Genomic DNA, 576,716 nt, shown 5'->3' on the forward strand with positions numbered 1-576,716 from the left:
CTAAAGGGAGGACAATTAAGCTAAAAATGGAGAATGATCGGCAAAAGGCATGCGAGTGGCCATGTTGTAAAAGAAAAAACCTTCTAATTGGCAGAAGTAACCAGGCGTCCGTGTAGACCAGTTGAGTGTTAAGTGTAGTGCATATTTAATACAACACCCCCCCCCCCCCTTGTGGGGTTTGGGCTAGAAAGCCTACCTCCGTTCAGGTAATTGATTTTTATTATCCTGACGGAAATTTCCCTGACTGAATTTAATAATTCTCAGGACTTCTTGTGCTTTTGTACATTTTGTACACCTCGTACTCGACATAAAACGGTCTTACACGGCTCGGCTCGGAAGTCAAGATGGCTTCCGAGCCTAATAGTAAATGATCCTCGATCGTCCGTCAGGGACGATTCCCTCAGGCCGGTGGCCTTAATTGCCAAGGAGGGTCCCGTCTCGGCTCGACCAAGGTGGCCATGCCACGGTCAGCCGATGCCGTCAACGACGGAAGACGCCTGCCAGCCAAACGAGCCAGCAACGCCTGCTGAGCCGTATGTGGCTGATGAACGCCACCAGATCCGCCATTCTCCCAAAGCGGCAACTACACTGTCTGCAGCCCGCGCCGCAAGTTTCCGGCCACACGGTAGTGCAGGAGCAGCCGTGTGGGCCAACGCCAGCGTCGCGACGCCGAAGAAGAATCTGCTGCAACAGTGAGTACCGTAACATTTTAAACCCTCGCATACACGCCACATATATGTGAAAACCCACACCCACACGCCACAGAAAAGGGCAAATAAATGTTTTAGAAAATGTGAATATTCCTGTGTTTCATACTTTGTCCGCGTAGCCCCTCCGAATACCCAGTAACATGCCGGCCCTGCGACACAGTTCAGGGGTCTCATGCTACTGAGCTAGTTACCCGGGAGTGTCTGGTCATGCCATAGTCACAAGGGAGTTTGGTTCAGTTTCTTTGAAGATTACAAGAATTTAGTGGCGCAACCAGAGAGTTAAGTAAGATTTAAAGCACTCTTCCCGAGTATATACATATTTACTAGGGTGGATCAAAACATCGATTTTGCTTCATCACGCTCAATCGATTTCAAAGCACAAATAAATGGAAGACATGCTTCTAATGAATAGGGAACTTCCTGGAAGAATATGTGTTGTAGGAAGCAATACTATCATGTCAAATACAGAAGGTATCGATAAAGTCTATTCCGAGGACTTTAAAACAATCTCAAGGAGCTTTCAAGGAAAATCAAGAGTATGTTTCAGGAAAACGAAATGAATTGCAAAACCAGGTCAGTCTGCCCCGCTTTTCAAAACCTATATCTGGACATGAAGTATACCATACGGCATGTCTGTACTTTACTTATTTGTATAACCAGTTGATATTTGGCGACAACTGCCCATTATGATTAAGAAATAGGAAGGGTGGGTGCGTTTTTACGGTGATAATAAATCTGGACGAGAAATGCATCATTATTGACTAAAATATGATTCAATTTAGGTCAATCACAATTTAATGATCGTTTATCTACTGCTTATTGTGGCTGAATAACATATTTATCCGTAAAAAACAGGATAGAAGTTAGATTGCTACACTGAGACAATAAACGTACTCCTCAAACTTTTGTGAGAAAAAAATAATATGGTGGCTTATTTTGATACAAAATTTCCTCCAGTGAGCTGCAGGATCATGGGTTAAATACATCCAAAACAATTGAAGACCGAAGAATTACTTGTAATGATTTTTGGTCGCTATTGAAAATTTAGTCGATAGCTGACATTACATCTATTTCCCCTATATATTAGATGTTTATAATTCTTGAGAAGTTTTGCGAATCAAATATGCATATGTTTCTCAATCTACAGGTTGACCAAACATTTTCATAATTATTATTTGTGTTGGTTATCATTTCAGCGTTGATGATAAAATTAAAAATCTAATTTGAAGTTTTGAAAAAAAATCTAGACCGTGTTTATGCCTTGAACCCATTACCAAATTTAAATCTTTAAAATATTTTAAACCTTAAGAAGGGGGAACTAACTATCACATTACATAACTATAACTTTAAAACTTGCAGCAATTAACGTAAACATTGACTGCATTCTAAAAAGGCGTTCAAATGTATTTTGTCAATGCCGAACATATGCATTTTACAATTAAAACTTGTGTAAACTGCTGCAACCGCTACCCATTTTTGAGAATTCTGGTCTTCAGAAATAATTCCACGACTTAAGATGTTGAGAATTGGATTAAAATTGATCATTTACTAACATTTTACAACAAAGATGAGGGATTGAATATCAATCATACAAAAACAACTATTGTACCTTTTACTAAAAGACGTAAAATCTCTATCAATGATCTTAAACTAGGAGACGTAAAGCTGTCACTATCTTCAGAAGTAAAGTTTTTAGGAGTAACTTTAGATAGTAAACTCTGTTGGAACAAACATATTGATCAACAAATAGGAAAAGCAACAAATGCTTTTTGGACCTGCAAAAGAACGTTTGGAAAAAAATTGGGTCTGAAGCCAAATATGATACACTGGATATACTCGGCTATAGTTAAACCCAGGATTACCTACGCCTCACTTATATGGTGGCCGAAAACTAAGCAACAAACGGCACAAGTCAAACTAAACAAGCTACAAAGGCTTGCTACTATTTCCATAACTGGAGCAATGCGTAGTACTCCCTCTACAGCCTTGGATGCTTTACTCAATATCCTTCCTCTTCATCAATTTATTCAACTGGATGCAGAGAAAAGTGCTCTAAGGCTCAAACGGTCCATGATTTTCTTCGATGGAGATCTTATTGGACATTTGAGCATTCTAAAAGAGTTTAAGATAAGTCCATTAATATTGATGAACGAAGATTGCATGCTGAAGCGACATTATTTCAATCATAATTTCCATGTTCCTGGTGTGACTCGCGTTGACTGGGATGCAGGAAGACTGAATATTAGTCCTGGATCATTAATCTTTTATACAGATGGCTCGAAACAAGATAATATGGTCGGGGCTGGTATTACCGGCCCTGAGGTTAACTTTTCGGTGTCCATGGGAAATTGGCCGACAGTATTTCAAGCTGAAATATATGCCATCTTAGAATGTGCAGCGATTTGCATAAAAAGAAACTATAAAAATGCGAATATATGCATTTGTTCAGATAGTCAAGCGGCGCTGAATGCTTTGAAATCAAAAACTTACACGTCAAAACTGGTGTGGGAATGTACTAAACTATTACAGCATCTGTCCTGTCGAAATACGGTTAACCTTTATTGGGTCCCTGGTCATTGTGGAATCGAAGGAAACGAAAAAGCTGATCAATTGGCAAAAATAGGGTCATCCACGAAATTCATCGGTCCTGAACCATTCTTTGGACTTTCTTTTTGTGCTTTAAAAATGGAGCTAAAAAACTGGGAAAAACAAAGGTACAGTACAACTGGACCAGTACCTTAAATTCTCGGCAATCTAAACGTTTTATAAAGCCGAACGCTTTTCATACACAAAAGTTACTTAATCTTTCAAAAAAAGATTTGAGTACATACACTGGTTTGATAACAGGACACTGTCCTTGTAAATATCACCTGAAAATCATTGGTAAACTGCATGAAGATAAATGTCGCTTTTGTAACTTAAAGAGTGAAAGCTCTGAACATTTGCTGTGTGACTGTGTTGCACTATTTCATAAACGATGCAGATATCTTGATAAGGGTCTGATGAGACCTTGGGAAATCTGGGCTGCTGCTCCCAATCAGGTAATAAATTTCATAAGGAATGTATTACCTGCTTGGGATGATTGCTTACAACAGTAGTGGTAGTTACTCAAACAATAGTGGTTTACAGCTACGTTATGGCATAAATAAAAAGAGGATACACCACAATAGATCAAAGTAATGGTCGCGGTGGTATTATGTCCCCAACATAGGAAAAAAAAAAACATTTTACAAATATGCTGATAGATTTACAGAATAGCCAATAGCAAGAATAGCCTTGTAAATGTCATTACATAAACACTTATGTGTTTTGGATTTTATATGAGGATCATTCATGCATAACTAACAAGTTAGAATATTACGACATACATGAGTAATAAACTGTTTACGTGAAAATAATGCTGATATTGCTCAATCTTTTGTTTTTTGAGCTGAGGTATTTTTTAAATGTTATGCGTGTACACCCTGCTCCAAGCACTTTCAGCTATTTTATTACTAAACATTCATCGAAAATACTTTTACCAACTTTACAATTAAATTACAACACAATTCCATTCTACTCCGACCTTCAGAAGTAAATTCAATAATTCTTTTTTGGTTTTTATTTTGAAAAATTACAATTTTCAATGTTTAACTTTATAGCAAAGTAAAAGTACGTGTTAAATATTTGGGCGATCCTGGAACGAACTGTCCATGAATCCATCAGCTGCTTGTCATCACCAATAGTTGAAAATCACCAATCCACTATCGATAGCATCGTGCACAAAGTTGTAACGAATGTCCACGTGTTTTGTCCTGGGATCGTAGCTTCCGTTTTTGGCTATGAAGATAGCAGATTGATTATCGCAAAGAATTTGGATAGTCATTTCTCCAAATATTTGCTTCAGTAGGTTCCTCCACCATAGTGCTTCCGAGGTCGTTCTTGATAACGCCATGTATTCTGCTTCACATGATGATAAGGCTACCGTTGGCTGTTTCTTAACATTCCATGATACAGCTCCACCCTGAAGCATGAAAACATAGCCTGTCGTTGATCGCCGCGTATCCACATCTCCTTCCCAATCTGCATCAGTATAGCCAATAATGTCTTCGTAACCATCTTTACTGTACTGTTGATCGTGCCCTTCAAATATCGAAAAATTCTCTTCAATGCTTTCCAATGCTTCCGGCCCAGGCTAAACTGACTGACGACGTTGACTACATAGTATATATCGGGACGCGTAGCTTGCACAATGCATTGTAGGCACCCGACAGATTCCTTGTAAGGCACATTCTTCATCAGTTCGATATCCTGCATAGGATGTGGGGACATTAATTTATCCAACTTTTCGCATGCCTCGAACGGTGTTGAAACGGAATGGCAGTTCGCCATATGAAGCTTGCCCAATACGTCCTCGATGTAATTCCCTTGGTCCAACGATAGTTCACCACGTTCTCGATCTCTGTTGATCCTGAGTCCTAGCCAGTTCTTCGCTTGACCCAGATCCTTCATTCGGACTCGTGTGCACAAGAACTTCTTTTTTCCCTTGATCTGTTTTCCGTTGATCTTGTTTTCCGTGCTGATCACCAATGCTACCGACGCCAGGGAGGCAGCTCTCGCACCTGGACCCTACATATCGACCCATCAACTCATGAACCGGGGACCAACGGTTTTAATTCCCTTCCGAAGTAAGGCGTGATCAAAGATGTTATGCCTCAGAACATTCCGGCGGCGCTGACTGGGATTGAACCCAGGTCTGCTCACGCTTACCCCTACACCACCGACGCAGCTCTTAAGAACTTCTTCGAACGTTTCTTCAATTTCGCATCGTTTGTTCAAATAAGAAAATCGTCCACACATATTGTGATGAACAACATTCTATATCCGTTGATCTTGAACTACAAACAGGGGTCCATCTTTGATTGCTCCAGTCCAAATTCGCGCAACGTATTATCAAACTGCTGGTTCCAGACTCTGCTGGACGGGTTCAAGTCGTAGAGTGTTCTTCGAAGCCTGCATACCTTTATGAAGCCGGATCCTTTATAAAGCCCTCTGCTTGCTGCATATGAATTACTTCGTCGTTGAGCTTGCCTTGAAGGAACCCCGAGTAGCACACTTTCATCACAATAAGTTACAGCAACTTGTTTATGACTGAAATAAGTCGTATATAAGTTTCTACAATTGATTTGTGACAAGCGTGCTACTAGAGACGCTGCCACCGCATCAATTTAGTCGAACTCTAGATAAAATGTTGGTGTTAATGCCATCAAATACCTAATGGTCGAATATCGAACAACAGGGGCATATGCTTCATCGTAGTCGATAACCGGTCGCTGTGAGCATTCTTTGACCATCAGGCGGGCTTTGTACCGCTCAATCTTGCCGTCAGGTCCCTGTTTGGTCTTGAAGATCCATTTGCTCTTGATGGCTTTGCCTCCGTTTGGTGGATCGTCTAGCATCCACGTTTCGTTATTCTCCAGTGCAGCAATCTCTTCACGCATTGCTGCCATCCAAAACTCTCGGTCAGGTCTATTCAGTGCCTCGTTGTAAGTGCCTGGATCACTAATCTGCTCGATATGGTCTAGCGTATTACCAAGCCGGAGGCGGCGGGTTCGATTTCTCGACTTCCCTGGGCATAGAGTATCATTGTGCTTGCCACACAATATACAAATTCATGCATTGGTATTGGCATCGAAAGCTCTCAATTAATAACTGTGGAAGTGCATTTAGATAGAACACTAAGTTGAGAGCACGCAATAAGCTAATATGCGCTAAGCAATAAGCTTGAAATGCGAATAAGAAGAAGAAGATGGTCTAGCGTACCTTGCTCAGTACCGCATGTAGTGTTCACATTTGACTGTGGGGTTTGGGAAACAAGTTTGCCAGTATACGTACTATAAGTTACATAATCAGACACCTGCCTGGACACCTGCGCTCCCTACCGCTACGCTTGAACTCATGCTCCATTAAAGTTGGTTTAACTAATTGCTGTAGCAGTGCGACTTCTGCATTGGCATCTTCAAGCTCGTTTTCGGAACTGCTGCTGTTGTCACTGGTTGCTTCTTCATTTTCCGTTTCTGTAGCCGAGACTACGATTGATTGTTCTGTTGTCGATGCGCTGGCACTGCTACTCACTTCTATAGCCGCTTCTGAAAACTCAATTTTCAGAAATTCAAAACATTCAGCTTCCCCGGATGATATTTCGTTGAACTGACCTTCGTTAATTATTTTCACATCACGACTGATCAAAATATCTCCGTTCGCCGGGTTGTACACTCTGTAACCTTTGGTATCCTCTGCATATCCCACAAATACATAGGGTAAATGTCGGCTTCGGCACCCATTGACTGTTTTCGGCAATCAAAATTTAAACGTTAATTTCACTATGTTTTACCATCAACACACTTCCCTGAATGTATTCAAATGATTCTTTAGTCTTTCAGCTTCAATCTGATTATATTTGTAGGACCGAGCAATCCTTTTATGCCAGATTTTTCTTCAAATGAAGCATACGTAATACAAAATGGGGCTGATTACGAGTTGCCGATAATAGAACAGCTGGTTAACACGCAGTTCTAATGGGAAGGTTGCCGAAGAAAAAGAGGCTGCCGACAATAGTCACACTCACCTGAGAAGTTTAGAGCGTTGTAAAAACGCTTTCAAACAGTTTTGAAGAATTCTGTCGATTGGAATGGATAGAGAAGCAAGCAGCAGATGAATTGAAACAAACAGACACGTCATATATGTGCGTGACGCTGTGAAAATGCTATTAGAAGTGCGGACGCTGCTTAGATTGACGAGAATACGTAAATTCCCCTAGTTGGTCGATTTTGGATCCAACTTCAATATCTTTTGCTTCGGTATATGGATCATGGCCACAGATCCGAAAATCTCCAAACGTAAGGCTTCGCTTTGAAATCTTAATACGCTTCCATTGCTTGATCTTTTGTTTCTAGAGTATAGACGAGTACCTTCCGTGTAGCATTGTCGATAAAAGTGATGAAGAATCAGCAACCTCCAAGCACAAATCCGTATGCACCATGTCCAGTCGCTATTCGGGAACGCTTCACGAGAATGCTTGCCCTGCACACATGCACTACAGTCCAGCGCTTCTGAATTCTTCTTTGAAATTCCGTTTGCCATCTGTTTCAACTGTTTCAAGCTCTGTTCCTGCCGGTTCAGCCGAACTTCTCCGTTTTCGGTGAAACCCTTGCTGAAAATCTTGCTGGCTGATAACAAACTGGCTGCCAAATCGGGAACCTGCAGTACATCCTGAATATCCACAGGACCTTAGACAAAATCCAAGTTGATAATACCTTCCGCCTTAGATGTCATGCTGCTCTTGTTCACAGTACCGACTTGATAGAAAACCTGCTGCTTTGCTTGTCGATTCCGTCCTGGCCGTGCCATGTGAGTAGAGGCACCAGAGTCAAAATACTATTCATCTTGGTTCACATTACCCACTGCTAGAACAACACACATCGCACGACCTCTACTGTTCTTTGATGTACCAGACTTCGCTGGACAATTCGCTGCATAATGTCCCATCTTTTGACAATTGTATGCGCCGATGGTGATGGGTATCAAACCCATCAAGGGCAGCAGACTGCTCTTATTGGAACCGTCGTGGTTGTTGCTGCTCACGCTCTACTCCACTCCTACGTCTTTGCTACTCCGTGGTCCATACTTTACCTTGACATCTTGCAGAATCTAATCTTTCACTGCATGTATGTGTGTGTGTACAATCTAACCCACACTGTCCGGCACTGTTATTATGGAAGAAAACTGCTTTTTATTACCCTTAAATTAAAGCAGGTTTAGTCCGGGAGTTAGAAGGTGTTAGCTCTATTGCAGCGCCAGTGACCCATTTCAGAATGCCTGGTAATTCACGACCACACCGAGGCCACTTTTACATACAATAAGCCCCGCATGTTCACTCTACCTTTATCAAATGGATAATGGTATCATAAACACACTTCCAGATTCAAAAAATATTATTTGCAATCTGAATTAAATCGATTTGAATGGACATTTCTTACCAATTTTGTTTCGAATACCTCTTGATTCATCTGCTGGCAGCCCTTACTGGCCCTTACCAATGACCAACACGTCTGCCCGCAAAAGTAACAACGCCCTAATCTCAAAGCTCTCCGGACGTTCCCTCGAAAATGCAATCGAGAAATGTATAAGAACAATCTTCAACGTACTCACTAAATCAATATATCCGGGAGCACATTCCCGATGCTTATTTTTCTCTCGCAAACCCATCGTCGTCGAACGGCAAAAAAGGGAACTCGGTGAGTAATTTTGTGATACGGAATTTTCACTGAAAATCAACCGCTAAATCACGAATTTCACCACACCCAACTGCGAAACACGTTCAGAAGCACGTTTGGTACACTTTCGATATCAATTTCGTTCTAAAACACTAAATTTTTTGCAAAATTTTTTTGCAAGCGAACCATTTATCAGCACCGATCGTGCCGAGCTCTTTCACGCACCTTGCTGAAATTAAAAATTATCACTCGCGATTCCACTAATTTCCAGTCCGGGAGAAAAAAAAATCAAACAACGCAGATTGCGACATCTCTTCTGATGCTTGCAAACATGATGATCACGTTTTCTTTCTCGATTCTAAAACTTCCCGGAAAGCGAGAAAACTACCAATTACACACGTATAACCGTCCGGGAGGCAGAGCGCCAGCGCTAATCTTGCAAATGTAGCCGAAATCTATGAAAACGAACGCACGCACAAAACAGAGAACAAACTTAAAACACAACCAAAGGGGTTCGAAACTCAATCTAAGCTTTCAATTTATAACTCGTCAAAACCAAAGCATCAACATAGGCCTCCGAGCTGTCCAAAATTCTCTAGGCGAATCGATGTCAGCTGCTGTAGATGCGCAAATAGATTCCATCGTCTTGAAAAGCGGTTTTCAACTTCTGCCAAGCTTCTTGCGCATCTTTCGCATCCATGACCAGGTAGACAAATACTCTCATCTTGATGTCTTCATCGACAACATGTCCTTCATTCGCAATACGGCGCTCCAGCATGTTTTCCGTATAAGGGTCTTCTTCATGGCGAACGCCCACGACACCTAATTCTCCCGCCCTTTCAGATTTTCAATCGATAGAGCTACGCTGCTCAACGGTGCCGGTGGTGTAGTGGTAAGCGTAATTACCTCTCACCCCAGCAGGCCAGGGTTCAATCCCAATCGGCGCCGCCGGGATGTTCTGAGGCATAACATCTCTGATCACGCCTTCCTTCGGAAGGGATCTAAAGCCGTTGGTCCCCGGTTCATGAGTTGATTGGTCAATAGGTAGGGTCCAGGTGTGGGAGCTGCCTCCCTGGCGTCGGTAGCAGTCGTGCTCAGCACGGAAAACTAGATCGACGGAAAACAAATCATGGAAAAAAAAAGCTACGCTTCTTCCGCCAGCTACATGAACCGTTCTTGAATCCAAAGCACCTCCTGTCCTTGATCCAGGCGAACCTACACCGCTTCCAGCGTAAAGTAAAAGTACGTGTTATAGGTTTGAATGATAGTAGTGTAATGAATAACAAGCTCTAATTGCTAAATATAATGATCATGGATTACTTGATCGCTGATAAACTTAATTTCTGTATTTAGCATCATCAAAACATAATTTAAACTAACGCATCAGGCAGCCGATTGTTTTTGACTATGCCATCAACGGTGTGGTTCTTCAAAGAACCGACCAGTTCAGCGATCTTGGTGTTCTACTGGACCATAAGTTGACGTTCAACCTCCACCGCTCTGCTCTGATCACAAAGGCGAATCGCCAGCTAGGTTTTGTGTCGAAAATATCGAAGGACTTCATTGACCCACACTGCCTGAAAGCTCTCTATTGCTCACTTGTGCGACCAATCCTGGAAAATGCCTCCTTGGTCTGGTTTCCTCATCAGTTGACTTGGAGCTTGAGGATCGAAAGTGTTCAGCGCAAGTTTATCAGGATAGCATTACGTAATCTACCATGGCGTGATCCGCAAAATCTCCCGCCGTATTCTGATCGCTGCAATCTGCTGAGCTTGGATACTCTGGAATGCCGACGGAAAAATCAGCAAGCAGTTTTTGTTGCCAAGCTATTGAATGGTGAGGTCGACTGCTCGAGGCTTCTCTCGCTGTTGGATATCCGAGTACCACCGAGAACATTACGAAGTGGTACCCTTCTCCAACCGCGGTACCATCGAACGGCGTTCGGTTACAACGAACCACTAACAACTATGATGCGTACGTTTACGGCTGTCGAAGAATTATTCGAATTTGGGGAATCTTCATCTCGCTTTTTGGCACGGATTAGAAACACTTGAATTGTTTTAGCGTTAAGGTTGTTTCATGTAGACAATAGTCCGATGAATAAAATTAAATAATAATAATAATAATAATAATAATAATAATAATTATGTCTAATTACATTGAATACACTAATTTTCACCATATCCAACAGCAATATTCTTAGCAGTGTTCACTCGGCTGTCGACAAAAGCAGGCCACTCTCGATGTGTGCCACGCGATCGTCTGTTTTCTCGGCAGCAACCATTGTGTGGTCCTCCTCATTGTTCTTCATCAGCAGTTCTTTCGGTCGATGCGTCGTCGACTTTGGAAAGCAACCGTTCCGTGATGAGTGTGTGAGTGTTGACCACGTTTTGCGTCCATTGCTGCAATGGAAGCGCTTTGCCCCACGATGGCGTAACTGCCATACAATGAAACCACTGTAAGCGGCTCCAGTTCTGATGGAGGAGGCTTTTTGGATAGCGGAGGAAAAAATGTGTTTATTGTGTTGTACCTTTTGACTATAGTTTTAAGATGTATTGTATAGTGACCAAGAATCCTCGGCTCTGTAAAGTTAATTCGGTTGAACCTTATCAAATAAATTAATGGACAAAAAAAAGCAATATTCTTAGGGTGCCAATTTTACCCCATTATCGGTGCCGGTGGTATAGCGGTAAGAGTGATTGCCTCTCACCCCAAAAGACCTGGGTTCAATACCAGTCGGCGCCGCCGGGATTATCTGAGGCATAAAATATCTGATCACGCCTTCCTTCGGAAGAGAAGTAAGCCGAAGGTACCCCGGTCCATGAGTTTATGGGTCGATAGGTAGAGTCCAGGTGTGGGAGCTGCTTTCCTGGCTTCGCTAGCATTGGTATGCAGTACGTAAAACAAGATCGACGGAAAACAAATCAAGGAAAAAAAGTGCCATCCGATTTGCAGAAAGCCGATCACCGTAGTATCGTCAATGTGCTATTTATCTAGTATAGATTGGAAGAGCATTCTCGATCCTGATAACGTTGAAACCACTGCTCAAACATTTTCCCATGTCTTGGCTTATGTAATTGACAGGCACGTTCCAAAAAGAGTTCACCGTAAAATTTCTCATCCTCCCTAGCAGACGAGTGAAGTGCGTATGTTGATCTCGACCAAGGGTGCCGCATTAAGAAAATTTGCGGAAAACAAATCAAGGGAAAAAAAAGCACTTAGGAGGAAGCCATTCAAACAAGCTCTATTACAGGCCTGACCATTTCATATTCACCCCAGTCAAGCAATTGGGATCACTTATTATACGTCATCATGGCTATTTGGATCAAAGAAATGGTACTGCATTTGGAAGATGCATTTTGATCCATCCATTGCAATCAAGGAACGTTTTCCATTTTGTAGGGATAATTTATTAGTTTCCATATGTAAAAGTATGTTTGCCACTACGGTATTATATGTTCATTATTGTGTTTTACATTTGAGAGAATGTATTAGAAGATCCAGGATTGTGCCGGTGCCGTTGGGGCAAATAGCAAAAACCTTATCAACCAGATCGTTTCACGTGGCATATCAGATTTCTAGATTTGACAGTCTTATTGCAAAACATCTACTCAGAACTTACGCAAATGAGGTCGTAATCGATTTTTCGATTTCACTTGTGTTAGTAATGTCATAAAATACAGTAGATGGAATAATTCGTGATTACTCTTAAGATTGGGGATGACAAAAAAATTGTTGTGTAAGTCAATCATTCTATAACTCTATAACCTTCAATATAGAGTTACAGAGAGTTGACTGTGATTTCGAAAAATATTTTTTTATGCAAAATGAGCATTTGCAACCTTTACTAGAGGTAAATGAATGGCGAATGAACAAATTGCTAGCAGCTATGAAAACGTCATTGGGATATTTGTAACGACGAGTACAATTGCGGAAACATCATAAAAATGAAAGAGAACTCTAAATGACAATCGTATGTCTTTACGTCAAACGGAAATTAACTTTTAATGGCAAAAAGTGCTCTCATCATAAAGCGAGACACCCAACTCTGAAATACTACACTAGACCACCTCGTTTTAACCTATCGAAGTGGTTTTGCTTCTACCAGATGGGTTTCACACAGAAGTACATAGAGCAATAGTAATAATTAGAACGTCGTCGTCGTCGCGTCACCCGTTCGCTTTCTCTGTTGTATTTAGGTACCTACACTTTTGAGTTCTCGGATTGCCATCAGGAAACATACACTCTCTGCCGGCTTTCTCGGTTTATCTAAACGCTGTAGCGCATTAGGGGTTTAATGTTTTCAGACAAGTTTAATTCTTATATTTAAGTTGCGCGCGATAAGAAATGTTTCCTCGGTTTCTCTGCTTTGATTTCCATGTCGGGCTATCACTCTTCCTTCTCTAATTTGGTTGATGCTGCAGCACAAGTGCACGCAGACAGGCAGGACCAGCAAGCGGGAAGAAGTTGCAAAGTGGCTCCAGACAAGAGATGTAACATAAAAATTCATGAGGAAGCTCCGAACAGTACAACAGAAAAACCCGCTCTCGTAATCAACCATTCTCATCATCATCGTCGTCGTCGTCATCACCACTGGTTTTCAACCAGTTATGCATCAGACCCATCAAACGTAATGTGTACTCTATATTAGAGGTCGCGTGTGCTTACAGGAAGCCAAAGTGCATCGCACACTTTACAGGGTGGCTGCTGAAGAAAGAGTACAATATCTGTCTCGCTGGATCCCTCCTTCATTGCCTTTAAAGTACAAAGCACCCTGTCTGTAAATTAAGAATTCTGTCCACGAAATCCGAATCCAAGCAGAGACGAACAGAGCCACGCTCAACGCGCCTTTTCCAAAGGTTGTTGGTTGTCGCGCTTCCAAAGCTCCCCGGTGCGTGTTTTGTAGCATTCCACCTTCACAGCTCAGCCAGCCAAAACATTCCCGACTTGCTTCTCGCAGCATCACCAAAACAGAACACGACAACTGGCGACGACGATGATGATGACGATGAGAAGAGATGAAAAATAATAATTACTTTTTTTAATTAACACGTTTCAAAGTTAATTGGTAGTGTGAGGTTTTTTTCTCTCTTCATGACACTAAATCAGGTTCTTTTTCGATGTTCTAAACACAGACTTCTTAACGGATGCTGCGTGCGCTGTACCTTTAATGGTCCACCGCAGCTGAGGTCCTCCTATTCTCGAAGTGGACTAGTTAACTGACAGGCGGATGCTTTCCAAAATACTACTCGCGGACGGCAAAGTATAACAAGTGCTGAGCTGGATAACCACCCGTTAGTGGGTTCCCTCGTCGGATGATAGAACAGTGCGTAAATTAGATCCAAAATGTTTGATGAATGATCTTTTGTTAACACAAACTTTTCAAGGCATCGTCAATCATTCTTCAAAGTTGATGTATATGGACATTGGCACTTGATGTGGTTTGGATGGCCATTTTAATGTTGGGAAAGAAAACATGTTTCTGCTGAATTATTTAGCAGCTACTCTAGTTTGCAAAGGGTGCACTTTTTGTTATGTTATTTTATATCACCAACTAATAAGGAATAAGTAGCTTCCTGGCCGATATTCTTTTGTCGAATCAGAAATAATTTGTTTAGTCAAAATTGCTGATTTTGTAAGTTTTGCTGAAACGGACATCACATTTCCGGAAACTTTTTCTAAGACGTCCATTCGCATATATTGAAATCGCGCAAAATCTGCTCCGCCGAGAACGCGAGAGAACTCCGTCGACATTCCGTAGAACCTCCGTTGGCAGCATCGAAAATCTCCACTGGAATCTTACGGAAGCTCCTCCACCGAAAAGATGAGAAAATACCGTGAAGATTTCCTGAAACTTCCATTGGCAGCACCGAAATCACCACAGTTCACGCGAGAAAACTCCGTCGAAACTGGAACCTCCGCTGGCAGAATCGGAGACCTCCATTAAAATCGTGCAGAACCTCCTCCGCTGAGAAATTGAGAAAACTTCGTCAAAATTCCCTGAAATCTGTACTGTCAGCTTCAGAAATCACCACCGAACCGTGTGGAACTTCGTCCCCCAAGAACGCAAGAAAACTCTATCGAGATTTCGCATTTTTTCATGAACTATACTTTATATAATTGTAATTTATTTATTTGTCAACATCAACAGACTCAATGTAGCCCAAAATTAATTTATATAGTCTAACCAAGTCAAACTTAATGCTGGTGGATGAACCCTTTATCAGGACAAACAACATCCAAGAACCTTTGTTCATGGCATCTCCGAAATCATGCAGAACCTCCTCCGCAGAAATGACATGAAAATCCTTTGAAATTTCCAGGAACAGCCGCTGGCAGCAACCAAAGTTTTCGGTGGAGGAGGTTCTGTCCAACAAACGAACGCCTATTGAAGAATCGACTTCTTGGCCGGGACCGGGAGACAGGATGGCATCATTGTTGCTGGTGGTGGTGATGGTTTCCTTTAGTGATGATTGTTTTCATTATTTCTGACGAAGTACGCACCACACAGAGATATTAGAAAAATTATTACATACATACAAACACATGTCGTCATTGAATGGGGATTCGAACCATATATTTTCCGATCACCAGCCGCTTGCCTTGTATTCTGAGCTACCCTAGAATACATCAAATGGGCAGATCAATAATCAATAAAAGCTTCCTTGAAACTGAACATCTATCCAGCATTCCCAATCGCAACTCTAGCTCCTTCCAGGTCCTGTGGGAACGATTATTTCATTCAACGTCCCATGTCACCTCTTCACCTTCCAAATTACAAGAAGTTTTTTTTTTTTAAACTACTTCGTTGTCGCGATCAATGATTACGATTTAAATTAATTTGACGTATAACACAAAATAAAAAAAAAAGAATTGAGCTTGGAATAGAACTCACAACCTTCTACTTGGAAAGCAAAAACGGTAACCTTTACTCTACTAATTTCGTTTTGTTGTTAGATTGAACCAGTGTTGTAGAATAATGAATACAATACGTCGTTTATAAAGCATTTAGAAAGTATTCGATTAAAATATGGACGCATAGTGGTGTAAGAGCTATTATGCTGGCTGTATTCACCTTTTTTACGCAACAATGTAAAGTAATAGGGTAGAGCGCTACTTCGTCGTAATCTTCCATTTCCGTTCGATCGAGCAGAAACCATCAGTATAATCAATGATTTTACCGTACACAAATCAGTAATACGTTTGTACAGATGCGTTAGTTCACAAACTACAACACAAAGCCTATTAGAGCGAATTGTGTGAATATTTACACTCATTGTTCTCAAAACAAAAGAAGCGCTCCTAGCAAACTCGCTTTTCTACCTTCATCCATAGGACGAAGAAAATCCAATGGCGTTTCAGTGCGTTTGGACGAAATTGAAACTCGTAGGACGAATTTGGAATCAAGAAGCAGTGTTATACCCCGTCCACATTACAACGTATATCACGTGATATACATTGTCTTGTAATTAGCACTCTTACATCTAGTTTTCACTGGAAATCCTATGTGCTCATTGCAAGACAGCCCATATTACGTGATATAGGTTGTAATGTGAACGGGGTATTAGATTTTTAACAATATCGCAAGAATGGCTCTATATCAAATTCAACGGTATTTATGGAAAGGGGAATAAATTTAGAAGTCATCTTTGATAGACACATTTAATTAATTGTTAAAATCCGTTTAAGAAAAAAAAAGGTTAAGCGTGGGTTGTGCTCAGTAGGACAGAAATTAGATCAAAAACCCTATAACGGAATCTAATAATGGAGCTAGGAATCATTTATTGGATAGACGTCTAGATAGCATGTCATTAAATAAATTGAAAACTGTCGAATTAACTCGTCAATGTATGGGAAAATTACGTTTATTCATTTTATCTTCCTTCTGGTGCTGAATCGGGAAGACAGTCTTACACATTGACTAGCTATTGATAGCTTTTAATAAGTAAATTTTTCAGATCACAGCAAACATCGGAATAATGGTGAATCTATCGATCTCAATGAGATGTTTTCAGCACATAATTCGACAACCCATTTTATTCAGCATTGTACACTGTAATGCAGCTTTTATACACGCAAACCAAAAATCTATTACAATGAATGTTAGTTCCATTTCCTATCATCCTCTGTTCATGAACATCGCAGCGAATGTTAGAAGTTGACCTTGCAGGCGATGTAATGGTTTTTGCCCTAAATGCCCCTAATTTGGGCCCATACATAAATTCAGCAATCGACTGAATTTTCAATAGCGACTAAAAATATCCATTAGTTACGTCCTAATGACGCGTTCATCTAGATAAAATTGATAAATAGTAGATTTTTAGCCATGGGCCCAATCTTAGATCCATAGGCCAACATTAGCGCCATATCCCCTACCAAACGAAAATTATTCAATTCCATTCAATAGCAGTGCACCAGATGTAATTGCTTGCTCGCAGGAATTTTCGCAGAATTGTCAAATCACCAACTAGTGCTCCCTACCACATCCTGAGTCATCATATGCGTGGTTACAGTTTGATTGAATTTCAGTACAAGTGTCCACCCAAAACTTCCACCAATCACCACTCTGCACCGGCCGTCCCGTCTCCATCATCGTTGGTCAGTCGACGCAAAAACAGCAGACAGCTCAGTGGCAACACAGCTCTACGGTGTGCGGATGTGCGATGCATGATGTAAACAAATATTGACTTTTAATTATAACCTAATCTGTGATGCATGAACAAAACGCGTCGCTCGTGCCATACCTACCTCCACGATCTGATTCGGTAGAAATTGGGGGAGGTTGGTATTTTTTCTCCCATCCTCAGCACGTCTATTCGCGTGGCAAACGACTGACAGACAGTTGGACGTACGGACAAATTCGTCACTACCTAGCCCTGCCACGATGCTCGCTCGTACCATGCACTAGTGTTGAACATTGCTGATGCTCTGGTAATGTCAACAGGATTGCAATCCGAAAAATGAAATGGGTAAAGCAACATGGTCAGCGACATTTTAAGGAGTTCTCTGAAAAAGATTAAATCCTATTACTAGTAAATACCTAACATCATTCTTGGGACGTAAAGCTTTATTCACACATATGCACAGATTGCAGAGAAATTAAATCTAGTTTTATTAGTAGAATGGCATTTTCGTTCGAAACTATTCATTGTAGCAATCGGCAAACGTAACTTTGTATACAACATTGATTGCTCTACAATTTATTATTTGTGAGAATTGCTCGATGTAACCTGTCCACTTTGCAGAAAAACTTCCGGTTGGCTGGGGCTGCTATTCATTAGGAAAGAACAAGACTGCCGGTGAAATGCAACATTGACTGCAACACCGCACTAAGCAGTTTTCCCTCCATACTTGTCTAAGCCTATCCTCTCATGCTCGACAAAACGGGGCTCCAAACCAGCATATGTTTGACGCGGTCCAGTGCCAGAAAGGAATGAGAGCAAATCAAATAAAAAGTCTATTACTGCCACACGGTTTTATGGCACTTCTCCGGTGCTGTGTCGGTGCGCCAAAACGAGTCGTGGTGTTTGTAGGTATGGAAAGAGACCCGCAAGTTATTCCATCTTGGACCAGCAGCAGAGTATAGCGTGCGCTCGCGATCACTCTCTGTCTCTGTCCTGCATTCACTCCTGATGGCCTGCCGCCGTTGCACATAGGGGCATTTGATCAATCTAGCTGGCCAACATTATTTTAGAGTTGGAGCAGCTAAAGAATTCGATTTTATTCTCCTATGAATGGTTTAAGTGTTCTATGGGGCATTTTCAGATTTGAAACCAATTACCAGTATTGTACGTCGGTGTCTCTTTGACCACGATAGGATAATCATACATATTTTTATTTTATTATTGTTTAAATCAATCATTGATTTTGGACTTAAGAACTGAGAATATATTTGAGAAAGTAGAGCAATACTCACACAGTAAGCACCATAAATCTCAAACAACGCTTCGAACACCCATACCCAAAAAAAAAATCTTTAACGTACAATAAGACAGGTAAGGACAGCTATTTATTGTAATAACGGTAGGCTGATGCATTAAACTTAGTGCTTCTTAGTAAGTAAAACGCAAACCGCTTGGTTTTATTCAGTTACTAAGTTCTCAATTTCGTCCTTGTGAACATTCAATTCAGGTTGTCGCTTTATACATATATCGTTAATCGACAAACACAAGTTTCACTCAAATGTGATCTTTGAACTGTTCCATCCAGCACACAGAAGTGAAAAGAAAAGAAAATCTAGTACAGTGTATTGTTTGCAAATTAATGACTAGTTCAGCTACTTTGTATTAAGTTTAACCTATTTTTCAAAATAAGTTTTGGCCAGCTAGATTAGCCAAAAACCCCTCCGTGCGTTGTCGTAAGACCTTTTCCATAATAACAACAGGCATTTTATATTCACCATTTGTCCGGTTATGGAACGTGGATTAAAGATCCGCTGCTGGCAGTAGCCGTGGCAAGGCAAGAGCGCGTGAATAAGGGAGAAAAAGAGAAAATTATAACCATAACCAAATTCGTCATCATCGGTAATGGGTAGCAAAAATGGCAGCCCTCTCGTCATTTACGGGCACAGAAGCACCGGTTTCAGTTGAGGAGGCAGAGAATGGGCTCGTAGCAAACCATCCAACCAATCCGAGCTGTTTGTAGGAAAGATGCTTAAAAAAATTCCACAATAGGCACAGCAACAGCAGAGCAGCCAACAAGGGTTTAGATACACTTTTAAGCTGGGTTTAGACAGGGCAAGTCAATTGATCAAGTCAGTTGAATTCAATTGACTTGAACACGAATTGAACGTGTAAACCATGCCATTCAACTGACTTGATCAACTCACTTGAATTGAAAAAAGTTGAACCAGGCTCAACTTTTCAAGTCAATTGAATTCAACTGAGTTGATCATTTGACTTGCCTAATCTAAACCCAGCTTTAAGCGACAAAAACTGTTCGACTGTTAGAGCAATGACGACGTCGAATGTAGGGCACATTTCCAGAAAGCTAGGAGCTGCGAAAGATATGTCTGAATATGAATCGATTTTAGATAAATAAGATCTACCCGAAAAAAACTCACTGCTCACTGTACACTGCAGTAACACAAATACTTTTAACACGTGTCCAAAAATATGTTCGTGCAGCAATTACAACAAACGCGATCGTGAAGTTAAGGATAAATCTTCATTGAGTCTTTTTTACGCTCAGACTTTCGTAATTCCATATTCTGTGCACGAGGGATTCCAGGTCAAATCTTCCCGAAAAAAGTCAAAATCTGGCACGAGCCTCTCTGATTTGGATGAAATTTTTCACATGTTTTCGGTATTGTATATAATGTGTTTTTCGCAGTTCAAGAGACCATTTCTACTAAAGACTAATCTTTCAAAAAAGCATATGTTTTTTTCCTAAGGGCTGTTCATAAACTACGTGGGTAGAGAGATTTTAAGGCACCTGTTTTCCCCTACGTAGACATACAATTTAAAACAAATCTGATTAATCGACCTACCGGTAACAAGTGCCTTTCTCGTGTTGTATTAAATAGCTATGCAACCCCGGTCATATCTCTGGAAAAAGCTGTTCGAACTGTTTGAAAGATAGATATACTATAAACAAAACTAAATCGGTTGCACTCAAATCGGTTCAGCCATCGCCGAGGTAAGTGGATGTTACTGTTTTTAGCCAAATTTAACTTTTTTTGGTCATATCTCAGGAACCAAATGTCCGATCGTAAATGTAATTTAGTTCTATGGAAGATAGATAAAAACAAAATGCAGCTTATTTCATTCAAATCGGTTCAGCAATTGTCGAGAATAGTGAATGCGTATGTCCGATTGGGATGAAGTTTAATAGGGTTCTATGGAAGATTGATATAAACCAAATAAAATATCACTTCTTTTGACATATCTTTGAAATCAAATGTCCTAGCTGAGAAAAATGAGTGTTTTCCCATTTTATGCAAAATTGTACTTTTAAGGAAATATCTCATTGTTCCACGGCCATCTTTAAGCAATGGTACACAGATAAAAATTCTGAATTTTAATTATGATGTAAACATTCATTCACGTAGACTTGTATTTCATTTCACGCAACCGAGCAACTTGCAAACAATATTGTTTACAAAGATTTGCTTTTGTATACAATATTTGCTACATTGCATGAAATGTGTCATAAATTTACATGATATATAATGTAAACGTATATGCTATGTGACGCTCCATTTATGTGCATCATATTGAACAGAAATTTACACTACTTTTTCGAACTATGTAGTGTTGCTGCCGAAACCAGAAAACCGCTTGAGGATCCAGTATTGTGTAAGCTTATGTGCCTGCTGGTTACACTTAGAAAAATCTTTTAGAGGATCATCCTAACGGAACGTGAGCACGGATTGTCCGAAAGGCAGTTCGGATTCCAGAAAGGGAGATCAACGGTGGATGCAATTCGGACAGAGGTCGAGAGACCCGAAAAGGCGTTCAAACAGAAGCGAAGAGGAGATCGATATTGCGCCATGATACCGATCATCATCACGAATGCTCAATGTTCAACCGCGCCAGCTGGGAGACCATTGCCGAAGCGCTACATAGAATGAGGGTTCCTGACCACAGGCGAAGACTACAAATCAAGGAGACTGGCAACTCTTCCAAAAATCAGGAGACAGTAACGGCAACGCCTCTTCTGAGCAAAAGTGGAACCTGTGTATGATGGTGTGTGCTAATTCACTAGTGCATTCACACACATAGGTAGAAATAAGTAGCTGTCAATTATTGGTTTTGTTATGATTGTCGTAAAAAGTGAAACGTTTCTTTCTTTGCTTTATGCTGACAACAAGTAAAATTCCAGCTAAAACTGAACAGATGCGTAAGTAAATTTGGTTTGAAAATTAAAACTATGGCAATGATGCCATTCACAATGATGGTGGGACCTTCCTCGATCATTCTAAGCCCTTTAGTTATGCATTTATGGGCATTCGTATGGTGCATTAGTACAATGCATGCCCGTTCCGCACGGCTTTGGCACCTGGCCACAGCGGGGGGAGTTAAGTTATGACGCTCGGTAACTTGGCACAGTACTCGCTCACTATTTGAATGTCACTGGCCAATCCGACACTGTTGTTATCATTCTCTGGAAGGAGTCGGTCGATTCCAAGAATTGTTAGGGCATACAGAGGATCACTATCCGGTGGTTTCATGTTCTGATAACATCTAAAATTGAAATATATTCTTCATCATTGTTTGGGATTGTAGTCCTTCAACCTTTCATTTTCATTTTCTCCAACATTAGATCCTGCTACACCTTCCGTTGGATCGTGAGGTAGGTAAACAAACTTATTTTTGAATCGTTGAATTTTCAGCAGCTTTCGAATAACGTTACTTCACTCAATGGTGGTGGAAGCTGCCAATTCCTTATAAATGATTGTTGTTGGAAGCCAAAAGGCAAAATAAACAATATTTCGGTTCCTCGTTCACAAGCAAAAGTTACTTTCACTAGGTATCGATCCTAGTTTCTATCCTCTACTTGATCCACGATGACAATTTTTTTCGGTTTGAAGTTGAAAAACAACCACCGCTTGCTGGGATTAGGATACAAAATGTCATGAAATTTTATAGAGCAAAACAAAAACAACACCGAGTACCGTGTTATGATTATTCGTTTCGGTGACTTTAGGTCACACACACAGTCACTGTTTATGAACAGTCTCACTAACACTTGTGCTTCAAAGTTCCACCTTTGATTGAAAGAGGCGCTGTTATCAGTGACATTTGACATTTGTATGGAAGAAGGGAAAAGTTGGCAGTCTTCTTGATTTGTAGTCTTCGCTACAGGGCTGAACACATATAGTATTAAAATAATGTTAGTGTAATTTAAATTCACAAACAAATACCTAACGGAAGAACGTCATTTTGGTGTTTAGTTTGAGTTACCTGAATTATCCGTGATCTACCAGAAGAATAAAAAAAAACTTGAAAGAATAGTATTTTCGATCATCTGGAGACCATTGACATTGAGGCATTGACTTTTTCATCAGCCCAAAATAATACTTGATCTACTTGAAGGCATCATATTTGAGAGTCGTCTCTTGCACTTTCAATCAGTTGGAGATCTTCGAAACTAGACAATCGTCATCGTCATACGGTTATTTGAATAATCTTTTATTCAGCTGCATAGTAAAGAACTATGAGCATGACCATGCTGTTATTACCAGATCAGCTGTAATTACACAGAGAACCAATAGACAATGCTTGGGATTAGAATTCATCCTCAATGTATAAAAATTGGTGATCCAAAACTAGACAAAATCAGCACCTGTCACGCTTGAACGCAGGTCAAGAAAGGAATGGGCAGGAATATGTTGACGTGGCACTCGCTTTGATGGAACCCGAGAACACCTCTGCACTTCCACGAGGAATCGCTGGGATATTGGATAAGAGGGTAGGGTTTGCAGCAGGTTTCGTTTTGGTAAATAATAAGCTAAATTGATGTCCTGACAATCATACAACGCGAAGGAGCTTGGAATTGAACCAACGGTCTTCTGCTCAGTAAGCAAAAACGTTTGCCATTAGGTAAACTAACTCCTTTTTAATAATCATCGAGCTTTTGTTTTCCATTGATGAATATTGAATGTAGATGGGCATGAGATAAGACACATGATGTTCTGCTCAGTAAACAAAAACGGTCACTCTAAGGCCATCAAGCCCCTCATACCACATTATACCGTTAATCGAGTTGTTGTAACCATTCAAACCCAGCACCGACGACGACGACAAGTTTCGCAAAATACACGATAAACAAGCGATTGGACCATACATCTTTTTATTATGAAAGGACCTGGGACTGCGTTTTCTGATTAGTAATTAAGTCACTGCAACCGACGATCTTTCAAATCCGAAAACTAAAAGCTAAGAAAAATCACATAGGCTTTCATTAAGTTCCACTTACACGCGACGTTCAATGTTTCGATTTGCTCTGTAGGTATTTTCCAGGCTATCATTAAGCTCTGGTTAAACAAGCAGTTCCAATAAAATTACGTTATCGAAAGCAGTCAAGAATGTATCCCAAACTGGATCAAACGTGCGCTGTATTGTTCTAAACATTCCGCAACGTTCCGCCCAAGATCTATCAGCTATGATTTTCGACAATAGAATAATCGTAAAGTGATTTCTCCTACAAGACTGAACTATATTCTTGCACTCGGTTGCACATCTTACCCACAGTATCGCTTTTCTCATGTTTTAACTAAAACCGCAAAATACATCACGCGTGATAGAGGTTATCCCACTAGGAAGCAAACGGATTGTTTTAAACTGGAACAAGCTCACCAAATACAATCACCATGACAGAACCAACACAACCTTAAACAAATTTTGGAAAATTTCGAAAAGAAAGAAAAAAAAAATATACAAAACCACATAAAAACACATAAGCAGGAAACATGACACTCTTCCTAATGCAAAACCTACGACCATCTACGATAAGCATAACTAAGATACGATTAGTCCATTTGTCTTGACGCATCCTGCCGCAGAGTTCTTTAAAAATATTAGCAATAACTACCTTGTAACTTGCACTAAAATAAATAAGCGCTGAACAGTTTACCCAGTGAAGCTTATCCAAAAGTTTCGCTTCTCTCAATAAATTTTCATTTAATTCACAATTCCCTCTAAAAATATCCAAGGGGCTTTGAAATTCTTCGATCGTCTCTAGATTTGCATTAACATAAAAAAAAATTCGGAACACTTTGAAGAAGTACCATAAACTGTGGAAAAATGTCGAGAGCTTCGAAGAAGAGTTATGAATATCAGGAAAACTTCGGGAGCTTAAGGAAAGTTCCGTAAATATTACGGAAGTTCAGAGAACTTTAATTTATTGATAAGTTCAAAGAACTTCTGGGGAGTAAAGACATCGTTTGGGAAGTCCCGACTAGGGTTGCTTCCACTCACTAGCTCTAAAAAATACTTTTTCGAAATTATGCAATCATTAGATGATATAATGATATGCTGAACTTGAAAGTTACAAGAAGTGGGTGTAAAGTATGTGTTTGTCTCATAAAACCTGTCGATTTGGCTTTCAGAGCGTCACAATCATCGATTTTATGATTCATGAGCGTTCACTCAGAGTGAGCGCTCACGAGTCGTAATCTCGCTGATTGTGACGCACTGAAAGCAATATTGACAGATTTAATCTATCAAACACATACTTCACGACCTCTTCTTGTTACTTACAAGTACTAATTATCATTATACCATCTCATGATTTCATAATTACGAAAAACATTTGTTTTTAGCAAATGATTGGAAGCAACCCTGGTCCCGACTATCGGGAAAGTTTAAAAATCATCAAGAGAATATTCAGACAACTTCGTACATTTCAGAAAATGTTGAAATTGTCATCAAAGATCAAGAATAGTTTTTCGGAGAACTTCAGAGTAGTTTTGACGAGACCTTACTTCTTAGGAGAACTTCAGAGTAGATCTGCGGAAAAATTCAGAATAATTCTGAGAAAAACTTCAGAGTAGTTCTGAGGAGAACTTCAAAGTAATTTTTAGGAGAACTTCAGAGTAGTTCTGAGGACAAGTTCAAAGTAGTTTTGAGGAGAACTTCAGAGTAGTTCTGTGGAGAACTTCAGAATAGCTCTGAGGAGAGTTTCAGAGTAGTTCTGAGGAGACCTTCAGAATAGTTCTTAGGATAATTTCCGAGAATTCCAGAGCAGTTCCATTGGCCTTAGGGAAATTTCGGGAAATTTAGGAAGCTCCCCAGGAGCACCCGGAACATGTCTGCCTAGCGTGGTTTTAAGTACTTCATATGGCCACCAATGTTCTTATTTTTGAATTTTCTTGTAGTTTGATTTGTCACATGAGGGTCAAGGTTCAAGTTTCACTTCTCGGGGGTATCCGGAACATCTTTGGGCTTCCATCTGTCACAACTTTTTCGAATCTTAATTAATCGTAACAAAACTTTTTCCACTGAAAGAGGAAAGCTTCTCAAACAATCTGCTACCAAAACATTCGAGACTGTAAAAAATAAGTCCACTGTAAAAAATAAGTCCAGATTTTAAGTGAATTGAGCTTTATTATATCGGAGCTGCAGCGTAAAGGAAGAGAAAGGCAGCAATCTATCAACGCCAGCTAGCGCTTAGAGTACGAGAAGTGCATGAGGACAGCCCCGTTCACCCATGAAAATTTCTACCGACATGACCCAAATATCCTTCTAGCTCCCACAAAAAATTTCTTCCGGATTTCTCCGGATATTTCCTCCAAACTTTTCCCAAAAGTTTATTCAAACTTCTCCAGAAAGATTAATCAATCTTTTGCAGAGAGTTTCTTTCAACTACCATCAACAGCTTCTCCTATCCCCAGGAGTTTCTTCCGGCTTCTACTGGAAATTTCGTCCAGTAAAGATCCCTCTGGTTTCCTTTATAATTGTTCTGGCTGTTGCATTTTTTGTTTTGCTAAACTGCTGCAATTTAATTTTTAATTCAATCAGTGTTATGTTCACAATTGGTAGCCCGTAGGCATAGTAATTCATTAGTTTAGATTAGTTTTAGCTAGTTACGTTAGGTTAAGAACAATTAGCTTTAATGTAGTATATAAATCTTACATTTTTAGTCCCTTTTATGTACTTGTCCTGTGTAACAATTATTTAATAAACTTGTGCCTAGTGTAATTATTTTCATGTGTGGTCTCGCAAGCGATCTGCATGTACTGAGTGCGCTACGGACTTGTGGATGATCGGCTGCTGATCGTGAGTCGATCGTTTTGACACTCCGGAGTTGGTAATATCTGCCCCGCTGTTAATTATTCGGCCGGTTGAGCACCGTCCTGAACAATATCCATAGAACTTTACTTATGTTGTCGTGTATATGGATATCTTTTGAATAAGGCGTGTACTCGAAAAAAATGCACCATTTTTATCCGTGTGTAACTTTTTTATCCGTGGGTAAAAATTGATGAAAATCTGGGTACAACTAGTTTAGAGTGAATTGTTTATATGTGCAAAATTTCATAACAATCGATTTAGTGGTTATTGAGATGTCATCGAAACAAGAAGAAAATCGCCGGAGAATTTTGCTCGTCGTCATGGAAAATCCGACTGCGACCATGAGATGGATCGGAAGACAACTGGGAATCACCCATACAACTGTGTCTCGGGTGGTAAAATCGTTTAAGGAGTCCCAGACGACCGACCGGTGGGCTGGAAGTGGAAGAAAATCGAAGACAGCTGACCATGTGAAGGCCCGGAAGGTGTTGGATTATTTCAAGCGTAATCCGAGCCTCTCGATTCGCGACGCGGCTCTGAAGGCAAAGTGTTCCGCCTGATTCGTTCAGCAACCCATGAAACGAGCTGGGCTTCGTGTATTCAAGGTCCGGAAGGCACCGAACCGGCGTAATCAACAAAACACGGCGGCCAAATCCCGCGCAAGGAAGTTGTATCGAGAGTGGTTAACGAAACCGATGTGTGTGATTATGGATGACGAAACCTACATCAAGGCATACGCAAAGCAGATACCGGGGCTGGAGTTCTACGTTACCAAATCACGGTTTGATGTTCCGGAAGACATAAGGAAGAAGTAAGAGGACAAATTCGCCAAAAAAAATACTTGCTTTGGCAGACCATATGCCAATGCGGTAAACTGAGTAAACCGTACATCACAATGGGTACCATCAACAGCAAAATTTACCGCACCGAGTGCCACCAGAAGCGTCTTTTGACCTTCCTGCGGTCCCACGAAGGCGAGACATTATTTTGGCCGGACCTGGCATCATGCCATTACGCGCGATCGACGTTGGATTGGTATAGAGACAATAACGTTGTTTTTGTACCAAAAACCGCTAACACCCCAAATTCACCAGAGATTCGTCCGGTGGAAAGATTTTGGGCCATAATGAAGGCCATAGTTCGAAAATCGTCCAAGGTGTTTAAGAAAGAGCTGGAGTTGAAGAAAGAATGGATGAAAGTGACCAAAAAGGTCGGCTCCACCATTGCACAAAGTGTAATGAGGGGTCTTAAAGGAAAGGTGCGGGCTTTCAGCGATGGAAAGGAAATTGAATAAAGTAATTATGCCGAAACATAATCCATATGTATTAGTTCATTCCCTGAAAGTTTCAAAAAAATCCGACTTAAAATAAATTTTTGGCGAACACTTTTGTGTGGTGCATTTTTTTCGAGTACAGGCCTTATTTCCTGCTATCAAGGAAGGATGTCTGGAAGAATATGCAACGTTTCCTGAACATCTACAAAACTCCTTTATGTTTAAAAAATTTTACTCCACATTTACGAAGATCCCTGAATTTATTTAAAATTCAATATTTTTACATCTTTCGCAAAATAATGTACCCTTAACTTCTACGAAGCTCCTCAAACTTAAATAAATTGTCCACTTCTACACGGTTTTCAGAACATTTCCAAATTCCTTGCTCCTCCGATTCTTCTGAATATCTACGAAGTTTCCAGAATTTCTACTAAGTATCCCCAATTTTTACGATGCTCCCTGAGCTTCTTAGATGTCATTAAAGTTTTACGAAGTTCCTAGAAGTTGAACGGCCAATTTGTAGAGCAAGAAGACGTTTTATTATGCCATCAAATAAATATCTGTCTAATAAAATTTCACATTTTTTTCCTTCTAGTTCAGAACTTGATAAGAGTAGTCAACTTATAGAATTAAAAAAAACAAAACAGTCAATCAACACTACTGTAATAAATCGAGTCTCTTTACAGAATTATTTATGAAACGCCTTTGGAGTGCGTTATATAATGTTCACTTGAATCTCGTTTTAATATTAATTAACAAGATGATAAAAAAAATCTGATAGAGGCTGTCCACAAACCACGTGGACGGGTTTTGAGATATTTTAGAACCCATGATCACTAGCCTAAACTCATCGCCCCTAAAAGAGGCACCTCATCATCTTACTCGGACTTGAAAAGTTTCTTGTTCGCACCTCTAAACCGGTATCCACGGGAGCCCCATTCGATCGCTATTAGGTACTTCTGGCGCTCCAGCCTAACTTACCAACATCACTAGGCTTTGAAACAGAATGCAAGCTGACTTCGTTACCGCCTCTATGTTTCGCTTTTTTTTCTCTCTCTCTCTCTATCTTTTCTCCACGAGTAGCGGTTGATGGAGCTGCTGGCAATCGATGGGAGAACTTCAAGGTATAAAAGTTTGCTCTGCTTGTTGCGCTGCTGGCTGAGTTTGCTCCTGCCTACTGTCCCCAGTCGTCCCCATCGAACGCGCGCGGTTGTAAATAATAATATGAAAAATGACAGCATTACTTACCTCTCGGTGCGCCCTGCAATGCGTTGTTGTGGTCAACTCAGAAGCCCCGAGAAGAAGCCAAAAGGGGGCAAAAATATAAATTGATGATAGCATAAAACAGGACGGAAGAAGTTGAACTTTTCTGAGCGCGAAGAGCGCACAAACGAGAGCGGTGCAAATGTTCAAGAATTGTGTTTTTATTTTAATTTTACATTTTTCTCTTTTTATATTTTAATTTTATTACATAAAGGTAATAATAGTAATAAAATTTAAACTAGTTTCTCTCCCTGGTTTGTTTCGTTGAGTTTGGGTCCCCCATCCTCGAGCAACACATGGTCGGTTGGAGTCACATTTGGGAGAAGTCGTACATATTTTTGTGCCGCCTGTCTGTGCTTTCTTCGTCAGCCCAGGCGAGCGGGTGGGTCTGAGTGTGAGTGGTGCCCATGAAAAAGTGGTTTTGTCGATGGTCAGAGATTGACTTGAGTGTGTCTCGATCACGCTCCCTTCTCTGGTAGGTACCTACTGGACCACATCATTACGGGTGGAGACAAACAAGCAGCAGTCAACATGTGCAATGTAAAAAGCAAAAATCACTCTCTTGGGGTGATAAGTGTACGTACAAACATTTGTGGATACGTATGTAAGTGTAAGAGAGTGTGGTTTGCGGTAAAAATGGAAAATATGACAACAGGAGCCTTGGCAGACTCAAGGTTGACACAATTTAATCAGTTACAGTGATTTCATATGGCTGTTTTATAAGACAAGCGTGGGGTAGTGGTACAGTAGTAGAAGAAACAGCATGACATTCCGATGGGGAGCCACACCTTCGAGCAGAAATGTTGCGCTGATTTGATCGGATTTCTTGAATCTGAGATACTATTTAGACATTGATTGGCCGAGATCGAATTGCTGTGGCTTGGGGATTGAACAGAATCCAATACGATGAAATTTGTCTTGCTTTGTGAAACACTTGCTTGAGTACGTGCTAAATAAATTATAGCTCAGCATGATTCGATTTGCGCGCCAAGCTTGAAAAAATGCGATAGAGTATTGTTTCGAATTTATCATGGTTAGATTATTATATAATGATCCTATTTTAACGTTCTAATATTAAATTATTCTCATTTATAATGGTAACCGTTATGCGCGTGAAGGGATACCCGATTATCCAGCTCTCTTATACCCCGTACTATAGTACTATATGACGTGTATCATGTAATATTGGCAATGAGCGCTCATACATTTAGTTTTCACTGGAAATCCTATGTATGAATGCTGATTGCAAGGTTCCCAATATTACATGATACGAGGCATAAGCTGATATTACACAGTTCTGCCAAATAATGCTATTTTATATATTTGTTTGCCTAAGCCTTGTCTGATATTTGGCAAATGTTTGACCAAACATTATTTTACCATATATTTCAAAATAGATATTTGACCAGTCAATATTATATATTTTTATTTAGTTAATTTGGTATTTAATTGCTGATTGTGCTCAATTTGTGTCAAGAAAGTGAATTTTGCAAATCTCAGGCCTTATTCCAGGTTGGAGATCATATGATCAATATCAGGTTAGAAGATCATGAGTTTTTTTTTCTGTTCGGGACATAAAACCACTGCGACCAGCAATTTGACCTATTGTATTATATCCCGTGTCCTTAGTTTAGTGCATGTAGTATTACTCCATCACTATTAAAAAAATGATGAAGTATTCGGTTTTGATACAGTTGTCATTCTTGCCTTCATCGCAAGGAATCGATTCCAATTTTGAAGGTCCCGCTATTTATACCTTTCGGAGTGTTGAAACACCTTCCAAAGGTACGCCCCTTTGTCAGTCAAAATTGGATTCCTTAACAAAAATAAAAGAAGCAATGACACTGATAATGACCATGCATCAGAACCCTAGTCTTGACCACTTCAAACTAGAGAACAGCGAATAAAAGATTAGGGATAACGTAGCTGAAAAATAACTACCTAACTCTTTTTTTCCTTGCTTCAAGATTATCCTCGGTGGACAAAGCTGAGTCTTATCATTATCAACAAGGCATAAAAAGTAAAAAGGACTAAGATGTGTTCCTTTGATTACTGAAAAATCCTGTTCCCCTAGTTTGAAGTAGTCAAGACTAGGAATCGGTGGTAGATCTTACATCCCATAACGTACCACGAAAAGGTGATCTAGCCACGTTGTGGGGTCCGATCATGAGTTCATTCCAGGTCCACCGGAATCGGTTTTAGAACTAATTTTCGGGATGAAATCATTTCTTTGAGAGTCATATGACCGTTTGCGGATCTTGGATCAGCTCCTTAAGAATCAGTTCTGAACCATATTTACAGAAATATTGGATTCATATGATGTGACGCATCAAACACATCAATTTATGACAAGAATCTGCTCACGAATCAGAAAAGCCCATACATTTAAGATTAAATTAGAACAGTGGGAATCTACTAAGTATAGGAACTGGCATTAAGAATGCATACACGAGCTTTATGAGATTTTAACTAATTGGGACCAAGCACTGATTTTGGATTAAAACCGCCGTGTCCTTGGGATTGAAAAGCTAGTTGCCCACCAACGAAATTTCTGTGATTTTGATTTAATGAATATGAAGTAGTGGTAGAGGGATACTCGTAACCATCCCTCTTCAACCGGGGAGTATTCTAAAGAGAGGTGATCAACCCAATTCGTAAATTCCTCAAAGTTGTCCTTGCTCGCTTTCTACACTTTATATACAATTTTCACACTGCCGTACTCTTCTAACGGAACTATCAACACTATACTTTCATCTCCTCATCTATCGTTTAAAAATGACCACTTTGGTCTGTATTCATGTATCCTTATTTCAGAGCGATAGACAACGCTCGAAATCTGAGTAATCTATTTGGACCTCACATGCATCTTCTTTCCAAATTAGCATCTTCAACTGTAAAATTCAAACTTCAATTTGTCGGAACTCTTAACTCGCCTTAACTCGGGCGAACTAAGAGTTTCGACAAATTGACGTTTGAATCATTGTTTGTAAAAAGCAGGTACGTTCTTTTGAAATTTCTTCATTGATATTTACCATTTACAAATATTATTCATGAAGAAAACAAAACTTAACATATTGACAAGGTTTTCCAATGTAATGAACCAACAATTTTGGCATAGAAGCGACAGTGAATGAAATTTATTTGAATTCTGAACAATAAATTTAAAAATAAATAAAAACCAAAAGATCCCATCTGCATATATCGATCAAATTAATCGCCCATCTCAGTATCGTGACATACATGGTGTTTTAATATAAATTAATAGAATTAAAATTGCAGCTGACGCATTTAATCATCTATCTAATGTATCGTTACGAGTAACCATTTAAATATACAAAATTGCATTTAAATCTACAAACTGCCCTAGAATCCGTTCGTTTAGCTAGTAAATCTTTATTAAAGAGGATTTCAACATTTGGCTTTTTCGCCTGTGGGCCTAGAATAACCTGAACGATATTTAAAGCACCAAAATGGACTAAAATCGCAAAATTTATCATCTAATCGCAAAAGCGATGAAACCTCACCGCGCAGTTCTTCTTCTGATCCTGCCTTTCGACAATGCAGCCCTCCCCCATTGTAACATATGGCAACAACTTTACAATTTTACCTTTTTGTTTTTTTTTTTACAAACAATGAACAATTAATTATTGGCTCCTTAAAGCCAACACGATTGATCCTTTCTAATAAACGAACTAGATGAAAAATCAAAGTTTTCTGAATATGCTTACATGGTATTTCAAAAAAAAAGAATAATGCTGAATTGGATTGAAAATCAAGAAAAAGGCTGAATTGCCCTTAAATCCTAGCCAGTAATGGCCAGTATTAGCAAGCCACATGCGGTGGGTTCGATTTCTGGTCCGGTCGAAGAAGATGGAAATTTTCTCGACTCCGCTGGACATAGGGTATCATTGTGCTTGCCACACAATATACAAAATCATGCATCTCAATTCAATCTCTGTGAATATGGACAAGGTTACCAGGACGCAGATCACATTATTTGGTCATGTGCTGAGCACTGTGGAGTCAGATCCGAGTTGTAAGATTCCCTTTGGGCTCGAGGTAAGCAACCTAATGCTCCAGTTCGGGATATTTTGGCTAGGCGCGATCTGGAGATTATGAAATTCATATATGTTTTCTCGAAGAATATTAACCTTAGATTGTAAGTTTTAATGATTTTGTGTTGAGTACGTATTTTGTATGTGTGTGGTTTTTTTTTGTTTTGTATATTTGTTTCTATAATAATTGTATAATTACAGAGCTGATATAACGTTGATAGGATTAAGTACATGTTTTAGAATTAGAAAAAAAATGTATCATAAATCATATTTTAAATCTCCTTCTCCCCCTCCCCATCCATAAAATTATCACACCACTAACCTCGACAAGACCGCGAGTACTCGGTTCAAATTCTTCAACTTTAGATTTTAGACATTAATAATGTAATACACAAATGATAACTTGGATCTGTAACGTTTATTGAGCCTGTTCAATTAAAGTGATTAACAAAAAAATAAATGCATCTCAATTAATAACTGTAGAAGTGCATCTACAACACTATGTTGAGAGCAGGCAAAACGTTTGCTACAAAACCGTAAACATCCTTCAAGATGAAGAAGAATAATAAGCTCTTCATATCGCCAGTATCGCCTTAAAATCGCAAAAAAAAGTTCTTCAAATAAGAAAAAATTGCAAAATTTCAAAATATGATACAAACGTCAGAAAGACCGCCTATGAACAAATTCACAATAATTGAAGTCTTTATTGGTCACCAAAATGGTACCTTAAATTGACATTAAAATCTACAGAACCATCAAAAGTAACGAATTCGTTAAAACGCCAAAAAAGTCTTAAGATCCAAGCATTACCGTATACACTAGAATGTAACGCTCGAGTTCCGCTATATTTATGATCGAGGTAAAACGTCATTATTATTATTATTAATAAAACATAATACCAATTTTAACCTAGGTTCAGTCACTGTTAATTAAAATTTCGACTTGTTTCATTTTTCTTTTTTTTTCGAAAATTTACACTGGATGCCGAACGTCAACGCAAACAAGATCGAAGCAGGCCGCACTGCGAAAATGACGTGTTTTTGTTTTGCTGCGTCGTTTTCGTTCTAGTGAAAATGTTATAATTTTACAATTTCATTTTTATAAAGTGTTAGTGTTAGTGTTTGAAAGTACAGAAGTGATATTGAAAATAACATTAAGTGAAAATTTTCAAATTCTTATCCGTTGCATGTGGTGCCGACTGTTTCAACCTACGCGTAGTTACGCTCAGCTAAGTTTATTTACCTTTTCGTTCCTCTGTCCTCGATAGGAAATATCCATCTAATTCAAGACGATCATTTCAAAACCTACTAAATACGCGTCAATCCAGTATTGCACTACTGCTTGGTTGAAAGTTTCAGTACATTATCAATGGTGTATATTTGCATTGATAATGCATTGGAGCGGGGCTTATCATATGTGTGAAAATAGCTTCGAAATGCTTGCGTTCTTGAAATGGGCTATTGTAGCTGCGGTAGAGTTGTCACCTTCTAACCAGGCTTCCAGTGCGCGCGCTACCGTATGCGAGACGCAATACGAATAGTCTCATAATCATAGCAGTCTCATGCGCAAGAGATTTGTAGCACTCTGTTTCTTCCTCTTCAGTTTTGTCGCATCTCACATTCTCATAATGTCTGTGTGTCGCACTGTTTTGTAAGCACAGCACATTTCCGGATGTATGCGTTTCATGAGAACGTTTCAATGCGACATCGAAATAACAAACTCAACTGGAAGACCAACTCGTGTTTTTGATGTGGGGAAAGTGTTGTTTTGTTTTGGAAACGATGGAAAGCGACCTAGCTACTACACTCTTATCGAACATGGAGAAGAGGTGTCGGATGGTTATGACCAACAAAGTTTTCCTAGCGGCAATTTTCGTTGATTAAAGGATTAACTTGAAAAATAGCCCATTCATAATGAACGAAGTAAGAGATGTTGCTTTGGTAAGCGAAATGTACAATCAAGTTGTGGTTAATTTGCTCGTTAATATGCTTTTTTTTAATTTCACCGAGGATCCACGGTACTAACACTAGGACTATTTAGAAATCTGTCGTCGTAAATTGATTGTTTCAATTCAGCATCATGGTGGCTGATATGAACTATCCTGTGAGCGCTAACACGTCTGAAGAATTCAGTTGCTGCCGTAGTAAGTTTTGTTGATTGACAGGTATTTAATACAATTCCTGAAGCAAGAAGCTTAGCAACAATCCATAATACAGATATGTGTTCTGTATTACAAAATATAGACAAATTGTTCCTAAATTTATTACTTTAACCTTAATCCAGCATTTCGTACCTACGTACACTGTGGTGCAAAGTTGATCGGACAAAGGTCGTTTTCATACAAACTAGCCAAGTTAAACATGTTATAAATGAGTTCTGTTATGATCAATTGGGCTGAAATTTTGACGCAAAACTACAAATATGTTGAATTTCACGTGTAAGAAATACCAAATTTTTTGAAGCACCTGCTGGAAGGTGACAATAAAAATAAAATTTGTGCATAGCTGATCGAACAAAGGTCAATGGAAAAGCAAGTTTTGTGTCAAAAATTTCAACTCAATTGATCTGACAGAACACATTTACAACATGTTAAACTTGGTTAATTTTTAAGTGCAGACTTGTGTGTATGCAATGAGAAGTCACCACCAACGTTTTTGCAGCAAAGTACACTTCTGCGTTGAAAATAATCCCTTAAAATAGTGTTCACTCAAGCCAGACAAATAAAAATATTAATCTTCAGAGTTCTATCATTACTAACGTGTTGATATGATCGGTCAAGTCAGACCGAAATGTGAATTTTTTATTTGATTTTGAGAAAAACGAATTTAAAGTTGGCTGTTCAATATTGTGTCTTATGTAATGGGAAAAATCATTTGACCGTTTTCTCGTGCTACTCTAATTTCTCAAATCTGGCTGAAAAATTGAAATGTAGCTGAGGGAATTCTTGATCTTATGATATCATTAACTCATTTTTTGTTTTGTCCCTTCTGACTTAAGGCCGACCATATGATCTTGTATAGTATAGTGCTGTTTTACATTCAAAATCGTCCATTTATATTTTTACTGGTCTGAGTAAAAGTATTCTGAGGGATTCTGAGTTTAATTTGGTGCAAATGCGCAATAACTTGTTTATTTTTCCACCAAATGGGCTGAAAGCTTCAGAGGCGTCCAAAAAATGTATTTTAGAAGATTTCCGCATAAGGACTTGTTGAAGGACACATAGTTCCACAGATATTCCGGTATTATTTGGGTGCTAACATGCTAACGGTATCCCAACTACCGTAAGGTTGCCATCCACTGCTCACGTAGCCTTCCTTTACCTTCCTTTAGCATCCTTTCGACAAGCAATTGCGTCTTCCTAGGATCATTAGTGGTGATCTTACGGTGATTCCAGTATATCTCTGGAACCATGAGTTGAGTCTGCTTGAATCTATACTAGAAGATATTTCTGGAACCATCTAAAAACTTTACCCCATTTCAAAATCCACATGTGCAAAGGGCCACAAGTCTTACTGTGAACAAACCCTTGCAGTCCCTTATCTCGACACCCGACAACATCACTTATGATGGGACCACGAGAGTCAAAGCATGCGAAATAGCGCACGGCGATGGCGCCCTGAGAGAGCGCATTGAGATGTTTCAATGAAACAGTCGCATGTGATTGAATACATGCGTCGCATTGAGAGAGCAATGCGATGAGACAAACAAAAATTGAAACGCTCGAATTTGTTGAGAGCGTGTAGCTTGTCGCGCGCATCGTCCTGGTCTCTCTTTTGTACAATAATGTAGCACACCATGCATTTGAGAGTCATGCGACGCTCCGTCTCACAGCTCGCTGTCGCATTTGTGTACGCGTGAGATTTCCGGAAGCCTGCTTCTAACTCCCGGGTTCAAGCTTCTTGCATTCATAAGAAATGATTGCAGGAAGATTTTATCCATAATGCCTGTTACGTTTGCAACCGCTCGACGAGCCCCTTGAAGAAATGTGTGATATTGTTATGTGTTTGTTTGTCGTTCTTCGAGGTTTTCTCGAACACGCCCGTGCTGTCAATAATCACAGTCACAATAGATCAGTGAAAGCTAGCGACTACACGGGCGCATTGGAAGAGCAAATCGCTCTTTTGGATATTCCAATGCGAGAAAACACGGAAGTTGTAAGTACTGTAATGTATTGTATTTTGATGTGTATTTTAATTATATATATGGGTCATTCCACGCCAAGTGTACACAGCACATGAAATTGACCTCTTCCGATTTGGACCAAATTTGTAGGGAATGTTCATTTAAGTTTAAATTTTCAAAATCCAAAGTTTTATGCTAATCGGAGCAGCCCTCGGTCAAGGGGCGCATTCTCCATTTTTCGTGATTCTTTGGAAAGCACTACTTTCTTTTGTTCATATCTCCGGAACAAATAAAGCTACAAATTGCATTAGGTATTGTTTTAATAAGGAAATTAGACAAGAAATCTAAATTTGTAACTTTTGTTTCTGTACAGTTTTGTCAAATATTTTTTTATTTTTGTTTGAAAACTTTAAATGCAGTTTTCTCATAATACATGTCGTTTAATTTTCATTTTAAGGACACCATCGTGTTCTTCATCCTTTTTTACATAAGAAACACTTAACGACAAAAAGTAATTTGCGTAGTTCCTGAGATATTGCATTTTGAATGAATGAAAGTCATAAATCATGAGGGTAAAACTTTTTTTTTAATTTTTTTTCCATTTCCTCTTCATAAGTGGATTCATTCTCATGACTTATTGTGTAAAATAATATTTAAAGAAAAAAAATCGATTACATTACCAAAAACAGTGTTGCCAAATTTAAATATTATTTAGCGACTAAAAACATTAAACGTGATTTTTTTAAGTTGATGCATCTAAATATTTGGTTTGATTGCACCATCGTGTCCCACAGCATTTTTGCATAAGATAGACTATCTAAAACAAAGTTCAATGCAATGTAACATTTTCAGAAAACAAATTAAAGAAAAGTGTTTTTTATTTTTCTGATGCATTTTCTAAAGCAATGGAATTAATATTCAAACCTATTATTTTAAAAGTTTTCAGAAGGTAAGTGCACAACGGACCTAAATCGTTATTTTTTGGTACAAGAACGCCAAAATAACTATTTATTAAGATAAGATATTTTTTATTTTTTTTTTATATATATTAGGCGCCTATGTTTTAAGCATCTCTGGCGCATCTGTCTAGTTTATTAGAAGTTTGCAGATACCGAGTGGAAAATGGTGTGTTCTATTCAGGGGGTAAGCCACTTTGCCACCTTGTGTGAAACACATCAAAAACACTCTTCAACACACTCAAACACATGAGAACCAATTTTTCAATCTTTTCTGGCAGCACTGCCATTCATTTGATGCCCTTTTTGTTTTTGTTGATTTTTTTTCTCTTTATCCAAGTATTTCTCTTAGGCTCCCACATTCCTCAGGATTTCACGAATAAATTTTTCTTTTTTTTTTTTTTTCCTTTGGTTTGTTTTTTCCGTCGACCTTGTTTTCCGTACTGAGCACCAATGCTACCAACATGTCAGGAAGGCAGCTCCCACACCTGGACCCTACCTATCGACCCATCAACTCATGAACCGGGGACCAACGGCTTTACTTCCCATCCGAAGGAAGGCGTGATCAGAGATGTTATGCCTCAGAACATCCCGGCGGCGCCGACTGGGATTGAACCCAGGCCTGCTGGGGTGAGAGGTAATCACAGAGCCAAATTATCATTTGTGTTATACATTATTAATATCTTAAATCTAAAGTTAAGGAATTGAACAGAGTACTCACGGTCGTCTCGAGGTTAGTGGAGATTTACATTTTCATGGATGGGGAGAGGGAGAGGTTTGAAATATGATTTACGATACAAATATTTCATTATTCCTAAAACATGAACTTATTCCTATTCAACGATATCAAGCAGTGTGATATTCATCAAGAAAACATATATGAGTTTCATAACCTCCAGATCGCGTCCAGCCAAAACATCTCGATTCATCAGGATTTAAAAAGCTATAAATTTTTAGTATGTGCATTTAAATTTCTGAAATGTCAAGAATCCCAAATTATCCCTTCTACTGTAATATCCGTTCTTATTTATCTATATAAATCCAAGAAATGGTTCAATAATCCATTGCCGGAAATTCTGAGTAGAAAGTTCAAAATATTAAACCATTATGAACAAAACTACGTTCCAAGGACTGTCATTTCTTGATATTTAATTTGCCGCATGAAAGGTTCTGGTTCATTATTAGTTTTGGCTATCCTCAATGTCGTCCAAAAAAAAATTGCCAAACATGAATGTTTAGGACGCGTGAAATTTCTTCTATTCCATAAAACAAATTAAAGGGTTGTGTCCTAGACACGACCGCAGTATGACCTAGAACCACGCAAAATTGATGTTTGGCATACATTTTTGACTATTAAACTTATTATTATGAATGGGGCGGGGCAAAAAGTTACTTTTGTGCAGAATATGTAAAAAAGGAAGGACTTTGGATGTTAATATAATTGCATATATAGAGGTACCAGATATGTTTTACAGTCAGTTGTTGGTAATCCATCGAGTGTATGTCTCCTGTTAAGCAATTGTTTTTTTGAAAATGTTGGCGCTCCATGTATAAAATTAATTGTTTATACATAATTGTAGTTTGCTTAAAATTTATTTCCCGGAAAAAAAATGATCGTCAAAGTCCATGTCTTTTTCTGGTTATTGGTAAGGGGGAGGGAGAGAGGTTTTTGTTAAGGGGGAGGGGGGTGTAACATGCATATTTTGTCATTCTCATTCCTGATTGTGGTGGACACGCCGTGATCCACCTTTAGCCGCTGACTTGGTCCTGCTTGCTGCAGGACCTAGTGCCACGCCGTCCGAAGCGGTAATGAGCAGAGGCAGGAGAGCAGCGCTGATTTATATCTTTTCAGGTTCAAGCAGAATGATGTGCAACCAAGTGGTATTCGTTTATGATGGCTGGGTTTGGGAAAAATGCTTATTTCATGAAAACAGTGATAAAATTATCATTTGGACATTTTCAAAAGTTTAATTGCAAAAAAATTGGAAGAATATTTATTTCAGAAGGTTCGTAATGTAATATCCTATCAATTGGCGTATTTGGATTTTAATTTCATCTATAAATGACAAAGTTACAAGCGTTCAAAACCTAACACTCCTTCACCACTCATATTTTTTGATTTGCACCCCAGTATAGTCGACAAAAACGTAGTTCTACGTCAAAATGCTGGATTTGAATACAGTTCAATACAATGACAAATTATTTCATATGAATGAGATTTGTTCTACCGCATAGTAGGTGTTGCTTCAAGGCTATTTTTGATCACTTCTCTGGCGCAATGTGGCACTAACGCACTGAGTCAGTAATGCCAAATTTGAAGACATGTCATCATTTTGAAGGCATTTGAAATTCCGTGTAGACTTTTATATTCCGTAGACATTTTGAAGACATTTTATGTGTTTTGAAGATTTTTGAAGACATATGAAGACACTTGTAAAATTAAGTAGATTTTCGCTTCATATTTTAAACAACTTCTAAAAATGGTTATTACGAGCAAGGATGTAACAAGATTTCAACATAGCGGAAACAAAATCCTGAATAAAGTGATCATTTTGTAAAGGAAGAGAAATCTGCTACGAAAAATAATTCCAAAGACTCAGCGCCTTCAATAAAAATTCTGCAAGTCTGAAATTTTAAACGAGTACAAATTTGGAATTATTAGAACTTGTTTTAAAACTCGGATCTCAAATATTCCCAGTGCCCTAAAGTTTGGAAAATGTTATTGAGTTCAATATCTTTAAAATTATCATAGCTTGAGAACCCTAGAATGCCAAGAAGCCTTTTGCATTTCATTTATTTTATATTAGCAAAATAAAATTCCATCAATTAAAATATGTCTATCATCTTCGGGATATTTATATAAGATCTTAGATCCCAGAATCTTTTTTTTTTTCGAAGTCAGCTTTATCTTGGACTCCTTCGTGATTTTCTATGAAATAATCCAAGAAATCCATCTTGGAACTCCAACTTTCTTTGGTAATATTCACAAAAAAAATTTCCTTAAAACACTATAGAAATTAAAATAAAAACTCTTGAAATTCACCTTGCGATTCACATCCAATTTCTAATAATTGAAGAATAATCACCTTAAAATCTTCCTCAATACTCTTCTGATTCTTGTGGGATTTCCCTCAATATTTTCTAAGTATTTATTCCTTCAAAGCTTGTATGGAGTTAATCCTTAAATTACTTTTGAAATCTCATTCTCATAATATGTTTCAGAACTCTAATGGAATTTCACTTTTATTTACCAAGAAATTCTCACAGCAATTGCATAGGAATACTTTATGAAATCCCTTTCAGGTTCTCTTAAGAATTCCTTTGGGAGTCTCCAGAGAATTCATTTGGAATACACCTTCAATTTAATCCGGATTTATTCTCCAAACTTCCATCGAATTCGCCTAATAATTCTCCTGAAATTTAAGTCACAACTCCTTTGGAAATCTTATCAAAATTCTTTTAAAATTCTCATTAAAATCCACTGGCAATTCTTCTCGTAATTCCTTGTCAATATTCCTTGGCATACATTTAGTTTTTATCTCTTCTCCCGTGAAATCAATCTTTGATCTCCCGTTGAATTCCTCCTCAGAATTCACTTGGAATACTTTTGTTATTCCTTTCTTTTGGCAATCTTCTGAGCATTTATCATGAATCAAAAGGTCCTCCGAATTACCATGGAAGCTTGAAGTTCCCCTAACACTAAAATGGAATTCCAGTCAGCATTCTCTAAGAATAGGATTCCCTTTAAAATGCAATGATATTCCTGAATCATGAATATTTTCTTCAATTGCATGGTTGTTTTCAAATCTGGGATCATGGAAAAAAATTCAAGATCTGACACCAGAATCTTCGTTCCAGAATCTTGAAAATTTCTTCAAGTTTGAATTATTCCTTTTTTAAGGTCCAAGAATTGCAAATTTTCTTCAGCCCAATACAATTTTCTTTTCTCAGAATCTTAGGAATCTAACTCATGATTTTGAAATTAGCATTACATCGCACAGTCACAGATTCTTCAATCAATGAATCAATCATCAATCAAGAAAATCATAAAAAATACCATTGTGAATATGTTTTCTATCTCACCATGAAATTAAAGATATAAAATATAACTGTGTGCCATGGTGTCACAGAAAACATGTTTTGACATGTATTTTTTGTTGGAAAAATAGATAAAAATTAATTTTCTTAGATTTTAGATAGCTTTTTCCATTTTTTTTAGACAAATCACGTCCCCTTAATTTAACCAGTTTTGTTTAATTATAGAGGCTTAAATTGATGTATCCGTCAGAAAGGATAAGTGCTTTCAAATTTGGACTTAGACGTACCAATTTAAAAGCACACAAAGAGTGAATGATGATTGTAATTGAAAAATTCTTAATTTTGATAAAAACTCATTGTCCTCATTTGATGATAAAACGTATGAACATTGTCGTCCATTTTCTCCTGAACTCAAATGAAAGTCCAACTCTTCAATTTGAGGAGGGCATCAATTGTCTACATAGTCCACAGACATCTCCATTCCCGCTTTTAAAAAACGCTGCATTGGAAATCCCCATTCCACGTTTCCACTATGCAAATTTAAATCGCATCCAATTCAAAAATTGTGTGCATCGTAACTTTTTAGAGTGAAAAGCGTATCAAACAGCCCTATTTGACGATGTTTCAATCAGATACGCTTACTACATTATTCGCATCCAAAAAAAAAACGGGTCACGTCAACTTGAAGAAAAAAAAAGCCATCACTTTTCGCTAACTTTACCGGTTCCAACCATAGGTATTCCATCTCCGTCGGACTTGGCAGATGATTACGAAATCAAACGATTATCGTTTGCTCTCATCTACAAACCTCCCGACCGCGATACCTACCTACATACCTACCTACCAACCTGTTCTGTTCGATTCCGCACAGACGCGCTGCTGCAGCGCCATTAATCCAATTTTGCATCTCATAAAACTGAAACACTGTGTAGGTTACTGCTGCCACCACCATTCACTTCCAGCGAGCGTCGGAAAAACAAAAGCATTAATTTCACTTCCATCCAAGCATACAACAGCACATAGCTACAACGACTGCGACTGGTTTGGTTTGGCCCCGGCCGGCTTCTGCCGATCCGATCGCACTGTAAACTTCCTTTCCGGGCTCTCAATCGAACCGAACTCATTATTTTCGATGTGTTACAGACCGAGAGCGACTGGGGAAGAGAGACAGAGATGACATCGGAGGAAAAATACAACCATCAAACCAAATGCAGAGACCGGGCGAAACGATCAAAGCGGAAATACCAACCGATGGACCAATCCGCCGAAAACAACAACAACGAACCAGCGGAACGGAAACCAACATGCCAAAACTCAAATGGAATTAAAATAAAGAATGAAAAGAACGTAGTTTTATATTGATTAATTAATTTTTTCGTTTTATTCATTTTTTTTGTTCGATTTTCTATATACGTTTTTGTGTAGCTCTTGCTTTTGACTCACAGAAAAGAAGCTTTAATTTCATGTGTTGTGTTCTTTGTTTTTTTTTGTCATTTATAATCTGATTTTCCCTTTCTATACACAGGTAAAGTGTAACATTTTAATTAGTCAGTCTGGTCACACGATTTGCTCTGTTTTTATTATTTTCTTACTAATAATCTGCTTCATTTGTTTTATGATAAGTTTTGTTTTAGCTTTTCCGTCTGCCGTCTTCACCTCCCTAGCTTCGCCTTAACGTTAATACTTTTTACATAGTTTTGTCTGCCATCGCTTGGATTTGTAGGCATTCAGTCCCCTAGGGGCATCAATATTTACAGAAAAGAAAAACCTCTTTGCTTCTCCTCTACTTTACATCGGCGTTTGTTTGCTCTTTCAATATTTAACATTAATATTCGCTCGTATCAGTCCCTTTCTTGTCTGCGGCACGCTTTCCCTCTTTGCGTATTAGCAAAAAGCTCTAAACACTAGAACCAACAGTTATGTTCCTTATTACACTTCATTTATTGTTCACAAAACGAAAAATGTGAGTCCGTCAATTAAATAGCAATAAATAATTTAAATAATCATTTAAAATGGAACGAAAACCATACGGACCAAACGACTACCACTCTATGCGTTTGAGACAAAAAACAGAAACTAAATAGGGTAAAGAAAATTGTTCGCAAAACTATTATTTTTGATTCAAATCTCTCTATTGTGATGTTTTTTTTTGTAATCTTTTTCCGTTTGCACTTTCTGAAACTGTAATAAAAAAAGGAATATGCTTTCGTTACCTTTCGTAGCAGTAAACACTATTATGGCTAGTATTATTTTTCTTTTGTATTGTTTGTTTGCGTTTGAATGTGTGAGTGTTTGTGGATGTGTTGCTGCGATAGTAGTTAGTAGTTGTAGTAGTATTTTTGTAGCATTTTCCGTACATAGTATTCAGCATATCTCTCCAACTATATGTATTTTGTTGTCATTTGTCTGCATTAGCTTTAAAACTTATAAAATACGATATCACAAATATTTCTCTTCTCGTCTTCACTTGTTTTGTTTCTCCTTCGGCTAACAACGCATTTTTTTTAATACTCCGAGTTTCAACTTTTTACATAATTTAGCACTTTGTTATTCTCTTGCTGACAGCTGCAGCGTTTAAATTCATTTCATCATAGCGCTCTAGTATAGTACAACTACGAATATATGTACACTCACACACTATTACATCACTTGACTATTTCTTTTTCGAGCTCTTGTCGTCATCTTATGAGACGATTTGAGCCGCCCCTAGACGAGATACGCCTGCACGTGATGCCCATGGGGGACGGTATTTTGCCCGGATATGACACCCATGCTATTTGCGCCTGCACCACCGGGTCGCCACGTCGCTGGCCGGTGCACTCCAGGAACCATGTTTTCGCACTCCAGCGTGCTGTAATCGGAATCGATGCTGGAGTAGATATGTTCACTTGGTGGCCGCTGTGGGAGCTCCACCATACCTCGGCGCGATGGCCGTGGACTAGGTGTTGCCGTTGTCGCCGACGAGTAGTTGGCTTCGTCGATTTCCGGACAGTAGGCTGGCGGTGCTTGCCGGAACATAACTCCAGCACTGGCAGTTTGCTTCACCCGCTCGTGATGATCGATGGTGTAATTGTTGCCCCGGTATGGCTCATCCACCGGAAGGGCATACCGAAGCTTTTCCCAAAAATGCCGATCACTTCGTTTTATTCTATTTACAGTGGTAGTTTTAAGGTAAGGAACTAGTTCGACGTCGTTTTCCGCTTCCAGAATCACGCCAACTTCTTCGAGCACCACAAGTTTGTGAGGTCTTCCTCTCAGTGCATCATGAACCGCCCGTCGCAACTCACACCGACTCCACTCGGTTTGCAGGAAATTACGAGACAGTAGCATTACTATCCTACGTGACGCACGCGACGCTTCCAAAAGTTGCAAGTGCGATGCGTCCTCCGATAGATCTCGATGCTGCAAGCATAGTCTTAACGGAGGTCGCCCATTTTCCAACTCAGCTGCAATGTTCCTAGCAACGTATTCGGCATCCTTGGCAGAATAGATAAATATGGCATCGTAAAGTTTCTCCGAATCTTCACATCGCGGACCAAACACTCGCACTCCATACCGTGAGAACAGCCAGAATCTTAACGGTTCGCGAAAAATAAACATTATCAACACAAACACCAACAAACAGGCAATGATTAGCGCCGCAGCCAGTAGGAAAATGTACGTCTCCGATAATCGATCCGGTAGGACCGAGCTTCCAGCATAGTAATCACTGCAAGTGGCCGTCACGTTAAAATCCAGATCACGATGGATTCCATCGTCCACGCAATAGATGTCCTGCATATCTTGGATAATTACGGCATTGTCGGCGACAAACGAGGTGAGTTCTTGCATGAACCGGCACCGGCAACTCCAGTAATTACGTCCGAGCGAGAGGGCCTGCAAACTTTGCAGCTGTGATGCCTGAAGCTGTGCCATCGGAATCGTGGTTAACCGGTTGCCATCGATACGCAGCACCTGCAGTGAGTACAACGGTGCGAATGAGTTGTTGGAGATCACTGAGATCATGTTATTCTGCAGATAGAGCTCCTTCAGTAGACCGAGATTTTCAAACTCATAACCGTGAATCTTTTGGATTGCGTTATCTTCCAGATGGAGCACCTGCAGCGCAGTGAGGCCAGCGAATGTACGATTTTGAATAGTGATAATCTTGCTCGCATTGGCAAACAGCACTTTCAGATTCTTGCGTCCGATAAAGGCATGGTTTTGCAGCTCCGGATAGTCGTTACCGTCCATATACACTTCGGTAGCGTCCATCGGAACCGGTTTGGAAAGTGTTGCTCGCTGGTTACCACAATCGACCACGTTCGTTCCCCAGGTTTGATCATGATAGCACGTACAATTGCTTGGACAGGTCATCTCACAGTCACACGCGTCGAAATCACAGCAATGGCACAGGGCGAAACAGTGGGTTTCGTATTTACACAGGAAGTCTTTCGGCTTAAGTGAAACGATCGGCCTAATCGGAGATCCGCGGGCATGGGGCATGATGCACTCCACATTCGGTAGGTCCATGATTTTTGGATGCTGACGAGCTGTCAAATTGTTTACCCGCTGCATCCACTCCATGGAGCAATCGCACTCGAATGGGTTTCCCCCGAGATAGAATTCCGGCAGTGGTTTATCGATCGGTTGCGGTGCGACGCGCAGCTGATGCAGCTGCAGCTTTTTCAGCGAATTAGCGTACAGATCAACGCGCGCCAAATTAATTTTATCGATGAAGGTGTTCGCGTGGATGGTGCTAATGTGGTTATCATTGACAAATAGCAGCTCGACGCTGTTGGGTACGTTCATCGGGCCAATATCGGTCAGTCGGTTGTGGCTTGCGTCCAGTGTTTTCACTTTGATTTCTTCCTGGAGCTTATAGTAATTACCCAGCGACTCGATATAATTACCATGGATGTCCAACCACTTGAGATTGCTCGGGATAAATGCATAATCAAACCACACCAGGTGATTTTCCGCCAGGTTTAACCACAGCAACGACGAAAGCGTAGCGAAAATGCCGTTTATATCGGTCAGGAAATTTCCATCCAACCGTATCGCTTCAATGTCCAGATTTTTATCGAACGAACCACGCTCAATGTTCTGTACACGGTTTTTCGCCAGATTCAGCACACTGAGCCGGGGCAAATCCGTGAACATGCCAATGGTAATATTTTCAATCTGATTATCGATCATGCGAAGTCCAGTTAGTTGGTTCAAGTTGGTGAATGTTCCATTTTCAATATAGTTAATTTGATTTTCGCCCAAATCCAGTGCACGCAGAACGGATAAATCGCGAATAGCGTGTGGCACTTCTGTAAGCTGGTTCGAGCTTAGATCCAACTCTTTTAGATCGGAGCAATTCTTAAATACATTACGCTCCACTATGCTGATGAGATTATTGTTCAGGGTTAACTTTGAAAGCACATATAGTCCATTAAAAAGCCGATCGTCGAGCGTGTGCAGCCGATTTTCGGCCAGATTGAGCGTGTGTAAATTGTACAATGGCAGGAAAGCATTGTCCTCGATATAGCCGATCGAGTTGTTGCGAAGATCCAAGATCTGCAGGAAATACAGCTCTTTAAACGTTTTGGAATCGATGCGAGTGAGTGCATTATGAGCAAGGTTCAGAACCACCAGGCGAATTAATCCGGAGAACGTACCATTATCGACATGGTGCGAGGAAAGTTGGTTCCGGGATAGGTCCAGAACCAACAACTGTTCCAAACGATGAAACAACCCCCGAGGAAGCTCGTAAAGTTGATTGCCTTGTAGGTGGATTTCTCGCAGTTCACGGGAACCTGCTAGCAGACCAGCTGGTAGGGTTTCCAAATGATTGTAACTTAAATTGAGCGTCCTCAAGGAGCTTAATCCCGCCAGTGCTTCGCCATGCAGTTCGGAAATGTTGTTGTACTCCAAGTTGAGGTGCTGCAACCGTCGTAATCGGGACACGCCCCAGTTTTCCGGGATCCGCATAATTTCATTGTAGCTCAGGTTCAGTGTTTGAATCTCCGATCCACCACCGCAGGTTTTTCCCGCCAGTCCTAGACTCTCGGTCGAACGAATTCGATTGTTCGTCAAATTAAGCACTTTCAAATTGGTAAGCGGGCACAAGAAACCGTCCGGTAGGGCACGGACATTGTTATCACTCAAGTCCAGAGTTTGTAGTTCTTTCAGTCCTTTCATCGAGGAGGCTTGAAGCTCCAACACTTTACCGGCACCCCACTCATAGTTTCTGGTATTGACACTTAGTTTCTTCAGAGCCAACAGCCCTTCGAAGGCGCCTTCCGGAAGCTGTAGCAACTTGCACGATTCAATTTTCAGTTCACCTAGGCTCGACAGCCGCAAAAATGCATTTTGCGATAATTGACTTTCGAACAGAATTAGCTCACTACACTGAATATCGAGCCGAGAGGTGCCTTCGGCTCCTTGCAGGTCCAGGCCAGTGCGCTCGAGTGTCCGGAGTCGGCATGTCACGCTGGACTTTTCATATTCCCAGTTGCACTGTGAGCCAAACGTTGCCGAGAACGCCAACAGCAGTGAGTACACCACTGCCAAAGTCCTGTGGCATTCCATTTTTCCACTTTCGAGGATTAACTACTGGAGACTCTTCCACTATTCTTCTAAGGGATCTTCTTACGCGTTATGCTCTCTAGAACTACGTTTCTTCAATATCATAAATTAAACATTTTGAACTTTGCTTCTCTTCCTCGTCACATTTACACGGGATCCGTTGATGCCACTGCTGCTGCCGTGCTCCAGTTGTTGTGTTATCGATTTTTTCTTCTCTTCCAAAATCAGCCTTCTGGAAGCAACAGAACACGGAAACGGAACCGAATGAACCAAAATGACGGAACACAAAAATCTTGGCCAATAAAATTGAGCACGATTTTCAAATATTTCACCGAACTATCGCTGCACTGTTATTTCATTTTTCTCCAATATTATTCACTGCTTTTTTTTTCTTCGGTTGCTCTTCATTCGAGACATTAATATTTTTCTGCTCTCTTCAGCCTTTATTATTCAGTTCATTTCACACGACTCCGTTGGAGCAAGAGGTTGTTATAATTTTCATGTTATTCTTCGCCTTCTACGCCACCACACACCATTCGTCGTTTCTTGGTATCTGCTGCTGCGCTTTTTCTCTTCGCATCAAAATGGTACTTTGCTCGTGCTGAGGCCCGTTTCTTCACTCTACTTTACACACATCTACCGCAATTAAAGAACTTGCTTCGCCGTTGTTGGGAGAGAACGCTTCTCGTTATTCTTAGGAAGTTCACACCCGTACGGAGACGATGTGCAATGTGCGTCTATTCTGCGCGACGATCCGACTCGAACTGAATTGGCACTGGTTGTATGGAACTGAAGTTGGAACAACTCCACAAGCCGTGTGCGAAAGAGCATATAATGAAAGAATTCGCTTCGGGTGCGGGCGATCGGGTTGCCTCGGGTCCGGTTTTGCGTTCGGAGAGTAGTTGGTTGAAGGGCCACCGGTTCGGTTGGAGGCAGCACCTGATGGCTCTTTCGTGTGGCAAACGAAACCACTTCTGCGAAGTATCGGAAGGCATTTGTCAACCGGGGAGCGCTAGGCTCTGTAAGCATTCGTGCACACGTTCAGCGAGTAGAGTAGGTAGGTTGAAGCAAGTAAATGATGGAAAACTATATCGCATGCAGTTTGGTCTCGGTCGTTCTTTTTCCCTTCTTGTTTGCCTTAATATGCTCTCGTTGCTGCGATGCCATGTGCTGCTCGCTGGTCCCATGAGAGTGCAGCACCGTATGGACCTCGGAGCTCGGTACGGCCAGTCTGTATGAACGCCATAAATATTATGTATTTATGCAAATCAGTTTTTGTTTGAGAATATGATATCGCTCGGTCTGGATCGAGAGTCCTGATGTTTGTCGCGGCCACGACAGAGTTCTAGTTTGCACAAACACACACGGTACCTACTCTCTAGGTTCACTCTGCTAAGGCCGACTAGGTCGGACGGTCGTTCCTCGCGTTCCGATGCGATGTATATGTTTCGATAATTTTAGAATCGTGATTTGGAATCATAATTACACATAAATGTCACGCTCTTGGTCGTATAATTTTCTGTTTGAGTTTGTTTCGCTGGAAATCATACCTTCCTCCTAACCACCCCGCAGGAGTCTTCGTTCCCTTGTTTACTCCAGCTCGAAAAATATGACGATAAAAATCAATTAATTCTCACGTCGACCCTGGCACCAGTGCCAGAAAACTTAAGTTTCCTCACCCACCTCCGCAAGTGTGATCGAGACCGGGATCGTGCGACTGCGAGGAAGAGACACTTTACCAAGCACGCGTCTCGTCTTGTCATGCACGCCCGAGGGAGTCGCGGATCGCAGCAAAGAGTTGTTGAACTTTAATACTTTTTTATTGATGAAAATCATCGTCTATTGAGCTGTCACTTTTATACTGCGTGTGATTGAAGTTTCGTAGGTTTTTTCCCTGCGTACCTCCCCCAGAGGAACCATTTAAACCGGTCACCACCGTGACGAGCACGTATTGGTCTTCGACGGTTTGACCCCTTTTTAATTGAGCCAATCAGAGGAACCTAACCGTCTGGTGAATTTTTTCCGACATGCAAGATCGATGGATTTAATATGTTTAAAAATGGTATGGGGAAACCCAGCGATAAACGCGAGTTCAAGGCGCTGAGCAAACAATTGGAATTAATTGGAATAACTTTATCCATTGTGAAAACCATATCTGTATGATTGATTACTGAAGCATGGTTCCCGAGATCATTAGTTTGCTCACGACTGATAACACCGCGGACAGTCTTCAATTCATCGACGACACCCTCCTGAGCTAATCGAACTAATGGTTCAAAAAATTAGTACCACACACCACATCAGACCAAACTGCGGAACTGTTTGCTGCATACCAACAACAATTAACGCATCATTACTAAACGGCAAACCGACCGACCGGGGGTCGGACCTTGTTCCGACTCATTGAAGCAGATAATGTTTGTTCTTGGTCTTGGGTCGGCAAAATGCAATTCACAAAAACAAAAAAAAAACTATAGGAGACACATGTTTTCCTATAAGGGAAAGGACAACGAATTTCATCTCCTCATTCCAACCCATGAGTATGTAGGTTATTTATGTTCCGAGTAGTTCGAAGTTTGGTACATGCCTGACTTAACGGGACGAACTATGCTGCCATATGTCATTCTCGTCGCAGCAGGAAGGAACGATCTATTAGTCTAATAGATTTTAGTGCAACGGGTGATAGGAAAAAGTATAAAAATTAAAACCAGATCAGGAAACACTGAACGCTCGAGCAAAGAGTAGAAATGCAAATAACATATTAGACACATATGTTAACCAATACATATTCATCGAATGCGAACGCAGTTATGCCAAAACCAAGCAAGAGAAATTGTATGAATGAATTATGTTAATTTCATAAGAAACATTCCTGAACCGTTGGAAACGCTTTAGTGCGAGGGAGACCACCAGCTATATCAGAGATGGAAAGCACAGAGCCGAACTCGGTCATTTCCCCTTAAAAATGTTCTCTCCGTGAGAGTTCTCTCTCGTTGACACTCTTTGTTTTGAGCCAATTCGTCGCCTCATCCCCCTCGCACTTGCACTAGACATACCTTTCCGAAACATAAACATAGAACCGAGAAAGCAAAACAAGATAGCCTCTCAGAGAAACATTCCACACTATTCTCCCGTTCGCTCTCTTTTTTCATCATTCGCATCTCCCGTGAATTTCGTACCAATTTACCAGCCTCTACTGTGAAAACATTGCTCCGTTTGGCGCACACTCGCCTTTCGACCCGAGAGGATGCACAAAAATCGAAACCATGCCTGGTCGCTTCCCATTACATCACCTCGTATCCCGTGTTGCCTCTGCCACTCCACCCACACTCCGGAATCTCACTTTCATTGGATTTTCACATCATACTTCTCGTTCCGGCATTTGCAACCACCTTGCTTACTACTGCTTCTTTTCCCTGCCCAAGCCTTAAGTCAGCATCCTCCCGTCCACCCGCCGCAATCATCCCATCTCTCATACCATCGGAAAATTGCCCCTTAAAGTGAATCCTCTCAACTGCTGCCACCAGGACTTTGGTCCACTTCAATAAATTGTACGATTTGTGCTTTTCCCTTCTTCGGTTGTCCACTGCCGAGCCCGCGTTCGTTGGCTTCCTACACTGCGAAACCAACCAAAACCATAAGGAATCCCTCTCGATTTCAATTTCCCATAAAACGGAATAGCAAATCAGTCCTTATGGGGATAAGAGCAAAGAGGATTTGGTGGAGTCTCGTGTTGGAAGTCGGAAGAAGCAGAAAACGCTGCTATGTAAGGGTTTAATTTTTGATGAAGATCGGTCATTTGCTGCTCGCCTGCCTGTCCGCTCCAGCAGAAGTGGGAAAACGTCTGATCTTTGGCGGCCAAGAGGGCGTAGACACGACGATAATAAAGAGCGAAGGTTTTAAGCCGGTCAAAACTGTTACGTAAACACCATAACCTGCAAGGCAGCCAGCAGCCGGTTAGAAACATGCAGGAGACATGCGATTTTTGCCATTGCGGCTGCTGCTGTTGGACGGAATTTGACGGAGGGGCGTGTTGCAGGCGAAGGTTAAATCGACAGCAATAAGAATTTTTCGAACAACATACGGCGGCTGGCTAGTACGGTTTTTGTTCCTGGTTGTGTTATTTCAACTTGTGGAGGAATTTTATGAACGGATTTCGGGAAGAAACGGCACGTGCTCTGATCATTTTATTAATTCATGTTTATCTTTCTGCTCCTGTTGGATGGTTTCTCCTTGACGATTAAGGTGAGCTTTACGACTAGGCTGGTATTATTATTTAATTAGTACCTCTGAATGGAGACGCACGTTGAAAGGTTTTCCTTCTTGGAACTTGATGCTAAGAAATTATCTATTTAACGAAGTTTTGGGGAAAATAATGAAATATGAGGTTATGTATTTTTTAAATGGCTGTGAGTAACTATCACGCCACAACATTATTCTATTAAACATAAATATGATTCAAAATATTTAACAATAAGACATTTCACCGCTGCTATTAAAAAACATTCATCATCATTTTGATAACCAAACTCTTTACCAAATAAATAATGTCAGAGTTTGCGAACTAGTAGTACACTAAGGGAATAAATTTAAAGGAATTCAAACCAATGTCGTATGGATTAAGCCACACTATATTCTTCCAATTTTCATACGATTCTCTTATGAACATTCGAAGAAAAAAGTTGAAACCGGGATTCGAACCAAAGACTTTGGGATCAGGAAGCGTGCACCTAACTCTAAAAATCAGTATAATGGTAAGAGATAAAAAATTGCTTCTCCAGCATTTTTTGACGTAGGACTACGTCTGTGATTTCTATATGGGGGTACACTTTGTGAAAACAGAAAATGGAACATGTTACAAAATTATGAAAGATTTTGAACATTAATAACTCAGCTGCCCCTGAACCAACTTCAATAATTGTATCACTTATCGATCAGAAATATGTCTACGTGTCAAAAGCAATGCAAGAAAACTTCAAAGAAGTTACATAGCCGGGAATCCATGTTCACTATAAGAAAAACATCGTAAAACTATAATCATAAGTGCCATACGATAAGCGGCGCCGGTGGTGTAGTGGTAAGTGTGATTACTTCTCACCCCAGTAGGCCTGGATTCAATCCCAGTCGGCGCTGCTGGGATGTTCTAAGGCATAACATCTCTGATCACGCCTTTCTTCGGATGAGAAGTAAAGCCGTTGGTCCCCGATTCATGATGGGTCGATAGGTAGGGAAACAAAAACGACGGAAAAACAAATCAGGAAAAAAAAAGCCATACGATTTCCAGAAAGCCCATCACCGTAGTATCGTCAATGTAAGGCTAAGGCCTTGTTGTCCTCTGCTGTCCGAAGAAGTCGTCTCCACTCTACTCGATCCATGGCCACAGTTCACCAGCCTCGTAGTCTGCGAAGGGTCCGCAGGTCACCTTCTACTTGGTCGATCCACCTTGCTCGCTGCGCGCCTCTTCTTCTTGTTCCTGTTGGGTCACTTTCTAGAACCATTTTCACTGGATCGTCGTGTGGCATTCTTGCGACGTGCTCAGCCCACCGTAGTCGCCCAATTTTTGCAATGTGAACGATGGATGGTTCTCCCAGCAGCTGGTGCAATTCGTGGTTCATTCGCCTCCTCCACATTCCATCATCCATCTGCACTCCACCGTAGATGGTACGCAACACCTTCCGTTCGAAAACACCAAGGGCGCGTTGGTCCTCCACGAGCATAGTTCAGGTCTCGTGGCCGTAGAGGACCACTGGTCTAATCAGCGTCTTGTAGACAGTCAACTTCGTGCGTCGGCGAATTTTATTCGACCGGAGCGTCCTCCAGAGTCCAAAGTAGGCAAGATTCCCTGTCATAATGCGTCTTTGAATTTCTCTGCTGGTGTCATTTTCGGCGGTTACCAGTGAGCCCAAATACACGAACTCATCGACCACCTAGATTTCATCACCGTCAATCTGAACTCGGAGTGGGAGGCTAACATTGTCTTCCCTAGAACCTCTTCTTTTCATGTATTTTGTCTTTGATACGTTGATGGCAAGTCCAATCCGTCTAGCTTCAGCCTTCAGTCTGATGTACGTTTCCGCCATCATCTCAAAGTTCCGTGCCATACTGTCAATGTCATCGGCGAAGCCGAGAAGCTGGATGGACTTCCTGAAGATCGTACCACTCGTATCTATCCCAGCTCTTCTGATCACACCTTCTAACGCGATGTTGAGCAGCAGACACGAAAGTCCATCACCTTGCCGTAACCCCCTTCGAGATTCAAAGAGACTCGAGAGTGTCCCCGAGACTCGAACAACGCACATCACTCGATCCGTCGTCACCTTGACCAATCGCGTCAGTTTGTCCGGAAATCCGTACTCGTGCATAATCTGCCATAGCTGATTTCGATCCATTGTGTCGTATGCGGATTTGAAATCGATGAACAAATGATGTGTAGGCACGTTGTATTCGCGGCATTTCTGCAGAACCTGCCGAATCGCGAAAATTTGGTCCGTGGTAGCGCGGGCACCCATGAATCCCGCCTGGTATTGCTAGCTGCTGCGCGTAGTCCTGGGCAACTCCTGCGTCCCGTAGTTGCTCAATGTTGGGTCGCGGCGTTCGACTTCGACGTGTGTTATGCACCGTTGAGAGTTTTGAGCGCATGCATACTGCAACTAGGTAGTGGTCCGAATCTATGTTCGCACTGCGGTACGTGCGGACATTGATAATGTCGGAGAAGAATTTCCCGTCGATTAGAACGTGATCGATTTGGTTTTCTGTGTGTTGGTCAGGTGATCTCCAGGTGGCTTTGTGGATATCTTTGCGGGGGAAAAAGGTACTTCGAACTACCATACCCCGAGAGGCTGCAAAGTTCACGCATCGTTGGCCGTTGTCGTTCGATACGGCATGCAGGCTATTTGGCCGGATTGCCGGTCTATACATTGCCTCCCGTCCTGCCTGAGCGTTCATGTCACCGATGACGATTTTGACGTCCCGTTGCTCCTGCTGCGCATAGAACGCTTCTTTCTCGTCGTCGGGTCTCCCTTCGTGTGAGCAGTGCACGTTGATGATGCTGTAGTTGAAGAAACGGCCCTTAATCCTCAACTTGCACATCCTCGCGTTGATCGGCTGCCAACCAATCACGCGTTGGCACATCTTACCCAGCACTACAAAGCCGGTTCCCAGCTCGTTGGTGGTGCCACAGCTCTGGTAGAAAGTAGCCGCTCGATGCCCGCTTTTCCGTACCTTTTGTCCCGTCCAGCAAAGTTCCTGCAGTGCTACGACTTCGAAGTTGCGTGGTTGAAGTTCGTCATAGATTAATCTATCGCAACCCGGGAAGCCGAGCGATTTGCAGTTCCATGTTCCGAGTTTCCAATCGTAGTCCTTATTTCGTCGCGTAGGTCTGTGCCGATTGTTCCGATCCGTATTTCTTTCTTCAGTATTTGCAACTTTGTTTTTTTTTTTCAGGGCGGCTTGTTGGGCCTGCCCCAACCCCCTGTCTCGCCAGGGGACCATCGTGCACAGCTCTGTTTAGAGTCCCACGTTGGCACTAGGACAGTGATCAATCGCTCCTAACATGGAGAACAGACGCCGTTATCGTCAATGTGCTATCTAGTATAGATTGGAAGAGCATCCTCGATCCTGATTACGTTGAAACCGCTGCGCAAACATTTTCACATGTCTTGGCTTATTTCATTTACAAACACGTTCTGAAAATAGTTCACCGTAAAACTTATCATCCTCCCTGGCAGACGAGTGAAGTGCGTAGGTTGATCTAGACCAAGAGAGACGCATTAAGGAAATTCACTAAGTATCGTACGCTTTAGCTGAAACGTAACTACGTTAGGCTCAATTATGAGTTCAAGCGAGTTAGCCGTCGATGCTTTTCAGAATATCAACGAGGGATTCAGAGGAAACTCAAGTCGGACACGAAGTCATTCTGGAATTACGTAAATGAGCAGCGCAGGGAATCCGGTCTTGAATGGAGCAGTTGCTTCCACTTCCCAGCAGATCTATCGCTTGTTTTCTGAGAAGTTTGCGAGTGTTTTCTCGAATGCGATATTAACAGTGTTGCCAAAAGCAAAATCTTGTTATGTATTTTCCTCGGATTTTCACTAACACACTGTCACATACAGCACCAATATCATCGACAAACCAACATGAATCATCATGCAAAGAAATTTCTGATCAAATCTTTCGGATAAATTATTTTTATCTAGATAAAACATTACTATGGTTTTGACAGATGGGATCGCTGCACATTTGAATGGGCCATTATGGATTATCGATCAAGAGTTAAGTTTAAGTTCCATGTCGGTTTGTCAGTGCCAATACAACCAGACATGGAAATATCAATAGTAGAGTTATTTTTAAATTTCTTATCTGTCAAATTTAAGTAAATATTTAAAAAGTGAAGTTCAGTCATTTTTCATGTCCTGTTTCTTACCCAATTTCAAGAAGGACGGGAAGGAGACCTTAATCTGCATATCGGTATATACAGATTATTGGTTTGAAAACTTCTAAAAAATCTGTATAAATACAGATTATTCTGTATTTTTGGCATCCCTAAGATTAACCGACGAACACGTTACCCTTGCAGCTAGTAATATTCCACTCTACGGTCAAACACTGAGTGCAATGGATGCCAACGCCGAAATGCTAGCCACATCACAAATCAAGTCGTGCTTCAATCCAGGACCCGATGGCGTTCCGTGCGGATTGCTGAAAAAGCATATCACAAGCTTGCTGATGCCCTTGCATCACCTATTCCGATTGTCGTGGAATTACATTGTTGAGTGCGGTTTCGAAGCTATTCGAGTTAGTCATCATGGAGCCTCTGCTCTCTCATTGTAAGCAGAGCATCTCAAAATTGATCGTACAGCTGTAGGGTTAACTACCCCATTTCCGGCCTATTAATCAAAACCTGCACTTAGTCTTTCTTAATCTAGCGCAGTTTAGCACCAAACGGAATGTTATTATCACTGATGGCTCCCAAATTTATTTACCTTTCCGTAAGTACCGTAAGATTGTTGCCAATCGTTGAGATATTGTCAAAAGTCTAACACTGCTTCTTGACGCCAAACTCGGCCTACGGATTCTAAACTCGGTCTAACGCATTGCAACGCCATTGAAACGCCAATGAATTCACTTCGGCCTATCGGATGAAGATGAAAATTGATTCGGTCGGAGAGCTTCTTTTGTTTTTGGGAATAATTGATGCAAACCTTCATATCACGCGTTCTCATTGAATTCGTTCGGTAGTTTATTAACTAAAGTATCGTACAAAACTCATAATTGACTTGTTAACTCTGAAATCAAAAAGTACAAACTAAAGATTGTACTCGAAAAAAATGCAACACTTTCTTTTGTGTATAACTTTTAATAGCAGGGGTAAGAAGTAATGAAATTTTGAGTAAAACTAATTTAGAGTGTAATGTTTACATGTGAAAAATCTCGTCACAATCTGTCAAGTGGTTATCGAGATGGCTTCCAGGCAAAAAGTGCTTTGACAAAAAAAATATTATGGGAGCGGTCGTGGAAAAACCTGGCCAGTCCCACAGGTGGATCGCGAAACAGTTTGGAATCTACAATTCGACCGTGTCCCATGTGGCAAAATCGTTCAAAGAAACCCAGATGACCCAACGGTGAGCTGGCAGCGGAAGAAAAGCGAAAACGACCGACCCATGAACGCAAGGAAGGTGGGGAATCCGAACCTTTTGATTCGGGACGTGGCCAAGAAGGTCAATTCTTCCGTCTGGTTCGTCCAGCAGACAATGAAGCGGGCCAGACTTCATGCCTTCAAGGTAAGGATGGCACCTAACCGAACCGATAAACATAATACGGTGGAAAAATCCCGCGGCAGGAAGCTGCACGGCGAGTGGTTTGTGCAGCCGGAATGCATCGTAATGGATGACGAGACGTACATTAAAGTGGACGCCAAGCAGATCCCCGGTATGGAGTTTTTCGTTGACAAGTCCCGCTTGGATGTTCTGGAGAAGTTCCGGAAGAAGAAGGCAGGCGATCTGTGAGTGCGGAAAATTCAGCAGGCCGTACATAACGACCTGCACCATCAACAGCCAAATATATAAAGAAGAATGTATCTAGAAGCGCCTGCTGCTTTTCCTCCGCTCCTACCTAGATGGCACTCTGTTTTGGCTGGATCTGGCATCGTGCCATTACGCAAAACAGGTGATGGAGGGGTACGAAACCAACGATGTTGTTTTTGTGCCGAAGGAGGCAAATCCGCCAAACTCGCCAGAAATTCGCCCAATTGAAAAATTCTGGGCGATTATGAAGGGAAAGCTCCGGAAAACAGAGGAAGGTCTTCAAAAACGATAAGGATTTGAAGAAAGAGTAGATGAAAGTGTGTAAGAAAGATGGCGCAAATGTTGCACAGGATTTGATGAGTAGCGTTAAGTCCAAGATGTGGTAATTTAGCCTAGAAGAGGTTGAATAAACCAACTTGGCAAAAACATAGCTAACATGTGTTTATTTATTCTCTGAGAGTTTCAAAAATATCCGATCTAAAATGAATTTTTGGGATCGCTTTTGTCTGTTCAATTTTTTTCGAGTACAGTCTTTAAGTGTTCATTATTCACTTTTACTCGGAAGAAAGAGCCAATCACATTTGACTACGAAAGATGTGGGTGTTATTCTGGATTATCTACTTACCTACAAGCAGCACATCTATTTATCTTCAGAATAGCAAAGAATTTCTCGGACATCTACTATCTGAAGTCACTATACTGTTCCTTGGTGCGATCCATTCAGGAATACTGTTCTGCGGTCTAGAGTCCAAACTACAACAATGGTGCTGAGAGAGTTCAGTCCGTTCAACGCCGTTTTCTTCAGTTCGCTCTGCGGAAGCTACCTTAGAGAGACCCATTTCATCTGCCCAGCTATGAAAGTTGTTGCCAGCTGATTGGACTGGAGCCTCTCCAAACTAAAAGAGATACCTTTAGGGCCCTGTTAATCGCGGACACTTTACAAGGCAGAATTAATTGCAGTGCAATCTTGGAGCAAGTCAACATTAACGTCCAACCCCGTGCTCTACGTAAGAAAGTTATGATAAGATTGCCACTTCAGCGCACAACCTATGGCAATCGGTGGGCTGCAAAGAGTGTTCAATCGAAACACGAATATCTTCGATTTCCATCTGCCTCAGCTGCTACGAAGATATTTCTCGTCGTTCTTTTCTGGCATCGTTATCCGTGAACGGTCGTGTGTTTATTTATCTATTTTGTTCTTAATTTTTATTCTTATACCTACCGATATAAGTTACTTAAATCATCGTTGGGGCTAAACTCAGCCTGTTAGTGAAGACAAATAAATAAGGTACAATACAATAAACACTTTATTTTCCGCTATCCAATAATCCTCTATCAGAACGGGACCCGATTCTAGTGGTTTCATTGTACGGGAGTATCGCCAACGGGGTAGAGCGCACCTCAACCATATTAATTAAACTTTACCAGCAACCAGGAACACGATTGGAATTTCGATCAGGATAAAAACGCATTAGAAGGACACCAGAAACTGAATTACGATATTAAAAAACGGATGTATTAACATGTTGAGGAACCTTGTCAGCAATTGTGACATATTTTGCGCTGCAATCCAAAACTCTGTGTACCATACTCTGTATTATGGGGAACCCCCCTGAAATACCCATCTCTACCACTCAGTTTTTTTTTCGGGAGATCCCTATCTGGAATCCCCACCCCAACTCTGTAATTTGGGGTCTCCCCTCCCCAAGGGAACCCCTTTTAAATTTAAATGAGATGAATTAGCCATAGGATGAAAGTCTCTACAATAAAGAAAAATAAAAAGCACTCAGTACAGCAACAACAGGAAGAGGAAAACAATTAATGAGGCGAAGAAGAAACCAGTGTCAGTAAGTGCTGAAAAAACAAATAGTGGAGATGGATATGACTTCCCCGGATGCCGACAAGAACAATGGAGAGGAAACAAGCGCTGCTGAGAAACAGGAGTCGCCTGTTTAAAAAACAACGGAACAACGCGTATTATTACTAAAAAATCGGGAACGCCAAGCGGCTAGCTTTTTTTTTTTTTAATTTTTATTTAAGAGATTTTTAGCCATGGGCTAGTTCATCCCTCAAAAGCGGCTAGTGCTGCTGAAGGAAAAACAATAGGAAGAAGCAAGGGAGTTGAGGGTATGGCATGGAAACTAAGCTCAAGTCGCCACTCAGGAAGAGTAAGAGGAACTCATAAACATTGCTTCTCATTAATATGCATAGTTATTAAAAAAAAAAGTATCTGGTTTTCGGATCCGTGGATTCCTTTGTAAATTTGAGCCTAACAACTAAACTAATTGGAATTTTTTTTAAAACAAAGTACAGAATTAAATAAATTAAATAAATTAATAATAATACATTTGAATTAAGCCTCAGTATTTGACATGCTATGTACCTCGGTTGTATTGTACCAGAAAAGCAGTTTAAAAATCATCTGTTCGTTTGTTTTAAATCTTAATTTGGCTCATTATGCTCAGAATTTGTATGCCTCAGGGTAGAAAATCGTTTTGATTTATAAATCCTACCAGTGAATTTCCACTGGCAGGATCGCATGTTCTTTGATAAAGCCTCCTACGGACATTTTTTTCAGATGGATCAAGAGTTGAAGATTGCTGTCTTTTGGTATTGAGACAGACTATTAGAAACAAAGTTATATTCCATAAATGTTCTCATAGAAAAACTTCATTTTTCCCTACATGTTAAAATGTCAAACACGCCATTTTGAAACAAAAAATGCAAGATTCTAAATGGCCGAATTTCAGCACAATTGTGAATGATTCATATAACATTCAATTATACGTAGTTTAATACCAATTGGAGAAGATCAAGTCTGATCGATTTGTCATTTGACGTGGAACTACTCCGGAAAGTTTAACATTTTTTGTTCGATCCCAAAAACGTTCCTCTAGACCAGTGGTTTTCAGCCGGGGAGGAATTCCAACCCAGGGGGAATTTGGTCATTCTAGGGGGGAATTGTGCGTGAAGGAATATCCCAAGTAACATTGCAAGTTTTATCACGGTTTTAAAGCATGCTGCAAGTCTAAATCAACGTCTGCAGAACCCTCATAAAACCCTAATTGCTACTTGGGATGTCATTATAATTGTTGGTCAAAACTTCAGTGCTTCATTATTCAGCACAAAAGTATCCTATGCAGCATATTGACAAGCAGTAGTTTTGCTTCATTGACATGCAAACGTCAGTTCAGAGCCTTTTCTTTATCTCGGTCTTTCTTGGCATTATCGGTCAGTTTCTTTATCAGCGTGCATCAACGTTTTTCATATTTGTTAACTATTCCAGAAAGAAGGTTGGTTCCAGTTGTCACACATTTAAGATAATCAAATCTTGAGCGTGATTATTGTGTTGTTATTTGCAGAACATTGCCATGGGAGATAAGAAGAGAAAATTCGATGGTTCATGTATCCAGTTTGGTTTCACATCAATAACAGTGAACAGCGAAGAGATACCTCGATGTCTGATTTGTATGAATATTCTGGCCAACGATTCCTTGCAACCCAGCAAGCTGAAACAACATCTGCAGAATTTGCATCCACATCATTCCGGTAAAGGCGTGGATTTCTTCGAACGCAGTGATAAATATCATAAAAAGATAAAGATGGATAAAACGCGATATTTTTTCGCTACGACTTCAAGAATTGTGGAACCATCATATGTCGTATCGCTAGAGATTGCCAAACAATAAAAAAAAAAAACTCATACAATTGGAGAAACTTTGGTTAAATCTTTTGCAATGATAATGGTGGAAATAGTACTCATTGCATTATTCACCGACAAGCACTTGCTTCTAAAACGCTGATAAAAAATTTAGGTGTCGTTTTGGATCAAATGGTTAAAATCATAAATTCAGTAAAATCAAGTACATTGAATTTGAGACTTTTCAAGCAACTTTGTGCCAACATGAATTCTAGGCCTCAAACGCTTCTGTATCATACCAACGTTCGTTGGTTATCGAAAGTAAATGTTAAATATAGATTTTTCGAAATAAAAGTGGAAATGAAATCTTTTCTTGAACTCCAAGGAAAAACTGAACTTTTGGATATAGTAAGTGACCCTCATTGGATGTTACAGTTAGCTAATTTGGCTGATATTTTTGGACAGTTAAACAACCCAAGTAACCAACTAGCCCGCTAATTCACCTTTTTTGCAATACAAGACAAATATACGGCTAATATAAAGCTTAGCATGCCCTATGTTAGCCGTGTATCAGCCTTATATTGCAAAAAGGCGAATTAGCGGGCTAGTTGATTAGTTGGAAAGCTTAACCTTAAACTATAAAGGAAACATACCACCATCACAAACCCGTGATCTCTGCTATATGCAGTCCGTTTATGTCTTTCTTCAAATGTCTAGTATAAGAATTTAATTCCTTTTGTCTTTTGTCTCTCTTTATTAGTTTTTGTTTGTCTTGTCCCCCCGTCTCGATGAGTCTCATCGTCGCCCACTGGTCACCCACCATAGCCGGTCGAACTCCGGACGAAGCTAGAACAGCACTACCGTTCATACTGGCGACAACGCTCTGATGAGACAACGAAACCCTACCCCAAGCTCCTCCCCTGATCCTATCCTTCGAAAATGTACCCTTCTAACCTCGAGTAAGCCGCGAGTAATCGGCCCAACTCCTACTAGACATAGAATTAAGTGAATTTTGTTACACACAGTGAACAATGAATTATCGGCTCCGTAAAGCAAACGCGATTGAGCCTTCCAAATAAACGAACTAGATAAAAAAAAATACCACCATCACACAATTTGTTGATTCGTGAAATGCGTTTCTAAGCATATTTACTACAGAATAGGATACGCAAGATCCAGTCGAATAATTTCGCAATGTTCGAAAGATTTTCATCGGTAATTGATGAAGAATCCAATGAAGGCATTAAATGTTAAATTTCACAGCAGTTGTCATCACTTTAAATCGAATTTGAGCGATATATCTCTGATATCAAAGAACAAGATTTTGACATGGTTCGAAACTCTTTCCGATTAGCAGTCGTGAAAGTGCCCGATCAATTCCAGGGTGCAGTTATTGAGCTCCAACATGATTCTACCGCGAAAGATTTAATTTTTGTCTTAAATCTAGATATAAAGGAACTGAACCGATTACTCGCGGTCATCTCGAGGTTAGTAGAGATTTACAGTTTTATGGATGGGGAGAGGGAGGAGGAGGTTTGAGTTATGATTTACGATACAAATATTTCATTATTCCTAAAACATGAACTTATTCCTATTCAATTTGGTATCCACAGTGTAATTATACAATTATTACAGAAGCAAACATTAAAAAAAAACCACACGAACAAAACAAAAACTAGGTTAGTCAAACTTACAATCTAAGGTTAATATTCTTAAAGAAAACATATATAAGTTTCATAAACTCCAGATCGCGTCTACCCAAAATATCTCGAACTGGAACATTAGGTGGTCTACCTCGAGCCCGAAGGGAATCGTACAGTTCAGATCTGACTCCGCGATGCTCAGCACAAGACCAAATAATGTGATCTGCGTCCTGGTAACCTTGTCCACATTCACAGAGATTGCTGTCCCCCAGCTCAACACGAAACAAGTGAGCGTTTAACGAATAGTGATTGGACATGAGGCGAGACATCATACGAATGAAGTCTCGACCCATATCCAACCCCTTGAACCAAGGACTCTTCGACACCTTAGGGATGATCGAATATAGCCATCGTCCCAAACTCCCTTCACTCCACTTATTCTGCCAGCTGACGAGTGACTGTTGACGATAAATGAAGAAAAATTCATCGAAGGCGATTTGTCGATCGTAAATATCGCCTTCCATAGCGCCCACCTTAGCAAGTGAGTCCGCCATCTCATTGCCCGGAATCGAGCAATGAGATGGGACCCATGCAAAGGTGATGACAAAAGATCTTAAAGATAAAGCACTTAAAAGCTCTCGTATTTCCATGAGAAAATACGAGGAGTGCTTTACCGGCCTCATGGAGCGAATAGCCTCGACAGAACTGAGACTATCCGTAAAAATAAAATAGTGATCTGGTGGAAGTGAGGCGATCGTTTCTAGCGTATAGTATATAGCCGCCAGCTCAGCAATATATACGGAACAGTACAAAACTAACTGAATTGCCGAAGTCGGAGAAGCATACACGATGAGGATTATGCTGTGAAGGGCTGACATCCTGTGTTATAGAGATTGCTAAAGTATGATTGTGTCAGTGATTTGTTTTCATCGGGAAAATTTTCTGCTATGAAGTTTTTTTTCCCGATGAAAACATTTTGCGTATACGTATACGTGACGTAGTGTGCGTACGATAAACGTCAGCAATGTCTATGTACACGTAGTACAATGACATAAAACGAGTTTGAGGGTTCAGCTCAAGAAGCTTTTCAAAATTTTCGATTACCAGTGGGTTCATAACTTCGCAACGGGTGAGGAGCCTGAGGGACAATTCCGAAAACCGATCCGATAGTGGCAACATGCCCGCCAACACTTCTAGACTCATCGTATGAGTCGAGTGCATGCATCCTAACGCGATACGAAGACAACGATACTGGATACGTTCCAGTTTGATGATGTGAGTTTTAGCCGCCGACTGGAAGCAAAAACTACCGTACTCCAAAACCGATAAAATCGTTGTCCGGTACAACGTTAGAAGATCTTGCGGATGAGCTCCCCACCACGTTCCGGTAATTGTTCGGAGAAAATTGATCCTTTGTTGGCATTTTCGTCTCAGATACTCAATGTGGGATCTCCAGGTGCATTTTGAATCGAACCAGACCCCAAGATATTTGAAGGACATAGTATGAGTGATTGGCTTACCCAAAAGTTGAAGCTTTGGTTGTGCTGGGCTATGCTTCCTAGAAAAAACGACCAACTCAGTTTTCTCCGTGGAGAATTCGATACCTAGCTGAATAGCCCAAGTAGTCTAAGGTATCCTGTAAGGGTCCTTGCAGGTCGACCCCTTTGGGCCCTGTCATAGAAACTACGCCGTCAGCTGCAAGTTGTCTCAACGTGCAGTTGTCACTTAGACAATTGTCAATTTCTCTGACGTAGAAATTATACAAAAGGGGGCTTAAACATGAGCCCTGGGGGAGACCCATGTAACTAAATCGAGAAGCTGTAGAGTTTCCATGAGAAAGCTCATATGTTTCTCTGACAGCAAATTGTACAAAAAGTTATTAATTAATGGAGAAAGGCCACAAGCGTGGAGTTTGTCTGAAAGGACTTCAACCGATACTGAATCAAAAGCCCCCTTGATATCCAAGAATACAGAAGCCATTTGCTCTTTTTTAGCAAAAGCCAACTGAATTTCTGTGGAAAGCAACGCGAGACAGTCGTTCGTTCCCTTGCCCCTACGGAATCCAAATTGAGTATCTGAGAGTAGGTGGTTCGTCTCAACCCATTTGTCCAAGCGAAAAAGGATCATTTTCTCCAACCATTTTCGAATGCACGATAACATCGCGATGGGACGATACGAGTTATGATCTGAAGCGGGTTTTCCAGGCTTTTTAATGGTTATAACTCTCACTTGCCTCCAATCATCCGGAACAATATTGAGCTCCAGGAACTGACGAAACAAGTTCAACATGCGCCTCTTAGCGACGTCTGGGAGGTTCTTCAACAAGTTGAACTTGATTCTATCAGCCCCCGGAGCCGAATTGAAAAAGGCTGGCTGATCTCGTCTACCGAATTCGTCGTTTCGCGAGGAATCATCTGTGCCGGCACGGAATCAGGACATACTTTTCGCGCGAACTTGAGAATCCAACGATCTGAGTACTCCTCGCTCTCGTTGTTCGAAGACCGATTACGCATCCTTCGTGCCGCGTTCCAAAGCGTATTCATCGACGTTTCGCGCGATAATCCGTCCACGAATTGCCGCCAGTATCCGCGTTTCTTGGCTTTGATGAGGCTCTTGAGTTCGCGTTCAAGAGAAGAGTACGCTTCGAAATACCCGGGTGTTCCACGTTTCCGGAAAAGCTTAAACGCGTCGGACTTTTTACGATAAACCTCAGTGCATTGGTGGTCCCACCAAGGGGAAGGAGGTTTCCTACGGAAAGACGTTCCAGGAACCGGCCGAGTTTGAGCTCGAAGCGCGCTGTCCAAGATCAGATTGGAGAGGAAGTTATATTCCTCCAACGGTGGAAGCTCTTCTACCGACGACACGGCTTCCTCTATCGCGGTCTTGAACGTTGTCCAATCGATATTACGGGTGAGGTCGTACGCGACGTTAACGGGTTCCGACGGATTGAACCCACTGGCAATCGAAATTTTGATCGGCAAGTGATCACTACCGTGGGTATCTTGGATCACATTCCACGTGCAATCCAACGATAATGAGTTAGAGCAAAGTCTGAGGTCTAATTTACTTCCATTTGAGGATGGACCAGCCAAACGTGTTACTTCTCCATTGTTAAGAATTGTCATATTGAAGTTGTCACAGAGGTCATATATCATAGTAGAACGGTTGTAATCATACAGTTCCCCCCAGCCTGTACCGTGGGAATTTAAATCTCCCATGATCAACCGTGGAGCAGGAAGTACCGAACATATATCTGAAAGTTGTTTTCGATTAACAACGGCTCTAGGAGGAATATAAACAGAAGCAATACAAAGGCTCTTACCTTTAATAATAGCCTAACATGCGACAACTTCAATACCTGTAAATTGTGGAAGATTCACTCTATAGATCCCCAAAAGTACCCTTCCTCCACGCGAATCCTCACGATCCAGTCGAATAATGTTAAAATCATAAAAAGGAAGATCTATATCTGAAGAGAGCCAAGTTTCACAAAGAGCAAATGCATCAGAATCATTATTATGAACTAAAAACTTAAAAGAGTCTAATTAAGGAATAAGACTTCGACAATTCCACTGTAGAATAGTGATCAAATCCCCGACCTCGTTTGGAAAATTATCCATCGAAGGAAATGATTGCTGCAATGAGGGGCCACTTCAATGTCAATTGCTTCAAGAGGGTCTTCACAGTAGGAAGCATTGCCAGAACAATGCTTTTGAGAGGATCAGAAATATTCAGGTACTTGAGAATATCGTCCACAATTTTATCAAATGAGAACAGCCCAGATGAAGAAGGGGCTTCTGTTCTTAAAAATGGGACATCAGGTGTTTTGGATGTCCCCGGGAGAGTGGAAAATCCTGGGTATAGTCAGTTCTGCGGAACCCAGGAGGAGTAGAAGTCTCTTTTTTCCACCACTCCTTGATTTGGGCAAGCTGATTTGGGGTTCTTGATCTGCAACTTTCCGCGAACGGATGCGTTTCCGTTTAGAAAAACGGAAAGAAGTTCCCTCCTCAGCCAAATCAGAGTCAGTCTCGTCATCTGACAAAAGAGAGAATGGATTTTTGTCGTTGGTCGATGGCGTGGCCGTCTTAAGCATTTCCGCAAAAGACTGCCGGAATCTGATAATCTGATACTACTACTACCGATCGTTTACACAGCAGCAGCGGAGCGACGCGCAGCGTGGATGATCTTCGATCAGCGTGTGCGGGCGGTCTTCGTGTGTGTGTGCTTATGTGAGGGTCAGCACTCAGTGTTCACGATTATAGATGAGCGGTGTAAATGCGGAGGCAGATGCTGACACTCGATGACGATGATCCGTGTGCAGGTATGCGTTACCACGCACCGATGGTGCGCAAAATGGTTGGCGAATTGGCAATCGCAAAAACAATTTTCCTTCCGATGATGCCGAAAACACACTTTCTTCTCAGAAAAAAAAACTCACTTTTAGTTAATTATTTAGCTGGGAACTCTAAGCGAGAAAAAATACCTTACTTGATTACACCTTTCAAATAAGTTTTCTCCCATTGTTACATGTTCTAGCATAATAATTTGCTTTCTTGTAAATTAAATGCAAATACATTTCATCACATTAAGGTTTAATAAACTTTTTTTGCACCAAGTGTAAAAGTTATCAATTATCAAGATCAGACGCTTCACGAATTTCCAGGAAAAGTTTCATGGCTTCTGCATAAATTGAGACATTCAGAATATTCAATATGTGCTCTACACCATTAACAAATAGAATAAACAGTAATGGTTCAAGATGGGATTTCCTTCAAATCTAACTCTTTGTGTCCTACTGGTCAAGTACGACTGAATCCACTTTAATAAATGTTGACTAAAACCTAACTTAGCTAATTTGAATAGCAATAGAGGGACATCAACTCTATCCAACGCTTTTCTGAAGTCAGTATATAGTGCCTCAACATAATGTCCCTTATCCATCGCGTTAATAGAAAATGGTACAAAATTCAACAGATATGTAGTCGTTGATTGTCCTTTAACAAAACCATTCTATTTGCCTGTAATTAAAAGCTTAATTTGTGCGATCCGCTTTATTAAAGCTTTCAAGAGTTTAGGAATGCAGGACAATATAGCAACTTCACGGCAATATAAAATTCACCCAACCTACCCATCCCGGAAATGTAAGATTTTATTACCAATTTGCATAAAAATTATACAGATTATGTTTTTTTTTTTTTGTTTATTAATTTATTTGATAAGGCTCAACCGAATTAACTTAACAGAGCCGAGGATTCTTGGTCACTATACAATACATCTTAAATATATAGTCAAAAGGTACAACACAATAAACACTTTATCTTCCGCTATCCAAAAAGCCTCCTTCATCAGAACTGGAGCCGCTTACAGTGGTTTCATTGTATGGCAGTTACGCCATCGTGGGGCAAAGCGCTTCCATTGCAGCAATGGACGCAAAACGTGGTCAACACTCACACACTCATCACGAAACGGTTGCTTTCCAAAGTCGACGACGCATCGACCGAAAGAACTGCTGATGAAGAACAATGAGGAGGACCACACAATGGTTGCTGCCGAGAAAACAGACGATCGCGTAGCACACATCGAGAGTGGTCTGCTTTTGTCGACAGCCGAGTGAACACTGATACAGATTATGTTAAACAGTTTGTTTCCCCAAATGGACTTATTTAATGAAGCATTTATACCAAAATATGAATTTTTGGAAAAAAAAAAAAAAAATCTGCATAAACGCTACAGTACATCGAATTTAAGGAATATACACTTATGTTTGAGTTTCAAAAAGCTGCAGAATTGTTAGGATTTTTTCTCCGGCCATAGATAAATTGTTGGTAAAACGGTTCTTTCCAATATTATGTTTGACCTTTTTTCAAAGGAGTAGGGCCATTTTATGAACTGCAACGTTTTGCGTTTTGAAAAAATCCATTCAGGGAGACTATTGCTGCATTTTTTTTCCGCTCTGCCATGGGATGAATATCTTACTAATTGCTGAATTTACAGAAAATAATTAAATTGTATCAAATATCATATTATTTTTATTTTTTTGTCGTAATTCGTACTCGAAATTATCCCTGATAGTGCGATTGCTTTTGCACAACCCCGTCGAAAACAATAAACAATCCGGATCCGTTTCCGCGCAAACAACGAAAAACTGAAACTGCAAATTGATTTATTGGTGGCAAGGATTAACTCCCTACCGTTTTCGTTGCCTACGACACACGATACGTGGCAACGGTCGTGATGATGGTGGTGTCGATTTGTTCCTGACTTCCGGCTGCGACAACCACACGGCGGCTCAAAGCCTCTGAGTCGCGGCCGGCGGCGATGTCGCAGCTGATAATTCATAAACGGCATGCTTCCGTAATATTTTAATCTCATAGCGACAGTTCCCGAGCCTCCATCAGCCAGCGATTCGACACCAACCGAAACCGAAGGGACGTGACTTTAAATGGTACACTGTGGCTTTTCCGAATGAATATACACCCGGAAGTCGTTGGGTGCTCGGAGTAGGTGGTCCTCGAAGCAGACATATCCTCGTACAATTAGAATGCGCCATTTAGAAGGGGAATTCAATTTTGTGTGAATTTCAATGGCTGTTGCGTTGGTTTGTGATGTTCGCGGATGAAATTGAAAATTATGCCCTATTACACTCTTGTTTTCCGCTTCGTATTAGAAGCTTTAGGAAGGTAGCAAGGCTTCGTTAAAGCAGCTGACGATGCCACACTGACAGCAGACACGTGTTGTGGATTATGCTCTTAACTAATAACAATATTTTCCAAATGAGGTTCCAAACGTTGCTCCTGGGAGGCGTGCTAATAAATGGGATGCAAACAAAACAACGCTCGAAGCGCTGCTGCTCTAGTGGGATTTCGGTAATTTGTTAAAGTGGGCTGGCAGTTTGATTTTGGGATTAGAAAATGACAAGATTGAATGGAAACGATGTGGTTCTCATTAGAGCGGTAGGAGAATGGTCCTTAAAAGGTGATGGCTGCGGGTTGTGTAATTGGATCAAATTAATAATGAATGATTCCGTTGATTCGTTTAAAGCACACAATGCAAAAACCTCCAACAAACATGTCTATCGTTTGCCTACAGATGAGATTTCCCTCGGGAAGACATTTTTCTGGATGCTGGATTCTAGCAAGAAAATCCTATCGATTAATCCATCATAATGCACAAATAATCCAAACAAGCGTTCAAACTAGCCCCCGGGAGTGAGTTTGCTCCTTGGAATCAATTTCAAAGGGATTTCTGCATTGTTTGAATTTCCTTTGAAAGCTGACCCTGTAGGACAAGATCGACACGAAATCGTTTTCCCATCATCATTCCCATCGTCATTGTCGCATACAGGCAAGGATGTATGGATCGGATAGGCTATACGGTAACAGATCCCCTCGGGGCTGTCCTTGTTGGGAAAAACGCAAACACGATCAAGATAACAGCATCAAGAGAGCCTCATGAAGCAGCAGCCGTTCCCCGTGTTCCAATCTCATCCAAATCCCTATGTTAATACAGGACACGATGGATATCAACACGGGCCGAAGATAGAAGAGAGTATGTGATTGGATGAGAAATGTAAATGGTACATAAAAGATGTCTTAACGGAAAGTTTCTTCCTTCCAGGATGAAAATCAAATCAATAGGCAATATTTGTTTGTTCTCCAGAACTCAAAGCAGTTTTTGCATCTATCCACGAAGCATTCATTTGATCAAAAGTGGCATGCTGCCTTCGGTCATGAGTTGACAAATTTTTACCTGAACCAAGCCCAAATGTGGAAAAAGAGCAGCCAAAACCCCTAGCAAAGAGAATAATAACATTTCTAATCCTCTGTTTGCGTCCTCTTCTTCAGCTTTTCTCCCATTCTTTCGGTTGACAATCCCTTGGTCCGGGCATGGATGGCACTTGGTACGTGGTTTGTCAAAAAATGGGTGATGAGATGAAAAAAGAAGCAGCATTTTGAATGGAAACCGCTTTTCTCATAAATCGCATAAATAAACGAAAACAAGGATCTGCTGCACGCTTGGATTGATGCGATTCTGCGGTGCGGAATTCGGTTCAGGAAGAGGCACAGGACAAGAACCATTGGAAAAGGACTCCGGGTGCACAATCGCGGTGAAGTGAATAATACCCACTTTTACACACACCGATGCGTTACGAGATGACATTTTTTGCTCTGCCATTGCTTTGTGAGCCCGGGAAGGATTCTTTTTTGTGTACCAATTGAGAGTTTTTAATTCCCTAAAAGGAGACAAATTTTGGGAATGTTATTTCAGGATGCAAAGAAATTAGTCGTAGCAGAAAAATTGGCCACAGCAAGATGGATGGATGGTTTTCAGGATTTGATTGTGCCTGAATTTGCGACGCAAGAGAATCAAAATAGCAGATTGCTGTAGGTTGGGTCATAGTCATCAGACTGATTCTTTGTGCCAGAAGAATGATAGGTACTTTCTTGTGCAGTGAATAAGGATAAGGAAGGCCAATTTCGGCGTTAGAAGAACGTCAAAACGAATGTGCTGGCAACTGGAAAGATCAGATTCATTAGATAGCTCATGTACAAGGAAGCACATTGTTCACATCGGTAATGATTGGCAGCAGTTTCGAAAATGCAAAACTTGTATCGCATCGGGATGTATCACTGTTGTATTCAATTTGCTTACAAACATGTTACCCTAGCACATGTGTGAAAATGGAGACTGCAGTAACTGATTGCTGAAAATTGATAAGATTGTATATCTTAGAAATGCGTATATCCGAACTGGTGAAGTTTAAAAAGACGATTATAAAAGAGAGACAATGCAGAGAAATTAAACAAACAAAAAGCCATCATAAAAAGTTTGCTTTAAATTGAACTTTTTAACTATACTCATAGTTAAATAAGATAGCTTAGTAAGTAAAGATACGGTATTTACAAGCTTGAGGCGGAGGGTTCTCCTGATCCTGGTCCAGGAAATCTTTCGGATTGGAAATTTTCTCGAATTCTCTAGGCATAGACTATCATTGTGTTTGCCACACATCATAAAAATTCTTGCATTGCTTGGCATAGAAAGCTCTAAATAAATAACTGAAGTATCTAGAACACTAAGTTGAGTGCCAGCAAAACGCTTGCTAAAGAAGATTAAAGATGAAGAATAGCTAGATTCATACAGCCAAGCGAGTGTTACGTCAACACATTCCTACCCATTCCTTTCTTGACCTGCGTTTGGGCGCGGCCACCGCTGGTATTGCCTAGTTTGAGATCACCAGTTTTTACACATTGAGGATGATTGCTAGTCCCAAGCATCGTCTATTGGTTCTCTGTGTAATTACAATTGATCTGGCATAAAAGAGTAGCAACCGTGGGCAGTCAATCATGCTGATGTTCATGCTTATGCTTAAACATCCAGCATGAAGGAGAATGAGTAAGATTTGGAATAAAAGCCTGATGCGCGGAGGGGCCAACAAAATCGGGTCATTATTTAACACATAAACGACATTAATTGTACATAGGGGAGATTCAAATATGACTCTTGACGTGTACTTAGAAAAGGAAAATGCGCGACACACTGGGAGAGGGTGGTAAAAAAATCTAAAAATGTTAGGATGTTATATTTGAATCGCCCCATAAACGTGCGTCTCAACCGATATTTCATTCTACTTTTAACACCAATCTCAACCTTTGTTTGCTTCATACTGTAAGTAAAATGATACAATCAAGAATGGGGTTCATTTGATCGCAAAGAAATAAAACCGAACTAGGTTGTGAACCTAAAAATCCAATAAATATTTCAACAAGTACGAATCATGTCCCTAAGATCTTGCTCCCATTTTCATGAACTTCCCTTTGGAATAGGCTTTTCTTACGGGAGGAAAACCTTCGATACATGTCAAAACAATTTTCTTTTTTCTTTTTTCTGCAAGATTCTGCCCAAGGACCAAAGGAAACAAAATCAAGGAACAGTCGAAATATGTCGCAATAAAAGCAAAAACTGGAATCAGACCGAAACCAGAACCCACGCGGAAGGAAACCCGGAGAGAAAAGGTAGGAAGTAAGCAATTTTGTGCATATTTCTCGCACATATGACACGATTACTGTCGGTGGAAAAGGTTTTTCCTCGAAAGCAGGGAAAATCGATTTCAACACCGGATGACAGACGTCTAGAGATGAAAAATGTCGGGTTTGGCAGCGGGGAAAATTCAAAGGTGCCGGTGTCGGGGACGGCGTTGCGTGATATATTTGAGTGACATTTTATTTGCTGTAACGGGGGACCAAAAGATTCAATCCGATAGGTTGGAAGAAATGTTTTATCAAAATACGGGGAACAGGTTGTGCTTTAAGGTTTGCCTAGGGAATTAAATCCCATGATGTGCGTCATACGAAATGGTTTTCCTATAAGAAAGGGAGACTTGTTTACATATCAGCAGTTGCATTTCTGTCCAGAAACAGTGCTTTGATATGAAATTTATTTAGAAAGCATCCATAAAGTATTTCGTTGAAATCGTTAGCGAAAGTGACATTAGTTGGGTGCCATCCAACTGGTAATGATATATACATATATATGGTTCCATGAATTCTCATGCCAAATCTATAAAATATGTCTAGCATTTCTCAAAAACACATTACCGAATGATTCGAAATAAAACAAATTATCATGAGACTTTGATGTTCCTTTTAGTATGATTAAATTTTGCTTTTCTTTCGCTTTCCTTCGATGGGCAGCGTCTACGCTCTGTTCGTTTCCTGAGAGTCGTGAGAAAGAAATCAAAGACACTGAGAACATAGCTCGCCAATGTGTGGTGTAGCTTTGGCTGATTTAGGATGTGGAGATCTCAAAGGAAAGCAGTTAAAGTGCGTGACCGTAATTCGTTTATGGTACATATTGTTTTCTCCAATACATGCCGTCAAGGTGGCGTCGGTGGTGTAGTGGTTAGCGTGATAACCTCTCACCCCAGCAGGCCTGGGCTCAATCTCAGTCGGCGCCGCCGCGATGTTCTGAGGCATAACATCTCTCCGTTGGTCTCCGGTTCATGAGTTGATGGGTCGATAAGTAGGGTCCACGTGTGGGAGCTGCCTCCCTCGCGTCGGTAGCATTGGTGCTCAGCACGGAAAACCAGATCGACGGAAAACAAATCAGGGAAAAAATACATACCGTCGGTATATATTTTTCCACACGCAAATAAATATGCCACGAATAGCAAACCTGCAGGCCTCAGATCCCTCCTGCCTTAGCTCAGTTGGTAAAGGCACAGCTACAAAGCAAGACACCATGCTGAATATGGCTGGGTTCGAAACCTGGTTGGGTCTAGGAATTTTTCGGGTTGGAAAGTTTCTTGACTTCCCTGGGAATATAGAGTATGATTATACTTGACAGACAAGGTATCATCGAAAGCTTATTTGAGAGCACACAATAAGCTCATATGCGTTAAGCAATAAGCTTGAAATGCGAAGAATAAGGGCCTCTGATAGCCTAGTTGGTAAAGGCACGGTATTACCAAGCCGGTGGTGGCGGATTCAATTCCCGGTCCGGTGGAGGAAATCTTTCATGTTTGAATTTTTTCGGCTTCCGTGGGCATACCATATCATTGCGTTACACAATATACAAGATCATAGATTGGCATAGAAAGCTCTCATTCAATAACTGTGGAAGTGTATCTAGAACACTAAGTTTAGAGCTGACAAAAAATCTCGCTAAAGAAGGAGTCGAGTTTTGAACGCCTTTGAATACGGTTGTCTCTAAATTTGCTCTCTGTTTTGTGCGTGCATTCTCTTTCATAGTTTTCGGCTGCATTTGGCGGATTAGCGCTGGCACTCTGCCTCCCGGATGGTTATACGTGTGTGAGTGGTGGTTTTCTCGCTTTCCGAGAAGTTTTAGAATCAAGAAAGAAAACATGATTCATCATGTTTGCAAAATTGCAAGCATCAGAAGATTTGGCGCTGCGTGGTTTGATTGTTTCTCCCGGACCAAAAATTTGTGGCATCGCGAGTGAAAATTTTAATTTCTGATTATTTACGCGGTGATGAGCACGGCGCTTATCTATTGTTAGGGTTTTGCGATGTGCATTGCTTTTGTGCACGGAGTGTCTTGAAAAAGAAAAGTGAAGAAAAGTGATATTTGGTTGTTGTGTGGTTGGAGTGGAGAGAAAAATATGCGTGGAAGCATCGGGAATGCGCTCCCGGGTAAAGTGATTTGATGAGTACGTTCCAGTTGAAGATTGTTGACAAGTGTATTTTTTTTTTTTTTTTTAATAATTACTTTATTTTTACAGGCTCAATCGAATAAACTTTACAGAGCCGAGTTATCATTTTTGTTATACATTATTGATTTCTTATATTTAAAGTTAAAGGAGCTGGACCGGATACTCGCGGTTGTCTCGAGGTTAGTGGGGATTTACAATTTTTTTGGATGGGAAAAGGGAGAGGGAGGTTTGAAATGTGGTTTACGATACAAATGTTTAATTAATCCTAAAACATGAACTAATTTCTATTCATCTTGAAAACAAACATAAAAAAAAAACCCACACGTACAAAATACAAACTAAACACAAGGTTAATAAAACTTACAATCTAATGTTAATATTCTTAAAGTAAACATATATGAGTTTCATAAACTCCAGATCGCGTCTAGCCAAAATATCCCGAACTGGAACATTAGGTTGTCTACCTCGAGCCCGAAGGGAATCGTACAGTTCAGTTCTGACTCCGCGATGCTCAGCACAAGACCAAATAATGTGATCTGCGTCCTGGTAACCTTGTCCACATTCACAGAGATTGCTGTCCTTCAGCCCAACACGGAACAAGTGAGCGTTTAACGAATAGTGATTGGACATGAGGCGAGACATCATACGAATGAAGTCTCGACCCACATCCAACCCCTTGAACCAAGAACTCTTCGACACCTTAGGGATGATCGAATATAGCCATCGTCCCAAACTCCCTTCACTCCACTTATTCTGCCAGCTGACGAGTGACTGTTGACGATAAATGAAGAAAAATTCATCGTAGGCGATTTGTCGATCGTAAATATCGCCTTCCATAGCGCCCACCTTAGCAAGTGAGTCAGCCATCTCATTGCCCGGAATCGAGCAATGAGATGGGACCCATGCAAAGGTGATGACAAAAGATCTTAAAGATAAAGCACTTAAAAGCTCTCGTATTTTCATGAGAAAATACGAGGAGTGCTTTACCGGCCTCATGGAGCGAATAGCCAAAAAATACCAAAACCAGCGGACGACTCTATTAGTGATCCATCTGTGAAGAACGATCTTGCGGAATCAACTTGGCCAAACTTTGCAGCGTAAATTGACGGAACAATCATTGAACGATGATGTTCTGGGATCCCACGAATCTCCCGCGTCATAGATAAATCAAAACTAACTGAATTGCCGAAGTCGGAGAAGCATACACGATGAGGATTATGCTGTGAAGGGCTGACATCCTGTGTTATGTACACGTAGTACAATGACATAAAACGAGTTTGAGGGTTCAGCTCAAGAAGCTTTTCAAAGTTTTCGATTACCAGTGGGTTCATAACTTCGCAACGGGTGAGGAGCCTGAGGGACAATTCCGAGAACCGATCCGATAGTGGCAACATGCCCGCCAACACTTCTAGACTCATCGTATGAGTCGAGTGCATGCATCCTAACGCGATACGAAGACAACGATACTGGATACGTTCCAGTTTGATGATGTGAGTTTTAGCCGCCGACTGGAAACAAAAACTACCGTATTCTAAAACCGATAAAATCGTTGTCCGGTACAACGTTAGAAGATCTTGCGGATGGGCTCCCCACCACGTTCCGGTAATTGTTCGGAGAAAATTGATCCTTTGTTGGCATTTTCGTCTCAGATACTCAATGTGGGATCTCCAGGTGCATTTTGAATCGAACCAGACCCCAAGATATTTGAAGGACATAGAATGAGTGATCGGTTTACCCAAAAGTTGAAGCTTCGGTTGTGCTGGGCTATGCTTCCTAGAAAAAACGACCAACTCAGTTTTCTCCGTGGAGAATTCGATACCTAGCTGAATAGCCCAAGTAGACAAATTGTCTAAGGTATCCTGTAAGGGTCCTTGCAGGTCGACCCCTTTGGGCCCTGTCATAGACACTACGCCGTCATCTGCAAGTTGTCTCAACGTGCAGTTGTCACTTAGACAATTATCAATTTCTCTGACGTAGAAATTATACAAAAGGGGGCTTAAACATGAGCCCTGGGGGAGACCCATGTAACTAAATCGAGAAGCTGTAGAGTTTCCATGAGAAAAGCTCATATGTTTCTCTGACAGCAAATTGTACAAAAAGTTATTTATTAATGGAGAAAGGCCACAAGCGTGGAGTTTGTCTGAAAGGACTTCAACGGATACTGAATCAAAAGCCCCCTTGATATCCAAGAATACAGAAGCCATTTGCTCTTTTTTAGCAAAAGCCAACTGAATTTCTGTGGAAAGCAACGCGAGACAGTCGTTCGTTCCCTTGCCCCTACGGAATCCAAATTGAGTATCTGAGAGTAGGTGGTTCGTCTCAACCCATTCGTCCAAGCGAAAAAGGATCATTTTCTCCAACAATTTTCGAATGCACGATAACATCGCGATGGGACGATACGAGTTATGATCTGAAGCGGGTTTTCCAGGCTTTTTAATGGCTATAACTCTCACTTGCCTCCAATCATCCGGAACAATATTGAGCTCCAGGAACTGACAAAACAAGTTCAACATGCGCCTCTTAGCGACGTCTGGGAGGTTCTTCAACAAGTTGAACTTGATTCTATCAGCCCCCGGAGCCGAATTGCCACACGAAAGGAGCGCGAGTGAGAGTTCCAGCATTGAAAAAGGCTGGCTGATCTCGTCTACAGAATTCGTCGTTTCGCGAGGAATCATCTGTGCCGGCACGGAATCAGGACATACTTTTCGCGCGAACTTGAGAATCCAACGATCTGAGTACTCCTCGCTCTCGTTGTTCGAAGACCGGTTACGCATCCTTCGCGCCGCGTTCCAAAGCGTATTCATAGACGTTTCGCGCGACAATCCGTCCACGAATTGCCGCCAGTATCCGCGTTTCTTGGCTTTGATGAGGCTCTTGAGTTCGCGTTCAAGAGCCGAGTACGCTTCGAAATACACGGGTGTTCCACGTTTCCGGAAAAGCTTAAACGCGTCGGACTTTTTACGATAAACCTCAGTGCATTGGTGGTCCCACCAAGGGGAAGGAGGTTTCATACGCAAAGACGTTCCAGGAACCGGCCGAGTTTGAGCTCGAAGCGCGCTGTCCAAGATCAGATTGGAGAGGAAGTTATATTCCTCCAACGGTGGAAGCCCTTCTACCGACGACACGGCTTCCTCTATCGCGGTCTTGAACGTTGTCCAATCGATATTACGGGTGAGGTCGTACGCGACGTTAACGGATTCCGACGGATTGAACCCACTGGCAATCGAAATTTTGATCGGCAAGTGATCACTACCGTGGGGATCCTGGATCACATTCCACGTGCAATCCAACGATAATGAGTTAGAGCAAAGTGTGAGGTCTAATTTACTTCCATTCGAAGATGGTCCAGCCAAACGTGTTACTTCTCCATTGTTAAGAATTGTCATATTGAAGTTATCACAGAGGTCATATATAAAAGTAGAACGGTTGTCATCATACAGTTCCCCCCAGCCTGTACCGTGGGAATTAAAATCTCCCATAATCAACCGTGGAGCAGGAAGTACTGAACATATATCTGAAAGTTGTTTTCGATTAACAACGGCTCTAGGAGGAATATAAACAGAAGCAATACAAAGGCTCTTACCTTTAATAATAGCCTGACATGCGACAACTTCAATACCTGTAAATTGTGGAAGATTCACTCTATAGAAAGAATGGCACTTTTTGATCCCCAAAAGTACCCCTCCTCCACGCGAATCCTCACGATCCAGTCGAATAATGTTAAAATCATAAAAAGGAAGATCTATATCTGAAGAGAGCCAAGTTTCACAAAGAGCAAATGCATCACAATCATTATTGTGAACTAAAAACTTAAAAGAGTCTAATTTAGGAATAAGACTTCGACAATTCCACTGTAGAATAGTGATCAAATCCCCGACCTCGTTTGGAAAATTATCCATCGAAGGAAATGATTGCTGCAATGAGGGGCCACTTCAATGTCAATTGCTTCAAGAGGGTCTTCACAGTAGGAAGCATTGCCAGAACAATGCTTTTGAGAGGATCAGAAATATTCAGGTACTTGAGAATATCGTCCACAATTTTATCAAATGAGAACAACCCAGATGAAGAAGGGGCTTCTGTTCTTAAAAATGGGACATCAGGGGTTTTGGATGTCCCCGGGAGAGGTGGAAAATCCTGGGTATAGTCAGTTCTTCTGAATCCAGGAGGAGTAGAAACTTCCTTTTTTCCACCACTCCTTGATTTGGGCAAGCTGATTTGGGGTTCTTCATTCTCAACTTTCCGCGAACGGATGCGTTTTCGTTTCCGTGCTGAAAGACAGAAAGAAGTTCCCTCCTCAGCCAAGTCAGAGTCAGTCTCGTCATCTGACAAAAGAGAAAAGGGATTTTTGTCGATGGTCGATGGCGTGGCCGTCTTAAGCATTTCTGCAAAAGACTGCCGGGAACGTTCCTTAAGTGAGCGTTGTAATTTCTCCCCGCGTTGTTTGTACACCGGGCATGACGAGATACCATGAGGAGTTCCCTTACAGTACACGCATTTTGGTGCGGTAGCTGCACAGGTGTCATCCCCATGCTTCTCTCCGCATTTGGAACAGCGTGCCTTGCTGCCACAGTGGGAGGCCGTATGTCCCAACTGCTTACAGTTTTGGCAGTTCATGACCCGGGGAACGAACAAACGCACAGGTAGTCGAAGTTTTCCCAGCTCGATGTAGTGAGGAAGGGCTGAACCAGAAAAGGTCACACGGAACGAATCTGTGGGGGTAAAACTCTTTTTACCCTCGCTGACAGATACTGAGCCCAGTTTTTGGACATCCAGTATCTTCACCGGGGGAAGCAAACGGTTCTTGAAACGGCCAACCGCCTGCTTCTCCAAGATCTCGGGGGTCAGACTCGCTTCGGTGACCACACCTTCGATCTCCACATCACGAGCTGGGATGTAAACTCTGTACTCGAGCGTGAAGAGCTGGGAGGCAGCAATCTCGTTAGCCTGCTTCAGGTTAGAGACGGAGACACGAAGTTTATTGTGCCTTACCTTCGTGATTTCAGTCACGGCCGAGTATCGCTTCGTCAGATCATTAGTAATTTGCATTACATTCAAAGGTTTGTTTCTGGGCTGAAAGTAGACAACCCATGGGCCAGTCGAGTCATCTGGATAGGCTCGCGATCGGGGGTTTATCTGAGCCTGTCCTTTGCCAGACTGAGACGATGAACCAGGGATGACATCATCTTTCTTCTGAGATGACGTACGTTTTCGACCCTTCTTGCCATCGCCTGGCAAAGTGGTGTCATCTTCCGACAAAACGTCCATTTCGTCTTGCGACAAAATGTCCATTTTGCCGTACTAGTGGGAGCGAAAAACGCTCTACCACTGAAACGATAATCACTCGGACACAATACACAAAAAAAAAACTACAAACACAGAACACAAACTTAAAATTTAACTGTGGGCGAAAGAGAGAAACAAGAACAAAAACTTATCTGATAATCCTATACTACTACCACCGAGCGTTTAAACGGCAGCAGCGGAGCGACGCGCAGCGTGGATGATCTTCGATCAGCGTGTGCGGGCGGTCTTCGTTGGTGTGTGCTTATGTGAGGGTCGGCACTCAGCTGAACACACGATGATAGATGAGCGGTGTAAATGCGGAGGCAGATGCTGACACTCGATGACGATGATCCGTGTGCAGGTATGCGTTACCACGCACCGATGGTGCGCAAAATGGTTGGCGAATTGGCAATCGTAAAAACAATTTTCCTTCCGATGATGCCGAAAACACACTTTCTTCTCAGAAAAAAAACTCACTTTTAGTTAATTATTTAGCTGGGAACTCTAAGCGAGAAAAAACTGACAATTTAAATCAAGCGAATAGTGAGAAAACTTCCAAAATAGCGGAGCGCGAACTAAGTCGACCGTACTTCTTGCTAGGACGCAGTGGAATGACAAGTGTATTTGTGGTGATGCAAATTATGGTTTAGATGACGCATGGCTTCAAACATTTTGTGTGTCCAAATAAAACATATTACATACTAAATACGCACAGGGCATCGTCTGCTGACCATTGCCGCGGGTATATCGTGGGAGTCCCAGGTACCCGGTTCAAGCTTTAGTTGGCGGCGGTGGCTCTTCTTGACCTTCTATCCCCTGAGTAGTTAGTGTGAATAAGGGCGTCTATGTGATGTTTTGCTGTACCTGTTGTGGACATCTACTGCATCCTGTTCCCTTAACTTGTTGAGGACACCCTGTCTTGCCTCAAAAGTTCCCCTTTTTGAAGTACTAGTTTTCACAACATAAAGGGCACCATTACGGAGCATGAGATTTGATCAAATTATTCGCAGTTCTACTTGTCCAACGCCCCCGGCTGGGTGAGGGATAGAGGATGACACACACACACACACACACACAAAATCTCGCTAAAGAAGTATATCAAACGACAGGTTAAATTTTCTATGTTTCTATCCTAAATGTTGATTAGCAAATTACCAAAGACTAATCATAATATGAGTTTAAACAGATAATACGATAGGTAGAAACTTTGGTTATTTGAATTCAATCCACTATCTTAAACACATTGATCGAACGAACGCATAATTTCATTAAAGGTGTAAATCAATAGCACACTTTCACATATTTCAAATTATTGTCTGCCCATGTTTGTTCGTTCACATCAGAATTCAGCAAACGGTAAAGCGAGATTTCATCGTAATCGTCCATTTCTGTTTCTATCGAGCCGAAAACATCAATAATATCAATGATTTCACCGTGCACAAATCAATAATACGTTTGTTCCGATGCTACAAAACAAAGTCTACCTGAGCGCATTGTACAAATATTTACACTCATTATTCTCAAAAAAAAAAAAGAAACAAAAGAAGCGCCTCTAGCGAATCATTTTTTTCTGCTTTCATCCGTAGGTCGAATAAAATCAAATGGAGTTTCGATACGTTAGGACGGAACTGAAACTCGTATGACGAATTTGGAATCAAGAAGCAGTGTTAGATTTTTTCCAATATCTCAACCATTTGTGACAACAGTGCCGGTGACGTAGTGGTAAGCGTTATTGCCTCTCACCCCAAAAGGCCTGGGTTCAATCCCAGTCAGTGCCGCCGGGATTTTCTGAGGCGTAACATCTCTGATCACGTCTTCCTTCGGAAAGGAAGTAAAGCCGTTGATCCCAGGTCCATGAGTTTGTGATGGGTCGATATGTAGGATTCAGGTTTGGGAACTGCCTCCCTGGCGTCGGTAGCATTGGAACTCAGTATGGAAAACAAGATCGACGGAAAACAAATCAAGGAAAACAAAAAAACATTTGTGACTCTTTATCAAATCCAACATACGTGTGAAAGGGTATATCGATGTGGATGTCATCTATAGTAGAATCGTTCCATTTTTGGTTCATATCCATTCGATTGCATCAACAACCCTATATGGCTTACGCATTTAAAATAATCATCCTACAAAAATGAATAAAAATAATAAATCATTAAAAAGGTCTAAATCAACGTCCAAAATTGATCAGGCAAAAGGTAGGGTCAACTACCCCATTTCCGGCCTATTAATCAAAACCTGCACTTAGTCTTAATTTAGCGCAGTTTAGCATCAAACGGAATGTTATTATCACTGATGACTTCCAAATGTATGTACCTTTCCGTAAGATTTGATAAAGAGAAACAAATTGTTGAGATATTTTTAAAAGTCTAACACTGCTTCTTGACGCCAAACTCGGCCTGCGGATTCTAAACAAGGCCTAACGCATTGAAACGCCAATGAATTCACTTCGGCCTACCGGATGAAGATAAAGATTGATTCGGTTGGAGCGCTTCATTTGTATTTGAGAATATTGGGTGCAAACCTTCATATCATGCGTTCTTATCAAGTCCCCGGCAAGGTGACAGAAAACCTTTGTTTCACGTACCAACTTGCAAATAGAAGATGTCGCCACTTAACGTTAACAAAGGGATTGTCTTTCGCCGCCACTATGGCATTTCTCTATGGGAATCCAACTTTTTGTTTCTCCATGTGTGGATGTCAAACAACAAGCAAGAATGCTATATGATAAGAGCGAATTTATTATTTTCGTGGTGAAATGAAACAAATTGAAACCGATTGATGTAGGTTCATTTTCGTATATAATCGAATGACAATAAAATACTTTGCTGCCTTCAATTTTTTTTGCTCATAGTGTTGCCGTATGAATAAACAAAAATTTACTTTCCTGTGTTTCTCTATTCTTGTGTTCTTATGCATTCTTCTGATATGCAAGACTGCTTAAACTAAACTGAAAATTCATTTAGTACAATTCTCATTTGTCCCAATTAATTCGATGGCAATCATATATTTTCGTTTTACAGATCATATGTTTAAGCAAATATATACGGTACACAAAGTAAAAAAAAAGTTTCATAAACTGATTATGTATAGTCCATACTATTGAGAATCAAAGCGAAATTTTTAGAAGGCATCACTGGAGTTTATGTGTAGCTAACGTCGTGTGTGTGGTTTGGTGAGCGCGCGACAATAAGATGAATTTTAAACTTCAATTTTGTTAACTGTGCATCATTTCCGCAATCGCCCTTTTCAGATATCACTTCAGAAATCTGTGAGTTTGACAGAACAACCAGCACCAAATTTTCGGGGTACACTGGAAATATACTGGAGCTGTCAAGTTGCCCCCGAGTTGATTCTTATTGACTTCGTTCGGTAGAATTTGAGCTAAAGTATTGTACCAAACGCATAATCTACTTTTTAACGCCGAAATCATGGATTTATTTGAAGTTTTCTGCCCGATAGGCCCAAAATGGGTTATTAGGCCGAAGTAGTTCTCTACCCTATAAACTCAATAGTAACAATCGAAAACTAAAAAAAAATCAACATTACAAGTAGTGATGAGGCTTGGTAGCTCAGTGGCTACCGCTTCTGCTTACTGAGCAGAAGTTTGGATTTTCAATTTCAGGCGCGTCCCTTTCCCCACATTTGTCATTATGCCTTATTCTATTCAGGTTTAGATGAAAATCAAAAAATTGCTGTACCCGATCGCATCAACTTACCACAGTGAATCCTTATTTCAAAATAATTCGTCTTGCTCACAGTGCACTGCAGTGTCTATGGTAGGCAGGGTTGCCAAATTAAAATCGTTGTTTTTGCTAAAAAAAATTTCTTCTTTTTGTTTTACAGAAAATTTGTAATTATATCTGAGATTAATAGTTTGTGAATTGAATGAAATAAATATTTTCTAAGAAAAGTAATTGGGAGATTTTTAATGTACTGTGCTTCTAATAGACATAAAACAGTCAAAAATATAAGAAATTAATATTGACAAAGCAAAGTAGAATGCGTTTTTGAAAGTTTCCATACTCTCTTTTCATGCCAAGGCAAATAAAATATGTAGATAAAAGTGAATGATAAAAAAATTGTACTGAAGGAAACATAAAAGTTGGGTAGTAAGGTATTCAAATTAAGCATCTTTGTTTTACGTTTAATCTAAATTAATAATTTATAAAAATATCTCAATAATCTGTATCGAACTAAGAAATCTGTGCATGCAGATTCTTGGTTAAAAAACTCGGAAAAATCTGTGGAAATACAGATTATCCTGTAGTTTTGGCAACCCTGCTGGTAGAATAACATTATTAAAAAAAAAAACAGTATCACTGAAACACCCACCAATTCTTAGGTGCTCTTTTTTCGTCTCAAATATTATAAATTAACAACATGGTACACTCTTCTATTATCCCAAGACACGATTTTTCCCGACGCTAGCGGGTGAGTCGATAATTACTGCGACTCTTTAGACTGATTGGTAAATTGGCTAGAGTTATTGAAATGTAACCAAATTGTTACTGTAGTTCAGTATATGTATTTATTACAGGTTACATACGTTGGATTTAATTTAAATGAGTTTGAGTAAAATGTTCGACATTTGCGATTGATGTTTCCCACTTCCTAATCATTTCCTTTTCGTCCTTCGCCTCTCCTTTGGTTTTCCGAAGTTCGCGTTTCGTCATGGCCCAATAGGTTTCGATCGGACGGAGTTCAGGACAGTTTGGTGGGTTCGTGTCTTTCGGCACAAAATCCACAAAGTGTAGTGGTAAGCGTGATTACCTCTCACTCCAGCAGGCCTGGGCTCAATTCCAGTCGGCGACGCCGGAATGTTCTGGGGCATAACATCTCTGATCACGCCTTAGGGAAGTAAAGCCGTTGGTCCCCGGTTCATGAGTTAATGAGTCGATAGTAGGGTCCAGGTGTGGGAGCTGCCTCCCTGGCGTCGGTAGCGTTGGTGCTCAGCACGAAAAACAATTCAAGTAAAAAAATGGTCGTTGTGCAACTCAGTAACAAAACCTCGCGAGCTATCCACGGAATATAAATTTGCCTGCTTAATCGCAAACTAAAGGGCGAACACGAAATTATTGCTAAATGTGTTAAATGTAAATGTGCTCTCAAGTTTAACGTATTTATCGGATAAAAATCAAATTTGTAGGGTGGTTCTATACATGTATTAAGCTCAGTATATTGGATCGATTTTTGGGGGTTGTTTGGTAATATGTCGGACACTTTTGCTTCACGCCATCCATAAGAACTACCGGTAATTTTTTTCATTTTTTATTCATTTCCCCATGTCATTTGCATCCTTTACTTTTTCCTTGACCTGTATGAGTTACCGCTTCATCAGGCCTCGATTGAGCGTAGTTCTGAACAGTTCGATGGATTCATGTGCTTGGAGACAAAACCCAAGTAACCAAAAGTTCCGCATTCAACGATTAAAATCACTACAAAGTTCCGTAAAGTTCAAATAAAGTTCAAACCGAACCTTCAACTTCCATAAAGTTCAAATAAAGTTCCGACAGAACTTTCAAGCCACATGAAGTAATTCGCAAGTCTTTATTTGTAACAAAATTTAATATACGTAAATATTAAATGATCAGTGGCCCGAATAAATCATAATTCTTATATATATGCAGTGCATCAACATTCTTTCCAATCATAAAAACAATTATTAAAAAGTAATTTCCTGGATTCGAACCCGTGTATTCGGCATGCGATCAAAAAACGCTAACCACTGCGCCACAAATGTGTTGGAATACCATGCGGGCAAACACCAATCTAAAATTCATCAAGGTGTTGTGTTTCGTATTCAAGTCAGTCAGCTGGCACTGAAAACTCAAACAGTAGGCGGGACAACAGCTCACTTTATTATATTTCAGATGACGCAGGGGTCCGCGCTGGGGCTCTCACGCAGAAGGACTACGTTTAATTCTTCAAACAGCTCCAATTCTACTACTAATGCTGATAAATCAATAAAACAATCAACACCTGCCTTTAGAAATAACTTTCATAAAAGTGCGAACTAAACATAGAAATTGGTGTTAGAGGACAAAAACCTTTTTTAATTTATTTTCTAAAAGTTCCGTTCAAGTTCCGCCAGAAGCTGCTTAGAATGCTCTTCAATTATGATACCGGAACTTTCAAGTTCTTATAACGACTTAAACATGAGGCTGCTTAGAATTCTATAGACCACCTGCTTAAGCCACAAATAGCCTTTTATCAGAACTTTTGGTTACTTGGGAATGCACCGAATTAACCTCATACCATTCCAGCACGCTTTTAGAATAGTGACATGACGCTAAGTCCGGCCAAAACAATGTTTTTTCACTGTGCTGCCTTCAAAATGGCAGCAGACGTTTTTGGAGGCATTCATTTTTGTAAATTTGACCATTGATGGTGCCCTTTGTGATAAATATGTAACTGCTTTTTCTACAGGTACAGAACCCGAGCAAAGTCGGTTAACAAAATGAAAGCAAATCGATATTAAAGTGTGCAGTTCCTATCATAATGAAAACTCGTTTTGATTTCAAATGTTGCGACATAAGTCTGATATCATATTGTGCTTTCATTATGCAGTCAAGACGTTTTAAATGAAAGCAACTTAACTTGAAGTTCTGCTGTTTACGTCTTGTTTAAAATTTAATTGAAATTCATCTGTCGTTGAACTAATGATTATCGTTTATCTGATTTGTTTAACACATTTTAGGTCATTCGTGACTTGCCCGCGGTGAGATTGGAGCCTAAGTCTTTCAGCTTGAGAAACATGAATGGTAACCATTTACTCTAGGCCCGTATTCAGTTAAACATTATGAATGCAAAATCAGTAATCAAATTGATTTCATTGAAAGCAGGATTAGTTTTCCGTTTGCTTCAACAGTGTAAAATTTTGCTCTCATTTTTGCTGTGTTAACCGTTAAGTCAACCAAAATGAGATCAACTGGAGTATTCAAAATAAGTTACATCATAACAGCAAATTTTGATTTCAATTTGATCTTCAGCTTTGCTCGGGAAGCCTGCTAAATAAGGTATTTCTATGCAAATTTCGACATTTTCTTTTTCTTGAAACGATCATCTACATGGAACTTATCTTTTCCGGTGTAAAACTCCTGTCCTGACATTTGTAGGAAGTCAGCATTGACGTATGTTTCATCATCCATCACACAGGAACTGTATCTGGTCAACATTTCTGTGTAGAGCTTCCTAGCGTGGGTTTTGGCAACAGTTTACTGGCGTCAATCGCGGTTTGGGAAGTTTTTTTTTTTTTTTTTTGGTTTTTATTATAGAGATTTTAGTCATATAGCTAGTCCATCTCTTAGGTTTGGGAAGTTTTGAACCTTGAAAGCATGTAATCCAACGCTTGCCTTGACCTTCTGCACGTAACTTTGCTTAAACAGCGACAGTGCGAAACCGAACTTTTTGTCAGTGCGAACCTCAACCTGAGGAAGGTTTAAAAACGATTAAACTGACGTGTGTCATAAACAAGCAGACCCAATATTGATACCCGATCCAGGTTGGAACTGAATAATAAACGAATTCACTATTAGCCGCATAAAAACAGACAATAACGCATTTTTTTTAATATACTTTCCACTAAACCCCACACCAAGGAGCACACAGGCCCAAAAAAAATTCCAAAAGGTTTGTGGTGGTTGAACATCCTTTAAAAAGCCGTGTTGTGTACTAGTTATTCTTTGTTTTATTTGGCCAAAAACGTTTTTATTTATAATTGATTCGAAGAGTTTTGGAATGCACGAAATGATAGCAATCCCACGATAATTTCGAATATCGGATTTTTTAACAGATTTATATATGGGTATTAAGTAGGATTTTTTTCCATTCCTTCGGGAATATACCGGATTCAAGTGACATATTAAACAGTCAGAATAAAGGTTAACAGCACACAGGAATTCGCAAGTCAGCTTCAGGCATCAAGATAGATTCGGGAAGATGAAGTCATGGTTTCATTTGATGTCACAGCATTTTTCCGAGTGTACCAGTAAAGGAAGCCATCAGCCTTTTAGAGGACTGGTCCAAGTAGCAATCTAAATGCTTGGAAGATTTATTCTTATTTTATCATTGTTTTGTCATAGCATCCCTTGCAGCCTGTGGTTGTATTACGGTTTTGTTTGCTTGTCATAAAATCAGGCAGTCAAGTCGTCTGTAAAACTGTTTTATGACTACTTAATTAACACTCAGACTTCATAGTTTTAACGGTAGCTGTAAGGTGGTTCTGTATCACTAAATGAAAACCCCTTCAGTGCTTTTGAACACGATGAAGATGAGACGATCGCCAATATGAAACTCCTGGAGGATCTACAGTTATGGGCTCCCTCATATAACATAAGGCACAGTGCGGTGAAGGACCTTTTAAAAATATTGAAAAAGTGGCTTTCCGATACACTTCCGAAAGATCCACGAACCCTTCTTAAAACAACGCAGACAGTTTCACTAAATCCGGTTGGCGATGGCCAGTACTGGCATCACGGCTTAAAACCTTGTTTTGAAAAAGCTTTTAGTGGATCCAATAAGCATTTCTTACATCTTGATTCCAAGAGAAAATAGGAAGATCACTTGGAATGTCGACTTTTTGACAGGTTGCCATGGTTTTTGTTTTGTTTTGATTCGCTGTACCGAATAAAATCAGCAAGCTAGTTATAGAGCTTGAATATAACTTAACGCTCTCAATTTGGACTACGAAATGCTAAGATATAACCATTAGGTTTATATTATGCTATAGAATTCCCCTCTAGGAGAATATGTTACATTGAGGTATTTTTAAGGAGTAGCAAGTTATAACGAAAAAAATGTCGTCGTATGAACAAATTTCACACAGTATTAATAATTACGCTTTAATTAATAGGCGATAAAACATTTTCATACATCTAGGTATATTTAAATAATATGTGACTGGTTATTGCACAACAGTAGTAACAGTTTTGTACTTAATAGATAATCTTTTAATGACTCTTTAATGCATGGTGCTAATGCAGACAAATTAAAAGTATCCCTATATTTTAGTATTCATATGGCGCACTAATGTTATGCTCCTATTTGATATAATATTCACCATAAATATTTCACGCATGCTCTGAAGTATATACAAATTGGTTTAAAATTGTAATAAAGTCGTCTTATTTTCAATATACACTAATATCAGCTATTATTACCAACTGACAAGGATCATGATTTCACATTAAACATCGAAAGCATAAAACCACAATAAAATATTTCTCAACAGTGTTGGGAAAATATCAAAAAATCAAATCTCACCAACGCCAACACCAACAAGCAAACAGCTGCGGTTGATTTTGCAAGCTGTGATATCGCAGCTTGGAATATCAAGCTAACAAAACTTACCAACTACAAATCTCACCAAACTGTGGTGAGATTGATTTTAATGATTTTTGCTTTACGTCTGCCATCGGTGAAGATTAAAAAGAGATAGCGAACTATGCTTTCTCTTTCTAAGAAAACGATGTGCAATCGAATCATTTTTGTGTCGAGTCAACTCTCAGCTTGATTTTTGCACGTTGTGAATAGTCTCGCAATATCAAAGGAGCTTGTTAAATCAATATCAAGCATGATATTTTGTTCCAATGTCACGCGTGATATTGAGGGCGCATGAGAGCGGAAAAATATCAATTGATTTCTGATTTTGCCAACACTGTTTCTCAATATCAACTATCATCCAAATACCCCAACTTAAAACCTTCAAGGTTGTCTAAATGTTATCCGTATCATGTTTTATCAACTTTTTCAGGAGTGATTTATGCAGTTTTAATCTAGTTTTATGGTAGTCATCAAAAGGATGTTAAAACTTTCTAACCTGGAGGAGGTTTTATGTCTTTATTTTTAACAACCACGAGTAGAGTGTGATAAAACTGACATAAAACCTATGCTCCTAAGGTAGTTCGCATATCAAGTTTTAATGATAGAATTAAAACTGGGCCAATTGGCCATGACATGGCTGTACAGTGGTTCTCAGAAGGTTAAAGCAATGTGGTCGTCAGCGAAGGTGTTATAATTTGGTTATATCAACTGCTATAAAACTTCAATGAAACAAAAATTGTTGCTTAGGTGGCTTCTGAAGCAACGTGAGGATTCTACTTGGAAAAGCAAAGTTCGGTCATATCTCAAGCTTACTCGTCTTTGTATGGAGGAAAATTATTTCATTTTCAGAGGAATTTTTTATAAACAAACTAAAGGCCCCCCTATGGACAATCCGCTTTCTCTATTTTTATGTGAATTGTTCATAGCTAACCTAGAAAATACTCTGGAGGATAGGAATTTGTTGCCCAAATGTTGGTATAGGTACGTGGATGACATCTTTAGCATTGTCAAAAGGGAAGATTTATCAAAAACTTTGGAGGCCATAAGCAACGTTCACAAGGACATCAAATTTGCTCACGAAGAAGAGAGAGACGGCAAACTCCCCTTCTTAGATCTTCTCATCATCAGGGAAACGTCTTCGTTCAATTTCGAAATCTATAGGAAACCAACAAACACAAAGAGAGTAATACCAAGCACCTCAAACCATTCCCATCAACACAAAATGGCCGCTTTTCACCACATGGTTCACAGGATGCAAACTCTTCCTCTTAACGATACAAGCAAATCAAAGGAAATAGCTCACATTTTTTAAATCGCTAGATACCCATTAAGTATCAAGAAAAAACAATTCAAGCAGTAATCGATAAAAGAACAAAGGATCATTTTAGGCGTATTTCGACAACTCTTACACCAGTAACTGAGGGTTTAATTTGTTGGTTATTTTATTTACATCAACAGGCTGGATGAAGCCCCAATGATTTAAACCTTATCCACTATGGTAAAAAAAAAATACATTCAAGCATGGTCATAACATAAAAAAACATTAAAAAACGTATATCTTATAGTTAATATCTTAACTCCTGCCGGCGAAAAACTGAAGAAAACTTTCGACGAAGCGCATCACGGGAGAGATGAAAGTCGAAAACAGATGCAACTCTGTTGAATGTTCTCTGCAGTCCGCAAATCGCACCGTACGCTCCATAATTTGTGCGACGTAGAGGCAGTCTTAGCTTAGTTTAAAACGGGTAGCGGTAAATTTCGTGTGTTGGCCTAGATTTAGTATTCAGCAGCAGGACAAATTAGCTGAAGTCACTGTTAGGATCAACAAAAGATTCAATAAATGTCTTAGGGAAAGCCGGAGTCTACAAAATCTCTTGTCCAGATTGCAATAAAATCTACATTGGTCAGGCGAAAAGGACTTTGGAAACAAGGTTTAAGGAACAAATCGCAGAGGTAAAAAAGGCTAACAAAGATATGGATAAAGGACTTCATTATGAATTTAAATCCAAGGTTGCAGAACATATCGTTACAAAGGGGCACAATTTGACTAAGGATAACATTAATATCCTGCGGACTGTATCTTCGCCTTGGAAACTAGACGTAGCTGAAAGTTTAGAAATATTTAAACATAATCCATCAACATTGCTTAATAGAGATCAAGGAAACGGATACTCAAGACTCTTTAGCATGCTACCTAAAACAACACATCGTAGCATGTATCTACCTGAGACTGAATTTAGGTACCTGTTTAGGTAAATTTTGACATGGCAGTGGATACCTGCTGATTCTTATTATCTATTGATAAGTATATAACTCGTAGATAAAAGATGGAAGTTTTTCATAAAGAAGATTTCATAAAGATTCAGTTGCTAAGTTTTTCATAAAGATTCATAAAGGTAGGATTCCATCTGGTTCTGAACATCCAATCTCGTAGCCCATTCCAAATATCATGAAACGAAATGTTATTAACTCCAACTCCAAAGTTGAAAAGTCAGGAAAATAAGAAAAATTTTCACGATCATTATCTGAAAATTTCGTGTATGTTTCATTAAAAAAAAAGTGACGAAAAGATTACATATATCATCAGAATTATTATCTTCCTTTTCATTCAATGTAATTTTTTATGGAAAACTACACGATTTCATTTTAGTGTTGACGTAATTGAAGAAGTCTCTTGGACATGATTTAATTTCATTCTCAGTTTTTATGTTACACACTTAGAAAAAAATCATGTTAATTTAGATGCTCTGGGAGTGAGATATACGAGCGTCAATTTTGACATAAAATTAAGTAATAACTGACGTGAAATTCAACTCAATCAAACGTACTATTCGTCGAGTAGCAAACTTTTCAGTCTCGGAACACTTAATTTTATATTGCATATTTGTTATGTCTGATCGTTCATGTCAAAGATGGAATCCGTCACGTGCAAAATTAGTTATTTCTAAGTGTGTATACTCATACAGTACTAAAGAAATCGCATTATTGAGTTGATCACAAATACTTAAATACTTTTCGAGATTATCACGATTTTTTATGATGTATATTATGATTGATCGAGATTATCACAATTTTTTATGATGTATATTATGTATATTTTGTGAGCTTTTTGTTTACGATTTTTCAAGTTAATGATATGATTATTGAACCAAACCGGATATTTGGAGGAATAATAACGTCGTCTCTTTTGTAATGGAATTTCCTCGTGAATTACGTCAAACAAAATTAAAAAAAAACGATTGACGAGATTTTCAGCCGGAACTTAGTTCACATTGAAATCATAGTGTGTTCATGTCAATGTCAAACAGTGTTGATATTTTCCAGATCATGCACAATTAGTTGCGATGATTTATTTTTTTTTATTTTTTGCAGCGAGGTAATATTTTGCCATTTTATAAATTCCACGTTCCACCTGAAGAAAATGAAAAGAAGCTGATGTTTACATTTTTAATCGCAGATGGTTCCAAGTTTTGTATTCAGAAAATGTGGGCCCTGTGCAGTAGAAGACGTATGCGGCTAGAAGTATGGATGAAAATAAAAACGCCTGCTAAGGATATCTCTTGTCGTCGTTGTCGTCATCGTCATAGCGGTCTTTTTTTTGCTTATCTCGGCTGGTTTTCCTATCCTTGCTATAGAAACCAAAAAATGATGGTTAGCCCGAAGGTTCGCCGATCGAAAGGACTGATGTAACTGCAACTGTTGAACGCTCTTGGTTTGTCGTTTCTTTCTTTCCTTTTTTAGCGGTTCCACCCTCAAGTGCCATCCTTTGTGATATTTTATGGGAATTTTATTTTAGATTTTCTGTTGACAACGACCAATGGCGATGACAACGAAACGGTAGAGTAGCATATGTCGTCGTTTTGATTGGAAGCTACGCACGTTGCCATTAAAGTAGAACTCGCGTGTGCCGCACGACGTCATGTGATTCTAATACCGAATAAGGTGGGATGGGCACCATGTTTAGCGTAGGTATGGTGGTCGATCTTATCAAGACAACAGGTAAGCTTTATTTATTGCGCAAGGTATTAGTCACGCGCTCGTAAACGCTATTAAAGGATGCGGGTAGTTCCATATTCGTGCTTAGTCCGTTGGGACCGTATGACGCTTATATGCACCAAAAATAATGCATTTTGTGGGGAATCAACACATTTGCAGACTTATAATATTACCGTAGGGTTATGTTTCGGCGTTATTTCAAAACAAATTCCAAGTGATGAATTTGAGACCGTCAGTAATCGCAGTTTGGCGGATCATTCATCCATTTTTGGGGAAATTAAGGTTTTCAGTTAGGTAATTAATTTAATAGATTGGATCCAGCTAAAATTAAATCGATGAAGATTTAGAAATTTAAAATCCTAAAGTTAAGTCTCGAGTTTTATTTTCACTGAGATGTAAGTGCAGTGCAACATTTACGATTCATTCGGAGAATTTTCGAATGTCATGCCGGGTGTCTCTGAATACTGCATCACGATTGGTAAAATGTTTATTACTAAGTGCCGACTTCAGTGATGAGAGGCATAAAAGAATCGATAGTCAACATTTAAGTTTAAGCACAAATAGCTGGAAAATATTGAAACGTTCCAACGCAAATAAACATGCCGAGTGGATGTTAGTCGTTCACGTAGACTCGATAAACAATGTCGAAACCAAACATTGTACTGAGCTTCCGACTTGGTTAAACGCATATCCAAACTCTTGGCCAGTGCTCATTGGGGTGAACTGACGATGTAAGTTCAGCTAAATGGGATAACATCATATTCAACGGCCTGAAAAAGAGTGGATGGGCCCTGGCGGGGTCTAAATCCGATTGTATATGAAAGATTACCGTATAAACTAGAACTCCTAAAAATGTCAGCGTTGGGTATCGACGGGTACCTAGTCACAAAAGACGTTTGATGGACTATATATAAGTTTGACTAATTCAAATCGAGATTTGATTAGGTGCCCCTTGATACCCAACGCTTAAATTTTCACAAATACTCGCTATAAGGCAATTTTCCAAATTTAATCGGTTTTAGACCACACCAGGGTCAGCCTACTTTTTTTTTCGAGTTGTTAAATATGACATCACAAAAATGCTTGATGGGCTGTATATCACATTGATGTCAATAAGAAGCATTGGTGTGCTCAGCAAAGTTGTGTATTTTAATTATGCCAACCATTTCTTAGAACATGATGCATTGATCAAATTTGAAAAAGCACTAATCAACTCGAAAATCCAATATTTATTTATTTTATTTATTTGCTCACCATCTTCGACTACGTCGTACAGACTGATTACTTAAAACCTTATTTAATCTAAACTCCTTATTCTAGCTCTAAACACATGTTTGGTCAAAATAAAATCAAACTCGCTACAAACATCATTAAAGGAATGCAAACAAGAATTACAACAACTATTGAATCCAAAATTCGTTCGGTGAAATGGAACTGCAAGCAATTACAGAATCGTCGAGGAGGAGTATACCGCGGAATCAATTCCAGGAGTTCGGGACAGTCCACGTTGCCTGTTATGAGGTTGAAGATAAACAGTCGTTGCACTTTAAGACGCCTGGCAGAAAGGGATTCCAAATCAATCAGCTTGCATCGGTCCGCAAACCGGGGAAGCATATTCTCAAATGCTGCAAACCAGCGGGCAGAATAGCGTCTTGAGACAATAAAAATCGGTGAACCCAGAAGCATGTTGACGAATAAAACCAAGCACAGTGTATATGCTTTAGCAGTTAAGATGTTTATGTGTTCGTTAAACCTTAGCTTCGAATTGATCGCAACACCTAGATCACAGATGGAATTTGCACGTTCTAGAGGATCCGAAGTATATCTTTTTGCACTGCGACACAGTCAGTGGAAAAAACAATCGCACGGAAGTTTTTTAGATCATCGGCAAAAAAAGCTTGTATGATGAGAGCATGTCACACAGGTCATAAACATAAATGATAAAAATAAGAGGACCGATAACACTGCCTTTTGGTACGCCAGATGGTGTGTTGAAAGTCCTGGAGCGCACGGAATTCATCATCATGAAAGCATTGCGATTAGACAGGTACAAATAGAGTCATTCAGTGATCCATGTGGGGTCGGGTTCATTTTGTCAGCGATTAGATTGTGCGGTACTGTATCAAAAGTTTTCGCAAATCAACATAAACCGAATCCACTTGTTGCTTCGATTCTAAGTTACGTGATATCGCTGATACATAACACATTAAGTTCGATGTTGTTGAACGATGCTTTATAAAGCCGTGCTGACTGTCGGAGATGATCGGTGCAGCAGCTCTGTACAAACCTGTGTGGATCAGTTTCTCAAATACCTTACTGAGACTACAAAGTATGGATACACCTCGATAATTGGTGACACACTTGTAGCTTCCAGATTTATGGATCAGTACTATGGACGCCATTTTCCATGCATTTGGGAACGTTCTGTCTTGGAGCAAACGGGTTAAACAGCGTAGTGGCACAGTTCTTCAAAAACACAGGAGGCAAGCTGTCTATTCCGGGTCCTTTCGTTGAATCAAGCTCATCGAGGGCTTTCTGAGAAAACTGTATGCATGGTAGATTAATGTTATGGGACGGTATCTGCTCAAAACAGTGTTGACGTTGTACAGGCAATGCTTTACTAAACACGCTCTCGAAGAAAGTTGCAAAGAGATTGGCTGCTTCTGAGCTTGAACGAGAATTTGTTCCATACAAGTTGACCGAGCCAGGGATTCCGTTTCCAGCTTTCCGTTTCTTGATGAAGTCCCAGAAGCGTAAAGGATTTTGCTTGACGGTTGACTGAATACTGAGTTAATAGTTTTCATGTGTTGCAGAAAGAATGACTTTGTACTCCAACTCAAGCTCACGGAGTCTAGCTTTGTCGGACCCAATTTTTGTAAGGAAATATCGGTTGCGCATCTTACGTACATTCAAGGGCGTAGCCAGGTTTCGAGCCAGAGAGGGGCGAAAAAAAAATTTACTATGGAAAATTTGGCCGAATGTCATTTCACCGAAATCCTTTGTGTTGCTGAGTCTAGGGAGGGGGGCAGTTGCCCTTCTCTCCCACACTCTGGCTACGCCTATGCGTATATTGTTACGAAGGTTACATAGCTCAGGAGTCCACCACGGTTGGTAGAAAACAGATATCGATTTTTGCCATTTTCGAGGTACATGACAGTTGATAACTTCCGAGAGAGATTGGTAAAAAGCTGATAGCATCTGATCTACCGTACCATTATTCCATAATCGTTCCCACTCAATATCCATAAAAATACAGTTCAACAAGTCAAAATCGCATGCCGAATAATAAAATTTGAAACATTGATCATGATCTTCAAATCGTATTGGTGCGTCACTCTCGTCAAGTAGTAAAATGACTGGTGTGTCATGGTTATCTGCTGGTAACAACGGTGCAATAAGGTCAAGATATTCCGGTTAATTGATAAATATAAGGTCCAGCAGTCTGCCATTTGTGTTGACGAAACTGTTAATCTGCCTCAAGCCGTTGGCAAACATTGCTTCTGTAAAGTTCATCTCAGTATCAGTAGAGACATTCGAAGGAAGATGCCATCGCAAATTAGGAAGATTGAAATCGCCTACCGACAAGATTAAAGGGTGATACGGTCAAAATTTGGTCAATATAAACTTGACGTATTTCTTTCAATTTTGCATTTAAAAAACCTGAACACCCCTAATTTTGAAGGTTTGTGTGTGTGTAGAATGTTGCTCCTATTTTGATTTTGGAATTCACTCTTCAGTTGTCAAAATGCCGTCCAAGCAAGAAGAGCAGCGTATCAAAATTTTGCTCGCGCATCGCGAAAATCCGAGCTACTCGCACGCAAAGTTGGCAAAATCGCTAAAAGTTGCCAAATCAACCGTTACAAATGTAATTAAAGTGTTTGGGGAACGTTTGTCGACAGCCAGGAAGTCTGGATCGGGGGGAAATCGAAAACCGGAAGCCGCTGAGACGACAAAGAGAGTTGCCGGTAGTTTCAAGCGAAACCCTAACCTCTCTCTCCGAGATGCCGCAAATAAGCTGGGTGTATCGTCTACAACCGTGCATCGAGCCAAAAAACGAGCCGGACTATCGACTTACAAGAAGGTAGTGACTCCAAATCGCGATGATAAACAAAATACGACGGCCAAAGCGCGATCCCGGAGGCTGTACACGACGATGCTGACGAAGTTTGACTGCGTGGTAATGGACGACGAAACCTACGTCAAAGCCGACTACAAGCAGCTTCCGGGACAGGAGTTTTATACGGCAAAAGGAAGGGGAAAGGTAGCAGATGTTTTCAAGCACATGAAACTGTCAAAGTTCGCAAAGAAATATCTGGTTTGGCAAGCCATCTGTACCTGTGGCTTGAAAAGCAGCATTTTCATAGCTTCCGGGACTGTCAACCAAGAAATTTACGTGAAAGAGTGTTTGAATAAACGTCTGCTGCCTTTCCTGAAGAAACACGGTTGTTCCGTACTGTTTTGGCCGGATTTGGCATCTTGCCATTACGGTAAAAAGGCCATGGAGTGGTACGCCGCCAACAACGTGCAGGTGGTTCCCAAGGACAAGAACCCTCCCAACACGCCAGAGCTCCGCCCAATTGAGAAATACTGGGCTATTGTCAAGCGGAACCTAAAGAAGACCAAAAAAACTGCTAAGGGCGAGCAGCAGTTCAAGGCAAACTGGCTTTCTGCGGCGAAGAAGGTGGACAAGGTGGCTGTACAAAATCTGATGGCAGGGGTCAAGCGTAAGGCCCGGCAATTCGGATTTGGAAAAGCGGAAGCCTAACTGAATATTTTTCCTGAATTTTATACTAATTGAACTTGAAAAAGAAATTTAATTTGATTTTTTAAATAAACGATTTCACCGATTTACACGCGTTTTCCCTTGACCAAATTTTGACCGTATCACCCTTTATACATTCAAATTCTAACTTTTTGTAGTTACGAGATAATGGCTCCATGTCTTCGATTAATTTTCAGAACAGTTTATTTTATGAACATTTGCTGATGACACCAGGCTTCAACATCTTATCTATAAAGACTGTTGCAGCACACCTTCGGCAGGCTCTACCACAATTTCAATGTGGAAAGCTACGTCAACAAATGCCCTCGCGCGGTGGTTGTTTAGTGTTTGTATATGTATATGTCATTGATTGCTATCGTTTACATTAGGTATAGTTTGTTTTATAATTTAAATTAATTGTACTGTGTTAGCTTTTAAGGAAGACATTAAGGCAGTCCAACGAGAACGAAAGGTGATCCGATAGGGATGCAGACGGTCCAACAAGAACACTGGTGATCTGACGAGGACGCAAAGCGATCCAGCAAGGATGCAGATGGTCCAACAGCAACACTGATGATCTGACGGGGGTCTTAGGCGATCCGGCAGGGATGCAGTTGATCCGATAAAATGACGCAGCGGTCCGATAAATAAAGCAAGTTATACAAAGCGGATGCGAGTGGTACAACAGGAACGTAAATGGTCCGACGGAGACGCTGGGGTTCAACAGACGACTCTAGACATCCGACACGGGCAATGGCAGCCCCGCAGCAACGCTGCGCTCCGAAATGGGGTGATTACACTTATGCTATTTCACTAACGCTAATGAGTCAGCTGCTAGCAGAAAAGCTCGCCAGCATAATGTAAACAGTGCATCATCGTCTACCAGCAAGTGAATTCAGGAGCAACTGAAATTCGTGCTAGTTGGCTAGGACACTAGCGCTAGAAAATCCGCACAGATCTAAACACCCCAAAAGGGACAGAATATTCAAACGGACATTCTATGCAATCCGACGGTAACAATAGTATTTTCCAATTAAATGCAAATGGCGTGCTCCTCTGGTAGGCAGCACACTGGACAAAGGAGCAATAACGAATCCTACAACGATGGCATCAACAAGCCGTTTCCAAGCACCATCATTTCCCTGCGTTGTGTATTTGAATGACTTGTGGAAGATCGGCAAACTCGAATATTCGTTTCGGAGCACGAATAAAAACACCTGTCTTCACATAACTTTTTACTATTTTTATTACCTCCGAGAAACACCCTGTCTCCTCGGAGTTAGTACGAACTGTTAACTCTATACATTAAATGTCTTCCTTAAAAGCTAACACAGTACAATTCATTTCAATTATAAAACAAGCTATACCTAATGTAAACGATAGCAATCAATTGCATATACATATACAAACACTAAACAACCACCGCGCGGGGGCATTTGTTGACGTAGCTTTCCACATTGAAATTGTGGTAGAGCCCGGTGCCGAAGGTGTGCTTCAACAGTCTTTATAGATAAGATGTTGAAGCCTGGTGTCATCAGCAAATGTTCATAAAATAAACTGTTCTGAAACTTAATCGAAGACATGGAGCCATTATCTCGTAACTACAAAAAGTTAGAATTTGAATGTACAATACTAGCTTAATGATTACTCAGGTGTGTATTTCAAAAGATGCCGGATATAATTTTGAGCAACTTCTCCGACCTAGTTTCTAAAACGTCAAAAAAGGGCAGGAAATGTTTTTGACCTACTTCATTTAGATTTGTGCCACTGTGTGTCGTAATGTTCTCTAAACGTCCTTGAATTTCTTTGAACTTTTTAAAAGTCCCATCAATTTTCCGAAAGTTAACTGAACTGCCTTACAGTTGTTTGATCTATCCTGAAGGTCCCGCAATTTTCCTGAAGTTTTCGGATCTTCCTTGAAGTTGATGTAATTTTCTTTATAATCTCTAGCTCCCTTGAAGTACTCTGGACACGTTTGAAGTTCTCGTTCCGTATTTACTGAACTATTTGGAACATTTGTGAAATTCAAGAAATTTTCCATAATTTCTCCGAGCTTCTTGAAATTTCCTAAAATTATATGATGAAAATTCTCTGAAATTCTTGGAACATGCTTGAAAATAATGAAATTGCCTTGAAATCTTCAAACTTCTTTGGACTACGATTTTTTCGCTAGTACAATTACACTCTATTCCCAGGGAAGTCGAAACATATCTTCTTTCTTCTTCTTTTTCGCATTTCAAGCTTATTGCAAACCACATATTAGCTTATTGCGTGATCTCAACTTAGTGTTCTAGATGCACTGCTACAGTTATTAATTGAGAGCTTTCGATGCCTGTACCATGAACCATTTCTGCATTAGTAGGGCCTCATTTCATGGACTAGTGATGACTGGAATAAGGTGATCTGGTCAGACGAGACGAAAGTAATGCTATTTGGGTCACCATTGATACCATCAGACCCAAATAGCATTAGTTTCGTCTCGTCATGGTCCATGAAATGTGGTCCTGGGCCCACTTCAATCTTTTTTTAAAAAATTTGCGGACAACCATGGCTTCTTAAGAGCTACGTTGCCCTTAAGACATTTCTTATGAAGACGATTTCGTACGGATTGTGATGTCAGTTGAATGGAAAACTCGCTTTCAATCTGTTTCGCAATTTTTGGAGCTGATAGTCCCCGGTCCAGCTCCGCCTTCTTCACGATAGCTCTGTCAATTCGGCCAGTTGTCTTTGAAGGATGCCCCGATCGCTTAGCTGGTGAGATAGAACCACGCTTTTTGAACATCTGCACAATTCTAGCGACCGTATCTTTGTGAAGCTGGACAATATCGGCAATATGACTGTTGCTTTTGCCAGTTTTGTGATGTTCAATAACCTTATTTCGGATTCTGATCGATATTTGATCTTTTTTGGGCATTTTGAAACAAATAACTTCCAATTTTGAACACAAAACTGAAATTTTGAGCACGAAAACTTCAAGAGCACTAAATGACAGATAGACACAATGTTTACATTCGATAAAATTGCAGAATACACACTAAAACTCTGTAAAACACACTTAAATCATAGTATCCGTTTGGGGGTGGATAAACTTTTTTTGCGCCTTTTTTTTCAATTTTTCATAATTTATCACATGAAATCGCAAGAAAAGATATAAACGCCGTATTTTCAATGGCAATGTGATAAATAAACATAAAATGATAAATCATGGAGGAACACTCATAAAATTAAGGGGGGAAGAACAATTAGATTTTTTTTTTCGAAAAAATTTTTTTTAGCTTAATTTTTTTTATATGTATCTGGGAATGAGCCTTTAAAAGCATAAAGCCGTCCGGAACTTATTTAAAAAGTTATACGCAATTCAGTGAGTGCTTGTCAAATGGCTGAAATGCGCGTGAGGCGCGCTTACCGTAATCGCCCTCGCACTGTATCTAGCGTAGGAATATACTACAAAGTTGAACTTTAAATGCTTCTACTGAAAAGTAGTGTTTTCAAAATCGCCGTGCAATGTACAGGTCAGAGTTTTCATTCAAATCGATTCCGGTTTTCTGTTTTATGTTCATAATTAAATTCTCCACAACATGAATAGAAAGATTTTTTAGATTTGTTTGTTATAACATGTTTTTGTTTAGTCGAAAAAAATAGGGTTTTTTAATTTTTTTTTTCAACTTCAAATTTTTTTGTGAAAAAAACATTATTTTTACATACGAATTAATTCATGTTGTGCGCTGTACCTTCAAATTTAATGTCCTGTTTTTTTTTTGTTTCAGACGTGATCATGGACGCAGGGACTGCACGGCGCGAAGTGCTGCTTTAAAAAATTGACTTCACATTATTTATAATAATTGGGCTAAATTGCAAAATTTTAAAAATATGTCACTGATAATTAATCTTCATTAAATCCTTAATAACATACATAAAGAATCGCTAACATTCATTTATTTCCCTACTCGCAATCTACTCTCAAAGATAGGCCTCATTTTAGGCCTTCTAATTGTACTTCCCCCCTTAAACTGATTTTCACCAGAAAAACAAAAAAAAAATTGTAAATTGGTAGGGGGGTGGATAATCTTTTTTTTTGCATACTGTAATTGTGTGTGGCAAGTACAATCATACTTTATATGCCCAGGGATGTCGAGAAATTTTACAACCCGAAAAATTCCTAGACCAGACCGGGAATCGAACCCAGTCGCCTCCAGCATGGTCTTGCTTTGTAGCTGCGCCTTTACCGACTGAGCTAAGGGAGGCCTCCTTTATAAAACGAAAACAGCTGAATGGCATCCACGATCATATTCACATTCCTGAAATGCAGCAGTAACCACACAAATAAGTAATGCTCCCACGAGAATCAAAAACCAATCCCGATTAAAAATCATACATCTTCCCACTTCACCAACAACACGAGCCATGTAGGCATAATTTTCTAAACCGAAAGAATAGAAGATGCATATTTATAGCACAACCGAAATGCCATTAAATTTTACTACTTACTGTGATGCAATCACCATATTTACTCAACCAGCAGCAGCCAGCGGAATTCCCTTACTTCCTTTTCTACCGCACTGCAATCTGGGGAACCAAGTGGGACGAAAACTAGAGCAACTAAATCATAATCGACATTTTACGAGCTTTCGGGCATGCACATGCCTGTGTTTGTGCGAAAATTAATCGCTAAGCGCAGACATGTCATTACGTCGTCATTTGGGTAGCTCCCAGGGGACTCACGCTCTCAAGAAGGCCCATTAGCATACCGATCCATATATACTTCACGCTCCGACTGGCTGCCGTGGCGTGTAGGTCGCAGGTACGCCAGGGACAATAAACAAATTTGTTGCCTCCGTGCCATTACTGGTTGGTGCCTATGAAGCCCATGTCAAGTAACAGCTGACTGAACCGTGGTGTAGTGCTTGATGGAAGGTCCCATTCGTGGACGGGACGGGATTAAATCAATTTACGAGCTCTGAGTGCACAACCAAAATAGTGACCTTTTTGGAAGCAATTATTGATTTCAACGAAACCATCAACTGATTATGACAGGTTAGAAGCATTTACAAGAAGTTTAACGGGTTTTGGTTGGGTTTCGAGGGAAGGTCACACGATGAAAGTGCGGGGACAGGGTAGAGTAGAAATGTGTAACATTCTATCAACGATATGGAAATTACTTGCAACATTGTTTCAGTAAGGGTGAAATGTAATTGTCCTATCCGGGTTAAGGGTCTAGATTGTTTGACTCATTTGAGCAAGCTAATAGAACTATTACGAACTAATTACAACATCAATACGTCATTGCTATTTGATGCTCTTTAATTTATTTTTGGTTTGGTTTGCACAATATTTTAATGTTTTAGTAAATATAAAGCTGAATCCAGTAATTGTATGCCAAATACAACCAAGGACACTTACTGTAACCGGGAAGCACCGCTCCTTAATTCGAGTGGAAGAGACAGGATAACCACAGGGTTCTGTCATTCAGGTCACTATTTTCCTGGTTGCTATGAACGGGATCTTTGAGGCTTCTTTTCCAAAGGAGATTAAATCTTCGTTAATGTAGACGACATACTTCTTTTGGAAACCGGCCGTACCCTCAATGTATTACATAGGAAACTTCAGGCAGCTGTGTCGGCTGCACCAAAATGGGCATCCCAGGTGGGATTAGTGCTCTCAGTTGACAAAAGCGTGGTCTCTTACATCTGCCGATCCTCACACTGTCCATTAAAATCAGCCAGAAAAGTGTGATGGTACCACAATACCTTTCCGGAAGACGGTCACTATGCTTGGGGTGCTCTTGGATCCTCATTTCAACACTGTACGGAATAGCAACCGCACAAGACTTATCTCGCTGCGGACACTTTCCAGTCCTCATCGTAGTAACAACAGGAACATTACAGCCATCGCCAACAGTAAAATCTTCTATGGAATTTTGATTTTCTTTACGGCTAACGATCTCTTCACTGCGCGGCTGTATCTCACTTAAAATCAAGCCATCCGTATTGCAGCTGGACTCCTACACACCAAAAAATTCTGAATTTTACTGGCGATGTAAACATCCATGCATGCAAACATTCATGCATGTAAACTTCCCTTTCACGTAAACTAGCAGCTTGCAAGAAATGTTGCAAACAAAAGTGGACAGTTGCATACAATATATGGAATATTGCATTACATGTCTCATAAATTTACACGATCTATAATCTAAATTTGTATGATATATGACGCTCCATTTATGTGCATCATAGTAACGGAAATTTACACCACTTTTTTTTAGCTGTGTAGCATCCACTCCAGCGTTCTTCTTCTTCTTGTTCGCATTTCAAGCTTATTGCTTAGCGCATATTAGCATATTGCGTGCTCTCAACTTAGTGTTCTAAATGCACTTCCACAGTTAATAATTGAGAGCTTTTGATGCCAATATCAATGCATGAATTCTAGCATGAATTTGTATATTGTGTGGCAAGCACAATCATACTCTATGCCCAGGGAAGTCGAGAAAATTTCCAACCCGAAAGATTCCCTCGACCGGACCGGGAATCGAACCCGCCGCCTCCGGCTTGGTGATACCGTGCCTTTACTGACCAGGCTATGAGGCCCCACTCTAGTGTTGCCAGCTTGTTTAAAGTTTATCGGTTTCAAAGGTTTTAAAAAATCGGTATGTATCGGTATTTAATACTTTAATTTATTTTATATTTTAGCTGTTTTGAAAGCGAACTTTTTAACTTTTGGGCTATGATCGGAAAATTCTGAAAGATAACTCCGGGGAATGTTTGAATTAGCTTCTGGAAAAACATCCAGAGAAAGACAACAGAAGCTCTTCTGTTTGAGGAAAGTTCTAAGAAAAGTCGGAGAAACATCCTGGAACTACCAAATCAAGAATTGAGAAACTTCTAGTGAATATTCAAAGAAACCATCGGAAAAATAAATCGGATGTCACATCCACAGGAAGCCAGAAAAGTTTCGGAAAATGGAAGTAAATTCCAGAATCCAGTTCTAGGGGAAGCCAGAAGACATTTAGAAAAACCTTCCAATAAAAGTCGAAAACCTATGGCTTATGGACATACTTCCAGAAGAAGACGAAAGAAACTTCCTGAAAACGCTGGCAGATACTTCCTAAGGTAGATTGCAAGAAGCTTCTGGAGAAATTTGGAAGCCAGAGCACCTACGGAACAGTCAACAGCACCTACGTTTTACATTTGTTGTCTTAAGAGCTATTTTTACAATTTTGTCTTTGTTTATATTTTTTATAATATGTCTTAGAACAAATTAAAACATTACTTCTAGCTGACGTTATGTGAGGAATTAAAATATTGCTTTAATTTGGTTTTTGTCATTGTAAAGTCAATGTTATCGTAGTGCTTATTATATGTGTATCCATCATTTGGTTCAAGGGTCCAATTTTGGCATAATTCATACGATGACGATTTGTAGCAAATATATTTCTATTTCGTAAATGCCTAAATGGTGTATATAAATTTAAGGATGACAATAGTTCTATAGAATCAATGCGATGTGATACGATATCGTTTACGAAAGAAATTATAGCAAATTCACTTGAAGTTAATGGGGCTGTTTTAGAGTTCTCTGATCGTCCTCTAAGTCGTCGGAACTTCCCTGATTATAATGAGGCTACCTGAATTTCTATGATCATCTTTAATCTGGACTTTCTTGAATTTCACAATTTTCTTGAATTTATTGTATCATCTCTGATCTTCCCAATTTTAAAAATTTCAATTCTTGGCACTGCCATTAGAAAGCACGCAATTTCTCATAAAATTTTCTCACAATGTTCTAATGTTCATGTAACTTCCCTTATGTTTCCTAAATTTGTGGAACAGTGCCTGAGTTTTTCCGAAATCCTTTAAAATATCAGCATTTCCTTGAAATTAACTGATCTGTCCTGATGTTTACGGAGATTCCCTAAAATTCTCTCAATTCCCTGAAACAAATGAAACTTTCCTCAAAACATTAAGTTTCCCTGAAGTTCTTTGAGCTTGTGAAGTTTCCAAAATATTTCTTATGTTTTTGTAATTTCGTTGGAGTTTGCTGGACTTTTCTGAAATTTTCGGGTTTTTGAATTTGAACAGAAGTTAATGAAACTATTTTTAATTTATCGGAACTTACTCAAAAGTCTAAAGCTAGTGTGAATCAGCAATAAACATCTGGAAACATCCCTGAAGTTCAGGGGATGTTGAAAAAACTGGTGGGAGAAGACACAAGAACCATTCGAGCGATGGCGGAAGAAGCTTCCAAGGGAAGTTGAAATAAGTTTTCGGGAGGAATCGAAAATTAAGTTATGGTATAAAGTGGAAGAAAATTCCAGGCGAAAGTTGGAAGAAAATTCAGGAAGTAAAAAATGAACAAAAACTTTAGGAAGTTAAATCATGTTTAAAAAGTATTTCGCGATTCTCTAAGAATAACCGGAAAGAGCCATCGGCAGTTTCTCGATTCATGGGTAGCCAAAAATGGTGAAGAAATGGAAATGGAGTATCAAGTATATGACATTTTCAAAGATGATTTTTTTTTTAAATTTTAAGGGTTCAAAAATTTGAGTTATTCAAAAAGATACAAGTCTCTCACAGTAATTTTCTCCAAAATTTGAGACCGGGTAGGCAATAATAAATTTGATCATTAAAAAAATCGGTATACAATTTCAAAAATCGGTATTCTGAGGAATCTTATCTGTATATCGGTATCTAGTTCGGAAATCGGTATAAATACCGATATATCGGTATATCTGGCAACGCTGGTCCGCTCCTACGGACTCCACCTGTGTTGAATTCGGTGTCCTGCCTTTCCGGTACTAATTAGCCAAGACCCTAGTAAGCAGAACAATAAGCTATCTGTAAAGACTGCTGGGAATGAAGAAGTCTGTCTGCTCAGAAAGGGGGCCAGAGCTCTAAGGAATCTGGCCCATCAGGAGCTCCGCCCAGTGTGGAGATTTCACTGGACCGGAACTAGGGGATGGACACAACCAAACTTTCGTGGTGACCTCTTGATTGCTTAACGATTCCAGGGTGGCAACAATTCACGGGAAATGCACGAATATGTGACAGAGCTCAGACAAATATTGAGAAATTATATTTATAGAGCTAATTTAATTTTGGAATCTATGCAAATGTAGACGCTAGGTTAATAACTTTGGAAGTACAACGAACACTATCTAGAGAGCAACAAGCTTTGTGTAAGAGCGTCAAAGCCTGTAAGAAGAAGAAAACTCAAACCACCCAAAGCATGCATAACATTATCCGTAAAGCACCCACATTCCTGGAAGAGAAGGCGCCTTAAAATTTAATTTATCAAAATCCTCTGCAGATATCTGGGAAAACATTTCACAACCGATAAGGATAAATCCAAAACACGCACACACACACACGTGCACTCGTTCGTTCATTCATCTCATTTCTGGTGGGATCAGATAGATCGTCAGCCTGACCGGTCCTGAAATTAATGAAACACAAACGCCCCACTACCTTTATTGGGTTCGGTGGCCGTTTGATTAGCTCACAGCTTTTGATGAAAATTTATAGCCAGGAGGACACAAATTAAAAGCAGAAATAACAAGGTAGAAATTCGACGACAAAAGCCGCCCAATAAAGTTACGGAAACTACCACCATCATTCGGAACGATGTTCGCCTCGGGGACGGGAAAGACCAAAAGGGATAAAAGACGTGTATCCGTTTTCCTAATCAAAAAGGAAGCCCTCATTTCCACCGAACTGCATGGGGAAAAAGCAGTAGTAGTAGTCTCTCAGAGATCGACGAAAGACACCGAGGGACGAATAAATAAAATATATTGATGCTATTCTGGTGACAATAAAAAAGGATAACAAGAAGATAAACTCCCGAACAATGTCCTTGGCCCTCGATTTGGTCGGCATGGTCGATGAGATTCCGTGTTTCTAGGTCGCAGCAAAAGGTGGCCTTTGACGCTGCGATTGATGGTCCAAGGGATAGCTTCCTATCAAAGAAAATTTAACGGTCAATTATTGGCCAGATCGAGCTATTTTACTTTTACAAAGTTGAAGAATAAAGCATTCCTTCCGATGAAAAGCTAGGCCTTTGAAGGTTTCTGCTTTTCCTTTTTCGTAATTATTTTCCTTGACGTAATTCCCTTGTTGTCGCGTCCTCTTTCGACGGCTATAGGACCTGGAATGAAGTCAGTAGGTAAAGAAAGGCGGTATTTTTCATCTATTATCTCGGCTACCGCTGTGCTCCTTTTTTTCGAGGCATGGTCGGCGGTTATTGTGCAGGTACCTACCTACATAAAAAATCCAAATTGGTCCTTTCCCAGTTATTGACTTTTATTCCCGTACGTTGGTTAACCATTCCGGTCTTGGCTCAAGCGGAGGAAGCAAATAGCGCTTATTTTAGTCAGTAAAGAAAAATGCATCAAGAGCGCTCCCACACTCGAAACGAGAGAGATGCCGAGATGACGGGTAGCTTGCACTTGTGTCGTCGTCGTCGTCGTTGTCGTCGGTGCGACATAAATTGAAAGATGCGGCAAATTATGAATACCTTCTAAGAAGACAATTAGTTCAAAGATCTGTCTTTATCGGCAACCGAACTGCGGTGCGTGGCTTTGAAAAGTTGAGCGGACCGACAGTGCACATTTGTTACTAAAATGGAATCATGCTTGCCGAAAACTGTACCAATTAGTTCCACTGATGTCAATATTTGCGATCATCCGCAGCAGAATTGTGACGTCCATTCAAGTGCACCTTCCGAAACAAATCAATGCGTTAGGAGGGGACGTGAGAATTTTTGGTTTTCACTAGAATAAGGAAGTAAAAGTAATTAAAAAGAGAATACCACATTGATAATCAAAGGATACAAAAACCGGTAGACATAGATTTTAGGGGCATATTCTGCTAGTTCTCAAATTCTAAAAAAAATGAGAACAGCAATGATCCATTGCCAAAGAAACTTCATTCAAATGGATGATTCCGAGCACTTCTAATCCAACTAGACTTCGATCAGACACAATCCATCTCTTACTCGAAATCGGGTTAACATTATTAATCGGGATTTTTTCCAGTTTTATTCCACTGTACCAACTGAAAGTGATTGTGACGCTTAGAAGTGGTGGAGTAGAAATAAATCGTTGAACGGATCGTTGATACTCAGAATAAGCGTGATTGCCGTACACATCAAATGAGAATCACAGCGGTGCAGTGGTAAGCATGATTACCTCTCACCCCAGTAGGCCTGGGTTCAATCCCAGTCGGCGGTTCTGAGGCATAACATCTCTAATCACGCTTTTCTACGGAAGGGAAGTAAAGCCGTTGGTCCCCGGTTCATGAGTTGATGGGTCGATAGGTAGGGTCCAGGTGTAGGAGCTGCCTTTCTGGGGCGTTGGTAGCATTAGTGAAAGATCGATGGAAAATAAACCAAAGGAAAAAAAAATGAGTGTCGCTTCACCGTGACGACAATTGACATGTTTTCACCGTGAAGTGACATCCGTAGTAAGCCCCTTATTGAATGAATCTGCTGGTTTGCATTGAATTAAATGATTTGAAATTAGCATCACTGTTCACATAAAAAATCCATAACAATCACCCCTGTTGCAACTTTTAGTACGACTCTGCAAAGTGTATATCCCAAGAAACACAGTTTGTCATAAACGGGTTTATATGACTTAGTTATGGCAATCTCAGCTGTAAAATTTTTCGGCTAGTCACTTATATAAAACTCATTAATTAAGAAAACAGCGCAAGATTTAAGATCTATATATAACATATGTCAAGTTATTTATGATTGACTTTCACAACTTATTTATGACTATAACGCAACCTACTTTTTTGAATATGTTGTTACCTCCCAACGAATGGACTTTGTTCATTTTTCGATCATCAATTTATAAAACTTATATATTTTAAAATCCAACATGGCTGCCAGGCATGGAAAATCATTTACATTCGTTTCATGCATTCATTTACATTCATTTGCCTCTAACTTTTTTCATCAACAGAATTCCGCAAAATGATTTATTGAACTTTTGTAGGTTTTGTTGTTAACTACAACTTTTGTCTGTAACTCAAATCTTTATCTCTTATGCATCACGAATTAGAGCGGGCAGAACTTGTTACTGTTTTTCGGTGAATGTAAAATACATTCACTGAAAAACAGTAGTGGATTCTGTTCGCTCTAATTCGGCATGCATAAGAGATACGGATTTGAGTTGTTTATAAAAGTTGTAGTTAATAATAAAACCTACAAAAGCTTCATATATCATTTTGCGGAATTCTGTTGATGAGAAAAGTTAAGGGCAAATGAATGTAAATGAATGCACGAAATGAATGTAATTGGGATGACGTCTAGGTGCCGGTTTAGGAAAAAAATATGTAGAAATTCTATCAATACATATTTTTTAGAATTGGGGTAACGTCTAGAAGCTGGAAATCAATATCCGATGCCATTTTGAAATCCAAGCTCGCAGCCTCCGATTTGAGTGTTAAATACCCTAAATTGTGGGTATTTTCAGAACGGGGATGACACGTAGATACCGTAAATCGATTTCGGACGACATCTTGAAATGCAAGATGTCGAATTCTGGTTTCATAAAAAGTGGAAAATACTGTCAAATACCCAACAATATGGGTATTTTAGAAATCCCAATAATGTCTAGAAGCCAAAACCCGATGTTTTACGTAATTTCAAAATTTAAGTGTAGAATCGCCTGATGCCTCTTGGTTCGTTCTGCTTCAACCAGCTACTCCCGTATACCTCCAGTGATATTCTTATCGAAACTCACTCGATACCGCTTGTGATCATCCTCTCATTCCTATTGTTTTCCAATACTACCAGACGTATACAGGGATGTATTCTAGTCCAACCATACAGAGCCCAAGTAACAATTTCGGTTTTATAAGGGTTCTGTAGACCATGATTTAGACTTGTAGCATGCTTTAAAACCTCCATAAGACTTGCAATGTTACTTGGGAGGCGTACCTCTGCATAACGTATGATATTACTGAGCATGGGGGCAAGACAGCTGTACTCGGAGTAAATATATTTGCAGTGAGTAAATTTGAGTTACTCATATTTACTCAAAAATGATCAAAGTAGTCTCGATTTTCTGATCAAAGAAAATATCGTCTGACAGCATATTTCGTTTGAAGCATCTGTTCGCCCATTTGAAAGATCTAATCGCTCGTTTAAGAAATCAAATTGTGGACAAACGAAATGCTCTTGTGGTGGTTTGACTGCACGACGGTTTTATGAGGCTTGTCGTTCGTGTGTGGCTTGGATGCCTTTCAAGCACCTTCCCTCGTTGGTGAGGATTGGCATGGCCTAGGACGATACAGGAGTGACGGGAGTGACCCGTTCCAAAAGGGGAATGCTCCTTTTCGGTTACCTGAGGCACAACCTGAGATTTAAACTTCCTTCGTGGTCAATAGAATTGGTCCTTGATTGCTGATTGTGGTATATTATGTAGCTGCCGATTCTAGGCCAGATTAGGTCAGCTCTGACCACCTTCGTGGAGTTTGTTAAGGTTCAACAATTAAATTTGTATTCTTGTAAACAAATTATTTACCCTTTGTGGAACCTTAACATTAATAATCATGACATGGTCAACAACCATAAACAGTGCCGTACCGTTTTTGGAAACACGGCCCCATATGTTTATTTGCTCAATTTTGTGCCCAGAGCACAACATTTCATGAAATATCAAGCGTCTAATCCCTAAAGAATGATCGAGTAATGTTATAAATCGAATGGAGCTTTCGTTGAATTTATAGACAGCATAACATGCAAAAATCATTTGTTACCAATAATGGGAAGGCACTGTATTCTTATCTTTTTGAAAATCGCGCAGCCTGTATGTACTCTATTATTTTTATATATTTGTGTAAATTACGTTATCATTGAGTTTCTGGAAGTTTAAAAAAAATATAAGATTTGAATTTATTGAATTAATTTAGCCTAATCCGAACCTATCGAACCGCCTCAAAAGTCCCTACACAGAAATTCCAAGAAAGCACGTCAACTTACTTTGCTTGACAGCATCGGTTTCAACATTATTTTCAATATAACAACCAGGTTGCTATGTGTATATAAGATATTGAGCAACGTGAGTAACTCAGAGTTACTCAAAATTAACTCAGGTTTTACTCATGATCGAAAGCTGTCTTGCCCCCAGTACTGAACTCTACACTAATGACTTGTACCTCTCAGAAATATTACAGGTAAATATTTGTTTCATATCGTTCTAATGGAAAATCATTGAAGCAAGCATAGAAAATCCCTGATGTGTACGGCTGCGTGATTTTTTAAATGCTTTTCAAAAAATTAAGCTGGTTTATTTACTGTGAGTAGTTTCAATCAACTATTACTGTATAAAAAGATGAAATAAATCCGTACGATTAGTCAAAAGGCAGCGGGTAAATTGCGTTAGGCCCGATGCACACGTGCGGCAAATCATTGCGTTTGAATACGAGTATTCCTAAACTGCAGCAAGACCGCTGCATGATTTACCGCACTTGTGCATCGGACCTTAGATGGACACTAGACTGATGCAAAATTTGACTTTTTCGCTCCACAGTGCTTAAATGGTTTCAAATCTGGTCGTGATTAGCCTCCAAAAGTTACAACTCATTTGGTTAGAAACAGACTTCGCACAAGCCATTTGAAGTTTACATGTAAATTACTATGGGAAATCTCAACTTTTTGTTCATTGCCTTCTAATCTTTTTCCATATTGAGGTGCAAAACAGCTCGATAGCTATTCTTATAGAAAATATTCTCAGCTACAACTTTGCTGCAGATCGTTTCTATGTAAAACGAGACAGGAAATAGTTATTAATTATTTAAGAGATTGGTAAACTTATGACATGATCAAGCAGCTGCTCTGTAGGCAACACTGTATTTTGCAGTGTGACATAGTAGCCATAATTTTTGTGTCCTATTAAACGCCCCAGAAACACCAATGTTGCCTGCTGAGCAGTTGATTGAGCATGATCATAAGACATCAGTGCATTGAACCATTAATAACTTTCGATCCTTGCATTTAATCAAAAAGTGGTCTTGAGCAAAGTTGTAGTTGGGAATATTTCCTACAAGTAAAGTTGAAAGCTTTTGAAGCAGACCGATATGGTGGATTATTAGATAGACATGAACAAAAATCTTGGTTTTACCATAGTAATTCCCATACAAACTTCAAATGGTTTGTGCCATCTCAGTTTCTCACCAAATGGGTTCAAATTTTGAGAGGTTAGTCAGGATCCGATTTGGAATCGTTTAAGTATTGTGGAGCGAAAATTTCAAATTTTGCATCACTCTAATGGACACCTTACTATTCGGAGGTTTTCTGCAATCTTGTCTTTTCCAAACATAATTCATCCGGTTTTTTTTAAAAGTAACACAAGCCTTCCCCCGTATTTCGAAGGATTTATCCTAGAATCAATAACATTTTCTTGTCAGATGGTAGTATCGTCGGAGTAAACTACACTGATGTTTCCGAATATTATGGTCTGCAAGCGGTGCGTAATTACACCCCAATGGGTATGGGTTCAATCCCAGCTGAGGCATAAAAATCTCTGGTCACGTCTTCCTTCGGAAGGGAAGTAAAGCCGTTGGTCCCGGCCCATGTGTGTTGAATGAGTGCGATATCCTACGCAGGTGTGGAAGCTGCCTTCCTGCACATTCGATTGCCGTCAATGGATGGCAATCAATGTCCGTCGGTGATTGGCACTAGATTGCGGAACAGAGACTGACGTTAAATCGCACCCATTCAACACACGTTAAATCGCACCCATTCAACACACATGGGCCGGGACCAACGGCTTTACTTCCCTTCCGAAGGAAGACGTGACCAGAGATTTTTATGCCTCAGAAAAATCCCACCGACCTCGGCTGGGATTGAACCCAGACCCATTGGGGTGTTAGAAAGTAGCCACGCTTACCACTACACCACCGACGCCGGCTTTTTTTTGATTTTCAATTCGATTAACATTCGATTACATTCACGAATGGTGAATAATGTAAACAATATTTGATTTTGACAGCTAGCGTTTGTGTGTATTGGTGAACCCAGGTTGGATCTCAAAAATCGACAGAGCAAACCTCTTCAAATTTGAGTCAGACCCAGGGCGGTTCTGGATCCAACCCACTCGAATAAAGAAACGTTTTGACAGCTGTTAGGGCGGATCTAGGGCGGAACTAGTTTCGCACTAGAAATAACCGAAAACGACATAAGATAGAGGCTTTGGTTCAGAAAAAGTGTGGAATACTGTCAAATACCGATCAATGTGGGTATTTTTGGAACCAGGATGTCATCTTGAGGCTGGAAATCGATGATCGACACCATCAAATGCCCTTCAAATGGCGTCGAACATCTATTTTCAGCATCTACGCGTCGTCCTCGTTCCAAAAATACCCATATTGTAGAGTAATCGTCATTTTTATGAAACCCGATGGCCACCATCTTGGTTTCCAAAGTGTCGTTCGATATCGATTTTCAGCATCCACGTGTCGTCCCGTTCCGAAAATACCCATATCTTAGGGTATTTGACACTTTTCTGAAACCCGATGGCCACCATCTTGGATTCCAAAATGGTGTCGATTCCAAACTAGCGTCGGATATAGATTTTTGGCATCTACGCGTCGTCTTTGTTCCGGAAATACCCATGTCTTATGGCATTTGACACTTTTTCTGAAATCTGAAGACCGCCATCTTGGATTCCAAAATGGTGTCGAATGATTTTCGGCATCTACGCGTTGTCCCCGTTCCAAAAATACTCATATATTTTGGTATTTGAAACGTTTTCTAAAAACCGATGGCCGCAGGCATTTACGCGTCGTCTCTGTTCCGAAAATATCCATATATTAGGGTATTCGACACTTTATCTAAGCACGATGGCCGCCATCTTGGTTAAAAAAATGGCGTAGGACATCGATCTTCGGTACTTTCACGGCGTCCCCGTTCTGAAAATACCCATATTGTAGAATATTTGAGACTTTTCCTGAGCCCGATGGCCACCATCTTGGGCTTAAGAATGACCTCGTTAATTTAATTTTCGTTTAATATAAAATAACAAATGGCTACGTATAATTCGGATGCCATCTCTATCGGGAACCATATTGTGCGGATACTATTCGGATAGAATATTTTCTGATGCCTGATGACACGACGCGTGACAAGTCGAATGAGCCCCGAATTGTGTATGTGTGTGTATTCCCTCTAACACCCACTGGCCGGCAGTGTTATTATGGAAGAACCACGGGACTGACATCAAATACTTCTACTATGGGATTTCACAAATTTGACAGTACCCTCTTAACTGGTCTAAAAATGTATGGCCCATAACAAACTTGAACAACACATTCAAACTTTGCGAATGTATTGCATATTTTACACCGCATGTGTTTGTTTTGCGTTACTTGTAAGTGTGTGGGTGAAAAATAGCAGAAAAATTCTGGTTTAGCAGCCCCTAGGGAAGAACTCTCTCTACAATGTTGTATCTATGGTCATTGTAGACAGCTTTAGTCCGGAAGTTAGGAGGTGATAGCTCTATTGCAGATTCAGCCACCCATTTCAGAATGTCTGGAGAGTCACGACCATTCCGAGGTTACTTTCACTTACAATAAGCCCCGCATGTATGTATTGTCTCTATCAATTTGATATTAATAATACACAAATACTTCCAGTTTCAAAATGTTGTTTTGAATCCTGGCACGTATTTGGTTTATCTTTTTTTAATTGTAAAAAGTTTTTGGACTGGTCGCACCATGTTAATTTGATCCTTCAATCCATGAGATCCGTAGTTTTGTTTTTCTCTACGCTTTGCATCTCATTTCGTGATTCACCGCTTCCTTCAGCGAACACAAATTTTATTGCATTACCATGGTCATCTGGGAGGAGGTTCGCTTCTAGTGCTTTCCCCACGAGGCGTCCGCGGCCACCAACTACCACCCGTGCAGTCTTGGGCGTATCTAGCGAGCCATCTTTCAGATTGCTCGCAATCTCCGAAACCGACGAGAGACCAGCAGTCGAGCACTTTTGCCAGCGGAAAACTTGCTGATTCACGGCAGCGTCGGGCACCAAATCACCATTAAAACTCGCAACGGACACAGTATCAGCACATTCACGGGTTAATTCTCCAACCGGACCGGGTTCAAACTCGTCCACGGTGACGAATCTCTCAATAGGACTACACGCCGAAAGTGTGGCATCCGAACTCGGAGAACCGGGAGGCAATGAAAACGGACATCGAACAATGGAACCGAAGATGCTTCGTAGATCTCGGACGTTACATTCAAAGTCAACCGAGTCACTCATGGCAAACACAGGCAAAACACGATATATCACTAAATGATAACTTTATGAACACTTGAAACTAAATTTCAGCACACAAATTAACTAATTTAAAGCACAAAACGTTCAATTCGCTGACGAAAAATACGCAGCCAAATAAAAATACGTCAGCTTTCAAGCGCGGCCTACTGCGATAAGTCAAGTCAAATGAGCCCCGAATTGAAGTGAAAATGCAAAAAAACGAAGTTTTCGAATAATTCATTGTGTAAATTGAATCTAGTCTTTGCTTCAAATGAAATGACCTGACCATCTTGACGAACGAAAAAAGCTGTAGCCAAGTCATGTTTGACAGGAGGAATGTTCATTGTGACTCGATAACAAGAAACAAAATCACTTACACGAAAATGATATTGTTCGAAAAGAAGCGAATCTGCAAAGAGTTCATTTTCTAGTCTTTGTTTAGAATATGCAGAAGCCTGGTTGCAACTCTTAATTACCTGTTTATATATTGAACATTTATAACTAATTGTATTTTATGAAAACTGGTTAGTCCTATATACAATATGTTTTCATAAGTCAGTTTTGGAGACATGAGTACAACTGAAATATAACTTTTTAATAACATTATATAAAAAAATCACAGTTGTTTGTTCATGTTTCAAAATCTGACATATGAGGCTTGCAAGTTTTCAACAAATACAATCAGTTATACATGTGTTATGAACAGGTAATTGAGTAATACAATACTGAATTATAACTTCAAGATAACAAGTGCCTGTCAGAAAGGTTGAATAGTTTACAAACAACTAGGGAAAATGTTGGCTTCGGCAATACCTTAACCTATTATCGTCAGGGGGGTAAACAAAGTCCTAAAGCACTCAAATTTGGCCAATAGTTGCTCTGAAACACAATGTATCTACATGCCAAAATTGAGCTCTCAAGAACGTTGTTTACCCCCCTGACGATAATAGGTTAAGGTATTGCCGAAGCCAACTTTTCCCCTATACAACGGGTTTAAAAGAAGATGTTTTCAAAGTAATTAATATACGACTTAATTACAACTGGGATTCCTTTTATTTTTATGAACGATGTTGCAAGTGTTACTTGGGTTACTTTTTCAAGAGGAATGCCACAAAGGCTCGCACAAATCGATCATATGAACGATCATGTACAATTTAGCTGAAATTTTGCACAGTTGTTCCTTTTTAGTAAAGATTCGATTTTATGTTTATCTTTTTTTTATTTAACGTCAGTCTCTGTTTCGTAATCTAGTGCCAATCACCGACGGACATCGATTGATATCCATTGACGGCACAGGAAGGCAGCTTCCACCACCTGCGTAGGATATCGCACCCATTCAACACATATGGGCCGGGACCAACGGCATTACTTCCCTCTTCCGAAGGAAGACGTGACACCAGAGATTTTTAGGCCTCTAAAAAATCCTACCGACCTCGGCTGCGATTGAACCCAGACCCATTGGTGCCGGTTATCGATATAATTTTATCAATTATTCATATTGAATCGGGACTACTTTTGAAACAGGTCCTGTGTAAAAACAATACTATTGAGTTAAAATTTAAATATTATCGAAATGGTTTGTTCGATTTATATAAAGTCTTGAGCAAAGTTGTACATATTGATTTGGAAATTTTGTAAAACAATATAGGGGAAATGGCTCTAATGTTGGCCTATGGATCCAAGATTGGGACCATCGCTTAAAATCTGCTATTTATCAATTTTATCTATATGAACGCGTTATTGGGACGGTACTAATTGATGTTTTTGGTCACTATTGAAAATTTAGCCGATTGCTGAATTTATGTATGGGCCCAAATTAGGGGCATTTTGGCCGACATTACATCCATTTCCCTTACATGTAAATTTAATTTCTTAAAAAGTCCAATTTGTTGCAGCAGTGAAGTTTATAATATTTGCTACAAACCGGCAATATGGTAATGGTTAAATCATAAACAAAAAAGTCATGATTTTTTGAAAATTTCGCGTTTATCAAATTTTTATTTAAGATACCTTTACTAATAAGGAACAACTGTGTCAGAATCGGAGCCGAGAAATAAAAATTAAATCGTCAATATAAAGATATCGATGGTTTGGAACGAATGACAAGGTCTCGATCTAGGTTGGAGATAAAATATTCTCCCATAATTAATTTCATGGAAATATTGAACCACAACTGCCGGTTGATGCTTAAAACAGCAACATTTTAGCCTTGGTTATGGACCAGCTGTCCCCTTGAATTGGAACTAACATCTTGCACAGCACTTGAAACTGGCGTCATTTTCCTTCAAAGCCCTTCATATGGTTTAATATCTTTGCATGTTGTCACATAGACAAACCCTTCATCTCATTCGAAACAGCCACTTATGGCTCGTGTAGGACCGTAAATATCCTTGTCATCGAAGCCAAAACGGATAGTCTGGCATCTAATAGGATGGCTTTCCTCGTCAGTGCCACGTCGGTGAACTTGAGCTCAAATTTACGATAGCCCATTAATCTCAGCGCACTAATACCCTCGTTCGTCCCGATTCCTGCCGGTCATCGAGGGCATCCACCGCAGCCCCATTTAGCGGCCAACAGCAAAAGGATACCTTCCGACAAGCTAAGAGCGAGCGCGCTGAAAAGGGGCAAAATCATTGTCTGCACCCTCGCACCCACCACCAACCGGCCTGCATGCTGGCTGACTGACTGACTTGGAATCACCTTGGAAGAGCTTCTGGTAGGATTTCCAGAAGGACTGGACAGGGGCGTTTTATAATGGCAATAAATAAGGATGTTTGTTTAAAATTACTGTTCTCGCAGTGTGTTTTGCTCCCGGCCAAATGGTTGCGGATACCGTTCCGTCTTCACTCTTCTTGAGCATGCATATTTTGTTCTATCACAAAATAAGGGACACTTAAACCAGACGGCCTCTAGGAAGCAATCCGTCAGCCTGCAATCGGCAGCATACTTTTTACGATATCTCAGGAAGGTCTTTGTCGTGCAAAGCTCAGACCTCTGCACTAAAGCTTCCTTCCGTTTTTATGACGATGGTGTGTTGTGTTCAAACGAAAATTTTCGGTTGCTACAGCGATATTTTTTACAACCAACGTAAGGCGGTTAAGTGCTTACCTAATTTTCGAAGAAGGAAGGTGTGCCGCACTAAGCCATACCGGTAGATTCGAGCATGCATACGTGAACAGAACAACCGTTTTGCAGCTACTGCCTGATATGATTGTTAAAAGTGTATGAAAATGCATAAAAAGGTTAGGATATACTGCAGCAATTTGCGGTAGGGCCATTCTCTGACGTATTTATTTTTGGCCCATGCTATGTTTGCTAGATTGTCGAATCACAGATGTGTGGGAGGTTGTTCGACCGGGTTGCAATATTTTTGAAACTAATGAAGAATTGAAAATTTATGTCCTATTTTTATGACATATATTGCAAGCTGCATAAGAAGAACACACATTTTTCTAATGGAAAAAACCAACAAATTTAAGGGGACAACATTTCCAAAAACAATTCCTTTTATATTATACACGATAACCAAGCGATTTGACTATAATTTTTTAACATGAAAGGACCTGGAACCTCGTTTTTCTGCTCAGTAAGCAAGCCACTGCAACCGACAATCTTTCAACTCTGAAAACTAAAAGCTACGAAAAAACAATTAGGCCTTCATTGAGTTCCACTTTCACGCGACGTTCAATGTTTCGATTTGTTCTTTACGCAGGCTATCGTGCCTCTTGCATCATAACAAGCTATGACCGACGTAACGATTGTTAAGGCCCTGATTGAGCAAGATATTAAATTGAAATTACTTTTTCGAGAGCAGTCAATAATGTATCCTAAACTGGATCACGCATGCATTTTATTTTTCTAAATATTCAGAAGCGTTCCGCCCAAGATCTAACAGGCACAATTTTCTACAATAGTGGCCTGGAATAAATCGTAATGTATTTTCCCCACAAAACTCAACTATGTTCTTGCACTCGGATGCATACTAGACTGATGCAAAATTTGAAATTTTCGCTCGACAGCAGAGATGTAAGATTTTCAGGTATGTCTGTGAATTTATAGACTTTAATTTTTTTACGGAAATTTTTTTCGTTACATACATTTACAGACTTTTTAGTTTTTTTTTTCATAGATATTTACAGACTTTTGTAATCAAAGGAAAATTTCAAAATTTATTTGGTTACACTGTTTTACATCTTTAATCAAATTACACGTGACGGTTTGTTTGGATAAGGCAACTCACGTTGACCGGTCTATAACTTGATTGTCTATAGTCACTGTCACCGAAAAAAGTGAATGAAACCGAGGGGGACGAAAGTTCCAGATTCAAATTTTGCCAAAAATTACTCTAACGTTTGATTTATTGATTTATAGTCGGTTCTATAGTCCATTTTCGTCCTTGCTTAAATCGCTAAAAATAAATATTATCGATTTTTATCGGTCACAACTCTCATATCGACAGGTATCATGACAGGTAACGATGACAGCCGTTTGTTTATAAGACAGGAACGTTGTGAAATCTCAACCAACAATTCAAAAAGAGGAATCAGCTTTTGTAATCAAATCTTGTAATGCACTTTTCTCACAAATCGAAGCTCGCTTTGCCAAATCAACAACACCGTCGGCTAGGGATAATTCTCTCCTATCCGATGGTGGAATTGGTGCTTCAGTTTGCATGATAAGGTTATTACAAGTTTACTGATTCACCCTTTAGTATTGTTGGTTGATAAATCTGTTCATAAATCGTTTATGGTGATTCCTTGAAGAGTCCACAAATTGCCTGATGATGGCTGAGATACCCCTATCACTTCAAGTGTTCTAGAGCACAAATTTAGGACACAGTTGCTGCATCAAATGTGAAGTTCCAGTTTCATTGTTGTATATTTTGTGGCAGCTGTGCTCTTGAAATTTTGAGGTGATAGTATAACGCATTACACACATTGTAGGAAGTGCGGAAACGCATATGTCACGACTGGGAATTCTCGGATATCTCCAAGGTCATTACTGATTTCCATCACTACCTCAACAGACTTCCCAATCTCAAGCATCTGGTGAACATCAGCATCGCTGGCACCTATCGTTAGGTCTTGGGTTTGGTCACGTTTGGTCATCAATTCTGTGCCAAATCTCCGAGCAAATATTGTTTCTTCCAGAGCTTGAACATGCAACAAACACAAAAACAGGTGCTCAAAAAAGTGACAGTTCACATCACAAAATACACTAAAAACAACATCAACATAATGCTAGATAATTCTACCACATGCACTTTTATCGAGGAATAGTGTATAAAATCGGATAATGACGGTAGGTGCTTGTTATTATTCATTACGACGAAATTTTGAAGCAAATTTTATAGAAATCCGTTATATGAAATTTAAACAGATTACTTTTGTCCCCCTTGAATGAAACGGGCAGTGCGTTTCTATCCTATTCCATCTTTTTATCCGAGAACACCCACTCCCGGATGCAGTCAACGAAGCAGCCATTTTCGCCGAGTCATAAAAATGTGGAAAAATTCGAGAAAAATCAAAGGGAACCCGAGAGCAAATCCCATAACGAACTTTTTCAAAGGATCAGGTAAGCTATAAGTTAAGGAAAATCAATATCAATACTTGACTAATCCTTATGTTGAGTTCCATGTGATTTGAGATATCGCACGGTGCATTTCGGCGCATGTCAGAATCTGTCTATTTTCCGGTGGTACCCGGTACATCTGAAACAGGCCATTGTGATCATTGGGTCTGAATCAGTGCTGAGATTTGTCATTGTCATTGACAGACTTTCGCGCGATATTGACAAAATAGTTCTTCACATAGTCACTGATAGACTTGATCCTCAAAAAAAATCTTTGTCAAAATCTCATTCATTTTTTCGTCACTGACATAGATTCACCTGGCAGCAAAAAAGTGTAATTTCGTTGCATTCTGAGCCACATTATTGTTATCCAAGCAGTTCAGTACTTAGAAGCTCCTTCACTTTAACGACTCCATGTAATTGTTTTGCTAAAGTCATTTATTTTCGTTTCAAATTGAGCTAATAACATAATCTGCACATGCTTGTCAGTGACAGCATTGTCACTGACAATTGACATGGTTTGCCTTGACGATGACTGTTAGCTGAAATGAGTGACCAAAGAAGAATTTTGAATATCGCCGTGTATTGTCGAGATTTTGCAGCACTGGTCTGAATATGTCCACCATTGATCTCAAAGTAAAATTCTAATGTGATTTGAGGTGTCGCATGATGAGTTTTTGATATATCAATCTTTTGCGAATGCCCCATTGGAATCTGGATTTCAAATTGCTCTTTTGATTGTAAATTTCTCTATATTTAGGTGGTGGAAAATTTAATCTCTCACTAAGATGTGCTCATTCTCCGCTGCTGGCGTCCAAAAGGACCAGTACTAAGTAACTAACGGATTTCCACATTACATGGCATAGAAGATCGACTCAAATTTAAGTTTAAATTACTCAAACTCTAGAAAACGTAGTTTACTTGTAGACTGAGTAAAATTTTACGAGCCTCATAAATCTTTTCGAACATGGCACAAATCGACGAAAAATTTACTCATTATACTGTGTTGCCTGACTTATAACGAATTCCTGTACCCTATTGGTTCACTTCGAGCGAGAAAAATCAGGAGATAGCGAGAGCGAGGAATAGGATATATCCGGAGTGATTTGAGATTTGGGCGTAACTGCTTTTGTAAACAAACACGTCAATCACCGATTTCTCGTCAATAAAAGCTCAACCTCGTAAATAAACTATACCAAATGATAGAGGAATCATTCCTCTACCTCATAGTGTTGTTAGTTTTCGAAATTGTGATTTTATTCGCGAGAAATCGACGATTGACGTGTTTGTTTACAAATGCAATTACGCCAAAATTTCAAATCACTCCGGATATGTGTATTCATTGTGAATTCAATCTGTATGTCAGTTTCTTGTATGCAATATTGTCTTGTTTTGAATGTAAGTAAATATGTACTCCCAAACCAACGGTCCAATTGAAAATTGTAACCCAGTCACACCAACAACACATAACACAGAACACATAACGGGAAGGAGTAAGGATGAAGGTGGGCGTTGGAAACAAGAGAAGGATATGGACAAGGGGTGGTGGAAAAGTGGGAGGGAGGTGGAAATGGGCTTAGGTCAAGGGGGAAGCTACTGGGTCAAACTGAAGAGAAGGTTCTCTTTCACTTTAGCCATTGCGCGAGATAGATCGATCTGCCAAGTTTTTTTTAAGTTTTGAAAAGAAGTGAAATATACAGAGTCGCCAACAAATACCGGCAAAAACTACCTAATATTGAGTCAGGTAGGACCCAATTAATAACCCGGTAGCGAAATTCCCAGCCCTAAGACCTCCTCTCATATTCCCCTCAGGACCCATTAATTACGGGCTACATCACGAGGGCGTCCGTTAACACGCCAACACCCGTGTAGCAAGCGACACCGACGACCACCAAGAGACCACCGTCGATCACCCGATCGAGCCCCAGTGCCACATCCGTCGTGCCACATGGTGAAAACCGTCGAGCACCGGCAGCCACTGTGAACATTCCGTTCATCCGCAGCCGAAAAACCCCACCCGCTGCAGAATCCCGTCATCGCTGGCCAGCACTACACACGCATACACACTGCAGACACCGAAATCGTAAGTAATAAGACCAGAGGTTAAGGGAATCCCTTTAAACTAGCCCATCTGGCTAGCCATTAACAGTTGTAAACAAGTACCCCGAATACAACATATGACCGCGAATACAACGTATAGCATTTGAAATGTAAAATAATTACGTTGTATTCGGGGTACTATTATACAACTTATATTCGTTATAAGTCAGGTAACACAGTAGAAGTATACACTCAAAGAATAAATCATTTTTAAAATGAATAGAAATAAGTTTATGTTTTAGTATTAATTAAATATTTATATCGTCAATCACATTTCAAACCTCCTTCTCCCTTTTACCATGCAAAATAATAAATCTCCACTAACCTCGAAGCAACCGCGAGTATTCGGTCCAGTTCCTTTAACTTTAAATATAAGATAGTAATAATGCATAATGAAAATGATAACTCGGCTCTATAAAGTTTATTCGATTGAGCCTGTACATATAAAGTAGTTATTTAATAAAAAATCACACATCCAAAAGAAAATATTCATAAGAATTTAACACAACTTTCATGTGATATCATAATAAGAAATTGCACCACAAAATCACATGAACCTTATGTGTCAAATGAAATTTAAGGGATTTATCATAAAGAACTCATGTGATCACAAGAATGTTATGCTAAATTCAGTTAGATATCATTGGTTTTGTTAATGGAAAAATATTTTGTGCATTTCCAATGGAAACTATATGCAAACTTTTTTCCGTGTACCAATTTCATATGTACATCGAAATGTTGCTCATATTAGAAAACAAATTCCTGTAAAAGCTCGGAAAGTTTTACTCAGTCTATGAGTTAACTAAGTTTTCAAGAATATGAGTGAACTAATCTCAACTTTGAGTTGACCTCATTTGTCGTGTAATCGTAATTTATCTTTTTATAAATTGTTTTTAACGTAGACGGCGTTAATTGATACATTCCCAACTCCAATTAGGTTCAATTAGCTAAAAGCAGGTTTTTTTTGCTCGAACATTTCCAATTTCGCATCTATTTCATGACCACCGTCCCCGTCCTCCACAAAACTTGTGCTAATTTTATGCAGCCAAATTACAGACATTTCTGAAATTCACAGACATTTTTTGCAGACTTCTGAAAAAAAATCTGGCATCTCTGCTCCACAGCCATGTAAAGACATTCCCAGGTATTTTCAGCACACAGACCTGTAAAAGAAGCTTTTATCTAGCATCTAATATGACAAACACAACATGAAACGGTTTTGTGCTCAAGTAATTAACGAAAGATAATGTCGACGAAAAGAATGAATCAATGTTACTTAGGACCTAATGCAATGTTCAGCTTGAATTGTCTTTATGATGTTCATAATCTACCCGGCGTTTCCTGGAAACCATCTCACAGCGGCTTTCTCTACCCAGACCCTGTACACTCTGTATTTCATACAGGATCAGTTAGCCTTCTCGACTGCTATAGTACAGCAACACTATCTAAAATAAACCACGTAGTCAACGAAAACAACCGTAGTCTGGACCTCTGCTTCGTTAGCGTTCAGGACACTGCTCCTTTCATCTCCACGGCACCTTCTCCACTAGTAAAGCAAGTACATCATCACCCTCCCTTGGTTGTCACTGTTGCAGACAGTCACGATCGGGTCTTTGACGACATTTCCACGACCGTGTCATACGATTTCCGGAAAGCCGATCACCGTAGTATCGTCAACGTGCTATCTAGTATAGATTGGGAGAGCATCCTTGATCCTGATAATGTTGAAACCGCTGCGCAAACATTTTCACATGTCTTGGCTTATGTCATTGACAGGCACGTTCCGAAAAGAGTTCACCGTAAAATTTCTCATCCTCCCTGGCAGACGAGTGAACTGCGTAAGTTGAAGTCGACCAAGAGAGCCGCATTAAGAAAATTCACTAAGTATCGTACGCTTTCGCTGAAACGTCACTACGTTAGGCTCAATTATGAGTTCAAGCGAGTAAGCCGTCGATGCTATTCGTGATATCAACGAGGGATTCAGAGGAAACTCAAGTCGCACCCGAAGTCATTCTGGAATTACGTAAATGAGCAGCGCAAGGAATCCGGCGTTCCATCCGTATTCCTGAAAAAGCATATCGCCAGCTTGCTGATGCCCATGCTTCACCTATTTCGATTGTCCATCTCGAGTGGTACATTTCCATCTTGTTGTAAATTCGCACATATGTTTCCTATCCACAAAAAGGGCAGCAAACGGGATGTGGACAATTATCGTGGAATTACGTCGTTGAGTGCAGTTTCGAAGTTATTCGAGTTAGTTATCATGGAGCCTCTACTCTCTCATTGTAAGCAGTATCTAAGTGGTGATCAACACGGCTTCACTTCCGGTCGTTCTACTTCCACAAATCTGCTGTTTTTGACATCGTATCTTACGGAAAGCATAGCAGAGAGGACTCAAACAGACGTCATATACACCGACTTGTCAGCTGCCTTGGATAAGCTAAACCATGCCATCGCGATTGCCAAGTTGCAGAGACTTGGGGTCAGCGGCAACCTCTTGCGATGGTTTCGTTCATATCTCACTGATCGGCAACTGATGGTTGCCATTGGTGACAACCGGTCCAATATCTATCTTGCTACGTTAGGAATACCTCAATGAAGTCACCTGGGACCTTTGATTTTCTTACTCTACTTCAATGACGTGAACTTGGTCATTGAAGGCCCACGACTATCGTATGCAGACGATCTTAAAATCTACCTACGAATCCGCTCGATTGATGACTGTCACTTCCTTCAACGTCAGTTCGAAGCCTTTGCCAGCTGGTGTAATTTGAACCGAATGGTGGTTAACCCCACTAAGTGTTCAATGATCACTTTTACTCGAAAGAAAGAACCAATCACATTTGAATACAAACTTATCGGCACTGTAATCGACCGTGTGAACCATGTGAAAGATCTGGGTGTTATTCTGGATTCTCAACTTACGTACAAGCAGCACATCTCGTACGTTGTCGACAAGGCGTCTAGGACACTGGTATTTATCTTCAGAATAGCAAAGAATTTCTCCGATATCTACTGTTTGAAGTCACTGTACTGTTCCTTGGTGCGATCCATTCTGAAATATTATTCTGTGGTCTGGAGTTCAAACTACAACAATGGTGCTGAGAGAGTTGAGTCCGTTCAACACCGTTTTCTTCGATTCGCTCTGCGGAAGCTGCCTTGAAGAGACCCATTTCATCTGCCCAGCTATGAAAGTCATTGCCAGCTGATTGATCTGGAGCCTCTCCGAACTAGAATAGACACCTCTAGGGCCCTGTTCATTGCGGACACTTTACAAGGTAGAATTGATTGCAGTGCAATCTTGGGGCAAGTCAACATTAACGTCCAACCCCGTGCGCTACGTAAGAAAGTTATGCTGAGATTGCCACTTCAGCGCACAAACTATGGCATGAACGGTGCAATAGGTGGGCTGCAACGAGTGTTCAATCGAGTCTCGGGCATCTTCGATTTCCATATGCCTTGACAGCTGCTACGAAGATACTTCTCATCGTTCTTTTCTGGCACCGTCAACCGTGAATGATTGTGTGTTTTATTTATGTATTTTATTCTTAGTTTTAATTTTTTGATTTACCTATATAAGTTAATTAAATCATCATTGGGGCTATACACAGCCTGTTGATGCAGACAAATAAATAAATAAAGAAAATAACAAGCTTGCTGATTGAGTCGTAAGAAAAAAAATGTAAATTTCAGTGATAAATGTGGATGCTCTCTTCAAAAAAATTTAAAATTTTGTTTTTAATTATATTTTTTAGATTGTTACAATATCAAAATATGAATTCAATTGAAATTACAAAATATTATATCAAAATATGCTAAAAATCTGATTTCAAAAACATAATTTGATATTATTTTGATATCCGACTTTGCTCGGACAGTGACTTGAATCATTAATAACTTTTGTTCCTTACATTTGATTGAAAAGTATGTAGTTATCAACAAAGTTGAAACAACAATTTTCTACAATCACTGCTATCATTTTTAAAAGCACAGTGATGTGGTGAACTGTTAGATAGATATGAACAAAAACATAAATTTTCCCATAGTAATTCCCATATAAACTTGAAATGGTTTGTGCCAAGTCAGTTTCTTACTAAAGTAGTTCAAATTTTGGAAGGCTAAGCAGGACCCAATTTGGAACCGTTTAAACACAGTGGAGCGAACATTTCAAATTTTGCATCAGTCTAATGCATACCTTACCGACAGTATCGCTTTTCTTATGTTCTATTTAAAACCACAAAATAGATCACGCGCGATCGAGGTCATCCCGTCAGGAAACAAACGGATTGGAACATGCCCACCAATTACAATCACGATATTATCTAACTGCAAATTGAATGTACAAATCGAAATAACTGATATATATCGATAGAACTGATTGAAATATGGGTTTGTTTATATTTTGAATAGATGAAAACTTATTGATAACTGGGCTACAAAATGGTGAGTTGACAACCTGGAAGGAGCGGAATACCTAGCTTTGGTCCTCACAAGTTCCTACCTCACGCCTCCCTGAGTCATATGATAACAAAAGACTACCAGCTGAAACATTTTTTTTCCTTGGATTTGTTTTCCGTCGATCTTGTTTTCCGTGCTAAGCACCAATGCTACCGACGCCAGGAAGGCAGCTCCCACACCTGGACCCTATCTATCGACCCATCAACTCATGAACCAGGGACCAACGGCTTTACTTGCCCTTCCTAAGGAAGGCGTGATCAGAGATGTTATGCCTCAGAACATCCCGGCGGCGAAGACTGGGATTGAACCCAGGCCTGCTGGGGTGAAAGGTAATCACGCTTACCACTACACCACCGGCGCCGCTAAGCAGCTGAAATATGGACACAGCTAGGTGGCATAGCCTGCACACTTAAAAATTATCACCGACTTCGGAAATTTTTACCGAAATCTGAACAGCTGAACTGTTTGGTAAATTTTATGCAATTCAATTTCTTTTCAGCTACTTTGAAACTAAATATCCACTAAATGACAAGATTTGATCATTTTAACAAGGTTGAACATGTTTTGAAATTATTTTCATATTCAATAGCCTTTAAAATGAAGATCAAAGTTTTACTAAACGTTCAGCTGTTCTGATTTCGGTAAAATTTACCGAACACGAAAACAAAATCTTAGTGTGTGGGCAATGTTGCCAGTCCGGCAATAGCAAAGTGAAGAGGTGCGACGCAAACACTGGCGTGGTAACCATAGTACGCCCCGTAACGTGGGTAGATCACCTTTTCGTGGTACGTTACGATTTCTAATCCTGACTACTTCAAACTAGGGGAACAGGATTTTTCAGTTTTACTTTAAGAATATTAACATTAGATTGTAAGTTTTATTAACCTTGTGTTTAGTTTGTATTTTGTACGTGTGGGTTTTTTTTTATGTTTGTTTTCAAGATGAATAGAAATTAGTTCATGATTTAGGATTAATTAAATATTTGTATCGTAAACCACATTTCAAACCTCTCTCTCCCTTTTACCATCCAAAAAAAAATTGTAAATCTCCACTAACCTCGAGACAACCGCGAGTATCCGGTCCAGCTCCTTCAACTTTAAATATAAGACATCAATAATGTATAACAAAAATGATAACTCGGCTCTGTAAAGTTTATTCGATTGAGCCTGTACAAATAAAGTAATTAATAAAAAAAACGATTTTTCAGTAATCCAAGGAACACATCTTAGTCCTTGTTACTTTTTATGCCTTGTTGATAGTGACAAGACTCAGCTTTGTCTACCGAGGATGATCTTGAAACAAGTAACAAATGAGTGTGTTAGTCTTCATGTATGTGATTCCTAATATTCTATTCGTTGTTCCCTAGTTTGAAGTGGTTAAGACTAGGGTTCTGATGGATGGTCATTATCGGTGTCATACCTTAATTTTGTTGCTAAGGAATCCAATTTTGACTGACAAAGGGGCGCGCCTTTGGAGGGTGTTTCAACACTCCGAAGGGTATAAATAGCGGGACCTTTCAATTAGAGTCGGATCCATGCGATAAATGCAAGAGTGGCAACTGTAAAAAAACGAATACTTCATCATTTCTCAATAGTGATGGACTAATACGACATGCACTAAACTATGGGCACTGGATTTACTACAATAGATCAATTTACTGGTCGCAGTAGTGTTAGGTCCCGAACAGAGGAAAAAAACCATAGTACGGTGATAGAGGAAATGCTTCACTAAACCCGAGCGTCTGTTCACCATGGAAGTGCGGCTCAAAACGGCGTCTGTTCTCCATGTAAGGAGCGACTAATCACCGTCTTAGTGCCAGCGTGGGACTTTAAACAGAGCTGTGCACGTTGGGGCAGGTTCAACAAGCAGCCCTGGAAAAAACATAAAGTTGCAAATACACCACATTCAAATTTTAGCCTTAAATCCAATTCGGCTCAACATTGTTCGATCTAGTAATAATTGGCTTAATGGCCCATCACCGCTCATAGTCTCTTTGATACAAATTTATAGACAATTATGTTATACAGGCAAATTAATATTTAACGAATGCCTTTTTAGTGGAAAAATATTTTAAGAACCGCATTCATATTTGTTCCTATACTTCCACATTCCAGTTAATTCCAAAACCTACAGTAGGAATGAATCAAAATAAATTAATTATTCAACAAAGTAATAACAACACGTGTACCAGAACACACCAAATTGAATATTTGATTTAATTAAAACTATTTCCGGACATGGATGAAATGTCTGCACAATTCCTTAAAAATCTAGATCAAACCCCAGAGAGTGCCGTATATTCCGCCCATTTCTCACTTTCATCCGCGGTTTCAACTGAACATTTCCACTAACATAGTAGCACAATCAAGCGCATGTTTCGAAAGGAATTAATTACTGTTTTCATTCTGCATCACATCGCATGCACTGTCATTGCTTCCCTCCAGACTAGACCCTCGATCCACAGAAAAAAGATAGAAAAAAAAAACTACAGATTGATGACCTCACTATCTGCGCTTGCATACACCACCGGTATGCAACAACCCTACCGTATTTCGGTCACCAACCACTCATATAGTCGTATCGTCCGTAGGTCAGTGCGAGGTTGAGGTGAGCCATTGGTCCCTGTCATATAAATGTCAGAATTCTTTAAATTATTAACCCACCGAAAAGCTGTGAAACGTGTCCGCCGGCTGCACTGTCTATCGCTTTCGCACATGTATTCCTCCGAAAGCAATGTTCACTACCCTACCCTCTCGGATATTGGTGCCAGTATTACCGACTGGTTGGAATGTATTAACTACCGCGAAACATCCTTCATTCGACTAGCAATTCGCTTTTCAACACACTCGTGCAATGGAAGCAAAGAAAAATTACCCAAATCAGATTAATGTGATCAAAATTGCTGCTGGCAACCCTGTTCTGATGCCAACAAATACTTTTTATTTCATTTTGCCTAGTGGGTTGTTCAGTTCTAAAATTTATGTTGTTTTAATATGCTTTATGTTGGAGAGCGCAATATTATTTCCCCTGTCTAACCGCAGTGTCTGACCACGGGAGAACGGAAGTGGAAATCAACCGAAGAGGAGGATCGGCTAGTGGGTCTCGTCGCACGCATTTTCCCGCTGTCGTTTAGGTACTTAAAAGTGGCATCAACAAGCGCACGGCGAGGTGGCATATTTTTTCGGCGAACATTTTCCTTTCAACTGCCATCGGCAAACGGATCCCAAGATGAGCCAGATGGACGTGCGAAAGATGATTCTTTTTTCAAACTCACTCATGTTTTGTTTTTATTTTTCGGGATGGAAAAAGGTAATTTGACCTCGCTTCGGTGCGTTTTATTGCGGAGTCATAAAGAGTCATAAAACGTTTTGCTACACGACGAAATTGCTACAGTAGAACAGGAAGAACGTGTAAAAAGACCACTTGGAAAAATATTTTCTCAAGAAGAGAGATGATTTAGGTTCTGTTTTGAGAGGACCCAGATTTGGACAGATGGAAGGTTTTGGATGTTTCCGTTCTCCTCAGTTTAGATTAAAATAAACATATATTTTTGTTAAATCTTGTAGCGTAAATTAGCAAAAATATTCCAAAAGGGCAAAATTGCTTAAGCAAACAATGACTTACATGAGAAATAAATTGTAATAATTTTTTGAAAGGCTTGTATGTTATAATTTGATTTCCTTGAGTAAGGGGGCCGTCCGTTTGATATTACCGGAGTATGTCTTGTTATATTTAGGGGTGGGTGTAAAATGAACAAGCGTTGGGGTAAAACGGACATTCAGTGGAAAGGCATTTTAGATGATTATTTCTTAGTGAAGTAGCTAAAAGTGATGCTTAAGGAGCTGGCATGTTCGAAATATGCGCACAACATTTAAGGCTCCAGCTATGAAAAAAAAACGGTTCAGTAATATTCAGTCTAAAATTCATGGATATTATTTAAGGCTTATAAATATCGTTAAATTTTTACTGGTTTGTTATGTAGTTATGTAGTTAGATTAAGAAAGTATATTTTCAAAATGTTCGCAATAAGACAATTTTGCTCCAATTCCCAACATCTTTCGTTACGAATTTCTTCAACAATAAACTCGAAACGGAATACGTTCAGAATTTGTTCAAAATTATCTTATTGCGAACATTTTATAAAATATAGTACTACTAACTAAACTTTCAAAAATGATTTGTTGCCAGCGCCGGTGTTGTAGGTGACTGCTTTATTACCTCAATGGGTCTGGGTTCAATCCCAGCCGAGGTCGGTGGGATTTTTCTGAGGTATAAAAATCTCTGGTCACGTCTTCCTTCGGAAAAGAAGTAAAGCCGTTGGTCCTGGCCCATGTATGTTAAATGGGTGCGATATCCTACGCAGGTTTGGAAGCTGCCTTCCTGCACATACGATTACAGTCAATGGATGGCAATCGATGTCCGTCGGTGATTGGCACTAGATTGCGGAACAGAGACTGACGTTAAATAAAGGGGGAAAAAAGATGATTTGTTGATTATAACGTTTCTTGCACTTTTTTGCTGTGTAGAAATAATTGAATTTACAATTACACATCAACCAGCATTTTTCACGTGAAAACACTTGTAATATGTTATTTATTTTTCTTCTGCATATTTATCTAAAAAAGGTAAAGCAACTGGGAAAGAGCGCAAAGGGGAAGTTTAACAGCCCGAAAATATAAAGATTTTTGTCAAAAATTACATGTAAAAATATTTTTTTCTATCTCAACATGACAAACATTTGGACTCTCAGCAAAACCGAAAAATCGATGTTTTGTGGTTTTTTGAGTCCAACTTTACGCCATAATGACTTATAAAAAATGTTTTTGCACGTGTATTTTCATTGAAAAATAAGAAAAAATGTGATTTTTTTAGATTTTTGATACCTTTTTTCGATATTTATAGAAAAATCATAACGTATATATTTTTTTTTTCGGAGCGGTGAACTTCCCCTTAAACAATTTGATAGAGGACGTGATAGTGTCGGTGAAAGGGATTGAAAGCCAAAATGAGACATCGTTAATATCGACGTTACTTTCGTTGAAAGGGGCGAGCAAAGCCTTTCTAGGCGTGATTCTTTTATATTTTCGTTTCGTGATGATAGACTGGCTAGTAGACTGATGCAAAATTTGAAATTTTCGCTCCACAGTGCTCAAACGGTTCCAAATTGGGCCCTGATTAGCCTCCCAAAATTTGATCTCATTTAGTGAGAAACTGACTTGGCACAAATCATTTGAAGTTTATATGGGAATTACTATGGAGAAATCATAATTTCCATTCATATCTATCACAAAATTCACCAGTTCGCTCTACTTTAGAGAAAGATAACTGAGCATGTTGAAAATTATCTCAGCTACAACTTTGTTCCATACCAGTTTTCGATCAAATGTAAGGAACAAAAGTTATTAATGATTCAAGTCACTGATGTCTTATGATTATGCTCAATCATCTGTTCAGCAGGCTACATTGATGTTTATGGCGCGTAGAATAGACGACAAAAATCATGGCTACTATGTAACACTGCAGAATACAGTGTTGCCCACAATACTGTTGCTTAATCTTGCCATAAGATTATCAATCTCTTTAACAATTAATAACTATTTAATGTGACGTTTGGCTGGAAAACGATTTTCTGCAAAGTTGTAGCTGATAAAAATTCCCATAAGAATAGCAATAGAAGTTGTTAACAGTACAACATGTCTAAAGGCTAGAAGATAATGAACAAAAAGTTTTGTTTTCCCATAGTAATTTCCATATAAACCAAGTCAATTTCTTATCAAATAAGTTTAAACTTTCGGAGGCTAATCAGGACCCGATTTGAAACCTTTTGAACATTGTGGAGCGAACATTTCAAATTTTGCATCAGTCTACTGGCTAGGCGTTATAGAAATGATGCGTTAAACACGTTGCATGAAAGACACAAAACTCGAATTCAAAAATGTAGAGCCCAGACTCCTTAGAGTCCCCTATTCTATGCTGCAGTTCCCGCCATTGTCCAGAAGTTTTCAAAACTTTCTTGAAGCTCATAATATTTCCCCGAATGTTAAGGTTAGGTTAGGCAACGCTACTTTATTACAGAGACTTTCAGCTATTGACTGGTTTGTCTCTGGGATCCCCAAGTTCCCTTAAAAGCAATAAAATTCCCTAAACTTATCTGGACTTGCCTAAAGTTCCCGTTCCTTCATATAGTTCATTAAATTTATGGTGTTCGTAACTTCTCTAACATTCCAACAATTTTCCTTATACTAGCGGAACTTCCCTGAAGGTACTGTTTTTTTTTCAATTTTTTTTTTGCAATATTCCTGATATTCTCGGAATATTTCATAATTCCTTGAAACTTCTTCAAAGTTCCTGCAATTAACTAATGGAACTGTTCTGAAGTTCTCTGATGAAACTGACTAAAAATCTCTGAATTTCTCCACAGTTCTCTGGACTTCCCGAAGGATCTAGGAACTGTGCTGAAGTTTTCAAAAATTCCATTAGTATTACGAAACTTTCCTTGCGAAAAGTTCCTGTAATTTCCTAGAAGTTAATTGAAATGACCTGATCTTCTTAAAGCTACTCAACATTTTCTTTAAGTTCATAGAGCTGTTATGAACTTATCGGAACTAACCTTTACAAATCTTTAAACTTCCCCGAAAATCTGAATATTTCATAAGATATTAGAACCACCCCTATGATCTCTGAGAGTCCCTGAAGATCTCTAGGCCTTGTTTCCCTGAGATTCTAGGATCTTCAATCAAATTTCCTCACGTTCTCTGAACTTAATGTAGAGTAACCATAAAGTTCTTCAGATAACCATGAACTTCTAAGAATATCTTAAAAGTTTTTACCGTTTCCCTGGAACTGACCACTGACCACCTCTACGAATTTTCAGAACTTATGTTCGAGATTTTTATCTAAATTTATCTAAACTCCCCTGACATTCTTTAGTCCACCAATTATTTTTAGAGCTTTATGAAGGTTGTCGCTATTTTTCTCAATTTAATGGAACTGCCCAAAAGTTTTCGAAATTTAAATTTTCGAAGTTCGAGTAACTTCCTCTAACATTTTAAAGTCATCCAATGTTTTGGTAACTTCAGCGAAATTAATTGAACTGCCGTGAAGACTTTGAAGTTGTTGAAATCGATCTAAACAGCTGTAAATGTCCCTAATGTTTTCTGAACTTCCCTGAATTTTATAAAGTTCCTTCAAATTTCTTCAATTTCTCAAATTTCTGTTAATACATATGTTTTTTTTTTCAAGGGCTTGTACTTATCATTAGTGGCAGAGCAATATTGCTTCACTTTGAGAGTGCTTAGTGCCAATTTACATTTTAAACAATCTTAATGCATTTGGAGATGTAGGTACCTGTCTTCATGTAAGGATTTATAAGGTGACCCAAATTAATTTTATATCTGATGAGTGTGGAACATTTTAAATAACGGGTGTTCAATAAAAAATGAAAATTTTGCAGTCATATAGCTAGTAAAAAAAATATTTTTTTCAACGAATTCAGTATTTTTTTTTTATTAAAAACATAATGTTTATTCTTCAAAAAAACGTCAATGAATATTGAAGAAGAGGCCCTGGTCAGCCGTAAGACGCAACTTAGTCGCGAGGAAATGATCCCTCTTGTTTGCTTTTAGCCTATCCACAACCTGAAGAATGGAGAGAGCAGTGGAGAAAGCACAGGTTTAATAATCGCAACGTTCTTGTGGTACGAGTCCCCCCCCCCCTAGCCAGTACTTTTTTTTCGACATGATTGATTTCACTCGCTAATACACTTTTCATATTTATTTCTCCATTTTCTTGCATTGGATTGCAGCTCGGTATATTGCATCCTCGGTTCATGCGGTCTCCACTAATATCCTCTGATGATGAATCCTACATAATCGTAACCAAATCTTACATCCCCCGGTTGGGTGTATATTGGGTTCCTGGCCACTGTGGAATTGAAGGGAATGAAAAAGCCCACACGTTAGCCAGGCTAGGATCATCTCAGCAATTCATAGGACCAGAACCATTCTGTGGAGTTTCTCAAAATGGAGATCAAGAAATTAAAAAAAAATAAAGTGGAGATCAACTGGAACAACACTTTAATTGCTAGGCAATCCAAACGGTTCATAATTCCGAACATTTCAATTACTAGCAAAATTTTTGAATTATCAAAGAAAAAACTCAGTGTCTAAACTGGTTTGATAACAGGATATTGTTCATGTAAATATCACTTGAAGTTAATAGGAAAACTTCAAGAGGATGTGTGTCGATTCTGTGGCATAGAAAAGGAAGACTCTGAACACCTGCAATGCTCTTGTGCAGTAATCTTCAATAAAAGGCGTATTTTTCTAGATAAGAGGCTGGCAGAGCCCTTTGATATTTGAAATGTAGGTCCTAGTCAAGTAGTACATATTGGCTGGGAAAATGCATTTGGTCAGTCTATGTCGGTCGCTTCACAAAATAGTGATATGACATACTGATAAAGCACACGGGAACAAATCAAAAATCTGAAATTAGAAAAATGACTCATGATTTCATGAACATATCGTATTTTCATGTCATGAGCTATGTTTATTTTTTTGACCTTTGATTTCTATATGGGGGTACACTTTGTGAAAACCAAAAATGGAACATGTAACAAATTAAGAAAGATTTTGAACGTTAATAACTCAGCTGCCCCTGGTCCAATTTCAATAATTTTATCACCAATCGATCAGAAATATGGCTACGCATCGATAACAATGCTTCCGAATGTTGATTTTCAACAAGAAACTATTAAAAAAACTGGTCAATGTTCATCATTGTCTAAAAGCGTCGAATTAACTAACAAATCTACCAATTACCTACATGCATATGCTGCTTCCCCAGCACAGCCGTCAGAGAGTAGTAAGTAGACGAAACAAGTCGAAGTGGCATTCGCCTCCGATCCTTGGGCGCGTGCGAATAGGGAGGATGGAATTGCGTAATATTTTGCACACTCATCGCCATATTCAGAACCACACGCTCCCAACGACCACACAAAATGCTCTCCAGAGTTCTTGTTTGGTTACAGGGGATACACTCAAAAAATATATCACATAGGGGATTAACATTTGAAGTTCCACCCATTTTGCATATTCTGCATAAAAAATACATAAAAATTCCCTCCCTTTTAACATATTATGCAAGAAAATACTATTTAACAAAAATTTCTAGGAAAAAACTGAAACGATAATTTTTTTTGACTTTTTTGACCATAATATGCATCCAAAGTGTACCACCACTTTTCAAATTTCTAACTTACTATCAAAGGCGCCATCAATAAGAAAAAGTTGGAAGAGTTGTATACTAAATACGACCGCAGGGTTGGCGTTGGATAACGTCTGTTATGTGTTGTACTTAATTGTGTATATTATATTTTAGAAATATTCCTTAATAACTCTTTTGCGAAAGTTTGGTGGCCCTGAAAAGGGCCGTTTTGTTGGGCTGATGTTGTTGACAATGATGGAACTGGTGACCTTGTTGGACGCTTATATAGTAGAACAGAAAATATCAGAGGTGTCAGATACTCGCATACGTCGTTAAACTCTTTCTTGATAATGTTGTGGCCCTGAAAAGGGCCATTTTTCCAACGCGCTCGGCGTAGTTGCCCTTGCGGAGCAGACGGTGAATACGATCGACTGAGAACTGCAGCAGCTGGGCATTTCATGACGGCGGCCCAGTATACCGGAGCACTGGCACCAACGCACTCGGCGTAGTTGCCCTTTCGCCCCCAGGCTCTGCTGCCGCTGCTCTGCTGCCGTTGCTCTGCTTCCGCTGCTCTGGTACTGCTGCTCTGCTGCTGGGTCGACAATCGGATAGACAATGATGGAACGGGCGACCTTGTTGAACGCTTATATAGTAGAACAGAAAATATCAGAGGTGTCAGATACTCGCATCTGATGTCTCGGTTGGAGAAAGTATAAGAATATAAAAAAAATCAATCGATTTTCACCATCTTTAGACAATGGTTTACTTTTAACAATTTTTCAATAGTTTACAGAATGAAATCAATAGTTTTGAAACATTTAGCAAATTGCTAGAAATATTTCCAATCGATTGATGTCATTATCTCGTAAATCTATCGAGAGACGGTTGAGTTATTATCGTTCAAAATCTTTTAATTTTTCGTAACGCATCCAAAATGACTGTTTTCAATTTTGTACCCCCGTATGTTGCCGAAAGACGTGATCCAACGTCAAAAATAGCCTTGACTTAATGGTGAAAACTATTTTTGTAATTCTTTAAAAATTCTACTCTTACTCTTTTCTTAAATGAACTTGGTGGCCCTGAAAAGGGCCGTTTTCTAAATCAGATCGGTCTTGAAGTCCTGGGCAATTTCACGGACCAGACGCTGGAAAGGCAACTTGTGGATCAGCAGTTCGGTCGATTTCTGATAACGACGGATCTCACGCAGGGCGACGGTGCCTGGCCGGTAGCGATGAGGCTTCTTTGCTCCTTCGAGCTTTTGCGAGCAGCCTTCGTTGCAAACTGCTTGCGACGAGCCTTTCCTCCAGTGGACTTGCGAGCGGTCTGCTTGGTGCGAGCCTTGGGTACGATGTGGAGTTGATGAAAGCAAACTTTTTACTTAAAATGGTCTATATTTCTTGAATTTGTGTGGTTTACATGTATAACTTATCAAGTGACACAGATGCGTCTTTTCAACTTTAGTTCCTGTGAAATTTCAATTATTATTAATTACAGTTCCTAGTCCTATCAGGCCTGTTTTAGAGAATGACCACCTTGGTGGGATTGGTTTGTTTGAAAATTTGAAAAAGGAGACTACTTATAACTACTATTTACAACTACTATGTACACCTAACCTACTATATACAAATTGCTTATCAAAGCATGTTCTGATAAATTACATTTTTGTGCAAATTTAGTCTTAATTTCGTTAATTTTGGAATCTATTTTGGCAATGCCTGCCTCTTCATGTAAATTTGTTATTCTAGTGTCGAAAGGACGATCAAGAACCATCCTCAGCACTCTATTCTGAGCGACCTGGATTTTGTTCCTGTGAGTCTGTGCACATGATTCCCACACCGGAGCTGCGTAGAGGATCGCAGGTGCTATGATTTGTTTGTAGACGGCCAGTTTGTTCACCCTTGAGAGGCGGGATCTGCGGCAAATCAGCGGAAACAGACACCTAACCAAGGTAGAACACTTGACTACAGTTTTCTCTACATGCGAACGGAAGAGAAGCTTTTCATCGAACAACATCCCAAGATAGGTAACTTCGGTAGACCACTCAACCCTTCTGCCATCCATGATTACAGTACAAGATGAAGCCGGTTTCAGTTTGGGCAATTGCCGATGGAGGAACATGATCGCTTGTGTTTTGGTGGCATTGATTTTGATTTTCCACGTGGTGGCATAATCAGCAAAGGCGTTAAGGCATCGTTGAAGTTTGTTCGTTATTTCGCGAGGCATCCTTCCTTTGACGGCTATTGCGGTATCATCTGCGAACAGGAAAAACACGCAACCGTCACCGAGGGGAGGAATGTCGTAAGTGTAAATGCTGTAAAACAAGGGGCCCAGCAGACTACCTTGCGGGACTCCTGCTGGGATCAAAAACGTGTCTGAGAGACAACCATTCAACGATACCTTAAACGACCTTTGCTGGAGGTAGTTACGGGTGATTTTAATAAGGTGTAAAGGAAAGTTGAAGTTACAAAGCTTGTACACAAGTCCATCATGCCAAACATTGTCAAACGCCTTTTCAACGTCTAACAAGGCCATGGCTGTGGACTTGGATACAGCTTTGTTACTTCGGATGTTATTCAACACCCGCACTAGCTGATGATTGGTGGAGTGCCCCTTTCTGAATCCAAACTGTTCCGGAAGGAGAATGTTGCTTTCCTCGACAAACTTGAGCAAACGATTGAGAATGAGTTTCTCGAACAATTTGCTCAGCGCTGAAAGGAGGCTGATTGGTCTGTAGCTTGAAGACAATGTTGGATCCTTACCGGGTTTGCGGATCGGTATGATTTTTGCTACTTTCCAGATGCTTGGAAAGTAGTGCAGTTCCAAACATCTGTTGAAGATAGCGGTTAGAAGAGACTGCACTTTCATGCTGAGTCTCTTCAAGATCAAGTTGAATATACCGTCAAACCCGGGGGCCTTCATGTTCTTGGTGCATTTCAGCGCTGAGCAAATTTGTTGTACTGTAATCATATCCGCCGGAGGCACGACACAAGGGGAGGTATCTAGGTTTTGAACGCATTGCGCAACCTGATCATCGAGCGGACTTTGGATAGTCGAGCCAAGCAAATGCGATGAAGCGACATGCTCGCCGATCGCATTTGCTTTCTCCTGTGGGGTAATTAAAAGCCGATCGTCATCATTTTCGACTTTGAGAGGTGGAACGGATTTGGGATGATTTTTCAGGACCTTGGCTACCTTCCAGAATGGTCTGGAGCGGTCATCCAGATTCTGGACAACACGCCCGAAACTTTCATTTCGGAGTGAGTCCATTCTGGAAGCAATCTGCCTATTCAGATCGGCCATTTCACGTTTTTTGCCCAGATCTCCAGTCCTCTGAAACTGGCGTCTACGAACATTTCTCAACCGAATCAGTAATTGGGTGTGGGAATCAATAGCAACAAAAATAACCCCTCACAGGAACTTGTCGAACGTATGCCTCGTCAGCCATGGATATGGCCTGTTGGAGCCCTTCCAACGTCCGGTCGATGTCATCTACGGTGTTGAGTAGTGGATTTTCATCGATGTTGCTGTCCACCATTCGTCCGTACTGCACCCAGTTGACATGGTGGTAGTCTTTACGCAGGCAGCTTCTAGCAGGAACCACATTGACACCGACTTCAGTCACCACCGGTTGGTGGTCGGAGCTGAGATCGTTGTGTGCCTCCGGCTTGGATAGTCCGATGTTTGACAGGAAAAAGTCCAGCGTGGAGGGATTTCCCGCCGGAGAGATGAAAGTTGGTTCGTCCGGAAATTGCACAGTGTACAGACCATGTTGTGCGTGGTCGAACAATAGACATCCGTTCCGGTTCCTCTGGTAGTTCCTCCAAGCTTCATGGCGGGCGTTCAGGTCGCCCCCAACGATGAATCGGGAGCTAGTACGGGTGATGGCGGTCAGGTCCTTCTTGAATTGGATTCCTAATCCGTTGCTTGCGGTACATTGGCGTGGGCAGTAAACAGCGATGAACCGGACGTTTCCAGTTGGTGATTCCACCTCCACACTAATGGCCTCGATGATTGAAGTGCGGATGTGGGGCAGAGTGCAAAACTTGATTCCCTTTCTGACGATGACCGCTACACCACTCCCCCTGGAGCTGGTGCGATCAAGCCGGATAATGTTGTGGTCAGGCAACCAGAAGCTGTCACCGGACTTTAGGTGGGTCTCGGTTAGAAGAACCACGTCGATGCTATGCTTGCGGAGGAAGTCGGCAAGCTCAATCTGTTTTGCTCTTACAGAGCAAGCGTTCCAAGTAGCGATGGTTAGCGGTTTAGACACCATACTGGATGATGAACTTACCGAGCACTTGGATCTGTTCGGGCTTATTGCGGCACTTACGTAGAGCACCGGTCATGTTGACGAAAATTTCCATCAGTTCATCCGCTGAAAACAGATCGGGGTTGTTGTTTTGCGCTGGTGGTTGTCTCCAGAATCCAGGGAGGGATGGAGAGCTTTGGCCAGCAGAATCACCAGAAGTTGCTTGAGCGGAATGCACCCGCGAATTCGCTTGCCTTTGCTGAGGAGCACGAAGAGGCGGGAAATCCTCCGTCCGAAATGCCGGGACTTTGTCCTTCTTGCGTCCTGGTTGGTTGTTAGCTGCCGCCTGTTTTCGGATGCGTTTGAAGTCCTCGCGTTTGGAGCACTGTCTGTCGGAACCTTGGTGAGCACCACCACAGTTGGTGCATTTTAACGCCACGGCTTCATCCGCAGGGCAGTCGGAAGTGGCGTGGTCTTGAGCGCAATTGCCGCAGCGTGGCTTAATGTTACAGTTGCGGGTGCCGTGTCCAAAGTTCAGACACCGTTGGCACTGAGTCACATCGCGATGGCCGCCACGGTATGGCTCCCAGCGGACGATGATGCAATTGATGAAGCGGATGGCTTTCAGCGCGTTGAGCGTCACCGTTCCCTTCTGGAAGTGTACCAGGAAAAGGCAATCCGGATACGCCTTCACATTCTCGTCTCTTCTTGTCATCCGATAGACGGCACTTGGGGCCAGCTTGTACCGGTCCCTGATTTCAGCTTCGATAAACTTCGGGTCGAAGTTTGGTAGGCCCCTGATGACGACCTTGAATGGTTTCTCACCGGGAATGTCGTGGGTGAAGAATTCCACCTTGGAAGTCCTCAGGTGGGCGACGACCAAGTCATACTCCGCTTTGGTACGGAGCACCACCTTGGTGCCGACTCTGCCCAACTTGTATTCGGCTTTAACGCCCAGCGTCGCTAGATCCGCGATGAGCTCATTAAGATGAGCATTTTTTACCACCAATGGAGGTAGCTTCACTTTTGCCGCACTCGGGCCGGCAGAATTTTCGTTGTCGATGGTGTCGCCGAAATCACCGATGTCGCTGGCGTTCGTTGCTGTGACTTCATCACGTCCACTCACACCATCGGACTGGCCTTGGTTTTTCTTCCTCTTCTTGGATCGCTTCACCGTGGCGGAGGTGGTATTTCCAACATCGGTGGGAAGAGTAGCGTACCTATTTGAAATAGGTACACTCGTGCTACACTCACCACTGTTCTTTTCCGCTTTCTCACGGAGCCTGCTCCGGGAGCGCTGTCTTCCCATCACACGATGCGACCGACACTACTGACGACGCGGATAAACGTTTGGAATAATTATCGAACAACTCGACAGAGCGAGCAAATACCGGACTGTACTGCTTGACGAACAAGCAGAGAATGTTGCTTGTGGAACGGCTGAAACGATACTAATGCTGAGTTGATGAAAGCAAACTGTGGAATAAACAATAAAAACGACTTCCACTCTCTCTTATAACATGTGTTTGCTGTGTTCAACCAATCAGAAACGATGAAAGAACAAGAACACAACTACTAACAAGAAGAATTTAACCCTCGAGTAGGTATTAAAAAGCCGAAATTTGGAATTTTCGTTCACTTTCGTTTCAACCTTCACCGAAGATAGATCTACCATTAATTAGCAATGACTGGACGCGGCAAGAGAGGAAAAGGACTCGGCGTCATCGAAAAGTGCTGCGTGATAACATTCAAGGCATAACTAAACCTCTGGCTCGTCGTGGTGGACTCAAGTGAATTTCCGGGCTTATTTACGAGGAAACCAGAGGCGTGTTGAAGGTGTTTTTGGAAAACGTTATTCGTGACGCCATTACTTACAGCGAACATGCCAAGAGGAAGACCATCACCGCAATGGATGTTATTTACGCTCTGAAGCGGCAGGGACGCACTCTGTACTATAGTCGCTATATTCATAGTCTGGCGGATAGAATTTCGATCTATCAAAAAGTGGAACCAATTCAATATATTTTCGACCAACAATTGAAAAGGTACTATCAACATTTGTTAACAAACGTAAATTATTCTTTCCACGCCAATCGAACGCAAACTACCGGCATCATCGGATAACCCAAAGATGGTATTAGTTTGCGTAGGCGAGCCTTGAGTCACGAGAAAATGGCTTCCGACGTCTTGTTCGCAAAAGCTGATGTGCTCTTTTCTGTTGATGTGATGTGATTTACTCGATTGGTTCCGCTATTTGACAGCTCAATTGGTTCCCGAGATTCTATCCGCCAGACTATAGCGACTATACTCTGTACGGATTCGGCCATTTTCAGGGCCACCAATTGAATTAAAAAGTTGTTTTTGATTACCTTTCTTGTCGGGATTTGAAAGGTGGTAGTGATGTGATCGAATGATGACTTTTTTCAATTTAAGGTTCTTAGATTTAACTGAAGTTGGTCGTTACTGGTATGAGATCTACCACTACTTATCCAGTACGGACAACCATTTGCATTCATTTGTTGTGTTGGAATAGTTCCAGGTAAGTAGTGCGTTTCCACCTGGGTTGTACGCGCCTTGGTTAATCTGAGAGTAATCATAATCATACTAAAGAAAATAAACAGAGAAAACCCCGCTAAAATTCCTATTCCTACACAAAACAAAAGCTCCTGCTGCAGTTAACAAAACTATTTATTGTATCATACCACGTAGTCCTACGTCATCATTGCGTACAACCCCATTGGGCTGTCCCTTGAAGTTTTTTATTCTTTATTTTAGAGATTTTTAGCCGAAGGCTAGTTCATCTCTCAGCTATGTTTGCGTAACGCACCCAAGATTTCCGAAATCATGAATCATCCGAGTTAAAAACATGAACTAAATTCATGGGTTTAGCTTTTAGTTTTTGAACCAACCTTACTATCATTAAACTCACACTTTGACCACTAGACTAGCAGTACTTGTATAAGATGGAAGTCAAAAGTCGTATAACAGATACCTATGTAGTTCGGTGAACACGGTTTTCCAGGTAACGCTTGAAGCGGTTATGATTTCCATAACGAATGAAATCATGAATTTCCATAACGAAATCATGAATCATTGTTATGATTTCATGAGATGGCAAGTTTTTTGATTTCATGATTTTTTATTCATGAAAATGGAATCGGATTTTTCCCGTCGCTATAGATCAAAGCTATGCTCACACTGATGAATATACCTATCGCGAAAAAAAAACTTTTACGCTGTGCTTTTTTTTAGTGAACAGCTTCTAAAAACATTACAGGCACAGTACAACACACAACCATCCAGTAAACTAGAAGAAAAACATAATTTTAAGAACGCTTGTGGCACATTTAATACGCCCAAATGACACACCAATCCGACTACCTCACACAATTGTTTCGGTTAGTCACAAAAATGGTTATGATTGATTTACATTGTAAGATTCATACCTAAATATAAACCAGTAACTTATTTTAGAACGCAAAGATTCTGAAAAGCCTTGTGAACGGTGTACATATGCATTATTCAAAGCCCCTTTTCTCGTAGTACAGTATCAATGAATGACCATACAAGAAATAGGAACGTATTCTTGGAAGTGTTTGTCTCACCTATTTTTAATTATCTCAAAATATACCTTCTTCACGAATAGCTTATTACCACCGGCAACTTTGGAATCCTATGTCAATACACTCACTCCGTTCGTCTTTAACTAAAATAGGACTGCTAATCCCGTTTTGTTGACTACCAAAAAAATATGCCCACATTGCCATAATCGTAAAAATAAATTAACTTGCTTATTCCTCGAACAAGGACCTATAAACAGCCTACTTTCGAATCCTTCCTAACTCGCAGAAGGAAAAAAAAAGGACACAGAGCTTACGTGGTAGTTTGGATAAAAAAGGGTAGAAAAGTTCTGAAAATCCTATGGAAAACGCTAGTGAAACGACTAATTAATAAGATATTTTTAATTAATATCCAGTTTATTAATATCTAGGAAACCGAACTGGTAGCGAATGGAAAAAGGGTTCCCAAAGTCAGCAACATAAAATATTTTACGACATTTCGGGTTTCAGGTTTATGAACCAACCCCTCGTTTGCTTCATACCTCAAAGACCGATGACGTTGGCTAATTGTGAACCAAAACCTCGATGTGGTCCCAACACACATAAATTAAGAGACGAAGGCTAAAGTCCATAAAAAATGTCTCAAATTAGGGGGAAATATTGTTTTGAGAGTGATAGTGATAACGAGGCTTTTAAGGCACACGATGAAGGTGGAATTAAAGCGTGCGGCATATGTTTGCGCGAACCCTAAATGGAACGATTTGTTTACAATTGGAGCCGAAAGTAATCAGCAGAAGGAGCCTGCTAATTAAAAATCATTAATTTTCGAGCTTAAAGTGACCCTAATGAAATGACGAGTAATCTGTAACAAACTGGACTTCTGTGGTGTTGTTTATTGCATTTAGCGTGATAGCGAACTGAAACATAAACCATTCCCCGCTGCGTTTTATGGCGAATTGTTCTGCTGCTATGGCGGATGTTCTTCTTGGGCTCCAAAATATGAGCGCGAATGCATTCTGCCGTGTCAGCGGGATGGTCAATATATCAAGAAGGAGCCGCTCTGTGTCGAAAGATGGTCAGTGGTTTTGCGATTTGTTTGAATTTACTGCTCTGGTTACGAAACCATCGAACGGTCGGAGATGTACCACTGCAAGGCTTATGACAGTTTCGTACTGTGCGATCAGGGCTGTAACTTCTTGATGAATGTTTTTCATTGTTATGGGCGATGAATAAAACTATCCATTATGCTCGATATCGAAAATAAGATGTAAACTTTTTTTTTTGTCAAAACACATTCAAAATAATTAAACTCTTCAAAATATTTCTTTTCTAGATCTGTTTATTTCTAGATCTGTTAAAGAAGGTTAAAATAAAAAATACACATTAATGCAAATATTTTACTGCACTTTTTGTATAACTTAAATTCAGGGCTGTGTAGTCGGAGTCAGTTTCATACACATTTGTTGGGCAACAGGAGTTGAAGTCGGGAAAAAATACCGAGTCCGACAATGATAAAAAAGGAAGTTGACTTAGTCCACGTGAAGTTTTTTAATTCATGCTCAAACTATTGTGACCATTACGCTACAATGGTAATGCAATGTCACTAATAAGGACTGTTCAGATTATAAAACAGACACACACACTATCAATCACAACTTTCTTTGGTATGTTTTGGGCTCTACTCATAAGCAACATGGGAAACATAATTTCCAATGTAATTTTTACATGTGCTCTAAAATTCAATTTTTATACTCAAGTCCATCAAAATGAATTTTGAAATTGTATCAAGCCAAATATTCGTTTATTTCAGCTCTTCTAAAAGATGGTACACACCAAATTAATAAATATGAATTTTGTAGAACAAAGTGTATGTACAATTTTGTTAGATTTTCAGTGTCATTTTCCGCTCAGAAAATTAACAATTACATCTCAAAAGTTCGAATTCTCCCTTATGCTTAGGTAAAGTTATTAAATTTTAATTGGATATAAACATTTTATTGCCAGATAATAGAAATTTTCAAATTATAGATATTTTTGATTAAAAGGAATGATTCCTTATTTTAAACATGAGCAGTTCTTTCGAATAGTACTGATTTCGAAATTTTCGAAATTTTATAAATAATCAGCATGTAGGGGAAATGTATCTAATGTTGGCCTATGTATCTTAGATTGGGCCCATCGCTATAACTAAGCTATTTTTTATCAATTTTATCAAAATGAACGCGTAATTGAGACGGTTTTGAAAATGTAGTCGATTGCTGAATTTTTGAATGGGCCCAAATTAGGGGCATTTAAGCCGACATTACGTTCATTTCCCCTATCTATTTTATAAATTCATCTGAAATTAATTTTGAATGCATAGTGATTCATGATTAAAATTCTTCTGTGAAACGTTCTTCACCGAAATATCCTATGGCGAAATGATACAGCCAAGAACTGATGAATAAGGACAATACAAGTATGAATGAAGAGATCATCCAAATGAATAGATGATAAGCAAAATTGAAATGTTTTGATTTAGAAACTAATGTGCTAAATTAACATTAAATATATTATTAAAGGTAAGTTAAGACCAGGGTTGCTTCCACTCACTTGCCATAAACAAATATTTTTCGGAATTATGCAATCATTAGATGTTATAATGATATGCTGTACTTGTAAGTAACAAGAAGAGGGTGTAAAGCATGTGTTTGTCTCATTAAACCTGTCAATTTCGCTTTCAGAGCGTCACAATCAACGATCTTATTATTCGTGAGCGTTTACTCAGAGTGAGCGCTCACGAGTCGCAAAGTCGCCGATGTGACGCACTGAAAGCAATACTGACAGATTTTATGGGTCAAACATATATTTCATGACCTCTTCTTGTAACTTACACGTACTAATAAGCATTATACTATTTCATGATTTCATAATTCCGAAAAACATTTTTTTATAGCAAGTGAGTGGAAGTAACCCTGATTGAGACTAATTAAATTCCGTTATTACGTACCTTAACTACAGCTAAAATTATAACAATTTAAGGCTATTAAAGTGTTCTTAAACTACTGGCAAATTGTCTGATTAGGTTAGAAGTTTAGTGGAACTTATTATTCGATTATGTATTCTTAGTGATTTCTTAGTTAGTGTTAAATTTGTGAAATTAAAAGTAATCCCCATTCAAGATCGGTAGGGTACCTATGAAGTTAAATCCCAAGTAACAATTTAACAGCCTTTTAGTTTTCACTCTGATTTTTTTGTGGTTTTATAACGGCAATAAGCAATCTTTTTTGTTTAAATACAGCATTTAACAGTGCAAAAAAAATCTTGATTAGTAGTTCAGCTTTATGCTATTTTGTAACCCTTAAAGTCTGACGAGAAAATCAAAAAGAGTCTGGTTTTAAAAATGAATTTCATGCAGCACGCTATCCCTTTATAAAACTGTTCAGAAAATCAATTGGTATTTGTTTTATTGATGTCACGACAAAATTCTCCATGAAGATATTTTATCATTATAAAAGCAATTATGAAAACGTTTGGATTCAAACGAAATCAAAATGTAATATTCCGGAGATGAACTAGCCATAGGCTAAAAATCTCCTTAATAAACTAAAAAAATAAAAAATAAAAAGGGATCCAAATGCATATATTGATGCGTTTTGGTGTCAATGAAGTGTATCACAAAACCTTCCACAGTTTAAAAATAAAACTAAAAAAATGGATCCGCCTAGCGACAGAGAAAAACAAAATTGAGTGGGATATTCAAACGCAGAGTCACAAGGAAATGCCAAAGGATAATTGAGTAATAATTCTAGCAATACTGTCGACGGAAGAGAAAAGGAATCCAATTCCAGCACTTTCTGGGAGAGCAGCTCCGACAAAATCGGTCAACAACAACAGAGCAGCCGACTGAGACGAGCGAAGTGAACGCGGTTTACGAAGCACTGGGAGCCGTCAAATTAGACGCTTAACATTGATGTAAATACACAGCCTATTGTCAATGGCAGCCTTTGCCAGTAATAACGTTGCGAAGATGATCCGAATAGCATCAGTGCCAAACTGGGACTGTGGAAAACTGCTGACAGGAAACTTATCCAGAAGAAGGAAAACTTTTCGGGAACGATTGAGCTTCTACCTGTTCCAAGTTACGTAAACTCACTTCCTGAGTAACTGCTTCCAATAGATGAATATCAAGGATGTCACGCAACTTGTTGATCCAACGAGGGAGTAGAACATCGTTGCAATAATCGCACAACAAAACTATCGAAAGATAAACAAATTTTGACGCTTAACTTTTTCCAGGAAACTTTGCCAGTTTGAAAATTACCTTTATAAATGCCGCATTAAAATTTTTTACATATAGCCCAAGGCTGAAAATCTCTCTAATAAAGCAAAAAAAAAAAAAAAAAAATTTACATTTGTTAGCGATTTCATGAAAGCAAAACAGCTTTTTCACAAATGGCTTATGGAAAATTAATATTTATGCTATCGCCATACTGTTATTATTCCATTTGCTTTTCTACTATTTATCTTCATTTTTCAAGATGTTTTTCCTTTAAAATAACTTTATTCTCATCAATTCATCAATGAGCTGTAATAGAAATTAAGAAAACCATAAAATTTTCTCGGCTATGAGCAATGATTAACATTACATCTAACTATATTTTGTTTCCTATGACTAGTTAGCGGACTTATTTTTTTTTTTCCATTTTCCGAAGCACATTTGACATTAGATTTAATCTGTCACCTAAAAATAGACCACAATATGAGTTTCGATAATTTAAGTAATACTTTAACTTTAATGATGAGTAAATTTATGAGCATTTTTGACAGATTCGTTTTTGAACAATGAATTTGGCAAGATCGGACGATATTTATGTACTCCTTTTCATCTTGATTTATGCTTTATTTTTAGTGCGCTTAGCAAGCGTCAAAGGCAAATGGCACAAGTATTGGTGCTAAATGGCTTTTATTGCACTTTTAATAAGGATTTGAAATGGTTCTCAATGCATTCGTCATATTACCTTTTTGCAGCAAGTCATTCTTGAAATGCCTCGATAATGCATTTTTAAGAACCTTCTTCAGGGTGAGCCAACTAGACAGATTCTAGTCTTAATGAGGTTTTGGTGGATGTAATAAAGGCAAAGCTATCTTGGCCAGGGTTTTATGAATGTTGTTTTATAGAAGACTTGTAGTACTTCATAAATCGTTAAATATTACTTGGGATGTGTGCTAAAGATATACTATATTGCTAAAATAATCCCACAAATGTGTTAACCGTAAAAACTGGATTGATCGTGAGACGAATTTGGAAAAGTAATGCACTATTATATGCAAGTAATCAATATCTGTTACTAGGCATCAATATTTTTGGTGCAACTGTTTTCAGCTGGAATCAATTAACAAACAAAGTAGTTGCTATCAGGAATAGTGCTTTGATCTTTGCAACAAAACTTGAAGATAATATCTACGATGGTCTCTGATAGATCTGATCAAGCCGATGCGTCCTCTGTGGACAATGAGACAACAGAAGTCTACGTTTGTGTTGCATGTGAGAAGTCGGATGGGCCCGATGACTTCATTGCCTACGACAAGTGTGACAAATGGTGGTATTTCCCGAGCGCAGGAGTCGATGCAACTGTAGCAAACAAAGGCTGGCTTTGCCCGCGATGTTTGCCATCACCTGTAACAGCTTTGATACGATCGACTACGTCGATTTGGCGGGTAGATTTGCAACGCAAATGCCTTGCTGAACAGCAGGAGCTGGAGTTGGAAAAGGAGCAGCTGGCGCTGCAAAAGGACCACTCACAGGAGAAATACGATCTGGAAGAGTCGCTTGCGGAAGAAGCTGACAACCGCAGTTTGAGCGAGATCGAAACTCGAGAACGTGAAAGCAAGTCTAAGATTGGGTTGACAAGCACACCTACGTGGAGCAGAAATCAGCCATCAAATCTTCCGATACCGCGAAGTTTCATCCAACTCTACCAAACGGCAGCGGTATTCAATTCAAAGCTGATGGAGCTGAAGATCAAGGTCTACTTGAAGAAGCTACTAACGCAGGAACGCTGCCAGAGGATAGGTCAATACAGCAGTTTCGTAAGAATCAGATACTGGTGCAAACAGAAACGACCAGTAACGGTTAAAGCGCTGCTCCTCATAGAAACTGAATTACGCAAATTTCGATTACAGATGCAGCAATCGATAACAAGTGGAAAAGATGATCATCCTGTCCCTGAAGATTCTTGTTCACGTCCTGATGGTTCCAAGGGAGCAATCCCTAAAACAGTTCCGACATAACTGGACAACAAAGCCAGTAACCATGATCAACCCTCCATCACAAAGAATCAGAACAAACATCCCGGAATTCATGTTCCGGATCCACCTCTTCGTAATCGGAAGGAAAGCCTCCAAAAGAACTGTGTACCTCAAGTGTGAATCCCAATCCTCCTACTCACAGTATGCCGCATCACCCATCTCCGCCTTCAATCCCAGCGAGTAGAATGATGGAATAATATCGGCCGCAAACTCCGCCCCACGCTTAAGCCAGCTAGTTCTCCGCTTGATCCACGATGAACAGCCGCGCTATCCACTCGCGCTCGAACAACGATGAAATTAGAGGCAACTCTTCTATGAATCAACACCCACTGATCAACCAAGGTATCCCGAGGAGCCTAATCAACAACGGCTAGGTTAGCAGTTGGCTGCTAGGCAAGTAATACCCTGGGGCTTACCGGACTTCCTAGATGATCCAGAGAAGTGGCCAATTTTCTACAGTAGCTTCTACCACTCTTCTGCGGCCAGTGGATTCAGCACCGTTTCAAACCTCGCACGTCTGCAACGTTGCTTGAAAAGCAATGCTCTCAAATCAGTGCGATACTATTTGCTCTCACCCGAACCAGTTCCGGATGTAATTGAGACGCTTTGCACCTTGTACGACCGCCCTGAGTTTATAATCAACAGGCTGATTAGAAACGTGCAGGAGACACCAGCACGCAAACCGGAGAAGCTGGAAACGATGATCGAATTTGGGATATCAGTCAGGAATTTTTGGCTGGCAAATGAGTGGGATAATGCGTTCCACCGGTACTTCGCGTACTTGAAGGTTATAAAATAGACCCGTCACGCAATTGAAAGTGGTTCTTAGCCTCTTTCCCAGTTACTTCCTATCCCTTCCTCCCCACGGCGCCGGCTGGGGCACGAGTAACCTTAGGGAAGATCGGGTAACCAACCCCGGTGGGAACTTTGGTCGTTTGCTGACAGGGAAGGGGGAGCTGCATCCTTTTCGGAGGATGTGGCTTGCAAAACCCGAGCGTCTGTTCTCCATGTTAGGGGCAGCTCAAACAGCGTCTGACTGGCATCCAGCGGCTGAACACGAAATACTTCTCCCCGAAAGCTATACCCAAGATGGCAGTCCCATCACTGCGGATAGAAGACCCTAGGCCAACCACCTACTGTCTCCGAAACCATCAAATTGTTACAGAAACCTATAGTGAAAGATTACGAACTGATTTTATGGCAACGACTTTTAGCGCTAAACAACGGACAAGAATTGGAACATGGAATATACTGACGCTAGTCCAACTGGGTAAACTGGCACAACTCGCTAGAAAGCTAGAAATCGCTGGCCGAACTTTGGAGAACACAAGCTGCCTTCGGCACAGGTACTTTTATATTCTGGTATGCGAGGTTAAAACGCTCCGTGACATCGTGGAGTTGGCTTTCTGCTTAACGCCCAAGCACAGGCTGCGCTCATCAAGTGGAAACCTATCAATGAGAGAATAATCGTTGCCAGATTCAGAACACGAGTCTGAAACCTTACCATACTCCAATGTTATGCGCCAACCGATGCTGCCGAATTGCAGGACAGAGAGAACTTTTACAGTCAACGGAATGCTGTCGTGGATAAGACCCCACGAACTCTAGGCGATTTCAATGCGAAGTGTGAGCGCATTATGGGACGTCATGGTCTTGGAAATATTAGCGAGAACGGCGAGCTGCTTGCAGAGTTTTGTGGCAACAACGATATGGTGATCGAGGGTTCGCTCTTCACCAATCGCTCAGTGCATAAAGTCACATGGGTCTCCCGTGATGGATATACAGAGAACCAAATCGACCACATATGCATCAGCCGAAAATGGAGACGGAGCCTTCTTGATGTTCGGAATAAACGCAGCGCTGACATCGCGTCTGAACATCATCTCCTGGTCGGTGAGACTCGGGTGGCGATTCAACACACGCCGACTGGAAGACCCAGCAGTGAAGAGATCGTTCGTCAAAGAACTCAAGGCTCGCGCAGCTAATATTCTGGAAGGTGGCAGCGTAGAAGAACAGTGGACGAACATCACGAATGCCTTTATTGAAACAAGTGAGAACAACCTTGGTGAGCTGCGCACTCAGAGGAAGGAGTGGATCACCGATGAAACCTTGAGGAAGATCGAGGAACGGAGAGAAGCAAAAGCCGCAATATAGCGGAGCCAAGAACGAGGCCCGTCAGCGGTATTCGGCTCTAGAGAGGGAAGCGTTCCTGTATACGAGACAAGCGAGTGTGGGTGAACTCCCTGGCTGATGAAGGGGAGAGGCATCATGTTACTGTGTATTGTTCTCAAAGTTCTGTATAAAATTATCCTCAATCGGATACAGGAGAAGATCGACGCGACTCTCCGACGACAGCAGACAGGATTCCGTGCTGAAAGATTCTGTATTGTCACGCTCCGCATCATCTTAGAGCAGGTCAATGAGTTCCAAGAGTTCCTGTACTTGGTATTCATTGACTACGAAAAAGCTTTCAACCGACTAAACCACGAAAACTTGTGGGGCGCTCTGAGACGCCAACCTCATCGAAGCGCAGTACGAGGCATTCGCATGCAGAGTGTTGCACAACGGAGCTTTGTCTGACCCGATTCGGGTAATCGCGGGTGTGAGGCAAGGATGTATATTATCACCGCTACTGTTCCTCATCGTAATCGACGAGATCATGGTTGGAGCCGTTGAACGTGTACCGAACCGTGGGTTGCTGTGGCAGCCTATTACCATGGAGCATCTCAACGACTTTGATTTGGCTGATGATGTTGCGTTATTATTACAACGGCGCTCTGATATGCAGAGTAAGCTCGACGACCTTGTGGAACGCTCCTCTGAAGCAGGTCTAACCATCAACGTCAACAAGACCAAATCGTTGGATGTCAACACGGAAAACCGTTCCAATTTCACGGTATCTGGACAGGCAGTGGAGAAAGTCGAAAGCTTCCAATATCTTGGCAGCCAGATAGCGTCGGACGGCGGCACCAAGAGCGACATAGGTGCACGGATTAAGAAGGCGAGGGCTGATTTTGCCAGTTTGCGAAATGTATGGAGAGCGAGTCAGATCAGTCGACGCACCAAAATCCGAATTTTTAACTCGAACGTGAAGTCTGTGCTGTGGAACATGATGTGTATCAGCGGAGAACACTCAGAAGCTGCAGGTGTTTATCAACCGATGCTTGTGGTACATAATTCGTGCCTGGTGGCGCCACAATTGGATCTCAAATTCCGAGCGTCATCGTTTGTGCCATCAGAAGCCGATAGAGACAGAAATTCGTGAACGGAAGTGAACGTTGACCGAAATTTGACCTGTGCCCAAGGCCAAAGCTAGTAATCGCCCCCCCCTGGAGGTGCGCAAGATCGTTAAGTAAGCAAGTAAGTCAGGAAATTAACACAGCAGCTCGTTGCAGCGGGTGATCAAGCTCACCTTCCGAACCCGGCACTTCTTCAAAAACTGGTTGAAAAGTTGCCGGCCAACATAAATCTTCCGTGGGCGCAACATCTAATATTCCAACCAGAAGCGTTTTTGAGAACTTTCAGCAACTTCATGGTAATGGTGGTCGAATCAGTAAACAAGGTGGTCGTCTATACGTGCGGTAAACACGCGAAGAACGTCAAATCTCGACGAAAGGACAAAGGGTTCATTCTGTCAAGCCGCTGTCGTGCCGATAAAAGAGAAGGATGAGAACGAAAAATTATGCTTGTTTTGTGGAAAAGACGGACATCACTTTAAATACTGCACGAAGTTCCGTCAGCTACCGGTGGACATTTGCAGAAGCTGTCTTAATCCACTTGACGTCGTACGTGCAGAATTTCGAACCGGTGCGGGTTCGATGGATGTCAATTTCGCCTCCACCAATTTCTGAATGGGAAACCTGAAGCAAAAGCGAAGAAGCCTGCGGTCGCATCAGCTGAGAATCATGTTCATCATCACGTGTTCGCATTCCTGGGTTCAAAAAAATGTAGTTAATTTCCTTGCGTTTGACGTTTACACACTACTGCCATCTGTTGAGCGTGCTACCCGTGGCAGTGTTCTCAACAGATGGCGGTAGTGTTTTAGTGACGATGGTTTACAGTGGAAACTATTCAATGTGTTATGTCGGTTTTTCTGTGATCGAACTATCGCCTCATTTTTTTCAACAATCAAATGAAGGGATTGAAGGCAAGATTAAATTAACTTTGGGCGCCACCGGCGGCTCAACTAACACATATTTAAATTGACCGTTAAATGCGTGTTCGATGTACAAGATGTGAGTGTTATGTCTGTTTGTCTGTGGTTCGACGAATATTTGCAGGTTTTCAGAATATATTGTTTTCGTTCTTAGTGACTTTCATGGCCTATAAAATGCTCAATTTATTTTTCAAAGTGCTAATTTTATACGTTTCTTGTTCAATTCTTATTTTTTGTTGAGCTTTTTGAAATTTTCCCTGGGACATTCATTGTGCTTTTTGTGTCTTTTTTACCTTTATATTGCTCAAACGGCATCTTTTAGTGTTCTTTTGTGGCGTATATATTGCTCAAACAGCTATTTTTAGTGCTCTTTTGATTTTGTTTAATGGTACCTTTTTCAATGAGACCCACATTTATCGACATCACCTTTCTTAGCCGAGACACAGCATCATTACTTATCGTTGTCTTGAAAATACCATATGGAAATTGACCTGGTTAATGGCTCATAAACTTTAATTTAAAAGAATATATCCTGAATATCATTGGATTTTTTTTTTTATATTGCGCAGTGTTTGTTTTTAATTGCTCATTTTTACTTTTCTGCATAAATTATTTTCTTTTCTTTAAGAACAATTCATATTTGACGGTGGCTCATCCTCATGTTCAAGCATACATTTATTTCCTGGTTTCTGGAACTTTTTTCAGTTTTCAAAAGATATTTTCATTTTCTTTTTGGGGAAATAATCACGATTTTACAGCATATTTGGATTTAAACAGTGGTAACTTTGCGCTTCGTGTGGGACATTTTAGATTTATTTATCGCGGTTATTCAATATGGCATTGCTCATTTTGCCACTTTTATGGGAAAATATGTTCAGCTACAGGTGACGTAGGTGAGCTATTTAGTGCTCAAATTTCCTAATTTAGTGGAGATCCATCCTTATTTAATTGAGCGTATTCTATTTACTATTGCCTTTTTTGCCATTTTCACGCTCACATGTAAATTATTAAAAGAAGCTTTTTATTTTTTTATTGCCTTTTTCCTCATTTCTATTGCAACTTTTTTTTTTGTTTATTGGTGCACCCCTGTAGTATTTAGTGGCCAATTTGAGATTAATTGCGCTGCCTTGCTGAAACCATTTAAAAATTAAGAAAAGTATTTGAACGATGCGTAAAAAAAAAGGGAAAATACACTGTGCAGAATTTTTAAAATAAAGTTAAACCTGTGAAACCTTATGTGAAAAAAAATCTCTCTTTTCCATTTATTTGAAAAGAAATCAGCGAGTTGAATTCTTCAAAAATATGCTTGAATAGATGATGATAGAAAAATTGGTTAATAATTTATTTTTGAAACGATCCTTACTTGTGAGGCATTGCTGCTGTAGCATTCACATGAATATGCATCACCTTTGCACCCTCTATGGAGTATACAGCCCTGGATGCAGTTTTGTCAAACTTTGAGCTCCCTCCGGAGGCGTTCTTGGCAAATTGTTGATTTATGGTGCACGCCAGTCGTTGGCAGATAACTATAAATGAGAATTATTTGTAATTAAGAGAAAATCCCAAACACGAAAAATACCATTCGGACAAACGAGCCAACACAAGGCAGGGAGCTAATGCATTTATTCGAAAGCCGTCAATGTCCGTTCCAGGATAACCCTTCTTCTATCTCGTATGAACAGCTTTTGCTTCCGTTTTGATTAATTATTCCTTTATCAATAAATGCCGATCTCCCAGTGACTGCACGCCCACCAGGAGTCCCGGACATCAACAGGCCTTTGCGGCGGCGGTTCTTTAATCCAATTATTCACTTTACAAGCAGACATCTGAAGTGAACCCTCGCCATCCATTTATTTTCCACTGAATGCGGACCGGAGACCGAGCGATGGGTTGGTTGGCGATGAGATGTTAATATGTGGAAATGTTTACCCTTTCAAATTTGCTGCCTCCGATAGGAATCTTTCCCTCCGGTTTGTCATCAATGTTATCATCATTGTCAGGGTCAGCCCGAGCAACACTGCAGGGGGGAAAACCTTGCCATCACCTGCCAATCATTGATCCACTGTATCAGATGTCCAGGGGTGGCCCAATGCTGCCTTATTATGATTTTAGTCTTACTTAAATTTTAATCATGTGAACATTTTTAAATAGATCGTCATAGGAATGTTCATAAAAGAATCAAGCTGATTTGAGGATATAATTATTCGCTATAATCGCAATCCCCAACCCCTTGACCCATAACCTCCTTAGATAGATCACGTAAGGGTTGTCCATATACCACGTTTCAGATTAAATAGGCAGCAGAAGAGGGTTGGCAAGCGACCACGGTTCATGTAATTTTGAAAAGGAGGACGGAAGTCTCTCAAAACCTGTTCACGTGATTTGAGAACAGCCCCTTAGCAGCACCAGCAGCTAAAGGCAAGACACATGCATCTGTTCACGCACTTCAAATCAACATACCAACCTACCTATTCAGAGCACAACATCTAGCAGAATCTATTTTATCCTTTCTCAGCAGTTTAATTCGATACAGGAGCGCATTCTCATCGGCACCAGCCAATCTGTTGCTCAACATTTCCAACCCAACTTCACATAGTCAACGGGGAACCGGGGATGTGCTGATGAGACCAAGAAAATTTAAATTAATCAATTTGTATCCTGCAGTTTTATGGTTGTTTTGAAAGAATTTCAAATTTAGATATTAAAAGCAAAGCAAAAGGGGTTCTGCTCTTTCTGGAGTTCCGTGCACAAGCATTCTGTGGCATTGTTGTGCCGGTTCTTTCCCACCGCGCCACTTCTGACTGTCCAGCCGGTTATGGTGCCGATTGTAGAATGCCTCCGATGATGATGCGGCGAGTGCCCGAGGTAGGCAGTCGATCCGGAGCTTAGGTTCTGCCGTACCGCGCTGTCATCGGTTGATTATTTATATAGAATAATCGCAGGGAAATCGCTTGCTGTGCACATCGGACGAAATATGTTAACGTTTGATTTATTCGGCAGCTCTCGCTCTCGTTTAGGTCGGAACTTCTTTGGGATGCTTAACGGGCGTTGTGCGTGCCCAGCGCTAGGGTTGAGGCTGTTCGAATTTTGGTCGGTACAATTTAAAAACTTTGTGATTCCAGGTTTATTTTTGCGGTTGCAGAGCTTCAGGAAAAGTAGACCAATTATGCGATCGAACCCTTCTTACAGTTACTAAATTCAGCTTCAAGCAGTGATTCTTGTTCCAACGAAATTTGTACGTTGCAAAATTTACTTTCCACCAAACAACCATCTTGCGATGATCTAATTAATTTAGTCAATCAACTAACAAAGCAAGCCATTCATGATTTTTGATAACTTTAATGCTATGGGGACCAAAAATGATCTCAAGCCGATAAAGAATCACACAGAGTTGATTTGATTGATAATTTTGAAAAAAATAGTGTAAATTTCTGTTACTATGATGCACACAAATGGAGCGTCATATATCTACATTAGAGATCATGTATATGTATGAGACATGTCATCAGGTACTCCATATACTGAATGCAAGCGTTCATCTTTCTAAGCAAATTAAGGATTACATGCATGTTACAGGCATGAATATATATTTATAGTAAGATACATGTATTAAATAATTATTATAAATTTGAATTGGTTTAGTAGAGTCAGTTTTTATGAACAAAGAAGAGATATTGTTCATAGGAATATGAATTTAAAAAAATTTAATTTTTTAAACTAGATTGGAAGTTTTAATACCTAACCAAAAAATGCATTTCAATGTTGTCAACAAGTTCGCCGTGCTGTGTCACAGCATCGATATGCAATTTTCAGACTTGGTATTATGACAGTTTAATGGGTACTGGTGTCAAATCAGCATTCTTGAGTGGATGATAAAATTAAGACACATGAAGGGAAGCATGATTTTCTTGAAATCAATTGAATGTCAAAAAGCTGCAAGGTTCAATGGAAATCAGAATTCTATGTAACAGTAAAGGTAGGGGAAAGTAGTCAACAGTGAGACAGTTTATGTTCTACAATTTTTTTTTTCATGAAAGTTACGAATACGCCCTTGACTCCATTCGGATGGTTCAGCTTTCTAGTTGATTTAAAAAAAAAAAGTTTCGCTCGGAATGGATGTAATCTAATTTAGTTCAAAGCAGAAATGTAAAGGAAAATGTGTGTCTCATTGTTCCCCACTACAGTGATACATAGATTCTTGAACATAGAGAAACATGTTTTAATTTGGTACAAATCTTAAAATTATTGTTTTACACACCTTAAATGATATTTAAGAGGTCGTGTGGTTTATCAAATGGGAACTATTATAAATTACGTCACGTTTTTTTGGAACCGCACCCCGGAGAAATGGAGCTCGAAAATAAGCCTTTTGCGTGACGTAATTAATTGACGTTCTCTAAATAAAAAATACTTTTCATCCATCTTACAAAAAAGGGATTCATTCCACTGGCATGTCTCGCTGTTCCCCACAGGTATGTTTTTTTTAATAATAAAATTGTGAAATTAAACAAACAATTTCATTTTCAGCACTCATGACCACATTACTATGCGATAGTAATAAGTAAAATTAAATTAGATTGAATTTGCGTTTTGTTTTTAAATTTGAACGCATCAAAATGTTGTCTGACCCCATCTATAACGATTTACTCAATTTCCTCAAACTACATCGTGTGAAAAACTTTACTGTCTAGGAAAAAATCATGAATTTTGAACACTTTAATGATCAAGATATTCCCGTTGACTCACTGTTATTGCTGTCTCAGTGTTGACTACTTTCCCCTAAACAATTACAATATCATTTTAAACAGGAGTCTGAAATTGAAAATAGTTTAAGAAAAACTTTAGTATGATGAATCAATGAACCCCTTGTTAACTAAGGGTTCAAAAGGACTAAGAGAAAGAATGTTTTCAACAAATTCTTGAATTATTAAAATAAATATTTATCTGAAAATTCATACGAAGATATGAACTGTTGGATAAGAAAACGTCACGGCTTTCATTTGGCATGTTCAGATCTTTAGAGCTGTGGCACCACCAACGAGGTGGGAACCGGCTTTGTAGTGCTGGGTAAGATGTACCATCGTGTGATTGGTTGGCAGCCGATCAACGCGAGAATGTGCAATGTGAACAGCATCATCAACGTACACTGTACACACGAAGGGAGACCCAACGACGAGAAAGAAGCGTTCTATGCGCAGCTGAAGCAGGTGTACGACGGCTGTTCGGAGAGGGACGTCAAAATCGTCATCAGCGACATGAACGCTCAGCTAGGAGGCAATGTATAGACCGGCAATCAGGCCAAACAGCCTGCATGCCGTATCAAACGACAACGGCCAACGATACGTGAACCTTGCAGCCTCTCGGGGTATGGTAGTCCGAAGCACCTTCTTCACCCGCAAGAATATCCACAAAGCCTCCTGGAGATCACCTGACCAACACACAGAAAACCAAATCGATCACGTTCTAATCGACGGGAGATTCTTCTCCGACATTATCAACGTCCGCACGTAATGGAATGCGAACATAGATTCGGACCACTACCTAGTTGCAGTATACATGCGCTCAAAACTCTCGGCCGTAATTTCTCAATGTATAACACCCGTTGAAGTCGAACGCCGCGACCCAACATTGAGAAATTACAGGACGCCGGAGTTGCCCAGGACCAGTCTTGTAAGTGGTCACCGTAGACGACATATTTTCTGTGATAATCGGCTGCCTTTGCTTCTGACACTTATCAAATATGCTATCAAATTACAGTACCAAACTAAAATGTCATATGACAAGCTCTGTCATACAACACTGTTGCCAAAGACCAGGCTTCCAAAAAGTACAGCCTCCTCGCGACAGTTGGTTTATACCTGAATTGACTGTTGCTTTGTGTGCTTTACTACCGCTTGCTACCGTACGTTCAGATCTGAATTCGAAGTGTATTGGTAACAGCGCACACACGAACGAATGAAAGCTGTATTAGAACAGTCGCATCTATACCCGCTTTGCTAAAATCATCGTGCTTGGAACGTAGTGAACCGAATGGGCTGTATTTATGCATTTCTTTATGACCAGGTTCTCAATGTTTCTGTCGTCATAACAGCCTTCACAAACCGACGACATCCCTCAGCTTACCCAAGTGGCTGTCACGAAAAGGCTGTCACGAAACATTATATACAATTGATATACGGCAGTGGAGTATGGAAGAAACCCAGAAGAATGATCCCGAACAGATATGTCGGCCCGATGTCGGATCAATGTAAGGTCAATTTATGGTCGACATCGGCCAAATGTCGGGTCGATGTCGGGTCAATTCTGTGTTTATGTCGGGTCAATGTCGGGCCAACATCGGGTTGGGGTTTGGTAGAAGTCAGGTTGGTGTCGGGTAGGCTTATATTTTTCGCCGGAGACCGTGCGTTTAAAAAAAAAATATCGGATGAAAATTTTGCAATGGGCAGCACGAACGTGATAGCAACCGAACGAGCTCCGGCGCCACACTGGTAGTGTAGTAGCAGTCTTACGACACACAAACAAAATTTCAAAGACAGCAGCAACGAATCGGCAGTTTGACGGACTGCTTGTTGTATGTACGAGGAAAGTTACGAATGACCATCCGAGGCTGTCATAGCCGAACGAACAAAATACATGACTAAGAACAAGCTGTCGTGAACAGCACAAGACAGAAATGTTGCATGTCGTATAACAGCCTCACTGTGGGCTGTCGCTTATAGCTCAATCTCAAGGCTGTCGTAGGGAAAAGAAAGCGACAGCCGTTGGAATACTGTCATGAGGCGGTACTTTTGGTATGCCTGCCAAAGACCGAAAAAAATGTATGTATTTTTGTTTTTCTCATAATAAGAGTTGCTGATGTTGTGCTTGTGTGAATTATGAAAATAGCAAGCAACGATGTGATAGTAATAACTTTTCTGTGTGTGTGTGTGTGTGTGTGTGTGTGTGTGTGTGTGTGTGTGTCTGTGTGTCTGTGTGTGTGTGTTGTGTGTTTGTGTGTGTATGTGTGTGTGTGTGTGTGTGTGTGTGTGTGTGTGTATGTGTGTGTGTGTGTGTGTGTGTGTGTGTGTGTGTGTGTGTGTGTGTGTGTGTGTGTGTGTGTGTGTGTGTGTGTGTGTGTGTGTGTGTGTGTGTGTGTGTTTTTTTTTTTTTGGCAAGGAGGAAACCTTCAAAAAGGCCATCGTGCCACCGCTTGACGACTGGGCGCACAGTCGCGGTGACACGGTGTGTGGGATTCTTACCGCACTAAAACCTCCTTAGACGCCTTGCCCTTTTCCCCCGGAACCACTTGTCGTATTACTTCGGAGGGGGCCGTGCATTACGCACCTCACTTTACCTCAGCTAATTGGTGCTTCCAGTTCGCTGATCGTCTCTCCAATTTGTGAGCCATTTATCTCCCAGCGTCACGTTCTACTCGGTTATCCCTGGTGGTGGCTACAGCCTACTCTGACGGAGAGTTCTCCCGGCTTCGGCTTTCAGTTCGCACTTGTGTGAGCACATTACTACTTTCTAGTTGGTCTTCCCGCCATTTTCGCTGCAGCGCTGACATGATCTGCGTTACTGCTCTGCTGACGGCGTTAAAGGTGCCCTCCTCTCGACACATTTCTTCGACGACATTCTCCGTGCTAAGGGCGAGCATATCCTCTCGCACATCATCAAATCTAGGACATTCGAAAACCACGTGCTCTGGTGATTCTTCCACATTCCCACACTCCGGACAGAAGGGTGACGTTGTGTGTCCGAACCGATGCAGGTACTTCCTGAAGCAGCCATGACCAGACAGGAACTGCGTCAAGTGGAAGTTGGCTTCTCCATGCTTCTTGTTCACCCAGGTCGAAAGAGTCGGTATTAGCTTGTGTGTCCATCTACCGTTCTCTGCTGCATCCCACTCCTGCTGCCACTTAGCCATCGACTCCGTTCTCACCATTTTTCGTACTCCTCTGGTTTCTCTCGTCATATAGCACTCGTAGTCCTCCGCCAAGGTGATGCCGATTGGGATCATACCGGCGATAACGCATACTGCCTCCATCGAAATGGTTCTGTACGCACTCACGACTCGCATGGCCATGAGCCGGAACGTACTGCTCAATTTCCTTTGGTTCTGCTTCGTTTTCAGCGCTTCAATCCAGGCTGGACCTCCGTACCTTAGTATTGATGAGGAAACACTAGCCAGAAGACGTCTCTTGCTGCTGCTTGGACCAGAATTGTTCGGCATGATTCTGGCTATTGCGTTGATGACCTTCGTCGCCTTCTCGCAAGCATATTCGATGTGGCTATTAAAGTTTAGCCGGTCGTCGATCATCACTCCCAGATACTTAAGCATGCGCTTCGAAGCAATGGTGTGCTCTCCAACGGTAATTTCTGCCCGCTGCACTGCTTTGCAGTTACTGACCAACATCACTTCTGTTTTGTGGTGGGCTATCTGCAGCTTCGCTCCTTGCATCCAGTTACCAATCGTATCTATCGCCTCAGCCGCCAACATTTCCACTTCTTCCAGCGTCTCACCGGTTACCGTCAAGACGACATCGTCCGCAAAGCCAACGATCTCAACTCCTATGGGCAGCTTGAGCGTCAGCACGCCATTGTACATTCCGTTCCACAGCGTGGGACCTAGAATGGAGCCTTGGGGAACCCCCGCCGTGATTCTAAGCGATTTCTGCCCCGTGTCTGTCACGTAGACAAGGACCCGGTTCTGGAAATAACTACTTAGAATCCTGCAGAGGTAGCCTGGAACCCTCATTCTATGGAGCGCCTTGGCGATGGCCTCCCAGCTGGCGCTATTGAATGCATTCTTGACATCGATCGTAATCACGGCGCAGTATCGATTTCCTCTCCGCTTCTGTTTGGAAGCTTTCTCGGCTCTGTCAATCACTGTCCGAATTGCATCCACCGTCGATCTCCCTTTCCGGAATCCAAACTGTCTCTCCGACAATCCGTGTTCACTCTCCGTGCATTTCGTCAGTCTGTTGAGGATGATCCTCTCTAAGAGCTTTCCTACAGTATCCAGCAAGCATATTGGCCTATACGATGCAGGATCCCCCGGCGGTTTTCCGGGCTTCGGCAACAGCACAAGCTTTTGTACCTTCCACCTATCAGGGAACTGACCATCGTCCAGACATTTCTGCAGCACCATCCTGAACATGTCCGGGAACGTCTGGATCGCCGCCTTCAACGCCACGTTGGGAATTCCATCCGGGCCGGGAGCTTTATTCGCTTTCAACCCTTTCGCTGCTGCTATGAGTTCCTCGTTGGAGACTTGTTCAACGTTGTCTTCATCTACCTCGCCATATGGTGTAGGTGGCCAGTTCGTTGGGTCATGCTGTGGGAAAAGTCCCTCCACGATGACTTTCAGCTTGTTGTGACACATTTCAACCGGCATCGTTGGGCCTCTGATCTTCGCCATCGCAACTCGGTATGCGTTGCCCCAGGGGTTGGCATCGGCATCGCGGCACAACTCCTTGAAACTATTTGACTTGCTCAGCTTTATCTTTCGTTTCAGTGCAGCCCTGGCCTCTCGGAACACCACCCTGCGCTCCTCTCTGTCTGCTTCTGTTCTTGCTCTCTGAGCACGCCTTCTGGCTAGAAGACAAGTAGCACGGAGGGTGCTAATTTCCTCGTTCCACCAGTAGGCTGGACGCCGCCTGTTCGTTGGCTCCAGTTTTCTCGGCATAGTTGTGTCACATGCCCTTGCTAATAATTCGGTCAACTCATTCGCGCTTAGGCCCGGGACGCTGTTGTCTACCCTTAGAGCTTCGATGAAGAGATCCTTATTGAATGCCTTCGTCTTCCACTTCCGCTCGCTTACTTTCGTCCTCCGCATTTCCACCGGTGTTCGTTCGCCGATACTGTACCGGATCGCCTGATGGTCACTATGGGTGTACTCCTCGCACACCGTCCAGTTCATATTTGCCATTAGCGACGTACTGCAGAAAGTAACGTCGATAATGGATTCCCTACCATCTTTGCGGAAGGTGCTGATGGTTCCTTCGTTGGCCAGACTGACGTTCAACTTTGCCAGAGCTTCCAGCAGGCTATACCCTCTTGCGTTGGTACATCTGCTCCCCCAATCCACTGCCCAAGCATTGAAGTCTCCTGCGATGACGACTGGTCTCCGTCCAATGAGCTCTTCGGTGAGCCCATCTAGCATCTGGTGGAACTGCTCAATTGTCCATCTCGGGGGTGCGTAGCAACTACAAACAAAGATTCCATTGATTTTGGCGATCACGAAACCTTCATATGAGCTTGCCACCACTTGTTGTATGGGATACCTGCCCATGACTTGTATGGCCGCCATTCCTGCTCTATCCGCCACCCAGTTACCATTATCGAGAGGGACTCGGTATGGCTCTGCAATGATTGCAACGTCGCACTTTGTTTCCGTTGTTGACTGCCACAACAGTTGCTGTGCTGTGTTACAATGATTGAGATTTATTTGGGTTACCTTCATTATTGCTGGCCCACCATCGCCTTCTTGAACTCAGGGCACCTGAAACTTCCCGTCACATGGCCATTTCCGTCCTCCTTTTTGCAGAGCATGCACCTCGGTTGCTTTGTATAGTCTTTTGCAACGTGCCCCTTCTCTCCGCATTTCCTGCACAGATCAGATCTGTCAGGGCCTTTGCAGTGTCTCGCCTGGTGACCGAAGCCCATGCATTTGTAGCATCTCTCCATTTTCTTAGATACCCGAGGAATAGCTTTCAACGGGCACACTGACCACCCAACCTTGATTCGGCCAGTCTTCAGCAGCTCGTTAGCTGCGTCCGAAGAAAGTCGTATCGACGCCGTCTGTGTGCCACCATACGCCTTTCTCAACCGAATTGCCATCGGTACGTCTCCCAGGTTGCATTGCACCTTTAGCGCACTTTTCAACTCGTCTTCTGTTGTGATCTCGTCCAGATCCCTGCACTCGACCACTGACTCCTGGGATAAGGCTCTTACGTTCGCCGTCTCGCCAAGAGATTTTTCGACGAGCTCCTTAAAAGCTGAGCTCTTAACCGTAGGGTCCCTTTTCAGCTCGAATAGCATCTCGCCTTTCTGGGTTCGCCTGGTTTTCACCACATTCTCGCCTAAGTGTTTCAACTCCGGATCATCTCTCACTTTCCGGAGGAGTGCTGCGTAGGACGTTTTGTCCTTCGCCTCAACAACCAGAGCGTCACCCTTGCTTCTCTCCCTACGAGGCCTAGGATTCTCCTTATTCTTCCTGTCTTCCTTCTTCTTCTCTTCCTTCTTCCTCGCTTCTTCTTCCTTCCTCCTCGCTTCCTCTTCCTTCTTCCTCACTTCATCTTCCTTCTGTTTTTTCTTCCTCTCCTTCTAGTTCTCGACTTTACGCCACGCACCATTTTCTCCCATCTCCTTGATGCCTTCCTCGTCGTCCCTGCGTTTTTTGGGCTCCTCCTCATCTCCTGGCGTGTCCCTATCTCTCTTTTCAGGACGTGGATTTGTGGGTCCCTTCGGAGTCTCATGTGCTTGAGCCAGTCTTATGCTCTCCTTGGCCTCCAGCAGAGCCTTTTCGGCATTTTCGGCCCTTTTTCTCCACTCTTGACATTCCCGATCTGCCACTGTTATGCCGGATTTGATACCGGTCATAAGTTGCTTGATCTCTTTGTGTACGTTGTTTTTATCCTTCACGAACACATAGAGATCATCGATCTTCCTCCTGACCTCCGTCATTTTGGTTCTCCCGAGCTGCAGTTCTTGGGATTTGCTACTACTGGATATTGGTGTGAATATCTGGCTTAGCCCAACGCCTGGCTGCTCTTCTTGAAACTTACTGCTGCTGCTGGAACTCGCAGTGACCCCCAGGTTCGACACTGGTGATCTCTGCAATATCCCACTCCTTGCGAACACGTTTGCTCCTCCGTTTTCACTGTCTGGCGTATTGCCGTCGTTCTTCATATTTTTTTTGGTTTTTTCTTTTTCTTCATTTTTATTTTTTTCTCCAATTTTATTCATTCTGATGGGTCCCCCCTTTGGGCCGCTATCTCCACTCGTTGTATGTAGTCTCCTATCGTGATCCCATGGTTATCTATGCAAGCAGGGAGGCCATGCTAGGGTTGACACGGTCCTTCATGGGGGCCGTGTTCAGAGCCAGATCGGCGTAAGTCAGGAATGTTACATCTGAGCCTACTACTCACCAATCACCAATTGGTGACGAGTTTTGAACGTATCCGGAGGCCTGCCAAGGTTTTACCGGGACGGGGGCAGCCGCACTATTAGCCCACTCGCCATTTCAAGAAGGTGTCACCCTTCTTTACTTAGGGAGCAGAATAGCACGACTGTCAGCCCTGTAGCGTGGTATCCAATCCATTGTGCCATGTCGTGTCCATAGTTCCATGCCGTATCCAGTATGCCGTAATAAGGATCTTACTGGCGTCGATCCTAATGTGCCGGTTGGCACTCCTGCGGGTTGACGAAGCATTTCCTCTATCGCCGTGTTATGGTTACCGCGCCAGTGTTCGCGTCGCACCCCCTCACTTTGCTATTGTCAGAAGGACAACATTGCCCAGGCTACACCACGGGGAGGCGTGAGGTAGGAACTTGTGAGAACCAGAGCTAGGTTGTCAACTCACCATTTGTAGCCCTGTGTGTGTGTGTGTGTGTGTTTGTGTGTGTGTGTGTGTGTGTGTGTGTGTGTGTGTGTGTGTGTGTGTGTGTGTGTGTGTGTGTGTGTGTGTGTGTGTGTGTGTGTGTGTGTGTGTGTGTGTGTGTGTGTGTGTGTGTGTGTGTGTGTGTGTGTGTGTGTGTGTGTGTGTGTGTGTGTGTGTGTGTGTGTGTGTGTGTGTGTGTGTGCGTGTGTGTGTGTGTGTGTGTGTGTGTGTGTGCGTGTGTGTGTGTGTGTGTGTGTGTGTTTGTGTGTGTCATCCTCTATCCCTTACCCAGCCGGGGGCGTTGGACAACTGGAACTGCGAATAATTTGATCATATCTCATGCTCCGTAATGATGCCCTTTATGTTGTGAAGACTAGTACTTGAAAAAGGGTAACTTTTGAGGCAAGACAGGGTGTCCTCAACAAGTTAAGGGAACAGGATGCACTAGATGTCCACAACAGGTACAGCAAAACATCACATAGACGCCCTTATTCACACTAACTACTCAGGGGGTAGACGGTCAAGAAGAGCCACCGCCGCCAACTAAAGCTTGAACCGGGTACCTGGGACTCCCACGATATACCCGCGGCAATGGTCAGCAGACGATGCCCTGTGCGTATTTAGTATGTTATATGTTTTATTAGGATACACACAATGTTTGAAGCCATGCGGCATCTAAACCATAATTTGCATCACCACAAATACACTTGTCAACAATCTTCAACTGGAACGTACTCACCAAATCACTTCACCCGGGAGCGCATTCCCGATGCCTCCACGCATACTTCTCTCTACTTCTGATGCTTGCAATTCTGCAAACATGATGAATCATGTTTTCTTTCTCGATTCTAAAACTTCTCGGAAAGCAAGAAAACCACCACTCACACACGTATAACCGTTCGGGAGGCAGAGTGCCAGTGCTAATCCGCCAAATGCAGCCGAAAACTATGAAATCGAATGCACGCACAAAACAGAGAACTTACTTAATACACAACCGTATCCAAAGGCGTTCGTAACTCGACTCCATTCCAAAAAAAAATCTGGTCTAGGTGATTTTTTTTTAAAGTTCTAAGGTGTTATTTTACGTTAAATGATAAATCAATTAAAGAACTTTTGAAAAACTACTAGGGACAGCCCTCTGGGGTTGTACGCAATGGTGACGTTGGACAACTTGGTCTTATATAATAAATGTTATTTGTTAACTGCAGCAGGACTTGTGTTTTGTGTAGGAATAGGAATTTGAGCGGGGTTCTCTCTGTTTATACTCTTTAGTATGACTATGATTGCCCTAAAAAGAAGCTTTTGATACAAATTTTAGATGGGAAATTCTCAGAAATTTAACTCTTTTGGAAAATCTTGGAGGCCCTAAAAAGGGCCGATTGTAGTACAGGCATGAATACCATGATACTGTTGCACCTGTAGTTTTTGGCATACTTTCACTGATTGCTTCCCGGGGATCCTTGTTAAGCCATAGCAAGGTGTGCGCGTGAGGACTTTCACGGTGCTGAAATTCAATCGTGTCAACCAGCTTGATGAAGTACACACAGCACGTGACTGGATCATCTTTGACCATAGTTGCTCTTTGTAGTGTAGTCAATTCCTGGATTGGATCTGTTAAGTCATTGCCATTGTGTCCTTCTGACAATCGATGTAGGAGATTCAACAAATGGGGCCACTTCATCTCATTTGCACTGAGTGTGAGAAACATCGTATTAACATATATTAATACACATATATTAATGACAGAGAAACCCTGTTTTGCGCGGGAGCGATCTCCAGGCATTTGTCCTCATTCCAAAGGAGCGTTTCCTGTTGCCCAAGCAGCAATTTTGTCTCATTATCCACGGCAATGGTTTCCAGCTCAATTTGAGGATCCTCTGCAGGGGTTTCAAGACGATCTGATTCACAATTGAGATCCCATCGCGGTGGTACAGTGGTTTTCGTAATCTAATAAGAAAGCCACGCTTTAACCGGAGTTTCCTTTATAAAGCCGGACAAGTACGACGACTTATGGATTACGTGCTTTTTGATGAACACGTTGAAGGCCTGATCGTCATCGAGCTGACGGGGAAGAGAGCGTCGTCTCTCTTACATAACGCAAACGGTTGAACAACATTCGAACAAAAAGAAAATTATCAAATAACTATCATATGACATATGTGATTTCGTTCTAATTCCTCAATTTGGCGTAAATTAAACCATTTCTGATCAGAAAAGTTATTACTATGACATGCTAGACTAGCTGATAGTAATTTGAAATTTTTTTTGCTCGAATGTTGTTCTACCGTTTGTGTTGTGTAAGAGAGACGGCGGTAGCGCATGAGAGTACAAATAACAGACTGTCGCGCACGACAACGAAGCCAGTGTAGTAAAAAACGTCAACAGTTTCAACCCCTGCCCAGGACTACGCGCAGCAGCTGGAAGTTGCACTACCCACGGAAGAGCAGCTTGGCGCAGCTTCTCTTGAAGATGGCTAGAGGGACATCCGTTCCCCCATAAGTAGTACTGCTGCAGTGGCAGTAGGTACTGCAATCCCGGACCGAAGAAATGACTTGTTTGACGGCGAATGCAAACTGTTAGTAGAGGAGAAGAACGCAGCACGGGCGAGAATGCTGCAACACCGCAAGAGATTAAATGTGGAGCGATACAGACAAGCGCGGAACAGACAAAACTTTGTTTTTCGAAGGAAGAAGCGTCAGCCGGAGGACCGAGATCGCGAGGCGATGGAAAATCTGTACTGCGTGAACGACACACGGAAGTTCTACGAGAAGCTAAATAGTTCACGCAAAGGCTACGTGCCGCAAGCCGACATGTGCAAGAGCTTGGACGGTAACCTTCTCACGAACGGGTGTGAGATAATTGAGAGGTGGAAGCAGTACTATGACGAGCACCTCAACGGTAAAGCAGCGGAAAACGAATATGGCACGGCAACAGACCTTGGAACACGTGCAGAAGACGACAGGCTACAGATATCTTCAAGAAGAACAACAAAGCAACTGGTGTAGATCAACTACCAAGTGAGCTATTAAAATACGCTAGTGAAGCACTGGCTAGACCGCTGCACTCCCAAGATTTGGGAGGAGGAGATATTACCGGAGGAGTGGATGGAAGGTGTCGTATGTCCAATCTATAAAAAGGGCCGTCAAGTTGGATTGCTGCAATTACCGCGCGATCACTGCAGAGCGCCGCCTACAAGGTACTCTCCCAAATTCTATGCCGCCGTCTGTCACCATTTGCAAGAGAGTTCGTGGGGCAATACCAGGCGGGATTCATGGGTGCCCGCGCTACCACGGATCAAATTTTCGCGATTGGGCAGATTCTGCAGAAATGCCGCGAATACAACGTGCCCACACATCATTTGCTCATCGAATTCAAATTCGCATACGACACAATCGATCGAGATCAGCTATGGCAGATTATGCACGAGTACGGATTTCCGGATAAACTGACGCGATTGGTCAAGGCAACGATGGATCGAGTGATGGGCGTTGTTCGAGTATCGGGGACACTCTCGAGTCCCTTTGAATCTCGAAGGAGGTTACGGAAAGGTGATGGACTTTCGTGTCTGCTATTTAACATCGCGTTAGATGGTGAGATTAGAAGAGCAGGGTGACACGATCTTCAGGAAGTCCATCCAGCTTCTTGGCTTCGCCGATGACAACGACATCATGGTACGGAACATCATGGTACGGAAAATCCAGGTGGTCGATGAGTTCGTGTATTTGAGCTCACTGGTGACCGCCGAAAATGATACCAGCAGAGAAATTCAAAGACGCATCATGGCAGAGAACCGTGCCTAGTTTGGACTTCGAAGGACGCTCCGGTCGAATAAAATTCGCCGCCGCACGAAGTTAACTATCTACAAGACGCTGATTAGACCGGTGGTCCTCTACGGCCACAATACCTGGACTATGCTCGTGGAGGATCAAGGCGCCCTTGGTGTTTGGAAGGTGTTGCGTACAATCTACGGTGGAGTGCAGATGGATGACGGAACGTGGAGGAGGCAAATGAACCACGAATTGCACCAGCTGCTGGGAGAACCATCCATCGTCCACATTGAATGTCGTAAGAATGCCACACGACAACCCAGTGAAAATTGTTCTCAAAAGTGACCCAACAGGAACAAGCAGAAGAGGCGCGCAGTGGGCAAGGTCGATCGACCAAGTAGAAGGCGACCTCCCTTTGCAGACTACGAGGCTTGCGAAGTGTGACCATAGATCGTGTAGAGTGGAGACGACTTCTTCGAACAGCAGAGGACTTACCAACAAGGCATTAGCCTGATTGGTAAGTAAGTAAGATCTTTAGGCGGTCATATTAAATTCATCAGCCATATTGTAGCGGAGCCGGTGGTGTAGTAGTAAACGTGACTGCCTCTCACTTCAAAAGGCCTGGGTTCAAACCCAGTCAGCACTGCCGGGATTTTTTGAGGCATGACATCTCCAATCACGCCTTCCTTTGGAAGGGAGGTAAAACCGTTGGTCCCCGGTTCAGGTGTGGTCGTTGACCAATATTTTTCTATTAAACATTTTACCGCTCACAGCCAAAGTGGGCGCCATACTATATTGGACAACAAAATGCAGGGCACTACACATTGTAACAATGAAACGTTGCCTCTGTAAGTAAGTCAAGAATAAGGGAAGAAAATATTGTAACGGATTATTGTAAAACTTTTTAGAATCCTTGAAAAAGCTTAAATATATAACCGAAACCGTCGGATATTGAAGCAATAAACGTTTTTGCTGTTTTTAGAGACTGCTTGAGCCGAAAACCGTCCATATTATCTTCTAGATAAAGTCCAATTAAATTTCTTGATTAATTATCTCAAACAATTGTTTCATTAGTCTGGTTTTATTCTAACGCTTTTGAGAACCACCCTACCGTAACGAACAGTTCTGTGCGTTAGTTCATCCTACAACCCGAGGTGGATCGTTGGACGGAAGATAGCTGCTCCGGTCACGGCGGGAAGTCGTCGAATCTGTCGGTCGTCGGTGACTCTTGAACGGCAGCGCTACAGTAAGTTGTGTGGTGCCAAAAGAACGCTTGAAAACCTGCTGTGTACTGCTGACGCATTGTTGTGAGCCGATGATACGATCCGCCACATCCCACACGGTTAGAAGCCATGCAATAATGATAGGAAGTCAGAGGCGAGGCGGAAAATGGGAGCAATTTTATGAAGAATCAAACGGCACAGGAAAAAACAGATATTGACAAGGAATCGAATCTGGGGAGAAACGTGATTGAGCTACCAATAAACAAGAAAAGACCGCAATATGGGTAGCAATTTATAACGCTCTCTTCATCAATCGAATTCGATTGGGAAGCGAACGTTTGGGGACAATAATTAATCGAACTGACCAGCACCAGCAGCAGCATCAGCTGGATGTGTAATTACGTTGATTGAGTGACCACTGTTATTATTGCTACGGAATGTACCTTGAGTACTGAATGGTGAGAACGGATCTCGAATCAAGAGGGACTGTGAATGAATGGGTTTGTTTAAATTAAGTCTTGACACTTGTGGTCTTGTGGGATTCATTCCAGTGGGGCAACTCAGCAGGGATTCGATGATTGTCAATTGAGCTTATTTTGGTTCGTTAAATAAACCGTTTTTCGCAAACGAGACTATCCGTGTTATGGATAGATACGAGGCAGTAGGTCTGGGAATATAGAGGGATGTGATACAAAAAAACAAGCCCAAGACTGCGGCCAGTATCATCAGAACTATTGGCTGATACTATTACTATTACTCATGGGTCTCAAAACTTGAGTCCCTTCGTATGATTTTCACTCCAGCTTGACCGATTTGTATACACTCCCTAGATCGACTGCCCCAATAAATTGATGGCACGTGTCTAAGAGAATAGTGAATACTTAGATTGTGTTCTTCGATTTAAACGTACTAAAATATTGTTTGATTTGAGTATTTAGGATTTTTTTATAATTATTGAATATAACATCCTCAAGCCTGCAGCTCTAAATCAAGCCTCACCAATTACTGCTCAATTGAGTTAAATGGTCCATGCACCATGCATTCATTTTCTCTGTTAGTCAGCTAGAGTACTTGGTACCTAACTAACAAGGGTCGTGAAAAATGGCCCTCCATTGTCAAGGCATACATTCACAGGAAAACCGAAATATGAAAACGGAAACCCAAATCTGGTGAGCTTTATTGTTTGGAGCGTGTCGTTGGAATTTCAAGAATTATGCTGTAATGGTGGAGGCGGATGAAGTAATAAACTCTAAGCGTATGATAATGGTTGAGAACAAATAGGCGGAAGCTTTCCCATATACAAATCATAAACACATGTCCTTCGTGTGGTCTACCAAAACGGCAACGATTTATGTTACATGTGCCCGAAAATGTAAGCGGTATCGAAATCTGTAGACTGAAACCGTTCCGGGCGGCGAGCAATGTTTCGTGAGCACTGAATGTTTGAGAAATTGTCAACTAAAATAGGAATGTACATACAATTTTCAGCAGCTTACAAATCATATGCCCAAAGACCTCGATGAAAGTTATTTTCATCAATATGCAAGCATGGATAGCGTTTGTGTCCTTTTTTTCTATTGCATTTCAACTGGTAATTGATTCTGGTTGGACCTATCCAAAAACTGATGATGGTTCGACCTATTTAGTCAATCTTCGCTAATTTTTTTTTTTTCAAAGATCACTTTACTATCATAAAAAAACTCATTTTCTTCAATTTGCATGGGTGTTTTATTGAAAAAACTTCAAAACAATTGAGTTTCAATGTGTTTTCAAAACAGTTCACTTTCCACGCATTAGCTCGTCATTATGCCTTACTTTCAAACATACAAAAAAGGAATACTTTTTACATTTATATTTATTTTCATGCAGTAAAATACTGCTTTAAGGTGTAAACAACACGTTAGTACGCCATTTATCCATTGGTTTCACTAAAATGTTTGAATAATTGACGAAATTCGAATAGATAAATATGATCATGGTTGGACCTACGCATGATGATGGTTGGACCTTTGTGTTTCCTAAGACGGCCGCTAGGTGCGCTTCGGTTTGTCTACATCCTTCACGCGCAGCTGATTTGAAATTCGATTTCGTTCTGGCCGAGTGATCAGTTTCTTCGATTGAAAAAATGGCTGAAGAAAAGAGTTATACGTTCGAAAATCTTCAAGAGGCTGTTCTTTTAGTAAGAAATAAATCACTTACCGCGTACCAGGCACAGAAAAGGTACAATATTCCGAAAACGACACTTCACGCAAAAATTAAGGGAAGCCACGGCAAGAAATATGGAAGGGAAATAGTGTTGAGTGATGTTCTGGAGAACCAGTTAGGGGATTGGGTTTGTATGTGCGCTGCTTCTGGCAGTCCTAAGACTACCAAAAAGATCTTGGAAGCTGCTAAAGACCTTGCGTCACTAGTTGGGCGTAAATTTAAAGGAGGAATTCCATCGTCAGGTTGGCTGAAAGGGTAACCACCGGTTTCCGAACTACCACGAAAGCGCTGAAAGAATCTGTTAATATGAATTTACATTAAGCACTTCTCATACACCTTCTGTGTGTGAATTAACTTGAAATAAAATGTTAACAAACTAAAAATTGTTAACTGAAACTTATTTCCGAAAAAAAAACTCCTAGGTGAAAAAGAACTATAAAACCGGAATTAAGTTCTGATATTCGGTCATTTTAAGCCCCTAAATTCCCCGGGGGCACCCAGAACATGCCCGGAAGTGGCCAATGTGGTCCAAGGCACTCAATTTTGTTATTGATATTGTTATCGAATTTGGAAGTAATGTGAAGTGTCGCATGATAGGTTTTATTCCTGCCATGTCAAAATTAGGTCCATGTTCTATATACCCTGGAACTTGTTCCGGTCATATCTCCAGAACCAGTTGACCGATTCCAAAAATATTCGATAGCTTTCAATAGAACCACAATACCTATAGTTTGACGTTAAAAAAAAATTCCAAATCGGGTCAATGATTTCCGAGAAAATGAGCCATGATGAATAGCTAATGCGTGGAAAGTGAACTTTTTAAAAACGAAGTTAAACTCAAATTTCTTGATTTTTGTTGAAATTATTAAAATGCCAGCGCCGGTGGTATAGTGGTAGGTATGACTGCTTTCTCACACCCCAATGGGTCTGGGTTCAACCCCAGCCGAGGTCGGTGGGATTTTTCTGAGGCATAAAAATCTCTGGTCATGGCTTCCTTCGGAAGGGAAGTAAAGCCGTTGGTCCCGGCCCATGTGTGTTGAATGGGTGCGTGTAGCCCATGTGGAAGCTGCCTTCCTGCACATTCGATTATCGTCAATGGATGGCAATCGATGTCCGTCGGTGATTGGCACTAGATTGCGGAACAGAGACCGACGTTAAATAAAGGAATGAAATTATTAAAAAATTACCCTATTCGATGGCAATTCTTCAATCATTGCACACCACTTGATTATTACACACATCACCTTATCTACAGTGCTGCATTTATCCATGATCATAATGTTTGCCGATCATGATGAACAGTGAAGTATTAATCATTAATACATTCTTAATACATAAACTATGTACGTTCCAAAGTAACACAAATTCATAGAATAATGTTGTGTAAACTGATATGCAACCGAAATCAGTCGTACATAGGTTTAATAAATGGTTATAGAACGGTAAAAAGGTAAATGAATCATTAAACAATGACGATGTTCCTTAATAAGTAAAAAAAAATCTCCTTAAAATAGATCGGGTTGCTCCTTAAATGATTGATCAAAATACGTTAAAAATCTTAAACTGTTCATAAGGCATTTGAAAATGCTCCTTAGTATGCACCGCTTTGCACCATTTTGAAGTGTAATTGTACCATATATCATCGAAAAAGCTGCTTTAGAAAAGTTAATAAGTACCATGAAATCAGCTGAAATGTTCAGTAAATCATTGTGTGTATTTGTGAATTCGTCAAAATAAACCGGTTCGACTTTTGAAGGAGAACGTCATACAAGTGCCGTGACAGTATTTTCGAAGAAGCTTTCTGTGAATCCGTCCTTTTGGGTGCTTTTTACTTCTTGTAGGTTCTGATATTGCTACGTTTTCTGATATTCTGTACAGTTCCGACGCTTATGTCAAATTTTTTTGGCAACATCACGAACGGAACAAGGCTTATGCGATTTCAAAAGGCGTACTGCTGTCAGCTCCTTTTTCTGTTCCGATGCCCGAAATTTCTTACTTTTTAATTTATTTTTAATTTTTCAGGTGTGTTGCCAAAATAAACAATGTTTCTACACACTGAGTGAAAATTCACAATTTTTCGTTACGTTTTAACCCTAAACAATTGAAAAACAGGTGTCCACTTTCTTTAATGAACAGTCCTTAGGAGTATTGAGCAGAAACCCAAAACTTGATTACTCAAAAACGAAAAGAAAAAAATAGCTTATTTCGTGCTATAATGTGTAAAAAGCCTCAATTTTCGAGGAAAAATATGAAAACTTGTTGCACCCTCTGTCTACAAACCATGAAAATCAGAAAAAAAACAAAGTCTAAAGATTTTGAAGACATAATCTCAACTTTTTTATATCATTATTTTTCTCTTAAATGTTATTTTTGATTACCTTTCATTTGATGTTTCAATCTATGAAATAAAATAAATTTAAAAAAAAGTTATTTTTGCAAAAAAAAAAGTAAGAGGTTGTATCCAAGACACGACCGTAGATTTGACGTAGGATTACGAAAGGTAGTTTTGATGTCACAGCAAAAGTATAGTAAATATTAAATTGCTATAATTAAACATAATTAAAAAACAACATTATCGCAATGCAATTCCGCAATGCAAACAACAGGTTTACTCATGTTGTTTACCAATTTATTCTTTTGAAACGTATTTTTATAGAAATAATCGTGAATTATCACTTACCTCAGATGCGTTACAAACAATGTACATCTTTATTTCAAAGGAAAATAGTCAAATGTCCTACCTTGTCTTGAAGACCCTTCTGGTTCCAAACGTAAACAATCCCTGTAGGTTTCTTATGGCTTGTTTACGTTTGGAACCAGTTATGCGAGATAGGTGACGATTGTTCGTATTTGACAGCCACCTCCCCCCCTTGTCCTGATCCTCTGTTTTCCCTAGAACCTCTTCCTTTCATGTATTTTGTCTTTGATGCGTTAATGGCAAGTCCAATCCGTCTAGCTTCAGCCTTCAGTCTGATGTACGTTTACGCCATCATCTCAAAGTTCCGTGCCATGATGTCAATGTCATCGGCGAAGCCAAGGAGCTGGATAGACTTCCTGAATATCGTGCCACTCGTGTCTATCCCAGCTCTTCTAATCACACCTTCTAACGCGATGTTGAACAGCAGACACGAAAGTCCGTCACCTTGCCGTAACCCCCTTCGAGATTCGAAGAGACTCGAGAGTGTCCCCGAGACTCGAACAACGCACATCACTCGATCCGTCGTCGCCTTGACCAATCGCGTCAGTTTGTCCAGAAATCCGTACTCGTGCATAATCTGCCATAGCTGATCTCGATCGATTGTGTCGCATGCGGATTTGAAATCGATGAACAAATGATGTGTGGGCACGTTGTATTCGCGGCATTTCTGCAGAACATGCCGAATCGCGAAAATTTGGTCCGTGGTAGCGCGGGCACCCATGAATCCCGAAGATTGGGCATACGACACCTTCCATCCACTCCTCCGGTAATATCTCCTCCTCCCAAATCTTGGCAATTACCCAGTGCAGCGCTCGAGCCAGTGCTTCACCACCGTATTTTAATAGCTCACTTGGTAGTTGATCTACACCAGTTGCTTTGTTGTTCTTCAGCCGACCGATCTCCTCCTCAACTTCTTGAAGATCAGGGGCCGGTAGCCTGTCGTCATCTGCGCGTGCTCCAAGGTCTGTTGCCGTGCCACCTTCGTTTTCTGCTGCATCACCGTTGAGGTGCCCGTCATAGCACTGCTTCCACCTCTCAATCACCTCACAGTCGTTCGTGAGAAGGTTACCGTCCAAGTCCTTGCACATATCGGCTTGCGGCACGTAGCCTTTGCGCGAACTATTTAGCTTCTCGTAGAACCTGAACTAGCGGGTGAGGCTGGCGAGCTGTTAATTGTTTGGAACAAGGTTGACACGCTTGGCATAGATGACCCACAGCTACTCACGAGGAAACTGATTTCGATCCAGCGGCTTCTTCCTCCTTGTATGGGTGCTCATGTGGGCTCTGCAGCTCACTGCTTTCGTGGTGTACTAGAGAACAATGTTAACACCACACGCTGAAAGCACTGCTGCTGCTGCTGACGTTGACGACCGGACACCACGACACACGGTGATTGAATGAGCACCGTTCAGTGAGACAGGATCGAATTCGATTTTTAAATCACCATTGCAAAAGTTGGACATTTGTGTATTTTTCAAAAGTGACCTATTGAAAATTAATAAAATGTTCAATTTAGCAGATTGATAGATAAATTCCCAACTCTTTGGCTTGTTTAGGATTAAAATTCATCTGCTATTGACCGAGTTATATGTGGTCAAAACCTGACCTATTTTCGTCATACGGTCGATTTTGGTTTTTTTGAAATTGCACCCCCAATATGTTGCCGAAAGACGTAATCCTACGTAAAAAAAGAAATCGATTTTTTGGACTTGATATCTACATGGAAATGGTCAGCCTAATGACAAAACACAAAAAAAACTGGTCTAATTTTTTACGATAAGGAACAAAACTACCAACTTTTACGAAATTCTAAGATACACTCTATCGTTTTCCAATGTAATGGCTGTTTTTTCTTATTGTAGTTACTTTTAGCACTCTTGGTTCAATCAGTGCTTGTCAAGGGATGAGATTTGAACTCATGGATGTTAGAAACTAAACCGGGGTCATCCTCCAATTCACTAACTAATTTTCTTAATATTCAATATATTGAAATATGACGAAAATGAAAGACAAGGTGAACAAAAAGTTTAATTTCTCCTACTAAAAGTTCCTCGATTTATAGTACAGTATTTTAGAGGAGAACTTGAAACTGATGCGTTAAAGATTGCGCTACGTGGAGCAAATTGAACAATTTGAGACATCATACTAGATAGGGTTAACTACCCCATTTCCGGCCTATTAAGCACAACCCGCACTTAGTCTTTCTTAATCTAGCGCAGCTTAGCAAACAGAAATGTTATTATTACTGAAGGACGGAAATGTTATTATTACTGAAGGCTTTCAAATTTATTTACCTTTCCGTACGTACCGTATGATTTGATAAAGAGAAACCAATCGTTGAGATATTGTCAAAAGTCTAACACTGCTTCTTGAAGCCAAACTCGGCATACGGACTATAAACTCGGTCTAACGCATCAAAATACCATTTAAACGCAAATAAATTCACTTCGGCCTATTGAATGAAGATAAAAATTGATTCAGTCGGAGCGCTTTTTTTGTTTTTGGGAATAATGTGTGCAAACCTTCATATCACGCGTTCTCATTGACTTGGTTCGGTAGCTTATTAACTAAAGTATCGTACCAAACGCATAATTGACTTGTTAACTCTGAAATCATGGATTTATTTGAAGTTTTCTGTCCGATAGGCCCAAAATGGGCGATTTGGCCGAAGTAGTTCTCTACCCTATGTATATGCAGTATGCCTTCAGATCAATTGCACAGCCGGCAGCCAAATTGGGTGCTATTGATTGCAACCACTGGATGTGTAACAGTTCCGGATCCCATTGCTTTCCTGCAATCATATCCCCCTCCAGATGATAGTGAATTTTAAATATGAGTTTGTAAATATCAGAAGATCCCAAATGCATAAAATACATATACAGGTCATGATGATTCTGTGAAAAAATAATGTAGTTTAGTTGAAACGCTAAATTTGAAATTACTCATCCAAATACTTGTGATTTACTACTGTCAAATTAATACTGAAATCCTAAAACCCACGCACCACCGCTCCACGTAGGAGAATCTGTATTTAATTTAATTTAATTACACTATGGACATTAATTTTCATATTAAATTAGTTACATTATTTAAACAATTTATGTATTCCTGTCGAGACTGTATTTGGTCGCACCCTCATCGTCCGTGGAGATGTACACAAGCGAGTCAAACTACCCTCCTGGTGTTTGGTCATTGCGCGGAAAGGGAAGTTGCACATTTTTGTACCTGCATCATCGCAATCGACAGTGAAGCGGAACCATTCGTTCACGCTGGTTCTCCTCTTTTTCATTACCGGGCTTTTGTCCGAGTGCCAATTGTGGCTGATGGTGGTGGTTCGGATTGCCATGAATAATTCCAGCAATATACTGTTCGCTGGCTGGAGGGTTTCGGAATTCTAACAGTCAGATTGACCCGCCCGCTCCCGAAAGGGGAAAGAACTGAACCCGTTCAGGATTCGCCAGAATCTACTCTGACGTAGAGCAAACCGATCTGGCCTCACAGTAAAAGTGGCCATGCAGAGTTTTCCTGTTTTTCTGTTTACTTATTCATTTTCAACAACTGGGCTGAATTATAGAGGCCAGTACATTATAACAAAACGGAGGGAGAAATGACATGAAAAATGGAAAATATTTTATGTATATGGTGGTAATAAAGGTACTGAATACTTGCTCTTTCCCCTGCAGCTTAATTTGTTCACCCTCCCAGACCTGACAAAGACCGCTAGACAGATTACAGGACTGTGCAGACACTTGCGGAGATTTTTCTGCTGTGCATAAATATCTGGCATGAATTTGTAAATGTCATCAAGCATCTCTGAATTATTTATGCAGGTTAAGCTGGGACGTAAGTAAAAATGCTGCGGCAGATTTAATTTGGGGCCACTCGGTAATCTCACAACTTTGCCAGCTTGGATTTATAATCAGCTTTTCGTGTTGGTCTGCCCAGTTGTGAATTTCAAGCAGTTCCAATTAGGGTAGTTTGTCAGCGTAGGCGTACCAATCCTAATGGGCCTAAATGCAAAAAGGAGCAAGGCATTTTTGATGAATTTTACTCAATTTCAACGAGACCACCTGAAACAATAGGACCAAATCAATCCCAATCCAGTATTAAAGAATATTTGAAGAGAAAATAGTCATACCGTGCGGGACCGAAATCCGTACACCTAAGCACGAGAGAATCATTAACGGTCAATACTAAATAATGCTATCACATTATGCTCTGTATCACATCTTTTTCCTATACATTTATCTTTATTTTACCATTATTTGCAAACACCAGATCTTAAAATTACCTTTAATTATAAGAAAAAAGTATTTAAATTGCACATCTCTTGAATCAAAATCCGTACAGCGTTCTACGATTGAATCAAAATCCGTACAATTTTGAATCGAAATCCGTACACTGTGTTGAGGATGAATCAAAATCCGTACAGTCATGAATCAAAATCCGTACATGCATGTAAATCGATCTAAATCCATGAAAAAAAAACATGTTGCTGTCTTGAATAAAGTATTTTTTCAGAAGTTGCTTGGCTAGGAGTCCAAAATAGATATACTCGTTTAAATACACTAGTTTACAGCATATTTGAACGTTGTACGCATATGGTCATTTCCCATGTAAAATCGTGCGCTGAATCCAAAAATGTAGTCCAAAAAATCTCAGTAGGATAGTTTTTGAGATATAGCTAAAAAATTAAATATCACTTTTAAAATAACGTGTTTACTAAAACCACAAATACCTCCGGCTGTAATGAAGTAATATTAATTATTTTAACGCCGAATTAAACGTGATAAAATTTAATTACGATCATTAAAACATTTTTCCGTGAGGGTAATGGTAGAACCACAATAATCATTTTTATTTTTATTTTTATTTACTCGTACTAGTCGAGTATTAGTACAAGACACTGAAGAAGTCTGCACATTGTAGACAAAATACGCGTATCTGTCAAGGATAAGCAAATAAAGTAGTGGAATTAAATGGAAAATACTAATCCTTGTCTCTCTCATTATATTATTATAATATGTATTTATAACCCTAGGCCTATTCACACCCTTCGTAGGTAGTCAGTCATATGTTCTGTAAAAATTGTATTAGTATCAAATTCTGTTGTGCGTGCCATTCTTGATATTTCCGAAAGCTTACTCTGCTGCTCATTTTATACTAACCATAATTTTGTAGCTTCTTAGGTTAAATATGGGAGTTTTGTGGATTTGGCTGAAAACGACTTAATTTTTTTTTAAATTATCACCGATTGCCTGCGAAAAACGATTTCACTAACACAGATTTTAGAGATGAATTCCATCCGGTCTCTCCAAACGGTGTTTGTTCAATCATCGCGTGGTGAGTGGTGGTGTTCTCTTGTACACAACGAAAGGCTGCCTGCAAGTAACGAGCTGCAGCCCACATGAGCATCCATAGAACGAGGAAGAAGCCGCATCGCTATTGATCGGAATCAGTTGCTCGTCGTGAGCAGCTATGGGCCGTCTGTGCCAAGCGCGTCATGCTAAAGAGTATAAACAGAGAGAATCCCGCTCAAGTTCCTATTGCTACACAAAACACAAGCTGCTGCTGCAGTTACAAATAAGATGTATTATATAAAACCACGTATCTTACGTCACCATTGCGTACAACCCCATACGGCTGTCCCTTGTAGTTTTTAGCATAGCTTATTAGCTAGCGATCTGCTTTGTATGATTAAAACCCTAATTAATATGTTAAACATTGCTATCACTATGAGACAATATATGTTTAATTGGAAGTCGGAATAACTTTTCGATTATTAAAACAAAATATTATTTTTCTCGGATCGGTGCGAATGTTGCTTTAGACATAATGAAAATTTGCTCTTGAATTATACTAAAGGAAAAATGGTAATCGGATCAGAAAGCTCTCAAATAACAACTGTGGCAGTGCATTCAGTTGCGGTGGCTTCCACTAGGAACGTAACAAAACCAACATAATAAGAAAAACGATTTTAGTCAATTCATCATAAAATAAGTATTAAGTACTTAGAAGGTTCGGAGTACTAATTGATGAAAAAAATCATATTGATCCACTGAACAGCATTATAATTTAATTAATGAAAGTATTACAAAACTGAGCTGTGTTTAATTCTCGTAATCAGTCCCATATTTGACATGGCGGTCCTCTAGACAATTAAATTGTAGAATAAATATGAGTCATAGTATTAATACAATATATGAAATGAGGTGCAAATTACTAGTGCATATCGTTGTTATCTCAAAATTGTCAAAAAAGAAACTGTATTATACTGATACGCAATTGCGTTTATGCGTTTGAGAAACAATAACTAGATGTTAAGCATCAACACAACCAAAACATTTCAATCTTTTAGTCGATAGTATATTGTCTTGGTCCTGGCTGTATGACCTACTGACAAAAATAAAAACTAACTGTTATATAAGTGACAGAAGATCAGCATGTGATCTAAACGATCTAGACGATGGAATTAAAAAATTAAATTACCAACATTTTGAAAAAAAAAAAAAAAAACAAACACATTGATAGTTTTAAAACGCAAAAACTAAATTTGAGAACACTGTATCAACAACCCTATTTAAAGATCCATTGGGCAGTTATCTTCTGAAAAAATTAAATAAAATAAGTCTGAAGAGAGATTGGAAAATACTTTAAAAAATCACTTTCTTGATAAGTTCAATTTTTTTCTACCTAAACCTAAACCTCTCACCCCAGCAGACCTGAGTTCAATCCCAGCCGGCGCCGCCTACTGAGGCATAACATCTCTGATCACGCCTTCCTAAAGCCGTTGGTCCCCGGTTCATGAGTTGATGGGTCGATAGGTAGGGTCCAGGTGTGGGAGCTGCCTTCCTGGCACGTCGGTAGCATTGGTGCTCAGCACGGAAAACAATTTTGACGGAAAACAAATCAAGGAAAAAAACTGTTGGACATATCAGGAGGTGGCTCTGTACCCAGATAGCAATAATGTAAATGGCAGTGAAACATGAATTTCCTAAGTTTCAAACAGCAATTTTTTTTTATATCGCATCAAAGTGGATGCACTTCAACCGGGTTCAAAATATGGTGTAATATTACCTGCCAAAAAGGATAAAATAATCATTAATATAGTGCATGAACTGACATTACGCTGCTTTTACTGCATTTGTTTAATTTTGTGGCCATACAAATTACATGAGATTTTTGACATGATTGAAGTGCATCCTCTTGGATGTAATATTTAAATTTAGTTTTTGCTGTGCAGGATCAATAATCTGAAAACCTTTCTGTCTAATTTAAATTGCGTCAAAAATGCTTTAATTTGAGTCACATGTATATACCCCTAACATGTCTAGGCGTGGCCAATGAGTTCCCAAACACTTATTATAATAGCTGTTGACACCGCCAGCAGATCGGCAGCCCTGACCTGGCGGGCGAAACGAGTTCAGTGGAGATAAAACGTAAAAAAGCTCTGTACTGTCATACAATGAATAGTATTGAGAGAAGAAAGGATACAAATGTGTTCCAAATCGTTTATATTCACGTTTGGTTAATACCTTTTCTAGTGTTTCTTTGTCTATAATTAATTTATTTAATTTAAACAAATATTTCAAATCCACCTACAGGGTAAAAATTTACATTATTAAGCTTCATACTACCCTTCAGGTTGTTATCCTAAGATTTTCCGGTAGAGAATACCTTTCATGAGGTAATTGTCTGAATTTATTAGTTTGCTATGATTATTGTTTAACTATACTTATTAATATAACTTCCTAATTAGTGGCACACAGGCCAAACATTGAGGTGAAATTCAAATCAAAGGTGAATAGTGGTTGTTAGTATAAGCGCACTGAATTTGTAAGTACTGCTCATAAACCCGCTTTTATAATCAGTTTGCAGCTTGAAGCTGTTTTACACCGCTATCAGGAATCAGAGCGATTTCAATACCAATCGAAAGAACAATAGCCATATATTTTTCTTGAATGATTAAAACTCAGATCGAAAGCCGGTTTTCCGAGCAGTATGTATACAGCAGTATTCCGACATCAAAATTCACTACATTTCGTGTGTATAATCAGTTAAACAGGATTTCAAAATAGCCTTCTTCATCTTCTTGGATTTTTACACCTCTGTAGCGACCATGTTGTCGTTTCTAAACTTACATCAATTGAGAGCGTTCTATGCCAACCAATGCATTATTTTTTTAATTGTGTGGTAAGCACAATGATATGCTATACCTAGAGAAAATTTCCAACCCGAAAGATTTTCCCGACCAGACGGGAAATCGAACCCGCCGCCTCCGGCTTGTTGAAACCGTGCCTTTACTGACTAGACCATCTGATGCAAAATAGCCTATCCAAAGAGCGCAACAAATTTCCTCCAACTGTATACTGGTTGATACCGAACCGAGTTACGTAATATCATTAATAATTTCAACCGGCTTAAACACTGTGAGCTAACATCCTCGGTTGGTCTACATTTGTGTCGGTTAGTTTTCCCCTTGTGACACAACCCGGTGGCCCGGTGGACAATGTCCTCCTACTGCAGGGTTGGATCAAGAGAGTGAAATTTCCTGCTGACACAAAACCGGAACAAATTGGTGCCACCATTCGACCCAAAAGCGATGCATTCGACCCTTTCCCACTGGACAACAGCAGCTGCTACACGGACGATGAGAGTACACCTGTAACTGAATCGAATTTAACTCAAAACTGCAAAGAGTGGGTTCAGTAAAATTTTCCTCACTTTTCCTGAATTTGTTTGAATATGAGAAATGTTTTAACATTTTACTCAGTCTAGAAGTTCAGTAACTCCTGCGTACATGCGGTGGGTGGTACTGTCCAACCACCGCTATTTCTAGGCTGTCCTTCAACTAATTGTATAGTCATTCATGTCCGTGGGAATGCTGTATACTAGTTGGCTGAGTGAAATATTTCACAATTTTTCTCATATATACTATCGACTAAATGAAATTTTTCCTGGAAAATCATTGAAAATTTTACGTTTCGCACGTTTTAAATTTACTTTCGACTCAATTTTGAGTTACTCTCATTGGCCGTGCAGCTTTTGTGTATGCATGCATTACAGTTAAGCAGTAGTACCTAGTATCTAATATTACAACGGACAAACATAAGCCTTCTGTGTATTTCTCCTTCCGTTTCCAAATAAGCGTGTGGTTCTACTCTCTCTCTCTCTCGCTTTCTCTTACCCTATTGCCATCCCACTAAGAAGAGCATCGGGCTCACGGGCTGCCGTCGGGCTGAGTGAGAAACTTTTTGCTGGTTCTCGCGAGAGTTTGCTCGAACGAAGCGGAAAAGAGAGAAAAATGCGTGAATAAGCTCTCGTGCTCGTAAGTCGTGCTCCGCATCAGCGACCAGCGAGGCAAAAAAAAGGAAGAGTGACGGCTTGGCTCGATTCTAATTAGTTTTCATTCCAGTCCGTGGCAGTGCGGTAGTTGACTCAGATCGGCGGATCGGTTCGTCATTCGTTGTTCGTGTAGCCTGCCTTGCGAATGCGTTCGTCGTCGCTTGTGTCTTGTCTTGTGTGCCGCTTTTGCGAAAGCCAGAAAGAAAAGAAAAAATCAAAGTGATAATATCATCATCGTCATCGTTCGTCGGGTCGGGGTGAGGCTCTCTGCAGACTTATGAAAGTCCATAATATCTGGTGCTAGTTTGCGGTGTCGATTTTCCTGCTACCAATTTCCGGTGCCGTCGACGGTTCTGTCCTGTTTCCGGCAGTGACCAAAAAGTGTTTGTTCCTCCCTGAAAAGCGATATTACGGTCCCCAGTGCCAGTGGCAACGAACGGTGCGATGAAAATGTAACACGCTACGAAGCCCGGAGCTGCTCGGATTACGGATAATGGCGTGAAGTGAATAAAGTAAACATTTTTTTTTTCTTTCTATTCGAGTGGAGAAAACAGTATCGTTGGTGGTCGTTGTAATCCGGGTTTGTTCCGTTGCTGGTGGTTCCCAGCAAAGAGTTTAGGAAGGGTAGTGGTTGATAGTCATTCCTGGTCATCGTCCGTCCGTCACCGTCATTAGCGGTAGAGTGGTAGAATCGTCATCGTCATCATCATCACACAAAGTGGCAACTCTATCTCGGGTCTCCATTTTCCCTGTCCTATCCAACAGAGATTACCGTACGGGGTGCAGTTGCTGTTCGGTATGTTTTCTGTTAGTACCACATAATATGTGTCTGGGTGAAGGTGAATTTTGGGCATATTTTGATTTAACACTTAATGCGTTCATATTTTGCGGAATTGTTGATTTAGTAAAAACTGTCAACTGCAGGCTAACGTAACACTTTATAAATACAAATACAATTTGCTCCTCTTGCATATTGAGCTTGATCAAAGGCTATGTGGCTTAGGTGGTTTTTAAGCAGGTGAATTTTCACAATTTTCTTTTTATGGTGAATTTAGAAATTTTCTGTTGGTTAATATTTTGCAGATTTTTGGACACCAGTTTCGTCAAGCTTGGTTTTATTTGAACATCGGAAAAAATGAAAATAAGACCGCTTAAAAAATGGGTTGGGTGTACCTATACAATGAGTCAGCACTGCGAATTTAGCTCTTTTCAAGGAGTAGTCAGTCATATTGTAAACTCAACGCGAAGCGCGAAATGCTTTTAGATTAATTAAATTAATTTTCGATGACTCAAATGCCATGTTCAAACTAGGAGCTGTAATGTGGTAATAAGTTGTTCATAAGACACCAGAACAATTATTACAATACATTATTCTTGTAAACCGAACTTATAGCACTTTACAGCTCTCTAGTATATGGCATAAATGTAATAAATTTTGCATCATAAATTTTAAGATTTATGTTTACAAGTGTTCTGTTCTTCAAAAAATAGTCGAGTTTTGAACGCCTTTGGATACGGTTGTATCTAAATTTGCTCTCTGTTTTGTGCGTGCATTCACTTTCATAGTTTTCGGCTGCATTTGCCGGATTAGCGCTGGCACTCTGCCTCCCGGACGGTTATACGTGTGTGAGTGGTGGTTTTCTCGCTTTCCGAGAAGTTTTAGAATCAAGAAAGAAAACATGATTCATCATGTTTGCAAAATTGAAAGCATCAGAAGATTAGGCGCTGCGTGGTTTTATTGTTTTTCCCGGACCAAAAATTTGTGGCATCGCGAGTGAAAATTTTAATTTCTTTTTATTTACGCGGTGATGAGCACGGCGCTGATCTATTGTTAGGGTTTTGCGATGTGCATTGCTTTTGTGCACGGAGTGTCTTGAAAAAGAAAAGTGAAGAAAAGTGATATTTGGTTGTTGTGTGGTTGGAGTGGAGAGAAAAATATGCGTGGAAGCATCGGGAATGCGCTCCCGGGTGAAGTGATTTGATGAGCACGTTCCAGTTGAAGATTGTTGACAAGTGTATTTGTGGTGATGCAAATTATGGTTTAGATGACGCATGGCTTCAAACATTTTGTGTATCCAAATAAAACATATTACATACTAAATACGCACAGGGCATCGTCTGCTGACCATTGCCGCGGGTATATCGTGGGAGTCCCAGGTACCCGGTTCAAGCTTTAGTTGGCGGCGGTGGCTCTTCTTGACCTTCTATCCCCTGAGTAGTTAGTGTGAATAAGGGCGTCTATGTGATGTTTTGCTGTACCTGTTGTGGACATCTAGTGCACCCTGTTCCCTTAACTTGTTGAGGACACCCTGTCTTGCCTCAAAAGTTACCCTTTTTTAAGTACTAGTCTTCACAACATAAAGGGCACCATTACGGAGCATGAGATTTGATCAAATTATTCGCAGTTCTACTTATCCAACGCCCCCGGCTGGGTGAGGGATAGAGGATGACACACACACACACAGTCCGTGGCAGTGCGGTAGTTTTCGCTTTTGGTGGTCTCGCGTTTTGATTGTTTTTCATCGTGCGAATCGATTTTAATCGTACGGGTAAGTGCAACCAGTGCATGCAGTGCGATAACCTTTGGCGTGGCGGCTCTACGTAGACTTAGTGCTGAAGAAATAGTGTATTGCGTGACGGCTCTGGCTTTCTACGAAGTATCTCCGCAAATGCTAGATCTGGGAAACACGCTTGAATATCGGTGACGCCTCTTTAATACTTGGCAAGGTGACTCTCTCGACGGCTGACTTTGGGTGATGCATGCGATGTTTAGTGAACGCCACTCGTACTGCTCGTTCTATCGCCTCCAAGTCAGTGTTGGTCCACTTTATCACCCCGAAGCTGTAGGTCAACAAGGGCACGGCAAACATTTTTATCGCCTTCATCTTGTGCCGGCCGGGAGGAACGACCTCAGAACACGGTTGATACGATACAAGAACTTTTCCTGCAGCTCTTTCTTGATCGATGTATGGCGAATCCCCTTCAGTTGCAGAAACCCCAGGTACAGTACCCGTTCGATTTTGACAACAAGCCCGAAAATTTTGTGTTGCCAAAATCGAACCGTGCCAAAATCGAACGGTTATATTTTGAAATTTATTTTATGCTTTCAATGATTTGAACCCCCTAGGAATCATCTTTAAGTCCAAGACAACGTCTCGTTGAACGTCTAATTTTTTTTCCCCGCTTATTAAACCGTATGTAAGAAAATGTCAACTCTCCCTCCCCCGTTGCCAGAAACCGTAAGAAATGTTAAGACCTACCTGCCCCCCTATTCCCTTACATAATTTATGGATGACCCCTTTGTTATACAAATTAAATCAACCAAATTTTTTTGACGCAAATTTTATTGTATTTTGTCTGAATCGGAGTCGGAGTCGAGGAGTCGGAGTCGGTAATTTTCAAATCAGAGGAGTCGGAGTCGGTGAATTTTGATCCGACTCCACATCCCTGCCAGCAACTCACCGCGGCCCCCTTATATCCCACGGAGCTGGATGGTAAGGTAGGAGAAGAAAAGAAAATTCTGCGCACTTCGATTTTTTTGTATCTTTTGTTCCCATCGACCATTTTTTTTTAAAACCTGTTATCCTAGTGAAGCCTTTTTTATGCAATTGTTTGGACAACATTTGAAATCAATTCACAACATCATTTCAAATGAGGGGCTTGGAAGGAAAGGGGTGTAAGTGACTTTGATCGATTCTCTTAATCGACTTTCTCTTCTGATAACCATGGCTTTACACACAAATTTCGCGCTATTGCTGCCAGATAGTTTGATAAAGGAGGTTCTCATCTAGCATCCAGAACGGCAAACGCATCAAGGAATGTGTTTACATCTGAGTTATTAACGAAAGAGAAAGTCGATGAAGAAAATCGATCAAAATCACTTACACCCCTTTCCTTCTATCCCCCTCAAATAAAAAAATAAAAAAAAAAAATCGCTAAAAATGGCCAAATTCGAAATTCAACGTATTCGCAACAACAAACTTTTGCATTCTGAGTGGTGATAATGAGCGGTAATATAGTTAAGTGTATCTATAAAAGTATATAAGGGTTTACAAATCCTTGAAACAGTAAAGAACAAACCACAATGCAGCCTTTGAAATGTACAAAAAAGCACTGTATAAAAGCTCAAAAAGGAACATATGAAAACAAACTTACTATGATTTTCATAAAATCAACTATTATTTCGCTGTAATATGCTCTTGACCTCAAAAAGTAAATTTGGTGTTAATAACCTTTAAACTCAATTGATGTTATTTTTTTTAAACTTTATCCAAAATTTTCACATTAATTCTAGTTGTAACTGGAAAAATTGGGTAAAAATGTGTGAAATTGTTTGCGAGAAATTAAAAAACGGAATCAATTTTTTTTACGAAAAATGCCGTCCTGTCGGCAAGACTCTCCTAAACTTCGGCATAACTTCCGGGAAGATAAGCGGGACCTCCCTAAACTTCAACAATAATTCTCTGATTGTAGGCAGGACTTCCCCAAGTTCAACAGGAATTTCTCCAAGTTCCGGAGGCCCCTCTCTGAACATCAGCGAGACTTCCTTGAAGTTCATCAGGACTCATTTGAACTTCGGTAGAATATCTAATATCTCTTAATGACGGCAGTACTTCTCCCAATGTCGACAGAAGTTTCCTGAACATTGGTAGAACTTCCTGAACATCGGCAAAACTTATCTGAACTTTGACCGGACTACCTTGAATGTCGGAAGGACTTCTCTGAATTTCAGAAGGACTTCCATGAAGTTCAGCAGGACTTTCCTGAAGTTCAACATAAATTTAATGAATATAGACTTGCCTGAACCCCGACAAGACATTCGTGAATTTCGGTAGGACTATCCTAACTTCAGAAAAATGTCCCTGAACACATCCTGGACTTCCCAGAACTTCAGTAGGACTTACTGAACTCGAGCGGGACTTTCCTGAACTTAGGCATAACTTCAGCAAGAATTCTTTGGAGCTCGGCAGGACTTCCCTGAATTTCAACAGAACTTCATTGAACTGAGACAGCACTTCCCTGATCCAAGTCAGGGCTTCCATGAAAGTCGGTGAGACTTCCGAGAATATCGGCTAAATTTGCCTGAACATTAGCAGGACTTCCCTGAAATTCTGCTAAACTTCTTTGAACTTCAGCAGGACTTCCTGAACTTCAAAAGTTCTTCCCAGAATGTCGACAGAACTTCCCTGAACTTCAGCAGGACTTCCATGAACTTCAACAGTACTTCCCAGAATGTCGACAGGAGTTCCTTTAACTTGAAAAGTATTTCCCAGAATGTCGACAGGACTTCTCAGAACCTCAGCAGGACTTCCTTGAACTTGAACAGTACCTAGTTCCTAGAAATTCCCAGAAGTTCAGCAGGACTTCCCTGAACTTGAACAGTACTACCCAGAATGTCGACAGGACTTCCCATTACTTCAGCAGGACTTCTCTGACTTAAACAGTTCTTCCCAGTATGTCAACAGGACTTCCCGGAACTAAAACAGTACTTCTTAAAAGGTCGACAGGACTTCACTGAACTTCAACAGTACTTCCCAGAATGTCGACAGGATTTCCATGAACTTCAGCAGGACTTCCCTGAATTTCAACAGTACTACCCAGAATGTCGACAGGACTTCCCAGAACTGCAGCAGAACTTCCTGAACTTCAACAGTACTTCCCAGAATGTCCACAAGACTTCCCTGAACTTCAGCAGGACTTCCCTGAACTTCAACAGTACTTCACAGAATGTCGACAGAACTTATCTGAACTTCGGCAGGTCTTCACTGAACTTTGACAGGACTTCCCTAAGCTTCGACAGGACTTACCTGAACGTCAGCAGAACTTCTCTGAACTTCAAATGTTCTTCCCAGAATGTCGACAGCAATTCCCAGAGCTTCAGCAGGAATGCCCTGAACTTCAACAGTTCTTCCCAGAATGTCGACAGGACTTCCCTGAACTTCAGCAGAACTTCCTGAACTTCAACAGTAATTGCCAAAATGTGGACAGGAAATCCCAGAATTTCAGCAGGACTTCCCATAACATTAACAAGTCTTCCCAAAATGTTGACAGGTCTTCCCTAAACTTCGACAGGACTTCCCTGAACATCAGCAGGACTTACCTGAACTACAACAGTAGTACTTCCCCCTATGTCGACAGGATTTCCCAGAACTTCAGCAGGACTTCCCTAAAATTCAACAGTACTTCCCAGTATGTCGACAGGACCTCCCTGAACTTCAGCAGAACTTCCCTGAGCATTGAGAGGACTTCCCTGAACTTCAGCAGGATTTCCCTGAACTTCAGCAGGACTTTCCTGAACTTCAAAAGTACTTCCTAGAATGTGTACAGGACTTCCCTGCACTTCAGCAGGACTTCCATGAACTTCAAAAGTACTTCCCAGAATGTCGACAGGACTTCCCAGAACTTCAGCAGAACTTCCCTGAACTTCAATAATACTTCCCAAAATGTCTACTGGACTTCCCAGAACTTCAGAAGGACTTCCCTGAACTTCGACAGTACTTCCCAGGAATACAGCAAAACTTCCCTGAACTTCAACAGTTCTTCCAAGAATGTCGACAGGACTTCCCTGAACTTCAACAGGACTTTCCTGAACCTCGACAGGACTTCCCTGAACTTCAGCAGAACTTCCCTGAATTTCATCAATACTTCCCTGAAGTTCAACAGTTCTTTCCAGAATGTCTACAGGACTTCCCTGAACCTAAGCAGAACTTCTCTGAGCTTCAGCAGGACTTCCCTGAACTTCAACAGTACTTCCGAGAATGTCGAGAGGGCTTCCCTGAACTTCCCTTAATATCGATGGGACTTCCCTGAACTTCAGCAGAACCTCCTAGAACTTAATTAGGTTCATGGAACTTCAACAGTACTTCCCAGAATGTCGACAAGTCTTAATTGAGCTCTAGCAGGACTTCCCTGAATTTCAGCAGTACTTCCCAGAATCTCGGCAGGACTTCCCTGAACTTCAGCAGTTCTTCCAAGAATGGCGACAGGTTTCCTATGAACTTCAGCAGAATTACTCTGAACATTTTTTTTTTTCTTGATTTGTTTTCCGTCGAACTGTTTTCCGTACTGAGAGTACCAATGCTCCCGACGCCAGGGAGGTAGCTTCCACACCTGGACCCTAACTAACGACCCATGACTATGGACCGGGACCAACGGTTTTACTTCCCATCCGAAGGAAGGCGTGCTTAGGGATTCTATGCCTCAGAAAATCCCAGGGCGCTGAATGGGACTGAACCCAGGCCATACTGAGGTGAGAGGCAACCACGCTTACCACTCACCATCGGCGCCCAAAGTGGGGGGGCTGGGAATTGAACACATGACCATCCGCTTGAGAAGCGAACGTGTAGCAACTACGCCACGGACACCCCTTGCTCTGAACATTAACAGGACTTCCCTGAACTTCAGCAGGACTCCTTGAACTTCAAGAGTACTTCCCTGAACCACAACAGTACTTCCCAGAATGTCGACAGAACTTCAACAGGACATCCCTGAACTTCAACAGTACTTCCCAGAATGTCGACAGGACTTCCCTGAACTTCAACAGTACTTCGCAGAATGCTGACTTGGCTTCCCTGTACTTCAGCAGGACTTCCCTGGATTTCAACAGTACTTCCCAGAATGTCGACATAACTTCCCTGATTTTCATCAGTACTTCCCAGAATGTCGACAGGGCTTTCCCGAACTTCAGCAGGACTTCCCTAAACTTGAACAGTAGCTCCCAGAATCTCGACAGGACTTCCCTGAACTTCAACAGTAGTTCGCAGATTGTCGACAGAACTTCCCGGAATTTCAGCAGAACTTCCCTGAACTTCAACAGTACTTCCCAGAATGTCGGCAGGACTTCCCTGGACTTCTTCAGCAGGACTTTCCTAAATTTCAACAGAAATTCCCAGTATGTCGACAGGACTTCCGTGAACTTCAAAAATACTTCGCAGAATGTCGACTGGACTTCCCACAATTTCAGCAGGTCAGCCTTGAACTTCAACAATTCTTTCCAGAATGTCGACAGGACTTCCCAGAACTTCAGCAGGACTTCCCCGAGCTTCAGCAGGACTTCCCTGAACTTTGGCAGTACTTTCCAGAATGTCGACAGGTTTTCCCTGAACTTCAGCAGGACTTCCCTAAACTTCAACAGTACTTAGCAGAATGTCGACAGGACTTCCCAGAACTGCAGCAGGACTTCGCTGAACTTCAACAGTTCTTCCCAGAATTTCAGCAGGAATGCCCTGAGCTCCAAATGTTCTTCCCAGTCAATAGGAATTCCCAGAACTTCAACAGTACCTCCACGAACTTCAACAGTATTACCCAGAATGTCGACAGGACTTCCCTGATATTCCACAGGACTTCCCTGAACTTGAGCAGTACTTCCCAGAATGTCGATAGGACTTCCTTGAACTTCTGCACGACTTTCCTGAACTTCGACAGAACTTCCCTGAACCTCAGAACAACTTCCCTAAACTTGAACAGTGTCTCCTAGAATGTCGACAGGACTTCCCTGAACTTGAACAGCACTTCCAATAATGTCGACAGAACTTCCCTGAACTTCAGCAGTACTTCCCTGAACCTTCAAAGTTCTTCCCAGAATGTCGACAGGAATTCCCAGAACTTCAGCAGGCATGTTCTGAATTTCAAATGTTCTTCCCAGAATGTGAACAGGAATTCCCAGAATTTCAGCAGTACTTCAACGCACTTCAACAGTTCTTCCCAGAATGGCGACAGGACTTCACTGATCTTCCACAGGATTTCCATGAACCTCAACTATACTTCCCAGAATGTCGACAGTGCTTCCCTGAACTTCAGCAGAAAACAGGAAACTCATTATAAGTCTTCTTATTATTTTACTAGTAGATCACGTTTAAAAATCTCGCTAGGGTAAGTGTTCCAGTTTTGGTATATGCTCCAGTTTTGGCACAATCCCATATACGCAAGGATAAAAAAACGTTTTCGGGTAAACGCGGTTTCCGAGCCAGACGATACGTTGGTGTGCGTGACATCGCGGATCTTCCGGAAGGGCACCCGTGGCTACCAGGGTCCAATTTCTGGTCACAAGTCCAAATTCTATCTAATGAGTCCTGTAGAAGTGTTTTCGAAAAAACCGCAGAGTTCTAGGACCGATTTCATGAATTGGCCACTTTTACAGTTCATCCAGATCTTCCGAAAGGGTACTCGATGGCCGCTATGGTCCTTTTTCTGTTCACAAGTTCAAATTCTATCTAATGAGCATTGGCGTAACTAAGGAAAACTATCATTTTTTCGAATTTCTTTTTCTCTCACGGCATAATCTCAATTTTACTATTTCTATGTGAAATGAAAATAAGAACTTGCAATAAATAATCTGGGCGGCCTACATTGGTCCTAGGGGTGCATACATTGAAACTAGGGATGCCTTTGCACCCCCTAGTGGGGGTGCTAGCTACGCCAATGCTAATGAGCATGCAGAAGTGTTTTAGAAAAAAAAAGGCGCAAAGCTCTAGGACCGATTTCATTAATTGGCCACTTCAACTGTTGTTCCGGATCCTCCGAAAGGGCACTCCGTGTCCACGAGGGTCAATTTTCTGATCACTAGTCCAAATTCTATCTAATAAGTCCTGTAGAAGTGTTTTAGAAAAAACCGCAGAGTTCTAGGACCAATTTCATGAATTGACCACTTTTACTGTTGCTCCAGATCTTCCAGAAGGGCACCCAATGCTCAGAGCTTAAGGACCGATTTCATGAATTGGCCATTTTAACGGTTGTTCCAGATCATCCAGAAGGGCACCCCATGGCCACCAGGGTCCATTTTCTGGTCACAAGTCCAAATTCTATCTAATGAGTTCTGTAGAAGTGTTAAAGAAAAAACCGCAGAGTTCTAGGACCGATTTCATGAATAGGCTACTTTAACTGTTGCTCTAGATCTTCCGGAAGGCTACCCGATGGCCGCTAGGGTCCATTTTCTTTTCACAAGTTGAAATTCTATCTGATTAGTCCTATTGAAGTGTTGTAGAAAAAAAAAACCGTAGAGCTCTAAGACTGATTTCATGAATTGGCCACATAAACAGTTGTTCCGGATCTTCCGGAAGGGCACCCCGTGGCCACAAAGAACAGTTTTCTGAGCACAAGAACAAATTCTATCTGATAAGTCCTGAAGAAGTGCTTTAGAAAAAACCGCAAAGCTCTAGGGCCAATTTCATGAATAGGCCACTTTTACGGTTGTTCCGGATCTTCCAGAAGCGCACCCGATGGTCACCAGGGTCCATTTTCTGGCCACAAGTATAAAGCCTATCTAATGAGTCCTGTAGAAGTTCTTTAGAAAAAAAAACGGCAGAGTTCTAGGACCGATTTCATGAATTAGCCACATTCATGGTTGTTCCGTATCTTCCGGAAGGGTCTCTTTGGCCACAATGGACCATTTTCTGATCACAAGTCCAAATTCTATCTGATGAAGCCTGTGGAAGTGCTTAAGAAAAAACCGCAAAGCTGTCATGAATTGGCCGCATATACGGTTGTTCCGGATCTTCCAGAAGAGCACCCGATAGCCACCAGGGTTCATTTTCTGGTCACAAGTCCAAATTCTATGTAATGAGTCCTGTAGAAGTGCTTGAGAAAAAACCGCAGAGCCATACGATCGATTTAATGAATTGGCCACTTCAACTGTTGTTCCGGATCTTCCCCGTGCACCCCGTGGGCACAAGGGACCATTTTCTGGTCACAAGTCCAAATTCTATCTGATGAGTCCTGTAGAAGTGCTTTAGAAAAAAAAACCGCAGAGCTCTAGGACCGATTTCATGAATTGACCATTTTTAAGATTGTTCCGGATCTTTCGGAATGGTAGCTGATGGCCACCAGGATCTATTTTTTGGTCACAAGTCTTAATTCTATATAATGAGTCCTGTGGAAGTGCTTTAGAAAAAAAAAACCGTGGAGCTCTAGTACCAATTTCATAAATTGGCCACTTTTACGTTTGTTCCAGATCTTCCGGAAGGACACCCTTTGGCCACCAGGGTCCATTTTCTGGTCACAAGTCTTAATTCTATATAATGAGTCCTGTGGAAGTGCTTTAGAAAAAAAAAAACCGTGGAGCTCTAGTACCAATTTCATAAATTGGCCACTTTTACGTTTGTTCCAGATCTTCCGAAAGGACACCCTTTGGCCACCAGGGTCCATTTTCTGGTCACAAGTCCAAATTTTATCTTATAAGCCCTGAAGGAGTGCTTTAGAAAAAACCACAGTGCTCTAGGGCGGATTTCATGAATGGCCTTTTTAACGGCTGTTTCGGATCTTCCGGAACGGCACCCCATGGCCACCAAGGTCCATTTTCTGGTCCAAGTCCATATTCTTTCTGTTGAGTCCTGTAGAAGTGCTTAAGAACAAAACTGCAGAGCTCTAGGACCAATTTCATGAACTGGTTATTTGAATGTTTGTTCCGGATCTTCCGGAAGGGCACCCCGTGGCCACCAGGGTACATTTTCTGGTCAAAAGTCCAAATTCTATGTAATGAGTCCTGAAGAAGTGTTTAGAAAAAAAAAAAACTACATGAGCTCTAGGACTAATATCATGATTTGGCTTCTCTAACGGTTTTTCCGGATCTTCCGGAAGGAGAACCGATGGCCGCTAGGGTCCATTTTCTGGTCACAAGTTCAAATTCTATATAATGAGTCATGTAGAAGTGCTTTAAAAAAAAACCACAGAGTTCTAGGACCGATTTCATGAATTGGCCACTTTTACGGTTGTTTCGGATCTTCCGGAAGGCACCCCGTCGCCACCAGAGTCCATTTTTTGGTCACAAATCCAAATTCTATCTAATGAGTCCTGTAGAAGTGTTTAAGAAAAAACCGCAGAGTGCTAGGACTGATTTCATGAATTGGCCACATTAAAGTTTGTTTCAGATCTTCCGGAAGGACACCCCATGGCCATCAAGGTCCATTTTCTGGTCCAAGTCCATATTCTTTCTGTTAAGTCCTGTAGAAGTGCTTAAAAAAAAAAACTACAGAGCTCTAGGACCGATTACCAATTTACGAATTTTAACGGTTGTTCCGGATCTTCCGGACGCGCACCCCGTGACCACCAGGGTCCATTTTCTGGTCACAAGTCCATATTCAATAAGTCCTGAAGAAGTGTTTAGGAAAAACCACATGAGCTCTAGGACTAATAGCATGAATTGGCTTCTTTTACGGTTGTTTCGAATCTTCCGGAAGGGCACCCGATGGCCACCAGGGTCCATTTTCTGGAAACAAGTCCAAAATCTATCTTATGAGTCCTGTAGAAGTGCGTTAGAAAAAAACGCAGAGCTGTAGGACCAATTTTATGAATTTGCCACTTTTTCTATTGTTCCGGATCTTCTGGATGGACACCCAATGGCCGCTAGGGTCCATTTTCTGGTCACTAGTCCAAATTATATCTAATGAGTGCTGTATAAATGCAATAATGAGTCCTGTAAAAGTGCTTTAGAAAAAACCGCAGAGCTCTAGGACCGATTTAACGAATTGGCCAATTTTACGGTTGTTCCGGATCTTCCGGAAGAGCAACTCGTCGCCACCAGAGTCCATTTACTGGTCACAAGTCCAAATGCTATCTATTGAGTCCTGTATAAGTGCAATAATGAGTCCTGTAGACGTGTTTTTGAAAAAGCTGCAGAGTTCTAGGACTGATTTCATGAATTTACCACATTTGTGGTTGTTCCGGATCTTCCGGAAGGGCACCCCGTGGCCACCCATGTCCATTTTCTTGTCACAAGTCCAAATGCTATCTAATGAGTCCTGTAGAAGTGCTTTAGAAAAACCGCAGAGCACTAGAACCAATTTCTTAAATTTACCACATTCAGCACAATGCATTGACGGTTGCTCTGGATCATCCGGAAGGGCACCCCGTGGCCACCAGGGTCCATGTATCTGGTCATAAGTCCAAATTTTATCTTTAGGAAAAACCGCAGAGCTCTTGAGCCGATTTCATGAATTGGCCACTTTTACGGTTGTTTCGGATCTTCCGGGAGGGCACCCCGTATCCACCACGGTCCATTTTCTGGTCACAAGTCCAATGTTTCCAAAATTAATCGAAAATTCTCCTATTCGCGTTAAAAGAGGTTATTTTATGTTGATTAGTCGTTTTCGTATTACGGTATTATTTTTCTGATTCCTATTATAATCATGCATATTCTTATATTTATTAAGCTTATTTTATTATTGGTAATCTAATTCCTTTTGAGTGGATTCATTTCAGAATGATACCCCGGCGCGAGCCCGATGCCACGAACATTATTTTGTTCCGCATCGGCTTCGCGTCGGAGTGTCATTCTGAAAGGAAACCGCTCAAAAGCGAAAATCGGCACCCCGATGCGAGCCCGATGCGCCATACAAAATTTTGCTCCACATCGGACTCACATCGGCCTTACGCATCGAGCGAGAGCACTTTCTCGAGGTCTACAATTCCGACGTTTTTGTTGCAAATTAGCCCGATACAAGGTGTCGAATCGGGCTGTTTCATCAGGCTCACATCAGGCCGATAGTCCGATGCATCGGTTTCTCATCGGAGTCGCATCGGACCGACAATTCTTACTGGGATATCATAAAATATTCCTCGAGCTTCGGCTTTTCTCTCCTACCGGTTCCTCCATAGTGAATGGCTTGGCTGGGATCATGGATGCAGAGCGCTTTGAGCTAATGCGCCTAAAGCTTATGCAACACATGTCGCCACAGAGCGATCATCGTTAGTCATATTTCCAGGCGATACACAAAAAAAAACATCGAATGCACGTGGTATGTGGTATGTGTGCGAGAAGGAGACAAAAGATAAAGCTTTGCATTTGCTGTGATATGCGTCGTATGTGAACGACGAAAACTGCATCAAGTTGATAGATCGAAAACTCGTTTTTTTTTCTTTCGCTTTATTCACAATGCATACATTGTTAAAATTAAGTTGTTCTGGAAAACCGAAATCAAATGCATCCGGCAGCATATGGATGTATTTCATTAATATATTACCTGTGAAATTCCACATCCGGTGTGGGTGATATCACTCGGATGTTTTTATGGATACGGAAACAAGTAGAATGTGTATCCACGCACGCTCATACGGATAAAATATGTATGGCAAATGAACTAATAAATATTAAAATCGAAAATTATGGGAAAGGCGAGTGCAAATCAGTTTTTCCAAAAGACAACACCATTCAAGCTTTGCTCTGGACAATATATATATAGCAAACAATGTGAAGTCCCAGCTCTACTACCAACCATTGAGCAACACGTTATTCAAAAGATGGGATAAAATATGTTCACTTTCTTTTGTGGTCCACGGCATACGCAGGTTTTGTTTTATTTAAAGAACATAGTGTCTTTGATATTGTGTTATTGTTTATATCATCAATTGTTTATGGGTCAATCCGCGCCAAGTGTCCGAGGCACATGAAATTGACATTATCCGATTTGGACCAAAATTGGAGGAGAAGTCTATTTTGGTCTAATTTTCATGAATCCATAGGGTTTTTGATCTAATTTCCGTCCTACTAGGCACAACTCGTGCTTTACCTCTCTTTTCTGAACGACTTAATGAAAATGTAATATTTCTGACAAAAATGGCTTCTATTCACCTTTCGTTGGATTTGATAAAGAGTCACACATTGTTGAGATATTGTTTGAAATCTAATACTGCTTCTTGATTCTAAATTCGTTCTGCGAGTTTTAATTCCGTCCTAACCAGCGAATCCAAACACATAAGGCAACCAACGATACAGACAAAACGGTTGCTACGACTACCATGACAAACTCGCTCTGTAACAAAGCTCGATCGGAGTGGTAGAAAGTAGAGTCGGTGTATAATGAGTCACGCCAAGAGTGAAGCCAAGTCTACCTATTGAACTGCCAAACCGGCTACCTATCGTGCAAAGTAAACAAGCATTACGATGCTATGAAAGGTCCACGAAAGGTATTGCAATTAAATATAAAATATAACCGAAGAAATGATCATATACACGCAGTGAGCATTACATTTGTCATGCGATACGTTTGGTAATGATCAGTAATGACAATTTCTACTATTTTTCCTTAAGATAATTTGACAAAATCACTGATATAATGATTTACTACAGCCGTTAATTTTTTTCCTCGCTAGAAGTCATTTGAAGTTGATGCAGAAGTCCTCTGTTGCCAAGTTAAAAGAAAGGGAATCTTTCGAAAACCGTGATGCGAGTTCAACTGTTTTTCTCTTGGCGTGACTCATTATACACCGACTCTAGTAGAAAGATAATGATATATTGCTTGCCTGCTTTGTTTCAATATACTCAGATGAGGACCAAGCTTGATCTGAATCGAGAAAAGACATAACAAATAAAATCCCATTAACACACGAGTATCATCTTCGGGTTTACTTCGTGAAGCAGCTTGCCAACAATTTGCTCATTTCCTTCTACCGCCCCGAGTGCACTGTTTCACACGAGCTGCTTGTCATGAAAAAAAGTAAGAAGATTATATCATTATTGCTTTCCACTTCTGACATAACGTTATCATTCGGTTCGTTGATCGCTTGTCATTTTGTCATTTGGAGATATTTTTGATTCCTTGATCCTAACGCATTTAAACGCATTTAGATTTTCTTCGTCCTACGGATAAACGTAGGAAAATGGGATTAGCTAGGAGCGTTTCTTTTTTTTTGAGAACGATGAGCGTAGATATTCATACAATGCGCTCTAACAGAGTTTATGTTGTAGCTAATGAACTAACGCATCGGAACAAACCTATTATTGATTTGTGCATGGTGAAATCATTGATATTATTGATCATTTCTGATCGGTAGAACGGAAATAGGCGATTACGACAAAGTAGCGCTCTACCCTATGTCAAGAGGAGCATTTTCTATTATTTTTTTTGCGATTTTCAAGAAAGCACTACGTTCAGATTTCAATACCTTCGGAACAAATAAAGTTAAATGAACATTGTTATAATGAGAAAATAAGGCAAGGAATCTGAACATGAATTAATTGTTTTTGTGTAGCGTTTCCAAATATTTTATACTAGCGCTTAAAAACTTAAACTATAAATTTCTACGAATGAGTATATTTAGATTTCAATTCTGACAGCACCATCTTGTTTTACATAAGAAACACTTATCGACAAAAATTATTTTGCGTATTTCCTGAGGTAGAGTGCTTAAAATTATTAGAAAAAAAAAACATTTTTTTTTCAATTTTTTTTCGCCCGCTTTTCTATACTCATAAATTAAATCGCATAACCAGTGGAAAATATCCACGAGAATTTCACATAGCTTTCATGTGATCCCATAATTTGTAATTTGTAATTTATTCATAGCATAACGAAAACCTGTCAGTTACAGAACCATCAATCAGGTCAAGGAAGCAACCATTTTGAATCAGTTTAGTGGGGAGTTAAGAATGAAACTAAAGTCTAAGTCTAAACATTTGACATTTCTTAAATCGACAGCTACTATTGGTATTAGCCTAGAGAATTAATCAGCTCTGTGGAGCGCCGCTTTAAGCGACGTGAGAGTCCGTTGCTGCCTTGTAGCTAGTGGTAGTGCGTTTCAGGTGGACGCTCCGAATATTAGAACACTTTTCCGGGAACTTGTGGTGTGATACGGTAGGACAAAGGATCTAGCTCGCTCGTTCCGACCTTTAGGTGTGTACTGCGTGATGTAATCTGGGAGGCTCCCATGGTAGGCCCCGTACATGAAGCAGCAGATACGACGGTGGTAGTTTTCCGGTAGTTCGCATCCGAGTATGGTGTGTCGCACTTCTCTGGTCGTGTCACGCCCTCGGATACCATACACGAACCTCACCGACGACTTGAAGCATCGATGCAACTGAGCCTTGAGCGCGGTGTACAGTCCTGGGTAGTACACGACGTCGCAGTATGCGAAGAACGGCATCACCACAGCTTGGACGAGCTTCATACGAATCTGTCTGGAAAGCACTCCACGGAAGCGCCTGAACGTACGAAGAGTATTGTAGATCTTTTTGGTGACTTCGTTTATCTGGTTGGTCCATTTTAGGTTAGAGTCCATAGTGAGACCAAGGTTGGTAACTTTGATCGACAAAGTAATGGTTTCATCACAGAAGCGGATGTCATTTTGAGGGATTATGGCCCCATCTCTATAAAAGACTATAGCTTGCGTCTTCTTTAGGTTTGAAAACAGACGATTCTCAGTGGCCCAACGTTCGATAGCGAGGAGATCCTGGTTGATTGCTTCGACGAGCCTATTAATTTCGCTTGCGAGGCCTGATTAAGAAGATTTGGAGGTCGTCCGCATAGAGGTGGTACTCGCATTTTAGCACACCAGGCAGGTTGTTGATGTATAGGCTAAACAGCAGGGCGCTCAGACAGGATCCTTGTGGCGTACCGTCGGTGAGATTCCGGGGATTCGAGGGAGTACCACCCAGGTCTACAACCTGGCTTCGCTGCGCTAGGAAAGATGAAATCAAATTACACGCGAAGTTTGAAAACCCGAATTCCCTTCTCAGCTTCGTTTCTAGTAGACCATGTCTGACACAGTTGAATGCCAACGAAAAGTCGACAAGAACCATTACTGTGCACCTGTAATCGTCAAAGTTGACGAGGATATCGTGAGCAACCTTGAATAGAGCAGTCGTGGTACTGTGGTTTTTCCTGTATCCTGACTGGTGTTTGGCAAGAAGAGCGGGTGTGGATGCATCGAGATGATCCGTTATTTGCGACAGTAGAATCTTCTCCAGTACCTTAGACACCGCAGGTAGGATACTAATGGGCCTGAAGTCCTTCGGTGAAGTAGGGTTCGATGATTTCGGTATCGGGGTAACGATGGCCTTTTTCCAGACGGAGGGGAAAGTTTGAGCATCGATAATCGCATTGAACAGGTGAGTCAGGAGGGGGAGAATAAACGGGCAGAGCAGCTTGATGAATGAGATGGGGATTTCATCCGTCCCTTTCGCGTTGGTCCCAATCTCGTAAATTTTCCTGGTGACTTCGTTGACGTTAGTGTGCCTGAACTGGAATTGGCCGTCGGCCACATTTGCGGGTGGTCGATCGGATTCTGCGTTCGCTTGCGAAGGTACAGCCCTATGCTGTAACATGTGATGGCCTGCAGCAAAGAACTGATTTAGTCGGTCAACATCAAATTCCTCCATGGCCGCATTCTTCTTTGCATTGTTATGTATGCCTTCTCTCCTCAGGTTGCACCACAGCTGCTTAGCAGTAAGATCCATACCAAACTGCGAATCAGCATACCGTTTCTTAGCAGCACGAATTAGGGTGCCGGCCCTACTTTTTTTGGAGATGTAGTCTCGCCATTGAGCATCTCCTCTGACACGATTCGGATTTCGCACATAGAGAGAGTAGGCTAGGTCCCGTAAGGTGATTGCAGCTTGGATTTCGTTCGTTATCCATGGCGTGCGTTTGTCACGAACACTAATTATCCGCTCCGAAGCATGCTGGTTCAAAAGCGAATAAAGTTCGCTAGTGAGAAGTTGTGTTTTGATGTCGATGTCTTCTTCTTGGTAGATGTGCTGTACCCTAGCAACACACATGTTATATATCAGTTTATATAACCTTTATATGACTGGATTTGGTTGTAAAGAAGTTTACTCAACATAATTATATGAATGGGTGTTACTTGGGTAGGTCCTTTGCCTGGAAATCAGCTTGCAGCCGTAGGGGATCTATCCTACCGAGATTCCGTACTTTCAGGTGGAGCTTCAGGTATGCGCACGTCAGCGATCAGATACACAGCTTCGTGATCGGAAATGGAGTTCGCGCTTACAGCTTTGGATTTTTTGATGAACAGTGGGTGATCGGTTACCATTAGATCAATGGTAGTAGAGCTGTGTTCAGTGATCCGGGTGGCCGACGTGGGTAGCACCGTAAGATTGAAGGTGGTGTGAATCCGTCTTAAAGCAAGTACGTTCGCAGTGGGTTGACTCGCGGCGACGTTGATATTGTAGTCACCAACCAGGAAGATCCTGTCAAAATGGTTTTCCAGCAGATCGAGTAGAAGCTTTTCATATTTTTGGACAAAAAGTGCGTTGCAACCAGAGGGGTTGTATACCACGACGATGCACGTGTTGTTATCGCCAAACCTAGCTTGGATGGCCAGAAATTCAAGCCGTTGGTTGATAGGAATGGTTGGGTCGAAAGTTGTTTTCAAAATCGGCACCGCCTTGATACCCTTCTTAACATAAATTCCTGCCCCTCCACACGTCTTGCTACTTGTCTTGTCTTGTCTTGGTGATGTCCTATACGAATTTGTTTTGGGTAGGTAGTCATCTGGTGGAATTAAAGTCGTCGAAATGGTAGTGCAGTTAGGGTGTTAATCCAAGCGAAGAAACTGAGGACTGTGCGTCGAAGAACAACGAAGAATTTTCACCTTCTGTTGTCGAGCCAGTGAGTTCCATGAGTTGATTGATGTCGTTGATTAGCGTGTATTATGATTGATCAATGAGACGAATGGAAACTGTGTCATTTCGAATAAACACAGAGCTGATGACTTTTTTGTGTTTAAGTCTCAGAGCAAGGCTCCGTATTCGGAAAGTTGTGAGAGACAGGACTTCGTTCAGAGTGAACCGATAGTCTAGCGGAAGATCATCATCCAGCATACACAATTTTGCATCCCTGTGTTTCTTGTAGTACACGCGCAGCGTCGAATTCCTGGCTTAGTTCCGTCGAACACCATGACAATTGTGGGTGTGAGCGAACTATCCGACCATTTTGAAGATCTAACTAGTAGACGGAAATACCTGACAACATTCGCCATGATGTGAGGCACACCTAGGAAGTCGAAAATTCTCCTCACAATGGCTCATCGGCTCGGTAGGGAACTTTGTTAACAGTGACTCTGTTACTGTTGACATTTTGCGAGGATACGACAGCCAGCTTGGCTCCCGATTCAATCGCTTCGATATTCTGTTCGATGGTTTCGAGAAACTTGGTTTGTGCAGACTGCCGATCGTATGTTCTGTCGACCTCGAGCACACGATTCTGAAGACGCTCAACTTGCTTCTTACACCAGGACCGTGAAACTTCCACCTCCTTACGCAGCTTCAGCATTTCTGCCGACAGTTCTTCGATTAGCTTCACCAGACCTTCGTTAGCGTCATTGTTCGGTGCTGGTGTCGAATCCTGTTGCTGCTGTTGTTGCTTAGGGATTAGGTTTCCTCGCATGCTGCAAGTCTCACAGAAATACCGGAAGCTTTTGAGTTCAGGTGAAACTAGATCGCTGATTAGGACGCAAGTTGTGTGAAACCATTTCAGGCAACTGTCACAGCTTATCCAACTGATGTTCTCCGTTTTCTTGCGTCCTTGCTTCGCCTTTCCTTTTCCCTTCTTGCTCGTGGGTGGATTTTCACGGCCACAGCTACCACAGATATTTTCGTCACTCATGATGATATTAGCACTACCAAACGATGACTTCAACGAAGTTCACATATTAGTGCTGCATTGAAGCAGCAAGTCACAAAAGAGTTTTTCGTCGAAAATAAGGCAATGTTCACAGAGGAAACAGTCACTAGGAAGTCACAGATGCCCCGGCGGAGGCATGATTCAACCAGCAGCAGTCAGTTAGGGGCCCCGGCTGTGGCCGCAATTCCCGACGATGGTAGCTTTGCTTCGCGTACTTCTGGATGAGTTTGCGTTCTCATGAATTTTCGTTTAGGTGCCCCGACGGTGGCAGAAGCAGCCCGAACAGTTGGGAGCCCCGACGGTGGCCGCAGTTTCCCAACGTCGTACAGCAAAATGCCCCGGCGGTGGCTATCTTGCTACGTATGTTGAGTTTAAAGATGGCGGCTGGAAGGTGAAAAACTTCCTCGCGCCGACCGAGACGCGACCGGGATGAGATTCAACAATTATCTTCGAATTTTCACGATTTCTGACCTAATTTTAGGTTTGTCGGAATCACCGGAACGTGTGCTACCCGTTTTAAGTAGATTAAGTCGCGACCGGACGGAAAAACTAGGCAAATTAAAGAAACTTTTAGGAGCAACACGGAGACGCGTGTGTGTCAGTGAATGTAACAAATCGTGTTGTGTGAATGTGAATGTAACACAATTGGAAATTACATCACTAAATCACGTGAACATTATGTGTTCAATGAAATCTATATGATTTTTCACATAGAATTTATTATTTTATGTGATAATTCAGATAAAAATAATTAATTTTGTTATTGGAAAAATATTATGGGCGTTCCTTATATAAACTACGTGAAAACTTTTTCAGTGTAGGTAAAAGAACTCAATGCACGGGGCTCATTTTCCCCAGGGATGCTTTATGGGCCGATCTCCTCTACATTCCACGATTTTGCGTACGATTTTTTTTTTTTTTTATTATTGTTACTTTAACACTCTTGGGTCATTCGTGACTTGTCCGGGGTGAAATTTGAACTCGTGACTTTGGCGTGAGAGGTATGGGCGTTAACCACTACGCCGGGGTCGCCCCCGCATGCGTACGATTTCTTCTTCTGATGATAACGCCCAAACTAAACATAAAGCCTTCCCCTGACTTAAAAAAGCGGGGTTAAACGATATGCACGTATCAACCATATTGATCGGATAAGCCTTCTCGAAAAAAGCTTGCCTAGATGAAACGCGTCCACATACACACATACAGACATCAGTGAATTTCATCTTGCCGGGTCTAATTTTCATGTTCAATTTGATTCTACGATGTCGAGCCATATTGGGCCGAGTTCTATCGATTGGGAATGTTTTATACAGGTGAGATAGGTTGTGTAGATGGCTATCGGTTACAGACGGCAAGACATGTGAAAATCGATTACAATACCTGTGTTACGCTTTCCTTTTTCACTTTGTGCACATCGCAAAAACCTAACAATAGATAAGCGCGGTCGAGTCACACCGGCAACAAAGGGAAGCGAGAGCACACCAGCACACCTAAGCAACAGGGGGGAAAACATCAGCACAAACCATTCTTAATCAAATTATCGCGCCCGGGACACAAACATATTTAAATGTGAGCATCGGAAAACTACAGATAGCCCTAGCTAAAAAAATAAAATAAAATAAAAGTACGCTGTAACAAGTACGCTTATTAAGTTAGTTATTTATTTGTACAAATTACCTATTTAATCAAATAGCACGAAGTTGCGATTTTACAATTAAATTCATATATGTGTTCCCCGCCAAGGAATGTCCACTCATGTAGAACTCCATTTGTCATACAAATATCAATGAGTTCCCAATACGTTCAGCTAATTCATTTCATGAGACGCGAATGCGCTATCTGTCGTTAAAGTCCGAGGTTCGAATCCGAACCGTTCTCTTTTATAAAAAAGTAACCGAAAATAGATTGGAGCAAGATAGTATATTGAAATTGCATGACAAGGAAAGAGATGTAGCATTGAATGTTCGTCAGAGAAAGATGATGAGAATTGTCGTTTGAAAGGTCGTTGAATTACTTCGGTAATTTGACGTACTTCCGGCCACGATGACCGTTGAAATCACGCCTATCTGAGGGTACCTGGAACTTCTACTCGTTCACTTTGACTTGAACCGTGGAAGAGGCGGGAGTGCGAGTAATTAGTACTTAAGTGTACTTAGTGTCGCGGTGTGTTTTTCGTGGTATGTGTAGTAAAAAAATGTGAGCAGTCTAAAAGACTGAGTTTAAGGGGAAGCTCACCGCCCCGAAAAAAATAATTACGTTTTGATTTTTCTAAAAATATTGGAAAAAGATATCAAAAATCTAAAAAAAATCACATTTTGTCTAATTTTTCAAAGAAAATTCACGTGCAAAAACATTTTGTATGAGTTATTATGGCATAAAGTTGGACTCAAAAAACCACAAAACATCGATTTTTCGGTTTTGCTGAGAGTCCAATTTTTTTTAATGATGAGATAGAAAAAAATATTTTTACATGTAATTTTTGAAAAAAATCTAGGGAAGAAACTGATTTTCTTGGATTTTTTATATTTTTTTCCAATATTTTAAAAAAATAAAATTTATCGAAATTTTTTTTTTTTTTTTTTTGGGCCGGTTTGCTTCCCCTTAATGTTACATTTCTGGTTCCTTTCGGTTAGCCTGTAGAGTACAAACGATAGGTCATAAGTTACGTGCGGTCAACTTTTTGTGTGTGCAAAGTGTGTAGAAAGGTAAGGTGAAGAATGTCCTTTGTGTGGAGATTTATTGTAATGTGTTGAAGTTTGCACTGCATACATGGCTTTGCTCGGCACACCGCACCCATGAGATTTGATTGCGCTCTTTAGACCCCACGCTTCAGTGTCAAGGTTCTCGTTTCTCCGACAGAGCGTTGGCCAAATCTGCCAATATCCACCACGCGAACCCACGTGCTTTATTTAAATTAAAGCTTTCCCCGTAATGTTAGTTTTGGTTGTCTAGATTGTTCACATTTGCCGTCATTGTATTTTTGCGTGTTTTTGTTGTAATTTTTATTTTGTAGCTGAATTTACTCCAGGTTGAACTGCCTGAGAAAACAGTCTCCGCACTTACGGGTCAGGATCGGTAGAGGAAATTTGAAGGGGAAGTTCCTCCAGTGATGATAAATGTGAGTGGAGTTGTTGTGTTCCGGAAGAACGATGGTAAGCACCAACTTTCGCTTAAGACCGTTTGAAGCGGCCTCTATATGTGTGGATCTCAATCCCTCCTGGGATTTCAGTCTACTGGATTGCCCTAACCTAAATTTCGGTCTCTTATATACATCGGGTTTCTTGCCGGGCAAACTAAACCTAGACGAGTGGTCCTCTTCGGAGGTGGCGCTTAATCCACTCGTTATCGAGACAGGAAGCGCATTCAGTGGTCAAAATATCATAGGTAGCGCATATCAACGCAGCGGAGCAAAAACACACAACCGTTCTCGAACGATTCTCAAAGCGGACCCTATATAGTGGTTCTCAGTATTGCGTAAAAATTGGTAGAATTGTTTCTTATCGCAAAATATTAGACTAGATTTTTAACTTTTTCATAAGGGTGACCATTTCCATGGTGGTGGTCCAGAAAATAGATTTTTTTTTCAAAAAAGGCCTTTTTTCAAAAATTCATTACTTTTGAACCACTTTCAAAGCTTCAAAGATAAAAATATCAAATGAAAGATATTTAAAATTCCTTTTTATAAATGGTAAACTTAGACGAGTGATTGTTTATTATTAGCCTATGAAGCATTAAGAGGCCGGCCTATTGCAAATCATTTGCATGAGGTCCTGTCCAGTTATTTGCTTAAATTTAATTTAATTTTTAACGAAAAGCGTCTCAAAAAATTAATTGATGCCATTTTGGTTACTGAACAGAAGATTATCTGTTTAAGACTTGTTGATCGAAAATCTTGATCAGAACATTATGGATTAAATCGCAAGCTCCTTCACATTAGAGAGTGTTACTGTAAATCGGATTTATTCTTAATATTAGATAAAGCGTATCAGTTGGACATATTCCGTCCTGTATAGAAGTGAGCTGATTTAGCTCCCAGTCTTGTTTCCATGGTGTGCAATAATCCGTTGCGAATATTATCATCACAGTTAATACAAATGGCTACAGAAGGAATCTAGAGCCATATTTATACTTTTAGGAAGTCATCAGTGTTTCTTTACCCGGAATTTCGTGAAATTCGAATCAAATTATATGAAAATGGCGACATGCAGAATGTGGCGTTTGCTGCCTCTGGTTGTGTGTATTGGCTTCAGTTGTTCTATGTATTTGTGTATATGCGGACCGTTTCTGTGTATATGCGAGCTGGCGTGAAAGTGTGTAAGTGTGTGGCTTTAGAAGCGAAGAGGGGAGATATCGTACAGAAAATGCTCTAGTTCCGTTGGGTAGTGCAGCAATACGGTAGTGTGCGGTCGCGATCATGGCTTCGTTTTGGCTAATGTTGTGTTGTGGAAAAATAAAAGCGTTAGAAGTGCTGTCAGTGTGTTGGTTGGTAATTTAACTCGAGAACAAATTCCAATAGAATGCCTTCGAAACGATGAATCGCTCAAGTGAAATAAGAAGAGGACTTAGGAGATGTGTTAGAGCAATATCAATGGTAGTTGTAGCGTAAACATTGATGATCAACGTGTGATGGACGAGAAGACATGTACGGTCAGGACCGGCCAATAATGCGAGCAGGATTTTGGTGAGACCTGTCCATAAATTTTGACAACACTTTTTTTAATCTTCAAAGGTTCTATACTGCACCGATGCGATGGTATGAGGGAGACAGCTGTTTTCACCGGCTTTTTGATGCCACCGCAGTTCTGCCCGGTGCAGGATGAACTGCGCTTTATTCTATTTCTTGACCGAGTGAAATGTGTATGCCACGGTGTACTCTATAGAAGTGATATATTCCTTGGATAGTGTAGTAGCTGACCCATGGTAGGGGAAATGGAGGAAAGTCTGAGGGTCGGTGATTACATGTCAATCATCTGGATTACCGAGGTGAAGCAATCGGTTAAGTTGTGTGAGTGAAACCCCTGTTTGCGTTTACGTTGATTTTTTTGGTTTACTATTGCAACAATATTTCACGATCTGCTTTACCTCTCTCTGTACTCATTGATTACATGTGGTGTGCTAGTATTGGTGGAATGCTAAATGATTTTCTGCGAGAATCTGTGAAAAACGGTGAGTTTGGTATACAATTAATTAATTAACGATTCCCTATATGAGTGCATGGTTTTGGTGGTTTGATATTGTTTTTCAGATTTGATTGTGCAGCTAGTATGTTTCTAGGTCAACGAGGTGTTTGAGGGTTTTGTATTGGTTGACATGAGAGAAACAGAAACAAACACGCACGAGCGGAAGGCGGATATTTTGCAATTTGGTGATTTCTCGTGTAGCATTTGAGAGGGGCCTGTGTCCAAAATTTAAACAATCCCGAAAAAGATTGTAAATTTTTCCGCCACTATTTAATTCATATATAAGGAAATTGATTCACGCATGGGCAATTGCGGTTGTATGAAAGTGACAAAAGTACTAATTGTCCTCTCATACCGCCGCAAGTTTTGCTCCGGTTCACGCGCGTGTGCTTGTTGTATCTGAGGGCAGTCGAAACGATTAATGGATCTCCATGTTTTGCACCTCCACATCCTCTCTTCTCCATCTAGTTTTCATGCTAAAGCTTAAATTCAAGCGCAGTGTTGGAGGGGTTCGCGATATTTCACGAAGTTCACCAAGGGAAAAGTTCGCGAGTCATAGTGAATTTTCCGGAATTTTTCCATCACTCCATCGTGACTGTTTCAGTCGACGTGTCTGATCTTGTGGACGGTCGCTTCAATCGACGAATTGTGGCAACTACTGGCTCACTTACGGGAGCTGGCGGCATCAGCTAGTAGGGGAGATTTAAGATTTAATCGTCGATTGAGGTGATTATTTAGGGGGACGGATGCGTCGATTTGAATAGTATTTCTTCAAATCTACAGGAAAAAAAAGCTCATATACTGTCTGTGGCTGTGAAATAGTTCTAGCGACGTTTCATCACTACCTGCAGTCCCGCGTTGCCAAAAGTATTTCCAGTCGATGGTGTGTTATAATACAATTCGTCTTTACCCAACTATTGTATTGCTCCTCTCAAACGTCAATTGATTGCATGTTATGTTAGTTTTCCATCCGCTGATGCAAAAAATAAAAAGCAATGAACTTTTGAACCAGAAAACACATCAGGGTGATTTTTGCGCAGCTGAATTTTGTGAGGTAAAATTCATAGGCGAATAAACTCACGCACGAGATTTGAGGTTTCGAGTTTTTCCAAACACTGATCTTTATATGTGTTTTTCAGCCTTTTTTCAACTTTTTTCAGCTCTTCAAAGGAGAAACATCTTTAGATTTGTATTGAAATAATTTATGTTTTCAGCATTCTTTGATTATGATTATGAGATGCTCGATGACCCTGGAGGGATCGTTTTTGCTTACTGAGCAGAAAATCATGGGTTTAATCCCAAGTTCTCCGTAATGACTTAAAATTCATGATCACCAAACCAAATTGAATATTTTCTTTCGATAGTCGGCTATCGAGTGATTAAATACATATACAACAAATAAACAATACATACTTTTAGTTGCATCGCCAACTTAGGGTGAATCCTGCACATGAACATACAGATTCATGAGTCGCCTTATATGTGAATCGTGAATATTACTACATACTTCGTTATATTGTTTTACAACCTGTAATGTTTGATTTATCTAAATGTTGCTTGATAACAATGCATTTACAGGATGAGAGAAGGAAGGCACCATTTTATTGTTCACTTTATTGTATTTTTATTGCATTGTATTACTCATCAAAATTAAAATATAGCAGATGAGGCAGAGGAAGCAACAACAATACTTAATATTATATGCATATAATTATTATACAGGTACCCTTATTAGACTAGATGCTACCAACGACCAATGATTTATAAATAACAAAACTTGTTTATTTTTTATAGTTTTGTATTTCACTACATATATTATATAAATTATACATTGCATGATATACTATTACTATTAGCTCAATATTTCAGTTTACCCAAGCAAGTCATCGAAATTAATATGATGCTGATGAAGCAGAGAAAATAACAACATTAAATAATATTATTTGTATATAATTATTAAGCAGGTTATTTCTCGTCACGTTAGTTATTTATCACAATTTTTAGCATTATTGTTAGTATCATTCGAGGAAAATATATTTAATTGCTTAACATATCCTATACATATCAGTGTTGCATCCACCTACCCGTGTGAGCTGAGGAGGTATAGAGATGCATCTTATTTTTTGTAAAATACTTCTTCTTTGCAGTAGCAACTATATTATCCATTATATGTAAATGTATTTCATTATGTCATATTTAAATGTTCTGGTATATTTCATTTCTCCATTGCATATATTTTCATAATATAAATAAATACTGGGTTGGAAGGGAGCATCAGGGTATCATTCAAACTGAAACTGGACGATGGTATGATTGACAGCCGGAGTCTAGGAGGGAATAAACACTATCATTTTCTTTATCCTACCGATTCGATTGTGGTGGTGTGAATTCTACTCCAACAGTTTCAGGGCGATTGACGCGCCCTTCTTAACAAACTATCCAGTAGAAAGCTTAATAAGCATTGCGAATTGTGTTATTCGATTTGTTGGAGCGTATCGTTGGAAGGAGATTCTTAAATTCCCGTGGATTTCGCGTAAGTGTCTCTGCTTACGGGTCCGCCCTTCCGTTTTTGGCCCTTCATACAGCGATATTGTGAATTCAGATCGGTAGCTCAAATTGATCTTGCTATTAAGTGGAGCTGCATGCAAGACAAGTCTTGAAGGGATGGTGGCTACCTTACATACATACATATTAGATAAAGCGTATTGAAATTCGGTTGTAGAAAAGAAATAATATTAGAGTTTTAGGAAAGACGTAGTTGCTATCGTAGTAACAGCAAGTTGAACAGGATCTTGGTCGTAATGATGATTTGTGAAATAAGAAGATCGGTCTAGTGGCGCCAGTGGTGTAGTGGTAAGCGTGATTGCCTTTTACCCCAAAGGGCCTGGGATCAATCCCACTCGGCGCCGCTGGGATTTTCTGTGGCATAAAATCTCTGACCACGCCTTCCTTTGGCCGGGAAGTAAAGCCGTTGGTCCCCGGTTTATAATTTGATGGGTCGATATGTAGGATCAAGGTGTGGGAGCTACTGCGACCACATTGTGCCTGTACGCTGCAGTCCATTGCAAGAGCTGCCATTACATTTGTTATATAAAACATAGGCAGATGATGTAATAAATCCAACCTTACCTTACATTGGATGTAATAGATTTTTTTTGCATGTACAAGTGATTGATGAGCTGCAGTCGAGCGGTTAGTCGTTTTGACGTGAACTAACCAGCGTTTTATAAACCAATTTTATTAGAGAGCGATTAAATGTTGCGCAATTGAATCAAAGCGTTCCAGAATGTTGAAACGGACTTGCATCATTTTCCATTTGGAGCATAACTAATCGATTCAAACTCACGAAATGTAATTAATTTAAAATATATTGCATTCGTGCGATACACACAAATACAAGATTTTAAGCATGCTTACCTCCCCTACTATGCAAATGGCACATCAGTATCGAAAAACAATAAAATTGAACAACTGAGGAAAAAGAATTTATACCGAACTGAAACCCAACAATAAAACGAGCATATGTATATGCAGCACAAGCAGCGGCTCCTGAGCCAACATGCCTCACCGAGACCAGACATGCCAGCATCGCATGTGACGTGAGCTTTGTTGCCTTGTTGTCCGCCAGCACCAAGAGGGTTCTAACGGGCAATCGAATAGGCGGAAATGAGCATACATTCTCTAGCCATCGAATGAAAAAATAAAAAAAGTTGGTATGATAAGCCAGTAGGAGCCGAAAACAATGCCAAAAAGTCAATTGAATTTCGATCTACGCCATAAATATGGTATTGCGAGCCATAAAGAAGAGGAAGAATATATAATTTGGTATTTCTTGCAGCTTCAATTTGCGGTACACGCTTGATGTATGTTAGACAAGTTTTAATCAATAGCAACTGTATGCATCTTTTGTTCTGAGTAAGTGATTGGACAAATATAGTAAAATTACGTTAAATTAAAATATATCGAGTATCGCCAGCTCTGTGAGATCCAATAAACAACTCGCAAAATCATTTAAATAAGAGTGTACCAATAATACGATAGAGTTTAAGTGCTGCATGCACACCTCGGCGCCTGTATCTTCCGAGTTGCTGTACGTTGGTTTCTTCAAGCTTTGAAAAGCGAATTTGGCTAGCATATGAGGTCTATAAATAAAATATGCTTTTCGGAAGTCTCTACAAGAGCGAGTGGCTCCGCCGGAAGAGATATCGAACTTGCTTAGGGTGAACAACGAAAGCGTAAAAAATATTAAGAGAATACTTTTGGCCTCGATAAGCCGCCCCTTCCGCAGCCACTTCTTTCCATTTCTATTGGAAAATGTGCTGGGCCAAGGCATAACCTTACCATAAGTCGTTGGAACGGCTGGAGACGTTAGAAAAAACGTCTGATGTCTACTATTTTTCCAACGTCCGGATTGTGTTGGCATTTTAGCTACTTCCCTTGCCTGTCTGCATAGACGTAGGTACATAAGCTGGCGACGAGCTAAATTTTCTTAAAGCACGACAACAAGACAACGACGACGACCAACCAACGATGCTTCTCGAGGAAGCCAAGGAAATTGAAGCTCAGTGAGTGGAGTGTTCTTAAAAATTTATATAAACAAGTGTGTTTTATCTGCTGCTGAGATGTAAAATTTATGCTGATGCAGGATCTTTATCTGCTGGAAGAAGGTAGGACGAGCAGCTTGTTGGAATAACGTTTAGCCGTAAAATTGACCGAACATGGATGCAAATAAAGTCTTTGAAAGTAATCCTGATAGGTATGGGTTCATTTAATGTGAATGCTGCCAAACTTCTTCGATGTATTTCAGCAAATATGGTCTGGGGACTGATGCGGAAGGGTTCATGAAAATGATAATCGAAGGAAAACCCTAACCCCTAACCCATACACACATACAATACACACGTGTTCTATTTTTCTTGAAAATAAATAATTAAATTTTTTATGACGTCTTTTTTACATGGTCGAACCAACTGCTAAAGATTACTATATTATAGGCAATCTAAAGACTCCTCAGCAGTTCCATTTCAAATGACGATTTTTTTATAAATTTTTTGATCGACCTTCTACGATTATGTTGAAAGTTTGCACAGTTGTTTTTTATTGTCCAACATGCCATTTTACATATATGGTCCCCTAGTTTTGCACACAACTAACACTTGAAAAGGGCTTATGCAAAAATGATACGCATCAATAGAAATATATATATCTCGTGAACGATTTGTTTGATCGAGATGGTGTCTTTGAAGAAGTGGTGGACAAGTATTGTGCTTTCCAAGAAAAAATATACACTGTAAAAAATTATATTTTATTTACAAAAAAATCAAAATTATCAAAATTAAAAGTACTCAAATTGCATATTTTTTTTTTAAATTATTTTTTTTTTTATTTCGTAGTTTAGATAAATAAATACCTACTGACACTGTGCATTTGCTGGAAAAATCATAAACAAAAAAGTTATGAATTATTGAAAAAATAAGTATTTTCCAAAATACCACCTACATTTATTTAATATCTTTAAAATAGTGTTCATATTAAAACACATTAAATTTACAACAAAAAAGCTATTCATGCTTAAATTGCCCAAAGTTGTTATTTTCGAGATACTCGTAGGTTCAAATTTACTTTTCGCATAATTTGAGCAATTTTCACTCTTTTGAGATGTTATTCGTGAGTGTTCAATCTTGAAAGTATTTTTAACAAAAAGCCCAATTAATTTCCTTAAACTTTGCTGTTCACAGTTTTTCAATCATACGCATGAGTTAAGATATTAAACAATTCAAATTGTTTTTTTTTTTTTTTTGTTATTTAATACGTGAAGTTTACGATTTTCAGAGTTGATTGGAAATGCCATTTAACATGAAGCTTTAGTGTGATGATTTATAAGCTAGAGAAAGGTCTGAACACGGTATAGATAGAAATTGAGCTCTGAACTGAAAATCGTAAACTTCACACATGAACTAACAAAAAAACAATTTGAATGTAACAACTTAAGCAGGGAGTAACCGTCAAGGATGTTTCTTTCGACTTCCACTGGAAGATTCCTTCAACTTCTCTTGAAGGCTTCTTTTAACTTCCCCAGAATTGCTTCTGGTTTCCATCGGAAGATTTTTTCCAACATCATCTGTAAGTTTTTCCAGACTTCCTCCAGAAGTATCTTCTGACAGTTTCCGGGAGATTCTTGCAGTTTATCCTGGATGCTCTTTCTGTTCCCCCCCCCCCCCAGAAGTCCTACTGACCTGCCCAAACCTCTCAAACCCTTCAAAAAAGTTTTTATTAGCATCCACTGGAATTTTTTCTAGATTTATTAGTAGATTAACATTGATAGAATGTTAATTATGTTTTGTGCTCTTTTTTCAGTGTAAATACTGTAATGAACCAAAATACAAACACTTAGTCCATCCGGAAATAAAATAAAATTGATGTCCATGCCTACTATCGGTTTTGGACCGTCAACGACATTGCGTTGAGACCAAATGTTACGGTTGGTACCACAACTGAGTTACATACTCTTCGACCAATTTCCCAAGCGATTTTGTTCTTCAGTGAAAACGGAAGGACTGCTTTGCTTACTTTAACACCCTGTAGACATCTTTGTTAATCTGACACGGGGTGGTTTTCCGTAGCTGTTAGATATACTTTCAAGTATTTGAAGGAAGCCTTAGAGTCTAGTTTAATTCCACCGATGCTGAAATTTTTTTCCACAGCCACTTTGATAGTTTTTTAAAGTAAATTCTAAATATTTTTTACATCAATGAATGCTTTTAAAATTTTATATGTTTAAAACAAGTACTGAGGATCCAAGAGTTAATTCGATAGTAATATTTTTTTCCTTTGGTTTGTTTTTTCCGTCGATCTTGTTTTCTGTGCTGAACACCAATGCTACCGACGCCAGGGAGGCAGCTCCCACACCTGGACCCTACCTATCGACCCATCAACTCATGAACCGGGGACCAACGGCTTTACTTCTCATCCGAAGGAAGGCGTGATCAGAGATGTTATGCCTCAGAACATCCTGGCGGCGCCGACTGGGATTGAACCCAGGCCTGCTGGGGTGAGAGGCAATCACGCTTACCACTACACCACCGGCGCCGTTAAATTCGATAGTAATATGTTTAACGGAAATTAAAACATTTACGCCATTTTTTTGTTTTGTGACCGAACTTCAGTATTTTGATTTGGGGTTAGTTTGATAATGATCGATGAATGTAGAAAAAAAAATGGATGAAACTCAAACAATTTAGTTCTTTAAATATGAAACTTTGAATGAGTATATAATCAGAAAACCTCATAAGCAATAAAAATATAACATTGAATTTTTTATGGCTGTATCAGAAATAATTTTCATAAGTTATGGTTTAAGTGCTTTTTGAAACAGACGATAAACACGAACATTATTTTTTAATATGTTTGTAAAATATGTTACACATACTATATAAAAACTATATACGATATCAACGGAAATACCTTAAGCTACAATATGGAACCAATGCTTCTAATTTGGAAAAAGCGAAGCGAGTAAATTTAATCTTTTTATCAGACTATCAAAGTTGCCCGCATTTTCAAAGATACCCCGTTTTACGGTACTTACGATCTTGTCTGACTCGTTGATGTTTTTGCAAATGATCATCAAATCATCAGCATAAGCTAAAATTAATGCCGCCCTTGCACGATTTGTACTTCTTGATGAAAACCATTTAGTTTACATAATACCCAGTGCAGTACTATTGTAAATAGTCTTGGCGAAGGAGAACAGCCTTATTTAACACCCTTAACTTTTGATTACTTTAGGAGTCCTTAGGCTCTGACACTGAAGACTGGTCTTTTTCTTTAGACCCAAATTTATCAGAAAATTTCCTGGAAAGTTGCTTCATCACTATACTTCCGAATTGCGTTTCGAACGGCGCCGATGCTTACACCTTTCAATTTCGCTAATTGACCAGATAAATGTTGGGGATAGTACACCATATGTGCACCATCTGTGCGCTCGGAGAAATGCTTCGCATTGTCATTGAAATGTAAAGAACCGTCACTTGCGATACACGAAACTGTTGGTCGAAATGTAAACAATGATTCAGCGTGAAAATCAACTGACATTCTGGGACACCCTATAGAAATACGTGAATGTTGTTACAAACAATGACTAATTAACTACCGGCTCCGTAAAGCTAACGTAATTGAGCCTTCCATATAAACGAACTAAACAGAAATTCTTTTAAATTCTTAAGAAAAATTCCTTGGGATTCTCCTTGAAATTTAATCGCTTTTTTCCGACTGTTTGTGCTTATGTTCACCGAAGGATATAATATTTGCTTACTAAATATTATGAAGGATTCATCATCACAAGATGTTAGTGGAGACCGCATGAACGGAGGATAAGGATATACCGAGCTGCGGTCCAATAGAAAAATGTGGAGTTAATATTAGTGAGTGAAATTAATCATATAAAAATGATAGAAAAAGGTTGTCGACTGACTCGAACCACGAACGTTGCGATAGTCAGACTTGTGCTTTGCGAAGAAGCGCTCATTTCCTCTCATACTCGATTTCGTATTTTTTTTTTCTACTGAAGGGGAATTAGAGAGAACTAAGGCAAGTGTGTGCGTCGTTCTACAATATTATAAATAAAAAAGCTTGCTAGTACAGCCGCAAGAGTTCCACCAATCACCAGCTAGTGCAGCAGGTGATGAATAATATCCGAAGTAACAAAGCTGTATCCAAGTCCACAGTCATGGCCTTGTTAGACATTGAGAAAGCGTTTGACAATGTCTGGCACAATGGGCTTGTATACAAGCTTTGTAACTTCAACTTTCCTTTACATCTGGTAAAAATCACCCGGACCTACCTCCAGCAAAGGTCTTTTAAGGTATCGTTGAATGGTTGTCTTTCAGACACGTTTTCCATCCCAGCAGGAGTCCCGCAAGGCAGTCTGCTGGGTCCCTTGCTTTACAGCATTTACACTTCCGACATTCCTCCCCTTGGAGACGGTTGCGTGTTTTTCCTGTTCGCAGATGATACCACAATAGCGGTCAAAGGAAGGATGCCTCGCGAAATAACGAATAAACTTCAACGATGCCTTAACGCCTTTGCTGATTATGCCACCATGAGGAAAATCTAAATCAATGCCTCCAAAACTCAAGTGATCATGTTCCTCTATCGGCATCGGCATCGCCCAAACTGAAACAGGCTCCATCTTGTACTGTAATCATGGATGGCACAAGAGTTGACTGGTGCTGAGGATGGTACTTGATCGTCCTTTCGACACTAGGATAAAAAATTTACACGAAGAGACAGGCATTGCCAAAATAGATTCCAGAATTAGTGAAATTAGGACTAAATTTTCACAACAATGTAATATACCAGAACATGCTTTGATAAGCAATTTGTGTATAGTAGATTAGGTGTATATAGTAGTTGTTAATAGTAGTTGTTAATAGTAGTTGTTAATAGTAGTTGTTAATAGTAGTTGTTAATAGTAGTTATAAGTAGTTTTCTTTTTCAATTTAAAACAAACCAATCCCACCAAGGTGGTCATTCTCTAAAACAGGCCTGATAGGACTAGGAACTGTAACAAATAATAATTGAAATTCAAAAGAACTAAAGTTGGAAAGACGCATCTGTGTCACTTGATAAGTAATACATGTAAACCACACAAACACAAGAAATAAAGATAAAGGAGAATCCCTCCGAAAAATACAGCCGCAAGCATAGACAGAACACGAAATAAAAAAGATAAAAACAAACACAACATCGTCTAAATGGTCAACTTATATCATTCGCTGCGTAGGATGATAGGAAATGTAACTAACATTAAATGTCATACATTTTTGGATTGCGTGTAGGGGTATGTTTTGGTTTTTCAATCTTTAGGAGTTGCATTCGAAACGTCGAGTCAAGAAACCATATACCCCCGCTAATCTGAACGACACTTCATTAATATTAACGGAGTTCATTTTTATTTTCCACCTTATCAGTAGGCATAACATCTCTGATCACGCCTTCCTAAAGCCGTTGGTCCCCGGTTCATGAGTTGATGGGTCGATAGGTAGGGTCCAGGTGTGGGAGCTGCCTTCCTGGCACGTCGGTAGCATTGGTGCTCAGCACGGAAAACAAGATCGACGGAAAAAAACAAACCAAAGGAAAAAAAAATGCAGGTTTTTGTAAGCCTTATTTGATGTTTTGTTTTGATTCTCCTGTGCATTTAGCCATTCTCTATGCCATATTTTAATTAACATTTGAGCAAGTTTTAGTTTGCACGGCGTGCAGTTAAGCGGGATTCAAATTAAAAAGTGTTCAGATTGAATGCTGTTAGGTTACCGGAGGTATACGGTAGTTAAACATAATCCAACATTACAGTTATCTTCGAAATTCCTTCAAATAAACTGGAACTATTCTGAGAATACGATTAGCTAAAAATGCTCTTCTCGTAGTGTCACTAAGAATTCCTTAATAAATATACCGTAAAACGGGGTATCTTTGATAATGCGGGTAACTTTGATAGTATAATGTAAAGATTAAATTTACTCGTTACGCTTTTCCAAATTAGAAAAATTGGTTTCATATTGTAGCTAAGGGCATTTCCGTTGATATTGTATATAGTTTTTTTTTATATAGTATGTGTTACATATTTTACAAACATATTAAAAAACAATTCAGTGCTAACATTTGAAAACGGCGCAAAAGCCATTTGTAAACAAATGGTTTGTGGGCCCTTTACTCGCTACCCGAAGAACGCCCACGCAATCCAACAGCATCGTCAGGAAGCGGAAAATTTCCCCTACCCGATGTTGCTGTTGTGTCGCGTGGGTGTACTTCAAGTAGTGAGTAAAGGGCCCACAAACCATTGGTTTACAAATGGCTTTTGTGCCGTTTTCAAATGTTAGCACTGAATTTTCGTGTTTTTCGCCTGTTGGAAAAAGCACTCAAACCATCACTTATGAAATTTGTTTCCGATATATCCATCACAAATTCAATTTGGTATTCTTATAGCTTATGATGTTTTCTGATTATATAGGGTATACGTCCCTAACCTCGGTCTAATATGCAGCCATCGATTACGTTTTTAATCATAACTCATCAATGAATTTACCTGCAAACGATATTCTACTGCTAAATGGTATGCTTAGATATGCTTATCATGTCGTTTGCTATCAGAAACCACGAAAAGTTGAAAAACTTACTTTTTTTAAGACAATAACTCACGAGGGAAATGTATGTAATATGGGTCTATTGTCCCCAAATTGGGTCTATTTATGGATGCAACTTCGTCCTATCTTGTTTGATCCTCAAAAAAACGCTCTTGGTAACGTTTTCTGATGTATTTTTTTTATCACTATCACTGTTAACTTAATGCTCTTCATTCCTCAAAACATTTCTTAGAGAAAATTTTACGAAAACTACATTAAATCACTCAATTTAAAAATTAAAAATTAAAAATTTCGCTTATCGTCTTTTGACCGCAGAATATCTAAATCAGAACATTGTGATGTTCATTATACAGGTTTGGCAGAAAAAATCTCCCTTCCTGTTCGTTCCTTATCATCCAAATGCAAAACAACATTGTTGACGTTACTCTTATTGCTATATGCTGTCAAATGAATTTCATGGGCCATAGTTAGGAACATAGAAAAGAAATGTGTCCCTAAAGTTGGGTCCATGTTTTACTTGTGAAAACGTTGTTAAACAATTAAAATAAACATAAAATATTCAAACAGCAACTGTAAGTTTTACGTCTAGTGTGTATTATCAGGTAATTCCAATCAATAAATGCCATAATCAGGCCATTTGATGATCGTCAGTCAACCTTCCCATCTTAACCTTATAAGTCATGGCGGCTAAAAACTCCGAACATTGTGATATTCTCAACCAGTTTTATTACTTACGAGAGCTGAAAATGTATTGAAATGTTGTGATATAAATTGATTTGTGTGTGGTACACATTTATCAACCATCAGTGATCAATATTTTCCTTATTTTTTGTGTAATATTCCTTAATTAATTATTTATTTGCGTGATAGGCCGAATGAAAGGACTAGACCCACATTACATACCGTAACCCTACTCATTCGAAGTTTCATACTCAAAGAACTAAATTGTTTGAGTTTCAACCATATTTTTCTACATTCATCGAGCATTATTTAAGTAACCCCGAATCAAAAAAACTGAAGTTCGGTCACAAAACTAAAAAAATAGTACAAATGCTTTAATTTCCTTTAAACATCCATAATAATCTGGTACCATACACTAACGATATCATAGATGGTACAACCATACTACAAAAAGTTCGGATGATAACCCGAATTGGTGGTTAGGCGCTTCATATGGTTATTTTGTATGCGGGATATTACTGATGAACTGACTCTTGGATCCTCAGTACTTGTTTAAAAAATATAAAATTTGAAAGACATTCATTGCTGTAAATATTATTTAGAATATACTTTATAAAACTAAAATCAATGTTACCCCGTTTTACGGTACTCAGAATTCGCTTCGAATTCTCTTAAGAATATATCTGCAATCTTCTTTTTCAAAAGCATAATAAATCTGAATTTTAGCTGCACATTTGTGCCTTACAGTGATGGGAAAAATCCAGAAAATCCAAAATCAGGAACGGTCGAAAATCACTGCTGATCTTGAGATCAGCAAAATCACAAACATAAAATCACGGCGGATTTCATCTCAGCTAATCTTGAGAGTAGCAAAATCACACAGCAGAAAATCAAGGCTGATTTTGTGATCACAGAAACCAAACGGAAAATCAATAGATTGGACTAACAGTCAACGTAAAAATCCGACATCCACCGCCATTTTGAAATTCAAGATGGCGAACCAAAATCCAATATGGCCGCCTCGGACAGGGAATATTCATCTAAATCCATGCAATATGGGTATCTACGGAATGGGCTCGAATGACATCCGCCGCCATTTAGGTATCCAATATGGTTGACCAAAATCCAATATGGCGGCCTCTGGATAGGGAATATGCATCTAAATCCATGCAATATGGGTATCTGCGGAATGGGCTTGATAAGTGGAAGTGGAAAATTGACATCCACCGCCATTTTGGAATCCAAGAAGATGGACCAAAATTCAATATGGCGGCCTCTGGATAGGGAATATGCATCTAAACCCATGCAATATGGGTATCTACGGAATGGGCTCGATGAGTCGAAGTGGAAAATAAGCATCCGCCACCATTTTGGAATCCAAGATGGCGGACCAAAATCCTATATGGTGGCCCCCGGACAGGGAATATGCATCTAAATCCATGTAATATGAGTATCTGCGAAAAGGGCTCGATGAGTGGAAGTGGAAAATTGACATCCGCCACCATTTTGGAATTCAAGATGGTGGACCAAAATCCAATATGGCGGCCTCTCGATAGGGAATATGCATCTAAACCCATGCAATATGGGTATCTACGGAATGAGCTCGATGAGGGGAAGTGGAAAATTGACATTCACCGCCATTTTGGAATCCAAGATGGCAGACCAAAATCCAATATGGCGGCCTCTGGATAGGGAATATGCATCTAAACCTATGCAATATGGGTATCTACGGAATGGGCTCGATGAGTGGAAGTGGAAAATTGACATCCGCTGCCATTTTGGAATCCAAGATGGCAGACCAAAATCTAATATGGCGGCCTCTGGATAGGGAATATGCATCTAAATCCATGCAATATGAGTATCTGCGAAAAGGGCTCGATGAGTGGAAGTGGAAAATCGACATCCGCTGTCTTTTTGGAATTCAAGATGGAGGATCCAAATGCAATATGGCAGCCCCCGGACAGGGAATATTCAACTAAACCCATGAATATGGGTATATACGGAATGGACTCGATGAGGGGAAGCGAAAAATTGACATCTGCCGCCATTTTGGAATCCAATATGGTGGACCCATATTGCATGGGCTTAGATGAATATTTCCTGTCGGGGGAACGCCATATTGGATTTTGGTCCGCCATATTGGATTTTGGTCCACCATATTGGATTCCAAAATGGCGGCGGATGTCAATTTTCCACTTCCACTCATCGAGCCCATTCCGCAGATACCCATATTGCATGGGTTTAAATGCATATTCTCTGTCCAGAGGCCACCATATTGGATTTTGGTCCGCCATCTTGGATTCCAAAATGGCGGTGGATGTCAATTTTCCACTTCCACTTAGCGAGCCCATTCCGCAGATACCCATATTGCATAGGTTTAGATGCATATTCCCTGTCCAGGGGCCACCATATTGGATTTTGGTCCGCCATCTTGGATTTCAAAATTGCAGCGGATCTAAATTTTTCACTTCCCCTCATCGATCCCATTCCGGAGATATCCATATTGCATGGGTTTAGATGAATATTCCCTGTCCGGGGGCCACCATATTGCATTTGGGTCCGCCATCTTGAATTCCAAAATGGCAGCGGATGTCAATTTTCTACTTTTACTCATCGAGCCCTTCTCGCAGATACTCATATTGCATAGATTTAGATGCATATTCCCTGTCCGGGGGCCACCATATTGGATTTTGGTCCGCCATCTTGAATTCCAAAATGGCGGCGGATGTCAATTTTCCACTTCCACTTAGCGAGCCCATTCCGTAGATACGCATATTGCATAGGTTTAGAAGAATATTCCCTGTCCTTTTGATCTTGGTTGATATTGATGCTGGTTGATTTTGAGAATCGAAAATCACGGCTGATATTGGTGGAAAATCACGTGTGATTTTCGTGGTGATGATAGCTTGTGATATTGGTGCGTGTGATTTCAGGTGATTTTGATATTGAAAGATTGCTGATTTTGATTTTCTGATCTTGATTTTAGCCAATACTGATGCCTTATAAGATATTCTGCAATTCGGTACGTCGACTTCTCCTGTGAGAATGTTGGCATCAAAAACAGCTTGGGCAACAATCCGTCTCTGCTCCAGCGTCTACAGTCCCAGCAAATCGAGCAGGAAAGAATACACTGGAACCTCCATTTACGAACCAAACCGGGGGTTCGTAAATCGAATTAGGGATTTGGGATTTACTTCGTAAAAAGAGGTTTTTGACAATATTGTCAAATACACCACAATATTGGTATTTTTGGAATCGGGGAGACGTGTAGGGACCGGAAGTCCATACCTGACGCCTTTTTTTAATACAAGATGGCGGCAACCTGTTCATGAAAAACTGGAAAATACTGCCAATACCCCACAATATTTTCAGTTTTTCATGAACTGGATGCCGCCATCTAGGTTTTCAAAATGGCGGCAAACATAGATTTCCAGTTCGTACACGTAATTCTGATTCTAAAAATATCCATATTGTGGGTTATTGACATGATTTTCTGTACCCGGATGCCTTCACCTTGGATTTCAAAATGGCATCAGACATGGATTTCTGGTTTCTACATGTCACTCCGATTCCAAAAATACCAATATTGTAGGGTATTGACAGTATTTTCCAGTTTTTCATGAACCAGATGCCACCATCTTGGATTCAAAACTGTCGTCACACATAAATTTCCAGTTCCTACACGTCACTTTGATTCCAAAAATACCCATTTTGTAGGGTATTGGCAGTATTTTCCAGTTTTTCATGACCAGGATGCCGCCATGTTGGATTTAAAAATGGCATCAGACATGGATTTCCGGTTCTTACATTTCACTCCGATTTCAAAAATACCCATATTGTGGGGTATTTCACAGTTTTTCCCAGATTCCCAAAATCGCAAAAAAAAAAACTCGTTATTTGGAATTTACTTTGTAAAAAGAAAACTCGTTAGGGCAAGTGCTCCTATAGTTGCGGTAAGTTAGAAGCGTAAGGTTCCTACAGTTGTATATTGAGTCTCCATGCGCAACTATAGGAACCTAACGCTTCTAACGTACCGCAACTATAGAAGCGTTTCCCCTATTTGGGATTTACTTCGTAAAAAGAGGAACGTAAATCGAATAGGGGAAACGCTCCTATAGTTGCGGTACGTTATTTATTTATTTATTGACTTATATTTTGTAACTTAAGACATCTGTCTTTCTTCTGTTACATGATGATGATTATGATGATGATTATATCAAAGTATAACAAGCGCCACAAGTATATTACAAAACAAAAAAGTAACTGATACGTAACACAAACTGAATTACATTAAGTACTCAACTAAAATGCTCAATACATCCTCTCTTAAATGCAGTTAACAAATTTACATTAGTTAGACTATTGGGTAAAGAATTCCAGTGAACTACACCTCGCACGAAAAATGAGTTCCCGTACTTTGACGTGCGATGTCTTGGTAAAATATATTTAATCGACCGATTGCATTGTAAAGTTTGCAAGTTTCTGTGTAGATAACCGGGTTGTTTTGTTCTCGACAGGCTATGCAAAAATTGTTGTTTGTTGCGTAGCTTGCCAAAGTTTACCAAAGGGATGAAGATGTTGCAGGTGAGAAACTCTAGAATATCTACTTAATTTAAAAACATATCGAACACATGAATTAAGAGCCACCTCAAGTATATTGAACGTACCAGCAGATACATCATCGAGGAGAAAATCACATGCCAAAAAATAAGGAAGAAGAAGGCTTTTGAATAGTTTAATTTTAACATCAGTTCTAAGAAATGATGATGTTATGTGAAGTGAACGTAAACAAGCATAAATTTTTCCACATTGTGACAACACATATTTATCCCATCCAAAATTGGATTGAATACGGATACCCAAGCTAGTAGCATTATCGACGTATTCAATTGTTTCATTGTTTAAAAGCAAAGAAGGTTTTATTATATTTTGAAAAGAACTATTTTTGTAATAAAAATTGCGTTTGTTTTCTTTGAGTTCAAGCTAAGCATATTCTTTACAGACCAATCTAGGATCCTCTTCAAAGTATACAGTCAAAGTATACCTGAGCATCATCGGCAAACAGATGAAATTTACAATTCTTTATTACTTCAGGGAGATCATTAATGTACAATGAGAATAAGATTGGCCCCAGAATAGAACCCTGGGGAACCCCAGATGTTATGGAAATAAATTGAGAAAAAAAAACTCCATTATTAAATACAGCCTGTGTTCGCATACTTAAATAAGAATTAATCAAGTTTGCGAACTGATCGGAAAAACCAAAATTTGATCTGAGCTTTGACATAAAATTTTATGCGACACAGTATCAAACGCTTTAGAAAAATCTAATAGTAATAGAACAACTGGGCGACCCTTGTCTTCTACTAGACCTATATCATCAATTATTTTGAGCATAACTGTTTTAGTACTATGTTTCGAACGATAACCTGACTGAAATTGATTCAGAAGATTGTGTCAATTGATATGATCGCAAATGTTCATCTTAACATTTTTTTCAAATACTTTTGATAATGCGCAAAGGATGCTAATAGGTCGCAAGTTTTCTAACGTGTTCAAATTAGCCTTTTTCTTAATTGGTATAATTTTTGATTTCTTCCAAGCATCTGGAAATACACTTGAAGTTACAATAGTGTTAAATAAGTGTGTTATAGGCTCAATTAATAGAGGACAAATAGCATTTAAGAATTGCATTGGTAGCATGTCGACTCCAAGAGCATTTGATTTGATGGAGTAAATGGCATTTATGACATCTACTTGGTTTATTCTATCAAAATAGAAAGCATCGTGGTAAAACCCATTTGAACCCGTAGAACTGAAACTTCGAATATTATTATCAGAAAAATAATTGCTAAAGTTACGGTTTATTTCATCAGCCGTTAAGCTGTTCGTTAGAAGCGTTAGGTTCCTATAGTTGCGCAAGGAGACTCAATACACAACTATAGGAACCTAACGCTTCTAACGTACCGCAACTATAGGAGCGTTTACCCTACTGCGTAAAAAAAGACTTCGTAAACGAAGGTTTCAGTGTATCTCGATAACTTAAATTGGTATGGATTAGCCTGACATAAGAGGTAAAATACCAAAGAATAAAACCTTAAAAATGTTCCCACAATATCGTTATTGTTTATTAATTTATTTGATAAGGCTCAACCGAATTAACTTTACAGAGCCGAGGATTCTTGGTCACTATACAATACATCTTAAAACTATAGTCAAAAGGTACAATACAATAAACACTTTATCTTCCGCTATCCAAAAAGCCTCCTCCATCAGAACTGGAGCCGCTTCCAGTAGTTTCATTGTATGGCAAATTGTTGTACGCCAACGAGGGTCAGAGCGCGTCCATTGCAGCAATGGACGCAAAACGTGGTCAGCACTCTCACACTCATCACGAAACGGTTGCTTTCCAAAGTCGACGACGCATCGACCGAAAGAACTGCTGATGAAGAACAATGAGGAGGACCACACAATGGTTGCTGCTGAGAAAACAGACGATCGAGTAGCACACATCGAGAGTGGCCTGCTTTTGTCGACAGCCGAGTGAACACTGTTCCCACAATATCATACCAATACCGAATTAAGCAAATGCAATACCAAAACGATACCATACAGGTATTTTTATATTCATTTAGAAAGTGTTTTGCATGTAATTGTTTTATATTATTATTTGGTATTTTACCTCTTATGCCAGGCTGATCAACACCAACTTTTGGAATCAGGAACTGAATTAGGTATTCATAAGTTATTTCCTCCTGCACGGGAATCTGCATCGATCTTCATATTGTGGTAGGTTCAACGGATCTCACCACGGTAGCCGTTGTAGGGCAAATATCACAAATTTTCTCTGATTTGCTTCGAGCCTAACAATCCTAGATGATCCGTATGGGCACCATACTACAGAGATGAATTCTAAAATAGATCGAACCTGGACACAGAGTCCAGAGGAAGAGAGGAGGATTATGGAATGAATTATCGACATTTTGACTGCTCTAAAGGATATCATATGTCTGGTTTCCTGAGTCCAATTACGGGACCAAACTTTGATAAAAATACCTTTGGTAACATTGGTTGTATAACCTTTTGAGTTGATAATATCTTTCTAATTTACAGCCGAAACTAGAAGTTCAAAACTACCCAACAGGAATGGGGGAAATGCAGAATGAGTAAAACCAACTTTAATTTTCTAAATATAGGGGAAATGGCTCTAATGTTGGCCTATGGATCTAAGATTGGGCCCATCGCTAAAAATCTGCTATTTATCAATTGTATTTAAATGAACGCGTCATTGGGACGGTACTAATGGATATTTTTGGTTGCTATTGCAAATTTAGTCGATTGCTGAATTTATGTATGGGCCCAAATTTGGGACACATAGGCCGACGATTATATACATTTCCCTTATATATTTATTTCATACATCATCTGAATGAGTTAGTGTCCCTCACAGTGGTATAATTTTCGGTTCCATAGACTTTGATTTCCAAATCCCAATCAAGAACTATAGTTTATGTTAGCGATCAAAACCAGTTTTGTGGCTGCAGCACTCTTAATTGGAATTATTGTTTAGACTTGACTATTAGCAAACTTGAAAAATAACAAATATAAAAACGAGAAAAAAGAATGCTCAGCACATACAAAACAGTCACAAATGCACCCAATTTCGTTTCCCTCTAAAGTCAAATTCCATTAAAAATGTGGCTACGATGGGAAAAGTTTTGCCGTTTGCTTCAAAATGAAACATGTTATAACACAAAAACTCATAACTGAGTTGGGTGCCTAGACTCGGTGACATATGTGCAGTGAAACATGGGTGCAGTTTAGTTGCATGCATAAAAAATACTAACGAATGCAACGTCGAACGTGGACCGAAGAACAAGACAAACGGATCACACGAACTGGCAAGCGCTCTTTGAAATTGACAATAAAAGTTAACTTTTTCAATTAAAATAAATTGTTGAATGTTGAACATTACCGCCCTTTTGCGCCGCTTCAGAGTTCAGAATGCGCCTAGCCGATGTTTCGTCACTTTCCGGAATTACACAACTATGTTTCGTGTTCTGATAAAGCTATGAATACGTGGTCGAATGGACATGGATCAGAACAGTGCCTGGTGACGATGGTCAAGTATGAGTTTTAACATATTGTCGTCCCAGGTGTTTCCCATTTCACAATAAATGTGGTGCTAAACAAACAGAGTTTAATGAAAAAAATGATAGAATGAATAGTGCTCCAATACCAGCTTAGTAAAAAAAAGCGTATTTTTCCATTTAAAAATGTGCACAATTGGCTCAGTCTGGCCCAAACTGATTCACAAAACACTGCAAAGCAGTTTTTTTTTCTTCGGAGAATAATATCATGTTATAAATTATAATTGTTATAGATATGGTTATGTGATGTGAGCTAGTCCTAGCACCTCAACACGGCCTCTCAAGCAATAAATAATCTTAATATTATTCCAGCAATAAATCTCACTTTTGTTGGTACAGAAAATTTATCACTCACTTAAAATTATGATCTTCAAACGAATCAATTCGGTATTCTGATTACATATTAAATTAATGTAGCATGAAGTTCAAATGCTACAAATGTTCACTGTTTCTATTCGAAACGACATGCACTATCCCAAATCACTTGTATGCAACTGGTGAACTCATATCAAGATTAAATTATCCCTGCATGAGATTTCACTCGTTAATTTGTTCATCCGCTTACTAGGCGCGTAAGTTTTCTCATTTGAGGTGGCATGAAATTTGATCCGTGGGATTGAGTATAATCTCCCAGTAGGATTACTTGTCGTTGGAAATTTAATAATAAGAAAAACACTTTAAGTTAGAGATTTAAATGAGCTTGACAGATGTGGGATACTTGGGATGAAAAGAGATAGTATCTCTGATTGAATCGGAAGGTAATCGGAGATCGCCTTTTGATAAGATCGTTTTTCCGGTTTCCGGAACGAAGGTCAAAAATTGATTGAGTGGCCTTTCTGAGGAATCCCAAGTTCTTTCTCGTCCACTTTAATCCAACCCGTGGAAGAGGCAGAACTGTGAAGTTTTTTTGAAAGTTTCGCGGTGTGTTTGTAGAGGTATTTAAAATGTGAGAAGTGTCGTTAATTGTTCGTTAATTTCTTTTGATTAGGTGTAGTTACTATTGAATTAGTTAGAAGGCTAGTGCGGTATTGTGCGCAATTCAAGTTTCAACAAAAAGGTAAATTATTTGCTATGCAGTTTTGCAACAATGCGCTCATCCAGTTGATCAGCCGTTTGACGGCTTTTTGTCTATAGTTTCGTCCCTCCCCCCGCTCGGCATACCGCGCCGCCTCGTTATTACCACTACCCTGACCCCACGCGTCGGCATTAAAGGACCTGACTTCGACCGGAGTTAGAAGGTAGCTGCGCCGTCTATATCCAATGTGTTCAATTTTCCCATCCACGCAACGCAGTCTGTGAATAAGACAATCGAGACTCGCACCCAATTTGGTGAGTCTATTGTATTCCGTGCAGCGAGCGTCGCAGGAGCGACAGACGATGGTGAGGAGCAGTCGATAAAGCAGAAGCGTGAGTAGAACCGTACAATGTCCGCATGCATTCATTAAATCTGGATGAAGCGCCACTTATAAATAGCCAGTTAGAAAATCCCCAGCAATTTACCAGAAGATTATAAATCTATTGACACCGAAAAAATCTTTGAAGTTTGTTTTTTCAAATGGTGCCAGTAGATTTGCAATTTGTTAATAATTGACTGAGATATGGTTTTTGAAACATTTTACCGGAGGCATCGTGTTGGTAGTGTTAAGTTGAAGATCCGGAACATCCCAAAAAGTGGTAAATTCATGAAACTGATCCTAGAGCTCCGTCAATTTTTCGAAACCCCTCAAAGACGTCTTAACCGAATGAATTCAGAATTGTGACCCTAAAGAGTACGTAATGCTCTACCGGAAGATCCGGCACATCCATAAAAGTGTTCAATTCATTAAACTGATCCTAGAGCTCCACGGTTTTTTTTTTCGAAACCACTCATAGATGTATTATCAGAATGGATTCAGAGTTGTGACCTAAATATGGACTCAGGGGACCACATAATGGTCCTCCGAAAGATCTGAAACATCCGTAAAAATGGTCAATTTACGAACTTTTCATAAATTAACTACTTTAACGGATGTTCCGGATCTTCCACAGGATCAGGTCCCTACAATATGCTCTACAATATCTCCAAAGACATTAGAAAGTTCTTACTTTAAATTGCCGTACAGTCGGTGGTTGGTCCCAATTAGCGCAAATCCCATAGGTTCGTTTATTAGCTAATGCCGGATCGGCCGTATTATAGAAATCCAGTGAGAACCGTACCATAGGAATCCAGCATGAACGAATTCGTACTTTAAGAATGTTCACTCTAGTTACCAGCTTAGAGTGTAATGTTTCTTGTTAATGCTTCTTAATCGTCATGAATACCAACATTATTCACTAGCACACATAATTTAATAAAATTTTAGTATGCAAGAAGCTCGTTTAGTAAAGAGTGCCCGTCTTACCCCGCACTGTAATAAGTACGTACATTTTTGTAACTTTTTGTAATAAACAGTAATTAACAAAATAACCTATTCAAACCTTGCTACCACACAATTTCTATTCAAAACTGTCCAGAAAAAGACTCTGCATGGGAAAGATAACCAAATTAGCTATTTATTATTTTTAAATAGTCTTAATGCTTAAGGGGCTGGACTTACCCCCAGTTCCCCTACTAGGTTCAATGCATAATGCAGAAGTTATGAAAAATACATGCTTAGGTAGCAAGTTTAATTGGGAAATACGCCGCTAGATGTGCTTCACCTTTATATTACTTATGAGGGGTGCTATACCAAGTAACAATTTTGGTTTTATGAGGGTTCTGTAGACCATGACTCAGACTTGTAGAATGCTATAAAACCGCGATAAAACCAGCAATGTTGCTTGGGATATATCTCGTGATCTTAGCCATATGGAAAATTACCGTCTTGAGCAAAGTTGTTCAGGTGACCAAGTCCTTTCAGATGGTGGCCATAGTAGTTCCTAACTCTCTCATTACGCGGCGCTAATGTGCAATTATATGTACATAGTAATTTTATACAGCAACATTAATAGCAAAAAAAAAGTTATAGTGAGTCTAACAATTTCGTGATAATTGGTATAGTTCTTCCTTATCAAAAAATATAAGACCCGTATTTTTTATTGCGCCATTAGAGTGACCTTTTCCGTGTTAGGGTGGTTTGAAATATCTTTATATTTTTTTCAAAATGCCTGTTTTCAAAAATGCATAACTTCTTAATCTCTTGATCGATTTTTACGGTTAGCATTAGCATTAGCATCGAACAAGTTGCACAATATCGTAGGTGGTACGAATTCAAAACTATTAAGAGCAAGACGGATATCTATTACTCGACAGATAGTAAGTAGGAAGTAATTACTATCTCCCAGATAAAGACATATCCCGCTCCAACAGTTAAGGATTGTCCTGGCCACGTCCTTACAACTGGTAGGGATAGGAAAGGTATGTTAGTCCAACATTTACTTAAGAGAGATGCAGAGAACTCTACGACCCCTCATAAATGTCTCGGGAATTTAGGAATTTTGTTAGTAGGGAAGGTAAGCCATAGGATACACCCAGTCAGTGTTGCTGGCATATGTATTTTTTTTATTAATGTTGAAATTGCTGTCCGGATCATCTGCTGGAAGATAAGGTTGCTGAAATAAAATGAAAATATAACATAGTGAACTCGCCATCGTTGTCACACCCGTAGCTAATTAAACGGAAGGAAATATGTTGTGTTTTATCTTTTTTTTTCTTCTATTGATTGAGAGAAAAACTCGCGGGAGTGAAAATAATTGTACTACCTCTTCTCCCGTAGGCCCAAAACCTCTATGTCTTTTCAATTTGAATTATAATCAATTAAAGTAAACTTGAGTTCATGTGATGCACTCAAATTATACGAAATTTATTTCGTTTTCGTTTTTGCGGTGCTACACTGCCGTACACTGAAATAATTTAGGGTGTTGATATAGGATGCACCTTTGTTTAAAAACTAATGATGTTAAGCTGTCAAAGACTCGTGCTTATTCCTGTTTACACTACACCGGTGCTACACCGCAATAACGAAAGCGACATAACTGGAAAAAGCCCACCAAATACAATAACCATGGCAGAATCAACACAACCTTAATCAGTTTTTTCATACACAACCACAAACGAACAAATTTAATCTTATCTCATTAATTTTCATTGTTTTTGGCAACATTAGAAGGAGAAAAGGAGACAAACTATCAAAAGTAAGGAAAAGTGAACTGGTCGCTGGGAACCATTTTCTAGTCGTGTACTATCATTACATCTATACTTTTTTTTAAATTGACACTAGATGGCATTACAACAAACGTTTCAATTGGTTGTTGTCTCGCCTATCTCTACCATTCTATACTCAGACAAAAAATGCTACACTAATACAATTCCAGACGAATTTCCACATGATTTTTTATGTGACCACACATAAACAGAATCCACCCAGAAGCACACATAAAATTTATTAGTCAAAAGAATAGTTTGTTTGGTTACACATGGCTTTTATGTGTACACATATTAAGTATGCGTTTGACAAATAGATATAATTCGTTGATCACATTTCAAAAATTCATGTGTGGGACACATAAAAATAATCTTTGAAATTTTATCAGTGTGCTCATATCAGTTTACTCAAAAAGCGCAAAAAGTGTATCCACATACAAATGAGCAAAATTCCACCCAAATTCGAGGAAACGTCACCCACATTGCTGCAGCTTTTCCGGAAAATCTGCATCCCATTCCCGAGTAAACCCACCCTCTACATTTAACGCAACACAAAACTATTGTACTTAGCTTTTTTTGAAGGACAAACCATCCATTCCTTCTTTTTCGTCTTTCGGCCATCTTACGCAGAGGACGCAACCGTTTGTTTTTTTTATCGTATTGCACCGTCGTTCAGCCATCCGGTTCCTTCTGCTTCTCGCCATTTTCCTTTTTATTTTTATTTTTATTTTCACAATCTGCGCCAACTCTTTTTTTACACTATTAGACCTTTCTGAGACTTCTAACACTAATCTTTTGCATCAAATCACTTTCCACCGTACTTATTTAAGCCTTACTCATATCTTTTTTAATAAATTCCACCAAAAAACATTGGAATTATGATTTAACTGGGTCGGCTATTTTTTCCACTACCACTTGATCGGAGAATCTGGATTACCAGATCTCTTGATCGATTTTTACGGTTGACCTTTAAAATGAAAAATGAGATATTTGATTTTATATGAAAAAAATACGTTAATGATTTTTATTGATTTTCACTGCGGGGGTATTCAACAACTTCATATCTTAGTATTTTTAATTGAAAGATCATTTTATTTTTCATAACATATCAAGAAATTTGGTTTGTCAGAAAAGTCGTTTTTGAGATACAGTTTTTTTAAATAACAAATAATTGTTCCGCAATACATACACCACTCGTGCATGGAAACTATGAAGACACAAGGTAATTCACAATGCGTCTCCATCGAGTCACAGCAGCTGTGACTAACGAAATCTATGAGTAACTTACAAGCTGGGTGCAACATTCAGTTCAGTCTGGGGGCCAAGTTTAGATATTGCAGATCCTACCTTCCCCGAGTAGCACACTTTCATCACAATAAGTTACAGCAACTTATTTATGACTGAAATAAGTCGTACACAAGTTTCTACAATTGATTTGTGACAAGCGTGCTACTAGGGTCCCCCTCGTATACTTATCTAACATTTAAATCACAAGGGTCCTTTCCATGACAAGTTACGAAAAAATTCCAGACGGGAGCACTATCAAAATCTTTTTGCATGTTGCATCAGTACCTACGAGAGAGCTGTAACTCATAACTCGGTATATCACACGTTCGTAGGCAATGACTTTTACGTAAGCTGCAGCCCAGGTTTAGGTGAGCAAGTCCTTTTAGATGGTGGTCATACTCAGTGATGCAAAATATCATGACACTCACGTGACACTCGTCTTCGCATCAACCGACTATCGCTGACAGATCGTTTTGTCACGCAGTGAGAGTTAGAGCCATGGTAAACAACAATCACCAGTAGCGGCGCCGGTGGTGTAGTGGTAAGCGTGATTGCCTCTCACCCCAGCAGGCCTGGGTTCAATCCCAGTCGGCGCCGCCGGGATGTTCTGAGGCATAACATCTCTGATCACGCCTTCCTTCGGGAAGTAAAGCCGTTGGTCCCGGTTCATGAGTTGATGGGTCGATAGGTAGGGTCCAGGTGTGGGAGATGCCTTCCTGGCGTCGGTAGCATTGGTGCTCAGCACGGAAAACAAGATTGACGGAAAACAAATCAAAGGAAAAAAAAAAAAAACAATCACCAGTGTAATGGTCGCTGCTCACAAGCAAAACGTTAACGGTGTTCCTGGAAAAAATAGTTTTTTAGCAATAACTTTTTTATTTGAAAATTCTCATGAAAGTTATCTTCTAAAGACTTTTAAAACTCTTCAAGACGAATGTTTATAGCTGGATTTGTTGCCTGTATCTCTTATAATTAAAAAGTTATACACAAATATAGTAAAAATATGAATAAATTCAAATTGATTTTATACGAGTTTAAAAAATAACATACCTCCAATTTTTTTCATATTATTGAGAATAACATACGCCCTTTCAAATGCTGCAAAAAAACTTTTTTTTTGTTTGCCCCAAACAGAGATATTAACATTTGAAAAGTGCATATTTTTAGTATAAAAACGTCAATAACTCTTGATCGGCGAAAGATATTGACAAGCTTCGTGCAGCAAAAATTTGCGCTTTCTTAAGATCTAAAAGTTATCTCAACACACCTTTGCTGAGAAATTCGAAATAAGAAAAATAGAGCATAAAAAACTGTTTTTTTAAGAGCCACCCTAACTCAATTCAAGAAAATAGCTCTAAATCGGCCAATTTAAGAGATACAAAAAAGTTATGTTGGACAAAGTTGCTTGAAATTAGCTCAGCTATAACTTTGCGGAAGAATGTATACCTTAATTTATTCAAACGAAAAAGTTAGATTTTTGATTTTAATGATAATAGGAACTACCCTAGAATTCATTGTTATAAAAATGAGGGCCTAACTATAAGGAACAACTTTGTAGAAGAGACTTTTAGTCTAAAGTTTCAATTTCAGGCTCAAAACATATCATTCCACCTAAATCTGCATTCTGTACCACTGTGCAATGTTGCCTGCTGAACAGTTGATTGAGCATAATCGTAAGACATTAGTGGCTTGAATTATTGATAACTTTTGATGCTTACATTATATTGAAAAGTGGTTAAGGACAAAGTTGTAGCTGATAAAATTTTCTACGAGCGCAGTTATTTATTTTTGAACAAAACATTTGGTTTTCCTATAGTAATTTCCATATAAACTTCAAATGGTTTGTGCCAAGTCAGTTTCTTATCGAATGGGTTCAAATTTTGGGAAACTAATCAGGACCTGATTTGGAACCGTTTGAGCACAGTGGAGCGAAAATTTCAAAATTTGCATCAGTCTAATGGTCATGGAGAGAGCTTCGACGAGCACATTGATAGGAATGTACAAAGCGTTACTACCATCAGGTGTTTGACGATCGTGATTGTGATATGTCGCAACTCTGTTCATACTAGTTTACAACTCTCTCGCTACGTGATGCTAAAGTGCATGTGCGCCTCCTGAATTTGCTATGTCTTGAAAGCCTGCCCATAACGGATATGGCTGTGCAATGTGAATATTTGCGCAACAAGGGTGACGAATAGAGGTCAAAAATTGAAGTTGTACGCCAGTTTGGAATCCAAGATGGCGACCATTGGTTTTAGAAATACTGTCAAATACCATAGAATACAGTCTTTCCGGAACAGGAATGACTTGTAGAGGTTAAAATCAAAGACTTCATATCAAGAAGGCTGGCAACTTTGCCAGAATCCATGCGACAGACACAATAACTCTGCGCTGGAGTGAAGGTGGAAACAACGCATAGAAAAAATCAGTCCGCATCGTGCTCTCTTGCCGTGCGGATCTATTTGCTTTTTACTTAAGGAAGTGTTACTACTACCTAAAGCTACAACAAATTTAAACAGCACTTTTCAGTGCTCAACCTGTAAAAAATTTCTACCTTGTTCAACTCTTATTCCTCTTCGATCCTTGTTTGGACCCTACCCGAGGTAATCCTTCTTGGATATCGATTTGGAAAATTCCTCTTCGGTCCTTCAGATTCTTATAGTAATCTGCTTGGAAGTCGATTTGGATAAAAATTTACTGCCGCCATGGCGCCTAAACGCAAAAGAAAGGGGCAAACTCTTGACCCCCCTTCTGATGAAATTAATTTGAGTAATCAATTTGATTTGCTCACGGATGATGAGAATGATCCATCATCCAAGAAAAATTCTAGTAAACTTTCCCGGCTTAATGCCAAGAAGGAAAAGATTCCCCCTATTGTGATAACCACTAGCGATTTCCATGCTCTTCGTATGGAACTTTTGAATTTCGTGAAAGTTAAGTTTTCACTACAAATTGGACGTCGGGGTGAATGCCGTGTATTGGCTGAAACCTTGGACGGATTTAAATGTCTTCTCAAGTATCTTACTGAGAAGAAGCACAAATTTTTTACTTACGACACCAAAACTGAACGTGTGTTCAAGGTTGTCATGAAAGGACTGCCCAGTGGTGAATCCCTGGATCAGATCAAAGATGAACTGGCAAAATTACTTGGAGTTGTGCCACTCCAAGTAATCAAAATGAAAATGAAATCCCGTCCTGGCGATTCGCGCAACGGGATTTCTAATGATTTTTATTTAGTTCACTTCAAGTCTAGTGAACTAAACAACCTTAAGGCCTTAGAAAAAGCTAGCCTTATGCTCCATGTCCGAGTGAAGTGGGAACACTTCAGGAAGACTGGAGGAAATTTCCAAAACCTCACCCAGTGCCGTAAGTGCCAGGGATGGGGTCACGGAACTAAAAATTGCTACATGCCAGCTAAATGCATGAATTGTGGTGATTCCTCTCACGCAAAGGACGACTGTCCTGTGAAGGAAGATCCTAAGAAATTTAAATGTTCAAATTGTGGTGAAAACCACAAATCCAATTTTTGGGAATGTAAGACTCGCAAAGCGATCCTACAATCTCGTTCTAACCGTCAGGTAGGAAATGCTCCACGTTTCCGACCAGGTACAAATTCCTCTGCTGTTAACAACGGTCAGCGAGGAACAAATTCTACATTCGTACCCGTAGGTACAAATATCTCCCCTGCTTCAAATGTTTCATCTGTACCTACTCCCCTCGCTGCTAACAATGTTCAGCGAGTTAATGGAGCTACCTATGCTGCTATTGCAGCGGGTAGAAATCAAAATACTAACCAAAGTAATACTAACGGAAATTTTGACAATTTTGACTTAGGAAGCATTACTGCCCCCAAAATGGAATTTTTACAGAATTCATTAATTGACATGATTTCTGATATGCTTAAATCTAACTCCATGTTTGATGCTATTCAAACTGGAGTAAAATTTGCAAATAATATTGTCATGACTTTAAAATTCAGTAATGGATTTTAAAGCATTAAATATTGTAAATTGGAATGCTCGATCTCTTAAAGATAATGAAGACGAGCTATTTAACTTTTTGAGAGTTCATAACGTGCATATTGCCGTTATAACTGAAACGTTCCTTAAACCTGCCCATAAGGTTAAGAAGGACGCAAATTACTTGATTTATAGAAATGATCGTCTTGATGGACCCTGTGGTGGCGTTGCCATCATTATTCATAGACGAATCAAACATAAAATTCTTTCTTCATTTGAAACCAAAGTTTTTGAAACTTTGGGAGTTTCTGTTGAAACAAAATTTGGACAACTTACGTTTATAGCTGCCTATTTGCCATTCCAATGCGTAGGCCAGCAAAAGAATTTTCTCAAGGGTGACCTCCAGAAACTTACCCGTCATAGGTCTAAATTCTTCATTATTGGTGATTTTAATGCAAAACACCGCTCATGGAATAATGCTCAAAGCAATTCCAATGGTAATATTCTGTTTGATGATTGTTCTGCAGGTTATTACACTATTCAATATCCAAACAGCCCAACATGCTTTTCTTCTGCAAGAAATCCCTCCACTATTGATTTGGTCTTAACTGATTCATGTCAACTTTGTAGCCAATTGGTTACCCATGCTGACTTCGGTTCTGATCACCTTCCAGTAACTTTTGAAATATCCCAAGAAATAATTTGTAATCCCAACAGTTCTACTTTCAATTACCATAGAGCTGATTGGGAGCAGTATCGAACATTTATGGAATATAACTTCGATCCAAACATTCCTTTGCAAACCAAAGATGAAATTAATTATGCTCTTGAATCTCTGACTACTTCTATAGTTGAAGCAAGAGCTGCCTCAGTACCAAAATGCGAGGTTAAATTCGATTCAATTATAATAGACGATGATCTTCAGCTCTTGATCCGTCTTAAAAATGTCCGTAGGAGACAATATCAAAGAACACGCGATCCTGCCATGAAAGTTATCTGGCGGGATTTGCAAAAACAAATTAAAAAGCGATTCTCTGCCCTGAGGACCAAAACTTTTGAAAATAATATTTCTAAATTAGACCCGAGTTCCAAACCCTTTTGGAAACTCACAAAAATTTTGAAAAAACCTCAAAAGCCTATTCCAGCGCTTAAAGAAGGTGGTAAAATTTTGATCACAAATTTGGAAAAAGCTCAGAAACTTGCTAAGCAATTCGAGAGTTCCCATAATTTCAGTTTGGGTCTTACTAGTCCTATTGAGAATCAGGTTGCTCGGGATTTTCTGAATATTTTCTCTCGGGAAAATATTTTTGATGATTCCTGGGGGACTGATTTGGACGAAGTAAGGTCTATAACTAAAAAGTTTCAAAATATGAAAGCTCCAGGTGATGATGGAATTTTCTATATCCTCATCAAAAAACTTCCAGAGAGTACCTTGTCTTTCTTGGTAAAATTCTTTAACAGATGTTTCCATTTGGCATACTTTCCTGATAAATGGAAAAATGCAAAAGTTGTTCCAATTTTGAAGCCGGATAAAAATCCAGCTGAAGCTTCTAGCTACCGCCCAATAAGTTTGCTTTCTTCAATAAGTAAACTTTTCGAAAAGATAATTTTGAATAGAATGATGCTTCACATCAATACGAACTCAATTTTTGCAGATGAGCAGTTTGGATTTCGCCATGGGCATTCAACTACTCATCAACTCTTAAGAGTTACCAATTTAATTCGTTCAAACAAATCTGAAGGCCACTCAACTGGAGTTGCTCTTCTAGACATAGAAAAAGCATTCGACAGTGTTTGGCATGAAGGTTTGATTGCTAAATTGAAAAAGTTTAATTTTCCACTTTATATTATAAAATTAGTTCAAAATTATTTAACTGACAGAACTCTGCAGGTAAATTATCAAAATTCCAAATCTAATCGACTACCTGTTAGAGCAGGAGTTCCTCAGGGTAGCATTCTTGGGCCTATATTGTATAAAATTTTCACTTCGGACTTCCCTGATTTGCCTCAGGGTTGCTACAAATCTTTGTTCGCTGATGACACAGGCATTTCCGCTAAAGGAAGAAGTCTTCGTGTTATTTGCAGCAGACTGCAGAAAAGTTTAGATAGTTTCTCTTCTTATTTACAAAAATGGAAGATTTCTCCCAACGCTTCCAAAACTCAACTTATAATATTTCCACATAAGCCTAGAGCTTCGTTTTTGAAACCTAGTAGTAGTCACATAGTCACTATGAACGGAGTTCCTATTTCCTGGTCAAACCAAGTGAAATATCTTGGATTAATACTTGACCAAAAATTAACTTTTAAAGATCACATTGAGGGCATTCAAGCCAAATGTAACAAATATATAAAATGTTTGTATCCTCTTATAAACAGGAAATCCAAACTTTGCCTGACGAATAAACTTCTAATATTTAAACAAGTTTTTAGACCGGCCATGCTTTACGCTGTGCCAATATGGTCTAGTTGCTGCACTACCAGGAAAAAAGCACTTCAAAGGATTCAGGATAAAATTCTGAAAATGATTTTGAAGTTGCCTCCCTGGTACAGTACAACCGAAGTACATAGAATTTCGAATGTTGAGACTTTAGCACAAATGTCCAACAAAATAATTAATAATTTCAGGCAAAAATCGTTGCAATCCTCAATTGCAACGATTAATTCCCTTTATACTTAGGTAAGATTTAGTTTTAGTTTTTTAGTTTTAAGATATCAATTGTTATACTGACATGCAGGTTAAAAAACCTGTTTAAAATACTGAATTGCCAAGACATGAACAATGTAAAAACACTTAGATATATATCATAACAATTAAGGCTGGTACGTTACTGCAGTAACTGGAGCACCTAGGTTAAAATAAAATGTAATTTATTTTGAATTTGGAACAAATAAAGAGTTAAAAAAAAAAAAAAAACGCATAGAAAAATGAGCAAATACACAAACCTTTCTTCTGAGGATGTAATCTTTGCTATCAAATTCGTTCGAAGCATTTACCTTTGAGCGGCAGATGACGCGATTGTACCTGTCGCATAGCGTTCTTATGAGAAAATGGAAGAGTTGCCAGTTTTCTTGATATGTTGTCTTCGTAAAAATCCAAAGTTAAACGTCATTTCGGCAACCAAGATGGCTTCTATCGGATTAAGAATCACAGAATTCTACAATTGATTTGGTTGTTCGACTGGTTTTATGGAGATTTCGTTTTTATGGCTTTCTCAGTCTAGGGTAATTCAAACAGTTAGTTTTGCATCGCCCGACGTTTCGGCCGTTTATTGTGGCCTTTTTCAAGGGTAAACTAGAAAAATATTACAACCTATAGAAACTACTGCTAACATTAAACATTGATATAACATGAACATATACAGTCTACCGTTTGCCGTCAATTTTTTTTTTGTTTGTTGCCACGATAAGCGTGTTTAGCTTGGAGGAGCTTCCTGTATGGTGCCTGTATTTTAAATGTTGTTAAGGTACTATTTCGCGGTATTTTGTTTTACTGGACTTACATTGAGTTCAATATAAATTAACATAGGACACTATATGACTGTATAGTGTCAACGGTTATTTTGAAGAAGATGGTGGGATAAAGCATACACAAAAGTAGATAAAGCTCATCTATGTCGACTCGTTCGTGCTTTGTTCAACTTGACTGTGTGTATTGTTTCGTGATCGTTCTCTGCGTGAGAGATTAGCTCTCACGGTATGGAGAATACCAGCGTACGTTGTGTTTAGCCCCGCTACATCTGTTCTGTAACTAACGGTGTTAGATGTGTTGTTTATATGACACATTTCTAGCATCGATAAAGCAGAACTTCGGTAGGTGCGATCGATTATTTTTGTACCTTCAAGATTGAACGTGTGCTGGTGATCTGCTATGTGTTGTATAAGTGCGGTTTTTGCATGGATGTGCTGTGTCGTTTGTAGGATTTCTGCGAGTTTGTTTGTATTGGATTTGTGTCCACTTAATCGTTTTTTAAGTCATACCAATATAAACTTTTTCGCAATTCCTACATGGGATGCTGTAGATAACGTTGTGTTGTTGTTGTGGTAATATTGGATCCTTTACCGGTTGTAGGAGTGTTTTGGTTGTTTTGATCGTTCTTGGAGCTATTTTTTACTGTAGGGTATTCTGTTTTTAGGATTGCGGCAAGTGCTGACGTCAAGATTGGGATGTTTGGCATTGATCGGTATTTTAGTTGTTCCGAAATTTGGTTGTTGTTTTCGTGTCGTTCATGGGCCGTGGAAAGCTGGACTGAAGGTGAACTATTGGTGTGATGCTGTGATGTTGTTGGTGGTTTTGATTGCGTAGGCGTTGGATCTTGGATATTGGATGCTGTCGGTAGATTTTCTTGTGTTAGCGGTATCGATGATGTTGAGTGCTGCGAAGGGTTTTCCTGAGTTGTATTACGGGTTTGGTTAATTAGCCTGTTTATCAACGCCGTTGGACACGTTTTATGAAGTTGTTTGCGAGGTTTATCTTCATGGTCGTTGGGTGGAAAGAGCGATAATTCAGCAAGCGTCCGGAGGCGATGGGTTTTGAATACCACTCTGTGTTCATGGTTTGGTCATTGTTGCGAAAAACTAGGGTGTCCAAGAAAGGTAGAGCTCCATTGTTTTCCATTTCGTTTGTGAATTGTAGGTGTGGGTTGTACTGGTTGTACAGGAAGTATTCTACAATATGAGTGACAATTTCCAATTAGAAATGGAGAATTGTCGAATATTTGAACGATCAAGCCAATTAAAAGTGCTAATGACGGAATCGGTACCACAAAAGAGAAACGTGGTCCTTCGGTGTAGAAACACCGCTCAAACTCTTATTCAGGTCGGCTAGTCATTAACGTGCACTAACGTGCACTAGCAATCAATGGCCAGGAATGAAATACAGTGAATTTAATTGAAAAGAAATTACTCAATCTCAAAACGATAGCGTAAAATAATATTTGCTACTTAATGGTACAGGTTGCATCTCATTCCTATTTTCTACATGCATACATACATTAAACTCCTCTCACAGTATTTGTTCTTCACTGCGCTTGTCGTTGGGAGCCCCGTGATGCTGTCTCACCTGCATGCTGATTGATGCACCGCTGATCACACGAACTCTACCAGGTCGTTGCCCTTCATTGCACCGCAGATCTACTTCGTCACCGTTGCGCTGATGCATCGTTGTCTGTCACGCAACAAAATTTGTCGCAATGCCAACGTCGAATCCACGCTGTTTTATTGCGCGGCATGCAATCGCCGCACGCTGCACTAGCCTCCGTCACTCCACTGCACTGGTGTAGCAGTGGGTATCATACAGCCACAACTAGCCGCATCTGCGATGTCGCTTTACATCACACCAAAGTGTCGCACCGGCTATGCATGTTTCACTGTCCATGCACGTTGCACCGTTGTGTCGCACGATACTATCGCCCCGCCTATGGACGTTGCAAGCTGCACTTGGCCGATTCGATGTACCGCAGCTCGCTACGTTCAAAGGCAACCGCCCAGGATTCGTAGGCACAACGAGGATGACTGTGGGTGCGATGGGAATGGCTCTCGTGGGCCCTCTCGATCGAGTTCTATCGTCGTCGCATCGGTCTTGCACGGGAAATGGAAACTTCTGAGAGCCTTTTGTAGATGTGCGTCGTAAAGTGAGACGTTGCCCGATACACGAATGTAACACGTGCACAATGGTGGCGTGAGGTCGCTTGAACCGATCGCTGTCCAATTGTGGTTGGATTGGAATTCTCCGAATACTGTTCCGCTATTCAAACTATTTGGGTGGATTTTTAGGATTCCTCCGAATTTGGCATGCACGTGCTTAATTCGGCAGATAGAACATTCCTCTGGTCCGTGAATCTTGAATGCTAGCGATCACCTGGACCGGTTCCTTAATGTGTCAAGCCACTATCAGTTTTAATTTTGGATAATTTCCGATTTGTGGGCACTTTTCACAGGCACTTTTATTCTTCATACCACCAGCCAGCTTCACAAATGGTACAATGCCGTTCTATTGTCCCATCCCGGACTGATTGTTCTCTAGGTGCGACCGTGCGAGAGTGGTATAAATCCATTCCTATGGATCAATGCAGTGGCGCCGTGTGAGATGAAGGGTTTAAGATGTTGCGTTGGTCATGTGGTTTTATTTTAAAGTTGATATTAAAGGTAACTTCGATAATAGTTGGCGCATTTTTGTCGGCATAACTTCGAAAAATGTAACATATGGAAATTTCCGGAACAGGGATAACGTGTGGAGGTAAAAAATCGAAGCTATACGCGATTTTGGAATCCAAGATGGCGGCCATCGTTTTTAAAAATACCGTCAAATAATAATAATGCTAACTACGCTTCAATATGGGTATTTCCAGGAAGGGGCTGACGTTTAAAGGTCGAAAATCAATGTTGGATGCCATTTTGAAATCCAAGATGCCGATGAGTGTTTCCAGATTGGGGACCACGTATAGAGGACGAAAATCGATGTCCGTCGCCATTTTGGGATTTAAGATCGTGGCCATCGGTCTTTGAAATAAATTTGTCAAATCCTACAATATGGGTATTTTCCGAAGCGGGATGACGTAAAGAGGTCAAACAATCTATGCTGAACTATGTAACAAATACTGTAAAATACACAATAATATGGGTACTTTTGGAACGAGGATGACATGTAGATGTCAAAATTCGATGTCCACCGCCATTTTCTAATTCAAGATCGTGACCATCGGATTGGGAAAAACTTTCAAATATTCTACAACATGGGTGTTTTCCCCGATCTGGAAATAATGATATTGCAGAGTATTTGTCAATTTTTCTTAAAAAAGCCTCATCCTTGGATTCCAAATTGGTGGCAGACATTAATATTCGATTACTACACGTTGTCCCCGTTCGGATAATACCCATATTGTATTTGACATTTTTTTCTTATTCCGATGGTCGCCACCTTTGATTCCAAAATGGTAGAATCTGAAAAAATGGAGGAAATGTTATCGAATCTTCACGTCATTCTCCCTTATTGTTGGGTATTTGACAGTATTTCTAAAACCAATGGACGCTATCTTGGATTCCAAAAAATACTCATTCTGAAGAGTATTTGACAGTTTTTCTAAAGCAGATGTCCGCCATCGATTTTCGGCCTGTACACGTCACTTCTATTTCGAAAATATTCACATTGGACAGCAAAATATGGGACAGGCTTCGAAACATAGCATATTTAGGAAGTTTGCATGCATGCTAGCGCCACGTAGCGAGAGAGTTTCGAGCTAATAGGAACATTATCCGGATGGCCGTGGAGATCTGAACAAGTGTAAGCTGAAGACAGTAAATGTCTATTTGGCCAAGATTTCTAGATACAGCTTTTACAGGAAGTTTGCATGCAAACTACACAGTTCGAAAAAGTAGTGTAAATTTCTGTTTAGTATGATGCACATAAATGGAGCGTCACATATAATATAAGTTTACATTATATATCATGTAAAGTTCTGAGACATTTCATGCAATGTAGCAAATATTGTATACAAAAGCCCATTGTTGTAAACAACATTGTTTACAAGTTGCTCGGTTGCGTGAAATGAAACACAAGTTTACGTGAATGAATGTTTACATCACTATTAAAATTCAGAATTTTTATCTGTGTAGCGCCGTGTAGTGAGAGAGTGCTGATCTAGTATGACCACCATCCGAAAACAACTTTACTGAAGACAGTATTTTTTTTATATGAACAGGATCTCGAAAAACAGCTTAAATGTATGGGAATTTCATATGCACACATATGACAGAGTTCTGAACTAGTGTGATCACCATCTGAAAAGACTTGGTCACCTGAACAAAGATAGCAACTTTATATATGACCGTGATTTTTTTCCTTGATTTGTTTCTCGTCGATCTTGTCGAAGCCAGGGCAGCTTCCACACCTGGACCCTACTTCTATCGAACCATCGAATTCATGGACCGGGGACCAACGACTTTGCGTGATCAGAGATGTTATGCCTCAGAAAATCACAGTGGCACCGACTGGAATTTAACCCAGGTCTTTTGGGGGAGAGGCAATCACACTTACCACTACACCACCGGCGCCGCTGACATATGACCGTGATCACGAGATATTCTATGTTGGACCCAAATTCCATCTATTATTGCGCCCGTCATATGTAATATGAAAATGAAGCGCCTCTAGAGGCGTAATTCCCAATTAAACCTAGATTCAATGGCTCAACTTGTTGGTGTAACCTAGGACAAAAATTATATATTTCAACTAATGAGATACTCGTTTGGAGCATCTGACCTGTTTTAAGGTCGCTGGGCGGAAAAGAATTACACAAATCAGGTCGTTATTCTGGGTTTTGGTTGGCAGTGATAAAAGACACAAAGGGAAACAGCAGTATTATATCGAAAACGATTAAGTATAAACTAGCAACACAATCAAATAACCATCTTATCCAACACACCTCGTAGAATCTTCTTGCATATGTACCTAGTAGAAAGTGGAGCTTTTCCGAATGTTACCTCATCAGCAGAAAGGCTAAGACTTATCGAATTTCCCGGGGCAACACAACCATAATCCGTAGTGAACATTGTTGCTAATGCTATTGCAGTGGAATCTCTCTCATGAGAATGATTACAGTCATAATATTTGCATGGAAATGAAACTGGTTCTACCATGAGTCCAATTCGGACCGGAACTATACGTTAGAGCGCATCTTATGGCCGACTATACTGCAATTGCATTTTATGCCAAGGATAACAGGTTCGAGTAAGGTGAAATTGTTCTGATCAACTTAGGGACTCTTTGATACAGTGCAGGCGGTATGTCTGCAATCAATGGATAGCACATTGTGTCAATAACAATTGCGCATAATTGCCACCCCAGATCAGCCCCGGTCAATCTGGAAGGAAGCGATGAATCGGCAGTGAATTTGTACCTGTTTCCTTTGGGTCAGCTCCTAGGTGGCTCAATGTAAATTTTGGTTGTGAGCAATTGTCACCTTTTTAGCTATACGAATACGTTGGATTTGACACCAGACTCAAAATGAGGTGCATCTGCTCGAATTGCAATTTCCTAGAAATGGCCCTTCTCACTTTCTCTAATATTTTCTGATTTTATGATCCAGAAATCTATAAACACGACATATTGTGGTGAAATGTAATTAACAAGAATAACACATGCATTTATTTATTGCCGTTCTTACATTAAACAAACATGCTTCCTTGTTACCCACCGCGCGTTATCTCGCAATGTGTCGCATATGGACGAACAAAAGGCATATTTACAGCCTATATTAGCAAGGATAGGTCATTCTAACGGACTGACCTTTTCCCCTCGGGCTGGGTACATATAGTAATAGTGTCGTTCACCTACATTGCATATCCTTCTGCGAAAGCATTCAGTTAGAAAATGCGAAAAGGGAACGCACACAGGCACACAAGGCAGGAGCTCGACTGGGAACTGATTATCAGCATCCGGACCAAATGTATTACGCACAATAAAACATCAATTAAACGGCTGAAAAATATCACATTTGGTGAGAAAGAGACGTTTAGTTTTCTGCCTAGGGCGACTAGTGGGCGATGTGAAGGAAAAACTGGACCATTCCTGATCGTTGTATGGTGCAAAGCGAACGAACACAAAAGGAGCCGTAAGACCAAGGTTGCAAAGACTCATTTCAGCTAAAATAATGTTTTTCGGAATAATAAAACCAAAAGATGGTATGATGGCATGTTTTACGTTGGAAACATAAAACCTGTAAATTTTGCTTTCTATGAGTCACAATCAGCGATTTGCTGATCGCTGAGTGAGTGAGTGAGTGATTGAGTGAGTTTGTGAAAAATCGCTGATTGTGACTCTCATGAAGTGAAATAAACAGGTTTAATATGTCAAACACATTCTTGGCAACCTCTTCTTGTATCCTACCAATTCAAAATTTGATCATGGCATCTAATTATTTCATAATTTAGAAAAACATTGTTTTAGCTGAAATGAGTCTTTGCAACCTTGCGTAAGACCTTCGGCGATATGTTATTGATTAATTTGTGTTCGTTAATTTAATTGGTGTGCAAGTTTTCTACCAGTTGAGTAAACATGTCAGAAAATCAATTGATTGTAATAGGTAACTCCTCGTCATGATTGGAAGTTACAATAAAGGGGAATCGATTTGCTGGCGGTATAACATAACAAGGTAGCTTGTAGATAGTCATGTGTTATTTTCAAGGTCATTCACGAAAAATATCTGGGCTCAATATGTCCCAATTAATGGACTTATAGTTACCGTATCTGTCTTTGCAGCAAAGTACTCAGAGTTTAATTGTAGGCAGAGAGTTTACTTACCTTACCAATCCGGCTAAGGCCTTGTTGTCCTCTGCTGTCCGAAGAAGACGTCTCCACTCTACTCGATCCATGGCCACACTTCGCCAGCCTCGTAGTTTGCGAAAGGTCCGCAGGTCGCCTTCTACTTGGTCGATCCACCTTGCCCGCAGCGTGCCTCTCCTTCTTGTTCCTGTTGGGGCGCTTTCTAGAACCATTTTTACTGGGTCGTCGTGCGACATTTTTACAACGTGCGAAGTCCACCGTAGTCGCCCATTTTTTGCAATGTGGACGATGGATGGTTCTCCCAGCAGCTGGTGTAATTCGTGGTTCATTCGACTCCTCCACGTTCCGTCATCCATCTGCACTCCACCGTAGATGGTACATAACACCTTCCGTTCGAAAACACCAAGGGCGCGTTGGACCTCCACGAGCATAGTCCAGGTTTCGTGTAGACAGTCAACTTCGTGCGGCGGCGAATTTAATTCGACCGGAGCGTCCTCCGGAGTCCAAATCACGATTCCTTGTCATAATGCGTCTTTGAATTTCTCTGCTGGTTTCATTTTCGGCGGTCACCAGTGAGCCCAAATACACGAGCTCATCGACCACCTCGATTTCGTCACCGTCAATCTGAACTCGGGGTGGGAGGCTAACTTTGTCTTCCCTAGAACCTCTTCCTTTCATGTATTTTGTCTTTGATGCGTTGATAGCAAGTCCAATCCGCCTAGCTTCAGCCTTCAGTCTGATGTACGTTTCCGTCATCGTCTCAAAGTTCCGTGCCATGATGTCGATATCATCGGCGAAGCCAAGAAGCTGGATGAACTTTCTGAAGATCGTGTCACTCGTGGCAATAGTCACAATTTGTTCAAAAAATAAATTAACATAAAAATCACAAAATTAAAAATTATTCTAAAAACTATTACAGAATCAGTTCATGTCGCGAAACATTGCAAATTACTCTTAGACTGAGTAAAATTGTCCTCACTCTTCCTCAAAAATCTGCTCGAATATGAGGAAAAAAGTCGAAAATTTCGCTAAAACGTATTACGCATATTCAAAAAGTTTTTCCTGGAAAATCGAGCAAAGGTTTACTCAGTCTATGTGTAACCTCAAATACGAGTTGGTTAAATCGGTTGGGTAGTGAAATTATCGCTAATACTGGAACATAGGTATCTCTCCTAAAACAAAGATTTGCATACTTGAAACTTGCAATCAGCCTAAAAATGACGAACTTCATTTAATTATCCTTAAGATTTTAGCTCCTTTCCAATAGTTGCGGTAGTGTTCCTATAATAATGGAATCCACTAGAAACCAATGCGTTCTACTATTATAGGAACCAAAGTTAGTAGCTCCACAGCTACTGGAACAGTGTTCCTATTGATGGATGAAAAGTTTTCGAAAAATGTGTACAATTTTTGCACAATGTAATATTTTCCAAACAAAATAGAGATTGTGGTGGAAATTAATAAAAAGACAATTGAAAAAGCATGTCCCTGCAGATTTCCGGGGTCATAGTAAAATTAAAACCACCACTAGAAGACAATCTATCAGGCAACCAGATGAGCTGCAGAAAGCATCAATTTAATCATGTGCGTAGGAGAAATAAATCAAAATGTGATTTTGTCCATCGGAAATAAGTACAAAGACTGTATACGAAAATGTATGGGAAATTTGTCATTTCCGCAGATTGAGTTTATATACCAAAACAAGTGAAAATAATAAATAATGCATTTTTGGTGACTTATAAGCTTCACGCAAAACCTAATCGGTAGTAGTTTCTAAAATAAATTAAATTTATTTGGGTACACTTTAGTGGGTCATTCGTAACTTGTCCGGGGATCAGATATTTGAACTCGTGACTTTAGCGTGAGCGGTATGGATGTTAACCACTACACCGTATGCATCCCTTACCGCTGTTCGTGAATGGATTTTCACTCAGAATGTTGGAGAAAATCGACTTTTACTTCGGTAGAGGTTGGACCCAATTTTTAAAGAAAAAAGGACAATTTTACAAAAATCTTCATGCCGCAAAATTAGTTTATCCAGCACTGGCAGGGTAACATCTGTCGAATTTTAAGCTGAAAAGTTATACACTTGGGTAAGCTGCGTAATTTTCAGATGGAAACAAGCTTTTAATTTGAACTTACATCAAAGATTGAAAAATAAGCTTGATTAATTAATGATTTTTACGAAAAACTTCCTTGATTCATACTCTTGTATAAATATGCACAAGATTGTTTATTCATGATTCTAGGATTACTATCAACTTGCTTTGAAAAATTAGCCATACTTATTCTTCCAGCCTCCTTACTGAAAGCATTCTTATCGTATCCAAATCCTTTTTCCTCCACACTTGCCATCCTAGCTATCTATACCTAGTAGAAAGAGTGAGTGCAATCATTTGTTCTCGTGTGTCAACATACATATATATATATACCCATATATACCTGTGTACATTCCAAAAAGTTGTTGTTCAGCAGTATCACCTTTCTCGGTTTTGCTAAAGCGTGGCACGTCATGTTCAGAGCATTAGACCCAAATTAAGGGTGATAGGCTCATCAGCTTGAAAATACTGCTTTTGCTATACCCATGCCCATGTACTGGTGTGTCACAAGGCTTGGGGGTTGTAAGATTTCCTTTATCGCCATCCATAGTTGGCTGATGATACGCAGTGCGGTGCAACATCCTTCCTGATTTTCCGGTACTTTCCGTCCCGAGATGGAGAGGGTGAAGATGTGGCTGCCTGATGACAACAAACACCAAATGGCAACATCAACAACAGCAGCAGCAGCGACAAGAAGCAACACCAGTGTCGAGGATGCACATTCGAGGGTAAAAATGGAAGCCACTCTCTTTTCATTGAAGCTCATTTTCACCCCGTAAACGTATCCCAACTGCGGCTGCGGAACTCTCGTCTCTAGTGGGAGTGATACTCAGGAGGTCTCGGGATAATAAAGGCGTCGACAGTGCAGAGCAGTACATATATAGCTAGGATGACGGCAACAACAGCACGACAACTCTTATTTTTTATGGAGATAACAGAAATCACATTTTCTGACTCATTTTCAGCTTCACTTTCGCCTGACAGTTCCAGAAAAGTCCACATCTCCCAAGCTGATGGTTTGTACATTTTCTCCCGTGCGATTCCAAGAAAGGGGAATGGTGAACCGAAAGCGGATATCCAGAGGATTACAGTGCGGGGGAGTTCTCCCCAAATCGCTTTTGCCGGTGTTTCCTCGAGTCACAACCTTCATTCTGTATGCGTGAGTTAACGTGGTACATTTTTAAACATAGACACTCTGGATTATAACTTTAGCTCCCTGTCTTTCCCGTAGATGACGTACTCTGTCCCTCAAGCAAGGGTATGGCAACATAAAAAATGATTGCATCATTAACGAACAGGATATCGGGACAGGAACGTAATACGATAACAAGATGAAGGAGTGAAGAAAAGTGAAAGCCATTTATCAAAGTTCGCTGATGATGATAATGTGCGTGGTACGCCAGAGTTCATATATCAGGAAGTAGGTAACGGCGTTGAATTTCAATCGTTTAGGATTATTTTTGAAACTGGTGGCTCTGTTTTTTAGAAGTCAAATCTGCCAGAAGAACAATGCTCTATGTGGGATATGGACGTTTGATGAGGATGAAATATTTATACAAGCTTTGGTACCGTAAAACGAGGTTCACTTCGATCACTGGTTAGTTTCTCTATTTAAACTAATTTTGTGTTAATAATGTTACTCAGTTGTTTGGTCACGTAAAAAGTTAATTTAGGTGCTATTATCTTCTATAACCGAATAGCCTAGAGCAAACGTGTAGTATCGGTAGTGGTCATTAAGACCTACTAAGAATAGCACTACGGACCCGCCAGTTCCGGTGGTAGAAGCACACAGGTGGCCCCTAATTCACGGCCTTTAGCTTACCTTACCAATGAATGAATGGTTAGGGTCAAATATAAAAAAAGATCCCTAAAAAAAAGTACAGTTTTGAAAAAAACATAGCTGCAAATATTTCTTATGCATTGAAATTGTGTGCAACCAATATATTAACACATCCCTTGAGATCCATTCTATATTGAAAATAATTTGTCACGGCCTGATAGATTTTTTCATTAATGACATTTTTTTCAATTCTTAAAAATCACGATTTCATAGGTGCATAATGGGGTGCCAATATTTTTTTTTGTAACGGACCATCTGCCTCGAAAAAATCTGTTGATTATGACTGCTTATAATCGTGCGTACAAATCATCCTATAAGCATCATGTTATTTCCAAAATAAACGAATCCATAATCGATAAACCACGAAGTTGACTATTTAGAAGACGGTGATTAGACATTCTCTACTTCCACGAGACTTGGACTATGCTGGTGTTTTTGAACGGAAGGTTTTGCGTACCATCTACTGTAGAGTGCAGAGGGAAAATGAAACGTGGTGGCGGCGAATTGCACCAGCTGTTGGGAGTCCACACCGAGAAAATTGGGTGACTACGGTGGGCTGGGCACGTTGTAAGAATGTCGGACGACAACCCGGTTAAAATGTTTCTTGATAGAAAGCCGCCTGGAACAAAACCGAAGAGGTGATCTGCGGGCAAGATCGACCAACCAGGGGTAGCGACCTGCTGACCCACCGCAGACGGCAAGGCTGGCGACTTAAAGCTACAGTACCGGAAAAATACACACTTGATCCCTGGAGACGCTGATACCCTGATTAGGTTTTCTCGAAATCCACAGCAGTTTTTTTTTCTGGTAAGTTTCCACAAAGTCTCGTCTAGACGTACTTCGGACTTTTTTTAGACACCATGAAAGTTCAAATAAATTGAATTGGTGCTGTTCTATTTGATTTTTAGTTCAGTTTGAATTTAATATGCAAAATCTGTTAGAGGAGACATGATCCCCCAAGGATTACTTTAACCTGATATATGAGTGTAAAAAAATAAACTTAGCTTGAGGATACACGATTCCTCATAATTTGGACATATTCGAAGACAGGATGTGTTTTAAAATTTTTATTCTAATGCATATAATAAAAAGGGGGTAAATTTTCCCCTATTAACTTACAAAATATAATTCCCGCGAGTCTGTGCAAAAAAAAAAAAAGGTTTTGAGATACACAGTTCGAAAAAGTAGTGTAAATTTCTGTCACTATGATGCACATAAATGGAGTGGCACATATCATGCAAATTCACATTACAGATCGTGTAAATGTATGAGTCATTTAATGAATTATTCTAAATATTGTATGCAACCATCAATATTTTTTGAAAGTTTGCTAGTTTACGTGAAAAGGAAGTATACATGCTTCAATTTTAGCATGCATGAATATTTACTTCTTCTTCTTCTTCTTCTTCGCATTTCAAGCATTGCATATCGCATATTAGCTTATAGCGTGCTCTCAACTTAGTGTTCTAGATGCACTTCCACAGTTATTAATTGAGAGCCTTCGATGCCTGTACCATTTTTGCATTGGTATAATTGTGTGGCAAGTCTCATCATACTTCTATGCCCAGGGAAGTCGAGAAATTTTCCAACCCGAAAAATTCTTAGACCGGACCGGGAATTGATCCCAGCCACCTCCAGCATGGTCTTGCTTTGTAGCTGCGCCTTTACCGACTGAGCTAAGAGAGGCATGAATATTTACATCACCATTAAAATTCATAATTTTTTGGTGTGTAAATACAATGTCAAAACAGGGGATCAAGTGTGTCTACTCTCCAATGATATGAGCCATTGTTGTATGTATAATTTTATAATGTATGAGCTTTCGTGTTGCACATTTTCTGGACATCCACAGTGTTACAAATAAAAAAAAAAGATGAAGTGACCTACTGTAGTTTGTTCGTAGTTAGACTAGCAACCTACAATAGGGCATTTGAAAAGATGTTTTGTCGTACCGTGTCGTGTCGACACCGTGTAATCATTGTGCTTACCATACAATATATAAATCCATAGAAAGCATACAATATGTAAATCCATAGAAAGCTGCATCTAGAACATTAAGTAGAAAGCCGACAACGCGCTCGTTACAGAAGCGAAAAAAGACCAACAATGAGCTGCAATTGTATGGAAGGATTATACCATTCTACTATTAAATGAGTTTTGTTGGTGTTAAAAAAGAAAAGTAATGAGAATTCCATGAGTTCACTTATCTAAACTAACATATGAAAAGGGCATATTTTCCAAATTGTAAACAATACCCTAAAACATTGAAGACTAACTATCTCATTTTTCCTTGTTTCAAGATCCTCCTCGGTGGGCGAAGCCGAGTCTTGTCACTATTCACAAGGCATAAAAGTAACAAGGACTAAGAGGTGTTCCTTTGATTAATGAAAAATCCTGTTTCCTAGTTTGAAGTAGTCAGGACTAGGAATCGGTGGTAGATCTTACATCCCATAACGTACCACAAAAAGGTGACTACCCACGTTACGGGGCAGAATATCGAGTTGTGGAGAGTTGACTGTAGTTGAAAGTTATAGTGAAAGTGAATTAGTGAAAGTGACAATTATACAAAAGTAGTAGAATTAAAAGGAAGAATTTGGTTACATACTATACCAGTCAGGCTAATGATGGCTGCGCTGTTTGAAGAAGTCGTCTCCATCCCACTCGATCCATACAGTACCGGACAAAATTATAAAACATCCATCCATTTTATATTTTTCTCTCTAAAAAGTTCAATGAGCTGTAACTTTCCAGGATACGCATTCCTATCACTTAAATTTTGAATGCTGAATCATCAACTATTATAAATTTATCGGTATACCCGGAAAAAAATAACCATACAATTACCATAAAATAAAATACAGTTACAAGTAAATCTATTGCCAACAATCGATCTTATTGTGTGTATATAGTACACGAAGTTTTAACATATTGTTATTACAATAGATGTACAGTAGGTCCCATATAGTAAGAGTTTTCAACAATAGAACAACAATACAATTAATGGTAAATGGTTCAAGTTTGTTCGGGAAAAAGTGATTTTTCGTATGGTTAAGATACATAACGACCCCCTTAATCTATTGTATATTCCCCCATTTACCATAGATTCTATTGTTGTTTTATCGTTGTCGAGAATACGATTTATTGTAAATACCATAAACTCTATTGTATGGTTACAATACATTTCATTGTACCTCTACGGTTCTTTTTTTTACGGGTAGTTTTGGGTATCATTGAATGAGTCTATATGAAGTTTGAGTAACTCTAGTAAAAAGCTTCTTATTTTACTAACCCTTTTTCAAACTGTTATATAGTGAAGTACAATGAATTAAGTCAACATAAATTTTGCACATTGTTGTCAAAATATTGATCTCTGAAGCGCATTTAAATTAGATCACGACAAAAAGAAGTTCTTTTTTGATTCAAAATTCAGTCAAAATTCGAAAAAAAAATTCACATCCTTACAAGTTATATCTCATTGAACGTGTTTTGAGAGACAAAAAATCAACAACCAATGCCTGAATTATATTGTGTATATTGTTATGTTGTGTAGTAAAAGCACAATGCTAATTTATGGCCAAGGAAGTCCACAAAATTTCCAACCCGAAAGATTTCCTCGACCGGACCGTGAATCGAACCCGCCACCTTTGGCTTGGTAATACCGTGTCTTTACTGACCAGGTTATCTGAGGCCAACACTCATTGTTGGTGCATGAACGAATTAACCACAAGCGGTCTGTTCCCCTCCTCCACCAGTTAATGCAATTAAATTATGCGTTTAATGATCGAAATGAAATCGTTTGATAGCAAAAATAACATAAAACACGATTATTTCAAAAGCATTCCCGACAATTTTCCGGGCCGAGCTACCCCCAGGATCAGAAGCCAATATCTTTACCACACGGACGTACGCCACAAAACATGGATGAATAGCAGAAATTCGCATCGGAATATTTACACATATTTGCAATGCGCTTTCTGCTCTATTTATATCCAGACAAACCGAAATATTTTTCCTACTATTTGATGCACAAATCTATGTCCCCTCGTTGGTTGCCTTGCCAATGGTGCCAAATGAACACGGTCAGGTGTGGTTTAGTGAACACTAAATTAACTGCTGTAAAAGAACTGAGAGAAAACCCGCGCTTAGCTGTAATTACACAATACCACATACACCCCATCCCCTCTGAACGAGTTTTACCAATATCTAAAGTCGTTCACGTGGAATCTGTTATATAATTCATATTTTCATCTAATATAGGACCTAATTGATAATGCAGCTGACCACTCTGTGAATGGTGTGCTCAGCTTAATTATATCGACCGATGTGCTTTTGCGGCCTGAACGATAAATTTCTACCGCATAACCAGCCAATGTGGCTCGATAGTTTTACCCACCCCGTAGTAGATTTTTCACACCAAGGAATAAATAATTTGACGATGGTCGCATTAGCGACGGATTTTAGAAATTAAAAATAAACAATGGATTGATCAATCCGTAGAGGGCTATCAGCTCGCTTTACGAAAACAAAATCTTTTTAAATTGAGACTTCACCGTAAGTTACATACTTGGACTTGAAGTTGCACAAACTGGCAAAATTCTTTTTATTTTTGTAATGAGCCGCTGCTCCATCTGACATAAAAGTAATATTTGTGAAACTAATAGATTGTTTAATGAAATCTAACAATTTTGATATAAATAATTGAACTGCTATTGTATCATGGGTCAATACTTCTGAAATAATAATAAAGCTTAAATTTTCCAACTTGTTTTCTTTTATGTAGTAAATTTTGAAAGGATGTATCGTAGCTTGATTATTGTTCCAATGATACCCCTGTGCTGAGTTTTGAATAATAAATGAATAATTTTCAGAAAAGTCGCAAATCACTAAAATTTCACCGTTTTGAAGCGATTTTTTTTTATTACTTAGGTAAGATGATTGCTCTTTATGAATAAAATCATGGGTTATGAGCTTTTCAACTTTTTCCGTCAAATATTGAACAAACTCATCTGCAGATTTAATAATAGTTTCCAAATTACAACGGTCGGTAGTCAACCACTGTTGAAATAAAACTTCTTCCATATCATCTGCTTCTAATACTGATGTAAGTTCCCTCACGATACTATCTGTGGAAATGCATTCTTCACATGTACGATAAAAACAATCTATGGTTCTAATAGGACTACTGCAAAGTATTTTGTCTGCAATTTCTTTACATGAATCAAATTTTCACTATTAATAATAAATTTAACATTTTCATGTATAGTACAGACACATACATTATGTGTACCTGTACTATCCAACAGTATGCAATGCTTTGGTCGGAGCTGAGTGAACGAAGTAAATCCGATCCGATCCGATAACACTTTTGTATTTCTCTTCAAAAATCATAAAAGCCTCTTTAAGAGACATCATCAATAAACGTTTCTGAACATGCTCTTTATATCCATTTCGATATTCAGAAACATAATCATTACTTCCTGGCATAGGCCTACTAATATCATCACTGTCAAAGAAATTTAAAACAATTTGTTTTTCAGTATCATTAAATCCATGACCACTTCTTGCTTTCTTACTACAAAGAATACCTTGTTCTCTGACTAGCCTTTTCATCTGTTTCACTGTATGATGGGGTGCATTAAACTCATTAACTATTTGATTCACTGACCATGATTTAGGGAGCACTGATAACACTTTTAATTTGTCATTTGTACTCGTAGAAGGCAAATTAAATTTCTTCTTTAACTGCATGATCATTTCGTCAAAATCATTTGATTTGTTGACATCGTCTGAATCCATCCCAAATATATTTTTACGCACTGCCTTTGTGATCTCTGCAGATTTTTGAACACGATAATTCATACTTCTCATACTTCTCGATGAAATTGGTGATAACTGTAAGGTTGAAGCTATACAATTGAATTGTTCCACATTATATGGACCTTGGATCTGATCCGCTGATGGGATTGATTCTAGCGATGGATCTGTATCTGTAAAATTAAAGAAAAGAAAGAAAAAATATTACCAAACATTAATATATAACGCTGTTAAGGTGATAGTACCATGAACGGGGGTGGTTTTGATAATAGGGGTAACTTTGGTAATGCAGCTAAGCCAAAAATTTATGACTTAAGGCACATCGTACGCAATATTTTGGATAGGAAACCGATGTTCCCTTCCAAAATAATGAATACGAAGAGCATTAAGTCATAACTTTTTGGATTAGCTGCATTATCAAAGTTACCTCCATTATCAAAGACATCCCCGTTTACGGTACATCGAAGCCGCATCTGAATTTTCCCCATGTTTGTGGAGCACGAGCTGCATAAACCGCATATCGTACAGTCGTGAAAATTTGATAGATTGTTCACCGAGGTTGGCCTACCAATCGATCAAATTTGTACGATAAGCGGTTCATCCAGCTCGTGCTCTAAAAAAATGTTGAAAATGAAGTTGTATCTTCGATGTACAATCCTTAAACCACACAGTTGAAACAGTTAAAGTTATTATTATTTACCTAGTGTATCATCAAATTCCTGATGTTCTGATTGCTGATGACTTGTTGATGGTTGCGGCTCTTCAAACTTCCGAGCATGGCTTGATTCTTTTCCATCCGATCGCCTCTTTTTCGGGAGAGGTGTCCTATTGTGCACTAAAATTCCACGACACGATTCACAAATACGCATTGTTACATCCAATTGATGATCAAAGCCCCATGAATGTATTTTCTCTATGAGACTTGATGATAAATTACGTAAATTATTGCGGCTGCAATTGGGATTGTTTATGTTGGCACTACATTGCACCCTTTTAATAATCAATTCAGCAGATTTTTCCATTGTTGTATATATAAACACTTTTTCGTTTCAACAACTATGCAGCACTACACTTTCAACAACTATGCACTACAGCAACTATGAGCATTGTTGTGATATCACCAAACTTAAATATTAGATTATGTCGGTAGAAACAGACTGCGGTGCTTTAAGTTTATACCTTATATCTCTCATGTGACTACCTGCGTTGTTATATAACTGCTATATAGCAGGTAACTTAACGATTATTTTAGGCATGCCTTAAATAATCGTTAAGTTACCTGCGCTATTATATGTATTCACTTGACAGATGAGGTATAAACATATATATGCATATTGCTTACTAATGGACACACCTAATACATAAAAATAAATGGATGATTATTTTTCTAATTAAATTAATCACAAATACATGAATTGAAATCTTTTCATGAATTAAACATGATTGATTTTGTGATTTTTACTTAGTTTACCTGTTGATTTGGAACAATTTGAGGGTGGTTTTATAGAAGTTGGATAGAGTGTATGCATATATTATAACACAATCCATCACAGGAAAGTGCAAACCATGCTGAGATGGCTGTTCCTCATTAGAACGTTTTGTTCTGAACTCTTATTGGACGATTTGCAGGTAACTTCTCGGTACCCTTTTCAAATGTTAGGCTAGATTTCGCCCAGATTATCGAAAAGTATACCCATAAAGTTTAATCGAATTTTAATAAGGTTGTGCGCGTATTACTATTCGACTTTGAGTGAAACACGCTAAACAAAAAATTAACATGAAAAAGTTGTTGTTCGAACAACTTTTTTTCCTTAAAAGCGCCCACTTTGCGATGTATGAAGAAAAGTTAGGTAATTATATTGCCTTTCATGAGAAAAAATATCAAGCAAATCTGAGGGGTACCATTTTTGGGAAAATGACTTTTAATTTTTAAATATATTTTTTTAGAGTGTAGAAACCGATTTTTTATTTTATTTAAATTTTTTTATAAAATTTCAGATTATTTGCTAAAAGTTCACCATACATCATTTTTTTGTAGGGCTTGTCATTTTTAAGCTATATCGATTTGAAAAAAAAATCGACAAAAAACTTTGACCCTTATCAAATGTTAGGCGAGATAAATTTTGAAAAAAATAAGTACGCAAAGTTGCTTAAAATTGCTAAGTCTCCACACCCACAAAGTTCCATAAGGTTCTGAGAGGGTGCTGCCAACCACTGGATGAGTTGGCGTGAAATCCGTCTATAGCTAAATTATGTCACAAGTGACAAATCTCGACAAAAAGTATACGCCTGTAGGTATACATAAGCTTATTTATTTCCGAGATTTGATGAAATTTTAGCAATATTTGAATTTTTGGCAAGCAAATTAATAAATTCGGTTCGTTTCCCATACGCACTTAGATTTCTTCACCAAGCCCGGCAAAAAAAAATGCCTAGAATCCAACAGCCGAGCTTTCGGCAAACATATCTGTATGAATATGTATGTCTTAGAATTACCTCTATGATAATGCCCTCTCCCGGTGAGAAAGGTGATTAAAACTATTCATGGCATTATTATTTAAGCGTGTAATCAGTTCATAAGTTAAGTAAAATAAAAGGTGTGGTAAACAGTATTAGGTTTCTCATACATTCTTACATGACATTGTACCATAGAGGTAACTCTAATACCACAGGTACCGAAGAAACGTGCTCAAAATTTTGGCTCAGCTCTGGTACTATCTTAGGTCCCAAGCTAATCGATGCGCCCCTCGAAACATAGGAAAATCGACGAACCCCTCATTTTATCTGTCAGACTTGCATAGCGTCGAGTAAAATGGAGTACGCTTAAGGTCCGTTTAGACTATCTGATTTCTTAGTCTGATTTTGACCGTCGCCATAATGAAAAATCTTCTCGATTCTACTTTCGACACACTTTGCTGAACCCCCTCCCCCTGTTTGCTGGTGTTCACACTGCTTGCACATGTCGAAAGAATTGTCAATTTAGATTTCAAAACAAAATTGTATCCGGAATCAAAAGTAAATGCTTCCATAATGAATAACTGCAAAATTGCTCTAGCTTTGGCAAACGTATTTGCTTTTATTATTTTAAATAAAATAAGAAGAAGAAGGTGAATTTTGTGGAGTAGGAAATGGTTGCTCAGAGGGAACACTAGCAGGGATTTAGTTCATCTTGTCCTTTAAGAATTGCGATATTAAGACAAAAAAGGATTTCAAAACTTCGCCAGAATATAAATTCCAACTTTCGATAAACTAGATCTACATGCATGATTCCTTGAGTACTGAAAATTTATGTTAAGATCTCAATTCTGCATTTTCTCTGAAGACCTTTGGTTGTCCCTAAAGTTTTATTTCTATTCTCTGGTAAAATATCTTTGAAGATCAACAAACTTTTCTGAAGATGTACAAAGTTCCAAAGTTCCTGAATCCGTGCAGATTTAAGATCCTTAAATATCAACAATTATCTTTGATGTTCACTAAATGTCTAATAACCTACGAACTTCTCGAAAGATATATAAATTTCTCTGTAGATTATCATGATTCAATTAATATCTGCAAATATCTCTGAACATCTACGCAATTCCCTTAAGTATAAAAAAATTATCTAGAAATTTTTGAGCTTCCTGGAAATTTAAGGAAGTTCTCTGAAGATCTACTTATTTTTTCTGAAGCTGTGCAAATATCCATAAAGATCAGCGAACTGCCCAGAAGTTCTGTAAATTTCACTTAAAATCCAAGAACCCCAATAAAATTCTACAGATTTTTCAGTTAATCTTCTCTAAAACTCTGTACATTTCTTTGTGGATTCTTGGATTTCCATGAAGTTCTGCAGATTTATCTGAAATTCCTTTAAATTCCTTAAAGTGCCACAAATTATCTGAAAATATTTGGATTTCTCTGAAGTTGTTAAAACACTTCTAAAGATTGGCGAACTTTCCAGAAGTTTTGTGAGTTTTGCTGAACTTTTGAATTTATTTTCTATAAATGTATGAACTTCCTAAAGTTCCACAGACTTCTCTTAAGGCCTACGGACTCTTCTGATTATTTTCAGATCTACCTATTTCCAACTTACATGGAGTTCTGCAAAATCTTGGACTTTCGTTCTTCGCTGAGATTTGTTTTTAGAATTGAAATACTTTTCTATAACACTGAATCACTTAATTTCTCTGAAAATCTGCAAAATTTCTTGCAGTTCTACAGATTTCTCTAAATATACTCTCTCCTTAGGTTCTGCAAATATCTTTCAAGATCTGTAAAGTTGACTGAAGCTCTGTAATTTTATTCTCAAAATCTACATTTCTGAGAATACATTTCTCAGTAGATCTACAAACTTGTCTGAAGTTTTGTAAATTCCTCTGTCGGCTCTCGGGCTACCCTGAACATCTGAAAATGTTCCTGCAGATCTTCTAAAGTACCTTAAGTTCTAAAAATGTATCTGAAAATAATTGAGCTTCCTTGAAGTATTAAATGTTTCTCTCAAGATCTTCAAATTTCCCTGAAATCATATAAATATATTTTTTTAAACCGCTGAACTGCCCTGAAGTTTTGCAAATTTCACTGAGGATACATGAACATTTCTGATATTCTAAAAATGCATCAGAAAAGCTGCACTCTTTCTTAAAGATCAAAAAATTTATCTGGGGGAAATGTTGGCTTCGGCAATACCTTAACCTATTATTGTCAGGGGGTAAACAACGTCATTGAGAACTCAATTTTGGCATGTGGATACATTGTGTTTCAGAGCATCTATTGACCAAATTTGAGTGCTCTAGGACTTTGTTTACCCCCCTGACGATAATAGGCTAAGGTATTGCCGAAGCCAATATTTCCCCTGAGAATCTATGACCATTCTTGTGATTTTTCATAAATCTAACTTTTCTGATGTCCAATAATTTTTCAGTAGATCTCCTAACTTCTGTGAAATTCCTTACATTTCACTGTAGATTCTTCTTTTCTGCGAAGTTCTCTGAATATTTAACAAAATTTCCCTTATAGTTTCACAAATTGATCTGAAAATATTAAGGCTTGCTTGCAGTTTTGAAAATTTCTTTGAACATTTTTCTGAATATTTACGATCTCTCTTGTGATTTATTCTGAATTTCTGCAAATTTCTTTTAATTTCTGTAAAATTTTCCGAAGCTTTGTAGTTCTGTTCTCAAGATCTACGAGCTACCTTGAAGCTCAACAAATTTCTAAGTAGATCTCCAAATCTCTCTGAAGCTCTAAAAATTCTTATTAGGCTCTCAGACTTGCTGTCTGGCATGCTTATTCTTATATAATACATACTTCATATTATATAAACACTGTTTTGTTGACGGCCAAACACACTGGAAAATAAAAATCAGTCAAATTATACACATAGAATAGTGAAATCGGTTTACCTTGCTGCTGGATGTCATCAAAACACAGATCGAATTCTTGAGATATTAGAAGAAAAAAAAAATCAATATTTTCATTTCACTTGCAACTATTTTGCTGAATGAGTCTAATGAAAATTAACCACAAACCTATTACGTTCGACAAATCGAACGTCAAGTCTAATCATCATGTCGAAAAAGTGTAAGCATTCGAACATTGCATCCGACAAAATTATCGAGCACTCTACTCAAATCAAACCAACAAATTAGACAGTCTAAACGTACCTTTATAGATTTTTTTTCTTTATTAAAGAGACTTTCAGCCTTGGGCTGATTTGTCTCTGGCTACCTTTATAGATGTACTTGGGACCAATAGGCTAGTTAAGCCAATTTTAAATCGTTAGTTTCCACCGATTGATTATACTATGTTCAGACTATAGTTGATATCACGTAGTATAATATGATATTAAGATAGCCTATATAATGTGATATTAGCTATAGTCTAAACATACTTTTAACTTAAAGGCGAACCAAAAAATAAAGGAAAAGGTAGATTATAGCTGCTGTCCCTCTTTACACACAAGATTGGCAACTGACATGAAGCAATGTGTCTACACGCTAAGAAACGTTAACCTAAATTTGGGAAATCAATTTACACGGCCGATAGATAGTCAATTATTTTCAGAGAAGAAATTTCTAAATGTTGGATGATCTGAGCGCTGAATAGTATTGGCGCTCTGTCTGAGTTATTCTCAGTGGCCGTATACACAGATTTTAGTTCGAGTATGAAATTGAAAGTAATTGTTTACATATGGCAAATAGGCCCTATTCACATGTTGCTTTAGTTACTAGCTTCCTCCATCATACGTTAAATCACTGGACACTGGACTATGGAAAATACGTTTATGTGCAATCGTTGGAAAAAGTAGTGTATGATGTTGTCCGCCATGGTGAGTAATTTATAGTCTAATTTTTCACAATACTGAGTAAAATCAGCTGCTAAGCGCTCAATTTACAGTGTACTAGTCATCTTTCGTGTCACTAGTGGCGCTAGTATCGGGCAAAATCGTGTCTTGTAGTGTTCAGAAAATCATTCCCAAATCTCATTCATTGAGCCTCCCTGCGAGAAAAAAATCGCGTGTGAATGTGGCAAAGAAAATTCACGCTTGAGATTCTCATGCAAATTCACGCACTCACACTCTCAACGTTGAAAAATCATTCCAGCTTTAAACTCATATAAACCAATCAAACGTCAATTCATAGCATGCTTTCGCATGCTGTGTTAGTTTTCCAACCTCTGATGCACAAACACCAAAAATAACAATGAATAACGTTAAAATATAAAGAAATTTAAGTTTGAACTTGAAAACTAATCGGTGGTTTTTTCGTTGTTGAATTTTGCAAGGCGCATAACCCAACAAACATTGGAAGCAGAATAATAGCTTGTTCAGACAAACATATGCTTCTTCAGCTAAAAAATGGCATATTCAGCCTTTAATCAGCTCTAATTGTTTTATGGGAAACTCATGCATCCGATTTCAGTTTTTGAGTTTTTACAAAAACGGCTTGGGGATAATAAAAAGTGGGTCATATTGTTAATTTATAATATGTTAGAGTTAATACATTTGAAATTTGAATTTATACATAGTAACAGTTTCAAACGACATGGATTGTAGTTTTAATTGAATTTGTGAGCACAGAGAGGGAGAGTGTATTATAACGACGATTGCCGATGGTCAACATTTGAATAGGTAGATAAGGGGTCTGCACAATTTGTAAATAATCCAGTAACAAAATACACGTTGAAGAGCACAGTACGGCCGGTTTGGTGTCTCATTTTTTCTTTGGTCCTTCGATGACTGAATCGGTGTGTTTGAACGACAAAGTCCTCCCGTAAAAAGGGACTTGGAAGAATTTTGTGTGGTTAGTGAAGCATTTCTAGAGAGTGCATTTTTCGGTGCTAGTTCACTTGGCTAGTGAAGAAAGACCTTCGAGTACGGCAAGGCGAGTATCGTCATCATTTGGTCCTTCGAACCGGATCGAAGGCAATTCGGACCGAGAAGTGCGCCTCGCGGTGGTGTGTGAAAGTGACCAATCTGACCGAAAACGCGGGTCAAAAGGGGCTGCCATTACATTGGCGAAAAACAAGTGCGATAGTGCGACAAGGTTTCTACCGCGTCGGGTAGACCTCAGTGTGGGAATTAATTAAATTCAATCAGCACTATCCTGCTGTGTGTGCTTTGCGTGGACATAGTACCAAGACGGGTGCTATTCGGCAGCCTTACGGTGAACTGCGTGAAGGTAGGGACTATCGCTGCTAGTGTGTTGATCGCGGGAGAAAAGCAGAACGAACCTTTTTTTTTTTTTTTTTTTTTATTAATTACTTTATTTTTACAGGCTCAATCGAATAAACTTTACAGAGCCGAGGTATCATTTTTGTTATACATTATTGATTTCTTATATTTAAAGTTAAAGGAGCTGGACCGGATACTCGCGGTTGTCTCGAGGTTAGTGGAGAACGATCGATATACGGTACATTTTCGCCGTCGGTACTAAATAAGTGCGTGTATTTTGTGCGGGACAAGAATATTGCGCTTGAGAGTGCACTAAGCCGAGTGTTACTCTGTTGTGTGGAGAAGAAAGGACATTGTGTCTGGCCATTGTGGATCGTGGCCATTGCTTGGAGGAGGTGATTAACCCTTCTACATCATAACGTCGCTGCCATCTTCTACGCTTGCCTGCGTTGCTTGGGAACGCCACTGGACGCCATCGCTCACTGGTGCCATTGGATCAATTTGGCGCAATACCGTTGTGCCTGAAGGAAAGCATCCTGTCCATTGGATTGCTCCCGGTGAGTCCGTTCCAAGTTATTCTGCATGTGGCTAGCAGTAGCTTTTATAACGTAAGAAAGTGGGTAGCCAAGGGCTATTGTGGCTGGTGGTTGACGGTCCGCATATCGAGTGGAAAACCGTTCGCGCCCTCGATTTGCGAAACCGCGTAGAAGTGGGTACGTTCGCGACGGGAAGGAGAGATCGATTTCGATTATCAACGACTCACTTCCGTTCGATTGAAACGTCGCGAAGGGGTTTATACACCGCGTCGGGAAGGAGCAATACGTTTCGATTGTGTGTTACCCTCGTTCGGTACGGTTTCGCGTAGAAACGGTTAGTTCGCGCCGGGAAGGATTTTTCGATTTCGTATATAAACTACTGTTTCCGTTTCGATTTCGTCCGCGATGCCGACGAGAGAGGAGAAAAAGCTGGGCGATCGTTTGGCCCAACGTAAGGGACTCCTTGCGATTCGCAATGCATTGGAGAAGTTTGTTCGCGAGTACGATCACGATCGCGATGCCAGTCAACTGTGTGTACGATTGGACTCGTTGGATCAATTGAACGCAAATTTTTTGGAGTGTCAGGATGCTATTGAACAGTTGGATAAACCGGAATCACTGGATGACCATATCGTCGAACGTGTGGAGTTCGAACAGCAGTACTGCAAGGCAAAGGGCTTTCTACTTACGAAACGCACTGGGGATCAAAATCAGTCGATGAACAATTCTATGCTGGCTCCGCAACATTTCACTCCAAACTTCCACCTCCGTCTACCAAAAATAGATTTGCCGAAGTTCAACGGGGATTTTTCTCGTTGGATTTCATTTCGGGATACATTTACGTCAATGGTCCATGCAAATGGTGATATACCTACAGTTGCCAAATTGCAGTATCTTCTCCAATCTCTCGAAGGGGATGCCAAGAAACCCTTCGAATCAGTTGACATCGAAGCCGACAACTACGCTACAACATGGGACGCTCTGATCAAGAGGTACGACAACCGGCGATACCTCAAAAGGCAACTCTTTCGGGCATTGTACGACTTACCAGCAGTTAAGCAGGAGTGTGCGAAACGCATTCACGGTTTGGTCGACGATTATCAACGTCATGTTCGCGCCCTCGCCAAACTGGGTGAACCCGTGAATCATTGGGACACGCCGCTCATCAATTTACTTTCGTACAAACTGGATCAAGGAACGCTACGAGCCTGGGAAGAGAAGGCAAGTCAACGGGACGACGTGACATACGAGGAACTGTTCGATTTTCTCTATCAACGAGTTCGGATTCTCAATTCCGTCGGGCCTGATTCACAACCATTCGCCTCAATGAAGGTGGCCGGCATCCATAATAAAGGATTCAAGTCAAAGGTATCAGCTAATGCAGCAACAGCTTCGTCTCCACAGTATTCATGTCCACTGTCGTGTTCAGACAGTCATTCGATTCGAAACTGTCCTGTGTTTCTTGGGAAGGATGTCAGCCAGCGACGCATGCTGGTTTCCCAGAAACGATTATGTTGGAACTGCTTAAGCTTCGGTCACCAATCCAAGAAGTGTGGTTCCAAATTCACTTGTCGAACTTGTCACGACAAACATCATTCTCTCCTGCACGATCCTGCTCCAATGAAAGTATCATCGACACCTGCCATTCTATCAAGTTCAGTTGAGTCTCGAAGTTTTACCGTGTCACCGAATCTTGCTGTACCATCAGCTTCCCCGGTTCAACAATCGCTTCCTTCCACGTCACCAATCGTGGAACCTTCTGGCTCCCGCCAAGTCAGCATGGCAGTCCAAACTGCATGCACCATGACATTGCTGGAAACGGTTGTTCTTAACATTATCGACGATTACGGTAAAACGCACAAGGCCCGAGCTCTCCTCGATTCAGCATCGATGTCGAATTTCATTTCGAAACCGCTAGCTAAGAACCTCTACAGTCGCCGATCAACAGTCAACGTGTCCGTCGCAGGCATTGGATCATCCACACAGAAGGTCAGTACTGCCATTACCGCAACCATCGAGTCGGGAGATCGAACGATCTCGATGAAATTGCAGTTTTTGGTATTGAAGCAGCCATCATCGGAGCTGCCAACAACGCCGATTGACATTTCGGCATGGAAAATTCCGGATGTAAGGCTAGCAGATCCTCAGTTCAGTATTCCCGGAAGTGTCGACCTCGTCATCGGCAGTGAAACTTATTGGGAACTCCACACGGGTAGGAAGATTTCTCTAGGTGAAGGTCTTCCGTGGGTAGTCGAAACCCCATTTGGTTGGGCGGTTACTGGTCCCGCAGCTCGCACGGCTACCTGCATTCCAAGATTCTGCTATCTCTCCACCGTAGATGAACGGCTGGAATCCACTCTACAAAGGTTTTGGGAAATGGAAACAATTCCATCGGAGCCGGTCCAGTCTACCGAAGAAAGTCGTTGTGAGGAGCTGTACGCTGCAACGACTACGCGCGATTCATCAGGAAGGTACGTTGTGCGTCTCCCACGGATTGAAGATCCCGAAATCATGCTCGGAGAATCGAGATCAATAGCAGATCGACGCTTTCTGAGCTTGGAACGTCGACTCGAGCGAGATCCTCCGACCAAGGACTCGTATCATAGGTTCATGGAGGAGTATCTGCAACTTGGACACATGAAGAAGGTGGAAGAGCCTGCAGATGACCACATTCAACACTGCTATATTCCACATCACGTCGTCTTCAAGGAATCCAGTACGACCACGAAAGTCAGGGTTGTCTTCGACGCGTCATGCAAGACTTCATCGGGCTATTCCTTGAACGATACTCTGCTTGTTGGACCTGTTGTTCAGCAAGATCTCTACTCGATCTATTTGAGATTCCGGACAAGAGTTGTCACCATCGTAGCAGATGTCGAGAAGATGTATCGACAAGTGCTGCATCATCTGATCGACCTAGTATTCCTCCGCATACGATATCGTAGAAGTCCTACCGATCCAATCGCCACATACGAACTACAAACTGTCACCTACGGAACAGCAAGCGCTCCTTATTTGGCAACGAAGACACTTCAGCAGATCGCGAAGGATCATGAGCATTTGTATCCCGCTGCAGTCAACTCGGTTGTTGAAGATTTCTACGTCGACGATCTTTTGTCTGGAGCATCGGATGTGGAAGCTGCGATTATTCTCCGCCGAGAAATCACTGCCATGCTTAGTTCCGCTGGGTTCATGCTGAAGAAGTGGGCGTCGAATGCCCATGAAGTGCTAGAGGATGTTCCACCAGAGGATCTTGCAATTCAGCCTATCCATGATCTACAGGATGAGCAGACAATCTCCACACTTGGTCTACTTTGGGAGCCAACCGCCGATATGCTACGGTTCAAGGTTGAATTACCTCTTCCTGCTGCCATCCTTACAAAGCGGAAAGTGATGTCGTATATAGCTCAAATATTCGACCCACTGGGATTATTGGGTCCAACGACAACCAAGGCAAAGCTCTTCATGCAACATTTGTGGACGTTGAAGCGCAATGGTGTTTCCTGTGAATGGGATTCTCCACTACCAGAGAAACTTCAAGCCGATTGGAAGCAGTTTCACTCCACCCTCCACATTCTTGCTGATATCCGTATTCCTCGATTGGTGTTGGCTTCCGGAGTCAACAATATCCAGCTGCATTTCTTCGCCGATGCATCCTCCATTGCATACGGTACGTGCTGCTACGTTCGCACGGAATCAATGGTAGGAGTATTTGTACACCTTTTGACATCTAAGTCTAAGGTCGCCCCGTTGTCTACACATAATTCCATCGCTAGACTTGAGCTCTGTGCCGCTCATCTAGCTACTCAACTTTACAAGAAAGTAGAAGCGACCTTGAAGGTTTCAGCAACGGCATTCTTTTGGTCGGATTCCAGTACCGTGCTTCAGTGGTTGCGTGCATCTCCAAATCGCTGGAAGACATTCGTCGCCAATCGCGTGTCTAAGATCCAGACCACCACGGATATCAATCACTGGAGACACATCGCAGGCTTAGAGAATCCTGCGGACGATATTTCCCGTGGCCTAAATCCAACGGATATTCTGCACCGTTATCGGTGGTGGCATGGCCCACCATGGTTGTCGCAAACTCGCGATCTCTGGCCCAGGACCATCATCGATCAGGAGTACTCCCCCGCAGCGTCCGAAGAAGGGCGCAAAATTCCGATTGTTGCAATGACTGCTGCACAAGCAACTCTCTGTGAGGATTTGTTCGCACGGTACTCCAGCTACAGCAAACTACGCCGAGTCTTGGCATTCTGCGAACGCTACCTACAGTGCCTGAAAGATCGTTCTCTCCTGCGCAAATCCGATCCCAGTTTCGCTGAACTAGTAGTACTTCAAGGAGATAAAGCCGCATCCGTTTCACGAGTTACCACCACCGAGCTTCAACACGCCGAACAGCTACTGTGCCGTTTATCACAACGCAAAGCTTTCGCTAAGGAGCTCTCCGATCTTGCAAATGGCGAACGCGTCATTAAGTCATCTTCACTCAAATGGCTGAACCCGTTCGTAGACCAAAACGGTATCATCCGCGTCGGTGGTCGTATCCGTAACGCCGCGTTGTCCGACGCAATCAAACACCCGATCGTTCTGTCCGCTAAACATCCGCTGTCTGCTCTGTTGGCTAGCAGTTACCACCAAAAGCTACTGCATGCAGGTCCACAACTCCTGCTAGCCACTCTCCGCCAGAAGTTTTGGATTCTGGGCGGCAGAAACCTCATAAAATCCGTCTTCCACCAATGCCACACTTGTTTTAGAAGCAAGCCAACTCTAGTCCAGCAGAGCACAGCCGATCTGCCGGTATCGCGAGTTTCGCCGACGTGTCCGTTTTCCGTGTGCGGTATCGACTACTGTGGACCGTTCTACATCAAGTCAGTAGTTCGAAAGCGTGGTCCTACAAAAATCTACGTGGCCATATTCGTTTGCTTCTCAACCAAAGCTGTTCACATCGAGTTAGTGAGCGATTTGTCAACTCCTGCTTTCCTAGCTGCACTACGTCGTCTAGTCGCCCGCCGAGGAAAAGTCGTCGAGCTCCATTCTGACAATGCTACTGCCTTCAAAGGTGCTTCGCATGCCTTGAATAGGATTTACCGAATGCTAAAGATTGAAGCTGCTGACCGTGCGCAAATCTTCGATTGGTGCTCCGAAAATGAAATCGTCTGGAAGTTTATTCCACCCCGAGCTCCACACTTTGGAGGCCTCTGGGAAGCCGCTGTCAAATCTGCGAAAACGCATCTGCTGAAGACCGTTGGTAACGTCAACTTAGCCTACGAGGACCTGTTGACATTGTTAGCACAAGTCGAGATGTGCCTCAACTCTCGTCCGCTTACGCCGATACCCGAGGACCCATCTGACCTAAAGTCCTAACGCCAGGAGACTTCCTTGTTGGAAGCAGCCTACAAGCGGTTCCTGAACCGAACTGGAAGGATACTGCTGATAATCGCTTGGACCATTGGGAATTGACCCAGAAACGGCTGCAGGTGATCTGGTCGCGCTGGTACCCGGAGTATCTACAACAGCTACAATCTCGTGCAACTAAGGGTTGCAATCCGCCAGTCATCATCGAAGTTGGTGCCATTGTCATAATAAAGGAAGACAATGTTCCACCAACAAATTGGCCGTTGGGGAAAATTATCAAGCTTCATCCTGTAAAAGATGGTGTTGTACGAGTGGTGACTCTTCGAACAGCATCAGCTAAAGAAGTCATGCGCCCCGTAGCACGAATCGCGTTACTTCCGTCGATGAAATCATCATCAACCTTGTGACCAGGTAGAGCAACCCATTCCGGGAAAATTTGCTCGATGCGCACCTGCACATTGCACAGGTAATTGTAGGTCCAATAAATTACACTTGCCTCGTAAGATCTACCTGTTCCTTCTCTTGTTCCCGGTCTCCGTCGAGGAATAATCATCCCACATCTACCACTGGATCAACCCGTGAACCCGTGGTTAAGTGTGCAAATGGAGAATCATGCGCAGCCGGAATTCTTGCAGTGAAGGGGAAAAGGGATGGTTTTTTTTGTAAATAAGTAGATTAAAGATCAGTTGAAATATTCCATATTTTCCATATTTCAAGGTGGCCGGAATGTTAGAGTTAATACATTAGAAATTTGAATTTATACATAGTAACAGTTTCAAATGACATGGATTGTAGTTTTAATTGAATTTGTGAGCACAGAGAGGGAGAGTGTATTATAACGACGATTGCCGATGGTCAACATTTGGATAGGTAGATAAGGGGTCTGCACAATTTGTAAATAATCCAGTAACAATATACACGTTGAAGAGCACAGTACGGCCGGTTTGGTGTCTCATTTTTTCTTTGGTCCTTCGATGACTGAATCGGTGTGTTTGAACGACAAAGTCCTCCCGTAAAAAGGGACTTGGAAGAATTTTGTGTGGTTAGTGAAGCATTTCTAGAGAGTGCATTTTTCGGTGCTAGTTCACTTGGCTAGTGAAGAAAGACCTTCGAGTACGGCAAGGCGAGTATCGTCATCATAATATGTGCAGCAACTTAGCCTTACATTTCATAGTTTCTCAAATGTTATTTTTTTTTTTCCTAGTTCAAGTGTCAGTTAATGTAATAAATTTAAAATGATTTACAAAGTGGTTCATTGATCAAAAAACCATAACGTCATCGGATTTATCAAGTCGCTTTTTCCAAGCACCGTAGTTGTTGATAGGATTTTTCGATAAAAAACACAATTAACAATACCACTCCTTTACACATGCAATTTTTTGGTAGTTCTGTTAGTTTGACATCGAACCGATAACAATAACAATAACCGATCATGGTAGCTAAGACCATACTGATTATATATTTCACTTCCATCATAGAACAAAACAATTTCTGCTACCGACAAATATAGTTTTTGATGAACTTTCGTATTTTTTTCGAATTTAGGAAATTTCGTGACCACAGCCAAATTTTGCGTAATTCGCGGCTTCCACGAAATCAAAAATATCCACTGTCCCTACTGACCCATTTCATCGTAGGGCTCATAAAATCAAGTGCAAACGGAGTTCTAGAAAGGAGGAGATAATGGTCCACGGAAATTAAAAGCTTTTATTTCATTTCAAATTAGCGGTGAACGTGGTGGTGGGGGTTGGTGGATAAATGGCCGGAACAATTCCATCAACCGCACTGCCTGGCTTTACCAATGTCACCTTCCCCATGGTGTAGAACCTTGCAAAATTCTGAACAAGGGGTGACATTTTGAGGGGTTGGCACATCCATTTAGCTCTGGCGGTGGAATGCGCTGCACACCAAATTGAGCGAGAAAAGCTAATGAAAAAGGGATGAGACTCTTAGTGATTTTTTTTCGTGATGAAGCCGCATTTTTTTGTGTTAAATGAGTTCTTACATAATTAATGGGAGAGATAGGAATGCCATCTCAGCTTGGGTGCGGTCGGTGGTAAAAGAAAGGGATTTATTTCCGATTGAAAAGTTATAATCTCTCGCAACGTAGTAATGGGAATGATTCATGCGTTTCGATCGTTAGTAAGACGGAAGTTAAATGGCTTGTAGCACTGTATATTATGTAGCCGGAAATGGGCCGCAATGTTGGTTAATGGTGACGAATGTTAAAATGAAGGAAAAAAGAACGGAACTTTTAACCTGTCGATCTCGATGTCAACGGTTTCTCAAGCGGAAACACTCAAGATAATGGTTTCCTTTCGAAGCAAAGAATGAAAACGCTACAAATTAATGCGACCTAGATGCGAACACGCGATTTATTCTTCCAACTGGAAGAAGGATCTCGCGGATCTGTGAAAATGGAAGTAAAGACGAAACGGTTTGGTACACTTTCATGCTTTCCGCAATGGTTTTACCTAGGTGCAACTGTCATCAATAATGAATAACTGTCAGCAAGGATTTCAATGCCGTTGAGATGATCTGTAAACTAGTGCAGCAGGCATGTTTGCATGAGCGATTTACAATGTATGATATGGTGAATATGATTGCGCATAAATGCATTTATGCATACATTCTCCTTGACTTTGATGGAAATTCCTGTATCGTGTTCACTGCAATAATGATGCAATTCTTAATCGTACAAAGAGATTTGTTGATTTCCAACGGTTTGGAATACTAGTGCAAAGATTAATAATTCATATAAAGTAATTTTGATCGAAAACTTTGAATTGAAAACAAAAACCTACAGCTCCGAAAAGAAACTGTTTAACTCATATGTATTCCCCCTTTTATGATGTACTGACTGTGAAGGCATATCGGTGACAGGCAAGTGTCCTGGATTTATCTTGAGAGAATACTTGGTACAAGTCTAGTCTAGTCTACACACAACCAGTACTTGAAAGAATCATGGAAAATTAATTAATATATACCTATTATTTTTCTTGTCATTATTATTGAACAGTTCGCAATAAGACTCCTGTGCTAAAATAGTCCCTCGTATTTTTTTACGCTCATACTAGAACAAAAAATAATTCAATAATTTTCAAAGTTCAAAGTTCTTCAGGCCGGGGATCTGGTTTCCGCTTTAATGTACGTCTCGTCGTCCATTACGATGAATTTCAGCTGCACCAACCACTCGCGGTTTAGCTTCCTGGCGCGGGTATTGGCCACTGTATTCTGTTTATCGGTTCGGTTAGGCGTCTTCCTTACCTTGAAGACATGAAGTCCGGCCCGCTTCATTGTCTGCTGGACGAACCAGACGGAAGAATTGATCTTCTTGGCCACGTCCGGAATCGAAAGGTTCGGATTGCGCTTGAAGTAATCCCTCACTTTCCTTGCGTTTACGGGGTCAGTCGTCTTCGTTTTTCTTCCACTGCCAGCTTGCCGCTGAGTCTTCTGGGTCTCCTTGAACGATATTACCACACGGGACATTGTCGGTAACAAACGGTTTCGCGATCCACCTTTGGGACTGGTGTGGATTTTCCACGACCGCTTCCATAATTTTTTGTCGAAACACTTCTTGCTTGAAAGCCATCTCGATAACCACTTGAAGGATTGTGACGAGATTTAGCATGTAAACATTACAGTTTAAACTAGTTTTGGTAAAAAATTTCCCATGCAATAAAAAGTTACACAAAATAAAGTTTTGTTTTTTTTTTTAGTACAATCTTTAGTATGTCGATATGATACACTGTTGTAAAATCTAGCATTTATTTTCATAAAATTGATTTTTTATTTTTTTTTTTATTTTTTTTGGGCTGAGCGAAACAGAACAGTTTTAGCCCAAGAGCTTACTTTGCTGCAAAATATGCAATAGACCTGTGCACGGGTGAACTTTAGTTCAACTACTGAAAAAAAAAATTGACACAACAGCGGGGCCCTTTTTACTAAAAATGAACACATGACTAATGCTCGCGTAACATTTGAAAAGGGCCTATCAACTTTTGTAAATAATTTGCTAGGTCCTTTTCACGAGAACCAAAGTACGCCCACGCAAACCAAGAGCATTATCGGGAAGGGGAGAATTTCCTCTGCTCGATGGTGCTGTTAGTTTGCGTGAGCGTATTCTGTTCGCGCGAAAAAGGCTTAACAAGTTTTGTGTACCTAAGTTGATAGACCCGTTTCAAATGTTACGTGAGTATTATTCATGTGTTCATTTTTAGTAAACAGGGCCCCGCTGTTGTTTCACTTTTTGTCGAGTGAGTGAACTCAAATCCATCCGTGCACTCGTCTATAACGCACAAAAGTGATATTAAACAAACACTAAGTAGGCCAGGCCTGCTGTGCAGCGTTTTTTGACGTAGAACTACGTCGACTATACTGGGGTGCAAATCAGAAAATATGTGTGGTGAAATAGTGTTAGGTTTTGAACGCTTGTGACTTCCCAACAAGCAATCGCCTATTGAAGAAACGACTTCTTGACGATTTTATTCAACTGCATGTTTAATAATACTTGAACCATTTTTAATAATAACTTCTGTGCAGGCTTTGTTCACACAAATCTGGAGAATTTATTCAACCACAACATGGTATTGGTTAAGGTATGTCGAGAAGCTTTCATTCGACATCCATGAGTTTTAACCGAGCTTATTCGATCAAATGTTTTATTAACCAGCGTTTATTAGACATCTTTGTTCCTGAATCAGCTATGCTATATACGCTTGATTATCATGTGAAGTAACGTTTAAATTAGACACTATTATACATTTATTAAACGATTGTTCAACTTCAGGAAAATTAACCCAAAAATAAAGAAAGGTAGAGAGACACAGACAGAGTTGTCTTTTTCTTTCGATGATTGTTTTCGTTATTTCTGACGAAACACGTACCACATAATAGATAGATACTAGAAAACTTATTACATACATAAACATGTCCATTGCATGGGTTTCGAACCATGTACCTTCCGATCACCAGCCGCTTGCCTTTCCCTCTGAGCTATCCTAGAATACATCATATGGGCTGCTCAATATACAATAAAAGCTTAAACTTGAAACTGAATACCTATCAGCACTCCCGATCGTCCCAAGGCCGTGGGACAGCCAATTTTATCGCATAGGTCTCCGCCGAAAAAACGCCAGATTGCAATGTAGCGTTTTTTCGGAGGAGACCTATGCGATAAAGTTGGCTGTCAACGGGCGAGTACAATAATTGACGTGATCATTCTGTCCGATTCGGCTAGCTGTCTTTCAGCAATAGAGAGTGGCAAATCGCAGGAAGAAATTGAGTGTCTGCTTCGAAACCGTCCAATTCACTTGTGTTGGGTTTCCGGCCACGCCAGCATCCGTGGCAACCAAGAAGCGGACCGACTCGCCGGAGAAGCACGATATAATCCACCAATCAATATCGGTATTCCAGGAAAAGATGCCATTAAGGCAATGAACCAAGTTGTCCGTCAACAAGTGGGAGGCACGATGGGCGCAACTTACAGAAGTCAAGCTGAAGGAGATAAAACGTGATAAGAAAAAATGGATCGATCAGAAAAGTTCTGCCGACCATCGAGTACTCACTCGTTTGCGCAGGCTGACACACGAATTTTTATCAAAGAAATCATCGCCACCAACATGCGAATGCTGTGGAACGGTTATGGATGTCCGGCACGTAATTCTACACTGCAGGAAATTTGAAGCAGTCACGATGAAACATGAGATCGATCTAACTAGTCTTTATACGGCACTATGCAACGATGATGGACTGAAGTTCCTGTAAAAAGCTAATATCTATCAAACATTGTGAAAACGAGGAAAAGAGAGAAGCGGATTCAGAGGACGTTAATGGATGATGGAGAAGAAACATACAAAGTGGGAGCAGAAGAAGACATAAATGGAGAAAAAGATGAAGAAAGCGGGGCAGAAGATCAAGCGAAGAACGAAGGAAAATCAAGAAGACGAAGGAGAAGAATTGCCGCTGCCTAAGGGCAACAATGGAAGCTGATGAAGATGACAGAAGATGATGCGAAGAAAGCAAAAGAAGATGGAGAAGAAGATGGTTATGCAGAGGATGAAGTAGTGTATATATATAAGTATACACAGCTAAAAAAATGTAGTGTAAATTTCCGTTACTATGATGCACATAAATGGAGCGTCATATATCATTCAAGTTTAGATTAAAGAACGTATAAATTTATGAGACATGTCATGCTATATTTCATATATTGTATGCAACTGTCCACTTTTGTTTGCAACATTTCTTGCAAGCTGCTAGTTTACGTGAAAAAGAAGTTTACATGTATGAATGTTTGCATGCATGGATGTTTACATCGCCAGTAAAATTCAGAATTTTTTGGTGTGTATATATAAGTATATATATTTATATTTAAAAAAAATTACTCTCGGGTGTCACCCTTCTAAGAGACTGTTACACTGCCAAAAGTGTTAATTTTAATGCTGAAGGCACCGGGTTGAGGGCAGGTGTAAAGTTCCAGTCGACACATAAAAGCCACTAAGAACGTTCAATTTGCCTGCCAAATATCGGAAACCGATCAACCATTAAAAAAAATTTCATTTCCCGTCTAAATTCTGATCAACATCCAATCAACCTCAACCGTGCCTCTTACAGAAAATGCTAGAAAAATTGGGATTTATGACTTACATCCGCTGAAAAGTTTCCTTTTTATTTTCCTTTCGTTCCTCATCATCCTTCGGCATTTTAAATATCAGACTGCGGCGAGGCTGGTTGGCAGAAGCTATAAAAACGACTTCCTCAAGAATTATTTCATTTTCATCGAACCTCTAATAGGATGGAATTCAGCTGCGGATAAGCTGTTTTTTTTTGTTCAACTTATGCATTATAGGTCGCCATCGTCATCATATTTCGCGGATATTGTTCAATATCCCTCCTTCGCCATCAAAGCACCCCGACCACTCGGTCGAGGAGGAGTTGATCCAAAATGCCGCCCAGTACAGTGTTTTGAAACCAGAACCAGAGGCGTTTCGCTGAAGTGGTAAGAAAATTCAATCAATTTCACATTTTTGGTTAGCAGTAGCTTCCAAGCAATAGGCAGAAGATGGAGTAAATAATAAAAAAAGCTTGGTTCGCAGTAGGGTAAATACAAGCTCTCATGGTAGTAAACGGGATGGCCTCGAGGAAAGCATCGTCTGCACTGTACCACGGTCCTACAGAGTTGTAACGATAACGAGGCGTTGTTGTGTGAAATCGATATTATTTATACACAGACTAGAAGTTGTTAGAAGGTGAACTGAGCCAGAACGTGGTTGACACCCATGGCGTCCATTGTGGTGGATAACAACCAATACAGAGGACAATTTTATGATTTATAAAATTGTAAATTGTCGGTTACCGCCCGTCCACGATTGGTATTGAGTTGTTTGTGAGCATTTTTGAGCTACATAGCATGCAGTAAAACGTGTCAACAGCAGTTGCCTGCCAACATTGCTACTGGAGCTATCTTGCTGGGTGAGAATTTTTTTCCTTGGTTTGTTTCCCGTCGATCTTGTTTTCCATGCTGAGCATTCCGAGTCGGTAGCATTTGATGCCAATGAGGCAGCTCCCACACCTTTACCCTACCTATCGACCCATCATGAACCGGGGACCAACGGCTTTGCTACCCTTCCGAAGGAAGACTTGATCAGAGATTTTGTGCCTCAGAACATCCCGGCGGCGCTTACTTAGATTGAACCCAGGCCTGCTGGGTTGAGAGATAATCGCGCTCACCAGCGGCGCCGCTAAGAGAAATTTGATGTTTGGTTTTTTTTGGTTGCGTTGTGGTGCGTTGCGTTGCGTTGCGTTACGTTGCGTTACGTTTGTAACGGAGTAATTCGTAGATTGCATACTTACAACTTTCATGTATCTACTTTATCGTTTTTATTCTGTTTGCTTAAAGAAAACTATTTGTGAGTGGATAGCTCTCCAATAAAAATTCAGAACAGGAAAACCATGACAATCACTATTGCCGGCCACGGCCATCTTCTCCGTTACGGGGAAAGGAAGGATATTTGTGATGTAACACCAACTTTACAGGAGGCCAGCGATTCACCGACGCTCCCATAGATGCTACGGAGTTGGGTAGTTGGGTAGGAGATGGGTCAGGATTCGCTTAAGCAGGCGATGCGACCATAGTATTTGTTTTGTTTTTGGAGGAGCTTGGGAGAAAATCCACGATCTTCTACTCAGTAAGCAAAAGCGGCAGCCATCAAGCTAGCCGAGCTCCTCAATTAAACTTTTTGGTCCTTATTTGGTAAAGTTTTTACAAATACTGTTTGAAGTATAATGTAAACAAATAAAAAGGAAGAGTCTCACCCGAATAGTCTGCAGGGAAACCGCTACTCCGGCTCGGAACTGGAAATGTGGATTCTCGGTGTGACGCTGTACATTAGACTGATGCAAAATTTGACTTTTTCGCTCCACAGTGCTTAAATGGTTTCCAATCGGGTCCTGATTAGCCTCCCAAAGTTACAACTCATTTGGTTTGAAACAGGCTTCGCACAAGTCATTTTAAGTTAACATGTAAATTACTATGGGAAATCTCAATTTTTTGTTCATTGCCTGCTAGTCCTTTTCCATGTTGAGCTGTGAAACAGTTCTATTGCCATTTTTATAGAAAATTTTCTCAGCTACAACTTTGCTCAAGATCGTTTCTATGTAAAACGAGACAGGAAAAAGCTATTAATTATTTAAGAGATTGGTAAACTTATGACATGATCAAGCAGCTGCTCTGTAGGCAACACTGTATTTTGCAGTGTGACATAGTAGCCATGATTTTTGTGTCCTATTCAACGCCCCAGAAACACCAATGTTGCCTGCTGAGCAGTTGATTGAGCATGATCATAAAACATCATCGCATTGAACCATTGATAACTTACGATCCTTGCATTTAATTAAAAAGTGGTCTTGAGCAAAGTTGTAGCTGTGACAATTTCCTATAAGTACAGTTGAAAGTTTTTGAAGCAGACCGATATGGTGAATTATTAGATAGACATGAACAAAAATCTTGGTTTTACCATAGTAATTCCCATATAAATTTCAAATGGTTTGTGCCATCTCAGTTTCTCACCAAATGGGTTCAAATTTTGAGAGGTTAGTCAGGATCCGATTTGGAATCGTTAAAGTATTGTGGAGCGAAAATTTCAAATTTTGCATCACTCTACTGTACATGTTGATGTTCTTCGAGAACCCATTCGTGGGCGTTGAGGAAATCCTGCAATCCGAACTGATCATTCCACACGAAATCAGCGAAGAATTGAAGTACGTGTTGCTTTCGTTGTTGGACAAGAATCACAAAACTTGGATCACCATCCATGAGCTACTGGAGACGGAATGGATGAGGCAAGAAATCAATTCGTCACAGTTCAATTTTGCCAAAATCGTTCCCTGCTAACCGTACGAAACCAATCCGTAGAAGCACCACGCCAGACGGCACTGTCCACGTCGCCGTACAGCTTTTCGATGGTGAAGATGACGATGAGCATGTCAACATGGATGCTTCATTCATGGATCCCGATGAGATGCTGGACGCTGATATTTGTCCTCTGATTCACGATGATGAGATTGTTCTAGATCACGATATTTTTTCTGAGGGTACCCGACGGCGAAATTATCTATCGCGGATTCCAAAAATTGTTTGTGTCAACAATCAAATTTTGACTCATCTTCTTCTTCTTCTTATTCGAATTTCAAGCTTATTGCTTAGTGCATATTAGCTTATTGCGTGCTCTCAACTTGCACTTCCATAGTTATTAATTGAGAGCTTTCGATGCCAATACCAATGCATGAATTTGTATATTGTGTGGCAAGCACAATAATACTCTATTGCCCAGGGAAGTCGAGAAAATTTCCAACCCGAAAGATTCCCTCGACCGGACCGGGAATCGAACCCGCCGCCTCCGGCTTGGTATAACCGTGCATTTACTGACTAGGCTATGAGCCCCTAAAAAAATTTGACACTTAGATCGTAGATAAACGAAGTTTGTGTGCGGATTCATAGCGTTACATCCCCGATTTGCATCATTTAGATAGAAGAAAATAAAGATTTAAAATATAATATAATTGATCCGGTTGTGAATACATATATGTGTCAAATATGCCCAAAACTGTGCCAGAACGCGTCTCAGAAGAATTTATTTAGTTTAGATCTGGATTTTATAAAAGTTCGGAGTCTACAATTCATTTAATAATATGTGTTTTTATCAGTGCTTGGAATGTATGACAGCTGCGGTTGTGTCTTCTTCTTATTTCTAAAACATCAATGAATGCTAAGATTTCTGTGAACTGACAACATTCATACGTATCCACATTGTTGGCGTTACGTACACTTCTCCCGTAAGAACTGATGAGGAAGAAAGATACCGTGTCACGATACTTTAAGAATCATAATAAAAGCCAACTAGATCATTTCACAATCACACATATAACGAACTGTCAAGCCAAGTGATAGCAAGCCGAACAATGCAATGAAGGGCCTTATTACGAGTGTCACTTCACGGTGAAAACGAAGTGAAGTGACCAGTTGTCACTCACGGTGAAGTGATTGCCGTGTAAATCAAATGGGAATCACTTCACCGTGAGTGAGAAGTTGTCACTTCACCGTGAGGTGACATCGGTAATAAGGGCCGAAGCTAAACCGCCTTGGTCTTCCACCATGGATCGTTTGTTGGTTTAAATCATACTTATCATCCAGGAAGGCTTTCGTTAAGGTACGTGATTCCAGATCCGAGGTATTCCATATACCATCGGGGGTTCCACAAGGGAGTCACCTAGGACCTCTCATTTTCGTTCTGTTTATTAACGACGTGTGTGATATGCTAAGTTCCTGTAAGTTGCTATATGCGGATGATCTTAAGCTGTACCGTGTGATCAAATCGATCGTGGATTGTTGCGCACTACAAGCTGATATAGAGCGATTGCTGCAAATGCAAAGTGATTACCCTTACCCGCTCTCACTCTCCGATCATTTTTGATTACTCTATGAAACAATCGCCGCTGGAAAGGGTTTAACTCCATTAAGGATCTTGGGCTCATCTTGGACAGCAAACTGCGGTTTAACGAGCACATATCCATGACAGTTGCAAAGGCCAACTCCATGCTAGGATTTTTGCGCCGCTATACTGCACAATTCGACGACGTGTACGCCCTGAAAGCGCTGTAGTGCTCTATGGTCCGCAGTGTTCTTGAATATGGAGTAGAAATTTGGGCTCCATATCATGCTGTTCATGTACTGCGCATCGAGTGAATCCAGAAACAGTTTATAAAGTTTGCATTACGACGTCTGCCATGGACAAATCCAGATAGCATAGATGTGCACTTATTGGACTGCAAACACTAACAAATCGCCGAGTCTTTCTCCAGAGGATGTTCATATTTGACATGATTAGTAATCATATTGGCTGCAGTTGTTTGCTCAGGAACATCAATTTCCACACTCCAGCTCGCCGTCTCCGCAACTATTACTTTCTGTGGACTCCTGGACATCGTACTGCTTACGGTTATAACAATCCTCTCGATAGATGTTGCAGACTGTTTAATGATGTGTGTGATGTTTTTGATTTTAATATAAGTAGACCAGTTTTTAAGAATAGGATTTAGTTTAATCTGTATGGCTAAAATTTCAAAGATGGTGGTTAAATAAATAAATAAATTATAATTTCACTAATCTTTTTTCTAAAAAAAAGAGTAATACATTTTCTGAATTGGTTCCTAAAATAGGCAATTCATTTACCGATAACATTTCCACAGCAGATGTGGTATTAATTTGTCATTACTGTTGTGTATGATTACTGAATGAATGATAGACCGATGTGAGGGGCTAGGCTGAGAATACATCCCGTAGCCTTATAGTGCTTTGAGCACTTCAACAGTTGAGAGCTTTCTAAGCCTGTTTCGTTTTTGCATTAGTATAACTGCGTGGCAATTACAATCATACTCTATGTCCAGGGAAGTTTAAACATTTTTCAACCCAAAAAATTCCTAGACCGGACCTAGAATCGAATCCAGCCGCTTTCAGTATGGTCTTGCTTTATAGCTGTACCTTTACCATCTAAGCTGAGGGAAGCCCCACACAAACAAATGTAAGGATTGCTTGCTGTCAATTGAATTACATATAACTGTTTCAGTGCGTGGGATTTCAAAACTTTCCGGTCCTATTTCCAATTAACCAAACTTAAAGTCCAAAGCCCAAATCCCACACAACAATTTTCTCTAGCTATGACCAAAATCCCAAATCTAGCTATGACAAAGTTAGTGACCACAGAATCCACATTTTGGCGGTTTCCATTACCATCGCACAACAATATTCGGAAAAGCGCTCTCACCCGTATGAATAAAAGGGGATAAATAAACTTTTCCTCACATTCATTCGCTCGATAATCACTCAGGAAAGTAGTTACCGACCGTAACTCTGTGAGAATCCTTGCAAAAACCGGGTACAAAGTCAATACTTGTGGGAGGTTAAATTTTAATGCTCGGATGTGTGGGTGAACAGGAATTGAATATCATCAAATATTTTTAAAGAGAATGGGAGGCAAAAAAAAGTTCATAATTGATTTCCTGCAGAATGCTTTCTTCACCCAGCAAACGCAACATAGGAATCCATTTTTAAACAGGTTGTTCCATCGTAAGAGGCAACAGTCTCGCATACGGCAGCTACGTATGAAGTTGTTAGCCCGAAAGTTATGTTTAGTGAATATGAGAATATTTGTTACGTGAACAAGCCATGCTTTCAGTGTTACATTCATATGAAATTCGAAAAGTTGCTCGTGTATGAACATGTTTTCATTTTTACAACTTACAAGTCGACGAAAACATAAAAGTTTCCAACTATACAATATCCACCTGTATCAGATGAATTAAACACGTGGTGGTTCGGTGGTATATTTTGAGGAAAAGGTGGCTAAACCACTATGAAATGCCCACAGACTGAATCTCAATTTTACAACCAGCTCACGTTTTCAGGGGAAGCCTCGACGACAGTTACAAAACGTAAATAAAACTTGTGCATATGCGTGGAGAGAGGCCAGCGTACGGGTTGAAAACTATTTCATGTTTATTTTCGAAATTGAATTTCGTGTTTGTTAACCATTTTTCCTGCCACCCATCGAGTTGCCGCCGGAGGTTCTGGAATATCAGGTGGTTGCAAACCAAGAGCATCCATCCGCAAATGCCAAGTGCAGGAGCGCGTCCAATGTTGGAATGTTGGTAGTACCTATAGGGCCCACTGCGCTGTTGTTGAAGATGGAGATGTTCAGACGGTTTGTTCAAATGCACTTATATTCATTTAGATTTTTGTGTGATTCGTGCTAAACTGTGCCTTCAAAAAAGTTTTACGAAAATAAAGACGTGTTTTGATGTTGTTAAAGATTATATTGCATCAGGTATATTAGCGGAAAAAACGGAACAATCCTATGCTCTCAAACCAAAAAGCACGCAGAAAGGTTCCAACGGCACAAATCATGCGGAAAATTCTCTGTTCGGTACCAACAATGTTCCCGAATTCCATAAATTGATTTTCAAAGTTTCACCAAATTTTGCGCATGGATCTAACCGGCTTGAGCAGTGGTAAAAGTGGAACTTGAGTTATCGTTCTAGCATAAAGTGATTGAGAAATTTCCACCGCATTTTCCACATTTTGTTCCGATATCAATAGATTGCTACCCGACCAACCCACTGCGTCCGGGGATGTATCAGGGAGTGGCAAAGATAAACAAATGTCCACACCGTTGCAATCGAAACGAACGAGTTACCGGAAAGCAGGTATACAGGCCTGTTTGCATATCCATTTATTTGATACTGATACACAAACAGTAACTGAAACGAATTTAGTAAATTTGCTTAGCTGGATTCTGGAATATTTACGCAACACTCAGAAAATGTCGGTGAATTTTTCATGAATATGCAACCGAGGATCCAAAATAACGGGTTTTTTGGATGAGTAAAATAATAAATATTTTAAATTTGTAATGGCTATAGTACACTAACCAAACGGCGACTATTTCAAATCTATAGCAACATATAAAAAGAGCCCATGTGCCAAAAATAAACAATGACTAAAAACGTCGATTGGCCTTTGAACTAAACTCGAACTAATTGAGTCTTAATCCGCAGGATATCAATGTTTCAAGTAACTGTCTGCATTTTTATATAAAAATCGGATTCATACGTTCTCTGTGTATTAAACTGGCTCACATTTATATGGGGGATCTTTTTGATCATATCTTTAACGAGCTAACCCCTAAATTTGTGCCATTAGGTGAGAAAACCACTCTCTGGGGATATTGATTGAAATGTATGGAGATTTAATATTCCTTCACTCTTTCGTGCAAAGAACTGGTTCAGCAAACTCGATTAAGCTCAGAATTTTAGCACACGTAGCATCATAGCATATTTGTAATAGCGAACGTTATAGTTTATTTCGCAGTGATGTGATAAATATTCGATTAATTAAGTGTGAAATTGTGCTTGTGCCGCGGTGGAATTGATCCTACGCGTGCCCCGTAGTGATCATTTTTGGATAAGTAGGAAAACGGTTGCTGCTGCAGCTGGTTCTTGTTCAATTTTGTGTTTTTCCTTCGCCCGGCATGCTATCGGCACCCTTTAGTAAGCTACGGCATTGTAAATTTCTGCTTTCGTTCGTTTTTACTTGTGTCTCTGTAGTGTTGCATGTCAAGTTTATGTGTATAGGTGGATAGATATGGCAGGGATAATCTTCTGTCAGGGTTTTGGCTGGTGGCGCTACGCCATCCGGAAGAATTTTCGTTTGAATTATTTCCAAATGTATAGTCCAGTTCAGTTTTTACGTATTCAGTAACCGTGTTGTGCCAGTGTTAGTGATTTAGACCGTGAAATCAGCATGGAAAGAAAAGATTCCCATTGGTTAAACCCTGTTAAGCCATGTCGTTCTTTTCTGGATACTAATTTGGTGAGCTCGTTCCTTAATTTTTGTGGTAATTCTATTGTAAATATTTTTGTTTAAATCATTAAATACGCGTCAATCAAATTTTGCGCTACTGTTTTATAAAAAGTTTCAGTACATTATCAGCATCGAAACTGTACCGGAGCGGGGCTTATTGTAAGCAAAATCTTCGGAAGCATGCGATCTTGAAATGGGCTAATGGGTATACGGTGGAGCTGTCACCTTTGAACTCCAGAGTTCAAACTTTTTGCAGTCATAAAGAAATGGTTACAGGTAGATTTTATACATAATACCACTGCCAGACCACTGCCAGACAGGAGTGTGATTGTAGATACATACAGTACATACAATAAATGAACGAATGAAAAATTACATCAGTCAAATGTGTCAAAATTAGTCTGTTTTTTTTTTATAAAATCTTTATTCTAATCCTAACATATAAACATGTCTTACAAGCTAAGCTATTCTAAACTAATTACAGGCATTTATTTCTAAGAAGAATTTGAAGCTAGGCAAGGAGATCATATGTCGTTCTGTTTCCAAAATATATTGACTAAACTGAACAAATTTTCTTAGAATCATAATTTTGTCATCCCTGCCAAACTCTTCTAAGGTTGGAGCTATCAAACTGGAAAAGGTTAAGAAGCGCATTAAACGAGGATCAAATCTGTTTAGTAAATGTCTAATAAAATAGTTCCATGACTGATTGACCGAAAAACGTTTACAAAATATATGCTCAAGATCTTCGAGGAATCCGCATGATAAGCAATTAGGGTTGTCAGCAATACCTATGCGATACAAATGAGCTCTGTGATCAATTTTCCTATTATAAAGTAAATAAAGAATAGATTTTTCATTTGAGTTCAGGTTCTTTAAGTTAATATTATTCCAGACATGTGGCCAATTGTTTTGTTCTTTAGTTTCAATAGTTGGTCTAGGCAATGATCCAATTTTATCAGAATATAGTTTTGTCATAGAAAAAGGTTGTGTTAGATCATGTTCGTAAAACAAATTCATGAAAGAAGGATACATATGTGGTAATATAGTAACATGTTTCCTAATGACTACTGACTACTGATATTAGGCAGAATATAACTTTACAACAAACACGTGTCGGTCGAATTAGGATTTATCCCAGGCTACTATTGTAGAAAAACGTAATTGATAGATATTGGGCGGAACGCGTCGGAATGTTTAGAAAAATAGGACGCACGCTTGATCCGGTTTAAGATACATTGTTGACTGCTTTCGGGAACGTAATTTCATTTTAATAACTTGTTTACTTGTTTAACCAGGGCTTAAGCAATCGTCACGTCGGTCATAGCTTGTTATGATAGCCTGAACAATGCGTAAAGAGCAAACCGCGAAACATTGAACGTCGCGTAAAAGTGGAACTTAATGAAAGCCTAAGTAACTTTTAGTTTTCGGATTAGAAAAATCATCGGTTGCAGGACAGTGTTACCGATTTATATTGGATAATCCAAAGCTATGTTGATCATTATAACATTAAATTTTGAATAACAAATGATAAGACAATCTTATTCAAATGTCGTAAAATGATTTATATAGTTTTCATAAAAGTTGACGATACAAAACTAATGAGGAAAGGAATTCCGCATTTCCTTTTCCCAAGTCCTTTTCCTCTCCTTCCCTTCCCTTCTTCTCTTTTCAGAAAGCGAGTAATGGCGCTATAACCATATGCCATATAGGGTTAGGACAAGAGTTAGTGCTCAGGTCCCAACCGCTAGAAGAAAATGGTAGCGAACAAGGGCGCTATAACCTAGGCGAATACAGCATTCCCTCCGTATGGGTTACGTCCGCACACCGCTCTCTGTTGTCCTTCGACTGAGGTCGGCTGGATCGATTGAGGGATGGCAGTGGGTTGGCGGTGCCGTCCACGCTTGTACGGAGGGAGGACTGTACGCTCGAACACAAGGGGTAAATACTTGTATTCCATCCCAGGAGATCGGACAACCAAGGAGTGTACATTAACTTTCTTAGCTCTGTCACTCCCAACGATTTATATAGCCTATTTTCAAATCCTGCATACGGAGCGGTTGGTACGGTATGTCCCCGCTCTTTGATTACCTGTGGATTAAATGTTAACCACTGTCTATACTTATTAAGTAGACATGGTAAACATTCACTTCCACAAAAATTAACTAAACGCTACACAGTAGGCCTGGCCGCTTTATTGTTTGTTTCACATCCTTGATGTGCAGCAGGCATTAATAATGACAAGAAAAATGATAGATGTATCATTTTCCAGGATTCTTTCAAGTACTGGCTGTGTATGTGTAGACTAGACTAGACTAGACTAGATAGGTGGATAGATATGGCAGAGTGTGCAATATGTAATTTGGGGATTTTGGTAAGTGATTTGCCGGTTATCTGTGCGGGTAAGTGTGCCCGTGTATTTCTTTGCAAGTGCACTACACTTACGCGAACTCAGGCAAAGCTTATCACAGATAATGCAAATGTTCTATTCAAGTGTAGTAATTATCTGCCAGATCAGAGTAGTGACGAGCAGAATGTATCGGTTTCGGATACCAAAATGATGGGGGAAGCAATGAAGCAATTGTCTTCTGTTGCTAACTCTATCACTGGTATACGAAACAACGTTGCTGCTCAAATAGACAACGCGTTGAGAATTGGCATGGAAAAAATGTAACAAATTTTTTTAACGATTCTTTAAGTTGCTTTGAAAAATTGAAAAAAAATGCCCATTGCATAATCCAAACTGCACATCTGCAAAAATTGAGATCGGATTGATGTGAAGCAGCATTCTATTCAAAATTATCTTTTCAAAAAGTTTACTTATTGAAGAAAGCAAACTTATTGGACGGTAACAAGAAGCTTCAGGCTTCAAAATTGGTACAACTTTTACATTTTTCCATGCTAAATGAAAACTCCTGTTAAATAATTTTACCAAAAAAGACAAGGTACTCTCTGGGAGTTTTTTGATGAGGATATACAAAATTCCATCATCACCTGGAGCTTCCATATTTTGACTCTTTTTAGTTACAGATCTTACTTCGTCCAAATCAGTCCCCCAGGAATCATCAAAAATATTTTCCCGAGAAAAAATATTCAGATAATGCCGAGCAACCTGATTCTCAATAGGACTAGTAAGACCCAAACTCAAATTATGGGAACTCTCGAATTGCTTAGCAAGTTTCTGAGCTTTTTCAGAATTTGTTATCAAAATTTAACCACCTTCTTTAAGCGCTGGAATAGGCTTTTGATGTTATTTTTTTTTTAAATTTGTGAGTTTCCAAAAGGGTTTGGAACTCGAGTTTAATTTAGAAACATTATTTTCAAAAGTTGGGTTCCTTAGTCTCTGCCCGCATTTCAATGAAAATCCAGCCAGATAACTTGCATCGCGTGTTCTTTGATATTGTTTCCTACGGACATTTTTAAGACGGATCAAGAGTTGAAGATCATCGTCTATTATAATTGAGTCGAATTTAACCTCGCATTTTGGTACTGAGGCAGCTTTTGCTTCAACTATAGAAATAGTCAAAGATTCAAGAGCATTATTAATTTCATCTTTGGTTTGCAAAGGAATGTTTGGATCGAAGTTGTATTGTCTGCTGGAATAGCACGTTTATCTCAAAATTTTTCATGTGTCAAATTTAAGTAAAAATTCACCAAATGGAACACAGCCTTAATAACTTGAGCACAGAATCGTTTCTTGTTGTGTTTGTCGTATTAGATGCCAGATAAAAACTTCTTTTATCGATATGCGTGCTGAAAATACCTGGGCCGAGTGGATTCAAGAGAATCTTGTTAGTGTTACTTAGGACCTGTTTCGCTTAGCTGTAGTAATGTAAACAGAAAATCGATGAAGAGAATCTAGCGTTTCAAGTAAGCCCTTTTGAACGCTCACTGTCGAATTTCAGAACCTAGCATTGAAAAAAAAAACTCGACGGTACCTCTATTTATGCTAAGAGATAAGCATTGAAAGTACCTCCTACTCGAAGAATTTTGCAATCGAACGGCTGGCTATGCCTCGCCCTCATCAGCAAAAGAAAAAACTGGGGTTGTATAAACCGTTCTATAGCATAATTTTCCAAGTAGGAGGGACTTTCATAGCTAATCTAAAAGCATAAATAGAGGTACCGTCTGATAATTTTAGTGCTTGGAACAGAAAACTGCAATCTGTGTAGGAAAATCCTTTTTATCACCACAGAAACACCCCGTTCCCGTTTTCTTAAGCAAAATAATGAATGTGCGTTCAGAAAACGCACGAAATGTAAAAAAAAAACCATATTAAGATTTTTTTTAATTCAATCAATAGATTAAAGATGTACCGAGAATTAAATGGAGGGATTTCAAACTAAAATGTTCTGGTCGCGAAATATTCACTATCAATACCGAAATTTCGCATAAATGTCCAACCCGTGTGGTGTGCTGCTGATTTTCAGTGTTGCCCAATGATTAGGGAATTTTCATAAATAACGTAGTAATTGAGGGAGGAGAGGGTTTTCAGAAGTTGGGACCGAGGGGGAATGGGTCAAAAATAAACGTAATTTATGGATGTCCTAATTTTACTTCCAAGGCTGTGTCGCAATGGGCGAGTTAAATTTAACTCGTGGTTAAAAGTGACAGATGAGTTATCGAATAACCCTGCTATACGAGCATGGTTATTTTGGACCGACTAGAAGTTAATTTTTGGTAGCCGTGGCTGAATTCTGTTTGAAAACTGATCAATTTCCGGCATTTTCGAAAATTGAAAATAACTTTTGGAAAGTCACGTTTAACCACGAGTTAAATTTAACTCGGCAATTGGTACACAGCCCAAGAAGTATTTTCTGATATGTCCTTTCGAAAAAGTAATAGAGATTTGTAGTTATCATTTAAGCACAGGAGTGGAACTTCAAATCAGAAAGTGGCTCCACTGGTCATTTGCGAACACTAGCGCACCTAGCGGTAGAAGGCATCTTCGGCCTGTAGTTAAGATAGGCAGCATGCTATGATAGTGTGAGTGCACATAGAAAGCCTATGTGGAACGCTACCACATCACATCGCTCGTTGAGCAGAAAAGCGAGCACTTTTTGATTCACCGATTTGTTTGCACTTCCCCTTCTGTTCTGTGATTTAAGGCAAGGAGCGCTTGCACCATCGAGGCGACGCCGCTACCAGCAGCCAGTGATCTCGACGAGAACGACGCGCAAAGTTCGAGGTGCAAAACTCGAACGCTGCGCGCTTGACAGGAACCGCCTTCCTACTGCTTCTACTGCTGCTGCTGCTACCTGCTTACCCGCCGTCTGAAGCGAAAATGAGTTGAGGCACATTAGCAGCGCTGTTTTGTAACTTTTCAGATTCAAGCAGCACGATGTGCAACCAAATGGTACTCGATTATCACAACTGGGTTTGGAGAGAACGTTTATTTCATGAAAACAGTGATAAAATTATAACTTTTTATTTGTACATTTTTAAAACAGCTTTTTTTTATGAAAAATTGAAAAGCGTTTATTGTAACAACTTATCAGAGTTATTTCCCATCGATTGGTGTATTTGGATTTTAATTTCATCTTTAATGACAAAGTTACAAGCGTTCAAAACGTTACACCGCAATTTTAGATTTTCGATTTACCCCCAGTACCTTCCCGTAAGACGTAGTCTACGTTAAAACATCAACTGTTTCAACCCCTGGCTCCGACTACAGGGATCGCAGCAGAGATAAAAAGGACAGTGACCACTTTCCATCACCAATCACTCGCGACCACCGAATCCAAACACATGAGGCAACCAACGATACAGACAAAATCGTTGCTACGACTACCATGACAAACTCGCTCTGTAACATAGCTCGATCGGAGTGGTAGAAGGATAATGATATATTGCTTGCTTTGTTGCAATATACACGGATGCGGACGTAGCTTGATATGAATCGAGAAAAGACATAACAAAAAATTCCCATTAACACACGTGTATCATGTTCAGCTTTACTTCGTGCCCAGACAACCAGAATGCACGTATATTCAAAGTTGTTTTCGTGATGTACAAACATGTATACAAACGAACAATTCGTATAGGATGCAAATAAATGGCTTATACGTACAAAAGTGGAGGCCATATACGTGCATTTTTTAAAATTAATTTTAAACGAGTTGATTTAACATCATACACGATTTAATCTGTAAGAACAAATTCATTTTGAAAAGTCTTACGATGTAATCCGATTTAATTTGGGATACAGTACGACGGAAAAATGAGTCATCGCATATAGGTCGGAAATTTGCATTCTATACGATTTAACTTAAACATAATGCGAGGTATGCCATTCTTATATGCGATTTTGACTTAAACTGTAGCAATTTACGATACTGTGTGTACATTGTTATACGATTTTTGGTTGTCTGGGTGAAGCAGCTTGCCAACAATTTGCTCGTTTCCTTCTACCGCCCCAAGTGAGTTGTGTTGCACGGGCTGCTTGTCATGAAAAATAAGGAAGAAGATTATATCATTATTGCTTTGCACTTCTGGCATAGCGTTATTAAATATTAAATATTCGGAGATATTTTTGATTCCTTGCTCGCGACACAATGGTTTCAGTTCACCAGTTCACAGTCACAGCGCCAGTCCCTCACCGGCTGAATTAACTCGAAAGCAACGCTAAAATTAGAACCTCCAGCGCGTCCGATAACGCGTCTAAGCGGCCACGGCACACTTCGATTGCATTTATGAAACACAACCTCAACGCACAAACACGACGACGACAACATGTGACAAGCACCGGGAGGTGGAAAGCAAGTAAAGGGAATAAACAAAAATGCACATAGAGATTGCTAAAGTATGATTGTGTAAGTGATTTGTTTTCATCGGGAAAATTTTCCGCTATGAAGTTTTTTTTCCCGATGAAAACATTTTGCGTATACGTATACGTGACGCACACTACGTACGACAAACGTCAGCAATCTCTATACAGAGCACGGCACGAGTTGAACTGCTAACTTTGAAAGCCAAACATGAACTTTTTGGAGTCTTCAGTGCACTTAAAGCAAAAAAGAATAGGGTAGAGCGCTACTTCGTCGTAATCGCCCATTTCCGTTCTATCGATCAGAAAAGATCAAAAATATCAATGATTTCAGCGTGCACAAATCAATAATAGATTTGTTCCGATGCGCTAGTTCATTAGCTACAACATAAACCCTGTTAGAGTGCATTGTATGAATATTTACGCTCATTGTTCTCAAAACAAAAGAAGCGCTCCTAGCGAATCCTCTTTTTCTACGTTTATCCGTAGGACGAAGAAAATCTAATGGCGTTTCAATGCGTTAGGACGGAATTGAAACTCGTAGAACGAATTTAGAATCAAGAAGCAGTATTAGATTTTAAACAATATCTCAACAATTTGTGACTCTTTATCAAATCCAACGGTACGTATGGAAAGGTGAATAAATTTAGAAGTCATCTTTGACAGAAATACTTCATTTTTTGTTTAAACTCGTTCAGAAAAGAGAGGCAAAGCTCGGCTTGTGCTTAGTAGGACGAAAATTAGATCAAAAACCCTACTTAAAGTGCCCCGAAGACACTGACTAAATTTAACGAAAAGCCGTAATAAGCTAATGGTATTTTGTTTGTTTTTGGGGCACTATTATGGACCATAATTTAGACTTGAAAAATACTTAAGATGAAAAGTCTGACTCTGGTTTGGCTGAGGACTCCTAAGTGAGGAGGGAACTCCTTTCAATTCTTCTCGGAAACGAAGACGCATCCGTTCGCTGAAAGTTGCAGATTTGGAACCCCAAATCAGCTCGCAAAAATCAACGATTGCATGCAAAAAGTAAGTTTCAACTCCTCCTGGTTTCCGCAGACCTGACTATACCGAATATTGAAATCGAGATGAGAAGGACTCGCTTTGAGGTATCCCAGTCACTCCCAGACATAACTCCCTCCTTTACGGCAAGACTAAGTTTGCCTGGCGTATAACTGAAAGCTGTAATACCTTATTCAGAAACACCGAGTAGTACCATTGTAGTACTTTAATCAAGTACCAAATCGACATATTCGATTAAAGGATTTCAACGATGTTATTCGGTATGTCTGTCATAAATTAGTTCCAATATTCTACGTTCTTCCTACCAAGATTATATTATGCAACACTTGATTAGATTTGTTAACCGGTACAGGTTTGTGATATAACATTTAACATAAATACTACGGGAATAAAACTATGAATGGCCTCTCTTAACTAACTGGGTTCAGGCTCAGAAATGAAAAGTAAAACCTTCTATCGTTCACTACACAAAAGATGCCTCTATATTATCCATTATCTAAGTAAGGACGTTCTTTCTGGTGGAAACGTTCGGATTTCCGGTGACATTCAACTCTATCCGGCTTCATGAACGAATGTAGTCCTTTTACCATTACCACCAATTGCTTTCGTTTCCAGTCAGGAATCTGTTGCCGAAAATCGTCCCACACAGGACAGAAAGCGTGTATGAGATTACAATAAAATAATATCTCATTATAGCTACTGGTTTTTGGCTTTTATCGAGACAATAAAATTATATAATGCCTCGAATGTAGTCGTCTTTTTTGCTGGAAAATCCTCTACATCTCGTATCCACTTTCAAAGGATCAGTGTCGTCTACACACAACCCCTAATGGAAAACCCAAAGGAACACGCCCTCAGGATGGGGGAAAGATCCACACGTGGAACATCACATAAAAGTATAATGAACATAATACTTTGTCTAAATCGCACCATTGAGAGGAAAAGTGTGTACCGTGGCAGGGCGGTGAATGTATGTAGGGGAGAACAGCCCATAATGCACCCCTGTGGTAAAATGCCCACTTGTAGAAAAACAACGATAGCTTAAGTGGAATGCATTGGTTTCCTATGGGTTCCCCTGTGTTAGGAACACAACCGCAACTGTAGGTGAAAAGGAGTCAACAAATTAAGTAGCATTCGTTATTTTCCGTCATTTTTGCGCTAATTTCAATTTACTAGTATGCAAATCTACTTTATTTTAGGACAGTTACCTATGAAACATAAATTTATCTGGATTTCCACCATTGTTCTGGCATAACACCCATAACCCAATTATAGGTACACTACTATTGCTGGAACACCTACCCTATTTTCTCCTAGATTTTAGCTTCCATACGAAAGCAATTGACGATTTTGCTTAAACGGTGCGTTTTGCACCATCCTTCCCTAAGGTACAACTTCTCACTAGTATTGTTGAGATTCCGGACGTAGCGGAAAGGAGAAAACCACACTACATCTTACATTTCCTCGACTGTGACACGGCTTGCTTTCAGGAAACTTTGGAATTCTATAACAACTTACTTCCGTCCTTAGATGAGGGGGGAATGCCACTTTTTCGGAATGTGTTTTGTACGTAGTTTCTACATAGTTGTCATAGAAACTGTCGGTTGAATTGTTTTTGTTTTGTTTACTGTGAAAAGACTTGGATTAAAAAAAATATATATTGATATTTCACTATTGAATATTACTTGACTATTACATGACAAGTTTATACTGCGCAGACTTATTAAATAGTTGGTGTTCTTAATACTCGACTCGATCGAACGTTTTTCGAAATTCAAAATGTGTTAATCATGTTGAGGAATAATGTTTTGCTTACTAATGTCTTCCAACCAAAAATTCATCCGCTTTCTCAAATGGAAACATTTTTCATCGCTGAATTACAGTTTGACAGACTAAGGCTTTGAATGGTAATGGATTGAGAAATGCTTTCCTCAGATAAACTTTTCACTGCTTCCAAAAATGAATTGATTTCATAAGTAATTGAAATTGACTCACCGCAAACACTCCTACGGCACTTTTGCCCACATGTCTGCTGACAGAGTACGACCGTGAAGGTGTCTGGAAGGTTTGGAACTATAAAAAACAACTTCTCATCGTAATGCCCTTTTCGTTTGGACGTTTGTTTGTTTGTTTGTTTTTGTAGCAAAATGAAATGGAAAAATAACAAAAATGAAAAAGCTACTAATTTTGTGTCCAATTATGGCTAAATAATAGCTTTGATACAAAACTCTGCAGTTGCCTGTCAAGACGAGCTCAACTTTGTGAAATGATTCTAGAGGGGTTAAACGAAGAAAAATGGTCGCAGAACTTTTTTAAAGAGGTTTCTTTTGCTCTTGTCTAGTCGAAATGCTTCAGAGAGTGTGTATTCTTTGTGGCTAACGACTGCGGTTGTTTTCACGTCGGTTGTCCCTGGATATGCCGCAGTAACTTTCGGAGCTGGGGCTTTTCAACGTGTGTCCAATACACAGTTTAACACATGACGTAGGGTCTGTATTTGCACATGATTTATTATCATTACCGGTGGAGTGGAATGCTATCTTTACTCTTTTTGAACTATCAAATTGGATGAGCTGTATTGTTTTGTGCTTTAAGCGTGTTAGAGTTTGTTTGATGTGAACTAATACACCGAAAATAAAAAAAAAAGCAATCTGCAAATAAAATGCATTGAAATGAAAACACACATGAAAAACTAATCAGACCTTTCCAGGGCAGTTTGATTTAAATGCTAATATACATTTTGCACAAAACCCATGACACTCTGATAAAGTAAACACGTCTGACATAATTGAGCCAGCATAAACAAACAGATGAAAAATGATCTTTCAACTCATGGCGTGATGGATTGCTAGCGCGACATAGTATGACACTTTTCAATCAAGCAACTGATTTAGCGACGAGCCAGGGTAATTGTATCTACAAAAGAAACCAACGAAAAAATCCTCCGCAGATAAAACTTTTCTAGGCCGAAACGAAACTTTTATAAAAGTCCCGGAAGATTAATCGTGCCGTATACCACACTTGTGCTCAATCAAGCAGAGAACGAAATCGCTGTTCTATCCTAGTTGTTCTTTTTCGGTATCTAGGGACTAGGAGAAAAATCTCATCTCCACAAATCTTCACATCCCCTCAATCTCAGATCCACGAAGCTTCGTTAGTCGAGCGAAGGAAGAAAGGTGCATTCATCAAGCTCTGCTCTGTTGCTTGCTGATGCTACTATAGGTACCTTCTAGGCAAGCCGGAAATAAATCACGCAATTGTATCTCCATCCGTACGCTACACCGACCAGGAGTTTGTCCCATTTCAAGATACTTCCTTTCCAGATTTCATCTTTATTAAATTTTGATAAATTGAATCCAACATCACCAACTTGTACGTGGGGACAAGGAACTGCGGAGGCTAGCAACAAATCTGATTTATTTGGATCTGCTCTTTGTACAGATATAGATAGCCGGCCGTAGTTTCATACTGTTCTATTGCACAAGGGATTTTTCGATCTCAACTGACTAGAAAGATTATTTAAATTTTTTCGAACTTCTTTTGCTTTAGGTGGTTGAATACGGCTATATTGAAAAACATTTTTCGTCATCATTTGAGCTAAAAATGTTCTTCAAGGGAAATCAAGTCAATTAGTCATATTTTCGGGCAACTCTGAGTAGAACTTCTACCAGAGATTTTATGAAAATGAGGCTATAAACTCCAGATTGTACAAGCTTAACCAGTGTTTGGAAAAAATCTCATTCATTGAGCTTCCCTGCGAGAATAAACTCGCGTGCGAATGCGGCACACAATATTCACGATTGAGATTCTCGTGCATATTAACGCACTCACACTCACTACACCGATAAATCATTTCAACTTTAAACTCATAAAAACCACTTAAATTTATAGCATACTTATTAGAACTGTTCATATTAACAGAAATGTTCGAGATGCACCGGGTCAACCGTTTGTTATGTTAATTTGAACTTATGTGCAAATTTTCAGCAAAATCGGTGATGATTTAGAGGTGCTTCAAGTTAATTTTATGTTTTTAAGGTAATTTACGGCTTTTAATATTTGTATCTGAAGATTGAAACAACGAAAACTGCTGTAACAACTTTCATAGCAAAGCTTAATGTGTTATCTACCAACTTTGTGACCAAAGGTTGACTATTCAAAGTGATTTTATTGAAGTTTGACTTAGTTTCATGCTCGAAGATATCTTAAAAAGTGAAGAATTTTAAAGTATTGGTTCTACGAACGATATAAAAAAGTTTAAGGTACGGCATAATGTTCCTTATAATGTTCTAGAAATTTCGTTCAAACATAGTTTTCGTGTATATTTCATAGATTGGGAGATAAAAATCAGAAAAGAGGCAATTGTAGCTAAAATTCACAAGAAACAGAGCAGATAAAACTTTCAATTAAATTGACAGAACATAGTTATGAGATGGATAATAACTAGGTAGGCCATGACTTTTCTTACATATTTCCTGTCAGTTGGTGAAAGGTCATTTTTGGATTCAGTGCTGCACGGGTAAGTTGAACAATAATTAGCTGCGCCGTGGGTGATTTGCCCATAGCTAATATCGGCGGATTTTTACAATAGTTGCATTGCTTTTCAATGACGACTGATGACTGTTCCATTGATAGATGATTTTTTTAGAAATATGAATCCTCAGTAGACATGTTTTTTTTTTTATCAATGGCAAGTGTCACAAAAAAACATATATTGTCACCCTAAATTAACATTGACAAAAAGGTGTAACTAACTTTTGTAGTGAAGCTTATTTCGCCCCTCGGTTTTTTCGCCATCAGCGAGGGCGAAACTGCATCCAGATTTGAATAGTTACCTAACTTTTGGTTTCCGCTAGGGGCATCCCACTCTAAACTTTAGTTCTAATATCAATTAAATATTTTTAAATCTGTCATAAGTATTCTTAAGTATTTTTAAGTATTTTCAATCCTGGATAGTTTTCATCGTAGTGACCGGTTGTTAGTATAGATGTTTGTTGTTTTAACTTGGACGATTTATGACTTTTTGTCTCGAATTTAGTGGAATTTATACCTAATTTTCCCTGTTTTAATTTAAATTATATGTGTAGTCAGGTTAATTAATTGGTTAGTATTATAATTTGGTTTATGAAATAGTGTAACAAAGTAAACCATTTTTTAGCTAACCAGGTAGAATATTCACTGGACTGTTTTCATTCATCCGAATTACTGATTTATTCTAACCTATTCTAACTGACTGTTCCATGCGCTACCAAACATTAAGATTCCGAAGGCATTAAAGGACGTCAAACTGGCATTATTCTAAGCTGTCCAATAAAATCACCAAGGTCTTAGAATAAGAGTTTCCTTCATATTATTTCGCCTCAGAATTGTAAAAGTTTTTGACAATGCTCAAGCAGATCAAATCAACCGAAGCTATGCTGCTCATTTGCTAGTGAGCCACGATAGTGAAACGTACCATTTACAGTTGCTGCAGCTGGAACTATTCGTTGGGATGGTGGACCTCCCCATACTGCCACTATTTGAGGAGCATATATTGCTGGATTACGCCGTACTGACTAGAAAGTTAAGATAGTATCCTACTGGAAGTCAATGATTTTTTTTAAACTCTACATAGATTTCGTGCTTTTAGGTTTCGTATGATGATTGAGGATACCAAAACACTCGCTTCGTTACCTTTATGTTCTATAGAGTCAACCAGATGACTCGTGCGACACGATGAAATAAAGAAGAAGTCTGCAAGGTTGTCAAGAGGGTATACACATTTTAATACTGTGAAATAATAATTTATGCAATTCTCACAATAAAAAGAATACTTCATTAGCTTGTTTGTATTTAGTATAAATAAATCCAAAGCTAATTTGTATAAATTGATTTCAAAATAGTCCATATTAATGTTTTAACATACCACAACCGTTTCTGAAAGTTTACAGCAGTATTTTCAGACCGTGGAGCATGCTCACTGACCTCATATACGCGGTACACGATTTAAAAACCTAGGGCCTATAGAAGCAGTAATTAAACTATTCCAAAATTATCAAAAAGGGGATATGCCGTTTCGATCTTGTCAAGACTTGATAATCGTTTATAACATCGATTCTCAACGTTGCCCCACCTGCTCGGTCTACATCGCCTAATTCCTTTTATGTGCTTTTCGTTCAGCGGGGGTTAGCTAACTCCAGGTTGAACATCCATTGTTTAGAATGAGAGCGTCGAAGGTTCCAAATACTATAAATTATCTTCCACTTTTAGATAAACACATTCGGCTGGAAGCTATGAGATGTGATTCTCGGGAGGCTAAAATAAGGTGCGAATGGTGTGGAAAGCCTCCACAGCTTCTAATTCAGCTCCGATCAGTTTAAACTACTTCAGTTAGTGTCACATTGTCAATAGCCTAATTTCACATATTGCACAATGATGGAATTCAAATCAACGAGGAACGGGTGGAAGATTCACACGACTATCAGCTAGACAGAGCTAAACCATCGCGTGAAATATTTGAGTGCTAGCACAATGCGTGGCATCATTCAATTTGTTCTGGAAATTGAAGCCATAGTCGGGATAACATTCCGTCACTTCAAGGCAACAAAAATGATTGAATTTCTTACAAAGGATAGGTACATTACAAATGTTCGCTGAAAGATGATAGATGATATTAGATAAACAAAAATATTAAATTTGTATGGCAACTATGGTAACCTAGGTGGTAATAAACTAACGCTAAATATTTCGTAAGTATTTTTAAGTATTTCCAGGTATCTTAGATATCAGTAAGAACTTTCTGTGTAGAACGCAAGAAATACAAAGTTTAGAGTGGGATGCCCCTAGGGTTTCCGTATTTTTGATGGTTTTCATGCGAATATTGCAGTATTTTTTATGTATAACATAGTTTCGTAGCCATAGCGTTTACAACGGTGCAAAAATCTCCCAGGGTACTCCACCTACGTATTAGTAGGTCTAGTTGTAGTTGCTAAAATGCATTATTCTCAAATGAATATAACAAGATTGACACAACTGCCAAGAACCCGATTCGGTTATGTTGTTTTCGCGGTTCCAAACTAAAGATCATGAATCGTGTCCATGAATCGTCGCAAACGGAAAACTAGCTCTTCGGTGAATTCGCTGCTATCGACGTACAATAGGTCCAGCTGATTTCTGATGAATGAAACAAACATAAAACCAACGCAATCAGCATCATTTCCTTGATCCTTTGTATGGCACCACTTAGAAGCAATTTCTAACTGAAAAGCAGGGTTACTTCAACTCACTTGCTATAAAAAAATGTTTTTCGGAATTATGAAATCATGAGATGGTATAGTGATAATTAGTACTTGTAAGTTACAAGATGAGGACGTCAAGTATGTGCTTGACACATAAAATCTGTCAATATTGCTTTATGTGCGTCAAATCAGTAAATTTACGACTCGTGAGTGCTCACTCTGAGTGAACGCTCACGAATCATAAGATCGCTTATTGTGACGCTCTGAAAGCAAAATTGACAGGTTTTATGAGTCAAACACATACTTTAAACCCTCTTCTCGTAACTTACAAGTACAGCATATCTTCATATCATCTAATGATTGCATAATTCCGAAAAATATGTTTTTATAGCAAGTGAGTGGAAGCAACCGTGCTGAAAAGTACCCGCACACAAGTGACCTCCGTTTGATCTAGTACAGTGGTTCCCAACCTTTTCAGCTCTGCTACTCCCTTTGTGAACAATTGGGTGTTCCGCGGCCCCTGAAAAATACCTTGTATAAATTACACTGAGATGAATAAAAACCATTAATTTGATTAGTTAGTTGTTCATTTTATTTCAAAATAGTACGCTACAACTGCCAACAATTCGTTCAGTGCGATTGTTGTAGATCTCAAACCTAGTTACTGCGTTTGTGATCATGCCAATCTCATATCTTCGCCAACGTTCAATCTGTTTCTTGTTATGGTTTTAATGTGGAGAAGAGTTTAAAATCCGCTCTCGTACGTACGTACGTACGAAGATGCAAATGGGACAAAAGACTTTGGGACACGACATGACACGCCAGAAGTGGTTCAAATTTCTCAGGTCCAAATATTTATCGTGTATATTCATCAAGACTTCCACATCCATTGAGAAAGAAAACGGATTGCGGACTACATCAGCTTCTTCTTGTTTCAGTTCAGGGAACCACAGCTCACATTGACAATCCAGTGAGTGAAAATGAGCAATAATTCCTGATTAAAGATTCGAATTTAGCTCGTTCGTTTTTTTGTCAGTCAGAGTCTATGGACCATGGCAACATCTTCCATACTAACTTTTTGGGGCCAGTTTTGCTTGAATACTTGAAGACCGACATGGAAGTGAATTAGATGAGTTTGCTAGCCCTCTGAAATGAACTAGCCATCGGTTAAAAATCTCATTAATAAAGTATTTAAAAAAAGTTGAATCCAGCAAATTTTGTTGCACAAAAATTTATTGAACAACCGAAACGCTTATGCCAACCTTCCACACTAAAATTAGCAATGAAATCTTTTTTCCATGAAACTTCCAAGATCAATTTGATATCGTCTTTCAATTAAAAAACACGGTTGAGAACATTGCCTTAGCACACAAAAGTGTAGCAAAGAAGAACCACGTGATCTGAATTAATTTGCCTGTGGAGTTCTGTGAATAAACGAGTGTTCATAGCTCCAGATTTGTCATAGTTAACAATGTTGATGACAGATTGAAGTACTTTTAACATTAGTTCCGGCAGAGTCTTGCTTTTAATGACAAGGGCAAATTGAACACCTGCTGCGTATGGAGCCAGCTCTATAATTTCTTTCTGAAATCTTGATTTGTTACCAAGTATTGCTAGAACGCCATCGTTATTAGCTCCACTTACTTGTTCCCACTGTAAGCCACCCGATTCAAAAACTGTTTTGATATTAGTCATGATATTGTCACTTTTGGCATATATTTTTTAAACCAAACAAACCAAGACCCTTGCGGTGCGGCCGCGGACCACCGGTTGGGAAGCACTGATATAGCATGTTCAGTTTCTATAATTTTTCGCGTTCATTACCGCTGGGAGGTAAAATTAAAACTTTGACAATTCCATCAGAGATTGTGGTAATTTCTTTTTGTTGTTTTCACAACCATTCAAATTTTGAATTTAATTTGATTAAAGAAAACGAAAGAAATCCAGGATATAAAATTTGTGCAAAAGGGCGCAATTGAAAACGGAAAAAATTAGGCGCTGTCAGTGGGGCCAAATTGACAGTTTGTCAAACAAAAGGTACAAAAACGAAAGGGCGTAATCAAAATTGATGAATATAAAGGGCAAAATCTAATTTTGAGGATTTTAAACATTAAAAACACAAAATAAAAATCTAAACTTCTATAAACTGATTAACAGGGGTCAACTCAAGCTGAACGGTGCAAATAATAGACCTGCACTGCTTACTGATTTAAAATAAATCCACTTTTTCGCTTCGAAAACATTGACAGCGTTTTTCACAGCTTGACATCATTGTTAGTTTCGCCCTTTTGAAATGTTGATGCCAATCTATCAATGCCATTGTCGTCATTGAAAAGCAATGCAACTATGTTCTGTCAATCTAATCGAAACTTTTGTTGGCTTTGTTGTCTTGTGAATTTTAGCTATAACGGCCTCTTTTCTGATTTTTATCTCTCAATCTAATGAATCTACACGAAAACTATGTTTGAACGAAATTTCTAGAACAGTATGAGGAACATTATGCCGTAGACTACACATTTTAATATCAGATGGCTGGACAAATCGTAGAACAAATACTTTAAAATTCTTCTCTTTTTAAGATATCTTCGAGCATGAAACTAAGTCAAACTTCAGTAAAATCACTCTGAATAGTCAACTTTTGGTCACAAAGTTGGTATATTACACATTAAAATTTGCTATGAAAGTTGTAACAGCAGTTTTCGTTGTTTCAGTCATGAGATACAAATATTATAAGCCGTAAATTACCTTAAAAACATAAAATTAACTTGAAGCACCTATAAATCATCACCGATTTTGCTGAAAATTTGAACAGAAGTTCCATTTAACATGACGAACAGTAATCACGGTTAACCCGGTGCATCCCAAACATTTCTGTTGAAATGAACAGGTCTAATACTTATGCATGTTGTATTAGTTTAGTTACCCAACCCCCGATGCAGTTTAAAGTCTAAGAAAATACCTAAATCTCTAACATTATCACACTTTTCATCATTCGGATGTTCCAAGGTAATTGTTATATTGGATATGTTCCGTTTTATACTAAAGGTAATTTAGTTACATTTTTTATATTTAGTTGTGGCAGGCTTTTGTTACACCAAGTATGAAATATCTTTATTTCTGTTTTGAATGTGATGATGTCTTCGGCACTTAATTTCCAAACAAATTTTCATATCATCAGTGTAAATTGAAACTTTAATTTTTTTTTTAATAATGAAGGATTCATCGTTTGAAATTAGAATAATCTTACGATTCGTCAGATATGCTATTTCAGGAGTTTCAATTGGTTTCCCATCTTTTGCAATTAAAAAAGAAGCATGGGTATGTTGACGCAATCAAATGCTTTGTTGAAGTTTTTGTACTAAACTTCTATATGGTTTCCATTATCCATTGCTTCCAGAAAATAATTAATGAATTCGATAAAATTTGTGGTTGTCGAATAACCTTTAAAAAAGTAGTAATTCAATTTGTTTATTTGTGTAAATAATTTATCATTAACAATCGCCTCAAAAAGATTTGGGATACAAGAGATAATGGCTCACGCCAAAAGTCCTGGGTTGAATCCCAGTCGGCGCCGCCGGGATTTTCTGAGGCATAAATTCTATGATCACGCCTTCCTTCGGAAGGGAAGTAAAAACATTGGTCCCCGGTCCACGAGTTGATGGGTCGATAGATATGGTCCAGGTGGGGGAGCGCTGCCTCCCTGGCGTCGGTAGCATTGGTACTCAGTATGGAAAACAAGATCGATGGAAAACAAATCAAGGAAAATATATATAATGGCTATTTCACGATAAATACGTATGTCAGATTTTTTACCAAACTTATGACTTACCAGAGTCTGCGGATTCCAATGAAATATTTAAAAGCAGTTAACTCTGATGCTAAAGTTTTCATAAACACCGGAGAAACTCCATCGGGTCCAGAGCCCAGTGCTGTAAATTCTCAAAATCAATTGAACATTTTTGATGAAAATGAGAAAAGCAGCTAGCCGCTATCAAAGGAACCTCTTTCGAATGGGTGATATCAGTTTGCTTAGTCATTTGACGAAGGCATGGATCATTCTCATTTGAGGGGGTTAAAAGGAAAGGGGTGTAAGTGATTTTGATCGATTATCTTAATCGACTTTCTCTTTCGTTAATAATTCAGCTCCAAACACATTCCTTGATTCGTGTGCCATTCTGGATGCTAGATAAGAACCTCCTTTATCAACCTATGTGGCAGAAATAGTGCAAAATCTGTTTTTAAAGCTGACGCTATCAAAAGAGAGAGTCAATGAAGAGAATCGATCAAAGTCACTTACACCCCTTTCCTTTTAACCCCCTCATTGGAGAAACGTTCTGGACGACATTCTGGCGAAAAAGCTAAGCAAACCCGATACCAACCTGACTTCTATCAAACCCCAACCCGATGTTGACCCGACATTGACTCGACATGAAATCAAATTGGCCCGACATCAACCAGACATTGTGTTGACATCGATCCGTTATTTGCCTTACATTGATCCGACATTGGGTCAACATGTCTGTTCGGGACCATTTTGCAGGGTTTCTTCCATACTCCACTGTCGTATATTAAATGATAGTGAGCAGTGCTTTAAATTCACAAAATCAATTGAACATTTTTGATGAAAATGAGAAAAGCAGCTATCCGCTATCATAGAGGACCTCCTTCGAATGGATGATATCAGTTGCTTAGTCGTTTGACGAAAGCATGGATCATTCTCATTTGAGAAACGCTTGATATCATTCAATTGAGTGTAAGCTACACATAAACGGAGCTCTGGTCGATCGTGATTTGCTTCCGAATATGTTGTATGAAGTACTTTAAAGAAATCTGCAAACAAATTGCATATATCTTCCGAGCTAGAGGAAATCGATGTAATTTCGGCTTAAATGTCCCTAAATTTATAATAGCAACCAAAAATATCCATTAGTATCGTCTGAATGACGCGTTCATTTACATAAAATTGATAAATAGCAGATTTTTAGTGATGGGTCCAATCTTAGATCCATAGGCCAACATTAGAGCCATTTCCCCTATCAGGGAAGAGCGCTACTTCGACGTAAATTAAAACTTATTTAATCCCAATTAACCTTAAAATTTCGAAAAAAAAAAATCTTATTATTGCAAGCAACCTTTGGGGTCATTCAAACAATCGCATCGTTCAACATTTTTATGAATTAAAATAAATTTAGCGAGGGTTCACTTTTACCCCTTACTCCCCTATAAAGTGTACCCCGTATTCCCCTAATATATCATGAACTGTATATTATTCTAAAACCATGCATAAAGTGTTTATGTTTTACGAAAAATAGAGCTGTGAAAAAAACATTTCCTCCAAAAAGTAGGGGAAAATGTGGTAAAATGGTCCAAAACGTGCAATCGATTCCCCGGACGATTTCCCTTCGGAAAAGTCGTTTTTCATGGTCGGAATTCAGCGTGCTGTTGAGATATTGAATTTTGGGTAATTTTGGACCCATTTTTGCCCATAGTGCCATGAATCCAGCATTTAACCCTGCTATCATTTTGGAATCGGCTTAAAAAATGCGGTGAAAATAAATTAAAATCATCGTTTTGAAGTTCGAGATCACTGAATCCGTAGATAACATTGTAATGTAATAAGTTTCATGCAATTCGGAGAAGGTCGAGTCAGAAACTCAAATGTTTTTTTTTTTTTTCAATTTGGTCTGTACATACTCATAACAAAACATAAGCAGCAGCAGTTGGGGAAAAGCGATTGCGATACACTACACGCTTACTTTTTGAAGTAAAACTTAAATGGCTTTAACCTGAAATTGCGCCAACGAAAACAAGTTTCAGTTAGTATCGGATACTTATTATTCAAAATTGAACAATATCCAATTGCCAAGAAAAGTCAGATGCAACATCATTTGATTGTATTAGCATAACAATAGCGAAATATTCTTACGTTGGGTATTAAGAGCGAGTCACAACCAGCTGGAAGTTCACACTGGATAGCTTTAGACGATCCAGTAAGTGAACCCTTGTTCAGTTTCTGACGGCGGCGGAAAGCTGACAGGAGGTTGATTTATGGTGGGAAGATTTTATTGTACAGCATTCGGGAGCCCAGCTCACGTCCAGTCAGATGGTCGGTTTAGATATTGGGTGTGATTTTCGTACACGTACACTTAACTAACTAGCACTGTCGCCTAAGCGTTCATTGTTGCACGTATCCTTAGAAGCTATCGCTTTCTTGGAACCATGGGATCTAATTATTCTTATCGTCTATCATAGAACCAGCTGCCGTCATGATGGGCTTCTTTGGACTCTGCAGTTTCAAACGTAATCATTCCAATTTCAGTAACCTCACCGCATTTCACGGTAGATTCACCAGAAACACTGAAACCGTCGAGCGGAGTTCTTTGGACAGGGAAGTCCAAAGAACTCCGCTCGACGGTTTCAGTGTTTTTGGTGCTAGTGCTTATTTTCGACTCCGATTCTCCCACCATTGCCACCTTTCAGCGTCTTGCTCTCGTTATTATTAATTAAGTGATTTTAATTATCTTCTTACGGCATGGTTACATTTGAGATATTTATGACTGCGACACTGCTGTTGGTGATTAATTTGAAAGATGATAAAGCGATTAAGTGGATGCACTGTACACAGCAAAAAAGAAATAAAAATTACTTTCACATTTTAACTGTTGAACTTTTATTTATTTGTTTATGGATAAGCTTATGTTGAAATTGGAATGTCTGCTTAGTTGACATATTATTAAAACCACGATACTACTACCGATAGGTACTTATTAGTCCCAAGTTAGCGACATGTACCCTAAATACTTCACACCCAATGAAGTCCAGTCTTCTTTTCTTTTATTTAACGTTGGTCTCTGTTCCGCAATCTAGTGTCAATCACCGACGGACATCGATTGCCATCCATTGACGGCAATCGAATGTGCAGGAAAGCAGCTTCCACACCTGCGTACGATATCGCACCCATTCAAACACACATGGTCCGGGATCAACGGCTTTACTTCCCTGGAAGACGTGACCAGAGATTTATGCCTCAGAAAATTCCCAACAAACAATTTGATTTGATTAACAGCTGAATAAGCCATTTTGTAGCTGAAGAAGCTTATTTTTGCTTGAATAGCTCTTATTCAACATTCAATGTTTGTTGGGCTCCCACCGACCTCGGCTGGGATTGAACTCAGACCCATTGAGGTGAGAAAGCAGTCACGATTATCACTACACCACCGGCGCCGGCTAATGAAGTCCAGTCGCTCATGATCTTATTTTTGAATTTTGGGAATTTAATGGTGGTATCGTTGCTTAGATTTTGTTTTAATTTGAGCCAAGAAATCATCAGTCCAGTGGTCTGGGAACTCATTATTATATTTTTTAATGTTCGGTGTGTATAATATTATCAGGTATGATATTGGATATTGATATGAATTATATAATATCATCAGGTCACTTCTACGGCAGCACCTGGAACATGTATGGTTGATGTCAATGTAATGCTGAACACTAAATATGATCACTAATCATCTTGCTATCAAATTTCCATGTGATTTTACGTATTGCATTATGAGCCAAATCTCAAGATTCGTGCCACTTTTCGGGGGATACCCATAACATGTGCGTGAGTGACGTTTTTGTTTTTTTTTTTTTTTTTCCTTTATTAGAGAGATTTTTAGCCTAAGGCTAAACGACGTTTTTGCTCTGAAGACTAAATGTGATCAAAAATGATCATCAAATGATTTTCGAAGCCTCACATGGTTTGATTGGGCGTATGATTAGTTTTGACTCACATAAGATTCTGATCACGTCCTCGGATGAGGTCATTGAGATGTTGGCTTGTCCAATCTCTCTTCGAATGTAATTTTTTATAATGGTTGACTTTTTATCATTATATTCGCAACATGTTTTGAAACTCTCTAAGACAGGCAAAACGTGGTCATTTAACTAAACTTAAGCTTTTGAGACTATTTTAAAATATTAGAGAGCTATTTTGATTATCTTTCCCATGCAAAGTCCATATCTAGACAGTTTTCAATAGAAATTGTGTGGTAGCAATGTTTGAATAGGGTATTTTGTAATTACTGTTCGTTACAAAATAGTAACATAAATTGACGTACTTATAACAGTGCCGGGTAAGATCATCACCCTTAGGGCATATTTAGCGGTGGTCTGATCTAGATCCAAATTTATGTCACATTTGAACCAGCTAAAATTAAAAGGATCAATCCAAAATAGATCAAACTGTGTGCGTACGCACCGGTTGGTCTATTTTTGGCCGTTCTATTTCAAACGTCAAAACCCGAGTCAAAACCAACTCACACCCTGATTTCGTGGTCAGCCATTTTTTAATCTCGTACTCATACGTACACGGTTTTTATCCGGAAATTACCGTGAAATTGACCTCCGATGGCTGTCAACGGGATTGATGTGCGGCTTTAACAAAAAGCCTTGAACTGCTCGTCCTCCTGCTCCTCGTGCTTCCCAGTGAAATAATAATAAAAACCTGTATTTATTGAAATTTGTCTGGTATGTTGTTGCGTGTTGGGTTTTGGCCCAAGTCAGAAAATGGACAATTCCCTGATACTGGAGCTGAGTTGTTGTTATTCACATCTTCGTGATTGTGCGCTGCTAAATTTGTCGATTTTTTATCACACGGGCTATCGTTATTCGTTTTTTTTCCGTTCGGTATACCTGTAATATTGTACTGGTTATTAGTAGAAAGTGCAGTTCGTTGCGATAATCATCTAATTAGAGCATATTTTGTGTTGTAAAAACAGTGAAAAAGTTATCCAATCAGACATATTGTAGTGTATACTGTCTAGCATTGGGCGATCTTGAGAATCCAATTCCTCTTTGCGTATTAGAGCATCTCCAACGCTGTTTCTAAATCACTTTTGGAAATTGAGTCAGCATGACTTTTACCTGTGTCCAATGCGCTAAACCAGTTAAAGGCGATGAAGAATCCGTCTCCTGCATGGCTTTTTTGTGGCAGGATGTTTCACCTAAAGTGCGGGTGCAGTTTCTAACGCCTTTGGATACGGTTGTGTTTTAAGTTTGTTCTCTGTTTTGTGCGTGCGTTCGCTCTCATAGTTTTCGGCTGCAATTGCCGTATTATCGCTGGCGCTCTACCTCCCGGACGTTTATACGTGTGTGATTGAGAGATTGATAGAGAAAGAAAACGTGATTCAACATGTTTGCAAGCATCAGAAGAGATGTCGCGATCTGCGTTGTTTGATTTTCTCCCGAACCAGAAATTAGTGGCATCGCGAGTGATAATTTTTAATTTCAGTTTATTTACGCGCTGCAAGGTGCGTGAAAGAGCTCGGCACATTCGATGTTGATGTTGGCTCGCTTGTAACTTTTTTGGTTGTTTTTCCAAAGAAATTGATCGAAATTGTACCAAAAGTGCTTCTGAACGTGTTTAGCAGTTGGGTGTGGTGAAATTCGTGAATTCGCGGTTTATGGTCAGTGAAAATTCCGTATCACAAAATTGCTCACCGAGTTTCCTTTTTTTGCCGTTCGACAACGACGGGTTTGCGAGAGAAAAATAAGCATCGGGAATTTGCTCCCGGATGTATTGATTCGGTGAGTACGTTCCAGTTGAAGATTGTTCTTATACATATCTCGATTGCACTTTCGAGGGGACGTTCGGAGAGCTTTGAGATTTAGGCGTTGTTGCATTTGCGGGCAGATGAGTTGGTCGCCGGTAAGGGCCAGCAAGTGCTGCCAGCAGATGAATCAAGAGGTATTCGAAACAAAATTGATAAGAAATGTCCATTCAAATCGATTTAATACAGTTGAATAAATTTCAAAACTATATACGGGCCAGATTTGGAAATAATATTTTTTGAATCTGGAAGTGTGTTTATGATACCATTATCCATTTGATAAAGGTAGAGTGAACATGCGGGGCTCATTGTAAGTAAAAGTGACCTCGGAGTGGTCGTGAATTACCAGGCATTCTGAAATGGGTCACTGGAGCGGCAATAGATCTAACACCTTCTAACTCCCGGACTAAACCTGCTTTAATTTAAGGGCAATAAAAAGCAGTTTTCTTCCATAATAACACTGCCGGACAGTGGGGGCTAGATTTTACACACACACACACACACACACACACACACACACACACACACACACACACACACACACACACACACACACACACACACACACACACACACACACACACACACACACACACTCACACACACACACACACACACACACACACACACACACACACACACACACACATACACACACACACACACACACACACACACACACACACACACACACACACACACACACACACACACACACACACACACACACACACAAATCAGAAAATGGACAATTCCCTGAGGGGTACCCGGAACTTACTAGAATGTGGCCAATGTGGATCTGTACACTATATTTGACTTAAACTGATCTTGTTTTTTTTTTGATTTCTGTGAGATTTGACACATCACAGGGTTTGGACCATATCAGAAACTAGTCACTTCCCTATGGGTTCCTGAAAGATGCTTGCAAGTAAGAAAGGTGGTCCTGGGTACATTATTTGACTTTCATTGATCTTGGTTTTGAAATCTAATGTGATTTGCTATGTGGCGCATGATGGGTTTTGGATTAAATCAGAAACTGGCAATTTCCTTGGAGGTGCCCGGAACATATCCGATAGGGGTCAACATGATTCTGTCCACTATATTTGACTACCATTGATATTTCTTTTGAAATCTAATGTGATTTGATGTGTCACATTATGAGTTTTGGACAAAGTCAGAAATTGGCCACTTCGCTGGGAGTTTCCAGAACATGCCCGGAAAATCCTGCATAACAGAAGCGTCCGGATGCCTCCCTTGTGATCCTTTCGCAGCTGCGACGACAGGGCCGGCAGCAACAGCAGCACCGATAGCGCGATAGAACTACACCAATGTCAACAGCAGTCGATTGTTCCGCCCACGTTTCTTAGAAAATCGAGGAACTAAATCGGTTTGTTTTGCTGAAAAAAACCCCAACAACGAAACAAAACAAAACAAAATCTCGAGTGCGCCAGCTGTCAAACTAGTTTGGAACAGTGCTTGCCTTGATCCAAATTCAGTTCAAAATAGATCGAGAATTATACTGGTTTAAAAAAATTACAGTTTAGAACTAGTATAAAACAAAATATAAACCATCAGTACAAGGGCTAGGTCTGGGTCTATTCCAAAATTTTAGACCAAAATGTTCTTTTGAATCCTGGCACGTATTTAGTTTGTTTTTTTTAGCTTCAAAATGTTCCTTTGAATCCTGGCACGTATTTAGTTTGTTTTTTTTTATTGTAAAAAGTATTTGGACTGGTCTCACCATGTTACTTTGATCCCCCAATCCATGGGTTACGTAGTTCCGAACACAAATTTTCTTGCACTGCCATGCCTGGGAGGATGTTCGCGTCTAGTGCTTTTCCTAGGAACCGTTCGCGACCATCAGTTACACCCCATCAAGTCTTGAGCGAGGCATTTTTCAGATTAGTCGCAATCCCCGACACCGTCAAGAGACCAGCAGTCGAACACTTTTGCAAGCGGCAACGTCTGCCACCGAATCACCATCAAAACTCGCGACGGACACATTATCAGCACTTGCCCAGGCTAATTCACTAATCGGACCGTCCGCGGTGACGAATCTCTCAATAGAACGCCGAAAGTGTGGCATCCGAACTAGGAGAACCGGGCTCCCGGGAGGCAATTAAACCGACATCAAACAATTGAACTAAAGCTGCGACATAGATTTTGGAGGTTAAATTCAAGGTCAACCGAAGCACTCAAGACGGACCTTTTTTTCTTGCTCCTTTCTTTTGTCACTGCATGTTTCTATTTTTCATTTGCTATATTCTTCTCTTATTTTTTTAAACAAATTTGGCTTCAAAACTGACGCCTCAACACAGGAAAAAAACACGATATATCACTAAATGATAACTTTATGAACACTGAACGTTTAATTCGCTGACGAAAAATACGCAGCAAAAGAAAAACACGTCAGCTTTCAAGCGCGGCCTACTGCGATCCCAAAAGATTAAGATTACAATATGTGTGCAAAACAACGCGATTCCAATCTTTTAGTACTGTCAGAACCTAAAAATTGGATGGCAAAAAATAAAATCCAGCAGATGCTTGGGTATGTTTTGTGTATTTTTTTAGCATTTGACAGTTCATTGCGGCCCCAATGTGTCTCAAAATATTCAAAATAATGAAAAGAAATATAACCAGTATTTATTTAGTTGCCCTAAAACTGATTTCTAGTAACGGGGATGGGGTGCCGGGCTTACCCATAGTAATGGGGATATTAAATATCAACTAAGTGTCACGAAAGGAAAATTGTGACATTCTGGAAGTGAATGTACTTACATTGAGATGAAAATGAGCACATCTAGATACTTTTCATATTTGCGTGATTTGCGTTAGTTGCGTGTATGCAATAAATTTGGGACATTCAAAGATATTAAGGGGGTATTCCCAATCTTTTGCCTTTTTTCGGCCTGTTTTTCAATTAATTTTTTTTTCAAGGAAAATGAATAGTAATGCGCCTAACTCTTTGGGATTCTTGTTTATTAAACATTAAAGTTTACAAATAAATTTTTTTCGACATAAAAAAAGACATTATTGACGTCACAAAATGGTGGCAAACAGACCCCTGTTCGCCGCAAACGCCTGGACGGGCGAAGACTTTTCTCTGGAACGACTTCATCTGAAACAGATTTCGTGATGAAATTATAATCTGCATAAGATTCTCTGGAGCTTCTCCCGTTGGCAGCAAAAAATCTTGCAAATTAACAAAATGGCGGCCATATGAAAAAACAGGCGATTTTTAGCCCGCTTTTTTGCAGCTTTAAGGTGCTTCAAACAATGTTAAATGTTAATATTTTTGGCTGAAAGTGGGAGAAGCTCCAAAGAATTTAATAAGGAACAAAATGCGCAAAGATTCAAGTCAATATCTCTTATAGTTTCTGAGAAAAATCTTCGCCCGATAAAAAAAATGTGGTTTCGAGAAAAACGCGTTTAAAGTTTTGACTTTAGTTAAAACCATTTGGGGGTTCTTACCATTAGTCAGCTATGCCTGGACACCGAATTCGCTGATCGGAAAACGGCTTGGGGGGATGAAAGTATATAGTCTAAAGTACAAAAAAACGTGAAAAAAAAAAATTTGATGTTTTGAAAAAATAGATCGGGAATACCCCCTTAAGTTTTCGTACGCCGATAGATGCATATTCTTGAATGTTATGATCTGTGTGAGTATTTTTGTAAGGTCATCATTTTGTTTTGCAATTTTTTCTTCATTTGAAAATTACCTACGACGTGGTTTTGACAACATCTACATGCTCAGCATTTCCTCAAAGCATCTAGAAATGATTCGTGCCATACGCACACTTAACATCTACACTTCGGTTAAAACAAAAGAGATCGTTGGAAGGTTTTTTGAACTGAAGTTGATTAAAATATGCATCATTCATGATATTTACTTGCGTTCAAGCCCCTGGAGGGCACTGTGCTCTCTCGTATCTCAGTTTCAAAGTGGAGCAGCCCTCCTCAGTGCAGCAGCTATGCTTCATTTGTTGTTCCACATTCGCAGAGTCCACCCTCGTCAATTCCGTAGAGTCTCTGCGATTGTGCTAATGGGTTGAATGGAGGATATGTAAAGAAAAGCTGCTACTGCTGCTGAGTCGTTTGTTTTTCTTGCATCCTTCCCCCCTAGCATTTGAGAACAGGAGAGTGATATTTTGATGATTATTTGCTAAAAATTATAGGGTTAAACTTGGCAGGCATTTGCCATTGGGGAATACCTACGGCTGGAAAGAAAGTCGTTGCATGCATTTCAAAGCATCATCACGGAACGTGTTTTGAATGCAAAGTACCTCTACACATACAGCATGCCCGGTAGAATGAGCCAGCATCGTCATCATCCTGGAACGGGAGGGAGAGACAACAGACGACGCTACGGTGCAATGATGGGATTCGAATTCGTAATGGGTCCTATAGGATGTGTTTTTATGTTTGCCAAATGAAGTGAAGGGTTGTACGCTGAAGTGGGTTCTACAGGATGTACTCATGCGACAGTCAGATCGCTTTGACTGGTTTGAAAGGAGTGCGAAAATGTGAATTAGGATACGGCGGGTACAATGGCATGGTTTGTCCTTGTACGACAAAAAATCGATAAGGAACATGCATGCAAAGTAGATGAAGTCATCCAGTTTCTGTTTGACAGATGACAGCACTGCAATGCGTTACTACTTTAGCCTACCGATTCAGCAGCGATCGTACTGTTTGCCTATGTTCGGGTTCGGTACTTGTATTTGTGTAACCTTCATCAAATATTAAGTGTTCTCCAAAGATGCAATGAAAGGAAGCAATTTAAAATCGCCTCGGGGATATGATACGGATCTCAACTGTCATTCAGTATAGGAGAACACTCAACTCAACGCAAGCCAACTGCAAGTTCGAAGGGAGTGTGTTTTGCTTCACCTTGATAAAAAATTAATTTCAATGTTTACTTTTAATGATAAATCTGTATAAGTCCAAAGTCACTCAGTCCAGTCGGCAAAGACAGTTTTAAAACAAGGCCATGCTAGAGATGGTCGATTTTGATTCTCAGTCCAAACTAGGAAATTTGCGATTTGGAAAACTTCTCGACTTCCCAGCGACTAACCATACAAAATATGAAAGTTTAAAAATAAAATGGTGCTGGTTCAGACAGGTCTCAATTTACAACTGGAGAAGTGCCCAAGGAGTAGTTTAGCCTGTCGTCAGGAGATTTGTTTTGCATTATAGTCAGAACTGGTAAATATCACGGCCGTCATGTGACGATGAGAAACCAGGTCCTCTCACTATCACGGGTTTAAACTACCTATCATTAGCTTTCATGTCATTTTCAATGATCAAGTACTCATGAGATTAATTCTTATGCGGTTTGACATCAACCTTTCTAACTGATTTAGATGTATTTAATCAAACAACTGTATGTAATCGGTAAAGTGAATATATTATTAAGATTTCCGTGGTACAAGTAACTTTAAAAGCATTAAATGAGCTAGTTGTTACGATGATCACAACACTGTCACGTTCTGTCATGACGAAACATTCGTTGAGATTTTGAAGAAAATCTCTATCATCGTTTTCTCATCCAAAGATATCCAGACGCAGAGTTTAAAAGTTCTCGACGATAATTCCAAGATAACGTTCCAGAAGCGATGGCAGACATTGCCGGTGGGGATTTCAGATGTTGCCGGCTGGGATTTCTGCCGTTCTCGGCGGCAATTCCAGACAGTCCTGACAGTTCAGACAGACTTCTGAAATGATATCTGAAGATTATTCCAGCAGTTTTCGATGGATTTTCAAGACGTTCTCAACGGATACTTCAAACGTCCCACATTGGCATACACAGTTTTAGTCACGAACTGCTCATTTGCTAATAACTTTGCACACAGTTGACGAAACATAGTTATTTTTATAGTAGTAGATAGAATAGAGTATAAACTTGTTATAGATACGCGCATATGACCTTAAACTATTCCTTCGAATTCACTCAATTGAAGACTGCTGCCTCCCTCAACGTCAGCTGAATGCTTTTGCTGCTTGGTGTAATATGAATCGTATGGAGGTTAACCCGTCCAAATGCTCGGTTATCTCTTTTTCGCGCAAGAAAGAGACTATTATCACAGACAAACAGACATAACACATTGACTATTTCTAACTGTAAAACATCGTCGCTAAAACATTACCGCCATCTGTTGAGTACACTGTGGTGGGTAGTACGCTGAACCGATGGCGATAGTGTATAAACGTCAAACGCAAGGGAACTGACTATGCGCGCCACAGGCGGTGGTACTACCAACTACGATACTTTTAAATTGACCGTTAAATACTTGTTCAATGAACAACTTGCTAGTGTTATGTCTGTTTGTCTGTGCTATTATGTTCAAGTATGTTTTGGTAGGCACTGAAATTGAGCGCGTCAGCCTAGGTGTGATTCTGGATACACAACTTTCTTTCAAGCAGCACATCTCATATGCCGTCGACAAAGCTTCCGGAATTTTAGGCTTCATCTTCAGGATTGCCAAAGACTTCACGGATATCTACTGCCTTAAATCATTGTACTGCTCCTTGTCTCGCTCCATATTAGAATACTGCTCGGTTGTCTGGACTCCTCACTACAACAACAGTGTCGAAAGAGTTGAGTCTGTTCAGCGACGGTTCCTGAGATACGCGATACGTAAACTGCCTTGGACGGATCCCTTTCGATTACCTAGCTACGAAAGTCGTTTGCAACTGATCCATCTGAAGCCCCTGTCGGTCCGAAGAGATACAGCAAGGGCATTGCTAATTGCGGATATTTTGCAAAGACGCACTGATTGCCATGTTCTTCTTGAGCAAGTTGACATCAATGTTCAACCCCGAGCCCTAGGGAATAATTCAATGATGCGCCTGCCCATACAGCGGTCGGCGCAATCGGTGGTTTTTCAGAGAATCTTCAATAGGGTCTCCGCACTGTTTGACTTTGACCTGACTCGCCAGCTGCTTCGCCGGAGGTTTAGTTCGTTTTTTTTCTAGATCAGTTTATTTTTTCAACCTAAACCGTTTGTGATCAGTTTAGTTTATCAACCGAATTAACTTTACAGAGCCGAGGATTCTTGTTCACTATACAATACATCTTAAAACTATAGTTAATAGGTATAACACAATAAACATTTTATCTTCCACTATTCAATATGCCGCCTCTACCAGAGCGGGAGCCGCTTCCAGTTGTTTCATTGTATGGTAGATTCGCCAACGGGGGTCAGAGCGCTTCCATTGCAGCAATGGACGCAAAACGTGGTCAGTACTCACACATTCATCACGAAACGGTTCCAAAGTCGACGACGCATCGACTGAAAGAACTGCCGATGAAGAACAATGAGGAATACCACACAATGCATTGTAAAAAAATGTAATAATGACACTTATGCTGTATAAAATAGATTGGTACTTGGACTGGTACACTTATGCTATATAAAATAGATTCTAACCACTATTTTCGTTTGTAAATAGTGCTTATTGTTGCTAGAAAAAATAGCCGTTCCTGGTAACTTAGAGACAGCTAGCTGGGAGCCCCAGACTGGGACCATAGCTATAGTGATCGAGACAGTTTGCTAGGAGCGCCCTTCCTTTGCATTTTCGAACAATCTTTCCACGTTTTTAGTGCAAAGTAATTGGAGTAGATCTTTGTGTTGTGTTTGCTCAAAACATTTTCAATTGACCGTAGCTGAGAAGCATATGGAGGATTGAATCCTTGGGTACTACAGGTATCGATAAGCGCTTGATTTGATTTATCGTCCTGCTTGCGAAATTCTTGCGAATGGAATGATGGTCAGCTCAAAACACTGCATAATTTCCGCATAAACCGGGACATTTGTTGCAAAATGATGCTTCAAAGGTTGATGCAATTGATTCCAAACATTTAGAAAAAGTTTAACGAAAAAAATGGTAAAAAGAATGAAACAAGTATTGGCGTGGAGTTTCCCCAGGAGTGTTGCCATAGCTGCAGAAAAACAATACGTATTGTAGAGTTCTTCTAAGTTCCTGCTGTCCACGAGGCACGCTTTGATCCAAGTGCCCGACTCGTATGCTCGCGTACGTTCATTACCATCTACCCGAGTATCTACAATACTCACACATTCACTGTGCTACACGCACACACTGTTATGGTAGGGTCGACTTGATGCAGACATTAGTCGGTATAGATGCATTCTGCAATCATACCAAGAGTCATACACTGATTCAAATAATCAATGCAATTGTCAGGACTCTACACGTATGGCTTACAATGACATTTAAGGATTAATCGTTGGGTGGCATGTTATTGCCTACAAAATCGGAGAAAAATTAAAAATTTTTTGATTGCAAATGTTAATATTTTTTTTGCTGTATTGCGCAAGGTGAGGAGCTAGCTATATAATTATAAATAAAGGACGAAAATAGTTAAGGAAAAACAAAGGCATAAGTTAAAAAGTGCTAAGAAGACAGAGAATTATAAACCATGCTATGATAATTTTAATAGAATTGACTACCCCATTTTACAGCTAGTATAATCAATTTGACAAATCTTTGTCTTTTATACCACTTGAAATCACTGTAATGGGGTCGAATTTGACTATCGAGTTTCACATATGTTATGTGAGCATGGTCTTGCATTGTAGCTACGCCTTTACTGACTGAGCTAAGGGTGGCTCCGTAGCTCAGTACCTTTGTCTAATTCCACTCAAAATTGCATTGTAATTCGTAGCGCCATTAGACACTGTACGGGAACCCGTTCAACAAAAAGTGAGCGCCGTTTAAATGCAATTTTAGCTATTCAAACTAAACGGGATTCTACGGCATTCAAAAAGTTTTTCCTAGAAAATCGAGGAAGATTTACTCATTTTTAGTTACTCTCATTATCCCTGTACTAGAATACTCATAGACTTAAAAGACATATAATTACTACTGATAAACTACTATAATCTTTATATCAAACCAATATTACATCAAAGCTGAATCAAATGGTGTTATAAGAATTGAAATCCATCAATAAACTGCCAACTAATGAGTTTATAAAACCTGACACTATTTCGTCACACAGTTTTTGCATGATTTGCACTCCAGCCCAGTATATTCCACAAAGACGTAGTTCTACGTCGAACCGTGCATAGTACCTCTGAATCACCGTGTGAAGTTATTTTAACATCAGTACATTAGTATGAACACTATGGCCTATAGATAGATATGAGCATGAGCAGATGTAGCGAATGACCAATTTAAAAAGGCACTTGGGATTAGAAATCCATTCTCAGTGTGCAAAATCCGGTGAATCATAACTTTTAAGTTCATGTCATTACGGTCATCGGGGAGGGAAGGAATTCTAGTTCGACAAACGTAGCTACTAGAGACCGAAAATACCTCTGCGTCTCCATAGTTATCACAAGAAAGACGTTTTTGTTAGTGGTAAAGTTGAATTAGATCTGGATTCACATTGGAAAGTGATGCACTCTTTTAAAGCATGGTTTAAGCAAACGGCGTGATCCTATCAACTCAGTAATGTATAGGGGCTTGGGTTCTAACCCACGGTCTTCTGCTCAGTAAGCAAGAACAGCCGCTCTAAGACTACCGTACCCCTGGAATTACAATAAGCTACGACCGACGATCTTTCAAGCCCAGATGAAAGAAGTAATACAAATGAATTTACGTTATCAAAAAACAGTTAACAATGTTCGCCAAAGCGCATCTAGCGTACGTCTGATATTATATAAACAATTGTTTGTCCGTACCGTTCCACCAGAATTATATCAGTAATGGTTTTCTACAATAGAGGCCCGGTTTTCTACAACTCAATAATGCAAAGAAGCTTACCACCAGAGATGCCAGATTTGTTTTTCAGAAGTCTTCGAAAAATGTCTGTGAATTTCAGAAATGTCTGTAATTAGGCTGCATAAATTAAGCAGAAATTTTGCGAGTTCTCGGGGGGGGGGGGACAGGGTGCATAAAATAGATGCGAAATTTGAAATTTCAGTAAAAGTCATGTCCGAGCAAAAAAGGCCTGCTGTTAACGGATTGAACCTAATGCATTCATTTTCGTTGTATACGGTAAAAGCAATTATTAAAAAGATAAATTACGATCACACGACAAATGAAGTCGACTCAAAGTTGAGATTAGTTTACTCCTATTCTTGAAATCGTAGTTAACTCATAGACTGAGTAAAACTTTCCGAGCTTTTACAGGAATTTGTTTTCTAATACAAGCAACATCTTGATGTATACACTGGAGTCGCTTTTTACGCGGGGGCTATGAGCCGCATAAAAAACCGCGTAAATTCCGAAATCCACGTAAAATAACGCGTAAATTCTGAAATCCACGTAAATTCCGAAATCCACGCAAATAAAAACAGCGTAAATTCAGAAATGCGCGTAAAAAAACCGCGTAAAAAAACGTGTTAAAAACCGATTACCAAAGTAGATGAAATTAGAACACGGAAAAAACTTTTCATGTAGTTTCCTTTGGAAATGCACATAATATTTTTCCATTAACAAAATCAATGATATCTATCTGAATTTCACATAACGTATTTGAGTTCTATATGAGATAAATAACTTAAATTTCATTTGACACATAAGGTTCATGTAATTTTGTGGTGCAACTCCCAATTGTGATAGCCCTTGAAAGTTATGTGAAATTCTAATGAATATTTTCCATTGGATATGTGATTTATTCCTTGAGTGTATAATCTAGAATAAGTAATTTTGCCATTTATTGTGTAAATCCTTCAGTTACTTAGTACTGGACCTTTTGCACGCCAGCAACGGGGGAACGAGCACATCTTAGTGAGAAATTCAACTTTCCACTATCTAAATATGGAGAAATCGACATTAAAAAAAAAAAAACAATTTATTAGCTTATTAATACGATTCTAAACACATAGTGCTAAAAAGGGTTGATGAATCAAGATCAGGGTTACTGAAACGATTCAGATTGGAAGAAATATCGAAATAAAGATCATTGAGAAATGGAGAGTACTGTACCACGAAGCCAAGTACGATGAATTGGCGCTAAACACTAACACTGTTGTAACGATTTTACTAATACAGTTTTAAAATAAGATATATCAAGCAACATATTCATTACATTTTGCAAAATAATTACACACCTGGGTGAGAAAAACATGGCTAAATATAACACAATTTGCTGACACCAACCTTTTTGCCTTTCTCAGAAAGGCTATGATATCACTTGAAAAACACAATTTCGTTCCAAGACCCTGAGAGACGAATGGCATATACCAACAGACTCATCTCAACGGGATTGGAAAATGCACTAAAACTGCATCCGGGTGTGGGTGTTCTCGAATAAAAAGATGGAATAGGATGCAAACACACTGTCCCTTTCATTCACGTTTTCAGTGGCAGTTACTATAGACAGTCAAGTTATAGACCGGCCAACGTAACCAAACAAACCGTCAACTTGTATGGGAAATTTTCGTTTTGGATACAACATGGCAGCACATTGACAGGCCTATAACTATGACCGTCTATAACAGAGACAGCTCGTTCGTGTGGGGGATTTGAAAACACGCGAATATCTAATGCTTGTTGCAAAATGCATTGCACGTGTAATTTGATTAAAGATATATAACAGTGTAACCAAATAAATTTTAAAATTTTTCCTTGATTACAAAAGTCTGTAAATATCTGTTAATTAACTAAAAAATCTATAAGTGTCTGTAACGAAAAAAATATCTGTGAAAAAAAATAAAAGTCTGTAAATTCACATACATGTCTGCAAATCTGGCTTCTCTGGTGGTAACCCATGACCTGCTCTTCAGTAAGATGGTACGGAGTTGGATTGGATTTGTTTTGGAGGAGCTTAGGAGTAAACCCACGATCTTCTACTCAGTAAGCAAAAGCGGCAGCTGTAAAGCTAGCTGAGTTACTTAATTTGAATTCCAATCCTGTTTAAAATAAAATCAAAATAACAAAAAGGAAAGGTCTCACCCGAATGATCCAATTTACTCCAGCCATGTGTGATAACAACACTTTAAAGGATATGCACTTTGGACCTGAGCACGCTTGAGGAAAAACACCAACACACTACAGGGCTATTATTGACTGTATCACTATGGCCTATACATAATCATGCGTCTTCACATCACACTTCCCCATAACCGGGTCCTCAACAGAAACACATTGATTAATTTTAATGAAGACATAATAAGGCTCCCATTTCCTCTTCAAACATCACAGGCAGGTTCTATTTTTTCACAACATACTAGCGAAAAAATATCAGTTTCATAAATCATACCCCTTCGCAAAGAAGATGGAGGGAAAATCTTCTGCTTGCATTGATGATACCACTCCTTAGATACACCCCCATCCGTTATTGCTTAGACTTCTTCTAACGAAAAAAGTACCGCGAAGGGGAAATACCGATTCGACTTCATCCTACTGCTGCGGTGGAGCCGAATGGTTTTTTTTTTGCCAAACGAGGGGTAGCGAAAAATAAAAATAAATTGGATAAATTTGATGACTGTTGAAGATACGATGGTGAATACTTCCATCATTTAGACATTTGTGGGTTGTTGCTACTATATAGGGAGGCTGATCGAACTGGTGTAACGATGTGTCATAACAAACTTGATGAAATATATACCGCAATCGGCAAATAACAAGACAATCACTACCGCCGGGGAAGATGATCAGGATTGACTTCTTCTTCTGGGTTATTACGACCAACTGATTGGTGCGTGTTCATTTGTACGATTTCACAGATTTCAATTAATCATTTTACCATGTTTCTGCGTTAATCTTCTCTCTGATGTCATTGCTGTTCTTAATGGCGACATCCTGAGTGCCTTCTATTAATTTTTTTTATAATATGTTATTATTCCATAATTTCATAAAACATTTTTAAATCAAAAATAATTGAAGGCACCTTGGGGACATCTATCGGAAATAACGCATAAACTTAGTTCTGTTAATAGTTAACAGAGAGCATGGCGGCCAAAACATGTATGGTACTTCTTATAAATTCATTTAGATTATCCTATTGAATAAATAAGGGTTCCTACATTATTTCAAGGCTAGGTACTATATTTTGTAGACGGTGAAAGGGAACACACATATCGTGTGGCATCAATATACATGTCATGTTGAAAGATTGTGTTCGTGAGAGAAAATTTTCACTCTTGGGTTTTAATTCTTTTTGCTCTCTTGGAGCTGGTGGTAAAGTGGATAAAAATAGTATATGGGAGAAAACTGTTTTTATTTAATTTTTGCTTGTTTAACAATAATATCCGAAAAAAAAACTAAACGACAAGGTTCTTGACTAATTTGCCAAAGTTGTCGTTCACTTTTTTTGATCTGAATATGCCTCAATAGCGAATTATTCCAACTTCTCTCAATATCTATTTGGGAATTTTTAATACTTGCTACCAGCGGAACAGCGACATCTTTGTGAAAAATGGTCATGATGAAAAATGATTCATTGAACGAATCATCTAACTCTATTCCATAATTGAATTGGTTTATTCTCTACAATGATAATTTACATACTTCATTTGATTGCCGTATATCGGTTATTTCGGAAATTTCAGTAAAAAAATAAGTTTATTTATTCGGATTGTAAGCATTCAGAAAATTACTCGAGGTTTTAATAAAAAAAAAAACAGTGGCATAAGTGCCACTCTCGATCAAGGTAGACCACTGGTCGCGTTTGGGAATTTTGCTCGACAGATAGAGACTTTTCCTCGGATGACCTCTCGAACGTTCTTTGGAATCTAATGGCAAACTTAACGCCAAGGGATCTAAGAATTTCAGGTATGACTATATAACGACGCATTAATCTGACTCATTCAAACACCGATCGGGCCAAACAGCCTGCATGCCGTATCGAACGACAACGGTCTACGATGCGTGAACTTTGCAGCCTCTCGGGGTATGGTAGTTTGAAGCACCTTTTTCCCCCGCAAGGATATCCACAAAGCCACCTGGAGATCACCTGACCAACACACAGAAAACCAAATCGATCACATTCTAATCGACGGGAAATTCTTCTCCGACATTATCAACGTCCGCATGTACCGCAGTGCGAACATAGATTCGGACCACTACCTAGTTGCAGTATACATGCGCTCAAAACTCTCAACGGTGCATAACACACGTCGAAGTCGAACGCCGCGACCCAACATTGAGCAACTAGTGGAAGGCGGAGCTGCCCAGAACTACGCGCAGCAGCTGGAAGTTGCACTACCCACGGAAGAGCAGCTTGGCTCTCTTGAAGATGGCTGGAGGGACATCCGTTCCGCCATAGGTAGTACTGCTGCAGCGGCACTTTAGGTACTGCAATCCCGGACCGAAGAAATGACTGGTTTGACGGCGAATGCAAACTGTTAGTAGAGGAGAAGAATGCAGCACGGGCGAGAATGCTGCAACACCGCACGAGATTGAATGAGGAGCGATACAGACCAGACAAAACTCGGTTTTCCGAAGGAAGAAGCGTCAGTAGGAAGACCGAAATCGCGAGACGATGGAAAATCTGTACCGCGTAAACGACACACGGAAGTTCTATGAGAAACTAAATAGTTCGCGCAAAGGCTACGTGCCGCAAGCTGAGGTGTGTGTGAGGTGATTGAGAGGTGGAAGTAGTACTATGACGAGCACCTCAACGGTGGAGCAGCAGAAAACGAACGTGGCACGGCAACATACCTTGGAGCACGCGCAAAAGACGACAGGCTACCGGCTCCTGATCTTCAAGAAGTTGAGGAGAAGATCGATCGGCTGAAGAACAACAAAGCAACTGGTGTAGATCAACTACCAAGTGCGCTATTCAAATACGGTGGCTAGAGCGCTGCACTGGGTAATTACCAGGATTTGGGAGGAGGAGATATTACCGGAGGAGTGGATGGAAGGTGTCGTATGCCCAATCTACAAAAAGGGCGACAATTTGGATTGCTGCAACTACCGCGCGATCACACTGCTGAGCGCCGCCTACAAGGTACTCTCCCAAATTCTATGCCACCGCCTGTCACCATTTGCAAGAGAGTTCGTGGGGCAATACCAGGCGGGATTCATGGGTGCCCGCGCTACCACGGACCAAATTTTCGCCGCGAATACAACGTGCTCACACATCATTTGTTCATCGATTTCAAATCCACATACGACACAACCGATCGAGATCAGCTATGGCTGATTATGCATGAGTACGGATTTCCGGATAAACTGACGCGATTGGTCAAGGCGACGATGGATCGAGTGATGTGCGTTGTTCGAGTATCGGGGACACTCTCGAGTCCCTTTGAATCTCGAAGGGGGTTACGGCAAGGTGATGGACTTTCGTGTCTGCTATTCAACATTGCGTTAGAAGGTGTGATCAGAAGAGCTGGAATAGACACGAGTGGCACGATCTTCAGGAAGTCCATCCAGCTTCTTGGCTTCATCGATGACATTGACATCATGGCACGGAACTTTGAGACGATGGCGGAAACGTACATCAGACTGAAGGCTGAAGCTAGGCGGATTGGACTTGCCATCAACGCATCAAAGATAAAATACATGAAAGGAAGAGGTTCTAGGGAAGACAATGTTAGCCTCCCACCCCGAGTTCAGATTGACGGTGACGAAATCGAGGTGGTCGATGAGTTCGTGTAGTTGGGCTCACTGGTGACCGCTGAAAACGATACCAGCAGAGAAATTCAAAGACGCATTATGGCAGGGAATCGTGCCTACTTTGGACTCCGGAGGACGCTCCGGTCGAATAAAATTCGCCGCCGCACGAAGTTGACTGTCTACAAGACGCTGATTAGACCGGTGGTGCTCTACGGCCACGAGACCTGGACTATGCTCGTGGAGGACCAACGCGCCCTTGGTGTTTTCAAACGGAAGGTGTTGCGTACCATCTACGGTGGAGTGCAGATGGATGACGGAACGTGGAGGAGGCGAATGAACCACGAATTGCACCAGCTGCTGGGAGAACCATCCATCGTCCACATTGCAAAAATCGGGCGACTACGGTGGACTGGGCACGTCGTAAGAATGCCGCACGACGACCCAGTGAAAATGGTTCTAGAAAGCGACCCAGAAGGAACAAGAAGAAGAGGCGCGCAGTGGGCAAGGTGGATCGACCAAGTAGAAGGCGGGCAAGGTGGATCGACCAAGTAGAAGGCAACTTGCGGACCCTTCGCAGACTACGAGGTTGGCGAAGTGTGGCCATGGATCGAGTAGAGTGGAGACTACTTCTTCGGACAGCAGAGGACAACAAGGCCTTAGTCTAATTGGTAAGTAGGTTCTTCTATTGGAGTCTTCGCAACCTTTGCGTCACGAAGTCCAAATCGCTCAGCCACACGGTCGATGTAGCCTTCAAGAGATATGCTGTACTTCCCTTCCGATACTAGTAACCTCCAGACCCAGAAAGTAATTCAAATCACCGAGATCAGTCATCTCAAATTCCTGTCTCAGTGCATTATAGATTTTCTCTATTTCAGCATCGCTTTCACTGCCAACCAGAATATCGTCCACATAAACCAGCAAGTAGACGCGCTTTCTGTTGACGATCTTCGTGTAGAAGCATGGATCAGCCGTACTTTGCTCAACTTCGGGCACTCCCGACGAAAATGACCTTCTTCTTGGTAGTAATGGCACACACCTTTGATGGAACCGGTGAAAATAATAAAAGACAACCAGAGTTGCATTAAGTTTGTCGGATCGGAAAGAAGCAGTCGCCGATCGAAGCACATCGAGACTAGGGAATGCTACGTCAAAGAACTTTGTTATGAAAAGATTCTTGAGTTGGTCTACTGTCCGACCGAACAGATGGTGGTGGACGTACTTACCAATAAATACATACCTACCTTTAGAAATAACTTTCATAAAAGTGCGTACTAAATATTGAATTGGTGTAGAAGACAAAAACCTTTTTAATTTATTTTCTAAAATTTCCGTTCAAGTTCCGCCAGAAGCTGCTTAAAATGCTCTTCAATTATGGTACCGGAACTTTCAAGTTCTTATAGCGACATAAAAATGAGGCTGCTTAGAATTTTATAAACCACCTTCAACCAAGCTGATTAAGCCACAAATAGCCTTTTATCAGAACTTTTGGTACTTAGGAATGGCAACGAAACGTGATAGCGCCCCTCAGATGCAGCAAATTGGGCGCGCAGTGATGGAAGGCGTCTCGTGCGCGTTATGGCCGTAGCGGTGGGAGTGGCAGCTGGACGGAGGGTCTCCGATTTGGGCACGAGAGCTAAGCGTCGACGAAAGTCGTTCTGTCCCGGGACATTCGCTCCGCAGAGAAGAGGGGCCAACGTACCGTCGGACGGCTTCACGTACTTTGTTTCCGCTATGACCGCTCGAGATTAAATGTAACCCTCCTTCTTGTTGGATGGAATCCGGACCGTGGCAAGCGATTGGCAACGCACTCACACGGTCCGAGCTCTCTGACGAAAATCGTCCACGGAGGTTATGTCTTAAAAGGACCTTACCGACAGATAGTTGACGACCGCTATCTGCTTAGAGAATGCAAATCTTCATTTAAGTGTAAAAAGGCATCATCTTAAAGCTTTGAGGCTATGAATAACACAGTATCATCTGCAGATTAATGTCGTAAAATCGTAAAACACGTCGCGAGTCATTAATATACATAATAAATCAAAGCGCCTCCAATACACTTCCCTGGGACACTCCAACGTTATTCCCCACTGGATTGGTAACAGAATCATTAAAATCAGTGCTTAAAGCTCTGTCACACAAATAGCTTTCAAACCATTTATATATAGTGCTCGTAATTCCAAAGCGCTTGCACTTATCCATAAGGGCAAAGAAATTCTTTCAAAAGCGCATTTCAGATAAAAAAGCAACAGTCATATCTTTCCGCACCAAGTTGTATGTTCACTCTCCACGCCAAATTCAACGCAGTTTCACAAGAATGACCTTCCCGATATCCTGATTGTTCTGGTATCAACAAAGAGCTATTCAAATACTCCAACAGCTGGCCTTTAATAACAAGTTCTAAGATTTTCTCTAATATGTGCAACATGTTGATGGGACGAAACTCTTCAGCTTTAATCGTTCCAGCAACTTTTTGAATAGGAACCACTAAGGATTCCTTCCAAATTTGTGACACATGACATGAAAGCAAATTTGAATAACTCTAGCATTATAAGTGTCTAATTCTACTGATGTTCCTAATGAAAATCAAATAACTCTAAGTTCATCTAATGTAACTGGGTGAAATCCTTGAAATCTACAACTAATATTACTAACATAACTCTCTTTTTTCCTTTATTTGTTTTTCGTCGATCTTGCTTTCAGTACTGAGTACCAATGCTACCGATGTCAGGGAAGCAACTTCCACACCTGGACCCTAGGTATCGACCCATCAACTCATCACCTGGGACCAATGGCTTTAATTCCATTGCAAAGGAAGGCGTGAGAATCCCGGCGGCCCCGACTGGGGTCGAACCCAGATCTTTCTGAACCATTTGTCCCTCTTACGTTTCAGACGCAAAATATCCAAATTGTAGCAGCTGCTCGAGTTATTTAAAGAAACAAACTTTTGCTCAACTAGTTGATTGGTACACGTTTTCAAAGCTTTAGTTAGAACACCTGTAGTTACAATTACTTGCTGCGTAAAATCCACGTTTCTCTCCACAAGATTCGAAACAGCCTGTTTCGTATATTTCCTTCAGCACATACGTTTAAAAGATCCTTATCCAATATATTAATCATCAAGGTCTCATGATCGGTCATTTTCAAATCAGTATCATTAACTGAACAAATATAATCAAAATTGGAATAAAGGTGGTCAACTAAAATTCTACTTCACCTGGAAATACGCGGATATTCATCTACCGTTTGTTTTAAGTGATTCTTTAATATGAAGAGCAACACCGCCAGTGTGTCTTGAATGTGATAAACATGCAGATCAAATGCTTCAATTTCTACAATATGAGGTTCAGCTAATAGAACTACGTAGTTTATTGCCAATATTCAAATACAAAAAATCGATTTGATTCACATTCCTCGAACTTGGCTGCTATTTATTGAAACGAAAGCTGTTTTTCTTCTGTTCACAAAGTATTTTATAAACCAAACATTTAGATCGAAATGTGGCATGGTTGACGTCCAAATTAATGTTACGTTCTTTATTCATTTTTAAACAATTAATACATTTCAATTTAGTTGACGTACACTCCGACGTATTGTGTTGTTGGCTGCACCTAGAGTATCTCTCACAATTTTTGCAATACATGCTCTTGTGTCCGAATCAAAAGCTACCCCGCACGACTTAAGCTTATCAGGCGGTATTCCCTGTACTTTCATCGACTTGAAGAAAGTTTGTTTTCCGCAAACAATGATAATAATAGAGGGAAAGAGCACCAATTATGACTTTGTGCCCTATTTTGGTCATAGAATTAAATATTATATAAAAGCTCATATGCGATATAATGGTACCGATTGTTACCTTGTGCTATTTTGTAAATGTTTTGCATTCAAGAGAAAGAAATCAGCGTGAAATATGTATAACTGTACGTTCAGTCGAAATAAAACATACTTGGACTATTATACTTTTTGATGCTTAACCCTTATGTGCTTGTGGAATGTTTTTACTTTTTTTTTAAGATTTAGATTGAGTTTTATTTATTTCGTCAACCCACGTAGACTAATACAAATACATATTCAGTTTATTTTTTCTTAAATAGATAATTAAAAATCATTGAAAAAAGTAAAACATTAATTTTTTTCTTAAATGAAAATTAACCATTGTCTACTTTCCTATTTTTCTTCTTATGGAGTTGTTTTAGTCTATGCCGACACATTGTAAAGTGCCATTTTTCATACCAAATAAACGCTAATTCAATGTTTTCAACATAATTTTTTTTTTATTTCGCTGTGCCAAACTCTAGTCCCTTTGATTTCGGAATCGAATCAGCTGACTGAGGCTTGTTTATACCGTGCCTTTACTGTCTGGGCTATCTCAGGCCCCAGAACATATTTAGATTTTGTCTCGATAGCCGACGAATATAGGCCAATTTTTTTTCAGTCTGATATTCAGCAATCTTTTCTCAGTGGTCAAGCTCTTCACATCAATCGGTTAAGTAGACACGAATAATTGAAATTCAAAAAACCTATTCAATTGAATGTAACGTGCTATCATCACAGAGTACATACAAACACCACAGTACAGACAGAAACTGTATAAATACCCTCAGACGTCCGCTTATCTTCACAGTACTCATCTGAACAGAATCATCATGCTACGTCGAAAAGTTGTGCTTAAGTTGGTCCTATTGATAGGCATTTTGCAAGGATCTATCTCACTGGTCGCCAGTAAGGTTTGTGTTAATTTTAATAATAAGGAATCATTTATAAATTCGTTAAAGCTCATATATTTTACTCTCATACTTTAGTGTGATGGGGTGTGCGTAAAACTTGATGAATGTGACAATGGGTTCGGTGGAATCAATTTCGTCAACTTGAGGTTAGTAATGCAATACTTGTTCAATCACAGAATAATACAGCACAGGTTAAATAAATTCATGAAGGTTCGGCGAAGAAGACTACGTGGAAGCGGAATGTCCTCATTACTTGGAAGTATGTTGCGACGCAGATAGTGTTGTAACAACTCGTGCTCCTCCAGTGGCAAACGAAAGTAACGAAAGGACACTCCCAAAACCGAATGGCGATGGGAATAACTCAAACCCGAATGAAGATGAGAATAACTCCAACGAGAATAACGCTGGAAATGGTAATGCAGAATCAGAAACAGTTGCAACTGGGCTAAATGACATTGCGGAAGGACCAAGGACAAATACCATTGAGGATGACCCAGTAAAAGATCTGATTGAGGACAACGGAGTACGCTCCCTTATCACGAAGCAATTTGGTGAGTGTGGTATAAGAAACCCAGAAGGCATCAAATTCAGAATTCAAAACTCCAACCTCAACGAAACCGAATTTGGCGAATTCCCATGGATGGTAGCAATCTTGCAAAGCCAGTTGAACTTAGAACAACCAGAATCGTCATATGCTTGTGGAGGATCATTGATTGCACCGAATGTAGTACTAACTGCTGCACATTGCGTGATGGACAAAGAACCACAAAAGCTAACGGTCCGAGCCGGTGAATGGGATACTATGACTACGAATGAAGTTCTGCCCTACCAGGTAGTTTTATCTCTTTGAAATCATTCACCAATAATCTACAACATATTTGATTTTACAGGAAGAACCAGTATCACGTATAATTTTGCATCCTCATTTCAATCGGAATATGCTGTTCCACGACGTAGCCTTGTTAGTGCTCGAGACACCATTTTCTGCAGCGGATAATGTCCAGTTGGCTTGCTTAGCACCACAAGGAATGGTCTTTAAGAACAATGATTGTTTCGCAGCTGGTTGGGGAAAAACTGCATTTGACGCACAAAGCTATCATGCTATCCTGAAGAGAGTTCCATTGCCTATAATACCCAAAGCGGAATGCCAAACTGCATTAAGAACTACCAGACTCGGACCGAGATTCCGCCTACATGAGTCATTTATCTGCGCCGGCGGTGAGGATGGAATCGACACCTGCACAGGTGACGGTGGATCACCACTTGTTTGTCCAGTTGCGGGATCCGAGAGCAAGTATTATCAAGCCGGGATCGTAGCATGGGGCATCAGTTGTGCCCATGAAGGTATTCCAGGAGTTTACGTGCAAGCTAGTTTGTACACACAGTGGATCGATGAGGAACTAGAAAAAATCAATTATATGAGCGTTGATAGAAGAAACAATTTATAAGAAGATACTGAATCTTAAAACTGTTGTTATCAGGGAAAATAAAGGAAAATTTCAAACTGCATTGCCCAATTGGTTGTTGACGAGAACTGAATTGTCCGAAATTCAACAGGTTTTTCATCAATACTAGACATGAAATACTATCGATTTCGATGACGATTTTGGAGTGCTTCCAAGGATATTTATTAGAGCCCCTTTTATGTATTATTTGTATGAATGACATGCGATGATTATTTCTAATACATGACATTCATCATTTTGCAGATAGTACTGTGTTCTTTTTTATTGTGGATAAAAATTTAGATGATGTTCTTATGAATTAAGACATTCGTTATATAAATATATGGATAAAGAATAACCATACATAGTGTTAGTTGATTTTTTTTTAATAAGTCAAGCAAAATTACTCATGGTAATATCAAGGAATCTAGTCAATGAGAACATGTCTGTGAAAATTAGTGATAAGAAAGCAGGTCACGTTCGTGAAATAAAATATCTTGGTGGGATTGTTGATGATAAACTCAAGTTCAATTCTCGTACCGATAATGTTCTTAAGACAATTGCCAAACAGTATGGATTATAACATAGCAGGAAATCGATTTAATTACATGTTTTCAATTTGCTATAAACGTGACCGCACTTATTAAGCAAAGATATAATACAATTTATTCACGCTTTTGTTTATTTTCGTTGGTAGATTCCTTACTTATGATAGGGTAATTGATTCTGGTTGGACCTATCCAAAAACTGAAGATGGTTGGACTTATTTTTCAATCGCTAGTTTAGTCAATCTTCGCTAATTTTTTAATTTTCAAAGATCACTTTACTATTATAAAAAAACTCTTTTTCTTCAATTTGCATGGGTGTTTTATTGAAAAAAAAAAACTTCGAAACAATTGAGTTTCAATGTGTTTTCAAAACAGTTCACTTTCCACGAATTGGCTAGTCATCATGCCTTACTTTCAAACATACAAAAAAGGAATATTTTTTACATTTATTTTTATTTTCATGCAGTAAAATACTGCTTTAAGGTGTAAACAACACATTAGTACGCCATTTATCCATTGGTTTCACTAAAATGTTTGAATAATTGACGAAATTCGAATAGATAAATATGATCATGGTTGGACCTACGCATGATGATGGTTGGACCACAGACAAACAGACGTAACTCTTTGTAAAAGTTTTTCTTGAAAACATAGTATCTTAAAACATAGGACCTCAGTAACGATATCTCTCGGGCTTCTCGCGGAAAACAAGCTTGCTCGTTAACTCTCTAACAATATTGCATAAAAGTTCTACAGAATGTATAGAAACGTCAAAGTGATCCGATGCCAGCGCTGTGGCGAGTAGTTCGCGGAACTGATAATATTCAAATCAACCATTAAATGCGTGAACGAAGATACACAATGAAGAGTTACGTCTGTTTGTTTGTGGTTGGACCTTTGTGTTTCCTAAGACGGCCACTAGGTGCGCTTCGTTTTGTCTACATCCTTCATGCGCAGCTGATTTGAAATTCGATTTCATTCGTTTTGGCCGAGTGATCAGTTTCTTCGATTGAAAAATGGCTAAAGAAAAGAGTTATACGGTCGAAAATCTTGAAGAGGCTGTTCTTTTAGTAAGAAATAAATCACTTACCTCGTATCAGGCGCAGAAAAGGTACAATATTCCGAAAACGACACATCACGTAAAAATTAAGGGAAGCCACGGCAAGAAATATGGAAGGGAAATAGTGTTGAGTGTTGATTTGGAGAACCAGCTAGGGGATTGGGTTTGCATGTGCGCTGCTTCTGGCAGTCTCAAGACGACCAAAAAGATCTTGGAAGCTGCTAAAGACATTGCGTCACTAGTTGGGCGTAAATTTAAAGGAGGAATTCCATCGTCAGGTTGGCTGAAAGGGTAACCACCGATTTCCGAACTACCACGAAAGCGCCGAAAGAATCTGTTAATATAAATTTACATTAAGCACTTCTCATACACCTTCTGTGTGTGAATTAACTTGAAATAAAATGTTAACAAATTAAAAATTGCTAACTGAAACTTATTTTCGAAAAAAAAAAAAACTTCTAGGAGAAAAAAAACTATAAAACCGGAATTAAGTTCTGATATTCTGTCATTTTAAGCCCCTAAATTCCCCTGGGGCACCCAGAAAATGTCCGGAAGTGGCCAATGTGGTCCAAGGCACTCAATTTTGTTATTGATCTTGTTATCGAATTTGGAAGTAATGTGAAGTGTCGCATGATAGGTTTTATTCCTTCCATGTCAAAATTAGGTCCATGTTCCATATAACCTAGAACTTGTTCCGGCCATATCTCCGGAACCAGTTGACCGATTCCAAAAATATTCGATAGCTTTCAATGGGACCATAATACCTATAGTTTGACGTTAAAAAAAATTCCAAATCAGGTCAATGATTTCCGAGAAAATGAACCATGATGAATAGTGGAAAGTGAACTTTTTTTTAAAAACGAAGTTAAACTCAAATTTCTTGATTTTTTTAAATAGCAAATTCATAAAAACTGTATAAAAAGGGTTTTTTTTCATGATACCAATTAGCTCTAAACAAAGTTTTTGAACAAATATGGGCTAAACTAGCATTTGCAAAAATAGGTCCAACCATCATCATTTTTCAGGTCCAACCAAGATCAGTATAGGTACAACCAACATCATAATTCTTTGGAATAAAAACGTTTTATAAAATCATGTGTTCATAATATTTAACTTTTTATGATATTATTAGAAACAAGAAAGGTAGATCTTTCCCCTAATCACGCATTTTTCATAATTATATATTGAATTCATAAAAAAAATACGACATGAATGTTGACGTCGTGTGAAACCGGCCTAAATAGGTCCAACCATCATCAGTTACTCTATCCTTTAAAGGATTGCTAGAAACTACGCATTGATAGTTCAGAATTCTGCAATATAATACCAGCACAGGCTGGTTTTCATGCATTTTGAGCTGTTAGGTTTTTCGTGACGGACATATCAAATCAAATAGACCACATTTGCATCAGCCGAAAATTTAGATGGATCTTGACGTCCATAATAAACGCAGCGCTGACATCACGTCTGACCATCACCTTCTAATCGGTGAGATCCGCCTAGGCATTGTGTGGATTCAGTGACAGGAGGAAAGATTCAAGCAGCGATTCAATACACCGACTAGAAGACGCAGCAGTGAAAAGGTCTTTCGTTGAAGAACTTGAGACCAGAGCCGTGGATGAAGAATCAAGAATGTGTATATCGAGACGAGTGAGAATGACCTGTTGAACTGTACATTCATCAAAAAGATTGGATCACGGAATATAGAGGAGCGTGGAGAAGCAAAAGTCGCGACAAAGCGGGCGAGATCCAGAGTTAGCGTTAGCGTTTGCGTTAGCGTTGTTATGATATACTTCGTAGATTGGATACTAGTGACACTCACGTCTCTTGTGAAATTCTCAGTTAGACTACTTTCAGGAATAATGCTGGGGAGTAAACATTGGTTCCAATCTAAACAAGAGTAACAGAAGCATAACTGTCGCTATTACCGGCCACGCCCATCTTTACCAAAACTAGGGATAGGGAAGGAAATGTTGATATAGTACTTACTTAACGAGAGGCCACCGACTCACAGTGGCACGAATATGAATAAAGACGGTCAAAAATATTTTCTACCCTTTTTCGACGTTTTAGAGACTGGGTGTCTTGCGAGAAGTTGCGCAAAATTATAAATTGCATCTTTTGAAATACACACCTGAATAATCTTTAAGCTAGTATTACACATCCAAATTCTAACTTTTTCCAGTTACGAGATAATGGTGTCTGGACATGTCTTGGACAAAGTTGCAGAGCAGTTGATTTCATGAACATTTGCTAAAGACACCAAATTTCTACATCATAACTCTGTAGTCCTATAATAGATTTTCTTTTAAGACTACCTTAATATTGGTTTTTTAAGTTAATTAGTGCTTTTTTTCAAATTTGATCAATTTATCATGTTCTAAGAAATTGTTGACATCATTAAAATATACAATTTTGCTGAATACACCAATGCTTTTCATTGACATCAATGTGATATACAGCCCATCAAGCGTTTAAGTGACGTCATATTCAACGGCTCGAAAAGAGGGTGGGCGGGCCCTGGCGGGGTCTAAAACTGGTTGTATTTTGAAGATTACCTTATAAAATAGTACTTCTGAAAATTTCAGCGTGGGTACTGAGGGGTACCTAGCCAAATCTCGATTCGAAAATGTTAATATTATATACAGTCGAATCAGTACCCAACGCTGAAATTTTCAGAAGTACTATTTTATAAGGTAATCTTCAAAATATAACCAGTTTTAGACAACGCCAGGGCCCGCCCACCGATGCAGAAATTTGGTGTCTTTAGCAAATGTTCATGAAATCAACTGCTCTGCAACTTTGTCCAAGACATGGAACCATTATCTCGTAACTGGAAAAAGTTAGAATTTGGATGTGTAATACTAGCTTAAAGATTATTCAGGTATGTATTTCAAAAGATGCGAGTTATAATCTTGAGCAACTTCTCCCAAGACACCCAGTCTCTAAAACGTCGAAAAAGGGTAGAAAATATTTTTGACCGTCTTTATTCATATTCGTGCCACTGTGCGACTTAGCGACACCCTCATAAGTGCTACGGAGTTGGAGGGTTGGGTAGGGTATTCGGTTAGGATTCACCTCAAGTTGGCGATGCAATCAAAATTATGTATTGTTTATTTGTTGTTTATTTAATCTCTCGGTAGCTGGCTATCGAAAGAACATATTCATTTTGTTTAGTGATCATGAATTTTAAGAGTCATAACGGAGAGCTTGGGATTAAACCCATGATTTTCTACTCAGTAAGCAAACACGATCCCTCCAGGGTCATCGAGCATCTCAGAACCATAACGCTTCGCGACAATACAGGGCTACGTTTTCGCTTGATATGCAAATAGTTTCCGAGGTTAATATTCAATATCAAATATACAATGATGGTGGCGATTTATTGTGTTGTGGAAGAGCTTGGGGTTAAACCCATGATTGTCTGCTCAGTAAGCAAAATCGATCCCTCCAGGGTCATCGAGCATCTCATAATCCACAACGCTTCGCGTCAAAGTACGGATGAACTATCTATTATTGAATAATTATTATTTACGAAAACTACATGAAAGAAATAAAATAAAAACTACAAAAAAACGTGACTACTAAAATCTCAAAAAGATATTCTCACAAATATATTTCACGCAACCAGGAATTTTAAAACCATTAGACGCTATAATGATACTCAGCACATGTTAGACACAAGAAGAGGCCAAAAAGTAAGCGTCCGACACGCAAAACCCGACAAATTCACTTGCAGTCACAATCAACGATTCTACGAATCGCGAGCGCTCACGAATCATAAAACCGCCGACTGCGGCACTCTAAAAGCGTAATTGACAGGCTCTATGCGTCAAACACCCGCCTTCCAATCCCCTCCCGCATCCAACAACACAAATCTCCATTACAACATCTAACGTATTCAAAACTCCGAAAATCACTCATCTATAGCAAGTGAGTGGAAGCAACCCTGCATGCAACCATGATACACTTTTTCTGCCTATCTTTCTATTGGGCCTGTGGACATGCGTTAGCTTCGAAACTTCTAACCAAACTGGGAAAATATTCAGATCACAAAAAAAAAACTTGAAAAAAACTTTCAAAGGTAATTACAAGTAAAATAAATATTGATTATTTAACGCAAAAACGAGCAAGTAATATTAAGTCTCTTGTTTCGTATGCTAATGCTAATTGACTGTAACAAAAATAATATGCTTAAATAAAATATAATATTAATAAAATGAAATGCAAAATTTACTAGAAGATCATTACTTTATTGGTGAGATGTTTCTAATAAGCCCTCCCAATTCCTCTGTATACATGGACATGAATGCATCGCGGAGATGTAAAATGTCCTTAATAAACAAACAAACAAAACAAACTCTGTATACAGAACAAATCTGATACTATAATCAGAATTGCTCAGTCTGCATGAAGCAGCCGATTTCATCAAGGAAGTTCTATTAACAACCAAGAATTAATCGTTTGAGGCATACTGAAGCATTAAGAAGGTGATATGTGGCACTATAGGAAATCATCATCGTTGCAAATATAAAGAAATTAAACATAACCCTTTGCTTCAGTACCGTCAACCTCCATGTCCATGGGGAGGGGGTATGCAATTTCAGCCTCAGCGTGCTCAATAAAAACTCTTCAGACCCACCATGATCACAGATAAAGGGAACTTTAAAGTACAAAAACATCACTGAAGACATCAAACGTCTAAAACCAGAAACAAAAGCACTTGGATGACTATCTTGACGTTCCCACTCGATCACAACATGTGAAAATTGTGCGCTCGACAAATTACAGTATGAACGTGGCTCTTCGAAAAGATGTCCAAGACAAAATTGTAGAAAACTGATAGATGGTATCGAAACAAGTGAATAAATAAACAGGAACGAACTCACCAAATGAACGATGGTTTGCACGTGAAGCCAATACTTGAAAGACTGTTGCATCTCCTAATTCTAGCTAAACATTTCACAGCATTCCGTCGGATCTTCAAAGAAGCTCTTGCACCTGCCTCCAATCAGAATCATCGGGCCGGATTGCCAATCGCCTAATAAATGTTCTGATGAAAAGGATTATGATAAACGAAAACACTTTCGAATGCATTTCCAACCGATCACTTTCACTTTCTTGCACTAAAATTAGAAAACGCCAAGAAAAAATAAAACCGTCAATTTGACACTCGGAAATTTTTCGCGTCCGTACAGAAGCAGAGCACACTACGATCTCGACAAAGCGGGCGAGATCCAGAGTACCCAAGAACGAAGCCCTTCAACGGTAATCGACTCTAAAGAAAGAAGTCAAGCGCTCCTGCAGACGGGACAAGCAAACGTTGCTTAACTTCCTAGTTGACGAAGTAATGGAGTAAGCCGCAACAACTTGCGATACATGCCTCCTATACTGCCGTTATACGTATAACTGTCCCATGTTCTATGCAATCCTTATGCACCGTGGGACTCTTATGTGTAGAACGGCAGTATACGATATCTCACGACACCTAAGTATAGACACTGTATATAGACTGGACAATAGGTGAAAAATGAAACACAAAATGCTTAATCTCTACCTCTTTCTCTCAGTTACAACTAACTGGGCGATGATGGTTTGGCTGCACTTTTAGACAGTTCGTTTAGCTGTATAAAACAAGCATTGTCCAGTGTATATACATTAGGGTGCTTCATTTTGAATAAAGAGTTCAAATTATGATAGGCCACCATCCAGTGCGATTCACAACCCCTAAATATGAACCTTTGCAAAAATTGGTAAACATTGCTAGGGTCAGAATTCACTCACCAAGTGACACTAGTGTACAATTTGACATCATATTGCTTACTTTAACTTGACAAAACGACTAGATAGAAGTTTGCTGCCTTCAGCAAAAGTTTTCTGAATGACATGAGCTATCATATCTTATTCAAAAAAAATAACTGTGAACACCCTTTATCAAATGGCATTAGTGATTAATGCCATTTGATTAAGGGTGTTCACAGTTAATTTGCATCATTTTGAAGTATTCACGAAAAATAAGTCTCTCAGTTAGTTTTTGCGAGACATAGCGCACATAAAATTAACAAATTAACGCTAGATTTGGCATAAATTTATACGACATTTTGTGTAAATTTAAGCGCAATATCGCAAAAATTAGCAATAATGTATGCAAGCTTGTAAACGATTTGGCTGTTTTATGTCAAGTATAAAGTCTGTTCCGTTTAGAATTTGGCCGCACAAAATATTTCCTTTCTCCAAGGGGAAATAAAGTACAAAAATGCTTAAGGTATCATTTTGTAGCTTTAAGGGAAAAATACATCAACAATTATTGGTCAGCTTTTCGGATGAATTTTCGACCTTTTTGTGGAATACCTCTCATCATGTCTTGCACAGTAGTACTGTCAACCTCATCTACCACCCTTTTCCACTACTTCTCCAAATCAGATGGTGTTTTGATCGTTGATCGTTGCTTTGCTCATCGCTTTCAATGTAAGTAACATCGATTTTCTAGTTAAACGAAACCTCATTATGGCATTCAATCCCCTTTCACGAACACTCTATCACCACTCTTTCATTTTTTTTAAATGTGGTATGTCTCGTTTTCGTAAAATTTTTTTTTAGATAGATATGTGGATGGAAGATAAATTAAACATATTACGTGTAATATTCAAGTGTTTTCACGTGAGAAATGCTTTAAATATGTAGTTTCATTTTCCGTCATATACGTCATGAAACCTCTGTTGATGTGTTTCATGAAAGAGAAAACTATCAAAGTCGAGCGCTCTTTCGCTCATCCGTTTCACCGAAGCTTGAAAGGAAGACCAATGGAGCGACGGGAGAAAGAGAGACAAGCGATTGAACATTTGCTTGTGCACGCTGACGAAGGTTCTAGAATGCTGCGAAGCTGTTCGACTTTAACAGAAAAAGAAAGCCAGCTGTCTCTTCGTCGCATTGATTTGGTCGATTGAAGCTGATATAGTGACGTCCTGCTCCTGATCACGTTGGATTTTGAGTGTGCAGAATTTGTTCACGTTTGTCACGTTCCATCTTCGATAGCTTTTGAACAAGTATATGGATCCTGGCGAAATTTTCACTACTAAATAAACAATCCTTCCGGATCAAAACGCTGTCAATAGTTTCTTGCTACAACAACTACGAGGCCCTACAGTAATTAAAAAGAAGCGGCCAAATACTAACTGGAACAGACTTTAGCTCAAAATTAAACGAAGGGAGATTTTACGCGATAGTTAAAATCCAGAATTTTTTACAGTGCGATTGTAATTATTTTATCAGCGAATGTAATATTATATATATAAGCTTGATTTACGTATCTTTATTTCACTCTATTTCTTCACCAAATCCAAATGCTCAAACTTCTTCTTAAATCCAGCCATAAGGTTTTATACAACGGTTGAATCGACATTTATTCTGCTTTCAACTTTTCCTGCTCCATAGTTACAACTTTATAATGCCTACGGAGTTCGTGCTTCATTATAGCCCAGTATCTTTCGATCGGCAGCAGATCCGATGTGTTTGAGGGATTGAGATCCTTCGGCACAAAATTGACCACATTCCACAAGATGCTAGATCAGGTCAAAAAAAATTAGGAACGTTGTGTGATTTGAGACACGGAAGCAGTCATTTATGCAGGCACTCATTCATGTAGACTTGGCCATTGACGATTTTAGTTGTTACGAAAGGTTTGCTCCGTTTTCCGCACGAACAAATCGCCTGCCAAATGATGAATTTCTTGAGGGACTTTGACATTTGCTGTTTCCTGAGTGACTCTGAAACATCGAACTTGTCTTTTGCAGTCACATACTGGTTTCCTGGAATTTTAAGTTCGCTTTAACGTATGGTTCATCGTCCATACAGCAGTGTGGTTTGTCGTTCATTGCGGTTTGGTGTTTTTTGAACCTTGAATGAACGTAGCCCTGCTCGTTTCTTGGCTTTCTGCACGAAATTTTTTGTCAAGTGCAGTAATTCCGTTCGGTACGTCGCGAAAAAACTGCACTTGACAAAAAATTTCGTGCAGAAATGCTGGATTTACATTTTTTTTTCCTTGCAATCGCTTGCTTCTGATGGACAGTTAAACGTTCTCTCCGTCAATTTGACATCAATATGTCAATTTTGTAGATTCATTAGCGAACAACGGTCACTTGAAATTTAATAGACTTTTTCCGCACATTAAAAACCCATTAAATATTATTGACGCCAGTAAAATAATCTAACAGTATTTGTCCGTAAAATATTTAATATTTATTATTCGTATATTATTTGTACGAGAAAAGAACGTATCACTGCTACGTGAATTATTGCTTTTTGTTTCAAAGTAATGCCGACATGGCAAAAACATACAGAAGCTGATTTCAAACCAACTCAGATGGGTTGGATTGTAACACGAAGCTATTAATCAATTTTTTTTTCGGTTTTTTTTTTTTCATATTCTGTTAATTGGCACATCAGTAAAATGAGTACAAGTTAAACAGTTCTTGATTGCAACGCTTGCTGGCAAACCTCTTATCATTAAATTGTATTTTTCACACTCCTCGAATCGTGGTTTTCCGTCTCGTGGTAGCTCAACTGAACGTAATCTATATTTATTTAGACCAGTAACATCATCACAAGGGAATCCCACAATTGTTGCTTCAGCTCTGCCTTGAGAAGCCTGTACCTAGGGAGTTTTGTTTAACAGGTATTATCATATGGGGGTTTCCGCATCTTCACTTTTAAAAATCTCTCTCTCATAACACAATTAAGCGGTCGGATGGATGTACCTTTGGTGAAACGTGCTCTTATTCAAAGAAAGTAAGAGTTCAGAAGGTAAACAAATTGATGCTTAGAAGGTATTTTTTTATTCACAAGCGGTAATTTTATACTTTTTAAAATCTCATACGTGCAATGAAAGGATAGAGCCAGATTCATGGAAATACCTACAACAAATATTGTTTCGTATGATCTTTTGAGGGTAACGTTTCTTTCCGTCATATTAGTGGTGTAAAAATTCACCCTACGGGAGAAAGTGTGACCCAAAAAAACCGATTGTTAAAAATGTCGAATTTAACGAAAGTTGTTTCTCAACGGAAGTAGTGCATCAATAATTGATTTTCTATAATTTTAAATTAATTTAGTTCACAATTTTTCCTTGATTTGACTATCTTGTTTTCCGTACCGATGCCAAGGAGGCAGCTCCCACACCTGAAACTCAACCTTTCGACCTAACAACTCATAGACCGGGGACCAACGAGTTTACTTCCCTACTACTGGAATTGAAACCAGGCCTTTTGGGGTTTTTTTTTATTCAGGGGGGAATCTGCTCACAGACACCTGAGAAAGGGTGTGGGGTTGGGAGAATTGCATTCCCGAACCACTAAACCCTACCTGTGCCCTTGGCCCTTGACCTCCCCGGAACCGCCCGAAGGCATTACTTCGTGGGAGGGGTCTATGCTCTATAGCGCTCCTCTAGCCGAAATCTAACGCTCTAGGCGGGCAGTAGCCAACTGCTGCTCGGCATGCCACAATCGTTGTAGCTCTGAAACTATGTGGGTGACCGCAGTCACCACAGCGCTCCAGTTCTCGGTAGCACCACACATCCTAGTGACGATGTTATCCGGACTGGTGTCCACTCCGCATATCGCTAGCATAGCGCTCCTTACTGGCTCAAAGCGTGGACAGGTGAACATAATATGTTCCGCCGTCTCCTCGAAACCAACACACGCGGGGCAGGTGGGAGTACTTGCATATCCGAACCTATGCAAGTAACTCCTAAAGCAGCTATGGCCTGACAGGAACTGTGTCAGGTGGAAGTTTACTTCCCCATGGCGGCTATTGACCCAGCTTGATATGGAAGGTATGAAGCGGTAGTTGTTGCGCGCCCCTCGAGCGCTCCTCGTGTCATAGCACTCCCCTTCCTCCTTAATGATGAGGCCGATTGGCATCATCCCTGCTATGACACAGACGGCCTCCGTCGAGATGGTGCGATATGCACTGACCACCCTCAAGCACATTAGCCTATGTATGCTCTCTAGTTTCCACCTGTGGCAGTCGGTATCCAATACCGCAGCCCACGCAGGGCCTCCGTATCTGAAGATAGATACTACGACCCCGGCGAGGAGCCTGCGCTTGCTGGCACTCACCGCCGTGCTGTTGGACATCATGCGCGATAATCCCCCCACAGCCGTAGACGCTCTCTTGCAGGCATACTCGACGTGACAGCCGAAGCTGAGCTTATCATCGAGCATAACCCCCAGAAAATTCAGAGAGCTCACGGATCTAATTGTGCACTCGCCCACTTTCAACGTTGCATGCTGCACCGACATGCGATTGTTGACAACGACCACCTCCGTCTTGTGGTGGGCAAGCTCCAGTTTCCTGGATCTCATCCATTCCTCCACAAGTTTAACGGAGTGAGCCGCTGTCAGCTCTACTTCTTCGAGGGATTCCCCGTAGACTACCAGCGTGACATCGTCGGCAAAACCAACAATTTTCACGCCTACTGGGAATCTTATCCTCAGCACTCTATCGTACATGACGTTCCATAACACCGGGCCCATGATGAAGCCTTGTGGCACTCCTGCGGTGACTCTAACGCATTTTTTGCCATCTTCTGTGTCATACATCAACACACGATTCTGGAACTAGCTTTCCAGGATCTTGTACAGCCCTCCGGGGATTCTGAGTTGGTGTAGCGAGTGGGCTATCGCCCCCCAGCACGCGCTATTGAACGCGTTCTTCACGTCTAAAGTTACCACCGCGCAGTAACGAATGCCCCTTCGTTTCCGGTGGACCACCTCTACCATCTGAATGAAGTCACGGATGGCGGCCACCGTAGATCTGCCTTGCGGAACCCGTACTGGCTGTTTGACGACTGTCTACACCTTCGGTGTGGGCCTTTTAAGGTGAGAGGAAATCACGCTTACCTACTACACCAGTATCAAGTATCCTTTTCACAATTTTGGATTTTCTGAGGAATAAAATCTCTGATCACGCTTTTTTTCGGAAGTAATGTAAAGCCATTGGTCTCCGGTCCATGAGTTGATGGATCGATAGGTAGGGTTCAGGTGTGGGAGCTGCCTTTCTGGGGTCGCGTTGGTAGCATTGGTACTCAGTATAGAAAGCAAGATCAACGGAAAACAAATCAAGAAAAATTAAAAAAAAAAAAAAAAATCCGGACACTTTTGAAAGTTATGCCCAAATATGTCCTAAATGTCACGTAAATTTTAGTATGATCCTATATAGCCATAACAAATAAAACTTTAACGTTTGCCATCTCCCTTCAAGTTTTCTGAACCTTACAAGGGGGAAAATAAAATAATTTTTTTAATTTTTATGCTGAGCATGAGCATGCGCATGATTGACCGCCCACTGTTGCTACTTTGTCACTGCCAGATCAGCTGTTATTACACAAAGAACCAATATACGATGTTTGAGCTATCATCGTCAATGTGAAAAAACTGGTGATCTTAAACTAGGCAAAATCAGCGCCGGCCGCGCCCGAACACAGGCCAAGAAAGGAATGGGTAGAAATGTGTTTACGTGACACTCGCTTTGATGGAAGCCTAGAACAGCCCTGCACTTCGTAAAGGGATCATTGGGATATTGTGTAAGGGGGTTAACGCAAAGAAGCTTAGGATTGAACCCACGGTCTTCTGCTCAGTAAGCAAAAACATTTTCCACTAGGCAAACGCGTTCCCAGCTTGTCCCAGAATGTCTAAGCACGATTTAAAAAAAAAAAACGATACCGTAACTCTGTTTACAGCAAATTCGATTTTTATTTCGTTTTCATTTTCTCTATAGTATTATCTTACAGTTCAACTGTAAGATGCCTTTCCAACAATCTTGGATACTTTTTCCCAGTATTTCACAAACTTTGCAACGGAATCGGCTGCCTTTACATGTTTCCGCAAATATGCTTTAGTCAGGGACCAAAAAGTATCGATTGGCCTGGCCTGGGCACAGTTTGGCGGATTCATCTCCTTGGGTACAAATTTTACCTTGTTGGCTTTATACCAGGCTACCGTGTCCTTGAAGTAATGAACCGACTCAAAATCCGGCCAAAACAGTACTGAGGCGTCGTGTTTGCGGATCATGGGTAACAGACGCTCGTTCAAACATTCACTCTCGTAAATATCGGTTGTCATTGTCTCCTTTGTCACAAACCGTTTGGAAAGCATACCACACTCACAAATGGCTTGCCAAACCATAGGCTTTTTACCGAATTTTTCAGTAAAATCGACTCATCCGCATCGTCAACACTTCGGCCATCACGAACAGTGTAGTACTGATCACCAGGAAGAGTTTTGTAATCAAATTTAACGTATGATACATTGTCAATAATCACGCACACCTATTTTTCGCACAACAATTGGTCGTATAACTTCCGAGCCCTCGGTTTGACGGATGCGGCTTGTTTTTCATTCCGCTTTGGCTTCTTCTGCTCCTTATACGTCTTTAGACCCATTCTTGCCCTGGCCTGCTGGACGTTACTCTTCGAGGATCCCACTTTTTTAGCCACGTCTCGAACCGAAGCACTTTTCTTGTGAGTGAAAGCTTGCACGATTTTCCGGTCCTGATCTCGGTCATCAGATTTTAGTTTACGTCCAGATTTGTGCTTGTCCTGGAAAGTTGCTTCATCGCCATACTTCCGAAACGCATTTCGAACGGCTTCGATGCTTACACCTTCCAGTTTCTCTAATTGACTCAGAGAAATGTTGGGGATAGTACACTATTTGTGCACGATCTGTTTGCGCTTTTCTGGAGAAAAGCTTCGTATTGTCACGGAAATGTGAAGAACCGACACTTGCGATACACAAAATTGTTGGGCGAAATGTAAAAAATGATTCAGCGTGATAATCAGCTGCTTAAACGTCATCTGAAACACGCAGGGTTGTTCCAAAGTCGCGCTTAGGCATTCTGGGATACCCTGTATGAAAACCATTGCAACGCCGACATCAGACGACGTGCGACAAAACAAAAACTGTATCACAAGTGCTTAATTCATTGCTATAAAACAGTCTGTCATTTTGTTTTGACGATCAGAGCATGTTGCTAGTCTAGAAATGGGCGTTTTTTATCCTTGATTTGTTTTCCGTCGATCTTGTTTTTCCGTGCTGAGCACCAATGCTACCGACGCCAGGGAGGCAAGCTCCCACACCTGGATCCTACCTATCGACCCATCAACTGATGGAACCGGGGACCAACGGCTTTACTTCCTTCCCGAAGGAAGGCGTTGATCAGAGATGTTATGCCTCAGAACATCTCGGCGGCGCCGACTGGGATTGAACCCAGGCCTGCTGGGGTGATAGGTAATCACGCTTACCGCTACACCACCGGCGCCGCTATCAGCACGTCAGTTGTCACGTAATATTGGTGTTGATTGTAAAATTGAAAAAGTTTAATTTTAGCCCAATTAGTTTCATTATTATGAATGTAGCACAGAATTTATTTATTTATTTATTTATTTGTCTGCATCAACAGGCTGTGCATAGCCCCAACGATGATTTAAGTAACTTATATAGGTAAGTCAAAAAATAAAAACTAAGAATAAAATACATAAATAAAACACACAATCATTCACGGTTGACTGTGCCAGAAAAGAACGATGAGAAGTATCTTCGTAGCAGCTGTCGAGGCATATGGAAATCGAAGATGCCCGAGAATCGATTGAACACTCGTTGCAGCCCACCTATTGCACCGTTCATGCCATAGTTTGTGCGCTGAAGTGGCAATCTCAGCATAACGTTGTTACGTAGCGCACGGGGTTGGACGTTAATGTTGACTTGGCCCAAAATTGCACTGCAATCAATTCTACCTTGTAAAGTGTCCGCAATGAACAGGGCCCTAGAGGTGTCTCTTCTAGTTCGGAGAGGCTCCAGATCAATCAGCTGGCAACGACTTTCATAGATGGGCAGATGAAATGGATCTCTCCAAGGCAGCTTCCGCAGAGCGAATCGAAGAAAACGGCGTTTAACGGACTCAACTCTCTCAGCACCATTGTTGTAGTTTGGACTGCAGACCACAGAACAATATTCCAGAATGGATCGCACCAAGGAACAGTACAGTGACTTCAAACGTACGAGATGTGCTGCTTGTACGTAAGTTGATAATCCAGAATAACACCCAGATCTTTCACATGGTTCACACGGTCGATTACAGTGCCGATAAGTTTGTATTCAAATGTGATTGGTTCTTTCTTCCGAGTAAAAGTGATCACTGAACACTTAGTGGGGTTAACCACCTTTCGGTTCAAATTACACCAGCTGGCAAAGGCTTCAAACTGACGTTGAAGGAAGTGACAGTCCTCAATCGAGTGGATTCGTAGGTAGATTTTAAGATCGTCTGCATACGATAGTCGTGGGCCTTCGATGACCAAGTTCACGTCATTGAAGTAGAGTAAGAAAATCAAAGGTCCCAGGTGACTTCTTTGAGGTATTCCTGACGTAGCTAGATAGATATTGGACCGGTTGTCACCAATGGCAACCATCAGTTGCCGATCAGTGAGATATGAACGAAACCATCGCAAGGGGTTGCCGCTGACCCCAAGTCTATGCAACTTGGCAATCGCGATGGCATGGTTTAGCTTATCGAAGGCAGCTGACAAGTCGGTGTCGTCTGTTTGAGTCCTCTCTGCCATGCTTTCCGTAAGATACGATGTCAAACACAGCAGATTTGTGGAAGTAGAACGACCGGAAGTGAATCCGTGTTGATCAACACTTAGATACTGCTTACAATGAGAGAGTAGAGGCTCCATGATAACTAACTCGAATAACTACATATTTAACAAAATGCAGCTTGAAGCATGTTCACCGAACATTGATACAAACTTTAAAAAAATAAAGTTAAAAGCGTTATTCTATGATAAGTGCTGACGTCGCGTAGCTCACGCGGTTGAGCAGTTCACGTGCACTTATTGTTTTACATACACACTACGAAAAAGACATGTAAATTTCAGTGCCCTGAGACCGACACATGCAAGCGGCCCTTTTGACATAAGAATCGGTTGAAAAGGACGAGAAAATCAATTCAATCAAACGCACTTTTTGTCGAGTTGCATATGTTTCAGTTTCAGGACCCCGACGCAGCGACTGAAAGAACTGCTGATGAAGAACAATGAAGAGGACCACACAATGGTTGCTGCCGAGTAAACAGACGATCACGTGACACACATTGAGAGTGGTCTGCTTCAGTCGACAGCCGAGTGATCACTCTAATACCAAATTATGACAATGCAATATCTAAACAATACCACACAGGTATTCTTTTGGTACCCAAACATCAAGTTTTGTTATTAACAAAGTATTTTGCATGCAAATATTTGATATTATTCTTTGGTATTTTACCTCTTATGTCATGTTGATCCACACCAAATTTTGGTAAAAGGTCAGAATTAGGTATTCATTTGTTATTTTCTTCAGCTCGGGCTTCGCTGTTTGATAGCATCCTTCAGTTTACTTATCGTGGGAGATGGCAAGCCTCTCTCATGTGCCATAACTATTCCTGCGCCACTGGATTATTCAGGCATTCATCATAGTGCCGCCTCCACCTTTCAACCACCTCACGTTCGTCCATCATGATTGTTCAGACACTCAAATAAAAATTATAATTCATCAAGTTCAAAGTGGTTGTGTTGCAGTATGCAATCTATTTTGTCCGAATTCTCCGTTAACTGAATAAAAATTATTCAAGTTCAGTGAAAACTAATACGAGCATCCAATATCAAGGTTATGTTGGTTTCTGTAACAATTTATATATGTCAGTGACAGTAGGTGGTAGGGCTGCCATCTTAGCTGTAGCTTCCGAGGAAGAGCTTTTCTTATTCAGCCAATGTTTGAGCCGGACCTCCGTGGTGGACAGATGATTGGTGAAGCATGGGTTCATCCACCGCCATGCCATAATTACCGCACCAGTGTAGCGCGGCACCTCCTCACTTTGCTATTGTCGGATTAGCTGGTTTCAGCTGGTAGTCTTTTGTAATCATAATACTCGTGGAGGCGTGAAGTAGGGACTTGTGCGGACTGGAGATAGGTACCCCGCTCCTTCCAGGTTGTCAAATCACCATTTTGTAGCTCAGACAAGGTTATGTCAGATCATAATATCATCTGGAAATGTTCTGATACTTCATAAGAATTTGAATATGTAAGGAGAGTAGAAATCGCCATTGCTGGTTTAATTCAGTTTTTTGCTCTCCATCACCATACTTTTCACTTGCTTTCAAACAGTAAAATCACATTTAAACCGCAGCACAATCAGCTCTCTATTCAGTTCCGAAATGCCGCTCAGTACATCACACGATCGATTTTTATACTTTCAAGCTGTTTTGTTTGGATATTTGGTAGCGTTCGCATTTTCCGATACAATATTTTCGAATAGCCCGGTTTGTAACAAATATCTTGGTAATTGTGATTTTCTTTTAATTAAATAAGGTCTTATTTTTAGTGTGATGGACTTTGTGTACCTCTGGCACAGTGTAGAAGTGATTTTGGATCAGTCAACTTCGTGGATTTGAGGTATTTACCAAATTTAATGGGCTGTTCCTTCCATCATTGCGTTAATTTATTTTTCAAGGTTTTCGAGCGATGATGTGGAAGTTCTGTGTAATCATTATCTAGAAGTATGTTGTCCTAAGGAAGATGTTATACCTGTAGTTCGGGATATAAAGCAAGGCTGTGAACTGGCGCCCATTAAAACGTTCCGTGATTGTGGAATAAGAAACCAAGATGGCATTGGTTTCCACATTACTCATGCCAATCAAAACGAAACAGAGTTTGGTGAATTTCCATGGGTGATCGCTATCATGCAGACAGAAGAATCTCAAGTAGAACTAACGGAACCCAGTTCAAAGTATATTTGTGGAGGATCATTGATTGCACCTAATGTAGTACTTACCGCAGCGCACTGTGTGATGAACCAGAACCCAGAAACTTTGATTGCCCGTGCAGGCGAATGGGACATAATGACAAAGAACGAAGTTCTTGATTACCAGGTAGGCTTAACTGTGTAAGACAATTTAAAGCAATCAATTAAGTATTATCTTTCCCACAGGAACAACGCGTAGAACAAGTTATTTTTCATCCTAACTTCCATCACGAGCTTCTGTTTCATAATTTAGCTTTGCTTGTTCTGGAGAACCCATTCGTTGCGAATGAGCACATCCAGTTGATATGCTTGCCACCGCAGAATTTGGCTTTCAATAGTAACAGTTGTTTCGCAACTGGTTGGGGAAAAGCAGATTTTGTCTCAGAAAATTCACAAGCTATTTTGAAAAAGATTCAGCTTCCCATGGTTTCTAAACACGATTGCCAATCGGCACTGAAAACCACGAATCTAGGCCCGAAGTTTCGACTGCATGAATCCTTCATCTGTGCCGGTGGACAAGACGGAGTGGATACTTGTACCGGGGATGGTGGATCACCTCTAATGTGTCCAGTGCCGGGTTTTCAGAACAAATACTACCAAGCTGGTATCGTTGCGTGGGGAATCGGCTGTGGGCAGACTGATATTCCTGGAGTCTATGTTAGAAACAGCTTGCACACCGAATGGATCAAAGAAGAAATCAGAAAGATCAACACTGGCGATATAGGCGTTTTTACAAAAAGTGAAATCGATGAATAAAATAAACTGCTGAATATTAGATCCTGTACAGTAACCAATTGTAGTTTTCAGCAACAATTATATTTAAACAAAAAGAAAACCAAAAACAACACTTAACTGATACATGCTTGCTGCTCTTACAGTTTCTCAATGCAAATCCTATAATAAATCCACCGTTTATATGGATTCTGTAATACAGTAATCGAAATAATTTACAAATAGTAGGGCATTTAACTCTGCTATTTTTAATATACACTGAAAGTAGTTTTTTAACAATAGCACTTTGTTCGTGAATTGTGCATAACTTTGGTATTGCAAGCCTTCAGGTTTTATATCAACATTACTCGCATAATTTGTATAATACATGAACTGGATTTCTAACGTAAGCTGCCTTAGTATTCTAAGTATGAAAATCATTCGTGCACGCTCGTTTTTTGTGAACAATACGAAGCTAATCGCTTATAGTTCGAATCACAATCAGTTCCCTGCATTTGAGTTGCCAACAAGTCGAATTTCGTGTGTATGCTTAAATGCAAGCTCAATCTGTTTTGCTCAGAGTAAGAATTCCAGGTGCCCCGTTACGTGGGTAGATCACCTTTTCGCGGTACGTTACGGGATGTAAGATTTTCCACCGATTCCTAGTCCTGACTACTTCAAACTTGGGGAACAGGATTTCTTAATAATCAAAGGAGCCTTGTTACTGGTTATGCCTTGTTGATAGTGACAAGACTCTGCTTTCCCCACCGAGGATGATCTTGAAACAATTAATTTTGTTATTAAGGAATTTAATTTTGACTGACAAAGGGGAGCGCTTTTGTAGGGTGTTTCAACACTCCGAAGGGTATAAAGAGCGGGACCTTTCAATTAGAATCCGATCCTTGCGATAAATGCAATAATAACAACTGTAGTAGTGTTAGGTCCCAAACAGAGGAAAAAGAAAAAAAACATTCTAGGTGACGATAGTTAGCGGCTTAGACGCCTTACTGGATGATAAACTTACCAAAGACTTGAATCTGCTCGGGATTATTGCGCCACTTACGAAGAGCACTAAAGCTGGGTTTAGACAGGCCAAGTCAATTGATCAAGTCTATTGAATTCAACTGCCTTGAATGCCAATTGATCGTGTAAACCATGCCATTCAACTGATTTAATCAACTCACTTGATTTGAGAAATAAGTTGAACCAGGCTCAACTTTTCAAGCCAATTGAATTCAACTGAGTTGATCATTTGACTTGCCTAGTCTAAACCCAGCTTAAGAGACGGGAAATCCTCCGCCCTGAAAGCTGACGTTTTTTCCATTCTCCTTCCTGGTTGGTTATCGATTAATGACTGCTTTCGGATGTGTTTAAAGTCCTCGCGTTTAGAGTACTGTATGTCGAGATCATTCACTGCTTGACCGTCAGGCGGTACAGTTCGGTTTCTACTCGCTCTCTCGAGTTGTTCACCATTCCTTTTTCGTGGTGTTTGGTGAAGAATCGTCCGACCCCAGCATGGGAAAACCACCGCGTGTTGACGCGACTGCTATTTCAAGCGGGAAACGATCTCCATCGGACACCACCAGTGCACAATTGGCATGGAAGAAGCTGTTGGCCAACAATCGTTACGCCATCCTGGAAAACTTCGACCTGGAAAAGAAGGAGAATGTTATACCGTTCTTCGTGAAAGGATTCCCAGAAGATTTGCGGTAGAAACTCGACTTTTACATTGGTAAAGGTCTCAAGTGCACCATGTGCATGTGTAGGCATCAAGCTGATGGTTCCAGCAATGAACCACTACAAGGCCGTTGAGGCGGTGCTGAAACAGACATGGAAACAGTCACACTTGCAACATGAACTCAAGCCGATCCAAATTTTCAAGATAAATCGTCATGACGCTTCACGTAAGTACCGTGACCAACTGTATCTGGTCCACCTGGAAAGGAATTGAACATGCTTGAGGGACCTTCAGAGCATTCGGGCATTTTTCCACATCGTGACGATTTAGGAACAGTACAAGCCAATCCACCGTGATGTCACTCAATGCGCGAACTGCATGCTGTTCAGGCTTTCCGCTGTAAAGTAACACGGACCTGATATCTGCGAATTATTGGAGGAAGCAGACCTCAAATGTGCCAATTGTGGTGCAGTACATCGGGCAACCAGCAAGACATTGCTATCCACAATAAAACCTCTACGAAGAATCATCCTGGCCGCAGAAGAGTGCCAGAAAATAACGGACAGAACTTTCCTGCCATCGTGCAACGGCGCTAAATGCCGGTGCTTCCGCCACTTCCACTCAACAACCGGTCCCGCCTACAGCTAGGGTGCCTAACAGTCCTGTAAACTGGAGTCAACAGTCATATGCGGCAACCGCTGCCTGTCGAAGCACCTCTCCACCTCCTTATCGTGACAGCAGAAAGGTGCTCCCCCTTCACCAACCATTGAGAACACAGACACTCTGTTTACAACGCAAGACCCGAACAGAACAGCTTCATGCTGCAGTATCCCTCATCAATAAGTATGGACCGTGAAGCCATCAAAATTTCCAATTTGAACGCTTGCTAGCAATAACATCTAGAATTCCTCAACGAACGAAACATCGATATTGCCATCATCACCGAAATGTACACTACCGATGATAAGTTTAAGGACACCCCAAAAAACCATGCAAATATGTTTTGTTCAATTGTCGATCTCCAAAGGTTATTTGAATGGTATGAATGGTATAGCATAGTGTTCTACTACTACTTTTATTTCAAAATTTGGCCAACCCAATTCTGAGAAAATCAGTCACGATTCTTCAGAGTAAATTTTGAAAAATATTGTAACTTTGGGTGAACTTTTAGCACACAAAATTTGAAAATTATATTGAGCAATTTGGAAATTAGGAAAGTTCCATTCAATACCTTTCAAATGATCTTAAGAGAACGAAAATTTAACGGAACATGACAGAGATATGAACATAACAAATGTGTCATGTTTTTTTGGGGGTGTCCTTAAACTTATGCTCGCGAGTGTACCTGAAGGCCGAGATTAACGTCTTCCTTACCAATTTCCGGCTTGTGAGGCTGGATCGAACCAGCTACGGGGGAGGAGGAGGGGTCATCGCTCTAAGGAGGAACAACTACTGTCGGCTACTGCCAAGCTTCCAACTGAAGATCATCGAAGCCGTAGGGGTGGAAGTTTCTACTCCTGTCGATCCCATCACCACCATTGCGGCTTACTGACGCAAACAAGTCAACATCAGGGACGGGTCGGCAGCAGACCTGCGGCGAGATATTGTCACGACGGCGGGAAAACTTCATCATCGCTGGCGATTTGAACACCAAACATCATGCTTGGAGAAACAGTCAGCGCAACCAAAATGGCACCCTCCTGTACAATGATCTGCAAGAAACGCAGTACAAAATCTTGAGTCCGGACACTCCCACCCGGTAGATTTTCCGGCCCACTCTGAACCTTGACAGGCCCACTAAAGACTCCGCAACACCATTTGTAGGCAGTACCAGCGGACTGGCCTGCCTCATCTGAAGACCAATTTTAACCGTTTGAACAAAATCATTTAAGCCAGGTAGGTGGATATCAGAAATAACTATTTTACAAACAAAATTCGCTCTCTCCCACATTGTGCTAAGCCGTTCTAGAAAATGGCAAAGATTAAAAAAAAATAACCGAGACCCATCCCTTCCCTTTCCCCTCCCTTTCCCCTCTTAATCAGAATTCGGATCAATCTTTACTCTTAACGCCAGTTGAAAAGACCAATGCTCTTGGTCAACACTTTGTTAATTCTCATAACCTTGGCCGTTGCGGGATGTACTTCAAACCAGGGGAACAGGATTTTTCAGAAATCAAAGTAACACATCTAAGTCCTTGTTACTTTTTATGCCTTGTTGGTAGTGACAAGCCTCGGCTTTGTCCACCTAGGATTATCTTGAAACAAGGAAACCATGAGCTAGTTAGTCTTTATCTATGTGATTCCTAATCTTCTATTCGTTGTTCCCTAGGTTGAAGTGGTTAAGACTTGGGTTCTGATGTATGGTCATTATTGGTGTCATTGTTTAAGTTTGTTGCTAAGGAATCTAATTTTGACTGACAAAGGGGCGTGCCTTTGGAGGGTGCTCTCACTCTTCGAAGGGTAAAAATAGCGGGACCTTTCAATTATAATAGATTCCTTGCGATGAAGGCAAAAATGGCAACTGTGTCAAAACCGAATACTTCATCATTTCTCAATAGTGATGGAGTAATACAACATGCACTAAACTAAGGACACGGGATATAATACAACTGGTTGCAGTGGTTTAATGTCCCGAACAGAGAAAACAAAGCCATGGTGAGTCCCCACGAGCCTTCAGTATCGGAGGCAATGTCTAGAGACGCTGCCACCCCCGTAGTTATCCCTGACGAAAGTAGAATATCGGCTGATGAGTTGTTAACAGCCATTAAATCAACCAAGAACTGCTGTCTGATGGTGTTTTCTAATAATAATAACATCTTTCTCAAATCAATTTGAGTTTAGGAAAAGCCACCATCTTGCACGGGTTACTAACATCATCAAATGGAACAAGTTTATTTCGAATACATTTCCATGGCATTGTTGGACGTTGAGAAGGCGTTCGACAATTTCTAGCATGATGGCCTAGTGTATAAGCTACATCGATACAACTTCCCGATCTTCCTTGTTAAGATCATCAAAAACAAATTCCAGGTCTTGTTGAACAATTCACCTTCTGATACGTTGACACTGGGGTTCCCCAGGGTAGTCTCCTTGGTCCTATCCTCCTAGGTCGCCCTATCCACTTATCAGAAAGTCCACCCTTTCCCTTAAAAGCAACCCAAGTAACATTGCAAGTTTCATCACGGTTTTAAAGCATGCTACAAGTCTAAATCATAGTCTGCAGAACCCTCATAAAACCCCAATTGCTACTTGGGAAGCTTGCCGTCAACAAGCAAATCATCCTCCCCACCATTGAGTACAAAACACCAATCTGGGAGAGCTGTGCTAAATGCCATCACCTCAAACTCCAAAGGATCCAGAACAAGATCCTTAGGATGATCTTCAACAGTCCCCGCGGACTCCACATTCTGAGATCCACTGCTTGGCTGGTGTTCAGACACTGGAGGAGCTGAGTACGATCATCCTCCAAAGGTTAACGGTTCAAATCACGAGATGATACGCGATCTTGCAAATTAGGATAAATTATTTGTAGTAAGGTAGGTTATCAAATTGCAAAGGGGAAACTAGTTGAAAACCTTGAATAATTAGAATAACGAATTAAACAAAGATGAAGAGCCTGATAGGCTAAACAATTGAACCGTTAAATAAATGTAAAATCGTAAGTAACAGGAATAAACGTAATCTTACTACTACTGTGAATGCAACCATAAAATTAAAGTAGATGCATTGAAAGTGTAAATACTGTTACCAAATGAACTGACGAATAAAACCAACTTGCATTACTCAAAAAAAAAAATCTACAGTAGAAAAAGTTCAGCAACGATTTTGTTTTCACTAGTATGTAGACAAAACCAGTTGTAATCATTGTTAGGATCCACCAAAGACTCAATTAATGTTTAAGGTAAAGCAAGTGTATATAAAAGAAGCTTTACTCATTGTAACAAAGGAAAAACTTGGAGAACTTAAGCAACTAGATTTAACTATCAATTAGCGGCTAGATTTAAGTGAAAGTGATCTAGTGAGTAAATAAAATTTTGAAAAATGGTTTTCTATTGCACATTATTTCAGATTGCAAAAAGCTGTCGTCGTTGTTTTACTTTTATTATTTCGCACAAATCTACGGGAGCTTTTTCCAATCTGAAGTGATGTCTTAGAAATCAATTTTAAATCTTTATTTACTCACTAGGTAACATTCACCTTAAGTGAAACATGTTCCTAGGTTTAATATTTAATCAGTAAGATTTTATGGTTTCTTCAGTAGAGTATTAGTTCAAACACTGAAGAAGTCTGCACATTGTAGACAAAATAAACGTTTGTGTCAAGGATTAGCAATTAATGTAGTGGAATTAAATGTAAATTAGTAACCCTTATATATTTTTAATATAGCGGCGCCGATGGTGTAGTGGTAAGCGTGATTGCTCTCACCCCAAAAGACCTGGGTTCAATCCCAGTAAGCGCAACCGGGATTTTCTGAGGCACAACATCTCTGATCACGTCTTCCTTCGGAAGGGAAGTAAAGCCGTTGGTCCCCGGTCTATGAGTTGATGGGTCGATAGGTAGGGTCCAGGTGTGGGAGCTGCATCCCTGGCGTTGGTATCATTGGTACTCAGTACGGAACACAAGATCAACGGAAAACAAATCAAAGAAAAAAACTCTTTCTTTATATGATAAAACTCAGTTCAACCACCTAGGTCTTAAAAATGCATATTAGATGGATTTGGCATTACTTTGTTTGATTTGTATTCAAATATACATACACAAGAAATTAGTATGTTACAATAAGGGTATCAGTTCATCCCCGCCAACTACTAGGTAGGGTAGGACGGACCAAAACGGTAATTGCCCCTCGCAATTTTTTGGTTGCCTTCGCATTATCAATTCATGAACTTAACGCTCAGCATTACTAGTTCAGAAGTTAAACTAGCATTTCAGCATATCCCAGAATTTTGATTATAGTCAGTGATCTCAGTAGGGTGTATATAAAATAAGCTGTAATCATTGTAACAAAGTATATGTAGGACAAACTAGGAGAACTTTAGCAACTAGATTTAATTATCAATTAGTGGCTCCCCTAGGGTAAACTTTTGGCAAGCTCTACCGAATTGCGAATCACTTCTACGTAAGCTCCATAGATGTAGGCGCGTTGATTCCTAGTAAGTACTTGATCAAAAATAAATAAGTTAACTCAAATGCTTTAACCACATATTTCAGAGATTTCGCGTATTGAGAGAATAATAAAGTAATCGAGTACAATAAACTCATGGGAAAACAGTACCTACAAAAGATTAAAAGTTATCAATTGTCACATACCTCAAATTTTACTTATTCCCTAAACTATTCCTCTCCTTGTTAATTTGCTTAATGCTATTGGTCTGCTCACGTTTTCTTATTGCAGCTCAAGACTAAATAGGAAGATTTATTCTACAACTTTAAAGGTTAGTTGCCTCCCTAAGCGGACCCCCCGCATCCAAATTCTTTTGTGAATGTACCTAATATTAATAGACTTTCTGAATTTTCTTATTTAAGTTCATGTGATGATTATGATATCTCATTAGTCTAAGTTATTAAACTATTGAAATCTCTTGTTCACCTTAGCAATAATAACCCATGCTTTGTTAAGTACCTGCACTAGTGCTTGTAATCTAAAATTAAACGTGTTTCAAGTACTTGACCTATACCTATTTATTATATCTTAGTTCGACCCAGGTGACACCTTCAGGCGAATAAAATGCTTCACTTTGAAGTTAGATTCCTAGATAATTTTTAAATTATTTAGGGTATATGCTGCAACTATGCTCACACGCTTCCACTATGTCGTACCACAAAAATACGTATGGGTATGTCACAATAGAAGCACGCCATAGTGGAAATCCCAAGCCATAGTTCAAACACTAATCCCAAATCAAAATTAAGCACATATAAGATTAGTTACAATACCATGTACACAAATGGTGTTTAACATTGTTCCCTGAGTAATACTTCAATGAAAACCACAATGAAAACTTGTCACGCAAATAGAAGGAGCACTTTCTGAAATATTTCAATAGTATAATTCCCTTGCAAACCCAAATACATCTATCTGCGTAAAAATAAATAAGACTGATTTGCTGAAAAACCCGCCAGTATCGCACCCAACGTCAGTGCCTATACGTAAGCGTACTACGACGCGGCTCTCAATTAAAGAAGTAACAAGTGTGATACTATCACTGCTAGACTAGATCTTTGGTTTTCTCATGGTTCATCAGAGAGGGGAAGCTTACCCAAGTATCAATTTTGGTTTTATGATGGTTCTGATGACCATGATTTAGGCTTGTAGAATGCATTAAAACCTCTATAAAGCTTGCAATGTAACTTGGGTAGTAATCCCCATTGCTGGCCCATTAGACTGATGTAAAATTTGGAATTTTCACTCCACAGTGCTCAAACGGTTCCAAATTGGACCCTGATCAGTCTCCCAAAATTTGAACTAATTTAGTGAGAAACTGACTTGGCACAAACCATTTGAAGTTTATATGGGAATAACTATGGAAAAACCATAATCTCAGTTCATATCTATCTAAAAACTCACCAGTTCGCTCTACTTTAGAAAATGATAACTGAACTTGTTGAAAATTTTCTCAGCTACAACTTTGTTAAAGACCACTTTTCGATCAAATGTAAGGAACAAAAATGATTAATGATTCAAGTCACTGACGTCTTATGATTATGCTGAATCAACTGTTCAGCAGGCAACATTAGTGTTTATGGCGCGTAGAATAGAGGACAATTATGGTTTCTATGTCACATTGCAGAATACAGTGTTGCCTACAAAACGGCTGCTTAATGTTGCCATAAGATTATCAATCTCTTAAACAATTAATAACTATTTAATTTGACGTTTGGCTGAAAAACGATTGTCTGCAAAGTTGTAGCTGATAAAAATTCCCATAATAATAAGCAATAGAGTTTGCTAACAGTACCATATGTAAAAAGGCTATAAGACAATGAACAAAAAGTTTTGTTTTTCCATAGTAATTTCCATATAAACTTCAAATGGTTTGTGCCATGACAGTGTCTTATCAAATGAGTTTAAACTTTCGGAGACTAATCAGGACCCGATTTGAAATCGTTTGAACACTGTGGAGCGAAAATTTCAAATTTTGCATCAGTCTACTGCCCATGGCGCCATTCTATCGCGGCATGCAACGCCGGCCATAAAAACTACCGTCTCCAACACTCCACTAGCATGAAATTAAACCCGCCAACCAGCAACAATGTGCCAAAACTAGCCAATGAGAGGGACATATACGAGCATCAATTTTAACATAAAATTGAGCCATAATAGACGCGAAATTCAGCTCAATCAAGCGTAATTTAACATGACATCTTTGTTTACGTCTCATCCTTCATGTCAAAGATGGATTCCGTAACGTGTAAGATTAGGCATTTCTAAGTGTGCAGTGTGGATCCGTTAAGCCCTTGGTAATTTTGGAGATAATGCCAAGTTGACGGTTTGCCTTGGAAATAATCGATGCGTAATGGGAATGGAAGCAGAACTTTGAAGAATCCAACACATATTCATAAATTATCGGGTCTTTCGAACGATGAAAGGTCACGAGACATTTTGCGATGCTGATGACAAGTTTATTCGAGTGACACCAGTGAACAAACATGTTGAGCAACATTTTCAGGTGAAGGCAATCCTCGATGCAGCCTACTTCATGTAATTTTAAGTCTCCTAAGACCGACACATGTAAGCGACTCAAATTACATACAATTCCTCCGTTAGTATTTTTAAATGTCGTGAAATGAAGCAAAATTGTAATTTTTCTCGTTGACCTGTTACAGTTACAGTTACAGTTTGTTGACCTGTAACATTATAATGAGACGTATTTTTCAGCTGCCTACGGAATGTTCCGTCTAATGGCTATAGGAAAGGGATTAACATTACAGATTTATTAATTCCTTCACAACATGTGAAAAGATGCAATGAATCAAATGTGGACAATGACTTTAAACGTCCATGATTCTTGGTTAAGAACTCATTCAGAAAAATCGACAGATCCTACACTGTTCGAAAAATTCATGTAAATTTCTGTGACATATAGCGCACATAAAATTAACACTAGATTTGGCATAAATCTACGCGATATTTTGGGTAAATTTAAGCGCAATATCGCATTAATAAGCAAAATTGTGTGCAAGCTTGTAAACGATTTCGCTGTTTATGTCAAGTGTTGGGTCCTGGCTCCCGGACTCATGACCGTGATATCTTTTACTAACCACGACACGTCACGTTTGAAGGTTGAAAAGTAATTAATTTATTCTGATTCCTATTTTTCATATAGAGTCTAAGTTGGAGACACTTGATGCACCGAGTATATAATGCTATATCATACGACACCTTTATTTGTCGTCATAAATGCTGAGTAGGTTTGAACAAGCATTGAACTGAAGGTTCAATGCTGGGTGTGATTTAGCTACGCAGCATATTCCCACAAGTGTGGTCTGCTAAAAGTGCATGATAAAAAAATAGCAATGACATGTGGTACGCACATGTCACACAAGTATAGCTCGACATTAAACGAATGGAGATTTTACGCGATAGTTAAAATTCAGATTTTTTTTTCTGTGTACTAGATCCTGATAAAGTAAATTTCAATTACCAGATGCTGATGTCGGTTTACCTGAATGAGTTTTAATCCGTGAAAAATCGGCATTCACTGTCATTGTTTACGTATGCATGATTGACTCTTTTAACATGCGCTTGGATTCAGTAGACCTAAAATAAAAGTTTGTACAAATATTAAAAGTACACACTTAGAAAAATTTATGTAAATTTAGGTGCTCTGCGACTGACATATACGAGCGTCAATTTTAACATAAAATTGAGTCACAATGGACGTGAAATTCAATTCAATCAAACAAATTTTTGAACTTTTCAGTCTCGGTGTACTTAATTTTATATGATATGTTTGTTTACGTCTCATCAGTTATGTCAAAGATGTAAGATTAGTTATTTCTCAGTGTGTAGTTTGGAACTTCAGATGAAAGTTATGAATATAATGAATTCACATTAAATCCACAACAGCGGCAGCCACATTTGCTGTTCCTTCGCACAGTCGTACTTTCTCTGCAAAAATGTAGTGCATTCGTTTGTTGTTTCCACACACTGAAAATAACATTTTATTTTTTTTTTATATTAGAAACTACAATTGGACACTCAAAATGGATATTATTTTTATTCAACCGAACATACTTAATATAAATTCTATATTTGCGATAGCTACATCACAAATTTACAGTTGAACACCATTTTTCTTCTGATTTTCAAGTCACTTCACATTAACGAAGCGCTCACGACCGACGACGTTGAAGTTTTCGTATTCGTTGGGCCAGCGTTCATTCGTGTAATTTTCAGTCATCCCACACCGAAAAAAAGTGTGCTACCATAGTTTTGAGTACACGCATTTTCGAATTACGTCATGCAATACTAAGTCCGTTTTTCAATTACGTCTCATTTTATAATCATAATTTTTTGATGTGCATATATCTTTAGATCATCAGCATATATGAATCCTGATGAATGTGGGCGTCTTAGTGGAAAACCTGTATAAAGAGAGAGAGAGAGACTAGTAATTTCTATTTAATTCCACTACCTTATTTGCTTATCCTTGACAGATACGCGTATTTCGTCTACAATGTGCAGACTTCTGCATTGTCTTGAACTAATACTCAACTATTAGTACACACATAGAAATAACTAATTTTACACATGATGGAATCCATCTTTGACATAAAATATGAAACGTAAACAAACATGTCATGTAATATTAAGTGGTCCGAGACTGAAAAGTTCGTTGCTAGACGAAAAGTACGTTTGATTAAGCTATATTTCGCCTCTGTTATGACTCAAATTTGTGTCAAAATTGACGCTCGTATATGTCATTCTCAAAGCACCTAAATTTACATCATTTTTTCTAAGTGTGTAGGTCTTGCTGGGAATGAATCCGTGTTGATCGGTCGAGAAGTGGGTCTTCGTAGTACGCAGAATATGATCGCTGACGATGATCTCGAATAGCTTCGAAGCGGCAGAAAGGCTGGTTATCCCACGGTAGTTTCTTACATCTCGCCGGTCACCGCTTTTGTGCACAGGAAACATGTAAGACAGTTTCCAGCTCAAGTAAAATTCTCCTTGCTCAAAAGAGTGGTTGAAAATGAAAGCTAACGGCTCAGCTACTGCGTTTGCACAGCGACGGAGAACAACAGCAGGAATTCCATCCGGAAAACTAGCATTTCTGCACATAAAATCCCACAATGAAGAATTAAAGAACATTGAAAAATCAGGCGGGACCAATTTACCCCAGCAGGGGTGCATTATACTACTTTACCCTAGATACATTAATTAACAGTTAAGTTGGAAGGAGGTTTACTGAAATTCAATTTATAAACTGTCGTGTAATATATATGGGTAAATATGTTGGGAAAGCAAGAAGGTGTCTTTTGGTTCCAATCAGGATCAAAAGGGATCCTAAGCTCATATAATTACACAGTTTATATAACAGAAGGAACAAGAACCCATTTGAGCAATCACTCGCTTTGTAGCTTTTACCTTTACTCTATTAACTATCAGTGTTGTGTTGCAGTGAGTGTTCGTCATGTCATATTGACATTATCTTGGTTGCTAGAAGTTTTCCCTTTGTTGACACGTACCGTTCATTGCAAGTGATGCTGATTTCCTTCTTATATGTTTTAAGATGAAAACTCACAAAAAACAGAAAAAAAACCTGCTGTCCTGCTGATAAGTATAGTTGAAGGTTTCCGTCAGTTACTTCAAATCGTTTATTAAACAATTGATTGTAATGGGGAATTTCGCTTGCCTTATCAAATTAATAGTCATTTTGGCGATTAACATATACTACTGACAATCGCACAGGGGAAACCAGCAAACACAATCAAAGTATAGATGCAAAAAAGCAAATGTGTCTATTAGCAGATCCTTGTTGATTAATTTAAATGAAACAGCGCTTGTCAAGCACGTGCTTTGCATTGATGTAGAGAAATAACCAATGTTAAAGGGTAGGTGTTCCAGTTTTGGGACTAGTTGAAGTTGCTATGGAAAAATCAGTGTAAAAATGTTGTGTAAAAACTGTGATTCATAATTCAGTCACATTATTTTTTAAGAATGTTGGAAGTGCTGTAATATTTTCTCCAGCAATGCTTCAGCTGTACTTAAATTTTAGAAAAACGGCTCTTAAAACAAGTTAAAAAGATATTTCTCTGAATTTTTGGAAGCTGACTTTGCATACATTTATCAATTATTGACTCAGTATTGAGCATATTTGGTTGAGTTTACAAAAAGTTAGAGAAATTTAAGAAAAACGCCTTTTGCTTGAAAAATCTTATTTTCTTGAAATAAAATGATCTTAACTTCTTCAAATTTCGCTCATTTTTAGTCGTAAGAAAAATCATTAATATGCCACTAATTTTACTTGAACGCGTCCACTAGGAAATAAAATTAAAAATCGAGCGTTTTACAAAAACAAATCTTACTTCCAATAAAAACCAAAACTTTAGCAATAAATCCAAAAAATAACATCTGTTTAACTACCAGCCACGATTAAAAAAATATAATTACCCACCATGTATCAAAAAAATTTCCTTTAGAGTGTACGATCAATTTTGAGATAGAATGCAGGTGTATAGGTATTTCAATATATAATTATAAAGTGTCCGAAATATGAAGGTGTCCAAAGTATAAAAATAGCTGAATTGTACCAAATAGGGATTACTTTTGATTTTCAGTAACGAATGGTGCAAACAATCACAACGCTTCTTGTTCATATGAGCTACCATATGTGATTGTGAGTACGAACTTATATTGCTTTGGAAAACTCTATATCTATAAAAATGAATTTCTGTCTGTATGTCTGTCTGTCTGACCCTTATAGACTCGGAAATTACTGAGCCGATCGGCGTGAAAATTTGTATGCAGGGGTTTTTGGGGCAGGGAAAGGTTCTAATGATGGTTCAAGACCCCTCCCCCCTATGTAAAAGGGGGCTCCCATACAAATGAAACAGACATTTCTGCATAACTCGAGAACTAATCAAGCAAATGGATCCAATTTTGGCATGTGGTAGTCATAGGGGGTAGTCCTTTATATAAGGGGGGGGGGGGCTACGTACAGTAATGTATGCTTTTTTTTATTTGGCGCATAAACTCAAGCCAATATTGAATCCCGAGCAAGTACGGGTACACTCAGCTAGTAATAAATAAAATTTTATAACATGTTCCAACAGGACCTTCATACACTCTGACTCAGAGTATTCGAATTTTAAAAGCATAATCGTTACCGTAGGAAATTATCTGGTGCGGTGATGTCAATGATATGTGATGTATTTAATACAAAAAAAACCTTCTTTACCGGTAATGCTACGATTTGAACACACAAACACCAACTGACGGTAATTCGTTTACAAAAATAATGCATGAGGTTACACTGGCTCAATCGTCCTCGCCACAGTATCAATCAGACAGCCATCATGAAGCATCATCCGTCGTTTGTTCGAGCTTCTATGCTGATAGCTGCCACACTGGGATGCGTTTCGTTCGTTCAGAGTCAGGTTTGTAAATGTGATAAGAAGCCAGGCTGTTAGTTTTTCATTTAACTTATGAATTACAGTGTGACGGTGAATGCGTTCCCCTGGCAAATTGCGCGAATAGCTTTGGTGGTGAGGCTATTATCGATTTAAGGTTAGCAGCAGTCGTTCTCATCTCAAATAAAATTTGTAATATATAACGTTTATTTATTTGTCTATTTCAAAGGTTCAATGGTAATAGCGAATGTGACCATTACCTGGAGGTGTGCTGCGATAAGGACGATGTCAAAAACGATGGTCCACGTCAGACTACATCAGGAGGAACTATGACAACTGAAAACAGTATGAGCGTGCCACCCCCATCATTTGATCTTGACGAAAACTTTGACAATTGTGGCTACCGGAATGCTGATGGTATTGGATTCAGGATTATGAATGGACACAATGAAACAGAATTTGCAGAATTCCCCTGGATGGTGGCCATCTTGGAAACAAAAGAGATGCTTGGCAGGGAAATATCCACATTCATCTGCGGTGGATCATTGATTAGTCCCAATGTGGTACTGACCGCTGCTCATTGTGTAAAGAATAAAAAGGCTGCACCTCTGACGGTTCGTGCTGGCGAATGGGACACTAGAACTGAGAACGAAGTTCTGCCACATCAGGTAAAGTGGTTTCAAAATAAAAATGTAATATGTCGCTTCAGTTTACTAACAGTACTATTTTTTGCATTACAGGATCAACAAGTTCAAACCATTATCATAAATCCCAACTACAACTCGGCATACCAGTTCAATAATATAGCACTGCTAGTACTAGAAAACCCTTTCTATGCCGATAAAAATGTAAAGTTGATCTGTTTACCTCCACAAGGCATGACATTTCTCAACGATGACTGCTTCGTAACCGGTTGGGGCAAGACTAACTATGCTTCTGATAGCTATCAAGTTATTCTTAAAAAAATACAATTGCCAATGGTGACACATCAAAACTGTGAGGATGCTTTGAGAACCACTAGACTTGGATCAAAATATAAGCTGCATAATTCATTTGTCTGTGCCGGTGGCCAGGATGGAATCGACGCCTGCACCGGTGATGGAGGATCACCACTCATGTGTCCTTTCCCGGGATCCGATAATCGCTACTATCAGGCTGGAATTGTGGCTTGGGGCATCGGATGCGGTACACCGGGTATTCCAGGAGTTTACACGAAAAATAGTCTGTATACCGAATGGATAAACCAACAGATTCAAGAGTAGTGCAATCGGATACAGATGACTACTTTAAATGTGGTTCATTAATATCTTTTAGTTGGAATCCCTTATGAAGATCTTTTGATTGAGTTATTTCTTAATAATTGCGTTAATTTTGCTTGTAAACATCCTCAGTGCCAAATACTAAAGCACATCTGGCATTAAAAGGAAATAACTCAACCCACTCAAAAACTCTTCATGGTTAATTAGCTCAATGGATAAATTTACTGTACATGTGAGAAACTTTTTTAAAGGAAATGAAATATAATTGATGAATGCTTAAGGGGGGAAGTACAATTAGAAGGCCTAAAATGAGGCCTATCTTTGAGAGTGGATTGCGAGTATTGAAATAAATGAATGTTAGCGATTCTTAATGTATGTTATTAAGGATTTAATGAAGATTAATTATCAGTGACATTTTTTTTAAATTTTGCAATTTAGCCCAATTATTATAAATAATGTGAAGTCAATTTTTTAAAGCAGCACTTCGCGCCGTGCAGTCCCTACGTCCATGATCAAAAAAAAAAAACAGGACATTAAATTTGAAGGTACAGCGCACAACATGAATTAATTCGTATGTAAAAATAATGTTTTTTTTCACAAAAAAATTTGAAGTTGAAAAAAAAATTAAAAAACCCTATTTTTTCGACTTTGTTTAGAAAAAAAAAAAACATGTTATAACAAACAAATCTAAAAAATCTTTCTATTCATGTTGTGGAGAATTTAATTATGAACATAAAACAGAAAACCGGAATCGATTTGAATGAAAACTCTGACCTGTACATTGCACGGCGATTTTGAAAACACTACTTTTCAGTAGAAGCATTTTAAGTTCAACTTTGACATGTTCAGCCATTTGACATGCACTCACTGAATTGCGTATAACTTTTTAAATAAGTTCCGGACGGCTTTATGCTTTTAAAGGCTCATTCCCAGATACATATAGAGTAAATTCGGCCAACAAATTTTTTTCGAAAAAAAAAAACATATATCTATTAGTTGAATGAAGAATATTTTAGCAGTAGAGATACTTTTAAATTTCAATCAGGGGTTAACAATTTCCTTGGACGTTAGTCTTCAGCAGCATTAAACATCACGTTTACAGCCATTCCACGCATAAACAGTGGGAATGACACTGATAAAGACTGCACATTGTAGTCGAAATACGTATCTGTCATGGATACCAAAATTAATTAAGTGGAATTAAATGGAAGATAACCTTTTTTGCTGTTTTATAGAGCCTTCCTGTTTTGGCATCACATCGTGTCTTCTTTGTTAGTTTACTAAATCATTCTTTAGAGATTAGAGATGCTTGGTATTTTTAATGAAGGACTGCATAGAAAGCACTGCAACACATTTTAGGGGAAAAAAGTGGATGACGCTATGTTTAAAGGCAATTTTTATAAACAGTGAATGTACCAAAACGTTTATTCCGTACACCCAAAAATGTTAGAGTCTATTAAAGTAAAAAGTAAACAGGATTTGTAATGTTCCCCCGCATGAACATATGGTGGTCGACCGAAGGTTTAACAAACAATTTTGAAATTTGTATGTTAGCTAAATTTTCTAATAGCGAACCTGAACCTGAGGTAGGTTAAAAAACAAACGATCAAACTGACAGTAAATCATTGTGTGCATTTGTGCATTTTTTTCAGCTGATTTCATGGTACTTATTAACCTTTCTACAGCAGCTTTTCCGACGATATATGGTACAATTACACTTCAAAATGGTGCAAAGCGGTGGAGCATTTTCAAATGCTTAATGTACAGTCTATTTTAGGGAGCGTACTTTAAATATTTACTGAGCATTTTAAGATTTTTAACGTATTTTGATCAATCATTTAAGGAGCAACCCGATCTATTTTAAGGAGATTTTTTTTACTTATTAAGGATAATTTCATCTGTTTTATTGAGCAAAAGTAGGGCTGCCGAGAACTACTTTAAAATTAATTTAAAAGACAGTTTTTGACTTCTCGCCAGACTGTAAATGGTTTTTAAAACAGCGAAAAGATGCACTACTAAGCAGGAATAAACTGAATGGATTATTCATTGCCAATACAAAACCATCATAAATAAGAGTGGATGCCAAATGATTGCAGAATTGTTACTTGGGATGTTAGATATAAACCTATGAGAACTGACATCCGATTGATGACCTTGACAAATGTCCAGAAAATACTTATTTTTTATGTGTTTTGCAAGAACTACACGACACTGACAAAACGCGACGCGAGAAAGTTTCACAGGGACTCACAAAGAGCTACTGAATCCGATTAGTAGCGGTGCGGCTTCTTCCTCCTTCTTCGGTGAATGGAAACTCATGTAGGCTGCAGCTCGCTGCTTGCGTAGAGTCTTCCAGTGTGTACTGGAGAACAATGTTCAACGCCACGCGCCGAAAGTACTGCTGCTGCTGCTACTGATGACGACCGACCGGACAGCACCATACACAATGATTGAATAAGCACCGTTTGGCGAGACTAGATGAGATTCGATTTGCAGGCAATCGAGGATAATTTTGATCTACATTGCAACGACTGAACATTTGAATAATTTTCAACAGTGACATATTGAAAATTGATAAAGTGTTCATGTTAACAGATTTGTTGAAAAGTTTCCAATCGATTGGCTTGTCTATAATTAAAATCCATCCACTATTGACAGAGTTATCAGTGGTCAAAACTAGAGCTTCCATCTCCCGGTGGTTTCCAAAAACCCGGGATTCGGGAAATATCTATTTGATATCCCGGCTAATCCCGGGATCCCGGGAAGTGAACAAAGATAGTAAATTCCAGAACAACATATGAAAAGGGCATTCAAGCTTTTTGGAACAAACCTTTGTAGGCCCTTTTCTCACCAACCGAGGGTCGCCCACGCAAACCAGCAATATCATCGGGAAGGGGAAAGTGTCCCCTACCCGGTGATGTTAAAAGTTTACGTAGGTGTCATATGGGTGGCAAGAAAAGGGCATAAGAAGGTTTGTTTACAAAAAGCTTGTATGCCTTTTTCACATGTTGTTCTGGAATTGTTTTAATATTCGTATGTTTCATCTACTTCGAAGAAAGATTAAAAAAAATTGAGATTCCTTCAATACTAGGGACACTAGATTAAAAAAAAAACATATCTTCATTTTGAAGACATTTAAAATTCTATGAGGCTATTTTTTTCATGCAGACATTTTGAAGACATCTCATGATTTGTGAAGTTGTTTCAAGACATGCGGAAGCTGGCAAATGAAGATTTTTGTTAAATAAACGAAGTTTTTGACTTCAGATTTTAAGCTTCTTCCTGAATATGTTGAATATGAAGAACGTAATCAAAATCGGATATTTTAGAATAAAACTTGATCCAATTGAATATTCACACTGAAATATTCGATTAGCTGGAGATCTTTTGAATTCTTGAATTTAATCTTTACAATAATACTTGATCAACCTGAAGCCTTGAAAAATATCCAGAGGACTTTATTGTGATCTTCGATCAGCTGGAGATCTTTAAGTGCTTCCTAACCGATCTGCCATCTTGAGAGAGCCAATTGAATGTTTGACTAGTTTAAGATCTTCAGATTTCCTGATCTACCTGAATTCACTAATATCTGACTAACCAGCAATCTTGGGAGACTATCTAAAGATGAATTTTATGAACAGTTGAATATCTTAAGAATAATAATTGATCAACCTGAAGTCTTGAAAAGTATCCAGAGGACTTTTAATCTCGGACCAATTGCATATTCTTTAAATACTCTCTAATCAAACTTCCATCTTGGAAGGATGTCTAACAGATGTCGTTTGAATGTTTGAACAGTTGCAGATCTTCAGAACATTACTTGATTATGTTGAAAAGTCTAGAATAATATCCAGAGATATCATCGCAAATCCGTGAATATCAGTTAAACAAAGATTCCTGTACTTTCAAGAAGTTTCTTGAACTTAAACTCAGTTCCATGAACTCAAAGCCTATATAAAGTTCTCTGAATATGAAGAATATTCGACGAAATCCTTAGATATTCCGTCAACTTCTTCGAACTTCCCAGGACTTCCAGGATTTTTCCAAAGCTTACATCTTTTAATTTTTCGATAGGTACAACTTAATTTCTGCCCAGCTTGCTTAACTTTCAAATAATTCATGCGATGTTCCGTAATCATCGTCCACGAAGTTGTTTAACATTCTACGAAGTATACTGAAGATCTTTGATGGCCCCTGAAGATTTACGAAGTTTCACGAACTTCTATGAAGTTCTCTGAAATCAAATGAAGCTCTCTTGACATCTAAGAAGTTCCCTATTGTGTCGTGATGTTATGTTTGTCAGCCAAATTTCACAATAGTCCGTACAGACCATGATGATTATGGTGGATGATTTCTCTAATGAATGTATTTTTAAAACTATTTTTTCGTGCTTTAGGATTACATAGATTACATACCTACTAACGGGTAAGGTAATGCATACCTTTGTGCGTAACAAATGACAGCGATGGAGAGCTATGGAAGCCAGGATAGAAAACGGTGACATATAGAAGTGCATCCAGAAGGAGTAAGCATTTTACAAGATTCAGCTCGCTAATCTAGGGAAGGACTCTAAAAACTGCAAATACTGAGTTTTTTCCTCAATTGAGACTAGTACCATAGAGGTAGCTCCACTAGTAATCGATGCACCCCTCGAAACATAAGAAAAACCAATAACCCCTCATTTTATCTGCCAAACTTTCATAGCGAATCAAAACAAACATTGCGTAGTACTAGAATTTTCGACTAGAATGGAGTACGTTAATCGTTTGCTTGGGACCAATAGGCTAGTCAAGTAGTGAGCCAATTTAAAATCGTTAGTTTCGTATTGATTGTTGCTCGTACTACGTACTTCCAACCTTACAACAATGCATTTCAATGGTTTTTCGATCAACTATGAATGATGGACATCTCACAACGCTCAACCTGATTTTCGTTTATGTACCATCTAGATACACTATTATAAAATAAATAAAAATGTTCACGGTTTGTTTCACTTCTAGATCGTATTTTTCACGAGTGCTTCTTGTACAACGATCATATAAAAAAGTGATGTCTGTGTGCCGTACTTTCGATAAATCAGAATGAATGACAAACGAAGGGAAGAGATATATTTTATAAGATGTGAATGTTCTGGGCTCCGCTGGGGTAAAGAGTGATAATTTTTTTTTTGTCCGGAATTCACGCGATCCCGGGATTTATAAATTTATTTCCCAGGATTCAGTAATCCCGGAGAATGTAACAATCCCGGGATTTTCATCCCGGGACATCCAGAGATAGAAGCTCTAGTCAAAACCTAACCACTGGCTGACGGATCACGATCTGATATATTTCATAATTCATTAAGCATCTATTCACGATTCTCGTCTACTGAGTATTATCTGCAACCCTAGGGGCGACCCCGGCGTAGTGGTTAACATCCATACCTCTCACGTCAAAGTCACGAGTTCAAATCTCACCCCCGGACAAGTCACGAATGACCCAAGAGTGTTAAAGTGACTATAACTTAAAAAAAAAAAAAAAATATGTGGAAATAATTTTCGCGGAATAAAATCACAATGTTACGTTACGTAATTGATGTGATTCACAGACTTTTGCGCAAGATTGACAAAATTGTTTTTCACATAGTCAATGATAGACTTGATCCTCAAAAAAATTTTGGTCAAAATCTCATTCATTTTTTCGTCAATGACAAAGATTCACCTGGTAACAGAAAGTGTAATTTATTGCATTCTGAGACACATTATTGTTATCCAAGCGATTCAGGACGTAGATGCTTATTCACTTTAATGGCTCCATGTAATTGTTTTGCTCAAGCCATTTAATTTCATTTCTAATTTAGCTGATAAACAAATCAGCACATGTTCGTCACTGACAAAAATGCTACTGACAATTGACATGGTTTGCCTTGACGATGACTGTTAGCTCAAACGAGTAACCAAAGCAGAATTTTGAGTATCACCGTGTATTGTCGAAATTTTGCAGCACTGGTGAGTGGTTTATTCGTGTTGAATATTGCAGCTTTGTGCATAGCATTGCAAAACTAACTTCCGATAATATATACTACAAGGATCGTACTCAGGGACTACGGATCGGAAATCTGTTTAAGATAGAACGTCGAAAATATCGTGACAATTGTGGTGGACGCCAAAAATGAATGAAGCTAATCGAATCAATTCCTGGTGACCCAGTGGACTGAGTGGTTTCGGTACCACATCCAGTAGCACCAGCAGCATCCGGGAATTAGTAAGTATGGATCTCATTGAACTCAATCGGACCCGATGTAGATGAATAATTTCAACACGAGTGCAGGAACTCAGCAGCTGCAGCTAGTGACGGAGGGATTGGCTTGAATAGGTGCTGACGGAATGAGCCATAAGCAGTAAAGCCACATGGACAGATTTATCTGTAAACATACAGATTTTTTTTTTTCAATATTTTGATGCAGATATCTGTATATAAAGTCTGTTCCAGATAGTATTTAACCATTTCTTTTAAATTATTGTAGCGCCTCTAGTTTTCGTAGCAAGAAACTAGTGACAGCGTTTTGATCCGGAAAGATCATTAGGATTCATATACTTGTTCAAAAGTTTTCGAAGATGGAACGTGATAGACGTGAAAAAATTCTGCACACTCATATTTTGATGGACGATAAAACTTACGTAAAAATAGAGTTTGGACAAATCCCGGGCCAAAAACTTTACTCTGCTAAACGTAAAGGGGATGCTCCGGATAAATTCAAATTTGTCTTTGCAGAAAGAAAACAAAAGTTTTCATCACTGCAGCGACTATGAATAGACAACTTTACAAAGAGGAGAGTCTGCAGAACATAATTTTGCTGTTCATTCAATCACACGAAGGTCCCGTAAAGTTCTGGTCTGACTTAGCCAGCTGCCTTTACAGCTGCGATGTCATAGAATGGTATAAGCTGAATTATGTCGATTTTTTTGAGATGATACTTTTCCACCAAATTGTCCAGATTTTCGTCCCATTGAAAATTTTTGGGCAATTATCAAGCGCAAATTGAAGAAATGTGGCTAAACAATCAAAACACCATCTGATTTGGAGAAGTGGTGGAAAAGGATGGTAGATGAGGTTGACAGTACTACTGTGCAAGACACGATGAGAGGTATTCTGCGAAAAGTTCGAAAATTCATCCGAAAAGCTGACGAAAAATGTTTGTTGTATTTTTCCCTTAAAGTAAAAATCCTACAAAATGATACTTTTAGCGTTTATGTACTTTATTTTCCCTTGGAGAAATGACATGTTTCGTGCGGCCAAATTCTAAATGGAACAGACTTTAGTATTTTTTTTTTTCCTTTGGTTTGTTTTTTTCCGTCGATCTTGTTTTCCGTGCTGAGCACCAATACTACTGACGTGCCAGGAAGGCAGCTCCCACACCTGGACCATACCTATCGACCCATCAACTCATGAGCCGGGGACCAACGGCTTTACTTCCCATCCGAAGGAAGGCGTGATCACAGATGTTGTGCCTCAGAACATCCCGGCGTCGCCGACTGGGACTGAACCCAGGTCTTCTGGGGTGAGAGGTAATCACGCTTACCACTACATCACCGGCACCGTTAAACTTTAGTATTGTGTTGCATGATATTTGTACATACAGATTACAGATTTTTGAAAAAATAAACAGATTTTTCAAATAAGGAGATTTTATTTTATATAATTGTTTATATTTATTTATTCTGATAAATTATCGTTTCTTCCTTTTGAGCAGCTTGAATTCACTATTCATTTTCTCTACATAAAATAAGATTGTATTAACTTTTAATGGACTTGAAACATTTTTAATGGATTTCTGATATTCATGTATTCTGGTGTCGCGTTGGAAGGGATATTAGTTTCCCTTACTTTTTGTTTACTTATCCATATCACATTGTGACATATACGATATTTAACTAACAATATATTTTTTGTCAAATCGGTAATAAAGTCATTTTAGCAAACCAAGGAAATTTTAAGTCGGAAGCAGATTTGTCACTCACTACTACTACTTATTTTTGTTTTGTTTTTTGTTTTTTTAGACTTGTAAAACGATACAAATGACTTTAAAAAATCAAGATTGTAGGATTTCTAGATTTTAAAATTATAAACATTGAACAAACTCTTTATGAACTATGAAGGAACTCAACGAAGATTTAGGTAAATCCACACTGAGATCATTATAAATAAGTTATACAGATTTTTACAGATTTTTGTCATCCAGATACAGATTAAAAATAATTTTTGCTGTGAAAATACAGATTGAAATTCAGAAAAAAATTTCATCACCGGCCATAAGTCGACAAATGAACTTGGATAAAAAAGCACAACTGAAAGGTAATAGTAAACATTGAAGCTGAGGGGTTCTGGATGTGATAGAGGAAATGGATGTAATATCGGCCTAAGTGTCCCTAATTTGGGCCCATACAAAAACTCAGCAATCGACTAAATTTTCCATGGCGACTAACAATATCCATTAGTACCGTCCCAATGAAGTGTTCATCTAAATAAAATGTATAAATAGCAGATTTTTAGCGATGGACCCAATCTTAGATCCATAGGCCAACATTAGAGCTATTGAAAATTTAGTCGATTACTGAATTTATGTATGGGCCCAAATTAGGGGCATTTAGGCCAACATAACATCCATTTCCCTTACATGTTCGATATTTTGCAACCCTGGATATGACTCCCACAATTTGAACTCAGTTGGTAAGAAACTGACTTGGCACAAACCATTTGAATTTTATATGGAAACTACTATGGTAGATGCAAATTATTTGTTAAATCTATATAAAACTTCACCATATCGCCCAGCTTTAAAAAATGATAACTGTGTTTGAAGGTAATTTTCTAAGAAACAACTTTATTTAAAATCACTTTTTAATTAAATGGAAGGAACAAAAGTTATTAATAATTCAAGTCACTGATGTCTAATGATTATGCTCAGAAGGCCACGCAGGTGTTTCTGGCATGTGCCACGTAAAATAGAACAGAATGCAGTATAACCCACAAAATAGCTGCTTGAACATGTCGTAGGGTTATCAATCTCTCAAGCAATCAATAATTATTTAAATTGACGTTTGGCTGAAAAACAATCTTGTGCAAAGTTTCAGCTGAGAAAATTTCCAATACGAATAGTTTAAAAACTTTTTAACAGTGCAAAATTGAAACAAATAAGAAGAAAATAAACACAAAGTTTGGCTTTCCCATAGTAATTTCCATGTAAACTTCAAATGGTTTGCTTACCAAATGAGTTCAAATTTCGAGAAGCTAATCAATACTTGATTACAAACTGTTTGAGTAGTGTGGAGTGAAAATGTTATATTTTTAATCGGTATAGTGGGACAGTCTTTATCAATGCCATTTCTAAACAGTGAAGACTGAAGTTGAACCTCGTGTAAAAGAGAATACTTAAAAAAAAAACTTTCTAGGTTCGCTTTGAGGATCGTGGTGTTGTTAAAAAATAAAATTGTTTTACATAGTTGAAGATGCTAATTTCAAATAACAGACTGTAGTGGTAATTTTTATACGATAGATGGAGTAAATGAAAGTATAGCGTTGATAGTTCCGTTAGAGTACGGCAGTGTGAAAATTGCATATAGATAGTAGAATAGCGAGCTAGGACAACTTTTAAGGAAGGTACAAATCGGTTTTTTCATCTCTCTTTACCAAACTCCTCCTTTGGAGAGGGATGGTGAGGGGTGTCCCCTCCCCACCGCCGCCATAGATTTTTTTTTTATTTATTGCTTCGAACTTTGTATTTTTGGAAAGCTACATGTTACTGAGGAAAGTTTATTGCTTACTTATTTAAAGCTTTCAATATTAATATTAACCTTACATTTTCCACATCTATATACTTTAAATAGATTCTTCAGCAAAAAAAAATCTAACAACTAATGAAATCTAAATCTAATTGCTAATAATACAATAAAATAACTTGCTATTAACTCTCTGAGCACCACATCTTAATCATACTTTTCGCTATTTTTGTAATATCAGCAGTAATTTTCAACGGTTTTCTGATGTTTTTATCTTTATTATAATTGAGCTTGTCACATTGTAATGGGCCCTATGATTAGTTCACTTTACGATTTAATTTTTTTTTTTTTAATTGGCAGAGAAGCTAGTTGAAAAAATAATTCGCATTTGACCACTGGCAACACACTTGTCACTGAGCAATGGTGGTTACTTGTGTGCAACTTATTCCAGTCATAATCAAGTTGCAGCTACTTGTTTTGATGGCAGTTTGCTGCATGGGACGGTTCAAAGATTTATGATTTTACGATGTTTCTGAAGTAATCTATACATACATTAGAAAATGAATGACTAAAATTTGACATACATGCAAGTGATAAAGCGTGGATGTAATTTTCAGTGTGGTACTCTAAGAATTAATAATTAAATTAATAAATAAATAAATAAATAAATAAATAAATTACTTAAATAAACAACTCATGTAAAACACAAAACTTAAATAAATTTCACAAAAGGAAATCGAAAACTTAAGCACATACTCGATGGGCAGTCGAAGAGTCACAGTTCATTTGAAGCAGCTCATTCTCGCTCACAAAATCTTCATTTCCACATCCCTCTCTGGTGCTATGCTGACACTAAAAATTACTTTCCACCCACTCGGCAACCGCCGTTTCGTGTATGCACTGGTACATTTCGAATCCGGTCACGCATACCGTCGTTCCAAATTTATCCACACAGTTGTCGTACACGTACTGAGCCTATATGATAGATTGCGAAAAAGTGAAACAAACATATGTAAACACAATTAGATTGGGCTGGGAATTTCACCAGATATGCAATAAGTCACCACTTACACCTTCGGGTTCCAGGTAGCGCCCAGCAAAACCGATGATTTGCGTTTTGTTGTACGTGAAGTCATCGAACATGAATCCTGATCGCTTCATCAAACACTCGGTGAAACACTGCAAGACAGTGGAGGTGGGAAAGTATTATTAATTCCTTAAAGACAAAAATGGGTTGATCGATCAGCTGTGACTGAATAAACTCATATCATTCGGACGATTCGGCCTGTATCAAACCTGCAAAAATATTGTCAATACTCATAAGCACTTTTAATAATAATATGCTAATAAATATACACAACATTGTCAATACTCAAAAAGGCTACTTCTTCTTTGGATTTCAAGCTTTATTGCACATGGCATATTAGCTTATTGCCTGCTCCATGCTTAGTGTTCTTGATTCACTTCCAAAGTTATTAATTGAGAGCTTCCGATGCCTGTACCATTTTTTGCATTAGTATAATTTGTGTGACAAGCAGAATCATACTCTATGCCCAGGGAAGTCGAGAAATTTTTCAACCCGATGGAGTGGATGGTCTTTCTTTGTAGCTGTGCCTTTACCGACTGAGCTAAGGAAGGCTCCAATATAAAAATAATAATATAAGTAATATTCAAATGAAAACTCATTGTCAGTAACATCAAAAATAAAGACAATCAATAAGTAATCACGCTTTTCAAATAGCGGCGCCAGTGGTGTAGTGGTAAGCGTGATTACCTCTCACCCCAGCAGGCCTGGGTTCAATCTCAGTCGATGCCGCCGGGATGTTCTGAGGCATAACATCTCTGATCACGCCTTCCTTCGGAAAGGAAGTAAAGCCGTTGGTCCTCGGTTCATGAGTTGATGGGTCGATAGGTAGGGTCCAGGTGTGGGAGCTGCCTCCCTGGCGTCGGTAGCATTGGTGCTCATCACGGAAAACAAGATCGACGGGAATCAACTCAAGGAAAAAAAACACTTCCCAAATCTGCAACAATATTTGTGGGCTATTTTAAATAAAAAAAATTTCAGCTATAAAGCTAACAAGTTACAACAACTACAAAATTGCGTCAGGCAAAAACGAGAGTACATCCTGGTAAAATGTGTCACAGACGCGCCAGAATGATCTTCTCTTCATTTCTCAACATTGAACACTCTACGGGCAAAATAATCCACAATTTAACGAGTCTCGTGATTTTTTTTTTTATTTTTTTTTTATTTTTTTTTTAATTAATTTTAAATTTTTAATTAAAATTATTTAATTAAAATTTAATTAAAATAAAATTTAAATTTTAAATTAATTTCACACTACAATTTTAATGTATCAACAACGTTTTTAAAAATAGTATTAGCTCTAGATTAAGAAACTAAGCTGTTTTTTTTTGTACGAAGACGAGTTAATAAATAAATAAATATATAAATAAATTTTTGCTGCTTAGAAGACTGAAAGAACTGAAAATCTCCTAGACAGCTCGTTTTATTTTTCAAAAATCTCGTAGGAAAATTAATAATTGGTATATACATTTTCATTCAATTGTATTAATGGCAGTTTTAAGAAAGAGGTTACCATCTACTTCAATGAAAACTATTATTAAAGACTATTATTAGACATATTCAATTTTCAAGATTGTGAGCTGGAAACAAAAAGTTATTACGATATTTAACTGTGATTCTTATACTGAAAAATTGAAGTGCTTACCGAAGTACCCAAAAGTTCTGATTAAAGGCTATTTAAAGATTATGCAGCCTGGTTGAAGGTGGTCTTTAGCATTCAAAGCAGCCTCATTTTTATGTTGTTTAACGAACGTGAAAGTTCCAGTATCATAACTGAATAGCATTCTATGCAACTTCTGGCAGAAAATGAATGGCAGTTTTAGAAAATAAGAAGGAAAAAACCAAATTTTTTATGTGGAATTCACACTGCCTGGAAGTATTTAATAATTCATTAATTTATGGTCAATATTACATGCAGTTTTTAAACATAGCAGTGAAAAGTTCAATTGAATTTAATTGAATTTACAACCAACAGTGAATTTCAATTTTAATGGATTGATTTACTGGTCGTTGAACGTGTAATTTAATATTCACAAGCTTGTCCCAGTTTGTAGTTGAAAATTAAAAAATATTTTTATATGTGCGGTCTTAAACAAAATCCGGAAAAGTCGGAAAAAAATTCCGACCGAATTTAATTTTTTTTTTTTTTTTTCCTTTGGTTTGTTTTTTTCCGTTGATCTTGTTTTCCGTGCTGAGCACCAATGCTACCGACGTGCCAGGAAGGCAGCTCCCACACCTGGACCATACCTATCGACCCATCAACTCATGAACCGGGGACCAACGGCTTTACTTGCCCTTCCGAAGGAAGGCGTGATCAGAGATGTTATGCCTAAGAACATCCCGGCGGCGCCGACTGGGATTGAACCCAGGCCTGCTGGGGTGAGAGGTAATCACGCTTACCACTACACCACCAGCGCCGTTAGCTTATTCCGATGGAAGTGAAAATATTAAAATTGAATGATTAAATTATTCGCTACTTTATACATCGTTGAAACAAAAACATGCTGATGAATGACTGTTATGAATTCAATTTATTACCTTTATGAATTCTCAATAAAAATATTTTCCTATTCCCGGGAATACTCGAGAAGGCCCATCAGCTGTTTCTCGTTTCAAGGGAAGCAAAGAATACCGGGACATGAAAACACTAATTCGATGCTATGCTGATATTTTGAATTTTATGAACTTAGAAATCATAGTATCGCAGCACAATTTACAGGTATGATATTTCAAACACATACTATGTAACGACAAATGTGACATAAGCGTTATAACAAGCCTAAGGCATGCTCTACAACAACTGAAACTTACTCGTTGAAACGCATTTTTATTGTATATGTGAATACACACACGCCCTATTAGTTTTATTAGTCGTGATCAGAATTGGTCTCCTGACCTGTACAAAAATCATGATCTTCAATACTGTAGACATTTCAAAAGTTTCATCAAAATCGGTGAGGACCGAGCAGAGTCGTCCCGAGCAGGAGAAAATAACTAATGAATACCTAATTCTGTTCTGATACCAAAATTTGGTATTGACCAGCATGAATACCAAAGACTAATACCAAAAGATTACATGCAAAATACTTTGTCAATACCAAAAATTGATATTTGGATACCAAAAGAATACCTGGGTGGTAATGTTTTGGTATTGCATTAACATAATTTGGTATTGGAATGGTATTGTGGGAACATTTTTTTGGTATTATTTTTTGGTCAGGCTCATCCATACCAATTTGAGGTATCGAGATATTCGTTCCTGCTCGGGGTTTGCTCATTTCTCGAGCAGGAACGGAAATCTCGATACCTTAAATCGGTATGGATTAGCCTGACATAAGAGGCAAAATACCAAAAAAAAGTTCCCACAATACCATTCTAATACAAACAAATTTAAATGCATTACAAAAACAAAATCAAGTAGGTATTCTTTTGATATCCAAATATAAAGTTTTGTTATTTTCAAAAAAAATTGCATTCAATTTTTTCGCATTATTCTTTAGTATTTTACCTCAACACAAAATTTTGGTGTCGGGCCTGAATTAGGTACTCGTAAGTTAATTTCTCCTACTCGAGTTGCCATAGAATTGCTCCAATGGGTCAGTAGCTCTCAACTCCATCATTGACTTGATTCCTATAAACCACAAATGCCGTGTCTCGCAATGGTTTCAAGATAATGATTTGAAATATTCAGAGGGTACTAATTAGGATCAACTTAGAAATTATGTAGGGTAAACGACGGATTCGGCACCCATTGGCTATTTTCGGTATCCAAAATTTAAACGTTAATTTCACTGTATTTTCTCACCAAAACACTTGGCGATTCCTTAGTCTATCAGCTTCAATCTGATTACATGTTTACGACTGAGTAAACCTGGTATGCCAGGTTTTTCATAAAATTAAATATACGCCCTAATTTGAACATACCATACCCGAACGATACCCCAAATGATAAAACTTTTCCAAAATGGTTTTGAATGAAAACCTGAACATGTCTTCAAGCAAAATAACCATACAAAGCGCACTACACAGCTGGCTAATACGCAGTTCAAATTGAAAGGTTGCCAAAGAAAAAGAGGCTTCCTACAATAGTTACAGTCACTTGAGAAGTTTGAAGCGCAGTAAAAACGTTTTCAAATATTTTGGACAATTTTGTCAATTGAAATGCATGGAAGAACCAGCAGGCAGCATGTAAACAAACAAACACGTGATATGTATGGGGCCTCCCTTAGTTCAGCCGGTAAAGGCGCAGCTACAAATCAAGACCATGCTGGAGGTGGCTGGGTTCGATTCCCGGTCTGGTCTAGGAATTTTTCGGGTTGGAAAATTTCTCGACTTCCCTGGGCATAGAGTATGATTCTGCTTGCTACACAATTATACTAATGCAAAAATGGTACAGGCATCGAAAGCTCTCAATTAATAACTGTGCAAGTGCATCTAGAACTAGAACACTAACTTGAGAGCACGCAGTAAGCTAAAAATGCGATAAGCACTAAGCTTGAAATGCGAGGAAGAAGAAGAAGAAGAAAAAGAAGACGTCATATGTGTGCTTGATGTTGATAAAATGCTAATACATGCGCGGATGCTGCTAAGATTCATGCGTAAATAATACGTAAATAACCCTAAGAGCTGTTTAGCTCTAAAAGTTAATTCCATTATGCACCAATGCCACGAAGTTCCTAGGAATTAACAAGAATGAAGGAAAAGTTATTAAATAAAAATAAAAACAGTACCGCTCTTCTATATTCAGAAATTTTAATAATCCAATTAAACTTAACCTTAAGATCATGATTATCCTTAATCAGAATACCACCAGAATTCCAAACGTAAGTGTTCAATGGTAAATGAAAAGTATACTAAGAACATTACGTGCATCTACCGTCGATTCTGGAGCTTGTGTGACATTTACAGTAAACCTTAATTGATTTATGTTGATCACCACAGCGTACATATAGTCTTGCTTCGTAATAGAAAAAATAAACTTTTAAGGAGAACTGGGAGTAATAATCCAGAATCACTAGACGAACTACTGAGATATAAAGTGGTGAGATGATATTGTAGTTTGCATTTTTAACTGGACTCATTTTAAACCAAGACGATGCAACTTAAAAGCGCATTTTTATTTGAGATTACACACTTTTCGTCGTACTTAAAATATGCGCAATACGCTATTCTATCAGTTGGAATGCCCAGTTTAAACACGCTATTGCTCATATTACCTTACCGGAGCGTATTACACCCAGTTCCCCTATGTTCCACAGCATCCACTCATGAAAGCAACGTACCCCAACCGGTTGATTTATAATTAGAAGCGTAACAATAAGGTCAACGTCTGAGCTGATCGATCAAGTAATTAAAGAAAACAGGGAAACAGTGTGTTCTTGCACCTCTATCAATGGATCACGTTCGCTGAAATCTCCGTACTTGAGGGAAATGACTACGTCCATATCCATTTCGAACTCCTTCGTACACTGATCGATGGCGCCTTTGAAGTCTTGCCCGCACTAGAAAACGAACACACGGTGGTTAGAACGCTATTAAATAAGGCACTTCACTCTAGCAAAATGATTCGGCTGGCACCAAGGTGTGTGAATTGATAATTGCTAGTTTTGAAACACCTCGTGTTCTGCTACAATGTAATCTAATAGAGCTTATTATCACTCACGCTAAGCCGGATCGACGCAAGCAGTAGCAACGCTACACCAGACGCTCTTAGTGACTTCATGTTTACTTATTTTCTTGCACTTTCACTCTTTGTCGCGCACCGACTAAACTGACCTACAAACCGCGACTTGCTGGTTCGTCGAGTTTGAACAAGCGCAGAGATTATCAACCGGTCGGAAGCTTGTCTTCGTTCAACTGTTCACCGTGGACTGTTAGGCTCAAAATTTCATCGAATATATAAGTTTGTTTATTTGCTCTCTTTCTCTTCGCGCCACGGATTTTTTCTCTTTGTTTTGGTCGGTGGGTCATTTCTCCAGTCGAGATGCGCTTTGCTTTCGCCGGAACAGGTCTGCCACCGATCAGTCGTGAGCTAGACGGTGGGATACGCGCCAATGTGATTCATAGAAAACTACAACCGTTGGATGAGCTTGATCGTGGCTAGATTATCTAATCAGCTACGGTTAATTTGTTTGCGGATAGCTTTCCAAATCCCCTACAGTACTACAACCCTGGTCATTGAGTTCCCAAGCTAACGCAGTGTGGCTGCGATGAGTTGCAAAAACGTGCTGAAAAATTTCTGCCTCAGATAAATTTGGTTGGGGTTTTGATCGGTGTGAGTTGAAAAACGATAAATGCGTTGTTCTTTTTAAGGCTGATGCTTCATTGTGTGTTAAAAATAACGGAGCTTTCGAAGCGTGTACGCGAATTCTTTTCATGACCCTGAATGCTGCTATAGTGCTATACAATTCGGTCATGGAATGTAGGATTTCTTTTTGCTCTGAAGATGTTGGAAATGTGTCATTGAACAATCAGTTTAAATGCAAAGGTGATTCGTCACAAACCATGTGGACAGTTTATGAGAGGATTTAGACCCCCTCCCATAGTGCATGGACAATTAACATCACCCCCGTCCCCCTAAACTTTCCACGTGGTTTCTACACATACCCATAGAAGATTTATTCACATATATCAATTCGCATCTGCACAATTCCAAGTGTTGAGATTATTGTAAATTTGCATAGCACACTAAAAGTCACGAGTTCAAATCTCATCCCCCTTACCTAAAATATGTTAAAGTGACTATAATACGAACAAAAAAGTCTAGTGATTGATTTGAAATGAATGGTCACCAGAGCGACAAATTTTTTGAAATTTTCTCATTTCTAAAGCGGTCCAATCGGGTCCTGATCATCCTCTCAAAATTTATTCTCATTTAGTTATGAACTGACTAACCACTCAAGTGTACATGGGAATTACAAAGGGAAAAGCAATTTTGTGTTCATATCTTTGAAACAATTAACCATATTTATCAACTAAAAATATTTTTAACTGCGCTTGTATGAAATTTTCGTAGCTACAACTTTGATTACAATCAGTTTTCGATTAAATTTAAGGAATAAAAGTTATTCATGGTTAAAAACGCAACATTAGTGTTTCTGGGGCGTGGAATAGAGCTAAAAAATTATGGTTACTAAAGCTTGAGTCATTTAATATCTGGACGCAAACAAAAACGATTGTATCTCAGAACCGTCTTAATGATATAAAAATGTTGAGTACTCAAAATGAAGGATTGCGGAACGGAACTTGCGGAAGAGACCACCGTTAAATAAAGGAAAGAAGATCAAGTATAACTTATTTTAAACAAAATGAATCGTACGACCTTTTCAGCATAGAAAGAGGAAACATTTCAAAACACACTACTGTCAAAACATTCCAGATCCAACCGCTAGGAGCCCTGCAGTAAAATAAACAGTGCGTCCATATATTAAATGACTCAATACAGTGTTGCCACCATCGCAGCTACTTGATCATGTCATAAGATTATCATACTCTTAATTAGTTAGTGTTAATAGTTATTGAACTTTCTCGCTTAGCAAAGGGTGGCAATGAACAAAAAGTATGGATTTGTCATATAAATTCCCATATAAACTTCAAATTGTTTGTGCCTGCTGATTAGTTGGTGTACAACAGAGGCGCGATGAGTAGTTGGGCCAGGTAGGACATGTCCTACGCACAAAAATACCTGGAAGAGACAGTCAAAGCATTTACCTTCCCACGATTTTAAATAGAACTTAGAATGATCCTTTTTTTTTTACTTTAGGAATTCCGACGTGTACATATTATGTGAGGTGATAGATGAATTCTCATGCGCCGGAGACGAACCAGCGTTTGGCTGAAAGTCTCCTTAATAAATATAACCAACTAACTAATTAATTCTGAGAGACTGGACACTTGCTCGGAACATGTATAGCCAAATAGCTACCATTGAACTGGTTTTAGAATTCTCAAGTCATTTGATTATGTCAAGGTTAATACAAACCGGTACATGTTTCGGCCATACCTCCAGAACCAGTAGACCGATTCCAAACATATTCAATATCGTTCTATGGGACCATAGTTTCTTGTCCCATCTACATCTTTGAACGTGGATGAGCCTCTGGTGTAGCATGTCTGAAGAATATCATGTTCTGAATTAATTATTAATTAATTATCCAGACGTTCAATCAAAAAGCGATATTCAGCAAAGCCGCACACAAGCAGCAGCAGATGCAGTTATTGACTCAACCGGCGTGTTAAGTAAAAAAGGATATCTTTTTTTCCGATTGCCTCGCTATTGTATAGGAAAGCTAGCTGTGGTCGTCGCAAGTTCCTACCTCACACCTCCCGGTGGTGTAGCCTGGGAAATTTTGTCCTTCCGACAATTGCAAAGTGAGGGGGTTCGACTAGAACTCTGGCGCGGTAACCATAGCACGGCGATAGAGGAAATGCTTCGTCAACCTACAGGAGTGCCAACCGGCACATTAGGATCGACGCCAGTAAGATCCTTATTACGGCATATTGGGCACGGCATGGAACTATGGACAAGACACGGCACAATGGATTGGATACCACGCTACAGGGCTGACAGTCGTGCTATTCTGCTCCCTGAGTAAAGAAGGGTGACACCTTCTTGAAATGGCAATGGGCTAATAGTGCGGTTGCCCCTGTCTCGGTAAAACCTTGGCAGGCCTCCAGATATGTTCAAAACTCGTCACTAATTGATGATTGGTGAGTAGTAGGCTCAGATGTAACATTCCTAACTTACGCTGATCTGCCTCTGAACACGGCCCCCATGAAGGACCGTGTCAACCTCCCTGCTTGCATAGATACAGAATGGAGAATGGAGAAAAACGGAGAAAAAAAAACTAAAAACAAAGAAAAAGTAAAAAAAGAAAACAAAACAAAAAAATATGTAGGACGACGGCAAGACGCCAGACAGTGAAAACGGAGGAGCGAACGTGTTCGCAAGGAGAGGGATATTACAAAGATCACCAGTGTTGAACCTGGAGGCCCCAGCAATTTCCAGCAGCAGCAGTAAGCCCCAAGGTGAGCAGCAAGGACACCAAGGAGAGCTAGGTCTTATGCTAATCCAGGTGTTCACAACGAAATCCAGCAGTAGCACACCCCAAGAAGGATTGCAGCTTGGGAAGACCAAATTGATGGAGGTCAGGAGGAGGATCAATGAACTCCATGACTTCATCAAGGATAAGAGCAACGTCTACAAGGCAATGAAGGAAATGGTGATGGGCATCAAATCCGCCATTATTTCTGCCGAACGTGAACAGGATACGCTGATAACGAGATCCGTGACTGCCAAAAGGGCACTGATCGAGGCCAAGGAGAAGGCAGCAGCTGAAGCACAGACGACGAGATGCTCTTTCAGCTGAAGAAAGATCCTACGATCAAGAGCTCAGCCTTCAAGGAGCTCGACGAAAAGTCTCTTGGCGAATGGGCGAGCTTTAGAGCTCTATTCCTGAAGACAGTGGTCGAGTGCAGGGATTTGGACGAGATCACTACAGAAGAGGAGCTGAGAAGTGCGTTGAAAGTGCACTGCGATCTGTGAGACGTCCCAATGTCAATCCGGATGAGGAAGGCCTACGGCGGCATGCAAACGGCGGCGATACGGCTTTCGACAGTTGCAGCGAATAAGCTGTTGGAAACGGGCAAGGTCACGGTTGGGTGGTCAGTGTGCTCGCTGAATGCCACTCCTTGGGTTACCAAGCAACTGCACGGGAAAAAAAGAGTTCCCATATTCGTGAACCACAGCCGTGAACCATAGTTCACGGTGTATATTTGAGAAAATTTTGTTCTGGATAGCTGGCCGTGATTTTTAGTTCACGGTCCGTTCCCGTTTTCGGGAAAGGGATTTTTTTCCGAGTGGAGCGATGCTTCAAGTGCATGGGTTTCGGTCACCAGGTAAGGAACTGCAATGGCCCTGACAGATCTGATCTGTGCAGGATATGCGGAGAGAAAGGTCATATTGTAAGAGGCTGCACGAAACAACCGAGGTGTATGCTCTGCAAAAAAGAGGACGGAAACGATCATACGACGGGAGGCTTCAAATGCCTAGCATTCAAAAAGGCGATGGCAGGACAACAGTAATGGAGGTAACCCAAATAAGCCTCAATCATTGCGACACTGCTCAGCAACTGTTGTGGCAGGCGAGAAACAAAGTACGACGTTGCAATCAATGTGGAACCGTACTGAGTCCCTTCCGATAACGGTAACTGGGTCGCGGATAGAGCTAGGATGGCGGCTAAACTAATTATGGTCAGATACTCTATTCAAGAAGTGGTTGCGAGCTCCTACAAAGGTTTCGTGATCTCCAAAATTAACGGAATCTTCAGATGTAGTTGTTAAGCACCCTGCAGATGGACAATGGAGCAGTTCCATGAGAATGGGCTTACCCAAGACGACGACGACCGGTAGTCATCGGAGGATACTTCAATGCTTGGGCAGTGGAGTGGGGAAACAGATGTTCCAATGCAAGAGGGCACAGTCTGCTGGAAGCCCTTTGTGCAATATAAGATTAATATACTACCCATAATTGCATACAAGTCCCATCGTTGCTTGATTTCCTATCCATATGGGACTGATATGCGATTATGGGCAGTATAGGGCTTCCATACTTTTTATCAGCCGTAAATCAGCTTCATATTGCAAAAAGAGCGATTAGCGGGCTTGGGTAGGTTGTCTACTGTTACCGTTTTGGTTTCTGTACCCTATTTATTCACTTCAAGCGAGAAAAATCAAGAGAAAGCGAGAGCGAGGAATAGGGTATATGTGAATTCATTGTAAATTCAATCAGTATGTCAATTTCTTGTATTCAATATTGTGTGTGGTAGGATAATTTCTCAAAAAGGGATTATACCATCTGTTTTCTGTCTATGGCCCATTTATTTAACACACGGTGGCTCTTTATCCAGGATTCGCTCCTCAAGCCTCTGCCATAAAATACTTTAAAAGTTACACACCTGTTTATAATCCTTATAGGTGGGGTTGCATCGCGCTTCGAACGTCACCAAATGAGAATTTAACATAAGCGCGACAATATTGTCTTGTTTTTGAATGTAAATATAAGTAAATATGTAAGTCAAATGAAAAACCACTCCCAAACCAACGGTCCAATTAAATATTGTAACCCAGTCACACCAACAACACATAACACATAACGGGAAGGAGTAAGGATGAAGGTGGGCGTTGGAAACAGGAGAAGGATATGGACAGGAGGTGGTGGACAAGTGGGAGCTATTGCGCGAGATAGATCGATCTGCCAAGTTTGCTATAAGTTTTGAAAAGAAGTGAAGTATACAGTGTCGCCAACAATACCGGCTAGTACTGCGTAAATACGGAGTCAGGTATGACCCAATTAGAACCCAGTAGCGAAATTCCCAGCCTTAACACCACCTCTCCTATTCCAGTCAGGACCCATTAATTACGGACTAAACCACGAGGGCGTCCGTTAACAGCCCCCGTGTAGCCATCGGTAATACACAGACGACCACTTAGAGACCACCGTCGATCACCCGATCGAAACCCAGTGCAACATCCGTCGTGCCATACGGTGACAACCGTCGAGCAGCGGCATCCACCGTGAACGTTCATCCGCCACCGAAAAATCCCACCCACTACAGAACCCGGTCATCGCTGGCCAGCAATCTACACACCCACTCTACAGACATAACAAGTGAGTGAGACAATAAACTAGTAAAAAGTGATCAATCGGTGTTTTGTGCTTCTGATTAGTGTCGACAAGCCAGGAGCCGACCTTGAAGCTCTAGGGTTTCCAGCTCGAGCTAGCCAACAAAAGAGACGAGTGTAGCCTACCCCAGAAGATCGCCATGGCTAGACCAGAGGTTAGGGGAATCCCTTTAAACTAGCCCATTTGGCTAGCCATTAACACTACCTAGAGCCCGAAGAGAATCGTACAACTCGGATCTGACTCCACGGTGCTCAGCACATGACCAAATAATGTGATCGGCGGCCTGGTAACCTTGTCCATATTCACAGATATTGATGTCCTCCAGCTCAACACAATGCAATGAGATGGGATCCATGCAAAAGTTATGACAAATGATCTTAAAGATAAAGCACTTAGAAGCTCTCGTACTTTCATGAGAAAATACGAGGAGTGCTTTATCGGCTTCATGGAGCTGAGACTATCCGTAAAAATAAAGTAGTGATCTGGTGAAAGTGAGGCGATAGTTTCTAGCGTATCATTTATTGCCGTCGCCAGCTCAGCAACATATACGGAACAAGGAGCTTGACGCATTCGTGAGGCGCTATGAAATTCGTCATTCTCAAAAATTCATATGGACGATTTTTTACAGAGGGGTGTCTAAAACCTATCTACGAGAGAGGTGGTCTAAAACCTATACTATCTACGTAGTTAATGGACGGTCACTTACGTCTAATGAAAAGATCCATGTCATCGTCACTAATTTTGAAAACCATCGAACATCAATTATATTTTCCAAATTATCGTTTATTTTAGCGCTTACACTTGCATGGTGCCTTTTAATATATTCCATTTTTGTTACAGCTTCCTTCTGGTTCCCCATTTTTCAAAAGCATTTTCGTACATACACTGATAGACGTCGAATGCAGCGGAACAAAGAACTGGAGCAACATCTGCCGTACACATCTCGTACACCGTTTCCGCATCCTCTTGTTTGACAAAGCGAGTCACAAATTTAATGATAACGTCCTTGTTAAAGCTCAAGTCATCATTCATGAATGCAGCTTTCTTCACGATACAGTCTGTAAAGCACTAAAATAATATGACTGCAATTAAATGTCTTTTATTTTTTCCTTTGGTTTGTTTTTCCGTCGATCTTGTTTTCCGTGCTGAGCACCAATGCTACCGACGTGCTAGGAAGGCAGCTCCCACACCTGGACCCTACCTATCGACCCATCAACTCATGAACCGGGGACCAACGGCTTTACTTCCCATCCGAAGGAAGGCGTGATCAGAGATGTTATGCCTCAGAACATCCCGGCGGCGCCGACTAGGATTGAACCCAGGCCTGCTGGAGTGAGAGGTAATCACGCTTACCACTACACCACCGGCACCGTTAATTAAATGTCAAAAGGGATAGTACCATAATGCACCAAAATCCGATACGATACAACTAAACAAATAGGTGTTATGATTCAGAACGATACTGATAAATGCATGTGCAAGTTTGAAAAACATAGTCGAATTTCAGTGCATTACGGTATCAGCATTTACTCACCTCAATCAATGGAGATCTGATAGAGAAATCTCCTCCTTTGATGGCATTGAACGTTTCCATATCCACGTTGTATTCCAATCGACATGTATTGTAGATAGCCAGCAAATTTTGGCTTAACTAGAATAAAATACTCGAAATGGTTATTTCTTTCCGCAGTTTCTCGACCTCGTCACATTCTTACACATTCTTTCGTAGCAAAGGTAACCAAAAGCAACGATAAAGCTAATCTGATCATTTTCGACGAGTCACAGCAACCGTCCCCAAACGACTGATGGTTTCTATATTGTCTAGCTTTAGTTTTTATGTTATTTTCGAAAGTCGCCTACGCTATTCATCCGAAGTATCCCTGTGAGAGTTTAGTGCTTTCATCTTTCTCCGCGCTTGTAGCTTGTGGCTTGTGGCAGCCGACCGTATAACGGCATGCTAACCTACATTTCTAGCGACTTCTGCTTCACTTTTTTTTCAGGAATGTATCCGTGACTGTTAATTAAGTGCACCTTCGTACCCCAACAGGTTTGATTTCAAGGTTGGTCATCAGAAATTTAGGGATGCTTTACATGTTTAGCATTGGCTGGTTTCAATAAAAGTCATGCAAAGCTAAGGAAAACAGCTAAGAGGTTGCTAGACAAGTGAGAATTTAAGCCTTTTAAAAGAAGATGCCTTGAAAACAACTTTCAAACCAAGTTCTTAGACGCTTTTGTTTTTCGAATAAATAAAATTTAATAAATTTGATTGTTGCTTTGGGTTAAAAATAATAAAAATCCTCCCTTCTTTCAACCTCTTTTAGCAAATATTATAAAAAATAGGGATACTTAATAAAATATGTGTATTGAGTAGACCTTCAGTTTTTTTCACCACTTACAGAATTGACAAAAAGAAGCATTTTAAGTATTCACTCCCATGTGGAATTCTATGTCGACTGAAAAATGATTTAACTTTTGCCAGTAAAATACAGCTATACAAATCAATCATCTCTCCTCATCTAGACTTTTGCCCTTCCATTTTATTTCTGTCCAATGCAACACAAATATCGAGATTACAGCGCTTGCAGAATAAAATAATGCGTTTGATTTTGAGATGTAATAGATTCACTTCCTCAACTTTGATGCTAGACGCCTTACAATGAATGTCGGTGAAGCAAAGAATTGGATATTTGACTATGGTGTTCATTTTTAAAGTAGTTAACAGTTTGCTGCCTCGATATTTGTGTGATCGAATTTAAAGAGGAAGTGACTTTCATAGATATAATACTAGGAATGCGGTTGAAATATTAACACCACATTTCTTGACTTGTGCTTCACAAAATTAATTATATTTTAAAGGAATAAATGTTTTCAATTCGATGCCTAGACATTAGACTGATGCAAAATTTTAAATTTTCACTCCACAGTGCTCAAACGGCTTCAAATAAGGTCCTGATTAGCCTCCCAAAATTTAAACTCATTTGGTAAGAAACTGACTTGGCACAAATCATTTGAAGTTTATATGGAAATTACTATGGGAAAACCAAACTTTTTGTTCATTGTCTTCTACCCATTTTCCATATTGCTTTTTCGAAAAGTTCTATAACTATTCTTACTTATTTTTTCCAAGCAATAACTTTGCGGAAAATCGGTTTTTCAGCTAAATGTCAAATTAAAAAGTTATTAATTGCTTAAGAGATTGATAATCTTATGGCATGATCAAGCAGCTGTTCTGTTAGCTACACTGTATTCTGAAGTGTGACATAGTAGCCATGATATTTATGCTCTATTCTTCTCACCAGAAACACCAATGTTGCCTGCTGAACAGTTGAATGAGCATAATCATAAGACATCAGTGACTTGAATCATTAAAAATTTTTGTTCCGTGCATTTGATTGAAAAGTGGTTTTCAACAAAGTTGTAGCTGAGAAAATTTTCACATTTTATGATGTGTTTTTTAAAAGCACAGTGATGTGGTGAATTGTTAGATAGATATGAACAAAAACATTAGTTTTCCCATAGTAATTCCCATATAAACTTGAAATGGTTTGTGCCAAGTCAGTTTTTTACTAAAATAGTTCACGCAGGACCCAAATTGGAACCGTTTCATCTGTCGTTTGAATGTTGTGTCGAGATAATTTCCAACTCGAAAGATTTTCTGGACAGGATCGGTAATCGAACCAGTCACCAATAGCTTGGTAATATCGTGGATAAACTGACTAGGTTATCTGAGGTCCCAATTGTCGAGCCACTCTTCTGAATTTCAAATTATTCTATGCTTAATGGAATAAACATGTCAGAATTTATGATTTACTAGCTGAACCCCGTGCGAGCGTTGCTACACTCTAAACTAAATGAACGAAAATTTAATAGAATAGTTATGCAGAAATTTATGTTTCATTTGGGAGCAGAGAGAGGGGTCTCGAACCATCATAAAAACCTTCCCCGGCCCCAAAAACCCCTGCATACAAATTTTCACGCCGATCGGTTGCGTAGTTTCCGAGTCTATAAGGGTCAGACAGACAGACAGAAATTAATTTTCATATAAATAGATTTTTCTTTTTGGAGAATGCTAAGTTCATTTATGTTTAAATCTACCTTTTTCACAAAAAAAAAACATATGTAAGCTTGTACTGCGTTTTAAAATTCATGTATTGCGACTTGACCTCGATTTCAGTAAAATTCAAATAGCATGCACTCAATTACCTTTTACTTATTTTAACTTGTCTTATTTTGTCCTTATTAAGAATTAGTATTGCCATTTTAAATCCACCGTATTTTCCAACGATTTTTTGTCGTTGTTGGTGCAAGTAACACTAAATTTGGTTACTATTTGAGATCACACGATCAAAAATACGAACGACAAACAATTAACAATTACGTAAAAAATAATTGAGTGTATTCAAAGGGTTACTAAAATATGAGGCATTTCACTTAAATTGCTCGAACTACAGATATCGATATATCATGGATAATTGGTCTACCGGCTGCAAAGATTTTGAAAGAGAAGACAAATTTCCCGATGATTTATAATTATAGCCAGTACTTTAGAGATATGTTCTAACATTTCAAAATGTCTATCTTCCAAGTTGCGTAAGAATAATTTCAAAACGCAAACCGGTTGGACATTCATTAATATAATTTTTAAATTCATATTAAATAGAGAGCGGCTGGTTTTTAAAAAACAGGTTTTATGAGCTAACTTATCAAAAATGATGGGTAGATTTTAATTAAATTCATATTTTACTAAGAAATATGCAATTTAATTTCATTGTGCAAATCAAAACAAAACTATAGATTTGTTTTAAAGCAAGTTAAGAGCTTACACTCTTTACCAAAATTATGGACATTACTTCAGTTTTTTTTTTTTACAAAAAAAAAATATAAAAATCGAAGGGGAGTGGTTTTAGAAAATCAACGTTTTATATTTTTACTATGAATTTACTTTTTTCATACAGTGTATGTTTTTCTTAAAGCACAATTCCCTACAACTTTCTTTCGGATGTCATTTTGATCGGATCAATCATTTTCATGTTATGATTTTTTTGAAAAAATATCATCCATTTTTGAAGACGCCCTTTCAAAAGTTACTCTGAAGAAAAACATTATATTTAGATGGCTGAAAATGCTCATCAGGTACAGCTGGACTTTGTTAGGGCAGTAAATATATAAATTAATAAATTTATAAATTTAACTTGCTTTTCGCACCACAACACTTAATATCTGAACGTATTCGAACGATTACTTAACTGGTATGTGCGTGATGGGATAAACCTGGATAAACGGGTTTTTCGCTCCCTTTGGAATAACACGGTGTAGATAAAACAATTCACACGCACATAAGGATTAGACTGGCGATAATCTGGTCCGTGCCGTGGTAACACGGGCAGTGTTCCAAATGTTTTTCGGTACCGAGAGTAGATAGTCAAAATCATCCATCTGCACCAGTGTTGGCGAAATCCTCAATCAAATTATATTTTTCCGCTCTCATATAAAAATAGGAAATAGGCACAAGATATAATGCTTGATTTTGAATTTTACAAGATCCTTTGATAATGTGAGACTATTCACAACATTTCAAAATCAGAGACGACGTTTTATAAGAGACGCACAAAGACTGAAACCAAAATTTCCAATCGAGCCGCTGATCGCGATTCCAATCGAACAATGTAAATAAACACGAGAACTTTGCCACAAAAAGCATGGTATTGAGATTGAGGTTAAAATTCAAATTTTGAGGTTTAAATAATTATAATTTTGTTTGCGTATAAAAAGTATTAATCATCACTCAATTCTGGCCTATTATAATCTTTTACATAACCGGCGCCGGTGGTGTAGTGGTAAGGGAGACTACTTTCTCACCCCAATGGGTCTGGGTTCAATCCCAGCCGAGGTCGGTGGAATTTTTCTGAGGCATAAAAATCTCTGGTCATGTCTTCCTTCGGAAGAGAAGTAAAGCCGTTCATCCCGGACCATGTGTGTTTGAATGGGTGCAATATCCTACGCAGGTGTGGAAGCTGCCTTTCTGCACATTCAATTGCCGTCAATGGATGGCAATCGATGTCCATCGGTGATTGGCACTAGATTGCGGAACAGAGGCCGATGTTAAATAAAGGAAAAAAAGATAATCTTTTACATCATCATAAATTTAATTCTCTGTTCCTTCGTTCAAACACGCAAAAAATTCAAAAACAGGAACTGCCTTCGGTGCTGCTAATAGTTTCCAATTTTGATGCCGTGTATAAACCTAATTCTTAATTGAAATGTAACTGAAATATAATAAATCAGTCTAAAATCGACTTTAATCTAAACGACGACTTCATTACAAATATGGCAGATTACTTACGCCACATAATCGAGAGCTTTTCGACAAGTTTGACCGAAAGGAAGACGATAGAGTTGAACTTACCTTCTCTGACGATTCTGTTTTTGGGAAACAGGAAGAAACTGATATTTTGTAACGTTTTATACCCCGTTCTCATTACGCTCTATATCACGTGATATAGAGCGATTCATGATACAGAAACTACATTACCCAAGTAACAATTCAGCAGCTACTTGGCATCCACTCTGATTTATGATGACGGAAATAAACAAACCATTTAGTTTAAATACAGTATTTCAAAGTGTAAAACATTCCTGGTTAGTAATTCAGCTTATTACTGTTTTAAAAACCTTGTATATTCTGTCGAGAAAGTCGTTTAAAAAATAAATTTAAAGCAGCTCTTAATACCTCCATAAAACTGTTCTGTAAATCAATCATAAACTTCATAGGCGATTGTTTATTAATGCCTTGATAAAATACTCTACAAAGTTGTTCTGTCATTATAAAAGCAACCATAAAACAATTCGGTTTTAAATGAGAGTAAAGAGCATATAGTTATGCGCCAGAATCCCAGAATTATGCTGAGTACTAAGGTACAAAGTACTATCCGATATCACGCCACCGACCACACATCCGTTGTCACCAAGCCAGCGTCAGCAGATTTGGAGGAACGAGCACCACGCCGGACGTTTTTGCAGAACAAGCAGGTTTAGGTTTTAAATAGGCTTTGATAAGTAATCAATAAGTCAGTCTTATTTTGATTTTGAGTTAGTTAACAGCTAGTGAGTGTTTAATTATCGAGTTTAAGGTTAACAAGAGACAGTGAGTGCATGTAGTGTTAAAGTAAAGGAAAATAAATTTATTTTTTTATAATTAATCGAGTGTAACTCTCATATTTATATATTGTTGTTGTTAAGACTTGTTAAAGTATACCATAAAATCCCCAATTACTATGTTTCCAAATTGAACTCAAAAGTTGAATCCTCATAGTGAATAAAAACAATATTTATGACAAGGAAATCTCGAAGAGTAGACGAAGTAGGATGAAAAATTCAAGCGATGTTAACGACCGAGCATCTGGCGTTTGCATCACGTTCTGACCGGTGTTGACCGTCTCCTTTATGAAACAGTCTAAAAACAGACCAGCCTTCTCCAGATCGGACGAACGAAATAATTTGCATTTGTACCTACAGCAAACCGCTGGTTTCCGATTCATAGCAGTAATTTTATTCAGCGAAAGGTTCGAAATTTCACTCAAACGTACTTAATATCAAGTGCATAGTTTGATGGTGCACTTCGGGAATCATCCAGAAGAAGGGGATATTTTACGGAACAATTGAGCTTCCAGTTGTTGCGATATATGCGAAATGTTGCAAAACAGTTCCGCACATTTCCAATGATCGAACAACGCAACTTTGACGTTTAACTCTTTGCAGGCAACTTTGCCTCCATAAATGCTGCCATAAATATGAACGGGATATGATAGAGCAAAATGGCTTTAGATAAATACAATTCAGTCAGGAAGTTTTCTTCATAAAAGCTATTTTAAAACCTATTGAATTTGTTAGGGATTTCATTAAAGCAAAACTACTTTTTCACAAATGGCCCATGTGAACCAACTTTTAAGCCACCGCCATATTACAATTATTTAGTTTGATTTTTACAAACTTCGTTTTCAATGTGTGGTCAATTTAGAAATGAGCAGATATTTGAAAAACGATAATCATAAAACATATCTCGGCTAAGCTTAATGATCAATTTGAATAATTGATTTTTCTTCTCGATTAAAAATAATCACTCAGATCAACGTTTTCCGACGGCGGACTTATTTTTTTTTCGATGTTTTCAAGTACATTTCACATAAGATTTAATATGGCACCTACAACTTGGCCACTTTATGAAAACAATTTTAATAATTTTAAAAATTGAATAGGCTTTTTATATGATCAGTTTATATTTCAATTATATTTTAAAGATCGGATGGAATTTTTGCATCCTTTTCTATCTTGATTGATGATTTTTCTAGTGGATTCAGTAAGCGGCTAGGGAAATTGGCTTGAAAAAGGTTTTTATTGTTGCCAAATAGCTTTCATTGTAGCTTAAATAAGGGTTTCAAATGGTTCTCAATACGTTCGTCATACAACCTTTTGACAGTAATTCAATCTTGAAGAGCTAGGAAAATATACCCTTCAGAACCTTCTCCAGGATGGGCCAACTAGACAGATTCTAGTCTTAAAGAGGTTTTGGTGGATTCATCAATGGCAAAGTAGCCTTGACCAGGGTTTTATGAATGTTGTTTTATAGTAGCTTTGTATTACTTCATAAAACTTAAAATGTTAGTTGGGTACGTTCTATATTATGTGATATCCCATACAAAAGACCTGGCAATCTATACCACGAATAATGCTTGATATAGCTCACCTCATGTTCTGTACATAACATAAACCCGAAAAGCAGCTGGTAACCCGGCAGAGCTAACGGAGCTGGTCGGTATTTTTTGGTTACAAATGTCACTTTCCGTAAGGACCAAAACAAAAACTACAAGGGACAGCCCTCTGGGGTTGTACGCAAGGACTACGTGGACTTATATAATAAATGTTATTTGTTAACTGCCGTAGTAGCTTGTGTTTTGTGTAGGAATAGGAATTTGAGCAGGGTTCTTTCTGTGTATACTCTTTAGCATGACTATGATTGCCCTGACAAGAACCTTTTAATATGAATTTTAGTTGGGACATGTCCAGAAATTCAACTCTTTTGGAAAATTTTGGAGGCCCTGAAAAGGTAGTACAGGCTTAAAGCCTTTGGAAGATGATGATGACGTGATCTTACTGGATCAGTAAAACGGACCGGAAAATCTAATAATCACTCGCAAGAGTCTCGACCCGTCTGCTGCTGGACGGGGATTGAACTGGTGTCTGCGACAGGTTGGAAGGCCTCAGAATATCAGTGTCCACCCAGCAAAAGCTCCTCCCCTTTTTAGTTTTTCTCGTTAAACTCCTTCTCTCAACTTGTAAATCTTAGCCTTTAGCAGAAAGACGCTTAACACTTTTTTCGGTGAATTTATGATCCTGTTTCACGTCATGGTTCTTCTCTTTGCCTGCTCAGATAAAATAGTACTTTTATTTATTTTCTCTACTGCGCTAAATCAAACGGGTTGAAATAAGAAGGGATGTCGGTTACGCGCTCGAATAATTGAAAATTCGATAAATATTTAATCGAGTGGCTGAAAATATCATTACGATTAATTGTTAATCTTCTGATCCGAACAAGCGTCGTAGAAATGCGGAGCTGAGTGAGTCTAACTCGAGCGAAACCAATCCACCGAAAAGGGTTGCTCTCGATTCTGATAGAGGAAATGCATCTCAAGCGAAGTCCTCGGTACAGTCAAGGCTGGACACAGCTAGAAGAGGAGATGTTAGACAATCGTCTACTCCTAAGCAGGCCACTAATGTCTCCAATAAAGCATCTTATAGCGAGGTATTAAACTCTATCAGGATTGGAATTTTGCCCGATGGTTATCCTCATGTAGAACTTACAACACAACAATTAGTTGCTACCCAAAAGGCAATACTAAGAAAAGTAGCAGAGCAAAGGAAGGAAAAAACCAAACCAAAGTTTGGCAATTGCTTTTTCAGACCAGGGCATATGATCATCATTTGTAAAAACCAGGATACGGTTGACTGGTTGAAGGCTATAACTCCCAGCATTAAGCCATGGGAAGAAGCATGCCTCATTGCAATTGAAGAAAAAGACATACCTAGGCCGGAAATTTTACTGGGTTTCTTCCCACGAAGTGTAGAGGACACAAATGAGGATACCCTTGCCTTCGTGGAAAGCCAAAATGAAGGATTAATGGTTGACGCTTGGAAGATCCTTAAAAGATACTTGTCTTGACTGTTGATGCTGTTTCCATGGAGACTTTAGAAAAATGCGATTTCACTTTGGATTATAAATTCGGAGTTGCTTATCTAAGAAAAAAATCCTCAAGAAAATCAGGAAATAATGAGGAATCACAACAACTCGGTGGCAAAAAGGAAAAGGGCGATTCAGAACAGTCCAATACAAGTTCTAGAATTCACGAAATTTTCGAGGATGCTGAGATGCGTGAGACAAATCAACGAGGTACAGAAGCTAGCGGCATCACTAACAGTGAACCTGATGAAAGCTGCAATGCTACTGCAAATGTTGAGGGATGTTTTCACAATGCTCATGAGTGTCCTCAAGAAAGTAGTGGAACAAAGAATATTGGAAATTCTGCGTTGCCCGCCTTATGCTTGAATAAAGATGATCGTCTTGGACATCGACCGAAACTAGAATAAAGGCAGTTAGAAATGCCCTTCAAGATATATCAAGCTCACAAAAATGACTGGAACAAGCATTAAGTTTATACAAGAAAACCTTTATCACGCAAAGGCAGCTTCAGCTATTCTCAGCAAAACATTTATCAAAGGAAAACTGGATGTAGCCTTACTTCAAGAGCCTTGGACTTATAAAAGCAGGATCTTAGGAATGCCTACACAACCGTGTAAGTTAATATATGACAATTCTCAGCTCATGCCAAGAGCTGCAATTCTTGTCAATATTAATGCCAAAATTACACCAATTACAGAATTCATCAATAGAGATATTGCTGCAGTTTCACTAGAGGTGCTAACGACAAAAGGAAAAACGATGCTCTCCGTGGCATCCGCATATTTTCCTGGCGATATTGAAGATGCACCTCCTCCAGAAGTTGCAGCGTTCGTCTCTCATTGCAGAAACCAAAATAAGGCTTTTATCATCGGATGTGATGCAAACGCCCATCATACGATATGGAGCAGCTCCGGAATCAACAAAAGGGGTGAGTGTCTATTTGATTTCATTTCACAACATAATATTGACATATGTAACAAAGGGAACTCCCCGACATTTGTTAATGCGATAAGGGAAGAAGTTTTGGACCTTACTCTTTGTAGTTCAATACTTTCTGATCGAATAGTAAATTGGCATGTATCAGACGAAATTTCTTATCTGATCATAAACAAATTATGTTTGAATTTAAGGCTAATGATATACTGAAGGAGGTTTATAAAGATCCTCGTAAAACAAACTGGGAACTATATAGCACAATTATGAAGAGTCAACATGAACCCATTTTCAATAATATTGATACCATTACAAAGCTAGAAAAGTTGCTAATGACTTAATAACTAACATGAATCAGGCTTACAATGCCAGTTATCCTACAAAGGAGCGCTCGACTAATAGAGATGTTTCCTGGTGGAATGATCGATTAGAAAAATTACGGAAAAAAGCTAGGAAACTATTCAACCGTGCAAAATTTACTTCAAACTGGTCTCAATATAAAGAGGCGTTAACTGAATATAACAGAGAAATAAGAAGATCCAAGCGGAAAGATTGGAGACACATGTGTGAAAACATAGAAAACACTCCTGAAACTGCAAGACTTCAAAAAGTTCTCTCAAAAGATCATCCTAACGGTCTTGGAACTCTCAAAAAGACTGACGGACATTTTACTGAAAACTCAAAAGAAACTCTGGAACTGATGATGCAAACCCATTATCCAGGGTCCCTTCCTACTGATGATCAACTACAAAATCATGATTGCATGCAAAATGCCACATCTTCAGGCCGTGGTGAACGTGATAGATCTACCGAAACAAATGTTTCACTATGTGGGCTAGAAATGTCAAATGAAGAGGCTGAAAACTTTGCCATTAGAATATTTACAAACTCAATAATTGAATGGGCGATAGATTCTTTTAGTTCTTTCAAATCCCCTGGCCCAGATGGAATTTTTCCAGCACATATTCAAAATTGTAAATCTATAATAATTCCTGTTTTAGTTAAATTGTTCATGTCTAGTTTCTTATTGAGATACAACCCAAAAAAATGGAGACAAGTCCGAGTGGTATTCATACCAAAGGTGAACAAAAGAGATAAATCTTCATCAAAATCATTTAGACCAATAAGCCTGTCATCAATATTTTTGAAATTAATGGAAAAACTCATAGATGAATATGTCAAATCAGAAATACTTCTTAATAAACCATTATGTAAAGGGTGATACGGTCAAAATTTGGTCAATATCAACTTGACGTATTGCTTTCAATTTTGCATTTAAAAAACCTGAACACCCCTCATTTTGAAGGTGTGTGTGTGTGTAGAATGTTGCTCCTATTTTGATTTTGGAATTCACTCTTCAGTTGTCAAAATGCCGTCCAAGCAAGAAGAGCAGCGTATCAAAATTTTGCTCGCGCATCGCGAAAATCCGAGCTACTCGCACGCAAAGTTGGCAAAATCGCTAAAAGTTGCCAAATCAACCGTTACAAATGTAATTAAAGTGTTTGGGGAACGTTTGTCGACAGCCAGGAAGTCTGGATCGGGGGGAAATCGAAAACCGGAAGCCGCTGAGACGACAAAGAGAGTTGCCGGTAGTTTCAAGCGAAACCCTAACCTCTCTCTCCGAGATGCCGCAAATAAGCTGGGTGTATCGTCTACAACCGTGCATCGAGCCAAGAAACGAGCCGGACTATCGACTTACAAGAAGGTAGTGACTCCAAATCGCGATGATAAACAAAATACGACGGCCAAAGCGCGATCCCGGAGGCTGTACACGACGATGCTGACGAAGATTGACTGCGTGGTAATGGACGACGAAACCTACGTCAAAGCCGACTACAAGCAGCTTCCGGGACAGGAGTTTTATACGGCAAAAGGAAGGGGAAAGGTAGCAGATGTTTTCAAGCACATAAAACTGTCAAAGTTCGCAAAGAAATATCTGGTTTGGCAAGCCATCTGTACCTGTGGCTTGAAAAGCAGCATTTTCATAGCTTCCGGGACTGTCAACCAAGAAATTTACGTGAAAGAGAGTTTGAATAAACGTCTGCTGCCTTTCCTGAAGAAACACGGTTGTTCCGTACTGTTTTGGCCGGATTTGGCATCTTGCCATTACGGTAAAAAGGCCATGGAGTGGTACGCCGCCAACAACGTGCAGGTGGTTCCCAAGGACAAGAACCCTCCCAACACGCCAGAGCTCCGCCCAATTGAGAAATACTGGGCTATTGTCAAGCGGAACCTAAAGAAGACCAAAAAAACTGCTAAAGGCGAGCAGCAGTTCAAGGCAAACTGGCTTTCTGCGGCGAAGAAGGTGGACATGTCATCCGCAAACCCAATTATGTCATCCGCAAACCCAATTATTTCGAATCCTTGGTGCTTTAGTTTTATAAGAAGGTCATCAACAACTAGGGACCACAGAAGGGGAGAAAGAACACCTCCTTGAGGACAGCCTTTTACAGCTGTTACTTTCACTACTGAATCTCCTAGATTAGCTGATATTTCTCTTTTGGATAGCATTTCTACAACCCAGTTGATTATGTTTTTATTAAAACCACGATTTCTCATGGCGCTTATCATCGACGTGAAAGATGCATTATCAAATGCACCTTCAATATGAAGAAACGTTGCTAGTAGAATGTCCTTAGCCGCAAAGGATTTTTCTATTTTATTAATAAGTGTATGAAGAGCTGTTATTGTTGACTTGCCTGACTGGTAAGCAAACCCGTGGAAAATTCGATAAAGTTGTTTCCGAAAGAATGCAAAAAGCATTAAAATTCACACTGTCGTGGTGCAAAGATGAGGGATTGAATATCAATCCTACAAAAACAACTATTGTACCTTTTACTAAAAGACGTAAAATCTCTATCAATGATCTTAAACTAGGAGACGTAAAGCTGTCCCTATCTTTAGAAGTAAAGTTTTTAGGAGTAGCTTTAGATAGTAAACTCTGCTGGAACAAACATATTGATCAACAAATAGGAAAGCAGGGTGCCTTCCATTCATTTTGACTAAAAAAATGTTTTAGAAAATTATGGAATAATAAGATATTATGGTGGTATTTTGTATGCGTAAGGAACAAGAAAAGATTTTAAAGTTTGTGTTTGACACATAAAACCTGCAAATTTAGCTTTGACAGAGCCACAATGAGCGATTTTCTGTTCGCCTCTTCGCGAAGAGTGAAGAGCGAAGAGTGGGTGAGATAAATAACAAAATCGCTTATTGCCACTCTCATGCAGCATCATTGGCTGGTATTATGTGTCAAACACAAACTCCACAATCTTTTCTTGTTGCTTACACAAACAAAATATTATAATAATATCTTATTATTCCATAATTTCATAAAACATTTTTTATAGCCAAAATGAATGGAAGGAACCCTGAGGAAAAGCAACAAATGCTTTTTGGACCTGCAAAAGAACGTTTGGAAAAAAATGGGGTCTGAAGCCAAATATGATACACTGGATATACTCGGCTATAGTTAAACCCAGGATTACCTACGCCTCACTTATATGGTGGCCGAACTAAGCAACAAACGGCACAAGTCAAACTAAACAAGCTACAAAGGCTTGCTACTATTTCCATAACTGGAGCAATGCGTAGTACTCCCTCTACAGCCTTGGATGCTTTACTCAATATCCTTCCTCTTCATCAATTTATTCAACTGGATGCAGAGAAAAGTGCTCTAAGGCTCAAACGGTCCATGAATTTCTTCGATGGAGATCTTATTGGACATTTGAGCATTCTAAAAGAGTTTAAGATAAGTCCATTAATATTGATGAACGAAGATTGCATGCTAAAGCGACATTATTTCAACCATAATTTCCAAGTTCCTGGTGTGACTCGCGTTGACTGGGATGCAGGAAGACTGAATATTAGTCCTGGATCATTAATCTTTTATACAGATGGCTCGAAACAAGATAATATGGTCGGGGCTGGTATTACCGGCCCTGGGGTTAACTTTTCGGTGTCCATGGGAAATTGGCCGACAGTATTTCAAGCTGAAATATATGCCATCTTAGAATGTGCAGCGATTTGTATAAAAAGAAACTATAAAAATGCGAATATATGCATTTGTTCAGATAGTCAAGCGGCGCTGAATGCTTTGAAATCAAAAACTTACACGTCAAAACTGGTGTGGGAATGTACTAAACTATTACAGCAACTGTCCTGTCGAAATACGGTTAACCTTTATTGGGTTCCTGGTCATTGTGGAATCGAAGGAAACGAAAAAGCTGATCAATTGGCAAAAATAGGGTCATCCACGAAATTCATCGGTCCTGAACCATTCTTTGGACTTTCTTTTTGTGCTTTAAAAATGGAGCTAAAAAACTGGGAAAAAACAAAGGTACAGTACAACTGGACCAGTACCTTAAATTCTCGGCAATCTAAACGTTTTATAAAGCTGAACGCTTTTCATACACAAAAGTTACTTAATCTTTCAAAAAAAGATTTGAGTACATACACTGGTTTGATAACAGGACACTGTTTTTGTAAATATCACCTGAAAATCATTGGTAAACTTCATGAAGATAAATGTCGCTTTTGTAACTTAAAGAGTGAAAGCTCTGAACATTTGCTGTGTGACTGTGTTGCACTATTTCATAAACGATGCAGATATCTTGATAAGGGTCTGATGAGACCTTGGGAAATCTGGGCTGCTGCTCCCAATCAGGTAATAAATTTCATAAGGAATGTATTACCTGCTTGGGATGATTGCTTACAACAGTAGTGGTAGTTACTCAAACAATAGTGGCTTACCGCTACGTTATGGCATAATTAAAAAGAGGATACACCACAATAGATCAAATTAATGGTCGCGGTGGTATTATGTCCCCAACATAGGAAAAAAAAAAAAATTTAATCGAATAATTGAACCACTAGATAGCCATCGTTTCAGGAATCTAAGCATAATTGAAAGATGTTTGCTAGTCAACATGTATGTACTATCCAGATTATCGAAAAATGGCAAATCAATCAAGGTACGCATGTCGCCTTCGGGGGGCACCGTTCAGTACGGGAGAGTTTACGACCCACCACTAGAAGTCACGGATAATGATCTATCGTTGGTGCTGGGGAATAAGGCGATGTGAAGCATGTCATTCTGGAAAAAATCCCTGCCGCCTTGTGCCTCAATATGTTGACAGTTGCACGGGGAATTTACATATACGTAAAAAATGAGATTCCAGACTCTCTGCATTTCCTCATTTGCAAGGGATATTCTACCAAGTGAACAAAAACAATTAGATTCCCCACAAGAAAAGCCACCGATCAGTATTATTCCTGTATGGTACCATCTGGTTTGTTTGCCAATTAGATCAAGGATAATTTCGGTCAGGCTCAGAAAGTTGACAACTGTGTTTCACGATTTATTAGGAACAGATCTAATGGAGAGAACAGAACTAGTTTTCAATATATACTCATAATAATTCATCGATATATTATCTTCATGTAGCCAGATCATTTCCTTTCCGTTTATCACCCACCCATTTAGATCAAACTAGCTCTGTTGGCGATGTAGCACTGCAACAGCGTGAATGAACGTTCACAAGCGTTGGCACCGCTGTTGTTCCTGCACCTTTGAACCACTTCTTCGGCCTTGGCACGGTCGTATTCATTGGACAACTTTTCGGTAACGTATGCCTCCTGCATTGTTCCTTCAGAATCGACAACTCCGGCACCCTGGAAGAAGCACTGTACGAAGCATCTGGTCGTTTCGTCAGCATTGGATGTATCTCCATTGCGAAGACGCTGGACGGATTCCTCCGAGGTGCCAGTCTGATCCATGCACTTTCTAGCCAACTGGCGGGCAGCTTCTTTCTGTTCCTCAGTGACGGCCTGGAAGAGGTGAAAATTACAATCAATATCAGTTCAATGGACAAAAAATGGTTTCTTCGTTTTAACAAACCATGCACCCGGCAACCAGGGCAAGGGAAATGATGGCAACGAAGGATTTCATTTTTAGTTTCAGTTTGTTTTCACGCTGAAATGACACTGGTTGACTGATGATATATCGGTGCGCAGAAGTTATTTTTATAGTACCATGAATCGTCCGATAATTGTTTGATAGTTGCCACCTGAGGTTAATCATCATGTGCAAATTGTTCGTTCATTGTTCGGCCGCTGACAATTAAAGTGAAACACTTTGATTAATTTTAAGTGACGGTCGTTATCGCTAACCAACACAAAGCGTGTGGTAGTTAAATAACTATTCGCAATAATCGGTAAACTTTAGTTAGTTAAATTATTAATAAGAATGAGTGGAGAACATTTAATTAATCAATGCTGATTGAAACTAGTGAAGTTTGGATTGATCCCTTCCAAAACAAGTAAACCAATTAATGATTAAGCATGTTCACACCTACTTGAGAAGATTTGAAGGATTAATATTTTTAACACAAAACTACACCGTGGCAGTTCAAATACCGTCTAAATTCGGTCTCTTGCTCAGTAAATAATGATTTAAAAAAAATTGCGTTATGGCAAATTGATAACCTGTACGTTTGACATTTGTCATGACCCAACATCTAAAGTGCCCAGTCCAGTTTGATTCAATTTACGTCAGCAAAGTATCTTCCACTAACGCCGGTCTACTCGGAATTCAATTTGCCTGTAAACTTTAAATCGTTTGATCTACTTAGGAACTTGCTACTCTTCAACAACACCGGGTGATGAAAGTTTTCGGGCACACTAGAAATGGAAAAAAAAAACTTTCCCTCCAGGCCTCTCCAACTGAATCAGTGCCGGTTGGTTTCTCGTCGAAAGTTTTCTTTTCATTTAAATCCTGCGATCTACCTTTGGGTCCGTTTCAACTTTGAGTTCAAGTTTATAAGGCAAAAGAAGACAAACCCTCTATTGAGAAAGCTGGTAAATGAAATTCGGAAGCTGCCAACGCAAATTGGAATTTTCATTCTTCCAGAAAGGAGAAATCTACTCAGAAGTCATGCTCGCGTCGGAGAATTGATGGAACTGTTTGCTCTGTAGAGGCTACCCACCTGAATCAAACTCATCAAGTGGAAAAGTTTTTTTTTTCCACTCGATCCTTTCAAAGCGGATATCAAACATTTCCCGCGAAAAGCTGCTTTTTCTTGGACCTTGTTTGTTCATGCCAGAGTTCATTAGGGTTCTTTGCTTTCTAATTTACTTTTATTGAAAGCGGAGTCTAAAAGGTTTCACCAATCATGTCCATACGGCTGGGTGTTGCTCGTGTACCGAGAATTTTTGTGGTACCTAGAGTGTAATAGCTTTTTTGTCGGCCCCAGCCAGCGTTGCCGGCCGAAATTAGCCCATGCATTCGAGAATGGCCTCATGCTGGATGCCTATACCACACACCACCAGGCCACTAGGGCGATTGAGTAATTCCTCGCTTCATGGGCCAGCATCTTTCTGCGGGACCAGATAAATCAAGGAAAAAAGGCATCCAAAAAGTAATTTCACGGACGGTGATTTTCTAATCTGTTTACACTAATGTGCATATTCTTATGGGTCATCACGGAAGAAAGGAGTTGGTGAAAATGGTCGTTTGCTCTTTCAGGCGTATAGCAGAAGTAATTTTGTCGTTGTTCGGTGGATAAGCAGGGGACCTTCGCCAGATATTCGAAACTGCTTTCTTTGTGTTCCAGTTCTCAGATCGATAGCGATAAGTTGGCCTAGGGGTTTAGTTCGGAAGTCCATCGAATGGCTACGAACGGTTGACGTGATGTTTTTCGTGCTAAAGATACTTCAGTAATGTACAAAGAAAAATATTAGTCATACGAACATGTGAAATCTTCATACTGTAATGGCTCCAAATCCAAACCACATAACCAGATTTTGTTAAAAGTTGATCTTAGATGCATTAAATAGATAACCTTGTTTAGAAAAGGTGACGAGTTGCCACATTTTTGGAACAGCTGGGGAAGCAGGAACAACTCCAACCCGGTTTTTTAGTTTATGTAGACTCTTCGCAGAATGAACGCAATAGGAAGATCATATCCTCGGCAACATTTTCAGCAATTTTCCTCCACTTTTGTTGCAGTCAGTCAGTCCTTTTAACGTTAATGTAAGCCTTTCTTTCAATGAAGGGTATATATATAGCTTGGAAAACCAACTTCCGATCTGAGACCCGCAGGGCTGAGTGTCATATACCATTCAGCTCAGCTCGACGAGATAGGAAAATGTAATTTACCGTGACAACATCACAGAACCACACCGGAAGAACAACTGTTAGTTACCAAAAAACGCATACCTATGCGATTCAAGCAACAGTTTATTTATTTTATTTATTTATATATCAACGTGTTCAGCTATGCTGTACAGACTACCACTCATTGTAGTCTGATAGCTGTGGACTCTCCTCACTGTTGAACTTGATAAAGCTTAATAGCCTCTGATTTTCATCAGCAAATCACGTATGAAGGGCCAAAAACGAATGGATGGATTGATGGGCAATTCATCTATTCATTTCCTTTGGACAGTTAAGAATCTTCTTCCAACAACTTGATCAGCCAATTAGTCAGAAAACAAGCCATCCAACGGGAAGATGCCCCAATGAATGTAGGGAAGAGCCTGCCATTTATCCATGAAATATTAGTAACAGGGAATGCAGGCACTCAATCACTCTGTTTATCAAGAACCGAGGAACTCCCTTACCTGAACTGTAAATAACCGTGATGATTGTTATAAATTATGAATATGTTAAAAAGTGGGTTGTATACCTTCTAAAATGTCTGGTAATGACGTCAATGAAACTCGATCGAACACTTTTTCGATATCGAGTGACATTAAAAGTAATGGCCTACCCTCATTCCAATTTTCTTGCAACACTCGCTGCAAGACATGTAGATGGTCTGTTGTAGATCGCCCTGGTAAAAAGGCTGATTGATGGCTGCCGATGGGTCCAACAAATGACTGCAGTTTATGCAAAATCCAAGCTGCATAGATCTTGTATGTCGTACATGTCAAACTAATGCGACGGAAATCATCAACTGATTTCGGATGCTTGACTTTTGGTATAGGAACCAAAACTACCTTTTTCCACTCTACGGGAAGCTCATTGGAATTGAATACCTCAACCAACAATTGATGAAGCTCCTTAAGGGTTTTCTCGTCACAATATTTATAGTACTCCGAATACAGATTATCGACGCCTGAGGCCTTTCCGTTCTTCATTTTGGCCAGTATCTGAGTTATTTCATCGATAGTAGGTGGATCAACGGTGGGTGAAGCCACGGGAATTTCATCACAAGTTGGAATCAACGACTCGCCGGAATCTTCTTGAATCCAATCGTCTATTTTAATAATGTTTGAGGTGCCAGCATTGTTTTTCTTTTTTAACGTTTCAAATACTTGTAAGTTCGATTGATCCTTTGACCTACAGGAAACTTATGAAGGTTTTCAAAGAAACTTATTATTTCATTCTCCTCGTCATTTCTTATCATTGTCTTTAAGGGGAAGCTCACCGGCCCAAAAATAAAAAAATATTTTTGGTACGTTTTTATTTTTCTAAAAATATTGGGACAAATTATCAAAAATCCAAGAAAATCAGTTTCTTCCTTAGATTTTTGTCAAAAATAAAATGCAAAAAAAAAATTTCCATCCCATCATGAAAAAAAATTGGACTCTCAGAAAAACCGAAAAGTTGATGTTTTGTGGTTTTTTGAGTCCAACTTTATGCCATAATGACTTATAAAACATGTTTTTGCACGTGAATTTTCTTTAAAAAATTAGAAAAATGTGATTTTTTTAGATTTTTGATACTTTTTTTTCAATATTTTTAGAAAAATCAAAACGTAATTATTTTTTTCGAAGCGGTGAACTTCCCCTTAAATCAGCTTTTGCTTCGGCAAGTTTGTACGCCCATTTCAGATGATAAGAACGTTGAGCCCAAAACGTACACCTTTTTACACGAGCTAATGCCAATCGGCATTCCCGGCTGGATGGCAGACTGATGGAACGCTTCAATATAGTCTGTTGCAGTGGTGACTGGATTTTTGGGAATATTTTGAGTCGCACTTTGATGGTACGCTAACGAAAAACAACGAACTTTTTGGTTATTTCACGCCTAGAAAGCTATTGAGTTTAACATATTTGGAAACAAAAAAGGTGTACCATTTGAATTTAAACACGTCTCAAAATCATTTTCAATCTAATTCATACTTGGAAAACCACATAATTGTTCACAAATAAGTAATTAAGAATTGCTTGCATAATTGCAAATATTTTGCAAAACTATTTTTATACGTGTTTCGAGTAGAATGCAATGAGAGTGAAAAAATCGTGTTTTGTGACTCGAACAGACAATAAAAAGCCAATGTTTTCGTATTCACTTCGGATAAGCATAACTGTCACTTTGACAACTCTATCTGTCATACGCATGGCCCGCACTTATTTCATCCCCACACTTTCAAAGTGCGGAGTCCAGTAAGGTGCAAAATGCGCAATACTGCCGTAGTTGCTAAATTTATCTTCTCTTTAAGGTCTTTCCAACCCGTCTCTACGTCGATTGATTCATGAGAGGCAGATCCGAGATTTTTTAGGTTGTCAGCATAATTTTTCTGAACAATTTTGTTCTGCAAAAGTGTTGGATCAACATGGTGTCGTGGTCGTGGAGGAACTGGAGTCTTGATAAACGGGGCTGTTATAGCAGACTGATTCTCCACAATGTTAAACATAAGAATCTTGTGGTCGGTTTGTATATCACCTGGTTTGGTACACTGCATTCGCTTCAGGAAAAAAAAAAAACGAATACCGGTGGTCAATATGTGATCAATTTGACTAGATCGATTCCCACATGACCAGGTCCGCTTGAAACTAGAATTGGCCTTAGTGCTTCTTACCACCAACGAGTGCAGGTTCAAGAAAAAAAAACGCATTTGCTGACCATTTTCGTTAAATTGCTCGTGTCCTACAAACTTGCGAATAAGAATTTGTTCATCAATGGTTAAGGTGTTTGAACCGAGCTGGCTGTTAAAATCTCCAGCGATTATTAAACTTCATGGGTCTTTGAGTCCACCGACCAAGTTAAAGTTAAAGTTAAGTTAAAGTTAAGTTAAAGTTATGTTAAAGTTAAGTCAAAGTGAAGTTAAATTTATGTTAAAGTTAAGTTAAAGTTAAGTTAAAGTTAAGTTAAAGTTAAGTTAAAGTTAAGTTAAAGTTAAGTTAAAGTTAAGTTAAAGTTAAGTTAAAGTTAAGTTAAAGTTAAGTTAAAGTTAAGTTAAAGTTAAGTTAAAGTTAAGTTAAAGTTAAGTTAAAGTTAAGTTAAAGTTAAGTTAAAGTTAAGTTAAAGTTAAGTTAAAGTTAAGTTAAAGTTAAGTTAAAGTTAAGTTAAAGTTAAGTTAAAGTTAAGTTAAAGTTAAGTTAAGGTTAAGTTAAAGTTAAGTTAAAGTCAAGTTAAAGTTAAGTTAAAGTTAAGTTAAAGTTAAGTTAAAGTTAAGTTAAAGTTATGTTAAAGTTAAGTTAAAGTTAAGTTAAAGTTAAGTTAAAGTTAAGTTAAAGTTAAGTTAAAGTTAAGTTAAAGTTAAGTTAAAGTTATGTTAAAGTTAAGTTAAAGTTAAGTTAAAGTTAAGTTAAAGTTAAGTTAAAGTTAAGTTAAAGTTAAGTTAAAGTTAAGTTAAAGTTAAGTTAAAGTTAAGTTAAAGTTAAGTTAAAGTTAAGTTAAAGTTAAGTTAAAGTTAAGTTAAAGTTAAGTTAAAGTTAAGTTAAAGTTAAGTTAAAGTTAAGTTAAAGTTAAGTTAAAGTTAAGTTAAAGTTAAGTTAAAGTTAAGTTCAAGTTAAGTTAAAGTTTAGCTAAAGTTAAGTTAAAGTTAACTTAAAGTTAACTTAAAGTTAACTTAAAGTTAACTTAAAGTTAACTTAAAGTTAACTTAAAGTTAAGTTAAAGTTAAGTTAAAGTTAAGTTAAAGTTAAGTTAAAGTTAAGTTAAAGTTAAGTTAAAGTTAAGTTAAAGTTAAGTTAAAGTTAAGTTAAAGTTAAGTTAAAGTTAAGTTCAAGTTAAGTTAAAGTTAAGTTAAAGTTAAGTTAAAGTTAAGTTAAAGTTAAGTTAAAGTTAAGTTAAAGTTAAGTTAAAGTTAAGTTAAAGTTAAGTTAAAGTTAAGTTAAAGTTAAGTTAAAGTTAAGTTAAAGTTAAGTTAAAGTTAAGTTAAAGTTAAGTTAAAGTTAAGTTAAAGTTAAGTTAAAGTTAAGTTAAAGTTAAGTTAAAGTTAAGTTAAAGTTAAGTTAAAGTTAAGTTAAAGTTAAGTTAAAGTTAAGTTTAAGTTAAGTTGAAGTTATGTTAAAGTTAAGATAAAATAAAGTTAAAGTTCAATTAAATATCATTTTATATTCTGTTTATACTCACGAGTGCGTGTGTGTGCGTGTGTATGCGTGCGTTTTTGTGTTTGAGTACCTATTATAAATCACTACAATCAGCATTAGTTTACCAAAAACGATCCCTGCTGCTGCAAACCTTTCCCCACATCCAACATCCCAGTGATTTCTCGTGGAAGCACAGAGGATTTCTCGGTTTCCTTCACAGCGAGTATCATGTCAACACATTCCTTCCCATTCCCTATTGGACCTGCATTCGGACATGGCCGGCGCTGGTATGGCTAAATATATGATCTTCAGTTTTTACACATTGAGGATGAATGTTAGTCCCAAATATTATCTGTTGGTTCTCTGTGTAATTGCAGCTGATCTGGTAATAACAGAGTAGCAACCGTGGACGGTCAATAATGCTAATGCTAATGCTAAAAATATTAGCAACAGGGAGTTTAGAGCTTCACTCTCCCATCCAAATCGCTTCAATTGAGTGCTCTGATGGTCTGTCCCTAGTAGCACGCTTGTCACAAATCAATTGTAGAAACTTATATACGACTTATTTCAGTCATAAACAAGTTGCTGTAACTTACTGTGATGAAAGTGAGCTACTCGGGGTGATCATCTCGAATTTTTGATACATAGTAATAGGGTTTTGAATTTAATTTTATATACGTACCGTTGAAGTTGAAAAAGAGTCACAAATTATTTAGATATTGTAAGAAATCAAACACGGGTTTTGATTACGAATTCGTTCTACGAATTTCAAATCCGTCTTAACGCATTGAAAGGCCATTAGTTTTTCTAGGTTTACCTTCGTTCTACAGACAGAAAAAAATGGATTTGATAGGCACGCTTCTTTTGCACTACAATGAGCTTAAATATTCATACAACGCACTCGTATAGGGTTTTTGTTGTAGCTTATGAGCTTACGCATCGAAACAAACGTATTATTGATTTGTGTATCATGAAATCATGGATATTATTGATGATTTCTGCTCAATAGAATGGAAATGGGCGATTACGAAAAAGTAGCGCTCTACCCTATGTAAAATAATAATCAGATTATCAGGAGCGTAACGACTACAAAAACATGCGAGTTAATTGAAATCTGCCGAAAATAAATGAGGACTAAGTTGATTCTTCTAGAACATAGAAGCGTAGATGTATAAGTGAAGGATATGAAAAAGGAGAGTCAAAGGTGTTGACATGCAGAATTTGAAGTCGTCGAAATTGAATGCGCATGTTTAAATATCTTTGATCCAGTTACCTTTCATATACACATGCATTTCATCTAGTTATGATTATTTTCAATAATACTTACATTTCTATGAAGATGGTGCTACCTATTTTACATCTTATGTGATACCATCACATCACAGAAACCAACCTTGAATCGTAGACCAGGTCCATTAACAATACATTCATCTGAAAACCCAACTAACCATATCGTATCTCAGAGACATTGTCTCACTCTGGACCTACTTTTAAAGTTATTTTATGATTATACGGTTATTTGGATACTCACATAAATGTTGTGCAAGTACCACAAGTTCAACAACTCACAACTATGGGCAGCTAAATATTTATCCCATTTATTCTTTGAATCATCGAACACCAACATGATTATCATCTAGGAAACACCAAATTATATTTAGAGATAAAGCTCAAAAATACAGTTCAAACTGATAGTACTATATAATTACCAAGCGAATCCCCTGGACCCTGCACTATAATGTGGGCCATCAGAATGGTTCATCGGTTGCAAAGTGAAGTACTTCTTAAACTGAAGCGATACATTTCTCAATGTTTCAACTTTATCCTAAACTTAATATTATCACTCATATGCCCGTCCACACCGAAACCCACCCTCCACACAAAATCAAATAAAGAGGTTTCCGTATGGCAAACACGCCCGGACATAAACGAGAATATGGGTATTCATCTTCACTATCGCAACTACAGGTAATCATCGGAAGTACTTGCATTTTACTCAGGCACTTTTGAGCAAACTGCAATCACCCTCTCATACTCGAAATGTACCACGATCAACCTGGCACAACGATATCCTATACGCTCTCTGATCAAAGCGCAGAGTTTAACTATGCTTAATCCACATAAGTTGTCGTTGTCCAAGACAGTGGAGTTTCGAACGCCTTTGGATACGGTTGTGTTTTAAGTTTGTTCTCTGTTTTGTGCGTGCATTCGCTTTCATAGTTTTCGGCTACATTTGCCGGATTAGCGCTGGCACTCTGCCTCCCGGACGATTATACGTGTGTGAGTGGTGGTTTTCTCCCTTTCCGAGAAGTTTTAGAATCGAGAAAGAAAACATGATTCATCATGTTTGCAAGCAACAGAAGATTTGACGCTATCTGCGTTATTTGATTTTTTCTCCCGGTCCAGAAATTTGTGGCATCGCGAGTGATAATTTTAATTTTAGTTTATTTACGCGGTGATGATGTTGGATCACTCGCAACTATTTTTGAAAAAAAAAATAAGTGTTTTCGAACAAAAGTGTACCAAAAGTGCTTCTGAACGAGTTTCGAAGTTGGGAGTGGTGAAATTCGTGCATTTCCGGTTGATTTTGGAAATCCGTATCACAAAATTGCCCACCGATTCCTTTTTTTGCCGTTCGACGACGACGGGTGTGTTTTCGCGAGAGTGACGTTTATTTAATCCGTTTCTCTGCAGGAGTGTTTTTTTTTTTGTAACAAGAGTAAGTGTGCATGCGATTTGCATTGAGTGTCGGAGATTGTAAGTAATCTGAAGGATGCTTCGCTGGATACGCCCAAGACTGCACGGGCAGTAGCTGGTGGCCGTGACCGGTTCCTGGGGAAAGCACTAGATGCGACCCTCCTCCCAGATGACCATGGCAATACAGGCAATACAACAAAGGTAATTGCTATTAGATATTTTGAAAACAGTGACAGATAGCGGACATGAAGAAGCAGTGGAGGTGCCGGGCAAAGGTGTTTTCCTAGACAAATGGTAAGTTACAAATTCGCTGTTGTCGTTGTCGTAGGCGCCGTCGTGTCGTAGGCGCCGTCGTGTCGTAGTCGCTGTCGCAATCGCCGTCGTGTCGTAGTCGCTGTCGCAATCGCCGTCGTAGTCGTAGGTAAAGGGTGATACGGTCAAAATTTGGTCAAGGGAAAACGCGTGTAAATCGGTAAAATCGTTTATTTAAAAAATCAAATTAAATTTCTTTTTCAAGTTCAATTAGTATAAAATTCAGGAAAAATATTCAGTTAGGCTTCCGCTTTTCCAAATCCGAATTGCCGGGCCTTACGCTTGACCCCTGCCATCAGATTTTGTACAGCCACCTTGTCCACCTTCTTCGCCGCAGAAAGCCAGTTTGCCTTGAACTGCTGCTCGCCCTTAGCAGTTTTTTTGGTCTTCTTTAGGTTCCGCTTGACAATAGCCCAGTATTTCTCAATTGGGCGGAGCTCTGGCGTGTTGGGAGGGTTCTTGTCCTTGGGAACCACCTGCACGTTGTTGGCGGCGTACCACTCCATGGCCTTTTTACCGTAATGGCAAGATGCCAAATCCGGCCAAAACAGTACGGAACAACCGTGTTTCTTCAGGAAAGGCAGCAGACCTTTATTCAAACACTCTTTCACGTAAATTTCTTGGTTGACAGTCCCGGAAGCTATGAAAATGCTGCTTTTCAAGCCACAGGTACAGATGGCTTGCCAAACCAGATATTTCTTTGCGAACTTTGACAGTTTCATGTGCTTGAAAACATCTGCTACCTTTCCCCTTCCTTTTGCCGTATAAAGCTCCTGTCCCGGAAGTTGCTTGTAGTCGGCTTTGACGTAGGTTTCGTCGTCCATTACCACGCAGTCAATCTTCGTCAGCATCGTCGTGTACAGCCTCCGGGATCGCGCTTTGGCCGTCGTATTTTGTTTATCATCGCGATTTGGAGTCACTACCTTCTTGTAAGTCGATAGTCCGGCTCGTTTTTTGGCTCGATGCACGGTTGTAGACGATACACCCAGCTTATTTGCGGCATCTCGGAGAGAGAGGTTAGGGTTTCGCTTGAAACTACCGGCAACTCTCTTTGTCGTCTCAGCGGCTTCCGGTTTTCGATTTCCCCCCGATCCAGACTTCCTGGCTGTCGACAAACGTTCCCCAAACACTTTAATTACATTTGTAACGGTTGATTTGGCAACTTTTAGCGATTTTGCCAACTTTGCGTGCGAGTAGCTCGGATTTTCGCGATGCGCGAGCAAAATTTTGATACGCTGCTCTTCTTGCTTGGACGGCATTTTGACAACTGAAGAGTGAATTCCAAAATCAAAATAGGAGCAACATTCTACACACACACACCTTCAAAATGAGGGGTGTTCAGGTTTTTTAAATGCAAAATTGAAAGAAATACGTCAAGTTGATATTGACCAAATTTTGACCGTATCACCCTTTAGTACCGTTAGTATATTTAAAATTAACCACCAACCGCTTAAAATATGAATTATCGCGTATTTCTTTTGTTCATTACATGCCAAGTGAAATTCGAGAACGTAATTTCATTTGAATAGCTTGTTTAACCAGGTCTTAAACCATCGTCACGTCGGTCATAGCTTGTAATGATTGCCTGAACCATGCGTAAAGAGAATATCGAAACATTTAACGTCGCGTGAAAGTGGATCTTAATGAAGGCCTCTTTCGTTGCTTTTAGTTTAAGGATTTTAAAGATCGTCGGTTGCAATGGCTTAATTACTGAGCAGAAAAATGCGGTCCCAGGTCCTTTCATATTAAAAATGTTTGTTAAGATTGCTTGTTTATCGTGTATTTTGTAAAACTTTTCGTTGTCGTCGGTGCCGGGTTTGAATAGTTATAAAAACTTGAGTAACCCTATAATGTGATATGAGGGGTTCGGTGGCCTTAGAGCAACCGGTTTTGCTTACTGAGCAGAACATCATGAGTCAAATCTCAAGCTCATCCACATTCAAGAATCGTCAATCGTTTTATTTGTTAACATTAGTACGTGGTAATAACAGCAACTCGATGATAAAAAAGGAGCTCGTCTGCCTAGTAGCAAACGTTTTTGCTTACTGAGCAGAAGACCGTGGGTTCAATCCCAAGCTCCTTCGCGTTATATGATTGTTAGGACATCAATTCAGCTTATCGTTTACCAAACGAACCCTGCTGCAAACCCAATATACCCATTACCCAATTTCCCAGTGATTCCTCGTGGAAGTGCAGAGGTGTTCTCGGCTTCCATCAAAGCGAGTGTCACGTCAACACATTCTTACCCCTTCCTTTCTTGACCTGTGTTCGGGCGCGGCTGGCGCTGGTATTGCTTAGTTTGAGATCACCAGTTTTTACACATTGAGGATGATTGCTAGTCCCAAGCATCGTCTTTTGGTTCTCTGTGTAATTACAGCTGGTCTGGCAATAACAGAGTAGCAACCGTGGGCGGTCAATCATGCTCATGCTCATGCATGCTCATGCTCAGAAGTTGTCGTTGTCCTAGAGGATGCACTCCAATCTCGAAATTCTCATGTAATTTGTATGGCCACAAAACTAAACAAATGCAGTAAAAGCAGCGTAATGTCAGTTCATGGACTGTTTTCATGATAATTTTGTCCTTTTTGGCAAGTAATATTACTCCATATTTTTGACACGTTTGAGGTGCATCCACTTTGATGTGATAACAAAATTATTATTTATTATAATTGGAGGACGATCTTTCTAAAATATTATGCAAATTTATTACAATGTAATATTTTCTATCAAAAAAGAGGTTGAAAGCTATAGATTGACGTTTAACAATTGTGTGTACATTGTATATTTAGTTTTTAATTGATAAATTGGCTTTGTACGTCCACTACTGGCTCACCCACCCTAATCGCTGTAAGTTTTCAACGATCTCATTAAAATAAACGATGGACCACTCGTTCATAATCGGTCACGGGGACAAAAGCATCAAGCGCATCATGGAGGAGACGGCAACGTACATCCACTTTCCGGACTTAAAACGATTGAATCCGACGGAGAAGAGCAACCAGGTGTCGGTGTATAGTAGCATGGAAGGTGCCAAACTGCTGATTCTAGCCCCGGGAAAAGCCTCACCGGACAATGGAACCTCCTTCGTTGAACAGGTGGAAAAGGAATTCATTTTTTTTCTACTCGGCTCAAGTTGTACTCTTGGCTGGGGCTGGTCATGAGTTTGGAGAAGGAAGCCGCCTGCTGGCTGATGGAATTTCTGTGCGCAAATTTTGCGTATCAAATTCCCGTCCAAATAGCGCTAGAAATATTAACCGGGACCTAATGATCCATCGCCACTAACCGTTCCTCCTTACTTTACGAAGAGTATTTACTTGTACACTTGTTTTTCTTCCACTGCACCTAGATAGAAACGGGCAAGTCTGGCAGCCACCATATCTGAAAATAAATAATTAAAAACTATTATTATTACAATCATGGTAAACACATTTTGTAGCTGAACATATCGACTAACATTTGAAAATGGCTTAAAATTTTGATTTTTCATAATTAATATTTTGTAATTCGCATTAACTTAAGAACGTCTGAACTAAGGAAAAAAGTTCATGTTAACAAATTCAACAGCAACAACTAAAAAATGTGAAATTTCATTATATTTTAAAAATCAATAAAAACTTAAAAATACAGAAGTTACCTGCTTAGTATTTTGAGAAAATCAACAATTTATGTTTTTAACTATGAATTTACAAAGTTTTTTTTTCTTTCAATGTATTATTTTCTCAAAGAACATTTAATTACCTACAGTTTCTTTTTAGTTATCATTTTGATCAAATGAATAATTTACACATAATAGTTTTTTGATGAGAAAATGAAACAGAACGGGTCGAAATTTTGATTTTAGGAAAAGTAAGCATTAAAGTAGTTTCTGGTAGCATTAAAACGTCAATTTGTTTACGTTTATTACATACGACCAATTCAAAACGCACTCCAAACTTATCCTCTTTGCGTTCAGACTCGTTTCCCTCTGATTTGTTTTTACACTGCTCACATCCATTCCATCTCCTGATCCATTCCAATTTCTTTTTTCTATCCCTGCTCTATTTTCGTCAAGACGAAACACTCAAAAAAAATCCCATCAATTATGTTTTCCCCGAAAATCCCAAGTAATGATTAGAGTGAAAAAATGCATCCAAATGAGTGTTAGGACACCGTGAAGGATTAATTGGTATTGCTGAATTTGGCGGAGTCCGCAACACCAGAGCTATTATTTGATCTAGGAAACCAAGTTTAAAATTAATAAATTAATTGAAAAACAGGTTATGATTCCTTTTGGGCATATGCACATTTAGAACGTTTGCAATGCGATTCTGTTACGCATTTTATGAACGTCTTGTTTTATACAATTTTAAGCAACCAATTTTATAACGCTTATGTATCGAAGATGTATCAGTCACATGGAGTGAGTAGATTGAACATTAAGGTGGGCCAAATTTATATGGTGGACCAGAACTCCCGGCTCCTCACAGCGCTTCCGAATCGTATTGGGATCCCCAGCAGCTATGCCAAATTTGAGTGAGTTTGGTTACGATCTGGATTTGCGGAAGAGCTTCAAAGTTTGTATGGGAAACGCTATTGATTTGCTTGACAAAATTAAAAAAAGTTGCTCAATTTTCACCAAACCTGGGACTGAAAAAAGATATACAGAACACGTTCGTTGAAGACCGCAAATCGATTTGACTTCTGTGCAATTTTTTTTCCTGTCACCCTGGTGCTCATCGCATTCATACAAGCTTATGTGCACCTCAGTAGATATACACCGAACACATGGCCATCATTAAAAACTAGCAACTTTTTGTACCGAGGTCGAATTTAATTGCGGTATTCAATGAAGTTGTTCTGCATAGTTTTATTATTCTAAGTTCCAGGTTTGGCAAAAACTGAGTGATTTTTGGATTAATGACCAGCGATTGAACAGCTTCGGACATTTTCTCCTACAAATTATAAAACTTTCACGCAAATCCAGACCGTAACTAAATTCAATCAAATTTGGCACATTTGTTGGGGATCTCAATACAAATCGTAAGAGCTATTATAATACATGAATATCTAACTAGCGCACCCGGCAAACGACGTACTACCTAATTGTTCGGCATAAACCCGTCGGAGTGCAAGACGAACAAAAACAAAAAAGAATCTTTAAAATCTGGCAATCCATTCCCGAGTTATAGCGTGACAAACGAACACCATTTAATTTTTATTTATAGAAAAGAAACTATATTGTGATATATGGCATGGGACTTCATGGTTATCACTCGCCACAGTTAAAATACTTTCGTGGAGGGATCTCTTAAAAACAATTATTTACTGTTTGTCTAATTACTTGACTCCGTGCTTTAAAATATAGGCTAACTTAAGCGTCCTGTCCCTGCACCAAGATAAAAATTATATGGCGCCAAAAAATTAAATGTCATGCAATTAGAATTAGAAACATCTTCAAAGACTCATCAGAAAAAAAACACCAACAGAGATTTCCTGACAGAGGTTGAATGGTAGTGCAGAACATAATGAACGTGTTAGAAGAAAAGAACAAACATTATTTCCATCGTTAAATCACATCACATTTTATTGCAGTATCACATTCAGAACAACGAAGATTTCCCATTGTAATAGCACTCGAAAGCACGGAAGGCGGTGTCACATGGATCATCCATCTTGTTGCTGCATTTCTTAACCAAAGCTTCGACCTTGCTCTTCTCGCGGTCCAACGATAGTCGTTCAATGGCATAGTCATCAACCAGATTTCCATCGGCATCCATGAAGCCGGCTCGTTCCAAGAAGCATTGCACAAAACATTTCGAGTCCCGATTGACGTCAGCAAAATCACCACTGCGCAGCTTGCTCACAGTCTCGCTGGACACTCCATTCGATTTCTCCAGGCACTCGACGGCAAAACTGTCGGCTTTCTTGAGTTGTTCCTCGGTTAGAGCCTGGAATTTGATGCGTTGATTAATTGCTATCTCTATGCATCAATAAGAAAGGATACTCACATTGACTCCCACCAGGACGGCGACTAGAATTACACAGACGAATGATTTCATTTCTGCTCCGGATTGATGCTGCTAGTAGACTGGTTGTCTAGTCCCATCCCGTCCACATTTTATATCGTTCTGGACCATTTAATGACTCTGCATAAATCTGAAATCTCCAGCATACGTTACGGTGGATGGCAAATTAACACAGCACATACACACAGATAAACCTTGAAGTCGAAAACCACATTAAACTCTAACATCATAACTCATTTGTACCGAGAGTGAAACAAAAATGGAAACAGAGAATTGAAGGAGATAGAAAGAAGTCCAACACCCGGTTTCTAATTTACAATCCTACGGGACAAGTAGGATTTATCTTATAATCTTCATCATTCACAAAAACAAGTTTTAAAGTCCTCTTGTATACTTCTGAAGGTTGACGTAGGATGAGATAAAAGGTAAGATACCTAATCTTTTATGTACCATTTTTTATCCAGCACAATGATAATTTAATTTAATTCCATCTTGCTGAAAAATCAAACTATAAATCGACGGAACAACGTAAAACAAAGTCATTTGGATCAGTGGATGGTACTGGATCTCTGAAATCCAGCATTTTTTCCATAAATGTTACATTTGATATGCGGTTGTTCCAACCCCCCCCCCCCCCCCCTTCTACCACTCCCGCCTCCACCCATGTAGATAATAGTCGATGCATTATGTTCGAAGATGCTGGAGAATTTTTCACAAAAACAAAAGTTTTAACAAAAAATAAAACAAAATTTAAACAAAAATTTAAAATAACCAAATCAACCTTATGGATCAACTTGACTGTTTTCTATGGTTTACCAAGATAAACAAAATAAAAAGAGACCATCAAAGGGATGGTTACCTTTACCGTTATTATTCATTTGAAATGTAGTCGATCGAGTCGAACATTTTGTAAGCTATTTCCATATTCGTAAACAGGATTGATTAATCGATTGTTTTCTTTTATGTAATGCATATCTCCATGATTTCGATGACATACAGTTTGCGATTGACTGATGCATGATGTCAATGATTTATTATGACATACAAATTATTTTGAAAGTGTGAAATGCATGTTAAATTTGAGTTCGACTGAATTTTACATGAATTGTTTTAGGACTGAGCTAGTAATTTTACACGCTCACTTTAAATTACACGACTATTGCTGTATTGCAAACTTATTCATGTTCAAGAAGAATTATTTTAATACCAGTTATCAACTTCCTACATTTCCACCACATCACCACTGTATCAAAACGATTTGTCAGTGGGAAAAGGATTTTTATTTGCTTTCTCTCTTGAATTTAAGACTTTAAAATAAAATCCCACACAGAAAAAAATCTAAATTTTAACTGTTGCGTTCAATTTCTGTTCGTTTAATTTTAAGTTAAAATTGGCATAAACAAGGAAATTGTTAACAGATATCAAGTAAAAATTTGCACCAGATCTAGCGTTAATGACGTGTCCCAGCTAAAAATGTGATGCTTATCAAAACTTCAATGATTTTAATTTGGCCTTTGTTTGAATAATTGAGAAGCTAAATAGTTCGCGCAAAGGCTACGTGCCGCAAGCCGATATGTGCAAGGACTTGGACGGTAACCTTCTCACGAACGAGTGTGAGGTGATTGAGAGGTGGAAGCAGTACTATGACGAGCACCTTAACGGTGAAGCAGCAGAAAACGAAGGTGGCACGGCAACAGACCTTGGAGCACGCGCAGAAGACGACAGGCTACCGGCCCCTGATTTTCAAGAAGTTGAGGAGGAGATCCGTCGGCTGAAGAACAACAAAGCAACTGGTGTAGATTAGGGTGCTTCATTCTGAAAAAAGTGATGAATTTCTGATGGGCCACCCTCCAGTTCGATTCATAGCCCCAAAATATGAACCTGTGCAAAAATTGGTAAAGATTGATGAAGGTTTAGAGGTCGCGCCAATGATTTGAAATTTGTATTGTATTACTATGGAAGAATTTAAAAAATCGCTTATATCGCTATAACTTTGCTTCTACTTGTCCAAATGTCGAAAAAATTTAGTATGTTATTGCTATGGCAATAAACAAAAAGCCTACAGTTGCTACGCTCAGTTTTGCAGCGTATCAAGAATTATAAAAATGTGAAAAAATGGCAAAATAGGGTAAATTGACAGATGAATATGTACAAGGCAACAACGCCAATTTCATCGCAACAACAACAGGCTTGTTGATCATTGTCATGACAACCACATATTTTTTTTTTTCAACGTTTGGACAACTACAACCAAAGTTAGAGCAATGTAAACGAAAATCAATAATTTCCCATACTAATTCACCAAAATCTCCATACAAAATCCAAATCATTGGCGCGACCTCTAAACCTTCATCAATCTTTACCATTTTTTGCACAGGTTCATATTTTGGGGCTATGAATCGAACTGGAGGGTGGCCTATCAAAAATTCATCACTTTTTTCAAAATGAAACACCCTAGTGTAGATCAACTACCAAGTGAGCTATTAAAATACGGTGGTGAAGCACTGGCTAGAGCGCTGCACTGGGTAATTGCCCAGATTTGAGAGGAGGAGATATTACCGGAGGAGTGGATGGAAGCTGTCGTATGCCAAATCTACAAAAAGGGCGACAAGTTGGATTGCTGCAACTACCGCGCGATCACACTTCTGAGCGCCACCTACAAGGTACTCTCCCAAATTCTATGCCTCCGCCTGTCACCATTTGCAAGAGAGTTCGTGGGGCAATACCAGGCGGGATTCATGGGTGCCCGCGCTACCACGGACCAAATTTTCGCGATTCTGCAGGTTCTGCAGAAATGCCGCGAATACAACGTGCCCACACATCATTTGTTCATCGATTTCAAATCCGCATACGACACAATCGATCGAGATCAGCTATGGCAGATTATGCACGAGTACGGATTTCCGGATAAACTGACGCGATTGGTCAAGGCGACGATGGATCAAGTGATGTGCGTTGTTCGAGTATCGGGGACACTCTCGAGTCCCTTTGAATCTCGAAGGGGGTTACGGCAAGGTGATGGACTTTCGTGTCTGCTGTTCAACATCGCGTTAGAAGGTGTGATCAGAAGAGCTGGGATAGACACGAGTGGCACGATATTCAGGAAGTCCATCCAGCTCCTTGGCTTCGCCGATGACATTGACATTATGGCACGGAACTTTTAGATGATGGCGGAAACGTACATCAGACTGAAGGCTGAAGCTAGACGGATTGAACTTGCCATCAACGCATCAAATACAAAATACATGAAAGGAAGAGGTTCTAGGGAAGACAATGTTAGCCTCCCACCCCGAGTTCAGATTGACGGTGACGAAATCGAGGTGGTCGATGAGTTCGTGTATTTGGGCTCACTGGTGACCGCCGAAAATGATACCAGCAAAGAAATTCACAGACGCATCATGGCAAGGAATCTTGCCTGTTTTGGACTCCGGAGGACGCTCCGGTCGAATAAAATTCGCCACCGCATGAAGTTGACTGTCTACAAGACGCTGATTAGACCGGTGGTCCTCTACGGCCACGAGACCTGGACTATGCTCGTGGAGGACCAACGCGCCCTTGGTGTTTTCGAACGGAAGGTGTTGCGTACCATCTACGGTGGAGTGCAGATGGATGACGGAACGTGGAGGAGGCGAATGAACCACGAATTGCACCAGCTGCTGGGAGAACCTGGGCTAGGCACGTCGTAAGAATGCCACACGACGACCCATTGAAAATTGTTCTAGATAGCGACCCAACAGGAACAAGAAGAAGAGGCGCGCAGCGGACAAGGTGGATCGACCAAGTAGAAGGTGACCTACGGACCCTTCGCAGACTACGAGGCTGGCGAACTGTGACCATGGATCGAGTAGAGTGGAGACGACTTCTTCGGACAGCAGAGGACAACAAGGCCTTAGCCTGATTGGTAAGGTAAGTTGAATAATTGTTGTACATTAACCACGTTAACTTTTTTTCAGCTTTTAAACTTCTGAATCTGGTGATTTTAATCAGCCGAAAGCTAAACAGTAACATAAATCATAAGTATTTTAAAACATTTATTAACAGTCTTGTCAAACCCTTCTTCAACCTTCTAGTTTTATTTCAAAAAACAATAATTGGAAGACCGCTTCAAATCTTATATTATTTTTATGAGACTGCTTCACCATGTTGCTGAATAAGTGGATTTACATAGGGGAAACAGACAAAATTTTCAATAGCCATTAGTACCGTCCCAATGAGGCGTTCATCTGGATACAACTGATAAATATCAGAGTTTTAGCGATGGGCCCAATCAAACGTACCTTTAGTCAAGCAACGAACTTTTCAGTCTCGGAGCACTTAATATTACATGACATGTTTGTTTGCGTCTCATATTTTATGTCTTAGATGGATTCCGTTACATGTAAAATTAGTTATTTATTAGTGTGTACCTGCTGAACCACACAAGCATATGTGTGGTAAAAGGTAAAATCATTATCTTGACGCACGTCAAATTTAAGCTGAATAAAAGTAACCGGAAGAGTACTATGCAGCAATGCAGAATTGTTAACAATAAATGGTGCTCAATCAAACGTACTTTTGAACTTTTCAGTCTCGGAGCATTTTATTTTACATGACATGTTTGTTTACGTCTCATCCATTATGTCACAGATGGATTCCGTCACGTGTAAGATTAGGTATTTCTTAGTGTGTATAGTTGAATTTTACATGATTTTTTCAAACGGTTTAGAGATTCTGGGTGGGAATCCGACTTTTCTTCATTTGTTATCATTTCGGTATCCTTAACTAAATTCTCCTCACTCTTGACACTTGATTACATGATTCCATTCCGATGAAACTACATATTTTATTGCGCATCACAGTTAATAGGATGCTTGTAATTTTACGTTTAACTGCATGAAGCAAAAAGACAGCATGATATCGATGTAACGGAACTGTCACTTTTGACTTCCATCGCTGTATTTACATTATCTTGTAAACTTACATGTTGATTTTTTTCCTAATTGAAATTTACATGCTTCGGTTGTGTAAAATTCAACCCTCACGTAATTTTGACACATAAGGCAAATGGTTCTAATGTTGGCCTATGGATCTAAGATTGGGTCCATCGCTAAAAATCTGCTATTTATCAATTTTATCTAGATGAACGCGTCATTGGGACGGTACTAATGAATATTTTGGTCGCTATTGAAAATTTAGTCGATTGCTGAATTTATGTATGGGCCCAAATTAGGGACACTTATGCCGACGTTACATACATTTCCGCTACGTTACAATTTTAAGATTCGGAATATCATTATCTTTTCGGATGATTTTTAGTGAAATATACAGTGTGTGATTTTTTTTTTATTTATTCATAGCAACACTTTTGCAATTTTGTAACAGGTGTCTTGGAATAGGCCTATCAAATAAACCCTCCGGTTTCCTATACGGTCATCATGGTCAAGTTCTGGAAGCGTAGATCCGTTTCAAATCTCTTGATGATCTTGCATGCCGACCAGTTGAACGATAACTTCCGGCAGCTCAACAGATTTCCGGTAGCGGTGGACTTCACGAAACGTTTCTTTTCTCGGGCAATTGCGGTGAGACTTTTTCACTTTCACATGTGATTCTCATCTGTCATCATACTTGGGGGGAATTTTTTTCTGATATATTTCGAGTGGTGTTGGCCATTTTAAGAAATTCATACCTGAAAAATCGAAGTAATCGTAGTTTGTGAATCACATCAACCTTTATGTTTCGACCGGTTTACCAGAAGATTTTAAGATTCCGTAACCATACTGCTGAATTTCACTGTTTCTCAATGGGAACTCTTATTTTTACACCGAAAATAGTTTTCATGTAGCTTACATTGAAATCGCAAATGATTTTCATCCATAAACAAAATTAATAGAATTCATCTGAATTTCACATAACATTTATGCGATCACGTTAATTTTATATGATTTTTCATATGAATTTCATCGGCCTCATAATATTCACGTGATTTTGTAGTGAGATTTTTAGCTATGTGATCACATGAAAGCTATGTGAAATTCACATGGTTTTCATCCATTAGATATGTGATAAATTTTTTAAGTGTACTTTATGGGTGCAGCTCCTATCATGGTGGCAACAAATCAAAACGACAAATCCCAACTAACAATTTATACAGCCCCATGCTGTATTCAAACGTTATACGATATGAGGCAACCTTTACTCAACCTCTATACATGCAAATCTGGCGAACTTAGTCAGCTATTTATGGTTGACGATTGTTGAAAAAGTTTAAAATAGCAGCAGTATGATGGATTTGACGGGTTCTATTTTATGGCTACAACTGTAACGCTTTTCGTTTCCTATATTTTCACGTATCTTTACCACAATGATAAAGGGCGAGATCAGGCCAATACAACTTAGGGTATTAGTGGTTTCTTATAAAAAGGGAATACACATTTGTACAAACACTCGATCACGTAAATATTTTGGTTGAAGATGCAAACAAATAATTGCTCTGCAGCTCACCGGTGCAAATTACCACGCCAACCAAATATTTTTTGAAAATTTCGACGGATTTATAAACCATTTTTATTCGTGCAGCGTTATAAAATTCTTGAGCTGGAAACTGCTTAAAATTAAAATCTATCTTGAAAACTGAATGAAAAATTCTAAAACCTAAAATGACCTAAAACGCACCATCGGAAATCAGCGTTGTCATTTGTTAAAAGTGCACGCTAAATAGAAATGCAAATTTGAGTTGACTACTTTTTGTATGTACGCTCCCCACTTTATATTCATACAATATCCACGCCATTCTTCATTTCAGGCCTATCACTGTGGTTACTTATAGTTACTGTATGAGTAAACAGGTCCATAAACCTTTATTGACGTGTAACTACGTTTTTGTGGACTATGCTCAACCTGGTCTATACAAGGTGCGGAATTTAGGCCTCAATGTATTGGTGCACTTCGTTTTTCACTCGGCTTTCATTCCGCCTCACACGATTCGTTTCTTTCGTTCACTCAATCACCCTTGTAGTGACGTCATAACGTTTGTTTCGATTGGCGCTTGCATAGGAAATTTACCATGGATTATAAAATGTATGTATGTTACCAAAATTTAAGCATGGTCTGCCACTAAATGTTGAGATAATTGATTGATTATTGAATTATCACACTGTATACCATGAAGAAGCAGGCTGTTTGTGAGTTTTTGCCTGTTTTCAAGTAAGGAGTTATCATAAAAAAAAAAACAAATTGCCTGCTGATATTTCCCGGCGACTTCACAAAACAATACAATCAAGCAAAATCACCATGCAAAAATAGCTAGGATTTGTTTAACGTCTTATTTCGCAAATTTGCTTTCGAGTGTTATGACGTCGTCACCATCGTCTCCCGCAAAGTTTATTTTTTATTTTTTCCCTCTACCAACACATAAGTCAGGACTAGATCTCCATACATACAGGTTGAACTATACTCAATGAGATATACAGGTGAAGCACAAGAGGGTATTTGTTGGTATTAGTAGCAAAGAAGAGGTAAACAATCTGTGATCTTGACATTTTTACCTAAGGGATGATTACTTATGGGGGTTAGTTTTTAAGACTGCACATTGTTGTCGAAATACGTATCTGTCATAAATACATTAATTATTTAAGTGGAATTAAATGAAAGATATCCTTTTTTGCTGTTTTATTAAAAGCATTCCACTAACAAACCAATTTTATTACTTCATTAACGAAACATAACATAACATGATAACGAAAAACTCCTAAAAAATTAACATGAAAGAAGTGGAGTTTGACGTCACGGAAGGCATACTTCACAAACGCTATAACATATTTTGCACTACACGAATACCATTATACGATCATTTCCCCACATGTATATATCTGATTGGACTATACTGGAGTGCGAATAAAAAATAAAGTGTGGCGAAATAGTGTTAGGTTTTAAACGGTTGTAACTTTGTCGTTTATAGATGAGACTAAAATCCAAATTCACAAATTGATAGAAAATAACTTTAGAAATCTGCTTTACAATTTGCCATAAGAAAACATTTGAAAAATGCACAAATGATAATTTAATCACTGTTATAATCAAGTACCAACTTGGTTGCACATCATTCTGCTTGAACCTGAAAAGCTTAAAAACAGTGATGCTGTCGTTCCCAGAGGTGGCAACAGTACATTTTTTGCAAAACCATCGTCCAGAGCAAAACAAAACAGCCAGCACACGGGCGGTCGTATATTTCTACATTACAAGCAAACGGCGGAGATAGAGAATAGTAGAAATGTCGTAGCCCACTATTTTTCAAACAGTTTATTGAAATTACATTTTAGCTGCAAGCTTGCGTGTGACAGTATATTATTAACTTCCTTATTTACGCATAATTTTAACATCTAAACTTATGAGTGGTTAGTATTCGTTCTTGTTTTATAGTTCCATGCAATAAACATCAATTAATGCTATAATTAGCCAGAGATCAGCAAAATTTTACATGACATAAATTTATGTCGCACGCGCCGCTGGTCTTGTCTGCTTCATTGTGCGCAAATGTTCTGTCGTCTGCAGAAAATAGTTTAGAAATGTCATGACATTTTTCCGCTTGCCAGTTTGTGTTTGTGCGTCTTCTCTATGGTCATTGCGCAAAGTATCAAATGTTAAGGAAAAAACGTTAAACTCCAGTATTCGTGCCACCACTGGTCGTGCCTCTGCTCATTTCCACTTTGGACGGCGTGGCTAGCAACAAGTCAGCGGTAAAAGATGATCTTTTTACCTCTGCCGTCGTACAGCAACATTTCTATGCATCGGACACGGATCACCTTGACAACCAACGATGGGGTGCAAGGAGACTCACCTTTTCAACGAGCTGTTTTTGCATTAAGATATCCTTTATGGGGTGTTTACATCTGTGTGAATTTGCTCGCGCTAGTGTACTAGCACTGTGCAAAAAAGTAGGCAGCATAATGTAAATAGGGCATCAGCGTCTACCAGCATGAGATTTCAGTATTAGTTAGCTAGTACAGTGCCGCTAGCAAATCCACACAGATGTAAACACCACATTAAGGCGAAGCATACCGCTCCGAAAAAAAATTGAGTTTTGATTTTTCTAAAAGATACCAAAAATCTAAAAAAAAACCCATATTCTCTAATTTAAAAAAAAAAATCACTTGCAAAAATATTTTTTGTAATTTATCATGGCATAAAGTTGGACTCAAAAAACCACAAAACATCAACTTTTCGGTTTTCTGAGAGTCCAATAATTTTTCAAGATGATATAGAAAAACTATTTTAACATGAAATTTGCTCAAAAATCTAAGGAAAAAACTGATTTCTTGAATTTTTGAAAAAAATTTCCAATGTTTTTAGAAAAATAAAAACGTGCCAGAAATATTTTTTTTTTATTTTCGGGGCGGTAATCTTCCCCTTAAGCTGATTCTCGCATCGGACAACGTAGTTGATATTGAACAATCGGTCCTTCTCAGAACCAGAAAATTTAACAGAAAGAGCTATATTCCTGGGATAAATCAGTGGTATTGACCGATTTTCAGTGAGTCTACAATATTATTACCCTCAAATATAACGAAACCCAAACATTTTATTTCTACAAACCCCCATAGCGACAACCTAGAAAGATGTGAACTATGATGTTTACTTTTTTTTTCCTGGTAATTATTTTTAAACAAACTACAATTAAGTAAAACAAAAGAGTACTTCCGTTATTTGTGGACTATACTGGGGTGCAAATCAAAAAATGGTCTGACGAATATTGTCAATTTTAGTTACACAGAATGAAATCCAATTTTAATTTCGCAATTTTATTCAGATTGAACGTAAGATTTGTTTGGTATAAAGATGATAGTTGTTTATCAATGACTAAATATTAAAAATTGATCAAAGTTTTTAGCCATAATCAATCAATCACGTGCTCGCTTGCTATGACTATCGAGAGAACAAAGACGAGTCAGCAGCAAATATGGTAATGTTAATTTATTCTCTATAATCGCAATATCAGTGCAAGTAAATCCTTCAAGAATTTCTTAGAGTGTGAAAATCAAGGAAGTTCTAAAATCTTCAAGGTAGTTCCGAGCACTTGAAGCACGTCCAGAGCTGTAGGGATATTTTAAAATCCTTTATTTTAGGATCCGATAGCTTCATGGTAGTTCCATAGATTTCAGGTAAACTTTAGTGAAAGTTTAAAGAGGTCTAGTGAAGATCATAGCGTTTCAGGGCCGTTTCATTAAACACAGAAATGCTACAGAAGCTTTACAAAAGTTGTCAAAACAACAATTGAGTTGAAACATCTGCTATGTAAAGCAACGTGAAAACTTCAGAGCAGTGCTATGAATATTAAGAAATTGAGGGAACTTCAGAAAAGTTCCGCGAGATTGAGGTCATAGATTTCAGAGCAATTCCAGGAACATCATCAGAAGAGTAATGAGAACTTTGAGGAAGTTCCAAGAGCTTCAGGAGATATAAGAGGTTGATCCAGGGTGGATCTTTCTAGAAAAATATGATTTTTAAGAAAGATTCAAGAAAGGAATTGAAATATTGATTAATGCGGGGAAATTTGATGAACACACTGCGGGATTATCAGGCACTTCAGGGAAGCTTCAAGAACTTTAAGGTTGTTCCATCAGCATTAGGAAAAACTTCAGAAACTTTTAAGATGTTCTAAGTACTCCAGGGAAGTCCAGAAAACTTCAGAGAAGTCCACATAACTTTAGGAAAATTTCGAGAACCTTTAAGAAGTTCTGGTAATTTCAGGAAAGTCTCAACAACTTCACACATGTTTTTGAAGTTTTACGCATCATATGCCTGGATATTTTCAGGTTAGTTAAATGATGTTTGGTACAGTTTCATTTATTTCAGGGCAGTACCATAAACTTTCAGAAAATTATGCGAACTTTAGGGTAGCTTCGAGACTATCAAGGAAGATCATAGAACCTCAGGGTAGTTTTATTAATGTCAAGACAAAAGTTCTGAGAAACTCAGCGAATTCCTGAAAACGTCAGTAATGTTCCGAGATTTTCAGAAAAATACAGATAATTTCAGATAAAAAATAAAAGATAAAGAAAATTATATTTGAAGCAGTTTCATTATTTTCTGGAATGTTCCAAGTATTTCATAGAGATCAACGTTAGAAAAGTTCCAACCACTTCTTGATCATTTAGAGAACTCAAGGATGTTTAGAAATTGTATGGTAAGTTGAATGAAAGTTTCTTTAACTTGAGGAAAATTGTTGGAACTTCAGAAATTCAAGGTAGTTTAAGAAAGTTCAAGAAAATTGCGGGATATTTTGAAAATTCAGGGAAGTATAGAGAAGTTCATTGAAGTTCATAGATTTTTAAGGCAGTTCCAATAACTCCAGAGAAGCACCAGAAACATAAAAAAAAGTTTACACTTTCGTGGATGTTTAAGGGTAAGCTTAAAAAATAAATAAAGTATGATCATTTAAACAATAACATAATCAGTGTGTACTTAATCATGTTTGAATAATTTTTGACCGTTCCACCCTTTATATGAAGATAACGGTGATAGTAATTGAAGAAATTGCTGAAAGAACTGTCAAAACCTCATAGATTTACACGCTGCATTAGCGTTCGTGAGATTATGCTTGAAGAACAAAATTGTATCAGACATTGGAATGAAACACACTTAAGCCTGAGCCTGATTTAATTGGGTTCAACTCACTTGAACTGTTAAAAATTGTTTTCAAGTATAAATACAGATTGCTTGATCGGAGGCGAGTTGAATCAACCCACACGAACCGTGTATACTGGTATTTAGTTTTGAACTCCCCTTTTTACTTCCCATTCACCTTTCATACGTCTGCTTATTCGAGTGTGTATGTTTAAAATTCATGTGAAATTACTATGCAAAGATGCCAGATTAACGGAATTATTCGAATTAACTATAAATACAGATCCGTAAATGAATTCTATGGAACATGTGACTTAAAGTAGAATTACACGTATTTCTTTATGGAATTATACTAATGTACCCCCTTCATACCCCAAACAGCACCTTAGCGAAGTCCCACCACCCACTTAACACTTTCAAAAGTTAAGACATCAACGAAATTTAACTCATAAAAATCTGACATAACTGTTGGTGCGACTCATCGTATTATAACATAAGCTTAATATGGCCCGCAATGTTTGATAAGTTGAGCCTGGCCTATAGGGGAGACCGGACACACTTTATACCTGGAACACTTGATCCACTCTTGGTTTCTTGAGATGCTAAGCAGATTTTTTTCAGAAAAGTGTCCACAAAGCTTCGTCTTTGTTCTAGAGATACCTGAGCCCCCAGAATTTACACACTATTCAAATAAATACCATAAAAAGGGGAAAAAATGTCTCCTATTTTTCAAACTTCGTGTACTAGCTTATTTATGAAAACAGTACTTTAATAATGCATATATACGGAGTCCCAGAAAGTATAAGCACTCTTTGAACTCACTGCCATTTTAACCCCGATAAAGTTTATCAGCTGTTCATCGCTCTGTATTGTTGTTTACTTAATGCTCAATAAGTATCAGTAAGGAAGTTGGCGAAAATGGAGGATGTAAGTATCGGAAGATCGGTGAAGAAGTTACCTTCGACCACACATCGAATTCTATAAACCGGGACCGGTGGACCAAAAAGTGGACCTGAAGATCACCAAGCTTTCGTCAATAAGAAAGAAAAGTCTTTGTTCTAGATTTTTGCCTAGAAACTGAGAACATCAAAGAGTTACGTTCAACGTGCCAAGTAGCAGCATTATTGTTGCTTGCTATTTTCATAATTCACACAAGCACAACATCAGCAGCTCTTATTATGAGAAAAACTAAAATACATACATGCGTGACGGTCTTCGGCGACAGAATCGTATGACAGAGCCTGTCATATGACATTTTTAGTTTGGTACTGTAATTTGATAGGTTGTTTTGCAAGTGTCGGGAGCAAAGTCAGTCGATTATCACAGAAAATGTGTCGAGCCGGTAACCGCTTACAAGACTGGTGCCAAGGCTAGAAACGGACTGAAAACGTTCAAGAAGCAGAAGAAGCCGAAACGGAGTCAGAAACAAGCCGCATCCAATACTACACAGTTCGTAATGGTCAGGAAGTTGACGAACTGATAAGTCAATTCTTACCGAAAAATTTGGTGAAAAGGCCATGGTTTGGCAAGCGATTTGTGAGTGTGGCAAGTTGTACAAGCCATTTGTGACGATGGCGACGATGAACACTGAAGTTTACATTTGAATCGGCGTCTGCGGCCCATGATCCATCAACAATACTATTTTGGTCCGATTTGGTGTCAATGCACTACTCAAAAGACACGGTAGCTTGGTACAAAGCAAACAAAAAGAGATGAATCCTCTGAATTGTCCAGAGGCCCGGTCAATCGAAACTTTTTGGGCCTTTTCCAAGGGATGCCTACGGAAACACTTTAAGGCATAGTTGAAGATGCTAATTTCAAATAACAGACTGTAGTGGTAATTTTTATACGATAGATGGAGTAGATGAAAGCATAGAGTTGATAGTTCCGTTAGAGTACGGCAGTGTGAAGATTGTATATAGATATTAGAATAGCGAACTAGGACAACTTTTTAGGAAGGTACAAATCGGTTTTTTCATCTCTCTTTACCAAACTCCCCCTTTGGAGAGGGATGGTGAGGGGTGTCCCCCCCCCCGCCACCACTGGCAAAAAGAGATGAAAACCGACCCGTTCAAGTACCAACTGTGTGTTTGAAACACCCCTCACCATCCCTCTCCAAAGGGGGAGTTTGGTAAAGAGAGATGAAAAAACCGATTTGTACCTTCCTAAAAAGTTGTCCTAGTTCGCTATTCTAATATCTATATACAATCTTCACACTGCCGTACTCTAACGGAACTATCAACTCTATGCTTTCATCTACTCCATCTATCGTATAAAAATTACCACTACAGTCTGTTATTTGAAATTAGCATCTTCAACTATGTAAATCGTTGACTTCACGTAGAAGTAATACTAAAAACATATAGTCAAAGTACATAACTCTGGATGGGAGCATACCATCAATTACTGTCAATGGTCGAAAGGTACAGTAGCAACACCTACCCCACCCGTGTCCCCTCGAGATCGTCAAGTCGACGATGACAGGAGCACATATCGTGGTAGGGGTAAACAATAGTTGCAATTTCCAAACCTACGACTGGATGCCTTCCTTCAAATAATAACTGAAGTGCGGTAAAAAATCGGTAGAACTGTTTCAAACACACAGTTGGTACTTGAGCGGGTCGGTTTTCATCTCTTTTTGCCAGTGGTGGCGGGGGGGACACCCCTCACCATCCCTCTCCAAAGGGGGAGTTTGGTAAAGAGAGATGAAAAAACCGATTTGTACCTTCCTAAAAAGTTGTCCTAGTTCGCTATTCTAATATCTATATACAATCTTCACACTGCCGTACTCTAACGGAACTATCAACTCTATGCTTTCATCTACTCCATCTATCGTATAAAAATTACCACTACAGTCTGTTATTTGAAATTAGCATCTTCAACTATGTAAATCGTTGACTTCACGTAGAAGTAATACTAAAAACATATAGTCAAAGTACTTTAAGGCAGCAAATTCAATCGAAGAAATTGGATGCTAGGAGCGAAGCTGCAGATAGCCTACGACAAAATGGAAATGCTATTGGTCAATAACTGCAAAGCGAGGCAGCAGTAACAGTACTTTCAGACTTATGGTCTTGCAAGTCATTGCGTGCAACAAGAGTGATGAGGAAGGAGACCAAAGGAATACGGAAAATTGTGATACCGGAGTCGATGACCAAGTAGCAGCAGTAATAGGTCACGGTGGAGAACGGTAGATGAGCTCTTAGGTAAATAACGAATCGTTCAACCGGGGTGAACAGAAATCATGGTGAGGTAAACTACCACCTGACGCAATTCCTATCTGGTTATCAGGCAATACCTAGATCGTTTCTGACACGCAACGTCAGCCCTCTGTCTGGAGTGTGTAAATGAGGAGGAAGCAACGGAGCACGTGATCTTGGACTGTTTTAAATTTGAAGCAATACGAGGGGATATGCCTGCCCCTAACGCGGCCTGCCCTAGTACTATATATCATCATAACATCTAATGATTTCATTATTCCGCAAAAAATTTCATAGCGAAATGATTACATTACTCACCCGAGCAGGAACGAATATCTCGCTACCTTAAATTGGTATTGATGAGCCTGACATAAGAGGTAAAATACCAAAAAATAATACCTTAAAAATGTTCCCACAATACCATTCCAATACCAAATTATGATAATGCAATACCAAAACAATACCACACAGGTATGCTTTTGGTAGCCAAATATAAATTATTGTTATTTGCAAAGTATTTTTCATGTAAATTTTTGGTATTATTCTTTGGTATTTTACCTCTTATGTCATACTGATCAATACCAAATTTTGGCATCAGGTCAGAATTAGGTATTCATTAGTTATTTTCTCCTGCTTGGGCGATTTGTCAGCCCCGTTTTGGAGATCTTTTCTAATATTCTACGAAACCCATGCGCTTTTTCAGTGGAATGTTTGGAATTCAGTAGAGTATCCATCTTGAAGATGAATGAGAAAGATCCAAAATAACGGTTATATGAAATTATTGAAAGATACAAATCGGATGCGCTAACAATTGGTATACACTCAATTCTTTTAACGTGATTTTTTTGGCTTCTAATCAAGGTGGTGTGATTTAAAATTTCAACTATATTAAGTGTTCTTTGAATCAAATAATCACAATAAAATCGAAGAAAAATATGGTGGTATTAAAAATTTCGAACGCACATTAGGGAAAATTAGAAAAAATCGTAGATCACGTAAAAACAGAATTGAGTGTATATGCAACATTGTTTTCAAGTGTTCTTGGAGCACATCCACACTTGTAAGCTTTTTTGCGCAAAAAATTCCAACCTGTAAAATATTCAAGACTGTACTGGGCACCGAACCTGTCACCTCCAACCTCCAACGGCCCTCTTGATACTCATAATACTAACAGCTAGTGCTAAATTAAAACACATCCAATCGAGTCTAAATTTATGACAGGAGATGATTTGGAATCGATGTTGCCGCTAGTAGATAATTTGAACCACCCTAAGTATAATTGAATGCGTAAAATGAGTCATATTTCTCACTTGTTTTTTTTTTATCATCTAACTTGATTTATCTCAATGCAGCTAGTTTGTTTTTGCCATATTGCAAAGAAAGTGTCTTTATGACGTTTTTATGATAATCCTAAACAAACGTCGGCTCTTTTGCTCGTTGATACATATATACAAAATCTCGTTAGGTATCATGACGAGCTACAACGACTTGAGTCTCTTCCAAATTTCACTCATATCTAATACATTGAGTATGCACTGCATCGTGGGAATCGATTAATATCCGAGAACAATAAGTCTTTCTCTCACTGAAAGTTAAGCGTCACGCCCCAACTAGCCCCGGCTCCGGATCTGGTCTGTTGCATCCGTTGGAAATCCCCATTCAATAAAAGATGAACGTTATTTGATGCGATCTGCTATAAAATTTTGCATCTTAGCATTGTGTTAGAATGTTGTGAATATATGATTAGGTATAAAACTGGTGGAGTAATCTTTATAGAACATCATTCTAGTGTTAGCATTCTGAGCGTAAAAGACGGTCTCGGTTTGGGACGAATTTGACTTGAATTAAAAATGAAACCTTCAGTTCTGATAGCGTTGGTTGTATGCCTTGGCGTTGCAATTGCCACGGTAAGTTTGTTAAATTTTAGTTAAAACAAGTGCTTCACGAAGTTCTACTTGCTAGCCTCAACAACCGAACCTCGAAGACATCGGGAAGATTCGCAATGGAGAATCCTATGCCCTTGAATGTCTGCTATCGAGTGGCTTGGATATTAGTTCCCTGAAGTCGCTACAAACCGGAGACTTCTCAACCAGTGGAAACAGCGCCAAGGTGAGCGGAAGTAAAATGCTAATTAAAGCGATCCTAAATCAGGTTCAATCTTTATCAAATTCGAAATGTAGTGTCTGGTGAAATGTTTCTTCGAGAAGACCGGTTTCATGGATGCGGAAGGAAATTTGAACGAGGAAGCAATCGTAAAACAACTGAGTCAGTTTATGCCCAAAGATCAAGTTGACACACTGGTGAAAAACTGTAATTTGGAAGGCACCGACTCATGTGACACAGCATATCAGGCGACTGAGTGTTACTTCAAAAACAAGGCTGGATTGTTCTAATGGAATGGAAAATTACCTCGGGAAAAAAAACCTAGCTAAAATGCTGTGAATCAAGGTAGAACGGATTATTGACTGAGTTAATTGTTGATCATAAATAATCAACCATTTCTGTGCTAGCCTTTTTGTGCAATGAATAAAGAGTGTGTTGTAAATAAAAATTATGCATTTTTTTGAATGAGAAAACAAACAATTAAACAACGCGTGCACTAGCTGTGAAAAAATTCGTTCGTTATTCATTGAATCGTTTGCGTGTGTATAATTTAATTACCTATAACTTCCGTTTGTAAATAGTTAAGGGTGCTGGTTTCATATAAGTGGGATTTCAGCAGATGGTATCTCTGACATTCAAAGGAAACCATTTTAATAAATTATATACGTTCCCTTATTCCCTTAGGTTGTTTTTTTTAATAACCAGTGCCATTTGACAAATGATAACCATTTGGCCCAGTGATCAATATCTTATCTCAGTGAAAGGCTCAATGAAAACTATGGCAAAATTATTGTATAAACGTTCATTAAAGTTATTTACCCATCTCCATGCTTTTCATTTTCCATTACACCCAACCAATTTTCACGAGGTCTTATTTCCTTATCTTCCGATATTCAGAGAAAAAAATCAAAGAAAAATAAGGTAGGGGAAATGGCTTTACTGTTGGCCTAAGGATCTAAGATTGGGCCCATCGCTAAAAATCTGCTATTTATCAATGTTATCTAGATGAACGCGTCATTGGGACGGTACTTAATGGATATTTTTAGTCGCTATTGAAAATTTAGTCGATTGCTGAATTTACCCTGCGGTATAAATTGCACCCTTCCTGGTGTTTCTGAATTTCCCTAGGTCAACCCTTTATACATTAGACTGGCCCACAAAAATAAAAGTTCTAATTTTCCACGGGCCAACCTCTAGATTTGTGCCTTTAGGTGAGACAACCATTTTCTGAAAGTTTTAGCTCATTAGGTAGTAGGATGAGCTGGCGCTTTTAGTTTGCATTTTGTATGGAGATTTTGAATTAAATACATGAAAAAATGACACCCCTACACTCGATCGATCATAAAAAGTTCCCTTATTATCGATTTGATTCAGATTTTCAAAACTTGTAGTTCAAACAATGAGTAACAACTTTCCTCAAGACTGCATTATGAATCCGGGTAGTTTCATTGAGATATTCGCTTTTGAATGTATATGAGCATTTTGAATATGAACATTTCAACCAATTCCCCTAAACAAACATCAAACCAAAAGCACCAGTTCTTGTTACTTCAAAAAACAGCTGAAACATTCAGAGAGTGGTTATCTCACTTACTGACACGAGTCTGGATGTTGGCCTGTGGAAAATCTGAACTTTTTTTTATTTTTAAGTGGTAATCTAGGCATTACGTATCAACGTATCAATTGCATAAGCTACCTGCATTTGGTTGCAATATACGAACAAAATGCATGTAGAAATTCAAAAATGAATATCTCCATAACACCAATTGAATCGTGATGCTGCCTTAAGCTAAGTTGTTCCTTGTAGCTTAAGCTATGCGTGCTTAAATTTTTGAGCTTAATCGAATTTGCTTAACCAGTTCTATGTTTGAAAGAGTGTAGGAATGTTATTTCTCCATTCATTTCAACCAATTTCCCCATATACATTTGGAATTCAAAAGCGTCAGCTCGTGTTACATCCGAATGAGCTGAAATTTCTAGATAGTGGCCATTAGGTGAGGCACAAATCTGGGGCTTGGCCCGTTGAAAAAAATGATTGAAAAATCTTCCATTTATATGTGGGTCAATCTAATATACATGGAAGCAACATAGTAAATAATTAATCATGATGATTTAAATTGGTAATGGTAGCATAAGGCGAAACAAAGATAATTTTCAAAACCTATTTGTAAATGTAAATCTTCAAAATCTTTCCAACCTGAAGATATGAATTGTTGATTTATACATTCCTAAAACTAAACGTTGAAATCAGATCACAGTTTAAAAACAGTCTGCAATCCCAACGGTTCGCGAGAAAATGGCCTTACAAGGTTTGTTTACAAAATGAAGTTAAGGCCGTTTCAATTGTTGGTCTTGAATTATAAGCATTCAGTTGCAACTTGTCAGAAGTGTAAATGGGCGGTTTATTTTTACAACATAGAAAAGAATCAAAACTTTCTGGTACTTTCAAGTGGAGCGCAAAGAAAATCAACAAAATGTTAGCATGAGCTCGTTTATTTGCTACAGTCAGCCGCAAACCTTCGAGATAACTCCAACCAAAAAAAAAATGCCGCTGCATTTTCTGCGGATGTCACAAAGGAAACTGTAAAGAGTGTGCCTCCTCACCATTCTGAACCATCTTAACTTCGAATGGACACATTGCTACACAAAAAATGACTCATGAAGAGGAAATATATAATTATCTGGACTCAGAGGATGATACCTACGCAAACTTGCGTCTCTTATCAGATTTACAGTCGTTACAGTCGTCACAACAATTCAACAATCAGCATTGAAGACTTTCTTTCCTTTTTTTAATACTCGCTTATCGGACATTCAGTCACACGATCCTAGACCATTGATTAAAACTACCCTAGCAGTGGACCTTATAGAACCATTCAAAACTTTTCCAAATGTTTGTAAAAATCATCGGTTGCACCCGTAGAATAGGAATATACATTTGCCCCCAAATAAAAAAATTAATTGCTCTTGTAAAAAGAAAATAGTGCTCGAAATAAAATCATGCATTAGGGTAGAGCACTACTTCGTCGTAATCGCCCATTTCCGTTCTATCGATCAGAAAAGATCAATAATATCAATGATTTCACCATGCACAAATCAATAAAAGGTTTGTTCAGATGCGTTAGTTCATTAGCTACAACATCAATCCTATTAGAGCGCATTGTATGAATATTTACGCTCATTGTTCTCAAAACAAAAGAAGCGCTCCTAGCGAATCTTCTTGTTCTACGTTTATCCGTAGGACGAAGAAAATTTAGAATCAAGAAGCAGTATTAGATTTTGAGCAATATCTCAACAATGTGTGACTCTTCATCAAATCCAACGGTACGTATGGAAAGGTGAATAAATTTAAAAGTCATCTTTTGAGAGAAATTTTCTATTTTTGGTTTAATCCCGTTCAAAAATGAGAGGTAAAGCGAGGGTTGTTCTTAATAAGGTCGGAGATTAGATCAAAAACCCTATGCTTTTCTGTTCTGCTTTCATCCAATGTAAGCATTAGACATTTTAAGAAATTGCGCACTTGGTGTTTTTCTTGTCTGCTGTCCTCTGTCGCCAAATTGTCATTATGAAAATGCCATTAGCCTTGGAATAAAATCCAAGAAATTTTAATAAAATAATGGCTAAATTAGAGATCCGATCATTCCATCAAATTCATTTAAATATTCTCATCCCACTGCGACCTAGCAAGAAGTACAGTCGACTTGTTTCGCGCTCCGGTATTTCGGAAGTTTTCTCGGCATTCGGTTGGTTTGAATTATCAGTTTTTCCTCGCTTAGTGATTACTGGCATAGTACCCGGCTAAACAATTATCTGAAAGTGAGTTTTTTCTGAAAAGTGTGGTTTTCGGCGTCATCGGAAAGAAAATTGTTCACTTGCAATTGGATATTCGCAAACCAATTTGCGCTTCATCGGTGCGTGATCACGCATACCTGCACACAGATCATCGTCATCGAGTGTCAGCATCTGCCTCCGCATTTATACCGGTCATCCATCATCGTGTGTCCAGCTGAGTACCGAGCCTCATACAAGCACACCACTACAAAGATCGCCCGCACACGCGCATCGAAGGTCACTCACGCTGCGCGTCGCGCCGCTGCTGCTGTGTAATCACTCGGTGGTAGTAGTATAGCAGATAAGTTTTTTTTTTCCTGTTTTTTTTCTCTCGCCCATCAGTTAAATTTAATTTTGTGTTTCTGTGTTTGTAGTTTTTTTTTCTGTTTATTGTGTCTGTGTGGTATTAAACATCGTTTCAGTGGTAGAGCGTTTAACGCTCCCACTCGATGGCAAGAAAAGACGAAAACGTCCTGTCATTCATGGTTCGTCTCAGAAAAGCCCCCGATCGCGAGCCTATCCAGATGACTCAACTGGGCCATGGGTTGTCTACTTTCAGCCCAAAAACAAACCTTTGAACTTGATGCAAATTTCCACTGATCTGACGAAGCGATACTCGGCCGTGACCGAAATCACGAAGGTTAGGCATAATAAACTTCGTGTTGTCGTTTCTAACCTGAAGCAGGCTAACGAGATTGCTGCCTCCCAGCTCTTTACGATTGAGTACAGGGTTTACATACCAGCTCGTGATGTGGAGATCGAAGGTGTGGTCACCGAGGCGAGTCTGACCCCCGAAATCTTGGAGAAGCAGGCGGTTGGCCGTTTCAAGAACCCCTTGCCCCCCCCCCCCTGAAGATACTGCATGTCCAAAAACTGGGCTCAGTATCTGTCAGCGAGGGTAAAAAGAGTTTTACCCTTACAGACTCGTTTCGCGTGACCTTTTCTGGTTCAGCCCTTCCTCAGTACATCGAGTTGGGAAAACTTCGGCTACCTGTGCGCTTGTTTGTTCCTCGGGTCATGATCTGCCAAAACTGCAAACAGTTGGGACATACGACCTCTCACTGTGGCAGCAAGGCACGCTGTTCCAAATGCGGGGAGAAGCACGAGGATGGCGCCTGCACAGTCACGGCACCAAAATGCGTGTACTGCAAAGGATCTCCTCCTCATGGTCTCCCGTCGTGTCCGGTGTACAAACAACGCGGGGAAAAACTAGAGCGCTCTCTTAAAGAACGTTCCAGGCGGTCTTTTGCAGAAATGCTTAAGACAGCCAAGCCATCGACCAACGAAACAAATCCCTTCACTCTTTTGTCAGATGACGAGTCTGGCTCTGACTTGGCTGAGGAGGGAGTTTCTTTCAGTTTTCCGGAAGGTTCTGCCCGGAAACGAAAACGCATCCGTTCGCGGAAAGTTGCAGATCAAGAACCCCAAATCAGCTTGCCAAAATCAAGGAGTGGTGGAAAAAAGGAGACTTCTACTCCTCCTGGATTCCACAGAACTGATTATACCCAGGATTTTCCACCTCTCCCGGGGACATCCAAAACCCCCGATGCCCCAATTTTCAGAACACAAGCCCCTTCTTCATCTGGGTTGTTCTCATTTGATAACATTGTGGACAGTATCCTCAATAACCTCGATATTTCTGATCCTCTGAAAAGCATTGTTCTGGCAATGCTTCCTACTGTGAAAACCCTCTTGAAGCAGTTGACATTGAAGTGGCCCCTCCTTGCAGCAATCATCTCCTTCGATGGATAATTTTCCAAACGAGGTCGGGGATTTGATCACTGTTCTACAGTGGAATTGTCGAAGTCTTATTCCTAAGATAGAATCGTTTAAGTTTTTGGTTCACAATAATGATTGTGATGCATTTGCTCTGTGTGAAACTTGGCTCTCTTCAGATATCGATCTTCCTTTTCATGATTTTAACATTATTCGACTGGATCGTGAGGATTCGCGTTGAGGAGGAGTACTTTTGGGGATCAAAAAGTGCCATTCCTTCTAAAGAGTGAATCTTCCACAATTTCCAGGTATTGAAGTTGTCGCATGTCTGGCTTTTGTTAAAGGCAAGAGCCTTTGTATTGCTTCTGTGTATATTCCTCCCCGAGTTTCGATTAGTCAAAAACAACTTTCAGATATCTGTTCAGTTCTTCCTACTCCACGGTTGATTATGGGAGATTTTAATTCCCACGGTACAGGCTGGGGGGAACTGTATTATGACAACCGTTCTACTATGATGTATGACCTCTGTGATAACTTCAATATGACAATTCTTAACAATGGAGAAGTAACACGTCTGGCTGGTCCATCCTCAAATGGAAGTAGATTAGACCTCACACTTTGCTCTAATTCATTATCGTTGGATTGCACGTGGAATGTGATCCAGGATCCTCACGGTAGTGATCACTTGCCGATCAAAATTTCGATTGCCAGTGGGTTCAATTCGACGGATTCCGCGTACGACCTCACCCGTTATATCGATTGGACAACGTTCAAGACTGCGATAGATGAAGCCGTGTCGTCGGTAGAAGAGCTTCCACCGTTGGAGGAATATAACTTCCTCTCCAATCTGATCTTGGACAGCGCGCTTCGAGCTCAAACTCGGTCGGTTCCAGGAACGTCTTTTCGTAGGAAACCTCCTACCCTTGGTGGGACCAGCAATGCACAGAGGTTTATCGTAAAAAATCCGACGCGTTTAAGCTTTTCCGGAAACGCGGAACACCCGAGTATTTCGAAGTGTACTCGACTCTTGAACACGAACTCAAGAGCCTCATCAAAGCCAAGAAACGCGGATACTGGCGGCAATTCGTGGACGGTTTATCGCGCGAAACGTCGATGAATACGCTTTGGAACACGGCGCGAAGGATGCGTAACCGGTCTTCAAACAACGAGAGCGAGGAGTACTCGGATCGGTGGATTCTCAAGTTCGCGCGAAAAGTATGTCCTGATTCCGTGCCGGCACAGATGATTCCTCGCGAAACGACGAATTCGGTAGACGAGATCAGCCAGCCTTTTTCAATGCTGGAGCTCTCATTCGCACTCCTTTCGTGTCGCAACTCGGCTCCGGGGGCTGATAGGATCAAATTCGACTTGTTGAAGAACCTCCCAGACGTCGCTAAGAGGCGCATGTTGAACTTGTTTTGTCAGTTCCTGGAGTTCAATATTGTTCCAGATGATTGGAGGCGAGTGAGAGTTATAGCCATTAAAAAGCCTGGATAACCCGCGTCAGATCATAACTCGTATCGTCCCATCGCGATGTTATCGTGCATTCGAAAATTGTTGGAGAAAATGATCCTTTTTCGCCTCGACAAATGGGTTGAGACGAACCACCTACTCTCAGATACTTAATTTGGTTTCCGTATGGGGTAAGGGAACGAACGACTGTCTCGCGTTGCTTTCCACAGAAATCCAGTTGGCTTTTGCTAAAAAAGAGCAAATGGCTTCTGTGTTCTTGGATATTAAGGGGGCTTTTGATTCAGTATCGGTTGAAGTCCTTTCAGACAAACTCCACGCTTGTGGCCTTTCCCCATTAATTAATAACTTTTTGTACAATTTGCTGTCAGAGAAACATTTGAGCTTTTCTCATGGAAACTCTACAGCTTCTCGATTTTGTTACATGGGTCTCCCCCAGGGCTCATGTTTAAGCCCCCTTTTGTACAATTTCTATGTCAGAGAAATTGACAATTGTCTAAGTGACAACTGCACGTTGAGACAACTAGCAGATGATGGCGTAGTGTCTATGACAGGGCCCAAAGGGGTCAACCTGCAAGGACCCTTCCAGGATACCTTGGACAATTTGTCTACTTGGGCTATCCATCTAGGTATCGAATTCTCCACGGAGAAAACTGAGTTGGTCGTTTTTTCTAGGAAGCATAGCCCAGCACAACCGAACCTTCAACTTTTGGGTAAGCCGATCACTCATTCCATGTCTTTCAAATATCTTGGGGTCTGGTTCGATTCCAAATGCACCTGAAGATCCCACATTGAGTATCTGAGACGAAAATGCCAACAAAGGATCAATTTTCTCCGAACAATTACCGGAACGTGGTGGGGAGCTCATCCGCAAGATCTTCTAACGTTGTACCGGACAACGATTTTATCGGTTTTAGAGTACGGTAGTATTTGCTTCCAGTCGGCGGCTAAAACTCACATCATCAAACTGGAACGTATCCAGTATCGTTGTCTTCGTATCGCGTTAGGATGCATGCACTCGACTCATACGATGAGTCTCGAAGTGTTGGCGGGCATGTTGCCACTATCGGATCGGTTTTCGGAATTGTCCCTCAGGCTCCTCACCCGTTGTGAAGTTATGAACCCACTGGTAATCGAAAACTTTGAGAAGCTTCTTGAGCTAAACCCTCAAACTCGTTTTATGTCATTGTACTACATGTACATAACTCTGGATGTCAGCCCTTCACAGCATAATCCTCATCGCGTATGCTTCTCCGACTTCGGCAATTCAGTTAGTTTTGATTTATCCATGACGCGGGAGATTCGTGGAATCCCAGAACATCATCGTTCCATGATTGTTCCGTCAATTTACGCTGCAAAGTTTGGCCAAGTTGATTCCGCAAGATCGTTCTTCACAGATGGATCACTAATAGAGTCGTCCGCTGGTTTTGGTATTTTTAACGAATTTTATAGCGCCTCTCGAATGCTTCAAGCTCCTTGTTCCGTATATGTTGCTGAACTGGCGGCAACATACTATACGCTAGAAACGATCGCTTCACTTCCACCAGATCACTATTTTATTTTTACGGATAGTCTCAGTTCTGTCGAGGCTATTCGTTCTATGAGGCCGGTAAAGCACTCCTCGTATTTTCTCATGAAAATACGAGTGCTTCTGAGTGCTTTATCTTTAAGATCTTTTGTCATCACCTTTGCATGGGTCCCATCTCATTGCTCGATTCCGGGCAATGAGATGGCTGTCTCCAGTGCTGAGATTTGTCATTGTCATTGACAGACTTTTGCGCGATATTGACAAAATTGTTTTTCACATAGTCAATGATAGACTTGATCCTCAAAAAAATCTTTGTCAAAATCTCATTCATTTTTTCGTCAATGACAAAGATTCACCTGGTAACAGAAAGTGTAATTTCTTGCATTCTGAGACACATTATTGTTATCCAAGCCGTTCAGGGCGTAGATGCTTATTCACTTTAATGGCTCCATGTAATTGTTTTGCTCAAGCCATTTAATTTCATCTCAAATTTAGCTAATAAACAAATCAGCACATGTCCGTCACTGACAAAAATGCTACTGACAATTGACATGGTTTGCCTTGACGATGACTGTTAGCTCAAACGAGTGACCAAAGCAGAATTTTGAGTATCACCGTGTATTGTCGAAATTTTGCAGCACTGGCTGTCTCACTTGCTAAGGTGGGCGATCGACAAATCGCCTACGATGAGTTTTTCTTCATTTATCGTCAACAGTCACTCGTCAGCTGGCAGAATAAGTGGAGTGAAGGGAGTTTGGGACGATGGCTATATTCGATCATCCCTAAGGTGTCGAAGAGTCCTTGGTTCAAGGGGTTGGATGTAGGTCGAGACTTCATTCGTATGATGTCTCGCCTCATGTCCAATCTCTATTCGTTAAACGCTCACTTGTTCCGTGTTGGGCTGAGGGACAGCAGTCTCTGTGAATGTGGACAAGGTTACCAGGACGCAGATCACATTATTTGGTCTTGTGCTGAGCATCGCGGAGTCAGATCTGAACTGTACGATTCCCTTCGGGCTCGAGGTAGACAACCTAATGTTCCAGTTCGGGATATTTTGGCTAGACGCGATCTGGAGTTTATGAAACTCATATATGTTTACTTTAAGAATACTAACCTTAGATTGTAAGTTTGATTCCCAAGCAACAATTTTTGTTTCATTGAAGTTCTATAGCAGTTGATATATTTAACCAAATTATAAAACCTTCACTGAGGACCACATTGCTTTAACAACCTCCTGAGAACCGCTATACAGCTATGTCATGGCCAATTGGCCCAGTTTTAATGTATTCGTTAAAACTTGATATGCAAACTACCTTAAGACCATAGGTTTTATGTCAGTTTTATCACACTCTACACGTGGTTGTTAAAAATGAAAACATAAAACCTCCTCCAGGTCAGAAAGTTTGAACAACCTTTTGATGACTACCATAAAACTATATTACAACCGCATAAATCGCTCCTGAAGAAGTTGATAAAACATGATACGCAAAACATTTCGACAACCTTGAAGGTTTTAAGTTGGGGTTTTTGGATGATAGTTAATATTGAGAAATATTTTATTGTGGTTTTATTCTTTCGATGTTTGATGTGAAATCATAATCCTTGTCAGTTTGTAATAATAGCTGATAGTATTGTATATTGAAAATTAGACGATTTTATCGCAACTTTGAACCAATCTGTATATGCTTCAGAGCATACCGTGCAATATTTATGGTGATTATTATACCAAAGAGGAGCATACATTTAGTGCGCCATATGTATACTAAAATATAGGGATATTTTTAATTTGTCTGCAGTAGCACCATGCATTAAAGAGTCATTAAAAGATTATCTATTTAGAGCAAAACTGTTACTACTGTTGAGCAATAACCAGTCACATGTTATTTAATTATACATAGATGTATGAAATACCTCATTATAACATATTCTCCTAGATTAGAATTCTATAGCATAACATAAACCTAATGGTTGTATCTTAGCATTTCGTAGTGCAAATTGAGAGCGTTAAGTTATATTTCAGCTCTATAACTAGGTTGCTGGTTTTATTCGGTACAGCGAATCAAAATAAAACAAAAACCATGGCAACCTGTCAAAAAGTCAACATTCCAAGCGATCCTGCTATTTTCTCTAGTCATCAAAATGTAAGAAATGCTTATTGGATCTACAAAAAGCTTTTACAATACAAGGTGTAAAGCCGTGATGCAAATACTGGCCATCTCCAACCGGATTAAGTGAAACTGTCGGCGTTGTTTCAAGAAGGGTTCGTGGATCTTTCGGAAGTGTATCGGAAAGCCGCTTATTCAATATTTTTAAAAGCTCATTCACCGCACTGTGCCTTATGTTAAATGAGGGAGCCCATAACTATAGATACTCCAGGAGTTTCATAGTGGCGATTGTCTCATCTTCATCGTGTTCAAAAACACTGAAAGGGTTTTCATTTCATGTATCTGAATAGATTTGTTTTTTTATATTGGTAACAATTTTCAGAGAATTTTTTGTTATTGCTGTAGTATATTTCTTACTGTGAATCTTAAGACTCTGATAAAGATGATAGTTGTAATGAGGTTTTGATGAAGGTTTAAGACAGCTTCAAGTTTTATATCGGTCATAAAAAGTATGTCATAAAACATAATGTATGTTTTGTTTTGGTTTTATTCTGCAGTTATAAGTAGTGATACAGAGCCACCTTACAGCTACCGTTAAAACTATGAAGTCTGAGTTTTAATTTAGTAGTCATAAAACAGTTTTATACTCGACTTGATGGCTTGATTTTATGACAAGCACACAAAACCGTAATACAATCATAGGCTGCAAGGGATGCTATGATAAAACAATGATAAAATAAGAATAAATCTTCCAAGCATTTAGATTGTTACTTGGGTTAACCTTGTGTTTAGTTTGTGTATTGTGCGTGTAGTTTTTTTTTTAATGTTTGTTTTCAAGATGAATAGAAATAAGTTCATGTTTTAGGATTAATTAAATATTTGTATAATAAATCATATTTCAAACCTCCTTCTCCCTTTCCCCATCCAAAAAATTGTAAATCTCCACTAACCTCGAGACGACCGCGAGTAATCGGTTCAATTCCTTTAACTCTAGATTTAAGACATTAATCATGTATAATGCAAATGATAACTCGGCTCTGTAAAGTTTATTCGATTGAGCCTGTACAAATAAATTAATATAAAAAAAAATAAATATTCAAATATTTAACGCTCATATTATCCCAATCTACACGATAAAATTTCAAGCGCATATGTATTGGAACTTCTAAAAATTCATATATTTTCTTTAAGATTTTCACTAATGTCGCCATGAAACAAAATTGATTGCATGGTGATCTTGACACCAACACTCAAACCTATTTTTACCGCTAAAGATTTCCATATGGAAAAAAGTATCAGCAGAACAGAAAAACAACAAGCTAATTTATGGCGGTTGCTTTGAAGCAATAAAAATTAAATTGGATTTATAACTGATTTTCACCAAAGCGTAATAGAACTGCTAGAATACAATATTACTCTTTAAGAGGCTATGAGAACCTTTTGTAGAGTATGGAGCTTTATTACAAAAGGTTTTAAGACAGCTTTATTGTGATTCTCAATCATGCTTTATAAACCTTATCAAGGGTGGTCCACTAAGCTGGAAAAAGATTGTATAGCGGTTATCATAAAATTGATCTCAAAAACCACTAATAGAGTGCAATCAAACAAGAAATGCTACTTGGGATATGCTCTCGCCGAAAGAAATAAAATGCTTGTACTAGTCACATGTTCACTCTCAAATAACATATATGAATATAATTGGCACAATGATCCAGTTTATGTCATAGACAAACTTGCAATCACTTTGAACAAATGTATGCGCAGAATATTCTGGGAGCAATATAATAATCCTGAAACATGAACATCTGATCTATATTTGAAAAATTACATGTTGAATACGTATCAAGTTAATTTATGAACTATAAATTATTTGAAGATGCTAATTTCAAATAACAGACTGTAGTCGTAATTTTTATGCGATAGATGGAGTAGATGAAAGCATAGAGTTGATAGTTCCGTTAGAGTACGGCAGTGTGAAGATTGTATATAGATATTAGAATAGCGAACTAGGACAACTTTTAAGGAAGGTACAAATCGGTTTTTTCATCTCTCTTTACCAAACTCCCCCTTTGGAGAGGGATGGTGAGGGGTGTCCCCCCCGCCACCACTGGCAAAAAGAGATGAAAACCGACCCGCTCAAGTACCAACTGTGTGTTTGAAACAGTTCTACCGATTTTTTACCGCACTTCAGTTATTATTTGAAGGAAGGCATCCAGTCGTAGGTTTGGAAATTGCAACTATTGTTTACCTCTACCACGATATGTGCTCCTGTCATCGTCGACTTGACGATCTCGAGGGGACACAGGTGGGGTAGGTGCTGCTACTGTACCTTTCGACCATTGACAGTAATTGATGGTATGCTCCCATCCAGAGTTATGTACTTTGACTATATGTTTTTAGTATTACTTAGGGGGAGTTTGGTAAAGAGAGATGAAAAAACCGATTTGTACCTTCCTTAAAAAGTTGTCCTAGCTCGCTTGTCTAATATCTATATACAATCTTCACACTGCCGTACTCTAACGGAACTATCAACTCTATGCTTTCATCTACTCCATCTATCGTATAAAAATTACCACTACAGTCTGTTATTTGAAATTAGCATCTTCAACTATGTAAATCGTTGACTTCACGTAGAAGTAATACTAAAAACATATAGTCAAAGTATAAATTAATATTATTATTTTTATTATAGTCTCAATGAAACACTTAAATCTGAATGTAGTCACTCATTAAAAATTAAAAATTGGCCAACAGCAAACGATGACGAAACCTGGAGGCATTGATGTCAAAGTCAAAAAGGTCAGAGGCTTCGTTCAATTGATGAATCATGGTGACAAAGAAACTGTTTGCAGCATAGTTGGTTGCATGTACTACTTCATGTAGCAAGGTTCTCGGACGGAGTGTTCGGGCAGGAACATACCGATTAATTTTGGCCAGTAACTCAGAAACATCATATTCTGCGAGCTTTAGCAACGAAGACGACCTGCGATATGTTTCGTCGCTTAGCAATAGTATCCAAACCCAGTAAACGACAGCGGTCAGCATACGGTGGTAAATTCAATAAATCAACTTTAAATGCATATCATTAGGGAAACACATTGATAATCAAAAATAAAATTAAATATTATTGTATTGGTTTAGGATATAATTTGAACTGAAATTGATTTAGGAGATTTTACGCCTGAGATGGAAACATGATTATTATTGCATAAAATATTTCCACCTTGGCTTTTTCCCTTCCCGGAAAAATAAATGAAATAGATATGATAAATTCAAACTGGAGCAGTTTTTTATATAAAATTATTGCACGTTAAACGATAAGTAATTTAAACTTAAATTTACACGTTCATGCATATTTACATTGTTGTTCGATGTAAATTCAATTAATATGAATTGAACTTTTCACTGTGATATAAAAATACAGATACAAGTGAAAATCAATGCAAATGAATGGATTATCAAATACTTCGACGTAAAACTAAAGCTGTATTGCTGTATGTTTCAACTGAAGCTAGAAAATACACCAATGTGCCAAATGTAAATTTATTGTGCAAAATGTGTGCCTTGAAAAACGACTCTTGTGTAAAATTTGGACTAATTCGGTCGTAATTTCAGGTGCGAAAAACCGTCAAAATTTGAAAACCGAATAATCACCCAAGGAAAGGTGAAATATCGCACATCGATTTGTTTTAAACTGAATGACTTAAAAATGCATGAATCGTCGAGATCTGGAGCTATCTTGAACATTTTTAATATGTCAAAATCGACTTTCTGGGACTTCCCAAGCTTTTCACATAACTAGTATATCATTTTAAAAAATCACCAGTACCTCAAGACCAACAATTGCAAACGCCTCAGCTCCATTTTGAAAACAAGTTGCAAGCCATCGTAAAATAATAAAAATGAACAGGTACAGGTATATTTGGGCAAAAATCAAATTTTTCTCCACATTCATAAAAAAGCGGCGCCGGTGGTGTAGTGGTAAGCGTGATTATCTCTCACCCCAGCAGGCCTGGATTCAATTCCAGTCTGTCCCAGTCAGTTCTGAGGTATAACATCTCTGATCACGCCTTCCTTCGGAAGGGAAGTAAATCCGTTGATCCTCGGTCCAGGTATGGGAGCTACCTCCCTGGCGTCGGTAGCATTGGTGCTCAGCACGGAATACAAGATCGATGGAAAACAAATCAAGGAAAAAAAATCATCTAAAAATAATCTAGAACATAAAATATCCATCTGCCATAAGAGATGCACTGTTATTTCATTACCATCCATTGCTAGAATTCTATATAGGGGAAATGGCTCTAATGTTGGTCTAGGGATCTAAGATTGGGCCCATCGCTAAAAATTTGCTATTTATCAATTATATCTAGATGAATGCGTCATTGGGACGGTACCGTAAAACGGGGTAACATTGATAGTTTTTTAAAGTATTTTCTAAATATTTTTTACAGCAATGAATGTTTTTCAAATTTTATATTTTTAAAACAAGTACTGAGGATCCAAGAGTAAATTCGATAGTAATATGTTGAGCGAAAATTAAAGTATTTGCACTATTTTTTTAGTTTTGTGACCGAACTTCAGTATTTTGATTTGGGGTTATTTTGATAATGCTCGGTGAATGTAGAAAAAAATGAGTGAAACTCAAACAATTTAGTTCATTTAATATGAAACTTTGAATGAGTATATAATCAGAAAACTTCATAAGCAATAAGAATACAACATTGAATTTGTGATGGCTGTATCGGAAATACATTTCATAAGTGATGGTTTGAGTGCATTTTCAAAAAGGCGAAATACACGAAAATGGTTTTTTAATATTTTTGTAAAATATGTAGCACATACTATATAAAATCTATATACTATTTCAACGGAAATACCCTAAGCTACAATATGGAACCAATGTTTCTTATTTGGAAAAAGCACAACTAGTAAATTTATTCTTTATATTATACTATCACAGTTATCCGCATTATCAAAGATACCCCGTTTTACGGTACTAATAGATATTTTTGGTCGCCAATTTAAAATTTAGTCGATTTCTGAATTTATGTATGGGCCCAAATTAGGAGCATTTAGACCATTTACATCCATTTTCCCTATGTATAATATTTCCGGGAAGGCGGGAAATAGGGGAAATGGATGTAATGTCGGCCTTAATGCCCCGAATTTGGGCCCATACATAAATTCATCAATCGACTAAATTTTCAATAGCGATCAAAAATATCAATTAGTACCGTCCCAATGACGCGTTTATCTAGATAAAATTGAAAAATAGTAGATTTTTAGCGATCTACCCAATCTTAGATCCATAGGCCAACATTAGAGCCATTTCCCCTACGTTGTCATTATAACTATTTTGAGTTATCAAAAACTTAAAAATGCTTTTGTTTAATTTATTTTATTCGGATGTATGGGATGTTCATGCTCAGCAAACGCAACAAATCATAAGTTTAAAACATTTCTCAAAAACATAGACAATTTATAAAAAAAAAAAAAAAACAGTATTGAGGTATGGATCAATTACATTAGACTTTTAGGAATTTTTTATATATTATTCAATGTTCTTCAACCAACTGTAACACACATTGCTTTTGTTCTTCATCTTTTATAAAATTTGAATTAAATTTGGAAATCAATGCTTTACCACACTCCGCATTATAATTTACTCCTTTGAAGTACTCCACTGTTCTGTATGGAGTTCGAGCAAGGATTCAGACATTTATTAAGCTTTACATAATCTTCAAATACCATCGCTGTCTTGTACAAACGACTTATTCAAAATTTAAATATTTAAAGAAATATAGAGATATGTTTCAAATATAACTAAAATCTGTAAAATGAAATCCAATTCGAATGTGTCAATAATTCGTATTGAAAAAGCATAGTATTGCTAGCGTAGTTATCTGGGGCCGAAAAAATTTATACTCATTTGAGTTAATTAACAGCACTTGGAAGAGGTTAAGCATTTGACAAGATTGTTATCATAATATCGAATTTAACTTGGAAATTTGAACAAAATCAGAGGTAGAGATAATTTCTCACTCCAAGCCCAAATGCATCTGTTCCGTGTTGTGTAGGCCATATTGGGGATCTGGGTGTGGTTGCCAAGGACAATATATTCTAATCCCATTCCAGTTGAAGAACCGTTGAGGGTATCATTGTTCAAATAAAACAAATGTTTAGCTAAGTTAGCATACAATTGCTGACTCGGGAAATGTTAAAAGGATACTATGTTCGGACATCCGTAGTAATAATCAAGATCATTTGTAGGAAAGGTTTTGTTTAATAAATAATCACTCTAATCAAAAATTTCATCAGGTCAGTTCATAATCCAAACTAATCGCACACTAATCACAGCACAATGTCTCTATTTAGACCAATCCGGCCTTGGTGTTGTAGAAGCACTCGGTCATCTTGAAGGCGGTATCGCAGGCATTGGCACCCTTCTGGTTGCACTTCTTCAGGGTAGCTTCAACCTTGGACTTGTCGTGATCGACCGACAGCTTGTCAATGACGGTCTTCTCCTGAACCTCACCCTTGTCGTTCATGAAACCGGCCTTCTCCAGCACACACTTCGAGAAGCATTTAGTCTTCTCATCCGCTCCGGCAAACTCGCCCTTCTTCAGCTTAACTGGAGTATCTGGGGCGACTCCGGTCGATTTGACGCATTCAGCAGCGTATGTTTCAGCCTTCTTTTGCTGGTCAATGGTTAATGCCTGTTCGTGGATAAAAGATGTGATGAATTCGGATAGAATACTCTTTGTAAGATGATCTTACCCAAGCACCAGCAGCCAAAGCAACGACAGCGATAGCAACGAAGAACTTCATTTTGAGTTGAGAACAGGTTGTTGTTTGAATGCTGCAAACTGAATGATGACTTCCAACTGCCCGGTTAGGCTTTATATAGGAACAATCTTCCAGCCACTTCGTTCTAGATATCCTTCTAATTGCACTTTTCGCTTACTTACGGATTCAAGGAATGTTAGTTTTTCTACTCTTCTCCGATGCTAAACGCCAACTAATCGTCGTACAGATTGACACTGATTTCCTGGTGTTCTTGATTGTTCCAGAGAAAATTGAACGCCGGCTGTGTCGTGCAAAATGTCAATAATTACACCGGATCGGTAGCAGCGGAAATGGCCGCATCACCGAACTGAGAAAATCATGTCAGGAACACAGCAAACCGCAAGGCGGCCTTGAACTTGAGGTCCACTCTAAGCTGCATAGACGCCGGTTTGAATGTAACTTTGTCGCACCCGGTCAGCTGTTCATTAGTCGCGGTTAACCACAGTTTAGCCGTTTCGTTTAGCTATTTCGTCTCAGGTAAGCAGCAGGGTTAGAAATATAATAAATCATGCATGCACCTATAGTATGGCACGAGCAAGCCCTCTATCACACTGCAACTTTACGCGGTAAGCGCCACTTAGGGGAGGCTGGTGTAAAGCGTGCAGTTGCAAATTACCCATTACAAAGATCTTTTTTTTTTATATTATTAAAATCCATTTAACCTTCTTGGGCCATTCGTGTCTTGTACGGGGTTAGTTTTAAACTCGTGATTTTAGCGGGCGCCGTCCCTATTTTTTTTTTTTATTTACATAGATATATCTTATAAATATTCTATAAAAGGTAAGTAATAAAAAATATGGAAGACCTCTAATTGACGTTTTACACCCATTTCCCCAATATAGCTTACACAACACGAAACTCTAGATGCATTTGTGCTTGAAGTGAGATATAATCTCAACCTCTGGTTTTGTTTAAAATTTCAAGTTAAATTCAATATTTTGATTACAATCATTTCAAATGCTAAACCTCTTCAAACAGCTGCTAATTAACTCAAATGAGTGTTAAATGTTTCGGTCCAAGATAAAACTACGATAGCAATACTATGCGTTTGTAAAGCGTATCATTCAGGGAACACGCTTTCGTTTCTTAGCCAACGTTTTTAATTTTTCGTTGTGGCAAATTTTACTATATCTTTTATGGGTGTAGTTGCAGTGTACCATTGAACTAGCTACATTTTATATGTGACTAGTCTTTGTCATGATCTCCCTCTTTTTAGTTTTGTTTCATTTGCTTCAGAATCCTTTTTTTTTATAATGTGAGATGTCTATAGATAGATGTGTAACAGAAACTCCCAAATTGATCACTGCCAATAAATCTGTTTGCTGAGGAGCAATGAAATAAAATCATAATTGAATTGAAAAAAATAATTGAAAACCAACAATTGAATATTAAAAATTTGCAACAGGAAATAATTTTATCGTCACACGGTTTTTATTTTATTACCAGGAAAGGTTCAAATAAAATAAAATAAAAGTGAATATTTTGAAAGGATTTTCAAAGTCACTCCACCATATGATAACCGTAACTAACATCTATGTTGAATAAGTCCACGACAGCTGCTATTTGCATAGGTGACCTATAAACAAGCAATAGCACCATTTTTTTTCTTGAAATTGACGATACTAACGTTGCAGTTCAGACCTTCTCGAATAATGTCAGCTACTTTCAACTAGAAATGCTCTAAGATCCTAGATCATATATTCAACCAGGTTCAAAAAATGTTTAAACTGATGGTTTTAAATTAAACATCAGGATTGCTGCAATCTTGCAATCAATGTTTAGATATCTATCGGTAAATGGTGAACTGTATTTCAAGCAGAAATAATGTAAATTATAAATTGTGGATTGCTTATGGCATAACTTTATACATCCAAATATATGTATTTTCTCTGACACACAACCTGCTCTAAAAGTATTGCAGTCAGTTACCTGTTCACCTAAATTGGTTGTAGAATGCATTCAATTGCTGCAACAGGCTATTTTGCGTACCTGGGCGCTATGGCATTGAAGGTGATGAGTATGCAGATTTTTTTGCTAGATTTGGATCATCGAAACCACTCCTAGGTCAAAAACCATTTTGTGAGGCCTCAGAATGTACCCTCGAAATGGAACTGCGAAGATTCAATGATATATGACATCTGGAAAAATACTATAGCAGCCCGACAATCTTAAAGATTTATATCACCTAATAAAACCGATTTCTTTGTGTATCCAACATAAGTTAATGTACTTTAAGCAGGTTAATAACGGGCCAGTAAATATTATTAAAAACCATTAGGATAATTGAAAGATGACACATTTTGCTTCTGCAACCTAGATAATGCTACCGGCGTGCAACATTGTGTTGCTCAAAATATTTGTATGTGGAGTAGGTCCAATAAATTGTACAGGCTAAAAATAACGGCCAATTCATAATGGGCAAGTTCAATATCTAATCGTGTGAATCGCGTGTGATGGTTGAGTAGGAGTAGGTAGGAGATAGAAATGAATGTTACCTACGATCTTGGATGGATGAAAAAAAAAACGGAACGGCAATAAGAGCAGGGTGATAGACAGCACGTCTGACAAACGAGATTGATTATGCGGTGAGCCCTCGAAGAATTATAGGGCTTTATTATAGACCTGTCAATGTGCTGCCATGTTGTATCCAAATCGAACATTTCCCATACGATTTGAAAGTTTGTTTGGATACGTCAACTCATTTTGGTCAGTCCATAACTAGACTGTCTATAGTCACTGTCAGTGTCACTGAAATAATGAATGAATGTGACAGTGTGTTTCCATTCTATTCCATCTTTTTATTTATGAACACCCACCCCCGGATGCAGTTTTAGAAAGGATCAGGTAAGCTATAAGGTATGTTTGTTTCATTTCTGAGTCTCAATATTATATTTGTGTAGGCACTGCAGTAATGCTGTTTTGACTAGTCCAGGTTGAGCGGTCAGAGTTTCCCGGTGGTTTAGCCGGGTGGTGACTCTTTCGATGCGCCGGATTGCGTGGCTAAGTCTGAAGCTCTATAACAAGAAATGTTAGTGAAATTTCTTTCTTCAAACTAACTTGAACATCTGAAAGTCAATGCAGGAGTGCAGAAACTAATAAATTTCGGGGTAGTTTATGCAGTCAGATGTTTCACTGAGTTTCACAATGGTTTCTTGTTTTCACGAGAAGATTTCCGACGTCAAATGTGAGGTTGAATGGAGGAGGATGACATAATAAATTTGCTTTACTGTCAGTATCAGCAATGTTGGAATTTCGTTTGATAACTGCTCCAGTAAACCATAACAAATACAAAAAACTCTATTTTACTGAGTTTTAGTCATTATCCGCAAAGCTGTTATTTTACGATACGTTCAGTACTTACTCTTACCGTATTCAGTAGTTTTTCGCAAGAGCTACTTATCGTCAGTTGTTTTATTGAGAATAGCTGTATGTTCGGTAATTTTTGTGATTTACAGTTCGAAAATTACCGAGCAGGGATCCCGTGATTAAGTGTGTGCTGCTCCAAATCGTTCCAAAACCGCTGGTCAGAACCAATCCGTCGATGATCCGAGTAAATCCATCACTCCTTCCTCGATTTCAGCCTTTACGCACTTTTTCTCTTTCATAAATAAATTTAAATGGAAAAGCCATAAAAGTATTTGGACTAATCATTATGTTGAGTTCCATGTGATTTAAGCAATCGCACGATGTGATCATTGGAACTGAATTTGTCCACCACTTCTAAAAATCTGCTAATTATCAATTTTATCTAGATGAACGCGATATTGGGACGTCACTAATGGATATTTTTGGTTGCTATTGAAAATTTAGTCGATTGCTGAATTTATGTATGGGCCCAAATTAGGGACACTTAGGCCGACATCTATATCAATATTTTGCGAATTCCCCAGTGGAATCTGAATTTCACATGTTTGTTCATATCTTCGGAACCATAATTTTGATCGAAAAAAATAGCAATCTATGGGGATCTGAAACAAATCTTCAAATTGGTCCAGCCATCTTGCGAAAATTGAGTGAGTTACACTCATACGAACTTACATACATACATACATACATACATACATACATACATACATACATACATACATACATACATACATACATGGGCTACAAATGGTGAGTTGACAACCTAGCTCTGGTTCTCACAAGTTCCTACCTCACACCTCCCCGTGGTGTAGCCTAGGCAATGTTGTTCTTCTGACAATAGCAAAGTGAGGGGGTGCGACGCGAACACTGGCACGGTAACCATAACACGGCTATAGAGGAAATGGTTCGTCAACCCGCATGAGTGCCAACCGGCACATTAGGATCGACGCCAGTAAGATCCTTATTACGGCATACTGGACACGGCATGGAACTATGGACACGACACGGTACAATGGATTGTATACCACGCTACAGGGCTGACAGTCGTGCTATTCTGCTCCCTAAGTAAAGAAGGGTGACACCTTCTTGAAATGGCGAGTGGGCTAATAGGGCGGCTGACCCCATCCCGGTAAAACCTTGACAGGCCTCCGGATACGTTCAAAACTCGTCACCAATTGGTGATTGGTGAGTAGTAGGCTCAGATGTAACATTCCTGACTTACGCCGATCTGGCTCTGAACACGGCCCCCATGAAGGACCGTGTCAACCCTAGCATGGCTTCCCTGCTTGCATAGATAACCATGGGATCACGATAGGAGACTACATACAACGAATGGAGATAGCGGCCCGAAGGGGGGACCCATCAGAATGTATAAAATTGGAGAAAAAAACAAACATAAAGAAAAAGAAAAAAACCAAAAAAAAATATGAAGAACGACGGCAAGACGCCAGACAGTGAAAACGGAGGAGCGAACGTGTTCGCAAGGAGTGGGATATTGCAGAAATCACCAGTGTCGAACCTGGGGGGTCACTGCGAGTTCCAGGAGCAGCAGTAAGTTTCAAGAAGAGCAGCCAGGCGTTGGGCTAAGCCAGATATTCACACCAATATCCAGTAGTAGCAAATCCCAAGAACTGCAGCTCGGGAGAACCAACATGACGGAGGTCAGGAGGAAGATCGATGATCTCTATGTGTTCGTGAAGGATAAAAACAACGTACACAAAGAGATCAAGCAACTTGTGACCGGTATCAAATCCGGCATAACAGTGGCAGATCGGGAATGTCAAGAGTGGAGAAAAAGAGCCGAAAATGCTGAAAAGGCTCTGCTGGAGGCCAAGGAGAGCATAAGACTGGCTCAAGCACATGAGACGCCGAAGGGACCCACAAATCCACGTCCTGAAAAGAGAGATAGGGACACGCCAGGAGATGAGGAGGAGCCCAAAAACGCAGGGACGACGAGGAAGGCATCAAGGAGATGGGAGAAAATGGTGCATGGCGTAAAGTCGAGAACCAGAAGGAGAGAAAGAAAAAAACAGAAGGAAGATGAAGTGAGGAAGAAGGAAGAGGAAGCGAGGAAGAAAGAAGAGAAGAAGGAGGAAGACAGGAAGAATAACGAGAAGCCTAGGCCTCGTAGGGAGAGAAGCAAGGGTGACGCTCTGGTTGTTTAGGCGAAGGACAAAACGTCCTACGCAGCACTCCTCCGGAAAGGGAGAGGTGATCCGGTGTTGAAACAACTAGGCGAGAACGTGGTGAAAACCAGGCGAACCCAGACAGGCAAGATGCTATTCGAGCTGAAAAGGGACCCTACGGTTAAGAGCGCAGCTTTTAAGGAGCTCGTCAAAAAATCTCTTTGCGAGACGGCGAACGTAAGAGCCTTATCCCAGGAGTCAGTGGTCGAGTGCAGGGATCTGGACGAGATCACAACAGAAGACGAGTTGAAAAGTGCGCTGAAGGTGCACTGCAACCTGCGAGACGTACCGATGGCAATTCGGTTGAGAAAGGCGTATGGTGGCACGCAGACGGCGTCGACACGACTTTCATCGGACGCAGCTAACGAGTTGCTGAAGACTGGCCGAATCAAGGTTGGGTAGTCAGTGTGCCCGTTGAAAGCTATTTCTCGGGTATCTAAGAAAATGGAGAGATGCTACAAATGCATGGGCTTCGGTCACCAGGCGAGACACTGCAAAGGCCCTGACAGATCTGATCTGTGCAGGAAATGCGGAGAGAAGGGGCACGTTGCAAAAGACTGTACAAAGCAACCGAGGTGCATGCTCTGCAAAAAGGAGGACGGAAACGGTCATGTGACGGGAAGTTTCAGGTGCCCTGAGTTCAAGAAGGCGATGGTGGGCCAGCAGTATTGAAGATAACCCAAATAAATCTCAATCATTGTAACACAGCACAGCAACTGTTGTGGCAGTCAACAACGGAAACAAAGTGCGACGTTGCAATCATTGCAGAGCCATACCGAGTCCCTCTCGATAATGGTAACTGGGTGGCGGATAGAGCAGGAATGGCGGCCATATCCCATTCAACAAGTGGTGGCAAGCTCATACGAAGGTTTCGTGATCGCCAAAATCAATGGAATCTATGTATGTAGTTGCTACGCACCCCCGAGATGGACAATTGAGCAGTTCCACCAGATGCTTGAAGGCGGCGATCCAGACGTTCCCGGACATGTTCAGGATGGTGCTGCAGAAATGTCTGGACGAGGGTCAGTTCCCTGATAGGTGGAAGGTACAAAAGCTTGTGCTGTTGCCGAAGCCCGGAAAACCGCCGGGGGATCCTGCATCGTATAGGCCAATATGCTTGCTGGATACTGTAGGAAAGCTCTTGGAGAGGATCATCCTCAACAGGCTGACCAAATGCACGGAGAGTGAACACGAATTGTCGGAGAGACAGTTTGGATTCCAGAAAGGGAGATCGACGGTGGATGTATTCGGACAGTGATTGACAGAGCCGAGAAAGCTTCCAACCAAACAGAAGCGGAGAGGAAATCGATACTGCGCCGTGATTACGATTGATGTGAAGAATGCATTCAATAGCGCCAACTGAGAGGCCATCGCCAAGGCGCTCCATAGAATGAGGGTTCCAGACTACCTCTGCAGGATTCTAAGTAGTTACTTCCAGAACCGGGTCCTGGTCTACGTGACAGACACGGGGCAAAAATCGCTTAGAATCACGGCGGGGGTTCCCCAAGGCTCCATTCTAGGTCCCACACTGTGGAACGGAATGTACAATGGCGTGCTGTCGCTCAAGCTGCCCAAAGGAGTTGAGATCATTGGCTTTGCGGACGATGTCGTCTTGACGGTAACCGGTGAGACGCTGGAAGAAGTGGAAATGTTGGCTGCCGAGGCGATAGATACGATTGGTAACTGGATGCAAGGAGCGAAGCTGCAGATAGCCCACCACAAAACAGAAGAGATGTTGGTCAGTAACTGCAAAGCAGTGCAGCGGGCAGAAATTACCGTTGGAAAGCACACCATTGCTTCGAAGCGCATGCTAAAGTATCTGGGAGTGATGACCGACGACCGGCTAAACTTTAATAGCCACATCGAATATGCTTGCGAGAAGGCGACGAAGGTCATCAACGCAATAGCCAGAATCATGCCGAACAATTCTGGTCCAAGCAGCAGCAAGAGACGTCTTCTGGCTAGTGTGTCCTCATCAATACTAAGATACGGAGGTCCAGCCTGGATTGAAGCGCTGAAAACGAAGCAGAACCAAAGGAAATTGAGCAGTACGTTCCGACTCATGGCCATGCGAGTCGTGAGTGCGTACAGAACCATTTCGATGGAGGCAGTATGCGTTATCGCCGGTATGATCCCAATCGGCATCACCTTGGCGGAGGACTACGAGTGCTATATGACGAGAGAAACTAGAGGAGTACGAAAAATTGTGAGAACGGAGTCGATGGCTAAGTGGCAGCAGGAGTGGGATGCAGCAAAGAACGGTAGATGGACACACAGACTAATACCGACTCTTTCGACCTGGGTGAACAGGAAGCATGGAGAAGTCAACTTCCACTTGACGCAGTTCCTGCCTGGTCATGGCTGCTTCAGGAAGTACCTGCATCGGTTCGGACATACAACGTCACCCTTCTGTCCGGAGTGTGGGAATGTGGAAGAATCACCAGAGCACGTGGTCTTCGAATGTCCTAGATTTGATGATGTGCGAGAGGAGATGCTCGCCCTTAGCTCGGAGAATGTCGTCGCAGAAATGTGTCGAGAGGAGGGCACCTTTAACGTCGTCAGCAGAGCAGTAATGCAGATCATGTCAGCGCTGCAGCGAAAATGGCGAAAAGACCTGCTAGAAAGTAGTGATGTGCTCACACAAGCGCGAAGTGAAAGACGAAGCCGGGAGAACTCCCCGACAGAGTAGGCTGAATCCACCACCGGGGATAACCGAGTAGAACGTGACGCTGGGAGCTAAATGGCTCACCAATTGGAGGGACGATCAACGAAGTGAAAGCGCCAGTTAGCTGAGGTAGTGTTTTCACGTGAGAATTACATCAAACATATATTTTATTTTTCCGTCATATCTCGGTTGAAGTATTTCATGAAAGACGAAACTATCAAATTCGAGCGCTATTTCACTCGTCCGCTTTACCGTGGTTTGAAAGAAAGACAAATGAAGCGACTGGTGAAAAGAAGACAAACGATCGAAAATTTGTTTGTAGACGCTAGAATATTGCGAAGCTGCTCGACTTCGACAGAAAAAGAAAGTTTGCATGTTCATTGTCGCATCAAATTTGTCGATTGATTCCAATTATGGCCTATGGGTATTCCATAAAATACTTCAGGTTGATCTAGATTGATGATCCATTAACGTGTTTGTACATTCTCTATAAGGAAGATTCGTGCCTTGGTCATTTTGCTATGTTGTCAAGAATTAGCACTCCAGCAACTGAATTCCGAGCATAAATTTCAACAAAGGGATGGAAATTTCTACACATACCTAATATGCATAAATTTATTGCATTTCGATGAAATTTATGCCCAGAATTCAGATGCAGGAATGTTTTTTAATGGCTTAGCACGTAAATTTTATTGTTGCGTTTTGTGTGTGTGTTTTTTTTTTTTCAAATAAATAAATTTAAAAAAAACACTGAAAACCTCTAATCTGCATAAATTACTTGTAAATAGTAAATTGGTACCGAATGTGTTTAACCAAATCTAATTCCATTTAAAATAATTAAAAAAAAAAACATCCCAATGCATTTGTTAAAACAATTCAACAAACAGGAACACAATCATTTATGATTAAAATTCATTTCTTTCGATAAGAATTAAAGTAAATTCTTGTTTTTAAATATATCTACGAATGTTGGTCTATTTGTAGAAAAAAATTAAATTATGCGTTTTTAAATCATTTGGAATTCAATAAATCAATTTCCAAACATTAATCAAGCCGATTTTGAGAAAAAATCGAGTTAACACTAGATCACTATAATTCACGCATGTTTAAGTCATCATTCTATACAAAATTATCTTCCGAAATTTCATGTCTTTTTTTCAGATGACAAAAGATCAAACTTTTTTGATTTTGCGCCACCCCAAAGCATGCCCGATTGAGACCAAATTTTGCATAGGGTCTTTTTTCGAGGAAATGAACATTTCGTCCGGTTAAAATTTAAGTTCATGCGCATCCTAACGTATAACATCTTCATATTTATTAAAAACATATTATCGAAAAATTAGATTTTAATGCATGATATGTTTTGATAATTAACACTTAAAAGTGTCAAAAAAAATTACGGTACTGTCAATCACAACAAGATACAAAGAAATTAAAAATAATTCCGCTTGATCTCGTAAGTTATGGCTAATGAAATCAAAGATCCGTACGCACCAACTCTAATTCAAGATCTGTCTTCACGGAACTTTATTTAAATTTCCATGTTACCCTAGTAGTTGGACGAGCTTTCAAAACCAATCGGAGGTTGACTGATTGCACGGAATAGTCATTGAATAAATTATGCGGATCATAAATCTCCAGCCACTTGACAGACAGTGACCAATATTTGATTGATATGCCGATGAATAGCGTGCCTTCCAAGTATCGACCTGCCCGATGAAATGGAAAATGAGCTTTACTTTTCCTAGCCACGACCACAGCATAATCACTCACGCACTTCAAGCTAAACAATGACGGTGCGAATCACTCAATCCATCATAAGCATGCATCTAAATTCATACACACTGGGCATCACACGCGCGGTGGCAGCAGTAAATCAACGTTTAACGTTCGTGTGTACAAAGGTCAGGTCCGGCCCAGCCAGTGTATGTGCTACCCGCCTCCGACCGTTTAGTAGTGCATATAGATGTAAAATGCAAATTTCATATCGACGTCTGTCTGGCAATTATCGTTGCAAGTTTTTTTTCATGCCATCCGTTATTACAAAAGAGTAGTTACCTACCTGCAGTGTATGGCTGGTAGTCACGGGTTCTAGTAGCTGGGTAGTTTATGATAAAGACACGATGTGAGGTGATTCACACAGGAACGTGACGCTGATATTACGTTGCTCGAGTTGTGGACGTCGGATAAAATGTCCGATTCAAATTTTCACCAAAAATCAACCAAATGAGTTTGTTGTTTGTTAGTTTGTTCGAAAAAACATGATATCTTTATTTTCGAGATTTTCAACAAAAAAAAAAAAGAAGTTTTAACTACACTCTTAGGAAAAAGATATACGTGGTGTAATGATGGAAATCTACTTGTTTGCTGATAGGGTGAAGTGAATTGATCTGCATTTTTTATCGCATACCTGACTCGAATGGACAACATCTACATTTCAATCACTTCCAATGTCAGTCCAGCTTGGATCCACTCAGTACAGAATAATTGACAAAAGCTCTTCGGATAAGGTTCTCCCATTCACAAATGACTCTTTTCCCATTCGCTTCTATGTAATAAAACCCTAAGTATTTACGACGCACCGAACTCTGTCATCAATTTCCCGACCAAAAAGGAAATCGTCCTTATTTATGGTCTGTAAAATTGTTCCGCCAAAAGTACTACTCGTAAAGCTGCTTTACTGTTCCGGTGGATGGCGTTCGAAACGTGACAAAAATGTCGACGAACAATTGACCTGCTCTTAAGCGGGCTACCAGATCCCGGAACAGTCAGAAGCCGAACTGAGTGAAATGCGTCTGACGCTATATAAAATCTTTATTGATTGTTGTACGCGAACTCCCGAATGTAGGAAGTACCTATAGGAAGAACTTACAGCAAGTCAGTGTGAAGTCGTTCACAACAATCGTTCCAGTCTAATCAAAAAAGTTTGAGTAATAACGTTCCGTGCCAAAATACTGACTTTGTTAGCCCGTGAAATATTGTCTGCTTTTGGCTTCCAGTATTCCAGGCTCCAGATAATAGTTTATCTAATAACTGAACTGAGGAGGCAACCATTTTGCACTTATTTGCGATGTTTCAACGGAATGAATTTTGGGCTGTATTGGTTTAATTCCTTGTTTAATACAACTTTTATTTACAACATTCAGCTACCACTGGGTGTAAAATTCAACAGTGAGAATAATTGGGCAGTATGATGAACAGGAAAAATGTTCTTGATATTGATTTATGATTCCAGAAAAGTAATCTTGCATCAGTATCCATGTCACTTTGCTGTAGAAAGTGTTGTTGCTCTTTGTGCATTTTGATCAAGTAAACGAATAAATAAAAAAGGCATTCACTATCGACGCACAATTGCTGATAAATTTCAACGCATGTAGGACAAAACCCTCCCCTCATGCCTTGCACCTAGAATATGGATTGCATGGAAAGTGGTTTACTATCGTTTATCGATACTTAACACGCGATGAAAGGTGGTTATAATTACGTATTTATCAGCTAATTTGCGTCAATAGTGATGTGACGACTATTGCTATAAAAATAAAAGGGTGACAGTACGATAGTTTTCCTGCAGGTTATTATGCCAGCATACTAATCAGAATGAAAACATTATTAATTAATTAATTACCGCTTTGAGCATAAACATTTACAACCACTTATGAAGGTTCATGGGAACTGAGAGATCGAAGTAGGCCGCGCTGCGAAAATGACGTATTTTATGTTTTGTTCTAAGAGGAAGAGGACGTGTTCTTCTCTCGCGGAAACGACCGTGCAAATACTATTTCACTATGGGCGACGCAGTCGACTGTCAAAATACAAGAAAAAAGATACTCTGTTGTAAAACAAAATACGTTTCTATACGTTCGCTCGACCAATCAAGTGCTGGTTTGCGTTTGACAGAATATTGAATGATAAAAGTTGCCTCTTGTCTTCTCTTCTTCTTAGCTTTTGCTGCATCGTTTGCTTTCTTGAGAAGATGTTATAAATTTACAATTTATTGTTTAAGTGTTAATTGAAAGTTCTGAAGTGGTGTTGACAAGTGAATTAAGTGAAAATTATCAAATCTCTCCCTTTCCGTTGCCTGAGGTACCGTCTTTTCCAACTAACACGTGGCAACGCTTTGCTAAGATTATTTGCCTTTTCGTCCGTCTTTTCTCTATAAGTTTTATACATTTCAATTGAGACAATCATTTTAAATTTTACTAAAAACGTGAAAATTTCTTGGAGCGCGTGGTTTAAAGGCTTGGCCTTAAGTCGTGACTTCATCCCCGTGATGAGTAAACTTAAGTCCAACCACTACTTACTAGATGCACATCTCCTCAGGATAAACCTCGTGGACAACAACATTTATCGGTGTGGAAACGGTTAGGATGACATCGATCACGCAGTTTGGCAGTATACGGATAGTGACGCCGCCAGAGAGCGACTTTTGAAAACCCTCAAGGCCCTAGGAACACAACCCTATGTCCCTATTAGGGACGTGTGGTATGCCCGCGATCACTCTTGAATGCAGTCGATTTATGTGTTTCTGCAAATGTCTAGTACCTACCTATAAGAATTTATTTCCTTTGTCTTTGTCTCTTTATTAGATTTTGTATGTCTTGTACCCCCGTATATAGCCGGTTGAACTGTAGACGAGTCTAGAACCAAACTACCGTTCATACTGTAGTAGTAATATAACGTTTATTTCTGTTGATTATGATTGTTCATTGCTCTATCATTTCAATTTATTGGCCTACCTGACTCTTAATCTTTGTTTAATTGGATATTCGAATTTAATGTTTGCGTTTTTGATCTAGTGTACAAAATACCCCTTTGGGAGGGGGGGGGACGGTGTTTCATTTTAATTGAAAAATTTGATTTGATTTGATTTGATAACTGAATCTTTCGAAGAAGACCGTTTTTCACTCTTGCAGTGACTCAAGACCAGCCAGGCGGTGGACCTCATAATTTTGCGTCCGTGAAGAACTGTTTAGGATCATCATAAGGATCTTAAGGTGATAAGTGGATGCAATGATCTTATCAAGATGTTGGACTTGGTTTTCGTTTTGAAAACGTGCTCCCTGAAAAGCAGCACACTGTCAAGAGTTAATCCGAGGTAGCCTACCACTTTGGACCATTCCACCACAGTGCCATTTAGGCAGATTTTGTTATTCTCAGGCGGAACAAGTCTGGGAGATGTTGAGTGTGGAAAAATTATGACCTGGGTCTTCGCCACGTTAATACGGATCTTCCAGCTGTTGAAATACTAAGACAGGACATACAAGCCTCTCTAAAGTTTGGTAGTCAGAGCTCCGATTACCATACCCTTGAAGACGATGGATGTAATGCCATTCATCCCAAGTAACAATTTTGTATGATCTTAACCGGTCTTTACGAAAGACCGTATCTACGCAACTTGTACACCAGGCCATCATGCCAGACATTTTCAAGTACTTTTGCAACGTCTAACAATGCCATAGCAGATATTTTATGAACAGCCTTGTTCCGTCTAAGAATATTTGCTACTCGGGTCAGTTGGTGGACGGTCGATCAACCTTTTCGAAAACCAAACTGCTCCTCGAGTGAAATGTTGTTTTCTTCGGCAGATGTTAGAAGCCGGCTGTAAACTGCCCTTTCGAACAGCTTGGATAACTCTGAGAGAAGGCTGATGGGTCGGTAACTTAAAGAGAGGAAGGATCCTTCCAGGTTTCTGGATGACTTTATGACTTTAGCTGACTTCCACAGAAGAAGTAGCCAAGTTGGAGGCACTGATTGAAAATCAGTGCTGGATGGTTGAAGAAACTGGAACTCAAATGTTTGAGTTCCAGATTGAGGATTTTGTCGAGACTTGGGGCCTTCATTTTTTTTTTTGATGATTTGATATAGACCAACAGTTCGTCAGCTGTGATCTTGGATTCCTCAGGAAAGATGTCCACTGATAATTTTGGTAAGGCGATTGCAATTGGTCTTATGGACAGGCAGACCAGAGCGTTGATACTGCCTTCGGATGGTGTTACGGAGTCCTATAAGGTCTTTGGTATATCTGTAAAAGTTGTAACAGATGGGATACTCCCTGCCCAGCACTAATGAGAACCCCCTCTACACTGCTTCAGGGTCGGCATACGAGGTCGAAAATAGCGGCCAAGGAAACACTCAAATATCCAACACACACAACACTTGTTTGTCCTCATCGTGTATGCTTCTCCGACTTCGCCAATTCAGTTAGTTTTGAATTATCTATGACACGAGAAATTCGCAGAATCCCAGAACATCATCGTTCCATGATTGTTCCTCATTATTCACTGCATAGTTTGGCCAAGTTGATTCCGCAAGATCATTCTTCACAGATGGATCACTAATAGAGGCGTCCGCTGGTTTTGGTATTTATAACGAATTTCATAGCGCCTCTCGAATGCTTCAAGCTCCTTGTTCCGCATATGTTGGTGAGCTGGCGGCAATACATTATACGCAAGAAACGATCGCCTTACTTCCACCAGATCATTATTTTATTTTTACGGATAGTCTCAGTTCTGTCGAGGCTATTCGCTCCATGAAGCCGGTAAAGCACTCCTCGTATTTTCTCATGAAAATACGAGAGCTTCTGAGTGCTTTATCTTTAAGATCTTTTATCATCACCTTTGCATGGGTCCCATCTCATTGCTCGATTCCAGGCAATGAGGAGGCGGACTCGCTTGCAAGATGGGCGGTATGGAAGGCGATATTTGCGATCGACAAATCGCCTACGACGAATTTTTCTTCATTTATCGTCAACAGTCACTCGCCAGCTGGCAAAATAAATGGAGTGAAGGGAGTTTGGGACGATGGTTATATTCGATCATTCCTAAGGTGTCGAAGCGTCCTTGGGTCAAATGTTTGGAGGTGGTTCGAGACTTCATTCGTGTGATGTCTCGCCTCATGTTCAATCACTATTCGCTAAGCGCTCACTTGTTCCGTGTTGGGCTGGGGGACAGCAATCTCTGTGAATGTGGACAAGGCTACCAAGACGCAGATCACATCATTTGGTCTTGTGCTGAGCATCGTGGAGTCAGATTTGACCAAACCAACCAAATCAACCAAATGTTCCAGTTCGGGATATTTTGGCTAGACGCGATCTGGAGTTTATGAAACTTATATATGTTTTCCTGAAGAATATTAACCTTAGATTGTAAGTTTGATTAACTTGTGTTTAATTTGTATTTGGTGTGTTTGGTTTTTTTTTATTTTTTATTTTGGTAATAGTTGTAAAATTATACAGCTGAAAACAAGTTGAATAGAAATAAGTTCATGTTTTAGAAATGGTGAAATCTCCTCCTCTCTCTCCATATCCATAAAATTGTAAATGTCCTCTAACCTCGAGACGACCGCGAGTATTCGGTTCAATCCCTGTAGCTCTAGATTAAAGATTAGGTTTAAGAATGTATAACGAAAATGATAACTTGGCTCTGTAAAGTTTATTCGATTGAGCCTGTACAAATAAATCAATTCATAAAAAAACAACACTTGTTTAGCTACAGGCACCCTTATCTTCCCACTTTCGTCCCACTTCTTATTGGCTATCTCCTACCTCGTTTCACCTAACGTTTATTCTTGTTCTTCAGCGCGGACCCGCTGTTGGTCCTTTCACAGCCACTCCTTCACCTTCCTCAGCTTCCTTTTGGGCACTTTTCTTATCTTTTCGCAGTCCAGTCGGTTCCTTTCGTTCAACTTTGAACCCTCGACTTGGTTCGCAAGCCGGTCGCGTACTTCGGTACTTTCCGCGGCGGCTCTTCTTTCTTTCTCTCCCTCTCCTCACTATACTCGTGGCGTCTAACGGTCGATGGGCCGTTTGGTTTGTGTTCCCGGATACTTTCGTATCGGAAGATGCTCGGGGTCTAACCGCGTCGTATGCCGAATGACGGACACTACGGGGTCTGACCACGCCGTGGATGAATTTCCAGCGGTAAACTACGGGGTCCTGTGGACATAATGGGGAATCACGATGGCGGTTATTGGCGATCGAGAAGGTGTTTCTCTAGAAGGGAATTTTACCTGGAGGGTTCTTCACCTCACTCTCTTTCTTCACTTCTTTCACGTCCTCACTGTTTTTACTGAATTTCGAACTTGCTTTATGCAGTATCGCTGTTGGGTATCGCCAATCAAATGATTCTCAACGATGGCGGCTGACCTATTCTCTCTCCCCATTATGCCACCTCCTAATGGCCTCCAAATCCAGTAAACAGTGCCTGGTGGTAGGTAGAGGATCTTCCTGTCGTTTAGTGGCGTGGCTGTGTACTATCTAGTGGGTGGTTTTGTGGGCGATGGGTTTTGTTGGAAGCTTGTATTCAAACCTTTCCTTGGCATATTGTTATACATAAAATACAAATCACTAATCAACACAATCTTACTAATCTTAGACACCACTGGTTACATGGTTCAGAGTACTGCTCACCTGTCTGGATACTGGCACGTGTTGTTCCCTGACTCAAGATATCTCCTCTACGATGAAACGCAGACACTAGTTAACGTCTTCGGACATCGTAGTCAACAGCGGTGTCGACGCAGTGTTAGAGCTGACCCAGTCGACACGATGAAAGTTGCGCCGATAAGCTTTAAATCGGTTCACGGAGGAACCAACTTCAGCCACCACCGGATAGTGGTCCGAGATGTGTTCCTGATAGGTGATAGGTTGTGCGAGGTTGTTGGCCATGTTGCTGATGAAGATATCGATGGTAGCGTGAACACCGGACCGACTCAATCGGGTGGCAGTGTCCGGGCTCAAGATGTTACCCAAGCGTTGAGGTCACCAGCAATGATTTTCCTTGATTTGTTGTGCGTCGATTTTGTTTTCGGTGCTGAGCACTAATGCTACCGAGGCCAGGGAGGTAGCTCCCACACCTGGACCCTATCTATCGACCCATCAACTCATGAACCGACAACCAACGGCTTTACTTCCCTTCGTGATCAGAGATGGTATGTCGCAGAACATCCCGGCGGCGCCGAATGGGATTAAACCCGGGCCTGCTCTACACCACCGGTGCCGCTACCAGCAAGGAAACTATGGGACAAATTTTACTCATCGCTGAGTTCCTGCACTTTTGGCGATTATGGGTGAACTAAACTCAAACTTGGGTTGTTCTCATTCGCCGTGTAGTAAATGCAAAATGAAACGATTTTTCCCATTTTATGGAGAAATCCAAACGTGATTACTCGCGGAACACGAGAAAACGGCCTATCATTGTTGATCGATTCTCTTCATCAATTTTCTCTGTCGCGAATAACTCGACTGAAAATGAATTTCCATTTGAGTGTGTTGTTTCAGGCGCAAGCTAACATCATCTTCTGTCGAACTGTGCTGCGAGCTTACACGGTAACCGCAAAATACCCAATAATGACTACAAAGTAAGCATTTTCGAGGGAGACTGGGGCTACCCATTAAATGAGTAAAAATATTACCCATTTATGAGTATTTGTTACTCAAAAATGAATACTTACTACTTGTTTTTGTGGTTGTAATTACTCATAAATGGGTCGATAGGCAGGGTCCAGGTATGGGAGCTGCCTTCCTGGCGTCGGTAGCATTGGTGCTCAGCACGGAAAAAAAGATCGTGGAAAACAAGTCAAGGAAAAAAATGCATTTACCATCTACCATAAAAATAAAATTCAATGTTTCCATCTTTTTGTTTTCTCACGTAAGTTTATTTTTTAAATTCTCTTGTCATCCTGATTATACACTTACGTAGAAGCCTTCAGGTAAAAAATGTAATCCTTATCATTTTTCAGATCATTTACACTACCGATCATAAGCTTAAGGACACCCCCAAAAAACCATGTAAATATGTTTTGTTCAATGATCTCTCATTTTACGTTCAATTTTCGATCTCAAAAGGTTATTTTAATGGTATGAATTGTATAGCATAAGTGTTCTACTACGACTTTTATTTCAAAATTTGGCCAACCCAATTCTGAGAAAATCAATCACGATTCTTCAGAGTAAATTTTGAAAAAATATTGTAACTTTTGGTGAACTTTTAGCACACAAAATTTGAAAATTATATTGAACAATTTGTCTACGAGGAAAGTTCCATTCAATACCTTTCAAATGATCTAAAAAGAATGAAAATTGGACGTAACATGACTGACATATGAACATAACAAATTGGTCATGTTTTTTGGGGGTGTCCTTAAACTTATGATCGGGAGTGTAATTAGAACGAAATGTGATAAAAGTGTATTGATACAGTTAACAATCAGAACGAAATTTATTGTATGTGATTCAAATGTGTATATTCAATTAAAATTTTATTAAAACTGTCACTGAATAGCTTAAAATAACGGTATTGGGAAGTATCAGAATGTTTGAAATATTATTGTCTAATTTCCAAAGTTGTAAACGTGGAACGAAAAATGGACCCCGAAAATTAGGCAAAATCATACAAACTCTTTGTTCTACAACTTGGACAACTTTGAGGAAGGTACAAACCGGGTTAATCATCTTTCTTTACCAAACTCCCCCGTTGGAGAGAGGTGGTGAGGGGTATTCCCCCTTCCCCGCCACCACTGCACACTGGGCCAGAAATGCAATCCAGCGGAGCAAAATTAATAACTCCGAAACGAAGAATTTCCGCGACTTGGTGTCTTGGGCAAAGTTTCTCATCATAATAAGAACCATCTATTGACATAAACAAATAGTTCAAAACTCTTCCGCAAAGATGGTGCCACAATCTAACTTCTTTCTCTGACGATTTGGAGACTTGATGTCTTCAGCAAAGTTTTTTGCCTTGACAAAATAAACTCTTTGAAGACGTAAAATTTTCACAGCCTACTGACGCCTTCATCTAGATAAAATTGAAAAATAGCAGATTTTTAGCGATCGGCCCAATCTTAGACCCATAGGCCAACATTGGAGCCATTTCCCCTACATAGTCCAAATGTGGCGTAATTGTTCCGAAACATCAAAACGCTAATAAAACAGAGCTTAAAAAGTAACGAGCAGTACTTTTGCGACATTCAAAGACATCTATCAAGACAATAAACTGAAACAACGTGCCTCCAATACAGAGAGATCAATTTCAAACATCTGCAGCATTAATCCTATCCAAGATAATATTTTCTCAGTCATTGCTGGAAAGGGCCATTTTAAGGCGCATCATGACAATGCTGTGTGTAATGAACTGCTTCACTCCCGGCGGTGCCATAGGTACCACATTGAATGGCATAGATGCGGAAAGCTTTTTGAAATTCCATTATTCTTTGCCACGCTGTAAATTTCTAGACATTATGACAATGGTGCAACCTCAGGGAGCTTTTCGGAAAATTCACCGTCAGACGAATAAATGCCCGTTGGACCATGAGTACTTGCAACAGTAACGGTGTATTGCCTTTTGTTTGTGACACATTTACTCAAATGAGATGTTGTAGACTGTGCTTGATATAGCTCAGCCTTTGGGACCTATTTTGGGATTCCGACTGGCGCAGGAACATTGTGACAGATTTATGCTACAATAGGAGGAAAACATCAGGCGCAGCAGAGAGTTTGCATGCACAATTTTTGGTGCTCTTGTGTATCGGTGTCCCGTACCCATGGTGGATGCTTCAAAGTCAATATGCGACAATATTTATGATCAGTGTTGGCGAAACAATAACGAACTAATATTCTATGACAAAATATTTATGATTTCAGAAATTTATATCACCGGTGGAAGCAATTTGCAATAAGTATCGGGTAGCTTCCACCTCAGTTTGTGGATCCAAGAGTTATTCATTGAACGCAAAACTGACGCAAAGTAATGCTGATATTAAAGCCAGGCGTGTTTAGTCCCACTGAATATAACTCTAGCATTGTTTTAACATATGCAAGTAAATGAGCCATTTATACGACTGAATTTTAAAGGCATGTGCAAGGTTCAGTATATTTGTTCAAAGTACACCATGAGAGATTGAAACATCAAAGATATCGTTACCCACGAAGCCCACCAGAAGCACATAGCTTTCGTTGCCATGCTCGTAAATGTTGTACAGGTATCTCATGCAGAATATTCTCGTTTGCCAATAATGCAAATTCCTGGTGGACAATAAATCGAACAAGCCACCCAGAAGGTGATCGGAAATCGGAAGGCAATGAGTTAAACTTTCCAGCAGTTTCCTATGTAAGAGGACTGTAGAAATTATGAATTTGTTGCTGTTGCTTAGAAAGAAGGGTGGGTAGTGGAATTTTTACTAGTGTACAATACACCACACACCACACCGTTGCTACTGCTTTACCTACATCCGGGCGAACGATCGACATCGACGGAGACGGTGCAAAGCTCTTTACCTGTTTTGTTGTTGTTGTTGACTAACACAACTGTAGTGTAGAGCATGGTGGGTATATAAATGGTGATACAGCTTTGTCACTATATAGGCGAGGAGGTTGCGGGGGGAAAAAGTGCGGGTTTAGTGCAAATTGTAAACAAACTCGGTCGCTGTCCCATACAAAAATCCAACATGACTGAATCATGGATTTGACACATTAGAACACCTATATGTAGCCACCTTGGTGTAGGGCAAATAGTTGAGCTTCATTGCGGTACGGTGTTCCCTCCAATGCGATGAATTAGTAGAGCAGTTTCATAAATCATGTTCATAATTTTATTGTTTAAGTTTGTCGTATTTTTATTGCTGAAGACCTAAACTTTTGTAATTGAGTGGTGCTTATAGCAGTTTTAGCACTTTTTGCTTGTAAAATTCTTAAGCTTGGCTATGTAAAATAACATTAGAATGGGTTACAATAAGGGGTGCATGATCAGTAATTGTTCTCTCGAATAGTATTGAAATCACTCGGACTCCTGTTAGCGGTGTAAAACAGCTGCAAGACAATCAATGGGGTTACACTAGCCTGTGTTCCAATCATGAACATTATTCATGTAAATTGTTGCCCAGTAGGTTTTGGAAATCTCCTTTTAAATTGATTTTAATTAATTATAGAAATAGTAACTGTAGCAAATTTATTAAAATAAACGTGAATGTTAACGGTTCGGAAGGCACTTGTATCACTTCTTCTCTGACTGCTATTCATTCTATGACATTTGGGGAGATGGGGATAAAATGTCCATGCTAATGAAGCTCCCCGTTTAATCCGTGAAATGACTCGATATTTAAGTGCAATACCATCTTTTTTTTTTTTTTTTTTGTAATTACTTTATTTGTACAGGCTCAATCGAATAAACTTTACAGAGCCGAGTTATCCTTTGCGTTATACATTGTTACTGTCTTATATTTAAAGTTAAAGGAACTGGACCGAGTACTCGCGGTCGTCTCGAGGTTAGTGGAGATTTACAATTTTTTGGATGGGAAAAGGGAAGAAGGAGGTTTTAAATGTGGTTTACGATATAACTATTTAATTAATCCTAAAGCATGAAATTATTTCTATTCATCTTGAAAACAAACATTGAAAAAAAAAACCCCCCAGACGTACAAAACACAAACTAAACACAAGGTTAATCAAACTTACAATCTAAGGTTAATATCCTTAAAGTAAACATATATGAGTTTCATAAACTCCAGATCGCGTCTAGCCAAAATATCCCGAACTGGAACATTAGGTTGTCTACCTCGAGCCCGAAGGGAATCATAAAAATGTGATCTGACTCCACGATACTCTGCACAAGACCAAAGGATGTGATCAGCGTCCTGGTAACCTTGTCCACATTCACAGAGATTGCTGTCTCCCAACCCCACACGGAACAAGTGAGCGTTTAGACAATAGTGATTGGACATGAGACGAGACATCACGCGTATGAAGTCTCGACTCAAGTCCAACCCTTTGAACCATGCAAACTTCGACACCTTAGGGATAATTGAATGTAGCCATCGACCCAAGCTCCCTTCACTCCATTGATGTTGCCAGCTAACGAGTGACTGCTGACGATAAATAGAGAAAAATTCACTATAGGCGATCTGTCGATCATAAATGTCGCCTTCCATAGCGCCCACCTTCGCAAGTGAATCCGCCTTCTCATTGCCCAAAATTGAGCAATGCGAAGGGACCCACGCGAAGGTGATGATGAAAGAGCGTACGGATAAAGCACTAAGCAGTTCTCGTATTTTCAAGAGAAAATACGAGAAGTGCTTTACCGGCCTAATGGAACGGATAGCCTCGACAGAACTGAGACTATCCGTAAAAATAAAGTAGTGGTCTGGAAGAAGTGAAGCAATAGTTTCCAAAGTGTAGTGAATTGCTGCCAGTTCAGCCACATACACAGAACAAGGAGCTTCAAGTTTTCGAGAGGCGCTATGAAATTCATTAAATACACCAAAACCAGCGGACTCCTCTATTAGAGATCCATCTGTGAAAAACGTTCTTGCAGAATCAACATGGCCAAACTTTGCAGCGTATAATGACGGAGCAATCATAGGACGATGATGCTCTGGAATTCCGCGGATTTCCTGCGTCATAGATAAATCAAAATTCACTGAATTGCCGAAATCGGAGAAGACTACACGATTGGGAATATTTCTTGAAGGGCTGACATCCTGTGTTAAATATAGGTAGTACAAAGTCATAAAACATGTTTGAGGATTTAGCTCCAGAAGCTTCTCAAAATTTGCAATCACCAGTGGGTTCATTACTTCGCAACGGGTGAGGAGCCTCAGAGATAACTCTGAAAAACGGACGGATAGTGGCAACATGCCCGCCAGCACTTCGAGACTCATAGTATGAGTCGAGTGCATGCATCCTAACGCGATACGAAGACAACGATACTGGATCCGTTCCAGCTTGATGATGTGCGTTTTAGCTGCCGACTGGAAGCAAAAACTGCCGTACTCTAAAACCGATAAAATCGTTGTCCGGTACAACGTCAGAAGATCTTGTGGATGGGCTCCCCACCACGTTCCGGTAATTGATCGAAGGAAATTGATCCTTAGTTGGCATTTTCTTCTCAGATACTCAATGTGGGATCTCCAGGTGCATTTGGAATCGAACCAGACCCCGAGATATTTAAAAGACATGGAATGAGTGATCGGTTTACCCAAAAGTTGAAGCTTCGGTTGTGCTGGGCTATGCTTCCTAGAAAAAACGACCAACTCAGTTTTCTCCGTGGAGAATTCGATACCTAGCTGAATAGCCCAAGTAGACAAATTGTCTAAGGTATCCTGTAAGGGTCCTTGCAGGTCAACCTCTTTTGGCCCTGTGATAGACACTACGCCATCATCTGCAAGTTGTCTCAACGTGCAATTGTCACTAAGACAATTGTCAATTTCTCTAACGTAGAAATTGTACAAAAGGGGGCTTAAACATGAGCCTTGGGGGAGACCCATGTAGCTAAATCGAAAAGCTGTAGAGTTTCCATGAGAAAAGCTCATATGTTTTTCTGACAGCAAATTGTACAAAAAATTATTAATTAATGGAGACAATCCACAAACGTGGAGTTTCTCTGAAAGAACTTCAACGGATACTGAATCAAAAGCCCCCTTGATATCCAAGAACACAGAAGCCATTTGCTCTTTCTTAGCAAAAGCTAACTGAATTTCCGAGGAAAGCAACGCGAGACAGTCGTTCGTTCCCTTACCCCTACGGAAACCAAATTGAGTATCTGAAAGAAGGTGGTTCGTCTCAACCCATTTGTCGAGGCGTAAAAGGATCATTTTCTCCATCAATTTCCGAATACACGACAGCATCGCGATGGGTCGATACGAATTGTGATCCGACGCGGGTTTATCAGGCTTTTTAATGGCTATCACCCTCACTCGTCTCCAATCGTCGGGAACAATATTGAGCTCCAAGAACTGATTGTACAAGTTCAACATGCGCCTCTTAGCGACGTCTGGGAGGTTTTTCAGCAAGTTGAACTTGATTCTATCAGATCCCGGGGCAGAATTGCCACACGAAAGGAGAGCGAGTGAAAGTTCGACCATTGAAAAAGGCTGACTGATTTCGTCTACCGAATTCGCGGTTTCGTGAGGAATCAACTGCGACGGCACGGAATCTGGACACACTTTTCGCGCGAATTTAAGAATCCATTGATCCGAGCATTCCTCGCTTTCGTTGTTAGTAGACCGGTTACGCATTCTTCGCGCCGTACTCCAAAGCGTATTCATAGACGTTTCGCGCGACAATCCGTCTACAAACTGCCGCCAGTAACCCCGTTTTTTGGCCTTGATGAGGCTCTTGAGTTCGCGTTCAAGAGATGTGTATGCGTTGAAATGCTCACGTGTTCCGCGTTTCCGAAAAAGTTTAAACGCGTCGGACTTTTTACGGTAAACCTCCGTGCATTGTTGATCCCACCAGAGCGATGGTGTTTTCTTACGAATAGACGATCGCGGCACCGGTCGTGTTTGAGCTTGAAGTGCGCTGTCGACGATGAGATTAGAGAGGAAATTATATTCCTCCAACGGCGGAAGCTCTTCGACTGACGATACTGTATCGTCTATCGCGGATTGGAACTTAGTCCAATCGATGTTACGGGTTAGATCATACGCGACGTTAACGGATTCTGACGAGTTGAACCCACTGGCAATCGAAATTTTGATCGGCAAATGATCACTACCGTGCGGATCCTGGATTACATGCCAAGTGCAATCCAACGATAGTGAATTGGAGCAAAAGGTGAGGTCTAATCTGCTACCATTCGAGGATGGACCAGCCAAACGTGTTACTTCTCCATTGTTAAGGATTGTCATGTTGAAGTTGTCACAGAGATCATAAATCAAAGTAGAACGGTTATCATCGTACAGTTCCCCCCAGCCTGTACCGTGGGAGTTAAAATCTCCCATGATCAACCATGGAGCGGGAAGTACCGCACATATGTCGAAAAGTTGTTTGCGATTAACAGAGACTCTAGGAGCAATATATACAGAAGCAATACAAAGGCTCTTACCTTTAATGGTAGCCTGACATGCGACAACTTCAATACCGGGGAATTCGGGAAGATTCACTCTATAGAAGGAATGGCACTTTTTGATCCCCAAAAGTACCCCTCCTCCACGTGAATCCTCACGATCCAATCGAATAATGTTAAAATCGTAAAAAGGGAGATCAATTTCTGAAGAGAGCCATGTTTCACAGAGGGCAAATGCATCGCAATTATTGTTATGGACTAAATACTTGAACGAATCTAATTTCGGAATAAGACTTCGACAATTCCACTGTAGAACAGTGATCAAATCCCCGACCTCGTTTGGAAAATTATCCATCGAAGGAGATGATAGCTGCAAGAAGGGGCCATTTTGAAGTCAATTGCTTCAAGAAGGATTTCACAGTGGGAAGCAATGTGAGGACAATGCTTTTCAGAGGATCAGAAATGTTGAGGTATTTGAGAATACCGTCCACAATGTCATCAAATGAGAACAACCCAGATGAAGAAGGGGTTTCTGTTCTTAAAATTGGGGCATCAGGGGTTTTGGATGTCCCCGGAAGTGGTGGAAAATCCTGGGTATAGTCAGTTCTGCGGAATCCAGGAGGAGTAGAAGTCTCCTTTTTTCCACCACTCCTTGATTTAGGCAAGCTGATTTGGGGTTCTTTATTTGCAACAATCCGCGAACGGATGCGCTTTCGTTTCCGTGCAGAACCTTCCGGAAAACTGAAAGAAGTTCCCTCCTCAGCCAAGTCAGAGTCAGTCTCGTCATCTGACAAAAGAGAAAAGGGATTTTTGTCATTGGTCGATGGCGTGGCTGTCTTAAGCATTTCTGCAAAAGACCGCCTGGAACGTTCCTTAAGGGAGCGTTTCATTTTGTCCCCGAGCTGTTTGTACGCCGGGCACGACGAGAGAGCATGAGGAGGAGTTCCGTTGCAGTACACGCATTTTGGTGCAGTAGCTGCGCAGGCGCCATCCTCATGCTTCTCCCCGCATTTGGAGCAGCGTGCCTTGTTGCCGCAGTGGGAGGCCGTATGTCCCAACCGCTTACAATGCTGGCAGTTCATGACCCGAGGTACAAACAACCGCACAGGAAGACGAAGTTTTCCCAGCTCGATGTATTGAGGAAGGGCAGATCCAGAAAAGGTCACCCGAAACGAGTCTGTGGGGGTAAAACTCTTTTTACCCTCGCTGAGCGATACTGACTTCATTCTATGAACGGCCAGTATCTTTACCGGAGGAAGCAAGGGGTTCTTGAATCGGCCAACCGCTTGCTTCTCCAGTATCTCGGGGTTCAGACTCGCCTCAGTGACCACGCCTTCGATCTCCACATCAGAGGCTGGAATGTACACCCTATATTCCAGAGTGAAAAATTGGGAAACAGCAATTTCATTGGCCTGTTTCAGGTTAGCGACGGTCACACGAAGTTTGTTCTGCCTAACCTTCGTTATTTCGGTCACGGCAGAGAATCGCTTTGTCAGATCATCAGATATCTGAACAACATTCAAGGGTTTGTTTTTGGGCTGAAAATAGACAACCCATGGGCCAGTCGAGTCATTCGGGTAGGCCCGCAATCTGGTGCTTTTCTCAGCCTGCCCATCGACAGACTGAGACGACGAACCAGGGATGACATCATCATTCTTCTGAGATGAATGGTCATCCATGTCGTCTTCTGACAAAACATCCATTTTGTTCAACTAGTGGGAGCGCAAAACGCTCTCCCACTGAACGCACAGACACAATACACAGAAAACACTACAAACACAGAAATACAAAATGAAAATTTAACTAATGGGGGAGTAAAAGAAACAAGAAAAAAACAAAAACTTATCTGATAATCCTATACTACTACCACCGAGCGTTATATGTGTAGGCGTTTACACCGATGGCTGGAAGAGACGCGCTGCGTGGATGACCTTCGCTGTGGTGCACTTGATCGAGGCTCGGTACTCAGCGCACACAGGCGCACGATGATTGATGAACGATGTAGATGTAGAAACGGGTGCTCACACTCGATGATGATGATACGTGAGCGGGTATGCGTAAGCGCGTATGCGTGACCACGCAACGATGATGCCCAAATTTGTTTGCGAATTTCCAATAGCACGGATTAATCTTTCCGAAAATGACACTTTCTACTAAAAAAAACTCACTTTTCGATCAATTTACCGGGAACTATGCCAGGAGTCACTTAGTGAGAAAAAAACTGATAAATTATATCAAGCGAATACCGAAAAAACTTCCAAAACAACGGAGCGCGAAACAAGTCGACCGTACTTCTTGCTAGGACGCAGTGGGATGAATACCATCTATTTGTTCGATTAGATTATTGACTAGACATTACAGTATCGTTCCGATTTCAGTAACACAACAATGTATACTTTTAGCCTTTCAAAAATTTTAATAATTGCAAAACCGATTATTTGGTCAAGTCCGAAGCTTCAAACTAATCCCTAAAGTCTTTTGAAAACACTGAGGGGAAAAATGCCCATACTGATTTCAGGCCACGGAAACATACATAGACGTACAAATGTTGCTGCTTTTCCATATTCATATTCTATCAAGGGAATATAATATGTGTTTCTTAAGTAATATCACAGACAAACAGACATAACAATCACAATTACCTTCACATTCTTCGCAAATAAGGTTTCAGTTCGGAATGTGCTCGCATTTGTCATGGTGGCGCCACTAAATCGTCAAGCAAGTCTGCACATTTTAGCCTGATTTAGCACTATTTTTCGCGTTTAAACTATTTTCCTGCGCTTTGGTCAGAGAGTTTATACACGCAGAAAGATTTGTTCTGGCCACAAAAATAAACAAGGTATATTACAAACGTATTCCATGTTTGAAGTCATGTGATATTAATGTTTAAAATAAAAATAATGTTACGTTTAACGTTTAAAAAAACGTAAATATTTTTGTTTGGGTTGACAACTATGCGATCAAAAATAAATATGTTTATTTTAAACATGCTTCTTATGTTTGAAAAAAAAAAACGATCGCATTTTCGTTTTTCTTCCGTCGTCAGTTGTGGAGGAGGATGATACAGGGATCGGCATCAGAAACGACAGAGTGATGTCGATACTTTGGGGTTCTTCCGATTATATCGAGCTGGAACTTTGTTAAGACACTTACCTAGGTGGGTTTTCGGATCCATGACTTCGGTTTTGTTGCGGGCCGTTTTCAGTTGTGTGAATTGAAGGTGAGATTTTCTCTCCACTCATTGGGACAACCCCTCGTGTGATGGCTATTGGGGCCTCCCTTAGCTCAGTCGGTAAAGGTGCAGCTACAAAGCAAGACCATGCTGGAGTTGGCTGGGTTCGATTCCCGGTGCGGTCTAGGATTTTTTGGGTTGGCAAATTTCTAGACTTCACAATTTACCAATACTAATGAAAAAATGGTACAGGCATTGACAGCTCTCAATTAATAACTGTAGAAGAGTGCATCTAGAACACCAAGTTGAGAGCACACCAAAACTAATATGCGATAAGCAATAAGCTTGAAATGTGCAGAAGAAGAAGAAGTCGTATGATGCTTGAGACAGTTCACCAGTCTTTTCTTCGTCCTTTATCGGCTTCTTTTCTTATTATGGGCCAGCTAGTCACTATTACACGCTTGAAAAAGAACGTAAGAATTCCATATGAAATACTAATGAATTTTAGCCAGTGTGAATTTCATTGATGTACCTTATGAAAAATAATGTTGACAAAAAAGATTTATAATTGGAACAGACTGGAACCGGAAAATGGACGTTGAGGCCCGTGCGGTGACCACTCGTCTTTCAACGCTTGGGAAAATGAAATGGTTACCCGAAAATCATTTATAAGTCACGCTTATGAAATTCATATATGTTGTTCATAAGTCGAGCCTTATGAAATTCTTAGGTCTATTTGTCTCAGTGTATATGGATCAGTCTGTGACTGTATAGTCTATTGTCTCAAATTTGTAGTTATAATACGCGTCATTACGATGCTTGAAAACTGGCTGCTGTTGCTTCTGGACATCGCTTACTTCCTCTGTACAGTCAGGAATCCTTATTGCCGGATTTCCTATTGCCGATATCCCTTATTGCCGGGCTATCCGCGTCTGGCATCGATTTCCAGCCTCTGCACGTCATCCCTTTTCCTGTTCCTGTTCTCAAGTTGCCCAGCAACATATTATATGGACAAGCTTTCGAGACATAACATATTAAGGAAGTTCATGTGCACACTAGCGCCGCGTAGTGTGAGAGCTCTGAAATAACATGACCACCATCCAAAAGGACATGATCACCTGAACAACTTTACTCAAGACAGTAACCTTCTATATGGCCAGGATGTTGTGATACAGCTTATACAGGAAGCTCATATGCACACTAGCGCTGCGTAGTGAGAAAGTTTTGAATTAATATGGCCACCATCCGAAAGAACTTGATCACTTATTCAACTTAAACAACTTAAATTAAACCTGAATCCAATGGCACAGGCTTGTTGGTCTAACCCAGTACAACAACTTTGTCGAAGACAGCATAGCTTTATGTATTGAAACAAATGAGATAATCCACCACAGCCCCTATTAGTAAAAATCCCACAAGCAGTGGGTATCCTTATTCGCGGTTCCTTATTCATGCCCCTGTTACCCTGTAAGGATTCCTGACTGTACTTTTCTGCTGTTCTTTTCAATGAACAAAGCACACCGAGAAAATACTTTCTATCGGTTATGTGATCGCGTAATCTACACCGAAAGGAAAATTGCTGCTGACAATTGTGTCGACCGACAGCTGGAAGACAGTAACACACAGTGGAAGAAACTCAATTTGGCAAGGGATAATAAGACACGTTGGTTCAATTCTGGTACCCTAAACGATCACGCAATACATTCCAGATTGACATGTTACAGAAAAATGACAACTAAATCGAATATCTGTAACACAACGTCTGTTCCGTTGTGTGTGGGAGTTAATGGTAGATTAAAAAAAAAAATCAAACAATAATAATAAAAACTAAAAACACTAAAATAGCTACTGAAAAAAAAAATTGTTTCAATTATTATACTTTGCGGTAGACTGTCCTCATCACACTTATATGAAATCAATCCGGCAAGCTGAATAGTGAAATTTGACAACGATCATACATATCACATACAACAGTCAAGATTTTAAAACATCCCCTGTACTTTGTCAGCAGCATCTGTTGAAGCGATAATGGCAAACATCCAGACAGAAACCATATCCCATTAACGGCATGGCAACTCATCAGGGTAATTTAAATATTTAAATAACTTTGATAGTCTACATCCTGGGCCAGCAAACTAAAACTGCCATTTGTTACAGCTACTCCAACAGTGCAGAGAGTAGTTCTTCTCCCCAAAGCTGAATGCCCTTACCTTTGCATAAACATGACAGGCTCCGATAACATAGAACCATGAACTGAGCAGTCAAGCCTTACAATCTATCTTGATGAGATGTGTCACTTTCACGTTGGACCGTGTAAATGGTACCAACCGTCGTCGTCCGTTCTCTTGTGCATCACCGTACAAAGCGACGACTGTTTCGAACATGGCGGCGACATCTGCTTTTAGCATGTCCACGCCACGGAAGACGTAGTCCCATCAGTAGCAAAGCCGTGCCCTATGACCGAAACACTTGCACAGAGGACGTAATTAATCTATTCCGAGTGTAAGGTAAATTAAACGGAACACGACAATCCTAACTCAATCCGGTTCACCCCGTTCGGTCGGCCAGCGTTACGGTGGGTGGTTATGAATGAGTATCCCATCGATGTCAACGATGTCAACCAGCATCATTGACTGAGCCGGGCATATAGTCACCAACCGGTGGCAAATGTTTCTGATGATAAATGACGTGACGGTTCACAAATTGAATAAAATTGAATTAATTTTCCAATTTCCTACAAAGTAGCAGCGTCATTCCATTATTCGTTCTTCAATGCTGTAGTGCTGGTGATGAATAGACAAACTTGTCCTATCGATGTTGTTGCTGAGAATTGTTAATCACTGGCTGTTGAAGAAATTTATCCAAACTAGTGATGATGATCGGTATTGTGGGTCAAGTTATGATTGAAAATATATGAGGCGGCATTTTACAAAAATAATTTATTTCGTTAAAATATCGGTTGGTACTTCAATATTTTCAAAACAGCATCTGTACATTGCAAATGCCAATTCATTGATATCATCATTGGTCATGTTACATTTTTCGATCAGCTGGTCAGCCTCTTCCTCTTCCAAATTTTGCCTTATTTTCTCTATCAGCAAATCCTTCATCAGTTCATTATCATCGTTTATGAATCCAACCCTGTTGAACATGCACTTGACGAAACACTAATAGAAAGCAAACATATCAATTAGCACCATCGAAAGCTCTACAAATTGGTCATGAATAGGAAAATCATACCTTCACTTCATAGCTTTCATCGACGAAATTGCCCTTAAGCACTCTGAGAGCATTCTTCCCAGGCACTCCGGTTTCCTTCACACACGAGCGAATATGTTTGCGAATTTCCACTTTCTTCTGCATTGGCCATGCCTGCAGTTAAACAACAACAAAAAATCGATAGAGACGAGTGAGAAAACGAGTACAAATTAACTACAGAAACTTCAACAATTAACCTCTCATTTGGTAGAATTTAAACTTACATTAACTGCAACGATAGCAATCAGCAAGCAACACGCTACAGCTCCGCTGGATTGCATTGAGAACAATGGCAATAAACTTGGCTTCTACTCAAGTTGAATGCTTCTGTAAGCAAATCGACGACGCCGACGAAGACGATACACACGGTGCGGAGAAAGTGAATTAATTATAAGCAAAAGTTCTGTGCATCTACCTACTTTTATAGACTCAGAACGGGAGAGGCTGCTGCATTAGGTGCTGATTCATTTTTGTTTTGACAGTGCAAGCGTGCTCACCCGGCGTAAAGTTTACAAACACCCAAGCCCTTCACTGTAGGTTAAGGTTACACGGCCGAGCAAGCCGCAGAATGAAGCGACGGTTTCGATAAGGTTCATTGGGGTGTGTGGGAATTCGCAACAGGAAACAGTGACGATAAATCGTTTGAGGAATTGGTTGTTGCTTTGAATGGATCAATTAAGACTTATTAACAGTATTTATAAAGGTATACATTTGACATAAGTTTTTACTGTTGTGGATCGAATGCCAAACACATGGTGACACATGGGTTGACTGCTACTGCCGCTGCGCTTTGAGGCAAAGGGGCAATTTCAAAGAGTTTTTACTAGTAATTTTTCCACGTCATTAATTTCATAGTCTTCGTCAATTCTGGAAAGTATTTGTTTTAACTAGTTCGTTTATTTGGAAGGCTCAATCGCGTTAGCTTTACGGAGCCGATAGTTCATTGTTCTTTGTTTGTAACAAAATTCACTTAATTCTATGTCTAGTAGGAGTTGGGCCGAATACTCGCGGTTTACTGTAGGTTAGAGAGGTACATTGTCGAATGATAGGATCAGGAGAGGAGCTTGGGGGCAAGGTTTCGTTGTCTCATTTCGAGATGGAGGGACAAGACAAACAAAAACTTATAAAGAGAGACAAAAGACAAAGGAATTAAATTCTTATACTAGACATTCGAAGAAACACATACACACTAAGAATTTGTTTCCGTGTTCGGTAAATTTTACCGAAATCAGAACAGCTGAACGTTCGGTAAAACTTTGACCTTCATTTTAAAGGCTATTGAATTTGAAAATAATATCAAGACATATGTTCAACCTTGTTTAAATGGTCAAATCTTGTCATGTTAGTGGAGATTTAGTTTCAAAGTAGCTGAAAAGTAATTGAATTGAATTGCATAAATTTTTCCGAAAAATTCAGCTGTTCAGATTTCGTCGATAATTTCTAAGTGTGTAAACCGACTGCATATAGCAGATATCGCGAGTTCCCAACACGTCTCTGATAGGAACATAGGGTTGTCTTCCTTGGGCCTCAAGGGTATTCAAAAGTCGCTCTCTGGCGGCGTCATTATCCGTACATTGCCAAACTGACAGGATCGGGTCATAACTGTATTGTGAATATTAGGAAGATTTATCATCATCAAACTATTCTTGGATTAACCTGGAAGAATGCAGAAAAAATGAATCAATTTTTTTCCTTTGAAGAACTGAAAAAAGTTGAAAAGAGCTGAAAAAAAACTGAAAATATACTTAATTAGGTAAAGTGAATCAAAAATAACATTAAATTTTATCGCTTATCATGCATTATACTATTCTTGAATTAACCTGAAAGAATACTGAAAAACATTGAATCGTTACACTACCAATCTAAAAATATTGAAGAGCTGAAAAAAGTTGAAAAAAGCTGAAAAATACTTAACTAGGCCCAGCCTTATCGAAAGCTAAAAAAATATTATGATATAGTTGTAAAGATAACCCAATATTATTTATATGAATATAAACCTAAGCATTTATTCCCCAATAGAACTAGCCCGAGCTTAAACTGAAAAATGTGGTCAGTACCATGACACCCTAAAGATGTTCTATCATCGGTGAGCTGAAAATAAACTTAAATAATTAACATCAATTTGTACAGGTAGATGCCCAACACAGAAATATAATAATTTTCATGATTTAAGTCTGAAGATATTCCATCAAAGATGTTCAGAAAATAAACTTGGATAACTTGATGTGAAGTGTGATGAGTTTCATCGCCGAAGAGCTGAAAGTAAATTAAAATTATTTAAACTAATGTTACAATGCAAATCTTAAGATGCTCCATCATTGAACTACTGACAATAAACTTCAATGAGTATTCAAATTAATAAATTGAGACTACACAGATAAATTAAATTGATAAATGGTTCAAACAACAATTCCAGCCTGTAGAAAAGCTGAAAATAGGGAATCTTTAAAATGTGGATCCTACGCTATCCACTATCGATGGGCTGAAAGTATTCAGTCTAGATCAATATATTTAGCTATTTGAATCAAAGCCGGAAAATAAAGAAAAAAATATACGAATCACTTCCATCGTAGTGAAGATGTACCACGTACCAAGCCATATGTTCGTCATATAAACGTTGAGCATACACTAGAGAAAATCAAATGATGTTATGTTGCTTCTTCCAGCTGTTTTTTGATCCTGTTTTGAATATTTATCATTGAATATTTAATAATAATATAATAGGAACGGTGATTTATTCAAACTCAAACTCCACGGTGCACAGTGGTTGAAAAGTCCATTTTGACGCTCTTAATTAATAGCACCATGGAGAGTGGATTTAGTGTAATGACCTCTTCAACAAAGTTGATGAGTATGACATGCTTAATCTTTTGAAGGCATGGGTTTTGTGATTAATCCCCCTAAAAGTGAAATGAAAAATTTATTTTTTAACAATGCCGAGATAAATGGTTGACGTCTTGAGCAAAGTTGTAGCAAAAATGGTTACAAACTACTTTGTTGAAGACATAAAAGTCGTAAATTTCACTCAAATCGAGATAGAGAGCATTGTTTGAGGACGTTTTTATTCAAAACACATATTTAAGGTCTTCACTATGTTCAACAAAGTTAATTGGTACACTAAAATACACATCTATCTAGAACATACTATACCTGCATCATTTTAATAGGATGAGTTATTTTCTTTCTTTTTTCCTCATATTTTGGACTTTTGTATCTTTCTTAGATGCAAAAAAGTGCAGATGAGGTCAAAATCATTTAAAACTGCATTAAAATAGCTTTCAAATGGTGGTAAACTTGTCCGTCCACGACCGTCTGCTGGTGAGTTGTGATCAAAACAAGTCATATCTTTACTCTGTTTTATGATACAATCAGTATAAAAAGATAATCAACTTCAATATATCCACATATTTTTCATGATTAAATTCTTTTTGATCGTTTGGTTTTTGCATTTTTGTTGTCAATATTTTTTATTTCATTCAATTATCATCATTATTATCATAATCATAACCATTAATATCATCATTATCGTTTCCTTCAGCTTCTTCTGCTGGCAGCTGTTTAGCATCGCTCGACAATGGCTTCTCGTGCTTTTTAGGCCGTCCACAAATGCTAGTAATCAATGGTTCTCATGATACTAGAAGTCAGTTCAATAGATCACGATTTGTAAGTGATCTTGATTCCTTGAGGGTATTTAACTCTCGGTATCTGTTAAATAAAAGTTTTATTAATTTATTCGTTGTTATTTTGGTTAAATACATGAACCTCTTCCAATCCTTGTTCCTTGCCTCCTGTGCTTCCTCAGAAAGTTGACCGATTGGAACAAGGAAATGTATAATCACGGCTGATCCATGTATCAATACTTTATAAATACTAGCTGGCAAGTAATACCAGGTTCGATAGGTAGGTGTCGCTTAACAAAGCCAAAGCTTGTAGATCTGTGTATTCGGGTATAGGGTTTCTCAAGGACTTCTTCAAAGAAGGAACCAACTTATTTTCATCTGCAGGACTTGCGTGAGAAACGTTTTTCAGGATATCCGCCACCTCTTTCACCTCTTTCACCTCTTTCTCACCTGATCTCATCTTCATTTGTGTCGCAAATTCTAGCTCATTAAGCTGGTAGCTATTCCGAACCTCTGCAGTTTTCTTCCTCTACGTTGTTTCACAACATTCTTCGAAAGGAACAACCTTCCGTCCTGCCACACATTTTACGCATTTTCAGAAGTAGACGGAAGCAAGTTTAAAACGTTTTCCAGAAGCGTGAATGGCTTACTGAAATACTCGGCGTGACACTTGACAACCTTATCTTTAGCACGAGCATGTTTGGTCCAGAGCTTTTGAAAAAGGTTGCACATCATTTTCACGGGTTTGTGCAGACACATCCAGCATAAGATTCACATTTATGGCATAACACTGGAGTACTTTCTCATAAACGCAGTTGAATTTTGATGATCGGCCTCCACCCGTTTTTGACCAGAGTGACAAGAGATCACGCTTATCAATTTCAACTTAAATTCAATCAAGAAAAAAAGAAGATTATTAGCACTTGTTGTGATCTAACGATGAATTGAAAAATTTAAAAGAAATTAAGCCCTACCAGATGTGCCATTTTACTTCAAAGGCCTGCTCTCGTAGCTTCCCCTGCCGTCCGGTTTCTTTGGCAGAATTAGTCTCTCTCCTTCGCTTGGCTTCCGCAGTTCTTCTATCTTACATTCTTTCACATACTTTCACAATTGCTTCACGCTTGATGAAAAACAGTGATGAGCACTATGGAAAAACACTTATCGACCCACAAGTTTAACAGAATTTGACTGATTTTTTCGTTCTTGATGCTTCAGTTTTGTCATCTGGGAAACGTTTGAAAAGAAACTGTGCAGTTCTTACATTGTATAAGCTCTGAGAAGTAGGAAGTTTGTTTATGGAGCCGGTTACTATGGAAACGAATTTATTACGCAGTATAAAACACAGTATCCCCTTGTTGTTGACATGACTTCTATAAAGCCTATCAACGGGTGTTTGTTTTGATCACAACTCCCCCAGCAGACGGTCGTGGTCGGACAAGTTTACGACCATTTGAAAGCTATTTTAATGCACTTTTAGATGAATTTGACCACATCTGCACCTTCTTGCACCTAAGAAAGATACAAAAGTTCAAAATGTGACGAAAATAGAAAAAAAAAATGTATCAATAACTCATACTATAAAAAAGTATGTTCTGGAAAGATGTGTATTTTAGTATACCAATTAACTTTGTTGAACATAGTGAAGACCTAAAATAAAATAAAATATGTGTTTTCACAGTCCGCATCGTGCTCTCTTGCCGTGCGGATCTATTTGCTTTTTGCTGAAGGAAGTGTTACTACTACCTAAAGCTACAACAAATTTAAACAGCACTTTTCAGTGCTCAACCTGTAAAAATTTTCTACCTTGTTCAACTCTTATTCCTCTTCGATCCTTGTTTGGACCCTACCCGAGGTAATCCTTCTTGGATATCGATTTGGAAAATTCCTCTTCGATCCTTCAGATTCTTATAGTAATCTGCTTGGAAGTCAATTTGGATAAAAATTTACTGCCGCCATGGCGCCTAAACGCAAAAGAAAGGGGCAAACTCTTGACCCCCCTTCTGATGAAATTAATTTGAGTAATCAATTTGATTTGCTCACGGATGATGAGAATGATCCATCATCCAAGAAAAATTCTAGTAAACTTTCCCGGCTTAATGCCAAGAAGGAAAAGATTCCCCCTATTGTGATAACCACTACCGATTTCCATGCTCTTCGCATGGAACTTTTGAATTTCGTGAAAGTTAAGTTTTCACTACAAATTGGACGTCGGGGTGAATGCCGTGTATTGGCTGAAACCTTGGACGGATTTAAATGTCTTCTCAAGTATCTTACTGAGAAGAAGCACAAATTTTTTACTTACGACACCAAAATTGAACGTGTGTTCAAGGTTGTCATGAAAGGACTTCCCAGTGGTGAATCCCTGGATCAGATCAAAGATGAACTGGCAAAATTACTTGGAGTTGTGCCACTCCAAGTAATCAAAATGAAAATGAAATCCCGTCCTGGCGATTCGCGCAACGGGATTTCTAATGATTTTTATTTAGTTCACTTCAAGTCTTGTGAACTAAAAAACCTTAAGGCCTTAGAAAAAGCTAGCCTTATGCTCCATGTCCGAGTGAAGTGGGAACACTTCAGGAAGACTGGAGGAAATTTCCAAAACCTCACCCAGTGCCGTAAGTGCCAGGGATGGGGTCACGGAACTAAAAATTGCTACATGCCAGCTAAATGCATGAATTGTGGTGATTCCTCTCACGCAAAGGACGACTGTCCTGTGAAGGAAGATCCTAAGAAATTTAAATGTTCAAATTGTGGTGAAAACCACAAATCCAATTTTTGGGAATGTAAGACTCGCAAAGCGATCCTACAATCTCGTTCTAACCGACAGGTAGGAAACGCTCCACGTTTCCGACCAGGTACAAATTCCTCTGCTGTTAACAACGGTCAGCGAGGAACAAATTCTACATTCGTACCCGTAGGTACAAATATCACCCCTGCTTCAAATGTTTCATCTGTACCTACTCCCCTCGCTGCTAACAATGTTCAACGAGTTAATGGAGCTACCTATGCTGCTATTGCAGCGGGTAGAAATCAAAATACTAACCAACGTAATTCCAACGGAAATTTTGACAATTTTGACTTAGGAAGCATTACTGCCCCTAAAATGGATTTTTTACAGAAATCATTTATTGACATGTTTTCTGATATGCTTAAATCTAACTCCATGTTTAATGCTATTCAAACTGGGGTAAAATTTGCAAATAATATTATCATGACTTTAAAATTCAGTAATGGATTTTAAAGCATTAAATATTTTAAATTGGAATGCTCGATCTCTTAAAGATAATGAAGACGAGCTATTTAATTTTTTGAAAGTTCATAACGTGCATATTGCCGTTATAACTGAAACGTTCCTTAAACCTGCCCATAAGGTTAAGAAGGACGCAAATTACTTGATTTATAGAAATGATCGTCTTGATGGACCCTGTGGTGGCGTTGCCATCATTATTCATAGACGAATCAAACATAAAATTCTTTCTTCATTTGAAACCAAAGTTTTTGAAACTTTGGGAGTTTCTGTTGAAACAAAATTTGGACAACTTACGTTTATAGCTGCCTATTTGCCATTCCAATGCGTAGGCCAGCAAAAGAATTTTCTCAAGGGTGACCTCCAGAAACTTACCCGTCATAGGTCTAAATTCTTCATTATTGGTGATTTTAATGCAAAACACCGCTCATGGAATAATGGTCAAAGCAATTCCAATGGTAATATTCTGTTTGATGATTGTTCTGCAGGTTATTACACTATTCAATATCCAAACAGCCCAACATGCTTTTCTTCTGCAAGAAATCCCTCCACTATTGATTTGGTCTTAACTGATTCATGTCAACTTTGTAGCCAATTGGTTACCCATGCTGACTTCGGTTCTGATCACCTTCCAGTAACTTTTGAAATATCCCAAGAAATAATTTGTAATCCCAACAGCTCTACTTTCAATTACCATAGAGCTGATTGGGAGCAGTATAGAACATTTATGGAATATAACTTCGATCCAAACATTCCTTTGCAAACCAAAGATGAAATTAATTATGCTCTTGAATCTCTGACTACTTCTATAGTTGAAGCAAGAGCTGCCTCAGTACCAAAATGCGAGGTTAAATTTGATTCAATTATAATAGACGATGATCTTCAGCTCTTGATCCGTCTTAAAAATGTCCGTAGGAGACAATATCAAAGAACACGCGATCCTGCCATGAAAGTTATCTGGCGGGATTTGCAAAAACAAATTAAAAAGCGATTCTCTGCCCTGAGGAACAAAACTTTTGAAAATAATATTTCTAAATTAGACACGAGTTCCAAACCCTTTTGGAAACTCACAAAAATTTTGAAAAAACCTCAAAAGCCTATTCCAGCGCTTAAAGAAGGTGGTAAAATTTTGATCACAAATTTGGAAAAAGCTCAGAAACTTGCTAAGCAATTCGAGAGTTCCCATAATTTCAGTTTGGGTCTTACTAGTCCTATTGAGAATCAGGTTGCTCGGGATTTTCTGAATATTTTCTCTCGGGAAAATATTTTTGATGATTCCTGGGGGACTGATTTGGACGAAGTAAGGTCTATAACTAAAAATTTTCAAAATATGAAAGCTCCAGGTGATGATGGAATTTTCTATATCCTCATCAAAAAACTCCCAGAGAGTACCTTGTCTTTCTTGGTAAAATTATTTAACAGATGTTTCCATTTGGCATACTTTCCTGATAAATGGAAAAATGCAAAAGTTGTTCCAATTTTGAAGCCGGATAAAAATCCAGCTGAAGCTTCTTGCTACCGTCCAATAAGTTTGCTTTCTTCAATAAGTAAACTTTTTGAAAAGATAATTTTGAATAGAATGATGCTTCACATCAATACGAACTCAATTTTTGCAGATGAGCAGTTTGGATTTCGCCATGGGCATTCAACTACTCATCAACTCTTAAGAGTTAACAATTTAATTCGTTCAAACAAATCTGAAGGCCACTCAACTGGAGTTGCTCTTCTAGACATAGAAAAAGCATTCGACAGTGTTTGGCATGAAGGTTTGATTGCTAAATTGAAAAAGTTTAATTTTCCACTTTATATTATGAAATTAGTTCAAAATTATTTAACTGACAGAACTCTTCAAGTAAATTATCAAAATTCCAAATCTAATCGACTACCTGTTAGGGCAGGAGTTCCTCAGGGTAGCATTCTTGGGCCTATATTGTATAACATTTTCACTTCGGACCTCCCTGATTTACCTCAGGGTTGCCACAAATCTTTGTTCGCTGATGACACAGGCATTTCCGCTAAAGGAAGAAGTCTTCGTGTTATTTGCAGCAGACTGCAGAAAAGTTTAGATATTTTCTCTTCTTATTTACAAAAATGGAAGATTTCTCCCAACGCTTCCAAAACTCAACTTATAATATTTCGACACAAGCCTAGAGCTTCGTTTTTGAAACCTAGTAGTAGTCACATAGTCACTATGAACGGAGTTCCAATTTCCTGGTCAAACCAAGTGAAATATCTTGGATTAATACTTGACCAAAAATTAACTTTTAAAGATCACATTGAGGGCATTCAAGCCAAATGTAACAAATATATAAAATGTTTGTATCCTCTTATAAACAGGAAATCCAAACTTTGCCTGACGAATAAACTTCTAATATTTAAACAAGTTTTTACACCGGCCATGCTTTACGCTGTGCCAATATGGTCTTGTTGTTGCACTACCAGGAAAAAAGCACTTCAAAGGATTCAGAACAAAGTTCTGAAAATGATTTTGAAGTTGCCTCCCTGGTACAGTACTACCGAGATACATAGAATTTCGAATGTTGAGACTTTAGAACAAATGTCCAACAAAATAGCTAATAATTTCAGGCAAAAATCGTTGCAATCCTCAATTGCAACGATTAATTCCCTTTATACTTAGATAAGATTTAGTTTTAGTTTTTAGTTTTAAGATTTCAATTGTTATACTGACATGCAGGTTAAAAAACCTGTTTAAATACTGAATTGCCAAGACATGAACAATGTAAAAACACTTAGATATATATCATAACAATTAAGGCTGGTACGTTACTGCAGTAACTGGAGCACCTAGGTTAAAATGAAATGTAATTTATTTTGAATTTAGAACAAATAAAGAGTTAAAAAAAAAAAAAAAAAAAATATGTGTTTTGATGAAAAATGTGATTTTGGGGATCCATCCTCAAACAACGCTCTCTATCTCGATTTGAGAGAAATTTACGACTTTTATGTCTTCAGCAAAGTAGTTTGTAACAATTTTTGCTACAACTTTGCTCAAGACAACAACCATTTATCTCGGCATTGTGAAAAAATAAATTTTTCATTTCACTTTAAGGGGGATTAATCACAAAACTCATGCCTTCAAAAGATTAAACATGTCATACTCATCAACATTGCTGAAAAAGTCATTACTCTAAATCCACTCTCCATGGTGCTTTTAATTGAGAGCGTCAAAGTAGACTTTTCAACCACTGTGCGATGGTGTCCATTACGCACGGATAAGCCTCTACTACCGATGATCGTTTCAACATAGAGACAAAAAAGCTACGAAAAAGCGCTTATGCTTTCATTAAATTCTACTTTTACGCGACGTTCGTTGTTTCGATTTGGTATTTACGTAAGACGGGAACAGAATCCACAAAACTTTCACATTGTTGGGCTACGGTGCCTCTTTCTTCACGCTTGCCGATTTTACCATTGTACATCTTTTAAGTTATCTCGACCGAACTCTATTGCGTTTTAAAACGACTGTTTTCTCTTTCATATTTCGTCGTCAAAACCACCAAACTCCACAATCAAACACGACCCGCCGTGACTACCGTCAGTCTTCAACCACGGCCCTCATGATCATGTAAAGGATACACCTAACAACACAACAAAAACTAATCGGTCAAGTTCGATCGCGACATTTATTTTCTTAACGAATCATGCTCCAACTTGAAAAAATAAATCATAATGGATTATTCGTAGACACCTAACCGTAAAAACTTAATGAACATGCTTCATGCGATTGAGGTCATCCCTCTGACAAATGGGAACGATGAAAATAAATCTCTATTACTCCACCGAAGGGACGCATCCGATCCCCGATCCGGCGCAACCAGCATTCCGCCCACGCACGTCAACACCACCATCAGATAGGGGGAATTTTCCCCTACCTGATAGCGGCGCAGCACGCGCGGGCGAGCTACCAGCCACACCAAACCAGGGGTTGAAACAGTTGACGTTTTTTACTACACTCGCTTCTTTGTCGTACGCGACAGTTTGTTTTTATTCCTACGCTCATGCTCCACTGTCGTCTCTCTCATACAACACAACCGGTAGAATAACATTCGAGCGAAAAGAAAATTATCAAATAACTATCATATGACATGAGTAATTTCGTTCTAATTCCTCAATTTTCTGATCAGAAATGTTATTCCTAGGACATCATTGCTTGCTATTTTCAGAATTCACACAAGCACAACATCAGCAGCTCTTATTATGAGAAAAACTAAAATACATACATTCGTGACGGTCTTCGGCGACAGTGTCATATGACAGAGCCTGTCGTATGACATTTGAGTTTGGTACTGTACTATGATAGCTTGTTTTCCAAGTGTCGGAGGCAAAAGCAGTCGATTATCACAGAAAATGTGTCGACTACCGTGACCGCTTACAAGACTACACCAAACCGACCATCAAACGCACCGTCCACAAAAGCAAACACGGCCCCATCGAAAATGCAATCGAGAAATGTATAAGAACAATCTTCAACTGGAACATACTCACCAAATCAATATATCCGGAAGCGCATTCCCGATGCTTATTTTTCTCTAGTCATTTTTAAACAACTCCTCCTCCAGCGGTTCCAACCACACAACAACCAAATATCACTCTTCTTTTTCAAGTCACTCTATGCACAAAACAATGCACATCGCAAAATCCTAATAATAGATCCGCGCGGTCGAGTCACAGCTCTACTTTTTCATTTCTTGGGTCCAGAAATTGATAAAATAAAACCCATCAACTCTAAAACTTTCCACGCTTCTCGAAATTTACCGATTCTAAGCTACAGTAAACTATCAAACATGACCAAACACAGTCACGATAGTAAAAACCGAAACTTAAATACACGAAATCTATCCATTTCAGACACAATATTTAGCTCCAAAAGCTCTTTCTACACATCCAGCTAACACTACTAATAGCCGCACAATAGGGTTTTTGATCTATTTTCCGTCCTACTAAGCACAACCCGCGCTTTACCTCTCTGCTCTGAACGAGTTTAACCAAAAAAATAGAATATTTCTGTCAAATATGACTTCTAAATTTATTCACCTTTCCATACGTACCTTTGGATTTGATACAGAATCACAAATTATTGAGATATTGTTTAAAAACTAATACTGCTTCTTGATTCTAAATCCGTCTTACGAGTTTCAATTTCGTCCAAACGCATTGAAACGCCATTAGATTTTCTTCGTCCTACGGATAAACGTAGAAAAAGAGGATTCGATAGGAGCACTGCTTTTGTTTTGAGTACAATGAGCGTAAATATTCATTCAATGCGCTCTAACAGGATTTATGTTGTAGCTAATGAACTAACGCATCGGAACACCCCTATTATTGATTTTTGCTCGGTGAAATCATTGATATTTTTGATCTTTACTGATCGATAGAACGGAAATGGGCGATTGCGACGAAGTAGCGCTCTACCCTAGTTATATTTACATTTTCTTCGATTTTAGTTAATTTTTCTTGAGGCGATTTCAGTCCCACACGATAACCATAACCGACATGAATGACCATTACCCGAGCAAAGTCGGTTAACAAAATGAAAGCAAATCGATATTAAAGATTGCAGTTCCTATCATAATGAATACTCATTTTGATTTCAATTGTCACGACATTAGTCTGATATCATATTGTGCTTTCATTATGCAGTCAAGACATTTTAAATGAAAGCAACTTAACTTGAAGTTCTGCTGTTAACGTCTTGTTTAAGATTTAAGTTAAGCTTATCTGTCGTTGAACTAACGATTATTGTTTAATTGTTTTGTTTAACACATTTTAGGTCATTCGCAACCAACCCAAGGTGACATTTGAGCTCAAGTCTTTCAGCGTGAGAAGCTTGAATTCTAACCATTTACACCAGGCCCGTATTCAGTCAAACATTATGAATGCAAAATCAGTAATCAAATTGATTTCATTGAAAGCAGGATTAGTTTTCCGTTTGATTCAACAGTGTAAAATTTTGCTCTCATTTTTGATGTGTTAACCGTTAAGTCAACCAAAATGAGATCAAATGGAGTATTCAAAGTAAGTTACATCATAACAGCAAATTCTGATTTCAATTTGATCTCTAACTTTGCTCGGGATCCCGCACATCTATGAAAATCACTTCAATTGATAAAAAAAACAAAAACATGCGAATGAATAGGCAATCAACATTCCGCAGCTCATCTAGCAAGGCTCATCAATAAAAGTACAACACCATAATCATCAATATAGTTCTGCAGTAATTTCTACAGTCGGTGTTGAGCCAGAGTCACACCTTTTTGCATGTCCTCAACTATGCAGCACTTGAAAACATTTCATTCTCACGCAATCATTAAAATATGGGAATGAACAATGATGAAAAATAAAAATAGCACGCCTTCACCTATGATAGCCCATTTCCATAGTTTACCAAACCATAGCGTCCTTGTTGGTTGGCTTGCGATTTATTGCTGTTCGCTTTCTTGTCGTTAGTGTTGCGTGATGTTGGAGAATGTGCAACAATACTAGCACACACTTGTGGACTTAATTACCGAAAGGTTGAAGTTAAATGTACCTTTACTTTATAACACGCGTGTCAAAAGAACCCATAAATCTTGCTAACGACATAAACATGAAGTGGTACTTTTGTCCGCAGGGAAACTATTTTCAAATAATGCAGGAAAATTCTTATGAATTAGTGCAATCAAAAGATCAAGATTTCATCCACTTTCACCGTAAATAATTAAAACCAAACGAATCTCGATGATATTGCGAGCAATTTATTTCCATTTGATCATTTGACGAGGAGTTACAGCTTTTCTTTCGGTTCTTTGCGCTACTCATAGGCCCTCTCGATGCTTATAGAAGCACTCATACACCTGGAAAGCGGTATCACAAGCGTTTTTTCCCTCGATTAAACAGCTCGATAGCACAGTTTCCACCTTTCCACGTTCAAAATCGCTGGACAATGCGTCAACGATTTTATCCATGTGAAAATTGCCCTTCTTATCCATGAATCCTTCCTTCTCGAAGAAACATCGAACGAAACATTTTGACCGTTTGTCATTTGCCGAAAAGTCTCCAATTCTCAGTAAGGCCACTGAAGCCGGATTTACCCCGGTCTCAGCTACACACTCTATGGCATAGATGTCTCCCTGCTGGCGTTGATGCAAAGTAAAGGCCTGTGGGAAAAAAAAATGTGCGTTCTATGTTAGAAAATTGCTTCGATCAGTTAAAACATTGTCACCTTGATTTGAGTGATAGCGATTGTAATGCTGAGAAGAGCAACGAAGATTTTCTCCATCTTAGAATTTATTTTTCACTGGACTATCACTGAATGAGAGCTGAATCTAGACTGATGGTTTTCATTTTTCCATCAGTTATTTTTATATTCATTTCGATTGTGGGGTTGCTATGAGAAAATTCTATGTAAATTTCAGCCTTCCCTAAGGTTAATGCGAGCCGTAACAGCAAGCAGCGAGAACAGTACTGCTAATTAGCACGATCATCCACAGCTTACCATTTCCGGTTATCCACAAGCATGAAAACAATTGCTTTGGGTAAGGTTATTGGACGATGTAATTTATTGATAACTAGACTGAGCGATTAGATAAAATAAATTAGGTGCGGTTTCAAAAACCATTTAACCATCAAAGTCATCTTGCAAAGTCTTTGTACGAAAATATCATTTATTATGCGCTGTAAGTGCATATTGTATACTTTTTCTTCCTCTTTGGACACAAATCCACTGCGATCAGTTATTTGATCTATTATGGTATACAACACGTGCTCTTAGTTGTGCATGTCGTATTAATACAGCACTATTGATAAATGATAAAGTATTTGATTTTCTTACAGTAGACATTCTTACCTTAATCGCAAAGATTCGACCCTAATTGAAAGGTCCTGCTCTTTATACCCTTCGGAGTGGTGGCGTGCACAGGATGGGGCAAGGTGGGGCAATTGCCCCACATTTTATAAATAAGATTTTAATTTCCACGTTTACAAAACTATGACATAAAATAACTTTCTTGATAACTTGATTTGAAGGTAAAAATAATATCATTTCATAATATAAGGGCACTGGAAACCTTTTATTGCGTCAATTCCTTTGAGATGGTGCCTGAAAATTGCACCACAAAGGTGCATGAAGGGACAAACTTCTATGAAATTTTTTGGTCAAAAAATTGCACCACAGTGATACATACAAAAAATTTCTGGTGTATTTTTTTTTTTTCAAGATTCATGGAGGGTTAAAAGAAGAGGGTAAATTTAAGGTTGAAAAAAAATCACCTTCGTGGTGGTAAATCGAAGAAAAAGCTTGTTATTGAATATTTCTGGTGTAAAAATATCATCAAGGTGGTGCATGGAGGGACTAATCAAAAAGAATAACTCTGGTGGAAAAATTGAATCACGCTAAACATTTGGAGGTTCACATTTAACTGAAAATTTCTGGTGGAAAGTTCGCAACACAGTGGTGAATGTAGAAACAAGGTTTATTCATTTTTCTGGTGCATAATTTGCATCGTTCTGATGAATGCAAGCTTCATTGAAAATTTATGGTGGAAAATTTGCACCATTTTGTTACATGAAGAGGCAAAGCCTGAAAATTGCACCACAAAGGTGCATGGTGAAACAAACTTCACTGACAAGTTTTGGTGCACCGTTCTGGTGAATGGAGGAGCATGCTTTATTGAAAATTTCTGGTGCAAAATTTGCATCGCTCTGATAAATGAAATGAACAATATATTTCTTGTTGGAAAACTTACACTGGTATGGTAAATGAAGGCACAAGCTTTATTTAAATTAAGCTACATTGAAAATTTCTGGTGGAAAATCTGCACCGTTCTGGTGAAAGGATTTGCAAGCTTTTCGGAAAATTTTTGGTCTTAATTTTGCATCCTTTAGTTGAATAGAGTAATAAATTTTAATAATAATTTCTGGTGTAAAATTTGGACCATTCTGATGATTGGAGGGAAGCTGCTTTACTGTTGATTTATGATGAAAAATCTGAAAATAGGGACAATCTTTATGTAGTGGAAAACCTGCAAAATTCTGATGATAGGAGAAGCAATCTATATTGAAAATGTCTGGTGGAAAATGGAAAAAGGAAATCTACACCAATCAGAAGATTGGAGAATCAATTTTCATTGAAAATTAACGATGGAAAATTTGCATCGTTCTGGTCAATTGAAATTTTCTGGTTTAAAATTACCTGGGGGCAAGTTTGTATTGCAAATTTCTGGTGTAAGATTTGCAACAATCTACTGCATGGAGGGGCAAGCTGAATTGAAAATTCCTTATGTAAAAATTGCACAGTTCTGGTGAATGGAGGGGTTAGCTTTATTAAACATTTCCGAGAAGAACCTCAAAGGTATTGAATTCTGAGGACAGCTTCAAAAGAAAAGATTTCTAGGGATGATTTCATGAAAATTCTGCGAATAATTTCTAGTGAATCTGGCAGATAGTGTAATTCCAAAGGGATTTTAAGCAAAATTTCAAGCGAATTCTGAGGATAATTTCTAGCTTATTCCGGGAAAATTTTCTGAAACTCTAAAGGAATTTCAGTTCCAAGGTGTTCTGAGAAAAAATCATGAATAGTTCTAAGTATGATTCCAGTGGACCCCTGAGAAGAATTTCAAAAGAGCTCTTAGGAGAGTTCTAAAAAAAATCCGAGAAGAACCTCAAGGATATTGAATTCTGAGGACAGTTCCAAATTATTTCTGGGGAGTATTCCAAAAAATTCTGTGAATAATTTCTAGTGAATCCTGCAGATAATTCCAAAAAGAATACAGAGAAAATTAAATTTTGAGTGAAATTCCAAAGGGATTTTGAAGAAATTTTCAAGGGAGTACTGATAATTTCTAGCTCATTCCGGGAATAATTTCTGGATAATACTGAGGAAATTCTTCTGAAACTCTTAGGGAATTTTAGTTCCAAGGTGATGTAAGTAAAAGTCAAGAAGTTCTAAAAAAATTCAGATTGAGAAGTATTTCAAGAGAGCTCATAGAGTTCTAAAAATTTCGAAAAAAACCTCAAGGAATTCTGAGGATGGACTTTTTCACAACTGTACACACAGCTTTTAGATTCCCTAATTGAAAAGTGAGTATTAGTTTGCCATTGAACCTTGGTCTATTATTATCTTACTAAGAATTCGTCTAAGAATCTTCTCTAAAAATTTCAAGTCATTTGTTACCGTGGTTAAAAAGTTACAGCTGTTTCCGTGCATTGTAATAAGTTCAGGATTGTCCTTAATATCACCTTTCAAACATGTTTAATGTTTGGCATTATTTCCTGTCACGCCAACTGACGGTACTTTGCGGCAGGGTTGACATCCTTCGCACAAGTCGTCATTCCGTTAAAAATCCTGTACTCGCTTGTCAAAATAGTTTTGTGCGCTTTTGTTCCAATCGTTACATATTTTTTAAACCTTTATAATGATCCTATTAGCTTTGGCATTTAGGTCAAAATTTGAAAAAAATACGGTAATAGTAAAGTGTAACTACAACAGCATATAATACCCCGTACAGACTATGGCTTATATCATGTAATATAGACTGTTTTGCAATGAGCACTCACATATAGGATTTCCAGTGAAAACTAGATGTATGAGTGCTCATTGCAAGACAGCCTATATTACATAATATAGGCCATAGTCTGTAAGGCAAAGCGGCTACAAAATCGCTATATGATGGAACGTTTCATCGATATTGTGCGCATACTTTGCAAAGGTGGCCGACCACTTCGTGAACATTCTGGGAAAGTGTGCCTCCCAGTTGATGGCTAATTACGATCCTGTGCTGGAAAACACTTGGCGGAAGGTGCCAAAAATTGCCAGTACACAAGTAACCGTATTCAAAATGACATGATTACTTACGTTGCACTATGTAATGTTGCGGAACATTGAGATAACCTTGCGAGGAAAAGCAGTGGCAATCATTGCAGATGAGACGAGCGATTGTGGCCACCACGTGCAGTTGGCGATTATCATCAGGTATATTGGTAATGATCGACCGACGGAAACATTCGTGGGTGTGAGACGGGTGTTGAAAACAGACGCGACGACCATCTTCAATACCATTTCTGAGGTCGTGACAGCGATGCAGATTTCTTGGGAGCAGTTGATGGCAGTATGTTTTGACAGTGCCAGCACAATGGCTGGCAGCACTGCTGGAGTACAAGCCAATTACAAGGACAAAAACAGCAAAATACTTTTATGAAGAGCTTTGAGTGTGTTGGTTTATTTCCTTTTAATTCCGTTATAATTGCTTATCCTTTGAAAGATACGCGTATTTCGTCTACTACTAGCAGACTTCATCAGTGCCAAGTACTCAACACCACTGATCAAGATTGGATTGATCAAGAGCAATATACTGTTTGTTCACTGCTATGCTGTTTGAACCTATTATGTATAGGGACAAGGGTTTTCACCGAGTTATCCTTCGGAGAGACGTATAAATAAATCCACACGCGTTCACTGTCTAATAAGCACTGATCAGATCGTTTATTGCTCTGGGTTTTATATTAATACATAACAATAGTAATTCAATTTCAAGACTGTGTTTACATATGTTGGTGATATCGTTGTCGACATTCGACCTGCAAAATCAGGCTAACTTCGATCACCTAAATACACTCTTAAAATAATCTTAGAACATTGCAGAACCTTGTACTTGTCGACGAAGTGTGCATGCGAAAGGAGATTGCGATTCTTATTGGTCATTTATGTCGGTTTGTCGGTGCTTTCACCACCATCTGATGTGACTTCAACTGAATCTGACTGAATCCAACCACCAAGGAAACAACATTGCAGTAAATGTATCATTTCGGTTATTTTTGCAACCATTTGACGAACCGACCATCATCGACATCGTCGATGGTATTAAATCGCCAGTACCATTGGCTGTCGAAAGCAGTTTTCATTGCAGAAGATGAAACACCACCGGAGCAAAAAAAAATAATAAAATTAGCTAAATTGAACAGTAGGGAAACAGCGGTGGGTGGACAGCACCATCCACCACACACTTTGAAGTACTCCCCATTAAATGCACCATAGAAAAAAAATGCCCCTCCTTAACAAGATTCCTGTGTACGCTAGTGCTTCGGAGTAGTGGCACTCCCTCCAAAGGGCGCTCCCCTTTGTCAGTCAAAAGCGGATTCCTTCACAACAAAATCAAGTAATAACATCGATAATGACCATGTTTCAGAATCCTAGTCTTCAAATTAAAACAGCGAATAAAAGATTAGGAATCACGTAGATGAATAAAAAAAACTACCTAACTCATGTTTTCCTTGTTTCAAGATCATCCTTGGTGAACAAAACCGAGTCTTGTCCCTATCAACAAGCCATAAAAGAACTACGATGTGAAACTTTGATTACAAGGCAATCCTGTTCTCCATTGAAGTATTTTAAACTAGACTCCAGACACTAGAGAAGAAGAAAATATTTGATAGTGAAAACCGGGGTAAAACACACATTTTGCTACGCAAAATATCCAGATTTTGAAGCCCTCCCCTTATATGTAAAGATAAGTAAGACTTGACAAGATACCTCTAAAATAACGTTTTTTCCTCTGTTCGGGAACAAAATCTCTTCGACCAGTGATTTGATATATTGTAGTATATCCCATGTTCCTAGTTTAGTGCATATCGCATTAAAGACTGTACTCGAAAAAATAAAACAGACAAAAATGATCACCAAAAATTCAATTTACATCGGATATTTTTGAAATTCTCAGGAAATAAATAAATAAATATTAGCTATGTTTTTACAAAGTTGGTTTATTAAAATTCCCGCACCTTGGACTTAACCAAAGACAAACTATCAAGAAGACTGGCAACTTTGCCTGAGTGACAGACACAGTAGCGCTGCGCTCGAGCAAAGGTGTAAGCAACGCATAGAAAAATGAGCAAATACACAAACCTTCCTTTTGAGGATAGAGCCTTTGCTATCCAATTCGTTCGGAGCATTTACCTTTGAGCGGCAGATGACGCAATTGTGTCTGTCTCATACCGGTCGTTTGAGAAAATGGAAGAGTTGCCAGTCTTCTTGATATGTTGTCTTCGACTTAACGCTACCCCGCGACTTAACGCTACCTCGCGCTACCCATCAACATCCTGTGCAACACTTGCGCCACTTTCATCCACTCTTTCTTCAAATTCTTTTTGTTTTTGAAGACCTTCCCTGTATTTCGGAGCTTGCCCTTCATAATCACCCAGAGTTTTTCTATTGGGCGAAGTTCTGACGAGTTTGGCGGATTTTCGTCCTTCGGCACAAAAACAAAATCGTTTTTCTTCGTACCACTCCATCACCGGTTTCGCGTAATGGCACGATGCCAGATCCCGCCAAAACAAAGTGTCACCTTCGTGGGACCGGAGGAAGGACAGCAGGCGCTTCCTCCATTCTTCTTTGTATATTTGGTCGTTGATGGTGCCGGTCGTTATGAACGGCTGAATTTTCCGCACCCACAGATCGCCTGCCACACTAGGTACTTCTTGGCAAATTTGTCGACCTTCTTCTTACGGAACTTCACCGAAACATTCAGGCGGGACTTGCCCACGAAAGTCTCCAGACCAGGGATCTACTTGGCGTTCGCTTTAATGTACGTCTCGTCGTCCATTACGCTGCATTTCGGCTGCACCAACCACTCGAGATACAGCTTCCTGACGCGGGATTTGGCCACCGTATTCTGTTTATCGGTTCGGTTAGGCGCCTTCCTTACCTTGAAGACATGGAGTCCGACCCGCTTCATTGTCTACTGAATGAACCAGACGGAAGAATTGACCTTCATGGCCACGTCCTGAATCGAAAGGTTTGGATTGTGCTTGAAATAATCCTTCACCTTCCTTGCGTTCACTGGGCGTCATGGCGTCAGACATAGATTTCCAGTCTCTTTACGTTAATTCGTCACCCCGATTCCGAAAATACCTGTTGTTGGATTTGGATTGGTTGGATTTCAAGATGGAGTTGAACATCGAGTTCCGGCCTCTTGACGGCATCCTGATACCGAAAAGACCCATATTGAAAGGTACTTCACGGTATTTCCCAGTTTTTGGAATTGTAAGCCACCAAATTGAATTTTAAGATGGCGTCGGGCATCGATTTTCGGTCTCTATACATCAACCCGATTTTGAAAATATCGTATTGAAGGGTATTTGACAGCATTTTCCAATTTTTCTCTAAAAAGAAGCCGCCATCTTGAATTTCAAGACGGTGTCAGACATAGATTTCCGGTCTCTATACGACAATCTGTCTGATACAACATATTGTGGGCAAGGTTGCAAAGACTCATTTCAGCTAAAATAATGTTTTTCGGAATAATAAAACCAAAAGATGGTATGATGGCATGTTTTACTTGTAACTTACAAGAAGAGGTTACAAAGTATGCGTTGGAAACATAAAACCTGTAAATTTTGCTTTCTATGAGTCACAATCAGCGATTTGCTGATCGCTGAGTGAATGAGTGAGTGAGTGAGTGAGTTTGTGAAAAATCGCTGATTGGGACTCTCATGAAGCGAAATAAGCAGGTTTAATATGTCAAACACATTCTTTGCAACCTCTTCTTGTATCCTACCAATTCAAAATTTGATCATGGCATCTAATTATTTCATAATTTAGAAAAACATTGTTTTAGCTGAAATGAGTCTTTGCAACCTTGATTGTGGGTTTTTGACAGTATTTCTTAAACCGATGGCCGCCATCTTGAAATTCAAAGTGACGTCCAGCATTGATTTTCGGCCTGTATGTACATGTCACCCCTGTTCCTAAAATACTCACATTGCACAGCAACATACTAGTGGAAACAGTCATATTGATGCGATACGTTAGAAGCGTTAGAAGCCTACACAGCAAAAAATTCAAGAGCAAATTTTCATTACGTCGAAAGTAACAAAGGTAAACAAAGTCGAGCTATCAGTGTCAATCGATGCTCCTGCTATTACACCTTATACTGTCCGAATATAGGATCACATCCCGTTTTTAAATTTATTTACCAGTCAAATTGCTACTACACCTTATACTGTCCGAATATAGGATCACATCCCGTTTTTAAATTTATTTACCAGTCAAATTGCTTTTTGACGTAATCACCTTCCGATCAAAATAGTTTTCGATGTTACTTAAGTCACCCGATTTCTATGGAGATGCCGTTTGACTAAAGTAACAGCGCTGAGAAACCCGTGAAAAGTGTACGTTCGTCGTTTCGCTTTCTCACTATTAAAGTGAATAAATCAAACTGTTTGTTGCTAAGATGAATTTGGTGGTCCTAAAATGATGAATGGGCTGAACGTAAGGAGACGTAATTGATAATTCTCCCGAATATCCTGGTAAATAAGCTTTGACTTAAGTAACAATAGGGGCCACCAAACGACGTATAATAACTTTCGACTTAAAAACCAGTATTTTTTAACATGAAAGCTAGCGATTTGCATTTGTATGATTAGAACCCTGCTATATATGTTAAACATTGCTATCACTATGAGATTATACGAGTTTAATTGAAAATAGGAATAACTTTTGGGTCATGAAAACAAAACTTTATTTTTCTCGGATTGGTGCGAATGTTACTTACGACATAATGAAAATTTGCTCTTGAATTGAGGGAGAGTGAAGAAGTATGCCAGTAATATTAAATAACGTAATAGCCTTTGAATAAGCATAACAAACTGATGTAAAAAGCGGTGCCGTTGGTGTAGTGGTAAGCGTGATTGCCTCTCACCCCAAAAGGCTTGGGTTCAATCCCAGTCGGCGCCGCATAAAATCTCTAATCAAAGTAAAGCCGTTGGTCCGCGGTCCATGGATTGATGAGTTGATAGGCATTATTCGTTAAACCGTCAAACTGAGAGATCATTTCAAGATAATGTACACAAATCGACACATAAAAGGTTCACTGTTTCAAGAGATTTAATCGTATTTAGTTGTATCCGTTCGATAGTTAAAATAGATGATCCTCAAAAAACGTAATTTCAAGCCAGCAGTTAAGCACGTTCCCACACTGCAGTGGAGTTATATTTTCCAATCTCGTATTTTATTCGCACCGTTAAAGTTTATTCCATCTTCCACACAAACAATCGTTTTGTACGCTTTCTTTATCTTTTGATGCAATGCCACATTTAATACTCATTATAATTAAATTTGGCCCTTTCAACAACAATTTTCACTTTCCTTGAAGCCGTAATTGATTTGAATAATTAATTCCTTATTTTACGACAGCCAGCGACGTCGGCGATGTGACACACATTGTTACTTTTACTTTGAGAACAACTCCATTGCTCTTATTCACCAAACAAAACAGGGTTTTCCTGAGCCTTTCACCTGATGATGGCACACTTATTTAATGAGAAGTTCATTTACCACGAGCGCGGGACGCGGGAAATCATAGCATACAATTCTGGTGTCGTGTCGAAAGGAAGCCCCTCATTTGGCTGACAACATTGCGTAAAATTATTTTCCGTTCTGTGTTTGTATCAGCATCGTTTCTTGGAAAATGTTGTTCACATTGGTGAATGTTACACTGTGTATGATTTATGTGTTTTTTATAACTTCCAACTTCAAACGAACAATGACAATGATATTTCACCTCTTGGCAAGTTTTCTCTAACCAGTAGATTTCTGTTTAAAAACCAGCCAGCCACAAGAATTGCTGCCTACAACTGAATTATTGGGTCTAATTTAATATCCCGTCTGGAAATTATCCAAGATAGGTGAAAATTTCTACGATAAAGTATTTTATTGTCCCCGGATATTGAAGTTACGTTGAATTTTTCTACTCTTCAATAAAAATGTAGTGTTAAAAGAGCTAGTTTATAAGAAACCACCTGTAAGTAGAATGAAATCAAGCTATGACATCAGACACAATTATCATTTTAGCGTAGAATTCGTGATTGCAGTCATGTCACAAACTTAAATAATAGCTTTTGCTTACCAACTTTCACGGGACCTTTCCATTCGCTCTCACGGGGGTAGTTCTGCAGCCAAGTGAGCATCCATATGAAATTCTCGTTATCTTGCTAAGCAAACAGAACACTATCAACAAACATATCCGAACAAGCATTTATCATGCAGTACTACCGGTTCAGACGGTGCATTCTTTCGTGCATATGCTTAAGCTTTCCCATTCGTGGATATTCCACTATGCCTTTTAGTTTCTTTTAGAAGGAACAGTTTTTTGTTGTTGGCTTCTTTGCATGTGTGACAGAATGCAGAATATTTAGTGCCCTGGAAAAACTTTCCCCTAACACTGCAGAGCCATAATGACAGACTTGATTTTTTTTTTCGTTGCGCCAATGAGCGAGCAGATAGAAACAGTTTTCTGTGACTTCTTTCAATGTTGAAATACGGAAAAAGGCATAAAGGTTTTGTTGAAAGTATCTGTTAAAGCTACTGAGTGTCACTGTTGAATAAAAGAATCTAAGGAAATAATATTTGAAGTTTTAAAAATGCTATCAAAAGATGCTGCACATTAAGCTAAAACCTGTGCTAATTTCACTTAAGGAGTCATTCCTACCTTCAAAGCCAAAGAAAACGAAATTTTGGGATAGTTTTTTTTTCGGAAAGTAAGCGACATATTTCAAATTGGTTTTCACATATTTATTTTTCTAACATTCACCTTCGAAAATCATTATATTATATGTTTCCTGATGGTGTTTGCTTCCCAGGATGCCGTTCCTAGGAGGAGCCCTTTTTAAAAAGAGATTCCGCGGTGACCACGCTGGCACGAGCAGAAATTATCTGAATTCAAAAAATTTAAAGAGGTTGCATTAACAATCAGTCATTTCAAATGGCTATCAATGCATGACCCTGTGGCGGCATTTCAAATTAATCAAACATAAAAAAAAACAGGTAAACAACTCTTTTTAATCGGCTCTAAAAAAATCGAATTTTAATAATATGCTAAATCCGAACGATCAAGGCCTTAAATAATCAGTTCTAAACAATATACAAAAACATCTGAATAAATCGGATACATTGAATTTGAGTAATCACGGGCACAGACTTTGAAAATGGGGTTTCGAGATAAGCGCATTTAAAGTTTTAAGTTATATTCCCGGCATTTTGGACATCCCTTTTAAACCATACACAAACGATACCATAGATGGTGAGACCATTTCGCGTATATTTGGGATGATATCCTAAATTGGTGGTTGAGCGCTTCTTAAGGTTAATGTTTATGCGGGATGGTACTCTTCAAAGTCCCATAAATTCGTCATTTTTTATCGGATCAACTTGAAATTTACACTTTTAATGCATACAATAAAAAATCCATTTTAATTTTAAAAGTTTGCAGGTAGGCATGACCCCTTAATACGACTACTAATACACGGGAAAAAATCCGATCTCCGAAATGAGAAAAATTACTCATGATTTCATAAACACAGCGTATTTTCATGTTATGAAAATACACCATTGCGTAACGCAGCCAAGATTCCCAAAACCATGAATCATCTGAATTAAAATCGTGAAATTTATGCATTTAACTTTTAGCTTTTAAAACAAACAATGTAAAAAGAATAAAATAAAGAGTCAGACAGGATTCGAACCGAGAACCTTGAGATCTTTAAGCCCATAGTTTGACCACTAGACTATCAGTTCCTGTGTAAGATTGAAGGCAAAAGTCAATAAGAGATACCTATATAGTTCGGTTTTCGAACACGGTTTTTTTAAATACGTGTAACGTTTGTAGCGGTCTTGATTCCACTGCATTATGAAATCGTGAATTTCCATCACAAAATCATGAATCATTGTTATGATTTCATGATTTTTTATTCATGAAAATGGAATCGGATTTGTTTCCGTGTAGATAAAGGATGGTGTACATAGGTGAAGGTACATTTCCTTCTATAGAAAAAAATCTGATCTCCGAAATGAGAAAAATTACTCATGATTTATGAAAATACACCATGAATAATATTCATGATATCATGATCAACTTTTGCGTAACGCAGCAAACATTCCCAAAATCATGAATCATCAGAGTTGAAATCATGAGCTAAATTCATGGGTTTAACTGTTAACAAAAAATGTAAAAAGAATAAAATAAAGCATCAGACTGGATTCGAACCAAGAACCTTGAGACCACTAAACCCAAACCCATACTTTGACCACTAGACTATCAGTACTTGTATAAGATGGAAGGCAAAAAGCGTATAAGAAATACCTTTGTAGTGCGGTTAATGAACACGGTTTGCCAAGTACGTGTAACGTTTGTAGCGGCCTTGATTCCTCTGCATTATGAAATCATGAATTTCCATCCCGAAACCATGAATTATTGTTACGATTTCATGGGATAGCAAGTTTTTGGATATCATGATTTTTTATTCATGAAAATGGAATCGGATTTGTTTCCGTGACACGTGGACCGTGAACTAGAGCGCTCTCTAGATGCACAAAAGAGTGCATGAGACCGCAGGAAGCCTTTTTAAGTTGTATGTGATATCGCGGGGTAAGATCAACGATAAACGATTTCATACACGCAAACCAAAAATTTATTACAATGAATGTAAGTTCCATTTACTATCGTCCTCTGTCCATGAACATCGCAGCGAATGTAAACGATGCAATGATTTTTATTTTTTTTTTATTCCGTGTTCTGCATATGCTTTTATCTACATAAGCAAGCATTTGCCTTGATTGTTATGTATAACATGGTAGAACGACGCACACACTTGCCTCGATTCTGTCCAGCAGAAAAGCAAACGAAGTCGAGTATGACCCTTCTTTTGTTTCTTCTTAGCTTATGTATATCCCGAAGCATGGAGAAAGCACGGGTCTGATAATCGCAACGTTCGTAGTTCGAGTCCCCCCAGTCGGCACTTTTTTTTTCGAAGTGGTTAATTTCACTCACCAATACACTCCACATTTTTTTCTTTCCCCGTTTTCTTGCATTGGACTGCAGCTCGGTGTATCGCATCTTCGGTTCATGCGGTCCCCACTAACATCTTCTGATGATGAATCCCACATTATTGTAAACAAATCTTACACCTAGGGTTGAGTGTATTCGTATTTTTTTCGGTTACCATGGGGTCGTCATTTGTGATTAGCCCCGGTCTCTTTCAAATTGTCTCATTATTTATGAACGGCCCATATATTTGACGTTGACATTGAAGTACGTCAAAGTTTGCTTTCCATTCAAAAGTTTCACGCCTGGCTGATTTAACGGTGGTGTAGTGGTAAGCGTGACTGCTTTCTCACCCCAATGGGTCTAGGTTCTTAAACAGCCGAGGTCGGTGGGATTTTTCTATGGCATAAAAATCTCTGGTCACGTCTTCCTTCGGAAGGGAAGTAACGTCGTTGGTCCCGGCCCATGTGTGTTTTAATGGGTGCGATATCCTACGCAGGTGTGGAAGCTGCCTTCCTGCACATTCGATTGCCGTCAATGGATGGCAATCGATGTACGTCGGCGAATTGGCTCTAAATTGTGGAAGAGACCGACGTTAAATAAAGGAAAGAAGAAGAAGAAGAAAACGGGTGGTTTACCCCAAAACTGGTGCAATGCAGCAAAGGGTTCATTGAAATCAATGAACTAGCTTTGAAATTTCGATGTAAAAATCAAATGCGTTCAATGTTTTTTTCAAGGCAATGAGTACTGAGGAACAATAAACTGATTAATTTGAAACCCAATAAATCCTTTTGCTAGTATTTTACCATGATCGAAATAATGAAAACTAAAACATTAGACCCAAGCAACCAAACGTAACGCATTCAACGAAAAAACTCACTTTCTAGTGGCAGCCCTAAGTTTGCACCTTTAGAATCGATAAAACGATCCATAAAATATTGGAAAAAGTTCCATAAAAAACATTCAAATGATCCATAAAACTTCGGAGAAAATCCTTAAAAAAGTGTAAATGAACCATAAAAAATATCAATATGATCCATATTTAATGTAAAATTTAGCAACACAATTGTAAAAATGTACCACTAAATTTCTAAATAATGAGCATTGGAATTATACGAATTACCCATAAACATATTGCAATTGATCCATAAAACATTCAGCAATGAACCTTAAACTAAAGAAAGTGATCCATAAAAAATCAAGTTTGCACACTTAAAAATATAGGCATGATCCATAAATTAAACGTATATTATTCATGCTTAGGACACTATTTTTTTAAAATTTTGATCCATAAACCTTGAAAAATTGCTCCACTGCTTATCTACTTATATTTACTGTCCTGCCCGTGTATTTAAGGTAGATGTGCGAAGCGACGGGCAAGCGTCTAGAATTAGCTTCCAAAAGAAGATTCTATAATAATATTCTTAAGAAGCTTCCTATGGAAGCTTCATTAAGAAACTTTTTAAGAAGCTTATTCTAGACGCTCGCCCATCGTTCTGCTCTTCTGACAAAAAAAAACACGGGCAGAACAGTAAACCTGAGTAGCTACGCAGTAATGTAGCAATTTTCCAAGGTTTATTGATCAAATTAAATGGCGCCGGTGGTGTAGTGGTAAGCGTGATTACCTCTCACCCCAGCAGGCCTGGGTTCAATCCCAGTCGGCGCCGCCGGGATGATCTGAGGCATAACATCTCTGATCACGCTTTCCTTCGGATGGGAAGTAAAGCCGTTGGTCCCCGGTTCATTAGTTGATGGGTCAATAGGTAGGGTCCAGGTGTGGGAGCTGCCTTCCTGGCTCGTCGGTAGCATTGGTGCTCAGCACGGAAAACAAGATCGACGGAAAAAACAAACCAAAGGAAAAAAAAAATTGATCAAATTAAAAAACATATGTATATAGACCGAGGGGGGCGACTCTAGCTACGATGCAGGAAAAATTGTGTTTTGTTTCGGCTAGCTGCGCGCACGCTGAGTAGATAGAAAGAAGATTGATGACGATTCTGAAGATTTCCTGTTAAAAGATGAGGCCCGATGCAAGTAGATGCGAGAAATGAAAGAATATTTTTCGAAGATTGATTCGCTAGTGGTAGATCTGTTGAGCATCTAGAATTGGGTTCTTTAAGGGTATTGAGGTAAATGCATATTCGTAATCTGCATTAAAAATGGAACCCAAACCCAAAATTTCATCAATTTTGGTACACTGGAACATTTTAAATAAGTACGATTACATTTGCAAAAATCACCTTACTAGCGCCCCTCGGTGTCACTTTGCATGGGAGCGAGTTGTCAGTTTGTTAGTTTAGTGTCAAACAGTGAAGTTGTTATTTTGCTTTAAATCTTGATTTAAAAATCGAGATGAAAGTGTGTGGGTTCGAAAAAAATATCGCCGTGCTCAGAAAACCAAGCTCTTTTAGATGATGCATAAAAAATGATACATTTTTCAAAATTAAAGAACCCAATTGAGATTTGGATGTGTCGCCCCCCTCGATATAGACTATAATTGGAACACTCCAAAATAAACACGTCTACCAACAACTGGAACACCTACCCTAGGTATGATCCATAAAATTAACATTTATTTTTCATTTTTTCTTAAGAAGATTATTATAGAAGCTTCTTTTGGAAGCTAATTCTAGACGCTTGACCATCGCTCGCACATCTACCTAAAAACTCGGCAGGCCAGTAAATCTAAGTAGTTAAGCAGTAATGGAGCAATCTTCCAAGGTTTATGAATCAAAATTAATAATACAGTGTCCAAAACGTGAATACCCTGTACCGCCAAACCCAGTGACAACCCTGTGGGAGATTCAGAGAGCTACGGTAACGGTCGCTGTCAGAAATGACAGACGTCAGGTTTGGTTCAACGGAACTGTGAACTCACAGTTCCGTTGAACCAAACCTTAGATAGGTCGGAGTATGAACGAGAAAAAAAAAGAGGAAAAGAAGATTCAATTCCAAACCATCTAAAAAACGTTTTACAGCTAAATTATTTTAATTGCCTAAATTTGTTAATATACATATCGTTTAATTAAATTGTAGTTATTTGTAGTGAACTAGCTACCAACAATCAATACAAAACTAACGATTTTAAATTGGCTCACTACTTGACTAGCCTATTGGTCCCAAGCAAATCGATTAACGTACCCCATTCTAGTCAAAATTCTAGTACTACACTATGTTTGTTTTGATTCGCTATCAAAGTTTGACAGATAAAATGAGGGGTTCGGGGATTTTCTCGTGTTTTATAGGGGTGCATCGATAAGCTTGGGACCGAAGATAGTACCAGAGCTTAGCCAAAAAGTTGAGCACATTTCTTCGGGACCTTCTGGTCTTAATGTTACCTCTATGTAGCTACTGAAGTAGGTTAGTTGGAGGTGGAATTCGTGCAAATATTGAATTTAATAACCCTATATTTGCTTAATCTAGATACTACAATTTGATTCTAAAATCTGGTAACCTACAATTTGTTCCTAAACGCTATTTACATGATTTACCCTAAGTAACTAGTAAGTAGCTCATTTTACATCGTTTGCGTGCTTAACTAAAATAATAAGTTAATCCCTAATTGCTAAATCTAGCCAAATCTTTGTTGAAATAGTGACGGAAGATAACTCTCGGTTTGAATATCTCCCGCTCAGCCTCCTATCGCTCTTCATGGAGGAATTTCTCTTCCTCCAGCGCTTTCTTATTTGCGCTTTTCTCCTGCAGCAACTGGTCTAGGGATTCTTCTAGGCTGACCTCATTGGTACTTCCTTTTCCAGATTCGGTTGCGGCATCACTCCTCGCTCTATTATTTCTGCTAGGTGGTTTCTTTGGGACATACTTCTTGGTTCCTTTTGCCACCTTCAGCATATTTGTGCACTTAGAGCACGTCTACGGAACCTCCTTTACAGCTGTTGTCTTACCAGCACAACTATAATGGGTCCAGAAATCGCAGACATCACACTGGACCATATCATCTATTTCTATCGCTGTTCTGTTCTTCACTCAATGGTGGTGTTATTTTGAGGTTATATCCGATGTTGTTCTTCAAGAATGATCGGATTAATGAAAGCATCTTCCTCAGAGCAGTCTCGTTTTGGACAGCTTGAAGCTGAAATAGGTTTTATTATAAGCATTAAGATTGGTTTTGATTTTATATTAGTTTAATAAAACCTATTTCAGCTTCAAGCTGTCCAAAACGAGACTGCTCTGAGGAAGTTGCTTTCATTAATACGAACATGGCTATATTTTTAAGTGCGCAAACATGATTTTCTATGGATCACTTTCTTTAGTTTAAGGTTCACTGCTGAATGTATTATGGATCAATTGCAATATGTTTATGGGTAATTCGTACAATTTCAATGCTCATTCCTTAGAAATTTAGCGGTACATTTTTACAATTGTGTTGCTAAATTTTACATTAAATATGGATCATATTTATATTTTTTATGGTTCATTCACACTTTTTTAAGGATTTTCTCCGAAGTTTTATGGATCATTTGGATGTTTTTTATGGAACGTTTTCGAATATTTTATGGATCATTTATTGGTTTTTAGTTACTTTTACTGCAGTTGCCCCATCTGTCTTACGTGAAAATCACGTACTTTTTTAAATTCATTTTGACAGCTGCATTCCGCGTTCATTCTGTGTATGAAGAATAAGCAAAATGGCGCATGTTGAAAACAAACTGCAAGAGCTGCTAGTTCATTTAAACATCACGCAACATTTCTTAGAAATATTTGATGGTAAGAACGGTTTAATGTGAGATTGTATCTTATATTGATGTGTCTTTTTTGATTTGAATAGAATGTGGAGTCGATTTTGTCGATTTGCTCAGAATTACGAATGATCAACTTCGCAAGTTTTTGGAACCAACAAAAATTTTCTGGCGTATGAAGTTGCAAGATCTTTATCTGTAGTAGATGTGCTAAAAATTGAGTTATTTGATAGTTCTCCAGTACCAGTACATAAAATCGGTGATCAGTCTAAAATGTATTTTCGAGTTAAAAATAGTTCCAATGTTAATCCTGTAGAAGCTTGTTTGTAGTTTGTAATAACATTTGATATATTATTCATATAGTTTTATTGCATTAATATATGTTGCATTATTTTCCAATTATGTACCTATTTTAGTTAGGAACATACGAATCGGAAAATAATGCAATCATTGTAATAATTGACTGTGAATTAATCAGATTATATAAAAAAAATCAAAAGGTAAAAATCAACGCAAAACAACGTGCTTTCCACAGAATTTTTTGATGAAATTTACTGGGTTATCATATAGGATCTACCTAAACACTCCGTAAAAGATACGGGAGAAGTCACGTAGCTATTACGTGAAATTCCAGTGGGATGAGAGTTCATTAGTTCATTCTGTACTACCTATGATCCACGTGAGTGCTACGTGAAAAGTGCGATGGAAAAAAGCCACGTATGTTTTCACGTAGCATTGACGTGTGGATTATTTTGAGTGTGGCTTACACTGGACCAAAGAAGAATACTGTCGAGAATACTGAAACTGTCGGAAGATAAACTTTCTATTTTAGTGTCCTCTTTCACGTACCTTTCATCCAATGAATACCCCCCGTATGCAGGGTAATTTTGTGGTTTTGCTGCCCCCTGATGAAATTTTGCGCACTTTTTTTTATCAAAACAATCACACCAAAATCAGAGATGTCCCATTTTTTAATTACTGTTCAAAAGTATGTTTGCCCTTTCTAGTTCCGTAAAGTTCAAATAAAGTTCCGACAGAACTTTCTTCCCAAACAACCAAAAGTTCCGCATTCAACGATAAAACCCACTTTCAAGTTCCATAAAGTGTATCTAAAGTTTCAACACAACTTTCTGACTACTTAAGAAGCTATAGAAAGCACACGAGGAACTTCAGGCTCCAAAAAGTTCCCATGCGTACTCTAAGCAACTTTAAGTTTGTAAAAATTTCCAAAAAGCATCCCTAAACACTTCTTAGGAACATCAGGCATGGTTTAAAACATGGCCACAACAAAGTGCCGAACAAGTCCCCAGCGGAACTTTTTTGCAACTTTAAAGTTTCTTAAAAGTTCCCTGCGGAACTTCTTAACAACTTTGAAAGTTTCTAAAAAGCTCCGTCATAGCCCACATGAAACAATCTGCAAAAGTCTTCATTAGTATTAAAATTTAATGTACGTAAATATGAAATGATCGGTGGCTCAATAAATCATAAATCTTATACTTATGCAGTGCATCAATATTCTATCCAAACATTAAAAAATTATTAAAGAGCAATCTCTTGGATTCGAACCCGTGAGCATGAGATCTACGAACGCTAACCACTTCGCTACAAGAGTGTTTGAATACCATGAGAGCAAACACAAATCAAAAATTCATCACGGTGTTGTGTTTCGTATTCAAGTCAACTGGCACAAAACTCCAACAGTAGGCTTTTTTGAATACTTTATTATAGAGAAAAAAAAACAACAGTAGGCGGAACAACAGCTCACTTTAATATATCTCATATGACGTAGCGGGTCCTGCTGGGGCTATCATGCAGAAGGACTGGGTTTAATTCTTCAGACAGCTCTAATACTACAAAAAATTCTGATAAATCAATACACATCAATACACGTTTATACCTGGCTTTAGAAATAACTTTCATAAAGACCTGACTTTAGAATAAACTTTCATAAAAGGGCGATTTAAATATAAAACTGGTGTATAGGACAAAAACCTTTTCTTATCTTATTTTCTAAAAGTTTCGTTCAAGTTCCGCCAGAAGCTGCTTAGAATGCTCTTCAATTATGGTACCGGAACTTTACCCCTTACAACTTCGTTCTCATATTCGTGAACGGGAGCCAAGATTTATAGTGCACGTTCCGCATCTATCATGAAATGTGCACGAATATGGGAATCCTTCAATAAAATGGGAACAATTTTTTTAACGAGCATTTTGCAAATAGAGCAACATCATCAGCTCATTCTAATTCCCTTAGATGCTTCATAACCCATAGTGATGTGTTGCCAAAGTTACCCATGGTTCAACAGACAATCTTTGTTACAGAGCCTGTGTAGATGTATTTCGTTGTGTTCGAGCGAATATTTCGTGAGAACATAACGAGAATACAGCAGGTGAATAACAATAATATTCCCTGTCAAATTTAACTTTTCATACGCAAAGTTAATTATAATTATTTAAATCTCAACAATTGACCAGCGTCTGGCTGAAAATCTCCTTGATAAAGACAACCAAACAACCAACCTCAACAATTAAATTCAACCCCAATCTCAATAATCCCCGCGCTTTTCTTCGTGAAGCGCTCGTGTTTATTTACATTGCTTGATTGGAACCGCGTTTGACGGTTCAATTGGAACTTTTGGCTTCAGTTTTCGTGCGTCTCTTATTTAAAATCGTCTCTGATAAGTGGGACCAAACCGTCCATTCATACATGTGTGATAGATAGAGAAAGGTGATTAAACGTCAAAAAGATCTATACAAATTTTAAAAATTTACTTTCGTGGCTCCATTGCTCCCTTCAATTACAAATTATGGAGAGTTGAAGAATTATTTCCACCCCAACATGTAGTATAGAACGTTCACCAAAGTACCATCAGATCACTCTTGCAATATTTGTAATGAACCTGTAACCATTTCTTGCTTTTTCCATTAGTTTACTAGACCGTTTCCATTTTCCACTGGAACTCAATCCAAACAGTATTTTCATCGAATGTTGCATCTACGAAAATCTCCTCTATTCTGTTAATCTTTCGTTTGCCAAAAGATTGAACGTCATCCCCATATGCAGAACCTAAACAAACATAAAATGCTGTTAATAATTTGTTGACACATTTAAAATTATATTCCATAGCACATGTGTGCCTCGGTCTTCGGATTTACATGCTCTCCCACTCGGCCTGTTCGTTTTGACGTAGATAAATAAAATATCTGTTCCCTGAACAACCAGCTCCTCGTCCCGCACCTACCATATGTCATCGCAACGGAAAAGAGCTGCGGATTACGCCAAGGGAGCGATAACTAACTTCTCATCTATTGTTTTGCCTTTCACATCAGACTTTCCTTCCGTCATCAACAGAGGACGTGAGGCTCATAAAGTAGACTTTTAAATATTTCAACTGCTGCCTCAGCAATCAACCGGCCAAAAATGCTACGCCTTATAACGATATGTGAATATTTGAGGTTGTTCTGTGGATAACTTGTACTTCAAATGACTGGTTACTTTTCCGCTACAGTATGGGTCTGATTTTGGCATGTGCTGTGCACCATAAAATCTTAAACCTTATTTATTATTTTCTTATTCTTAAAATTAGTATGGCCAAAAAAGCTACCAATGTATTTGTTTATTTTCACGAGGGTTAAACCACATGAAAATTTTTGGCATATTTTAAATGTATGTACTTCAGCATATTATTTTATGCGATGATAACAGTAACACGCATGTAATATACTAAATTTAATTAATAAAAATAATTTGAATTTTGTTTTTGTCATTGGTGCCCCTCGCTTGTAATTAGATGATTAATGCTGACCTTTTTCAACGCTAGATGGTGCATGAAGTAATATTTTTCAGGCCGCCATTGCAAGTTATGGAAAAGGCATGAATGGATCATATTGTTAATATGCTATATTTGATATAAGTAAAAAATTATGTGTTGCCATAATCGGACCCTTACTGTACAAAGAAAGCTGTTATTTGCAGGACAAAAAAAAGTTTCAGCAAAATTTCTTTTGCTTTTTGGGACGCGCGTGTGGTCCCTTAAGTCACTAGGAAATTTATGCGAGGGGCTTCGCCTTTTGAAAAATCATTGAAATATGGTGCGTTCGTACAGTGTGGAAAGAAAAGCGCCAAAATAAATAACATTTCCATCTTTTTGCTCCTAACACTCCTACTTGGCAAACAGCGACAAGCCATACGGATACAGATAGAGGTGTGTTTACTTTGAGATTTGAAACGAGCCTCAAGGTGCTTAGCGCTGATATCTTGTTATTACATTTGTGAAGAATTTATAGCGTGGGTGGGATTTACCATTTGTCATTGAATGTTGTCACAATGCACAGTGGTTCAGAATGGAAATGTAGCAGGAATAGTTGTCCCAGAGCTTTTGCTGTATTATTTAGACGTTTTATGTATTTGGAGACGTTTTTGAACTTCAAAGCCCCTTTTTTTTAGATGTTTGTAAACATTATGGTGGCCGTGAAAATAAGTGATATTCAAAAACTAAAACAGCATAGTTGTAGCTGAGCAAATTTCAAACAATTTTGTGCAAGAAACATTTTAGAGCATTTTTTCAGAATTAAATTAAAGTATCCCTAAAAAATGTAGATTTTTAGCATTAATTTTTATATTCAAGTTTCTCGTGAAAGCCGTCTGCAAGAAACTATTAGTTATTGTTAAAATGTACATTTTTGCCCATGCGATATTTTGTTTATAAAATACACCCTGTTCAATGTAAATTTCTCTGCACAGGGCAAATACACATAAGCTTTCAAGTTTAAATGTAGGTGTTTACAAGTTTTAAAAGCTTTTGCAGTCCACTTTAACGAGAAATTTGAAACAAAAGATTTAGAGCAAAACAACTAGATTTTTGGAAAAAAAAAAATGGTCTTTAATGAGAACGTTAATAGATAGAACATAGGAGAATTTACGTATTCTCGTCAATGTAAGCAGCGTCCGCACTTCTATTAGCATTTTCACAACGTCACGCACATATATGACGTGTCTGTTTGTTTCAATTCATCTGCTGCTTGCTTCTCTATCCATTCCAATCGACAGAATTCTTCAAAACTGTTTGAAAGCGTTTTTACAACGCTCTAAACTTCTCAGGTGAGTGTGACTATTGTCGGCAGCCTCTTTTTCTTCGGCAACCTTCCCATTAGAACTGCGTGTTAACCAGCTGTTCTATTATCGGCAACTCGAAATCAGCCCCATTTTGTATTACGTATGCTTCATTTGAAGAAAAATCTGGCATAAAAGGATTGCTCGGTCCTACAAATATAATCAGATTGAAGCTGAAAGACTAAAGAATCATTTGATGGTAAAAAATAGTGAAATTAACGTTTAAATTTTGATTGCCGAAAACAGTCAATGGGTGCCGAAGCCGACATTTACCCTATATGTATGTCTTTCTCAAAGTTTTTTGAAATGAAATGAGCTACAATTTTGATTAACAACATGTATTTATTTTTAATAATATAAAACTTAATTTGTTTTGCGTCGATATTGTTTTCCGTACTGAGTACCAATGCTACCGACGACAGGGAAGCAGCTCCCACACCTGGACCCAACCTATAGACCCATCAACTAGTGTTTATTTTTCTCATTTACCCTCACACGCACTGACTATCGCTTCTACCCAGTGTAGATGAATTGCGTTTGTTTTGAAAAGCTTTGCTGTCAACGTACGAGTGAAATGAACCAATGAGATCATTATCCATCGACGAATACGCGTTTGTTGATATTCATCAACGCTTGAGTTTCCATCCCAAAATTGTCAAAATCGGAAACGATCTTCAAAAGCAAAAAAAAATAAAATTAATTTTACCGAAAATGATTATCTTGAATATGATCGATTGCAGAGCCTACAACCTCGATCTTATCATCAATTCTGCAAAAGGCAATAATCTTACATCGATCTAAGTGAAAAAAGCAACATAACACTTCCACAACGGTATATGTGTGTAAAACGAAAATAATCATTTCGCATTTGATACTAGCCGGCTCCGGTGGTGTAGTGGTAAGCGTGACTGCTTTCTCACCCCAATGGGTCTGAGTTCAATCCCAGCCGAGGTCGGTAGGATTTTTCTGAGGCATAAAAATTTCTGGTCACGTCTTCCTTCGGAAGGGAAGTAAAGCCGTTGGTCCCGGCCCATGTGTGTTGAATGGGTGCGATATCCTACGCAGGTGTGGAAGCTGCCTTCCTGCACATTCGATTGCCGTCAATGGATGGCAATTGATGTCCGTCGGTGATTGGCACTAGATTGCGGAACAGAGACCGACGTTAAATAAATGAAAGAAGCATTTGATACTCAAAATCATCTTGATTATGAATATTGATATGACAACAGAACAGCTGATAATAAATACGCATCTTTGAATGAACAAAATCAATTGTTGACTGCGAAACTCAGCGGTTGCCTTGATCAAGAGCATGTTATCATGTCAAAATTCAAATTCATACAGGTAATCGGTTTATCCTTCAAGGTTGCCTTCAATTTAAGCGTATTTGAGTGTAGTTGAAATGATTTTTATCAGCACTGCCATCAACTCATGAACCGGGGACCACCGACTATAATTCCCTTCAGAAGTCCTTCCTGAAGGCGTGATCAGAGATGTTATGCCTCAGACCACATATCACGCTTACCACGACACCATCGGCGCTGCTTAAAAAAAGTGAGTTTCAATCACCAAACTAAGGGATTTTTCAAGTACAAAAACTTTACCAAAGACACCAAACGTCTAAATATTACAGCAAAAGCTCAGAACTCTGGACCACTGTGCAATGTGCTAGAGCCGATGTGAAGATGTCCTGCGGGGTATTGCAGGAATTTGACAACGATGGATGGCAACTTATGATCTCGGGTTAAAGATAAGAGAACTGTGGTATAGACGGACAGTGGGGGGTAAGACGGACAGTTAATTGTTTGACGGCTTAACAATTGAATTATTGGGTATTGTCACATCCACTCTAAGTGTATGATATTTGATACATTTTAGAATGTACAACGTGGTACGGGAGCAAAGCACTTTATTCAAAGGTCAAAAACAAATAAAAAGTGGTAGTTTGCTTACTAAAATAAACTATGACCATTTTGTGCTATAAGTTTCAAAAATTGATAAAAAAAAAAACTCGAACAGAAATTCAGTCATAAGTGAAATTTTTTGTTGATACATGAGAAGACGTTTGAATCAAACCAAGATTTCAGCCAATACACGGCATGCATCTGACGGCCAATTTAAAGTTAAACTTTAATTTAACGAAGTTCAAAACTTCCGTGCGAAGAGTATAGAAATTGGAAGTGGTTACCACAATATGGGGAACCTTTTTCTTGTTGGCCGGAAATTTTTAGTAGAATTTGGTCTGCATGATGCATCATTTTCATTATCCGTGAGCATATCAAATGTATTGCTCAAATTAATTTCATCAGAAGGGAGATCAAGAGATTGCGCTTCTCCAAATTCTTCTCTTGCGCTTCTAGCAAATAACTATAATCATCCGAAGGATAGAAGAGTAATTCAAGATAGAGCTGGAATTAGGGCGTAACAGCTTTGTAAACAATTACTTCTCTCGATGAATTATCGGAAGTCATGGCTCTCCCTGGCAAATCGACAACACCATCGAGTAGAGGAAGACTTCTCCTACCCGATGGAAATGTTGGGTTGTGTAGGCGTACCTCGAATTCCGAGAAATCAACAAGAGAAGTCAGTCCACATCGTGCTCTCTTGCCATGTGGATCTTTTTGCTTTTTGCTGAAGGCTGCGTCACTACTACCTAAAGCTACAACAAATTTAAACAGCACTTTTCAGTGCTCAATCTGTAAAATTTCTACCTTGTTCAACTCTTATTCCTCTTCGATCCTTGTTTGGACCCTACCCGAGGTAATTCTTCTTGGATATCGATTTGGAAAATTCCTATCCGATCCTTCAGATTCTTATAGTAATCTGCCTGGTAGTCGATTCCGATAAAAATTTACTGCCGCCATGGCGCCTAAGCGCAAAAGAAAGGGGCAAACTCTTGACCCCCCTTTTGATGAAATTAATTTGAGTAATCAATTTGATTTGCTCACGGATGATGAGAATGATCCATCATCCAAGAAAAATTCTAGTAAACGTCCCCGGCTTAATGCCAAGAACGAAAAGATGCCCCTTATTGTGATAACCACTTCCGGTTTCCATGCTCTTCGCATGGAACTTTTGAACTTCGTGAAAGTTAAGTTTTCACTGCAAACTGGCCGTCGAGGTGAATGCCGTGTATTGGCTGAAACCTTGGACGGATTTAAATGTCTTCTCAAGTATCTTACTGAGAAGCAGCACAAACTGTTTACTTACGACACCAAAACTGAACGTATGTTCAAGGTTTTCATGAAAGGACTGACCAGTGGTGAATCCCTGGATCAGATCAAAGATGAACTGGCAAAATTACTTGGAGTTGTGCCAGTCCAAGTAATCAAAATGAAAATGAAGTCTCGTCCTGGCGATTCGCGCAACGGGATGTCTAATGATTTTTATTTAGTTCACTTCAAGTCTAGTGAACTAAACAACCTTAAGGTCTTAGAAAAAGCTAGCATTATACTCCATGTCCGAGTGAAGTGGGAACACTTCAGGAAGACTGGAGAAAATTTCCAAAACCTCACCCAGTGCCGTAAGTGCCAGGGATTTGGTCACGGAACTAAAAATTGTTAGATGCAGCTAAATGCATGAATTGTCGTGATTCCTCATACGCAAAGGAAGACTGTCCTGTGAAGGAAGATTCTAAAAAATTTAAATGTTCAAATTATGGTGAAAACCACAAATCCAATTTTTGGGAATGTAAGACTCGTAAAGCGATCCTACAATCTCGTTTTAAGTGACAGGTAGAAAATGCTCTGCTGTTAACAACGGTCAACGAGGAACAAATTCTACATTCGTACCCGTAGGTACAAATATCACCCCTGCTTCAAATTTTTCATCTATACCCACTCCCCTCGCTGCTAACAATGTTCAGCGAGTTAATGGAGCTACCTATGCTGCTACTGCAGCGGGTAGAAATTAAAATATTATCCAACGTTCTAATGGAAATTTCGAAAATTTTGACTTAGGAAGCATTACTGCCCCTAAAATGGAATTTTTACAGAAATCATAATTGACATGATTACTGATATGCTTAAATCTAACTCCATATTTGATGCCATTCAAACTGGGGTAAAATTTGCTAATAATATTGTCATGGCTTTAAAATTCAGTAATGGATTTTAAAGCATTAAAGATAAATGAAGAGATAATGAAGACGAGCTATTTAACTTTTTGAGAGTTGAAAACGTGCATATTGCCGTTATAACTGAAACGTTCCTTAAACCTGACCATAAGGTTAAAAAGGACGCAAATTACTTGATTTATAGAAATGATCGTCTTGATGGACCCTGTGGTGGCGTTGCCATCATTATTCATAGACGAATCAAACATAAAATTCTATCTTTATTTGAAACCAAAGTTTTTGAAACTTTGGGAGTTTCTGTTGAAACAAAATTTGGACAACTTACGTTTATAGCTGCCTATTAGCCATTCCAATGCGTAGGCCAGCAAAAGAATTTTCTCAAGGGTGACCTCCAGAAACTTACCCGTCATAGGTCTAAATTCTTCATTATTGGTGATTTTAATGCAAAACACCGCTCATGGAATAATGCTCAAAGCAATTCCAATGGTAATATTCTGTTTGATGATTGTTCTGCAGGTTATTACACTACTCAATATCCAAACAGCCCAACATTCTTTTCTTCAGCAAGAAATCCCTCAACTATTGATTTGGTCTTAACTAATTCATGTCAACTTTGTAGCCAATTGGTTACCCATGTTGACTTCGGTTTTGATCACCTTCCAGTAACTTTTGAAATATCCCAAGAAATAATTTGAAATCGCAACAGCTCTACTTTCAATTACCAAAGAGCTGATTGGGAGCAATATCGAACATTTATGGAATATAACTTCGATTCAAACATTCCTTTGCAAACCAAAGATGAAATTAATTATGCTCTTGAATCTCTGACTACTTCTATAGTTGAAGCAAGAGCTGCCTCAGTACCAAAATGCGAGGATAAATTCGATTCAATTATAATAGACGACGATCTTCAGCTCTTGATTCGTCTTAAAAATGTCCGTAGGAGGCAACATCAAAGAACACGTTATCCTGTCATGAAAGTTATCTGGCGGTATTTGCCAAAACAAATTAAAAAGCGATTCTCTGCCATGAGGAACAAAAATTTTGAAAATAATGTTTCTAAATTAGACCCGAGTTCCAAACCCTTTTGGAAACTCACACAAATTTTGAAAAAAACCTCAAAAGCCAATTCCAGCGCTTAGAGAAGGTTTTTAAAATTTTGATCACAAATTTGGAAAACATAATTACAGTTTGGGTCTTACTAGTCCATTTGAGAATCAGTTTGCTCGGGATTATCTGAATATTTTCTCTTAGGAAAATATGTTTGATGATTCCAGGGGGACTAATTTGGACGAAGTAAGATCTATAACTAAAAAGTTTCATAGTATGAAAGCTCCAGGTGATGATGGAATATTCTATATCCTTATAAAAAAAAACTCCCAGAGAGTACCTTGTCTTCCTTGGTAAAATTATTTAACAGATGTTTCCATTTGGCATACTTTCCTGATAAATGGAAAAATTCAAAAGTTGTTCCAATTTTGAAGCCGGACAAAAATCCAGCTGAAGCTTCTAGCTACCATCCAATAAGTTTGCTTTCTTCTATAAGTAAACTTTATTTAAAGATAATTTTATATAGAATGATGCTTTACATCAATACGAACTCAATTTTTGCAGATGAGCAGTTTGGATTTCGCCATGGGCATTCAACTACTCATCAACTCTTAAAAGTTACCAATTTAATTCGTTCAAACAAATCTGAAGGCTACTCAACTGCAGTTGCTCTTCTAGACATAGAAAAAGCATTCGACAGTGTTTGGCAGGTTTGATTGCTTAATTGAAAAAGTTTAATTTTTATGAAATTAGTTCAAAATTATTTAACTGACAGAACTCTGCAGGTAAATCATCAAAATTCCAAATCTAATCGACTACCTGATAGAGCAGGAGTTCCTCAGGGTAGCATTCTTGGGCCTATATTGTATAACATTTTCACTTCGGACCTCCCTGATTTGCCTCAGGATTGCCACAAATCTTTGTTCGCTGATGACACAGGCATTTCCGCTGAAGGAAGAAGTCTTCGTGTTATTTGCAGCAGACTGCATAAAAGTATAGTTATTTTCTCTTCTTATTTACAAAAATGGAAGATTTCTCCCAACGCTTTCAAAACTCAACTTATACTATTTCCACATAAGCCTAGAGCTTCCTTTTTGAAACCTTGTAGTAGTCACAAAGTTCCAATTTCCTGATCAAACCAAGTGAAATATCTTGGATTAGTACTTGACCAAATATTAACTTTTAAAGATCACATTGAGGGCGTTCAAGTCAAATGCAACAAATTTATAAAATGTTTGAATCCTCTTAATAACAGGAAATCCAAACTTTGCCTGACGAATAAACTTCTAATATTTAATCAAGTTCTTAGACCGGCCATGCTTTACGCAGTGCCAATATGGTCTAGTTGTTGCACTACCAGGAAAAAAGCACTTCAAAGGATTCAGAACAAAGGATTCAGAACAAAGTTCTGAAGATGATTTTGAAGTTGCCGGGAAGGTACAGTACTACCAAGGTACATAGAATTTCGAATGTTGAGACTTTAGAACAAATGTCCAACAAAATAATTAATAATTTCAGGCAAAAAAGTTGCAATCCTCAATTGCAATGATTTATTCCCTTTATACTTAGATAAGATTTAGTTTTAGTTTTTAGTTTTAAGATATCAATTGTTATACTGACATGCAGGTTTAAAAAACCTGTTTAAAATACTGAATTGCCAAGACAGGAACAATTTAAAAACACTTAGCTATATATCATAACAATTAAGGCTGGTAAGTTACTGTAGTAACTGGAGCACCTAGGTTAAAATGAAATGAAATTTATTTTGAATTCGGAATAAATAAAGAGTTAAAAAAAACAAGAGAAGTCATTTTGCCCTAATTCCATCTATATCTAGAATTTTCCAATCGATGTTTATGCAGGATTACCTCAGATAGGGCCAAACAAAGAGGATTAAAAGAAGAGAAATATATATATTTTTTTCCACATCGATTTTCAAGCATATAAACAGAATCCGAAGGATCAAAGAGAAATTGTCCAAGTCGAAAGCTAGAATCATCAATTAAAGCTGAAATATACAAGATGATGTAAATGTATGTTAGTTTTAATTGAACTTTAGACTTCCATGTTAAAACACACATGGATGTTAAATTCAATGTAAATTAGTGTAATATAAATACTGTCATGTAAAATTAATGTTGTATTGCTGTGTGTTTCAACTTATGGCAGAAGACACATCAAAGTGCCACATGTCAAAGTTTTTGCTGTGTAGCAGTAACACTTCCATCAGCAAAAAGTAAATAGGGGAAAAATCTACTTCGGCCTAGTCGCCCATTCCCGGTCTATCGAGCAGAAAACATCAAATATATCTATGATTTCGGCGTGAACGTGTCAAACAAACGTTTGGTACGATGCTTCTATTTAATAGCTGCAAGACGAATGCAAAATATGATCTCGAAAACAAAGGCGCAGGTGAATTCACTTTTCTTTCCACTCGATAGGCCAAAGAGAATCCCAATGGCGTTTCAATGGCTAATAGGCCCAAGAAAACCCGTAGGCCAAGTTGAACAGCAAGACGCAGTTTTGCATTTTCAACCCCAGTACATATGGATAAATAAATAAATTTGGAAGCCATCTGTAATAATAACATTTTGTTGGGTGCTAAACTACACAAAATTAAGAAATACTAAGTGCGGGTTGTGCTTAATAGGCCGGGAATGGGGTAGTTAACCCTAGATCCCGACGGAATCGTGCTACTGGACGGTTCTTCAGCAAAGGATGGCAGGCATCTAGTTTGAAGACCTGGTAAGACCTGCCCAAGCTAAGTCGAAAGACAAAAGTTCGAAAGACAAATGGTCGAAAGACAAAAGGTCGAAAGACAAAAGGTCGAAAGACAAAAGGTCGAAAGACAAAAGGTCGAAAGACAAAAGGTCGAAAGACAAAAGGTCGAAAGACAAAAGGTCGAAAGACAAAAGGTCGAAAGACAAAAGGTCGAAAGACAAAAGGTCGAAAGACAAAAGGTCGAATTACAAAATATCGAAAGGACAAGAGTTCGAAAGACAAAAGGTGAAAAGACAAAAATTTGAAAGACAAAATGTTGAAAAACAAAAGGTCGAAAGGTTGAAAGAACAAAAAATCGAAAGGACAAAAGGTCGAAAGGACAGAAGGTCGAAAGGACAAAAGGTCGAAAGGACAAAATGATGAACGAGACAAAAGGTCAGAAGGCCGTCAGCTGATGTAAATATTCTGAAACTCAGATCAGCGCTTGAAGTTTTCCTGACATTATTGGCACTGCATTGAGTTGATGAAATGTTTTGATAATGAAATCGGTTTAGTAAAGCATTCCATAGTGTTGATATCTCTCTTTTTTTTTATTATCTAAGGTAGGATTTTATTTTGGACTCTTAAAATGGATTCAGTCGTATTTGACTGGTAAAACGCAAAGAGCAAGGTTTCATCATCATCACTAGCGTGCACCGAAAAGGGCAAGGGGAAGCCGTTACCCCTCTTTTATTTATTCTCGTTATTTTATGGTTTTGTCACATGTTGTTCCATTAACCTTACGCCGTTGTACAAAGTACAACATTAAAAAAACTACTAACTTTGAAACTCATTCATCCTGAAACTAAACATGTTGCATGTAGCTTAATACCCAGGTCCAATAGATCAATACATGATGAATATTTTGGTGAATGTCAGGTTTCATGAAAATTACATACTGTTGTATTTTGTAGAATGCGCGAGTGCTTGTCTTATAAAAGTTAAGAGTGCTTGTCGTGAGCACTGAAAGGTAAATGGTTGTTTAAAGCAAATAAATGCTTTTTAGACATTTGTGAATGAACTTTTGCCCTACCAACTCGAACTTTTTCCCCACTATACACAATTCCAGCCTTCTGATGACACATCAAAAGTCTGATACTCCTATACAAATCTTCAAGAGAAACGCTCCGAAATAAATGTATCACTTCACTGTTAATTGTTTATTGTTCTACGCCCCCAAGCAGGTAATTTACTATCTTGTAAAAAACTTTTGTCTGTCACTCTTCGAAAACAAACAAAAAAATTTTTAGGATGTTTTAGGGGGAAATTCGGGCTACAATTATTTTGCATGGGTTTTGAATAACTCAAAACAAACTTTTGCCGCAACTTACACTAATTATTATTCCACTTGTGTTTCTACATCAAATAACTTTGCTTACTAGGCGCTACAATTTGAATTCCAACGATAAAGTTATTCAAATTTCTCATAAATTTGATATATGCTCACTATCACAATTTACCGTTAAAGACAGTTCAGATTATACAAAAATGTCTGTATGAGAATTATGTATATTATTTTATAATAAATAATATTCACATTGATAGTGACACATTTGTTAACGGCGATTCCCCTAAAAAACAACGCCATTCATTATCGTCTGATGTAGATTATAAGAGTCCCTCATCAGAATTCATTGTGCAGAAACAAAACGGTACCATCATTAGCACCTGCCAGCAGATTTCAGTAGACGGAATTTCATAAATCTCATCCCCCAGTGCCAATGGCAGCTCTGAATTGAACCCTGTCAAAACAGATTTGTACAGTCGGGAAAACAACTCCAGTCAGACTAGAAACGCGCGCCGTCTTCATTACTGCGTTCTTTGTTTGGGCGGAAAATTTACGCTATATTATTTCATCAGGCGTTTGTTTATACTCCTTCTTGCAGTCTCGTATTATATTACTGCTTATCCTATTTCAGAGGGTGGGTCTGAACAAGCTGTAACAAAAGTGGGGCGGGCAGGATTTCTGATCCGGAGCATCCTTCGTAGATATAATAATAATATTGTACGTATAACGTACAAACCTGCATTGTCTGCGTATGCCATCAGTTGGAGTTAGTCGTTCAGAGGATGGAGTTCGGAGAAGCATAACCGAAAAAAGCAAGAATGAAACTTTGTTATAAAACTTTTGCCTCCAGTAGCAGAAGCGTGGGCGCAAATTTATTCAAATTTAATATATTTATGTTTGTTCCGGATTTTCCCTTGCGGTGTGCTGTCGTCGCCCCTTTGTGACGATTCTCAGCTTCGGAGCGCGTGACTTCTTTACTCCCAGATACAATTACAGATTTATTGTGTTTGGTTTATAAAGCATAATGATTTATGCAAATTGGCACACCGGAAAGGAGACAACTTCTCAAATTAGCTGTTTGTTGAAATATTCTTCGAATTTTCCACTTCTCGTTAAACACGATTTAGACGGTATGATACGCCAAGTGGGAAAGTTGTTTCCTCGTCCGGACAAGGCTGATGTGTCTGTCCTGACCTGTCGGGGAGAATGAAAGACCATAAAATAATGCCACTCGATAAACCACATCGTATTTGTCATCGCATACAAAGGGATCATAAAATCCTATAAAAATGAACCTACTTTAGAACTTTCAGGCGTTCTTCGCACGTATAGTGTACCAAAGGACTTGCCGGAAGTTAATGGAGCAGAAAGAATATTATCGGCTGACAACACAAACAAAGAAAATAATAGGTTCAAGAGGGGAGACGGATCCAGAGAAAAGACCATCAACAGGATGAGAGGTTTTGGAGTCGAAAAATGGTCAGAGATTTCTCCATCCTAACCTGGCGTGCCCATAGGGATTGTGTAAAGCGTTTTCCCTCACAAGCGAGTGCTTTATTAGAAGTAACGCTGCTATTGGATCACATTCGTCGTAAAAGATGAGGGAACAAAAATAATTTTAATTTAAACTTTATTACGGGATCACTTATCTAATGGAAGTCATAAAATTCTTTACTGCTGCTCCGAGTAAAAGCCAATTCGTGTAACCGTAACGGATAATGAAAAAGAGAAACGTGCAATGAGCTGCTAAAATTGTCGAACTATTGTCTATGCTCGTGTGAAAAAAAGTTGATTGTCTACTCCCAAAGGAATAAGGACTGTTCAAGTTATAAAACGGACATAGAAATTGTCTGTAACTTTTTTTTAATTTTTCATTGTATCCGTATTCTTTATTCAGTATATGTATAGCTTATGATCCTAACAAAAATATGCTGTGCTTAAATTAATGATGGTTAAGCGCATAACTTAAGAATGAACCATCAAAGCAAGTTTTCTAAAAAAATGCATTTACAAAATACCAAAAAAAAAATTAAATTCAATAATTCCATCTTTTTTCTTTTCTCACGCATGATTTTTTTATAGGGGAAATGACTCTAATGTTGGCCTATGGATCTAAAATTGGGCCCATCGCTAAAAATCTGCTATTTATCAATTTTATCTAGATGAACACGTCATTGGGACGGTACTAATGGATATTTTTGGTCTCTATTGAGAATTTAGTCGATTGCTGAATTTATGTATGGGCCCAAATTTAGGGCATTTACGCCGACATTACATCAATTTCCACTATATCACCTTTTAGAAGAGCTGAAATATAAAAATATCTGACTTGACACAATTGCAAAATTTGTCCTGGTGCTCAATTTATATTGAAATGAGAATAAATATTGCATTTTAGGGCACACTTGATTTTAAATTTCGATAAAATTACATGCTGCATCAAATAAATTGATTATTATTATTTTTATGTTGCATTAGTAATAAAGATAATAATAATATTAATATTTAGAGTCAAATAAAAAAATTGGCACTGAAAGTTGTTATCACTCATTTCTCAAGTTTATAGGATCTTTGCAAAACATTAGTGACAATAACAAAGCTTTAATGAAGGACGACGTCTTTCAGGAGCATACTGGAATTCAATTGCAAGGCTCGCGTAAGATTTCGTATAGACTCTGCAGTCAACTGATCCCTACAAAGCATTTTTTATATTACTTATAAATTGTGCAATGAACACAGAAGTTCCGACAAAATTTGCAGCCATGGATGTAATATTGTACCAATACAATCATCATGAATTACGTTGATCGATATTACATTTTTTTTGCTGTGCACATTGCGTTGTTATTGGTCACATTTTCTATAGATAGATAGGATGAAGGGCGAACATAATTTGTCCTTCGATTTGACTCTGGCAAATGATGTAATCTTCTTCTTCATCTTATCTATCTAATATATAAACGTGAAAGTTTGTTCGTAACACTATTTTTCTTCTTTTCTTATGGATCGACTGATAATAGAATGGTGAACGGAAAGTGAGAGCATGAGATTATACAGGTATAGGTAAATGCATGATACGCCAGGTCGTTAAAAGTGGATGGGTATGAAGTAAGTGAGATATAAGTGAATGAATGAGTGAGTAGTGAGATGTGAGTTAGCTTATTAATGTATCAAATTTTCCCGAGCGAAGCTGGGGGTATTAAGCCATTAATACCGTAATACTGCTGCTTCTAAACATTTTGTTGGTGAATGGTAAATTTTAAACTCAAATGAAAAGTGAAATGTAGAGCAATGCATGAAGCAACTCACTATAATGTATTAGTGACAATAAATCAGTTTGAATCAGGGATATTCTACACTCCCATATTCAGTTTGAATCCAACATTTCTTAGATTTTCACGCTCTAGTACCTATGGGATTTAACGTTTTGGAACAGAAGCATATTTTGATTCAATGGGAAACATAACAGGTTGCTTCGATATTCCATCAACATGAAGGTTTCAAAATAATTTATATCGTCAAGCAGACTAGACGTCTTTACGTTGATCTAGTAATCACTTCGGGTTATCGACCCAGCACTACCTTGAGCATAGCGATGAATTTGTTAGAAAAGAAGGATGGGGGTTATTTCGAGAGTCGAAGTGACTTTTATCACTAGTGAAGTGACTTCACTAGTGACAAAAGTCACTTCGACTCTCGGCATAACCCCCAGATTTTTTTCCCGAAGCCTAAAATGTATGCGGACACTCAGAAGATCTACCTTTCCGATGGATCAAATTTAACGAGCGGGAGTGTCGGATGGAAACCTTTTTGGAAGAACGGCAGTTGATTGATTGCATTCGACGAGAAGCGATGGAGATTCTTGAGTTCCTGAGAAGATACAGTGCAAGCCAAGGCACAGAAGAAAACGAAAGTACGTTAGGGACAACTCCACTACTAAGGCGATCTGGGTAACGTTGCAGAACGCGTTTGCAAACAAGGGGATTTCCGGTCAGTTTGATTTTCTGAAGCAGCTCACTGTGATGAAGTACAATAAAGTGGAACCTATTCAAGACGCGTATTGGGAGAGGTCCCCAAATTTTTCGAATGATACCGAACATCACAATTGAATGAGGATTCATGTAAGGCCTATTTTGATTGATGAGAAAGGTCCTGGATCGTTTCAATTGATGGAAAACTTCACAATTGAATGAGGCTTCTTGTTAGAAGAGCAAGTATGCATGATTTAACTGTATAGAAAACAAATACCTCATTATTTTTTTCATAGTTATGAGATACTACGACATGCACTAAACAAAAGACACGGACATATCACAGAAGATCAAAATATGACCCGAACAAAAAAAAACCCAAAGTGATTTCATTTCAGTATAAAACTGTGATTTTACTTTATGGAACACCCTATTTATAGGCCTCTAAAACCCATCATCATGGGAAAAAACGCTTGGTAACACAGAATTCAAAATTTTACACTGTGAGGTATAGGATTAAAATTTTAAAATGCTTTTAATTCTCAAATATTTTTTTAACGTAGGACTAGACCTGTGCGCCGATCCAAATATTTTCGGCGGCGGGGGCGTGGCGGCGTCACGCCGTTTGCTTTCGGTCACGGCGGTGTGGCGGCGTGGTTCGGCGTGAGTTTATTCCAACTGATTTAGAAAAAAAAAAAAAAACCCAACCCAAAAAACCAATTACACATGGACAAAAAAAAACTACCCATATTTGATTTCAGATTACTGAAAATCGCTAAAACGTAGGTCACTCATAGTTTGAGTAAATTTTCCGACACTTTCCTGGGGAAAACTTCTCGGATACGGGAAAAATTAAGAAAATTGTACACAGGTTAGAAGTGTACGAGAAGACAGATTAAAACCACAATCAGTTTTCCTCATATTCGAGAAGTTTTCCTCGGAAAAGCGTCGGAAAATTTACTCAATCTATGAGTGACCTACGATTTCGCGAATTTGAGTAACCTGAACTCTCATGCTTCGTTAGTGTGGTGGCCAAAATCAAAAAAAGGCTACTGCACAGAGGAAACTAGCAAAACTCCAACGTCTAGCATGCATTGCAATAACGGGTGCGGTGCGTAGCACCCCATCAAAAGCATTAGAAGCAATTCTCAATCTGCTGCTCTGGGAGGCAGTGGAAAGAGGGGCTCTAAGGCTCAAAAGATCTAAAAAGGTAATGCCAGTTGATCTAAGCATCTTACAACACTTCCAAAGAGGACCAGTGATGAGTATGAATGGAGATTGGATGAAACCAGAGGAGAACTATGAAATTCCCTTCAAAGTATGTAAAACGGCACGTTCGGATTGGGAAACTGAAGGTCCTAACGTTCGTCAAGGCTCAATCATATTTTTCACAGATGGCTCAAAAATTGGAATACGAACAGATGCAGGAATCTTTGATCCCGGGACAAATATTTCAGTTGCGATGGGAAATTTTCCAAAGGTGTTTCAAGCAAACCATACTGTGGAATACCACACTGTACGGTAAGAATGGAACTCAAATGCTCGAAAGAGCAAAGAGTGATGGCCAATTGGATGACTGTCACAAAATGCAACCAGTCGAAAAGATTTATAACTCCTAATATAACATACACCAAAAAGCTCTTAGAGCTCAATAAAAGAGCTCTTAGTTTATACACTAGCCTTATAACTGGGCACTGTCCTAGTAGATATCACATTAAGTACATTGGTTGGGTTCAGAGTAATATCATCGTTTCTGTAATTTGGAACGTGAAACCTCGGAACATCTGTTCTGCAGTTGTGGTGCATTACACAAGCGTAGATCCAAATTTCTTTTAGTCTGCAAATCATGGAAATGTAGTTGGTTTTATAAACCATATTATACCGGACTACGAAAAGATGTGTCCAGGCAATTAGCTGTATACTCGTTAAATAGTGGTCGATTTGCATGATACAAACAGCAAATACGGGTACCACAAAAGTTCAAATAATGCACGGAGTGGTTTTTACTTCACTCCCCAACAAAAAAATAAATGAATAACTGAACTCAAATATAAGTAACTCTTACTCAATTTTGAGTCGTTATCATTGGCCGTACATGCGGAATTTGTTTAGGAAAGTATGTCAAGTGCTGGTTGGTGAAGTCGTATTGCAAAGTGTTACAACCCTTCTATTAGGTATAAGAAAAGTACGTTATGTAGAGGTGGATAGTATTTAAAAGCAATCTGTTGCATTACGTAACATTTTAATGGGCACTAGGAATTCTTTTATTTACTGAGCATTACACGTTTTAATATGTCAATAGCGATAAATGATATGCTTGTACTACTCTGATACATATTTGAATGTACACGCATTGTAGTCATACAACTTTTGGTTTATGTATTTGAAGCACAACTTGGGCCTGTACGATAATACGATTTTTATTTCGTTTTCATGTTCTCTATAGTATTCTTTTACAGTTAAACATAGCTTCAGTCCAACCATTTTGGATACTTTTTCCCAGTTTTTCACAAACTTTGTAACGGAATCCGCTGCCTTTACATGTGTCCGCAAATATGCTTTGGTCAGGACCCAAAAAGTTTCGATTTGCCTAGCCTGGGGACAGTTTGGTGGATCCATCTCCTTGGGTATGAATTGGACTTTGTTGGCTTTATACCAGGCTATCGTGTCCTTGGAGTAATGAACCGACGCCAAATCCTGCCAAAACAATACTGAGGCGTTATGTTTGCGGATCATGGGTAACAGACGCTTGTTTGAACACATCTTAAACATCGGTTGTCATTGTCTCCGTTGTCACAAACGGTTTGGAAAGCATACCACACTCACAAAAGGCTTGCCCATAGCATTTTTATCGTTTTTGTCGGAAAAAATCGACTTATCCGCGTCGTCAACACTTCGGCCATCACGAGCGGTGTAGTACTGATCACTAGGAAGAGTTTTGCAATCAAATTTAATGTATGATTCAACGTCCATAATCTAGAACACCGATTTTCCGCACAGCAACTGGTCGTATAAACCTTTTTGACGTTTAATAGTCTTTCTCTATTTAGCATACATGGATGAATGAACGGTTTGTTTTCCCACTAATCTGTTTCCCTCTTGCTCGTACTCGTTCGATTTAAATGGTGTAGTAGTGTGCGCCGATTAAACTTCAAAAAGCTCTATAACTTCCGAGCAGGGTGTCCGGACCTACCGATTTAACGGTAGTCCTATCGATTTTCGATATGACTACCGATTCACAGACAAAAGGTTAAAAACTACCGATTTTTCACTTTTCCTACCGAGAATCTTGAAAAATATTCATATTGATTTCGACACGTTTTAAACGAAGAACAGAAGAACTGAAAGACAGTTATATAATGATATAAACTAAATGATAATCGCTGCACTACACGCTAATTTCAACGCATTCAAGATGCATTTTACCTAACAGATGCTACGAATTTTTCATCGGCGTGACATAAATCTATTCGGCAGCGTGGAAGATTTTACTTCAGCGGCGAGGCGGCTTATTTTCATCGGCGGCGGCGGCGCACAGGTCTACGTAGGACTACGTCTGTGATCTCTATATGGGGGTACACTTTGTGAAAACCGAATATGGAACATGTAACAAAATTATGAAAGATTTTGAACGTTAATAATTTAGCTGCCGCTGGACCAAATTCAATAGTTTTATCATCAAACGATCTGAAATTTTTCTACACATTTGTTAAATTTAAGAATTTACCATTTTTCAAAACGTCACTATTTAAAATTGCACGATTGTGCAACTGTTGCTTTGATAGTTAAAATTATCACCCATTGCTTGCGAAAAGCAATTTCCCTAACACAGATTTCAAAGTTGAATTCCATCGGGTCTCACCAAACGGTGTTTATTCAATCACCGCGTGGTGAGTGGTGGTGTTCTCCAGTACACAACAAAAGGCTGCCTGCAAGCAGCGAGCTGCAGCCCATATGAGCATCCATAGAAGGAGGAAGAAGCCGCCCCTTGTCCCTTGTAGTTTTTTATTTCATTTTCAATTATTCTACGGGGGAGGAAAACTCAATTGCTTCTCAATTGACGATGCAAGTTTTTCAAAATATTTGATGAAAACGGTTTAAGTATGTAGATCTCAGCATTTCTTCCTCCACACTAACACTCCAAATTAATTGAAAACTATAAGCATTTCAAAACGTCACCTCCATACCTTGCAAGCAAAATCTTTTATTTTTTTTATTTTTCAACATGGCGGGTTTTAGATGCCTATAGAGCTGTACCTAGTAGGCAGAACAGTGTTGCTTCAGCTCATATTCGCCCACTGCACAGAGGATGGACTAGGACAAAAACCTGGTAAAAATAAGGTAATGCTGTTTTGAGTGATATTTGGCATTCACATATATTCTTTTCTCTATTAGAATTATTTTCAGTCATGTATAAATAATCTTTAGAGCAAAATTAAAAGATTTTAAGTAAAATAAGAAAAAAAAAACATTGTATTAACTTTGGTAAAAATTTCCAAAATTTGCTGTAAGCATACAGTTTTCAAAACGCTCGCAAATGCCGATACGGACAAGTCCGGATGAGTTACCACCACTTATATGTTTAGAACAACTTGATGTTTCATTCGTGCATAGATTATATAATCGGACATGGCAAGACTCGACAAATGTTTAAACAATGAAAAAGTACAAAAAATTTGAAAATAATATTTTATTAAATTATTTGCAATAAGCTAAAAAATTAAAATTTTGAGATTATTATCCATTTACTATTGAAGACTAGGGACTCATTTTCTGTCTATTATTGATTTCCTTTACCTCTACTAAGGATTGGTACGGAATGGTTGATAAGAAAAAAAAAAGCTTTAAATTATGTCAATGTTTAAAAGCATCCTAAAATTCCTAAACTTCATAAAAAAATATTCTCTAAAAAAGTGAGACACATAAAAATGGTCGACAAAAATTTATTTTTAGTTCCGCTTTCCGAGTTCCGGGTGGGTTGACATCTTTTGGTACAAAAACAATATATTGCCTCTGTACTAATCTAACACAGGCCACCAAAGTGGCAGGATGCGAAATCCGGCCAAAACAGCGTCTCGCCTCCGTGAGTCTGCAGGAAGGATAGGAGGCGCTTCTGGAAGCACTCGTAGATTTGCCTGTTGATGATACCTGTCGTGATGTACGGCTGGCTCATCTGGCCGCCCCCACAGATGGCCTGCCAAACCTAGCATTTTTTGGCGAATTTGTCAACCTTCATCTTCCTTACCTTCTCAGAAACGGCCAACTGTTCGGAACGGAAAACTCCTGCCCCGGCAACTGTTTTGTGTCCGCCTTGATGTAAGTCTCGTTTTCCATCACGACGCACCTCAGTTTCATCAGCCACTCCCGTACAGCTTCCTGGCGTGGGTTTTGGCATCCGTGTTTTGTTTGTCGTTCCAGTTTGGTGCCTTCCGGACATTGTAGACGTAGATGCCGGCACGTTTCATCCACCTTCTTTGCCGAACAGACTCAACACCTTACTGGCCTTAACTCGGTCAACTGTCTTCGGTTTATCCTATCGACGGGTTCGACGGACTCGTTCGTGATCGTCGATGGTGATCTGATGAATGGAGGTGACTAGCTTATAATAGCGTTTCACCCGCCGATGCGATAACGGTTACTCCCCGTGGAGATACCCTGAGTATCCTCGTACCGTTTTCGTAACGGATCCGTCCGCTTTCAGCCGGTTGACGATTGCCAAGGAAATTACAACCGTCGGGAAGAAGCTGTTGGGCTTGGGTATGGTGAATTACTGCGAACGGTTTAGAAAACACGGCTACACCAGAACAGTGAACACAAGCACGAGCGAGGACATGGACAGCACATATTGAGCACATCAAAATCACCTGCAATTCACTAGCCTGTCTCCTGATCTCACACAATTTACTACACGTACACTCACACTTATTCTACTAGCTATGGGAACGAACAAAAACATTAATTTTATTTTTTTTTAATTATAGTCACTTTAACACTTTTGGGTCATTCGTGTCTTGTCCGGGGGTGAGAATTGAACTAGTGACTTTGGCGTGAGAGGTATGGATGCCGCTATCCCGGGGTCGCCCCCAAAATCTTTAATTAATTAAGCACTTGACATCACTTTAAATTACATACTTTAACTAAAAAAACGACTACGAACTAACGCGCACACGTCAAGATCGTTAGGAAGTCACGGACGAAATGATGGAAACCGTGAATCCTCAGATTATGGAAACACGGACGAACCAGAAGTTCATCATTTCCCGAAACACTTCGTGTCCTACCGTGAATCTAAAGATTACTTGGCTCGTTTAATTGTGGGGCTGTCCCTTTCCTACCTGATCCATAAATTAAATGGACCCGCTATAGAAAATCAAAAATGCTTGTGTCGTCCTACTGCCTACACTTAGGACTGTAATTGAAATAATTCCACCCTTATAAATTATACAAAATTTAATAAAAAAAAATCCTTATCGTTACACTATGTAGAGTTCATATAGCAAATAGCAATCGTAAACATTCGAAAATGATGTTCTGCAATGCAATTATGGTATTTTGGAAACTTATTAAATTATTTCATCAATTATGAAATCAATCAATATGCGAAACTTTTTTCGTGATAAAACCGAGATATATATACACATTCCATTGCAAAATGTATCATGATTTCAGTCATTCCAAGAATTACCAACAACATGATAAGGAATTGCATTTTGACTAGCCTGTGCCTCCATCACGGCACGCTCAATTTCCTCCGTTCTCAACAACAAACATAGCAGCTGTTCTTGTCTGCCATCCATGAAAATCAATTGTTTAAATTTTCCAAAACATGATCCCCGTTATCTCTACAATTCAATTCGCGCGCTCTTGCCGCTTTGCATCGCTGCCACGGCATATCAAACGGTAGGTGGTGGAACGCTTAAGCCGGAACACGCGGATGATTGATGTAGCGAGTCGTTCTCGTCGGCGTTAGCAGGAGCTGTCTCCAATTTTCCGCGTATCCTTGCCTTCAACATCCTCACTAGCTGCTACCGTTCTGGCCTGTTAAGCGCGAACAGTTTCACGAGATTGATTGATTCTTGTCTCAATTTAGGCTTGCACGCTTCTATCATCGAGCGATGTTGGGTATTGAGCGGCTGCTGTCAGAGGGTTTGAAATGTGAGCCACTTGGGATCTGGCACAGAGCGTGCGTTTATATGCCAATGGGGAAGTGTTTTTTGAGTGCGACAAATTGGACATCGCACCCAAATATTGATTCGATGCGAAATGATTATTTATCAAGGAATTACGATCTAAACTGAGGGAATTCTTCCTACGAAACCCTGCTTGGAAAGTTCACTCACCTTTACTGTGCGGTCTTCCGTTAAATATCCGAGGCAGTTCGATCATCATCATTAAATCTCATCATAATCGCATTAAGCTTGCCACACACCGCAATATTAGTGAAATTTGAAAGAGATTGCTTGTGGGAGATAATGTGTTGAATTTCAGTTCAAATTTAATAAAATAACTTCAAGGGGTGGATCAATTTCAAATTTTGTATATACCCAGTATCAAAAATTGGTCGATGAAATCTATCATTTACTAACAAGAACTTGTAGCCAATGAGTTGTCGTAGCAAAATAAAAATCCTAACGAATAGCACAATGCAGCAGCCCCTTGGTAGACTCCCTATGCATATAAACTATACATAAAAACTTCAGTGAAAGCGGTACCTTAGTGGAAGAATTTGTATGCTACCTTCTTTCGAATCTTTATCATGCTAATACATGTGCAAACATGTGCTACTTCCGAGTGATTATACATCCGTCTTCCAAGGCATACACAAATATATCCCCAAGCCAGAGTTTTCAGATGTAGCTTGAAGGTAGCGTCGAGGAAAAAAATATACAAAACAACCCTTTGCGAATGCTACACACTCATGTCAGAAACACGTAGGGGACCCTACAATAGTGGCTTTCTAATGGCGCCTAATAAAATTGGCTACGCTAGAAGAAATGCCTAGGAAAGAAAATTCGAAGGGGAAAAACATGATAAAAAAAGGTAGGACATCTTCCGTCGTAGCGGTTTCCCCGGCTTCCGCCCTTCCGATGTAGAACGATACGCATGAGAGGCAAGAGGAGCACAGTCGCGTCAACCCTCTTTGTAGTGTTGGCGGCTGGGTACGACTTCCGCAGCAGTCCCGTAAATAAAAAGACTCCAAGCCGTACCAGACAAATAAAAATTTAATGATGGAATGGCAACTTACCTGGGGAGTGTTGAGAATACGTTCTAGGAAAGAATGGAACAAGAGTGAATGCCGACGTTGCACAGTGGAGTAACTGGAGCCAAAATAAAAATAAAAATGTTTTAATTCTAATCTATATAGCTTCAGTTTGTCGAATACCGTTTGGATTCATATTTCGGACACCGTATTATTTTAGACCTTAAGTGTTACCATCATATCACCGAGAAAAAATAAACAGACATATAAATTGACCGTCATCTCAATTCGATCATAAATACGGTTATGACGGTCATTCCCCTTCCAAAATCACGGATGAGGCGATAGCTGTGATGTATCAATGAAAAAGTCTTATGCTTCGTTAGACAATCGTATCATAACCAGTAATTTATTATTGTGAGAATTCATATCTGCATGAACACGTACTACCTGCAGTCACGAATGCTTATTCATGGATAGAGATTTTGCAGCTATTCATTTTTTCGGATACCGTGACGCTTGAACTCCAAGAATAAGGATGCTGACCGCATATCGTATCCACATTACCGAAGCCCAAGTATCAAGGGATCCGTAAAAAGCAAAAGTACTAAAAAAATCCTTGCGTAAAAAGGAATTTCCCTCTAAATATTGGAAGGCTAGCAATCAAAGCAACCATTGGTATCCATCAACAAAGAAAACTTCAAATCGTTACTTTGAAGTCCGTAAGGAAACGCAATGTATTTCAATAAATCTTCGCTAAAATTAATAGCAAATTCGTTTATTATTCAGTTCTAACCTGGATCGGGTATCAAGATTGGATCTGCTTGTTTTCGGACAAACGTCAGTTTGATCGTTTGCTTTTAAAACCCAGCTCAGGTTGAGGTTTGCACTGACAAAAGGTTCGATTTCGCACTGATTTGTCGAAGTTCCACCTGTTGGTTCCATGATGGTCCTTGTAATTTTTCGGAGCAATTCAAAAATTTAAAAGTTTTCGCTTCACTTTTCGTTGAAAAGATATTTGTTTTGACGGTAAAATTCTCGTGAGCTTGTCAATTGTGCCAGTTTTGAGATTTATTAAGCATCGTAAATAATGACGCGTACGTAAAAGATAATTAAAATTGCCGATGGATCATAAAAAAAGTGAAAGTGGCTTTAATTTGCATGTTAAGAAATTGAATTTTTGAAGATAAACGGATATTTTTCGTCATTGTAACGTGATATCACCCACATATATATTTGTTACAAGAAAAATGAAAATCCAACGTTTTCTTCAACATGTTTCGTTTGTTGTGAACTCAACAACTTTTAGCAAAAACAGGAAAATGAGGGAGCATTATTCTCACTTCCCACTTATAAATACCCAACAGAGGTGATCAGTGAGTGAATGATTTTGCTACTCTCTCCTTGTCATTTAATCTAACTGTCATGGATGGCTTTTATGAAGACGGTATAGTGAGGTAGAGGTGGTTCCAAGTGATATGCTAGTTGACCGTCATTTCTGAGATGTGACGGTTATGCGAGGATGACCGTCAATTTACAATAGCCGTTATGATCATGCACAGCACTGCTCAGAACATCCCGGTGGCACCGACTGGGATTGAACCCAGGCCTGTTGGGGTGAGAGGTAATCCCGTTTACCACTATACCACCGGCACCGCTAGATGAATCTTTGTCATTGACGAAAAATTAATGAGATTTTGACAAAGGTTGTTTTGAGGATCAAATCTGTGAAAAACAATTTTGTCAATATCGCGTGAAAGTCTACCAATGACCAATGATAAATCTCAGCACTGCTGGCGATAATGCTCTGATGAGACAACGAAACACCACCTCAAACTCCTTCCCTGATCCTATCCTTTGACAATGTACCCCTCAAACCTCGAGTAAGCCGCGAGTATTCAGCCCAACTCCTACTAGACACAGAAATAGGTTAATTTTGTTACAAACAATGAACAAATTATGGAGTCTGTAAAGTTACCTAACCAAGTAACATTTTAATTTTTGAGAAATACTACAAAGCTACTACAAAACAACATTAATTAAACCTTAGTCAAGGCTACTTTGCCATTGTTGCAACCACCAAAACCTCATTAAGACTAGAATCTGTCTAGTTGGCCCACTCTGGAGAAGGTTATTAATGGTGTATTCTCGAAGCAATTGATTTACTGCAAAAAGGTTGTATGACGAACGCATTTAGAACCATTTGAAAAGCGTATTTAAGCTATAATAAAACCTATTTGGCAATAACAAAAACCTGGTCAACCTTTTTTTCCTAGCCGCTTGCTAAATCCCCTAGAAGAGCATCAATCAAGATAGAAAAGGATTCATAATTACTATCCGATCTTATCAAAATAATTTTAAAAAAATCCAATGTAAAATGTGCGTGAAATCATTCAAAAAATAAGTCAGCCTTCGGAAAACGTCAATTTTACTAATAATTTTAGTCAAAATAATTCTGAATTTTAATTGTTGCGTAAAATCTCCTCTCGTTAAAGTTTGAGCTTTAGTTCACATAAACAACGAAATGGTCTACAAGCTTGCATACAACATTGCTGATTTATGCGATATTAAGTGTAAATTTGCATGAAATAACGTGTACATTTACGCCAAATCTAGCTTTGATAACGTGTACGCTATATATCACATAAATTTACATGAATTGTCCATACAGTGTACATTGAACAAATTAAATTATTGTCAGATCGATCACTAAGCTTAGCCGAGACTTTTTTTTATGATTTTCTAATTTTAAATATTTTCTCATACACACTTACACACTTAAAAAAAAAATCATGTAAATTTAGGTGCTCTGAAACTGACATATACGAACGTCAACTTTGACATAAAATTGAGTCATAATAGACGCGAAATTCAACTAAATCAAACGTACTTTTCGTCGAGTAATGAACTTACAGTCTCGGAGCACTTAATTTTACATGAAATATTTGTTGACCTCTGATCCTTTATGTCAAAGCTGAATTCCGTCACGTGTAAAATTAGTTATTTCTAAGTGTGTAGAATTGATGTAAATTTAAGTGCTCTGAGACTAACATATACGAGAGTCAATTTTGACATACACGCTAAGAAATACCTAATCTTACACGTGACGGAATCCATCTTTGACATAAAGGATGAGACGTAAACAAACATGTAATGTAGAATTAAGTGCTCCGAGACTGAAAAGCTGAATTTCGCGTCTATTTGGACTCAATTTTATGTCAAAATTGACGCTTGTATATGTCAGTATCAGAGCATCTAAATTTACTTCAATTTTTCTAAGTGTGTAAAAATGAGTCATAATAGACGCAAAAATCAGCTCAATCAGACGTGCTTTCGAAGTTTTCAGTCTCGGGGCACTTTATTTTATATGACATGTTTGTTTACGTCTCATCTTTTATGTCAAATATGGATTCCGCCACGTGTAAGATTAGGTATTTCTATGTGTGTAGCTAAATTAATCTAATAAAGTTATATTCTAACAAATATACACACTTAGAAATAACTAATAAACGGCGCCGGTGGTGTAGTGGTAAGCGTGATTACCTCTCACCCCAGCAGGCCTGGGTTCAATCCCAGTCAGCGCCGCCGGGATTTTCTGAGGCATAACATCTCTGATCACGCCTTCGTTCGGAAGGGAAGTAAAGACGTTGGTCCCTGGTTCATGAGCTGATATGTCGATAGGTAAGGTCCAGATGTGGGAACTGCATCCCTGGTGTCGGTAGAATTAGTGCTCAGCACGGAAAACAAGACCGACGGAAAACAAATCAAAGAAATAAAAAATTTGTATAAACATCGGTACTGAATTAGCTAATGTATATAACAAAAAATGCGATAGAACTTTAAATACCAGTGGTCCCTTTAAGATTAAAGAGGCACTGACGTTGAGACGAATGATATTTATATTCTAACTGGGTGAACAGATGCTGACATCAGGTGGATAATGAAATTCAGCATTTTGTAGGTATTGATATTGATATTTTGCCGCACTGGCCATGAGGCTACTTCACTCTTCCCCGCCAGATGCTCAGTCATGATGGTATTGGTTCAGCCGGACGTGCTGGTTTTTCTAAAGAAGTAAATTTTGCTGAAATCGACTTCCCTTCCGTCGTTAGCATCGCTTTAATTTTTCATCCTACTTCGTCTATCCTTCGAGATTTCCTCGTCATAATTTAGCTTTTATCTCAGAACAGAAGTTGAACTTCGGATCAGAAAGTGGCTCCACTTTTCATTGGCAAACACTAGCGCACCTAGCGGTAGAAGGCATTTTCTGCTTGGAGTTAACATAGTCAGCATGCTATGATAGTGTGCGTGCGCATAAAAAGTCCGTGTGGAACGCTACCACAACGCATCGCTTGTTTAGCAGAAAACGTGTCACTTTTTGATTCACCGATTTGTTTGCACTTCCCCTTCTGATATGTGCTTTTATTCACTATGAGGATCCATCTCTCAAGTATAATTTGTAAACAGAGTAATTAGGTGTTTCATGATACACTTTAAAAAGCCTAAAAAGGAACAATAGGGGAAATGGATGTAATGTCGGCCTATATGCTTCTAACTTGGGCCCATACATAAATTCAGCAATCGACTAAATTTTCAATAGCGACCAAAAATATCCATTAGTACCGCCCCAATGACGCGTTCATCTAAATAAAATGAATGAATAGCAGATTTTTAGCCATGGGTCCAGGCTTAGATCCATAAGCCAACATTAGAGCCATTTCTTCTATATGCTTTTTGTTCTCATTTACAACCTAATGATTTTATGGTTGCTTTTTTAATGATTGAACAAGTTTAAAGATTGTTTTATCTAGACATTAATAAACCATTACCAATGAAGTTTATGATTGAATTGAAGAACAGGTTTATGGAGGAGTTGACAGCTATTTTGAATTTATTCTTAAAACAAGACAGTTATTGAAATTTCTCACCAGACTATAAAAGGATTTTCAAGCAGCAAATAGCTGAATTTCACTTTGAAATGTTGTATTTAAAGTGAATCGATTGTTCATTGCCGTTATAAAACCATCATCAGAGTGGATGCCAAATGGCAGCTGAATTATTACTTGAGTATTCGCCTATAGTTATGATATAAATATTTAAGATATACCACGCTTGTTCCTTTCGACAGCCCCTGATTTTCCAACCATCACCCCTGAATGATAGCATTGCTGGCAAAAAATTTAACGCGCTTGCAACATTCTTAAAAAATAAAGTGTACGAAATATGAATCACAATCATTTTTCGGACAAGACAGTTTTATTCATTTATGCAATAATTTAATTAATTCAAATATAACGTAGATATAATAAAATAAATGAATACTACTTATTATGCTACATGAATGCATAATATCACTCAAAACAACAGTAAATAATTTTGGAATTGTTTTATACCTAGTTACTCCACTGTCCGCTCAACCTAAGGGAGAAGATATGTATTCCAGCTAGTTTTGGGGTTTATTGGTACACGACAAATGCAGTCACTTACCGGACTGAAGTTGAAAAGAAGTTTGGTTCAAGAAGAAGTACCGCACTGAATGCGAAAAGTTTGTTTTTACGAGGCTAGGTAATTGAATATGGTGTCTTAAGCGTTGAGTTGAAGAATGTTATTACAATTATAAAATCCCCAATCAATAGGTAGAATGCCAATTCCCATTATAGGCTGGCTCGTTTCTTTCAAAAGCAATTTTGAAAACAATTTTAATATGTTTCATTCTTAATACGATACGAAAAGATATAAATACCGTTCCGATTCAAATTTCGGACGATTCAAATTTCGGACATTTTCATTTTTAATTAAATATTACATCCAGTTAGAAACAAAGTAATAATGTTAGATGATCGTGGAGGGCACTAGTCAAAAAAATTTAAAATTTACAAGACATGTGGATCATACTCGACCGAGATAATCAACTTTTAAAAGTGTCCGAAATTCGAGTTTAAGTGTCCGAAATTTGAATCGGCACGGTACAAGAATTCTTTTAGTATCCAAATATAAATTTTTGGTATTTGCAAATAATAAAGCGGCACCGGTGGTACAGTGGGAACCGTGATTACCTCACACCCCAAAAAGCCTGGGTTCAATCACAGTCTGCGTCGCCGGTATTTTCCAAGACATAAAATTTTTGATCACGTGTTCCTTCAGAAGGGAAGTAAAGCAGTTGGTCCCCGGTTCATGAGTTGATGGGTCGATAGGAGTAGGGTCCAGGTGCGGAAGCTGCCTCCCTGGCGTCGGTAGCATTGGTACTCAGTTCGGAAAACAAAATCGACGGATAACAATTCAAAGAAAAAAAGTATTTTGCGGGCAATTTTGTTGCATTATTATTTGGTGTTGTACCTCTTATGAGACTGATCAACACCAAATTTTGGTAACAGGAAGATAATTAGGTATTCATTTTCTCCTACTCTCCTACTCCTATTGGGTATGATGCACACTCGATTAGGCTCAGAACTTCAGTGCTTGTAACTAAACCTACGTAGAACGCTTTTGCTGAAGATTAAAGTTAGGTTTATTGAGATATTTATTAATTAATCTATACGAGCATTTTGTTCGTATATTTCCACAAAATAGTCATTGCATTAACTAGATTCCCACAAAAAATAAAAGTTCATACTTTCCACAAGCCAACACCTACACTCATGTCTTTATGTGAGAAAACCAATATCTTAATGTTTCAGCTGTTTTTGATGTTACACAGTTTATATGGGGTTTTAGTTGTATTGTATGCTCAAAAACATTCACAAGTAAATATGTTTGCAAAACTAACTTAATTCATGATGCATCCATCAGCAAATATGTTTCTGGTAGGTTTGGCTACAAGAGCTTAAATTGTAAGCCTTATCGAGTATCCTGAATGAATTCTACGTACGCAAGAGTAAAGGAGTGTAATTTCTCCATACATATCAACCAAAGTTCTCATATGAACTATAGTCCAAAAGCGTCAGCTCGTCTTGGCCTCGTCAGCTGAAATCTTGGCTCGTTTAAAATATATACTTATTTTTTGGAGCATGGTACATAGTGGCTTAAATATATATAAAATTGAAACTGAAATTATTGTTAAAATTCACTGAACTCCACAAATGCAGTAAGCTAAAGGTTATTTATCAATATTTCAAATAAAATTAATAAGCATTTTAGGAATTGCTATTCGTCCAATTTGTTGACTGTTGACTGTTGCACTATGGGGATTCAGGTGGCCAATTAGAAGAAGATTGACTTTCTCCGATTCGTAATTCGTGATTTGTGTTTGTCCATCGGCAGTTGGCTATTCTACAGAGAAAACCTCAGAAAATCAGTTATGTAAACCACATACTTATCGAGAAATAGGTAATAGAGTCGGACAGTTGCCAAGTTTTATAAAAATCAATTACAAATTCAATCTCACTTTTTTTTTAAATTGAATAGATATTTTCCTATGTTCGAAAAAGTTTTTAATGGAAGCTCATATTATAAGTTGCCAAATAACATATAGTGTGGTTGTAGTCGATTATTAAAAAAATAATATATTGACTGAAATAAAAAAATAACTTCAATGTACTACACAGAAACAGTTTATCAAAGAATACATTCGAGACAACCCACACAATTATCTTTAGGATACCTTGAAAGGGTTGCAATCAAATTTAGTTGCGATACAAACTTTACGATTACTTCAAAATCATGAACGGCGGTCATTTTTGTAAGTAATGCGTCAAATATTCACCCCGTATGTACTGGGCCGAATATTGTTGTCTAAAATCTACATTGACAGTTAAAACTAACATTTGAGCTGCCTTTTGGCCTTTTGTTATGTACAATAAGGCCAAATATGAACAGTAGAACGGGTTAACTTTGATATTTTTTTTTTTAAAGTATATTCTAAATACTTTTAACAACAATAAATGTTTTTTTTTTTCAAATTATAATCCTAAGGGGGGAGGTAGCTCATCGATTCTTCCGGTTCGCCTCCTAGCATCGTGCTATAAGGTACCAGGCGATAATCAGGGTAGTTGATCGATAGCTCGATGACGTCATTTCGTTGGCGTTGGCAATGGGAAATTCTCATAGCAGGCGTTGACGATGGGACGTTGTCGAGTTGTTGAATAGCAACTATCGTGGTAACTCACCGATTACCTGTCGATCTGCCAAATTTGGAAAGACGTCTGCATTGAATTGTCTCATATAATAATATTCCGCCCACTATATCACAAGAAATTGCGAGTAGCTGAGTGGAATGGGATAAGTTAAGCATTGGGTACAGGACCAAGTCTCCCCTGGGTGGTGCTAGAAGATGAGCGCAATAGCGCAATCATCAAGTTGCCATAAGGCACGGAATGAGACTATTGGGTAGTCAAAGTCTTCCATTCGTTAGTCATTTCAGGTGGATTAGAACAGGTTTAGGTTTAGGGTGGGCGTTGGCCAGATTTGGATTTTTCAGATATAATCCTAAATAGGACCTAGATTATTTAATACACTAGTAACCTCAACCTCTGTCACAATGTTTCATTGTGATTAATCAACACTCAATGGGTAAAATATCAAATTTGCGGTAAAATTGAAAAAAAGGAACTTGGAGTGTAGAGCGCACTGCCCTCTGGACGATTCTGAAGCCTGGCCAAGTGAGTGGGTTACTGGTTTATTTGATTGTACGTCATTTCCAAGTTATATATAGATACATTCATACCATTGGCATTTTGTATTTGAGATAAGACAGTTATAGGATGCGGAGGGCCCGCTTAGGGGGAGCGTAACCCATGTTATGGCTTCCATTTATTAAATAGTTCAGATAGGCTGGAAACGATAGGTTCATGGTAAGAAAATGTACCATATGGTGCCCGTTCACTGATCAAAATTAGATTCAAATCGTCAGGCCCTGCCCTGGAATAAGGGGATTAACCGAGGGGGCGACTACCTACGATGCGTGAAAATTTGTGTTTTGATGTGGTTAGCTGCGCGCACGCTGAGTAGATAGAAAGAAGATTGATGACGATTCTGAAGATTTTCTTCAAAAAGATTATGTGCGATGCAAGTATATTCGAGAAATGAAAGAAGATTTTTCGAATATTGATTCGCTAATGTGAGATTTGTTGAGTATCTAGCATTGAGATGTAGATGTGTCGCCTCCCTCGGGATTGACGATGATTTATCAAGTTTCATTTTGCATTTGCATATAACTGTAAGTTTAGGTTTGCTTTTGTAATTGTAAGATAGATAGTTTGCCTCAAATGAAACATTGAGTTGTATAAACTTGACGAATCATACCTCTAAAATAGTAGTAGTTACAGTGCCGCATGATCTAACAACACCTGCCTGCAACTAATGTTGGAGGAGCCGGCAGGGCTGATTACGGATCAAAACTAACATAACTCTAACACTGAAATGATCCCGAAACTGACGCTCATTCATTGCACTTTGAGTCATAAAGTAGTTTTATTTATTTTCCTGCTAATCTATCTACACACTTAGGTTTTTCTACCGAGCTCGGCTGTGCGGGTCTCGGCGGGGAGGGTTTCGCTGAGATCTCGGCGGGAGTGACATTTGATTACTGAGTCTCGGATAATGCCTTTTCTAATAATCTGCCTACGTTTCTTTTCTTTGTTATCCACTTTTTGTGTTTCTGCTCTTCTTTCCTCTTCTCTTCTTTTGTTTGTTTGTTTACATATAAATAATACTAATACCTCCTTGTTTTCTCTCTAATTTGTCTACTATGTCTCACCATCACGATGAGAGATGAGCTACCGTACATGGTACACGCTCATATACACTCCCAAAATAGTATGCCGCAAGTAAGTATATCACAGAACTAAAGATCCAGAAAGCCGTTCGACGACGACGGGTGAGCTTTCGCGAGAGTGACGTTTATTTGATCCGTTTCTTTGCACGGGTGTGTTTTTTTGTAACTAGCGTAAGTGTGCCTGCGATTTGCATTGAGTGTCGGAGATTGTAAGTAATCTGAAGGACGCCTCACTGGGTACGCCCAAGACTGGACGGGCAGTAGCTGGTGGCCGTGAACGGCTCCTAGATGCGACCCTCCTCCCAGATGACCATGGCAATACAGGAAGTATTACAACAAAGGTAATTGCTATTAGATATTTTGCAAACAGTAACAGAAAGCGGACATGAAGAACCAGTGGAGGTGCCGGGCAAAGGTGTTTATCCTAGACAAATGGTAAGTTACAAATTCGCTGTTGTCGCGTATTTCTGTTGTTCATTACATGTCAAGTGAAATTCGAAAACGTAATTTCATTTGAATAGCTTGTTTAACCAGGTCTTAAACAATCGTCACGTCGGTCATAGCTTGTTATGATTGCCTGAACCATGCGTAAAGAGAAAATCGAAACATTTAACGTTGCGTGAAAATGGATCTTAATGAAGGCCTCTTTCGTAGCTTTTAGCTCAAGGATTTCAAAGATCGTCGGTTACAGTGGCTTGCTTACTGAGCAGAAAAACGCGGTCCCAGGTCCTTTCATATTAAAAATGTATAGTATGGCTTGTTTATCGTGTATTTTGTAAAACTTTTCGTTGTCGTCGGTGCCGTGTTGAGTAACGCTATAATGTGATATGAGGGTCTCGGTGGCCTTAGAACAACCGGTTTTGCTTACTGAGCACAACATCATGAGTCTAACCTCAAGCCCATCCACATTCAAGATTCGTCAATCGTTTTATTTGTTAACATGACTACATGGTAATAACAGTAACTCGATGATTAAAAAGGAGCTCGTCTGCCTAGTGGCAAACGTTTTTGCTTACTGAGCAGAAGACCGTGGGTTCAATACCAAGCTCCTTCGCGTTATATGATTGTTAGGACATCAATTCAGCTTATTGTTTACCAAAACGAACCCTGCTGCAAACCCAACCCTATTACCCAATATCCCAGTGATTCCTCGTGGAAGTGCAGAAGTGTTCTCGGCTTCCATCAAAGCGAGTGTCACATCAACACATTCCTACCCCTTCCTTTCTTGACCTGTGTTCGGGCACGGCCGGCGCTGGTATTGCCTAGTTTGAGATCACCAGTTTTCACACATTGAGAAAGATTGCTAGTCCCAAGCATCTTCTATTGGTTCTCTGTGTAATTACAGCTGGTCTGGCAATAACAGAGTAGCAACCGTGGGCGGTCAATCATGCTCATGCTCATGCTGCTTTAAATACTGAGGATCCTAAGGTCAACTTTTAGACAAATGTTTATCGGAAATTATTGCATTTGCACATTGAATGAGTGTATAAACAGAAACATCAACGTGGTGGAAAACAAAGGCAAAGTGATGCTAGAACCAGAGCAGGACACGTCATGTCATCACGTTCACTGGAGACACTTCTAGCAACATCACAGTGCTGCATCTTCATCTTCAATAATCGGCAAAAGAACACAACCAATGGGAATAAATCGATCTTCACCAACTTCATCGCCACTTTCACTCGCATCGTCATTGTATACCGAAATCGAACGATCAATTTAATATTCTTCAAATAAACTTATACACTAGGATGGGTCATCATGATCATTTTTTAAGACAATGTGTTTTTGGTTCCATTTGAGGTCTCAAACAATTGTGCAAAATTTAGGGACGATTGGTTGTAACCCGGCTTTCCGCATTGCGTTTGAAATTTGTATAGAAATTAGTATGGGAAAACCTGCTTTTTTGCAAATTTATTATTAGGGACCACACAAACTACAAATCTAAATACGTTAAAGTATAGCTCAGGAAGTGCCTAACAACTTTGCTGAAGGATTTGTGGTGCTAAAATGCCCCTAAAAAAAGTTTCGAATTAAATGTCAAAAATCCCTTTTTCTGGCAACACTGCCGGTGCACCAATCAAAGTCAGACTCCAAACTGAAATAACATCGGAGTTTCTTATCTTATCGGTTTGGTATGTTGCGATGAATTATTAACAAACAATTTTTCAATCTCATCTCGCCCTCCTCACTCATATAAATGGAAATAAAGCTTCAAACTGCAATAACTTCGATGTTCCTGATCTTGTCAAGATGGTATGTTCAGATGTATTCAAAAACATGTGCTCAATTTAATAGGCGTAGTTAGATATGGGGGGGGGGTCTTACTGTTTACCTTCCGGTCATCACTCATATCAATGAAAGTAAAGATATAGACTAAAATAACTTCGGAGTTTCCCGTCTCTAAAGTTGTTCGGATGGGTTATTCAAAAAAAATTGCTCAATCTCATAAAAGCAGTTATAAAGCTAGTTCCCCCATTCCCTTCCCTACTCTTTTGGTGCAATATACAATGTCAGATACATTCCAACAAATGTCATGGGATTGTAATGATTATATTTCATTTCAATACATTCTACTTTTTCTCAGGATACTCTTTTCGATGCTGTTCTATCCCCTGAAGCAAATATTGCTGTTGAACTAAGTCTCGGTGGATCTCTTTATAAGTCAGAAATTAGCTTCACCCCTCATTCAGCCATATCATTGCCAACCATCAAGGAAGCAACTCGTTGTATCGCATGGAAATAATATGTATCATTACTCCAATTGTTTGCCGGTTTTTTCATGAAGCCGGTCGAAATTTCGAAAAGGAATCAGCACTGTAAGAAATGACGTTTTACTTGGGAACCTAACTGAAACGTAGCCCACTTAAAGTTAGCCCAACAAGTGAAATCCGAATGTACCTGTGTCTGAGACGAAACTGGTGAAGACAGTTTACGTTTTCTCCTATTTTTGGTTTTTGACGTACGACTACTTCTATATGCGGGTGGCCCGAATGGCAGTTTAATATTTCAAACAAAAAATATAGCAGTTGGACTAATAATTCAAACGACATCTCCTCACTAACAAATGAACGGACAAGTGGATATTAAATATTTACTCTACAACAATTTTCGTTTTAAAAACTGCATATGGTAAGCCCCTCCCCCCCGCTCTCTAACTACGCTTATGAGATTGAACAAATGTGTTTGAATAATTCTTCTGAACATACCAAATCGATAAGATAAGACACTCCGAAGTTATTTCAGTTTGAAACTTCACTTCTATTGATATGAGTCAGGGGGTGGGGTATAAAACTACCCCCCCCCCCTTCTCCAACTACACATATGGGATAGAGCAATTGTTTTTGAATAATTCATCTGAACATACCAAATCGCCAAGATAAGAAACTCCGAAAATAGGGGAATTTACGTATTCTCGGCAACCTAAGCAGCGATCTTCTTTCTATAGCCTTTTTCTCTATGGAACGCACACATATGCAGTATTGGTTTGTTTACAATCTTTTGCTGCCAGCTGCTCTAACAATTTCAGTCGAAAGAATTGTCAAAAACTGTTTTGAAACGCTTTTACAAAGCTTCAATCTTCTCTAGTGAGAGCGAGTATTGTCGGCAACCAGTTTTTCTTCGGCAACCGTTTCATTTGAACTGCATGTAAATCTGCTGTTCTATTATCGGCAACTCGAAATCAGCTACAATTTGTAGTGCGTGTGTTTCATTTCAAGAAAACCCTGCTAGATTGCTTTTTCTCAGTGGTAAAAATATAGTCAAATTGAAGCTGAAAGCATAAAGAATCGTTTGCATGCATTCAGCGAAGTGGTTTCGTAAGAAAATCCAGTGAAAATAGTGTTTCAATTTGGGTTGCCGAAAATAGTCTGTCATGCCGAAGCCGTCTTTTCCCCTATTTCAGTTTGGAATCCCATTGGTACACCGGCAGTGTTGGCAGAAAAAGGGATTTTTGTTATTTAATTCAAACCATAAATATTTGAATAGTTATAACTTTTTCTAGACACATTCTAGCACCGTATTTCTTTTTTTTTTTTTTTTTTTGCAAAGTTGTTAGGCATTTCTTGTACTATATTTGTACATACTTAGTTGCATGGTTCATGCAAAATTGTGGTCTCTAGGGATAAAAAAGCAAACAAGTTGGTTTTCCCATACTAATTTCCATACAAATACCAAACGCAATGCGGAAAGCCGAGTTACAACCAATTGTTAACAAATTTTGCACAGTTGCTTGGGACTCCAAATGGAACCAAAAAAGGGTTGTTCTCGATTGGTGAGGTAAAGTTTGCGTTTTCCATAAAACGATGACCCACTCTATTATACACCACACTAATTTTATGTTTGTAGCAATGTTGGTACTTTTGTAACATTTTAGAAAACCATTGTTTTTAGGGGCCGAGATGTTGCGTTTCACAATTATGTACTGTTTTGATTACGTCTTTTGTCAAATATAGCTAAATGTCAAATGAAGTGCCCCCCCTCCCCCCTTCTACAGCAAAACAATACCATATTGAAATCAATACGTGAAATATTTCTGAACCTCTGTACACTGAGAAGAAATTATCATTATATTTGAATTCAAATAATTAATTGAACGAAAGTGATATAAAAAGCAAAAGATTTCTTAAATGAAACACAGTATACCATTTAGACTAAGCAGAGGCACGGTGACTCTCGGAGACCAGCAAATTGTGAGTTTAATTTTCACACTGGATTCGCCTCAGCATTTCGACGGTTGGAATTCTCTTCTTCGCCGGACCACGGAACAAATTCACAACGTAGGCACAGGCGTGCGCAAGGGGGGCCAGGGGGGGCCATGGCCCCCCCAAATGATTTGTGTTTTATACCTTATGCGCCCTCCTGATGCTCCTCATGCTAGACCTTTACTGTTAACGCCCTCTTATTGTTTTCATACACATTATAAAAAATTAAAAGTCCATAAACATAACACATACCTTTCTTGTGATGTATCAGCAAGGTGAACAAAAAAAATCTAAGTTCTCTGAGACAGCCGTCGTAGGCAATCATGAAGTGTTTAACAAAATTGTAAGATGAGTTTAAATGCCTCCACACAAAACTATCTTAAAAAACTTGATTTATTTTCTAATTGTTAAGCAAAAGCAAATTCGACGGAGGAATTAAAAAAGATGATTTAATTTTTAAATTACAACAAGCAACAGGGGGCGCTAGGAGTATCTAATTTAAATTTAATTTGTTTTTACTTCGATGATACTCATGTCATAAAACAGCAAGGAGTTTGGAAAATAAGGAATTTGAAAGTGTGATTCAACAGGAGGGCACCAGGGGTATTTGATTAAATTTTATATATTTTTTTACTTTGATGACATTCATGCTTCTGGATGCTGTTAGAATGTTTAATAAAATTAGAATAGTTTGTTTGCGCTAGGGGTCTTTAGTTGAGTTTGATTTTATTTTTTTTTATTTTTGTTTCCTGAAATTGGAATTGTTGGTTTGTATCAGGGGGCGGTAGGGGTCTTTAATTGAATTTAATTTTTTGTGTTTATTTTGATGATGAGCATGCTCGTGGAGGGCGTTTGAAAAATGGGGAAATTGAATGTGTGATTTCAAATATCTCTGCTGTAACAGAGGGCGCTAGGGGTCTTTAATTGAATTTGATTTTAAATATTTTTTTCTTCTATATTTTTTTTCTGGAAGGCGTTTTGATTTTTTCATTAAATATAAATGGTTTGCATTATGGGATGCTAAGAGTATTTATTTTTATTTCTTTTTAATGATGCTAATGCAAATTGAAGACGTTTGTGATGTTTGAGAAAATTTGAATTTTTGCTTTTAATTTCCTTGAAGCAAAAGGGGCGCTAGGGGTCTTTAGTTGAGTTTGTTTTTATTTTTTAATTTTTGTTTCCTGAAATTGGAATTGTTGGTTTGTATCAGGGGGCGGTAGGGGTCTTTAATTGAATTTAATTTTTTGTGTTTATTTTGATGATGAGCATGCTCGTGGAGGGCGTTTGAAAAATGGGGAAATTGAATGTGTGATTTCAAATATCTCTGCTGTAACAGAGGGCGCTAGGAGTCTTTAATTGAATTTGATTTTAAATATTATTTTCTTCCATTTTTTTTTCTGGAAGGCGTTTTGATTTTTTCATTAAATATAAATGGTTTGCATTATGGGATGCTAAGAGTATTTATTTTTATTTCTTTTTAATGATACTAATGCAAATTGAAGACGTTTGTGATGTTTGAGAAAATTTGAATTTTTGCTTTTAATTTCCTTGAAGCAAAAGGGGCGCTAGGGGTCTTTAGTTGAGTTTGTTTTTATTTTTTAATTTTTGTTTCCTGAAATTGGAATTGTTGGTTTGTATCAGGGGGCGGTAGGGGTCTTTAATTGAATTTAATTTTTTGTGTTTATTTTGATGATGAGCGTGGAGGGCGTTTGAAAAATGGGGAAATTGGATGTGTGATTTCAACTATCTCTGCTGTAACAGAGGGCGCTAGGGGTCTTTAATTGAATTTGATTTTAAATATTTTTTTCTTCTATATTTTTTTTCTGGAAGGCGTTTTGATTTTTTCATTAAATATAAATGGTTTGCATTATGGGATGCTAAGAGTATTTATTTTTATTTCTTTTTAATGATGCTAATGCAAATTGAAGACGTTTGTGATGTTTGAGAAAATTTGAATTTTTGCTTTTAATTTCCTTGAAGCAAAAGGGGCGCTAGGGGTCTTTAGTTGAGTTTGTTTTTATTTTTTAATTTTTGTTTCCTGAAATTGGAATTGTTGGTTTGTATCAGGGGGCGGTAGGGGTCTTTAATTGAATTTAATTTTTTGTGTTTATTTTGATGATGAGCATGCTCGTGGAGGGCGTTTGAAAAATGGGGAAATTGAATGTGTGATTTCAAATATCTCTGCTGTAACAGAGGGCGCTAGGAGTCTTTAATTGAATTTGATTTTAAATATTATTTTCTTCCATTTTTTTTTTCTGGAAGGCGTTTTGATTTTTTCATTAAATATAAATGGTTTGCATTATGGGATGCTAAGAGTATTTATTTTTATTTCTTTTTAATGATGCTAATGCAAATTGAAGACGTTTGTGATGTTTGAGAAAATTTGAATTTTTGCTTTTAATTTCCTTGAAGCAAAAGGGGCGCTAGGGGTCTTTAGTTGAGTTTGATTTTATTTTTTAATTTTTGTTTCCTGAAATTGGAATTGTTGGTTTGTATCAGGGGGCGGTAGGGGTCTTTAATTGAATTTAATTTTTTGTGTTTATTTTGATGATGAGCATGCTCGTGGAGGGCGTTTGAAAAATGGGGAAATTGGATGTGTGATTTCAAATATCTCTGCTGTAACAGAGGGCGCTTGGGGTCTTTAATTGAATTTGATTTTAAATATTATTTTCTTCCATATTTTTTTTTCTGGAAGGCGTTTTGATTTTTTCATTAAATATAAATGGTTTGCATTATGGGATACTAAGAGTATTTATTTTTATTTCTTTTTAATGATACTAATGCAAATTGAAGACGTTTGTGATGTTTGAGAAAATTTGTATTTTTGCTTTTAATTTCCTTGAAGCAAAAGGGGCGCTAGGGGTCTTTAGTTGAGTTTGATTTTATTTTTTTTATTTTTGTTTCCTGAAATTGGAATTGTTGGTTTGTATCAGGGGGCGGTAGGGGTCTTAAATTGAATTTAATTTTTTGTGTTTATTTTGATGATGAGCATGCTCGTGGAGGGCGTTTGAAAAATGGGGAAATTGGATGTGTGATTTCAAATATCTCTGCTGTAACAGAGGGCGCTTGGGGTCTTTAATTGAATTTGATTTTAAAAAATTTTTTCTTCTATATTTTTTTTCTGGAAGGCGTTTTGATTTTTTCATTATATATAAATGGTTTGCATTATGGGATGCTAAGAGTATTTATTTTTATTTCTTTTTAATGATACTAATGCAAATTGAAGACGTTTGTGATGTTAGGGGTCTTCAGTTGAGTTTGATTTTATTTTTTTAATTTTTGTTTCCTGAAATTGGAATTGTTGGTTTGTATCAGGGGGCGGTAGGGGTCTTTAATTGAATTTAATTTTTTGTGTTTATTTTGATGACGAGCATGCTCGTGGAGGGCGTTTGAAAAATGGGGAAATTAGATGTGTGATTTCAAATATCTCTGCTGTTACAGAGGGTGCTAGGGGTCTTTAATTGAATTTGATTTTAAATAAAATTATTGAAAATTTATAGTACAAATTTAGCTCCGAGCTGGTGTATAGGAGGAGGGAAACCTTTAATGAAAATTAGTGGTGGAAAATTTACACCCTTCTGGTGATGGAGGGACAAGTTTTTCTGAAAATTTATGGTGGAAAATTTACAGCGTTCTGGTCAATGAAGGGGCAAGCTTTTTGTTTTGGAAAATTGTGGTGTGAAATTTGCACCGTTATAGTGAATGGACGGGGTTTAACTGAAAATTCCTGATGTTAAATTTAATAGTACTGCTGAATAGAACTGCAAGGTGTATTGAAAATTTATACACAGCAAAAAAAATATTATAATATCAGCCTGCGGTTGAAAGTCTCTTAAATAAACAAAATAAATCAATCAATCACTTCAGTATCACATCAAAGTGGATGCACTTCAATCTGTCGATAATATGGTGTTAAATTACTTGCCAAAAAGGACCAAATTATCATTAATACAGTGCATGAACTGACATTACGCTGCTTTTACTGCAATTGTTTATTTTTGTGACCATACAAATTTCATGGGATTTTTGACATGATTGAAGTGCATCCTCTTGGATGTTATATTAAAATTTATTTTTTGCTGTGTAGTGTTAAATTTGCAACGTTCTGATGAATGGAGGGGCAATATTAACATTTATGGCATTATTAACATATTAACAAATGGCCTATTAAGACAAGCTTTATCGAAGATTTCTGACTGGAAATTTGCCTCATGCTGATGAACGGCGAGGAATAAAAATATTATAAATAAATATTTCTCGTGGAACAATCGCACTGAAATGGTCCATGGATGTCTAGTTTTCAGAAAATTTCTGCTGTGAAAATAGCACCGCATCGGAGCATTTTGGGAGGAGGTTAGTTTCATAGCAAATAACGGGTGCAAAAATTGGTATGAAAAAGACAAATACTCAAACTGACTCTCTCATACCATCGCAAATTCTGCACAGTGTATATACACACTATAGTAAAATGAAGCAATCGTTCTGCCCTTTTTCGGTTGCTGCGCTGTATGGAAGCAGGTTTATTTTTAGCATTTCTGTTGCCCTCCCGTTCTGAATGAAACCTTCTGCGTGTAGATTGTGTCTCATTTTCCATGGGCCCAAATAGACAACTAGTGAAGACAAAAAAATTAGGATTGAGATTGAGATGTACGCTGTTCGTATCCGATGTTAGAGAACTTGCATTTCCCTTAATTATTTCGATGCCACCTTTCATCTAAGGAAACAATGAATGTTTATGTAACGAAACTGTTTTTCAGGATGAGTGAAAAAAATAAAATCTTTTCCCTAACCCGAAACAAGAATCGAACTCGAAACTTCATGATTAGTGACTCCGCACTTTTGTGCTGTGCCATACTCAACAATTAAATTAGGGGTATCTAGTAATCAATTTATATCAATTGAACAAGTTCAGCCCAGATACAGACGCCACTATTTTAGCGCGAATGTGCTCTTCCAAGCGTTAGAAAATAGGATTGTGATTCGAGTTTTGGAGGGATCTGTTTTGTAAACAAACATTTAAATCATCGATTTCTCGCGGATTAAAGCTCAATCTTGCAATCCAACTTTACTAAAAGGATAGAGGAATGATTCCTCTATCATCTGGTTGAGTCGAATTGCAAGATTGTACTTTAATGCGCGAGTAATCGACGGTTTAATTTTTTGTTCACCAAATAGATACGCTCAAAACTCAAATCACTCCGGAGTTTCGGAGGAAATGTTTTTAACCGCCGTAAGAATTTTTGTAACAAAGGCTTAAAGCATTAATTTGTCAAAATGGATAATTCGATCACGAAAACTAACAAAACCGTCAGATAGCGTAAAGTTCTTTCTAACTGTTAGTAATGTTAGTTTGCGAGGGCAATTAACTTCTGAATTCTTTGTTTACAAAAGCACTTAAGTTGACTTGAAAATGTTTGAGTTGAAAAATCAGCTATAATCAGAAACATCTCATGAATAGGGTTAGTAATACCGGGCTTGTTTTCCCAAAACCGGTTTTTCTGTACTCAGAAATGTAATACCGGTAAAACCGATACTGGGCAACATTTATAAAAAAAAATGTAAATTGTTGCTCATGAAGTCATTCTTCCTGTTAGCGCGATTAATTGATACCTCACTTGTGTAACCGCTCTGATTAACTCTACGTTGCATATGGGATTAGAGCTAAATAATTCCGGGATCAGGAGGTGTCTTTTAAAAGAAAAACGATTTCTTTCCATTTATTTTAAATGCAAAATTCTTATTATACGGCCATTGATACCTTCTCAAAAGTGAACAGGATTCCACTAATTTTTTTTTTAAATTGTAGTTACTCAAATATGCGCAGAAACATTGCTCAAAACTGAAGAAACGTTACTAAAAATTTAGTTAACTTGACTCAAAAACGGGTACTCAAAAGATGCGAATAAAATTGGGCAAAGCCTGTTTTGATTTCGTTGGCAGGTTTGCTAGAAAATATTTTGACGTAGGTTTCCAAGATCAAATGGTCTGAGTTTGCTATCCTACAAACATTTTGCTGACTTGAAGCAGAATAAGCTTCTTTTTAGCTTAATAAGATTATTTTATCTGAATAAGATACTTTATAGCAAACATTTTTGCTAACCATTCAATTGTTCAAACAGTGTTCAATTGATAGTACAAGTTATTGTCTGTATAATTCCGGCATGATGCATAGTTTTAGTTTATAATAAATGATCCCATCGGAATTGAATACTATTTCAACTCTAATCTGTGGTACTTTATGGACTTCAAGATAGAAGCTGTTATTTGGATAAATATCGTGTCATTTTCTTGTAGAAACCTGAATAACTCTTAAAAAATCTCAAAATGTGGATGGCTTGATTGGGGTGCTTTTGATTTGAAAGATTTTGTGTGTTCGTCGGACGTGTTGAGGTAAGTCCACCTTGCCGGCTCTCTATCAAATTTGATTGGTTTAATACGATATGTGATCGTTATATTCAAGACTTTTTTTTTACTAAACATTCTGAAGATAATCCAAGTTAAACATAAAAAATGTATTACAATAATACCGAAAATACCGGTTTTTAGTTGACAGGACAAACGAATGTTTCGTACCATTTGTGAAAGATGTGTTTTATATACGATATTCAGTTATACGAAACGGGTTTAAAAGAAATAACTAATATTTATTTTCGATGTATGTTCTATTTACAAGGACAAATAACTTCCGGATATTCAATCCGTAGTAATGTGGCTTTCTTAAAGAAGTACATATTTTTTTATTTGTTCGAATACATCTGTGTCACACTGTATATATGCTTACAATAAATAACAACCCCTGAAAATTTCGTTAAGAATGTGCAAAAAAAATAATATCGATTTTTAACTGGAAAGGGTAAATGACACATTTCTAAGTGACGTTTCAACGTTGTGATCTATCTTTGTATAAGTTTTTGTACGGTAACTTAATAAAAATTAAAGTAGGGGGTTACATTTCCTCCGAAACTCCGGAGTGATTTGAGTTTTGAGCGTATCTATTTGGTGAACAAAAAAATTAAACCGTCGATTACTCGCGCATTAAAGTACAATCTTGCAATTTCGACTCAACCAGATGATAGAGGAATTCATTCCTCTATCCTTTTAGTTAAGTTGGATTGCAAGATTGAGCTTTAATCCGCGAGAAATCGGTGATTTAAATGTTTGTTTACAAACAGATGCCCTCAAAACTCGAATCACAATCCTATTTTCTAACGCTTGGAAGAGCACATTCGCGCTAAAATAGTGGCGTCTGTTTCCTGGGCTGAACATGTTCAATTCCATCGCAATGAATATATTCGATATTGATATAAATTGATTACTGGATACCCCTAATTTATTGTTGAGTATGGCACAGCACAAAAGTGCGGAGTCACTAATCATGAAGTTTCGAGTTCGATTCTTGTTTCGGGTTAGGGGAAAAGATTTTATTTTTTTTTCATTCATCCTGAAAAACAGTTTCGTTACATAAACATTCATTGTTTTCCTTAGATGAAAGGTGGCATCGAAATAATTAAGGGAAATGCAAGTTTCTCTAACATCGGATACGAACAGCGTACATCTCAATCTCAATCCTAAATTTTTTGTCTTCACTAGTTGTCTATTTGGGCCCATGGAAAATGAGTGACGAGAGGTACGATACAATCTACACGCAGAAGGTTTCATTCAGAACGGGAAGGCAACAGAAATGCTAAAAATAAACCTGCTTCCATACAGCGCAGCAACCGAAAAAGGGCAGAACGATTGCTTCATTTTACTATAGTGTGTATATACACTGTGCAGAATTTGCGATGGTATGAGAGAGTCAGTTTGAGTATTTGTCTTTTTCATACCAATTTTTGCACCCGTTATTTGCTATGAAACTAACCTCCTCCCAAAATGCTCCGATGCGGTGCTATTTTCACAGCAGAAATTTTCTGAAACTAGACATCCATGGAATGGTCCATTGTTTCCACGTGCGATTGTTCCACGAGAAATATTTATTTATAATATTTTTATTCCTCGCCGTTCATCAGCATGAGGCAAAATTTCCAGTCAGAAATCTTCGATAAAGCTTGTCTTAATAGGCCATTTGTTAATATGTTAATAATGCCATAAATGTTAATATTGCCCCTCCATTCATCAGAACGTTGCAAATTTAAACACTACACAGCAAAAATAAATTTTAATATACATCCAAGAGGATGCACTTCAATCATGTCAAAACCCCATGAAATTTGTATGGTCACAAAAATAAACAATTGCAGTAAAAGCAGCGTAATGTCAGTTCATGCACTGTATTAATGATAATTTTGTCCTTTTTGGCAAGTAATTTAACACCATATTATCCGAGGGGGGCGACTCTATCTTCGATGCAAAAACGATTTTGTTTTGCTATGCTTAGCTGCACGTACGATGAGTAGATTTTAAGAAGATTGATGAAGAATTTTTGAAGATTTCTGCAAAAAGATGGAAGTCGATGCGAGTAGATGGATTTAGATGCTTAAAATGTCAAGAAGATTTTACGTAGATTTATTCGCTGGCGTGAGATTTTTCGAGCATCTATGATTGGGATTTAGATGTGTCGCCCCCCTCGATATTATCGACAGATTGAAGTGCATCCACTTTGATGTGATACTGAAGTGATTGATTGATTTATTTTGTTTATTTAAGAGACTTTCAACCGCAGGCTGATATTATAATATTTTTTTTTGCTGTGTATAAATTTTCAATACACCTTGCAGTTCTAGTCAGCAGTAACTATTAAATTTAACATCAGGAATTTTCAGTAAAACCCCGTCATTCACTATAACGGTGCAAATTTCACACCACAATTTTCCAAAACAAAAAGCTTGCCCCTCCATTGACCAGAACGTTGTAAATTTTCTACCATAAATTTTCAGAAAAACTTGTCCCTCCATCACCAGAAGGGTGTAAATTTTCCACCACTAATTTTCATTGAAGGCTTCCCTCCTCCTATACACCAGCTCGGAGCTAAATTTGTACTACAAATTTTCAATAAAGCTTGCACAAATCTCCATTTACAAAAACGGTGCAAGTTTTCCTCCAATATTTTCAATACAACTTGCCCTTCCACCAACACTTAGTAATTTACACCAATTTTCTGCAATTAAGCTTGCCCCTCCATCACCAGAAGGGTGTAAATTTTCCTCCCTTAATTTTCATTGAAGTTTTTCCTTCCCCTATACACCAGCTAGGCGCTAAATTTGTACTACAAATTTTCAATAAAGCTTGCACAATTCTCCATTTACAAAAACGGTTCAAATTTTCCTCCAATATTTTCAATACTTGCCCTTCGATTCACCAGCACTTAGTAATTTACACCAATTTTCTGCAATTAAGCTTGCCCCTCCATCACCAGAAGGGTGTAAATTTTCCACCACTAATTTTCATTGAAGGTTTTCCTTCCCCCATATACCAGCTAGGAGCTAAATTTGTACTATAAATTTTCAATAAAGCTTGCACAATTCTCCATTTACAAAAACGGTTCGAATTTTCCTCCAATATTTTCAATACAGCTTGCCCTTCAGCAAACCCCACACGCATCAATATATTGACGCGAAGGGGAATTATTGACAATAATATTGATGATGTGAATTCAGAAATATTGTCAATCTCGATATATTGACGTCAATATAGCATGTATTGACAATACGATTATTGTCAATAAAAGCAATCGTGTAGGGTTCCCTTTTCACCAACACTTAGTTATTTTTCACCAATTTTCTGCAATTAAGCTTGCCCCTCCGTCACCAGAAGGGTGTAAATTTTCCACCACTAATTTTCATTGAAGGTTCCATTTTCCATTTACCACCAGACATTTTCAATATAG

At 39.3% G+C, this 576,716-nt stretch overlaps 11 protein-coding genes and 1 pseudogene across 12 annotated transcripts; 5 read left to right on the top strand and 7 right to left on the bottom strand.

Moving 5' to 3' along the window:
* Window positions 1-4,516: 4,516 nt before the first annotated feature.
* Window positions 4,517-413,521, bottom strand: LOC135710314 (general odorant-binding protein 56a-like). 2 transcript variants are annotated; one of them, XM_065232836.1, is made up of 3 exons: window positions 413,443-413,521; window positions 413,017-413,372; window positions 4,517-4,529 (listed from the first exon to the last, which is right to left on the bottom strand). In XM_065232836.1, exons 1-2 carry the CDS (start codon window positions 413,491-413,493, stop codon window positions 413,025-413,027), a joined length of 399 nt encoding a protein of 132 aa, XP_065088908.1. In that variant the 5' UTR covers window positions 413,494-413,521; the 3' UTR covers window positions 4,517-4,529; window positions 413,017-413,024. The 2 variants fall into 2 exon arrangements, with proteins under 2 accessions (XP_065088908.1, XP_065088907.1); XM_065232835.1 differs by lacking the exon at window positions 4,517-4,529 and having other exon boundaries at window positions 412,960-413,372.
* Window positions 43,759-49,715, bottom strand: LOC135710315 (toll-like receptor 7). Its single transcript, XM_065232838.1, has one exon. It carries the CDS (start codon window positions 48,963-48,965, stop codon window positions 45,114-45,116), a length of 3,852 nt encoding a protein of 1,283 aa, XP_065088910.1. The 5' UTR covers window positions 48,966-49,715; the 3' UTR covers window positions 43,759-45,113.
* On the bottom strand, window positions 247,979-249,551 carry LOC135710303 (uncharacterized; annotated as a pseudogene).
* On the top strand, window positions 273,015-277,976 carry LOC135710304 (uncharacterized). The gene has a single exon (XM_065232825.1). It carries the CDS (start codon window positions 273,015-273,017, stop codon window positions 277,974-277,976), a length of 4,962 nt encoding a protein of 1,653 aa, XP_065088897.1.
* LOC135710306 (phenoloxidase-activating factor 2-like) lies at window positions 337,629-339,245 on the top strand. Its single transcript, XM_065232826.1, has 4 exons — window positions 337,629-337,738; window positions 337,814-337,884; window positions 337,949-338,570; window positions 338,629-339,245. Exons 1-4 carry the CDS (start codon window positions 337,658-337,660, stop codon window positions 339,184-339,186), a joined length of 1,332 nt encoding a protein of 443 aa, XP_065088898.1. The 5' UTR covers window positions 337,629-337,657; the 3' UTR covers window positions 339,187-339,245.
* Window positions 357,463-358,396, top strand: LOC135710307 (phenoloxidase-activating factor 2-like). Its single transcript, XM_065232827.1, has 2 exons — window positions 357,463-357,751; window positions 357,811-358,396. Exons 1-2 carry the CDS (start codon window positions 357,563-357,565, stop codon window positions 358,378-358,380), a joined length of 759 nt encoding a protein of 252 aa, XP_065088899.1. The 5' UTR covers window positions 357,463-357,562; the 3' UTR covers window positions 358,381-358,396.
* LOC135710308 (phenoloxidase-activating factor 2-like) lies at window positions 372,497-374,120 on the top strand. The gene is made up of 4 exons (XM_065232828.1): window positions 372,497-372,616; window positions 372,676-372,746; window positions 372,819-373,257; window positions 373,330-374,120. The coding sequence occupies exons 1-4, from the start codon at window positions 372,536-372,538 to the stop codon at window positions 373,849-373,851; spliced, it is 1,113 nt and encodes a 370-aa protein (XP_065088900.1). The 5' UTR covers window positions 372,497-372,535; the 3' UTR covers window positions 373,852-374,120.
* On the bottom strand, window positions 384,256-390,574 carry LOC135710309 (general odorant-binding protein 56d-like). The gene is made up of 4 exons (XM_065232830.1): window positions 390,356-390,574; window positions 390,078-390,194; window positions 384,678-384,785; window positions 384,256-384,581 (listed from the first exon to the last, which is right to left on the bottom strand). Exons 1-4 carry the CDS (start codon window positions 390,413-390,415, stop codon window positions 384,459-384,461), a joined length of 408 nt encoding a protein of 135 aa, XP_065088902.1. The 5' UTR covers window positions 390,416-390,574; the 3' UTR covers window positions 384,256-384,458.
* Window positions 413,522-428,361: 14,840 nt separating the features above from the next.
* LOC135710310 (general odorant-binding protein 56d-like) lies at window positions 428,362-428,962 on the bottom strand. The gene is made up of 2 exons (XM_065232831.1): window positions 428,804-428,962; window positions 428,362-428,743 (listed from the first exon to the last, which is right to left on the bottom strand). The coding sequence occupies exons 1-2, from the start codon at window positions 428,852-428,854 to the stop codon at window positions 428,396-428,398; spliced, it is 399 nt and encodes a 132-aa protein (XP_065088903.1). The 5' UTR covers window positions 428,855-428,962; the 3' UTR covers window positions 428,362-428,395.
* Window positions 428,963-445,421: 16,459 nt separating this feature from the next.
* LOC135710311 (general odorant-binding protein 56d-like) lies at window positions 445,422-446,395 on the top strand. The gene is made up of 3 exons (XM_065232832.1): window positions 445,422-445,529; window positions 445,585-445,731; window positions 445,803-446,395. Exons 1-3 carry the CDS (start codon window positions 445,473-445,475, stop codon window positions 446,013-446,015), a joined length of 417 nt encoding a protein of 138 aa, XP_065088904.1. The 5' UTR covers window positions 445,422-445,472; the 3' UTR covers window positions 446,016-446,395.
* A 16,232-nt stretch (window positions 446,396-462,627) lies between these two features.
* LOC135710312 (general odorant-binding protein 56d-like) lies at window positions 462,628-463,231 on the bottom strand. The gene is made up of 2 exons (XM_065232833.1): window positions 463,153-463,231; window positions 462,628-463,091 (listed from the first exon to the last, which is right to left on the bottom strand). Exons 1-2 carry the CDS (start codon window positions 463,201-463,203, stop codon window positions 462,747-462,749), a joined length of 396 nt encoding a protein of 131 aa, XP_065088905.1. The 5' UTR covers window positions 463,204-463,231; the 3' UTR covers window positions 462,628-462,746.
* Window positions 463,232-494,307: 31,076 nt separating this feature from the next.
* Window positions 494,308-495,017, bottom strand: LOC135710313 (general odorant-binding protein 56d-like). Its single transcript, XM_065232834.1, has 3 exons — window positions 494,868-495,017; window positions 494,626-494,757; window positions 494,308-494,552 (listed from the first exon to the last, which is right to left on the bottom strand). The coding sequence occupies exons 1-3, from the start codon at window positions 494,922-494,924 to the stop codon at window positions 494,325-494,327; spliced, it is 417 nt and encodes a 138-aa protein (XP_065088906.1). The 5' UTR covers window positions 494,925-495,017; the 3' UTR covers window positions 494,308-494,324.
* Window positions 495,018-576,716: the final 81,699 nt, after the last annotated feature.

The sequence above is a fragment of the Ochlerotatus camptorhynchus genome, unplaced genomic scaffold (genome assembly GCF_037179485.1).
Source record: "Ochlerotatus camptorhynchus isolate MF236.1 unplaced genomic scaffold, CSIRO-AGI_Acam_v1.1 ptg000378l, whole genome shotgun sequence".
Lineage (NCBI taxonomy): Eukaryota > Metazoa > Arthropoda > Insecta > Diptera > Culicidae > Ochlerotatus > Ochlerotatus camptorhynchus.

Bases quoted from the DNA above. Each gene is read 5' to 3' on its own strand.
- LOC135710315 (XM_065232838.1), bottom strand. From the start codon at position 48,965: ATGGAATGCCACAGGACTTTGGCAGTGGTGTACTCACTGCTGTTGGCG.
- LOC135710304 (XM_065232825.1), top strand. From the start codon at position 273,015: ATGCCGACGAGAGAGGAGAAAAAGCTGGGCGATCGTTTGGCCCAACGT.
- LOC135710306 (XM_065232826.1), top strand. From the start codon at position 337,658: ATGCTACGTCGAAAAGTTGTGCTTAAGTTGGTCCTATTGATAGGCATT. The intron at 337,739-337,813 runs GTTTGTGTTAAT...CTCATACTTTAG, and splicing joins TCTCACTGGTCGCCAGTAAG to TGTGATGGGGTGTGCGTAAA. The intron at 338,571-338,628 runs GTAGTTTTATCT...TTGATTTTACAG, and splicing joins ATGAAGTTCTGCCCTACCAG to GAAGAACCAGTATCACGTAT.
- LOC135710307 (XM_065232827.1), top strand. From the start codon at position 357,563: ATGCAGACAGAAGAATCTCAAGTAGAACTAACGGAACCCAGTTCAAAG. The intron at 357,752-357,810 runs GTAGGCTTAACT...TCTTTCCCACAG, and splicing joins ACGAAGTTCTTGATTACCAG to GAACAACGCGTAGAACAAGT.
- LOC135710308 (XM_065232828.1), top strand. From the start codon at position 372,536: ATGAAGCATCATCCGTCGTTTGTTCGAGCTTCTATGCTGATAGCTGCC. The intron at 372,747-372,818 runs GTTAGCAGCAGT...TCTATTTCAAAG, and splicing joins GAGGCTATTATCGATTTAAG to GTTCAATGGTAATAGCGAAT. The intron at 373,258-373,329 runs GTAAAGTGGTTT...TTTGCATTACAG, and splicing joins ACGAAGTTCTGCCACATCAG to GATCAACAAGTTCAAACCAT.
- LOC135710309 (XM_065232830.1), bottom strand. From the start codon at position 390,415: ATGAAGTCACTAAGAGCGTCTGGTGTAGCGTTGCTACTGCTTGCGTCG. The intron at 390,195-390,355 runs GTGAGTGATAAT...TTCGTTTTCTAG, and splicing joins TTGCGTCGATCCGGCTTAGC to TGCGGGCAAGACTTCAAAGG. The intron at 384,786-390,077 runs GTGCAAGAACAC...ACTGTCTTGCAG, and splicing joins AACGTGATCCATTGATAGAG to TGTTTCACCGAGTGTTTGAT.
- LOC135710314 (XM_065232836.1), bottom strand. From the start codon at position 413,493: ATGAAATCCTTCGTTGCCATCATTTCCCTTGCCCTGGTTGCCGGGTGC. The intron at 413,373-413,442 runs GTTTGTTAAAAC...CACCTCTTCCAG, and splicing joins CCCTGGTTGCCGGGTGCATG to GCCGTCACTGAGGAACAGAA.
- LOC135710310 (XM_065232831.1), bottom strand. From the start codon at position 428,854: ATGAAATCATTCGTCTGTGTAATTCTAGTCGCCGTCCTGGTGGGAGTC. The intron at 428,744-428,803 runs GTGAGTATCCTT...ATCAAATTCCAG, and splicing joins CCGTCCTGGTGGGAGTCAAT to GCTCTAACCGAGGAACAACT.
- LOC135710311 (XM_065232832.1), top strand. From the start codon at position 445,473: ATGAAACCTTCAGTTCTGATAGCGTTGGTTGTATGCCTTGGCGTTGCA. The intron at 445,530-445,584 runs GTAAGTTTGTTA...TCTACTTGCTAG, and splicing joins TTGGCGTTGCAATTGCCACG to CCTCAACAACCGAACCTCGA. The intron at 445,732-445,802 runs GTGAGCGGAAGT...TTCGAAATGTAG, and splicing joins CCAGTGGAAACAGCGCCAAG to TGTCTGGTGAAATGTTTCTT.
- LOC135710312 (XM_065232833.1), bottom strand. From the start codon at position 463,203: ATGAAGTTCTTCGTTGCTATCGCTGTCGTTGCTTTGGCTGCTGGTGCT. The intron at 463,092-463,152 runs GTAAGATCATCT...ATCCACGAACAG, and splicing joins CTTTGGCTGCTGGTGCTTGG to GCATTAACCATTGACCAGCA.
- LOC135710313 (XM_065232834.1), bottom strand. From the start codon at position 494,924: ATGCAATCCAGCGGAGCTGTAGCGTGTTGCTTGCTGATTGCTATCGTT. The intron at 494,758-494,867 runs GTAAGTTTAAAT...GTTTAACTGCAG, and splicing joins TTGCTATCGTTGCAGTTAAT to GCATGGCCAATGCAGAAGAA. The intron at 494,553-494,625 runs GTATGATTTTCC...GCTTTCTATTAG, and splicing joins ATGAAAGCTATGAAGTGAAG to TGTTTCGTCAAGTGCATGTT.